At 39.4% G+C, this 576,716-nt stretch overlaps 3 protein-coding genes and 1 pseudogene across 5 annotated transcripts; 2 read left to right on the forward strand and 2 right to left on the reverse strand.

Annotated features, from left to right (window-relative positions):
• The first annotated feature begins 1,508 nt into the window (after positions 1-1,508).
• On the forward strand, positions 1,509-207,096 carry Crb1 (crumbs cell polarity complex component 1). Its single transcript, XM_057769142.1, has 12 exons — positions 1,509-1,524; positions 67,082-67,657; positions 75,806-76,001; positions 79,275-79,414; positions 85,704-85,886; positions 156,480-157,436; positions 161,745-162,292; positions 163,931-164,096; positions 167,135-168,041; positions 170,201-170,329; positions 173,600-173,726; positions 206,881-207,096. The coding sequence occupies exons 1-12, from the start codon at positions 1,509-1,511 to the stop codon at positions 207,094-207,096; spliced, it is 4,161 nt and encodes a 1,386-aa protein (XP_057625125.1).
• Positions 207,097-233,111: 26,015 nt separating this feature from the next.
• Dennd1b (DENN domain containing 1B) lies at positions 233,112-464,328 on the reverse strand. Of its 3 annotated transcripts, XM_057769834.1 has the most exons (22): positions 464,196-464,328; positions 462,113-462,177; positions 402,918-402,961; positions 385,900-385,949; positions 383,895-384,014; positions 369,978-370,047; positions 369,106-369,186; positions 362,011-362,064; positions 356,954-357,064; positions 342,873-342,973; positions 337,238-337,283; positions 331,855-331,956; positions 320,411-320,536; positions 304,890-304,991; positions 279,006-279,096; positions 274,087-274,127; positions 272,836-272,904; positions 267,759-267,815; positions 266,811-266,918; positions 242,637-242,716; positions 239,872-240,088; positions 233,112-239,133 (listed from the first exon to the last, which is right to left on the reverse strand). In XM_057769834.1, exons 1-22 carry the CDS (start codon positions 464,210-464,212, stop codon positions 238,600-238,602), a joined length of 2,286 nt encoding a protein of 761 aa, XP_057625817.1. In that variant the 5' UTR covers positions 464,213-464,328; the 3' UTR covers positions 233,112-238,599. The 3 variants fall into 3 exon arrangements, 2 of the variants coding, with proteins under 2 accessions (XP_057625817.1, XP_057625818.1); XM_057769835.1 differs by lacking the exon at positions 356,954-357,064; XR_009057142.1 differs by lacking the exons at positions 233,112-239,133; positions 239,872-240,088; positions 242,637-242,716 and adding an exon at positions 267,276-267,369 and having other exon boundaries at positions 266,829-266,918.
• Positions 335,030-335,148, reverse strand: LOC130875265 (5S ribosomal RNA; annotated as a pseudogene).
• Positions 464,329-571,601: 107,273 nt separating the features above from the next.
• On the forward strand, positions 571,602-576,125 carry C5H1orf53 (chromosome 5 C1orf53 homolog). Its single transcript, XM_057770594.1, has 3 exons — positions 571,602-571,857; positions 574,564-574,665; positions 575,996-576,125. Exons 1-3 carry the CDS (start codon positions 571,621-571,623, stop codon positions 576,065-576,067), a joined length of 411 nt encoding a protein of 136 aa, XP_057626577.1. The 5' UTR covers positions 571,602-571,620; the 3' UTR covers positions 576,068-576,125.
• Positions 576,126-576,716: the final 591 nt, after the last annotated feature.

Raw genomic sequence — 576,716 nt, forward strand, 5'->3', positions numbered from 1 at the left:
GAAAGTAGGCACTTTCAATTGTTGCTTAGTTGCCCAGTTTTGTGTGTGTGTGTGTGTGTGTGTTTTCTGCTTGGCCTAAACTGATTAAAAACTCCTGTAGTTATGACTTTAAAGAAGTCATCTTGTGGCAGATTATCATTAATCTTTAAATTTGTCTTTGATTTTGTCCCAGTAATGGAAAAATAGTATTTAAAAAATAACTTTATACATAGCAAAACAGTTTACACATTAAACAACAGTGCAATAGGATACTCCCATACAGGTTTAAACAAAAGGGAAAATGGAGGAAATTTCAGGTCACAAAACCCATTCTTAAAGAACAAAGAGCATCACTTTTCCTGTGTGGGTCATTATGACATGGGTATTCAAAGAATACTAATTTCAAAGTGAATTTTAATGTCTAATTTCAATTGCACTAACAGTCAATGGGATTAAAATAAAAACCCCCATTTCATAGTCACTGCCTCAAAGGCATAACACATGTTGGTTTCTTTTGAAATTCAAAGATGGTTCTTGCTACTTCAATACACACAATGCTGAATTCCAATGTCCACTACAAAATAGAATTAACAACACATAGACTATGATAGAGTTGAAACTGGAAGAAAGAGTTAGCTTTATATCCTATTTCATGGCTCATGTATCCTTAGGTCCTACACTCCATCTTTCTTCATCTGAACACCAGCGTTATTACGACAACCTGTCACAAAGAGTGAAAGACCAATTTCCCCATCTCAGTTGTGCATGACCACATAACCAAGTGGGCAATAAAATGTCTGCTGTAAGTGTTGTGTGTAGGTTCCAGGAAATATCCTTAAAAATAAGGTCTGTGCCCCTTCAGGGCTTGCTCCAAATTATCTTTTGTTCTTGTCCTCCACAAGTGTATGGAGAGCAGCTGGGGTTTAACCGCCGTTTGAGTGCTTGGCTCAGGAGGACAGAATGGCAAAGCAAGACAGGAAAAGCTTTCTGCCACCCTTAACCACTGATCTTAAAGAGTTTTCTTTCGCTGGGTTTTGTAGTTTGGGTTTATGATATATTGTTTATTGTTTTTGGCAGTTTGATCTGTTTTGGGGGTTGCTTTTTGTTTTTCTGTTATGTGCAGCTGTTTCTAATTCTATCAGCAGATCCTGCTAAGGTGAAACCTATAATCTCACTTTAACTTCAACAACATCCTCCCATAGCCTTTCTTCAACGGCTGATTCTGCTACAAGATCATCAAATATCTTTAGCTTTTAATGTTTTAAAAATAATAATATGCTTTCTCATTTTGCACAATAATTGTTTTAGAGGTTATTTGCATCTGTAGTTCAAAATCAATTTTAAAATTCTATAAGAAATGATAATCTATGGAGTATGATCTACTATCAATCAATTATTAAAATAATTTAATTCAGGCCAGATTATATTTCTCCTTTTGTAATCAGGCAATTACAATTTTTGATGAGTTTTCTTGCCCACCCTAAATCTGTATGTTGGGATTTTAGCTTCCATTGGGATAATATTGGGCGATGGGGTTTGTGGAAGGTAAGATAATTTTAGATAAAGTCGTGACTATAGAAACCCTATGATGAGATTAGTATTATTATAAAGCAAGGTGTGGTGATTTATGCTTAAAATTCAAGCACTTCAGAAACTGAGGCAGAGAGATTGCCATGAATTTCAGGCTAGACTGGGTTCTACAGTAAATTTCACTATAACCTGGGATACCCTACCTTAAGCCACCTACAAACACACAACAACAACAAAATCATCACCTAAGAGGCATATCCAGGAGCAGAGACCTCATCAAGAACCCCACTACTCTGGCAGCTTGCTCATGAACTTCCAGCCTCCAGACGTGTCTTAAACAAATGTGTGTTGTTTTAGCAATCAAGATTGATTGGGGTGGACACTGTGATGTTTTCTTCTTAAGATCAAATACATTATAATTTATTTTAGGAGATTAGCAGAGGACTATCTACTGTTGCCTGCTATGAGTAAATTTTTCCTTCCACTATAGACAATAAACACTATAAAAGATAACATCATCAAGAATTTGGAGCTGATTCCAATTCCAAGACAAGAGAAGGCCTGTTAGCTTCTTCATGAAAAATTTTAGAGCATTTTATCCATTTTCTCAAATACTAAATAATTACCTGAAATTTCTAGTTCATTATTTTTACATCATAGCACCCACTCTAACTAGTTTAATAGTTGTTTCAGCCTTTAACCTAACATGAGCAAGGATTTTGACACAAATATTCTTCTCTAATGTTTTAAAGAAAATCATAATTTTTAGTCTGTTTCAACTGACCAATTTCAGTATTTAATTTTTTAATGGCTTTCAAGAGATAAAAGATCCCTCAACCTTCATGCTCGTAGATAAGTAAGATTCAGGATTTTTCTGAAATACTATTTCTTATATTTAGCATCACACAAATATGATCTCTCCAACTTGTATGAGCTGATAACTACAAAATGAATATTAGGTACAACTGTGCTAAAAATATCCAAATGTTTCTCAGGTCTAGAGCAAATTCACTGAGTAGAATCAATACTCGTGCCCAGGGGACAGAATTGTAGTATATGAGAAATGGAAAATCTTGCCACAAAGCTTAAGAGTTGCATCAATCAACTGAAAGTCTGACAGTAGCTCACATCAAAGACAAGAAGAGTCCGTGACTCCCTTTTTCATTCCTCTCTCACTTCACCTCTTACTTCAGGCAGGCAGCCTACTTGTGATCTTGCCCCCAAGAGCAAGAGAAAAGAAAGCCCCTACTCAGCTCTTGTGCCCTCATCTCCCATCTTCATAGGCCCTCTTCAAAATGACCTGAAGCAGCAAAGAGAATCTTCAGATCCAGAAAGTTGAGAGAGCAAAGAAGCATTGAAAGCACTTAACTAGAAATGAAAAATGGAGGGGAAAAAAGTATGGGTGGAATAAAGGTATGGAAGATGAGTTATCCCCATTTAGTGTTCCTTTTATCAACAGCCTGACTCTCAGAATTAACGAATCCCATGTCACCTAAAATGCAGGACCTGAAAAAATTATAAAGACCCATGGGGAGCCTAGCTCCAACACAGCAGCATCTGACGCTGGATGACTTGAATAAGAAAAACAATTCTGGCTAAAAAATTATAAAAGCAAGCATGGGGAAGACAGTGGCCAGAGCATTTCATATAGAAGTAGAATATGATACACATAGCAGGAGGCTGAGCGAAAGATACCCAGCATGTCCTCAGGCATGACACTCTACAGAGTGTACATACACTAACAAAAATGCACCATGACAAATAAATGTATGAGACCCGAGGAATGCTTTATTCAGGGTGTGATGTTTCCTGAATGATAGCATAAAGGATAGTCTTAAAAACTAAAATTTATAGAACTTGTGGTATAACTCAGTGGCAGTTTGAATAAATATGTAAATACATTTTCAGTAAGTATTCTTGAGACTTTAAATCAGAGAAGACAACATTTACTTAATGCATGTTGAGCAGTACTACCTTATCTCCATCTTGGTTTTGGTACTTTTCGAGAATTTGCACTTAACATTTGGAAAGCACAGCTGTCATCTGTCTGCTGCCAGACTCCCCTTAGATGGTATTCTACTGGTCCTTTGCCAGGAGAGTAGGCATGGGACTAGATTCCAAGGAAGCTGGAATCAAAACAAGATGTATCACAAAATTGGACAGAGTACAATATTAAAGCATTCTGCCAGTATTTACAAGCCTAGAAAGGACTCTGGGAAGTAGTGAAAACCTGCTGGTAGATTGATGTTAGTGTCAAGAAGAAAGTACTGAGCCAGAGTGAGTGAGAAAGAATCAGCTTAATTAGTATCTAGATGAACGAAGTGACTAAAAGTCTAGGTAATTGTTGGGTACACCACAAGACAGGAGTGCCCGTGATGGGAAAAGAAAATTTGATATTTACACTTGAGATCATGTTACACAAAGACCTAAAATAATTAAAAAGAATCTTGTAGGTCAGAGATGATAATAGTAGGTACTTTTTGTGGCACAATGAACAATGGTCCCAAAGTTGACCTTGTCCTAGTCCCTAGAACCTTAAAATATTCAACCTTAGTGGCAAAATACCCTTTGGATTATCTGGGTTGGCCCAGTGGAATCACAATAGTCTTTAAAAGAGAGATTCAGGAGGATCAGAGTCAAAGAGAGCCTTGGCAATACTGGTGAAGGTTGGAATGATGAAACCCTGGGTCAAGGAAAGCAAGTTTCCTAGTGAGTGAAGTCCAGTATGCCTGCATGTTTACCCTGGAGAAAGAATATATTACAATCCACATTTTCATTTCGGTCTATCAAGACATTTTGGAGTGTAACTTCCAGGTGTATGTGAGAATAATCTTTTTGTTATAGGCCAGTGTTTACAAGAGTTTTAACAATAGCAACAAGAAGAGAACATACAAAAGGAACTGCTTGAACTAATGGACAAGGCACTAGGGATTGAACCTAGTGCCTGCCAGGCAAGTGCTCTGCCCACGATTTTATCTCCAACTTCTTCTTCTCTTTGTCCTCCTCCTCTTCCTCTGCCACTTTGCTTTTTAGTTTGAAGCAGGGTCTTTCTAAGTTGTCTAGTTTCTTTCTCATCCCCCTCAACTCCTCCTCCCTTCTCCTCTTCCTCTTTCTCCTTCTTCTTTTCGCTATTTAAGTCCTGCTAAACTGCTTGGTTTCTTTTGCCTCCCTCTTCCCCTCCCTGAACCACTTCTCCCTCTACCATTTTGTTATTTAATTTAAGGCATGGTTAGCTAGGCTAACCTTAAACTGACTCTCTAATCAAGGGATGCCTGAAACTTTCCATCCTCCTGCCCCAGCAGCTATATCACTGGAAAGTCCAAACCCACTGTCGATAACAAATCCTGAAAATAGCAACCCTGGAATAGAACTCTCTGTGCAGCTTTCAGGCAAATTCCACAGTAGAACATCTTTCTCTCTGCAGTTTGGACAGAGTCTTGACCCCCAGCCACTTCTTTTTATATTGTTGGTAGACGCTTCCAAGAATCTTCCAAACTTCTATGTTTCCTGGGTAAGTGACCTTTTGATTACTTTCTATTTACCACCAGAGGCTCCTGAGCCACCTCCTCCTTCCTGGGGTAAATAATTCAACTGGGAAGGTATATGGCAATTCAGCATTACACGAGTGGCCAGCAGAAAGGAGACAGAACAGAAATATATGAGAACACCTGTGAGAGCCAACATGCAGCCTGGAGACATCTGTGTCACTCATTGCATCAACTATGTGTATGTGTGTGTGTTTAAAGATATAGTCTCATATTTGTTTTTCTTTATTTTTCAAAATTATAAATTAATTACATACACACCTTCCTTCTTATTTCTTTCTTCAACTCTCATGTACCCCTCTTGCTTTCTCTCACAATAATAGCCTCTTTTTAAAACTGTTGCTAGGTGTATGTATACATTATATATGTATATGTAAAACTAAACACGTAAATTTATCCTGATCAGCCCATATAATATCACCCATAAGGATGTAGTCTTAGAGTTGATCATCTCTTATTAGATAATCCACTGGGGTGCTTTTCCCTGGGGAAGACAATTTTTCCTGCTCACAGCATTCCTTGGTTGCCAGTAGTTCTTTGATACAGTCCTCGTCAACAAATGGAGCCTAAGCTTCCTCCTAATACTAATGAAAATAATAGAAAGAAGACAATGATGTGCAATTTTAAAGATTCATTTATAAAAAGCCCTGTGGCTTTTTGTTCTTACTTGTATCACTTTCCCCAGGGACTACAGCTCCTTAACATGAGGATAGTCGGGAACACTGGACCAACCCATGTTATGATAGAGACACATAGAGGCCACCTTAGTAAACTTGCAAAGGACCCCTCAGGTTAAAGACTGAGACTCCTTCCCCTTATGGTTACCTCTTGAGGTAAACTGAACTATAAGCACCTATTTCTGTTTTGCTGACAATACAATGATGTAAAATAATGAATATTTGGTATTTCAAGCTGCTAAATGTGTTGTAAACTTTTTATACTACAAAGGATAAGTATTACGCAACTCAATGGCCACCTTGATGCGTTTACTGTTGAAGACAAACTTAACAGAGAAAGTGACTTGTCAAATTCTTGGTCCTTTCTTGTGATCAGCCAATTCGGTAGCAGTACAATGGTCACAAGCCTGAAGAAGACACGAGGGCAAAGGAGAGTTATTTACAGTTGCAGGAACATAAGTTCTTGTTTCCCAAGGCTACTGTTTTTTTGCTGATACAGGTGTTCAGCCTCACAAAAACAGGGAAGAAAGCTAAAACATTCTATGAGAAAGTCAGCAGTACCACTGGTGACTGATAACTGTGTTAAACACATTCTTCTGTGGTAAACAGAATTAGGCACCCACTTTAGGAATCTAGTGGTCTCCTATTTTATATGCCAAAGGAGGTGCTGATTTGACAGAGGGATAAAAATTCTGTTGACGTTTCAGCTGAGGAACCAGCTCAGAGATAATTGATATACACTCTTCCATGATGTAGTGCGTATTCTTTTTTTTTTTTTTACAGTAGCACTAAAAAAGTTCTTTAGTAATAAATCCAAGCAGAACATCAAGCAAGTCCTGTATGCAGGAGTAGTTGACCACAGTAGTATTGCCTTCCCTCTAGGCATTTGTTTAACACAACACCCGTGACAACTTTTCACATGTTTTGTGTATCATTTCTCCCAGTTCTTACATTTTCAACTTTCTAGAGGGTTCCTTGTCGGACCTTCCTCCTTTGGTCTCCACATCACTTAATTTTCTGTGTTTTTGTCTTCTTCATTTCTCATTTCCTTGTGTCTGTCATCTCTTCTGACATCTCCCTTTAACTGTCCTCTTCAAGTGTTTGCCTGTTGCATCCTATAGGGGCCTGGAGAATTGTTTACCTAGACGTCAATTTTAGTGCGACTTTATTTCTTTTTTTTTATTAATTAATTTATTTAATTATTAAAGATTTCTGCCTCTTCCCCGCCACCACCTCCCATTCCCTCCCCCTCCCCCAATCAAGTCTTCCTTCCTCCTCAGCCCAAAGAGCAAGCAGGTTTCTCTGCCCTGTGGGAGGTCCAAGGACCACCCACCTCCATCCAGGTCTATTAAGGTGAGCATCCAAACTACCTGGACTCCCACAAAGCCATTATGTGCAATAGGATCAAGAACCCATTGCCATTGTTCTTCAGTTCTCAGTAGTCCTCATTGTCCATTATGTTCAGCGAGACAAATAAACTGAAAGAAAAAAACCATATGATCATTTCATTAGATGCTGAAAAAGCATTCGACAAAATTCAACACTCCTTTATGATAAAGGTCTTGGAGAGATTAGGGATACAAGGGTCATACCTAAATATAATAAAAGCTATTTACAGCAAGCCGACAGCTAACATTAAATTAAATGGAGAAAAACTCAAAGCCATCCCACTAAAATCAGGAACACGACAAGGATGTCCACTCTCTCCATACCTCTTCAATATAGTGCTTGAAGTTCTAGCAATAGCAATAAGACAACATAAGGGGATCAAGGGGATCCATATTGGAAAGGAAGAAGTTAAGCTTTCATTATTTGCAGATGATATGATAGTATACATAAGCGACCCCAAAAACTCTACCAAAGAACTCCTACAGCTGATAAACACCTTTGGTAATGTGGCAGGATACAAAATCAACTCCAAAAAATCAGTTGCCTTCCTATACACTAAGGATAAGGAAGCAGAGAGGGAAATCAGAGAAGCATCACCTTTCACGATAGCCACAAATAGCATAAAATACCTTGGGGTAACTCTGACCAAGGAAGTGAAAGATCTATTTGGCAAGAACTTTAAGTCTTTGAAGAAAGAAATTGAAGAGGACACCAGAAAATGGAAGGACCTCCCTTGCTCTTGGATTGGGAGGATCAACATAGTAAAAATGGCAATTCTACCAAAAGCAATCTATAGATTCAACGCAATCCCCATCAAAATCCCATCAAAATTCTTCACAGATCTGGAGAAGACAATAATGAACTTTATATGGAAAAACAAAAAACCCAGGATAGCCAAAACAATCCTATACAATAAAGGATCGTCTGGAGGCATTACCATCCCTGACTTCAAACTCTATTACAGAGCTACAGTACTGAAAACGGCTTGGTACTGGCATAAAAACAGAGAAGTCGACCAATGGAATAGAATAGAAGACCCTGACTTTAGCCCACAAACCTATGAACACCTGATTTTCGATAAAGGAGCTAAAAGTATACAATGGAAAAAAGAGAGCATATTCAACAAATTGTGCTGGCAAAACTGGAAGTCAATCTGTAGAAGAATGAAAATAGATCCATATCTATCACCATGCACAAAACTCAAGTCCAAATGGATTAAAGACCTCAATATCAGTCCAAACACACTGAACCTGATAGAAGAGAAAGTGGGAAGTACTCTACAACACATGGGCACAGGAGAACACTTCCTACGTATAACCCCAGCAGCACAAACACTAAGGACATCATTGAATAAATGGGACCTCCTGAGACTGAGAAGCTTCTGTAAAGCAAAGGACACTGTCACTAAGACAGAAAGGCAACCCACTGACTGGGAGAAGATCTTCACCAACCCCGCAACTGACAAAGGTCTGATATCCAAAATATACAAAGAACTCAAGAAATTAGACCGTAAAAGGTTAATCAATCCAATTATAAAATGGGGCACTGAGCTGAACAGAGACTTTTCAACAGAAGAAGTTCAAATGGCCAAAAGACACTTAAGATCGTGCTCAACTTCCTTAGCAATCAGGGAAATGCAAATCAAGACAACATTAAGATACCATCTTACACCGGTCAGAATGGCCAAAATCAAAAACACCAATGATAGCCTCTGCTGGAGAGGTTGTGGAGAAAGGGGCACTCTCATCCATTGCTGGTGGGAATGCAAACTTGTGCAACCACTTTGGAAAGCAGTGTGGCGGTTTCTCAGGAAAGTCGGGTTCAACCTACCTCTCGACCCAGCAATACCACTATTGGGAATATACCCAAGAGATGCCCAAACATACAACAAAAGTATATGCTCAACTATGTTCATAGCAGCATTGTTTGTAATAGCCAGAACCTGGAAACAACCTAGATGTCCTTCAATGGAAGAATGGATGAAGAAAGTATGGAATATATACATATTAGAGTACTACTCAGCAGTAAAAAACAATGACTTCTTGAATTTTGCATACAAATGGACGGAAATTGAAAACACTATCCTGAGTGAGGTAAGCCAGACCCAAAAAGAGGAACATGGGATGTACTCACTCATATTTGGTTTCTAGCCATAAATAAAGGACATTGAGACTATAATTCGTGATTCTAGAGAAGCTAAATAAGAAGGTGAACCCAAAGAAAAACATATAAGCATCCCCCTGAATATTAAGCTTCATCAGGCGATGAAAGACGACAGAGACAGAGACCAACATTGGAGCACTGGACTGAAGTCTCACGATCCAAAGGAGGAGCAGAAGGAGAGTGAGCACGAGCAAGGAACTCAGGACTGCGAGGGGTGCACCCACACACTGAGGCAATGGGGATGTTCTATCGGGAACTCACCAAGGCCAGCTGGCCGGGGACTGAAAAAGCATGGGACAAAACCGGTCTCGCTGAACATAATGTAGTGCGTATTCTAAGTCAATAGTAATACATACTACTGTGTTCCTACTAGGAAAACATATGAGAAGCAATGGCTGGAAGGGGTGGCTTCACTACTAGTCTGTCGGGGGCCCCATGTGGAACTTCAGCTTTCTTTCCCTAAAATTCTGGCACAGAGAATTGTATTTTGAGGACCTTGTTTTAAAGAAGTAATGTTCCATTCAGGTCTTGGTAATTAAGCTCCAGCAACCACTTGAGCATCGAACTCTCTATTCTAAGTGACAAGCTAGAATGGAGAAAAGTCAACATCCCAAGTGGGTAATTAAACCTGGCTATCATGCAAAGGTAGGACAATAGTTGCTTGAAAAATGCCCATACACAGTGGCTTGCTCATGCAACTTTTGTAATCTTGGGGTTAATAGAGTCCATGTCTAACCTAATAGTTGATGACAGACACATGGTCCAGTTATCCATGTGGCTTGATGGATAGGCAGCCAGGTATTAGTCATATGAGCAAGACTGTGCTAGTTTAACAGTTAACAGGCAAACCACCTACTGAGTGCAGTAGAGGCTTGAGGCAGTCAACTAGGCTGGGGTGGTTTAGAATGCAGAATCTCCAATTAAATCATTGTTGTGAGGACTTCAGTTTCAGAGAGACTTGTGAAGAGGAGCGAATAAGAAGTAACTTGTAGGAGGAGGGCCTGCTTGCTTGTCTGTAGGAGGAGACGCTTGTTTGTCCTGGTTGCCTGGCTAGCTTAGCCCCAAAATAACCACAAAGACATTGTATTAATTAAATCACTGCTTGGCCCATTAGCTCTAACTTCTTATTGGTTAACTCTTACATCTTAATTTAACCCATTTCTATTAATCTGTATATCACCATGTGGCAGTGGCTTACCAGCAAAGATTCGGAATGTCAGCTCCATGGTGTCTCTCTGACTCTACTATCCTTTTCCTAGCATTCAGTTCTGTCTCCCCGCCTATCTAAGTTCTGCCCTATCAACAGGCCAAGGCAGTTTCGTTATTCATTAATGGTAATCTCATCACACAGAGGGGACTCCCATATCACCTCCTCTTTTCTGTTTAAATAAAAGGAAGGCTTTAACTTTAACATAGTAAGATTACATATAACAAAACAGGTATCAAGCAAGAATTACAGTCAAATCTTGCCAAGACAGGGTAAGACGGTTTTGAAAATTTTTCTGCCTCTGAAAATGGTCTGTCAGTTATTCTAAGCCTTAGCCAAAGTTGTTGGTTCGATGTTCCCAATGAGACTTTGGGTGACTGTCCAGGCAGTGAGATGTTCCTGTCATTTCTAGAGTTTTGGAAGTTGCTTACAATGTACTTCCTGTTTACTTAGGTAATATCATATCCTTCTGGAGTCTTTGATGGAGTTGAAGAATTTATAGTTATAGTATTCCTTAGTTATGGTAAAAGATAAAGTAGATATAAATATTGTAACTGCAATTCTTATTTGATACCTATTTTGTTATATGTAATTTTACTATGTTACAATTAAGCCTTCCTTTTTAAACTGAAAAGAGGAAATGGTGTAGGAGGTCCTTCTATCTATGTGTTGCTTTCATTGGTTAATAAAGGAGCTGCTTTGGACCTATAGCAGAGCTATAGGGGAACAGAGCTAGGCAGAAAAAACTAAGCAGAAAGCTGGGAAGATGAGGTGGAGTGAGAATCCTCCACCTGAGACAGACACTGGTTAGAAACTTTGCTGGCAAGCCACTGACACATGACGCTATAAAAATTAATAGAAATGGGTTCAATTAATATAAGAGTTAGCCAATAAGAAGCTAGAGCTAATGGATACAATTTATGTGTCGTTATTTTGGTTCTGGGCGACCTGGACAAACAAGTAGCTCCTTGTTACAGTAACAGGGTATGAAGTCTTTGAAACCAACATGCTATGACAATTTCTTCTCAAGTTAGTATAATCAAGAATTGTTTCAAGAAAGTGGAAATACATTAGCAATGAAAATGAATGTGATCCAAATGCAGTCCTCTGCCTCCCATCCTCTACCATGTCCTTAACTTCTCTGTTTGTCTTTCATTAGTGACTTCTAGATACTCTTTGTTTTTAATAAGTCATTCTAGATCTGTGGTTTTCAGCCTGTGGGTCACCACTCCTTTGGGTATCACGTGTCAAATATGTATATTACGATTCCTAACAATAGCAAAATTACAGTTACAAAGTAGCAACAGAATGATTTTATGGTTGGGGGTTACAACAACATGAGGTCGCAGTACTAATAAGGTTGAGAACTGTTGCTCGAGATGGTTCACTGTCTCTTTAAGCCCATGTTTATTGTGTAAATGTTTACTGTGTTACTTCTTTGAAACTGACTCACATTGTTTAATATGCTATCAACTATTTTAATATTTTAATCAACTATCACATGTGGGTCAAACACACCTTCTAAGTGCTAGGAATCTCACGACCACAAAAGAGAAGTTTGTTGTTGTTCTTTCAATAACATGGGCAAGTGCTAAGTGATGTCTTTCTGAGTACGAGAAAGTTGTTCAGGAAGAAATGAAAGGATGCCAAACCACACTCACACAGAGAGAGTCGCAGAGAAGAGGGGCTTTCTTCAATCCCTCTTTACGTCTCTTGCCTGAACCAGCTCATGTGCTGGCCATTTCCCAAGCATCTGCTTTTACACTGGGACACCCATTTGAGAAAACTGGCTTTTCCTGAAGAACTCTGATTATCACAAACTCAGCCTGCTGCATTTTTCCACCCACGCACAGCAGCCCCTTCAACCTGTCACCCCATCATCCTTTACTCCAGCACCCTTTCACCTCATCACCCCAGTGCCTGTGCTGGGCTTTCCTTCTTAGGTGCCTTTTTCCTCTTGTCTCCCAGGATAAAAATATGGAGAACGATCCAGAAAAAGAACAAAATAAGCTTATTTATGTTGTGTTTCACCAAAAATTAGTTGGATAAAAGAAACATTTTTTTTTAAAGAGTGAACATTCTTTATTAGTTAATAAAGAATAAAGCTAATAAATTCAGGGCTTCAGCTCAAATATTTTCATCATCAATTAAGAATGTCCCTGTCCCAGGACTGAGACCATGGCTAAATCTTGATCTCTTCATGTGCTTTGGGCTAGGCTTAGCATTCCCATTAAACAGTAGTAGCCTAATTCATGTCTTCTTTAGGTCCCTTTGGTTCTAGCTTTTACAAACTTAGAACTCTTAAATTATGTGTTCCTATGAATTACAGAACAAAAACTATTATGGGAAGAAATAAGGCTGTGCCCTGATAATCCTGCAAATGTGTGGTAACCTTAAGAAGTATTGCTGTGTTTGGTGTGTTACAGTATTTTATTTCCGTTATTGCCTTATTGTACTGACTAGAAAATTTCCTATGTTGAAAAAGGTGGTAGGTATTGTCTTAAACTACAATTCTCTTTATTAAATATATCAAATAGTAAACATTTTCTTTTTGTTTGTTTATCTTTGTGCTATTAAAGAAATACCTAATATACAGCACAAAATAAAGAATAAAAGGTCTCCTAGTTCTGGAGGCATGAACTTGAAGGGATGCATTTGGTGATGGTCTTTATGCTAACAAAAGCCAGAAGCAAAGTGAAGTATCACGTGACAAAAGAGGTGAATGCTTTAGTGTGTACTTGATGTAAATACACGATGCAGATCACAGCAAGGAATATTCTGATTACTTAGTATTTCTGTGTGAGTTTATGATTTCTGTCTGAAGGAAGGGACCACATGATCTATGTTATCGAATTTGTAGGCAGATCTGTTCACATCATCCTCTTTGTGATCCCTGGGGCCTCTAGTTACAATACTCCTCTCCTTTCTAGTATTCATGTTTGATGTATCTCTTTTTGTTTTGAGATCTTAGAAGAGGTTTAACAACTTATTGATTATTTCAAAAATTTAGATCTTGTCATTAAATTTCTCTCTTCTCAATTTCACTGATGTCTGTTTATTTTTTATATTTCTGTTTTTCTTATTATTGTTATGTTTAGATTGTTGCTGTGTGAACTCTTCCAAAGTAGATGTTTAGTGCTATTTATTTTACTCTTAACATTAATGTCAGCTCCAAGTTTTTATATGGAATATTTCACTTTTATCTTGCTCAATTCTCTATTTTTACTTTTATTTTTAAATGTTTTAAATTGAAATAGAATTATATCATTTGCCCCCTCCCTTTCATCCTCCAGCCCCTCCCAGTTGCCCTCTCAAACCCCTCTTATTACTGCCCACTGTCAAGTTGGTAGTTTCTTTTTCTTTGAATATTTTGTTACATACACATATATAGAACCTAACAAATCTGTTTTTGTTGTTTTTATGTATATAGTTTTGTTGTAGGAGTGGCGGGCCTGCGTTCTTGCTGCCCCAGCTCCCGGGTGCCTGGCTAGCTTATACCTCGAAATAATTACACAGAAACTGTATTCTTTCAAACACTGCTTGGCCCATTAGTTTCAGCCTCTTGCTGGCTAACTCTCACATCTTGCTTTAACCCATTTCTAATAATGTGTGTAGCACCACGAGGTGGCTTACCAGGGAGGATCTTAACCTGCGTCTGTGTTGGGTGGGAGAATCATGGCGACTGCCTGACTTGGCTTCTTTCTCCCAGCATTCTGTTCAGTCTACTCCGCCTACCTAATTTTCTGTCCTATTAAAGGGCCAAGGCAGTTTCTTTATTTAACCAATGAAATTAACACAAAACAGGAGACTCTTCCCCATCATAGTTTCATGACTGAATACTCTGCATTGGACATCCATAAAGGGGGCTCATGATTGAGAGAGGCTAATTCTTCTTCCCCCAGCAGTCAATAGTCATCTGCAGTTTTTCATTTAGGGGTGAAACTTGGCACCCTTTCACCTTAACATGCCCATTGATATTATTATTGGTCGAGGATTGTTTGAGCAGCCATTTCTAGTAGAGACTTTCACAACAGATTTCTACTCCCTCTTCTGAGATGTTTCCTAAGCCATGGATTCAGGAGCTGTGGTGTAGTTGGATTCAGTGGGGTTGGGGCTCCATGATCCAAGGATCTCTGCATTGTGTTCCGTCAAAGGTCTCTATATGCTGGAAAAAAAAAAAGGAGAGGCTTATTTGATAAAGGATGGTAGATACGTTTATATGTTGGTCTAAGGATAAGACTTAGAATGTAGTAAGGAATTATTTTGATCTAGAGAGTGGCAGTAGCAGACTCTTTTCTCACATTCAGACCACACTAGCTTCCAGGAACCTGGCTAGATCCCTATTGTCAGGCATGATCTCCTACCTGTTTAGTGAGCCCTAAGTCCAATTAAAGAGATGTTGGCTGCCAGTCACATGTGAGTGCCATTTTCTACACTTTTACACACATCTTGCTATGCGGGCAAATGCCGTGTTCATAGGTGTTGCAACTGGGAAGGGCAGTTAAATGCTTCCCTTCCTTGTCAGCTTGCTCAGTGTTCTCTGAGACATTTTGGTGGACAACTGAATTACTTGGAAGTATGTTTTACAGTGTCCAAATGTTTGGAGATATTCTTGTTGTCTCTTCATTACAACTTACAGTTTCATTTCCTTGTTGTCAGAGAACAAGCTATGAATGATTTTAACTCTTTAAATGTACTGAGCTTGTAAAATGGCCCAGGTTGTTGTCTTTCTTAGAATTTTAAGGGTTAAGAAGAATATGTATTCTGCTGCTTGGGATGGGATCTTTTTATAAATTTCTGTTAAAATAGATTGGTGTGTTGTGAGTTTCATTTATATTCTTTTTTTTACTCTTCTAATTTTGGTATCAAGTTTGATATGAGACACAGAAGTCAGTCACATACAGGCTTATCTGTTTATATTTTAAGTTTACCAACTTTGCTTGGAATATTTTGAAAATTTGGTATATAATTTCAAAATGCAATGTATTCTCACTGTTTAAATCTCTGCATTTGACAGATTTCTTTGCTGTAAAGTGTAACTAATATGAAAACAAGTGTCCATGGTTTCCTTTAGTTATTATCTGCCCAGCACATATCTTATGCACATTTACTCTTATTCTGCCGATCTTTAAAGTTCATGTGAATATATTACAGATACTATATAGTTAGGTCACATTTTAAAATTCACAGAGCTATATGTTTAAATTGCTATATTTTCTCCTTTACATGTATATAATTATTACTATATTGAAGTCTGTAATTAGCTTCTTGCTGTTTTGTTCCTGTTTCCCTCCATATTTTCTTTTTCTTGCCTTCTTTGGTTCACTGGACATTTATATAACTCTCCTTTGATGCATCCAAGATTGTTTTCAATGTATTTCTGTACTCTTTTTAAGGAATATATATATATATATGTATATATATATCTTTAGTAGTTGTTCATGATATTTATAGCATATTAGTACTGACATGATTAAAAGAAAGATGATGTGTAAATTCAGGTAGGTTCTATTCAGTTTTAGGCAAATCTTGATGGGTACTGATTTGGTTGAAATACTGGCATAGAAAGATGTTTCTTGAAGGCTGCCTTTGTTTCTGCTACTCAGTCAAACTTTTATAATTGCTAGATACTATATCTTAAAAATAAATCCTTTTCACATTTTAGCATCTTAACCTCCAATTAGTACCTTTTAATAGTTTTATAGTCGTCTCCACATTTTATCATGTATAGCCTCCTCAATGCCTTGCTATGTCTTAATGGATGATAGGTTCCTTTGTTAATGATGGATATGTAAAATGATAATGTATGTTGTAAGTTTTTTTATTCTAATCAACTATATAACTGGTCTGGTGCAATAGTAAATAAATCCTTGCATAATTAAATGTGTAATCTTTGTATTAAGCTAAACGCAACAGATTACATAACAAACTTTTAGTTAAGCATTGACTTCAAAGTTAGTGCTTCACCTCTGGTATACAATAGAGTAGTTTGAAGGTAGCTGGGAGGGACTGTAAGAAGAAAAAGGATTTGGGAAATGGTGTTAATTTTATTATAATTAAAAAAATTTTAAAAAATGTAAAGGACTAAAAACAAACTTTCTTACTATTACTTTTTTTCCAATTAAATTTTTCCAAACAAAATCTTCCATTAAAAAAACTACATGGTTTTTCTACTGGCAAAATGACTCTCTAAAACCCCAAATATTTCAAAACATACTTCTTAATTCTAACTGTTTTGCATAGCTGTAAACTTCTGTTTACAATTTGAAACTGTGCGACTGAGGTCACCAGAGTCTCAGTGTTGATTGGCTGTAATTAAGAGTCATAAACAGTAAGTCCTAAATGAATGCGAAAGACTTGATTCAAAGGAAAGGAAATATAAAAGATAGTGTGATTATTTCCAGCCTAACTAACCTTCAGGGGCATTTAACCATTAGTAGACTATTAGCAGTAAAGACAGATTTCGTGATTAGAAGGTTCATTAGTAAGAAGGTGCAGGATGCTAATCACAAGACTTTCATCTGCACTGACAAGATCCGACCTAGCTAGCATTCATCAGTGACAGTGGAATTGTTCCCTGGTGGTATCGACCACAGGCAAGGCAGGAAAAACATGTTCTTCATGGAGGAGTTCATCAAAATAAGCAGAGCTGTATCACACACCACTGCTTTCCAGAGCTCCCTGGAGAGTGACTGGGATCCTGTTGGAATCAGCTTGTTTGGACTGTAAAATATAAAATGCCCAGTGGGAGTTTGCATGTTAAAGAAACTTTAAGCTTTGGCACACCAGCACAACTACCACATGGAACTGCTCCTTAAAGGATATAATTGACTGAGAATAGATGCTTGGGCAATATGAGTCCAGACTCAGAGAATAAACTCTGATAATAGCCAAAAATTACAAATGCTATTCATGTTCATGATTTTTTATTTTAAATATTTTTGTATCAAAACCACATATTTTAAGTCTGGAAAAGCATTTTCATATTTCCATTATCAATGTGTGTTTAAAGGTGACATAGTTTTCAATAAAATATGTCCTCTTAATCAAAAAGTGTGTTGTGATGAATCATCTGGTCTCTAGAGTTAATGCTGTGGAGGACAAAATGACCACTCTCAGGCTTCCCATCTGCAAAAGGCATTGTTAATTTGTCATAAAATTTAAAGACTAAGTACAGTAACTAGAAATTATATGAAACAAGATATAACTGAATAAAGAAGCCACACTCTGGAGTCACACAAACTGAAGTAAAATGAATATTTGCAAATTATACTTGTTCTGTGTGTGCACACACATGTGTGTACACCCACCAGATGCTGCAGTCCACAAGTGGAGGCCAGAGGACAAGTTTTGGGAGTCTGTTCTCAAGTACTGGGGATCGAATTCAAGATGTTAGACATGTAAGAGCCTTTATCTACTGCACACACACACACACACACACACAAACGCGCGCGTGTACACATAAAGAGAAAGCGAGAGGGAGAGGGAGGGAAGGAGAGAGGGGCAGGAGAAAGAGCATTGATAAGTGTTAACCAAATGTCAAATCATGTGGTAAATTCTGAAAATTCAAGAAATTTCAAATGATAAGAAGGTCCATGGCATAAAGAGAAATGGGTGGAGTTGAGGCAGTTTGGGCCTTACAAACTGTATTCATTACTATGTTAGTTTCATTTTTAAGGTTTTTGGAATTTATGCTAGAATAGGTAGTGATTAACTGGTAATTGCCATTTAACACTTATCAATGTATGGGATTTCCAAAGGTAGATTCATTCTACTTTGGTTTAGGTCCTTACTTATTTTTATAATTTTTAGGTGTGTGTGAGTGTGTGTGTGTGTGTGTGTGTGTGTAGTAGGCATGCTAACAGGGGGTCAGAGGTATGGGATCCCTCAGGAGATAGACTTACAGGCAGTGGTGAGCCACCTGGCATTAGTACCGGACACTGAACTGAACCATCTCTCCATCCCCAGTTTAGGGCCTTATTTTTCATTAAAATGTCTTCCTACCCATCTTTCTATCTTGTCTGTTTGCTCTTTGCAACAGCTAGCTGAAATTATTTCTTTTCAAATTCTTATTATATCTTACACAAATGTAAAATGAATGCATAATAATCTCTTCTTTCATAACAGGAATGCTATGTCCATGCTATCCATGCAGTTTTCATGGTGCTTTTCTGGTTTGGATACTCTTTGTCTCCTCAAAGGTTCATCACTGGAGCCTTGGTTGCCTAGTGTGAGCATAGACAAACTGGGAGAACCTTTAAAGTTAGTATCTGGTGAGAAGCATGTGGGTGTGCTGGATAGCTTTATGTCAACTTGACACAAAGTAAAGTCATTGTAGAGAAGGAACCTCAATTAGGAAAATGCCTCTAAGCCGGGTGGTGGTGCATGCCTTTAATCCCAGTACTCCAGAAGCAGAGGCGCGTGGATCTCTGTGTGTTCAAGGTCAGCCTGGTCTATGGAGTTAGTTCCAGGACAGCCAGGTCAACACAGAGAAACCCCATCTTGAAAACAAACAAAAAAGGGGTTGGAGGCAGATTTTTAATTAGTGATTGATGGGGGAGGACTCAGTCCATTGTGGGTGGTTTCATCTTGGTCAGGTGGTCCTGGGTTCTATAAGAAAGTAGGCTGAAAAGCCATGGAGCAAGTCAGTAAGCATCACCCCTCCATGCCTTCTGCATCAGCTCCTGCATCTAGGTTCCTTCCCTGTCTCAGTTCCTGCCCTGACTTCCTTCAATGATGAACATCAATTTGGAAACATCAGCTAAATAAACCCTTCCCTCTTCAACTTGCTTTTTGGTCATAGTTTTCATCATATCAATAATAACCATAACTATTGGTTAGATGGTGGGCTATTGGGGCTACTTCCCTTGGAAATAAATGATGGACTCCTGAAGAAATGCTTCCTCAGAGTGATTTGTTATGAGTCCTTAGTAGGAGCTTGTTCGTTCCCAGCTGTGCAGACTCAAAATAACCACACAGAAACTTAAATCGCTGCTTGGACCATTAGCTGGAACTTCTTATTGGTTAACTCTTCCATCTTAGTTTCGCCCACTTCTATTATTTTATGTTTTACCACAATGCTCACGACCCACTGGTAACTGTCTCCAGTGGTGGTTCCATAGCTTCTCCTGACTCCACCTTCTCTCTCTCAGCAGTCAGTTTAGTGTCACACACACACACACACACACACAAACACACACAAAACCTCTCTTCTGCCCTGCGCAGGTCTAAGACAGTTTCTTTATTCACCAATGGTATTCGCAGCATACAGAGGGGAATTCCATATCAGAGTCCCACCCTTTATCCTACTCTAGCATCCTGTTTGGGCATGTGATCTTTTGTTCCCTCACATGCTTCTGCCATGATGCCATCATGGGAAACTGGATTGATTGTGCTGCCTATTTGGGGTTGTAGTTTCTATGAGCTAAATAAACCACCTTTTCTTACAAGGTTAGATGGATTTAAATATTTTATTATCCTGATGTGAAAAGAACTAACACAGGTGTGTGTGTGTGTGTGTGTGTGTGTGTGTGTGTGTGTTTGAATTCGTCCATCAGAACTAGCTGGTGTGATTTTACCACTGAAGATACTCTATCCTTTGGATACAGTACACGGAGAAATCAAGCTGGAACTGAACTGGAGGCTTTCTCTCTGGTGGATAGCATTCCTGGTGTCAGAAGGTGCTTAAGAGGTTGATTGAGAGAGGAATCACCAACAGTCTTCCCTGGCTGTTTACCCTAAGTGCTACAATATAGACCAGTTAGACAAGATGCGATTACTGCTACAGTAGTGGCAGGGATATTTTGGAGACAACCAACCACTTTCTGATGGTCTTAAGGCCCACTCCACAGGAGTGAACATGTTGCTCATCTTATGAGTCTTGTCAAAAGTTTATGACCGTGGAGCCACAGATATTAGGGGGAATCTGTTTCACTTGGCTTTTTCTCAGAGATTCTCTTTATTAAATTCTACTTTCATATCTTGAATTGTTCTCATTATTTCATTCTGCTGTTTGATTTTTCACAGTCTTCATTACTGCATTTACCAGTACCCTATTTGATTTCCTTAATTATGCTTATTATCAGTGCTTATAAAGTATTACTTTTCTTGGGGGACATTACTGTGATGGTAGGGAATTTTGGTAAAGATCTATTATCTTGGCTATTCATTCATGGTGTATTTTGTGATAGGCCATATGAATTTAAAGTTAGATTGTTGAGAGTCTTTCATGGTTTAGAAATCTTGTCTCTCGTTTGTTGAGTGGATGTTGGATCTCGATTTTCTGTTACCCTGATTTGTCAGGTGGTGACCAGCTGAATGGAGCTGAGAGTTCAGTCTTGAGGCCTGACAAGAGAATCTACTACTGATGCCTTGCTAAATAGGCATGTAGTCTAATTGCCTTATAAATAGTCATAGTTTTGTCCATAGCTACTGTTGATCTCACCTTGATCCAACAATTTCTTTCACAGTCAGTAATGTTTGAAACTAATTACTCAAAGGGCTGTGAGTATTGAGTGCCCACCCCTAAACAGGGTGTATCATAGCCCCTGCAGTGCCCATGAGACATCATGAAAGAACAAGGAGAAAAATAATAGGAACCAGAGGATGAGGCACAATGCAATAAACCTCTGTCTTTTGTATATTGCATGGCTGTCGCACTCATGAACAAGCAAATGTGATTACCTTCACAAAATCTGCAATAAAATAAAAATGTGAAATTAGAAAATGGCTCCTTGGAAAGAAGGGGTTCATCAGGGCTGGGAGGGGACAAGGTAGAGCAATAAGGGCCCAATATTATCACTATACATTGGATGAATGTATGAAATTGTCAAAATGAAAATAATTTTAAGATAGTATATAAGCAGCTGCTTAATGTTCTATTAAATAATTAAGGCATACATTTAGCTTGTACACTTCTGATAGCCATATTGCTTTCTAAACCTTTATAATTACAATGAAATCATCAGTAAAACAGAGCACAAATTTTTAAGATTAGGAAGAACGTTTTGTGAATAGTGCATATACAAGCTCTCAAACACATGCAAGTGGCCTGAATGAAGGATAGGAAATCAGTGACTACAGACTGGAGGTGTCTAAGCCACAGGTGTTCTGAACACTGCGAGATGATAATTACATAGTGTAAGTACAATGGAACTGAGGAAAGCAGTGTGCATCACAGTTAAAAGAAGAAGGTTCTTAGTGTGAATTTTATTTCTTGTTACCTGGAACTGTTTGTAGCTTTAGGGGGGGAAACAATGTGTTTTCTAGCTAGAATAAATGTAGGTAGAATTGTGGTATATATTTTCAGCTTAAGAGAGACAAAAGTTGCAGGAAAGAATATGTAAGAAACTAAGACCTGTGTTTTGGGAGATACACAAGTACCAACCATGCAGGTGAATATTATGATGGCTGCTAGCTGGAAAAATCCACAATGGAAAAATCTATCAATGATAGAAACAGCATATTTGGGAACCAATCAGAGGGAGCGGGCTGTGTGATCTTTGCTTTTCGTGTATGTGCTATTCTGGATCTTACGGCCGTAGGTACTTACAGTGCATTATAATTATTTTCTACGAGCTCCTTGTATTCCTGCCTCTCCAGAGAAACATATCCTTCCTTCTCCTCCTCCTCTTCCTTTCTCTCCCTTGCCTCTCCTTCCAGTCTCATGAGCCCAGGCTAGATTTAACCTCTCTCTGGAGCTGAGGACAGCCTTCAAACTCCTAGTTCTCTTACCTCCCTTCCTTAGGCGTAGGACTCTGTAATTCACTGAACTCAGGGCCTTATAGCAAGTACGCTATCAACTGAGCTACATCTCCATCCCTGTTGCTTCTTTTTCAATCAGGTAATACATATTAATGTCTGTATAATGTTTCTTTTTGTATTAAAGTCTGGAGAATTATGAAATATTTTATGCTACATCATTTACTAATTTTTTATTTAAGTAATTCAAGTAATTTATAATAACAATTCATCCTTGGCTAGGATCTGGGTAATGAAAGTCGTGTTTCTTTTTGCGTCACAGAGACAAGATTGGGTCTCCTGGTGCATACCAGAACCATTTGTACTCACTATGGAGCCCAGGCTAGAACACTGAGATTACAGGCTCGTATCAAACCCAGCTCAGGTGCTGGAAACTACTTTGCTTTCTTCAGTGCATTATACTTTCATGACTCAGGTCTTTTAAAACGAAGTACATAGTTTCTTTTTATTCCAAGATATTAGAAAAACTGCTTTTATAGGGCAGCCTCTTTACCAGTCTCATTTTCTCTTCTTTATTCATTTTAAAGATAGATGACTAGTGTTTTCTAAAGCCACTATGATTAGATTCTTTTATGACTTCATTATTTTTTCCTTATATTCTGTTGATATCGCTTATCAGCTGTCACATTGGGAGTTCTGTCAACATAAATTATATGAGTTGAGTGCCTTAGGCATATTAGAGCAACAGATATAAAAAAGCAAAATTAAAAAAAATTGCTAATTTCTATTTTGTTTGATAATATCATGTTGGACACTAACTTTCCTGTCTAATTTATCTTTATGGCCAGCCTCCAACACATGCAGCTCTGATGTCATTTTCTTTTAGAAGAGCCCACTCTATCAGGAAGAGGTCTCCTCTGGATGTTTCTGGGAGCAGAGCTCAAAGATAGCGTACTTGCATGTACAAATTCCAGTTCCCAGTACCAGCATAAAGGAAACCATGCTTATTTTCCTTGCCTTTTTTCCCTGTGCATTAGGGTACGTGTGTGTGTGTGTTATGACTTTCTTTCAATGGAGCCTCTCAATACACCTTGTTTGAATGCCACTGATCTGCATACTTGTTTTCAGATGAGTTGAGTCCTGTTTGTCTTCCATTTTTGCTCACTTCATAGTTCTTATCTTTATATTGAATCTTTAATTACTCCTCATTAAAATTACTATTTAATAATTTATTAAAAATCCAAACTTAAATTCAACTGACATTTTCCAGTATCATGAGATACTACCTATCCCCCGGAATACCGCTACTCCTGGAAAACTGAAAATACATGGTTTGTGGTAGATGCACATCACTTTCACACAACCATGAAGCTAGAAATCATAAACTGAACTGTAAGACTATCTTTAATAACAAATGTTTTCAATCATGTGTTAGATTAAGGAAGTCATGAATGCAGGATGTGTCTCAGGACTGTTGGGCATCAAAGCTTGAGCTTTGACTGTTATTCTACTTTTCTCTCTTCAGATGATGGCACTTCCTCTAAAATCAAAGTTGTAAGTTGATCCTTTAGAGCTTCCTTTCTTTAATCCTGTTTTTAAAGGAGTATATATCTATATCTAACATAAATTCCTTGATATTCGTTTCAAAGAACCCTGTTCCTTCCCAGCTTTGCAGCAAGATATATGCTTTTGAAGAAATTTTGCTGACTAGGGCTCACATTATTTTAGTTGATAGTTTAGTGTTACATGGAAGACCTGGAGATTCTCTTTACTGCTAGTTTATATTTAGGTGGTGCTGGCTCATAGCTGTAGAACATGCCTGATTATAATTCATATTAGATCTGTCTGTCCAGAGATCATATATATCCTAGATCAAGGATCAGCAAACATTTTCTGCAAAGTTCTGCATAATCAATGTCTTAGGCTTCATGGGTCACATAGACTGTGATTAAATACTCATTTCTGTCATTGTCATGAGAGTGCAGTTACAGAAAATATATGTGCAAATGAATATAACTTGCTTCAGTAATGCTTTTTTTGTGAACACAGAAATTTAAATGCCATGCAATATTGTTCTATTTTAAAATTTTAAGTATTTAAAAATATATAAAACTATAAAACATTCATAGATTTTTAATTTAATTTATAGAGTTGATCATCAGAAGGAGATAATAAGTAGTCTCTATACGCCAACTTACCCTAGATGCTTACAGTCTCTATTATTTTGGTAATCCCATTTCGTCTCTCATGCTATACCTGAAATTGATCAATTATGATAAATGATTATGTATTAATGTTTTCATACTTAAACACAAAATATGAAAATATGTGTATAAGTGGTATATGTGTGCATGTGTGATGGAAATTCACAATTGGCTCATGGCATTTAGAAGACTAAAAGTGTATAAACTGTATTCTTCAAGATGGAGGGTCAAGAAACATGATACAGTTAGGTCAATATCAAAGGCTTGAGAACCAGGAGCACCAAAGCTCAAGGGCATTAGAAGATGGTGGCACACAACTCAAACATACCCTTTCTTCACCATTGTGTGGGGGGAGGCAGTGAGAGTGGGTGGGTGTAGGTGTGTCTGCATTGTGCCTTTGTGTGTTTGGAAGGTTCTTAATGTATCCATTGAAAGTTATTCATAGTGGTAAACATCTCTTTTACTAGTTCTATTCACTCAAAGGTCAATGTCAACAAAAAAGCAACCTCACAGAAGCAAGATGAAATAACATGCTACCAGCAATCTGGATATCGCTTTGCCTAGTCAACTTGAAACATAGAATCAACCATTGCTGCCTCCTTATAGTGTTGTGCTGATTCCCCAAAGTTTTGACAGTCCTGTCAGAAAAACTACTTTACTATCCTATTCCAATATGCCTTCAATATTGCTTCTCAGTATCTTGTTAGTCAAGGCAATCCCAATTATCTGTTTATTCCACTAACATATTAATATATTTTACCCACTCTTAGGACTTGGATGCCTCTATAATGCTGCCTTTGGGATAGTTTTTGTTGCACTCATGAGTCTATCCTCCATGCACAATGAAATGGTTACATATCCTATCTTGTGTAGTAACCTTTACTAGTGAGTATCATGTTTTATCCAAAAGACACTGGTTTTCAGAAGGTCTTTCCACACTCAAGCTTTTATGTTCCTTCTGACTTCTCTTTTGTTATACTCTCTGAGAACTGGAAGGTGTGATATAGATGATGCAATCAGGATTGAGCATCCCACAATCATTTATTCTCTTCTTGTTATCCAGTTGTGATTCTGTGCACCAACTGTTTCCAAATTTGCATAGAGCTTCTCTAATGAACACTAAGTGTGTCATTAAAATATTGATGTTTTAAAGAGCAATAGCTGGCTGTGTTTATAATTTCTATTAAAATTTACAAATAAGCTCAGAGAGTTCATAAAAAGCATCGCAATCTGAGATTTTTAGGGTTTTTTTTTTTTTTTATATATAATAAGCACTTGGGTACAGAAACATTCTCAAAAATCCCACTGTCCTAAAGATGATAATGGAAAAGTTCTCTGGAAGTTATTGTTTTGATCTCTAAGGCTCTACTCTACTCTCTCCAGTCTTTCAACCCCTAAAACTTTTCTCCTCATCTACAGGAGGCTAGACACAATTTTATAGATATAATTCAAAGAAAGGAAGTCCCAATGTGTGTGTTGATAAAAAGTTTTCTAAAATCTGACCCATACACCTTGCTGTCACTCACCTGCAAAAGCAAGCCTGGCTTCTGGACAAACATCATCAATGTGAATTTTTCTGTGCTCTTTGTTCTCCATTGTCAAGAATGATGCTCACCCAAATTCCATGCAATCATTATAGAAAGATGTAAAATACCAAGGAATTTGAAGGCTTTAGCCCATGAAGGACTTTAGAAATTAAAATTGATGTCATGAATGACAACAACTCAGAATTGTTTACGTTCTGTCCTCAGCACTGTCACAATGATTTATGACAGTGCAATTTCTTTTTCTGGGTTGATTCTCCTACTTGACTCTCAGGTTCTATTGCTGTCCCTACTTCTTAGTGGTGATGATAATTGAGAGAGCAAACAAGCTTCAGCTGTTTTCATTTCTGAGTCAAGACGTAGGTTAATTAGAACCAGAGCTGCTAAGGAAACTCTACACCCCCACACGTGTGTACACCTCCACACACACTAACACACAAATAAAAAATATAAAGACATTTGAACGTGTATTTTAAAATAATTTCAGGAGGCAGTAATGAGATTTTAATAAAGTAAATCCACATATACCAATAAAGTAACCACATAATTATTTTTCTCATGTAACAATTTATAATATTTATATTTCTAGAAATGTTATCAAATTCTTCATAACTCACAAGCAGAAAATGTATATTTTGATATGTAATAATTTTGCAGTAGATTCTTTTTCATCTGAAAGGCTGTAACAGATGCTCAAGCCTATGATGGATTTGTAGTTTTTTTCTTGAGTTGTGTGGTGGACATTTATTCTAATTGCTGAATTCCACTCCTCTTTGATCTGACAGGAGTACGTTAAAACCTTTTAGGAATTATCAGTGTTTTCCTCTTAAAGCTTTATATTTCTGAGTTGTAGTTCAAGGAAGCACCTCCTTTTCCTAGGCTGGCCACTCTGACTCTCCTGGAACAAGACAGGAAAAATTACTGTAAATAACTTATTACATGGAGTGATCATGATGCAAGACTATGTAATTCTTAGTATTTGGGCCCTATGCCTCTATTGTTCTATCCTATTTAATCCTGTTCTGATTAATTCTTTCTGTTGTATATGGCCTTAAGTGTTCTGAGATGGAATCCTTTATTTTCTTAAAGCAACCCGTCACGTGTACTCTAAGAAGTCAGTTTTAAATGTGAATCTAGCCAAAGAAAAACACTTATCAAGAATTAACATGCTTCAGTCACTTATATGCACATTAGCAATGAGCATCGGTAATTATACGAAAGAGTCCATAGTTAAGTGCATCTTGATTACTGGAGCATAATGCTTACTTTGGAGAACCTAGAACTCATCTGCCTGTCAATCATCTGCATTATTCAGATGCTCAGCTGCAGTTACTAAGTTACAGGCTTAGTGTTACACATCTGCCTGCATTTTTACTGATGCAATATGAATTGGGGACTGGAATGCTGTCTTAGAGTAGTTCCTGCATCCTTACCTGTCATCCTTGTTCTTTCTGTACCTATGCCTTATATTTTGGTTGTTGTTGATATTGTCTATTTTTGTAGTTTTATACTAATTACAACATATCTCCCTTCCCTTTCCTTCCTCCAAACCTTCCCATGTAACCCTTACAACTATCATTCAAGCCCATGGCCTCTCTTTTTCATTAATTGTTATTGCATCACATATGCATTTGCTTATGCATATATATTCCTAAATGTAACCTGTTGAGTCCATATAATGTGTCTTGCAGGTGTGTTTTCAGGGTTAGCCATTTATCACTGAGCAACACAATTGGTGTGTTCTTCCTATCTCTCCTTCTAGATTTATTCAGTTGCCTGTAGTTCTCTATGTTGGGTCAAGTCTTCATTTGATTTTTGCTGTCTAGTTTGTTGTGTTCAGTTATGTCATCGTTTTTCAGCTAACATTTGGGTAGACATATTGTTGAGACTTTATGGTTATAGTTTCTCACATATAACATAATCTCACAGCCCGACTTCTGGCTCTCGTAAGCCTTCTGCCACATCTGCAATGTTGCCTGAGCCATAGGTGTGGGAGTGTTCTGTAGATGTTTCCACTGGAACTTTGCTCCATAATTCTGCATTTTGGTTGGTTGTGGTTTTTTTTATAGTGGTTTCCATCTATTGCAAATGGATGTTTCTTTGATGTGGGGTGAAGACTACACCCATCTATGTGTTTAAGGACAAATGTATATAGACTGTTGTAAGGACAAATGTGTGTATATATATGTATATATATATATATATATATATATATATATATATATAGTGCTGGTTTAGTGAATTAGTGGGGCTGTGGATTCTCCTCCAATAACCTTGATTTCACCAACACTGAACACAATACAAACCCTCTGGGACACAGTGAAATCATTTCTATAAGGAAATTTCGTTGCCAGGGTTTTCTGTCCTGCCCGGTTCCCGCAGTCATTAAGTTCCAAAGAAATCACACAGAGGTCTACATTAATCATAAACTGATTGGTCCATTAGCTCAGGCTTCTTATTAACTCATATAACTTACATTAGCCCATTATTCTTATCTGTGTTAGCCACATGGTTCAGCACCTTTATCAGTGGCGTAGTCACATCTTGCTTCTTCTGTGTCAGGACAGGACTGCAGAGGGAGCTTCCTTCTTCCCAGAATTCTCCTGTTCTCATTGACCCACCTCTACTTCCTGTCTGATTGTCCTGCCTATACTTCCTGCCTAGCTACTGGCCAATCAGCATTTATTTAAAACACAATTGACAGAATATAAACAATTGTCCTGCACCACTCTTAGCACCCACATTTAAAAAATATATCCAAAGTAGGATATTTTTTATGTATAAAATATAAACGATTTTATTAAGCAACTCAAAAAGTTGGAAAAACAATAACAAACCAATTTTAAACTCAGTTGATGGCAAGAAATAATAAAAATCAGAGCAGAAATCAACAAAGTAGAAACAAAGAAAACAATACCAAAAACCCCCTATAAATCCAAAAGCTGATTCTTTGAGCTGATAAAAAAAGCTGACAGACCTTTGGTCCAAATAACAAAAGGAAAGAAAGATAAAACCCAAATTAATGAAATAAAAAATGAACAGAAAAATATTACAACAGATGCCAAGAAATTCAGAATATTATAAAGGACTCTTTAAAGTCTTGAAGTTCATAAAGCTGGAAAATCTAAAAGAAAGTCTAAAATAAAACGTATGATTTCCTAGAGGCAGCCAAACCATCAAAACTAAACCAAAATGTCAGCTCCCTAAATAGACCAAAAACAAGTGAGGAAATTAAAAAAGTAACATAGTGATAAAAAGTCTTCCAGGAAAAAAAAAGTCCAGGTCCAGAACCAGAGAGATTCACAGCAGAATTCTACCAGACATTCAAAGATCTACAGTCAGTCCATTTTAAACTAAGATAGATAGATAGATAGATAGATAGATAGATAGATAGATAGATAGATAGAAGAAACAAATGAACAAAAGGAGCATCCCTAAACCCCTTCTGTGAAGCTGGTTTAACTCCAGTACCCAAACCAGAAAAAGGCACATGAGGGCACACCCTCCATGCAGACTCACAAAGGCTGGACTTCTTAAGAGTACCACAATGGAGGCTAGGTTTTAATTATGAACTTTGGGGGAAACATAACTATGCAGATCATGGTATACTCATATTTTGCCAATAATCTCCTGACTAACCACAAGTCTGATAAGTTATTACTCATTTGTTTAGTGGCCCAATTCTTTAATGTTTATGTTTAGACACAAGTACAATTCCTAGAAGTATTCTTTGTATAATGCACTTTTCCTGACTTTTTTATTTTTTAATACTTTTTTCTTTTGAAATTTACAAATTTCAATTTTTGTAATTATGATACAACTAGACACACATAAGAGGAATTTTCTGCTGCCATTACAGTCTTAGTTTCAAGCCACACATCATCCTTTTAGTGTACCATTGACCACTTCCATGGTGGGCTAGTGGTTAAGATTCTGTGCTTTTGAGTGTGTTGATTGGCTTCACATGTGACCAGTTCCTTAGATTCTAAGTCCTTGGAGTAGGACGATCATGATGGTCTGGCATACAGGTTTTCCAGAAGGTGATTCTTTTTTTTTTTTTTTTTTTTTTTATTCTTTTTTAATTAAAATTTCCACCTGCTCCCCGTTTCCCATTTCCCTCCCCTCCTCCCAAATATTGCCCCCTCCCCCCACTTCCCTCCCCCTATTCCCACTCCTCTTCTCCTCCCCCCACACCATTCCTCCTCCCTCTTGATACTGAAGAGCAGTCCAAATTCTCTGCCCTGCGGGAAGACGAAGGTCTTCTATCTACTTCCAGGAAGGTGAGCGTCTAAACAGGCTAAGCTCCCACAAAGCCGGTTCATGTATTAGGATCGAAACCTAGTGCCATTGTCCTTGGCTTCTCATCTGCCTTCATTGTCCGCCATGCTCAGAGAGTCCGGAATCAACCCATGCTTATTCAGTCCCAGACCAGCTGGCCTTGGTGGGCTCCCAATAAATCAGTTCCACTGTCACAGTGGGTGGGTGCATCCCTCGTGGTCCTGATTTTTTGCTCATGTTCTCCCTCCAGAAGGTGATTCTTAGGAGAGACATAGAAACATAGAATAATGACAGTTTCTAACCATCATCATCATCTTCATCGTCATCATCATCATCATCAATGTTCTAGATATTAGTAGGAAAATGGCTGTTAGGAAATCAGCAAATAATTCTGAGAATAGAGAATGTTTACTCTGCATCTTATTTCTCTGACTGTCAAAACACAAATAATTGAGCAAGAAATATGAAATACCTGTTCAGAGCCAGGCACAGTGGCACTTCCCTATAATTCACAGTACTCAAGATGGTGAGGCTGAGGATCGCAAGATCGAGTTCAGCCTGGACAGCACAAGCAAGATTCCCATCTCAAAACAACAACAAACAGCAAAATTGGTTGTGCAACTTGAAATCATTTTGAATTAAATTTTATAAATTAAATTATTTCTGGTCAGTAGTAGAATCTTAAAAAGTATTGACTGTCATGAATTCTGAAGAAATAAATTATTTTATTTTCATATATAATTTTTTTAGATGGAATCTTGCTAGGTTGCCCAATTTAGTCTTGAATTCATGCACTCAAGTGATCACCCCACCTCAGTCTCTGTACCATTTCAGACTATAGACACATGTCCCAACATGAAACTAAAATAAGTAATATTAAATAAGTAAATTCTACTTTATCAAATACAATGTCTTGAGAGAGGTCAGAGAATATCACTGCTAAAAAATATTAAGCTAGCTATAAGGATAGCATGGGCTCCTTAAAATAGATTCTGTATCATTAAACACCTAACTGAACAGTGAAGATTTACACAGAATCTGTCATAGGAATTTTATGCTGTATGGCTAGCTTTCCCCATATAAAACACACAGACATGTGCTAGCACAGATACCAATCACAGAATCAGGCATTCCATTTTTAACTGTAGGGTTTGTCATGCACCTATTAATTTTCATAAATTAATGATGACAAAGAAATAATTTAAGAAATCCAAGTGGTCTTAATTTCAAGAGCAGAGTGTAAATGTTTGTAATAGAAGAGCTACCAGAAAATCTATATAATTCTTCTCATTTTATGTGATAGCTTATTTTTTCTTACAACTTTTCTACCCTACCAACAAAAAACACTACTTAACTATCATTGTAGGATTTAGAAACTGAAAAAAAAAACTTTTTCGTAAATTGGAATTTTAAAAATGTTAATATACAGCATTATAGAGTATTTCTTTAAAAGTTGCCATATCAGAATAACCATGTGCCAATACCATCACAAGATATTAAATTCTCTATTAAGAGCAAGCAAAGACTGTATTCTAAAGTAGATCCTTTCCAGGAGGCATTATTAACAGCAGAAAACTGGTAGGAAATGCCCAAAGGGGAATGAATCCAGTCCAGGCTGGAAGAGTCTGCTCCAGGTTTGACTGACTACCCTGTCCTCCAGTGTCAGTGAGATGCTATGAAGCACAGGACTTTTTGAATCTAAGTCTGTGGAGGAGCTGTGGGGACAGTGGACCACGGATGGCATCCTAGGTCTCTGAGGCACCTGCTCCTCTTTGAACCAGACAAGAGTCAGGAACCAGACAGGGACAGCATCAGCAGCACGTCAGAGGCTGTTGTTGAAGTAAGACCATGAAGCTCAAGAAAACTGACTACCTTCTCATCTCCTACCTCAGTTCCTCGCTGCTCATCTGCATAAAGAGTAAGCCCTTCCCACTCACTCCTGCCAAGCTTCCTGGCTCCTTATATCGTTCGCATATAGTTACTAGAAAGTGGAAGTATGTGTTCTTATAAGTGTTAGTGAGCACACTAAGTCAGTGCTTTTCACCCAAGTTTTATGATTTACAGTAAGTAATAGTTGGATTCTCAAAATGTTTTATCTCTTGAGTGGTGAACACAAAACAGAATAAAAGGGCCATGCAGAAAGAATATTTTGTTGGATATGCACACTTATGAAATAGTTTTGGCACTTTATAGTTCATCTTTCTTAAAAAGATGTTATTAGTAAGTTATATTGTCTCAATCTCATATGCTATGCTTTTGTTGTCATACTTAAATAATACTGTATTGCTACAGTTACTCTTACAATCAGAGGGATAATCTCAATACTTCCCAAAGGAGAATGGTTAAAACTGTGCCTTTTCTCCAAATCACTAGAGAACTAGTCATATAGTTGTGTACTTCTGTTTATGAATGAAGATATCATTCTCACTAACTTCCCCAAATATTAACAAAATCAATGTATTTTCCCCCTGGGATAATCTTGTTAGTTGTGTGGCAGTATGGTGAGTCAGGGGAGAGTGGCCCTAGCTGTGTGTATATGAAGGACAGTAGCTATTAATACATTTAAAATGAAGACGGGGGAGTGTGCTCTTGTCAAAGGGGTCAGGCGATTTGCGTTTGTTGCATTTGAATATCAATACAGCAAAGCAGAGAGCAGCTGCCTTTGTGGGAGACCACTGTCGTTAAAGCAGTGATGTGTGATCTGGGTCACCTTCTGTGGCTGTGACAGTGCCATGAGTTCTTACTGGTATCGTTTACAGCTGAACAAACAGCAAAGATTAGATGAAGTCACAAGCAGGTACTCTCCCTGTGTAACTGATAACACATCCAGAAAACCTAGACCGAACTTCAAACAGATGAATAGTAACATGCCCGTTGCAAAACACAGAGAAAAGATTTCAGAGATGTATTTGTTAAAGAGGTGTAATTTAAAGAGTAATTCATCCCTTCCAAACTTCGAATGGGACCCAGGCAATGGCAAGTGAGTGAAGGGTGTTTTACCTCAATAGACACAAGTGGAAGGCGAGACACAGAAACGAGACATAAAATGAAAAACGATGCCATGTTAGGGAGCATTTCGTAGCAAAGGACTTTGCCATTTTGGTACAAGATTTATTAAATTTCCTGGAGTGTTGTTTAGGGCTCGAATATGTAACCTCTCATCTATGTATCTGTTTTAAAAAGAATCATAACCAGAAACATGCCCAGGAACATACACACTTTTCATTTCCCTTTCTTTATCAATAGGCTCTAAACAAATAATTTTAATTACTGAATCCATTCTCCTCCAAAATGTTTTCTTACTTTAAGAGGTAAATTTGAAGCCTATTTTATTCCATTTTGTCTGTTGTAAAGGCGTAATGATACTACTTTTATATTCAGAACATTCCATTTGCACTATTTAGGGGCAATGGAGTTTATATTAGTGGCCCAGGTTTGCTTGGATCTGAACCCACTGTGTAGCTCAGGCTAGCCTCCACCTTGTGACATTCTGTCTCAGCCTCCCAAGTGCTGAGATTACACAATGAACTGAATTTATCACTAATTCCTTTATTGTGATGCTAAAGATTAAATCTCAGCATTTTCTAAATGCTGAACACACGCTTTTCCGCTGAATTATTCCCTTGTCCCTCTCTAATTTTTAATTTCAAATGGTTTCATTAATTTCCAGGGTAGTCCTGAACTCACTTTGTTGTAAAGACCTTGAATTTTTGATCTTTTAGCTGAGGGTCTGTCTCTGGAGTCGGTATTCTCAATTGCCATGTACTGTTCCCATGCGGTTACAATGCACAAGGATAATAACACTCTGCTCAGAACATCATATATAGGAGAACCTAGTGATTAGTATATCATATTAGTTTTTATTCACACTTTGAAATTTATTCTCTTAAGTTTAAAGAGGAAGGCGCTATTACTGGCTCCAGATTATATACTTCTATAAAGTCATACCTCAAAATGCTCTTAGTGCCCTGTCTCTCTACGGCCTTGCAGTTAAGGATATACACCATGAAGGATACTGGAGCCTTCCACAGAGCACATTCTCTTCCTGTTCCTAGGTAGGTAGTCATTCCCCTTAGCTGGGCCTTCAGTGAATCTACTCTCTTGAATGTTTCTGTATCTGTCCCAGAATTTTGCAAAATGTATTCAGATGTATAGGATCAGGTATATTTTAATAATTCCAGTAGGGCCTTTTTATTTTTCTTATGACATATTAAGCGAGACTCTTATTGGTGTGAGACTCTCTTCTGGCCCATTATTTTACAGTTATCTTAAATAGTGGAAGCACATTCTAATGACTCTGTTTGGACTTTGATATTAGCTTGCTGTGTGAGGCTTCCAAGAATCTTCCGTATTAAAGCAACCGTCAGCTACATAGCAGTTTGTACCTCCTTTACATTAGTCTATTATAATGTTGAAGAAAATGGAATCTTTTCTATATAACTGTCAGGTATAGAATAATGTGAATTCTTTTAATTTATATTCAAAGCATGATCAGTGCACATAACATGAATGTCATTTGAAAAAACTATTATTAGAATTATGTGAATGGTACAAAAGAGTTTTAAGAAACATCCATCTTCTGGAAGCGAGTGATTATTAAATAACAGAATTTGAATAAAGTTCTCATAAAGAGAGATTCCTAAAGATAAATAGGATCTATGAAGACAGGATATATTCTGATTTATCCACCCTTAATGCTATTATTAAGGAATAATTGGATTTTCTCAAAAGATCAGAGAAGCTTGGTTTAATTCACCATGGAATAGCCACTTATTCTTTAAAATTCTCCATTTTCAGGAAGGTTTAGAACTTTGATATTGATTCTGCAAGCTAGATGCTCACTCAGCAGTGCGCTTTACAGTGCTCACCAGCAATGCAAGTGGGGAACGGGTTCTTTCCTTCTTCGTAGGAAGTAATTTCTTCCTCAGCTTCAAGTAAGTTTTACTTCATAGAATCTACCCATTGTTTCCCACATCACTGCAGAATTTGCTTTAATTTCTCTTGATTGTAAGCAAAGCATATTTTTTCAAGAATATCTTGCTATTTTCATCTTAGTGATTTTCAATGATTTACCACTTATGCTCTTATAGTATCAAAGCTTGATACTGTAGGTATCAAGTAGGCAAGGACAGCAAGGATGCTTTGTTTTCTTTTCACCTTTACTCTTGATTACTTAGGAAATCTCCAAGGAAGTCAGTTTTGTTTTTTCAATGAAGAGACTTCCCCTTTTATGTCATTGGTCCTTCACATTAGATTTAGCATCCCTGTCTACTTACATATCATTTTGAAATTTTGTTCTATGTTATGTATATTAAACTGCAAATACTTTTGTGTTGATGTATTTCTTTTTCCCATGAGGCTGTAGGATGACTGTAGGAATCATGAGTATTTTCTTCATGGTTATGGGAAATGGACTGCGGTAATTTGTCCCTAGTATCAAGATGGGTTAGTTGCTAGATAACAAAACTTCATCTACTCACTTCTTAGTTTACTGATTTACAGGTTGAATACTTATTGAGGCCCAAAATTTATACATCTAACTTTGTTCCGCATTTTGAAAGGTAATGAATGAAATACTCCCAATCTCTAAAGTTATCAGATTTAATTTTTTTATTAAGATAGACCAAAACGAACTAAATAAAGAAAATATATACTTAAGCAACACCAGGGGGGGAAGCAAAAATGAGATAGAGAACTATGGGGCTTATAATGAATAACATTTTTTCCTGATGAAAATAGCTAATACAAAGTTCCTGAGGCAGGGGCATGCCTATAGACTTTGAGAGATTGCTAGGTGCTCTGTAGAATTTGAGTAGACTGATGGAAAATAAGAGTAGGTACAAGTAATGTTACCAATAGTATCTTCAAGTTTTGTGATAAACCTACAAAGCAGCCATCATTAAGCCCACTAATAGAGTCAAAGCAAGGTAGATTAAAGGGCGCACTCAAAACAGCTGTCAGACGACACAAGGGAGGTTTGTCAGCCTTTGATCCGTCTGAATCTAAGCAACAAATCAGCTGGCCAAGCCCAAAAGATAATGGTCAGGACTTGTGCATGCTGATGCTGTTGTAGGAAATCAGCCAGGGGGAGAAAATTACAAACATTATATTTCCAGGATTTGGGAACATTTGTTTAAAGAAAGAAATAGTCCCAAATAATCAAGTATTTATTTCACTTTTCTGCTGTTCCGAGTTTAAAAATGCTCCCGGTTTTAACGGCTGCCTCACCCTTCTGAGTGAAATCTGCAAAGGCAGGAGGTGCTCGTGTGTAGCCTGCATTGACCTTGTTATCACGGTCTTTTTGGATCTTCACATTGTCACAGCAATTTCCAGACGAAAGACTCTTTTCTCTAAACTCAAAGCTCATTGAAACTTTTATGTAACCACGGTTAGGCAAGTTGGCGAGAGCAGGGTGCTAATGAGGCTGGGTTTACAGTTTAGTCTCGGTCCAGTTCGGGATGCTTTGCACAGAGGGCAGCTCCAGACAAGCCATCACGTCGTAACAAATTAAGCACTGCATCTTGCAGAAGCAGCTGTGGGATCGTAGCAGTAACTGTCTTCACGCAGATGACTTGGTCGTTTGACTTTACAAACGACTGTACTTTCAGCTATCTCCCTCTGAGGACACTTAGCTTTCGTTCTATGTTTTCTCCTAAAATAACCATAAATTAACTAAAGGATTAATCTATATAAACCAGTTGTTGCAGAAATGAAAACTATTTTCTGGCCTAGCTCTCTTTTGTCCACTCTGTTTTGTTCTTTGGCTTCCCTTCGCAGCTGCTCTTTGGAATGCTGCAAGCAGGGAGAGTTGGTGTTGTGCAACTTTTCCCACATTTGCTGCATGCAGTACCCTCACTTTTACAACTCCGTGGACTTCAGAAAAGACACAGAGCTAAGGCCACATGTACACCAACTGGTGTTTCCTTAGGCAAAAAAGTCCAAGAGGAGATAAACTCTTGTCCATACTGAGAGACTCCAAGCCTATACGGACCTATCTGCGGCCCTTTTGTTCTTCTATCCCTTAGGTTCAAATATGATAATCATTCATATTAATATAAGGCTCATGGGAATCTGTGACTTTTGCTTTGCGGCCTGTGACATATGAGTAAATTCTGTTATTCTTCTCTCTGTCAAAAATTATTCTGAGGCTGAGTGGTCTTAAATAATCTACCAGGATTATTTAAAGCTTGTGATGAAGCTTGTGATGAAGTTACTATTTAGATTTTGCAAAGAAAATAAAGTTTATTCTGTGAAGGCAACTAATATATATTTTTATATACAAAAACTTTAGGTATACATTTTAATATAATAATATATATTATATATACATACATGCACACTCACAGATACATAATTTTTTTACTCTCCTCATTTTATTTTCAAATACAGAATAGATAAAAAAGAGAATTCATCAAGGCTACTGTGCCTGACACAGGTCAACCAAGAAGATAGCTAGAAAATTATGCTTTAAGATTATGAGGGACTTCATCACCACTATATTTCATTTTAAAAGCTATTGTCAACATAGCTGCTTTCCATTGATCTGGCTTCTGTGCATACAAACAAGGCAGGTAGATGGCTTGGTTTTCAAGTTCCGTTGAAGGTTCAATCCCATGTATGCATAGGATGTTCTTAATAGCAGTACTTTTAGCCAACAAATATCTGATTTGGTTGATCTCATTCATGTTCCAAAGCAGATTATCAGCATTGTATTTGAAGTGAGTTTCACAAACACCTTTGAAGAATTGGCCATTTCTGCACAACCTAATGGTATATTTTTATAATATTTTTAACCAATTTTTATAATTGGCAAAGAGTCCCACCTACTCCAAACTCCTTTTATATAAGCAAAAATATAACAGGCTAGGGACAGATTTTGTGAACTTGCTCCTGCTGGATTTATTGCCCACTAAGTGAGTTATCTAATTGACACTGCACTTACATATTAAGAAAATTATGGAGGATACTGCGAAAAAAAAGTTTGCCTCTTTCTGACCAGAAGGTGCCTTCACTTCCAAGTCAGCACACGTTGCATTTTGGCTTCTGCTACTGCTACTTCTGCTATTGCACTGCTGCTCTTACTGTCCTCCCCTTCCTCCCCCTCTGTTGCCCAATGCCAGAAACTCCGGGCATTTTCTTCAGACGCCATCTTTGCATGTACCATTTGAAGAGCATCAATGCAGAAAGGAAGGTGATGCTTCATTAGTGTTTCCTGTTTCACTGTCAAGAGGAGAAGGAGCCCTCTCTTCCTCAGAGTCCCTTAGCTTTTTGTCCTCATCAGCAGGCAACTGGTCCGTGAGTTCTTCCATCCTGGTTTCTGTTTAATAAATATTTTCTTCTACCTTGATAACTGTTTCAACTCATTCCTTCTTTTTCCCATCTTAGTCCAATTTTCTGTGATTTAACTATATTTTCAATATCATCATCGCTTAATCCAGCAGACGATTGGAGTGCAATCAGATGATTATACCCTATGCATTATATTTGGCAGAATCATGTACAGTAACATTGGCACTAATGTCAAATGTAACTTCAGACTCCATGAGGGGCTGGAGAATACCCATCATACTGTTCAAAAAGTTGGCTGTTTCTTAGTATCTCTCTCTCTTATCTGGACACACGTTAATCTCTACCTGAGTCTGTGCGGTAGAAACTATAGAAAACACATAGCTCTTTTTGGTTGGAATAGTGTTGTTTCTATTAAAAAGTTTAGCAAAGACACTGTCCAGAGACTCAATACCCAGAGACAGGAGTGACAGCCAGGAGTACCATAGCTGTGACACCACTAGCCAGCTTGTCTCCTTGAATGATGGCTCCAATTATCCCAGTCTCTCCAGGATTGACAGCTTTACTTGGGGCTCAGCTGAAAAAAATCTTGCGAAGCCTGCTGAACCTTGAGCATCTGGTCCATGCCACCAAAAACGATCACTCTACTATGTCACTCTTGCTGACTCCTGGATCTTATATAGCTTCCTGGTATGGAACAATAGTCCTCTTGGTTATATATGTGGCAATGCCTTCAAACTGAGTTTGAGGCAGCTTTATATTCAGACTCTAGGGTCCAGAGCACCCATTGTACAGCATGACAGGTTGATGTCATTCTGCACCGATGAGAAGAGTTATTGCTTAGCTTTATCAGGAGCTTCCATCACTGTCTGAAATGGCAAGCTGTCTTTGCTCAAGTCAACATTTCTCTCTCTAGACTCATTTACAATGCACCATAACAAATCCAAGTCAAAGTCTTCATCTCCATAGCTGGTGTCTCTGTTGGCAGATCACCTCCAGCACTGCTCCCTGAAATTCCAGGGTAGAAACAGCAAAAGTTTTGCTAGTGAAATCATGCACAGCAACAGCTTTATCTGTAGAGTCACCTAGAACACATAGACACAAGACACAGAATAAAATATACTTATTTATCTTTGCATACTATGATCTTATTATAATTTAAATTTATTTTTTTAAATATATATTTTATGTGTACTAAATATCTTATAAATAGATGCTTATAAATCACATGGTTATGTGTATATAACTGTACATATAGATATTTTATATGCTTACTCATCTTACAGAGTTATTTTCCTCCATTTAAAATATAAAAACAGTATTTGTTAGTCCAGTGTCTCAAGGGTTTCCCATTTAGTCTTTTGTATATTGATTACACTAATTCACCACTAAACTTTTATCTTATTATAAACTTTCTTTTTATTTATTTTTTGTGTCTTTCACAACATGTATCTTGATCCCATTCTCCGCACCCCTTTGTATCCACCCTCTGTCCTTCAAACCTCCCACAAAGTAAAATAGAAGATATTTTAAGAGAAAAAGAAAAAGTAAGTAAGAAAGAAAAATATCTTCATGGAAACTGTAGTGTGATACAGTGAGTCACACAGTGTACCCTTTCATCCACATATCTTTGCTTGCAAGTGTTCATTGCGAAGAGGCATTGGTCTGGTTCAAGGCCTCTAGTTTCTGCTACATTATCAATACTGGGCCCTCAGTGGGCCTCCTCTTGGAGATGCTATTGTTGCCCTGTGTCAGAGATACTGCAGCTTTGGGTCTACATGACCTACCCCTTCGTATGCTCTAGCAGATCACAGATGGGGTGGATGGTGGGATGGGTGTAAGAAGAAATTTCTTTTTTTACCAACAACTCCCAAATAAACATGCTGAGATTTATATTAATTTTAAGGGCTTGGTCAATAGCTCAAGTTCATTACTAACTAGTTCTTACAGCTTAAATTAACCCATGATTAATCTATGTATGCCACATGGTTCGTGGCTTTCCCTGTCCTCCAGCATGTCTCTCTCCCTCTTGTCTCCTGGTAACTCCTCTGACTCTGCCCTTCTTCCTCCCAGCACTCTCAATTTGGCTGCCCTACTTCCTGCCTGACTACTGGCCAATCAGCAATTTATTTATTTATTTATTTGATTTTTCGAGACAGGGTTTCTCCGTAGCTTTTTGGTTCCTGTCCTGGAACTAGCTCTTGTAGACCAGGCTGGCAGAGATCCGCCTGCCTCTGCCTCCCAAGTGCTGGGATTAAAGGCGTGCGCCACCACCGCTCGGCTTTAGCAATTTATCTTTTATAATGAGAGCAACACATTTTCACAGTGCACAGGAGTATTCCAGAGCCGGTGGGCCAACCCATTACCCTGGTTCTGGGCTTAGGTAGTTGCAGAATTGGTGAGTCCACCAGCTCTCCTAGTCCTCACCACCAGGGTAAGCTTTCCTGCATTGCCCAAGCTAGTTTACCTCTTATAGCAATGAGCAAGAGCTTTCACATCCTCAGAGTTGGTTCTCCCACACCTACACCTTCAGGGCCACTTCTACTGTGTTGCCCGGCCCTTGGTATGGGGCAGCTCTCCAAAGTGCTGCAGCTGGTGAGGGTCCTGAACAGTTCTCCAGCTGTTATGATCTCAGGGCCCGCTCTCCTAACTGCTACAGATAGTAGGGTGGGGGATGGGAGTGGGCATTTTGTGAAACTTTTAAAGACATTTTATGTTGTGGTCATAGATGTTACCCAGCAAGTATTTTCAATATGCATTTGCCAATTGGCTCAGTTAGGTTTAATATTCCTTTCTGGTGTGGTTCTCTCTTTCCCTCTCCTCCTTCCTCTTCGTGTGTGTGTGTGTGTGTGTGTGTGTGTGTTAGGAAATGGTGCTGGAAGGAAGCTGCTTGTTCATTCCCAGCAGTCCAGACTATATTAATTGCAATACTGTTTGGCTAATGGCTTAGGCATATTCTAGCTAGTTCTTATATCTTAAATTAATCAATTTCTATTATTTTATATTTTACCAAGAGGCTCATGGTTTACTGGCAAGGTTCAGGCTCCTGTGGCTACATGGCTTCTTATTGACTCCGCCTACTCTCTCTCTACATCTCTGTTAGGATTTTTCTGCCTTGCCCTATTCTTCATTGGCATAGGCATAAAGTAGCTTCTTTATTAACCAATTTAATTAACAGTATACAAAGGGGCATCTCACATCAGAAGGACATCTCAATTTGTACAGACAGATAAATTGATGGATGCAAAATCCTGCTGTTTTTATTTCTTTGAAATCAGATGTGTTAACAGGCAGACATTTGCTCCATTCTACTTTTCATTCAGGAATCTCATTTTAAATCCCTCTAGCTCATCTTTATGTCATTATAAGGCAAACTTATAACATACAGATGATTGGCCCTCCTCCTCTCTGCCATAGGACAACACCTAGGATAATGCATAGGAACCTTATGTTCATTTTGGCCCCTTTTACCTCTGTGTTACTTGGTAATCTCCTTTTCTTCTCTTACACTTTTCAAAAATTTCATTTGTTTTATTCTACATTTGTGTTTGTTTTAAGAGGACTTTAATTATAAAAATAAACCTAATCACCAAGATAGAGGGTAACTGTGCATTTATTAAAATAAAAGTATCTTTATTGAAATGACACCCTATTTTAGGAAATTGTTCTCTTGTGTCTGGTTTCCTGGCAATAAATGTAAATGTTTTTTAAATTAAAACAGACCCTTATTCTTGTTTAAAACTAGTACCTTATAAATGAGAAATGAAACCTCAGTATACTTTAATCCTATGTTTTCACATAGTTTCCAGTTTTCTATTTCAAAGTATTATCTTCATGAGATCCCATTTAATCAACTATAAAAAGGAGTAATAATTACACAAGATAGAGTGCCCTTACACCTTCATACTAAACTCCAACTAGTAACACTTATAGTCATATAAAACTTCATTTCCTATCATTAATCATATAAATTTTCTTTAACAATTGATAGTGATAATGAATACATTGAAATTTATAAGGGAATGACATTTCTGCCTTTATCAATGTGAGGTAAGAAACATAAAATACTTTACAAATTCAATCTAGATTTCAATCGTTAAAGAATTTAAAACAAATATATTCTTAATTTCACAACATTATTTTGTTACCTATTTTAATTATTATGGTTATTGCAAAAATCTCCCATTTAAAGTTACTTTAAATTATATGACACAATTTTGTTCAATCAATTTTTATCTCAAATTACTCATCAAAACTTCATGGCATTGTTGGTCATTAATTATTAAATGTTTTTTCTGTGGAAAAATAGAATTACCTAGAGATTTTATTTCTATTTTGAGAGAACTGTGTATTTTGTTTTAATTCCTGGAGTCCTAAGCTAATATGAATGTGCAAAATACAGCACATCTCTGTAAAGTTCCATTAAATTTAGATTTCACTTATCTCCAATTGCATCACATATACACATCCATCTGTATATTTAGACATATATATTTCTATCCACACATATAAACTATTGCAATTTTCATTAAGCACTGCCTGTTTCTCTCTTGCCTTTATTCTGGGAGGTTTGTGTGTCGGTCACGTTTTTCTTTGAGTCTTCAGGATAGAGGTAATGCTTTCAGAAATTGTGAGACTGATATGCTTGAAAATTTCACAAAACCGCAAACATCATTCCACTTCCTGGCAGGCACTTGGTTACTTCTTTCAATGATTGATGGATACAGGCCAGTTGTCTTCCAGCTTATGTGATGGTAACATTGGATTGTGTCAGTGGACTGTCCAGTGTCTGAGTTATAGACAGCCACGCCCAAAGCTAGTACCCCACATCATCACCTAAAGGCAAGAGCAAAGATCAGAAGTAAAACAGGAACTGAGAGTGCTGTGGCATTCGGAAGGGTCAGTGAGATGGCTTGACAGGCAAAGACTTACCAGAAGGGATGCAAAACTGAGTTATATACCTAAGCCCCATGTGGTTGTTCTGGTCGTGCCTGTCCCATTAAATGAATAAAAATTAAAAAATTAAAGTCTATCCATCAGGCTGAAAAACTACCTAGGACAGAGGAGTGTTCTCTACAGATACAGAGGCAGCAATACATTTAAATTTTCAATAAATTAAATTAAATCCAAATTAAAATTAAATTAAATTAAAATCTGGATTTAAGTGTGGGGACAGACTCTCAAGGACTCCACAGATCCCTGTGATGTATGCCTCATCGTGATCACTTTACCGATTTATACTTCTCTAGAGTAGAATGCTTCAATTTTAGGCCTTTCTGTCTTCAGCACTGTGCATTTAATTGCTGCTATGTATTTGAGCAGCTTTACTTTAGCTACACCTTTTCCTTCCATCCACATGATTAACACTGATTTATTGAGATATTTGACAGTCAATAAAAGATAGTGAAATAGACTTTCATTGGATTTTCTTTTAAGTGTGGCATATGTTAAGGAACCAAGACAATTTCTGCTTGAGACCTGATGTACCTAGAATAAAACTAATTGTAATTTTCTCTACTTGAAGACAAATGTGAGTCATACCGTGATACCTGGAAAGAAGCTACTTGGGTCTCTCTCTATTTCCAGCTTCAAGAAAGAGGACATCCAAATTCTTTTTCTCTTCTGCCCAGTTAAGACATATCCATTCAATAACATTTAATATATTTTATGGGCAAAAAATTGTAAAAGTAAGAGAACCAAAGTTGAAAAAAATCTCAGCTCTAAAATTAGGTAAGCTAGGGCTGGATAATGGTGCAGCAAAACTTTAACCCCCAGCGTTTGAGAGACTGAAGCATGTGGGTCTCTGAGTTTGAGCCTAACTTGGTCTGCAGAAAGAATTCCACGACAGCCAGAGTAGCACAGAGAAGCCTTTCTCAAAACAAACAAACAGAATGCACAGCTGTAGTAACAAGACACAGTCATTCATCACAGGGAAGAGCAGGGCTTCAGAAGTAGGCTGCTGCAACCGAATACAAATCCTTCTACTTTCCAGATGTTTGAATATGAAAGATTTGCCTTTGCAAGCCTCTATTTCAGCAAAATGGGAATAATAGAGGCAGTTACATAACTACTTTAAAAATTGTAGTTCCTTTGCTAATTGTGTGTGCGTGTGTATGCAGATTCCTGCGTGGTGCATACACACACTGTGTGAGTGTAGAAGCCAGAGGGCAATGAGAAGGATTCAGTTCTCTGCTTCTATCATGTGGACCCTAGGGGCTGAACTCAGATCCTCAAGCTTGGTGGCAATTGGATTGTCTCACTGAGCCATCTTGCAGACCCAACCCACTACTGTGTTTATGAAACTTTGTTAAAATCATAATGATAAATTATTTAAGCAGTCTGTACACATTGCTATCATTCTAATTTGGTTTTTATAAATTATTAGAGATTTCTAATTGAATTTTGCATTATCCAGTTAAATAACTAAATATATATATATATATATATATATATTTTAGAAACAGTGTCTCACTAATTAGCCCAAACTGTTCTCAAACTCATTACATAACCCTGACTGATCCTAATCTCATTATTACCCTTTGTGGAAAAGAATATTTAAGTATTCCATAAAGTATTCTAAAGAGGTGTTGCTTTTGTTTATGCTGCATTTGTTTAACTATGTAAAGATGTGCATTGTTGTTTGACCTCGCCTGCTGAGGGTACCTGATTGGTCTAATATAAAGCTGAACATCCAATAGCTAGGCAGAGTAGTGATAGGCAGGACAGGAGGTAAAGAGAACCAGTGAACCAGCCGACCAGCCAGTCAGCCAGGGACTAGACAGACAGATACAGAGGAAGCAAGAAGGACAGTATGTATGTAGGTAAACAAGCTTTGGGAGCAGCACATAGATTAATAGAAATGGGTTCTATTTGTTAATTTAAGTTTTAAAGAGCTAGCTAGAAACAAGCCTAAGCTAAGGCTGAACATTCATAATTAATAATAAGTCTTCAAGTTATGACTTGGGGGCTGGCAGTCCAAGAAAGCCTGCTGCAATCCCCACTGGTTAGCCTTCTTAATGGTAGAAATAAAGGCATAAGCACCCATGCTTAGGCTTAATTATTTTTTCTTTATGTACTTGCCTTACAATAAGTTCTGAAATCCCCCGTACTTTCAAGTAACATGATAGAGTTAAAACAGTTAACTAATATTGAGACCCACTTGCATAAGAAGATTGTGTCTCTTCAGTTAACTGAGTCTTGCTCCTTAAGAGACCTGTTATCTTGGTTTTCCATCTCCTATGGGTGAAGTAGTTTCTATTAACTCAGTAGCTGCAGTACCTTAATTTTCTAAATCTAAACTAGAGCTACCCTGTGCCTGGGCCACAGGAGCTTGTGGCCAACTCTCCTCTGAAGACATTGGACATTTGAAACACATCCCCCATGATTTCCTTTTTTTTTTTTTTTTTTTTTACGTTTCCACCTTGTTAAATCTTGACATTCAACTGGACTCTTTCTCATTCAAGCAACTTTCTGCTTCTGGGAAAACATAAACTATGCTATCATACAGGTCTGAAAAGCCTTTGAGAGTTAAATCCTACGAGATTTTGGTGGTTAACCAAGTATGTTCAGTAAAGGAGAAGGAACTGTATATGGCTCTTAGAATGCTCATTCACCAGCAATCACCTGTCAGCATCTCTATGAACTCCATAGATAAAATATGGAAGAGAACAGGAAGAAGTCTTGGGTGGGGAGGGGAGGGACAAAAAATGATCAATGTATTCATAAGTTTGTAAGTCGGGTGGGATGGAGAAGTCAGAGCCATATGGTAGACTACACTAAAGAAAAGAGGTGTGTAGTAAGTTTAGGCTTGATCAGCATTAAAATGTCCAATATGGTATTGTTTATAAAAGAAAAAAACTTCAAAATGTTTCTGTTGAAATCTTTTATATAACATGATTTGAATACAACTGAGCTAATTTTATATACAACTACATGCATGACTTTAAAAAGTCTGGAGTGAAAAGGGCAACTAAATTAAAACAAACTATAATGTGCTATATTTTTGAATTTTTAAATTAAGTAAGAATTCATCAATGTAAAGTCCTTAAAGTGGCAAAAAATGTTGGAAATGAGGGCAGAGGTGGAGGAAAGAGGAGGCTGTGGAAAAGAGTCAGCAATGAAGCCTGAATTGTTTTCTGTTCAAGCTGATTGTAGAAGGAATCCAAAACCCAGGATACAGTCAGCTGGAGAAGTGTACTCATAACACAGGCCAGGATAAATATATATAAAACACATTTTCATGAAAAATATTCATGATATTAACTTGAGCAAAAGAGCTTCTTTAGGTCAAATTGAATTAAGTCTTGTAGTATTAGAAAATCATATCAAATTAAATCAGAACGGAACTCTTTAATAAAATTGAGATAAGAAAATATGTTTTGTTGTTGCTTTGTTTGTAATAAGGCTGGGTTATTTAGGCCAAGGCAATTTTAAACTCACAATCCTGTCTTTGTCTCCTGGTGCTGAGATTATAGGTGTGTGCCACTGTACCATGCCCAACATTTTACTAATTTAAAGTGCTTTCTCGGGGCATCACAAACATTTTCTAAATTTTCATCTTCAGTGGGGCCACACTAAGTTGACCATTTTGTTTGTCATTGACTTGGTTTCCAGGATCCTACTTTTCCATTGCTATCTGTTTGCCAAGATGAACTCCATATCCTAAAAAGGAAGGCAAGTTCCCCAATGAAAAGTCTGTTTTTGTGTTAATATTTACCTTGAAGTAAAGGGTTATGATTCTTACTAGTAGAGTGTTAAATGGAGGGGAGATAGAGATGAGGGAGGGAATTCAGGGAGAGACAGCTAGAATTTGAGGGGTGGTATGGAAACCTACTGCAATAGAAACCTCCTAAAGTGTATGAAGGTGACCCTGATGAAGTGCCATCATTTATTGACAGCTTTTGGTGTTTAACCTTTTGACTGACTTCATTCTTGGTATCACGCATTAAAAGTGGTAGGATGGGTGGGTAGGTATTTAGGACTTTGAGAAAAAAAGTAGTCTTATCCTAGGTAGGTTGGCAATAAAACAGAACTAAAAGTTAAATCTTTTAAATCACACCATGTTATAAAAATATTTTTGTATTTTTGAGAGCTTCATAAATTAACATTATTTGTGTCACTCCTATTCAATTCCTCTACCAATTCTGTCCTCCCTGCTTGCTAAATTCATGATCTCATCTATAATTATTATTGTTACAAGTGTACATGCACAACATACAAACACACATACACACACTTGCACACACACACATACAATCTACTAAAATTAATTTAGCATTGTTTGCATGTACAAGTGTCCAGATGGAGATGATTACAAAGGAACAGGATTGGTGAAGAAACACAACTGCAGAGAATAAGTGACTGTGGAGTGTCGAACACTAACTGATATATACCTGAAATGCAACCCCTACACTTAAAGTGCATAGAAAGTTATGGAATAGCTGGAATATTGAACAAAAGACTATAAGAACCAGAGGCTAGATGGTATCCCTTAGGACATGACAGGAAAATATACATATGAGCTCTCAATGCTAGACTTGCCTGAACAAAACCAGCACAGTGACACCATTTATTGACTTACCAACATACAGGGGCTATTCCATATGGTCTCTCCTAACATGTTGAAAAAGCAACAGGTGATCAATGGCTCTTTTTTTTTTAGAATAATTACAAATGAGATTTTTTATATTGATTTTTATTGAGCTCTATATTTTTCTCTGCTCCCCTCCTTTTCAACCCTCTCCCAAGGTCCCCATGCTCCCAAATTACTCAGGAGATCTTGTCTTTTTCTACTTCCCATGTAGATTAGATCTATATATGTCTCTCTTAGGGTCCTCATGGTTGTCTAGATTCTCTGGGATTGTTATTTGTGCACTGGTTTTCCTTGCTTTATGCTTAAAAACCACTTATTAGTGAGTACATGTGATAATTGTCTTTCTGCATCTGGGTTACCTCACTCAAAATGATGTTTTCTAGCTCCATCCATTTGCCTGCAAAATTCAAGATGTCATTTTTTCTGATGTGTAGTACTCTATTGTGTAAATGTACCAATTTTCCTTATCCATTCTTCTGTCGAGGGGCATTTAGGTTACTTCCAATGGCTCTTGAGAAAGGAAGAATCTGTTTCTTTGAAGCAAAGGCTCCCACATAGGTTGTCAAATTCCATGGGACCCCTTTGGCCAAGAACTCAATTAGATGCAACTTAGTCCCAGCACTGGAAGCTTTGTTTGGTAACTAGAGATGGCCAGTTGGGACTCCATGTCACCCATTACTTGGAGACTTCATTAGGATCACCTTCATACACTTTAGGAGGTTTCTACTGAAGTAGGTTTCCATACCACCCTCAAATTCTAGCTGTCTTTCCTTGAATTCCCTCCCTCAGGTCCATCTCCCCTCTGCCTCCCTTTCTGTTTGTGGAGACAATGTCTCTTGCTGGCCTGGAACTCACTAACTCATTAGTCAGATTGGCCAGCAAGTCCGTATGTCCTCCTGGCTTTTTTATGTGGCTTCTGGTAGCAGAACTTATGTTCTCCTGCATGAACAGCAAGCAGTTTACCATCTGAGTCATTTCTCCAGACCCTACATCTTTCACTTTTGATAATACCCAATAGTCTCTTCACGCCTTAAATTACAATCTGCTGCTTCATTAACAAACATTATTATATACTTGACACCTATACACTAAGTCCAACAAGGATAAATTTTGACTAATATATGCTGCATTAAAAATATTGTCTATGGAAAGAGACTCAAATTACTTAAGAAATTACTGTAAATTACAGGTTCTGTGTTCAGAACTATGTACAGAAAAGGCATTCATGGCATAAAGAACATTAGATCATAAAATGAAGTTAGATGTTGTATGATAGTTCAGGAAATAAGATTGGCAAATTATTACCATTGCTAGATGGAGGATGCCTAAGGAACAAAGCCCAAAGCATTATTCTGGCCTGTACAAATATGCATACATACACAAATAAAGAAAAACAACTCAAGTTTCAAGAGATGTATGTAATTATATGGTAAAAGAGGAAGTCTGGGAATTTTAAGAATAGATAATAATTTTCGGAGTTAGGGTAATAGCATGCATTGTATTTAAACTGAAAGAGAGAAAGCTGGAGACTGGGAGAACAACAGCTCTATTAGATATGTAATAGAATCCAGTACTCTTCAAGGGCTTCCTGTGTCCTTTAGCAGCCTTTCTCTAGCATTAACCATTGCCATGCCCGAAGGACTACTGCTGGATGTTTGCCATCACCCCCTTACTGTCTTTGAAAATCAGTGTTAATTGTATGGAAAAACACTATGCTCTTCTTAAAATTAAAATGTTCAAGTACAAGGCTAAAGAAAGTATTTAGCATATCAAAGTTTTGCTGTACAAACATGAAGATCTGAATTCAGATCCCAGCACCCAAGCATTAGAAAAGGAAAAGATAAAGGTAAGGCATGGCTTGCGTGTCTCTAACCCCAGCCCTGTGGCTCTGGAAAGGGGAGGACAGCTGGACCTTGCTCACCATTGGTTTAGCTTCAGGGTCCATTACAGACTCTGTCTCAAAGGGGTAAGGTGAATAGTGACAACAAGACACCTGACGCCTTCCTCTGACCTCTGGATACACAGTCACACAGTAGTAAGAACACACACACACACACTCATCACATGTACAAATGTTCAAGGATCTCTGATGCTCGTAAATATTCTTATTTGTAAATACTCTGTTAAAATTTCAATTTAAATATTTAGGTTTTTAACATGGAAAAGGCTACACAATGCAAGTGGTAAGTTTACTCATCTTAGAAAGTAATGCTTGCTATCTAGCTTTTTAAACTGAGCAGCAGTAAAATAAGAACTGATAGAGCTCTCAGTAGTTTAAGGCTCATTCCTGACACCTTTGAAACTTAATTACATAAAGCAAAGCCAACAGTGGCTAGAAGTGAACCATACAGTGTCCATTATGAACATTAGTAAAGTGTGCTAAGAATCGCCAGCTTCAGGAAATCAAAGTAAATGGTGCAGCAGAGAATAAAATTCAGCTGAATTCAAGATATAAACTTCAGCTGCTCAGCTAAAATATTTTCATTTTAGTTGTTTTGTCTTGACATACTCTCAGACATCAAAAGAAGATCCTTGCAGCATTATTTGCAGCAGTAAAGATGCAGAAACAAGCTAAGAGTTTATAGATGGGTAACGATGAATGGAGGAAAGAAACCCGGCAAACACACAGGGTAGGGTATTATCCGCTCATGAGAGAGGAAACCTTGGGAACAATGGCAAGGCATTATGCTATGCAGAATAAGTTCTTCAGAAAAATTAAAATAGTGTCTGATCTCACCTGCATGTGGAATCCGAAAAAGCTGAACCCCAAAGCAGATCTGTTAGTTAAAAGATTCACATATTTTAAGTGAGGTAACCCAGACCCAGAAAGACAATTATCACATGTACTCACTCATAAGTGGTTTTAAAACATAAAGCAAAGAAAACCAGCCCACAAACCACAATCCCAAAGAACCTAGACAACAATGAGGATCCTAAGAGAAACTTACATAGATCGAATCTACATGAGAAGTAGAAAGACAAGATCTCCTGAGTAAATTGGGAGCATGGGGATCTTGGGAGAGGATTAAAGGGGAGAAGAGAGACAGGGAGGGGATCATATGTAGAGCTGAATAAAAATCAATAAAAAAGAAACAACTGTTCAAAAAAAGATTCATCTTCTAAGTTAGATAAATAACTTTTGGGACCAAATGCATAGCACAGTAGCTTCAGTTGGTACAATTGGAATATTATTTGAAATTTTCTATAGAATAGAATGTAAATGTTCTTGCCACCTACCTACACACACATACACACACATGTACTCTCGTGTGCATGCACAGACATTAGTAACTAGATTATAATAATCATTTCGTGGTAAATTCATATATCAGAAATTATAGTATTCACCTTAGATACATATAATTTGCTTATTAATTATACCTAAATAAATCTGAAAAGAGCTACATGAATAGTTAAAATTATATGTTTTTGAATAAAATATGTGACTATTTTGAATAAACTTGGAAAAAGGCATTTTCTTAAGCAAGACAAAACACTCTGAATTCACAAGAGAAAACTGCTATCAAAATATTAGCTTGCAGGCTCTTTTCCCCGAAAGTGACCAAAAAACAACTCAAATTTCCTTTGGCAAAAAAGGTAGATGGTAGGTGGTAGGTGAAGGCAGAAATACATTGCTTGTTTAGTGCCAATGATTAATTCCCAAGGATCATCCATTGTATGGGAAATGTTTACTTTATAACATTTCAATAGAACAAATGCCATTTCCTATCAGTTGTCTAACTCTAATTTTATAAAAATCTAAGTTAAATTATATGCATAGAGTAATAAATTCTTTAAATATTACTTACTATTCACCAAGGAATGCAGTTCTTAGCCTAAAGCTACACCTCAGTGTCTGCAAGATCTAAGACATGCATCCTTCATGCTGGCACCAAGAACTTTTCAAACCATCTGTATGTGATTCTTTCCACCAATAATACTTGGAATTTAGCTCAAGATCACTTCTGCACAATGTCAGACCTTAAAAGTACTACATGCCTGTGAACATCAAAAGTTATAATGAAAAAATCCATCCATTCGTTCTTTTGGCTTTTGGTTTTAATATACAGACTCTATGCTGAGAATCAGGACCAAGAGATTCGTGAGGTGTGGTTGCTGTGTGTCAGTTAACAGGAGAGTGAACTACAGGCACCACAATGCCAGGCCAGGGGTCTGGAATTCCCTCCCAGTAACAGGCAGGTCCCTTGTGTTTTCCCGACTATCTGCTCTTTTTTAGTTCTGTGTCCCTTAAGCCTGTGCCAGCTCATTCTGTAGAGGACTTTGCTCTTTGTGATAGATAGCAAAGACAGGTCCTTGCTATTCCAAGCTCATGGTCTTTGATATTTTCTACTTTAAAGGTTCTGGGGTCATCCTTTTCTGTGGTAACTTTTATGTGGTTCTTTGCTGACTAGTGTTTCTATGGTTGTTTTTAGGGTGAGAAAACATCATTTATTTAAAAAAGATTATAAAACAATGACTCTACTAAGTGATTTGGGGGAAAGTCATAACATGATTGCAATGTCCTGTAGTCTTTTCCTCTCAGCTTAATGTTGTTTTTATCAAAATCCTACAAATTAAATAACTTAGTCCAACATGGTGAGAGGGAACTCTCATGAATGAACTAGCCTAGAAACTCGGGGAAGCGCTTTTCACAATCTCACTGACTCTGTCCTTATACCAATCCCTAGAAAACTGTGCTTATTTCCAATCTCCATATTTACTCAGTAAAGTTTGGACACAAAACCAGGACTTCCTGACATAAAAATGTGTTAATGACTGCTGAGAGCAGAAGAAACTCTCTTCCCCAGGAATGAGCACCATGGCTGGTTATCCAATGCCAAATGATCAGTCCTAAAAGCAGACACATATGAGCAATGCTAAATGGACTCAGCAGTTCATTTATATATCATGGACTCATATACATATAAGGGGTGCCTGTGATCCAGGGTCACGGCTAGTATGGTCATGTAAGTTGGTTGAAGCTATCACAGAAAAACATATCACCCAGGTGATGTAATCAAAACGGACAAAAATGTTTTGTGCACACACAAAATTGTGTGCAACACTTGCTCGAATTTATAGTTGATTATTTGATCATAGTAGCTACTTTGAAATAATCCCAGAGTTGATTGCAAATACATGTTAACACAGTTCAACAAAAGTCAGTTTTAGAGAATTTCCTTACAGTGATGCAAAATAAGCAGATAGGTATCAAAATGTTCTGAGATGTACAAAACCCACCACACATGTGAAGATGAGTATCAGAAGCAATGTTTGATTTATTCTCTCATGTAAGTCCTACATATAAAATGCATATGTGAATACAAATATCCAGACAAAGGCAGCAGCCAAATTTTTAGATTTTCATAAAGAATGGAGTTAATAAAAATGCTATTCAAATGCAGTGAGTCAAGTTGCTCAGTTTACTCCAAGTACCTTTCTCTTATTTCAGAAATTCCAGATACATTTTTATTCAGATTCGAGTAATCTAGGTTATTTCCCCTTAAATAAAATACTTAGTAAATGAGAACAGTTATATCTTTCTGTAGATATTCTATAATGATTTTCTTGTAGGTAAGCTGAGACTAAAAGGTAGCATTTAATCTTTATTCAGGGATCAATTATTTGAATATTAGCCTTTGGTTTGCAACAGTGCTTTCCATCCAATGTACCAGGACTGCAGGTTTTAATTTACACCGCAACAATGTCTTTGACCTTTACTGAGCTTATGTCTTACACTGTTATCATTGCATTATCTTCTCCTCAAATTGATTTTAAACATTTTAAAAGTCAGTCAGAATTGTGCATATGTCTACAAATAAAAGATTTGCTGCTTAGTAACATATAAGGTGATCCATATAAAGAGATGAAGTCCAAGGCAGAGAAAGATGCGGGGTAGGGATAGAGATTATATGATAGATAGATAGATAGATAGATAGATAGATAGATAGATAGATAGATAGATAGATAGATAGATAGATAGATGGATAGACAGATAGATAGGTGAGTGGATAGATGATAGATAGATAGACAGATAAGTAGATAGATAGATGTATAGATGATAGAAAAGATGGACATGTTTTCTTTAATCTGCATAAATCATTTTTATACAAGACTGCCAAAATTCAGCAGTTTATTACTGTTTCAAACCTTACACTTTTTGAGAAAGAGATGAATTAATTCAATGTTGTTTGTCAGAAATTGACTTTCAATATGATACCATATTAGATTAATATTTTATTATGAATTGTTATGAGAGATAATCTTATGCATTTAACTTGACAAATTGAATACATAAGAAGAGACTATAAGGCATATTATTGGGAAATTTTCTATAATTTTGAATGATGGTTTTAAAAAAAGGATATTTTACATTCAATTTTTAAAATACTCTAAACTCAAATAAATGAAGTTACTGGGTGAACAATTTAAAAGTTCATTTCAAGAAACACAGCTTTTCTCTGAACAGTACAGAGTAACTACACTGTTCTAGTGATGGCTTAGAGTGAGCCTTTTCTCTCAATTTCCATCCTCATTAAATTTACCCTTTTTTTTCTGTTCCCAGCAATATGTAGAAACAAAACCATCTTGGAGAGGGGATGATGGCAAATGGATGAAAGACTAGCTTCTTGTCAGTTAGTGGTTACTATAGCAATAATCATGATGGGGGATTTCCAGCTGCAAGTGGTTTCTATAACAACGTGATAGGGTGCTTTTGAAAAGGACCAGAGGCAAATGGATTCTTCGTGAGTCTTTTAACCCTTTTATGCCAAGAATTAGTATCCTCATGGAAGACCTGGCTTATTTGATAAGACATAAAACTATCCCTTTAATTTTTGAGGATTAAACAATCAACGGTTTTATACAATCCTGGCTTGAGCTGATGAGATTTTAGGCTCCTTCACTTCTGGATACCAATAGCACCCATACAAAAGAAATCGAAATAAAACATAGACACTATGTTTAAACTGTACAAAATATTTGTGACAGATACAAATTTTCACTGGATTTTAATTAATTTATTTATAATTTATATGAGTGTTGCACACAGTTGGAGAAGTCAGTCTTCTTCCACGTGAGGGTCCTCAACATTGGACTAAAGGTCAGGCTTGGATACAAACACCTTTACACACTGAGCCATTTTGCCAGCACAAAAAAGATATATATTTTATAGTATTCACTAAACATGTGGGAAACTTCAAATAGCCTTCGTAAAACAAGATTTTAATCTTCACATAGATTGTCCAAAGGTTGTGGGTGTTGTGAAATAATACACACTAACACGGTGGCCGTACCATGATGCTCTGCCGTATGTGGAGATACTTCGGCTATGCAGCTTAACTTCTCATTTCTTGTCACACCGTTCAGCATGCTCTAAATCATGGATGGTCCCTATTTGACTTACAAGTCAGTAAAGTGTTGTGAAAGGGAATTTAGTACCTTCGTTGAACTCACTGAATTTTATTATGAAAAAATAAGACAGAACAAAACAAAGGCACCCACCCATCTCATTTAGAAGCACTGTTTAAGAGATTCTAAGTGCAAGATGAAAGGATAGACAATAGACACGGGATACAGGAGTGGTTGGTAGTGGACTGGATACAATTGAGAGATATAATGATGTAAGCTTTAAAGGTAATCCTATCTGTTAAAAGAATGGCTTGCTTCTTTCAGTGCAGTGAGTCAGCTAGTACTGGAGGTATTCATGGGGATGGCTAATATACAGGCTTCATTTAAAATACTATAACGTTAAGTACTATTATTAGACAAAACTTCGATTAGAATATTCAATTTACAAGATACAGAATTCTTGAATTATTTGCTTGTCTTCACCTTTCTTTTCCCACTAGCTTGCAAAACATTATAAGCACAAAGGCACATCATGGCTGTGGTTAAGATCAGGTACTTCTGGGGCGTGACTCCTTATGCACTGTTTTTCAACAGAGCCATTCCATGCCTTCATGCTTTTCTCTTTAGTTAGGCTGCCAATTCCATATATGAGATGCTCTCTTCCAGCTCCCAGAAGGATGTCAACAGCCCTGCATCTCCCTGGGAGCTCCCAAGCATCAGTATTGCCTTTTCCCTTGAGTTTCATGCTAAGCAATGCAGTCTCAGAATTCATTACATACGCGTTTGCCTTTCCCTTCTGGGGAGAGTTTGCCAAATGGGTCCTTGTGAGATCAAGACCTGCTTTGCATGCATGCTGTGTGGTTGTGCAGATGAGCTGAGGCATATTTGTGAGCACCAGGGCCCTGCTCAGACAGCATGTGCCAGAACTCGCCAGGCAGAGAGCCACTCAAACTCCTCCAAATCATATCCAAACCAGAGGCACGGTGGCATCGCAGCTACTGTGCTCAGTGCCATGGAGCTTTTAGCTGAACAAAGAAAGTGAAATCTATTCAGAGTAGCTCCCAAGTTAGCTGGTAGCCGCAGTAACCTGGGTTTCCCCCAGATTCCATCCACAACTTAGAGAGACCTGGCAGAAGCAAACTAGTCTCCCTCTGTTCAAGTGTAGTGAGCCATAGAGTGAGCAAAACCAATTTCCCCGGGGAGACCAATTAACCAGAAAAACAACAATCAGCATGTATTCTCCGAACTATTCAGGACTCATAGGAGTATTCAGAGTGTATAATCAAGGACCAGAGAGAAAGCGCACTTTTCAAAGCACTTTTGGCCCAAACAGTGAGCTTGAGGACTGGAGTTCAGATTCCCAGAACCCACATAGAAATCTGGAGGTCCATTTCCCTCCGTCAGTACATATGCACATGTATGCGTACACTCTTACACATAGATGCTCGCAGAATTGTGAACATGAATGCATGCACTCATGTACTACACCCCTACACACACACGGAAGAATAAAATAAGGAGTGCAGTCATAACTGAATACATGGATCATATATACACAGAACCTAGTTCTTGAACTTAAAAAGTTAATTTTTTAACAGCCATGAAATGAAGGACCACTAAGGAAATACAAGATGACTGTTATGTGCCTTAGCAACTAAAGTCTTATGGCTGCTCAGGTTGGAGATTCACAAGACTGCAGTGACCTGGGAGATGTGATGCCTTGCATGCCATGCCCAAAGCTTCTGAGGATGGCCACTATTTGAAGATACCTTACAAATGACTCTCATGGAGCATAAAAGTTTCTGTTATTTTTTGTACCTTTTGGAAGTCACTTGCTTGAGCTTCCTGCTTACTCAGGTAATGTTATTTTCCTTCTCAAGTCTTTGATGGGGATAAAGACTAGACAGTCATGATGACTTTCCTCTCATAACTTAGCTAAGACATTTTAGGTACAAGACTTTGACTCGTCAGGATAGGACAGCTATTGGATTAATCTCTGTTAGTTGCCTATTCACCTATAGCCTGGGCATTCAGTATGTGTTTCATAATAATGGCTGTAGTTAGTACCTTTTCTTTCTACTGGAAGACACTAGATATTTGTCCTTATTGTATATAGTTTTGTACTAGATTTAAAAATCTTTTGTTTAGACAAAAAGGGAGAAGTGCTGTGGGAATTCATTCAGCTAATAACTTTTAGTGGTACCGGACTTAGGGGTATGGTCTTCTGTCTGGTTGTGATTGCATTTAAGACAGAAGGAAGGGTTCTCTCTCACTCTCTCTTGGGTGGTGGTGGGAGATCTGATCACAGCTCCCATGGCCCACAGAGCAGAGTACCCCAGTGGCTTGCTACCTTGTTGTTTATGGGTGTTCTCCAATAAATATTTATTACCCCCCTTTATTTCAGGCTTTCGTGGTTTTACTTACCCACAGTTACACCGAGATGCCTTATTTGTAGTTACAACAATAATAAAATAACACATTTTAAATTAGAGAAATTTATATCATGCACAGTCACCACTCCCGCATGATTCTTCTAGGGTTTGGTGGCTTCTACAAACACATGAGAACATCAAGAGCCACACTCTCTGGGTTATCAGCCCCTGGTCACATGTGGCTTTGAAAACACGTCAGAGTGTAAAGTATGTATCAGATTTCAAAGAGAATACAAATGGCAGCATTTTATCTCAGTCATTTTTATAGTGATTATATACGGAAATGATTATATTTTGGTATACTTGATTAAACTAAATAAGTTAAAATTAATTTTCTCAATTTGTATCTTTATATTTACTATTTATTTATTTGTATGCACACACACACACACACACACACACACATGTGCCATGGCTTTTGGGTTTGGGGACTTGGTTCTCTCATTCCACTATGCAAGCCCCAGAGACTGAACTCAGGTACAGTAGTGCCTTCATCCGCTGAGCCCTTCCCACGATCCTGTGTTTTTTTTGGTTTTTTTTTTTTTTTTTTTTTTTTTTTTTTTTTTTTTTTTTTTTTTTTTTTTGTGTGGAGTTCTCAGAACACTCACGGCATGTGGCCCCCATTCACCTGCTGAGAGGCTGAGCTGGTACAAATACATGTTATTTCTATTTCCATGTAGTCCTGGGCCAACAGCAGCAGCTGGGAGCTTCCTAGGAAAGCAAATGTCAGGCTTCAACCCACACATGCCGAAGCTACGGCTTAACAACATTTGCTGAGCTTCGAATGATCACTGATGCTCGGGAAGAACAGGTTGAAGTAACCTTTTCAGTGCTTCTCCTCGTGCTTCTTTCTTCTTTATTAGATTTCTTTATTTTTAGATAAATGTCTTGCCGTCCCTTAGCATTCTGTTCTGTTACATATTCGATGTACAAAACCAGTGAAGTTACTTGACATTCCAGAAAATTCCACACTTATCAGATGAATATAACTATTCTTCATCCCATAATATTTTCATAAAAATTAAATGAAATTGTAGGGAGATATATTAATCCCCAGGAAGCAAAACTTTAGAGACATTTTATGTCAATAATAACATTAATGTTTTTTATTATTTTGACTGTATTTTTCAGGATTTTTGTGCATGGACACAGTGTGTTTTGATCAAGTACACCTTTGTTTCCTCCCTCTAATTCGTGTCCTCACTACCACTTTTCTCGCTTGTGGTCTCTCCTTTTTTAAAAAGCCTACTCTGTTCACTTAGTGCTGTCTTATATGCATGGGTACAGAACCATCTACTGGAGCACAGGTAGCCTTTCTGAGGGCATACGCCTGAATAAAATTACCATCCCTTCTCCAAAGCCATCTATTACCTATAGCTTTGCAGTTAGGGGTGAGACTTCAGGACTCCACGCTTGATCGTGTGCTGGTTTTACTTACACATATAGAGCTGTTGTGAGTTCACATGGGCACTGGCCCTGTTATGCCCAACAAACATAGATGTTGTAGATGTCCACTGCTTCTGGCCCTTAAGTCTTTCACTCCCCATATAAACACGATCCCTGAGACGTGTGTGTGTGTGTGTGTGTGTGTGTGTGTATGTGTGTGTTGGGGGTATGATACAGATACCTGATTTATATAGAGAAGATCACAGTGTCTTATTCTTTGCACAACAACCAATTGTCAGTGTTAATCTACATCCTCTACAAGAAAAGCTTTTCTGACGAAAGTTGAGAGATGCGTTAGTCTATTATAAAGATAATAGCTTGGGGCCTGTTTAATACTGTTTAACAGAATAATAGTATTAGACTTTTCTCTGAGGTCTATGGCACATGAGTTACAAACTTTTGGCCCAGTTAGAGCACTAGTCATGAATTCTATATCGTGAGTGGCTTTAATACAATGAAAAACACCTACCTTCCTTCCTTCCTTCCTTCCTTCCTTCCTTCCTTCCTTCCTTCCTTCCTTCCTTTCTCCCTCCCTCCCTCCCTCCCTCCCTCCCTCCCTCCCTCCCTCCCTCCCTCCCTTCCTTCCTTTTTTTGTCACTATTGCAGCAGTGGGCATATCTTGTCATGTCAATCATTAGTGTAGCTCACAGTGTTCACAGAGGAATGAACACTCCCCAACCCTGTAGTGTAAGTATAATCCTCTGGCATTATAAATGCCACCTGGTAGAGATGAAACTTTGAGTTAATGCCAGTTTGTTCTCTCCATGTTCCATGTCTTAAATATGTGCTGTCTTCAGCAATAGGGTCAAGTCTGGGAGGGTAAGCAAGAGGAACACAATAGCTTGTAGTGTTGGCAGTCTATGGGTTCCCACTGACAGGAACTTAAAGAGAGGTAACCTATTTCAGGCACTGAGTTTTTATTTGATAGCTTAAGGTGTCTAGGAAAGGCATTGCCCCCACTACAGAATGTCTTTGTTAACATTTCATATATATGTTTCAGATGATTGTCTATACTATTTTAGTGTTTAGAAGGAATTCTTAGACTTTGAAAGGCTGATTTCAATGTATTGTATCAATTATGTCTAGTGTTTTCGTTGGCCTTAATTATATACAGTAAATTTACTTAGCACATGGATAAGACTATAACAGTAAAATAAAAACTGTTCATCTCTTTTTAGAGCCAAGGCAGTGTCTCTAAGCTTTTCTGATTATTGCTTTGCAATGGAAGACAATTTGTAGCTGTGTTTACAGATCACTTCTTAAAACATGGTGTTATATACTGCAGAAAGTTTGTTCTTTTTTATTAAGGATATTTTTAGTTATACAGAGAGAATCCCCACTTTGGTCTACTAGAAGTAATGGCTATAATGAAGTGCAAGTCTATTCTATGAAGTATAATTCTATCATTATTAAAGTATAAACTGGTTATAATAATATCAGAGCCTGGGACTGATTGATTATAGATGGCAAAGAAATATGAAGCAACCCTATTCAAATGTTCATTGACTAACATTTACTAAAAAGTGATCTTCACAATGTGCATTACTTCGTCATTTCCTGAGGTTGACAGAAGAAGAAAGCACCTCCTATACAGTGTGCATGATTGTAGCCCAAGGCAGAAGCCATGTGATGTATCGCCCAAACCATAATGACCAAGACCCAATCCAACCGTATTCTTAGGTGTGCAGGCTATAGAGTGTCGAGCTTAGATGCTTTTATTACACAGGGAAGCTTGGATGGGAAGGGACTAATTCCATTAGCAATCAGAAAATACATGCAAAAACATATAGCAAAATGCTTATTTTCTTCAAGATATTCAAAATGCAGCCACAGGAAAGTTTCTCAAAAAGCCATGAACCCTTTAAGGAAGTAATGTTAGACTACAGACTTTGAGGTACAAGTGGCATCAGTGAACTGTGGCTGCAGTCTCCTCAGCTGGAGCAAGGAAGCTGCACATGAGGGTTTGTCTGAGAGGTAACTGTAAGCATGAAGGAGGGGTTGGCCTCTCCCTACACAGAGTATGCCATTTGGTTTCCAGAGGATATTGATGGCAATAAACCTGTATGCCTTAGATCTCTAAAAACACAAAATGTTCTTTTTGATATCATAAAGTCACATTTCCTGAATTGATTCACTGGAGAGTGATTTTATCAAGCACCAACTCTGTAAACTGACCATCCCTAGTTAACTGAGGGCTGCTACGGCGTTTGGACTTGGGACCATCCATAGAAAGCAAATGGGATTGATTGAAAACTTCTGAATTCTTGACTTTTTTCAAGGAACTTTATGTATATCATTAATTCTGTGCCTGGTGATGAAAGCAGCAAAACTACCAATAACTGGCATTGCTCATTTGTGCCAAGCACCGGTAAGTGTTTGATAATTAACCATTGCAGTGATTCCATGCAATAGTACCATTTTTATGACAATGAGACCTAAGGCACAACTGTATCTACATGACAGAACCCACAGAGATTGGTAAGTCGCTGAGCCAAAATGTATAGCTAGGATCCGAAACCTGTGTGCTCACCTGCTGTACACATGACTGTGAGTTATCCCTATTAAAAGGACACTGAGGCACTGTGATAATTGTTCTCCTAGAGTCACAGAGGCAGAAGTTAGTTGAACCAAAATTTAAATCTAACTAGCGAGCCATGTATCTGTACTCTTCCCATGGCATTATATTGGCCTCGATTTGGTATCTGAGACCACATGCTCAGAAATGACTGCATATATGACACTGGTTGCCTAGCTTTCAGGATGCAGCAGAAATGCCAGGGGAAGGGATTGTCTGGAAAGAATCCATCTCCATCTCAGTTTAACCGTTCCTTGTGGATTCTGTCATACCGTGGATTAAAGCAAGTGCTCTAACTGATGACTCGTTCTGCTTGATTTTACCAAAGGAGGTCAAAGTAAGAATTTCCTAGCAAGCCATACATGAGAATTCAGCTGATTTTGCTCCCTCATTCATTATTCAACAGTCGTCTGCTCGCCACCTACCATGTGCAAGTCATTTAGACTATGTCCTGAATAAAGATACACTTCCACCCCTACCCAGCCCAGACTTAGGATAGAATTTCATTTTCTGCAGAAAGTCAGGCTAAGGAGAATTCAGCAAGTACCCTCATTTTCATAAGTTAAAATTCTTAGACCTGTTGATTCTGACTCGACTCTGCCAACTCACTTCTCTCTCCCAGTTCATTTAAACAGCATCTCATCAGTAAATGTTTAATCTTCTCTCTACAATCATCAGAAAGCATTCATTACAGCCTGGTCATGGTTTCAAAATTACTCCACGCCAAACCTAGCACATCCTTTAGAAATGGGTTCTCTAAGTCCTTGGCCATGTCCCATTAGTCTGAGAAAAACAAAAATAAATAAAGAAATCCAGGAAAATTCTTGCCTCTGAGCAATGTGAACCCAAATAAGTGTGCATATTACTTACTGCCGGGAAAGGAGTGGGTAGTGCTTAGCTTGGCTAAATATGGGCACATAAAAATTGCTATTTTTGACCCAGATATGATAGGTACATAACAATTCCACCCATTCCCCCAACCATCTTTCTGATGACAGACCACGAATTTGATGCTTAAGCTCAGTATCAATAAGAATGAATGACAGACATGATTAGAGTCCTAAATCCTGAGAAAAGACTGAGAAAGTGATAACAACAGAATATTTCTGTGAACATGTTTTTAAATGACTATTAATCATTACTTCTTTACAAATGGGTAATGTGTGGTGCTTGTAGTTGGTGTTCACATACACATGCATGCTTTTTATAAAGACTCATTAAAGACGCATGGCTTGCATAATTCATACTCAGGAAATAACTGTAGAGCATGTTTTTAGAATAAATGGATGCTGAGCATAACACAACACAACTTGTTCTCGGTATAGTTAGTTATATCATTATCACAACCTCATATTTAGCATTTATCTAGTGCTCAGTATGGTTGCCATGGATTAAAGTCTAATTATTTAATCTCCATAAAGTTCCCTGAGACACATTGCTGTGCTCTGGTTTCACAGACAAGAAGACAGAGGCTGCACAGGCAGACACAGGCCCAGGGCTGTCCCTCTGCTTCTCTTTCTCTTTATTGGTTAAGAGAAAAGTTAACAAAAAGGAGATAGTAAAAAGTAAGCTGATAATTTTTTAGATAATTGAATATTCAAAAAATCATTCAGTTATCTGCTTCTTTGGTAAGCAGAGGAAAACTAGAACGGACTAAAGAGTAAATGCGTCAAAAGCAACCTCTGAAAAAAATTAAACTGCTCCCCTGGAAAGAGTCATTCCTGTTTCACCAGGTGAATAAATATGGTCCGCATCACAATTAACTAAATTGCCAGCATGCCCGTTTTTCATCTAAATTTAATTACAGGATAAACATACTGACACATACATGCAAAGAAATATGAGTCTTTAGCATCTTTAAAACTGGTAAAATTAATTCCCATTTTTCAACAAACAGAGTCATTTCATTTTAAGATGGAAATGGAAACTGCAAAAATTGTTACTTATAAAAATTATGGGAAATGCTTTTCTTTTCTTTTTTCCTTCTGCTACTGTTTTCAGCCTTTCCGGCTCCTTACAGGTGTCTCCAGGGAGGAGGGGGAAGCCTTGTTGCATTCGCAGCAAGGGCCCCTTCGGTGCTTCAGTTGGACCAGGTTTCCTGCTGATATATTCATTGGGATCACTCAGGATGCCCTCCTTGAAGGAATTCTGCAGCTCTGAGAGGGACAAGGAAGGAAGGAAAGTTTTAAAGCTCTCCAACGAAGAATTTCTTAAGAGCGCCAGTAGATGGCGAACTTTACTGCGAGGAGCACGTGCTGTAGCCTGCGGATTATTCTGAACGTTAACCACCCAGTGAAATTTCCTACTCAGGAAGCTAATATAAAAGCCAAACTCTTTACGCCCATTTCCTGGGAACTAAATCCCAATGATCAATTTAAATCTTATTAATGAGTCTGTTTCTAAAGCATAGTAATTATTGAAATGATTTTTATTTTCACTGAGAGAATGTAGTGGGCCAGGCATATAAGAACACGTGTGAGTTTTTTACTTCAAGTATCGTGGAAAAGTTGGAGTGACCATGATCCTTAGGTCATGGACACCCATCCTAGGTTTTTGCCTTCACTCTGTTTCCTTAGCTACTTATTTAATTATTTACTTGATTTGTTCATCTCAATAAAGCATTAGGTTAGCCAGACAGGGTGACACATTTTGGAAGCAAAAACAGAAAGAGTTCAAGTCTGAGCCTTGCCATGTCAAATCAAATGGAGTGAACTGAAGTTGTTTTATTAATTTGAAAAATAGAATTTTCTTTCTGACAGATAATTGTTCTCATTAGTTAGTGCATATATGCTGACTGCTTATATAGGAAAACCAGTTAGCATCTAGGGGCACATCACAAACCTACACAGTAGACAGTGTCAGTGGTACCTTTCACAAGGAGAGGAAAGGGTGAGGCTCGGAGCATGTCGCAAGTGTGCACAGAAACAGAACAGTGGGGGACAGGGTGTGATCTATAGTTAGATCCACCTGGTCTGCTTTGCAAGCATTTTATCGAATTTCTTTCGGTGAGCCTTTCAGAATCTCCAGGGCTATGAGGAAGCACATATCTACTTCTTGTGCCTGAGGTACACACTCCAGGACAAATTCCTTGAACCATGCCGAAAATTTTCTTCTTGCCTTTATTTATATTTCCTGAATGTTTCTTTCATCTTTAGATACATAAAGTACCAGTATTCTAGGTGGGCATGGTTGCACACACCTTTAAGAAGAAGGCGGATCTCTGTGAGGCCAGTATGGTCTACAAAATGAGTTCCTGAAAGGCCAGGACTATGTAGATATAGAGACCCTGTCTCAGAGCAAAGCAAAGCAAAGCAATACAAAACAAAATAAAAATTTTGGCATCCTACTGTGGCAAAGATGACTTAATTCTTCGACAGGACACACACACACACACACACACACACACACCACTAAACTCTGTTGCTCCCAATATCCATCAGAGCTTTTTGTTATTTTATAGCAGAGTGTTATTCTCATAAGTTGTAATTTTCTTTTCTCTTCAGTCTTTTTTTACTTACCGACCTTCAATGATTTAATTTCCTTTCTTTTCCAGCTTTTAGCATTTCCCCTCAAATAAATAGCGATGAAAGTTGTTTTGCGTTTTAGGCTTGGTCTGTTTATTTGCTGTTGCCTCATACACAGAACGCTGCATTTTTCTTTTCTGACACATCCCTCATGAGGCTCCACTTTCTGGTCTGCTTAATGTTGATACTGATGGCATGTCTGGGGTGCTGGGATTTCTTTTTTTAGTAAAATTTGCTTGTTTCTGTCTTGTTAGATCTCTGACAGAATTTCTAGAATGAATGTCTTCTTTCTTGGTTTCCCTGTCATTTTCATTCATGTTCCCCCAGAATCTTCCTAAAATTTCAAAAGAGTACATTTTGAATCTGTGAGTACTTGAATGCTTTCCTCTCATCAAACTAAATTACGAGTATACTTGGGCATAGAACTCTGATTTACAAATGACTTCCTCTTGTGTGTGTATGTGTGTGTGTGCATGTGTGCACACACATGCACCAGCGTGAGTGCCTCACTACATACCTCAGGCTGGTATCAAACGGAGACCTGCTTCTGTTTACCAAGTACTAGGGTTATAGGCATCATCACACATGGCCTTCTCAGGAGTTCTAACATGTTCTATATCCTCCAGCATGCAATGCTTCAGATGATAAACTAGAAGTGTATCCAATCAATTTAGAGAGAGTCGCAAAATTATTGCTTTTCTTTGGGCTATTACTTCAGCTCTATTTTCAAAAATGGATTCTTAGAACAGAGAAGCTTTCGTGAAAATGAAGTTTGTACCCTTGGCTTCAATATATTTGCAGTGGGACATTATCTCTTTTGGTCTGTGAAATGTATGTAGCTATTTTGTGTTGCTGTGTGATGGAAAAATGCTATGTGTGAAGTCCTGGAATGTTTAACGCAGTGTATCGTATTAGATAACCAGGATTTTTATTATTTTTTATTTTTATATGTTTTGTTTTTTAGAGGATAAAATAGTGATGCTGATTAAACAGCTAGTGATAAACCAAGAAACAGAATTTCTTTTAAGTATGTGTTTCTGTTAAGCAACTGATTCGCAGATGATTTTGTAAGTGATCTAATATTTCCTAAGTCTTCCATAAGAGAAGGCAGGCATCAGAATTCCGAATAGCTGAAGGGATAAGCAGTGTTTGGTTCTCATTATTCAAATGCACTTAGACCTGAGGAAAGGAAGATGCAGAAGAAATGTGGTGAAGGTGTTTTTCTTCCTGTTCACGTGTGTATGTGTGCATGCATGCATGCATATGCATGTGTGTGTTTGCATTGTGTACTTATGCATGTGCATGTGCACAAGTGTGAATGTGGGCACAAACATGTAGGTCAAAGACAACCTCAGATGTTTCTCCTTAGGTGTCATCTACCACTTTTGGAATTGTAAGTGTCTGCTATCAACCTTGATTTTTAAAAATGGAATCTGGGGATTGAACTTGGGTCTTCATGTTTGCAAGCCAAGTACTTTACTGACTGAGGCATCTCCCTAGCCCCGTCTTAGTTTCTTATTACGAATTATAGAAAACTTCTGGATCAATGAAGAATTAAAACTCAACATTAGAACATATCCCGTGATGTGTTTTGATAATGAATATGTTTGAAAGGGTGCCATTTGTAAATTTAATCTTGATATTTTATATTTCCTTTTAGATTCATCTTGCAATAAAAACAATACCAAGTGCCTCTCGAATTCTTGCCCAAACAATTCTACGTGCAAGGGTTTTCCACAAGACAATTGTTGCTCAGACACAGACAACAATTTGGACAAAGGCTGTGAAGATGTGAAGGACCCTTGTTTCTCCAGTCCCTGCCAAGGAAATGCCACCTGTGTGAGTACTACAGCAGAAAGGAGCTTTCTGTGTCAGTGTCCTCCTGGGTACAGCGGGCTGACCTGTGACCCTGCCACCGATTCCTGTGGGGGAAACTCCTGCCAACATGGAGGCACTTGCCGTAAAGACCCCGAGAACCCTGTCTGTATCTGCCCTGCTGGATATGCTGGAAAGTTCTGTGAGACAGACCACAATGAGTGTGCTTCTAGCCCTTGCCACAATGGGGCTGTGTGCCAGGATGGGATCAATGGCTACTCCTGCTTCTGTGTGCCTGGATACCAAGGCAGGCATTGTGACTTGGAAGTAGATGAATGTGTTTCTGACCCCTGCATGAATGAGGCTGTGTGTCTCAATGAGATAGGGAGATACACTTGTGTCTGCCCTCAAGCGTATTCTGGTAAGTGCAATTACATCAGTACCCTGAATATGTGGCTGGTTTACTTTTCCTTTTATATTCAATAATATGTATGTCTAATCACTTATGAAAATGGTCAAATTCTAGAAGGTACTAATAACTAGATAGAAAGCTTACTAAATCCTGAAAACCTAGTGAATTTGCTGAGTTTGTGAGCATGTATTAATTTTTCAGTAGAAGCTCTACACAGCCGCAAGCTTAGATTCAGTTTTCACAAATGTTAAGTAGTATTCTTTTGTGTATAGATGCCATTTTTAAATAAAACCTCACTATCAATTGATGAATTCTTAGGTTGATATCATATCTTGGCTATTGTAAATAGTGTGTCAGTGAAGGAGAGAAGACAATACATATTTATATATTACATATTATACATATTTTAAGCTATATATTCAGTAGTGGGGTAACTTGATCACATGGTAAACTAATTTTCAGGGTTTTTTTGAGAATCATCTATACTGTTTTTTTTGTGTGTGTGTGTGTCTGTGTCTGTGTGTGTCTGTATGTGTCTGTGTGTGTCTGTGTGTGTCTGTGTGTGTGTCTGTATCTGTGTCTATGACTCTGTCTGTGTGTAGTTGTGCACACATGAGTGCAGATGCCCACGGAGACCAGAAGAGTGTCAATGCCCCAGGAGCTGCAGTTACAGGCAGTTGTGAACTACCCAATGTGGATGCTGGGACCAAAGTTAGAGGAAGGATTGAAAGTTCAAGGTCATCATCAGCTGCATTGTGAGTTTGAGTCCAGCCTGGGATATGAGACCCCATCTCAAAGTGGGGAAAAAGCCATTTAGTGTTTGATAGTTATAGATAGAAATTTTCAGTCTTAACCTAGAACAAAAAAAATTAGCTATATAGTATGAGAAAGAAGAAATTCCACCTTCTACTGATAAAATACATAGAATCCACCACATGGATTTCATGTGGTTTTTATGGATCCCCAAATATTTTCCATGGATTATTTTTTGAGCTTTAAAAAATCTTTCTTAGCTAGTAGGCTATCTAGAAACTCTATAGACTTTGGAACACAGTTTTCTGCATCTTAGTACATCTTAGGAACTTAAACATTTTGGAACTGGGGGGAGGGGCAGATATCTGGTGATTAAGAACAAGAGCACACACTGGTCTTGAGGGGACCAGAATTTGGTCCCAGCATCCACACTGGGTAGTTCACAACTGCCTGTAACTGCAGCTCCTGGGGCACTGACACCCTCTTCTATACTGTTTTCTAAAATTCATAATATACCAATAAAATAGAGGTCCCTTTTTTAAAAGCTTTTCCAGCATTTACTTTTACGCATTATTTTGAACACTGCCAATATCACAGTTGTGAGATAATGTCACACTTTTCATGTATCTCTCAGTCACTTGTCTTCTGCTTCTGCCGTATTTTGGATAAAACTAGAAGACATTATGTTAAGTGAAGTCATGCAGGCACGAAGGGCCAGATCCAGGCACGAAGGGCAGTCCTATGTGGACTCTGAAACAACCGACAGAATAGGGTATTGAATGGTGGCTGCCATCGGCTGGAGCAGGGACAAGGAAAGGAGATGTTGGTAAATGAGTACAAGGTGACAGCTGGGGAGTAAGTGTTAGGGTTCTATTCCTTGAGGACCATACTTGGTTATACTGTATATTTCAAACAACCATAAGAAGAATTCTGAGTATTCTCATCACAGAACGAAAAACAGTAAACGCTTGTACTGATTAGCTTGATTCGGTCAATCCACAGCACATACACACATTTCAACATTATGTCCATAAAAATCTACAATTATTTCAATTGATAATAAGTTAAAACTTTAAAACAACAAGAATGACAAGTACCTTTGGTTCATTCCATGGACTTCATGGAGTCACTTTCAGAATCAGATAGTTCTGGTTTTCTATCCCTTCTATTTCTTCAGTCCTGTCTTAGCTCTACCCTCTATGGCCCAAAGCCCAATACTTCATGCAGCCTATTAGGAAAGCAGGGTACAAATCGGTAGGTTCTGGTGCTTAAGTGTGCTCTAGCAGATAAATGGCAGCAAGCCAGTTCTTACTTCATCGCTTAGAAGACAATAATAGTACATCACATCAGTTGCTTACAAAGTTTCAAGGATGGTGAATAAACCATCCTTTGACTGTATCCTTGGAGCTGAGTAAACTTAGCCAACTATGAGGAGTCCTGATCCTTACAACCTTATATGTATTTCATATAAATTTATTTTGTGATTACATTTTAAATGTGGCTCATAAAAATCTGAGTTATAAAAATCTGCCTGGTTGCTTAGAAAACAAGAGAAAAATAAAGCATTATTGGAATGATACCATTTTATCAGTGAACTTGTTACATTTCTGTTTATCAGGCAAAGAACATTGGTTGTTTTGAGCCCAGAACAGACATCATGCAACAAACAGTATTGTAGAGAGAGGTGTATTGTCTGTAAAATTTCAAAATTTTCCATATTTGAATGTACTCTTGACATTCTTTATGTCTAAATTTAGGCTATATAAAAGATTTTAATTAATGTTCAGCCCTAAACATAACATTTATCCCATCCCTTCTAATGTTCAGGGAACATTTAGAAAAGGGGTCAGAGAGCGAGTAATTGCTGGAAGACAAGGAGAAGGGCTGCAAAATGCCATTTTCTGGATAAGACATAGCCATGAGAATTGCAGACTCACGGCAGTTGGGGTAACCTGTGCTAGGTCAGCATCCAGACAAGGACTCTGGTGGCCTTATGCCTCACTGCTTCTCACTGCTGAACTATTAGCTCCCAACAGAGTCAGGAAGAGCATGAGCCATTGTTTTCATTTGTGTACCCACAAGTAACCCCACCAGGTTCTAATGAATAGGTCACCTGTCGAAGTAGAGTAGCCATGTTCTGGTAGCCTACCTTGGCTCTCATCCCTGAATACCAATTATCCAGAAATGTGGAACAGAAATGTCCAGATCTTATCTTCAGAGGGTCAAATTTAATTGATAATATCTAAGAATGGGAGTCAGAAATTAAGTTCATGTGAACTTAACATAGAGACTTTGATTGTTGGTTTACCTCATAGCTGTGTGGCAGTTCTGGACCAATTACCAGAAATCCCAGAGAAGACGGGTAGAATCAAGAGAAAGCCAAAGTTGATGAGGGAGAAAGGAGAGCATGAACACTCGACATGGATGCTCTTGCGTTCCCTGACTCTACCTAGATCTTCTAATGAATCTTGGACACTGTTACAGTGACCCAGCTGCTGTGTGCCCTATCTGAGTTTAGAGTGAGCATAAAGAACCAGTTTACAGAGTGGAAAAAAAAACACTGTGTGCTTGTGAGCCACAAAGCAAGAAAAGGAAGTAAATTTTAAAAGACAGAGAGGTAGGACGGGGGAAAGAGCCACAGCATGTGGAGAGGGTTCACACTGCATGAATCCTCTGTGCACTCCATTGCACTTCATGAGTTGTGGTTCATTGGCTGCGAAAATGAGCTGAGCCAGAGCCAAACTGAAGCCTTAGGTGAGAGTCTGTTTGCATAAGCATCAGCTACAGCTGAAGCTCAAGTAAGTACTTAAAGATTTCTTCAGCGAAAAGGACTTTGACCTGGAGCATTTGTCTAATTTTAGTTTAAGTTTATGCAACAAATCTTTATGTAACTGAAGTCCTCCTTATATTGATGAAATTAATATTTTACCTTTTCCATTAAGATGCTTGCAGTATTAGAAAACTGAGTTGTAGTAGGGCAGGGAAAAGCCAATTGGATAATAAAACAATTGGATAATAAAAATCAAGTAAAAGCATGTATTGAAATTCTCAGTGAAAGAAACCTCTAGGAAAATATTCTATTCCTTCATTATAAAATAAATATTTAGAGGGCTATGGAGATGGCTCAGTTGGTAAAGTGCCTGCCAGAGCAAGCATGAAAACCTGAGTTTGGATTCAGAGCACCCAGGTAAAAATCTGTGCAATTCATAGTTTTTGTCTGTAATCCCAACCTCCCTAGAGCTCCTTGGCTAGCCAAGTCAGCCAATTGGTGAGTTTTAGATTCAATGAGAGACCCTGTCTCAAAAAAAATGTGGAAAGGCATCCAGGAAGATACTCTGGGTTGACTTCTGGTTCCTATAAACCTATATATGTGTACATACATAATACATACAAAAAACACAAAAATGAGTTATGAAATGATGGCTGAATGAATAAATTAAAAATAGATCTTTAGTATATAAATTATTTTAAAATAAGATTAACATAATTTTAAGTTTTACATTAAAGGTACACATTAAATTTACTTTTAAGCATAACGAATATTTTTATTTTGTAAATATAAATATTTATATTTATTTTTATTTCATAAATGAAAATGTTGTATTTTAAGAATGAAATTTAGTTCATACTTTAAAAAGTGTAAAATTTTAGCATCTTACCTAGACGAGTTATTGTGATGATAAAGGAAAAGGCAGCCTTGATTGTGACCAGGAAGAGGGCTCACTTACCATTTTTCAAAGAAAGAATATTTTCACACTATTTTTACCTAGGGCAATGTTGATGCCTCTAATAAAAACATGTGCTGAAATTTCCAGTGATACTTTCAACATAATGAACATATAATGTGTACCAACATCTCTCAAACGTTAGCATGCATCCATCTTGCCTGAAGAATTTGCTGTGGAAATACAGTATTGGATCCCACAGATCTGAGATGAGGCTCAAGTCCCCATGTGATGCTAACGTTGCTGGTACTGTGTCATTGTGACAGGATCTGGGCTCACCTAGGAGACAAAGAACTTCCAGGCGCATTTGTCATGGATTGTTTTGATAAAGATTATCTTCTGACCATGCTTGTGAGGGAATATATTGATCAAGGAAATTGAGGTGGAAAGATTTATGATAAAGTGGGTGACACCATTTTGTGGGTTTGGGTCCTGGACGACAACAACAACAACAACAAAAAGCTAGCTGAACTCAATATGTTCAATATTTTACCTCTCTTTGCTTCCTGACCGAATATATAATGTGTCTAGTCACCTCAAGCTTCTGCGCCATGGCGGACTGCCCTTGAACCGGAAGCCACATAGCCCTTCCCTCTTTAAGTTTCTTTGGTCATGGTAATTTGTCATAGAAACAAGAAAAGAAGCTAAGACGACCACACAGAAGCAAGTGATTGCTCCCAGGACATCCACGCCGCTGTTCTAACAGTGGGTATGTCTTAACTGGCCACTCATTATTGTAGCTTGCAGAGAGAGATCTTAACTGGATATAAGTGTGGCTGATGTTAATCACTATGAAAGCTGTACATTAGAAATGAAGCTCTCATGTCATTTATAACTCGATTTCCTCATTTTCTGACTTGGGTATTTGGTGTCCTCAGCAATAAGGTCTTACCATCATTACTAATTATGAGTTTTCTGACCTTCGTGGATACTCCACATGAAACATGTTAATCTGAGTATCCAAAAGTAATCTCAATAAACGAAAGGAAACATTCAGCCTGTGTTGCTCTGGGTCTCAGCTAGCTCCGAATGATTGTTTCTAGTTCTTTCCATTTACCTGGGAATTTCATGATGCTGTTTTTCTTAAGGGCTGGATGATACCCCATTATGGAAATGTGCTGCATTTTTATTATCCATTCATCAGTTGGTGGGAGTCTAAGCTGTTCTCATTTCCTGACTATCATGAGCATAACAGCAATAAGCATGGATGAGATGATATTTCTCTACTAGGATTTGGAGTTCGTTGAGTACATGCCCAATAGTGCTGTAGCTGTATCATAAAGTAGACCTATGTCTATCTTTTTGGAGAATCCACATAACTCCTCCCCAAGGAGGCTGAGTGATTTTGCACATCTGCCATCAGTGAATAAGCTCCCTTTTTTCTCATACTCATTTGCAATCATTTTTTAAATCAGCCATTCTGACTGTGTTTAGGTAAAATCTCAAGGAAGTTTTAATTTGAATTTTCCTGATAGCACAAGACTTTAAATATTTTAGATTTTTTCTTAGTCATTTTATTTCATCTTTTGAGAACTCTCTGATGCTCACTTTCACTCTCTTGTTCGACATATTAGCTGAAATCTTACCTAGGACAATAAGACAAGTGGAGGAACTGAAGGAGCTATAACTAAGAAAGGAAGAAGTCCAAGTACGCTTTATTGGCATTCTGGATAAAATTTTGTTGTTGCATGCATGCATGAGGGTGGACCAGAGTGTTTACAGCAGCAACAGAACTGAGATCTACCTACACTCTGTGCATAGACACTCATGTCGTAGACAAGCCTTAATAACTGTATAGTGGATTTACATAAGGAGCCCATAACTAGGAAACATAATTCTTATTGTGAAGAAGCATAGAATGCATTGGGATCACATATATTGCATGAAATCTGAAATTTAGCATAATTAACCTGGAGCACAGTGATTTTCAAAGCATGGGCTCTGTAGATAATGGGCAAGGTGTTGAGGGTGGTTTGTCATGGCCATCCTTCATGTGTCACGTGCTCTCTGCCTGCTGCAGTGAGTGATGTGGTCAGCCTGTTGTGTGAGACCTGCTCCACACTGATAGCATATGATGTGTGTTATCTAGTAGCACAGAAATGTTAACACGGATCTCCAATTGTCAAAAGGTGCACAATAAGGGACAAATATCTCCAAATGTGTATCATAGGTTTAGGACAGTCCTTGAGAACACATGATTTGTTTTGTTTTGTTTTTTTTTTTTTTATTCTTTTTTACTTAAAATTTCCAACTGCTCCCCGTCACATGATTTGTTTTAAATGTTTGTCAAAGCCATAAATTGACTTCCCTGCTCCTATGGGACAATACATCTTGTTTTACTGAAGCACCTAAAAATTCTGCCCTGGTTCACCAGCTCATTGTTCAGGGGGAAAGAAACAGATTACCATACAGTTGCAACAAATATTCATTGAAAATTAGTTGATCATATCCTTTGTTCAAAAATATATACCAAATACCACAGAAAATAAGAGACTCTGACACTGAAGAAGTCACCATTCTGTAGGCAGAGGAGTAAGAAATATAATAAATACATTGATATTATAGGGCATTTTGGGTGGATGGTGAGGTAGCACCAGAGGAGCAGTTAAGTGTAATTTCCAGATTCTTGCTCCACTCAACCCAACTCTTGGGAAGTAGAGGGTAATGAATGAGGCATTCTAGTAAGGTCACATCCATGTGGGGACAGATCAGTTCATTGCAAGCACACACAGCAGGGAGTATACCTTCCATCTGTTAGAAGCTGCAATTGACTTTTAAAGAAAACTTCACTTTTCTGAAGATGTTAGGAAAAGCTATTAAAAAACCTTCTGAAAATATTGGCATAATGATATTTGTATTCTTTAGGGATTGCATATTAAGTGGGGAGGAGGTAGGATGGTTAGGGACACCAGATAATGAATTCTGAGGGTCACACAGGGAATAATAAATGAGGGTGGGCCTAATGCTATGGGACAGTTTTCCATTTTTACTGATAGAATGCTTTTATTCTCAACAAAATAAAAGTTAAAAAAAAAACAACACAAAACATTATTGGAACATTTCACTAAATTTTAGAACAAGAAAAGAGAACAAAATCAAGCCGGGCACTACCTTGGAGCCACTGTGGCGTCTCTTGATGTTTTACTGCATGATTTGTTATCCTGGATTAGAGGCACAGTCGTACAGAATGGGTAAGCACAGACAGTTCGTTTCTGTGCTGTTAAAGTTTCTATACAAATGATCCAGAACACACAATCAGTGACTGCCTGTGCTCAGACACCAACCCAGCCTGGCTGAGCTTTTACCCACTCTTCTGTATGCGGCCGAACCAAACCAAGTGTTTCAAAATAATGAAAGAAAATAAAACCAACAGTGCATTTTAGTATTCCAACAAAAGTGCAGTTAACAATAATTCTGCTCTAAAAATACCTTATTTGTTTCCACAGACAAAAACGCCACAAGCTGTTGCAGGCAGCAGTTCTCCCAAGCGACAGCTGCTCTGCTCTCTGCAACTTCCCACAAGCACACAGAGTTAAGCGCAATTAGAGTAGAGGAGGAAAATTATTTTGGGTAACATAGCATTTGACAAGTGCTTTAGTAAATAAAGTATTGCCAAGCAGCTAAAATATTTTCACTTTGCTAAAACTTTTCTGGCTTCGTGCGCTGGCTTTTCTCAAAGGTGTGAACTGTGAGATGGAAATTGATGAGTGTGGATCCCAGCCCTGTCTGCATGGTGCCACGTGTCAGGATGCTCTCGGGGCTTACTTCTGTCACTGTGCACCTGGATTCCTCGGAGACCACTGTGAGTTCAACTTTGATGAATGTGCCAGTCAGCCGTGTCTCCATGGAGGTCTATGCGTGGATGGAGGAAACGGGTAAGTGTTCTATGGACTTCCAGAGACCAAGCACTATTCTACAAATGTCGCAAATTTCAAGTTCTCACAGCCTGCGTTTGTTGCAAGTTATACCAAGTAATGAAAAGTTGCAGCATTCTGATTTACTAAATATATGCATATATACATATATTTAATAAATATATACACTATATATAGTAAATATATGTATGTATGTATTTAGTGGACATCTGCACTGAGTGAAGGTTTTCCAAGACATTCTTGTAATGGTTGAGAACTACATACATCATAGAAAAGTACCAACACCTAAACTCCATGTAATAAACCTGTTACAGATAAGGAAAATGCAAAAGCAAGGCTATCAACTGTTAAAATTGTGAACATAAGGTTTATATTTTATGAAAACAAGCAAATAAATCAAATGGAAAAATAAATCCTTCCAAATTTGTCTGTAAAGGCTGCTCCAAGAGCACCGATATTAAATTGGTCTATCTCGGCTTTCCAGGTGTTTGGGGAATTGAGTGAATTTATAGAGAAAGTGTAATTATCAAAAAGTATAACTCAATTCTCCTCCAAATATGAGTCTCTCATTGGAATTTGTGGAAAGGGCAACACTACATTATATCTTTGTGTGATTGAATATAATTAATTTGTATAGTGATAGCTGAGTTCACATCAAATACTATAGCCCTATAAAGAAATTCTCATACTTGCTGAAGCCATGAATACAGACTTGTTAAGTGCAGAACAGTGTTTGATAGCATTGGACTAGGAATTCCCTCATTTGATAGCAGTCCTGTGGGAATGATGGTGAGCATTACTGTTCCCAGATTGTAATATATGCCATTCCTTAATTTTAATAAGGAATCTGGAGTAAAGAGATGTTAGACGCTCCCATGAGTTCATATCATTAATTTCTTGTAAAAGTAGAAATAAAATCATTTTCCTCCTATTAATAAATCAGACATGGGGCTGAGGATTTAGTTCAGTGGTAGAGTACTTGCCTAGTGTGTGCAAGGCCATGGGTTCAATTCCCGAGAGCACACAAATAAAGAAAGTCATAACTTACTTCAAATCTAATTTCAAAATGACTAGAACTCAAAATGAATGTAATGAAAGGCATGTGTGCTTCAAATATGTCCATAAATTAGTTAATAAGATAATAAGATTTTTGAATAGAGCAGAGAGTGTGAAAAGATTCTTTTTAAAAAATATGAAGCACAATTTAAATCATATTCTATGTCTTGATTTCACTTTTCCTTGCAAACAATCAATGAATCTATGAAGGGAGTCTATACTCCTGGCGCAGCTAACCGGACACCACAGAGACAGGAATGTTAGAATGACTGAAACTTCCAAGGCAATGAAAGCTCTCTGCCAGGCATACTGTTCTCTCTAAAAAGCATCAACTCAGAAAACACAGGGGTTTGGGTTCTGATGGGAAGGCTGACAGGCTGGAAACCTTCATCCTTTATTCTCTACTTTTATTTTATTTTATTTTATCTTATTTTTTGAGACAGGGTTTCTCTATAGCTTTGAAGCCTGTCCTGGAACTCACTCTGTAGACCATGCTTACCTCCAACTCACAGAGACCCACCCGTCTCTACCTCCAAAGTGCTGGGATTAAAGGTGTGCGCCACCACCACCTGGCTTATTGGTGGCATGATTAATTTCTTTGTTTTACTGTTATGTCTCCTAGTATCTAATTTTTGTGAGGATCAACCAATGTGGTTTGAGTTTATTTTTACACAATAAAATTAATATCTTTCTTATAACTCACAAGGGAAAATTGATTCTTACATACCAAAGGAGCTTTCAAATGCAATCTCCATTTATAGAAACTTGGATGTGTTCCTTTAATATAGGACATGTGCCTCTAATGTCTCACATAGAGTAGATTACTACTTTTTAACATCTTATTAATCATTAGCCTTCAAGTGGCATTTTTCTTTTAAGTATTTATTTGCTTTTTAATTGTGTGTATGTATATGTGTGTTGGTGAAATGTGAACGTAAGTGCAGGTGTTTAAGGAGGTCAGAGGTATCAGATTCCCTGAAGCTGGAGTTACAGGTGGTTGTGAGCGCCTCATGTGGGTACTGAGAATCGAACTTAGTTCCTTTGGAAGAGCAATGCATGCTCTTAACAACTGAGCCAACTCTCCAGTCCATTATTAATATTATTAGCAGTAGTAGTAATAGTAGTAGTAGTGTGCGTGTGCACAGCGCGTGTGTTTGTGTGTGTTTGTGTGTGTGTGTGTGTGTGTGTGTGTGTGAGGATAGGTGCCTGGGTCACAGGACACATGTGGAGATTCTGGAATGACAGCTCCATGAAGTTCATTCCCTCGTTCCTCATTATGGAGGTTTGGGAATTGAATTCAGACCCCCAGGCTTACACAGCTAGGACCTTCATGTGCTGGTCCATCTTCCTGGCCTTATTTTTTAAATATTTTTAATCAAACAAAATCATGAACAGATTTTTCCCAACTATCTGAGACATAAAAACTATGTCCCTTGCAAGCTGCCATTTCTAGAGCCTTAAGTAGCCCAGTATCTATGCGTGGAGATAAACAAACACAGCCATAGGGAATGATTTACAAGTGTTCTATGATTAAAGCATCCCTTCTTTTTCACCTAAGTATGCAGATCCATTTTTAATTTTCATAACGCTAAATCCTTGAGTAGACATCACCTATTAAGAACCTACTATGTATAAAAATTCAACAACTCACGCCATCAAACTGAATTTTGAGATAGTTTTAGTCCCTAATAATTGGAAATAGAAAAACTAAAATATTCATGTAATTAAAAAGCAAAATACACCATAATCACAATATACTTATGAGCAGTTATATTAAGAAAAAAGTTTAGTTTTTATAATAGATCTTATTTGGTGCAAATCATTGCCTACTAACTTAAAAATGCTAATAATTATATTTACTATACCATTTAATAGTAACCTAGTACCCTGATATACTAGACATGATGCTTCTATTCTTTTATATATATTTAATTATCACTATGATCTGATGACCTAAGTCTTCAGTTTATGTATGGTGAAATTGGCTTCCAAATAGTGGTGCATGAAGTTTTACTGTCATTTTTAAATTGATAATGACAAAGCGTTGTTATAGAAACACACAACCATTCAGGTCTTCAGAGATAACTTCATTGTACTTTTGAGGTAAGTATGAAGCTATGCCGTTGGGGTCAGGTTAATGAACAAATAGAGACAGAATAAAGAGGGTTTATTTCAAGATGACCAAGAGTTGACATGATATTTTTGTTTACTATCTAGCTATCACTGCGACTGCACTGGTAGTGGATTCACGGGGATGCATTGTGAGACCTTGATGCCTCTTTGTTGGTCAAAGCCTTGCCATAATAATGCTACCTGTGAAGACACTGTTAACAGCTATGTTTGTCACTGCTGGCCTGGTAAGTGACAATTACTTTATCTCTTTTTTTTTCTTTTTACTCAGACTAGAAACACATTGTTTATAGAAATTAAACTAAAAAGTTTTTCCACCAAAGGCTTTAAGACAACACTTTATTCAACTTTACTTATTATATTGAATTCTTCATTGCCTACACAGTATTGATGCTATTCTCTAAACTGTGTAAGACAAGGGACCACAGCACCAGTGACTAGAACCCTTTAGGTTCAGAACACAGCAATGGAAGGTTGAATTTCACATAGCTTTGGTGAAGAAACATTCACTAGGATGGTTTCTTTTTATCTACCTATTCCAGACACCAGAAATAAAAAAAAAAAAATACTCCAATGTGTTAACTTTCTAAGGCTTTATCTTGTCTCTTGGACAATTCATGCAGTTAGTTAATCTCATAATTCATGTAGTTAGTCAATCTCTCATAATATGGGAGCAAAGGGGGCATATTTAATTCTAATAGATATACAGTATACAAAAAGACAAGCTTTGGTAAATTAAGATACTATAATGAGCTTATATTAAAGTGAATATTACCATTTAGAAAATATGTCTGCATATGTATCATAAATGGACTCACTGACAAGAAGACTTCGGATAAATATCTTAGCCACTCTTCAGGTGGATTTTCACTTATAAAAGAAAGGTGTTAATAATGATATTCACCTCCTTGAGTTGTTTTAGAAAACAACTCCAGTGATAAATAGAAAGATCTTAGCTCAGCTTAAAACATAAAAAACTCAATAAACACTAACTAGTTGGCAAAAATAAGAGATTGATCATTCCATGTCCTGACTAGCACCAAGCAATACAACTTACTTTAGGAAGGAAGTGAGGGAGGGAAGGAACAAAGGAGCAGAAAGAAACAAGTCAAGTGCTAGGAGCACACAGAAAGGGACCTGTCCTGCTGTGGATTTTCGGGTGATTGTTCAAGACCATTTGACTATGTTGAGTGGTACCAGTGAGGATGGAATGGGAAGAATGACAACAGATCTCAGAGATACTTGTCTGCCTTACAAATTATGAGTCAGGGAAGTTACATACTGTGGTGGTTGGAAAGAAAATGACCCCCAAAGGGAATGACACTATTAGGAGGTGTGGCCTTATTGGAGTAGGAGGGATCTTGTTGGAGGAACTTGGTCAGTGTGGAGACAGGCTTTAAGTTCTTATGCATGTTCAAGCTATTTGCAGTGAAACAGACCATTTCCTGTTGCTTGCAAGATGTTGGACTCTCACCTTCTTCTCTAGTACCATGTCTGCCTACATGTTGCCATGTTCCACTATGATGATAATGGACTGAACGTCTGAACTCTAAGTGAGCCACCCCAATTAAATGTCTCCCTTTCTAAGAGTCGCCTTGTGCATGGTGTGTCTTCACAGCAATAGGAAATCTAACTAAGTGACATAACCCAACCTATTCATTTACAAAGAGGTCTCTCACAGCTTAATGGAAGCGGATTGAGTGAAATAAAACTGAAGATGTAAGGGATTTTGAAACAGAACTGAGTCACTTGCCAGAACTAAGATAGCAGTTGTAGGATGTGGAAGAGAGGATGGGTCATTGTTATGGTTTGAAAGGAAAAGGTCCCCCACAGGACAAACTCAGGAGGACATTTCAGAAGTGGAGCCCAGCTGGTAGAAGTGGGGCACAAGAAGTAGTTCTTCAAAGGTCATTCCTAATCTTTAGCCTTTACCACCACATGTTCTTATAACCCCTGACTGAGACACTTGCCCCAGGCCTTCCCCTACTGTGATGGGTTGGAAGCGTCCCCCCCATTCATCCAAAAGAACTCCTTTGTCTGTTATGTTGTTCCTGCAAGTATTTTCATCACATCTATGAAGAAGTCACTAACACGGTGGCCAGGAGGGTCAGGTGGGAGGTAAATGACATGGGAAGCTTCAGCATGTTAAGAATCTGAGTTTCCATTTGAGGCCACAGTGTATATGGTGGGTCACCCTAGATATAAAAGTAAGAATGTCTTTATACCCTATGCTTACTGTTGTATAGAATGAGATTCAATACTAGAAGTTACTTTATAAGTTAGAAAGGACTGTAAAAGTTGTGCTTAAAAAAAAAAAACACATTGGTAAGCATCATGGCTACATTTGTCTTTAGTGCTTATTTCAAAAGTAAATAATTTGCAGAAGTATCCATCAACTTAAATGTTTATCATAGAAGTTTTCCTGAAACTCAGATGTTATCGAATATGTGGAAAAAACAAAACAAAAAATAAAAATCACAATCCCAGAGGATCTGATTTGGTATCATGTTGTTTCTTTGTACAGAGATTTATAGGGAAACTTGTTAAAAATATTGACCGTGGTCTTGTCTGAAGGAATCTATTTATATCTGGTTAAAGAGAACAGCAACTAAAATCCCCCCAGAGTCTTGGCAGTGTGGATAGGACTGGCAAACACATAAATCAGTATCCCCACCCCCGCCACCCTCCCAATTGAATGAGATAATGCATGAGCCGGAAAAGCAGGGAAGGATTTATTATAGTTCTAAATCTCTTCCTAACTTGGCTGATGTGTGAGCCTTGAGTCTTAGAACACAAAGAATATTACAAAGAGCCATGCTCTTTTTTTTTTCCAGAAAGTCCTGATGCATAGCAACCTATTGTGAGAACTACTGTTTAGTAACATTTAAAAAGCATGTAAGCATGAAGCAGAAATATTTCAAAAGTGGGCATTCTGGATGAAGAGCTTCCGAGGGCTTGTTAAGGTGCTCTCCGTTAGAATTGTGAGGTCTCTATTTGACATGTTTCTTACTTCCTTTATCCAATGCTCAAGTTTCTTCTTCAGATTGTTGAGAAGGGTCCCAAGGGTTACATGAAATAAATATATTAGACTGTGGTGCAAGAGGATTTATATTGTGGCTATTATTTGAAATAAGATCCACTCAGGTTTTTATTAGAGCTACAAAATGAGCAATAATATTGCATTCTCATTACTGGCTCATCAATAGTTAATTCTCTAGTTTTGCACTGAGCCGGTTATAATTTAAGTTGTTGTCATTTTAACCATTAATTAGTACTATTTATTCTCACTCAGTCATTGATTGAAGGTCAACTATTTCTGTATTGCTGGGTAGTGGAGTGTTGAATAAAATACACACAGTCCTGTTTATGTGGAGCCGACAATCTGTTGAGGCAGTCAACTATACATGCAAGTAAACACAACGTTAAATGTTGTCAAAAGAGCAATGGAAGAAAAAGACTGAGGAACATGACAGGAAACCAAGGCATCTTATTGTGTGGTGATCTGAACAAGAGAGAAAAGTATTGAGAGGTAAAGTCTGAAAACAGAGGAAGAGTTGACCAAGTAAAGGCATGGGAGAGAATTTCCCAGAAGTGGGGGGGGGGCATTGTTAAGGCTGTGGGGTGGAAAGCATCCTCGGGGAAGAAGTGACAGAGCTGGATGAGGAGGGGTGCTGGGATGAAAAGAGGCCATATACTGAGGGAGCAGTTACATTGTGTTAAGGTTGAATTTTATCCTGTGTGAAAACAAGAAGCCATTGTTATTAAAATGAAAGAACGAGATGGTTTGATTTTCAAATTGTGTGATTTAGGATAAAGATAAGGTTCTCAGTGAACTTAAGGTGACATTACAGATGTCACTTGTCTTGTGAATTGGAAAAACTCCACACATGTCTTACCAGCCTACAAAGTAGCTGGTGCTATTTCTGTAGCCACCAACATCATGTCCAGGTTCCACTAAATTTACATTTGGGGATTAGCACTGCACACATTACAAGCAAATAAGAAAATCCTCCTGAGGCATAACACAGGAAAAAGATTCAAAACATTTTGAGTACCAAATACACCCAACTAGGTGGTTACTAGAAAAAATGGAACTACAGCAACATATTTGGGAAAACTTACATTTGGCGATGGAAAATGCCTATTAGGCATTCAGATCCACTTGCTGGTGATATGTCAATTGTGCAGATACTCTTGCGGCATCTGTCAATTTTGGGTACAATGATAAAAGAGAATATAATGGACGAGTTCCGTTTTCAGGTCTCAACTCAGGACTTTACCCAGACACACAGAACTGCATTGTAAAGTGTGTTAAAACCTGTAAATGAATGCTTATACTGGGGCACAGCTATATTTGGGGACACCTGATGGTATCTAGACATTATGAGTTAGATATGTCTTAGGAACTTAGAGTAAACAGTGAGTAAACAAAGTAAGCCATGAAAGGCTACATGTGATATGATTCTCTCATGTTAAAGCTCTAACCACACACAATAAAGCTATATTTTTATAGGTCCACATGTGTGTAAAGACAGAGAATCAAATTGCATAGGGAAGTTTTTTTTTTGTTTGACATTTTACTTGCTTATTAAGTGGTAAGCCACATATTTTTAAATCCTTGTCCAGAATGAAATGACCAACCTGAATCCAGGAAGGTATACTTCTGTGTGCTGAGTGATAACTCTGACCTTTCTCTGACCTTTAAGAGGTACCTTAGGTTTTCTATCACTGTGATGAAACACCATGATGAAAATAATTCGGGGAGGAAGGGATTATTTGGTTTATACTTCCATGTCTAGTTCATCGCTGAAGGAAGTCAGAGCAGGAACTCTAGCAGTGCAGGAGCCTGAACGCAGAACCTTATATAGAGGCTGAGATGGATGCGCTTACTGGCTTGCTCTCTGCTCTGATGACTTTAGTTTGTGGCAAGTTGGCATAAAACTCAGCAGAAACTGACCCCTTGTCAACTTGACACAGAAGCACATCACTATTTCACCCCAACCCTTCCTTTCTTGTTCATCCCCAAGATCACACTTTAATATAAAAACAATATAAAACATTTTATAAACTTAAAAAGTTCCACAGTCTTACAAATTCAAATACTTTAAATTTTCCTTCTCTTTCAATATGTCCAAAATTTCTTTTAAAAAAAATCAAAGTCACAGTCAGGTGGTAGTGGCACACACCTTTAATTACAGTACTTGAGAGACAGAAGCAGGTGGATCTTTGTGAGTTCAAGGACAGCCTGGTCTACAAGAGGTAGTTCCAGGACAGGCTTCAAAGCTACAGAGAAACCCTGTCTCAAAAAAAAAAAAAATTACGCATGTCAAAGCAAAACAAAACTCCATCAGAGTAAATCTACTCAATGTCCAGTATCTGGGATGCACTCATGAACTTCTGGACTCCTTCAAAGGGCTTGGGTCACTTCTCTTGCTCTGCTTGCTGCAAAACACACACCATCTCCTAGGCTCTGGCTCGCTTCACTGCATACCTGCTGCTATCCTCCGTTGTCATGCCATGGTACTGACATCTCCAAAATGCTGGCATCTGCTGCAATTATGCTACTCTCCCAACAGCCTCTCCTGGGCTTTCTTCGAGTTCTCCAGCCATGCCACACAGTGCCAGGCCTCAGCTGCTCTCTATGACCCTTCATGACATCAAAACCAGTACCACCTGGGTGACTCTTAAACTACCAAGTTCGGCTGCAGGCATATAGTATATAATCTTAGTCACCTCTGGAGCACAGCTTGAGTGTGTTGTCTCTAAGAAAACACTTCCCAGAGGATGTCACTTCCATGATGCTGGTCTCTTGTTAGTCACCACTAATGTCTCAGTTCCAGCTGTCCAGCATTGGTTGTCCCAGAAAAGCAAAGATTTGACTTCAGTTGTTCTGGTATCTTCTTAACCTTCAGCCTTCGGTTAACCAGAACCACAGAATCTTAACTCAAAATGGCAAGCAGTCATTAAGAGACTTGCAAACTTCCCTCTGAAACTTCACAAGACAGGCTCTATGGTCTCCATTTCGCTCAATACACTATAATATTCCAAGCTCACACCAAGCTTTGAATACTAACCAACACAGAGTTTCAAAGTCCTTCCGTAATCCTCCCCAAAACAATGGAGTCAGGTCTGTCACAGAGATATGCTGGTACCCGTTTATTCTGGTTCATTTTTAAAAGAACTATTTGCTAAATTGGTATAAACGGTTTTCCATGCGGTGTTCAGATTAAATCATAGTTATCTTGAAATTCCCTTTTATTTCAAGCCTTACTAATGAAACCTTTCTAAAAATACTGAACAAAAGCATACATCTTCTAAAATTTATTATGTATCTCTTATCCAATGCTACTAGGATCTATTTCCGTGTAGCATCCTCTTATCGGCTTTCCCCGCTAGCTTTTTGAGGGTGGGCATCTTGCTAATTGGCACCAGCACAGTGGTCAGCCTCCTCTCAGACAAGTGCCTGGCATTTCCCAAGCTTTGGCTCAGCAGTTTCTCTGAACTTTCATCCTGCAGGCTACACAGGTGCCCTGTGTGAGACGGACATAAATGAATGCAGCAGCAACCCCTGCCAATTCAGGGGTGAGTGTGCCGAACTGTCCTCAGAGGCTCTGTATGGACACATTGCTGGCCTGCCTTCCTCCTTCAGCTACCTTGGAGCCTCAGGCTATGTTTGTATCTGTCAGCCTGGATTCACAGGTGAGGCAAATGAAATGGGTAATGACTACTGGGTTTAATGACAGCGGTGGATGTAACTAAACAACTGATGAGAAGACTTGGGCTGTCCCCATCATGGTCTTGACCTCTTTGCTCATATTCTCACTCCTCCCACTCTTCAGCTGGACTTTGGGAGCTCAGCCCAGTGCTCCACTGCGGGTCTCTACCCCTGTCTCCATCAGTTGCTGGATGAAGGTTCTATAGTGACATTTAAGATAGTCATCAATCTGACTACAGGGCAAGGCAAGTTCGGGCACCCTCTTCACTACTGTTTAGAGTCTTAGTTGGGGACATCCTTGTGGATTTCTGAGAACTTCTCTAATGCCAGGTTGTAGTAGGAGGCTGCTTGTTTGTAGTAGGAGGCTGTTTGTTCATTCTAGGCTGCCCAAGCCATGAAATAATCACTCAGAAACTATATTATTTAAATCACTGCTAGGCCAATCACTTAAGCACATTGCTAGCTAGCTCTTATACCTTTGGTTAACCCATTTCTATTATATTTTACCATGAGGCTAGTGGTTTACCGGCAAGGTTACAGCTAGCAGCTCACATCTTTCCCCTCTGGCAGCTCTGTGGCATCTTTTTGACTCTGCCTACTCTCTCTCTCTCTCTCTCTCTCTCTCTCTCTCTCTCTCTCTCTCTCCCTCTCTCTCTCTCTCTCTCTATCTATCTATCTACCTCTCTCTCTATATATATATATATATAGATAGATAGATAGATAGATAGATAGATAGGTATAGATAGATAGATAGATATAGATAGATAGAGATAGAGAGATAGAGAGATAGATATTCCAGCCTGGCTATATTCTGTTAAGCCATTAGCTGAAAGCAGCTTCTTTATTCATTAACCAGTAAAAGCAACACATATATAGAAGAACTTCCCACACCACCAGGTTTTTTGCTAGCCCCATAATGGCTCCCTCAATCAAAATATCTTTCTCTGCTTTCCATCTCTATCCTTGCCCCATCTCAATTATCCCAATACCTGAACTAATGGGAATTCACCAAGTCCAGCTTGACAGGGAAGGAAGCAGCATAGAACCAAGCCATAACCTCTGAATATGGGTGACAGTTGTATGGCTGGGGAAGACTACAGGGCCACTGATAGTGGCACCAGAATTTGTCTCTGTTGCTTGTACTGGCTTTTTGGAACCCATTCTCTTTGGATGGATACCTTGCTCTGCTTGTATATAGTGGGGAGAGCCTTGATCCTTCTTTGGAGCAATGTGCCTTACCCTCTCTGGGGAGTGTATGGGGGTGGGGTGGGGGAAGGTGGAGGAAATGGGAGGAGAAAGAAGTGGGAATTGGGATTGGTATATTATTTTTTAAAAATAAGATAATAATATGAAAAAGAAGGAGAAGGAGAAGAGAAGGAGAAGAAGAAGAAGAAGAAGAAGAAGAAGAAGAAGAAGAAGAAGAAGAAGAAGAAGAAGAAGAAGAAGAAGAAGAAGAAGAAGAAGAAGAAGAAGAAGAAGAAGACAACGACCTGGGCTGTATAAACTCTGGTGCCACAGCACAAAGGGTCCACCTTTGTGGGCATGAAATATATCTTGGATCACGTGTAACTCCTTAACTCATAGGGGTAATGTAAAGAAAGGCGATGGAAATGAATAAAATGGGAACCATTTTCCTGAGAATTGCTGTCCATCTCAAATTCTTCACTTCAGAGTGACTGAATTTGAGAATGTTTTTATGGTTTATTCATATTTTCTAGCAAAGTTATTCTTAAGTATACGTGCATGAAGAACAATTATCTAGTTTCAAGCAATCTTGCTTGATTGTTCTGCAGCTAAAGTCAGTTCCTCCATCAAGCTTCAGTGACAGCTCTTGCCCTGGAATCACTTCTTTAAACCCCAAGGGTCCTGCGTGTCTATTTTTCACTGAAAGAGACATCTGTATCTACTGTGTATTCAGGAACTTTCAGAACTTTTGAAACATAATAAGTAGTGATTCACTCACAACTGCTGCATATTAAAGAGAAAGATAATCACAATCTAGACGTCTGTCCATCTTTTCCCCCCATAGATTAAATAGGTGCTTCAGGAAATACTTTAGCTGCTGTTGAAGATGTCTGGGAAAAGCTAATTTCTTGCTGATTTCTTTCTTTGTCTTTAGTTTTAGTCTTGCTTTATTTTTCCTTTTTCTTTAGTTTTCAGAAGTTAATTTATTATGTACTTTTATGCTTTTCCTACCTTTGATATACTCAGTATGCCAAAAAACTTTTTGTTGCTCTGACAACAAGCTGTAATTAGTTCATACTATTAAAAATTATTTTGGTTTATGGATTCAGTCTATGATGACTTAATGTCACCATCTTTGGTACTATAATGGGGGAAGACATGGTAGGCACTGTGTGGCAGAAGAGACTGCCTCACTTTATGGTAGCAAAAAATTAAAAGGAAGGAAAGAACAGAAAGTTAAATCCTAGTGTGCAGTTCAAGGCAGTGTCCCTAAGGACCAAACTTGGCCTCACTATGCTCCGCCCTCTAAGATTTCCCTCACATCCCAGTGGGCCAATAGGCCATTGAACAGTGATTATTCTTTTTAACATGCAGGTCTTTTGGGAAGTGGATGTTCATCCAAGCTATAGCACTCACATTTTCAAATCTTTGAATTTTGTTTTGTTTTTTTTTTTTGCCAGCTTTTGTGAAATTTTTAGCCAGTTTTTCATTGAATTGTCTACCAATTTCACATTCTTTTTTTACTCCTAGAACAATAATTTTATATTTTATATCTTTATTAACAAATTTTATATCTTTCATTGTTTTTATGAAGTTTCTAAATTCCCTCCCTGCCTCTACTGTTTTCACTCTATTGTTCATACTGGGCAAATTCTGTTGTTTTTGTAAAACAACAAAGTAATTCCCCTCTCACCTCCTTTTTATTAATCTATCCATCCAAAGAATTCTTTCTTCCATTATCTTTTGTGACTATTCAATTCCAATTATGAGTGGTGTGTTTCTAATAGTCAGTTATGTTCTTGTTTATCTCATACTGTGGAACTCCAAATGATCCCTGCTGGTGATCCTTGAGTGGCTTGTCATTGTTTCTTTATTGATAATTGGTGGGGTTAGAAAACGTGTGTGTGTGTGTGTGTGTGTGTGTGTGTGTACAAACACATACCATAAAATAGCAGGTTTCTATACGGCTTTCTCAAAGGTCTTTAGTGTTAGTTATCTCTGTCCTAATCAAATGCTGTGATGAGCATTCCCATGACACAATCATGTGGAACACATCTCTTGAGGAGGCTCACGGTTACTAAGGCAGCAAAAAAAAAAAAAAAAAAAATACCCATCTGCTAATAAAATTTCCCTACCCTGCCAGAAACATTCTGTATCCAGGAGCCCATGGAAAGGAAATTTGCCATAACACTGGCCTGGCATGTGATGGTCCCTGAATTGTTAGAAGGTGTTTCTTCATTGGTAGAACTGGAATTAAAGATCCTAGGGGAGAAAGGGACTTCTGTGGCTAGGCAAGTGTTGTGATAGGTTTCTCCTTACCCCTGGAAGACAGAGATCATGTAACTGTGCCATAGTTCCTTTTGCTGAGGTCTTCCAGGTCTGATAGCAGTAAGGGCATTTCACGGGTTGTTGAAGTAGAAAAAAAAAGACACAATCAGACAAGCAGTAGAGAAAATATATTTGTGTTCATGAGGCCAGACAGAATCTAATGGGAATTATAAGAGGCCAAATAGCTCATTACATTAGTATTTTATGTCAGAGCACTGTGCTGTGTATGAAAAATGGAAGAGGTTCTGTTGATTCGTGTCCGGTCCTTGAACTATCCTCTCCAACGTGAATTTGAAACTCATGACTTATATGTTAAGCGTTAGTGGTTCGTTTTGGTTCCTCAAAATATAGTTACATGAATAGCTTTAACAATTCCCAAACCATCTCATAATGAAATCCCAATTTCAACTGTAACTCTGTCTCACCAACTCCAATTAGCATGTATTCCAATGAACAAGAACAGCATCGGTGTCTCTGGAAATCTACATTGTCGCTTCTGAGGCTGCTCCACCCGTCTGCTCTCTGCACAGAAAGAACTGAAGCAGGCAGCAGGGGATCCTGAACATCCTGGCTTCAAAAACAATACGCAGGGTTCTTTACAAAACACCCGATGAGAGCCACCTGGCAGCGTGACTGCACACCAATCACTGGCTCGCGGGTTCAACTGCTTTAAGCACTCTGTTGCTAAAAATGTATTCTATTTCATTAAAAATTGAAGGCTGTGCCCATGTAAAAATCAATTTGTGTTCCTTTACCTAAGTCCAATTAAAACAGTCTTATAGGAACAAGCACCATCAAGAGCTTCACATAGCCACGAAGCAATAGGTTATGACATAGTCAATATCTCCTGATGAAGTCAAATTTCCAATAGAATTTGCTCATCTTCTGATGATATCTTACGCTCATTGTTCTCAGAAATACTTTTTTTTTCTTAAAACTTGAACTTGGGAATATAGATTCTAAGCGACTGGAGTAGATTTATTTATTTATTTGTATATTTATTTGAGTTAGGGACTCACTATGCAGCCCTGGCTGGACTAAAATCCACTATACAACTTTATAGAGCAGGTAGGTCTTAATCTCACAGAGATCTGCTTCCTGCTGCTTCCCAGTTGCTGGGATTAAATTGTGAGCCACCACAACCGGTTCTACTGAACAAATATGTTATACACATATAAAAAAACCTAACTCAAAATTTCAAACCTTGCAGGCAAAAGTATAATCAAATCATAAAAGAGGATCTAAAAATTATTTTTTCTAGTTTCAACTCTCACAGTTTTTCTTTCTTTTCTTTAACTTTATTTAGTGTGTGTGTGTGTGCATGTGTGTGTAGGATAGCGAATAAACATGTAAGGGTTAGTAAAAGCATACAACTCTAAGCAATGCTCCGTGGCTTCAGCATGGACTTTCTAACTGTACAGAAGGTCACTGCGATGGATAAAGTTTGGAGCTGGGCAAGTGAATAGCTGCCTTGATCTAGCTGTGTTATTCTTGAGTTCACTACAATCAAGTGACTTTATTTAATTAGAGAATTCGAGAACAAACTTTGTTTCACTACCCTTATTTACTTAATAGTTTCACTAGCTCTACCTACTTCATTTGTTTTGTCCTGTATCATGAAAGTGAACTTTATAAGCAAAATTTCTGACAATATGTACTTTATATTTGTTCTTGTAAAACTTTTTTATCTTCCTATGTTTTGTACCAACTCTTTGTACACAGATTAATTGTGAAAAGTATATACATTGAATGATTACTGTCACCTATAAAAATCTGAAAGCAAGGGGAGAGAGAAATTCAGTGGGCATAATTTAGAAAACTAAATACGTGGAGGGAGTAGATCTGTTGGTGGGACCAGATGACAGAATCTATAAACACGTTGTTGAACACCTTAGCCAACTTAATCAGGTGAGAATTCTAATGTCGACTTGAAACCAGTCCAGATAGGGGAAAGCTTGCAAGTAAATAATCATCAGGCAGATGTCAACTCTGAGTTCCATGTGTTGACCAACAAATCTGAGAAAATAATTATTCTTCTAAAACAAAAGAACACAACCATGGCAGAGCCTTCTGCAGGAAGTTGTAACGGAAGTCTCAGCCATCCACATCATGATGCCACAGGCACTGCCTTCAAGGCTGAAAACCTGAACTGTGAACACTTCCTACAGTGGTTTGGTTGGGGTTGCCCACACTTTAAAGAGCGTGAAGGAAGGTGGTATTTTCGAACTACAACCAGGTGCTTCTTAGCATGAAAAACTGAAGAAACTTTTCGAACACCAGTCCGAGGATGCTGGGAGTCCTGCAAGCCCTCATTAACTAGGCTTGTTGCTCAGGACCTAGCTTGACATTTCTTAAAGCTGTCTTTAAGCATGTTAGTTATTTATAGAAACAGGCCTAGTGGCTACTGCTTGGCTTCACCTTCAGTTCTAAATAACTATTCTGTAGCAGCTGTTTGCTAACAGAATATTTTTTCTAACATTTAGCACAAGGTACATCCTAGAAGCACCTGCTTTATATTGCATCCTCTCCATACTGCAATAAATGTAGTCATTAGGTCTCAGTTCAAGGATAATTTCACAAAACCTTGGAGTGGCCGATTCACTTACTGAGCTATTGGATATCTCTTACCTAAAGCGTGTTTTGGTAAACCTCACGCTAGTCAGCTTTAGTAGAAATACTGCTACGGTTACTGCTGGTGCAATTAAAGAAAAAAAAAGTGGGGGGTGAAGAAAAAGAAAGGAAAAGGAAGGGAGGAAGAGGGAGGGGGAGGGAAAGAGGAAGGACGGGAAATAGGAAAGGAGGAAAGGAGGGAGGGAGAAAGAACAAAAGGGAGGGAGGAAGGCAAAGAAATACTGAAAATAATCAACTTGTAATAGAAAAGGTTTATTTCAGCTTCCAATTTGAGAGGTTTCAGTTCATGATTGATTGGCTTCATTGTGCTGGTCGTTGGTCAAGCAGCATACCATAGCTGCAGCATTCCTCAAAACTACTCTCCTCAGGATCAGGACATGAACAGAAGCAAAAGAGAAAGACATATGTCCAACCTGTAAGAATTTCTTTTTGTCTGCAGCCAGCTCACATAGATTTGCCTCGCTAATGTCTTAACCGAGCAGGACAATTGTGGTTAATCTTATTCTTGCAACTTCTCTATACCTATAAGCAATTTGAGTGTGACTGGAGAAAAATTCACAGGGTGTCCGCTGTGATACTTGTATCACTCTAAATGTATGACCCCCCCCCCAAACACCAAGGGACTTTTGTTACCAGAGCACGGACTTTGTAGAGTTCTGCTTTTAAAGATGTCACTTAGAAGCCTTCAAGTTTCTGACATCTCTTCCCTCTTTGTTACTCTAAACAGATTATTTTTTCTTTTCTATTTTCTTTGTTTTTCTTTTTTTTTTCTCAAGGGAGGTGGAGTTCAAGACAGAGTTTCTCTGTGCAGCTCTCGAACTCACAGAGATCCACCCGCCTCTGCCTCCTGAGTGCTGGGATTAAAGGCACACGCCACCACATGTAAACCATAGCCCAGATTGATTATTGTTTCTAATCTTAGAGAAGAAAACCAATCACTTTTGTTTCCCTCCAACAAATGCATCAGTCACTTCTTTTATTCTCTTTACACGCCCAAAAGTCATCCTGTCACTGCTCTGTGAATGCTGGCAAAGACTTAGATCAGAAAAACCAGGCTTAGCCTGGAACATGAGTGCTGCATTAGCTACTCTCTCCTTGTGTGGCAACTAACTGATCCAATCAACTACGGGGAAGACAGCCTTATTTCAGTTCACACTTCATGGATATAGACCATCACGTCAGAGCAAGCATGGTGATCGTGCCTCTCTTGTGGCACCTGGAGCAGCCAGCGTGGCTTGTTGCATACCCAGACTAGGCAGCATCGAGCACTTCCCTGGGAATGAGTTCAGGAGATAAAATCCTCAGGGCCTATGCATCAGGAAGCCACTGCTCCAAGTTAGATTCCACCTCCTGAAGCCTCCCAAAATAGCACCACCAACTGGGGAGACTTCCGGTTCAAATCTGTGAGTCTGGGAGACATTTCATAGTCAATCTATAACATGTACCACATTTGTGACAATTACTCCCGTACTCAATTTCCACAGAACTGACACTATACGTGCTTGGTAAATTTGGGTCAAAACCCAGGAAAACTGAACTGAAGAGTTTGGTTTCAGCTAGGCAACCTCCTTCTTGACCCACAGAGAGACACAAATCACCCCTCAAATTGACTTGACAACCCCAACAAAACCAATCTCAACAAACTGCCTAGCTAAACAGTAGCCAAAAATTGCGTTTTGGATTTCCCAGCAAGACTTACAGAGTCGTACAAAGCCTGTAATAAAGATTGCCTCTTCTAGCAGTGCATCCTTTGATCCCCACATCCTATGACAATAACATTCCTTGTAATACCCTCCTTAATCTGACTGGCAAAAAGCTATTCAAATAGACTAATGCCATTATTTAAATAAGTATATTATCAGATAACTATAAGCAACACAATTAGGTTAACTTGTAGGGTTGATTTCAACTCTTTTCCACAGGACCCTGAACTCAAAAAATTAAAATCACCCCAAACACAATAGTTGGTCTTATTTCAGATAACCAGAATGTAGTCCAAAGCCACTGGAGCCAAAGAATAAGGACGGTATCTGTAATCTCAGAGGCAATACTATATGAGTGAAAGACCTCCGGAGCAGGGAGACTCTCATTCAAGTCTCGGGATAACACAACCCCCCAGGAACTCACGAGAGACCATCCTTGCTGCACTCACAGGAGCTTTCTTAACAGGACAGGAACCAGTGCACTGGGGCCAAAACTCATTTCCCACGCAGGGGTAGAGTTCGACCCCAAGTAGCTGGGAGAAGGGGTATTTAAAGGAAGAAACCACAACCCAGTAATCCAAAGGGAGGCATTGGAAAATTCCAAAAATATTCCAAAAATACCAGTGATCATGGAAAATTCCGAAAATACCAGTGATAATCACAAGGGGGGGGGCTAACTCCCTGTTTCTCAAGAATATTCTCAAGATTATAATCTAACTTTATCTTCAGTTAGTTTCTGAAACAGAGTCACTGAACTGGCTAACTTAGATTTTTGGCTCTTTTTTTTGCCAGATTTTTGGCTCTATTTTTCTTGCTAGAGGGTCTGGATTTATCGAGGTCTTTCATGAGCAATCCTAACTAATAGATTTTCTGTAGCCCAGTAATGGTTTCTCTGTCGACACAGTAAGACAGATCAAGCCAAAAGTAAAAGAATAGGTTTATTTGAGCAAAGCAACTCCCAGGTGAGTTCTTCGGCCCAAAGATTGAAGCTGGAGAAGTCACATGCCCAAACTAAAGCAAGGAGGTTATATAGCCTACAGGCAAGGGGTGATAATGTGTCTACTACAAGACGGGTTTGTACCCAAATATAGTCAAAAGCTGAGTACTTTAAGCAGGGACTTGGACTGCTGGCACCTTCAGGGCAAGAGCTGCCAGAGCTGCCAAAAAAGTGGAACTGAGCTTTATGGCGCCTTTGTTGGAGATTCTCTGAGAGGGCGGGGTTTGGAGAAAGAGGGAGGGAGGAAGGGAGGGAGGGAGGAAGGGTGGGAGGGAAGAAAGGAGGGAGGGAGGGGAGGAGGGACAGAGAGAGAGAGAGAGAGAGAGAGAGAGAGAGAGAGAGAGAGAGAGAGAGAGAGAGATGGAGCTTCTCAGACCTTGCAAGAGTGAGTTGGAGCTTCCAACTGAACACTATCCTGCAAAGTAGAGCTGCTCTGCAGAGGGTACAAAGCCCTCCTGCTCACAGATAGCAATAGGGAAACCAGAAATGTTGATTAAACACACGGGCTTTTGTCTTCCATGGAAAGGGTTTATTTTAAAAAAACCTGGCAATCTTTGCTATCTGTTTGGCCAGGCTTCACCTAAATCACCCAGACTGTTATGTTTATCTCAGACTCCTGAGTATTGATTCTCAGACACTAGAACCCATTCTTATGAAAAAGGTCTTGTGTACTTTGCAAAAGAGTTTACTATTTATGCTTATCCAAGACCCACCCTCCCTAGACCTTTATTCCTGAACATATTGTCTCTCAGTCAGATCAAACAGAATCTTTTTCTTTTGTCTTGTTTTGTTGTTTTTGTTTTGCTTTGTTTTATTTTCATTTTTTAAGACAAGGTTTATCTGTATAGTCCCAGCTGTCTTGGAATTTCCTTTTAAACCAAGCTGGCTTTGAACTCACAGAGGTCCTCCTGCCTCTGCCTCCCAAGTGCTGGGATTATAGACGCGTGCTACCACTGCCTGGCCAATAGAATCTATTCTTATGGAAAAGGTTACAGGTACTTTTCAAAAGGACATGTACTTGCAAAGGAGTCTCAAAGTAGTTATGCCTTAAGCTTTGCTGTGGTAACTGTCATGGAGAAACCTTTTTCCAAGGTTATACTGTGTTTAAATATGTCAGGAAATAACTACTCAGGTCAGACTCTAGAAGTTTGACCCAATATTGGCTAAGTATTGGTGAGCTGGATTTCATTCTTGCCTCTCCTGTAGATTGCTACCCTGCCAGTCACGGTGTTTGCAAGGATACCCCTAACTCAAAGAAGAACTGCTCCCCCAACACACACACACACACACATACAGGACAAAGGGGAACACTTTACTCCAGGTTAGAATTTGCTGGGCTTGGTATTTCCTGTATTGGTTTGGTTAGTTTGATGCATTGAATAGGTGCAAGGCCACCTTTCATATGTGCACCCAAAGCTGCTCAGGCACCAGGAGATGCGGATTCATTATGTTATTAAGACCAACATGAGCTTTCAGGGATCTGTTTGCACATACACACAGTCGACAGGAAGGCAGATTCGGGACCAAATGTAGATGGAGTTTGGAAGCATATCTTAGGATCAGCCAGTTTTTAAAAAGCTGTTCTACTCATTTAGTACATGGAGGCACAGAAGTCCATGGCAGTAATGGTGAATTTAAGTTGACAGCTTCAGCTGCTGCTACATTTACCTAGACGGTGCCATTGTTTAGCCAGTATACAGTGCTGAACCTGAACAACAAGTGAATCTAACAGTCCTTTCTAAAATTTCTGGGTTCTAAAGTGGTTTATCCTCTATTGCTGGGACAGCTGTTTTCCTTCCAACGCTATCAACTCAGTGTGTTCTAGTTTCTTTAATTTTGTCTTTTTGCCAGTCATTTTCTCTGTACTAGGTCTTTCAGCCAGAAAAGACAAATGTCAGTGAGAAAGCGTTTGCAGGGCCTGGGGTATATAGTCTATTGTAGATCACTTGGCTACCATATGTGAGGCATTGCAAAAGCTAAAACATGCCACAAAGATAAAGCAGAGATGCATTTTATTTTTCACTTTAGTAAGTTGGGTCACATGGTAAAAGTATATCTGAAAATGTTCTTTCTTTTTTATTAACTTTCTTTTTATTTATCCTTTGTGTCTTTCACATCATGTCTCTATATCATGTCTCCTGATCTTACCCATCTCCCTCCTCCACACAAAATGAAACAAAATAAAATTTAAGAGTAGAAAGGGAAAATCTTGTCATGGAAGCGTCAGTGTGATATGATACAGTAAGGCATGCTGTAAACCCCTTTATCCATAGATTTTTACATGCAGGCACTTATTCCAAAGAATCATTGGTCTCGTTGGAGGCTCCTGGTCTCTGCTACAGCATGAAGGCTGTGCCCTCCCTGGGACTCTTTCTGGACATCCTGTTGCTGCCCCGTGGTAGAGATCTTACAGCCCTGGATCCACAGGACTGACCCCCTCCCCTCTACCCCCATGCTTCAGTGGATCACACATGGGATGGATATTGGAGTGGGCCAACCAGAACATCTGGTTCTGAGCCTGGGTAGCTGTGGGGTTGTTCAGTCCACAAGCTCTCCCGTGTCTTTGCCCCTAGGGTTAGTGCTTCAGCATTGCCCTGACTAGCTAACCGCTTGCAACAACGAGCAAGGAGCAGGAGTATTTCTTTCAGACCTACACCTTCAGGGCCAGTTCTACTATGTCACCCAGGCAAGGTATAGAGGCCACTCTCCTGAGTGCTGTCGAGGGCCAGGGACAGCTCTCCTGCTCTTATGACCTCAAGGCCAGCTCTTCCACCTGCCTCAGCTGTTGATAGGGGTCATAGGGGTGGGCAACTCACCTCTGCCCATGCCACAAAGTGACAGATGAGAAATGGGGACAGCTCACCCATGCTCACAGAGATGGCGCTGGCTCACCCACACCTCTGCTAACAGGGTTGGCTCTATTGTGTTGTCCAGATGAGGTGCAGGGCCTGTTCTCCCAAGTGTTGCAGCTGATGGTGGTGGGGGTTTTCTTTATTTTTGTGATGCAGAATCATGCAGACTCATCAGTAACTTCCAGGTAGCTAAGTCAGTTGAGTTTTTTTTTTTTTTTTTTCTTAATCTCTACACACTGTGGGATTTCTGGATCAAATTGCTGTCATCTTATCCTTTAGGGAGAAAAAAATTCCTTCAGGCCTATGACTGGTCAAAACAAAATACTATATGTACAAAATAAATGTGCATAATCCCTTGCCCTTCTCATCTTGGTCATTTATTGGTTTTTGGAGGTGGAAAATAGGAGGTAAATCACTCCTGGCAATGGCCACATTGAATGTGATCTCTCAACAGTTTGGGTCTATCTAAAATTCTATAATGAATACAATCACTTCATTATCAGCACCATCTGTGGCACTCTGAATGCTTCCTAATTCAACCAGTGCAGATATATTGTCTGTTGGGTCTGTTGGATGAAGCCCCAGGGATTGTTGCCTTATTCTACCATCATGCCCCTCCTATGGAGAGCAGAGTGAACAAAACTGATAAGCCTGGAATCTCACCCTCTGCCCATCAGTTTCATTCAGATTGAGAAGTCGTGCAATGGGAGTCCCTTGCTTCCTTCACTGTCACACATCTTCAGGAAAGGGGACATAGCTTAAATTAAGAGTCCAGAGAGTCTTATTTTGTCTATAAATCCATCCTACAAGTTGTCTTTGTTTGCTTGTTTGTTTAAAAAAGCCATGTCTCCATAAGCATGTCATCTTGTTGCTAAAACTTTTGGTCTGAGATTGACTTTTATCTCATTTATAAGCAAATCAGTTAACCTATTGCTCTTTCTGGATGTTTGGTCAGAGACAAAGGACACTATTAGTTTAGTATTGCTGAGAGCATGAGCATCACATCTGAGGGGTTTCTTATTGTGTGCAGAGGTACAGGCAGGAGACTATGAATTCAAGGTCATCCTTGGTTACATGGTGAGTCTGAGGCTATTCTGAACTATAGGAGACCTTGACTAAAGGGGGAGAGGCATATAACCCCTAATACTTTGTGCACACCTTAATAAATGTTCCCATACTCATGATCACATGGACAACACTAATTGGACTCTAAGTTATTAATATCATTAGCAATAAATTAGGAAGCTGGAAGGGAGATGGAGTAGGTAGTAGGTGGATCTGGAAAAAGGTAGTTGTGTGTGGATATGATCAACACAAGTTATAAATGCAGGACATTTTCAAAGAATACACTTAAACTACTGAATGGAAGCTTCAAGTAAGCCTCAGGACTCTTGAAGGCAATAGTAACCAAGCTTGTAATGTTAGGAAAGTTTTTGCCCTTAGCAGTTAAAACTTTACTATGTCTTAGGAAGAATCCTTCCTCCTTGTAGGCCATATAATTAGTTGGAACTCAGAATTCTTGCTCCAATTATAGTCTATGCTAATTTTGATAAATTAAATTCTCTATTCCAGTTGACACATCACAATTTGAAAAATGTGTTCTCTTTATATCTGATTGATCCTCGATTTTCAGAAGTGTGTAACACCTTAAGTTTCCCAGGTTTCTTTCTTCCAATCAAGAACTTAAAGATTTACAAAGAGAAAACTCAAATATAATATAAATGCTTCTATTTTTGTGGAAAAGTCTTAGGTTAAAATGAAATTTCTAAAATCCCAATTGGACCATTTTTTATGATTTTATGATTGTTATTTTAATGGATTATTTTACAGGTGCTGAAGTTATTCCTGGGAATGTGATTCATATCATTTATATAACTTTGTAGCCTATCTCTAAGTTTACTGCTACCTTCTGGCAGAAACTTTGAGCCAAGTGTATATTTCTAGTTCATAGCTGTGACAAAAGTCATTTTACCTGCTCACTGTGTTAGTAGATCTCTCCTTGTCGAATTAACTTCTCAAGGCAAAGTCACATAATTCTGATGACCATTATGAAGTTACTTGTTTGATTTTCTCCACCTTGACTTTCTTGTTTAATCTATCATGTATGAGCAAGGGGATGGAGAGACAAATGGAATTGGTTTGTGTAGGCAGATGCTTTCTGAGCACATGTGAAACTTCCAATATTTTCCAAGCATCACACAGGGAATCAAATCCTACCCAGTTTGGGAAGATATTTCATATTTTGAAACAAACGTAAATTTCTGCTCTCCACAAAGAAGTTTTATCTCAGTTAAATTCACAATTTAGGTCATATATGTTTACTATTGAATTTTCAGATAGTATTGTTGACATATTATAAACTAAACTAGTTACTATGCCTTTGTTTTTCTTTCTTTTCAACTTGAAATTTCTTTCTTCCTTTTTTTATTTTCATTTTTCAAGACAGGGTTTCTCTGTGTAACAGCCCTGGCTGTCCTGGAGATCCACCTGCCTCTGCCTCCTAAGTGCTGGGATTAAATGGATGCATCACCATGCCTGGCAAACTTTTGTTTTATTACTCTCTCATATATTACATCCCAATTGTAGTTTTCTCTCCCTCCTCTCCTCCCAGGCCCTCTTCTTTACCTTTTTCCTCCCTCAGATCCCTGCCTCCTCCCAGGGATATCAGCTAATCATGGCCTTTCAAGTTGCAATAAGACTAGGCACATACCCTCAAATTAAAGTTAGACAAGGCAACCCAGTAGGAATAAAAAGGCCTGAATGGCAGGCAAAAGAGTCAGAAACAACCCCTACTTCCATTATAAACCAAGGAACCAAGATATACAACTGTAAAATATATGCAGAGTCCTAGGTCAGACCCTTGCAGGCTCCCTGATTATTGGTTCAGTCTCTGTGAGCCCCTATGAGCCCTGGTTAGTTGAGTCTGTAGGTTTTCTTGTGTGTCCTTGATCCCTCTGACTCCTACATTCCTTCTTCCCCCTCTTTCAAAGGATTTTCTGAGCTCTGCCTAATGTTTGACTGTGGGTCTTTGGTCTCTGCATCTGCTCTCCTCAGTTGCTGGATGAACCCTCTTTGATGACAATTACCCTAGGCTCTGATCTATGAATATAACAGAGTATTGTTATGAATCATTTCATTGATGTTTTTAATTTTAATTAATTAATTTATTTGACAATAGATGGAAAAAGCAAGATATTTCATGACAAAGACAAGTTTATACAATATCTACCCTTAAATTCAGCCCTACAGAAGGTATGAGAAGGAAAACTCCATCCCAAGGAGGCTAACTGTCCCCATGAAAACACAGGAAATAATCACATATCAGTAAAACCAAAACAAAGGAAGCACACACACATGTTATGCCTAGATCCACGAGGTCCTCCAAGAACCAAGAAGGAGACTGTGTCCTATATGTAAAAGCAAAGAACCTTCATTCTACACAAGTTCGTAAACTTGGACTCTGTGTGTTCAACGTATTGAAGTGATTGGAGAGCCCCAAGCTCAGTTAGAGTTGGGTTTTTATAGTAATAAAGGTGGGACTGGGGCATTTCTAAGATTCAGGAATCCTGATTGGCTGACATTTGTCTAGGGTTGTCCTGGTGAATGTGTGCTGGCAGGTGATCCTGTCTACAATGGTTGAAAGGTTAGCAATCTCCTTTGGATGTTCTGTTCCTGGGTGGTGCCTGCGTAATCTCAGTTTGTGGTCCTTCCTGCAACCAGGTATTGCCACAGGGTAAACTACTAAGACTCAGGCCTCTATTAAGCTTATTATGGTGATATGCAAGATACAGAACCTTCATCTAGCGATGGATGGAGATAGAGACAGAGACCCACACTGGAGCACCGGACTGAGCTCCCAAGGTCCTAATGAGGAGCAGAAGGAGGGAGAACATGTACAACGAAGTCAGGACCACGAGCGGTGCACCCACCCACTGAGACAGTCAGACCGATCTATTGGGAGCTCACCAAGGCCAGCTGAACTGGGACTGAAAAAGCACGGGATAAAACCGGACTCTCTGAACATGGCGGACAATGAGAGCTGACAAGAGGCCAAGGACAATGGCACGGGGTGTTGATCCTACTTCAGGTTCTGGCTTTGTGGGAGCCTAGACAGTTTGGGTGTTCACCTTCCTAGATCTGGATGGAGGGGGGAGGACCTTGGACTTTCAACAGGGCAGGGAACCCTGACTGCTCCTGGGACTGGAGAGGGAGGAGAAGAGGAGTGGGGGGAGGGGGAGAGGGGCGGGAGGAGGGGGAGGGAAATGGGAGTCGGGGAGGAGGCAGAAAAATTTTTTTTTTCAATAAAAAAAAAAGCTTATTATGGTTGGGTCCTACAAAATACACACACACACACACACACACTACACCACCAACAAAATAACAGGAATTAATAATCTTTGGCCTTTAATATCTCTCAATATCAATGGAATCATTTCCTCAATAAAAAGACACAGGCTAACAGAATGGATACAAAAACAGGATTGATCCTTCTGCTGCATATAAGAAACACACATCAACATCAAAGACAGACAATCACTCAGAACAAAGGGTTGGAAAAGATATTCCAAACAAATGGACCCAAGAAACAAGTGGTTGTGGCTATTCTAACATCTAACAAAACAGACTTTCAATGAAAATTAATCAAAAGAGCAACTTTTTAAAATTAATCATACTCATCAAAGGAAAAATCCATCAAGATCATGTCTCAATTCTGAAGATCTATGTCCCAAACACAGAGGTACCCTTGTTTGTAAAAGAAACACTACTAAGGCTTAAATTACACATTGAACCCCATACATTAATAGCAGCAGACTTCAATTCCCCACTCTCAACAATGGACAGTGTTAAGTATTTTTCCCTTAAACGACCAACCTCTCTGCTGATGCAACAATTACAATCAGACCAAATAGCCTTGTTTAATGGCTGCCAGCACTCCTGGGTGTCCTGGGGAAAACATAGAGAGGAAAAAGAAGAGTACATGTGTTCATTCTATAGGGGGCAGTTTAAATAGCCTGTAAGAGTGGTCTTGACACTCCTTGGGAAGGGGTCACCATTTGGAAGGCTTTCTTAACGTTCCCTGGGGAGGAGTTACCATTTGGAGGACTTTCTCGGAGGTGGAGTTTGGACTGAGGCAACTCCCAGGGGAGGGAGCTTTGATATGGAACTTTCCACCCAACATTCCAAAAATGGATGCCGGGGGCTGGGGTGAAGCCCCCTAACTAAACAATCCAGACTATCTATATAAAGGGGTGCCAGGGAGCTGAGGTGATGCTTTTAATGGAACACTTTTCACTTTCTTTGAATAAAGGGGCACCAGCTCAAGTCTGGCTACTTCCTGTGGGCATGGGGTGACATGGGAGAGGGGAGAGCTGGGAGTTTGTGCACTCACATTCAGCCTCAGCAAGAGGTGTGCCTGGAGAGGCATCTGGTTTGCTGCCATCCTAGAGACATTAGGCATCTGTTCCTTGAGGGAGATGAGAAAAAAATTATTGTTATTATTGGCCCTATGAATGGGGCTAGCCATGTGAATGGTCTTGGCAGGAAGAGACAATCAATCTCTGGGGTAGCATCCAGGAAGATGAAGAGGTTGGAGGCAGCTTTTTGCTGTGTGGGTGGCTTTGTCACACCCAAAGGCAAGCCTTGAGGCAGATAGGATGCTGCAGGAGCTGGCATGTCACTGTGTTTGAAGTTCTCTTGTTAAATGCCATACTCTCAGATCTGTCAAGGCACTTGAGAATTGGGTACCATTACCTGTTAGTTATATTTAAACTAGACATATAAGTTAATTTAGACATGTACTTTACCCAACTAGTTACAGCTTACCAATGCTAGTAAATGTAAGAAGATTAAAAGGAATATTTTAATATGTCAAAGAAGATTAGCACACATGGGCATTCCTACCCAAGATGGCAGTGAGGTCAAAATGGAGGCTACCCACGTGTTTGTATTTTTTCAGAGCTGTTGTAATCTGGAGTTATAAGTTTTATAGATCTTAAAACATGTACACAAACACACAGAGAAATAAAACAAGCATACTGTGGAAACACATCCACATACTCAGACATAAAGCAAGCATACTGTGGAAACAATCACACACTCACACAGACATAAGCATGCTGTGGCCACATTATTTTAACAGACAGACAAAACGTTTTTTAGGAACCTGTGTCAGCTGATAACTTAAAAAGCCTGGTGTAGGCAAATGGCAGAAGCCCAGGAAGCACATAGGTGGCCCATTAAGGACTGGATTAGCAGACACTGCAAGAGGGAACAAAAACAAAGGACAGACACCTGTAGAGTCCTAGCATGAAAGGATGGGGAAGATGGATCCAGTGTAGAGAACAAACGGATAAAGGAACAGCTAGAGAAGCAGGAAGGGGAGCAGGGAATGGGCTTTTGGAGCCTTGTTTGTTTTTATGTTAGGTGCTAGCCTCAAGGATTTTTGTAAAAGGCTGTCCAAGGGCGTTTGAAGATCAGGCTTTGAGTCGCAAAAGCCTATTGTTTACACATGTATGCCAAATCTTGGGACTCAAGATTTGCACAATTTTACAAATTTACGCAATGCGTCCACCGTGACAAGACTCTTGAATCAAAAACGGGGTCGTGAGAAATGAGTGAGCAGACGTCTCTATCCACTCAATCCCACCTCGGCGAGAAGTGTCTCGCTCCTTGTGTAGGGTGCCTGGCACGGACAGTGTCTACAAAAGGACCCTAGAGGCATGTACTCAAAAAGGGGAACTCACCAAGATGAAGCTGAACTTAGCCTGGCGGAAAGCACAAGCAAGAAGAGCGGTTTCCAACACATAGCAGTGGGAAAAACAGCCCCTCACCCCATGGGACCTCCAAATGTTAAGTATTTTTCCTGGCCAACAAACTTCTCCACCAACGCAAATAATCCCAATCAGACCAAATCAGACCGAATTAAAAGATACCCAGATTTAATGGCTGTCCCAAAGAAAGTCTGCAATGATTGGTTAAAAGCATCACCTCAGCTCCCTGGCACCCCTTTATACAAAGAGTCTGGATTGTTTAGTTAGGGAGCTTCACCCCAGCCCCCTGGCATCCATTTTTGGAATGTTGGGTGGAAAGTTCCATTTCAAGGCTCCCTCCCCTGGGAGTTGTCTCAGTCCAAACTCCACCTCCAAGAAAGTCCTCCAAATGGTGACCCCTCCCCAGGGAGGGTCGAGACCACTCCCACAGGTTATTTAAACTGTCCCCACTCCCCCCCATACCTTATCCCCCCCTCCCCCCGAGAATGGACACGTGATCTTTCCTTTCCGTTCTCCGTGTTTTCCAAGGTCCACCTGGGAATGCTGGCAGCCATTAAACCTGGGTATCTTTTAATCTGGTCTGATTTGGTCTGATTGGAATTATTTGCATAGGCAGAGAGGTTTGTTGGCCAGGAAAAATAGTTAACAGACAGGTCATCCAGATAAAAAGTAAACAGAGAAATAATAAAACTAACAAATGTTATGAATCAAATGGACCTAACAGATAATTTCAGAACATTTCACCAAAGCGCAAAAGAATATACCTTCTTCTCAGCACCTCACAGAATTTTCTCTGAAACTAACCACATAATTGCTTACAAAGCAAGTCTCATTAGATAAATGAAAATTGAAATAACCCACTGTATTCTATCAGATCGCCATGGGTTAAAGCTGGATATCAACAACAGGAACAATAGAAAGCCTATAAACTTCTGGAAACTGAACAACTCTCTACTAAATGACTCCTGTAACAAAGCAGAAATAGAGAAATTGAAGACTTCCTAGAATTCAATGAAAATAAATGCACAACATCCCTAAATTTGTGGGACACTACGAAGGTGGTACTAAGAAGAACGTTCATAGCACTAAGAGCCTTCACGAAGAATTTGAAGAAATTTCATACTAGTTGCTTAAGAGCACACCTGAAACTTCTAGAACAAAGGAAGAAACCAGACCCAAGAGGAGTCAGTGGCAGGAAATAATCAAACTCTGGGCTGAAATCAATAAAGTAGAAACATAGAAAAAAATACAAAGAATCACTAAAACAAAGGGTTGGTTCTTTGAGAAAATCAACAAGATAGACAAACTCTTATCTGTACCTTTTCTCACCTGGTCGGACTGAAAATAGTTTCAAGGTCATCTATTATTCAGAAAGACATAGAATAACAAAATAATTAAACACATAAACTTTAATGCAAGCTGATTTTAATGGAGAGGTGTGAATAGGTATGACTGGAATGGTGCCTTCTAGAACGGAGAGTGTGCTTCAATAGCAGTTCAGTCATAAGATAGTGCCCCAAGTATTTGTGGGGTTTTCAAATCAGCCAGTGATGTTTGCCTGATATCCTTTTGCTCAAGGCAAGCCAGGGCACTAAGGAAAGATCTCACAGTTGACAATTAAGGAGTCAAACTGACTTGTTCCCCAATATCTCAGCCTACAGGAAAAATACGTGTTAAAAGTAATGTTTACAATAAAAACAATATTATTAATTAATTAATCAGCAGTGGTTTAACAGTTTTCTGATAATGTCAAATTCCTGCCACAGTGACACAGGGACTTCAATCTGCTTCACATGTTGCTAGAGACTTGGTCCCTAGCAGAGACTGGAGTGATAGAAACCCTAAGGGCACAGGGCAGATACTAGGATATCTTCCAGTCATTTGGAAGGGTACACTGGACACTTCATACCCCTTCTTCTTCCTGACCATAAAGGAAATGGTGTGTGACCCAGTCATGATGTGTCATCGCCGGACCAGGACAGTGGGCCAGACAATCATGGGCTCGAGCATCGGGACAGACAGGGAACAACTCTCCTCTTTGTAAGTTGGCTATGTAAGGTTTTTGTTACAGTGAGCAGAAAGCTGACTTACCCAGGATCCTGGTGGTAGCACCAAGGCAACTATATTCATACCCAGTGGAATTCTATCCTCCATTAGCCAGTGGAAATGAGACTTATGCCGGGAAGTGATTTCTAAGCTCCCAGAGTAAAGCCATTCAGATAGTGCTAGATCAGGCTGTCTGTTTCTGCTTGTTCTTATGTTATTTTTATAAAGTATAGAATGAAGAGTTAGAATAAGTGCTACAAGATGGAAATGTAAATCTAAGCCTGTTCCTCACTCTTAGTGAAAGGTGGCAATTTGTGAAGTCTTTTGTGTCTTCCCTCTTTGTGAAACATACTGTTTTAACAAAGATGTGCCCTGGTGATGATGAGAACACAATCTACAACTATGAATGCCAGGTTCAGCCGCAGAATTATTATTTCATTTGCACATACTTTTTCATGGGAAAGTTCCCTTTATTTTTTTTTCCATATACAACAATCTCATTTTGTGATTTAGTTGTCTTAATTATGCCAATGATTTAATAACTAGAAAAAGAAGCAACTAAACTGGCCCAATTTTCTTCTTAACAGCTCAGTTTGACGGGGCCTAGGGTGATTAAATTGGGGGCAACATCGACTTTGAGTCACCTATGAAACAAATATTCTGGAATACCATCAAAAGATTTTGAAGAGAATTGTTTTCTGAACACTGGGGTGGGAGTTTGAACAGTGGCCAGGACCTTCCATTTATCTATTTCTGTGAGTGAGTTTTAACACCATTGACCTGGCCAAACTCCAATCCCATTCATTAAATCTTGCCTGTCTCAATCATCCTTGAGACTTTAATAAGGCCCTACATTTCTTATCCTAACCTACTTTCATACCATCGCTTGGAGCAGCCATCCAGCTGTGGTCATCCACTTAAGCACCGGATTTATCTAGCAGCTAAGGGCATCCCCCTGTTCTCATTCTCCCACAGAAACAAGAAGAAGCTCAGTGATTTGTTCCAGTAATAAAGATTTAAATGTCTTAGATATACAGGTAAGAAAATCTAAATACTACAATCAATTTCGCAAGCATTTCTCATAGCACATTCGTTAGGGAAAATTGAAGAAGTACACGTTGAGCCTTAACTTCAACCACAGTTAAATTCCCAAAGTAAAATGTTACAAGAAATTAAAACCGGGAAGCATTCCACCAAGATGCTCTCTCCTGATCCTCTGAAGCCTTTCTGCTTTTGAATTCTCACTGTTGGCTCTTGCATGCTTTGATGTCTGAGCGCATCACCATACCAAGCTACACAAAGCAGCCCAGCAGGGCTGATGAGGGCCCCTGAACCAGCACAAGTGTGTGTCTAGCACTTCCATTCTCTCCTCCTGAACTCTCCTTGTTGGTGAGAATTCTTTAACACACAAAAGCTGTTCCTAAAAGCAGTGGGAAAGAGGAGCGATTCCTCAGCTCCTCCCTGTGTGGTGAAGACTGCTTCTTTCCCTGACCTCAATAATTCCATGGAACATACTCCATTTTACGGTTTCTGCTGGTCGTAACTGATAACTAGATTCATTTACTATGTCAGACAGGAAACACAAAGATGCTTCCCTGAAAGATATCTTGCCATCATAGAATATTCACCTCAGTACCTTTTCTGAGATCTACCTTCACACTCCAGTAAGAACAAAAATGCCTAAAGAAATCGATAGCACTGATATTTTTAGCATCACTTAGATCCTGAAGAATCATTAGTTAATATCAGCTTTGTGAACGTTCACGTAAGGTATCCCTGCCTCTCTGACAGACTTGGCTAATTTCTAATAGCTCGGTGCCTCTGTCTGGTGTATTCTCAGCTTCTGTCTTTTAAGATGGTAACTTGTCCTGGCAGTTACGACTGTATACTGGAGAAGCGAGAGCAGTTTCTTGTGATTTAACAAAGAAATGAGAGGAGACTCAACTATGACTACATGTACCTCAGTCCCTGACTCTGTCTTCCCCGACACTGCTTGTGCTGCCTTTTATAAGTCTTTTCGGTCATAATAAACACACTGATATAAACATCAAGAACAGTATTCTGCTCTTAGCTACATGGTATTGCTTTAGTTCCCCCAATGGCAGCTTAGAAAAGTCTCAGCACCATGGGAAATGCAGGCTGAATTTCATCTGTACACAACTGAAAATGTTTCCTTCATGAGATTTCCTTCATACTCTTGTCCTTTGTAGTAAATTCTGTCACTGCAATGTACTATTTCTTTTGGTCAAACCAAGAACCTACAGAAAATGAATAAAGATGTAAGAGGATGTAGATACACTTTGATTTTTCAGGTGACAGCATAATTCATTGCAATGGTAATAAGGAATATTTGTTTTTAAACATAGAAACTGTCCACAGCCACTTAGACAACTTTAGAAATTTACACCCTAATAGACAAAGTCCACACATACCAACCAGAGAGATAATTGAACTCCTTAAAAATGTTCTCTTTAATGTGAAGAGGCCAAATAATTTATGGGCTTTGGGGAGGACTCCGTGGCAGATGTGTTTGATGCTTCCCAACTGGTCTTCCCTCCTCCGGCCGTAAGAGGTTTGCTTTAATGTCTAATTTGTAGTATGCCTAGTTCTGGGCATACTAAGGCAAAGCAAATGGATATAGATGTAAGCTATGGGTGGCTGCCAACAGTAAATGAGTCAATATATCCAAACACCTAGAGCAGCACCTGGTGTAGACAAAGTGCACTGTAATCACCGGGATTATGGATGCCCTTTGAGGGAAAGTACGAGGGGTTCACGACTGTGCTTTCAATACCTTTTAACAACCTGGAACAGGCTTGGTAAGCAATACAATTTGGGATACATAAATGAAGGATTAATGGATGGATGATTTTAGTAGAAAAAAAACCAATGCATTCAACAATACTTATTCATTTAATTTGCTGATTTGTTTAGTTTATGTTCTTAATGGAATAAGAAGTTAAATGTTAGGAGAGATACTACAAACCTACAAAGATTACTCAAAAATGGCAAGACCGTCTCAGAGAAACATCTTTAGGTAGACTGTCGTTAATACTAAAGGATCATGTTTATCAATTATTTCCAGCAGAAATTCTAAAATGGAGAATAGTTGAAACTAAAATTGTCATTGGCAAAAATGAAAAACGTTCATCCATTAAACTGTGTAGTAACCAAAACGTCTGGACATGAACTCAGCGAATAGCATGGGAAGAAGAGTTTGTATTGGTCACTGTTCATGGCCTAGAGATGATTTACAGACAATGATTACTGCCCTTGGGAACGTACATTCCTTGGAGGAAAACAAGAAGTATGTTCACAAGGACGTTAATCAGAGTACAGCTCTTCAAGCTGTTTGAGTCACTCAGTATGCAGACCTACTCCAGTGACCCTAAAGAGAAACTAGAATTTCCCTAGCAGAACAAACTCGGTAGCTGTCCTTAAATCTGGGAAGACTAAGATGTTAGACATCTAGTTTTGATATCTAAATGGAGAGGTTGTTTCAAATTTCAATGAGTCCAAAGTTAGTGAATTTGTCTTTCGTCAATGCCTTTGGTGGCAATAATAGCTATAGGCTTTCCATATGAAGCAATGCTAGGTCTTGCTGTCCTAGGAGACAGGTAATCTAGATATATACTAACAAGTGTTTTCACAGTTTTCCAAGCTTCTTCTCATTTTGATATTCACCAAAAAGCATCAGAAAAGAAGCACCCCAAACTAGCACCCTCTCCATTGCCTGCTTCTAGAAAATGCCTTTCCAGGACTTGGTCCTGAAGGATTATTAAAAGCTATGGACACTACATACATTCATACATAATACATATATCTCCAAATATACATAAAATATATACTTAATGTAGTTAGTATATATATTTCTATTTTTTCAATAGAATTTTTTACTTAACATGCTCTATTAAATTGCCAAAAAAATCCCTGTTATGCAAATATTCCTTTTACAAATTCTAGAGTTCAAAGTTGGCAAAAATTACCTTTGTGCACTTCTCGCTGCTGAGAAACACGGCCTGAGCAAGCACTGTTTTTCATTCTACTCTGTAATGTTTGTTGGTTTCCTGAGCTTTGTTATTTTGTAAAATGTACTCTTTCTTTATGACTTCATGCTAACAAGTTGTCCTGTGTTTTTTCAATTTTTCTTACTACTCATATTAAGGCTGTGTCTTTTCATATAAGGCTCCAAAAGTCCTTTATACAAATAGAAAGTGAGTATACCAGATAAGGAGATCAATAATCATGAGCAATGGCTATTGGGCTTTTAAACCAATGAAAGTCACAACGGTCTCAAGTCAGCTCGATGAAGAAGTCACAAATAAGGTCTACGGGCCAGATTCATCTGTTTAGTTGACCCAATAATTTTTAAAAATCAATACTCATGTTTAGAATTTGTAATATTTCAAATGCACATGTAGCCTCCTGACTCTATAGTAAATGATGATAATAGCTTACAGTAATGAAGTTCTCTGACAGACTTTCATGTAATACGTAGTCTTCTATAAAGCATATGAAGTATCCTAATTCTCCCCACTTGAGCTTCTCAAGTGAGGAAACTAAAGCTTAGAGAGAAGCAACAGTCGGATTTCTAGAATCAGACAACTGGCTGGTGGCAAAGTTGATGCGGAACTTGGTCTTCCAGGTTCCAAGAACTCTCTTCTAGGCGGTCACATTGTCTGAAAAGCTCATCTGAAGGCTTAGAGTCTCATTCCTGGCATCGATGGGTGTGCACTCCCCTGGCTGTTGGTGTGACTTGAAACTCCTGAGCTAGCTACCTGCTGTAGACATTTCAGTTCATGACTCCTGCCCTAAATCTGAGGTTAGAACACCCTGTCTTGAGATAGGAACTGCGTACTAAATATCTCTTCCACATTCCATAGGTTTCATCTTTACTTGAAGTTAATTAACTCTACGAGTCCCATAAGCCTAGATAGTATCTTATGAAGTCCTCAGTGCTGACAGCAAAATGAACAAGCAAGAACTGATAGCTACAAGCCGCTGGACAACTCCTAACAGCAGGTCTATATATATCATTCCCAATGCATTTCACGCTTGACCGTTTGCATTTCTGGCTAATCACTCACAAGAACACCTTCAAACACTTGTATTAGTCCTCGGCCATTGGTGTCCCACCTATTCTCCGGAAGTTCTCTTTGCTCTGTGGTAAGGAGTCACTGATAGAAATAAGTAAACGAGTCTTCTTCATTAGAAGGAGGAGAGACTTTTAATAAAATAAACCTTATTCTGCACCTCAGAGGATACGCAGGCTTTGAGGGATTTTCTTTTTTTTTTTTTTTTTATTCTTTTTTAATTAAAATTTCCAACTGCTCCCCGTTTCCCATTTCCCTCCCCTCCTCCCACACATTGCCCCCTTCCCCCACTCCCCTCCCCCATCCCCATTCCTCTTCTCCTCCCCCCAGTCCATTCCCCCTCCCTCTCGATACTGAAGAGCAGTCCAAATTCCCTGCCCTACAGGAAGACCAAGGTCCTCCCACTTCCATCCAGGCCCAGGAAGGTGAGCATCAAAACAGGCTAAGCTCCCACAAAGCCAGTTCATGTATTAGGATCAAAACCTAGTGCCATTGTCCTTGGCTTCTCATCAGCCTTCATTGTCCGCCATGTTCAGAGAGTCCAGTTTCAACCCATGCTTATTCAGTCCCAGTCCAGCTGGCCTTGAAGAGCTCCCAATAGATCAGTTCCACTGTCACAGTGGGTGGGTGCACGCCTCGTGGTCCTGATTTCCTTGCTCATGTTCTCCCTCCTTTTGCTCCTCATTTGGACCTTAAGAGCTCAGACCGTTGCTCCAATTTGGGTCTCTGTCTCTCTCTCGATCTATCGCCAGTTGAAAGTTCCTGTGCCATTCTCCTTGGCCTCTCGTCAGCTCTCTTTGTCCGCCACATTCCGAGAGTCCGGTTTTATCCCATGTTTTTTTTCAGTAGCAGTCCAGCTGACCTTGGTGAGCTCCCAATAGATCGGCCCCACTGTCTCAGTGGTTGGGTGCACCCCTCATGGTCCTGACTTCCTTGTTCATGTTCTCTCTCCTTCTGCTCCTCATTATAACCTTGGGAGCTCAGTCCGGTGCTCCAGTGTGGGTCTCTGGCTCTATCTCCATCCATCGCTAGATGAAGGTTCTATGGCGATATGCAAGATATTCATCAGTATGATTATAGGATAGGTTCATTTCAGGTTCCCTATCCTCAGGTGCCCCAATGAACTAACTGGGGACATTGCCCTGGGCATCTGGTAGCCATTCCAAGTTCAAGTCTCTTGCCACCCCTTAGGTGGCTCCCTTACCTAAGGTATGAGTTTCCCTGCTCCCCTATCCAACCTTCCTTTATCCCCAATAACCCCAAATCCCCCAGTTCCCCTCATCCTCTCCTTCACACTTTTCTCTCCCCATCACCCCTCATCCCCATCCCACCCCACCCCCAAGATTCCAATTTTTTGCCCATCAGTCATGTCTATTTCCCATAGCTGGGAGGATATCTATATGTTTTTCCTTGGGTTTACCCTCTTGTTTAGCTTCTTTAGGATCACAAATTATAGACTCAGTGGCCCCTATCCATGGCTAGAAACCAATTATGAGTGAGTACATCCCATGTTCTTCTTTTTGGGTCTGGGTTACCTCACTCAGGATCGTATTTTCTATTTCCATCCATTTGCATGCAAAATTCGAGAAGTCATTGTTTTTTACCGCAGAGTAGTACTCTAATGTGTATATATTCCACACTTTCTTCATCCATTCTTCCATTGAAGGGCATCAAGGTTGCTTCCAGGTTCTGGCTATTACAAACAATGCTGCTATGAACATAGTTGGACAAATGCTCTTGTCATATGATAGGGCATCTCTTGGGTATATTCCCAAGAGTGGTATTGCTGGGTCCAGGGGTAGGTTGATCCCAATTTTTCTGAGAAACCGCCACACTGATTTCCAAAGTGGTTGCACAAGTTTGTAGTCCCACCAGCAATGGATGAGGGTACTCCTTTCTCCACAACCTCTCCAGCAAAGGCTATCCTTGGTGTTTTTGATTTTAGCCATTCTGACAGGTGTAAGATGATATCTCAAAGTTGTTTTGATTTGCATTTCTCTGATCACTAAGGAGGTTGAGCATGACCTTAAGTATCTTTTGGCCATTTTAACTTCTTCTGTTGAGAATTCTCTGTTCAGTTCAGTGCCCCATTTTTTAATTGGGTTAATTATCCTTTTAAAGTCTAGTTTCTTGAGTTCTTTATATATTTTGGAGATCAGACCTTTGTCTGTTGCGGGGTTGGTGAAGATCTTCTCCCAGTCAGTAGGCTGCCTTTTTGTCTTAATGACAGTGTCCTTTGCTTTACAGAAGCTTCTCAGTTTCAGGAGGTCCCATTTATTCAATGTTGCCCTTAATGTCTGTGCTGCTGGGGTTATACATAGGAAGCGATCTCCAGTGCCCATATGTTGTAGGGTATTTCCCATTTTCTCTTCTATCAGGTTCAGTGTGTTCAGATTGATATTGAGGTCTTTGATCCATTTGGACTTGAGTTTTGTGCATGGTGATAGATATGGGTCTATTTTCATTCTTCTACAGGTTGACATCCAATTGTGCCAGCACCATTTGTTGAAGATGCTTTCTTTCTTCCATTGTATACTTTTAGCTCCTTTATCAAAAATCAGTTGTTCATAGGTTTGTGGGTTAAAATCCGGGTCTTCTATACGATTCCATTGGTCGACTTCTCTGTTTTTATGCCAGTACCACGCTGTTTTCATTACTGTAGCTCTGTAATAGAGTTTGAAGTCAGGGATGGTAATGCCTCCAGAAGTTCCTTTATTGTATAAGATTGTTTTGGCTATCCTGGGTTTTTTGTTTCTCCATATAAAGTTGATTATTGTCCTTTCAAGATCTGTGAAGAATTTTGATGGGATTTTAATGGGGATTGCATTGAATCTATAAATTGCCCTTGGTAGAATTGCCATTTTTACTATGTTGATTCTCCCAATCCAAGAGCAAGGGAGATCCTTCCATTTTCTGGTATCCTCTTCAATTTCTTTCTTCAATGCCTTAAAGTTTTTGTCAAATAGATCTTTCACTTCCTTGGTTAGAGTTACCCCAAGATATTTTATGCTGTTTGTGGCTATCGTGAAAGGTGATGATTCTCTTATTTCTCTCTCTGCTTCCAGATCCTTTGTGTATAAGAGGGCGACTGATTTTTTGGAGTTGATCTTGTATCCTGCCACATTACTAAAGGCGTTTATCAGCTGTAGGAGTTCTTTGGAGGAGTTTTTGGGGTCGCTCATGTACACTATCATATCATCTGCAAATAATGCAAGTTTAATTTCTTCCTTTCCAATTTGAATCCCCTTTATCCCCTTATGTTGTCTTATTGTTATTGCTAAAACTTCGAGAACTATATTGAAGAGGTATGGAGAGAGTGGACAGCCTTGGCGTGTTCCTGATTTTAGTGGAATGGCTTTAAGTTTCTCTCCATTTAATTTGATATTAGCTGTCGGCTTGCTGTATATAGCTTTAATTATATTTAGGTATGACCCTTGTATCCCTAATCTCTCCAAGACTTTTATCATAAAGGGATGTTGAATTTTGTCAAATGCTTTTTCAGCATCTAATGAAACGATCATATGGTTTTTTTCTTTCAGTTTATTTATATGATGGATTACATTGATAGATTTGCGTATGTTAAACCAGCCCTGCATCTCTGGTATGAAGCCTACTTGATCATAATGGATAATTTTTCTAATGTGTTCTTGGATTCGGTTTGCCAGAATTTTGTTGAGGATTTTTGCGTCGATGTTCATGAGTGAGATTGGCCTGTAATTCTCTTTCTTGGTTGGGTCTTTGTGTGGTTTTGGTATCAGAGTTACTGTAGCTTCATAAAAGGAATTTGGCAATGACTCTTCTGCTTCTATATTGTGAAATACATTAAGGAGAATAGGTATTAGGTCTTCTTGGAAGTTCTGGTAGAATTCCGCATTGAAACCATCTGGTCCTGGACTTTTTTTGGAAGGGAGGTTTTTGATAACAGCTTCTAATTCTTCACGACTAACAGGTCTATTTAGGTTGTTCACCTGGTCCTGGTTTAACTTTGGTAAATGGTATTTATCTAAAAAAGCGTCCATTTCTTTTACATTTTCCAGTTTTGTGGCATACAGGCTTTTGTAGTAAGATCTAATGATTCTCTGAATTTCCTCTGTGTCTGTGGTTATGTCTCCCTTTTCATTTCTGATCTTATTAATTTGCAAATTCTCTCTCTGCCGTTTGATTAGTTTGGATAGGGGTTTATCAATCTTGTTGATTTTCTCCAGAAACCAGCTTTTTGATTCATTGATTCTTTCAATTGTTTTCTGTGTTTCTATTTTGTTGATTTCAGCCCTCAGTTTGATTATTTCCAGTCTTCTACCCCTTCTAGGTGAGTCTGCTTCTTTTTTTTCTAGAGCTTTCAGGTGGGCTGTTAAGTCTCCAATGTGTGCTTTCTCTGTTTTCTTTAAGTGGGCAGTTAGTGCTATGAACTTTCCTCTCAGAACTGCTTTCATAGTGTCCCATAGGTTTGAGTATGTTGTTTCTTTATTTTCATTGTCTTCAAGGAAGAGTTTAATTTCTTTCTTTATTTCTTCCTTAATCCAGGTATGGTTCAGTAGTTGACTATTCAGTTTCCATGAGTTTGTAGGCTTTCTGGGGGTAGCATTGTTGCTGAATTCTAGCTTTAATCCATGGTGATCTGATAAGATACAGGTGGTTATTAATATTTTTTTGTAACTGTGGATGTTTGCTTTGTTACCGAGTATGTGGTCAATTTTTGAGAAGGTTCCATGAGCTGCAGAGAAGAAGGTATATTCTTTCCTATTTGGGTGGAATATTCTATAGATGTCTGTTAAGTCCATTTGATTCATTACCTCCATTAATTCTCTTATTTCTCTGTTAGGTTTCTGTCTGATTGACCTGTCCATTGGTGAGAGAGGAGTATTAAAGTCTCCTACTATTAATGTGTGCGGTTTGATGGCTGCCTTGAGTTTTAACAATGTTTCTTTTACGTACGTGGGTGCTTTTATATTAGGGGCATAGATATTCAGGATTGAGACTTCATCCTGATGAATTGTTCCTGTTATGAGTAGAAAATGTCCCTCTCCATCTCTCCTGATTGATTTAAGTTTGAAGTCAACTTTGTTAGAAATTAGTATGGCCACCCCTGCTTGTTTCTTAGGTCCATTTACTTGAAAAGCCTTATCCCAACCCTTTACTCTGAGTAAGTGCCTGTCTTTGTGGTTGAGGTGTGTTTCTTGTAAACAGCAGAATGTTGGATCCTGTTTTCGTATCCAATCTCTTAGTCTGTGCCTTTTTATAGGAGAGTTGAGTCCATTGACATTAAGTGATATTAATGACCAGTGGTTGTTAACTCCGGTCATTTTTTAAGTTGTAAATTTTGTGTGTTCCCCTTCTTTGTGTTGCGCTGGTGAAGGGTCTCTAGTTGTCTAAGATATTGTGGTCATTGTTGGACTCCTTGGTTAGTGATTTTCCTTCTATTACTTTCTGTAAGGCTGGATTTGTGGCTACGTATTGTTTAAATTTGTTTTTATCCTGGAAAATTTTGTTTTCTCCATTTATAGTGAACGAAAGCTTGGCTGGGTATAGTAGTCTGGGCTTGCATCCATGGTCTCTTAGTTTCTGCAGTACATCTATCCAGGACCTTCTGGCTTTCATGGTTTCCATAGAGAAGTCAGGTGTAAGTCTGATAGGTTTACCTTTATAAGTAACTTGGCCTTTTTCCTTTGCTGCTCTTAGTATTCTTTCTTTATTCTGTATGCTTTGTGTTTTGATTATTATATGGCGAGAGGATGTTTTTTTTTGATCCAGCCTATTCGGTGTTCTGTATGCTTCTTGAACCTTCATAGGTATATCTTTCTTTAGGTTGGGAAAGTTTTCTTCTATAATTTTATTAAATATATTTTCTGGACCGTTGAGCTGCGCTTCTTCTCCTTCTTCTATTCCTATTATTCTTAGGTTTGGTCTTTTTATTGTGTCCCATATTTCCTGAATGTTTTGTGATGAGAATTTGTTGGCCTTGCTGTTTTCTTTGATCAGCGTGTTTATTTTCTCTATGGTATCTTCAGAATCTGAGATTCTTTCTTCTATCTCTTGTATTCTGTTGGTTATGCTTGCTTCTGTAGTCTCTATTCGTTTACCTAGATTTTCCCTGTCCAGCTGGCCTTCTGTTTGTGTTTTCTTCTTTGCCTCCATTTCAGTTTTTAAGTCTTGAACTGTTTCCATTATCTGTTTGATTGTTTTTCCTTGGTTTCCTAGGGTATCATTCACTGATTTACTCAATTCTTCAAACTTTCTGTTATACTTCTCATCCATTTCTATAAGGGCATTTTTTACATGTTGTTTAAGGGTGTCAATCACTTTCATAAAGTCAATTTTATCTACTTCTTCATGATTAAGGTGTTCATGTCCACCTGTTGGGAGGTCGCTGGGTTCTGGTGGTTTCATATAGTTTTTCAGATTGTTAGGTGAATTCTTGCATTGGCGCCTGCCCATCTCTTTCTCCGAATGCTCCCCTCTGGATGTTCTTTTACCGGATCAGGTCTCCTTGCCTACTGATGTACCTTCCCAGTGATGGCTCTCTGCAGTGCTAGCTCTCCTGTTGTTCTAGTGATGTCTCTCCTTGCTTGTTGCAGACAGGCCAGTGAAACAAAGGAAGTCTCGCCTGCCTACTTGCCTTGAGGATTTGCCCCCAGCGCCAGACAGACTGAGCTGGATGGTGTTATGTGCCCAAAGAGGAAAGGGGGCAGAAGGAAGAAGGGTTCTGGATGCAAGCTGGGTGGGACAAGAAGAGAGAGGCAGTATGGGGGGTATAGAGCCCCTGCAGGGAGCCCAGGGAGTATAGGGAGGGGGATGAGGAACTTCAGAGTTCCCTTTCCAGGGCTGCTGCCGCTGCCGCTGGTCACAAACTCACCGCACTGCTGTCTCTCCTGGTGCCGAGATCAGATCTCCATGCAGGTTGGGTAGTTCGTAAACAAAGCGCCTACCTTGGTTGGTGCAGGCGGGCCAGTGAGACAAAGGAGGTCTCGCCTGCCTACTTGCCCTGAGGATTTGCCCCCAGCGCCAGACAGACTGAGCTGGATGGTGTTATGTGCCCAAAGAGGAAAGGGGACAGAAGGAAGAAGGGTTCTGGATGCAAGCTGGGTGGGACAAGAAGAGAGAGGCAGTATGGGGGGGTAGAGCCCCTGCAGGGAGCCCGGGGAGTATAGGGAGGGGGATGAGGAACTTCAGAGTTCCCTGTCCAGGGCTGCTTCCGCCTCCGCTGGTCACAAACTCACCGCACTGGTGTCTCTCCTGGTGCCGAGATCAGATCTCCGTGCAGGTTGGGTAGTTTGTAAACAAAGCGCCTACCTTGGTTGGTGCAGGCGGGCCAGTGAGACAAAGGAGGTCTCGCCTGCCTGCTTGCCCTGAGGATTTGCCCCCAGCGCCAGACAGACTGAGCTGGATGGTGTTATGTGCCCGAAGAGGAAAGGGGACAGAAGGAAGAAGGGTTCTGGATGCAAGCTGGGTGGGACAAGAAGAGCTTTGAGGGATTTTCTGAGGAGTTTCCTTAGAGGAGAAGCTGTGATCTCATCAACTAGTTGGCCCAGCTCATTAATTCGGGTAACTCACTTCTCAAAAGGAAATTCTCTCGAATGCCTCTGTGGCAACCCTTCCTTTGCTCTCCCCCAAATCACATCTTCAGACCCCCGAGGCAGGCCTGGCACTTCTAAGTAGGTGAATTAGTTTTACAAGTGTGTGCTGCCATTTGATTAATTCATGTTATTGTTTCTCAAATTGCAATTTTGTTAAAAGCTGAATATTTTTCCTGAAATAGTGTTTAAGATACAGATAGGCAGATGGACAGACAGACATGCACTCACTGGAACTTCCTTCTCCTACTCTCTTAGATATTCTCTCAGGAAGTATATTGATGACTTAAGTGTTTCACTGTGGGGCAGGAAGGAAGTTTTCACATTCTCTTCTCCCAGGGTTGTTCTCCACCACTGAAAATCAGAGAGCAAGTTCTCTAAGTTATTAGAAATAAGAATATACAAGAACATGCATGTTATATATATGCCATTACTGGCATTTGTATAGTTTAGGGAGGCTTTCATTTTCCAGGACTGCCATCAACAATAGGAATTAAATACTGAAGGCGGCATGGACTGCTTCACGTTTGTGGAGCCCCTTGACCACCACCTCCCATGTACAATAGTTACTTCAAGTACTAAAAAAAAATTTCCTGTTAAGTAGCCCAAAGAAGAGATCAAAGATTTTAAGAAAGGTGTTATTAGAATCACTAATGTTTGGGAAACTAAAAGCTTCAGGAATTGAAATTGTAATTAAATTGGGTTTAATAATCTTGAAATTTTTTTAAGGAAACTATGTCCCAGCAACCTTTGTATGGGCATAGATTCTCACATTATCATTTTTGTGCTATTTTATCTCCAAGTCAAGGAATGTTTTCAGAGCACAGACTAAGATGTCAAATTCTGGTTTTAAATATCAAGCTAGCAACTCCACCATACCACACCGTGTAATCGAAAACAAGTAATTTCACTGCCTTGTGCTAACAATATTTTTAGTAACAAAGGGTCAAATGCTTTGACACCTGCTAAACTCCTAGACCCCTTCAGGAATGTAGTAGGGGCTTAGTAAATGTTTGTTATTGTGACTCAATGGATTTGTTCTCCTCTTCTGCTCTTCAAGGTGTATAAACCACTTTTACCTTATCTATGAGGCTTAGTTACCAAGTTTGTATCAGTTACTTCTATGTTGCTATGACTACCACATATGACAGAGACAACTTAAGCAAATAAAGATTTATTTGGGCTCACAGTTTCTTCATGTTTCAGTATGCTAGTGGGGAAAGATGTGAGAAAATGGGCCTGTCTGTGGTGAGGGTAGGCCACATAATGGCGGTTTATCCACATGGCTATGGAACGGGAAGGGGAGTGCTGCAGACACTAAGGGTGACAGGAACCTTCACAGGCCCACTCCTCACTGTAAACGCTGAAATGACAATGCCCTGATGTAGTGTTAATTTTACTTATCAGTTGTCATCCCCCTGGATCCTTGGCAGCAGAGTCACCAAGAACACCAAGTCTATGTTCTTGTTCCCAACATGATAGTTAAAGGACCAGGTATAAGAAATGCTAACAAATTACAATCATGGTCTTAATTTTTTGGATATTAACTTCATAGCTCTGTAGCTTTTTAGCTTCTCTTTATTAGTCTCCTCTTCCTATATTTTAATATCTTTTTTTCTGCATTTAACAGAAAGATCTAGCGCAATGCAGCTCTTGACATTTCTATGCATTGCTCCTGGAGTTCCATTTGATTTTGGCATCTTATACTGTAAAAATAGCTTTCCCTAAGACATGCTATGAGTGATTTAGTAATGTTTCCAATAACCTTCAGCTAAGGAAAATTAGCAATTGTTTTGTTTCTGTTAATTCCATTCATTTATTTTACAGGACTTAAAATTATCTAAAATGTATTTCCATCAACTTGAAAGTTCTATTATTTAAATTTTTATTATAAAAAGAATGCAAACTCCTTGAGCAAATCTTAGAAGACATCTTAAGAATATGATATAAAAGACCTTGCCAATGAGGTTATAGTAATGTGACCACTCATTCATTGTAGGCTTGTATATTTTAGAGCAAAAATAAAACCTTTGAAAATTGTGTAAATACTTTCTCAAGAAACTATTTCCCCAGACAGGAGTTAGAGAGAAGAAATAATTGCATCGCAGACAACACAAAGCAGTAGACGCCAATTGCAATTAGGACAAGAAAATTCACCTGGCGAATAGACACAGAATTCCTTTTATGGCATATGAGGAACATCCGGTCTTTTTCTATGGCAGTATTCCTCAATCAGCTAACATTCCAAAATTCCCGTAAGAGCATGCTGCGGTGCAAAAAAATGTGTGTTTGTTGTAGTGTCTTCAGGAAAGAAGCCTTATAAAATCCCTTGCCTTGTCGGCCGGTCCACCTGCTCTAAGGACTATTGATCCCATGGGCTGACTTCAACCCACCCTGAGTGCGGGACGAAGGGTCTAGAGCCAGACTGAGCCTCATAAATTTCTATGGCTTCATATCATCCCTTCAGAGAAGCTTTTAATGTTATCATTTTGAAGAGTCTTAAAAAAACCTCAAACCAAGTTTCTGCTATGAAGTTGTCACCGTAATGGAGGATGATTACATCAGAAGAAGCTCAAATGGGAAAAAAAAAAAATGACTGTAGTTGCCTTGCAGTATCCTGTTAAAAGGCGAAGAGAGAACCACACATAACTCCACAGACTGGTGGGCACCTTTGCCTCTGGCAGCTGCATCCGGAAAGTTTCTAATAAATCCCACTCCTGGGTTTTGCACATCTAACGTGACCAACTTTTTCTTGGAGTTGAACTTCACCAGTTTTCAGAAGTGTGTTGCACTAATTGAAAGACTTTCTGAGAGCTGTTGGTGAATCAGACTGCAGTAGAAAAAAAAAACCAGGAAATCAGAAAAATGTCATGAAGGAAGCAGTAGCCCTTTGTATAACCGTTCTGGGTTGGCAATTCAGGTATGAATATACAATGCTGTTATCGCAGGAAGGAGTCCAGGTCTCTGTCTGAGAGGCATGGGTTTTAGTCGGCCGAAGTTGTGTGTTTTGTTTTGGATTTTCTACATATGTGTTTATTTTGTAGGTCGTTTGTTTCCTTATTTGTTTAGCTGTTTTTGATTTAGACAATATCATGATATGTAGCCCAGGCTTACAAAAAACTCATCATATAGGTTAGACAAGTCTTAAACATACAATGTCTTTGCCCTGCAGGTGTGGGAATGACAGACATAAATCACATTTGCTGGAATGTATTTAAAGAGCAAAGAAACAGAATACAGTGCCTGATAGTGTCAGAACACCAAATAAAAGACTCTTATCACATGTGATTGGAGGTGCCCACATGCTGCTGCTGCTGCTGCTGCTAGCTCCTGGTGTCCTTTCTCTACTGTCCCTCTATACCCGAGGGGCTAATTTTTCTACATAGTGACAAAGCCAATACCCCAAACTGTATGTACACAGTCATCTCTCACTATCTCCAGACCATTGGTTCTAGTATATTTGCAGGTACTCAAATCCTGACACAGTACTTACATACATCCTACATAAATCATCTGTAAAATTAAACAGTTTCTAGGTCACCTTATAATAACAATCACAGTGTGACTGTTACATAAATAGTTGCTATGCTATATTGTAAGGAAGTAATACAAAAGACATCTGTACTTATTAAAGTCAGACCTCTCAGAGTATTATTGATCTGAAGTTGTTGAATCAGGAGTGTGGAAATCACAGATATTAAGGACCAAATGTGTGTGTGTGTGCGCGCGCATGTGTATTTGCATGCACATGCTATATGACACTGAGATGTATATCTAACACTTATAAACAACCCACACATACTTACATCCATACAACATATGGACATAAACACATCTCTAATTTCCTACTCTCAAGTGAGAAAACTCCCTCCAAATATCATTGTGTAGCCGAGCCTTTTCTAGGTAAGAAAGTTAACATGATTGCAATCATAGGCAGTTGGGATAGCCTGGTACCGGGTAGCAACTGATTCTTTGACAGTAACTCTGTATCTCAGTAAATTTCCTGTAATACTCGGCTTGCTAAAGAAATGGGGTATTCAGAAAATAACAGAATTATTTACTTAAGCATGACAAAAAAAAAAAAACGTATTATCACTGAGAACTGGGTAGGTTAGAAATGTACATTGTATTCTTGGAAAAGTTCAAATGGAAACAAGTATATTTTCTGCTGTATTTGGAGTTATGGTTCGGTGTACTCAGCTAAAACAATGATTTCTCTCATTACTGAAACTGAAAGTTCATTTCCCAAACTCCGACATCAATGTTGTTTGCCAAGAAAGGACCACAGGCACTGTAAGAGGAAAGAGGAATGAAATGGAGCATTGTTTGATGAACCTGTTAATTTCCTAAAACATGAAACTACACTAAATGAACTCATATAATCACAGAGAGCTGGTAATGAAATATAACTCAAGTACTCCATGACTCAATGAGACATAGACAACTAGATGGAAAATGCGGACATCTTCAGTGGACCACAGAAGCTGTCCTTGAAAAGAAATTGAATTCTCTTGGAAATAAAAAGACGAAATTAGGGATTTTATATTTTATTCTCTGAAGCTGTCTCAACAGCAGCCTCTTAGGGAATTGGGTGACAAATGCAGACTGCTTTTAGCCTTAGCCCCTGATGGAAGAACAGACAGTGAATGGCAGCTATTGTTTCTCATACACCACATGTAGACTCAAAGCAGCTCGCAGGTCACCAAACTGTGTGTCTCTTCTATAATATTCCCTGAGTTCTCCGAATATATCAAGAAAAAAAGTATTCCATGAACTTAAAAGTATGGGCAGATAAGAAAAATGGATTGGAAATTACAGTTCAAAAAAATAAAAAGAGGAGAGGGGTAGGATCTACCTTCATTCTTTGTTCTTCCTTTTAGAAGTAGTCACAAAAACTAATATTTATATAAATATATACTTGAGAAAGATGTCTCCTTCAAGCCAGTTCTGCTGTCTCTGAGGTAATGGCTTCAGGATTCCAGTCTGAACTGCATGCTCTCATGGACCACACACACACACACATACATACATACACACACACACACACACACACAGAGAGAGAGAGAGAGAGAGAGAGAGAGAGAGAGAGAGAGAGCGATCGTGGGTGAGCAGCAGCAGCAGCAGCAGCAGCGGTGGAACCTAGCAAGAGCATCGCAAGAGGATTGTGCCTGTTGTTTCTGAGCTGGTGTTTGCAGTTGCACTGCTAAGCTGTTTGTAATTTTTCGTTGCAGTTTCGGGTGAATGTGCAGCTCCCCTCAGCCTCACTAATTACTTGGAAAGTGGTTCATTTTTTTCCCCCAAAACAAACTCTTATTTAAAGTCTGAACCCACTGTGGAAAAGCACTTTGATTTTACAAGGAAAGATCTAAGGTTGAAAGAATATGAACTATGAAAATGCTTACAACAGCAACCACAGTTGAAATTTTCTTTGGGCTGCCAACCAGTTCCCAAATAAAGACATGGAGACTTAATAATTATGAATGTTCAGTCTTAGCTTAGGTTTGTCCCACTAGCTCTTTTAAATTAATTTAACCCGTTTCTACTCATTTATGTTTTGCCACGGGGCTTTTCACCTTTCTTTCATTCTGTATGTCCTACTTTCCTGCTTCCTCCACATCTGGTTGGCTGGCCCTGACATCTCCCTGGTGTGTCTTTCTTTCTTCTTCTTTTCTTTCTTCCCTGAAACCTAAAATCCTACTACTACTTTTTCTCCCTGCCCCAGAAGTCCTCCCTGTACCTCCTCCCTCGCCTTTGACCATTTAGCTTTTTATTAGATGAAATCAGGTGACTTAGGCAAGTTAAGAAAAACAACACGTCGTTACATAAACAAATGCAGTACATCGTTACACAGTCAAGCAAATACTCGGCAACAGTAACAAATTAAGCATATCTTTGCATAGTTAAGCAAATATTCTGCACCACCACCACAACAAAAACTGGACAGATAGCTCAAATGAAAACACAGGTCACATTTCATACAGTGTAGGGTTTTCTGTTTGTTTGTTTTTTTTTTAATTAAAAATTTCTGCCTCCTGCCTGCCTCCCTTTTCCCTCCCCCCACACCCCATCCCCCCATTCCCTTCCCCCTCCCTCTCCAGTCTGAAGAGCAGTCAGGGTTCCCTGCCCTAAGGGAAGTCCAAGGTCCTCCATCCCCCCCCCCCACTCCATCCAGGTCTAGGAAGGTGAGCATCCAAACAGGCTAAGCTCCCACAAAGCCAGTTCATGCAGTAGGATCAAAACCCAGTGCCATTGTCCTTGGCTTCTCAGCAGCCCTCATTGTCCACCATGTTCAGAGAGTCTTCAGTTACAATATACTATTATTACATCATAGTCAATCATAAATTCTTTTTCTGTAAGTAAGAATAAAAATGTTATAAACACTGTGTGTTTCTCTGTTTTTCCATTCAGTTTCCCAACAACTTACCTCTATAAAGTGCACCTCAGTAAGTCTCTAAAAACAACAAACATAAGCATATCAGGTTACTCCCATTAATTATTTTTTAATAATAATCTCAATGCCAACTTCTAAACCCCACTGCACTAAGTTTTACTTAGATAGCCTCTCCAAAAACTTCCACAAGATTTATGGTGGTTTGATTCATATAGATCTATAATAATTACATCTATATTGACTAATAAGTTACAAAGTTATAATCTTCTATTAATTTATATAAGTATAGGGTAAACCAGTTTATTTCATCAGAAAATTCTTATGACTTTGATATTTTAAAAGTAGTTTTCTTTTCATTTCTATTTGTGGATCTGAGTGAGTGTGTGCCACACGCATATGGCTGTCCATGCTGGCTACTTAAACTGCAGCTAGAGGCCGTTGTGAGTCAGCTGATGTGAGGGCTGTGGACTGAACTCTGAACCTCTAGAAGAGCAGCGAGCAACTCTTAACTGCTGCTCCAACCTCAACTCCCACCCCAACATTAATGACTCATTTGGTTTTTGCCCTTTCCTTCCAAGAAATATTTTCTATTCAGTTTTATTACAGCCATTTTAACACAGGGACACTATTTCCGATACGCTCCAAGAGTAGCTTTCGATCTCTATTTCTCCCGAATGGAGATAATATTCTCATGCAGCAGGAGTCTAAGCCATTCAGAGAAATCCCATTTGACACCAGAGAGGCAAATGTAATTGCCTGAGAGGAGACTGATTACCTCCAAGTCATACTTCCGTGTTGCCTGCCTGGGTTGCTTCCCAAGGTTTCTAGAGAAATAAACAACACTTACTAGGTCATCAAGGAACCCTGCTGCCCCACTTAGTTATCTGTCAGCCTTAGGACAGCATTGCTAATACCAGTCTAATGAAGAGAAAGAAAATTGTCTCCCAGAGTAACCTGGCATTACAGTTTCCAAGTGAAGCTGGAATTGAAACACAACGGTTAATGGGCATCTCCAGAACACGTGTAGCAGAAAAGAATATTTGAAAAGAAATTCTGTCCTTTTGTTGAAAATTACCTGATAATGTTATATAATCCAACATTTTTCAAAGCAATGGGTGAATGAAATAACTCCCACAGGAAATTCTGCAGAGTTGAAAGCAATGCGCACCAAATCTGAAACTCTCTGAGGTAAAGAAAGAAACAAATTCACAGACACATTTTCTCACTTTGCCTGCATGCTTTTAGTGGGCTGCCTAGATGACCACGTGGTACACTCTGAAGAAGTAGGGAAAAATTGTTTAGAGTTACCTGGAAACAAAAGTTATAAGCAGGAAAATGAAGAAATACTGTATAAAAAGTTCAAAAGAGATTTTATATCACGTCTGTTATATATTGACAATTATGAATAGGGTACAATGTGATCGTCAGCCTGTGCAAATAGTATATAATGATCAATTCAAGGGAAGTAGTGTTGAAACTTCTTAAATACATCATTTGTGCTGGGACACTTTGCACTTCTTTTTCTTATGAGAAGGGTGGGGAGAGGTTAAAGACAGAGTTTCTCTGCAGCTTTGGAGCCTGTTCTGGAAACTAACTCTTGTAGCCCAGGCTAGCCTCGAACTCACAGTGATCCGCCAGCTTCTGCCTCCCGAGTTCTGGTATTAAAGGTGTGCACCACCACTGCCTGACTTCTTTGCACTGACACAACACCAATGTTATGTATAAAATACACGATAAATCGACCCCCTATCCATGCTTAATTGCCAAGGAACCCAGGATTCCTTAGTGCTCTAAGTCTCTTTTCTTTGGCCCTTTTCTCTTAAGGCATCAATCCATTGGGTTCTACACACATTCATACACTGACATACACACATACAGGCACACACGCAGAGAGAGAGACAGAGAGGAGGGAGAGAGAGAGCTGGTATGAACTGTATATTGTGAATAATACCAAATCATTGCCTTGGGTAAAATGGGACATTGTTGCTCCATTGTAAAGGAATCTTGTGTGTCTGATTCCTCCAGGTGGCATGTGGGAACTAATTGAGGAGAAGAAATAGCTTGAGTGCTTCTTGATTTCCCATTGTGTTTGTAGGCTGAGGTGACAGAATTAAGTTTTGAAGTATAGTCAAGAAGCCGCAGAGAACTAGTAAAAGAGAATAAATCAAGAAAGATTAACAAATCAGGTAAAAGTTGAGGGTTCAGATATCATTTAAGAGGAGTACTTATGAGCAAGTTGGACACTCAGAATGGTAGTCTAAGAAGTTAGATACAGATAGGTGGGTTGAATGAGTGAATGATCCTGGACCAGTATTTTGTCAGGAACAGTTATCTTCCCAACTTCCTTAGCTTGTAATACCCCAGAGCACTTTCCTAGAGTAGCCTTCCTGATGTCCGTTCCCTTAGATTTCATTAGAGGGCTGTGTATATCTTAATATCTAAATGTGCCTATGTATTTCAGGAGAGAAGTTAAGAACATATTCAGATTATAGAACTTGTAGGACCTAGGGCCAACCAAGTTTCAAGATAACTTTGTGTTTCCTAGACTGATTTATTGTTACTAAGAGCCCTTAATATTTAGTATACATACTAAGGAACTTGATCAGAGAGTATTGAAAGATCATCATCATCTTTACACTTGGAAAGTTTGAGTAAATGATTAATAAAGAAACAATCACCTTTGTGTTAATCACTTAAACAAAAATTTACTATACAATTATACTTGGTTACTTAATAAAGAATGTATAAATAAGATTGAGGCTTATTTTCCTTCTTATAAATGCTATACTTTTCAGAAAGATGAGGCTTAGGTATAAGAAATGATCATCACAAGTGAAGGCAATATGTGACATACTTTGCTCTACCGTGTCAAAGTCCTTCTGAAAGTGAGACCACAGAAGACAAGGCAGACAGATCTGAGGTCGAACTGAGATGGATTCATTGGAGACTTAATGACTGAAGTGTTTCCATGAGGCAGCAATACTAAGTGCAGTAAGTCACAGAGAGTGCTAAGGCAGTTTGAGCAAGAATGATCCTCTAGGTCTATCGTTTGAATGCTTGGTCCCAAGTGTGTAGAACTGTTTGGGAAGGATTAGAAGGTATGGCCTTGTTGGAGAAGGTATGTCACTAGTGTTGGACTTTGAGGTGTCAAAAGATTACCAGCGTTTTCTCTCTGTCTACTTGGTTGTAGATGATGTCCTCTCAGCCATTCCCTTGCTTCCCTTCATGAGCTTTAGCCCTCTGAAACTGTAAGACAAATTAAATGCTTTCTTTTAGAAGTTATCTTGGTTGTGGTGTTTTACCACAGCAATAGAAAAGTAACTATGACAAGTATATCAATTGATTAAGTCAAAAAATTACTTCTTGGGGGTGTAAGTGTAAAAATTACTTCAGTGGGCAGGAGTGCTTTCTCTGCAGTGTGAGGATCTGAGTTAAATTTCCATAATCTGTGTAAAATGTTGGACATGGCTGCTCAGGTCTGTAATCCCAGAATTGGGGAATAGAGATAGGCAAACCCCAAGAGCTCACTGGTAAGCTATGCATAATTTTTATGCCTGATAGAAAGTTAAGAAACAGTCTAGATAACAGGCATGGGTAGGATTTGGCTGCCATGGGAAGAAGGACCTCTGTGCTAGGAAGGATCTCTATGCTAGGAAAACCCTAAGATGCTAAGTGAGCACAGAAAGCCTCCTCTTAGGAGTGAGAGGGTATCAAGGATAATTGCTGGCCTAGAAAGAAACAGTCTATCCTCAAGGTAGAGAGACCAACACAGAGATGAATTCCAAGATGTTGGATCTGTTAAGTAGCACCATTATAATAACAATTATCAATGTTAGAAGATGCAATGGTTTTATTTTGTTAGGCCACATGCGTATGTAAGCTAATACTTTTATTTTAGATTTTTCAATTTAGTGAAATAGAAACTTTGGAAGTGTATCATTATGATTTTCTTAATCCTATTGGTATCTGTTATACTATCACCCTTTTTTGTCTATATTTTCATTAATTTGGTGTTAGTCTACCTCTCTTTTAGTTAGTTTGGCTATCAATCTCATTTATCTTTTAAAAAATCAACTCAGTTCATTAATTCTTTCCATAATTTCTTCTCCTTTTTCATTAATTTCTGTCCCAATCTTATTTTTTTTTTTCTGTTTGCTACTATGAGTTTTGGTTTGCTCTTGTTTTTTTTTGCAGTGCCTTAAAGTGCATCATTAACTTACTTATTTGAGTTCTCTCTGATTGTGTGTGTGTGTGTTTGTATGTATTTGTGTAGGCAATATAAATGTTTCTCTAAGGACTGTCTCAATTGTATACTGTAGGTTTTATTGTCTTGTGTTTTAATTTTCTTTCAGTTCTAGAAATTTTTACTTTTTCCTCTTGATTTTTTTCACTGATTCATCCCTCGTTTAACTCTGTAGTTTAATTTCTGTGAGTTTGTGTGCTTTCCACAATTTTCCCTGTTGGGATTTAGCTTCACTCACAGTCAGAAAGAGCAGGACATCATTTCAATATTTATATATTTGCTGAAATTTGTTTTGTGTCCCAATAAGAGGTCTATTTTGGAAAATTTTCCATAGAGTATGGTAAAAAGTCATGTATATTTTTAGTGTTTGGATGGACTGTTTCATAGATGTCTGTTAGAGTCATTTGATTTATGCTGTCACTTGTCTTCAGTGTTTATCAGTTTAGGCTTTGTCCAAGTGGCCTGTCTGTGTTGGGGCTTACCTACAGCTTTGTATGCCCCAGTGTTTATTTTGTGAAGCTGTTCTCCTTGCAATGAGGCCCAGGAGTGAAGGGGTCTGATGAAAAAGTCAGGCTGAGCTCTTTGTTTTTGTCTCTTCCTGGGTGTGTCTGCTGATGCTGCCACCTTGATCAGCACCAGACTCCAGCTTCTACAGTCTTCCAGTGTGGACTCAGCATCAATCACGGTCCAGGAAGCACGACACTTCCAGTGCTAGCCTGGGACTACTGAGGCATCTGGCCCCCAGAGCTGAGCAGCTGTCAAGTTCCCAGCCTCTAACGTGTACAGACTGCATTTCTTAGAGTGCCTAACTCTACCTTAGGAGTCAATTTAACAAACACCCCATTTTATATTGTATTGGTCGTGGTTTTCTAGGGAATAGGCCTAATGCAATGAGACACTACTACACGATAATAAATGTATTACCAATCTTTATACCAATGGTCAGTTGTGGTCAGTTATAGGATGATTGACAGCATGCAGGGCTGCTGATGTTGAGGATGTTGAGCAACAGTCTTCTTTGCTGGTAGCGATATGAACCAGAAAACTGTGTCACAGATTTTTAAAAACCAAAGTTACATGTTAAACCCAGAAGTCTATTCTTACTTCCTAGATATTTACTCAAAATAATAATAAAAATAATAATAAACTGTGTACCTCAAACCTGTAGCCACATTGTTATCACTATTTTACTCAAAGTTTAGAACTCTGGTAGCACTTTTCTTCAGGAGGTAACTGAGTCAGCAAATCAGCTCACATTCTTACACAGTGCTGTCAACGGTGTGACATCTGAGCTAGTGACATGTGTGATGATAATGATAATGATAATTTTTGATGTTCTGGGAAGAGTAAAGCAGGGAATATTTGCTGGAACCTGAAATTAGAGTCATACCTTTATGACCAAGGGAATGAGAACATCTAAGGGACCGGAAGAAGAAATTTTACAAATCTTAACTGTGGTGGTAATAGTGTTACAGTGTCTACTTGTTTACGCTGACCAAAAATTAATTGTATGTGCATTATATGTCAGCAATCTTGACTTTGGAGAGTGTAATCTGGGCCTATGCTGTCTCGACAATGTTCATCCTCATTTCAGGATTCTCCTTGACCTCATCCCAGTTCAGTTTCTATCTCCATTCCTTTAAAAACCATTTCCCCCCAAGATCAGAGGAGACATCCTGATTGCAAAATTCTTTTCAGTTCTTAAGTTTGAGTTCTGACAACATTTGTCCCCATTGATAGGACCCTCTTTTTAATACTCTTTTCTTGTCTTCCACAATGCTAGTCTCTTGCTTCTGAGGTTGCAGAGGCTCCAGGACCCCTTGAATGTTGACATTTTTAGAAGTCCATTTTTAGTTCAATTTTTGCATCTACTGTTCATCTATGAGTCATTTTCTTTATAATTGTTTTTAATGTAAAGTTGAACATTTTATTTTTTAATTTATTCTTGTATCCAGACATGGTTTCCCTATGTAAACCAAGCTGACCTGCAATATTCAATTCCCCTGCATCAGCCTGCCAGTTGCTGAGTTGCAGATGTGTGCCGCGATAGCCAGCCAAAGCCAAACAATTTAAACAGGATATTGCATTTGAAGATGTTTACTTAGCATCAGTTAAAGATTTAGAAAAGGAAAACTGAAGGAAGGGTTTGGAGATTATATGGAGAAGAAATTACCAGATCTAAACTAAATCCCAGTGGTGTTGGGAAGAGCTTTGAAGAAGAGACATAAGCAGGGAGCCAGAACAAGGGAAGAAGAATTCCTGAATGAATGATAAATAACAATAAAGTCAGTCAAGAACTCAGCGCTGTGAAATATTAGTGTAAGATGAGTTACTTTTGCTTATGCTGTGGAACATTTGTTTGATGATGCAAAGATGTGTTGCATTCTTTTCTGTTGCATTTGTTTAACTCTGTGAAGCTGTGTTACTTTGCTGCCTAAAACACCTGATTGATCTAATAAAGAGTGGAACGGTCAATGGCTAGGCAAGAGAGAGGTTAGGTGGGGCTGGCAGGCAGAAAGAGTAAGTAGGAGGAGAAATCTGGGAAGAGAATATCAAGGAGCAAAAAAAGGAAAACAGGAGGACTCCAGGGGCCAGCCACCCCACTACAAGGCAAGCCACAGAGTAAGAAGGAAAGACAGGCATAAAGAAAGATAAAAGCCCAGAGGCAAACGATTCTGGGATAATTGAAGTCAAGAAAAGCTGACTAGAAACAAACCAAGCTAAGGCTGGGCATTTATGAAAAAAAAAATGAGATTCCGTGTATTTGGGTGCTAGGTGGCAGGCCTTCAAACAGCAGGAGAATTTTTTTTAAAAAGCAACTAAAGTCAGCATGAAAGGAGGGACATATTTTTAGAATAAGGTGAGAATTTCAGAATGCAAAAGAACCCAACTTGATAAACTTACCTTGAAAATGGACAATTCTTTACCCCAAGGAAGGAATGGAGGTATTTTATACATGTTTCTATTTATAAGATGTATCAAAAGAACAAACATTCATGGACAGTAAAAAGATAACAGTGTGCTAAGAACTGGGGTTAGGAGCTGGTAATGGTGTGTGTGTGTGTGTGTGTGTGTGTTTGATAAGTATCTATAACTATCATTAGTGCATCCGTTACTATTTTTGTGATAAAATGCCACAACCAAGACAACCTATAAAGAGTTTATTTGGGCTTATGGTTCTAGAGGGATATGAGTCCATCACTATCACAGTAGGGGAATGACAGTGAGTAGCAAGCAGCAGAGAGTCCCATCTTCAAATTGCAAGCAGAAACCAAAGACAACAAACTAGAAGCAGCATGAGTCTCTAGGCTCTTACAGTCGAACCCCAGTAACACACTTCTTCCAACAAAGCCACACATCCCTAACACTACCCCAAATAGTACCACCCACTGGGAACCAAGTGCTCAAATGCCTGATCATATGAAGGCCATTTCTCACTCAAACAACTACAAAGTCTCAGGATTTCTCATGTCTCAGTGTACTTCAGAATGACATTTTCTCCTTGTCACCCTCATACGAAGGACTCACTTGTCCTGTCCTGATGGGAAATCCTCCTGGATTTCCCCAGTTCATCTTCAGCCCCTCCCCTAAGGCTCCTGGATGGATGCATACCCTATGGCTCGTTCACCGCACTCCAGGGGACGGACCACTTCACATCCCCTTTGTTTCTTTCCTCTTTGTAGCCCTAGTGCTTGTTCAGTGTTTGGCTCCTGGTAAATGTTTAAACAAGAGAAAGATTTGCAGAGATAGTAAGAATGCAGTTTTGGAAAACAAACATCTGAGTTTAAATTCTGACCTTCTACCTACTAGTCTGTATTTTTTGATTCAATTATTAATGTTTCTAATGACGTGGAGGTTACAAAGCCGTTGTCCTTATACCTACTACTATATGTGGGTTGCTTCATAACAGTGTCTTCCAGACTCTTCAGCTTAAAATAGCAGATAACTGGTGTCTCTCCCACAGTTTTGTGAGACTTGGCTTACCTGTGTCCTCCACCTCAGAGTTGACTTACTGAGATAAAGGAGCTGGCCATGGCTGTAGGCTCCTCTGAAGACGTCACCAGCACATTCCACTTCAAAGCCCCGTGGTGGGGCTACAGGCAGATTTGAATTCCTTAAGAACAGCTGGACTGAGGGCTTCATTTCCTCCAGTAGGGAATGTTTTCTACGAGAAGCAATGCCAAAACCAAGCCACCAGGGTGTCTGCTAAAACGATGGAAGTCATGGTCTGTGTGGCACAAACCCAAGGGTCATATCTGTTTGCCTTTGTCATACCCTACTGATTAGAAGCATGTTGTCAGATTCTAGTGTGAATATCAGGAAATGAGGAACATTGGCAGATGATTAAAATTTCCCCATTGTGAATAGGAAGTAAATAAGGCGAGGTTTTGTAAAACTCCTGTTACATAATGAGTATTCAAACAGTTATTGCCAACCCAGCAGACTAACAGGGATGAAAGTTATGCAGTTAACCAGGTTTACCACTAGATGGTGGTAGATCCTTCAGAGCCTTCTCTTAGTAAATTAGCGTCAGAGAATTTAAGCATTTTTGACCCTAGCAGAACCAGAAGCAAAAGAGCATGTTCGTAATGATGAAATAAACAAAGATGCATAGCACTGAAGCACCTAAATGAAACACTTTTGAAATTCCAATGTTTTTAAGGTGTAGTCTGCCTTTTTACTCCAAGATAAAGAGTAAACTAGGAAAACAATAAAACTACGCTCACTTTGATATACGAAATTTCTCAGCAGCCAGCATTGATTTGTTTTTTATGCAAGAAAATAAGAAGCTTTATATTTGCATTTTACATATATTATATAATTTTGTTTGTTTGTTTTCAGTTTTCTTTGGGGGTGGAGGGAGGACACGGTTTCTCTTTGTAACAGCCCTGGCTCTCCTGGAACTCACTTTGAAGACCAGATTGGCCTGGAACTCATAGATCTGCCTGTCTCTGCTTCCCAAGTTCTGGGATTGAAGGCTCGACCCACCATCACCCAGCTATCTATTGTACTTTTGTAAAACTCTCTGTTGAACATTGAGAGACTTCAGAAAGCATCAAGACAAGTAATACTTTTAGGAGTCCCTAGAATTACAATGTGTCCTTCTGCCTTTTCCTGCCCCTTGCCTCTAGACTCTCTCTGAGTCTCCTTCCCCACTTTCCAACAACACATGGGCATACTGAAACTGAAATTCTGTTGTTCATAGGCTTGACCTCCTGCTTTTATAACATAGCATTCTATGACTGTTTATGCATTCCATACAATGATTTATAAAGTATAATTTTGGCAAACTTTGTAGATCTGAGGTTAAAATTTCTAGTTTTTTTTTTTTTTTTTTTTTTTTTTTTTTTTTTTTTTTTTTTTTTTTTGGTTTTTTCGAGACAGAGTTTCTCTGTGGCTTTGGAGCCTGTCCTGGAACTAGCTCTGCAGACCAGGCTGGTCTCGAACTCACAGAGATCCGCCTGCCTCTGCCTCCCGAGTGCTGGGATTAAAGGCGTGCGCCACCATCGCCCGGCAAAATTTCTAGTTTTTATGGCAGGGAAAAATTTAAAACTTGGAGTACCTTGAAGCCTCATGACTAATGAGAAGAAAGTAGAATGACTCTACAGAAAACCAAGGGAGAATTCTGCCAGCTAGCAAATATCTGAATTTGACCTTGTACCCCATTTTCTTTATCCATTCTTCAGTTGAGGGGCATCTAGGTTGTTTCCAGGTTCTGACTATTATGAATAATGCTGCTATGAATACTGTTGAGCAAGTGTCCTTGTGGTATGATTGAGCATCCTTTGGGTTTATGCCCAATAATGATATTTGCTGGATACTGAGGTAGGTTGTTACCCAATTTTCTGAGAAACCCCCATACTGATTTTCAGAATGGCCGTACAAGATTACTCTCTCACCAGCAATGGAGGAGTGTTCCCCTGACCCCACATCCTCTCCATCACAAGCGTCCTCAAAAATTTAGATCTTAGCTATAATGGCAAGTATAAGATGGTATCTCAGAGTCGTTTTGATTTGCATTACCCTGATGATTAAGAATGTTGAACAATTTCTTAAATGTCTTTCAGCCATTTGAGTTTCTTCTGTTGAGAATTCTCTGTTTAGCTCACCACCAAATTTTCTAATTGGATTATTTGATATGTTTTGTCCAGTTTCTTGAGTTGTTTATATATTTTGAAGACCAACCCTCTGTCAGATTTGAGTTGGTGAAGATCTTTTCCCATTTTGTAGGCTGTCATTTTGTCTTGTTTACCATGTCCTTTGTCTAACAAAGCTTCGCAGTTTCAGGAGGTCCCATTTATTAGTTGTGGTTCGCAGCGTCTGTGGTACTGGAGTTATATTTAGGAAGTGGTCTCCTGTGCTACTTCTCACCTTTTCTTCTATTGGATTCCATGAAACTGGCTTTATATTGAAGCCCTTGATCCACTTGGACTTGAGTTTTGTGCAAAGTAAAAGATACAGATCTGTTTGCAATCTTCTACATGTTCACATCCAGTTATGACAGCTTCAATTGTTAAAGATGTTTTCCTTTTGTCAAAAATCAGGTCTTCAGCCCGGTGGTGGTGGTGCACGCCTTTAATCCCAGCACTCGGGAGGCAGAGGCAGGCGGATCTTTGTGAGTTCGAGGCCAGCCTGGTTTACAAGAGCTAGTTCCGGGACAGGCACCAAAGCTACAGAGAAACCCTGCCTCGAAAAACCAAAAATAAGAAATAAAAAATAAAATCAGGTCTTCATATGTACATGGATTAATGTCAGGGTCTTCAATTCGATTCCATTGACTCACCTGTCTCTTTACGTCAATACCAAGTCGTTAACTATAGCTCTATAGCAAAGGTTTAAGTCAGGAATGGTGATGCCTCTAGAAGTTCCTTTATTGTACAGGAATACTTTAGCCATTCTGAGTTTTATTTTTCCACGTGAAGGTGAGTAATGTTCTTTCAAGGTCTGTAAAGAATTGTGTTGGGATTTTGATGGGGATTGCAGTGAATCTGTAGATTGCTTTTAGTAAAATTGGCATTTTTGTTATGTTGATTCTACCTATCCAAAAGCATGGTGGATCTTTCCATTTTCTGATGTCTTCTTCAATTTCTTTCTTTAAAGACTTAAAGTTCTTGTCTTGCAAGTCTTTCACTAATTTTATTAGTATTACCGTAAGATATCTTATTTTGTGGCTATTATAAAGGGTGATGTTTCTCTGGTTTCTTTCTCAACCCATTTATCATTTGTGTATATGAGGGCTACTGATTTTTTTTTTTGAGTTAACCTTATATCCTGCCATATTATTGAAGGTGTTTATCAGTTGTAGAAGTTTCCAGGTAGAATTTTTTTGGGTCAGTTTTTATACTATCATATCATCTGCAAAAAGTGATAGTTTGACTTCTTCCTTTCCGATTTGTACCCCCTTGATCTCCTTTTGTTGTCTTATTGCTCTAGTTAAAACTTCGAGTCAATATTAAATAGGTATGGAGATAGTGGACAGTCTTGTCTTGTTCCTGATTTTAGTGGAATAGCTTTGAGTTTCTCTCCATTTAATTTGATGTTGGTTGTTGAAATGCTGAAAGTAGCTTTTATTATGTTTAGATATGTTTCTTGTATCCCTGATCTCTCCAAGACCATTATCATGAGGGGGTGTTGGATTTTGTCAAAGGCTTTTACAGCATCTAATGAGATGATCATGTATTTTTTTTCTTTCAGTTTGTTTATATGGAGGATTATGTTGACAGATTTCTGTATGTAGACCCAATCCTGCATCTCTGTGATGAAGCCTACTTGGTCATGGTGGATGGTTTTTTTAAATGTATTCTTGAATTCAGTTTGCCAGTATTTTGTTCAGTATTTTTACATGAATGTTCATGAGGGAAACTTATAGTTCCCATCTTTGTGTGGTTTGGGTATCAGGGTAACTATAGCTTCATAAAAGGAGTTTGGCAATGTTCCTTCTGTTTCTATTGTGTGGAATTCTTTGAGGAATATTGGTATTGGCTCTTCTTTGAAGATCTGGTAGAATTCTGCACTGAAATCATCTGGTCCTGGGCTTTTTTGGATGGGAGATTTTTGATGGCTCTTTCTATTTCCTTAGGAGTTATAGATCTATTTAAATTGTTTATCTGGTCTTGGTTTAATTTTGGTATGTGGTACCTATCCAGAAAATTGTCTATTTCTTTTAAATTTTCTAATTTTATAGAAAACAGGTTTTTGAAGTATGACCCGATGATTCTCTGGATTTTCTTAATGTGTGTTGTTATATCCCTCTTTTCATTTCTAATTTTGTTAATTTGGATATTCTCTCTCCGCCTTTTGGTTAGTTTAGATAAGGGTTTGTCTATCTTGTTAATTTTCCCAAATAACCACCTCTTTGTTTCATTGATTTTTTTTGTATTATTCTCTTTGTTTCTATTTTATTGATTTCAGTCCTCAGTTTTATTATTTACTGGAGTCTGCTCCCCCTGGGTGAGTCAGTTTCTTTTTGTTCTAGAGCTTTCAGGAGTTCTGTTAATTTGACTGGATGAAATTTCTCCAATTTCTTTATGAAGGCATTTAATGCTATGAACTTTCCCCTTAGTACTTCTTTTATGGTGTCCCATAAGTTTGGGTATGTTGTACATTTATTTTCATTGAATTCAAGAAAGTCTCTAATTTCCTTTTTTATTTCTTCCTTGATCCAGAGGTGATTCAGTTGGGCAATATTCAGTTTTCACAAGTCTGTAGGCTTTCTGGAACTAGTGTTGTTATTGGATTCTAACTTTAAGCCATGGTGATCCGATAAGATACAGGGGGTTATTCCCATTTTTTTTTTTTTGTATCTGTTGAGGTTTGCTTTGTTACCGAGTATATGGTCAATTTTAGAGAAGGTTCCATGAGGTACTGAGAAGAAGGTATAATCTTTTGTGTCTGAGTGGAATGTTCTAGAGATGTCTGTTAAGTCCATTTGAGTCCTGACATCTGTTAGTTACGTTATTTGTCTGTTAAGTTTCTGCCTGACAAACCTGTCCAGTAGTGAGGTGTTGAAGTCTCCTACTATTAGTATATAGGGTTTGATGTGTGATTTAAGTTTTAGCATTGTTTCTTTTAGAAATGTGGATGCTCTTATATTTGGCGCATAGATATTCAGAACTGAGCCTTTATCTTGATGGATTTTTTCTGCTACAAATATGAAATGACCTTCTTTATCTCTTTTGATTACCTTTAGTTTGAAGTCTATTTTGTTAGATATTAGGGTGGCTACACCAGCTTGTTTCTTAGGTCCATTTACTTGAAAAATCCTTTCCCAGCTCTTTACTCTGAGATTTATTTCTTTCTAAGTCTAAAATTTTGATGTTCATCAATACCGGGAAAATCTCAACCATTTTATCTTTCAAAATCTCCTTCAGGATACATCCTTATTTTCTTTATTGGATGTTCTTGTAGCTGGTTAGATAATAATGTTCTTTGCACCTTGATCTCCCATGACTCAGAGCTGCTTTTTCCTCCCTGTCTCTGCATGCTACATCTGGAGGGCAGTCCAGGTACCCCTATGCAGTAACTCTGTTATCTGTGTCCAGACCATTATATACCTCACAGTTGCCTCTTACACCAGTATTTATCTGTTTCTAGAAGATCCTGCCCTTTCAACTTTTAAAATGACCTTTTCTACTTTAAGATACATTTATATTTTTAGATTTCTTAACTAAATAATCCATTGTCATTGTACATTTTTACATCTCTTGTTTGGGATTCATAATCACAATTTTGCTTCCTTATTTGTTCACTCGTTTTTACTGTGATCTCCTTTTCCTTAGAATTTCTTTCCTTTTTTTAGACTTATTTACTGCCTGGGCTGAAAGTATTTTTCCCAGAGTTTTGTGTTTCTTTGGTGGGTACCTTAGATCCATTCCCAGTTTTTAAATGTGGTTTGTGTTTATGTTTCACAACAGTGTGAATTCAGGATCCACACAAAAAAAGCAGATTAGTAATTGGGAATTCTCAGGAAAATTTACATTTCAGTTGACCAAAGGCAAGATTAACCTATCACTGTATACTTGTCTCTTCTGCTAAATTCAAAAGATGTGCTTCCTCTCTGCCTCAAACTGGATGTCCTATATCAACAAGGATTGTATTCATTTTCTTCCTAGCAAGAGTCCATTCAATTGTCAGAAATCACATGATTTTATCTTGAAGATTTTGTCAACATAAAAGTTTCCTTCTTCTTGTTTCATATTTTTTATGGTCTACTTTGCCTAAGATGATTATTTTCTATCCTACAGGTTTTTTTTTTTTTTTTTTTTTTTTTTTTTTTTTTTTTTTTTGCCAAACATACGGTCACATCCTTGTATTTTTTTAACCCTCTGCTTTGAAATGTATTTTAAACCCCTGCCCACTGCTGGTGAGTTTAACTGATGGAGGAAGGTCATTGGCTAATAAAGAAACTGCCTTGGCCCATTTGATAGGCCATCCCTTAGGTGGGTGGAGTAAACAGAATAGAATGCTGGGAGGAAGAGGAAGTGAGCTTAGATACAGGGCAGCTCCTCTGAGAGACAGCTGCCATGCTCTCCTCTCCAGAGCAGATGCGATGAAACTCCGACCCAGGATGGACGTAGGCTAGAATCTTCCCAGTAAGCGCACCTTGGGGTGCTACACATATGAACAGAAATGGGTCAAGCAGTGTTTAAAAGAATACAGTTTGTGTGTCGTTATTTTGGGGCATAAGCTAGCCATGCGACCGGGAGCTGGGGCGGCATGAACACAGCCAGCAGCTCCCTACTACATTTAACCTTGCTTATTTATTTTCATTCTCTGCCTTGTTGGATTTTATTGCTTGCTGTATATTTTTTATTTTTATCAGCTTGTAGATATTTAGCTCTACCGATAATAGTTCATGTTTTAGTCCCATTAACTAATTTGTACATTTAAGTTTTTAAATGTTTTGACTTTCATTTCTTTCATTAGCAAAATGAAAACAAAATCACATTGTTTGTGGTTTTCAGTCTGAGAGATGGAAGCCTCAGCGTGTTTTTCCAAGTTCCCAGCTTTTTGGGGACCACATGGTCTCTGTTATCAGAATCATCACTTGGAGACTGATTGATGCTTCAAAACTCTTGTTTCTTATATTTTTTATAGAGTCACTGTCATAGTTATATGCTTTATTCTATTTTGTGGATGATTTAAACAAAAATCCACATTGCACTGATCATAATGTTTATGCCTAGTTATTTCATAATCTATGTACCAATATTTGATGACATGATGTCTTATATTCTAAACTAATATTCTGCCATTGATATCTTAGTTGTGATATGTTTTTTATATTAACTTGTCTAATATAAGTATTTTAGACTTAGAATATTATTTTTTAGATACTAAGCTATGATTTTGCATTATTACTTATTAAATGTCTAGATGAGTATCATCATTCTTTGATGAAACATGGACACCCATATTCATGTAGGAGCTTAGGGTTAATTCAGAAAAAACAATTCTGTTATCTTTTGCCATTATTATATTCAATCCTTCTCATTTCTCTCAGAAACATTTCCAATTTTAAGGTCCAATTTCTGTACTCTAAACTTTCTGTTCTCTAGATTAAACTTTGAAACAATTTTCAATCTTGTTTTCAAACTCAGATATAATTCTGAAATGTAGCCAGGAAAAGAACATTGAGTACACTATAGCATTTAGCTTGTGGAGTCTCCTCAACTAAGCACATGGTATACCCAGATCCCAGGTGGTAGCTTTCATAGTTGCATAAAGCTTGCATCTCCAGCATAGATTTGTGTGGCCTCTCTGCAGAGCTCGCCTGGGTGGACTCTCGTCCAGCATCTCTTCTCCCACCATCTTTAATCTCAGCCTGTTATCTTTTATCCCATCATTTCCCCCATCTTTTCACATTACTTTCCCAGAGACCAAATTTTCATGCATTCTAAAATTTTCTGCGTGTTCCTTTGCAAATTTAATTTTAGCTTTTTTTTCCATTTAGCTTTTTGGAGTTTTATTTCCTCTATTTTATGGTGTACTAGGGATGGGCAGTGGAGACATGTTTTTCTACCAGAAACACTCCAACTATGCAAGTTCACACAGACCCACATATTTATTTCTCCAACCACCATGGACCTTCTCTTTCTATCTTGTAACAAACAAAGCCAAACAGATAAAAATGGTTTCTTTGGTATGTCCTTCCTTCTAGAAGCCAGGAAGTTGACTCTCCCCACCATCCCAAGGAATAGCCCTTTTTTCTTCTCTGTCACTGATTCATTACGTTTTCTGATAGCCTTTAGAAAGTTCTTTGCTCCTAAGAAAAGGCTATTGGAGGTGTCAGTGAAGAAACAAGTGGTAGAGACTGTCTCTTTCAGCCATTCCATGGCTGTAAAAACAAGTTGAGTGATGCTGAAAGTCTGGTTAGTGTAGTAGAGAGTGATGGATAGCTATGGCCATATTCCTGACGTTGAATTCAAGGTCAGACAACGCTAGAGATATCCTTCCTTAGACTTGTTCCTTATAAGAGCCAATAAATGCTGTTATTATATAACCAGATTACATTTCACTTTTTTATTGGTTGATCTCAGGTCATCCTAAAAATTGGATATGGACCTGGTGAGGTTCTCCCTAGTCATTGCCAGGCGAATAAGGGATCCCACATCACAAGCTAAGTAATGGTCAAACCCCACATGGCTCTCTGAAGGGGGAAGGGAGTTCCTCATAGGTTTCTGGTAGCTGGAGAACATCTGTCTGAATGATGCTGGTCTGAAGTGGGAGCTCACATCTTTCACAGCTACTTCAAGCCAGTGCCACACTAACAAATCCCAACTCCAGCTGGTTCAAGCCAGTGCCACACTAACAAATCCCAACTCCAGCTACTTCAATCCAGTCCTACACTAACAAATTCCAGCTCTAGCTAGTATTTTTTTCCTTTGTCTGGTATCTTCTTTAGCACTGCCTTACACTTCATAGAATACTGTGTCTTTTCTCCTGTTATTCCCACAGTTGCGGTTTCTAAGGGCATATAGGAAGATGGAAGAGGAAAGGATGAGTTTCTGTATGTTTAATTCAGTGCCTTCAGTCAATTATACAATAAAAGGCTACATTTAATATCATTGGCAAAATTTTGTCAGTTGTAATTTTTTTGTGTCTTCAAATATGTTTTAAAGAATGTAGACAGAGGCTAATGAATAGACAATAAAAGCCAGTTATTGCTGTTCACATTTTTCATCCTTTCTTCCTATTAACAATATACAGATGTAATCCCAGCACTAGGGAGGCAGAGGCAGGCGGATCTCTGTGAGTTCGAGGCCAGCCTAGTCTACAAGAGCTAGTTCCAGGACAGGCTTGGGCTCCAAGCTATAGAGAAAACCTGTCTTGAAAAAATGTATGTGTATGTGTGTTTCTAAGACAACTACAAGTATTAATAAATGGTTTGGGGACATTACCACATCTGGCTCTGCCATTTTCTGATTTGCTTTTGGAAGGTGTGTGTGTGTGTGTGTGTGTGTGTATGTGTGTGTGTTGTAGGTGTCTGTGTGTATAGTATGTATGTGTTGATGAGGATGTGGAGGATCTGGGAAGCAGAAGTTGACACTGGATGTGTTCTTCCATCAGTCTTATTCACCTTCTTCTTTTTTGAGGCAGAGTCTCTCACTGAGCCTGAATTTGTTGATTAACCTAGCATCACTGTGATGACCTCCAGGTATCTGCCTGCCTCTACTCTTCCAGCTCTGGGGTTGTAGACACAAGCCTGGTACCCAGCTTTTACATGATATCTAAACTCAGGTCTTCAAGCTTGTACAGCAGTCATCTTACAGATGAGCCATCCGACTCCCATAGAAAGTTTTATAAACCTTATCAGATTCAGTTTATTCGTGTTACCATCTACCTCACCTTAAAGATTATAAGAAACAAATAATGTAATATTGTGTACAAGATCTACTTAATAACTGAAGATATCACAAATGTGTTCATATATTTTGCATATTTTGGTAATATTAAGAATATTCATATATCCATGTTCATATATTCTGTATATTTCAATGGGATAGAAGTTAGAATTCCTGAGAGACATGTTTCTAACAAATGAACATTGCAAGTGGTTTTTGCAGTGAGTGCATTCTAGGGGAATTTTAAACTTTTTAAACAATAGTCAAAGTTGCAAAACATTAAGAGAAATACATTACTTTGTAGAACTTCATATTTTCCGAAAACATCTGCAAATTACCATATCCAGGGGTCACAGTACCACAGATAGATAGAGCCAAAGTATTCACTCTCATTTTGACACTGACAAAAATAAAATTAATGAGAACTAAAGGCTCTGGAAGGACCACATATTTTATTGGAGCCATTGCTGGAATATTTCAGCTTAGAAACCCTTCTTTCACTTCTATTACTGAATATGCTTGCAAATTAATATATAGAAAATTGTAAGTAACAAGTCAGTCTACTTGTCAATATAATAAAGATAAAATTATAATGAAGATAAAATGTGTAGGAAAGTCCTTGTTGTATTTTAATAGGTTCTGCTTAGTTTATGAAGGACATTCTCTTACTAAGTTCATGGGCAATGCAGGATCGATGATAAGCTGGAGGGTTGGGCTAGTCAGGAATTTTAAATACATAGCTTAGTGAAACAATTTCAGATTTTTATCAAGAAACCTGTATCTACTGGTTTGTTTGTTTTTTAAATATCTCTGCCACAGTTAGGGACAGTTTAAATGCCAGCCCAGAGTCTGTTTTCCTGAACCAGTACACTTAAATACAACGATAAAATTTGTGTCTCTCCTGACAATTTTTTCTCCAATTGCAGCTTCTTTGGTAACTTCTGAGTTGTGTATATCTTTGAAAACATATCCACTAAAATTCTAAAGCACATCCCTCTGAAGAATCACTCAGAAGCACTTGTGAGCATGCACTGGTTTAGATCACTGGCTGCTCCTCCAGAGACCTCGAGTTTGATGCTCAGCACCCACATGCTGGTGCATCTGTAGCTTTAGTCTCTCGTCAGGAATTAGGCACACACATGGTGCACATACTTTATGGTCAAAACAATTGCAGACACAAAATCATAAAATAAATAAACCTATTTTTAAAATAAAATATCTGGGTTCAATTCATATTTACAAGTATAGATTTCTAGGAAAGTGTCCTGAGAATCTGTAGTCTTAAATATAATACACATCAAACAATTCTTATTTTAAAAATATAAAGACTCACTAATATAAACATCTCCTCAAATAAGACAGTATCACAAAATGACACTTGAATCTTCAGGTGATTTATAATCCTGTAATGTCCCTTTATGGTTACAGTAGCCATCTATGGTTCCCACATTTATAAACCTTACATTGGAAAATGACTAACAATTTCTTCTTGTGTATTCATATCCTTAAAAGTAGTGGATACGTTTTATTTTAATTTTGAAAATTAATGACATTACTATGAGAATTCTATCAAAATTATAAAGATTATATGGTATTCTTGTATATTATATACCATGATATGCATACCATATAGAGTAATACTATATAGAAGAAATTTAAGACAGATTTATTCATTCTTATAAGATTTATAGATAACATTTGGTATTTTGTTTGTTTGTTTGGCTAGTTGGGTTTTTTTTTTTTTAGGAGGAAAACTCATATAGCCAACTATAAAGAGCAATAAGATATAGTCTGTGCTGGGCTTATAGCTTTTCCTGTTCTGTAACAAAGGCAGACATTCCTGTAAGGATAAACATGAGGTGAGCCAAGCCTTGAAAGGAATATGGGATTTTTGAGTAGTTTGAGACACAGAAAATTTTGAATATGTTTTAATTTTTGTTCTGCTAAAAAATGTATATAGGCCACCCACATAGTAGACAGCAGAAAGTAAAGCTGAGATATCAATAAGAGCCAGACTGTAGAAGGCCGTGAGCATCCAGACTGTAGAAGGCCATGAGCATCCAGGAGATCCTACCAGGCCAGTAATTCACTTGGCCTTTGACATGATTTTCCTAGCTTTGCAGAACAAAACCATGAATATATTTTTGAGAAATGACAAAGAGCACTACTGAAGAGTGTAAGGGCAGTTCCTACTCTGGCCGAGAGGAAGCGAACAGTACTAGAAACTGCAGTACATACAACCCAACACAAAGCATGTTTTTGTAATCCATCAGAACTTGTGTGTTTAATCATCCTCTTGACAAGGAGGTGGATAAAGGCCTAAGCAATGGCAGAGCTATCCATGATGATTTACTGATCAAAGCCCATTAGGACAGCTCTGGTTGAACTGGGTTGAGTTTCTCGGAAATTACCTTTCAAAGTAACATCAACAGGACTGAGCAGGGGCCACGCTGAACTTTCTACATGTTAGTTCATAAAGTAACTAAAATCCCTTACCTGTTATCCACTGATTGGCACAATAACTTTTGAGGGATAAAATCAAGAGCAATGTAGAAGTAAAACTCAAAGCTTTCTGCTCTTTTACCTTCCATCTGAAGATAGCAGATTTTCACACAATGGACTGAATAAAATCCCTGGGTTCAGTATATTTTATCTGGGCATCAATAGCGTCAATATAGTTCTGAACAAATATCTGTACCAGAGAATGTATTTGTGTGTATCATACCTTCAAATAGTGTGGCAATAAAGGCAAGTATATAAAAGGACACAAATGCTTCCTGGCTCTGTCTGTACACAAAATGGAATCTGACACAGAATAAATCACCAATAATAGCGCCACATTCCTCTGGAATCGCTACAGTTTTAGTGGCCCACAGAAAAGAACCTTTGACATAACTTTTTTTTTAGTGTTTTACTTTAACCATCTCATATTAAAATATTTATATATAAATATATATATATATTTTACTTTGCATTTCTGGCTTAAAATGTAGCTGTTTGTGTGTGTTCTTGATGACTAATACTACTGTTTAGTCCTGTGCTATTCAGATAATGGTTTGAACTTTTTATTACTTTATTTTTTCACTTATAAATAATTTATTACTTCACTCCTTTCTTTGTCTCTTTTTTCTTTCTTTCTTTGTGAGTGTGTGTAAGGGGGGTTGTTATTGCAGGCACACCAGTGTTGGGGAATGGGTATTGAGGCCATATAAAAACTTTTGGGAGTCAGTTTTCTCCATCTTTCTCCATCTGCTGCCAGACCCAAGGATTGAACTCAGGTAATCAGGCTAGGTCAGCACACACTTTTACCCACTGTGCCATCTTGTCATCCTTTGGCCCTAATTCCAATATCCCTAACCTGTTGTGGATGCTGAGGACTAATCCCTGGGCCTCTGCAAGAATGGCTAGTGCTATTAACAACTGACTCATCTCTCCAGCCTCTAAATGTCTATAATTTTTAAAATATCGTTTATGCCAGAACATCATTTTATTCTCCAGAAGACGTTTCACAATAGAGAACAAAAGACTCAGACAAGGAGCGAGGCAGACTGTGAAACCAATTGGATCTGGCTTGGTGCTAGCTACAGGGAGTTGATGGTTTCTATATTTCCTTCAGCATTTACAGCAAGAAGCATACATTAACGCTATCTATGACCCACGATCCAGAACCACAGTTCTCGGGCAGTTCCTTTCCTTAAAGCTTATAGCAGCCTGTTATATAAATCATAGCTTGTCTCTTCTCACACACTTCAAAAACTATAGCAAAATAATCGTGCTTTAGGATCTTAATATATCCAGCACATTTCCACCTATGTATTAATCTTCATACAGAAATTACGACAGAATGCAAGGACTGGAAGAATGAACAGAGGTCACGGAACTCCATTTCTTGCCCTCCCTTATGACTCTACTGTATTACATCCATACTGAACGGCTCTCCTTTCTGATTCTGCACAATTTTGCCAGGAAACCTGCTGTCTCTCTAGACACCTGACAATGCTCGGTTTCCTTCAACTCCTAGAAGATTACACCTAGTAACATAAATATAGCATCCCATGGCATCTTTCCATTGGTGCCATGTTCTTATGTGGAACCAAATAAACCATCAAAGTTCATCAGGTGGACATTAAGCAGCAAAATGAAGATGCTCTGATTTGTTCTGGTATTAGCTTCTTTCAGGTTAACCATCCCCATTTTTGCAAATATTCTTCTAACTATGTGCTTTTAAGCACATTTACTATTCAAATATCTTTCCTAATGGATTATGTGTCTTTAGACACATTGGATTCAAAATTGGGTCTAGAGTTAGAGAGAAACTGACATTTCCCTTCCTTTGTCCCAGACACTGCCCATTTCTTGAAAATCTTCACATAAAACACTCAGGACTCTGATCAAGAGATAAAAAAATATTTTATTTCCTAACAGATTCAGACAGAAACTGCTCATAAAATAATGTCCCAGAAGGAAGACTAGCAAAGAATTAAGCTGTGTGCATAAGTAATTGCATATGAAATGCATATATAGTCACATTATTTCAAAGCCACTGTGAGAGCTGCATGACACGCTGAAAATACCACCACCGTCAGGATATTCGGATACCTTTTATGAGTCTGAATTTTCTCTGTGTGTGTGCAGGCACCTGTTTCCTAGCTCAATAATAAATGCACAAAATCTCTATTTGCAAGAAAAACAGGTAACTGTTCCCTGCGGCTTGTGGAAAACTTCTGTAATTAGCTGCTAGAATGGGCATGCTTTGTCTGCCTTGTATCCATCCCAGACTATCCCATAGCCTTCTTCTATTCTCTTCCAACTGTCTTGTGCCCATTCATTGGCCTCTCCATATGTGCACTACACAGAGTAATTAGCATAGGTTCATATGAAGAATTAAGGTTTGACCTGTCTTAGTTACTTCTTCCACTACTGTGAGAAAATTCCCTGGCGAGAGCAGTTTAATCGGTAGAGGGTTAGTTTTGCTGCCAGCCTGAGGAAGAGCCCTTATAGTGGGGGCATCAAGGCAGCAGGCACTTGAGGCAATGGTCTCATTGAATGCACAATCAGGAAACAGCGTGAATGCTTGTGCTGAGGTCACTTTCTCCTTTTCACACAGTCCAAGAACCTAACCCGGTGAACAGTGCCACCCTAGTGGGCACATCTTCCAATCTCTGTTAACCCAATCCTAATAATCCCCACAGGCATGCCCAGAGGTCCTTTTCCAGGCGATTCTGGATTTCATCAAGTTGACAACTGAGATTAACCACTACAGCATGATGGGTATTCTGTGTCACACTTCTCATTTTCTGTCTTTATCCCTTTGCCAATATTTGGTTTATCTCTGTGCGTGGTCTCAAGTATACATAGGGTACTTATTTGGGTGTGTGCATGCATGTGTGTACATGCGTGTGTGTGTGTGTGTCCAGGAAAAATCCGTTTTTTCTTTTATAAATCTCTGTCCTTTGTCTTTGTCAGATTTTTTGGTTTGGGGGGGGGGTGTCTTAGGAATGCTGTTTGACTTTTGATTGTTTTTAGTGCTACAACAAAAAGCCTGAGAATGAGTAGTAAATGAAGAGGTTATCTCTTTCACTTCCGGAGGCTTGGAAGTCAAGACCACAACGCTAGCACATTCTGGGGCTTGCTTATTGCATCGTAACATGGTGAGGTCATCTTATAATGACACAGAACAAGCGTGATAGCTTAGGTTTCTCCCTCTTAGGAAAGTCATCATGAATAGCCTAGCCCCAGACCTCTTCTAATGCTGATTACTTCCCAAGATCCCACTTTGAATACCATTAACATGTGCCTGAAGATTAAATTTCACCCTGTGATATTTTAGGAGATACAGTCAAATGATAAACGAGCCCTATCAGAGTTGGATCTTTTGTTTGTTTGTTTTCGTTTTATAAAAATTTGATAACCAGTAAGAATGTATTTGTTTTGTGCTGTTAAACTTATTTAAGAGTATGTTATTCAGAATTGGGTGGGGTAATTCAGTCAATAACATACCAACTGCAGGTGGACGAGAACCTGAGTTTGGGTTTCCAGCACCCAACCTACCACTGGGCACAGCTGTGCATCTGAAACCCAAGTACCAGGGCGTAGTAAGCAAGCAGATCCCCAGAGATCTCTGGCCGGTCAGTCTACCCGGTCAGTTAAATGCAGCTTCAGTGATAAACTGTCTCAAAATACGATAAAAAGTTGTACAAGAAGACATTGAACATTACCCTCTGGCCTCCACATGTACACACATGTGCAAACACAAGCATAGCCACACAACCACACATGCATCCACAAAATTGTTTTTAAATCCCATAATTGATGCCTGTTAAGTTGTTACCCAAACATAAGGCAGAGTGGTTTGAGTCACAGAGAAAGCACTCCAACCTTTCTCCTGTACCACAAATGTGGCTGAGCAAGTAACCCACGAAGCCTGATTGTGGGCATTTCACTCACCAACACCTCTGCATCACGCCAGACAGACAAGTTAATTTACAGAGAAGAGTTGTAAGAATGGATTTTAAAAATGTAAAGATTCACTAGTGTGGTGTTTTTGGCATCACTTCTTCCAATCTTATTGCTTGCTTACCTAGCCTCAGTTACATGGGTGATCTTAAACCCATTCAGTAAATCCCACTGCCTCAGGATATCATTGCAACCTTTGCTTTGCCAGCACAGTCTATAAGAAGAATCCATCAGTCTTTATGTCTATACTAGAGAAATTCAAAAAAAAAAAAAGAAAAGAAACCTAAGAACCAGTGACTCTAGTATTTGTCAGTATCACATACATTTAAATGATCCTGTCTCATTAGGTTAGATGACCTTGGATCTGTGAGGAAAGCTGTTGTTCACTCACAGTGATAACTCAAGTCTGAGAACACCACACAAATACAGTCATCTGTAGCATCCACAGACCATTGCTTCTACACCCAGTGATGATCCCCAATCCACAGATGCTCTGGTCATTTATTTGAATTAGTGTGGTGCTTGCATAACTGCCAGCAGCCAGATGTTCTGCATGCTTTAAACCACCTGTAGATTATTGGTAATATCTAATACTATGTAAATGCTGGGTAGATGGGTGCTGCATAGTATCCCTTCATCAACAACAATACAAGTCTACAGATATTCAGAACAGATCTCATATGTGGTGAAGTTGGGAGAATTCCCTGGGGTGGCACTCAGATGTGGAGGGCAAGCTGCTCCCGTTAGTCTCAGGGAAAGCCTCCACTGCTTCTTTTCATCTTTCTCTCCTTTTCATTCTCTACTGGAGTCAACAGATTGGGAGTCGCCACAAATTTCTTAATCATCCTCTGTTGTCTTGAGGGGACTGGTTTTGTTTCAGTGGTAAGGACTGAACCAAACCCCAAAACAACAGGTGTAACAGAAGCTGATAACAGGAGGATCCCTAAGTTGGGAGCCAACCAGGGCTACATAACAAGGCCCCAGTCTCGCAAAGAAACAAAACGAACAAAAGATGAACACAGCACTGGGAAGAAAGATAAAGTCAGGTAACGATTTTGCATAATCAGAATTTCTCTGCATCATAGTGTGTATGGAGCTCACCCATTTTCCAGAATAATGTTGCTTAATGTGGAGAACATATAACATTGACTAAAGAGACATACAGGAGGGAGGCACTGTGCATCTTGCAAGGATCAGATCTAAAAATACAACAGTGCTGCCTTGGTAAGTGGCACAACAGAGTCTTATGTTAAGCCCCACTGATCCACTCAAGGGGAGCGAGTCAAAGCTAAACCCTCACCTTCTCCTCCAGAAGCACAAGCCCACACTTTTGGAAAGACTTAAAGACCTCAGAAACAGTAGACTTGGGTTGGCTAGCTGTTTCCACTTTTACAGAAAAATGTTTGGAGACAGGACACGATATTTTCACATTTTCGTGGTGATGCTTATAGGTAACTTGCTTTCTTCTTTTTATTTAGATAAGATACTTGGTGTGGTTGCTATAGTTTTTAAGGCATTTATTTAACCAGTAATATTTAGTGCTATAACAGATACTATTGCTATATAAAAAGTAGAACTTTGAGCAAGGGAAAGTGGATCTATTCATACCTCAACCCTTTGATTTTTTTCATTTAATTACTTCTTGAATTTAAATACTAAGTAATTAAAATAGATTAAAATGCAATTATTTTTCTACCATGTATTTCATCAGCAACATGACTTGCAGTGCAAATTATGGCAAAAGTCACTTTATAGATAAATATAAACAGGGTTTCATAATGTAGCTCACACTGTCCTTAAGGTCAGGATCCTCCTAACTCAGCTTTCCAAGGGCTTGGGTTACAGGTATGTGCCACCATGTCTGACTCCCTTTCTATTCACAAATGTTATGTATTCTGTTAATGTTTGCAATATAGCAGGTGGTGGGGATTTTTCTATAATGATTATTTTTAAATGAGGCATAATATGCTACATTAGAATTTTATACAAAATAAATAGCAAGATTTTAATTAACTGAATTGATTTAAAACTAAACTTTAAGCAACTGCACTATTCATCAACACTTTTCTATGAGCAACCAAGTAATTACTAAAACACCCCAATGGAAAGACTCCCAGGTGAACTCCCAGGAATATCACCCAATCCTTTTATTTTGATAGACAGCAGACCTTATCCTTTGCCCAGTCAGTGAGTTAACCAGCGAAGGAATTTTCTATTTCATTTTCTTTAATTTTTGTTATCTTTTATTTTACTTTTACTGTATGAAATGGTTTGCCTTGCATGTATGCCTGTTCACCACATGTGTACCTGGTCCCTGTGAAAGTCAGAAGAAGGCATTAGATTCCCTGAGACAGCAGTAGGTAGCTATGAGCCACCTCAGCAAGAGCAGCCAGTGCTCTGAACCACTGAGCCATCTCTCAAGTCCAGAGAAAGAATTTTCAATGTGTTTTTCCCCACTTTTAGTTGACCAACCCCATCAAATAATCTGACCTTATTTGGTGTGATGTTTGTAGAACTGATCTTAAACAGACGGGAGCACGCGTCCCTGCAACCATTCTCTTTTTACTTCATTCTGAGTATCTTTGAGACTTTTAATGTCAAGACAGGCTTTCTCTTCCTTTCTTTTTAAACAATAGCAAAATCTAATTTTTTATATATATAGGGGATATATTTTGGCAAGTTATTGGTATTTTGTGAAAGATCCTATCTATGTATTCTAAGTGTAATGAGGACTACAGTAACATTTATAAAGAAAGCACTGTCATTGGTATGAATATCCCAAACAGACACAAACGAAGGTGTCTCAAATTTCAGGGAAATAAGCATCCTATTTCGGGCCTAGATGGTCTTGCTTGTGGAGTTTTAACGACTCCTGGCGCGTCTTCCTGTCTCTAGTTTCTTTCTCTTCCCTCATCCCTGTGGGACTGACCTTTGGAAGGGACCACATTGGTCTTCTAGCCCACATTTACCCAACTGCTTCCCACTGCCAAAAGTAAATAAGTAAATAAATAAAACAATAAAAGCCTTGTGAGCTCCAGCTCTGTGATCTGACTGCGCTGGCCTAAGTGTTTGGACGTGATCTTCCTCCATGAACCTTCCATGGCAGCGGGTTTGCCAAACACAATTGCCACTTAGGAATGTCTTCACATTTTCCATCCAGGGTATTTTGTTTCTTTGATAACTTGTGCACACAATAATTTTTCTTTGGTCACTCTGATTTATATTTGAAGTGTGGATTCCACCTTAGTTCCCTAAAACTTTCTAGGCCATCCTGAAGTGAGGCTGCTGTCGCTTTTGCCTGTGCAATTTCCTGGGATCTCCCCAGGGCTGCCACACTGGTGTGCAATTGCTCACACTGCCGGTTTGTTTCCACATATTTGTTTTGCCTTCATTAAGCTCAAGAAGACCTCGTTGTCATTTCATGCTATCTACATGACTTCATGCATGGTCTACATGACATTACCATTTCTTTATTTATTTGTTCACTATCTGTGATTTAAAGCCCTCGCTAGAGCTTTTCTAAACATGGTCTGGTGGTGTCTGAGTTGCTCTTTACAGATTATCTGAAGCCATTGGAAGGCTGCTGTGTGCAATGTGTTTTCATAAATGCCATATCCTTATATGGTAATGACAGCAAAGCATGGCCTTCGGCTTCCATATCTGTCCACTTCCTGCAATATTCTGTCAGAGTAATACACAGAACAGCACTTTGTAAATTTTAAAGAGTTGAAAATTGAATGTTTCATTAATTGTTAAGATGTTTTATGGTAGGTGCTAAACTAAATTCTAGGAGAAATTAAAATGCAGACGATTGTAATAATCAGCTTCAGGTTTTTCAGAGTCTAGATGAATTTCTAGGCTAGATAAAGGTTCTTGGGAGCTAATCTGAAGTTGTGTATCCATAAAGAAATTTCTTGTTTGTGTCTATTGTCTGTCTAGGATCTTTTTGTGTAGCTGAGACTGTCCTGGCTCTCACTGTGTAACCCAAGCTTGCCTCAACCTCCTAAACGCTAAGATTAGGAATATGTCCTACCAAGCCTGACAGAAATTTCTCTTGGTGGGGCTGGAGAGATGGCTCAGAGGTTAAGAGCACTGGCTGCTCTTCCAGAGGTCCTGAGTTCAATTCCCAGCGACCACATGGTGACTCACAACCATCTGTGCTGAGATCTGGCGCCCTCCTCTGGTGCGCGGGCATACATCGAGGCAGAATGTTGTATACATAATAAATAAATCTTTTAAAAAAAAAGAAATTTCTCTTGGTGAAATACTTGCTGGTTTCTTTCTCAAATGTGTTGAAATCAAATTTGTGGAAAATTTCTTCTAATACAAAAATTCAGACACCTGATGGAGTTAAAATTTCTTTAAAATACTCGTTTATAGTTCATCTTTGCTTTTAATGTTCCATTCATTCTCTAAACCCATAAAACAGATCAGTCCCATCCAGCTCCACTCTTTCTATCCATGGAGCGTTTGTAAGATGTGCCCTCAACACTGTGCCGGCATGGTGGGAGATTTTAATTAAAATTATAGTACCTCACCATTCTCACAGAACTTAAAATATTTTTTAATTAACAGAGCCTCTGTGAAAGCTGTCTGAGTAAGATAAAATATAAGTATAATGGAAACCTTCCAGTTAAGTACCTAAATGTCTGGTGCGTAAGTGCTGGTGGGTTGTGAAGAACTGTCATTTCCTAAATTAGTAAGCATACATAAAAAGTATACTTTAGGATTTGGGCAAGATTTAATCATTTATAAAATATTTGTTACTTTAGGAAAATCATTAATTAATTCATTTAAAAGATTTATTGTCAAATGAATCTTTAGTTTTAGGGATTTTTGGGAATTTCAGATATGAGCCAAGTATTAAATTGAGGCTTAGACTCTGATTAATGAATAAAACACACTTTCTTTCCCTAGTGGAATTTAGAGTCTAATGAGATTCTACACTAATACCCGGTAATTCTCATATTTACTTTATATTATTTCAAGACCTGTCCATTTGAAGGACAGAACAAATAAAATATTAGTATCCAGAATGTCTAGAAACATACAATTAGCAGTTAAGACAGTTTCAGACTGAATTTAAAAGCATGATTTGGTGTCAGGCTGTAGAAATATTTTAGAACATAGATGTTGGACTTGCTAAATGTCAATTTCTTCTGAAAAAGGAGCTAAGAACATGTGCCTAGCAAACTGCAGATGATTGTGAACAGAAACCCAGTGTGGGTGAAGGTACTGGGGAGAATTATACAGTCTTCTACATGCGTCGTTTTGGTTTTGCTCATTTGTATTTACAGCCATTCCTAAAAACAGTCTGTCCTAGCTTGATGTCTGCAACAGAGATAAAATACTCACCAAAAGCAAAGTTGAGGAGGAAAGTGTTTATTTTGACTTATAGATGATTGTCCCTCATTGAGGGAAGTCAGGGCAGGAGCTCAAATCAGGAACATGGAGGCAGGAACCCAAGCAGACGCGGGAGGAGGCGGGGGCTGCTTGCTGACTTGCTCTTCATGGCTTGCTCAGCCTGCTTCCTTATAGCACCCAAGAGCACCTGCCAAAGAATGGTACAACTACATTGTACTGGGCCCTCCTGCTTGAACTGTTAACCAAGAAAACGCCTTGCCCACAGACTTGCCTACAGGTCATCCTGATGGAGGCAATTCCTCAAATGCAATTCCTTCTTTCCATGTGACCCTAGCTTGTGCCACATTGACAAAAACTGATAAACATGATGTCCTATTCTTGCTAGCTTGATTAAAATAGATCTAGTAGTTCTTTTATGGATAGTGTTCTATTTTTCTTGAAGTCAAGAACAAGATTTTATGAAAGTGAAATAAAAATTATCAGCGGGAACTTGTTGTAGAATAGATGTCTTGTTTCATATAAGAATGCAGGAAGAAGAATGGGCCCTTTCATCTGACTGAGGAACTTCATTATCAAAGATGTCCAGCAAACTTTGGTCCTCGGGGTTATAGGAAGGTACAACAAGAGAAACAGCAATCATTCTCTCCTCATCAAGGAGAGGAAACTAATAGGATGAACAGGAACTGAAAAAACCATCCAGGAATTAACCATTTTTAACTCTAGGATCATTGCCAAGGCCGGAGCTTCCCTCTCTTTGTTTTGCTTTCCTGCTAGTACCATATGTATGTTGACAATGGTAACGTGACTGCCGAAACTGACAAATGTTCTATTTCTAGAAGAACTCTAGTCTGTCGTGACTGCTCTTTTCACAGCATGGGTAGAATCATAGAACAGATTTCTAGTTTTCCTCAAGAATTACATTTTACTCCGTCACAGTTATAACCCTGAACTTGATCTGAACTTCTTAATTATAAGCTTCCATTGATGATTAGATTATATGTGTCTATGTGAGTGTGAATACCTCTGACCTATTTATTAATGATTTGGTTGCATGTGTCTATGTGAGTGTGTAGACATTTAACCTATTGTTTATTATTGAACAGGAATCCACTGTGAAGAAGACGTGGATGAATGTCTGCCAAACCCTTGCCAAAATGGTGGTATTTGTGAGAATCTGCCTGGGAATTACACCTGCCATTGCCCCTTTGATGACCTTTCTAGGACATTTTATGGAGGAGAAAACTGTTCTGAAGCTCTCCTAGGCTGCCATCATCACCAGTGTCTCAACAACGGAAAATGCATCCCTCACTTTGAAAATGACCAGCATGGATTCACCTGCCAGTGTGCTCCTGGCTATGCAGGGTCACTGTGTGAAGCTGACACCACGCTTTCTTTTGAGAGCAACAGTTTCCTGTGGCTCACAAGTGGCTCACACGCAACCATCCAGCCGGAATGTAACATATCCTTGCAGTTTCGGACTGTTCAGCCAAACACACTTCTTCTTTTCCGAGGCAACACGGATATGTCTATGAAACTGGAGTTGCTAAATGGCTGTGTTCACTTATCAATCCAAGTCCAGAACCAGACAACGGTGATTCTATATATTTCCCACAACACAAGTGATGGAGAATGGCATTTGGTAGAAGTAACATTTGCAGAAACTGTAACCCTAGCCTTGATTGGCAGCTCCTGCAAGGGGCAATGCACCACTAAGACTTCTTCCCCAGTAGAGAATCATCAATTGCTATGCGCTTTTCAGAACGCTTTTTTGGGAGGCTTACCAGTGGGAGCGACCAGCAACAGTGTGTCTGTGCTTAACATCTATAATGCGCCATCCACCCCTTCCTTTGTAGGCTGTCTCCAAGATATTCAATTTGATTTGAATCACGTTACTCTGGAGAACATTTCGTCTAGCTTGTCACTAAACGTCAAAGCAGGCTGCATGAGGAAGGACTGGTGTGAAAGTCAACCTTGTCAAAACAGAGGACGCTGCATCAACTTGTGGCAGGGTTATCAGTGTGAATGTGACAGGCCCTATGCAGGCTCCAACTGCCTGAGAGGTGAGAGGGTTGGGGTGCCCTGGAGCACTGTGCCTCAGAGCAGAGCCAGCTCAGAAACGCCCAGGCAGTGACATCTTGTTACAAAACAGAAGGAGCCCTCAGGACCTATGCCGATGCTTGCTCACTAAGAGACAAAAGGAGACAGCAGTGACATGTAATAATTGGGAGGTTTCAGGGGACAGCTAAGCTTTACTTGGGCTGAAAAGTAAAATAGTAACAATAGTAATAATAATTTACAATAAGCTAATAGCTCATATTGAAATGGCATTTCTTCTGGTTGGTAAAATGCCCTTAGAGCTTTGCCATTTGTTGTATATCACAAATGTATGGGAAATCTTATTTGAATAAGATGTGATCTTTCTGGAGAAATGGGAGCTTGAGACACAAAATATTAGAGCCACATAGTAGTACTGTATCCTGTGCTTGGCAGAGTCTCGGTGAACAACCATTTCCTTGCTTTCTCTCTGTGCAATTTGCATTCTTTAAAAATCGTTCTTATGATTGACAAACCTTCAGTTCTATTCAACAGTACCTCTTCCAAGGTCTTACTGTACAGAGCAGATAGACGTCTTCAGGAGAGACGGAAAGAAGGCATGACATGTATTATCAGTAAAATCCAGGAGTTAGTATATACAAATCGACCCTATTCCTCTAGCATATCAGTTGGAAGTATATTTCAAATCCTTTACTTCCAGCACCACTCCAAAGAGTGCCATGGATAGCAGTCAATACATATCTGCTCGCTTTTATTATTATTATTATTATCATCATCATCATCATCATGTATTGAGAGGTCTGAGGGGGAGCCCAACAGACTGCTTTGAAGTTCGGCTGCAATTTACTCTAACATTTCAGAATAAGTCCAAGTAGGACAGCATCTGGTAAATGGTCTTCTCTGTCTTATATGAAGTCAAATGAAAACCAGCCGTAGCCTATCCCCTACACCATGTTCAATGGCTAAGAGTTATTAGAAACCCTTCGCGGGTTTGCCCCTCACCACAATATTCATTACAATCACGGAGCTGTTGGGCAATGAGGCATGGCATGTGATGCTCTACGTAATATTTTAAACGGCGTGGCAAGTTGTTTTGTGATTCTTTTTCAAGGAGAAAAGGTGAAATTATGCCGAGGAAATGGTCCACTTTTTGAAGAAAAATCTAATTGACCCAAGGCAATATTTTTACTACATATACAAAATAACAAACAGATGCGGGCTCATTTTGACTGGCTTCCAGATGCGGTGACCCGTGAGGTTAACGCTGACCGTGGGCATGCTGACTGTCCTAGGAAACAGACTCGAGAGATGCCAATCCAGTGGGCTCTGGTTTTCTTTATCTTTTTATTCTAACTTGGAAAATAATGAACTTTTAAAACCAGATTCCTGATTTGGCTACACTCTCCATGTTTCCCATAGTCTGATTATACCCCTCTACTCACACTGAATGTGATTATATCCTCTATTCGCATACTATAAGAAACTGTTTAACCCTATGTTTGGCATCAAAAGATTATAGCACAAGAATTACATAAAACCAATTCTTTCTGGAAGTTTTTGAGAAAAGTTTAAAGGGAAGTATATTTTTCATATCATCTCTGAACCATGAAGTTAAAGTATTTTTTTATTTGCTAGGATCTATGAGAGAATGTTTTCTGTATTTTATTTCTTTCACACAGACACACAAAAATGCTTAAGAGCACAAATGAGAACTTAGAGTCTATCTGCTATATGAGACACACTAAAAATCTGGAGAGCGAGCCACCCAAATAATGAATTTTAAAGATTTATTTTACTGTTTTATTTTCTGTGTATTGTGTGGGTCTGGGTGTGTACTTATAGGTACCACATTAGTGCAGGTGCCTGTTGAGGTCTGAAGATTCCCTGCAACAGGAGTTAAAGACGGTTTTGAACTGCCTGATGTGGGTACTGGGGACCAAACGTGGGTCCTCTACAAGGGCAGCAAGTGTTCTTAACCATATGAGCCACCTCTCCACTCTCCAAATAATGATTTTGGGACAATGTTTACCACTGGCAAATACAATGAAAGAAGAAGACAGGCTGGGTAGAGGGTTTGCTTCTTTGGGTAACACACAAGGTGGAAAGGTTGACAATATCTTGAAGCTGATCTCAAAAATCATGTATGCCCCACTAGGGAATTTTGAGAAGGTTTGCATGGGGCCCTGACCTGCCGGAAGTGTTAACATCATATGTATTGTGTTATGTGTCAGAACAGGGATTCTGGGATGTTGTTCCGTAGGAGTGTATCACACACCTCTTGCTTTATTTGGAAAGTATCTATTTTTAAAAAGCAATATGTGGCTATTTAACCTTCCTCTTTTAGGTTTGACAGGGCTTCATTCAGTAGCTGAATTTCTTATGCAAACCTCTGCTTTGAATCTACTTTAGGAACACAGAATTCATCATTCCATCTCACCCCAAATTTCCAAACAGGTATTTCTTTCCATTTATCTGGGCTGTGATTTACCCAAAGCTTTTATTTTCTCACACAATTTTCACTGGGGGTGTTCTCACTTAAGGATTACCATCTTTTTTGGAGATTCCTAAATATCTGAAGAAAACTATTTCATACCCAGCAACCACTCCCATCATCCAACACATAGTACTTTCCTCTAGTGCCTCTATGTGACATGGCGTTGAGACTTCATCAGCTGCTTTCTCTTTTTGCTATTCCTTTGCTTCTTTCTAAATGTGCTTGGTGACACAGAGTCATGGGTTCATAACTTTCATCTTTCTATATAATATGCCATCATTGGCCATATTAGCATCGTATTAACTGTGTGGCACATTGTTTACACATTGTCTTTTGTCAGTCATTGTCATTTGTGAGGCTGTGGCGTCCTCTTTTTTCCACCCTAAACTGATGAGTCATGTTTAAATACAAATGCCTCCTCTTTACTCATTAAATTTCATCCTATACTCGTCAATCATTAAAATTTGTCGAATCATTTTTTCATCCATACATCTTTAGAACATGTCAGCAAGATGTATTAGAATCACATCTTCCATGCCCATAGTCAAGTCCTTCCTCTGTGGCTTATGGTATTTCTAAAATCCTGTAGCACATCACACACTCTGACTACCTGCGTGTGATTTCTGAAAAATAGGATTACTGGAGAGTCAAGTTTCTAAGGAAAAAAAGAAACCCATTTCTGCATCCGGTCTTTTATTCTGACCCACAAAGTGATGCTGCAGGCATCCTAGGATGGCCAGCAGGGGCCCGGCCCCCTGAGTTTGAGGGATTTTTGTGCCTATCCTCAAAACTCCAGGGCTTCAAGAGCCCAATTTTCTTATTAAGCATTTTATCCTATACAAAAGTGCCACAATGTGTTCAGTGATGTTAACCTCTTCAAAGAGGTTATTTTATCTGACAGTACCTTTGAAAGCTACCTGTAGTTGCCTGAAGCAGGTGGTGTCCAAATGCAGATTCACAATGCAGCGTTCCTACAGGAATCAAGTCAGAGTTCTGAAAATGTAGCCTTTTATGCAGAAGGTCTTCAAACACAGATGGTTGTCTAAGCAAGATTCACTGTGGTTGAGCTAAAGGAAAATATGTCTTACTTTCGCACAAACCTCAATTTGTGATGATATCTAACCATGATAGGATAGGATCTTTTTTTTTTCCTGGTTACAACTGAGATGTGAAAACCCAAAGCAGCAATATCTTTATGACAGTACTGTCGTCAAGCTCAGCAATAATTTCTGCATTGCAAATTCAATAGTCACTCTCAGCCCTTCTCATACTTGACCTCAGATAGTTACGTCCTTCTAAGATCTCTTTCCCCAACCACCTTGTCTCTTATTACTTGGGGTGCCCTCCCCAAACTGAGCTTGCTAATCTTATTGCTGATCTTCGTCATTATACAGAGCAGTTCAGCTTCATGACACGTCTGCTTCAGCAGCAATCACCTGGCAGTGTAGCGCGGAGGTGCATGACGTACTCATACCCACATCTTTCTCTTACCCAGATGAAGCAGCAGTGTCTAATGTTTCATTGATTGGATTTTAGAGAGGTGATGGGAACCCTTTTTAGTTGATCATTGCAGAAACTTTACTTTTTTTCCTTTGTAACTGATGGACCTCTATGATAACCCAAAATGTAGTGATTTTTTAGTACAAACTTAGAAGCTCACAAAATGAGGCAACCTTGCCATCCTACTGTATCATAGCCTGTCCGGAACTTGAGAAAGGGTCTGGTTGTGTATGCCTGTGACAGTTTCGTCTCCTATCCCATTTTACATTTAAATGTAAAGATTTTTCTTTCTTTCTCTTTGTCTGTTTTTACATCGAAGAGTATGTAGCAGGCAGATTTGGCCAGGATGACTCCCCTGGATATGCCATCTTCAATCTTGATGATAATTATGGACAGAACTTCAGTCTCTCCATGTTTGCGAGAACACGTCAACCATCTGGCTTCCTTCTAGCTTTGGGGAACAGTTCTTACCAGTATGTGAGTGTCTGGCTACAACATGGCAGCCTAGTACTGCAGACTCCAGGCCTCCCCAAGTTAGTACTGACATTTTTTCTTAGTGATGGAAATGCCCACTTAATAACCTTGAAAATCAAACCAAATGAAATTGAACTGTATCAGTCTTCACAAAACCTAGGATTCATTTCTGTTCCTGCATGGACAATTCAAAAAGGAGATGTCATCTTCATTGGTGGCCTACCTGACAGACAAAAGACTGAACTATATGGTGGCTTCTTCAAAGGCTGCATTCAAGATATAAGATTAAACAATCAAAACCTGGAATTCTTCCCCAATTCAACAAACAACGGATACCATGATCCAGTTCTTGTCAATGTGACTCAAGGCTGTCCTGGAGACAATATATGTAAGGTAGGGTCATTCATATTGGCTATACACATAGTGCATACTAAAATTATATTTATTAAATAATTTATTGTAACAATTCTGCTTTTGTTCTTGGTTTTTGAGACAGAGAACTCACTATGTACTTCAGGGAGGACTTGAGGTCACAGCTTTCCTTCTTCAAATTCCCAAATGTAGGTGGGGATTACAGGGCACCACACCCCATGGCACCATTTTATATGTGAACAAAATGCTGATCACCCAACAGTCATGGAATATATTTCATTTACATATCTCCAGGATGATTGGTAGAATTACAACAAACCATTAAATTGTGAATTGATCTTTATTGACATCATGAATGTGTTATAGTCAACACAACTCCAGCCACATGCTTCTCCCTCTCCCCAAATGATCAACTTCTCTGAGAATCATATATTTTAAGCTACAAATTCTTAATGGTATTCTATAGGCTTAGCTAAACCAGTTCTTTTTAGAAGGCCCCACTAAATTTAATGACACTGCCCAGCTTATTCCATTAATTAATAACAAAGTCTCAATTTCCCCTTGGCAGCTGGTTTTAAAATCCTTTGATATACAATTTCTCAGAGCCAGTGCTTTCCTTCAAACATTCTTCATATCTTCTAAACAGTTTTACATATGTGAGATGTTTAGCTCTTCATGACCTTTTGGAAGAAAAGAAGGAACCACACCAACATAACTCGAGCGTCCATGAACCCCCAAAATTACAGTATACAAGATTCAATTTTAAATATACATGAATGAACCACCGTAATGCTCTTATAGTAATACTTTTCTCATAATTGAAATGATTTCATATGAATTAATCTGCTTGGGTATATTGAAAGACGTCTATATGAAAGAAACATTGTTATCTCATTTATATTTACAGATAAAGAAATTAAGGCTTATAAAATTATGTAATATTCTGGGGGATAGCTCAGTGGTAGAACATTTGCTTAGCAAGATTAAGGACTGTGTTCTATCTTTAGAAGTATAAAGAAAGACAGGAGGGTAAGCAATTAAGCAAAGCCATTAAATGAAAGATCTTGGGTAAATACAGAGCAGGAGGTAAACAATTACTTTAAACATGTTTGTGTTTTGACTCCTTTCTGAGTAGCTTTGGGAAGTGAGATAAGACTGTTGCGGATGCAGAGGCAAGGCTAATGGGGAGGGAAGTGTTAAAGGAGACATACAGGATTGAGGACCAGTTCTCACTCCTTCACCTGGTTATAGGATCTTGGGCAACTGGAGGCATCCAGGTATAATAATCTTCATAATCAGTGATAATAAATGTGTGCAAAGGGCCTAGTAACTCACAAATTATGAAGAACATCATTATATTTTAATAATCCTCCTTGTGCCACAGATCAGTTTATTATCTCTTCTCCTCTGTCATTCTGTTGTTTCTTTCCCTTTTATCTCTCCCCCACCTCTGTCTACTGCTTTTTCCTCTGCTCTTTTAGTAAGCAAATGGAAATGGTAGTTGTCGGCTTTATTCAACGTTATTAACAATGTGCAAAACGTCTAAAATGCAAAGATGTAGGGGCATTGGCATTTTAAAGTAACCGATGATCTCACCTTTAACATTTCCATATTTCATTGCCATTGCTTTTTATCCCTTTGATTTTCTTTTTTTCTCAGTCCAACCCCTGTCATAATGGAGGTGTCTGCTATTCCCTGTGGGATGACTTCTCCTGTTCCTGCCCTACACACACGGCGGGGAAAGCCTGCGAGGAAGTTCAGTGGTGTCAACTCAGCCCATGTCCCCCCGGTGCACAGTGCCAGCTGGTTCCTCAAGGGTTTGAATGTAGGTAGCATTCACAGCTGTCGTCCATCCAATTTACTTGGTACATTTCAATTGTCCAAGCCAGAGACAGTGAAAAAAGAATTCAGGTTTAGACAACTTAGAGAAACGTGTGTGAGAAGTTTACAAAGCCAGGAGTGACCAATATCATGACCAGGATGATCTCTGCGATTCATGCTGGCCTGAGTTTCTGAGCGGAAAAAAATGGGCCATTGCAGCAACAAACCCAGCTCTTTGATTTATTTCAATCTAATTTGTGAAGAACTAAGCAAACAATACTTGCCTTTGCTTTCTCGATACCGGGAATACGCAGCAAATGGGTGCAGCTGCCACACTGTGGTTCCTTGATTATGCACATGGCCATCAAAACCTAAAGCTTCCTCACATCTAAACAGGGAGAACAAGGCCTACCCTGCGTGTTTCTTGGTGTATGCCTTATGTGCATGGTGTATGCATTAGGTACAGGCTCACTGCTTATAGTAACTGGTCCCCCCCCCACCTTCTGACTGGTTTTCCAATCTAAAGATCACAGTCATGACTCTGAACTAAGAACTATGGTTTATGCATCGCCTTCTCCCTTAGGTCAAATAATTCACAGTCCAGATATAGACAATGCTCTGTGTTCAAATTAAATTTAAATCCCTTCTTGTTATTCAAAAATTGTGCTTTTAAAGGTATGCTCTAAAATCTTATGGTCTCCCACAGCAACAGAAAAGTGCATTGGGAAAATGGAACCTAGTAAGGCAGTCTGAATAAGGATCATAGTTTTCCCTGAGTTTGCTTGATCTCCTGGTCATACGCAATAAGTGTTCAAGTAAGATTTGAAATTTTAAAACTCTCTCTAGTTAGAAGCATTATTTATTGAAGCAAAACCCCCCAAAGAAAAGGCGAGATCTAAAAGTGTACCGAGCATTTTCCCCAGATCACAAGAGGCAGTTTCACCTTCTCCAGCAGACTTGCTAAATTTGTAGATTTACAAAATGTGACAGACAGCAAAGAGATAATGAGATTGGTTGTTTAAACATTGGTTTAAAAACACATGATGTTTGTTTATGTTCCTTCCCTCCCAAATTCCTTCCCCAAATCTAGTAAGGAAAATAATAAAATAAATTAACAGGGAAATTAAATGAGATATCTTTTAAATCTAGCCAAACCCTATATTCAAATTACAATACTTGAATTATTTCCTTTTTTCTCCTGATGTGATTTTTTTGATCACTGTCGCACTTTCCAAAGTAAAAGGTGATGCTCAGTGGACAGTTACTGAAGGCCAGGCACCAGTCTCAGGGAGTGCCTGAGTAAACACTTCTAGAGCAAGGATACCTGGTCCCATACAGCTCATAGAGCAGAGTTATGAAACAAATAAAACCCAGTTTCAAACGGCAACAGGAGTTATGGAGTAAATCAGGAATAGACTAGAAGGATGAGACAAGGAAGACCTATTTTAACTTGGGTAGCCAGGGAAGGTGACATTCCAGCAGACCGCTACACTGAGGAGGTACTGAGCATGGGGCAGTCTGGAGAAAGAAAACTCCAGGTTTAAGTTACAGAGAGTGTAGAAGGCCTGGGTTGGAACAAGCTCCTTCATTTTGTGACCGTGTCACATAAACGAGGAAGGGAATGTTATGAACTAGAAGTAGATAAACAGGGGTCAGAGCCCACAGGCATGGAGGGTGGAGTTTAGAACTTCCGTCATGAACTAATAAGCGATTTAGAGTCCTCTGCAGCAACCACCGACGTAGGGAAACTGAGAAGCCATCTTTCATAGGACCAATGATGGTGGCTGGTCTAGAGCATGGCAAGGAAGATCCCAACCAAGTTTTGAGGTCACTGCTACTGAAAAGGGAGAAGAGAAAATTGATCCCTGGACTGAAACGGTAGAATTCATTGGGACCTTGCCAGGAGCAATTTCAGTGAAGGGACAGGGACAACAGTCGAGAAAACGGGAGATGAGAAAGTTGGAAGGCATATACAAAGTACTAAGTTTGTATGGTGACAGGAACGAAGAAATAAGAGGGCGGTCAGTGTAGCGGCGCTATGGGTCCTGTGGGTCCCTGTTTTAAATTTTCAGCAATCATAGCAGATTTTACTTTCATGGGAGAAAATGGCAAAAACGGAAGGGAAATGTTAGTACAGAGTTAAAATTTTGGGTGCACACAGAAAAATGACTAAAAGTAGCAAAAATGAACGGTACCCTACATGGGACTTGAAAGCCTGACCTCTGAAAGGAATATGGACAAGGTGTCCGTCGTAATGCTGAAAAGAGGGCTGGCCCGGACACGATTAATTAGGCTGACAGGATTGGTAGAAAGCTGAAGCACTTCTGTGTCTTCTTTTGCCTCAAGGGTGTGTATAGGAGACTATAAACAGACATAGGGCTAGATATTTTAAGAGCTAGAACAAACTGTGAATTAATCATGCTGTAGCAATTCTAATAGAGAAATGCAGTAAGATTTTCAGAAGTGCTGTCTTCAGTGTAATACATGGATACAAAGTGCTATTGTTTTCTACTTTCTTCCCCAACCACATGCAGTTACTTGGCTATAGGTAGCAAGTTGATATCTGGCCATGTAATTGGAGGGTTTTTTGTTTGGTTTTGCTTTGTTTTGCAGCATAACTCAATCCATCATTGTGACTGTTTCTGCTAACTGCATGTGGGTGAACTTAATCAGAAGTCAGGGTTTATTGTTAACTAACTAGTGTGTCACCAAAACTAAATTTGTGATGTCTGTGTGTTTAAACGAAAATGAAACAATAATTGACATTCCAGAAGATTTTAAATGAAAAAAGAATGGCACGAGTTGAGTTTTCGTATTCTCATTGGCGGGTTTGACACCCTAGCTTTATACTTTAATGACCAAACTACTCACCTTCAGTGAATCTGCAGTTCTTCTCTTGTAAAGCAATGACAGACAACATCTATAATGGGCACAATTAGATAGCAACGAGCACAACACCTAATGTGTCAGTCATACAGACATCCGCGATGTGAGGAGAAATACAAAGAATGAAGGTAACAGTTTCTCCTCTTCCCACTCTAGGTATTGCAAATGCTCTTTTCAGTGGCTTGGGACGAGAAATACTGTTCCAAAGCAACGGGAACATTTCCAGAGAACTCACCAACATCACATTTGGCTTCAGAACACGTGATACAAATGCAATGATATTGCATGCGGAAAAAGAGCCTGAGTTTCTTAACATTAGCATTCGAGACTCCAGATTATTATTTCAATTGCAGAGTGGCAACAGTTTTCACCTGCTACGTCTGAGGAGTGTGCAGGTGGTGAATGATGGCACATGGCACCAAGTGAAATTTTCCATGATCGACCCCCTGGCCCAGACCTCCCGATGGCAAATGGAGGTGGACAACCAAACACCTCATGTGACCAGTGCAATTGCTACCGGAAGCCTGAACTTTCTGAAGGACAGTACAGACATCTATGTGGGTGACCAAGCTATTAACAACACGGAAGGCCTGCAGGGCTGTCTGAGCACAATAGACATTGGAGGCATATATCTCTCTTACTTTGAAAATCTTCACGGTTTCATTAAAAAGCCTCAGGAAGAGCAGTTTCTCAAAGTCTCTACAAATGTGGTCCTTACCGGCTGCTTGCCATTAAATGCCTGCCACTCCAGCCCCTGTTTGCATGGAGGAAATTGCGAAGACAGCCACAGCTCCTATCAGTGCTCCTGTCTCTTGGGATGGTCAGGGACACACTGTGAAATCAGTGTAGATGAATGCTTTTCTAATCCCTGTATCCATGGCAACTGCTCTGATGGAGTTGCAGCCTACCACTGCAGGTGTGAGCCTGGCTACACTGGTGTGAACTGTGACGTGGACATGGACAATTGCGAGAGTCATCAGTGTGCAAACGGGGCCACGTGTGTCAGCGGAACTCATGGCTATTCTTGTCTCTGTCTTGGAAATTTTACAGGCAGATTTTGCAGGTGAGCACAAAGTCTATGCGGAGCTCAGTGTTTTGGGAGCTGTGCTCTGAATTTTCCTTGTCAGGCCAGAAATATCTCCCCTTTAAATGTCCACATGTGTTAAACAAGGCTGGCTTTGAGCACCTCTGTCACAATTTGATCATGTAAAAATGTGATTGTATTGTGAAATATTCTACAACTATGAATAGCAGATTTTTAACCAGATAGTAAACACAATGTTTATATTGTATAACTTAAGATTTATAATATAACTTAGTAAAGGAAATTTAGGGCTTACCACTAACACATAATCAGATGTTCTGTGGCCTTTACATAATGCTCAGTATGCCGCTGATAGCATATTCATTCAAATATTTAAATATTTGACCCATTTAAAAAGTCCCCCCTTTTTTCTCAAATTGCAATAGTAGTTGATTGCTCTCATGATCACTTCAATTTTATACTATGCAGAAATTAAAAAAATAAGTTTTTCCTTCTAAGTCACATTGCTTTGGTGTTATTGTTATTATACAACTTACACTGCCTTTCATTTATTAAATAATTGAGTCGTTGTCGGGAAGTGAGAGGGTTGTCATTAACCAATAATATATTCCAGGAGTTGGGTAAGAATAGCTGGAGTGCAGCAGCCTGTAGACATCACTTGAATTCAGAGGCATCACAGGCAGCCATGCCTATAAAAAGTTGTGTTATCTTCACGACACCTATTATTGTTCAGAGCTCTTGATGGCAAGGAACAGTGGGAAGCACTAAGTGCTTGGGTTATTCAATGGGTGCTGTTTTCTGTGAGTCAACAGATTCATTTGCCAATAAATAGCACACCTGGTTAAAAGCAAGAGAAATTTGAGATCAAAATTAGGACTCTTACACAGTGACCATGGATAAGAAAACAGGTATGCCCTCCTAACAAGTTCTCTGAATTTTTTTTCCTGTCTGATTCATCAAAGCCAAGTGTAAAGAATAAAGTTCTCAAGAGTCCCTTCTGATGAACTCTTCAGAAGCTGTTTATTAAGCTAAGGTGTGTATAAAACTGGAGGTTTGCATTGCTAATGACCTCTTTTTGAGCTATTGACATCCTTGACACTTTTGAAACGTCCTTATGATATTTTCTTTTTGAAGTAGAATTAATTAGCTCTTTTGAAAAGACACGCCCTCATGTCATCTTGCAGCTGGTTTCTCTGTGTTAGCTGCAGTACATGGCAGAACAAAAGTGAAGTTTCTTTCCATTTATTTCCCAGATAATTATTCTCTATCTGATTACACACACACACACACACGCACGCACGCACACATATGCATGCATGCACAGACACACATGCGCACACACAAACACATATGCACACACACATGCATATACACACACATCCACACACGCATGCACACATACGCACTCATGCATACACACACAAAACACACACACACACACACAAGACCAAAGGACCTGAGCAACACTCCTAAAATCTGTTTAAAAATCAGGTCTTTCAAGCCTAAGTAAGGATTTTTTGCTAGCAGTGTTTTCTTAGCTTTTAACAAGCTGTTCTTCCTTTTATGCGGATTCTTCAGCCCATTCAGCCTTGCTGCCGTACAAGGACTCACATGCTGAACTCACACGCAGTTACACTGAATACTATACACAAACCTCCTGGACAGCACTTGGCTTGCACTATGCAAAGCTATGAATTATGAGGGCGGGAGCAGGCAAGTCTTGGCAGGGCAACTGTAGTTCAGCTCTGAAAGCCAATGGAGACATCGCATGAGTGCTTGAGCACCGGCGTGTTCTCCTTGCTTCCCTGGCCTTTGTAGAGATGCAATTTTCCTGTGGCCTCCATTGATTTATTAGAAAAGCAGCTGCAGATCTAGCTATGTGAGCTGGCCCTAAATTTACTGCCACTCCAGGCCATAGATTTTATCTCCTGCAGGAACAGCGGTGGAGAACAGAAGATGGATGGCCATGTTGGTTGCAAAAGCCTCCAGCAGGGGCTTTTTGCTGGAGAACCTGGTGTTTGTACAATGCAGCAGCACGAGTGAGCATTTATTGTTCCTCCATTCTCGGGACTTAATTAGCCTAACACTGACTACATATATGAACTTTTCAAAAAAATTTTTTTCTTGAATGAAATGAATGAGATAAACAGCTGTAGCCATTCCTTTTATCTCTCTAGACAGAGCCGATTACCCTCAGCAGTCTGTGGGAACAAGGAGACAAATCTCACTTGCTACAACGGAGGCAACTGCACTCAGGTCCAGGAGGACTGGAAATGTGTGTGCCGGCCAGGTTTCACTGGAGAGGGGTGAGTCACACTAGAACTTCATGGGCAGGAGTTCTGGGCTAAAGAACAGTGGGATTGCCCAGAGTTCATTGGCTCCTCCAATTTTTCATTTCGGTTCCCACAGGAAAATCTATGTTGAAATATAGGTCCAGACAGAATTTAAGCAACAGAAAAGAAGAAAAATGACAGTATAGGTCAAAGTATAGAATATTTTACCAGCAGAGACTTCAAATAGGAAAATATGATTTTTAAATATATATAATGTTTTATTATTCTTTCCTATAAGTACTTTCTGGATTCCTAGAGTCCTCTCCTCCCCTGACTAACTCTAACATAAGATTTCAAAATATGGTTACTTTTAAGGTAAAATAAAACACACCTAAAAGATGCCTCGTATGATAAACTACACTCTAAAGTGTATGTGCCCCTTCCAGGGAACCATTCCTTCCACAGAGAATCCTTCAACTCTTCACTTAGGGTCCGCCATTGGAATCGGACTGTGACCAGCTTGGATGCAAGCCAAGTTGTGTATGCATTTGACTGGTTGGAGTGTGGGCAAGCACACACCTTTAATCCCAGCACTCAGGAGGCAGAGGCAGGTGGATCTCTGTGAGTTCAAGGCCACCCTGGTCTACAAGAGCTAGTTCCAGCTAGGGCTGTTACACCGAGAAAACCGGTCCCAAAAGACAAACAACAACAACACCAAAACAAAAACCAAAAATCAAACAACAACAAAAGATCTTCAAAAAGATATCCATCCCTCAGATTACAAACCAGGAGTCTATGGGCACAGGTATTATGTATGCAGGTAAAACATAGCCCCTAGTTTTTAAGACTAATCCATTTACCTTACAATATTATCCCCACTTCTTTGAGCTCTGTAAACAAGGTTTTATTGTTTTCATTGTGTGTGTGTCTGTGTGTGAGTGAAGGTGAGTGACAGATTGATTGATGCTGAAATAAATGTACGCAATGATGAAGTTGAGCTGCCATCCAAGCGTGGACTTCTCTTGGGAACGCTACCATGATTTCACGAGTAAGTGTTTGCTCAGCATAATTTAAACAAAATATAAAATGTGCTCCTCCATCTTCTGTAGACTAGAATAAGATACAACCAAGATCCATATATGTGTGAAAGGAAGTAGAGAAGTCACGTCCACTTTCCAGTCTGTCACGCTACGACCTCAGCTATTAAGTCAGCATTCGGTTGACCTCTGCTTCCACATCTTCAGCATATTATAAATAGATCTTTGTCCCAAATGCAGACAAGTCTTTCCTATACTTAAATGCTGGTTGCTTCCTGGCTTAATATTAGCCCCACTAGCAGCACCGTGAGTAGGGTTCATCCAATACCTTGAATTTCTTGCTGTTAATATTTCTATTTCCTCTGATACCTATCAATTTTCAAATTCATACTTGCCATTTAAATGATTAAGATGGGGAAAGGGTTGCTAATTTTCATTTCTTTCCTGGGAGGACTTTCATCCAACTAAACCTTACTGATGAAAAATGGTTTCAAACAGTGAATGTGTGTTTAATATATTCTGATTCCCCCAACAAATTGAGCACCATTAGTTAATTCAGGAGCACGTAACAACTTTTCTTTGACTTTCCATATATTAGTTATCATCTTCTTTGTTTGTTTTGCTTTTTTTTTCCTTTGGGGACGGGGTCTCATTTTAGCTCTGGTTTGTCTAGAACTTGCTACATAGAGCAGGCTCCTCTTAAACTTGCTATCATTCTTCTGCCTGTCTTCCCCCATTGTTGGGGTGAGGCGCTACATTCAGTATATTATTTTCTAATAATAGCTTCACTGGTGTTTGTCATGCATATGAAAGCATCAACTCTTTTGCTCAAAACAAAAATTAGTAAGGAAGCCGGGCGGTGGTGGCGCACGCCTTTAATCCCAGCACTTGCGAGGCAGAGGCAGGCGGATCTCTGTGAGTTCGAGGCCAGCCTGGTCTACAGAGCTAGTTCCAGGACAGGCTCCAAAACCACAGAGAAACCCTGTCTCGAAAAACCAAAAAAAAAAAAAAAAAAAAAGAAATTAGTAAGGAAATGAAAGGGTGGAAGAAAGAACTGGGAACATTCACATGGGTCCCCCAGGGCCTAGGGCAGCAAGACTTCCACACAGTCGTGGACACGAAGAAGCTATCCACCTGCTTAAGCCTCCAGCTTCAGTGTCATTTCATCGGGTCCAGATGATGGATGGTGTGAGCGCTGGCCACCCAGGACACAGAGTGCTTGGCAAGCTCCTGAGAGTTGTCAAGTCTGGCTGGGATCTAATCAGAGAAGCCTCTTCCAGCCCAGAAGCCAGGACCATAAAAGGCAAATAGGGTCTCAGCTATGCTCGGTATCCTGCTGGAGTAAGGAGCTGTTTTCCTTGGAATGAATTGCCGTTTCAGTCACACCAGGGATCTCACAGCTTCTCCACCTCCGCCCTTGCATTCGGGCCGGGTGAGGAGTCTCGGGCACACATGGAAGTTCTACTTTGGGGGAAGTGGAGATTACAAACAGTTTACAACATAAGCTGTTCCGCAGAGATTCTGGAGCTACGATTTCACTCGTTTCCTAAAGTAATACAAATGCCGTCACCACTGATCTACCCCCAGGCCGTAGCAGAGTGTTTGGCACAGGATAGGCAGAACTACCGAATCAGTTCATGGATATCCAAAGAAAGGACTTGTTTACTATATATAATAATATTCCAAAAACCCACAAGAACTGATTTGAAAATGTCAGTAGAAGGATGTGTTGTTTGATTTATTCAACCTGATTTGAACATTACAATATTACAATAATGAATACCAAGTATCAGCATATCACTCACACACACACACACACACACACACACACATTTACCCCACAAGTGTGTGTCGTTTTTGTGTCCGTGTGTCAGTTTAGAAAAAAATCAAAAGAGAACAATGTTCTTAGCAAAGGAGTCGGGCAGTGTCCCAGTACTCACGTACTTTAGCATGGACGCTAAAGCTGACAATTATAAGGTGGCAAACTCAGTAGCGCCCTTAAGGGGCAAACAGGGCTTCTAAATATTTGCAGGGATTTTTATTTGAATTAATTCAATGTGTGCACACATGTCTGTCCATCTTTGTCCACAAAATTCATAATATATTAATGGGTTCTTAAGGAATCTTTGAAAGTATCCGGTGTGTTTAATTGGGTAGATTTGGTGACCACTCCGTCATGCTAGGAAGAGAGACAAACCATTTGCTCCACCTTACAGCTCACTTATTCACCCAGCCCTGAGCTTCTGCTTCTCCATTCATTTTCAAGGTGTGAAGAGGACATCAATGAGTGTGCTTCTGCTCCCTGCCTCCACGGAGGCCTGTGCAGGGACTTGCTCAACAGATTCCAGTGCGTCTGTGACGTGGCCTTCGCGGGCGAGCGCTGCGAGCTGGACGTAAGCGGCCTTTCCTTTTATGTGTCCCTCTTACTGTGGCAAAACCTCTTTCAGCTTCTGTCCTACCTCATTCTGCGCATGAACGATGAGCCAGTCGTAGAGTGGGGTGCTCAGGAAAATTATTAGCGTGTACGCAAGCACCCCCGGGGGTTAAAACACTGACTCACAAGAAATGCCGTCTCAGTGTAGGTCTCCCAGAAATGAGGGACTAGAACCCATCTTGAGGATGAAACTACATTTAAGCCTTTTTTAAAGCACACCGCAGGCATTCTAGGTCTTTATAAAATATTTTCCTATTCTACTTTTGAAAATGAAAAGTGTGTTCTTAATATAGCCAGACATAATACCTCATTATCCAGTGTACTGAGTCCTAAAGCCCTGTATTCCTAAACACGTCCCTGTTGAATGGTTTTTATTGCAATTAGAAAACCTTCTCTCTACACTCCACTTTTGCGTGTCTCTATTTTCCTGGCTACAGTTTACCTCGTTCTAATTTGGTGTGTGCTCTTCCCTCTCATCGGTTATATGTAACATGAAAATTTGAAAATATCCATGGACATTTTTATAGTCATGTGGGTCTTTCTACAAAGCTATTCTAATGAACTGTGGACAGTTCTTTTCTACATGAAGAAGAGGGGAGGTTTTCTTCCCCAATAATGTAGGGGAAATGGTCACACTGTTCTTCATTAACATCTGGTCAGATAGACTTTTCTCTATTTCCTTCTCTTGAAATTCCCCCTTTCCGTTACAATTGAAAACTTTCTGTTAGCCGCTGATACATTTGTGGGGGTTTTGACTTTTCCATCATGTTTTCCCTGGTCAATTATTTATGCTAAGCATCTTTGGAGGAGCATCATTCCAAAGGAGATGTTATTAGTGCTTGTTGGGGGGGAACTACTGTGACCCAGTGAAGAAACTGATGACACCACTCAAATAGCAGTGGCCACAGGATGCCCTCCTGCCAATGTGCCTCGGTTTGAAAGCATTCGGGGGACTTTTCCTCTTGATACTATCAGTGTTCACTGAGTTGTGGATGATTGCTTTAAGGAAGTCCTTTGGCTGTGGAAATACCAAGGTGAATCTTAATGCACCGGAAAATAACAAGATAATGTCCTCTGAAAGTAAAGAAACTACGTTCTGGTTCCATTGCTCACTAGCTGTAAGGGAGCGGCCCTCACCCTGTGGCAATCATCTCAAACTAGGAGAAATGTTGAGGTCTTTCATCCATTCTCATCATTTTCCTCATGGCGAAGTCTCTGTGTCCGTAACTCTGCTTCAGACAGGTCCCTGCAAAGTGAGATTTTGTGACCAGGAAGTTAGGCAAACTTTTCCAAAAAGCATTTGCATTCCTAAGTATCCGCAATAAGTATTCAGTAGATTATAATCAGAGACCTTATGTAGAGTTCATGTTCACTCCCCTACACATATCTTCAACTGTGTGCTTACAGACTGTTTGGAATGTGATCTCTTCCTTAGAGAATATAGGTAAGGAGTATTTATCCACAATGTCTTTCTCTGTACAGTTCCAATGCTTCTGTTGTCATTGTGATTGTCAATTGTTCTATTTTCTAACTGTCTTATCATTTGATAGCTTTTTACTAAATTATCGCTATTATCCTTATTTCTCTGTAGCTCACTATGTTTGTGTGACTCATGATTTTCACACATTTTCACAGAAAAATAAAGTCATTTCTTCTGCATGTTCTATTTGTGATTTCTGGTGGCACATGTCTTTGTTGGCTTGGACTGTGGGTTACACAGTTAGAGATCCACAAGCAGACACACTCACACAGGCACACAGACACTCAAACAGAGACACGCACAGACATATGCACAAACACAGACACACAGAGACGCGTACACAGAGACACACCAGGAACACATACCAATACTCATCTCTTTACTACTCTTCCCACATACATTGTCATTGCAAGGAAACACCATGATACCAAGGGCCAGGTTCCATGGACTCTCCCTATCAGCAAGGGATTCTAGAACACAGTACAACCTCACCGGTTCTTACAGTTGACTCACATTGTTTTGTTTTTAATTTTTATTCTTTTTTAATTAAAATTTCCACCTGCTCCCCGTTTCCCATTTCCCTCCCCTCCTCCCAAATATTGCCCCCTCCCCCCACTCCCCTCCCCCTATCCCCACTCCTCTTCTCCTCCCCCCACACCATTCCCCCTCCCTCTTGATACTGAAGAGCAGTTCAAATTCCCTGCCCTGCGGGAAGACGAAGGTCTTCTATCTACATCCAGGAAGGTGAGCGTCTAAACAGGCTAAGCTCCCACAAAGCCAGTTCATGTATTAGGATCAAAACCTAGTGTCATTGTCCTTGGCTTCTCATCAGCCTTCCTTGTCCGCCATGCTCAGAGAGTCCAGTTTCAACCCATGCTTATTCAGTCCCAGACCAGCTGGCCTTGGTGGGCTCCCAATAAATCAGTTCCACTGTCCCAGTGGGTGGGTGCACCCCTCGTGGTCCTGATTTCCTTGCTCATGTTCTCCCTCCTTCTGCTCCTCATTTGAACCTTAAGAGCTCAGACTGTTGCTCCAAATTGAGTCTCTGTCTCTACCTCGATCCATGTCTCTACCTTGATCCATCGCCAGATGAAGGTTCTAAGGTGATATGTAAGACATTCATCAGTATAGGATAGGGTCATTTCAGGTTCCCTCTCCTCAGTTGCCCAAGGTACCAGCTGGGGACATCTCCCTGGACACCTGCGAACCCCTCTAGAGTCAAGTCTCTTGCCAACCCTAAGATGGCTCCCTTAGTTAGGATATATACTTCGCTGCTCCGGTATCCACCCTTCCTATATCCCAACCAGCCCAATCCCCCAAGCTCCTCCCATCCTCCCCTTCTCACGTTTCTCATCCCATTTCCCCTTTGCCCCACTCACATTGTTTCTGACTACAACCTCACTGGTTCTTACAGTTGACTTACATAAGCTGGTCTTAGTTTTACCTGGTCATAAGGAAGGATCATCTCACCTAAGGAACAAAAATTCAGACATTTGGTTATTCACATATTCACACATGTTCTTGTGGATCATATTTCCATGACAGATTGCATTTGCTTGAATAGAAACTCATTTCATTTTTCTGATGTTTCATCTTTAACATGTACCCCCACTGGACTGTGATGGGTTTTGACCGTCTTCCTCCTTTGTGAATGTACAAATGGGTAGTGGACTTAACTACCTCTGTCCAATGAAGAAAAGAGAAGTAGAAAAACAGGAATTTAGAGAAATGTCATGTTTTGATTGTAAAGAGAAAAATAAATTCAAGTAGTTTTGGTTCAGAAATCTGGGTCAGGACTGTGAAAAGCCATTTTTAACTACGTCATTTTTTCTCAACTACACTTTTTCAATACTGCATCAATAAAAGTCTTTTCCATTCCAAATTGTTCACTAAATTTTGTTGGAAAATCACTGACATAGAAGTCATTTTATTTTTTTTATTAATTTCTTTATTTATTAAAGATTTCTGTCTCTTCCCCACCACCGCCTCCCATATCCCTCCCCATCCCCCAATCAACTCCCCCTCTCTCATCAGCCCTAAAAGCAGTCAGGGTTCCCTGCCCTGTGGGGAGTCCAAGGACCTCCCACCTCCTTCCAGGTCTATTAAGGTGAACATCCAAACAGCCTAGGCTCCCACAAAGCCAGTATGTGCAGAAGGATCAAAATCCAGTGCCATTGTTCTTGACTTCTCAGCAGACCTCAATGTCCGCTATGTTCAGTGAGTCCGGTATTATCCCATACTTTTTCAGACCCAGTCCAGCTGGCCTTGGTGAGTTCCCGAAAGAACATCCCCATTGTCTCAGTATGTGGGTGCACCCCTCATGGCCCTGAGTTCCTTGCTCGTGCTCTCTCTCCTTCTGCTCCTGGTTTGGACCTTGGGGTTGTAGTCTGGTGTTCTAATGTGGGACTCTGTCTCTGTCTCCTTTCATCGCCTGATGAAGATTAATATCCAGGAGGATGTCTATATGTTTTTCTTTGGGTTCACCTTCTTATTTAGAGAAGTCATTTTAATACTTCAAAATTAAAGCTCTTCTGGAAGTAGTACTACATACAATTTGAATTTAATAATTTACAGAGGAATTCTGTTTCAACTGATAATGTCAATTCTAATACATATTGTTTTATTGCACTTTATAACCTTTTTACCCACTCAATAAATGATTTTGAATATTTATGATATGGTAATCCTTGGCAAATCTGGGTAAACAACCATGAATTAGACATGATGTTTGCCCGAATATAGCCAAAAGGAACAGAAAGTAGGGAAGGTGGATAAATCAAGAAGGGCAATTCTTCAGCCAGTGTAGCAGTGGAAGTGGGTGTCTATGTGAGGCCTGTGCAGTAAGGGATTGTGTTCAAAATTAAAGCTGGTTGTAGAAGATCAACAAGGCAAGCTTGACAAAGATTATAGTGATATTTGAAGTAGGAACCTGGTAGGAAAGGAAAGATGGGGCAGACAACAATATGCCAGGTAGGCAGGGCTGGGAAGGTTGGACAGCATGGCTGGAAAACAGAGGAAAAACATAGGAAGACTAAGCTGTGGAAGGAAGTGGGAGTGTGCTTAGAAGTCATGGAAAAACAATGGCTTTTCATCCTAAGGTTTTTGTGGAGTCTTTGAAATGCTTCAATCAGAAAAGCGACAATTATGTTTACATTCTCAACTGTCCCTTGAGCTTCTAAATAGAAATGGATCAAAGGACAGACAAGAGTTCACTAATAAATACACAATGAAGAGGCTACCATAGTAACATGGACACAGGAAGGAGATTTTTGAATTAGCAAGTGTGGTACCAAATGCAGAGAAGAGTCTCCAAAAACAAAGTCTGAAGCCATCTGACCTAATGATTGCTGGTGACAAAGTGAAGTTCTGCAGGGGTGGTTAGTTCAGTATGGTGAAAGCCATTTTGAAGATTAATGCACTGAATAAATAAATGGCTTTAAAGTTTTGGCAGACAACTACAATATAATTAATTGTATGTATCACCATTTCAGGCTTGATTGAATCTGAGCTTAATATCTACACTTGAGATTAATACTGTAGGTATATTGAATTTTGTGGTTCCCTGGACACCTGTGCACAAGCCATGTGTGGTATTTGTTGTTCCGCAGTGGTACTACCTTAAACTAAAAGCAGCTCAACCTCGTCACCTGGATCCAATGCTTAGGGTCTCATCATCTGAGTGAACTTTATCATATTCCATGGGTTAGAAGTCTGGCAGCTCTCATCTACACACAGAGGGAATGGACTGGAGAAGCTATACAAGGAGGTGGAGCACTGGGTCCACCTCAAGAGTTTATCTGCCACGCCCTCACTCATCACTGGTCTCTTCACTAAAACATTTTTCTGTGCACATTGATAACCCATTTGTAAAGAAATCATTGGGAAAAAAATTAAAAAAAAAAAAAAGAAATCATTGGTGGTTTCCTATAGTCCATTACCATTGTAGTTTGTAAACATTTTGGTTTCTTAAAAACCAATCTTTTCTTTTGTAAAGGTTGTAATTACTATTTTTTATTTTATCTTCATTATGAACCTGTGTATTAGTCCCTCTACAGGCTCTTCTAACATGACAAGCATGTGTGGTGCTCATCCTCTCATTTCTGTTGCTGCTGAACATTCCCCACATCAGATCTTTTCTTCCTGTGATTTATAATCATTGTTGGTGGACACAGCTTATGAGGGTTCCTTTCACCCCTGTGCTGGAGTAAACCTTTGTACAGCAAGTACACAAATGTCTTGGTTTGGACCTTTGGCCAAGGAGCTTGCGTTTCATCACTCTCATCTGGCCTACGTTTATATTTTCAGAGTGGATAATCTCACAGCACAGGGGCCATGAACTTGGTCTCCATAACTGAGTTTGGTGGGGACTCTTCATGGATTATTCTCCAGCTACCTCTCTACCCTCAGTTCTTCAGCTTCCTGGCATTTGAATGGCTCTCTCACTTTAGACTCCTAGTTCCTTCTCTTTCTTTCTCTGGAAAATTCCTACCTTCTCTGAAATCCAGGGTCTAAGAGAACTCCTCTAGGCCTCTGCCTCAGCAGGTTACTGTATTCTCTCTTCTTTTTACTTCTTTTTATTGACTATGATTGGATCATCTAAGCATATACCCCCCCCCCAAGCAACATTCAACACTAAATTTCTCTAGGTCAAAAACCACCTAACACATCTGACATGATGATAAGAGAATTATCACTTTACAATAATACAAGGATCTTGAGAAGTAATATCATTTTATTTTCTCGATAGTTGGGTGTTTAATGTAGATAAGTGCCTTTTCTTGGATAAAGCTTGCCGTGATATTGTAGCAAGTGAAAACATGTGAAATCTTTGAGAATGTAAGTGAGGAGCTATTTTCAGAGGCTTAACAATGTCACCAGGGTGATAACTTTGTCAGCTTGTGCTTGTTTATTCTTTAGTTGTACATTATAATAGCTGCCTCAAATCTTAGCTGTTTCCTGCACCTCGGCTGTTCCTCCAGTAAGCACAGGATGAAGGGAAGCACAAACACCTGTTGCAGAATATTAATTTACACTGTGAAAGTGTGTCTTTGCCAAGGTGCCTTCTGATTGGTTTAATAAAGAACTGAATGGCCAATAGTGAGGCAGGAAGTGATTAGGCAGGACTTCCAGGAACAGAGAGGACTCTGGGAAGCAGAAAGGCAGAAACACTAACAAGATACAGAGGAAGTGAGACATACAGAATGAAAGGTTAAAAGCCACATTTAAAAATCTACATTATTAGAATCAGGTTAATTTAAGTTTTAAGAGCTAGTGGGACAAGCCTAAAGCTGAGCTTTCATAATTAATAATCAGTCTCTGTGTTGGTATTTGGAGATTGGTAATCTACAGATAGTCTTACAAGAAAGCTTGTTACAAACACCACTTCACAGCTCCCAGCGGTTACCATTGAAGTGTGAATAGTAAGTTTGTTGTACATCAAAACAGGGAAAAGAAATAATACATAGGGGCATCATTTATAGGAAGATTTCAAATCAGTGTAAGCAAAAATGAGCCAACATTAGAACTCTTCAGCAATGTTCCAAATTGAATTGCACCAAAGTGAACACCCACTCTAGAAACTTCCAAATAGAATGTGAGTAACAGTGCCAGGGGTCTTGCTGAGAAAACTGTGCCCTGACTGGGAGGAGCTGCATAGACGTGGCAGGTTTATGAGCGCTGACCATTAACCAATTCAACATCATTAATGTGGCTACACCTCAAAAATCTGTTAAGGTTGTGTTGTGTGTTACTTACAATAGCAGAATCATGGGGTTGAATGAAAACAGAAATTTTTGCTCAACTAAAACTTGAGGGAATGTATGGATTGCCAGGCCAAATAGCTGACCTAAATCACCTGGCACTTAAGAAAAAAGGTAGGATTGGGAAAGATACATTTGTGATCATTAACACACTGGATCATGCAATAGTGAGGAAATGTTTGACAATGCAGAATCTTCTTAAGAATGTATTTTTAGGTGCACTGATTTATTGTGTTGCTTTCTTTGAAATCAAAACCCTTCAGCTCTGTGCCATTTAGACCTCCAAAAAACCTTTATTCAGAGAAAAACCAGCTAAGCTTCATACGCACACAGGAGGTCTGCATTGCCCCACAATCGATAATTTTCACGTGGGAATGGTAGAGCAGAGCATGGGGCCAGGAGAGTTTGTTTGGATGTTCTTTCTCTTTTTCTTTCTTAAGTCATTTGGTAAAATAATGCTGGTAGAAAGATAATTCATTGTAAATTGCAGGAGAGTTCCTGTTGGAAGATTAAGTTAATGCTCATTCAACCTTTATTGAAATACATATCATTTTATAAATATATTACAGGATCATTTTATAAGGCTCAGTCCACTATATAATATGCGTCTGATATCTGCCAAGATGCTGCTTCTCCTAGGTTTTGAGTTATTATTGTAAAACAATGTATTAAAGAATTTAAAGGGATTTTAGAAACCATAAAATCTAATTCTTTTTTATGTAAAAGAGCAAAAATCTAATTATGAAGAGGGAGTGCCTGAATTAAGTTATAAAATATTAAATTTCAGGGCTCAGAGATAGCACAGTAGTAAAAAAAAAAAACTTGTTCCACTTTCAGAAGGCAGTTCAGCCCTGTCACCTATCCATGGTGGCTCACAGCTGTAACTATAGCTCCAAGGAAGCTGATGCTTCTTTGTGGCTTCTACCAGCATCCCCACACGTGAGCATATACGTGTGAGTACACACACACACACACACACACACAAACACACAAAATCTTTAAAATAACAGGTCTCCCAACCCGCCATTCAGTACTCTTTCCTTCCATACACTGACATAGTAAATCATTCCTCCACCTTTCAGGCAGGTTGCAAATGAGGTTCTCCCAGTAGCCTAGAACACTGCATCACCTCTAGAGATGAAACTAATTTTAAAGAATAAAAATAAAGTCCAGTCAACACTGGACTGAAAACATAGTCATTCTAAGGATGTTAAAACATCTTGAAGGCAGATACCATGAAAATATCAGTCATCATTATTTAATGTTTTTGGATGTCAATTTTAAATTATATTTATGTACAGAAACATTTTTTTTTAACATTTAACCCACTTTTGTAGCAAGTTCTTTGACCTTTGCCTTTTCCAACTTGGCAATGCAAGCCACAGATTTAGGATCCAGAATTCTGCCTTCCCAGTGGGGGTGGATCTCATCGTATCTGTGTTATTGGTCCTGATAGTTCCCACCAGCTTGTCTTCTGAGTAAACCTGTGGGAAGGCAACCATGGTGCACGTCTTACTGCAGACCAGTCCCTCCAATCTGGTCTTTCCCCTGATGATACAGTAGGGCACCCCTCCTTGTGACACAGGGCAGGCAGGACACGGCAGCTCAGTGGGGTCTGCATTGTGGATGACCACCACCATCTGAGCCTTCTGGTTTCCCACCAAAAACGGTGACTGTATTGACCTCTGCCCAGAGGACAGGTGGTCTCTTGGTGGGGACAACCCCTTTGCCATCAGTTTTTTTTTTTTTTTTTTCTCAGCTTGGACCAGCAGCTTCTCCTTTTTCTTCTGTTTTGTCACTGGAGTATAATTGTGAATGAGATTAAGCACTGGATAGCTGTTCTGGTCCAGGGTCTGGGTTAACTGATTAACGGCAGGAGGTACTTTGAACAGCTTCTGGAGGATGGCCCTTTGCCAATTGTTGGCTGGTGTAACGGTCATCTGATGAAGTGAGTGGAGTCTCTTTAGGGCTGGATGTCCTGTCCAATACTGAAGTTGTTAGACCTTTTCTCAAACAGAGGAGTCACCAACATTTTGGCCTCTGGATTCTTCATGACAGCAGGCCTTGAGCCACCTTCTTACCCTGGCCCTTATTTCCTCTGGTCATCTTGTTTGGCTGTAGGAGAAAGCTCATTTTTTTTTTTAATTTTAAGATCCTAGAAAGAAAAAAATAAATAAATAAAGCTAAATCCAGCTTGATGTTATAAGAGAAAGGTTAAGAGACACGAGAGATACAGGAAACCTGCATCTCATTCCTTTAATAACCGTTATGAGATGCATGTTATAATATCCATCCGCGAGGACAATGAGATTTAGAAGGGTGAAGATTCTGGTTTGAGGTCACACAGCAAGCAGATATCAGAGCAAGGTTTAGCATCTGGGAATGATTGGAAGTAGGCACACAGGGCCCTAGTATGCACCATTACCTGCAGTATGGGGTATTGAACCTAAGGCCCCCACACCTGTGAAGCAAGTACTCACACACTAGGATATATCCTATAGTCTCTTTTCAGTTTTGATTGGTTTTGAAAGAGGGTCTCACTAAAGTTCCCAGATGAGCCTTGAATTCATTCTGTAGCTCAGACAAACCTTGAACGTACAAGCCTCCTGCCATTCAGGTTGCAATCCTCCTGACCCTTAAGCATCTGGGATCGTAGACCTAAACTACCAGCCTGGCTTTGCTACCCAGCCCCATAGACTGATTTCTAGGTAAGTTACTCCTCTATCCTTCTTTATTTGCCATTTATTTGTATGAAATAAATGAAGCATAAAATAGGAAAGCATCCTTAGCTGACAACTTTCACATTTGGAATTTAGCAAGGCGTAAACAGGGTTTGGAGAGAGCCGTTTCTGAAAGCGTCCCTCTTTCCTTTACTAAAACATGCTGTGAAAATGTGGAAATGGGAGAGATTTACTGCAATTGGGAATAATCCATATATTCAACTCCCATAAACTGTTTTAACCTAAGAAAGATTGAATTGATAGCCCAGAAAATTTCCTCATACTGTAATTTTGAGGGTGATTTTCATCCTTATTTTAAATGAACAAATGGAAATACAAAGGGGTTGCATTTATTACTCAAGTTTGTGTAGTTGGGGAGCATTGTTCCTGGAGTTGAATCAAGCTTTTCATGCTCCAGAAAGAGGTGTGATCTCTGAAGTAAGACTCAGGAAGGGACCATAGTGTGGTGAGCATGGGTTTCCTTGATATTGTCAACCAGACTGGGTGGCAATGCTCACTCCTTTTCAGTTCAGCCCAAAAACTTTGTTCCTGTAGTATTAGTTGCCTAATTTCCAAAACATACAAGGAAAAACTATATAGAAGAGAGGGTCAAGAGAAACAAAATAGAAGCAGCTAGAGGAATGAACAGACACATAATGAGAGAGCCCACCTTTATCCTGCCTGTGTAAACAGCAGAGCATACTTAGAAGCTAATTGATGGGTCAATCAAAGGAAACTTTTGAAGGCCCAGGATCTGAGGAGGTGGGCATTCATTGATACCCAGTAAGTATAGCAAGAGGTGGGAAAATCTCCTTCACACAGTAAAAAAATAAGCTTACAGAAGATATTAATTCAAGAGAATGAAGCAGAAAATAAAAATAAATACAACAAGGACTTGGGATAATTTATGAATGACAGAATCATAAATCGTTTTTGAGAGGATAGGCTTGCGCTTAATTGCAAAGGCTGATGTCAAGGACAATGCCAACTGGCCCACATCCTCAGGCTCTTCCTGCAAACAGAGCCCTGGCTAGTGGCACAGCAGTCTCAGGCTGTTTGGCAAAGTCTTGTGATCTGAATTTGACCTGCAGAAAGAAACACACAGAATGACATTCTCTTCAAATTATAATTTAAAAAAGCACTGTCGCTTATCAAAGAGTTTTCACTAATTAGTATTCAGGAACAAGTAAATATAGCACTATATATTTGTCCAGAGAAGATAAATGGCCAGCAGGTATATGACAAGATGCTTAGCATCAGTAATCATAAGAGGAGTGTAAATCAATACCACAGTGAGAGATCACCTCAGACATGTTAAGATGACTTTTACTAACCAAATAAAAGATGATGATAACTAGTTGGGGTGGAGAGAAACTGGAGCCGTTGTTCAGTGCTATGAAGGTAAAACAGTCCAACAATCACAAAACATTAAGAGCATAATTATCATTATTTATAAATTAAATTATTAAAGGAATGCTTCCCTACAATTTATCCTTTATCCCACCAACATTTTCCTTCATAATTTCATGCAATTTTCAGCGAGCATACTGCGTATAAACAGTCTGCTCCCAGGTGAAAGACATTCTGCCAGAGCATGGGTAGTCAGTCTTGCGGGGCCTGCATCTTTTAAGAAAACCCACTCTTCTTTCCTCAAAGAGCCATCACTTGCCAGAAGCTCCTCAGCTAGGGATGGGACTTGATAAGCCCCTCCTCAATTGAAGCTGGCACTCGGGTTGGCTTGATCTTGTGCAGATCTTGTGCTCAGAGTCTCAGTCCCTATGAATTCATTCATACAACAGCCCTGTCATGTCTGACCAATACTATTCTGCTGACCAATACTATTCTGCTGCCGATGTCCACTGCCTCTGGCTCTTACAGTCTTTCTGCCCCCTCTTCCTCAGTCATTCCTGTGCCTTAGAGAGATGGTATGATAGAAATGTCCCATTTAGAGCTGAACATTCCCATCCTTTATTCCCTACGTGTGGGCTGATGTGGGTCTCTATATAATTAACATCAAAACTGCAAAAGTAAGCTTTGATAAACATTGAAGGATACACTAATACATGGATATATGTGTAATAACTTGTAGGACAGTTCATTGCTGTGCCCATTTAGCGGAATAAAAGTACTATGTTCTCCCCCAGTGCCTATGACCTAGACAGGTACAAGTTTGGCACCCAGTTAACAGTACCTGACATGAGTTCGCATGTGAAGGTCAAAAGGCAACTTGCAGGAAACTGTTCTGTCCTTTTATCATGAGGGTCACCCGAGACTGAACTAGGGTTGGCAGAATTGGTATCAAGGGCTTTTACCTGCCGACCATATCGACAACCCTACTTCCCTTATTTACTGCTTTATGAGAACTTCTGGCATTGGAGCCGTCAGTCAAAAATGGAATTGTGCTTAATCATGCTGGAAACTGCTAGTATGTGACTCTTTAATGCCGTGGTGTTCTACAGCATAGCACAAAATGGCCTTTGCTTATCTTAATTTTCAGTTTCAAAAAGGGAACATGTCAGGTTTTCTTATTATATTCTTTGACAGTTTTATACATGTATCTAGTGAATTTCAGTCATTTTCACATCCCTTCCCCTCACTGACTCTGCTTTTCTCTCTCTCACTAATATCCTTCCACTTCCTAGCAAGTCACCTCCTACTCCCATGTATATTCTTGGTGTGGTAACCTACTGGGTGTATTAGAGTTGGTTGCATGACCAGGGATGGGAGGTTACTTACTGAAGTATGAATAACTTATCGGTTGGCTCTACCACAAAGAAAATTATACACCGCCCCCAGCAAAAATTAACTTCCAGTAGATCCTGAGGAGTACTGGGGCCTCATAATCTCCTCTTCAATCCATGTTGAAGGGCCCAGTCTGTGCAAGTCTTATAGCGGGTAACTACAGTCATACAGAGCTCATGAGTACAATGACTTTGCCATATCAACCAGATGTCTATATGCTCCCATCTCCTTCTTCTCTGATTTGTGCATTTGTTCCACCCTTTCTTTGGTGATATCTCCTGTGCCTTAAACAGGGAGACTTCAGTGTCTCCTTGGGCCTCAACATTCCTCCATCACTTCCACCTTTGCACCTTGACAAGCGATGACCTCTGCACTAACCCCCAGTTGCTAAGAGAAAGAGGAGCTTCACTAATGAAGGCTGAGTGCAGCCCTGATCTATGGTCACAAATATGAATATTCATAAGGCAGCTTAATATCAGCATTTAGAAAAACAACGAAAATAGATTCCCCCTAGGACCTATGGTCCCACCAGTCACAGACTCTAGATCAGATTTACAGAACCAATCATGAGTTCCCTCCTTTGGAGCAGGTCTTAAATCCAATCAGAAAGAAGTTGGCTATCTCCATATTAGTCATGGTGCTATTATACCTGAGGGCACATATTGACCAGAGTTTGGTCTTAGCCAATTTAGCTCCTAAGGTTTAGAGATGACTATGTCCATTGATAGCTTTTCCCCCAGCAACCTTCATGGCACCATGAGCACTAACCCACAGTGAAGAAACTCCCATCATAGTTCCAGCTGAATTATCTATGTCATGTGACTGAAGTGTGTAGATTCTCCCATCTTAGGGCCTTATAATCAAGTTCTGGAGGATAACCAAGAGCAATGGTCATAGCTTCTTAAATGTTGTTGGGTTGAGCCCCTAAGGTGTCCCTGAACAAGAACACATATGTAATGTGAAATTTAAAAGATTAATTTTACTGGTTTTTGGAAACAAAATTATAGTTATTAAATCCTGTTCTAATCATTTTAGTAAGTACAAATTAGGTTGAAAACTAGTTAAAAGGTAGGAATTTAGCATTCCAACAATTTTAAATACCAAAAACTGATTTGTGGGGCTGCAGAGAAGGCTTAGCAGTTATGAGCCTTGCTCCTTCAGAGATCAGAACTCACGTAACCCCAACTCCAAGAGAGCTCTTGCCTCTGCTCTTGCCTTTCCTTGGCATGTATTCACATGTGCACACACACCCACACACAATCAAAAGTAAAATAAAATCATTTTTTTAAAAAATAACTGATTTAAAATTGGCAACTTTTTATTATTGTCACTTAAAACTTTCATGTTCATAATAACTATTTAAAGAAGAGATGTTTTTATATATGGTCTTCTTAACACCATAAACTTTGAAAGAAGTCTTCATTTAGAAGGTTAATCACTCTCTGACTATCATTTTTCTCACAATTGTTAAATAGTTAAGCACAGATTAGTTTCATATGAATGCTTCTAATCTATTTAAAACTAATCACAAGTGTTGATTATGAGAGCACAGCCTTATAATCTAGCAGCAGAGACATAAACAGGAGGACTACAAGCTTGAGACCATATTGAACTCCGGCATTTCTGGGTCAGTCCAGGCTTCAGAGCAAGAATATATAAAAAGTAAGAAACCCCGAATGAATATTCCAAGAGAAAAAAATAACAAAGAAAATATCCACTAAAAGACCAACTGTATTTAGAGAAGAAGCTATGGATAGACATATTACATCTAAAAACACAGAATAGATTTTTGTACTCAGTTCTATTTTTTATCATTTTTGTAAGAACAAATTGTGTTATTCTTACAGAACTTGCATTCAACACGTTTATTTGGGAAGTTTATTCATGACCATCCCACTGTCTAGTTTCCAAGTCATTAATATACACTACTTATATGCACGTTTAACATTCCTTTTACCATTCTATGTTCTATTTGCTAGCAAGACTAAACTACAAAGGAAAATTGAAGTGTTTCTATGTCTTTTTGGCAAAGCTTATATTTGTGTCTGATAAAAGAATAAGATCAATTCTAGTTGAGAATTAAAACTTATGGAAAATGTGTTTTGAAACCAGGGCTGATGATTAAAGTCCTTGGTATGCAAGCAAGAGGTCAGGGGTTTTGATCCCCAGGACCCTCATAAATGCCTGATTGACTTGGCCTCCTGCTGGTAACTCTGGCCTCAGAAAGACAGGGGCTCCATAGAACAAACTAGCAAGATTAGCCATATACATCGACAAGCTCCAGGTTTGCCTGAGAGACTTTGCCTCAAAGAATAAGGTGGAAAGCAATGAAGGAAGATTGCAGCATCAACTTTTGGCTTTACACACCCATGCAAACACATGTGTCCACACACTTGAACAAGCATACACACATTCGAGTTCACATCACACACATACACACATAGAAACCCAAAAGAACAAGCAAACAAACAAAAACAATATGATCCTCTGAATTTTCAACACTCAATTTCAGGTAGGGTATTTAGTAAATACACACAAATATCAGCTAATTGACCAAATGAATGTTTTGTAATTCAAACATCAGTTTCTAGCCTTAGCATCTCTATCTTTGTGTGCAGGTGCCTTGCTGTTATTAAATTAAGGTGAAAATGATAACACATAGTAAGTACAGAAGGGTGATCCACCTTCCTTTCCAGAAAAAGGCAATGTTTGATCAAAAATAACCACTGACCCCTGACAGTGCCTTAGGAATAAATGAAGCAACACTGCTCATCAAAGCAGCATTGCCATCCAAGAGTCAAGTTCACAGAAATAATAATTCTGCTCATGCAGAATTGAAATTTCTTATAGACGAGGTCTTTGGAGAATCAACCCCAGAGGAGGCTAAGAGCCAATGCTTATGATGTGAGAAGGTTTAGAGCTGTAAAGACGTAGCTTGTGAGGCAATTACATGGACACCCAGGTCCTGTCAGAGCTGGCCTCCAGGGCTATATCAGATTCGGTCTCCTCCACATGTAGAAAAGCATTTCCTTATATCAATGGATGCGGTCCCTTAAAATTGTGAGCACTTAAAAAGAAAGATACTTTCTCTTCAGAGAAAGATAGAGGTGCTTTGACCACTAAAAAGGTGTAGCCCTTCAGTCTACCTGCTCTAAACCAGTAAGAGCCAAGTAGTATGGCACTTTGAACATGGTGCCCATTACTGTTTATAAAATCCTCGTTTCAGTCTTCTCTGCTTAGTGGAAGAATTTTGTCTTCAAGACCTTCCAATAAAGGATTCTTCGCTCAGTTCCTGCCATCCCCATTTGTGGTGCCTGTTTCCGGATTAGCTTCAACACAGCTCTGTTGTGCATTTTACAATACCAGTGATACCTCAGGTCGGAATGCTGTCTCCTCAGAGCCATTAAGAACATTTATCTTATTATCTACAATTCCATTAGAAATTAGCTACCCTTTTTTTCCTGATGGGAAGCCAAAGACAGGGCAACATGGCTTCCTTATCCTTACAAATGCAGGCAAATCAATCCATCGTGTCTGCAAAATGGCATGTCAGTGTTGGAGGATTGGACGGATGGATGATGGGAATGTGGTAGCAGGGACTAAGAAAGTGGAGCTTTGCTGGGGTGGGAGGGCAGAACAACCTCACCAAGAGGATATTGAGCCCAGGACTTAAATAATGGAGAGGTGTTTCCTTCACAAAATAAAAGCACATTTTTCCTGTGATAAATATTTTTATGTTGTATGACTCTGTTTTCAAAGTGTGAATTTAAATTGTTCTTCACTGGAGAAATAATTTGCAAATAAAATCCCGTGTCTATTATTAGAGAGAACTCAAGTGCATGCAGTGCCGGAGACTCGTTAGGTTGATAATGGCCTCTATTGATGATTTAGTTCTCTCTATAACTGTTATTTCTGAGCACAGAGAAGGGAGAACCTGGGAGGCCACCATTAAAGCCATGGGCATCCTTAGGGATCATGAAGCAGGCTTTATAGGAGGAGCAAGGAACCTGATTTTACAGTATAAGGCTGGAGCCCCTCAGCAACGGGAGAGAGCAGCATGCCAAGGAAAAGCAAGCGGCTATGGGACAAAAAGGAGAATCCAGAAAAGGTTGCTTGTGTTCGTGTGTGGAAAGAGCCCCAGAATCTCAAGATCTGGGGGCTGTGGATGGGGATTTCTGCTTTTGCACCGAATGTATTGTCAGTAAGCCCAAGCTGACCGCGTTTCACAAATCTCACGGTCGGAAAAGACCCATACAACCCTTTCCAAGTGCTCTCTCTCCCTTCCAAATTCAGCGCATCTTCAGAAGATCATGCTGTCCACTCTCACCTCCTCATAGCTAGCTCTAGGCCATCTTTGTCAACATCCACCGCTCCCTGTGGGACTTGCTGCCTCCTGGGCTGCAAGGCAGGAAGTCCAATGCCCTGTCCTTTCATATCGCCGGTAACAGTGCTGGGAGTGGTTGAAGTCTGTGCCTTCTGTTTCCCCCTGCAAGGCAGCCAACGAAGCTTCTTCCCAAAGTAACCATTTCACAACCTTGTTTCTTCAATCTCTGCGGTAATGGGAATGGCGCTGGGAGACAGGAAGAGAAGCAGTGAAATAAAATGCGTAACCCTTACCATAGCAGTTTCAAGGAAACTATAATCTCATTGTAGAGAAAAAAGTAACTAAGTAACTATATAATATTCCCCCAAACTATCAATCCCTAATTTGTGTTTTTGAGTCAAACAAAGCACAATATAAATTCACAAAAGCCCAACCAATAACAGCGATATTATCAGACATTTTTATGGAGCATATGGGAATTAAATTAGAGCATGAAATATGAGAAAGGTTTTTGTTGTTGTTTGTTCTTTGTTGTTTTTTTTTTGTTTTTTGTTTTTTGTTTTTTTTTGTTTTTTTTTTTTTTTTCAGAACAGAAAGTAGGATCACTTTCAGGAGAGGAAAAAAATGCCCTAAGTGAAGAGGTAGCGGGAACACTGTTTCTGCGGAATGAAGAGCATGGGGTAGACAGGCGTGAGTGGAACAGCGCAGCTGGGAAACAGGAGGATGTAAATTCAAATAAGCGAAGGGCGGGGCTAGATCATGACTGTAACCACTTAACCTTCTGTGACCATCAGGTCAGAAAAGGAAGATCTCATACTCCTGTAATCTAAGCTGGTGCTGTGTCTTCCTGTAAATATCCCTTTAGCTTGTGATTTGTGCTGGCTACCAATCACTTTCTAGTTAGAAGGGATCCCTCTGGGCTGGAAAGGTGATGGCTCATTCATTAAGAGCACACTGAACGTTCTTCCTATAGAACCTGGGTTTGAGTCCCAGCACCCACAGTGGTGGCTCCTACCCATCTGTGACTGTAGTTCCAAGGGATCTGGGCTTTTTTTCTAGCTTTCACTGACAAAACAACACAGATAATTCCAGGAAACACCCATAGGCATTAAATAAATAAGTAAATGTTTTAGAAAGGGTCCTTCTTGGTCTGTGCCATCTACTGGATTAGCACGAGACATTACCTTGAGTTCTGGAAGATAGACAGTCCAAGATGAATGCTTCAGAAGCTTGGGCATCTGGAGAAGTCGTGCTTCTGTGTCACCAGACATTGTCTGTCCCTGTGGTGTCACATCAAGAAAGGGGGTCTTCATGCAGGCTGCACCCAGAAGCTGAACTGTCTTGAAGAGCCCCACCTAATATCATAACCCTAGGCTTTATGTAGGCTTCAGCCATACTCTTTAAAGGGAAGTGAGCACACATCACAACAGGATGTTTCTAGCCCAGATTTTAATTGTGCTAAAAAATTTTCTCTTGGCATATTTTTCTTACTAAGTCTTGCTTTAAATCTTTAAAAAAAAAATAGTTCCACTTGAATACTTTGTGAAGTTATTATTCATGACGGTTCCTATTTTTCTCAAAGGACCAAAACCAGTTTTGGCCTGGGAAGGTTTAGATATAATCAGATTAAGCCTCCCTTCAGGAAAAGAACGAGCACATTTCCTGGATCAAACCAGCAAACAGAGTCTCAGGAGTAATAAACGAATGCAGTTCTCACCCATCATCCTAAAGAAGACAACAGTGAGAAACTATGTCTACTCTCTTGAGAAAATGGCCCCGCTGGGTACCAAGTGAAGGGTGGTTTGAACACATCTATTTTCAGAGCTAAGGGAGCCACAGATTAAGAAGCAGAAGCCTTAGCTGCCTTAGGAGAGTTAGCCCAGGCACAGGGTTCTGGTCCAGAATGAGAGGATTGGGGTTCTTCAGGGTTTTTTTCCTACAGAGAGATGTGCATGATGCCAGGAAGCATCCACTACCCAGTCCTTCCTTTAATACCAACCATGAGTGGCTCTTTCCTTTTAGTTTTGCAACAACCAAGGATCAAAAAACTTCAACAATATTCTCAAACTCATATAGTACATCTAACCCTAAATTCGCTTATATTTTCTCCACTATGTAACTCTGGACTTCTAAGTTATACAATGAAACATCCAGAGGTTGTTCCAAGTAAAAGTACCCTAGAACATTCTAGAAGAGTTGGCATTTCTTAAGTGCAAAATGAGTTTTTAACTAGATACCCATACATATACAAAACCATGTGTACGTCATGAGGCCAACAATGCGCAGGGAACTCTGCGAGAATTTCTGAAAAACAGTTGCCAAGGCAAATAAGCAACACCAATGGGAAAGAGACTGCAAAATTTGCTCTGTGCCCTACTGGGATCTGGTAGCTCTGTTCTACCATCAATTCCTGTGTGTACAAAAGCTAATCACCATTGGAAGTATGCAAATTATTCTAATTTGCTGTTTCTTAAGGTTTGAAGGTTGTATTTGTTTGGCTGTTTAACTGCTTTGCCACTTAATTAAAAGTATAAATACTGTCGAATTATAGAAACTAATACAGGCCCCTTAATTTAAAATTTTACTTTCAGAATCCCAAGTAATGGCCCTGTATATCACACTCACCTTGGGAAGTGAGCTAAAGAAATGTGTGCAATTGTTTAATTAATGCCCAACACTGAAGCAGAAGTAAAGTGTCCTCTCCTGGCCGGGGAGGACAATCAGCCTTCTGATGGAAAAACGGCTTGCGACGAAGTGGCATTCTGAGAGAGGTGGAAAGAGGGTCACGCACATAGATGCTGCTTACATGTATGAGTTTGTGAGTAACTGGCCCAAGTCTGAGGATCAGTACACACAGTACCATCGGTGATCCCAGAGGACAGCAAAGACACCATCATCTATCCCGCTCCATTGCCGCGTTTGTCCACCTCAGGAGTTCAGATTTTAGTCATAATCAGTCTTGGTTCAGAGGTAGCACTGGATCCAGTCTTGTAAAAGATCTGACAAGCCCTCTCCTCCGCCTGGCAAGCACAGAGAGCTTCTCCCAGGGTATCAGGCTCAGCTTTTGTGTATGCTGGGAAGCGCCACTTGGGTTTGCAAAGCCACCTCATTTGTCAGTTCAGTTCAGAGCAATCTGAAAGACTGTAAAGCAGCATGAGGAGCACGGCCGCAATGTGACATGACCAGAAAGAGTTAGAAAATAGGCTAGTCAAGCATGGGGCATATCTACAACCTCAGTATTTAAGAGGCTGAATGTGGAGGGCCAAGAATTCAAGGCCAGCCTGAGTGTCGAAGAAATTATTTCCTTCAAGACTGCGTTGTTTGCTATAGCTTTCCAAATATAGCTGCATATGGATCTTGAAAATATCAAGAGTGTTCTGTGGCACAAATTTAGAGACCCAGGAGAGAGGAGAATTCAGACTTTTCCTAAAGAAATTTAAGTGTTTTCTTATGAATAAAACAGTTAGACCCTTAACATATTTTATGCATCTGATGCTGTCTTCCTTGAGTCAATACAGGATAACTTTTTTAAAAGTCTTTCTATGGCAACAACTTGGTATCACAATAGGCTGTTTAAGTGTGCTGTAAAAAGCACTGTGCTCACTTCCTTATTCAATCAATTCACATTTTACATACTTTATACACTTGATGAATAATACTACTTCTAGACCTTACATGCTCAATAACACTTGTATACTTTACATATTTTATAAATAAGACTTATCTACTTTCCATACAATGAAATGTATGTGTGTTTCCCCATAAATAATATTCCAGTCTCCCTTTTAACATTCCGGTTATAATAAAATGGGAGCTACTATATTATGGTTTTGAAACTCAGTAGTGCCTCAAAGAGAATATAACAGCATTGCCCTTCTCCCATGATCTTGGAAACCTTAAATCTTTTCCACAATAGGTCAAGTGTCAAAGGCACATTTAGTTTTCCCTAAAAATGTACCTCTTTGTCCTAAAACCGTAGTAAAGCACTGTAGGCAATGAGAGGCAAAGGAACCATGTGTTTTTCAGAACCAGATATGAATGCTATGACATCCAAGAGGATTAATTACCTTTCTTGGGAAATTAGGAAAGAGATGTATAATTTTTAATTATGCATACATTTCAAACTTTCCATCAAAGTCAAATTATGCTGATGGTAGTCAAACCTACCATCGGCATGGATTCAGGAACCTGCTGATGGAATGAAAACACACAGTAACTTGTGAACAAGACGTACAATTATCTGCAGCTCAGCAAATAGTGCCAGGGTGGCATGTAATATGCTGAGCTCAGGCAGCCATGGCGGGTGATCTCTTTCTATGCTTCCCAGTTAGTATTTACAGTTGGAAGCAATATATGGCTGCAATCTGAGTGCTGCACCTAAAAAGGAAGCTGATGGCTTGCTACTTTGTTTCCTGACACTGTGAAACACTGAAACAGCTACCTTCCTAATCACCGCCTGCTGTACCGTGTTAAGACTGGAGAGCAGCACATGGCTGCTGTCTAATAGCTGCAACCCTAGGAGGTTTCTCTGCATTGTTGAGCTGTTTTGTTTCTTGATAGACGTGCTGGGTGTTAAAAGCATAGCACTGAAAGTTGTGAATGACGGGTCCCTTTCTTTATTCCGCTGCTAATATTTCAGCTTTTGCGAACACACACACACACACACACACACTGTGAACACCTTACTTCTCAGCCATCAACCGTGCACTAGGCACCTTCCTAGAACTCAGCAACAAAACCCTCCCACCCACCAGCCTGTTCTACTCAAGCTTGTTCTCCCATGTAAATCCCTAAAAGAATTAAGTAAAAACTGACAAGCCAGGAAGCATGACCAACTAAAAAAGTACTCAACAGAAGAGAAACTTGAAATATAAAGCAACCCTGCCACCGGGTAGCCATGCCAAGCACTGCTAACAACTGAAATTACAGGGTAGCTTTAGGTTGCATTCACTTTCCTACAGAGGATGCAGCTGCGTGTGATTGAACGCACTCTGTGATTTGAATAAGAAAATTTTCAGATTGCCAGCTGTGTAACTCTGGATAGACTGTTTAAATCACCTTTTAAACAGTCTCTATATTACTAAATTGTGAAAATTCAAATGAGATGGAATATATTAAAAAATGCCGGAATATATTAAATGCTTAGTGTGTAATTAATGCCCCCCCATTCACCACCTTCTGAAGTACTTCACAGGTAATTCTGCAGTCAAAAATGAGCTGTATGTTGGAGAGACGAATCATCTGGCCCAAATGCACTGGTAACCAAAGATGTAGCTGTGATTTTTATAGTAAAGATGACATGCATAGCCTAGGCTCCTGAAACTAAGAAAATAACCTTTAAAGTAGTAGCAGGTATCAGTAAAAGTGGACGATGAAACTGAGCGAGAGGAGCAGCTACTAAAATCACTGAAGAGCAAACACTTCCTTTTCATCTTGATGGTGTCTGCTCAGGTCCACCGCGCGAAGATCAGGGACTTGAGCTGAGCCATTCTGTGGCTCACTTTCTGCGGTGGAAGCTGCAGCCACGCCCGTTGCAAAAGCACAGCAGATGGTTTCCTTTTACACCCAGCGCTGTCAGTGGAATGTCAATGTGCCTCCTCCCCGCACTGACAACACCGAGGCTGTGTGTTTAATCTGTGCTGTGCAGGCAGAATGACCCTGAGAAGAACACGAGCTCCCAGCACGTTCGGAGAATTGGCGTGTGTCCTGGTAAACAGGACTGGGAAGGATTTTTCAAACCTGGTGACTAATCACAGATTTCTTCCCGGGGTTCCTAGCTCAGCCACATCCCCTAGATGCACAGTCTAAACGGTAACCGAATAGAAAAGTTACTGGCCCAAGGGAAACACTTTCTAAAGGGGTAAAGAGGTGTGATCTAAGCTATGGGAATTTCTCAGAGCATGAATTGATTCTAAGTCCCTTTGGGGGAGTTAGAATACAAAAAAAAAAATCTCCCCCCAGATTTCATATTATTTAACAACAGAAATATCCTTTTTTTTAACAATTATTTTAAGATTCTGGGGGGAGGGGGACACAATGTTGGCATGCCACAAATGGGAGAAAATGCTTTTAACAATAAACTTATCCCAAAAGAAAATCCTATGTTTTGAGATTATTTCTAGCAAACTGTATCAGCAACATATGATGAAAGGCTTAGACGCTATTTAATCCCCTTAAATAGATCTCAGCTGAGTAGGAGACAGGGCCTGTGATCTTCATTTTATTCAAGCAGCCCTTGAAAATTAACCAGGGGTAAAGAGGCGTTTCCTTGGGTTTGTCCTGGACACGCTGTCACAGAGGAACGGGGTCTTCTGTGTCCTGTCCCTTATCGACCAAGTCTCAGAGATAGCATCTCAAAAGTGATGGAGACATTTTGAATATTCTATCTGCTGTACATATCTTGTAGTCTTGAAGACCCAGAAATGTCAAATAATAATTTAAGCTACATTATCAAATCTAATTTCATAATAGGCTATTATATTCTGTTTTAAATTTACAGACAAAGAAAGACCAGCTATGATTTGGTAATATTTTTAAGCCCATAGGAAATACTGTTAGATTTTGCCTTTGGTCCTCTCCAAGAAGAAATGCTTTTGATTCCTCGGTGCCAATGTAAACAGTTTATGTTCTCCACTGTGCAGACATCAAGGCAAACTGTTAGTAAGACAAACATAACCTTTTTTTAAATTATGCTAATTTTAGACTTTACCACCTTGATATCCCAAACTTGGGAAATTACTCTTTAGTTCCAGAACTAAATACAATTTTTCTTAAAATTAAAACCCTCATAATGTGAAGATTTCTATCCTTGCTGACTGGGAATGCAGGCCTACCCCCACCTCTCTGCCCAACAGTGTCCTCCATGTAGATGCAAGTCTCGAACTTGGAAAAACAATATCTGTGCTGTGAAAAGCTTCCCATCCCAGCATTGTGCACACCCTTCATCTTCCACAAGGCAGAGCTTAAAACTGGAAGTCTTATAATTTGATGGAAGCCGACAGTGACAATGGAAATCGACACTCCCAAGGTTATTTAAGGGAAGGCACGATGTATAGACATCCATCAATGAAACACGAGCAGCATGGATTTTAGTTCTGTCTGCTCTTTAAAATAAGAATAGACTAAATGGCACAATAGATTATATAAACAAGGACTTCAATGACAGGCTGCCAAAGCTAAAGTTATACATTTTACATGGGTGACTTGACGCCATACTTTATCACCTACACCAGGGGAAGCCAATATGATTCTGGTCAATAAAATCCAACCTGTAGAGCTGAGCCTGGGGCAAAGCTGACACGGTGTGGCAGATTCTGACTATTTGACATCCACTTATTCTAGGAGGGGACACACAGGAATTGACACTTGCTACCATCTGGGGTGTGTCCCGTATTTAGGCTCGATTTGATTAACAAACACTTAGAAAGATATGTCAAGGGGACAGTGCAGCTGGCTGTCCTCCAAGGCTGTCATGCTCTGGTAATTTACTGCAGGTCTGAGCGTAAGTGGGACTCGTGCTTCAAGAACCGGATTTACTGCAGTCTCACAACTGTTGAAAATTAAACGGCATGTGCTGCAAGTTAGGGCTTACTGGGCTATCTCATTAGAGGAGGCTTTTTTCCTAAGGCTTGGAATCTTTGCTGAATTACTGAGAGACTTATTTGAATGTAGACGTGGACCAAATAATTTTCTGATAAGCTGGCCATAAATCCTCAGTAAAATAAGCTTGGTGTTCTCAGCATATCTATTGGCTTTTTTGATCATTTTTATGGCTCTCCCTTTACTGGTCAAATTATCCTTATAGGCCCCTACAGCTCCTCTGACATGGATTAAGTCAACACAAACCAATAGACCTTCATTACTTTGGCAACTGGTTTTGATTTGGGGGCAATAAATACAATGACACAGACTAGACTACCTTTGTGGAAGGGATATGTGATAAGCCACGAGGCTGATGGAGATTTGGGCTCTTTGTTGTTCTGCACAATGTAAAACGAATGAATTAACAGCAGCTTCCAGCCCGCTGAGGAGAGTTGAAAGAAAGAAAGAAAGAAAGAAAGAAAGAAAGAAAGAAAGAAAGAAAGGAAGGAAGGAAGGAAGGAAGGAAGGAAGGAAGGAAGGAAGGAAGGAAGGGAAGGTATGAGAAAAAGAACAAGGCCTAGGTTTTAGACTAAGACAGCAACTAATGTGGGATGTGATCCACACCTGACCGCCCAGAAGAGGATTGGCCATCTGTGGGAGTGAGATTCTTTGTGTAATGAAAGCACAGAGGGGCAAGCAAGATCTAGAACAGCCAATGATGGGGCAATGCAAGCAGTTAGAACTGATGTTGGAGGAACGATCTCCATTTTAAAATTAATTTTTAAAGTATCACATTTCCAATTTTGGGGTCTGTGCAGAAATGAAGCCTAAAGAAAATCAGAAGGGAATGGGGTGGCAGGGACAGATTAGCTTTCACAAAGATTAACCAAGCTTTTGAGAGTTTGCTGCCTTTGTTTAGCTTTCTCTGCATGCATGGATTTTTCCAATCAGTGTTTCAGGCTTCACGTTTTTTCACCTGGAATTTCAACAAACATCTTTTATTAAAAACCAATTCCTTCTTCAACTACACTGCTATCACACCTAGGAAATTTAAGTTTTCATAGAGTCTTCCTATTTTGGATTCCACAGTCGTCCTAATAACAGCCTTAATTAGTCTCCCCTCGCCATAATCCAGGCTACAACTGAGCTGTCTGCTGTCGCACTCTGCAGACAGGGGCTCTGCCTTTCAAATTCACTTGCCACTGAATATGTCCTTGCTCTTGAGCTTATATAGGAAACAAATCATCCCAATTATTGATCACTTTTTAAAATTTACATACTACGGCAGAGGTAATCTATGAAGAAAATCTATTTTTAGGGAAGATTTCCTGGAACACACACACAAACCCAACAGGTATAATGAACCTGGTGTTTCATATAACTGGTACAGATCATTTATACGAGGAAAGAGCCAGCAGAGAATGTGCATGAAGCTACCTCCCACCTCAGGAGGATGAGGAAATAGAGCTGCCTGTGATGTTTGTGAGAAGTTCCACGCCTCGGGTGGCTAAACACCTTTATAGTCAATAGGGTGCGGCTCCACCACACTTCCGCATTTGTGGCGTGCAGAGGGACTTGTCTAACCTCAGCCCGTTTCACAGACAAGGACGAAACACCCCAGTACCATAGCCATGCTTTTTGTTCTTTTTAAAAAGAACAGGGTCATGATGCTTCTTTCTGCTTCAAGTGCTTTACCTCATTCTCCACCTTCTTCCCCAGTTCCCTTCATACCTACCTCCAGCCTAGCATTCGCCACGCAGACTGCTTGTGGACTCACCCCCATGCACGCACATCCACTGCTGCTGCACAGTGAGGATGCTTTCCAGACAATGGTCACAACTTACTTCTGTATCGCCAGTGTCTTCTACGATCTCTGCAACTTACGAGAGAGTCAGTAAAAACGTGAAAGAGTGAACGGATGCATGGCTAGATGGGGACCCCACCATTAAATATCCTGAATTCTGGAGAACTCTTCTTGTGCATGAAAGTTATGTAGGAATGTGTTAAACAGAGCGTGGAGCATTGCAAATGTGTGAGTCAACAGTGACTGATCAACTGCTTTGTGCAAAGGGCTGCGTTTTGCATTATTGGAAAGTTTCAGAGTAAATAGACCCTCTTTCCTTACGGTTCTCGCGGGAAGGGGAGTTTTGTCTAACTCCACAAAGAGCAGTAGAACAAATGAGTGGTGTTCTAAAAGGAGAGGGCTGATGGACGTCATGTCCTGCCCTCTGATAAAGCGGTAATGGCAGGAGCGGAGGACTGCTGGTGCTGAGGTGTCAGGTGAAGAGAGTTGCTCTGCTGTGAAGGCGGGTGCAAGCTAGGCTGTAGCCATGCACAGTGACCTCCCACAATACTAACAGGGACTCATGAATGGAGAAATTAGGCTTTAGGTGTGATGTGGGTTAACTCCCACAGGCGTCTGGGTCTGAAAAAGTCTGGTTTTGTCTTTCGTTTGCTTGTTTGGTTTTGTTTGGTTTTCTTTCTTTCTTTCTTTAGAGCTATATGGATATCAATTTGAGTGGAAGAGAAGGCAACTGGGGGATAAATTACTCAGCCAGGTTAAAGAGAGCATTGACTAAGTCAGCTTTAGGGCTACGGGAATGAGGAAGAGCGCCAAGGTGGCAGAGGACTTGGTTGTGGGCGGGTCTGACCACAGAGTACCAGGGAGACTGAGTCAGGATGGAGAGCTCTCAGTGTCGCAGCTCATAACATGTCAAGCACACACTCCAGAGCGTGAGTCAGCAGAAGCGTTTTCTAACAGGGAGCATCGAGACGAGCAAAAGAGAGAGGAAGCTTTTCTGAGCCCTATACCGACCAAGGTTAGAGAGCTCGCCTAATGGAGATGAAAAGAAAAATGCACATCTCGGAAATCGTTGCTTCTTTATTTTTTAATCTTCAATAGCAGTTCCTGGTAGTGTCAGCTGGGATGTGAGGGGCAGGAACAATAAAGCTAAATGGAGAGCCTGTGTCTGCTCTCACAAAGACAACTCTCTTCATGTCCTCTTGGCAGCTTAGTCATCTCTGTCATCTCCTTCCTTTTCTGCCACTCCACTGCCACCAGCACCCCAGGGATTAATCACTGCTCTTCTTCGTTGGGAGCCGCAAAGCAAACTCTCCTCTGTCGAGCACATGCCGAGGTTTTGGTTAGATTTAAATCTCCAGAGGAGAAAGTTGGATGTTTGCTCATGATGCGCTGCTGGACAAGCACTTTATTCCTTACTGTCACACAGCTATCATCAGACCGTGTCTGCGGGATAGACACGGTTCCAGGTACTGAGGAGCAGAAGGAAACAAGGAAGAGAAGGAGACCACAGTAAGGCGAGCATCTCTATCTCCTCGGCAGAGTTCCATGGCAACAGGAAAAACAGAGGGTGGACAGATGCCACAGCACTGTGCACTCAGAGAGTTAAAGCCAAATGCAGGTAAAAAGGGGAGGGAAGGACTCACTGAGAGGGTAACAAAATAGCCACACCTCCTTCATTAGCTCATTGGGAGATTTAAAGCTGTTTCTGTGTGAGAAACATCAGGCCAGCCCCCAACCAAGGTCAGAAGAAATGGTGACCTATTATCTTCAGCCAATAAATTTGTAAAGCATACTGTGAACTGAGTTTGCAGGGTTGGGACTAGGTTTGTGGAGAAAAGAGATAATGAATGTTTATTCACGAGGTCTTGTGTTCCAAGGCAAAAAAGGATATTGTTCACACCACGAGTTTCCAGAGAGCAAAATAGGAAAGCCATGTTCTTCAGACTTGTAGTTGCTTTAAGATTTTGCTTAACATCTGATTTTTGAAGGAGAAAAGAGGCAGGAAGCAGCACAAGAGCTTCAGTCATAGTGCTCAGCCCTGCAGCTCCAGACAGTCCTGAGCTCACAGCGAGCCCATACACAACCTTGCTTCGCTGAGTTCAGGAAGAATTGTGCCCCTTTCTACAAGCAGCTTTCAAACCAGCAAGCATGAGCTCCTTTCCTAAAAGTGCACAAGACAAAACAAGTCATGGTCGGGCTAATGGATGTGTAAGGCTACTGTAATTTTATGCTAGATCAGCTCTCTTTTTTGCATTTAATTTCAGTGTTCCCATACAGCCTCCATTACAGACCCATCTGCAGAGCCTGGCCTGAACATGCATGGGAAGGCTTCTACCTTGCAGCTTGTGTCTCTCTACACTGTCCCATCTCAACCTTGTGTTTTTTTTTTCTCCTGGATAATCCTGATTTCAAACAGGAACTGGGAAGAATTGTGATGCAGTGGAAGTTAATGAGAAAGACTTGAAATTTCCATGAGGACTTTGAAGACTGCCAATTCCATTCTCACACAGTGCTGTGGGGGTGGAGGGGGACCCTCACTGCTTAGATGTTTTCAACAATCCCAGGGCGAGCTCTGAGTTTTAGAGACCCACCTAATGAGGGTGTGGGCGCAGTTTAAGTCTCAGCCCCCTTCTGCTGCCTGCTGTCCACCATGGACTGCTCCCGGGGAGAGGGGCGCAGGGTCCCTGAGGCCACTGTTGATTCTCTCTTGAGTCTTCCATTTTGTAAAAGGGAAATCAGGCTGAATCCCCTCCACGCTGTTCAAGGACAGTTCCCAAGTCTCCTCCTTTAAACTTCAAGCACATTCTCCCCATTCCGTTCCCCCCACCACCCTGCCAAACTGTAAAGTGAACAGTATAATTATGGTTAAAAATTGGCAGCTGTCATAATAATAATTTTAAAAACAAAGTTCTGGCCCACAGTCAGCATTACTATGGAAACGCCTGTCTCTAGCAACTCGTGGAGAAGATACAGTTCAAGGACTCGGGTCTGCGTGGGAGTGTTTTATCATCCATAGAGTGAGGATCTAATTGTTGCAAGAGAAATTCCCAAGAACTGCTCTCTCCCAAGTCTTAAAGCTGGATTCTCATCTCTTTATTTTAATTTGGCAAGAGAGTTGAAGCGATGCCTTCGTATTGCCTTTGATAAGAAGATACAGATAAATATTCTGACTGGTGTTTGGAAACACATGTTGAAAGTGATTTTTATATTAATCACCAATTCTCATAACATTTTCTGGTTATTCATGTAACAGTTAAATACACACATCACACACACCAAAACTCCGTGACGTCATCTTCGATCAAGTGATGTTTTAACTTCCCCTCTTCACCTGTCTCTGTGTGCTCCTACCTAGCTGACATGTAACTGAATTTCAAGAAGAATTTGAAGGAATTTGGAGCATTCCGTATCATTTTCTAGAAGCCAAATAATGCTACCCTTTTTAACCATAGCACCTATTTCAAAAAGAAATCCTCACTCTTCACTGGCAGTACAAGGCGATAGGGGCAAACCCATAAGCTATCACTTGGCAAATGTCAGGTGAGAGGTGAGGGTAAAGTCAGGCCAAGGAAGAAGGGAGGACTCCTGGCATCATTTTCATACGATCCAGTTTGAAAGAATGACCTTTGTGGTGGCAGCATCCATTTATGAATCTCCTCACTTGAAATCAAGGCTTTCAAGTTTTTCCCTCCAGAGCCTTAAAAGTGTGAGATTAAGTTTTCACACAAATTCTTTATGGCTCCATATGTTTTCAAGGCTCCTTCAAACGTATGTATTGTTTCATGTTCTCCCAGGTGCTTTGGTCACAACTAAACCAAAAAATTCAGAATGCAATGAAACATCTATTTATTTTGTTCTGAAGGTAGAGAGTTCAATATAATCAGAGTTTAGTTATATATAATATGTACACTTTAAAGATATTAACTTGAGAATTGAGTATGGATTGGTGAAAATCTTTTAAAAAAGTAATCTTATATAGTTTTCTTCTCTTAACTTGGACATACCATTTCTAGGAAATGCTGACAAGCACGTTGTTAGAAGATGCCCTGTCCCTGCGATTCTGGTCCAGTCCTTCGACCTGAGTTCACGTGCTATTGCAATTTGAGTTATCAGAAGATCCACTTGGGATCTATATTTGTAAAGAATGGTTGAAGAATAACAGAGCAAAGAGTAGCCTTTCAATCATGGAAACTTAAAAGTAAAAAGCCTTCGAGGCAACTTAAAAATGCCATTCACTTCAGCCCCATGCTAAATGTTGCTATTTGACAGAGTCAGGGGGATTCTTTCATCAGAAAATTTACAGGAGGCCTAGAATGGCAACTCAGCTTTCTAGATGGTCTTCTTGGTCAAGGGGTAAGGTGCTCACGTTTAATTTTTACAAATCAGTAGAAGTGGAGATCATGGTCAGTAGTTTATTAACGCCTCCTAACGAGATTATGTGTTAAGAACACGTACCCATGCTTTGTATAGTTTAGAGTCTTTGTATTGCATTTAATCCCATCATTTTAATTAGACAGCAATGTCCAACTTTAGTGGTGAATAAGTAATTCTTCAACTGTGAGATTAATGACTGATATTCACACAAATAAGAGGCTGAGCCAGGAATCAAACTCTGACTTCTTTCTCCAAACTCTTAACCATATCAGTGTTCGGCCAAGAGTGACAGAGGGGAAGCCAGGGTTGAGCTCTTGACACCATCACCTCATTTCTTAGGCTGCTGAGAGAACTACAGACAAGGTTCTGATTCCTCACAGACCCCAAGGTAAGGGAAGCAGAACTGCAGGCACTAAGAGGTCTCAGTATTGTTTCCTGATGCCTCTCCCTATAATGTGTTAGGGTCTAGGAGGGCCTCTTCCAGTGTAATCAGTCTCCGTCGTGACACAAAAGGATCTAGAGACATTCAGAAAACTGAAGAAACCCAAGCCAACTGATTTGCCTGCGACCTGAGTGGGGTGCACACTCCCGTGGCATTCATCCAGAACAGCCATTTACTCCCCTAAAAGACACAACTGGATGGAGACCCTAACATCAACAACTTAGAACAAGAGTGCTTTGCCTAACAGCCGCAGGGAATACTGCCAAGGCTTGCACGCTGGGGAGTGCTTCCGATTTTACCCCTCCGGCCCCTCCCCTCATCCTTTTACCTCACCTCTCCTGCTTTCACTAAGCTTACCTCAGGGTGAGGTGCTGCCATTACTAATGGAATCTTTCCTTCCCTGTTGTGTCTTCCCTTTTTAACTTTCTCTCCAATGTCCCCTCCTTCATTATGGGAGTCAAGCTAATACAACACAGCCTGACCCAGAAAAGCCAAGCTCTTATCGGAAGGTCACTCGCTGGTGCTTCTGCTGTGACCCCAGGACAAACACTGAATTTGGGGTGACATTTAGATTGCTTGAGAGGATTTATCTTTGTAGTTTCATCTTTCACCAATTCTGACATACCTTTATGTACAACTTCTGCTCTCACTGGAGGCTCTTCAATTCTAAAGCGTTTTTAAGTTCCCCTTTTAAAAAATTAATTCAAATGGTTTCATTTGAGTGAATTTCTTGCTTAGATAGCTGAATACTCCCTCATCCTTCAGAGGACAATCGTATGCTTCACTTCCCATTTACTCCACATAGGCTATACTCAATATTCATGACACTTGTAATACACATTTGTAAAATTTTGTAATTATATGTATATATGTGTGAATGTGGTTTTTTTCTCCGGTCCACAGAAACTGAGATCTAGATTCAGCTTTGATATCTTTGTATTTTTTTATATTCTAGCTCCACAGAAGCTCACATAATTGATATATGTTGATGAGTGAGTAAAAAACTATTAAGAAAAACAACTCCCTCCTTCTTTTGCGCTATCAGAAATATTGCTCTGAGAACATCATTTAAACAACCTACATAGTACTGCCGCTCTCCTTGGTGTTTCTATGCAGCCCAATTGCAGATTCCTGTTACCTAGTGCTAAATCAATAGGTTGCAGCTTTGTCGACGAGACAAACACTGCAATGGACATTATACCAACTTCTGTGTGTTAATAAAGCTGTGTGGGAGGACCCGGGGCTTCACTGCTTCCCGAGATGGCTCTTCCTGTGGAGGACCTGGGGCTCCACAGCTTCCGGAGAGGGCTCGACCGGATGCTTTCTGTTGCTTAGTGTCTGGGTTCAGCATGGACCACAGTTGATTTTACAAACATCACTTGTTACATCACATCAGAATCGAAATGACTGTGGAAGCTGCCTTTGGAAGTAGCTCACCAGTCTTCCTTCTCTAGGGATCTGTTCCATGAGGCCCAGATAATTTAATCTTATTTCTTTTCCCCACCCCGGAGGCTTTAAAGCAATTATATAAGTTTGGACAAAGAAAGGAGTAAATCCTGAATGATGGCGTCCCATAAATTTAGGATGATTTTGCATGTGTATGGTTTCATCTTTTTCACTTTAAATGCAAGAGTTTAGTCACAGAGACGACAAGGCTGAGTAAATACAGATATTTCACACACATTTTCTCGGAGCAGACCTTAGAGCCTAGGTAGGTCACCATTTGCGCATGATTTAGGAATAAGAAAAGTCTGGAACGCCTTGGTCTTGTTACACTAGTGAGAGGTACCAGCTCCATCTCCTTGGTCTTCGTCCCAGGGTGCTTCCAGTATCCTTATGTGTATCTTTGCTCTGGAACTCATACCATCATTCCTTTGATCCTTGCAGCTGGCTGACGACTGGCCCGTGGGCATTTTCACTGCCGTCGGCTCAGGGACCTTGGCCCTGTTCTTCATCCTCTTTCTCGCAGTTGTTGCTTCTCTGATGGCCTCCAACAAAAGGGCAACTCAAGGAACCTACAGCCCCAGCCGTCATGAGAAGGCTGGCCCTCGAGTAGAAATGCGGAGCCGGATGCCGCCCCCAGCCCTGGAAAGACTCCTCTAAGGGCCTTGCCGCTCCTCTGAGAAAGGAGAAGAACAAGATGAGCGAGCACCTGGCCCTGTGTGGGTGACAGTTTTACATTGCTAGAGTTACTAACCTACAGCTCGGATCCCACTGGGACCCGGGAAAGGATTTCCCTCATCGCCTTATAGACCTTCACAGGGTCACTGTTTGCTTGAAATGTGTCTCTGTGTCACGGATGAGAGCCTCCGAATTAGCAAAACATCCTCCAGACAGAGAACGCTGTGTTGTAGAAAAACTCCTGAAGCTACCTTTGTCTTAAACTCTTTCCTGGGCAATGCAGAGAAAATACTTAGTAGCCAATACAATTTTCGCTTTCTTCTTTTTATTTCATAGAAAAGGTGGTTTTTGTTTTTGTTTTTGTTTTGTTTTGTTTTAGACAGTGTCTCAGGAGACCAAGCTGGCCTCAAAATCACATGGACTTCCTCCCTCAGCCTCCTGAACTCTGGGATTCATGTGTCTGATCATGTTCAGCTCAGTTTTGAATCTTTTATCATATGGTAAAAAGATTCTAATGGGGCCTTGAGAGACAGACAGCTCCTTGGATAAACACTTGTTGAATGAGTGTGAGAAATGGAGTTTGGGCACCCATTACCCACATAAGTGCCAGGGAAGTGCGGTCCTTGCCTGCAATCCTAGGCCTCAGAAGGTAGACATATAATTGGTCACGGAGCCAGCTGACTAAACTCCTAGGGTCAGTGAGTTCTGGCGTCAGGTGAAAGACCTTGACTCTTTATAAAAAGTAAATAGTGAAGAAGACACTGTGTGTGAATCTCTTGCTTATACATGTATGTGCACACATTTATACGTATACCCAAACATGGGAACATGCATACATACACACCATACACTGAAGCACCCCATGCACATGCAACACACACATATACACCCAACCCCCACACCCCACACACACCCCCACACCCCATGCACTCCCTGGCACCCCCTCACACACACATGCACCCCGTTCACACACACACACAGATCTAATTGTGTGTAATTATGAGAAGTAAACTTTGATCTTTCAGTTATGGATTTAGAGGAAGTCACGTGGTGAAGGCTTATTTAAAACATGTCCCAACCATAACAAAAAAAAAAAATGAAATATGCCTGTTCTCCTGTCTGAGATTGACTTTGTTGTTGTTCGGTTGCTTGGTGGTTTTTTGTTTGTTTTGTTTGCCTATGATATTACAGGTAACTAAAGTAACTTGTAAGGACAGTTGGAGAACTTTGTGATGCCTGAATCATTTAGCATCATTACTTTTTATGACGATATGCTTCAAGTCAAGACATTTCCTAAACAGAAACTAAGATAGTAAGAAAGTTGTTCTTCGAGCCTGAAAGAAGCAGCCCTCTCCTTCCAGGACTTGTAACATCCAATAGTGATGATTCCTAAATGTAAGGACCCCACAGTGAGATTGGGCTTGTGTGCAAAAGCATCTATGACGTGAAAATATTGCATCTTCAATTTGTACAGTGCCTATGCTGTGGTGGCTGTATCTTATGTATGTTTTAAAATATGCGTCATACTATTAGAGTTTAATATAAATAAAATATATGTATTTCCAACATAAGCTAAAAATGTGGAGATAAACTTTAAATCTAGAAGAAATCTGTCCTTCTCAAGTACTATTATTGCAGAAAATCCCCTTTCTCTTCATGTTAGCAGTTTTTCCACAGTATTATGCTGTCATATGACCAATCACTGGATTCTCTCCCATGAGCCATTGCTTCCTCTAGTCCCTCCAGTTCCCCAGTCTCGGGTGTCAGCCACATATCTACAGAAGGGTTTGCTGGTTCCTGGCTCCTCTCCCTTCCCTGCTCCTTCCTGAGCTCAATCTCTTGCTTCTCTTTCCCCACCACTCAGACACATCCACATCGCCAGCACCGCAACGGGCTGACCTCAGCTTCCCTGAGTTTTCAGATTAGAGTTTGAGCCAGCCAGCTTATTTTTACTATTCTATCCTGGCCCTCGTCCCACCGCATTCTCAGCCCCGCAGTCCCTTCCCTGCTCTGTCCCCGTCGGTCTCAGCTCTGCGGTTCGTCCCACACATGGTTTCTTTGCTCTGTTTCCTCTCTTTGGAACGTAATCCATTGGTGAGATACCTTTTTCTTTTCTTAGGAACTTTGCTTTCACAACAACATGCACCACCTTGAATAGACTCACTCGGTGAAGGGGTGAGCAGTGTTTCCTGGATAAGGGAATGAGGGATGTGTCTCTGCTGTTCAGCTGGTACTTGTCACGAGCAGAGTCCCATTTTGCTCAAGATGCATACCTTCCAGCTCTCCAGCTGACCTAGTGTCTTAATCTCTGAATTCCTCTCAATATTCACGGTTGTGTTAAGCAAAAATTCCAGAAGATAGATTTCTGTATGTGGAGCACGCCAACAGACACCTTTATTTTTGCATCTCAATGAGATGACAACGTCTTAAAAGAGGGTTTTGTATAAAGGACAAAAGGAACTCTTAGAGAAAAAAATTAAGGTCCTCAGTTTCGAAAACTACAGAATATAAGCCGGTCTGGGGAGGTAACCCCAAAGGTACTAATGTATATTTAGGGAAGATATTTAAACAACCCAGCTATTAACCTTCCTATAGACTAGCTTAATGTTCTGCAGTGAAACATGTACATAGATGCATACACACGAATCCATGCACAAGCAAAACAGTCAAAATACTGAATGCTGGAAGATCTAAAGATTTAGCCTTATAAATTGCTCCAAATGGTTTCTGGAAGGCAACTCTCACCTTAAATGGAAAGTCTAACATCGTCATCACAAGTAGTGCGCCTTTCCGTTTAGATTGCCTGTTTTGCAGTTCACGTTAGGATGAAGGGTTTCGTGCATTGACTCACCTGCTGCTCAACTGCAGCCCCTCCCCCACCCTGATGGGTGGAGTTTGTCTTCCTCTTGAATTTGCTCTGGGTTTGTGACTGCCCTACCCAACAGAATACTGTGAACTCGATGTTGTACCACCTTCAGGTTAGACACCAGAGCCTTGCAGCTCTGAGAAGGCAGTTCAAAGACTGCCATAAAGCAAATAAGTCTGTAGTAAAACTACGGGGGGGGGGGAGGGGAGAGAGAGAGAGAGAGAGAGAGAGAGAGAGAGAGAGAGAGAGAGAGAGAGAGAGAGAGAGATGCATAACTATGCTGACTGAGCCTGGCCTCCAGTCGCCTTGCCTGCTGGGTTCAGTCAGCTAATGGCCCAGGTGAAACCAGGAAAAAAGCCGCCAGTCATTACAGACTCCTAAAGCAACAACGGAAAGGTTCCCAGGGGTTAACTGAGACACAGCCACTCACATCACGGAAGGATGGAAGACAAATGGGAACACTTCTGGGATTTGTTCCGAGCAGTTCATATGTATTTGCATAGGAACAACAATTAATAAATTATTAAAGTACCACACATTTAAGTTCAGTTTCACTCAGAGTGGTGAGTTTCCATTAAATCTAGTCTCAGGGCCACGTGGCACTAAGGATCGAAGTGGCTCCAGTACAGCTGTGTACAGACATTGGGCTCTGGTATAAAGTGAACACAGCCGGCCCACTTCCTGTGCAGAGGAACTGTGGCCCTGGGACAGTGCATGTGAAAGACACATCTGGTCTGTGCTTACAAGGAGCGACAGGAAAGCTCCTGCGAGCGGCCTCTCGTGTGGCTCCTGTGGTCACCACGAGGACAAAGGGCATCCGTAAATGACAAGTGACTGTCACTTAAATCAGCTGTCAAACTTGCCCCTTCTTAACTCCTTATGAGACTACCGTTCAGTGGGTCCTCTTTCCTCCTGAACAGAGAAGGAAATAGTCCCAGAAGCCAGCTCCGTGCAGCCATGTTGTCATTATTAGAATTAGTATCAGCTGCAGTGATTGAAGAGCTCCAGTCATGGTGCACAGAGGCAGAACTAGAGGGCATCGAAGTCATTATGATTCTGAGGACAGGGAGAGATCCCGGCTGAGGTCTCGCTGTGGTGCCAGAGCGGTTCTACGAATAAATGAAATGCATTATGTCTGTCTAAGCAGGAACCTGAACTTCGAAAGAAGACTTTGACCTTTATTTTGGACAATTTAGGGCTTCGTCTGACAATTGGTCCTATCGAGGTGGCTTGAACTAATCTGTAAAATGAGAGCCAGTCTCCCTCCTCCAGGCTCATGGTGAAGATTATAGCTAAACTGTGCCTAGCGCCAGGTAAGTACCTGCTGTCGTTAGTTAACGGGCCACGTGACAAGATGAAATAAAGTCTGACTCCCACACTCCCATCTCTGTTTGCCAAGCAAGCGTGCAGCTCCTTCTTGCCATCTCCCAAACCACCATAGGAAGATGAGCCTGTAAATTGGGCAGGTTTCAAGCTGTGCCTAAACCTTCTATTGTTCCCTGGTAGCAGCCATCCCATTGGCTAAAGAAACCACTTTTGTAAGACTGAAATCACCTGTAAGTACCACATGCATGGGCTCCATAAAAACGGCCAAAAATAAATCAAAGCCACACACATAACTGTTGACAGCAAAATTAAAAAAAATGTAATCAAAACTTTATTATAAAGAACTTACAAACAGAAATTACACAACAAAATCAACCAGACCCAAAGTCTGCATACCTCAATGACCTTCCAGATGGTTAGACTAGCCATTCTGAAGCTGCGGAACTTCACATTGGATTTTATATTTTTATTATCAAATACATTTTCATGCACATATTCACTACTAAAGAAATAAAGCTGGAAAAATTATGACAGGAAACTAAAAAGAAACAATTAGTTTTATGTCCCCTTTTGTTATCTGGGTGCTCATTACTTGCATCCAATCCTTCCTCATCACCCAGTACTCACTTTTCATTGTTCTCCTTTCTCCGTGCTATATTACATCCACATGCATATTGGTTATGTACATGTATGTGTATAAAATACATGTAGTCACATGCAGATGTGGAGATACATACATATGTTAGGATCCCCATGTGAGTAAGAACTTAACAGGCTTCACGCCCCACATGACACTCGTACACACAGTAGCCGCCTTTCCTTTTCATGGCATGCTACATGTGTTTTGTCACCCTCCCACCCCTGCTCTCAAATCTTTGTAATCCTTTCCTGGTCCCTTTCTAGTTTCCTGACCTCTATCCCCACTTATGACCCATCAGTACACATGCATAACAATTAAAAGCTAGGATCCACACAAGAGAGAGAGCATGCAGTGTTTCTCTTTCTGGGCCTGAGTTACTTTGCTTCAGCTCCATCCATTTTCCTGTGAATGGCATGACTTCAGTTTTCTTTGTTGTTGGATAAAATTGTATTACTTCTATGTACACCTTTCCATCTTTTTTTTCTACAGTAGTAAACATCAATGAATTATAAAAATAAGCGCTTTTAGGAAAAATTGAGCCTGGGTTCACATGGAGATGTCGATATCTATTTTCCTGACCTAAAAATCCTTCATTAAGGGTTTTATTCCTTAATAAATTTAAATTAGGATTAATTGAAGATTTATTTTTTAAAAAAAATCAAATTTAACATGGTAGTTATAAATGTGCCCTCATCATTTGAATGTAGAGATCTTTTAAAGAACTGGGGGAAAAGTACTATACAGTTCCATAAAATGACCTTACATAACTAGTATAATTAAAATAATAATGACAACAGAAATAAATACATTCACGGGGTTTTATACTCTGTAGGTGAATGGTTCAAACATTTTTTTTTTCTTGTTCCTGGAGTTAAAATTACCTGTGGCTTCTTTTTGAAGAAAGACTAAGCATCCCTCAATAATTCAAATACAGGGATTTTTATCTATTAGCTCTGTTGTAGTAAAGCTAACCTAGATGTTCTCCTAAGCGTTTACTCTAATAACAAAAGGCCTTGGCAGCTGTCTGAGAGTCACCAGTGAGCAGAGTCATGGAGCCGTGGTGTATGCAAATGTGTGACTCTGATGGAAATGGAGTTCTGGAAAATGTATTTCAGAGACACTTAAAGCCACAGGAATGTTTCTATTTAAGGTCTGCCTTATTTCAGTCATTCTGAGTGAGGAGGCTCACTCTGCAAACCATGAACAGCTCCAAGTCCTGCTCATTCAGAGCTGGAATGTGTAGGCTGAGAGGCAGTGTTTGAAGAGAGACTATTGCCTAACATAGGGGATGTCCCTGTGGCTGGGCCCTCAAGCAGCTGTCCTCAGGCGAGCCCTCCCAAGGATATTCGACGGGTGCTGTTCCCAGACTTCTGGAACTGCGTAAAGCAAATCCTGGGTATCAGATCACAGAAGAATGGGCGACAATGAGAAACACGCGTTTTTGTCATCACTCACTACTCAATGCAGTTCAAAGCAGTGAGAGTTTCACTTTTATTGGAAGTAGGTTGACATTAGAAAAGTCATATTCACTTTAGAATCAAAATTTTCATGGCGTGAATCAAGCACTACAGAGCATAAATCCATCGGGAAATTGACTAATCACTCACTGGGAGGATCAAGAAAGAAGGACAGGTGAATTGATACTTTCCATTGATGTTGCTTAGAAACCCAAGAAGTCCCGACAGTCACTGTCATCAGCTGCAGCGTCACCACCATCAGCTCTACAAAACAACAGAAACTAGTGTTCACAGGAAAACAGCTCAAAACAAAAGAATAGACAAGACTGTTTTTCTGGAAAAGACTCCAAGGACTAGAGAAATAACCACAACAATGGTAACTGAGATGACACAGATTAAAAAGCTCATTACAGCACGAGAAGCATGAATGAAGAACCCCCAGAATGGGAGAAATCTAGCAGCTACATAAGACATGTATCCAGAACATATAAATAGCCTCAAAGCCCAAAAGACCCCATAGCCAACAAATACATGAATGAACTTACCTGAAAGTTCCCCAAAGAATAATCACAAATGGTAAATGAACATGGTTAAAAGTGTTTTTCCTAAAAGTACTTATTTTTATAATTCATTGATGTTTACTACTGTAGAAAAAAAGATGGAAAGCTATCTTGGTTAGTGATTGGAATAATATGTGAGTTTCAATTCATTGCCTTTCACTGCTAGATACTAATTGAATTTAACTGAGTCTGAAGTAACAGGATTTAAGTGTCTCAAAGAGAACAGAGGAAATGATAAATGCTTTACAGATATTTTACCTCAGGGACCCAGTGACCAGACTCACTCATAGAAATTACAATTATGGTGTCTTAATAACATATTATATGTTTAGAATGAGAGGGCAGAAAACCAACTTAAATTAATGGTATATGAAAAAGCCATAAGAAAATCTGATGCTTCATAAACTAAAACTTAAAAACTAAAATAAAAACCTAATCCTACAACTCTGTTTTTAAAAGGAGTTTGAATGGAGTTATACTGTATGGATGGATAAAGATGGTTCTAGAAACCATAGATAATTAAACAAAAATCCCAGTGCCAGGAGTGGGATACCTCCCTGTTTGTTGGCTAAAGAAACCTTTTAGATTCTATAAAATAATACAGACAGTTGCATAGAGAAGTCAAGCTAAAGCTGAAATGAGAGCTTCCAACCTGCTGGCTGGACCTCATCAGTGACAGAAGGCATTATGCCACCTGCTGCAGGAGAACTGTTATCTCACTGGTCTATCTGTGGACACGACAATACTGACTGGTCAGGTAAAAGGAGCCCAGTAACTAGTTATTAAAAACAAACAAACAAACAAACAAAAAAATCTGGATTTGATGCCTACTCAATACGAAGAGAATTCTCATCTGGTAGTGTAAACTGGTTGAAAGTCCATGCCTTGGGAGGTCACAGACTGCAGTGGGGGAAGCTGCTATTTTGATAAGCAAACATGATGTGATAGTCAAATTCTAAATAATGATAGTGCTGTTATAAACTTAGGTAAGAGAATCTTCTTCTTGCAGTGGTCACTGGTGACAGCTGAGACTCATAACTGGTCAAAGGACAGACAGCAAATGACTGTTGAAGGGCCAGACATAAATAGGATGTTCATAACATTCCAAGGCTCTGGAAATATCAAAGACATATCAGGAAGCACATAAGAACTAGAGTAGTGATTTTCAACATCTAGGCCATGACCCCCACAGGTGTCTGATATCAAAAACCCTACAGGTCAGATATTTACACTGTGATTCACAACAATACCAAATTACAGTTATGAAGTAGCAATGAATAATGTTATGCTTGAGGGTCACAGCATTAGGAAGGTTGGGAAGCACTGAACTAGAGGAATGGGGATGGGGATCGATGTGGAAAGGTGACACCCAGGAAAAACATGGTTGTAGAACTCTTGACCTCATAGCAGCTGATTATCTGCATAAGGTCACGACCAACGTGAACTCGCGACACCCTGTCATGAAAGAAGAGGCTTGTCGGGTCCTACTCCTTTCTATGAGTTGGGAAGCAGCTAATGGTAGGTGGAGAGGAAGAGTCATTTTCTCTAGTGGTGTAGCTACTGTAAGGTCACATGGTCCTGTAAACAAACCCCCACCTATGTTCCTGTAAAAAGCCCTGATGAAAATTATTGGGTCACTAAAAAGAGATAGAAGTAGAATGGGGCTTGTTGAGAAGAAGAGGATGAAGGAGAGCATCCACCAAAAGCAGGGGACAAGAAAGCAGCAAGGGGGATGTGAATGAAATATGTACATGCATGAGAGTCACAATGAAACCAGTTATTATGCATAGAAGCTGGTTTAAATCACTTGACAGGAGATATAAATAATTCTACCATCTCTCCTTCGAAGAAACAAGAGAAACACACACATATAATAAAAATCACATTTATTTATTTTTACTGGGATTCTAGTGGCTTGTGGGAAGGTCATTTGCTCTTCTTAACATTCATATATTTAATACCTACCTCAAGAGGTATCAGACCTGACCACTAAAACAGAATCAGAGCCATCATAAAAATGTATTGCCCAATAAATAATTTCAACTAATTTAAAAAAGGATGATTCGGTCTCTTTACATACGGATATTTGTTTTTCCTGGTTTTTGATCAAGAAATGAAAACCAACAACAATAAAACCAAGAGAAAATTTCCGAGACGGCAGATTGATAAAGAGCTCAAAATTCAAAACGGCTCCCATCATGTTTAGAAACAAATTTGGTCAAAATTAGTCCTCTTCCACAAAAGCGCTTGCTAAGAAGAGGCTATATGAAAGAGTTCGCACGGTTATGTCAACTGTTTCCATGAAGTACAAACTGGGTGTGAGGGATGCTGATGTAGTTTTCATCACCAGTACAAGTGATATAAAATTCCAGTTCTTTCTAGGGTTTAGTGTGATCTGAGTGCTCACCAATGGCCCATTGTGATTTAAGATCTGCGGGGAGGGGGGGCACTTTGGAAAGGTAGCAGATATACGTGAGATAGTGCCTAGTGGGAGATACCTAGCTCACCAAGGACATTCGCCGGGAGGGTTATGGAAGCCCTGTCTGACTTCTTGTTTGTGGTGGAAGCTCTTCCTCTGAACAGTATAAGGTGCTGCTCTCCACAACTCTTGACACACGGCTAAACTAGGCCTTCCCAGTAATATTTTGAAGCTACAAAAGTGTGTGCTGGTCGAACCAAAATTTCACTTCTTATATTAAGTTAGCTGCCACATTATAGTAGTGCAAAAAGTTAACTAATATAGTTCTTAAAGATAGCTTCTTTACACCCAAATTCAAGTATTGGTGATAATTAACTATTTAAAGCAATAACTGAGGAAATAGGGTAGGCATAAATGTGAACTTTTTGAACAACTATATTTAGTTATTGTGAAATTTAATACAACTGGGTGTTATAATTTATGCGATAGGGTTCTACATAGCTTATTTCCAAAGGTCAATGTTACTGGCAGCAAGGCCCCCACGTGGCAGTGTTGAGGCTTTAGAAACATAACAAGTTAGCAGGTGAGGTTAATGTACTTACTGCAGAGTTGAGTTGGTCCTTTTTGCCTTATTCTAAATAGGGTCTCACTCTGTAAACCTGGTTGGGCTGGAATTCTGGATTCATATTCATAGAGATCCATCTGCCTCTGCCTGTCAAGTTCTGGGATTAAAGGGGTGTACTACTATGCCCAGCAAAGGCAAGCGAGATCTTATAAAAGACTTGTTTGAGTCTTGGATTCCTCAAAACTTCGTGTCTCTCCACATACCACCTTCTGCTTGCATTCTTACCATTTTAATGCCATCTATCATGAGTCTTCACCAAAACCAAGATACTTGTGCCATAGTTTTCAGCTCATCGAGCACTGATGGCATAACTAAGCTTCTCCTTTGTTCCTTCACCAGGAGAAAGAGATTTCCGTGTCACAGAGCTGTCCCTTTCGTCACACTTACTCTCCTCAGACCCTCTTTGGTTCTAAGCCCTTCCCATTGACAGTCAAAGATATGAAGATTCCAGAAAAGTTCTCTACCTGTTCTTACACACTGAGCTTGTTGCCCCAGGAGTCCGTGGGGTGGCTAAGCACTCATCACTCTAACTGGTGGCTTACGTGGGATGTGGATGCTGAAAGCTTAGCAAGAAGCTGTTTTTTGTGAGACCATCTATAGGCCCTTCCAGCCAGTGTCTGCGATGGGGTCAAGTGTCTCTGTTAATTATCCCTTATTTTAACATAGTCACCACTTGACATGTATAAAGAAGATGTGTCTTAAAATTATCTTGCTAATTACTTACTCTTAGATTCTTTTTGAAGTTTTATTTTGCTCTATATACTTATTAAAATATTTTTTCACATAATATATTTTGATTGTGGTTTTCCCTTCCCTAACTCTTCCCACCTCCGGACCCATCCAACTCTATAACCTTTCTTTCTTTGTTTAGAAAACAAACACAAACAAACAAAAAGATAAACCACAGTGAAAACAAAGAAAGAAAAAGCTCAAAATACACACACACAGACACACACACACACACATGTAAACCCCATAAAAAACACAAAATAAGAAACGACAAAAGCTGCCCAAACAAATCAATATTAGACAAAGCCTACAAAAATATCATTAAATTTGTTTTGTGTTGTTCATCTCCAGCTGGGCATGGGGCCCTGGGCCTTCCCTTAAGGGTAATTTGTATACATAGGGAAACTCCACTGGAGAAAATCAAATTTTTGCTTTGCAAACAGTTGTCAATTGGAGATAGCTTCTTGGTGAAGGATGGGAGCCAGTGTCAATTTTCCCCACTCAGCGCTAGGTCCCCGTTCCAGCTTGAACCTGTGCAGGTCCTGAGCATGCTGCTAGTCTCTGTGAGTGCATGTGTGTGCCCGTTCTGCAGTGTCTAGAAAACAGTGTCGTTGGTGTCATTCTAGCACTTACAATCTTTCTGCATCCTCTTCTACATAGTTTCCGGGTCCTGAGGACAGAGGATTGATGAAGACATTCCATTTAGGACTGAGTGCTCTGAAGCCTCTCACTCTCTGCACACAGTCCACTTGTCGGTCTCTGTGTTAATGCTCATCTGTTGTAAGATGAAGCTTCTCTGATGGTGGCTGAACAAGTGAGGCACTAATTTACAGGCAAAGCAGGTGGTCACGAGGAGTTATTTTATTGCTATGTTCTTTTAGGAGAACAGTAAATTTGGCTTTCCCCTGGGTCCAGGGTTTCTCTAGTCTCAGGTTCTTGGCCACATTCATAGTATCAGGTAAATTTACTGCTTTGCCATCTTTCTACATCTTCAACCTAAAACAAGAAAGCAAACCAAACTAGCTGGAAAACCTTGGACACCTTCCCTAACTTCTTAACTCTCACTTTCCATGAATCAGACTGCTGAAGGGAAATCAACTGTGGGGATTTGATCATCTAGGAGAAAGTTTCCAAGTCACTCCTTGAACAACACATAACTCCTCAGATGTTAGACCTTGGAGACTTAAAAGGTATGCTTGTCCTAAAATGGTACTCAAGATGTACATTTTTAGCAAGTCATATTTGGAATATAAAATGGCAAATATAATATTACCCCAGTTCATTCGGAGCAGCAAAACTGTTTGTTTCACCCATTTATGTGTATTTGCCAATCTCAATGACATCAGAATAAAAAACAATCACAAAATGTCTTGCATTTTATCCCAAGCATAATACAGTTGATTGATATCAAGTTTACCAAAATCTTGCCTTAGAGGAAAGGATTGCACAAGCCATAGAGATAGGTGTTTCTGAATGAAGTTGAATGGTTAATTGTCTTGAAAGGTTTTTGTTTTGTTTCTTACTGTCCAGAGAAAAAGAAATGCTCTCATGTTAAGGGAGGGTATAATAAATTGAAAAGAAAGAGAAGGGAGAAGCCAATTATATAAATACTAGCCTGTTGACATTTAGAATGTGACAAGCGGAGAAAAGTTCAATCTGCAACACAGGGCAGAGAAGACAAACAAGAAAATAAGATGCAAGTAATGAGGTTGAAATTTCACCATTGCTGACGACACCACTCAGAACACATCGCCTTCCTGAGACAATATCAGAACCTGATTTACAATGTGCTTAGGGTCAAATCTGTAGAGAATTCTATCCAATAACTTAAATATAAATAAGTTTTAAATGATCTCAAAATTCTTTCCTGTCGTTAACATTTTCAAAATCATTAAATAAATGTGTGAACAATCACTAGAACAAACCAAATGCCAGTTGCTTTCTCCTTATTCCACTTAAAAATCACAATACATAATGATGTTTAGTGTTAGCAGAGAGTTTCCTTAGTGGACCTTGCATAAAAAAAGAGAGACTTGTGCTGGGTGATGGTGGTGCATGCCTTAAATCCCAACATTCGGAAGGCATTAGCAGGCGGATCTCTGTGAATTTGAGACCAGCCTGGTTTATAGAGCAACTTCCAGGACATCCAGGTACATACAATGAAATTCTGTCTCATTAATCCAAACAAACAAATAAAAGAAAGAGTGAGGCTTTGCTTGGATACAATGGTCCACATTTAGAAGACTTAGACCAGGGAAAAGGCCGGACCAGATGGTGGTTTGATTCACAGTTTCTAGATCTTCTAAAACTACATGTCATAGAACCTTCCCGTGTTTTGAGAATCTTGCTCAAAGTTAAGTGTCAAAAAGAGTACAGGATTTGCTTCTTCTAGGGTTTGTTTAGAAATCAATTCTTGGCTTCTTGCTTGAGCTTTTCTCTTACATTTCCCCTGTAACTTCAGAGCAGAGGTTTACTGAATATTAGGATAGCAACCACTCTCCTTTCATTTTCGTTCTGCATCTCTAAGGTAATGTGATCAATACAATGTGATGTAGGGCTTTGCCAAAAGAAGAGGCAGTTCATTGATTGTACCTATGGGTTGTTAACCTAGAGGTATAAGAGCCTTCAGAAGATGCACCATCTGGAACTAAAGATGATCTATTTAATTCCACTTAAGACCAGGCTATTACATGAGCCTGATCCATTAAAAGCAAGAGATTCCAAGATGAATAAAACAAGATTTGGGTTCCCAAGGGAATAGGGTGCTGAGAATCAACATGAAAATCAATTTCATGTCTGTGAAAATTCGTCATGAACTCCATTTCCCCTCTGGTTTTTAACTCAGCAACTAGAAACACTAATACGGTATTTGCACACTAGTCTAGGGAAGGAGCAAATAGAGCAATCCCAAGCAATGACGTAATTAAGGTCATTTTTGGGGCTTCCTCAAAAATACATGAGTTAAAGTGAAGTTACAGTTGCCTGGACCTTAACCAGAAAGTGTTTGTCAATGTTGTCGTGATGAATCCTCTCTTGTCTGAACAATATATTATTCTTTCAATCTTTAAATATGTTTAATATTTTAATCAAAACCTTAAATTGCTTAGCTTTCTTCCCAGTTCTTAAAAGAGTAAAATTTCTGCAAATGTTTTATTTCTTCTAAATTATCTCCTCTTGGATATTTTCTGTAACAGTCACATGTCCTTGAAAATCAAGTACAAAATGACTTTACTCCTGAGGGGTCCTAGAATCTCCACTTGGGAACTGTCTTTTCTAATATTTGTAAGTCTGGAGGTTTGTACTGTGTCCAGAACAGCCCTATTCACAGGAAGTGAAAAGTAAAATTTTTCTAGAGCCCTCAATTCTTTTGAGGGTCTTGATCCAGGGTATAGAGTTGTCACACAGAACTGTCATTTATCAGGGCTGTATCTACAAAGCTCAGGAATATCCTTAGTAAGGTTCAACTCATATGAAGTCTGCCAATATGTTTCACCTGCGCCCTGCTAGTACCATCTCACTGAACTGTCTTAAGTCTATTTGTCTGCTTGTCTCGAGCCTCGCTTACTTATTTTGGAAGCATTAAGGAAATACTTGGTTTTTCTTGTTGTTTGTTTGCTTGTTTTTAAGACAGGTCTCACAATGTAGCCAAACTTGCTCTGGAGACTAGGATGGCCTTGATCTTACAAATATCTCTCTGCCTCCATCTTCCAAATGTTCAGATTAAAGATATGCCTGCATCTTGATTATGGTTTATTTAATATTATTATTTATGCTGATGAAAATAATTAATGCCTACTATACTTTTATTGAAAGTAAATAGACTTACCTAGAGATAAGTAACTAAATGAGAAGATAATAAAATAAAATTAAATCAAAATAATGATATATTGGTACCTTTAGGACTGTAACTTATCAAGAGTTTGAATAGACTGAAAGAAAAGATGGCTCACAAGCAGAAACATTAATATTAGTACGAGCCTTCTGAGAAAAATGCCCACCAACAAAATGCTAAGTACTAGACTACAAATAAATAGATATAAAGGGTACCCCCTTCTGAAAAAATCTAATATAATTATCTTGTAAAATGTGGACAAAAGTTATCTTAGAAAAGGCTTGCTCTAGCATGTTCACTGCCCTGCCATTATAACCAAGACATTTGAACACAAACCATAAAATATCAGGATCAATCGTGAGATAGATGACACATGAAAGAAGAGAACTGCAACAAGCTGGGTCAGTGCCTGGAGCATACTGCAGCCAGGACATAGTCTCAGCAACAAGTGGCATCTTCACTGAGTCGATGAATGAAACTACAATTTGTAGAGAAGAGATATGGAGAGGAGAGACTTATGGAATTATTCAGAGAGGACCTATTAAATCTTTGCTGCAGAACTTAATGTGTGTGTGCTCCAAGTATATGCTCCAAGCTAAAGAACTACAAGAGAAGTGTAAACAGAACAATTAACAGGTCTCATAAAAGGACATTAGCCTAGAAATGTCTCCACACAGAGACCTGGGGAGAAATTGTCCTATAGGCATAAGAAGGCCTACTCAAAAGAAGGCCTATACTGGATCTACAATTGAGAATCAACTGAACCCATAATCACACAGATGAACTGCAAATTTTATGAGCTAAGATGTTTTGTAAAGACCTTAGCTATGTCCCAAAATAAAATTCAAAACTACTTAACAGAATATAATTAAATCCATGATTGAAGACTATTGACATCTAACCACACATTGCCAGTTAAAAGGAAATTTACTGTATCATCTAACAATATAATCAGTAGAAAAAGTCCCTGAAATGACAGAGCTGATACAGTTTGCAGACAAAAACCAAAAAAGACTCAGCTACTGTAAATATTAAAAAAAAAAAATGTAATGTAAAAATATAAAATATGCAGATATGTTATAGAATATTTAACTATGTAAAGATGTGTTACATTTGTTTATGCTGCATTTGTTTAATTATGTAAAGATGTGTTGCTGTTTCACCTTGCCTGCCTAAGGTACCTGATTGGTCAAATAAAAGGCTGAACAGTTACTAGGCAGGAGAGAGATAAGTGGCAATCGTGGACAGAGAGATGAAGTAGGAGGAGAAATCTGGCTCAAGAGTAGGAGAGGGAGAGATCAAGGGAGAAAGAGAGGATTGTAGTAAGGAGGTCATTTGTTTGTTCCCAGCCGTTTAGCCCTGAAATAATCACACAGAAACTATATTATTTAAATCACTGCTTGGCCCATTAGCTCTAGCTTCTTACTGGCTAACTCTTACATATTAATTTAACCCATATCCATTAATCTGTGCATCACCATGAGGTCATGGCCTACCACCAAAGTTTCAGCACGTCTGTTTCCTACAGTGGCTCCATGGCTTCTCTCTGACTCTATCTTATGTCCTAAGTATGAGGCATTTCAGCAATAGGGGCCAAACCTCAACCTCTAAGAGGCAACCAAACACTCCATAGATAGTCCCTAGTATTTTCTTATTACATTATAAACCTTACCCTGTGTCTGCCAACAAGTGCAGCTACAACCTGTCATCAATGAGACCTCTTTTTACAGCAAGAGGAGACCATCACAGAAAAAGACAACTGGACAAAATGTAGAAATCAAAAGATCATGGGGAGCCTAGCCCCCACAGATATATCTACAGTTTCTGCATCTATGGTTCAGGGAACATTTTGGAAGAGGAGAGAGGACTGTAAGGCTTCCTAGAATGCCAGTAAGTCTTCTGTAGCGTACCACACCCGTCTGTGCTCTATGCGCTACCATACAGTTCGTGAACCAGGCAAGAGGCTGGAGATTGAAACACAGAAAGACACACAGAGACACAGGTCATCCTTGAAACAAGAATGCCCCCTTTTATGATGTGTCCAGGGGCTGGTTATATAGGGATAGCCATGCCACAGCCAAACCCACCAGAAATCACTCCCCTGCCATCAGGAATTCCTGAGGGTCTCGTGCTCAGAACAGCTACAAGCTGTCTCAGAACAGAGAAAACAGGTTGTTTACAAGAAATTCAGGATCTGGGGATTCACAGCTCTAAACAGTCTTCTGTGAAACAATGTCTCCTAGAAATGTCCACATAAACCAGAACAGAACAGTGGCAATATCAATGGTCATGCTAAAGTGGAAGGGGAAAATTTTCACAGGGTCCTACTCCTAGACAAAGAAGTCTAACAGGCACCTAACAACTGCTGGGAAAAGGAACAGTAGTCGTTTCTAGGGATGAGTCCTTCACTGGATGTCTAATGAAAAGTTGTAATCCCTGAAACAATACACACACACACAAAAAATTGGGGCTCAGCAGGTTATATTTTTATATTTGTGCACATGCATACATATACGTATATGTTACATACATATGTATGTAACAATGATCAAAGAAAAAGGGGCTATCAACTTGAGAGTGAGGGGGATATGGGAAGGTGGAGGAAGAGTATCTGAAGGAGACTGGAAGGAAGAAAGGGGCAGAAATAATGTCATTATATTTCAATTAAAACTATTTTAAAAGAAGAATATGGATAAACCATAAGTTATAATAATTGAAATTATAAAACAATCCAAATTTAGGCAAAAATAAGAAAATTAAATAATGGAGCCAAAAGAAAAACCAAATATGCCACTCTTACACTCATTCCCATCAGTAATTAAATCATGTAAAATATCTGACCACTAAATGGAAAGGCAAAGACCACTGAATTGAATATGAATAGAAAGCTCAGTGAAACTCATTATTAATAGGAGACAGAAAAATGGGGTCTGTCTTGGTCAGCAATCTATTGCTGTGAAGAGATACCATGACCATAGTAACTTCTATAAGAGAAAGTGTTTAGTTGGGGCTTGCTCAGAGTTTCAGAAGTTTAAGTCCACTGTCATCATGGCAGGGATCATTGGCAACATTGAGGTGGACATTTTGCTGGAGAAGTAGCTGAGAGTTTTACATCTGAATCTGTAGGGAGCAGGAAGAGAGAGAACCACTGGTCCTGGCTTAGGTTTCTGAATTCCTCCAAGCCTAACCCAGGTGGTAGCTTCCTCCAACAAGGTCATACCTCCTAATCTTTTCAAAGAGTGCCACTCCCTGGTAACTAAGCATTCAAACACCTGAGCCTATGGGGGCCATTCTTATTCAAAGTACAAGGTCAGAGAGACTTGGCTAGGGAGAGAGAGGAAAGGCAACAGATAAAGTGAAAGGGAGGAGGAATAAGCAACACTACAATTGTTTTTAAAAGGGAATTATTTTATTCTTACTTTAAATTACACACACACACACACATTTACATGAAGTTGCACCACTTGAGGTGACAATGCTCCTGCCCAAAGCCACAGACTATCTCACAAAAACCCTAGTACAAGGCATGGGAAACCTCCCTTCAAGTTGTTGGTCAGGGAAGTTACACACACACACACACACACACACACACCACAATACAGGTTATTGTCACTGTCCTTGGTTGCCTGCCAAAAATTAAGGGTAAAACTGTACCACAGAAGACACTGCACACTGGAACACAGGAACTGGAGCAACTGAGCTGGAACTGATGCAGAAGCCGCTTTAGATTTCACAATGCCAGAAGGAGCTATGCAAACTGACAGGGAAGGAAGCAATCAGTAGTCCTACCCTGCCGGAAAGCCTACAAATCACATCAAAGATCAGAACAACACACTATCACAGAAAGATGCAACAGTGGCATTTATATTCCTGGGGTAATCAACAGGCATTTAATTTAAAAATCATTCTAAGAGGACAACTGACTATGGGATACCTAGCCCCAACTGATTCTTCTATAACATAACCTCTACCCCTAAGACTAAGAGAACATTGTGGAAGATGTGGCAAAGGACTAGGATTTCTGCTGTGAGACAGTGCCTTCCTACTCATGACAGGGAAGTTGTACCCATGAAATCTCAGCAACAGGACTGCCCAGACAGGGTCTGAGAAAATGACATGGCAACATGGATGAGGGGAATCCCACAAGGCTCCACCCTCCAATGAAGAGCTACAGGCCATTAATGGCTGCTGAGAGAGCAAGATTCAATCTTCTCCAGGGACAACAGGGACAGCACCCTGGAAGGCCATCTAGTTCCATCTGGATAGATCAGTTCAGCCCAAAATAATATACACATGAGTAAAACTAAACAGATTCAGCAGGTTGTATTTATTAATTTGTGTGTGTATGTGTGTGTGTGCGTGCATGCACACACAGCAACAATAATTAGAGAGCAAGAGGCTATGAATTTGAAAAGGAATGGATGAGGAGCACAGAAGTAGTTGGAGATGGGGAAATGATATAAACACAGTGCCTGTACATGAAACTCTCAATAAACGAATAAAATAATACATTTATAAGAATTTGAAGTCTTTAAATAGAAAGACTAAATAACTTGAACATAAAAGGTCAGAATGTTATACATTGTTCTGACAAGAAGCAAACTAACAGCAAGTGTTAGCTGTGATTATTACATATAAAATAACTTTTCAGAAGAAAGAATTTTAACCTACATATTCAGAGGAATTTTTTTGGTGATATCAAACAGGGCAATTTGTCAAGATGACATAAAATCCCAGGTATAAGGGATTTACTAACAGCTTGGTGATTCACAAAGCAAAAACTGACAGAACTCAGAGGAGATATTAAACAGTCTATAAGTTTCACCTGGATATTTCAACATTTCTTTCAATAACAAATAGACCAAATAAGACACACACACAGACACCACAGACTATAAGATATTTGAAGCTGGATGTAGTGTTGTGTGTCAGTATCCCCAGCTGTTCACAAGGATGAGGCTGGAGAGAAGATTGCTTAAGCCAAGGAGTTCAAGAACAGCCTGGGCAACACAGCAAGACCAATTAATAAAGAAACAAAATTAAACATCACTGTTCGCAAGACTTATAGACCACAGAAGAATACATGTTTTCTGCCTACAAAGCATCCACTATGAGACAGCCACTATACATAAAAGTGCTTAGATGAGGTATGCTACTTTATCTTATATAATGAGATTCATTAAAAATTCAGTAACAAAGATATTTGGAATAATCTTCAAATAATAAGAAGCTTACACATTTGTGAACCAGATGTAAGTTTTTTTTGTGTGTGTGTTTTTTTTTTTTTTTTTTGGTTTTTCGAGACAGGGTTTCTCTGTGGCTTTGGAGCCTGTCCTGGAACTAGCTCTGTAGACCAGGCTGGTCTCGAACTCACAGAGATCCGCCTGCCTCTGCCTCCCGAGTGCTGGGATTAAAGGCGTGCGCCACCATCGCCCGGCTTCAGATGTAAGCTAAAAACTAGTACATTATCAGTTAATAAAAGAAGCAGCGCCAAATGTCAATGTGCCAAGCTCTAGTTTAAGAGAAAAAAATCCACTATTAAACCTAAAATAAGCAAAGGGAAAGCTATCAAAGATACATTGATAAACCTCTGGAAAAGGAGCAAGTAGCAATCTCTTGAGCTCCGAGACTTTCTATAAGGTAAGAGGGATACTTCGAAAATACAAGTACAGACTTATACACAGCCAAGCACACAGAAGGCACACAGTTTTTATCCGCAAGCTGTCATCTGACCCGTACTCACTGGTACACCCATGCACACATATAAACAATAAATAAATGTACAAAAGAGATTGAAAAATAGAAGAAAGACTATCACAGTTTCTATAGGCACTAAAAGAATACTGAGTGTATATTTTTAGTAGTCTGATGCAAATCATTTTAAAAGTAGACACATTTCTTGAGAGGTACAGGTAACCAAAGTTCACTGAAAATCAGATGATCTAACGAGCTGAATGTCTACTAAGGAAACTAAATTAATAGTTTTTAATCATTTTTCTCACAACTTGTTTTATAGTTTTATTGCTTGTGAAGAGACACCATGACCACAGCAACTCTTTTTTTTTTTTTTTTAAGATATTTACTTAGTGGTTATGGAAGGGAGTCACAGTCATTCTGACATAAATATGCTACTGTTTATACAATGTATATGTCTAAAACTTCTGTTTCACAAACCCACAGCAACTCTTATTAAGGAAACATTTCATTGGGGCTGGCTTACAGTTCAGAGGTTCAGTTCATTATCTTCATGGTGGGAAGCATAGTGGCATGCAGGCAGATACAGTGCAGGAGAGGAAGCTGAGAGTTCTACAGCAGGAGCAGCAGGCAGAGACTGCCACACAGAGTGTGGCTTGAGCATCTGAGACCTCAAAGCCTGTTCCCAGTGACACACTTTCTCCAACAAAGGCACACCTCCTAATAATGCCACTCCTATGGGACCATTTTCTTTCAAATCACACAACTCTTCCCTTAGATGGTTTTGCTGCTACGACTGCTGAGCCAAACCAAACATTCACTGATGAAACACAAATAATTCCACTCAACATGTTTCAGAAACTAGGGAGGAAAAATAAAACCCCAACACATTCTACGGTTCCTATGCTAATACTGATATTGAAACTGCGCATGCACTGATAAAAGTGGCAGAGACATCTCTCGTGGATGTCAGCACCAAAGTCTTAGACAGATAATTAATATTAACGAATTAAAATAGAGGAAATCGGCTGGGCGGTGGTGGCGCATGCCTTTAATCCCAGCACCCGGGAGGCAGAGGCAGGCGGATCTCTGTGAGTTCGAGACCAGCCTGGTCTACAGAGCTAGTTCCAGGACAGGCTCCAAAACCACAGAGAAACCCTGTCTTGAAAAACCAAAAATAAATAAATAAATAAATAAAATAAAATAGAGGAAATCTTCTCAACCAATATGGTAAAAACAGTGGACAATATTCAAATATTCACCATGTGTTGTTGCAAAGACTTCTCAACAGATGAAGACTATAAAGAATGTCTACAAACTAGGTCTAACAGCATTCTTAAAATAAAAGGATGCATATCCACAAATAAGAAAAAAACATGCTAACTTTTACGCTTTTGATTTTGGACTTCAACTAGAATAACTACAAAGGTTAGGGACCTAGTAAGAAACCAGGCACAAAGAGGGGGATCTTCCAAAGAAGGGAAAGGAAGAGCATAGAGTTATAGAGATAAAAGGGAAACCAGAACAGGATTAAATGGAGAGCTGGTGGGTGTGAAACTGGAGAGAATATGGAGAGGGAGGGCTAACACTGTAGCTCTTTTGAATAGTCACTTGAAAGCTCACTACCATAGCTTTCTAGAATATACATACACAAGGAAATTAAATGGAGTCACCATATAATGGAAGAGACAATGCCCAAACTAAACATCTAATAACTCCAAGTAAAACCTCCAGTGCCAAAAATGGGTTACATCATGTTGAGTCATTGGACAAGGGGGTCCTCTAGATCCTTTCAGAAATTACAGGTTATTTCTAAGGCTATTGGCTACTCTCCATAACCTGATGGTAAGGCCCTTAAGTCAGGAACATACAGAAATAACACTGGTGTCCAACTAGATGATTCAAAAATTAAAAGCATTGAGAAACCCTAGCCACATGGATTGACCAAGAAACCAGAAAAAAAGAATTCAAATCATCATTATCAAGAATAAGAGAAGACCATTAGGCCTTCAAGGCAAACCAAGACATTTTCTGCCAAGCCCGAAGAACGGAGGTTCTCAACCTAGATAGGGAGATTCTTTTGAGGGTGAATGATCTTTTCACAAGGGCTGCATATCAGATAACATGCATAACAGATATTTACACTACAATATGTAGCAAAATACAATTATGAAATAGCAACAAAACTAATGTTATGGTTGGGGGGTCACCACAATGTGATGAACTGAATTAAAGGGTTGCAGCATTAGGAAGGATGAGAACCAGTGCTGTAGAGAGGACTCTGCATGCTACTGGAGAAGCAAAGTAGTCCTCCTTACCTGGGTACAAAGCCTGCTTCCTAAGCCAGTGATCTGCCCGCAAGATATCCTGGGGCAGCAGCAGCACAAATTCAAAATGAGAAACTACTGCACACCTAGTAGCGTTACTAAAAGTCGAGTGAGCCTGGGGTGGCGATGCATACCTGTAAGCCCAGCATTCAGGAGGCTGAGGCAGGAGGATCAGAAGTTTGAGAACCTGTCTCAATAAAGCCCAAAAGAAAAAAATTATGTGACATTCTTAAAAAGCTAAAGGAGAGTGAGAACAAATCAGTAGTCCCGGGCAAACTTAAACCCTTCCAGAATATTCTGACCAAAGCATCCAGAGTCCTGGCTCATTTCATATGCCAAAAAATTCACGATGGACAACTACAAACAATCCCCATGCACCCATGCCCAGCGTCCAGCTTTCGTGAATGAGTCTTTGCAGTATGTATAAGGTCATCAATCTTAATAGAGTTTTTTGTTGTTGTTTCTTAAACAATAGCTTCTGAATATTTTTTAGTAAGGATTTTAAAAACACAACAATTTCAAGTTTCAGTTGTCATTGGCTTGGAATTTGAAACGCTTTTCTGACGGTCTGTTAACAAGCACAGAGCTTCTCAGGGAAGCTTGCAGAGAAAGGACAGCTATAACATCTGTTTCCAATGCTGGGAATTGCTTAATGGTTGCATACAATTTGGATATTTACCAAGTCTCAGGAAGCTTAACTTGTCTTTTATTTAAATATATTTCAAGTATTGTGTTTGGGGGGAAGGGCTGCAATATAAAGTGAATACTATTACTGTATTTAAATATTTCAAAGTTAACATTTCAAATATTTCAAAAGCCCTAAAACTAAAAACTAGTTATTAAACATAATTGAAAATCACAATGTTTAAATGGTGATACTTCACACTACCATAGATAAGAAACACTCTCCATAGTTAAAGGAAATATGACTATAAAATAACAAATCAGAAGAGTAGAGGCTTGTGAGAGCTGTTGCCTGAACACACACACACACACACAAAAATCACGTGATAGATAACATCTGTGGGTATTCTGAAAGGAATGCTCAAATGTTCTTGACAGCTGTACACGGCAATAACCAGCTCCGTATTATGCAACTTACAAATCAGACTTTTGCTCTTCTTCAAAATGATGTCCGTAAACTTGCTCCAGCAGGTATCCCACATATTCTAGGAAGGGCTCCCTCTTCCATTCTTCAACACATGCAAGTAAAACCAAGCTTTTGGGGAAAGGGTAAAAGCGCTCTCTCTCTCTCCTCTCTCTCTCTCTCTCTCTCTCTCTCTCTCTCTCTCTCTCTCTCTCGCACGCACGCACGCACGCACGCACACACACACACACACACCAGATTAAGGTAGAATTAGTCACTGGGCCGGGGAGTTGAGAAAAGGAAAAGCACCAGGAAGCCACACAATACTGTTTTCAAATAGATATGTGGAAATTCATTATTTAAAATGTGCATAGTTTCTGTCATGAAAGGGTTGTCCAACACTGAAGAGGGAGTGTTGAGACAGGAAGGAAGCTGTGCAGGAAGGTCCCAGAAACAGGATCCTGTCTTCTATCTAACACTGCAATGAGATTTTGTTTCCTGTGGCTTGTTTCAGCTCACAGCACTGTCACAGCAGGGAACTCTTGGCAGCAGGAACATAAGTGATCTGGTCACATAATGTCCAGAGTGAGAAGAAAAACAGCAATGAATGCATGCAGATTAATGCTCATTTGGCTTTCTTGACTTGCATGCAGCCCAAGACCTTCTAAGGAATGGTGCTCCACCCCTTAGCACACGTGGGGGGGGGGTCTTCCCATCTGTAATCATGATATACCCAAAGAACCCTCTCCCAAGAGAATCTATATTTTGCAAATTGACAGCGCTGACCATCACAGGGCTGAAACCACACAGTGGGGTTCACACCCCAGCTTGGTTACTTAGTGCTATAGCACTTCAAGGATGTTGTTGATGCATTTGTGCCTTAATCACGACATCACTATAGGACACCACCTATAGCCTCTACTTCAGAAATTGCAGAGTCATATGTACGTTGTTTTATTTTAATGTCTCCTAATAATACTGTTGGGAAAGGTTTGGGAGTTACTGAGTTCTTAAAATCTATGATTTTACAGTTGTATTTTATACTTGGATATTCCAAATGACCAGGAATTTGAACTTAAATGGATACTCAGGAATATTTTTAATGCCCCAAATCACATATCAATAGCCAAACACATATGGTTCTAGTAAATATTAAATAATTATAAGAACAGGCACTCCTGTACTAAGTAGAGAAATAAAGCTTCAGGATGAATAAGCCCAAATCAATGGTAAAACTGAGAAGTTCTAATTTTGCCTTGCATGATATACTATAGTGTTTTTATGTTACCAATGCCTTATGCTTCATGCACACACATTTAGTAGCCTGTAATTCATGTTATCACTTGGCTTTGACCTTCTCAAGCCCATTATAAAATATTTCTAGAGGACTTCCATTTTTATACAATGACAGCGAAGACCTATATAGACTGCATGGCCATCTTCCATGTGAAGACACAATTAAGTACTGAGACTCATCTTGTCAAAGTAGCCAGGGTTAGCATCAAAGTCTCTAACAGCTGGAAGAGCTCCAGGCTTGCAAGTTATGTCCCTTTCCTCCCAGAACTTTGCTTTTCTTGTTGAAACAAGAGAAGTTCTGCATATTGTTCCTAGAAATTCTGAGCCTAAAGGGATATATGCTTATATTCCCACAAATTCCACCTCTGCTCTGTCGGCAGACACATCACAGCTCTCGGATGAGAAGTTCATCTTCTGGTTCCCGGAGCTCTGCACTTGTGTGTTTCTATCTCATCTCTGTCCTTGGATCTTGAACTTGTGCCAGTCAACAAAACTCAGGCCTCCCTGCCCTGAGGACATGGTGGCCCGAGGGCCTTTAAAGCCTGCAAAGATCCTCCTGATTGCTAACCTGGTGAGAAAGGCCCAGGTTTGCAAGGCATATAAAGTGTGCCTGTGAGAGCATTTCCACCAATCATCTGTCTTAACCACTCTTATATAATCCTCTCCATTCAAAGTTTGAATAAATTATTGGGAAACAGAGAAACTATGCAAAGTGGAGGTGCATCCTTTGGGGTTACATCCTGCACTGGTCCCTTCCTACTACTACTACTATGCTGTGCTCTTTGCCCCGGGGTGACCAGCCCCCACCATTCTTCTCCCACCATCACGACCTTCTGCCTTATCACAGATCAAGATCCCACAAAGCTGGGGACTACATACTGAGATTCCTGAACCCATGAGCTAAAGTAACCATTCATCTCATCCATCCAAGTTATTACATCAGTCATCCTGCTGCAACAAGAACTAACAAATGGTTCAGTCAGAACAGGTACCACTCGCACAGGACAATCACAAGGATTTACATTGCAGCACTTAAAGATTGGAGATGGAGATGGCTGGGTCCGCAAAGCCACTCTCCTGTAACAGTATGGAGAACGCCTAGCAAGTAGAAGAGTTATCAGCACCACACAATGTTTGATTGTGACCAATTTTATTTTCAGCTACATTGTTGGGTACTTTATGGCAATGCAGAGTTCATTCGACATTTAATTTTGCATATTTAAAAAAATTCCCAAAGCAATACTTTTATACAGAACATCTTCCCAATAATAGTCAAGTTTAGAGATGATCTCCTGTAGCCTCAAGGACAAAAGAGCAATGAAGTATACCTCAATGCTCAGTGTTTTGTTTTTCCATATTGGTTACATGTTGAGCCAACAACTCTTCAGCTAAAGCATTAAACACAAACTTTGGAAACACTCAATTCGGAATCCTCCATGTGTGCGGCCTTCACGTCCAAAGGTTTCATGTATTTGTTGTTTTAGGCACAGTTAAGTTATAACTGATTTTAAGCTTTTAATTTTTGGTATATGATTATTAAAGAGTTCTCAAAATTATCTATGGAAGCTACTCTCTCTAAAACATAGTGATTTACCACAGGCAATGCATCCAATACGCACAATGTAGTTGATTTGTTCTGTCTTAAACATCATGTACTCAGAGGTGGGATCATGGATGATCCTCATCTAAGGACTGAAAGAGAAGTTATAAAGGACTTAACAGCTTTGACACATCAGAGAGGTAATCATCTGTGACTATACCGTGTGGATAGAAGAGTGCACATCTTCAATTACTTCATTAAATACAATGCATCTCGAGAATCACTGACTCCGGGATTCTAAAGCATTCCGTCAGTGTTGCTGTTCGGTACCTTGCTTTATTTTTGGTATATCTGCATATTGCATCCAGAGTTACAAATTTCCCACAGTGCTTTCTGCCTCATTCAAGTATAATAAAAGTAGAAATCTATAGAAGCTCTCAGGCTAAACAAACTGTACATCATACAAAAAAATTAATTTACAGTCAAAAAGTATTGGCAATGCCCTTTATAAGCCTCAACAAAGACTCATCACGAAGGATATCAGAATCTACATACGTGGTTATCACATAAATATACCGTTTAGATTCATGAGGTGCAAAGCGGAGTTAAATGTGTACCCAGAGAATCAGCACTTTGTACCACAACAGTTCTGTTAAATTAACATTACTGTCAATACTAATCAAAGGTACATGATTTCCTTATTGCATGTTTATTGTGGCTGAGGAAGTTAGTTATGACACAACAATACAATCCCCACAATTATTTCAAATAAACAAAAACACTTCAGCTAACAATAGAAAAAGTAATTTTTTTCTGAAATCACACGGAACATTGCTACATACAGTTTTAGGCAAATACTGAAAGATTTGACCTTAAGGCACCTGCCAGGAAAGCAGGTGTGCATATTTATATGAACTAAATTATGCAAGAAAAATATTGCACAAAATCCTATATTTCAAAATAAAATGTTTCTGCCTCACTATACACAATTCCCTATTTCTTAATTAAATCATAACACCAACTGGCTGCAGAAAAGCCTTTCTAGTCCTTGAAGCTTTAAGAAACAGACAGTGACGGGACTCTGGGCTGGACCTGGGAAAGATGCTCACGGGGAACTGGGTTTCTAAAAACGACTACCTACATGCTTGGGGAGTGGCTACATTTAGGGGTTCATTTTACATGCCTGATTTTCAAATATTGTCTCAGATTCAAGAATTGCTGACACCAAAGAGTGGAGTTCTCATGAGAAAATTTACTCACGAAAGCAATGAACCTGTCCTGGAACTCTGAGGGGGGTTGAATGGCTGTTGATTCCAAGCAAGCTCACAGCCATCTGCGGCTGACCGGGTCTTCCCTTTGCTTACCAACCACTTGGTGGGTATTCCTGGGTCACACCATTAGACAGCAGCATAGGATCCCAACCACACTGTCACTTATGGCTTCACTAAAATGAACAGGGCTGTTTCTAGAAAATGCTGTTACCAAGGTTTCTCTTTTTAATGTAAAAACTGGACTCCCATCAACATGACTGGGTCCCAGTCTATACATATCCTAAGTTATTGCTGAACTGGGGCAGTGACCACCCACCCTGCAAAGGGACACCATGTCATGTGGATGGCCTTGCAGTGTCTCCAAATCTGTCCTTTAAAAGTGGGATCTTAGCAGCGTTCCAGTAACTCATGCAGCTACCAGAAAAGTTATTGACTCTGTACTTAGAGCACACTTTAAATAGAGCAGCTGTTCCTGAAGGCGTCCTGGGCGTCAGCCCTTGAGCTAGGACCATCTAAGGAAGTACACCTCACTCTAGTCTATTATTATTATTATTAAAGTCACTATTATTATTATTTTAACATCTGCAGTTCCTTTCCCTTTTCATTGATTGCCCAGGGTAATTGTTTCTTCCCATACCCTGATATCCTTAGACAGTATACCTTCCTCCTGACTGGCACAAAAAGTCAGTAAATATTTTCTCAATGAAGGAGCTATTAATTTTGAATCTGAAAAATAATCATGCCACAATCTGTGTAAGATAAGCTAAATTAGGTAATCACCAATGTATGCCATTCAGAGCATCTGCACTTTAACCAGCTGCAGCTCCTAAGTTTCTCCTTCTACCTTTAGCCCCCTGAACTACTGTGGGCACAAAGCCTAAGTAACACTAAGGACAACTTGTGGCTTGGTTTAGAGGCACATAAAACACAAGACGCTGAAGCCGGTGCAGTGAGTTATCCAAGTCTCTTGGAAACGAAAAGCAGCCTTGAAAAGTCTATTGGGGAGCTCCAGTTGGTTGGTGCTCAGCATTTAAAATGAGAGCGCAGGCAGAAAGGTTGACTTTGAATAGCAGGGAACTTAAAATACTTGGTTTGCTTTGGGTAAAGCAAAATATACTGCTTTTTTTTTTCTTTTTTTTGGGGGGGGTAGTTTTTTGAGACAGAGTTTCTCTGTGTAGATTTGGAGCCTGTTCTGGAACTCACTCTGTAGACAAGGCTGGCCCCAAACTCAGAGATTCACCTGCCTCGGCCTCCCAAGTGACAGGATTAAAGGCGTGCGCCAACATTGCCCAGCAGAAAACACTACTTTTGCTTTTCTCAGAACTCAGTCTATTGCCCCTTACTTGTTAATGCGCCCACCATGAAGAACACTGGGGAGCTGTGGTTAAAAGCTGACATCAAACCCTTGAGGTTCTAATGGTGTGAAGCACCAACATGTGGACTTTTAAAGAACAATGTGTACGATTTTGTTTCTTCTTTTTGACATGAGTCACTGCTTTGATTGCTACAGTAAGGCACAGATCGCTTTAAAGGGTCTTAAGTCGCTATTTGCGAGTGTCTAAATGTTTTCAAATAGCCTAGTGTTATAGCGGACCATCTCACGGGCTGACTCAAAGCAGAGAATCGGGAATCTGTGGCCATGGGTTTATCAAGGACATGGACCGGAAGCCAGTGTTCTCTGTCATCCTTTAGACAACGCATTCTGAAGCAGAAAAAGAGACCTCATTCACAATTCATGTTAAAGGCTGTGCATTCTGTTCAGGGATTATGTAGGAATGCTTGCCCAGGAGTAAAATCACCGCTCTAACTCCTCCTCTTCTTACTAAAAACAGCCCTTGTGACAATGTGGGTGCCTCTCTTGTTTATTTCCGTAAACCGGGATTAATGAAGGACATACACAGCCAAAATCTGACAACCTTGAGCCGCATGACCGTGTAAACTGAGGAGTACACACACTCTCTATGCAGAGCCTATCTCATAAGGACAAGCTCATCTCGCCACAGATGAGTGAACAATTACCACAAGGAAAACTATCCACATATATTTTGGAATACAGTTCCTTTTTTTTTAGATGACCTGTATAAATATGCACAATGTTAAACAAATCTCCTAAAATTTTAGTTGAAATTATATTCTTTAAGTAAATACTTTAGAGTATGGCCTTGTTGAGGTTAAGTGGTTTTGCAACGGTTTTTTTTTTTTTTTTTAAATCTAAAAACAGACAAATTTTGAAAAGCAACCATCGTGTTTGGGGATGTACAGAACACAGGCAGGGAGGGTACAAACAAGCTACCCCACATCATCAGTCTGGTGTGAGAGATCTGTGTATGTTTTCAGATGTGCTCCAAAGGTAAGCAGTAACCGTGAGGAAGGCAACTCTTCTGCCCTAAATAATTCCTTTGTGCCCGCCCTCCCTCCCCTCCTGCCTGCCTACAACAGAGCAGAAGGTGTGCGGGGGGTGTTACAGTGCAGAAACCCAGCAGGTGTTCAAAGTCAGCACTGCATGGAACAGGCTTGCAGCACACACTCTGTAAGACACTATGGAAATGGCACTTTACTTCTCTGAGCCTCTCCTTCCAACTACAATCCTAGTGTAATAATGAGAAAAATAGCAGACGCATTCTAGGAGCTGGCCACTGGGCAATACATCTGACCAATATTTCTCACATTTTCAAGGTCATCAAAACCAAAAAAAAGTGAAGCGTCAGCAAGAAGAGGAGCCCCAGCAGACACGATAATGTAATCTCGAACTCTGAGGGGGTATGGGACAGAAAGGGGGCGTCAGGGAACAGCCAGAGCTCTACCATGTAGAACACCAACACTGCGGCAATGTGGCACACTAACCTAAGATGCTAACAACAGCAGAGCCCGGGTCCAGGGTAGATGGGAACTTAGTACCACCTCTGCAGTTTTCTATAAATCTACAACATTTTAAATATAAAGTTAATCATTTAAAAAAGCCAACACAGATAAGGCTATGGGCATCTTCATGGGGAAGCAGATGTGAGAACCGGGACAACGGCTTATCTGGACTCTGCAGTGCACCTGGCTTTCTTGAGGCGGACCACAGTCAACACGGCACACAGAGACTGGGCACTGTCTGAGGGGCTTCTCTGTAAACAGAGACTTCAACTTCACATTGTAACTTAGCACTTCATGGGTTTCACTGAGTGGAAGGTAAAATACACATTTACATTGTTCGGAAAACATGGCTGCAGTGTCTTTATAAAAGCAAGTTAGTTCCACTGGAGAGCATTTAAACTTGAAAAAAATGGTGAGCTTAATTCTATGATAGAAAAAGGCATTATTGCTCTGAAAGACAAGATAACTGCTCTTTCAAGATCTGCACACGTGATCTGTATGTTTAACATAACTGGAAGATTAAGGCAATTAGTGGGTTAAAAGTTTTAACAGTTTCAGGCTATATCCTTTTTATCGGTTTTGACATCTTGATCAGTTCATGCTCAACCAAATTAGTACAGTAACTACTGGTTCTATGTATGGATTACATATGCACACTTAGTTTAAATAAAATGAATGGCATTAAGCACCAAATACTGGGAAAGCTTATGTCCAAAACACACTTTCAGGCTATATACAAATTAGTACCTGATTTAACAGCACAGTAGAACTCATTTGACGCTCCATGAGATGAACAGATGGGGAAACATTCCAAAGGAAAACAATTAAACAGTAGTAAGAGTTTTCATTCCTATGAGTGATTCTGTTTACTGTACGCATCACAGGGAACTAATTCCACATGTCTCCGGAGAAGCCAAGAGGCAAGCGGCAAATGACTGACCCTTTACTGGTACCTTAAGTTTGGTCTTCACTTCTATTTCCTTCTGAAATGTTTAAACCTTGTTGGAAGTCACATGACATGTGGCACAATGACACTACTTCTTGGAGCAGTCCACCGCCTTCTGAAGGCTCCTCAGGCTCTTTTCCCGCTTTCTCCCAGGGAACGAAAGTGGACTGGCGGGTCCCGACGCTGGGCAGCAGCAGACTCTCTGAGGCCTGACTTAGTGTTTCCTTCACCTCTGCTTCTCCTTCACCCATTTGAGACGCCTCGGGGGAAGCTAGCTGGAAACCCAAGCCTGGAGTAGAAGCTGGCCTTTCCACCACAGCGGGGTCACACAGACTGTCCGCACAGCAGGGTTTCTCACTGTTCTCCTCTTTCAGGATAAACAGAGACTCTGTGAACCCACTGGAGGAAACTCTCTTCCTGGGGGAGGGAGGGAGGTGCTTGCCATGGAGGGCGCTGTCGTCCTGCCCGAGGTTCCACTCTCCTTGATCACCAGAAGCACACAGTAGGGCCAGGTCATTCTCACTGGGAGCATTGGACTTGTTCTGAAAAGGAAAATAACAACTTCAGAACACTTTTAATAAATTACAGCGATTCTTCAGTAACATGATTTCTGCTTTGAAAGTAAGGCTCCTAGGATTCAGTCAGGAGTGTGAGCACGGCCCAGAGGGGAGCATTGACCGCCTTCTGATCTGGATTCAGAGAATCTTTCCAGCTCCATGAACAAGCATACAGGGGAGTGGGTGGGCCATGAAACACTGGTTTCTACGTGTTTAAGCTGCCACCTGTCACATTCAGACTGCACAGAATGCACACTCAAGGCTCTCTGCAGTCAGAATGGGGTCCTGCTCATGCACTTCTACCTCATGGTTTTTAAAAGCACTAAATTCAGTACTTTTGTTCTGTTCACTCTTAAAGCAAGAAAAAGGGGGGGGAGGGGATCTTAACAGTCATATCCTTTACAGGTTTTCTTTAAATCTCCAGAAAGTTTTTAAAGTAAAAATATTTCACATGAAGTCTTCACACGGATAACTAGAGTTAGGTGAGAATCTGGCTGGAAAAGAGCATCGGCTAGTAGCCCCACAGAACAGTGGGCGAACACAGGGCAGCGAATACTGTGGCAATATTAGCAGCTGAAATAATTCATAAGGATGGAATTTTCACCATAGTTTGAAGTTGGTGTACCTTCCTACCAGGTTCAATGCTTCCATAAACTAAGGTCTTGCGACCACAGCACAGGCAAGAGTGTTTTCATTTAACGCTGTAAGTTAAACTCAACTAACCGTAGGTTTGCAATCGATGTCATCCATGGATCTGAAGAAGTCCAGGCTCTTTGCAGCTGCCAGCTTGCCTTGATCGGAGCTGTGCGTGCTCAGCGTGTCCAAGATCTCTCCTAGCAAGTCCATCTCACCTGAATAAGGTGCCTTCACTTGAGCTCCAATGGAGTCGTCGCTCTCATAGAAATAAGCAGATGTTTCCTCGCCGTCCTCAGAAGACACCCTGGAAGGAGACACAGGGGCGGCGGTCAGCCTTTACCTACAACCCACACCAGGCTGAGTCCTAACAGCTCGCCCTCCATGCAGTATTTCAGCAGAACAACAACAAAGTCAGAACTGAAGGGGAGGGAGAGGTCCAAGTTTTTAATCCCAGCAATCTAGAGGCTGAGGCAGGAGGATTGCAAGAGTGAGTGAGGCTAGTGTGGATTACAGAGGGAAAATAGGAAAGAAAGGAGAGAAGGGAGAAGTAGTAGAAAGGGGAAAAACTCTAATGTATATATTCCACACTGTCTCCATCCATTCCTCCATTGAAGGGCATCTAGGTTGTTTCCAGGTTCTGGCTATTACAAATAATGCTGCTATGAACAGAGTTGAACAAATGCTTTCGTAATATGATAGGGCATCTCTTGGGTATATTCCCAAGAGTGGTATTGCTGGGTCCTAGGGTAGGTTGATCTCGAATTTCCTGAGAAACCGCCACACTGCTTTCCAAAGTGGTTGCACAAGTTTGCATTCCCACCAGCAATGGATGAGGGTACCCCTTCCTCCACAACCTCTCCAGCAAAGGCTATCATTGGTGTTTTTGATTTTAGAGTACTACTCAGCGACAAAAAACAATGACATCTTGAATTTTGCATGCAAATGGATGGAAATAGAAAACACTATCCTGAGTGAGGTAACCCAGACCCAAAAAGATGAACATGGGATGTACTCACTCATAATTGGTTTCTAGCCATAAATAAAGGACATTGAGTCTATAATTTGTGATCCTAAAGAAGCTAAATAAGAAGGTGAACCCAAAGAAAAACATATAGTTATCCTCCTGGATATGGGAAGTAGACAAGATTGCTGGGCAAAAAATTGGGATCTGAGGGGTGGGGTGAGATGGGGGTAAGGGGAGATGGGGAGAGAAAAGTGAGAAGGGGAGGATGGGGAGAACTTGGATAAAAGGGATGGTTGGGATAAAGGAAGGGTGGATATGGGAGCAGGGAAGTATATATCTTAATTAAGGGAGCCATTTTAGGGTTGGCAAGAGACTTGAACCTAGAGGGGCTCCCAGGTGCCCAGGGCGATGTCCCCAGTTAGTTCCTTGGGCAATTGAGGATAGGGAACCTGAAATGGCCCTATCCTATAGCCATACTGATGAATATTTTGCATATCACCATAGAACCTTCATCTGGTGAAGGATGGAGATAGAGACAGAGACCCACATTGGAGCACTGGAATGAGCTCCCAAGGTCCAAATGAGGAGCAGGAGGAGGGAGAACATGAGCAAGGAAGTCAGGACCGCGAGGGGTGCAGCCAGCCACTGAGACAGTGGGGCTGATCTATTGGGAGCTCACCAAGGCCAGCTGAACTGGGACTGAAAAAGCATGAGATAAAACCAGAATCTCAACACGGTGGACAATGAGGGCTGATGAGAAGCCAAGGACAATGGCACTGGGTTTTGATCCTACTTCATGTTCTGGCTTTGTGGGAGCCTAGCCAGTTTGGATGCTCACCTTCCTAGACCTGGATGGAGGGGGGAGGACCTTGGACTTTCCACAGGGCAGGGAACCCTGACTGCTCTTTGGACTGGAGAGAGAGGGGGAGAGGAGTGGGGGGAGGGGGAGAGGAGTGGGGGGAGGGGAAGAGAAATGGGAGGCTGGGAGGAGGCGGAAATTTTTTTTTCAATAATTAAAAGAAAAGGGGAAAGAAGAGGAAATAAAAATGGAAATGAAAAGGAAAGAGGTGAGGAGAGGTTTGAGGACAGGGAAGGACAAAGAACAGAAATAAAAATTATAATTAGTCCATGGCCAATCTGTCCACAGTTATGCATGTATCTGTTTCAAATACTGAAAAAACTTGGGTATATGCATTAAGAAGAAGTAAATACAAAGCCATGGCTCATTAACCCGAAGCCAGACTATTCATTGGTCTCCCCTATGGAATTTGAGAATTGACTAGAAGCATTAGATTGAACACTTGGAAAGTTTGCAACACTCCAAGTTAACTTTTCATATTTTCTATGGTTTTCCTTTTCTTATTTGTCTTAGACAAGGATAAATACTCTTATAAAAGCACATTTATTTCATGTGGAGAATGCCCAATTTATTACTAAGATTGCTAAAAACTGAAGTTTATCTAATTTCCCTATTTCGTATTACATAACACAGTTCCACTTTTCTCTCCTGTGATGTCACCTTCACCTTAGGCCCTCCCTTAGCCCGGTTTGTTTCAAAATGACTGTTATCACTGTCCCTTTCAGTGTGGGGTGAGAACTTCTGCTCCTGTGTCATCCTTTTCACTCTTTGGACAGCTCCGTAAAAAAACTCTGCTTCCCAAGGATAAGACCTTTCATGTCTGTCTTGCCTGCCCCTCTCCCAAGCCCCGCCCTTCACAGTGCTGCAAGGAGCACCATTTCGGTTTGCTGATGATCACTGTGAGGGAGCAAACCCGAAGTTTAGTAGTACCTAACCTCCTGCCAGTGAGCCATGCAATTAGATAGGACATCCCAGAGCCACCTGCCAGTGATCTGCACCGCCAGACAGGACAACCCAGAGCTGACTCACTTGCTTGCTCGTTCAATGTCATCATCATCATCATCAAACAGGGTACCATCGAAGCTCTTATGAGGCCTTCTCAAGTGTGCCTGGAGAGAAAAAATGACAACAAATTCAGTTAGTGATTTAAAATAGGTCTCCCTAATAATTTAAAAGGACAGTGTGATTTTATAAGAAATACTTACAAAAGAAATATACTTTCAAAGCTCTTGATTGTCATTCGCTAACATGACAAATTAGAAAAAGGAGAAATGGAGGCACAGTCGTATTTAAAAAAACCTCAATACTTATCAAGTAATAACTAGAAATAGATACACACGGACAGTCGCAGTTTCTGATGCCAGCACGTCTGATTTAGTATCAGTCATAAATCCACATGGTAACTATCACATAATTTTAAGAACTACCAAGATTTGCCAATTTTATTACCCTACCACATCCCCCACAAGTCCTAAGTGTTTTAGAGAGTGCTTTCAATTCTTTTCCTTTTTTTTTTTTAAAGCTTAAAGAGTTTATTTGAACAAAGACCAATTCAGTGGCTGCTTGCTTTCAGATTGGTGGCACTTGGGCTCCCTTTTGCTTTCTTTCTTTCTCTTTCTTTTCTTTTCTTTTCTTTTCTTTTCTTTTCTTTTCTTTCTTTCTTTCTTTCTTTCTTTCTTTCTTTCTTTCTTTCTTTCTTTCTTAAGATTTCTGCCTCCTCCCCGCCACCGCCTCCCATTTCCCTCCCCCTCCCCCAATCAAGTCCCCCTCCCTCATCAGCCCAAAGAGCAGTCAGGGTTCCCTGCCCTGTGGGAAGTCCAAGGACCTCCCACCTCGTTCCAGGTCTAGTAAGGTAAGCATCCAAACTGCCTAGGCTCCCACAAAGCCAGTACGTGCAGTAGGATCAAAACCCAGTGCCACTGTTTTTGACTTCTCAGCAGTCCTCATTGTCTGATATGTTCAGCGAGTCCGGTTTTATCCCATGCTTTTTCAGACTCCGGCCAGCTGGCCTTGGTGAGTTCCCGATAGAACATCCCCATTGTCTCAGTGTGTGGATGCACCCCTCGCGGTCCTGAGTTCCTTGCTCGTGTTCTCTCTCCTTCTGCTCCTGATTTGGACCTTGGGATTTCAACTCTAAATATGTATATGTTTAAAACTCCAGGTGGTTTATAATGTCACAAAAATGTAGGCTCTGGTTCTTCGGTGGTTCTGGAGTGTTGGGGCCCGAACTCCTGCACCTGTGACAAGTGCTTAGGTGACAGCAGTGCGGGGTCTAAGGAGTCCACTCTGAGGAACAACGTCTTCAGAGCAGCACTGTGCTAGGCATTTATTAGATGCTCTAAAATTTAAGATGTTTCTGCTGATTGGCTGACTTGTTTGTATGCACGTGCATGCCATAGTAAGTGTGTGGGAATCGAAAGCCATCTGTGGGAGCTGGTTCTGTCCTTCTACCATATAGGTCTTGGAACAGAACTCAGATCCTCAGACTTGGCAGCAAGCGCCTTTCCCTGCTGAGCTGTCTTGTCAGTCCTAGCTATGTGTTTTTAACAAATATTTGTTTTTACAGATTTAGTTTATCTTATGTGCATGAGTGTTTCTCTGTGTGCATAGGCACCAGTGCATGCCTGGTGCCTGTAGAAGTCACAAGAAGGTGTCAGATCCCTGGGAACTGGAGTTACAAACTGTTGGAAGCCACCATGATGTTGTGGGGATCCGAACCAGAACCCTCCATAAAAGCATGAAGTGCTTTTACCTGCTGAACCACCTTTCTAGATCAAAGATTTCTTTTTAACACAACTAAAAATTGTGGCATCTACATATTTACAATTATTCTTCAATCTTTTACATCATACAGACCATATCCGTATTTTATTTCATGGGTCAGAATCACAAAAGACAGTGTTGGTTGTGGTTGTCATGTCTCTAGCCTCCTGGAGGGCTATTTCCCCTACTTTCCTTTGCGTCAGCTATGTCTTAGAACATGCTATTTCAGCTCATTTCCTGGAATCTGGCATTTCATGTGGCGTCTTAGATTCCGTTTCTGGCTAACTGGTTTTTTTCTCTGGCAAGCATAAGCCCTGGTGGTGAGGTGCATTTTTATAGTGCACATTGGTAGACATGTGATGTCTAATTACGATAACGCTAAGACACGCCTTTTGTGTGGCTGGCCTGTCCACTCATTTCAGCTCCCTCCCCAAGTGTCCAGCTGATGTTCCATCACCTATCAGAACCACTGGCAGGGCCACTTCTCAACAGGGGTTGTATGATTACTATTTTATGGAATATTCCTGTTTTATTTGTTATGTATGAAGAGCTTTACTATTTAGCACTATACCAACATGCAACTTAGACACACACACACACACACACACACTCACACAGCAGAAAAAGTTCCAAATCTGCTCTTTTATTTGCAGAGTAGTGAGCCACTGCCCCAGAGGTCTCTAAAGGGATGACAACATGAGGTTATTTTTAATATTGTCACGGCTTGTAAATATTTGGTACATTTCAACCCACCATAGTTATTACTGGTGTTCAAAATAGCCCATCTTTGAATTTTGACTTAAAAAGTCCTTGCCTTCAAGATACACATCTTAAGATAGTCACAGGTTAAAAGACACACTGTTGAGGTTTTCCTTGAGAATAATCTGGTACAGGGTGACTGGCCTTGAGCTCATTACTTTAAAGCTATAAGAAGGATATCTGAGGATTCCTAAAATGTTCTCCTTATTATTGCACTGTAGTGGAAGCCCAGTCCAATGGGGGGCGTGTTCGCCTCGGGCTAATGTTTATGTATAAATCTGGCGGGCTAATGTTTACGTATAAATCTGGATCCCTGGTGTTGTAAGCTACTCCATCATTAAAATTTGCTGTTTCATATTAAGCTAGCCTGATTATTACACCGAATACACTTGGCGCACCAACATCGGGCTTTTTTGCCCCCGCCCCTGCCCGGGGGCGCAAGCTCGATCTTTCCCAGCCTTTGCTACTGGAGCTCAGGAAGCCCGACTGGGCTCAAGCAAGCTTAGCCCGCTAGCTTTCACAGCGTGCTCTCAGCTCGCTTTTCCTTCCCCCACTCCCGTCCAGCTGCATGTTCATGGGTGACTCGGCCCGGGCCAGTTGCAGCTCAGAAGATTGGCGACCCTGCTCGGCCCCCATATGCCATATCCTGCGGGCCCCGCCCTGCCCGCCAGACTTACTGGGCTGGAGCACATTAACCCGTCCCTGCCTCTCTGCCGACTACAGCGGCAGAAGTAGCTGAGCTTCTAAGTCACTGAACATCTGTAGCGACTCGATTTTTCCTGGTGCTTGCTAGACAGTGGTGCAAGCGCCTCTGTATTCACCCCCCCCCCCCAGCACCTAGCAGTAAACAGCGTGATCAGTACACAACGCCACTCCGCGCACGTGACTGCTCTGTGACCCCTCCCCGCAGGTGGCTATGTCCGGCCTTGGCTCTGCCCCAATTTCCTGGACAGGCTCTGACTTCTTGGCCACATGGACTCACTTCGCCACCATTGGTAGGAAACGGTCATTACAGGTAAAAATTTTCCTTTATAAATAAAAATACAGATTTGATTGAAAATGTCTGAAAACGTTACCATTCAAGACTTTAACAGCCTTTTTGATTGTACCATGTGGGAGATTTTACAAGAGGTATCTGTCACCCCACATCTATGGATCTTTCTGGGATTCCTGGATCTTTCTGGGATTCCTAGTTTTCCTTGGTACTATATGGTTTGATAATAGAAATATGATAAAGTCTTTATGAGACGAATCTAGGATTCTTAAGGCAGAGGTTGAACGCTTAAAAACAATTGAGAAAGACAACAATCTTCTCAAGAATCAGTTTGAAGTCCTCCAGGAAGAGATTAGATCTTTGTTTAACATGACTCGATAAACTGAGCAGAATTTAGAAAAGGTACAGGCTGATATCAAGGAGAAATTCATTATTATGGAAGAGGGAACAGCTGATTTGGATCATAAGCTTCAGTCCCTTTCTGTAGGAACTGAAACATTAACTGAGAGAATCAAAACTGCTGAATGTGACAATCGGATTTTGTCTAAAGCTTATGACAGATTGGTGGAAAGACTGTCAATACAAGAAGGCACGGTTTATACCATAAAAATTATGTCCAAAGATGAGATGTTATCTCTAATGGAAAAACTTCATACTTTAGAATCCTCAATGAAGGCTTTGGAACATAATTCTGGATAGGAGATTCAGACATTGCAGAAGGCAATGGTGAATAGTATTGAAATAATTGAGGAATTTCTAAATTCTGATGAAGAGGAGCAAAGGATAGAAAGGCAAATTTTAACTCCATCTGTGGGTAAATCGCTCTGAGATAATTCCCACAAAGCTCTACCTACAGCTCTACCTGCCTTTCCAGTAATAACAACAGAAAAAGTGATTGGTTCCAGAAACCCTAGGGTCATCAATGAAGATATATGGGAGCCTGTCCGTATGAATGATCTCAAAGAAATTAAACAGGCTGTTATGACTTTTGGGATGCATGCATCCTTTGTTAGAGAGATGCTAAAATCATGGGCCGGAACAAACAGGATTACGCCCTTTGATTGACTCCAACTGAGTTCTTGCAGTCCTTGAGAGTGGACCATAATTGAACTGGAAATGCTTATTCAGGCAAGAGGCTAGACTTTTAGAACAGCAGGAAAGAGCGAAGGGAATTGAGATTTCCCTAGATTAAATTCTAGGTGAAGGGCTTTTTTCTGACCCTCAGGAACAAGCTAATTTTGACGAAAACACACTCTCCATATGTACTACAGCAGCCTTAAGGGCTTGGGACAGGGTGCAAGACCCAGGACAGAGAATGGAATCATTTGTCAGAGTTAAACAGGGTCAGAGAGAACCCTTTAGTGACTTTTTACAAAGACTAATTAAAGCTGTACAAATAGGAATATCTGACCCAGAAGCAAGACGTATAATGATTGAGTCTTTGGCTTATGAAAATGCAAATGTGGAATGCAAAAGGATCTTGGGGCCTTTAAAGCTCAGATCAGTGCCCTTGGAAGAATGGGTCTTGCATACACTGAATGTTGATACATTTGATTATGGCGCTGAAGCATGGGTAGAAGAAGCAATTTCCAATGGCAAAAGAAGACACCAGAATACCAAATGTTTTAACTGTGGCAAAATGGGTCATATGAAAAGGAATTGTAGACAACGGATTTTCAGAAATAATAATAATGCATCTTCTAGAAATAACAGGAATAGGAGGACTCAGCCTTCAGGTTTATGTAGAAGATGTGTAAAAGGCAGACACTGAACGAATGAATGCAGGACTACAAGAGATAGACAAGGCAACCTGATACAGACGGGAAACGCGAGGGGGGGGGGCTCACAAGCCCCCATGGCAAACATGGTTCAGTCATTTCCAGTTACTGCAGAGAACGTGCCTCGTCAGGACAATTAGGAAGCCCCATGCCTACTGTTACAAGAAATAATGATCAGAAGGATGAGTTCCGTGTGTTTTGGCAAACTTCTATAAGTGATCAAAGACCAAAGCTAAGAGTGTGTGTAAATGGCATTTTTATTACTGGCCTGCTGGACACAGGTGCTGATGTAAGTATCATTACCCCAGAATCTTGGCATCTGTATTGGCCTCTTCAGGATGTAAATGTTCAGTTCCTGGGAATTGGAACCCTATCTCGAGTAAGGCAGAGCACGAGATGGGTTGAATGCATAGGGCCAGAGGGACAAATAGGAAAATTAAGGCCATATGTAGCCAATATTGCAGTGAATTTATGGGGTCGTGACCTACTACAACAACCCAAATTAACCCAAATTAACATTCCTGCTATTTCTAGAGCCTATATTTCTGAGAATAATATTAAAAGATATTACAAATGGAGAAAACCGGCCATTCGGGCTGTACAAGAACACAAAGCAATTGATGTCCCTTCAGAGATACCAACAGCCTTGCCTCTAAAATGGTTGACTGAGAAACCAATATGGACAAAGCAATGGCCTTTAGCTGAGGAAAAGTTACAGGTGTTAGAACAGCTGGTACAAGAGCAATTAGATGCTGGACATATAGAAGAATCTACCAGCCCTTGGAATTCTCCTGTATTTGTGGTTAAGAAAAAATCAGGTAAATGGAGAATGGTGGCAGATCTCAGGGCTATCAACAAGGTTATGCAACCTATGGGCCCTCTGCATTTTGGAATTCCTTTGCCTTCTTTATTACCAAAAGGATGGCCTCTCATAGCTATTGATTTAAAGGATTGTTTTTCACTATACCTCTACAAGAACAAGATAGAGAAAAGTTTGCCTTCACAGTGCCTACTTATAATAATTCCCAACCTTCGAAGAGATACCAGTGGGCCGTCCTCCCCCAGGGCATGTTAAAAATAGCCCCTCCCTGTGCCAATATTTTGTGAATCAACCATTGCAAATAATACACAAGAAATATCCCAAATCTATAGTATATCATTACATGGACGACATTTTGTTATCCGATTCAAACATGGATACCTTGGAAAGACTGTTGGAAGAAATAAAGATAGTTTTACCTAAATGGGGATTGCAGATTGCTCCTGAAAAGATTCAGAGGGGAGATTCTGTTAATTATTTAGGTTATACAATAGGTTTGCAAAAAATTAAGACACAAAAGGCACAAATTAGGAGAGATCGCCTACGGACTCTTAATGACTTTCAAAGACTGTTAGGAGACATTTCCAGTCTACGACCAGCTATTGGGATAACACCTGATCTAATAATTCATTTGAACAAAACCTTGGATGGTGATAAAGATTTGAACAGTCCCAGAGAATTAACAGCTGAAGCAGAAAAGGAACTGACAATTATTGAGGAAAAATTACAACAGGCAAATGTGGACAGGGTGAATCCAGAGCTCGATTGTATTCTCGTCATACTACCATCAAAAATTTCTCCTACAGGAATTTTAATGCAGAGAGATGGTATTATCTTAGAATGAATATTTTTGCCACATAAACCAAGTAAGAAACTGAAAACTTATGTGGAAAAAGTCTCTGAGTTAATTATAAAAGGCAAGCTGAGACTCTGTCAACTAGCAGGCATAGACCCAGCAGAAATTATAGTGCCTTTCACTGCTGATGAACTAAAGAAATTATGGGAAGATAATGAACCATGGCAAAGAGCTTGTGCTAATTTTTTGGGAAATATTAATAACAACTATCCAAAAAGCAAGAGGCTTAACTTCATAAAGAGAACTTCTTGGATCCTTCCTCAAATCGTCCATGATGCTCCAATAACCGGAGCCCGTACATTTTATACTGATGCCAATAAATCAGGAAAGGCAGGTTACAAATCAGAAGACTTGGGTAAGGTGGAACAAAGTCCTTATGATTCTGTCCAGAAGGCAGAATTATATGCCATTCTTATGGTGCTAAGGGATTTTAAAGAACCTATTAATATAGTTACTGATTCACAATACGCAGAGTTATTTTACATATTGAAACTGCTGAATTTATACCTGATGATACAGAAGTAACCTCATTGTTTATCCAGGTACAAGATATGATCAGGAACAGGCTTTGACCTATGTATATAACACACATCCGATCCCATACGGGTCTGCCAGGTCCTCTAGCACAAGGGAATGCAGAAATTGATCAACATTGATTGGTAGTGTGCTACAAGCCTCTGAATTTCATAAAAAACATCATGTTAATAGCAAAGGCGTGAAGAAAAAGTTTTCTATTACATGGCAACAAGCTAAGGAGATTGTAAAGAAATGCCCTACTTGCTCTTTCTAAAACCAAACACTACTGCCTGCAGGGGCTAATCCAAAGGGCACTCAAAGGAATGAAATTTGGCAGATGGATTGTTCCACTTTGCAGAATTTGGCAAATTAAAATATGTTCATCACACCATTGACACTTATTCAGGCTTTCAATGGGCAAGTGCTTTAAGTTCAGAAAAAGATGATTCAGTAATCACTCATTTATTAGAAGTCATGGCTATCATGGGTATATCTACACAAATAAAGACAGATAATGGTCCTGCTTATGTCTCTAGGAAAATGAAACGGTTTTTTGATTATTACAATATCAAGCATGTTACAGGTATACCATACAATCCTACAGGTCAAGCAGTCATAGAAAGATCAAATTGAACTATAAAGCATATGCTGAACAAACAGAAAGGGGTGGGAAATACCCCCAGAAATAGGTTACATAATGCTTTGTTAACCTTGAATTTTCTCAATGCTAATGAGAAGGGAACAATAGCAGCAGAAAGACATTGGATAATGGAAAAGTCTACTGAACTAAATCAACCAGTTTATTTCAAGGATGTGCTGACCTCACAATGGAAGCCAGGAGATGTGCTGCGTTGGGGAAGGGGTTTTGCTCTTGTCTCCACAGGTGAGGAAAAATTGTGGATACCATCAAAATTAATAAAGGTTCAGTTTGAAGAAGAGAAGCCTCTTGGAAAAGATAAATAACAATTCATTCACAAGGATGGCGATCACACTGATGGTAAGAAATACAGATAGGTTGGGGGCAGGGTTCTTTTCTTATCTCCACAGAAAAATACTCATCTTCAAAGAATTTAAGGGACCCTGAATATTTAATTACTGATGGATGGAAACTAGTTACGACCCACTAAGGATCGACAATAAAACTATATATGTTCCATAAGTATTTTTTATATGTCTTATTAAACATTTCTTTATAAATATGTAGAGCTGGTTTTGGAGTTGGACTATGGCTCAGTCCCTCTTCAATTCCAAGCCTGTTGATAAGAGATATCTCAGAGTTTCTGTCTCAGGTCAGGAGCCATGAAATGGGACAGAATAAGATTATATACTTGATATACTTTCTTTGCCTTTCCTCATATCTGTGTCTTTCTTTATATGTCAGTATATGTCCTTGTTGTTAATGTTTAAATTTCCCATAACAAGCAATAAATTTTCCTACATTAATCTTTGAAGTTTCCAGGATGAAGATGGGGCCCCACGACATCAACTCAATCTGGTTATTATGACGTCATAATTTTTTTTTAAAAAAACGCTAAATTAGACCTGTTTTTTGGTACCAACTGCACGAGACAATTTCGAATGGTGCACATTTTTGACAACACTCTGGCCAGACCTCAAAACGCTCAGAGGCTAGTTACAATTTTTTTAGGTCAAAGGTTAATTTGGGAATTTTATCATCATTTGCTTCCACAGGATCCCCTTAGAAGAACGTTGCCCCCATGTCAGCTAGAAGCAATCTTAGAGGACAACGTTCCCTCTCCCAACAGAGTTTGCCCTCAGGGTTAGGGACATCATTTAGTGGTTGGTTTAGGGTTGAGGGGATGGGGAAGATATTTTATGGAATTAGGGGTATTTTTAAAAAAGGGGGGGTGATTAACTGGTTTGATGGGATGATTGGTATTTGTGAATTACTGTTTTTAGAAAATTGTACTGGTACTGTTTCTTGTATATTGATATATTGAATATTGAATGTGAGTGTTCCTATCTTTATTTTTGTATAAGAGTATGCTTATAACTTTGTCTATATTGTATTGATACATTTACCATATTACAATGTAAATTTCTACCTCTGATATTATTTACATAATAACATTGTTTACATTTGATATGTAATGACATTGTTTACAGTTGTAGATCATTGTCTTCATATATTGCACAGTTGTTTATTCTCTTAGTCTTCAAGTTAGATAGGTATGGAGGATTATATGTTTGTCATATTTATTTTTAGGTTAATCAGGTCTTTTAGATACATAGAGATTATATTTAGTATAGATAGTATAATCTTCAGCCTCTTCGAAGAGCCGTAGAAAATGGCCTTTAATCTAACCTAGAATTCTGTGTCAACGAGACACAATCACTCCTGGCAACACCGCTCTACTCCTGAGAGAACGTTGAGCACCAAAGACACTCCACTGGGAGCTTGTCTTCTTGGCAAAACTGGCCTTTGGGTTAAGAAAAACCCATACCTCAACTACTGACAAAGATACAGAATATTCATAAGTGGATGAAACAGGATTGTCTTATCTTGCCAAGACAGGGTAGGATAATTCTAAAAGTTCCTTGCCTTTAATAATGGTTTGTCAGTTATGTTAGGCCTTAGCCAAAGTTGGTAGACTCAACATTGCAAACGAGACTTTGGGTGATTGCCCAGGTAGTCAGTTGTCTCTGTCATTTGTTGCACATTTTGGGTATCTCTCGTTTGTTAAGTAATATTAATTCCCTTCTCAGATCTTTGACGGAGTTGAAGATTAGATAATTGTAGTTACTCTCTACATTATTTAAACTCCTTGAGATAGAATGTTTAGCAAAACTTTTGTTATATGTTTCTTGCTCAATATTGTTTGTTATATTTATTATTTGTTACTGTTGTATATAGTTGTATTTGGTTTAGTTCTGTCTTATTTAGACAAAAGGAAGAGATGTAGTGGAAGCCCAGTCCAATGGGGGGGCGTGTTCGCCTCGGGCTAATGTTTATGTATAAATCTTGCGGGCATGAGCCCCACCAGCCTTTTATTTGTATTTCCTGCCCATCGCTGGATCCCTGGTGTTGTAAGCTATCCCATCATTAAAATTTGCTGTTTCATATTAAGCTAGCCTGGTTATTACGCCGAATACATTACACGTCTGAAATGTTTCAAATATAAACTTCAGGATTTTTTTTTAACTATTTGCCCTTTGACTCTTTGAAGCTGGCCTATGTCTTTTCTGACATGATCTCAGAAAAGAACTTTGGATTCTCCAAGAGGACCATGGCATCTGAACACTGGAATTCTCCAAGAGGACCATGGCATCCTAACGCCAGAAACTGGTGCCAAGGTGCTCAAAATCATTCAGCATCCTCTGCGTGGTGAACGGTAACTGGGAATTTGGAGGCCTCAGTCACCTGTTTAGAGAAGGAACTTCCTGTTTTCCTGTTTAATCTCCTCTAGAACTGAGCCCACCTGCTCGTAAAAGGTGGCACCAATGAAACACCCACAGAATAAGCACTTGTGACCTGTGATGTGGAAATACGTAACAATAAACCTGAAGGTATGCCCAGAGATGTTTGATAATTTGTCCAAGTCACATACATCATCCCAAACAGGACCAGCAACAACATAGGAAGTGTCGTCGCCTGCTGCCCTGCAGAGTCTGTTACACCAAGATGCTCTCTCTAACCCTGGAGCTGCCTGCCTGGATCACTGTTCTCAAGTGTTGCACTCCAATCATTCCTTGAGTGCCAGGACACGAACTTCAAACACAAATCTGAGTCTATTTCGTATTTCCTATCTAGATGCTTTCTACAGAGATGTTACTAACCAGTGTACTTTACAAAAATTACTCATAAAGAGTTTTAAAAACACATGGGAAACCAATTAACAACAATGTTCCTTTTTGTGACTGTAACCCTCCATCCACTGAAGACACTGCGCTACTGCGGGCGCCTGTGCTGTCAGTGCCTGTGCTTCTGGTGGTCTATGTGCTGTTCTCTGGATGGTTTGTGTCTCATCTAATTGGTGCCTTCATGAATGACCTTGGCTGTCAACATGAGACAGGTGAGAAGAGGGAACAGAAGAATTCCCTACATCAGATTGGCCTGTGTGCGCTTTGGGAGAGGGATCTTAATTGCTTACAGATGCAGAAGGGTTCTGCCCACTGTGGGCAATGCTAGCCCTGGGAAAGTGGACTTGGACTGTTTAGGAAAGGTAACTGAATGCTGTGAAATATTACTTTAACTAGGCAAAGATATGTTAGTTTGTTTATGGTGTGGAATATCGCTTTAACTATGTAAAGGTGTGTTACATTTGTTTATGCTGCCTTTGTTTCACCTTGCCTGCCTAAGGCACCAGATTGGTCTAATAAAAAGTGGAACAGCCAATAACTAGGCAGAAGAGGGATAGGTGGGGCTGGTGGGCAGAGGATAAACAGGGGTAGGAATCTAGGCTCAGCAGAAGAGAATGAGAGAGAAAAAGAGGGAGACACCCAGAGTCAGGCAACCGCTGGACAGACAGACATAGAGTAGGACATACAGAATGAAAGAAAGGTAAAAAGCCCCAAGGCAAATATAGATGAAGAGAAACAGGTTAAGTTATAAGAGCTGGTGGGACAAGTATAAGATAAAGCTAAGCATTCAGAACTAATAAGATGTCTCTGTGTCATGATTTGGGAGTTGGTTGATGGCCCAAAAGAAAGTCTGTTACAACTGAATGTCTGTCTGGGAACAGCCAGGAGGCAGCATTCCTTTGGAATTATGCTCCGAGCTCCTGCCTTGGCTTCCCCCATTACATGTTACCTGTAAGTGGAAATAAACCCTCGGCTTCGCAACTTGCTTTTGGTTTATCATAGCAACTGCAATCAAACTAGAACACTTAATTAGCTCAATAAAATATGCCACGATTTTGCCTTTTAATATTGGCCTATCCTTTGGAGCACGCCGTTGCTATTCCCTGAACAAATGAGCATCTGTGTACATACAGCAGGTAGGGTCTTGTCTTAGTTAGGGTTACTATTGCTGTAATCAAACACCATGACCAAAGCAACTTGGGAGGAAAGGATTATTTGGCTTACACTTCCATATTTCTGTTCATTACTGAAGGAAGTCAGGAAGGAATTCAAGCAGGGCTGGAACCTGGAAGCAGGTGGTGATACAGAGGCCATGAAGGAGTGCAGCTAACTGGCTTGTTCCTCATGGCTTTCTCAGCTGCTGTCTGAGAGCAACCAGGACCACCAGCCCAGGAATGGCACTACTCACAATGAGCTGGCCTCCCATCAACCACTACTTAACAAGTGCTTTGCAGGCTCGCCTGCAGCCTGGTCACGGAGGCATCCGCTTAGTGGAAGTTCCCTCCTGTCCAATGGGTTTAGTGTGTATCAAACTGACAAAAGCCATCTGTGCAGTTCTGTTGAGTATTTACCTGGCCGACTCAATCTCTTCAGTGCACACAGTGCCCATTCACTCCCTCGATGGAGATTAAAGAATCTTTCTGTGCCAGCTATTAGGTTACATGCTGGGTCATAACAATGAGCAAGAACAGGGCTTGGGTCCTTGTGGATGTTAGTCTAGTAAATACAAACTAAACCAACTCTAAAACTCACACCGATAAGCATAACAGGTATGACTCCAGTAGCTTCTGCTAAGTTATCTATGCCATGGAAGAACTTAACAAGAACTGACCTAATCTGAGAACAAAAGAACCCTTTCCCCTGGGCTCCGAAAGGTCACAGGTGTTAAGCAGATGATGGGAAGAGACAAACACACACACCAAGTCCCTCCGTTGGGACAATAAGGGGAACCGTGAGAAAGTGCGCCATAACTTCTTCAGAACTTGCTTTGATGCTCATGCTGCTTCCTGGGGCCATTAAAGCTTGCAGTTACGCTTTTGCTCACTAGGTGGCACACACACACTAAAAGACCACAGGATATATGGACCTCAAAGGGTTACACAGAGGCCCAATACCTTTAGCAGGGAATGTGGGAGATGAGAACACAGGCAAGGGAGGCAGGAAAGAAGCAATGCCAGATCACAGTCCTAGTAATGTGGAGCAACAGAAAGCCATTGTCTCAAATATCTTCTGAGTATGTATTAAAAGTTGGTACTGTACACTGGCTCTTCGAGTTCATGCAGTAGATATATGTTTTCTTTCCATTCTTAGCATTTCTTCATCTCACAGACATGCAGTAGGCACCAACTATATGCATTTTACTGCTTCCACAGCACATATACAATCAATGAAAAAAATATTTTCTCTACATGAGGAACAGAGCAGCTGCACACAGCGCTCACTAGTCATTTCAGAGCCACACACAAATGGGCAACAGCGTCTCTCCTAGGGTCCAAGTGTCCCACAGGACAGGTGTAGAGCAGGGGATGGGTGGCTCAGGGGTTCAGAGCAGCACTGTTCCCACAGAGGATCAGCGGACAGCTCCCAGGACCCACGTTGGGTGGCACAAAACTGCCAGTCATTCTAGAGGAACACCAATGCTCTGGCCTCCTTTACATGCATGTGCGTGCGCGCACACACACACGCAATTAAAAACAGGAAATAAATATTTTCAAACGAATATAAAGCAGGCAAAAGCTTCTATTGCTTAAAAGCAAATTAAAAATGAGACTCAGAACTGAACATCACAAATCTTAAACTTCTGGATTCTGAACACATGAAACTGTAAAATACAATTTTGCTTCCACGAAACTGTAAAGTACACATTTAGTGCATGGGAAAGTTCACAGATTCAGAACTCATGAGGAGGGTTATTTGGTGCGACTGGGGAAATGTAATACTGGAAAAGTAAGTCTGCCAGTATGGAATGGAAACCTCCTGGAGCTGAGCCTACAGGTAGACTGGACAAAATGCAGAAGACCGATGGAGACAGGAAATGCTTTCATGGAAAAAGCACAATCTCAGAGAAAAGGCTTAAGTCATGACACCACAGAACTGAATGTCTGAAGAGAATGTCAAGTTGTACTAGCACCTTCGGGAAAGCTTCCCAGACTGTAAACCGGCCCCAACCAAGGAGCCTGGTAAGCTTGCAGTTACCCTTGTGACCACTAGATGGCAAGCAATGCTAAAGAGGCTAAATGCAGCTTGATCTTACAGTCTTAGGTGAGTGGGGGCGGGAGAATTTGGAGTGATAGGATGGATATAAGCAGATGAAACAGAAAACAACTTGTCTGGCCTTCACAGAATTGTGATTCTGATAACACATGAAACACTTCTGAGACAGACACATTATGAAGCTCAGACTGGCCTTGGCTTCACAGTCCTGTCTCTGCCCCCACAAGGCTAAGGTTACAGGTGTGTGCCGACTTGCCTGGCTTACTACATACAATTTTTTTCCTTTCTTTTTGACACGGCCTACTCTTTTTTAAAGACTTATGAGTGTTTCTCCTGCATGTATGCACATCCTGCTGCCTGGCGCCTAAGGAGGTCAGAAGAAGACTTCTGATGCCCTACAAATAGATAGAGGTCAGTGTTGTTAACTGCTGGGGAGGGGCTGGGAACAGAACCCAGGTCCTCTGCAAGAGCAGCAAGTGCTCTAAACCACTGAGCATCTCTCCAGCTCCTAAAAGCAAGTATAATATTTGGTACTACCCCATTTTTGAATTGAGGCAACCAAAATCCAGAAATACTGTTTTGCTGACCCAAAGTCTATACAAACACCTTATCCTACGCACAACCCACTAGTGGGATAAAAATGTCACAGCACAGAATTAAAATGGCAGCGCCCTGAACATGCGCAGCAGTTTGATTATTCGCAAAGAGCTTTAGCACACATTTTAAAAACCGTTTTCGGACAGTAACTGAAGTGCAGTTAAAGACTTACTGAGGGTTCGCTTCAGTGGTAGTCATTTCACATTTGCTCGCTCCTTGACAAGCTTACTTTACCGCACGATGTGCTGAAGGCTTTCCCAGTTAGCGTACGAGAAGGCAAACGCTAGCAAGCAGAGACTTAGGGAGTTGTGGAATCAGAAAGGTGCACGGCTCAGACTCTATTCCAAGCACATAGACTCCACAAAACTTTCTATTATATCTGTGCTGGGTGAGAGTATTCTGAGGTGCCCAGCGAGAGAAAGACCTGCTACAAATGGCAGATCTCAACCTCATTTCAAAGTAGGAATTGTGCCAGCAAGATGGAGATACTAGTGCTCCAAGAAGGGAGGACATAGTCAGGCAGGAGACCACACTGAGGCCTGAGGACCAAGAGCCTCCTGTTGGTGCACTTGGGGACTGGAAGAACTCACAAGAGAGCGAATGGATTGAGCTGGAAATTCCTGTTGTTACCAGGTAAGAAGCCAAGGCCTGAGACGGAGAGTCTTACACTTGAATTCTTCCTCCATCAGGATGCAGAGAACTTCAGGAGAATGCTGCCCCATCCCAACAAGGACAAAGACTAGATAACCTATAAAGTAAATCCTAACTCCTTTGGAATCCATGAAAGAGACCAGATCCACAGTAGCCAAGTAAACTTAGCTTCATCTATCAGAGCTGCCATGGAAGGGGGTTATAGGTGCTGAAAACTGAGTAAGTCATTAAATAAAGGACAAGTATGAGCTAACGTGTCAACTTCGAGTAACTAGGAATCTCCAAGACAGGGAAGAATGGTGTGTTTGCAGTCCCTGGCTTCCCACCCCCCAATCCTGTAAGGGAAAGACAGGCCCTCTGTGGTCATCCAGCACAGCAGAGAGCCTGCTGCACCATGTTCTTTTCTGTATCTTTATATAAAGCTATTGTCTTCCCAATACTGATAGGGGAAGCGGGGAAGTAAACTCTCTACCGGTGGGAAGGAGCCCACACTGATACCAAGCCTGCTGCACTGGGGAGAGACGGGAAACTCCCTCCAGCCAGGAAAGTGATGATACAAAGAAGCTTGTGCCCCACAAGGAAGGGGCGTGGCTCCAGTCTGAACAGGAATGTCCTCTACAGGCCCCTGTGTTCTAGACGTGGCCAGGTGGTAGGTGCTTTGTTGGGAGGTGCTGGAATCTCAGGTGGTGAGGGCCTGTGGGAAAAAGCAGGGATGTGCACCCTGGGAAAAGAGGGTTTATCTTTCGCCCCTTCTTTACTCTAAAGTTCTGGGGCTACCATGAGGTGAGCAACCTCTGCCAGACCAACTGTACCTCAGCTGAGGATGTATGACAGGCTCTACAAATTACCTTCTAAGGACTCTTGCACACAACTTCCACTAGAGGGCAGACTTGTAATCCAGAACCCACTGGATTCTTTTTGAAACAATTTTAATTATAACCAAATAGGAAAAGTTTGTAAGTAATACTGTTCCAACAGAAAAAAAAAGTAACATTTTTTCCTAATTAAGAATATGGTACCTGGATATTTCACATAAAATCAACTACAGAATAAACAAGGTTAAATCCAATGTCAAGAAAGCCCGGAACACACACTGCTATCACGTGCTTTTATTTAGGCAATACTTCTTTGGTCACGTTCACTTAACTTATTGCAAAAAAGTTTTATCATTTGAAGTTTCTGAAAAGATTTTCCTATTATTTCAATCTAACAAGTTAGTTTAACAGTGTCTTCAACACTGAGCCAAATTAAACATAAAATTAGAAACGTTGCTTATCGTGGTTTGCTATTTGTTGCCTTAAGAGCTGCTGGGCAAGAGGGAAACCGCAGTTGGCACTGGAAAGCTAGTGGCCCACCTAGGGCTAATGAACTCAGGGATCTTGGAGGAGAGCCTACAACTGGCACTTTGCTAAAGCAGTGTAAACTCTAACTACATTCTAAATGTTTGTCCTTATACCACAGACATGGATAGGCCTCAGCCCCCATCAACCAATCAAACTGTAGATTGTAGAGTCCAGTTCCAATGGACACATCTACAAAAGAACTCCAGCACCCAAGGCTCAGGGAACACTGTGGAAGTGGGGCAGTCCGAGGTTCAGGGAGTTGGCTGTGGGGCTGTGTCTCCCACCAACGTCAGAAGCTACACCAGAAAGACTCACCAACCTATCTGCCTAATATGAGACCAGACATGACAAAGAGGTCAGGAAAACCATGAAGTCTCAACCCCACACCAAGAACTACGGGCAACTAAAGAATGCTGAGTGGGGGAAGAGTCTTCTCCAGGGAAAAGCATACTGATTGGTTAACAATACCAAGTGGTCAGCGCTGAAATCCTGAGTACATCATACAGACTGAGCAGGTGGTACGTAGGAGAACACACACACACACACACACACACACACACACACAACACACACGGAATGATGAATGAAGAAGGAGACAACAACTCTGAAGGAAGGTGGAAAGGGGTGTGTGGGAAGGGAGGAAAGAAAAGGAAGAGGGAAATAATATACTTACAGTCTCAAACTATAAAAGAAATACATAGTTATTTGTCTTATGTGAAACTTAATTTACAAAACTAAGTATTCTGAATACTTATTGGCAAATCCCTCCCCAACCCACACCATCACAATTGACTTACTTGCCTTGCTGTTTACTTGGGAAGAAGCAAGTGGCTACTTCCATCTGTCTAACTTTCTCCCTTTTTTAGAAAGAAAAATCTTGCTGTGTAATTTGGGCTGGCTTTGAACTTGTGATTTTTCTGGTGTGTGTCACTACAAGTGGCAGCTCTACCACTTCTTGACACTTCTTGTGTCAGCTGAATAGGAAGTGCTACCATTTATTAAAGAGTCCACTGAATTCTTATAAAGGAAACTTTGTCATTAATACGTTAACATATATTACACACAACTTCATATGTGTATCTGTTTTCTTCTGGTTTTCTCATTAGCTACATAATTTAAGAGCATCTAGTTTTTGTATTTTAGGCTATACTTAAATTATATCTGTAGTATGTTAAATATACATTTTACTATCTGCAAATATAAACTATCTGATTATCATATTTGGTAAAAAGGCTAACAATGGCGGGATTTCTTTTACATTCCCATACACACAACTGTGACTATGGAATGTTTGGCTTACAGTCTCTGTGAGCCAAAAATCTGGATGTATATGTACAGGTGTACATCTTAGGGCACGTTTTTTAAAACAAAAAGCGTACTGCTTATCAATTATAAACTTGTCATAGATATTCAGATATGATAGAAATGGTTTGTAGAGCTGGGTGATGGTGGCACACACCTTTGATCCCAGCACTTGGGAGGCAGAGGCAGGCAAATCTCTGTGAGTTCAAGGTCAACCTGGTCTACAAGAGCTAGTTCCAGGACAGGCTCCAAAGCTACAGAGAAACCCTGTCTCGAAAAACCAAAAAAGGAAAGAAAGAAATCATTTGTAAAACGTAAAAATTTAACATATAATGAAACACAGAAACACCAAAATTTCATTTTAAGTGAGCCTAATAGTAGAGAAAACATCTTATCAATCCCATTTTATAATGAAAACATCCTTTATTATTTAAGGAAGAACTATAAGTGTGCGCACCAATTCCACAGCACGTGGCAGTAACAGGACAGCAGACCTTGTTCCGGTTGTAAGCAGTGCACTTGGGTGGAAGTCCTGACTCTATTCTTATCGTCAAGCACACTGTGTGACACTACACTCTGTGACATCACACCGCAGAGGAAATGCTGGCCTTTCTTGGAAAGATTTATACAAACCACCTAGATGGGAGAAAGGGAGAAACTCAAGTGGATTGGCATTTGTCCCAGGCATGAAACAGTTAAAAGTGATATATGTGCCAAGGTTTTAATCAGGCTTTGCAACGAAAAGCTTCTTCAGTCCTCCACTTCCACAAGATTTTGTCACAGTGAAATGCCTTGCTTAGGGCCATCCATCTGTTAAGAGTGACTCGTGGTGTGGCTAAGCTCTTACGCTTGTGCACTAGTACAGTTGTTAGCTGAGTGCGTGTGTGTTTGTGTGTGTGTATGTGTTTGCGCGCGCCTGCGTCTGTTTAATTGTTAAACTAAGCAAAGAAAGGTTAATGCTTAAAGTGGAGCCTTGCTCAGGTTTATAGACTAGACAGCATTATTGAGAGGGATTTCTCTATTCTTCTTAAAGATTTCTACTGCATTTTAGACAATTTCATATGACAGACTAAGAATTAATGGTCTGATATTGTTCCCCATCTCTTCAGGATTCCATTTATATAAAATTGACAAAAGAAGGGAAGTACCTGGGATTAAAACTGCTCTGCACCATGACCGATAGCAGTATTCTCACTGGACCAAACTGCCCCGATTTTCAATAAAATCAGAGAAGGCTCCTTTCCCTGGAGTCCTGTTAGGCTAGGGCGGCTGTTAGAACTGTCATCTCCGCACAAAAGGGAAAGGCCTGGGCTTTACAAATGTGAAGCCTAATTGGGAGATCTTCATGGCTGTACCCTTGACATTTATTTAAGCCTCATCAACAAAACAGAAAATAGCCATACTAATTAGCAGACCAGCACACAAACTACTATTTGTTGGAGGTGGATTATAGATTCACTGTCTATTACAAAGACAAGCAAAGTAATGGGACAGAAATATCTAAACTCCTCTCCATGGCATCCAGATTATAAACTTTGCTTATGTTAAATAAGGATACATTCTTAGAATTCAAATGATCACAATTCACGTCATATTCTGAAAAAGAAATGAAAACAAAGTCTTTCATTGGCGAGCCCTGGTGGAAACTGGAAAAGCTGCATTCTTTCCACACCTGGGTCCATGTCTGATAATTAAATGGATTCAGACTGGAATGAGACAAGTCTATCCAGAGTCATTTCTTAATGTAGCTGACAATAAAACAAACATCTTACAAAGTTATAGATAAGAGACTTATTCATAAAACAAGATTATATTGCTTCTCAAACCGTATGCTAAAGTCAGCAGTCAGCACCCCACTTAGAATGAAGATGAATACCTGCTACTTTGGAAACCACAGTATTGTTAAGTGCTAAAGACAGGAATTTCACAAGAGAAGAAAGCCAAATAGGGCCATTGTTACAAAGGACCTGGCCCTCAGAACACATGTGTACATATGAACAGCTGCCAATTACAGAGTACAGATTATACTTTATTACATTGTATTCCGTTATCTGCAACTTCTACAGCATCCTAGGAAAATGATGTGTAATATTATTAATTAAAAATGCAGAAAGCAAGAAAGAGGGATATGTTATTTTACTAAATGTCAAAGCAAGTTCCTTTTTCAAATCACATTCAGGCTAGCTCTGCACTGGGGAAAGATCACTGGGTTACTGGCAATGTACTGTATTTTGGGAAATTGCTAAGTGTGGGTCTAATCTACTCTTATGCACCACACCAAGTTACCTGTGAAAGCAGTATATATGGGAGCTTGTTTAAATGTAATAATATTGCCAAGTATATAAAAACATGTTATATATCTTAAGTACATACAATTTAAAAATCTATTTCTAGAAATTAACGTGAACCATGCAAAAGAGAAATTAGTAAATTATAATACAAATGTTATATTCTGCTATAAAAGGAAATTTTAATATTAATCTATGAGGAGTTCTCATATTGGAAAAATTTCCTGGGATGAAAATGTTTCTATCTTAAGACATCCTTTGAAAACAAAGATATCATTCATTTTTCCCATCAAAACAAAATCTGTTTTCTAGGGTAAATATCATTTAAGTACTCTTATTATGGAGCCAGTAAAAACTTTTTATGAAAGTGATTTTAAAATGCTAAAGCTTGAGAGCAGTCAATATCCAGTCAATAATCCAGCTTATTAGTGACGTCAGAAAGCGAGTAGGGAAGCTCTGGCTTGTTTACACGTCAGCTAGTGGGCGACTGAGTGGCAGCAGGAGCAGTTCTCCACACATGCAATAGCTTCATTCAGAGATATGCTTTGATCACAATCATAATTTGGTAATTAACTCAGAAATTAATAATAGCTTATGAAAAATCAGCTTAATAAAAGGAAAAATTACTCAGTTTGCTACAAAAATAGTACCATGAGTTCATAATATCTTCATGTTTTCCTTCTGTTTACAGCTGGTAGCTAGGAAAGGTCCTGGACACAGTGGGCAGAGAGTTGTCAGGTGAGCAGGTCTTCTTCAGGAAGGCCTGCAACTTTAGTCTGCCCTACCAGCCTCATGGCCAAAGACTACCAAACTCACGTTAAAGCCACAGTTCCCATGCCCAGGTCTTGCTCTAGCTTGTCCTTCTGCCATATGATGAAAAGTAGCAAGAAGGATGTTATGAAACGTGAGTGCCTTTACCTCGGGTCTCCAGCCTTCAGACATTTAAATGCCTTTCTGTTCTTTCCATATTATTCCAGCTCAAGTATTCTGTTACAGTATACACTGGCTAAACCACAGATACACAAAACCACTTTATCACCATGGTACGAAGGGAAGGGGCTACTCAAATCTTTACTCAGATGATTCTTTCATGAGCCCCAGATGCAGAACTTGAAGCTGCAGCATTTAGTGTCTGCATCAGCCAGGTCATTACTATCCCACCAGACTTCCTTTATGGAATGAGTTGGATATTCTTTACCATTGTATATTGGAAGTACATTAGTTAAGAGATTGCCTGGATTGTCAGATGAGAGTTGGACTTCGGGGTTTTAAATAGCATGGGGCTGCTAAGTTTTTATGGATTTTTGAAGCTGTACTGAATGTACTTTGGATTATGGGACAGCCATGGGCCTATGGAGTCAAAAGGTGGAAGGTTATGTTTTTAAAATGACATGTTTGGGTGTCAAGATGACAAAATCTGGAGATGAAATGGTTCACATCGATTTCTCATTGATGGTACCTAGAATCCCATGAAAATAACTTCTGAACATGTCTGTGAGGATTCTCTATACTGGGTAGCTTTTCTAGAATGGAACCATGCAATGGGCTGTGATCCCAGAGTGAACTATTAAAAACAAACAAAAAAACAAAACAACAACAAAAACAAGTAACAGGATTCTGTTGACAAATATTTGTACACTGTGTGAAGGTGTGTTGCTGTGAGTGGTGTAGAATAGCCAATAGGCAGGAGGGATACGTGGGACTTCCTACAGAGTGAGGAAGGAGGAAGAAGAGGAATCTAGAGGTGTGAGGAGAAGAAACAAGAGATGCAAGATGAAAGAAAGGTAAAAAGCCACATGGTAAAACACAGATTAATAAAGGCAGGCTGATTACATTATGAGAGCTAGTGGGACAAGCCTAAGCTAAAGACAAGCTTTCATAATTCATAAGGCGTCTCCGTGTCATTATTTGTGAGCCGGCGCCCAAAGAAAAATCCAACTCCAGCATTCCTTTCATTCTGTTTTCTTGCAATGCATGGAATGTGATCAGCCTCAAACACCCGCCATCCAGAATTTCCTGTACCCTCAAGCTGTAAGCCAAATAAACCGCTCCTTTCTTAAGGCGCAGGTCCTTTTCTGCCACTAATCTCTCATGAGCCACAGATAAATGCTATGACCGTCCTGGCTGTGAACCTTGGCAGCTGTCATAAAGAAACTTTGTAGGAACTTTGGATTTGACTCTAAAGCTGATTTCTAAAGGTGCCAAATAGACTTAAATTTGATATACAAGGTTCAATTGGTTAAAACCTTCAGATGCACAGGGCGGTAGTGGTGCACACATTTAATTCCGGCACTCGGGAGGCAGAGGCAGATGGATCTCTGTGAGTTCGATGCCAGCCTGGTCTACAAAGCTAGTGCCAGGACAGGTTCCAAAGCTACACAGAAAAACCCTGTCTCAAAATAAAAATAAAAATAAAATAAAAAACTATTCTAAATACAAAATAAGAGATAAATACAGTAGCCTATTCTAAATACAAAATTAGAGATTACATAGCTATTTTTCTAGACACTTTGCCACTTTGGACAATATTTTTAGTAATATCAGCATTTGAAAAGAAGCTTTACATAACAACAGCAAATAAAATATCCAAGTCTAGAGAAAACAGACATACAGTCCCAAGTTTGGCTTCATGACCTTTTAAGTTTACTATGGAGAAAAGCAGGGTACTTTAAGTAAAAGTGATCTTTCAATGTGTGAGTTGTTCCTAGCTGGTGATAAATGATGCAGTACTCTTCCTCAGTCCTGGACAGAGCAGGGACTCAGAGCTTCTTGCCACACATGCTAACAGGACGGTTCACTGCAGCGTGTTTTCAGACACAGTTCTGACAGCTCCTGATGATCCCATTGAGGATCATCTGTAGAGTAATTCACCCTTGGGTTTCCACACATTGTTTTAATGACTGGACGTCGGGGTTTCATTTTATGTTTGGAGTAAACAGAATCTATTAATGTTCCTTGTCACATTTATACTCCACATAATCACACACTTAACTGTCTCTCAGACTCACCGGACTATGAACTCTTTGAAGACATGATAAAAAAAAAAAAAAAAAAAAAAAAAGCAAATTAAGTATTCTTTATGTAAAAGGCTTGGGATCGGCAGTGCTTTATATTTTGGACCTATTGGGGGCTACAATATCTGTACATACTACTGAGATACCTTACAGACATGAACTATCCTAACACCATATTCTTTGGAGAGCTTCACACAAAGTCCAATGGCAAATTTAGCTAACATTTTAAGAATATTATGAAAAGCTTATGCTTTGAATGTGACCTGGTACATGAGATTATTTGTAGGGCACTTCAGGTCTGTATCAAGATGGAATTTTCATACTAGGGATATCTAGTTCTCCATTGACAGCCATTTAGTGTACATTGCTCTCCCTTGATCAACAATGCTAATTTTCTTATAAGAGAAATACTAATGGTTCAAGTTACTCCTAAAGAATTTGTTCAAATGATGTGACCTGAGACTGGGGGCACAAAGGGCATCCTTACCTGGGAAAGCTTATGTTTCTCTCTGTCTCCTCCCTTTTCACTGTGTAATGTGTAAACTGGTGTATACTGTACCAAACCAGAACAGGTCCCATAATCTTCCTCATTGTCCTACACATGAAGAAAAGCAAAATTATTTTGCAATAATCCACTCGTAACTAAGGTTATTTGATTAATAAAGTATCTGTTAAACATGCAAAGAAAAAAAATAAAACTTTAGTTATAATTTTAAAGAATCTTCTAAAGAAGAAATAATGATTTTCTATAGTATGACTTAATAACTTAAAAAATAATCCATACTTTGACTTGAAATGAAATTTATAAAGATAAATGTTTACCATTACTACAATGGAAGATTTTAAGTAGTTTGTTCTCAACTCAAAACACAGTTGTTAATAAAACTGCAAGCATGTAATGTGTAACCAAAGCAAACACACAAATATGGAAATAGAAACATTTGCATGATACCTTCAATACTCATGGGTTCAAAATCCAATTATTGTATGTGACCTTTTATAAATTAGGAACATTCTTCAATGTAGTAACTACCATTGGAATGAACCTATAAAACCAAAGGGTGGCATTTCTTGATTAATTCCAACCCAAAGATACTTTCTTTAAAATAGCTTGAAGAAAGATTTTCAGTACTACTTTAAAGGCAATCACTTTTATGATACCTGTTAAAAGTATCTTTGAAGATCTCCACATTCTGTGATAAAATACGCAAACAATAAAGGGGTTATTCAGTGGATTTATATAGAATATCAGAGAGTTAGTTGCCAGAGGGCTTGTTATAAAAATACATTCTTGAACAAAGAGAAAAGCATATTTCTAAATATGTTTTTAAAACATAAATAAGCCACTAAAACATAAATCTCACACGGTTTGCAGAGTAGGGACTGCAAAGTCATAAAATCAGGGGGAAGTAAATAGCCCGAGAAGATGACACACCTTGTGTTTCAGCTTACTCTTCACCTCTCGTAGTCCCAGTCTGGCGTGACTCTTTGCCTAGAAGATGAGAGTAAGTGCATTTAGATTCATGTGCTTCTATTACTGTTCACTAAATAAATATAAATATATTTACTAGTATATCTCAAATATATCTAGTTTTTATTTTTTTACTTATTTGCTATCTCAAATAAGCATTGCTAACTATCCATATTTGTTAGAAAAGAAGCAAATTATACCCCAACATTATTTCCAAGGATGCCATCTAGTTAGTATTTTATTAAGCCTAAATTGTTGATAAAAACAGGCCAATATGTATTGTGTCGCATACAAACACACAAAGGTTAACATTCAGCCTAGAATCAATTGAGTAGCTAATGTCCCTTATTAATTTAAAATTATCACCAATGAGAAAGAGAGACAAAGGAAATCACAGCATCAAACTATTTGGGCAAATATTTACATATCAAGAAATTCAAGCAATTTTAGAGAGGATTACTAAAGTGCTGTGTCACACAGAGATTTACTAGCACAGGTATCATAATGGTGTGGACTTGTGGCTAGTTCACACTGATATCTGCCAAAGTCATTGAAAATTTTCACACTATCTTCACGTATCTCTGGGATTTGGCCTTACAAGATTGAAGGTCTCCAATCTGGCTGCAAATTAGGGGGTGCAACTTAAAATAACTGGGACTTTGTTGGCGGAGACTTTGTTGTACCAGAGATTTCTACTCACAGTGTTGGTTGTAAACAGAGGGAGGGAGGCCTCATTTGTTTTGTGTTTCCTGACTGTGCTGGCTGCTCAGATACAGGGCACTGTTTATTGTCACAACCTCAAGACTACGCTGCTATCAAGATACGTTATAAAGAAGGACAGTGACCGAGGAAGACTAAGTCTATATAGCCTAAGATTCAAATCTGGGCTATATTTAGTTATGAACTCTAACTTCTCCCCTTTTCAAAGATGAAGGAGCAAATAATGTTTTTAAAATACACAAGTATTTTAAGCATCACCAAAAAGAGGGCAGCATAAGTCTTATCTACAGACACACAGTCTGGATGTCAGCTCCAAAGCCTTTGCCCCCACTAACCTGTGTAGCTTGCTAAGCTGTTTTTAAGGGAAGTTAAAACATGACTCAAGTTTCCCATTAACAAGTGTGAAGCCCAGAAGACCAATGACATACAGATAAACACTCAAGCAAAGTTCTGAAATGAACGCAACAATTATTTTTGTATTATTTAAAACAAACTGAAATACATTACAGTAGAAGATAATTTCAAAAGCCATTTAACACTGGAATATATTCTCCGGGTTTTTATAATTTTTTAGAGTCAATAAAGACATTTGAGCCGGGCGGTGGTGGCTCACCCTTTAATCCCAGCACTCGGGAGGCAGAGGCAGGCGGATCTCTGTGAGTTCGAGACCAGCCTGGTCTACAAGAGCTAGTTCCAGGACAGGCTCCAAAACCACAGAGAAACCCTGTCTTGAAAAACCAAAAAAAAAAAAAAAAAAAGTAAATAAATAAATAAAAATAAGACATTTGATTCTTTATTTTATTTGTAAAGCAATTAAACCAAAGGCTCCTATTTTCATCCCTATGCTGTGATTGGTTAAAGTATGTAATTATTAAGGAAAAATGCTTTTCTTCTCTCTTAGAATCTGAGGCCAGAGTTGCTTTACTCATACTATTCTCTAGTTGACACGAGTATTTCCTAACCTATCTGTCACACTGTTTTCAGATTGTCCCTCGTATATAAAATTGAACCTATTGTTGGTCTCTTACACAGTTTCCAAATTTGTCCACCAGTTAATTCTAAAGTCAGCCTGTAAGATGGAACAATGTTTGCATCTCCCTTGCAGCTTACACAAAGTTGTGTGTTTAACTAATAAAATGATCTAACAAAAAAGATACTAAGATAATTTAGCCAGATCAAGCATTTCATCTGGGGGCTTCTTTTGTTTATGACTGTGTGTCTGTTGCCTCTTAGTTTTGTTTATGGTTCCTATTTGCATGGAAAAGAACAAATTTGGTGAGCTTAGAAAATTTCTCAGCCAGATATAATATAGAAAACCTTATAACTGCAAGACAAAAATCATATCCACTTTAATGAAATCACAGACAGTAACAGTTGGGCTGTGATGTAACACCATTCTGAGTGTCTCTCTCCCAGTACCTTTCATGTTCTCTAACTCAAGGTGAGCATAAGTCCAAACTCAAAATGGTTGCCTTGGGGTCTTTATGACTGTGGTAAAACACCATGACCAAAAGCAACTTAGAGAGGAAAGGGTTTATTTCAGCTGAAGTTTAGCAACCAGGGATGTTAGGGCAGGACCTCAGGCAAAGCAGGATGCTGAGGACAGGAACTGATACAGAGGCCATGAAGGAATGCTGCTAGCTGGCTTGTTCCTCATGGCTTGTTCAGTCTATCTTACATCATCCATAAACTACCTTCCCGGGTACACTGCCCACAATGGCCTGGGCCCTACTATCAATCATCAATCAAGAAAATGTGTTCCAGGCTTGCTCACAGGCCAATCTGGTGAACATACTTTCTCAACTGAGGTTCCTCTTCCCAAATGACTAGTTAGTGGGCAATCAAAGTGCTTTTTAAATAAATAACTGAAGTAAAAACATGTCTCATAGTTTTGAAAAAATAGCCATTTAGACAGAAGCTAGGTAAACAAATGCTCTAGTAGCCATATAACAGAAATGAGGACTGATGTTTCTTGCAATTTATGGTCAAACAAGAAATTTCAACATATAAATTTCAAAATATGGACATACCAGAAGGATCAGCTTGGGGTAAGAAATATGACAAAAATGATTTATTCATGTTCTTCAAACCTCTTAATTTATGAGATGTGATGACAAGATCAGTGTGGTTTATTCTAAAGACTCTGTAGATTAGCCTCCCTGCTATAAAATGTATTTTTTAAAAAAAGATTTATTTACCACACAAAGGGTGATTACATTTATAACACAATTTTAAGTCAAGATTACTAGTACTAAACATTTATTAAAGTTTATTATAATGTGAGCCATACAAATATTTACTCAGAAGGTAATTAAAGATGAATTCTTATAAAACAACACTGCCCTGTAAGCTTCAGAAACAAGGAATATACATAACCATTAACTTTGAAAAGTCATTATTTTGAAGTTCATCGTCTTGAGATCAGTATGAAGCAAATACTACAGTTCTTACAGGAGCAAAGGAAGGACTTTACCTTTTGGGGGATTGAAAGAAAAGTAGGTAAAGAATGGATCTGAACTAAGTTGATGTGGGAAGTCCTTCTGTATATGTGCTTTTATTGGTTACTGAATAAAGAAACTGCTTTGAGCCTATAGCAAGGCAGAACAGAGCTAGGCGGGGAAGAAGGCAGAGTCAGGGAGAAGCCATGAAGCCCCAACCAGAGACAGATGCCAGACAGAACCTTGCCGGTAAGCCACAGCCACGTGGTAATATACAGATTAAAAGAAATGGGTTAATTTAAGATGTAAGAAATAGTCAATAAGAAGCTAGAGCTAATAGGCCAAGCAGTGATTTAATTAATACAGTTTCTGTGTGGTTATTTTGGGGCTGAGCAGCCAGGAACAAACAATTACCCTCCTACTACACCACGTCCCAGAGGTGAAGTGGTGTCACTAACATAGTAGTCAGACAGCATGAGCAAGGCCAGAAAGTCAGAGCATACCAGTGTGAACTCAAGCTATACAGAACAGCTAGCCTGTAGGGGATGGGAGAAAATGCAACAGGACACAGGCGAGGTTGTTCTTCCTGTGTCTTAGTTGTTGCACTGAAGAGCATATTTCATTACTGGGTTATTGCTGCTATTGTCACTGTTATCCTCTAAGCCAAGAGGAGTCTCTGAAGAAATATGGAGATGTAAAGTATCTTTTAGGAAACAGATGTTACCACACACTGTTCTGTTTATTTTCTCCTCAAACAAATAAGGAACATTTAAAATATATTGTAGGAATTAATGCAGTTTTCAAGCTAGTATCTCGTTGTGGACTGATTCAAAATTTGCTAAACAATTTTGGTGATAACTTTTAAATAAAACGAGGAAATATTTTTAGATTGTATAAAGGAAATATTTTTCAGTACAATATTATTTTAATAACAAACTTTATTTTGCTCAATATGCACTCTAAATAGTTTGTTAAGCATATTCTAAAAATAGAAACCACAGCTGTAGCAATAGCCCAGAAGCTACAGTGCTTGCCACACTGCCAGGAAGACCAGCATTCAATCACTAGACCCAAGTAAAAGACATGAGGCTGCAGACTTGTGAAGCCAGAGACAGGCAAGTTCATAAGGCTCCCTGGACAGACACCTGACCTAGCCCATTGGTGAGCTCCAGGCTCCAGTAGGAGGCCTGTTTTAAATTATAGAGCTACAACTGATCAAAACGCGCAGACTGTGCTCAGTCCCACCAATAAATCTACAACACACCCCCTATGGCCAAGGTCATGGAACATCCTGGAAATATTGTTAAGGGTCAGAGGACCAAGACAGGATGTCTGCTATATGACAATTTCTTCTATACATGATAGGGAAGATGCACCCAGGAAATTTCAACAGTTGCTAAACAAGATCTAAATAATGACTACACAAGCTGATATGCCATGTGGATGGGGGAATAAACTCCACCGGTTGTATTGATAATATATATATAAAATTTAAAATCAGGACGACATCAATTTGAGAGTGGGAGTGACACCAGAGGAACTAGATGGAGGAAGTGATGTGAATACCGCAGTCACATATGAAATTCTCTAAAAAAGAGCATAGAAAATAATTATAGACTAACCTTAAGAAAATTCCATTAAGGAAGAAAACAGAAACATGCACAAGCACACACACACACACGGCTCCTGATGATGAAGAATTGAGGCTGACACTTGTCTATGGACATGTATCCACACAAGCTGGGGAACCTTGGTCACTGGCACTCATGGGGACATCCTCCCACACATGGATAAATAGAAAACACTTTGAATTTACATGTCTACCTTCTAGACATACGAGAAATTTTACCAGCAGAAGTTTGAAATTCAGAGAGGAAACTTACGAATTTGTAGGCAGTCCGTACAGCAGGGGTGGCTTTGGTCACTGCTGTATTGAACAGTGCACCTCCTTTCTGAAAGAAGAGAAATGTTTTTAAAGACTTGTGTGAAAAGCATTGCCAGGAGTAAAGAAAAATACTTGTAAGTTGAAGACCTGTACAATTATTTCCAGTCCTTTTAAGAGTTTGTATTTTATACTAATTTAAAACAGGGTCGCCGGGCGGTGGTGGCGCACGCCTTTAATCCCAGCACTCAGGAGGCAGAGGCAGGCGGATCTCTGGGAGTTCGAGGCCAGCCTGGTCTACAAGAGCTAGTTCCGGGACAGGCTCCAAAGCTACAGAGAAACCCTGTCTCGAAAAACCAAAAAAAACAAAACAAAACAAAAAACACAAAAAACAAAAAAAAAAAAAAACCAGGGTCTAAATATTCTACTGTGTTCTTTTAGTTGGTGTAAAGCATCAGTTAAGGGTCAGGTCATTTTATCTCTGAAGTATGGCTAGAAGAGTAATGTGGACAATACTGAATATAGATTTAAAGTTTCCCAGTAAAAAGAATATCATGTTTATCAGCTGGTTTGATGTTGGGCAAGAAAGAGTTTTCCTGTTTAAAAAAACATAAAACTATGTTATCCAATAAACCTCATCCAATCCTGCCACTGCACCTTAGTCCTCTGTCTAGTTTCTGTTGCTGTGACACGGACAAATACAGACTTCTAGAGGACAGGATTTATTACGTCATACAGGCTGGAGTCCATCATCAAAGGAAGCCAGGATAGGAGCTCAAGCAGGAACCTGAGGGGAGGAAGCTGCTCGCTGGCTCCCTCCCAAGCTCATATTCAGCTGCCTTCTTAAACCTCCCAAGATCACAGTGCCCAGGTGATCACTCCCTAATCAAGAAAATGTCAGACAAACGTGGTCAACATAAAAGTGGCCCTTGTTCCATTGAGGTTCCCTCCTCCCAGGTATGTCACGCTGTTAGAAACTAGCCAGCACACTGGTTTTGGAAGGATAATACAAAAAGAAAGGCAGATGTTGGCTTGAAATAAACTATCATTTTATTTATCTGAACTAAATGTTTTCATTTTAAAATTTCCTTTATAATTATCAACAAACTACAAACAAAAAATATGCTCAAAGTATGATAAAATACACACATTTCAAATTGAATGGTGTTAAGTGTAGCCAGAGTACTTTCTCTGAACTTTTCTCTACACTTTGTAGAGGAAAAAAATGATATAACCAAAGGCTGATGCTTACCTTGACTGTATGCACCCACTGTTGATACGACCTCGGGCTCCCTAGAACATATAAAGTTAGATGCCAGGAATCATTGCTAAAATGTGAACCTAGAAAGCAGAGCTGGCACAGCTGGCCCTGCTGCGAAGGCAGCACGGGGTTCTAGGACTGAGTGGGCAGTCACAGAGCAGTCAGGACTCACACTACACAAGCACTGTTCCTAATTCACACTTGAAGCTAAGGCTTTGCTATGTTCTCTCGTTTTTATATTTGCTTTTCGACGGAAAATAGAACCTTAAAATTCAGCATGTCTATACTTTTAAAAATAATTTTTTAATGTTTTATGTCCATTGTTTTAAAATATATTTTATACAGTTAGGTACACTTAAAACATTTCAAATGTAAAGAAGAGTGAAGAAAAAACTGTGAAATGTAGAAAATTAGGACAAAAATTGTTTTGTATTTTTTAAATAGTAATGTACACTAAAGGCACTTGTATTTCAACATAACTAAATAGCACTTTTACTTTCAAAAATATTCTCTAACTTTATAAAGGAAAAAAATTACTAGAAGAAAATATGAAGAGAGCAAACATCATAATTACGAAAAACTTGACCTGACAGAATTACTTCCGACAAAATTTGATAATTCAGGCTGGGAGATACTCAGTGGGCAAAATACCTGCTGTGCAAACACAAGGACCCGAGTTTGATCCAAATACAAAAAGCCAGGTGTAGTGTCACACACATAACCCTAGTGCTGGGGTGGTAGACACAGGTACATGCCTCTGCAAGACCCAGGCCACTTAACCACAGTACATGGTGAGTGACAGGTAACGCACAAGAATGTTCTTCGGCTTCCTCATCCACGTGTGTGGGACCCACCCAGGCCGCAGAGATACACAAACATCCACCCAAACTCTGTCAATAATCATATTTGCTTGCGTATAACATTAATCATTTGGTCAATGAGATGAAATTATTAGTCACAAGAGAAACACATATCTGGCGCAGGAGAGATGGCTGAGCAGTTAATAATGCATGATTCTTGCAGAGGACCCAGGTCAATTCCCAGTACCCACATGGACTCACAACCGTCTATACTCTAGATCCAGGGATCTGGCACCCTCCTCTGTCCTCTATAAACATCAAGCACAAATGTGATGCACAGAAACACATGCAGTCAAAACACTCATACAAATAAATAAATACAAATAAATTAATTACCCCCCAAAAAACTTAGAAACACACATCTGAAAGTCTTTCAAACCAACTGACTACAGTTAGATTTTTAACTACCTTCTTAATTTTTACAAATTTTTATAACTCTTAAATTTTACAATCTCAAAAATTATAAGGGTAAAAGTCATTATTAAAAATAAAGTGGCTACTCAATCGCTCTTGCACAAAGGACCCTCAAGATACAATGTGTTCTTTTTATATGGTTGTATCTCTGCTTTAAAAAGAAAATACACCAAGGGCTAGCGAGATATTAGAGGCACCCATATGGTTATAACTAAGACTGAAGAGCCAAGTTTGATCCCCAGAACCCACACAGTAGTTGGTGAGAACTGAATCCTGCAAGTTGTCCTCTGACCTACACATATTCATGCACACACATGCACAACTGATAAATAAATGTAAAAATTGCCCTCATCTTACTGCTATGTTCAGCAGTGCTAGAACAGCTGCTACCTGCCTGCTGTAGTGGGCATCAGCTCAAAGTTGGGTAGTGTGATCTCAGCCTGGAGGTTTCTTGCTATTTTTGAAGCATTAACAAAAAATGAACACTGAAAAGTGCCTGGTTCTGGATTAATTTTATTCTTCAAATCTCTCCCTAACTTAAAAGGGAAATCAAAAATGAACTTTTAATTTGTTTTTTATAACAAATTGTTAGAAAGAACTCTTGCTGCATTTGTTGCTTGCTATTGAGAAGACAATCCAGGTCACACAGCAGCATGGCTTGACCCCACAGATTCAGATATATAGTTCCCTTGTAAAATGGTGAAAAACTTTCAAGTTATCCTGACTATCTATTTTTCAAATAAATTTTAATTTGTTAGCAATAAAAGCATATCTTTCATCCAGATTATCTTTACTTTTTTTTTTTTTTTTAACTTTTGCGACAGGGCCTCATTTACCCCAAACTGATCTCAAATTCTTTATAAACTGAGAAGGGCCTTTGGCTCCCAATCCTCCTGCGTCCATCTTCCAAGTGTGGAATCACAGGTGTGTACCATAGTCTCATTAGTTCATATATCCTCACAAATGACTGCATGGATATTCATTTAGGACTTGTACATTATTTACAATTGTAAATTATGGTGTTTATTTTCCCAAAATGAATTTTAAAAAGTAGAAGAAAAACAGAATAATATGATGACAATTTAAGATTCAAGAGTAATTGCCAACCAAGAAAAAAAAATACTGATGTATCAGCTACAAAAAAAAAAAAAAAAAAAAGAAAGAAAAGAAAAAACAGCTGTGGTAAAACCTCATAGCAGTTATAGGAGGAAATTAAATGTCTTCCTTAAAATTCTAAGGTTACGTTCACATTCAGCTCTTTATAGGTTGTGAGATGTTTTCATCTACTGTACATTGTCTGAGCTGCATTACTCTACCGTAAAGCATGCAAAGCAGACAGTCCCATGAGAACGATGGTGTCTCTAGTTGTGGCCTGGACCTCTAGATGCAGCGCTACCCCACGGAAGACACCACTGGGACTAGTTCTATCAGCAACCAACGGAATTAAGAATCAGGAATTTTAAAACCTGGTTCGTTGTTTCTTCAACTTTGAAACCACTGCATCAAGGATTGCTTAATAACAAACAGAACAGACCACTTAAACAGCGGCTCCCTCTGTCTGTCTGGTTTCAAGTGATGACTACCTTCTAAAGGAAAGGGGGCACTGAAAGCCGGGACGGTGTAAAGAACACAAGTCAGGAAAGTAGTAAGGGCTGGATTGGTGGACGTCGCGGGAGCCGGTTAGACCTCAGGCAGCAGAGGGAAAGGGAATGAAGGAGCTAGAAAGGGTAAGGGGGAGGAGGTGAACCGGAGAGCAGGACAGGAGGAGCATGTGGAGGGGCAACTAACAAGACTTCTGGCTGGGAATGCCACAGTGAAACCTTCTACCATAAATGATTCCTAAAGTATACTTAAACAGAAAAGTTTAAATAGAGTTGTTTTATAAAGGGGCACAACATCTTTACTAAATAACACCAAATAAAAAGAAAAAAAAATGAGTAAGTCCTATTGTTTATCTTTGCTATTTGAAATCTCAATGAATCAAGCATTTTTCCTAAGAACAATATCCAGGTATTTCTAAGGCAATTTAAAATACAAACAAAAATAACACTTGGCTGATATTTTTCTTTTTAAAAATACTTTCACATTCAATCAAATTAATAACTATAGAAATGGATTTTCCTTTTGATAAGCATTGCTCCCTCAGATAGAAAGCAGGAGCTGGAAATCATTTTAATCATAATAAAAACCAATAAACAACCTGAATTAAGTAGATCACTAAGTCAGATACTGACCAAGATCATATATTCCTGTCCATATTTAAGCACTATGGATTTTAGTTAAAATAATATTAACAATAAAATGAATTAATTATTCTTTTATCTCTTCTTTATTTCTACAGGTTCTGGACTAGCAGATATGACTACAGAAGTTAAGTGTACAAAGGGATCACAGCTCTACCCCATTACTGTCACAAGATGTCATCTTCAATTCTACAAAAGCTGCCAGCCTCACGGGTCATAAAGATAATGAGGCAGCAGCTATGTAAATACTGAGTGGATGCCTCAAGCAATTTGTCCATAAGCTGACAATATTTTGCTTGTCTGTGTTGAATAGTGAAAAAGCGTCATTTTAACACAAAAGTTCCATTGAAGCTAAATTTCTGCCCATGAGCTGAGAAGTGGGAGCTGAATGAATCCACAGTCAGCTCTCGCTGAGTCAGTGGATCCCGCGAGGGGCTGTACTTCTGCCAGGTGAAATTCTACGGCCACCGAGCTCATTTGCTCTCTTCTAAATGAACAAATTCTCTTCAACCATCTATTTCTATGTTTTATAGCTGACAATAAGTATCATATAAGCATAAAGTTAAGGTGTAAAACTTGAAGCTATGTAGATATTATTTTTATCTTTTCAAATTTAGTAACTATTTATTCAAACATAGACTAAAAACCTGGCTATCAAAGCAAACCAACAAAGAGGTCAAAACAAACACCAAGCCAGAGAGAGAAGATGTGGTATTCAAGTGGGTCTCACAAATAATAAAGAGCAGTGTACTCAGCAATCCTGCTTGGAAGAATCACTGAGACACTGGAGGACTCCAGGAAAGTCCTCTGATGCCAGGACTACACAGTACATCTGCCGACAACATGTCAACACATAAATCATTCCTTGCCTAGATTACGGCAACACTGGATTTACCCTGGGAGGCCATGCTATGTTTGGAATGGTAAACGTAGAATGTTGCAGACTAGAATTGACAGTGATTCCCACACAGCACTTGCTGAAACAGGAAGTAAGCACGAGGCAGTCCAGTGCTTTCCCTCCACCACACTACAGAGCTCTACCCTACCAGTCTCAGGTCCAAACCCAGATTCAGCCACAGCCACCCCCACCACTACTAGAGAACCTACTATTAGTGGGAAAGGGAAAAGGATGGAAATTAATTGGAATTCTGTTGTTTATTCTTAATAATACTAAGAGATTATTAGAGCCAATAACTACCAAGTTATGAGGTAACCTTCCTGCCTTGATCATGAAAATAAGCCCATAGCACAGCTCATATAAGACAAAAATCATGCATAAAACATTGTGTGTTTAGGAGAAAATGATTGTTTATAAAAATACATATATCAGAGATAGACACAAAGATCAGATGTTGTCTAGAAAATGGATAATCATACTCGAAATTGTCGTTACCTCCAGAGAAGCCACCCGAAGTGATCTCTTCTTCGAATATATCAGAGAAACCCCTTCCTGCATTAAGTTTTGCCAGTCGACCATCAATAAACTGAAATTTAAAAGTTTCAATTATTATTCAATTAATTTTTTCATTATAACATTAAAAATTACTTATAAATACAGAAAAGTGAGGGATATGGATATGATAAAAATAAGGATGTAAATAACAATCAAAGGAATCATAATATTAACAATTTACATAAAAGAAAACCATATAATAATGTAATTCTGTGTATAGATACACATATACAATTTTAATGAACTTTTCTTATTTGGGCTGACAATGTTCCCTCCAAGAACCAAAGACCACATAACAAAAAACTACAATACTAGTCATGAGAAGCCATCTTTTGAGTTGTTGACCAGGGCTGTGCAAGAGACTCTCAGAACATACAGCCTAGTAAAATTGCCTTCCATTGCCTCCAAAGGTGGAAGGTAAGTCCTTATTGCTGAAGACACCATGCACTTCAGACACAGGGCAAAGGGATCCCTGAGGTGGAACCGACCTGAATTCCTCTTCCCTTTCATAGTATCAGAGGGTACCATATAAACTTCCAGAGGAGAGAGATAACCAACATTCTGCCCAGCTACGATGCATATAAACCACATTAACAACCAGCAAGGCAAAAGGGTGCACTAATGGCACACATACTATGTAAATAACAGCTCTCTAACTGTTAAGATCCACTCAATACAAGGGAAACCTTGCCTAGTACTGGAAACCTAGCCAACTACCAGGGCTAGTAAAGTCATGGATATTGGAGGAGACTCTACAACCACTAATTTACTAAACCAACATGATTCCAACAATAGTCTATAAACATTTGTCTTTATGTCCACAAATAAGCATACTTCTCCTCACTAAGGAAACTTCTCTTTGCAACACATGGAGACCACTAAAAAAAAAAAAAAAAACTACAACCAAATAAAATGAAGAGTTCTAGAGAACAGTTCCAACAGATACATCTTACAAAACAAGTCCCACACCTAAGGCTCATATAATATTACAGAAGATGGGGATGGAAAGGTTTACAAGCCAGAGGATTAGTAAATTTGCTATGAGACTGTGCCTCTTAGTAATATTAAAAGCTACACCCATAAACTCTCACAAACATGACTGCCCAAACATGAGCTGAACGAAAACAGTAAGAATGGACATGCCATAGCACATTGGAAAAAAACCCAAGAAGCCCCAACTCTACACAAAGAACTACAGGCAATGAAGTAAAGCTGGAAGTAGGGAAGGTGGTCTTCTCAAGGGATGAGTACACCAATTCTTTGTTCAGTGCCAAAAGATCAACCCTGAAATCATTCTGTGATGGTCTGAATAGGTCACTACCTATACTCACCCCATAGACTCCTCCTACGTTTGAATGCTTGGCCTATAGAGAGTAGTAGCACTATTAGGAGGTGTAGCCTTGTTGGAAGAGGTGTGTCACTATGGGGGTGGGCCTTGAGGTCTCATATGCTCAAGCTACACCCAGTATGGGACACAGTGTATTTCCTATTACCTGTGAATTAAGATGTAAAACTCTCAGTTACTTCTTCAGCACATGTCTGCCTACATGTCACCATGAAGATAATGGACTAAATTTCTGAAACTGTAAGTCAGTCCTAATTAAATGTTTTCCTTTATGAAAGTTGCTGTGGTCACGGTGTCCCTTCACAGCAACAGAAATCCTAACTAAGACACATTCATATAAGTAACATTATCAATACTTATATTTAGGTTTATGTATATATGTATAGGCCATGAATTTGAAGTAAAGTGGGTAAGGGTGTATGGGGGGGTTGGAAGGAGAAAAGGAAAAGGAGAAATAGAATTATAATACAATTTCAAAATAAAAAAAATTTTAAGTGTTACTCATGAAAATGCTAACAGCATATTTTAACACAGAAATATGCATATACAAGTCATGCACATACACACAGAGACATTCAGATACACACACACAAGAACATTCTCAAGCAATACAAAGAGTAGGTACTTGGTGAAGAGCCATTTATTAGTTCAGTCACACGTGCTTAACTCAGGCTCTCACTGTCCTAAAGCCAAGTGCAGCAGTGGACACATGCTTGGTACACTCAGTATCCCCTAATATTACCCTGATAATTTCAGTATTCACCAAAAAACATTCCTTGTCTAAACTATGGGGCCCTTAACTATAACCAAGTACCAAGAAATTCTAACCATTCAATAATAAAACAAATACAGTTTTGGTGACACACAGTATAATTGTGGTTGAAGGATCAGATTTAGAATTATTAGTCTAAATATCAAGGAAAGCACAAATTGCTATGATTTGTTTAAGGTCCCTTTAAATAATGTTTTCAGTGTTCTTAAAGAAGAGACTTGAGTGAGAAGTGTAACTTCCATAGGCCCTGCACAACCTTTTCAAGATGCAACTGCCCTAGATAGTGCACATCTGTTCAAGTGAGGGCAATAAATATATGAAGGTCTAAAAGTATTGATAGTATTGAAAACACTACAGATATTGATAGATGACCAAAGTAGGGGAATATCAATAACATATATTAAATACACACACACAGACACACACACACACACACACACACACATAGTTGTCCCTTGTTTCATTCTGCTTGTTTATTTATAGTTTGTCGTGCTAATAATGACAGTGAAGGGTCTCTAAGGCTGTCCTGTATCTTTCATGCAAGGACATATCATGAAATATTTTAGATGCCTTTTTGAAGATGTAAATGGTAATAGTGAGCTTTAATATTTATTCCAAAGTTAACTCTCATTGCAATTTTAATCACAGAAATTAAAATTTGTTTGTTTTGCTTTTTCAAGACAGGGTTTCTCTGTGTAGCCCTGACTGTCCTGAAACTCAATTTGTAGACCAGGCTGACCTCAAACTAACAGAGATCTACCTGCCTCTGCCTCTGCCTCTGCCTCTGCCTCTGCCTCCTGAGTGCTGGGGCTTAAAGGCATACACCACCACCTCCTATAGAAATTTAAATTAACTGAATTAAAATTCGTAACCTGACTTTAAAAAATAATCTCACATGGTGCACAATTATTCTATTTGTAGAGATAAAACAGGAACTCCATTGAGAGGAGCTGCACAGAGCAATGCAGTATTCTCCAGGCAATAGTTCACAATAATACTTCAGGTTTCCCAGCTATAATATACAACTTTCAAGAAAAACTTTATTTATAGAGAAATTAAGCAACAATGGCAAATAAGTTAATGCATGACGTTAAAAATCAAGTGTAGCCATTTTTATCATACAATTGTTTTTATCACAAGTGTGAGGTGATATGTCCAAACAGACACAGCCTAGAATGGTAGTTTTGGCTTATTATTATTATTATTATTATTATTATTATTATTATTATTATTTTATTTTCAAGACAGGGTTTCTCCGTAGCTTTTGGTTCCTGTCCTGGAACTAGCTCTTGTAAACCAGGCTGGCCTCGAACTCACAGAGATCTGCCTGCCTCTGCCTCCCGAGTGCTGGGATTAAAGGCATGCACCACCACCGCCCGGCCTTAGTTTTGGCTTTTTTATATCTTGAGTTATTCTTAAAATCTTCTAATACTTTGAAACAGAGACCAAAGATTGGCCATTTTATGCCCTCATAAGCAGAGCATGCAGAAGGTTTCCTGTGTTGTAGATGCACAGAGTGGGCATGTGAAAGCCAGCATCAGAACTCTGCTGCAAAAGCAGCTTTATAATCCTTGGCTACCTTTTACCACTAAGATTCTCCTTTTCCAACAATTAAACGTCACTAAGTTTTGTAAGGGTTAACTAACAGTACTCAGGAAAAATACTAAGTAATAAAGTTTTTTCTCCCTATTACCAGTATGTTTGCAAAGTTAATCAACTGTGGGCTTCCTGAGAAACAGGCTATTGTGTTGCCCATGGATGCATCTTCAATATCAGAGTATTGCAAAACCGCCTGGCATACAGTTATAATTATGCTTTAGTTTGCTGATAGTTGGAAAAACATAGTGTCTTGCTCTGCTACTGAGCTATGGAAATAGATCCAGACACATAGTTTAAATGGAATAAAGCTGAAGGGATAAAGAATATTCAAAAATGTTAAAGGTCATATATTTTTACTTGGCTTTAAAGGTTCATAATTACATCTATGTGGAGAATCAAAATTTTATCTTTGTATCAAAGTCAGTAATATAATGTCGATGTCTTTACTGTATACAAAAGTGATTAATTTGAAAATAAGACAGTTAAAGAAACATTTAAATTTTCACTTGTATGTGTTTTAACACAGAAGTATAAATCAAATTAAAGTGATATAAATCCAGAGACTAAGAATCATCTTTTAAAGTATAGGGTGAAAGGAAAGCGATAAATTTAAAGTAATATATTACTGGCAAGGAGAATCCACTAAGGCATCCTTTTAAAGGACTTAATTTGTTCTAAAAGATTAAAAGTATAAGACTTTTAAAAAGGCTTTTCCTCTTTGTTTATGGGACAGAATCCATTTATTTTATTAAATGAGTGGAATAGTTTGAGTCAGAGAGAGAGAGGAGAGAGAGAGAGAGAGAGAGAGAGAGAGAGAGAATCCCAAAAGTATCGAGGGATTGTGAACTTCTGGGCATGAGTACTTAGTTTATGTAAGTAAACTGGTGAGTTAAGCCAGCAGAAATGAATGACTTGATACAATGTCATGTGCTATCACTGGCTGTGCAAACATCCTGCCATCAACAATCCAGCACTTCTCTAAGTACAGAGTAGGTGTTTCACACACATACACACATTATAAATGCAGATACACAGATGCTGGCAGCAGGCGCGGGTGAGCGTGGCACTAAGGGAGAGGAGCGCTCAATGCGGCAGTTGCCCAGACTCCTTTATTAATGTGTATTTCAATAGCAGCTCTTCCTTCTTCCTGACTTGATGTGGCTTATGGTCACCCCACTGGGCTCACATTCACAAGGCAAGAGAAGGAACAGTTTTAGGTATTGCTGCATACAATTATGAACTTAAAGAAAAGAAAATGAACTGATTTCTTTTGAAAAGATGAGTGCATAATCCATTGTTTGAGTTACCCTGATAGTTCATTTAGCAAACATGTATTTTCAGATCATTGGAAGACAGTTTTGAGAGAATTGTCTTTGGTTTTGTTTTCCTGTAACACTGTCCACAGTAGTAACAGACAGAGCATGCAATAAGGAATGAGTAGATCTGTACAACAATTTGAAAGCCTTTTATAACATGGCACTATGAACTGTATTTTTTTAAAAAGTAAATTGTAAAGTGCTAAACTGACATGGGGCTAAGGAGACAGCTTGGCAAGAAAAGAGTTTTCTAAACTTCACACACCTGTACTTAAGAGGCAGGCGGATCTCTGAGAGTTTGAGAGTGGCCTGAGCTACAAAGTGAGTTCCAGGATAGCCAGGGCTACACAGAGAAACCCTGTCTCACAAAATAAAGAGAAAAAAACACTACACATGCAAGAACACACAGGACCACCACCACTAAACAATAACATCAAAGGAAGCTGGTTTCTGAGAAGCAATGTCTTCAGCTGACATCTGGCCTGCATACACACCCACCCCTGCATAAGAACTCATAGATGCCCAGTTCTCAAGACAAGTGAGACTATGCATAAGATAAAGAACAGTTTCTATCTAAGCCACAACAATGGCAAGAACTGGATTTTGTTAACCTTGCTGGCATGGCATGAAATAGTGAGGCAGGTTCAAAAAGAAACAAACATTCTTCAGCAGCAAACGAGCTTCTTGCCCTCCTTTTGAAGCTGATGTCACTAAAACCGTCTAAACTTTTATAATCTTCAGACACTTGTTTTATAGGAAACTGGTTCGAAGAAATCACTGCTTAAAAGTTACTTCAGCAAGTCATACTACTCATGAAAACCCAGCATGGAAAAAAGAGGTCATAAATTTGAAAAAGAACAAGTTGGGTATTTGGGAAGGTTTGGGCAGAGGGAAAGAAAGAGAAAGCAACTATATTATAATCTAAAAAAATAAAATAATCGAGAACTAGAACTTCAAAATACAATTAAATGTCAAATGAATTGAAAATGTAATACACTTTAGAAATTAGATATCATGGCAAACTTTTTCTGCAAAACTGTTTTGAAAATATTGTTCTGGTCACATTCCAGATTACACCTGAAACAAAGGATGAGCTGCTGAGCTGAGCAGCTCTCAGAGGTGTACACATGCTCTCTGTTACCAAATTCTCATGTGGGGAATTTCCAGAACAAATCTAAAAATCCAAAAGCAAGTCATTACTAACATTCCTTTGCATTTACTGTCTACACAGTAGAAATATTTAATTGCAATGTTGCAAACCATCTATAAAAAGTATAAGGTACTCAATAATTAGACTTTATGATTTTGATATTTAAAATATAGCATTTGATTTGTGTGGAGGATCATAAAAAATCTTTGTGCTAGGGATAGCATTTACCGGTGCAGTTATTTAGAAAGTGTGTTGGTTTGAGTAAGAATGGCCCCAAAAGGCTCATATAGTTGAATGCTCAGTCACCAGGGTATGGAACTCTTTGATAGGATTAGAAAGCTTTCTAGTGACCTAGCTGGAGAAAGTGTGTCACTTAGGGTGGGCTCTGAGGTTTTAAAAGCCTATGCCAGGCTCACTCTCTCTCTGCCTACAGATCAGTTACTGCTCCAATGCCTGCTGTATTTTGCCATGTTCCCTGCCAAAACAATATGGACTAAACATCTGAAATTTTATAATTAAATACAAACCTCTATGTGTTTATTTGGGATTAAATGGCTGTGAGAACACGAGGGACAGAAACTTCCATGTACAGTACACCAAGAAAACAAGGCCCTCTACGTGAACATGATCAAAGTTCACATGAACACACAGAGACTAAGGCAGCAGCACAGGATCTGCATGAGTCTGCCCAGTGTTTTTACTGGGATTCCTGAGCATGCAAATGAGTGGGTCTCTGGTTCTTTTGCCTTCTCTTGGACTCTTTTCCTTTTACTGGCTTTGTTGTCCAACTCTGGTATGAGAGCTTTTATTTTATCTCATTATATTTGTATAAACTGAGGATATAACCACACCAAGGTATAGTTAACAGGAAGGCTTTTACTGCAGATATAAGGGAGAGTACAACCAGAAGCATCTGAAAGAGTTCAGAGCAGATAGAAAGTAGTAAACTGAACATGGGCCCCAGACTGGACTGCGCCATGGGAGAAAAGGAAGAGTGTGGGGTGGAGGGCACTTGGGCAAGAGAGGTAGACAAAGAGAGTGATGACAAATTAGAGAAAAGGGCAAGAGAGGAGAGGGGACCAAAAGAGGAAGACAAGAAAGGAAGTGACATAGCCAAAATACCAGGGTTATAAGGGAACTGGGGGAAGGGAAGGCCGAACTGGAGAAGTTTAGGGTATGGAGTAAGGCAGAAAAGCTGAGAGCCACAGGTACTTGTGATATGGAGAAAACCTGGAGGCTAGCAGGTGCTTTGGTATGCTAACAGGCACCACAGACAGCCTTCCGACAGTGATAAGGAAATGGCTCCTTTGATAGAAGGAAATGGAGCCAGAATTTGGAGAAGTAGAAATTCCTTTGGACCCAACAATATTTTACCTTTTTTGTATATTATTATTATCTCTTAGAAGCTTGATATTTTCTAATGGGAGACAGAAAGGGAATAATAAGTGGAGGGAAGAGGATCTCTGGGGAGAAACTATAATCAGGATACACTGTATGTGAAAAAAAAACTATTTTCAATAAAAAAGGAAAAATAAATATATACTAAAATCTTGGGGTTGAAGAGATGGCTCATTGGTTAAGTTCACTTGCTGCACTTGCAGAAGACCTGGGGTCCCAACACCCACATGGTGACTCACAGACATAAGCAATTCCAGTTCCAGGGGATCTTATGACCTTTTTTGAACTCAATGGGCACCACAGTCACACATGGTGTGTGTGTATATATATATATACAGGCAAAAATTCACACACATAAAATGAATTTTTTAAAAATTTAAGAATATTAATTATTTAATTAATCTGTAATAGTTATCTTTCCATATAAAGCTTTGGGCTAAAATGTTAATGAGTAGTACAATTTAAATATTTCTTCCTACAAATGCTTAGTAAACCTTGAGGGGTTACTGACAATGACACATGCTACAATAAGTTAAATTAGCAGATATTTAAAGATAACCACTAAACAGAAAGTGGTAACTTAGTGTTTACATATATATATAAGCTGTACTTACATAGGGGATAAGGCAGACCAGTTTAGAGCCCAAAGCAAGAAAAGAAAAAGTGGGGAGAAAAGGGAAAAACTCTTAAGTTTATGATATAGTAAACTAACATATATATATATATATATATATATATATATATATATATATAGTTGGCTAATGACATCACTTGCACTGTTCCATAATTCTAACTTTGCTACCACGGCATGAGTGGACAACACTTGAAGAGAATAAAGAATGTGGACGAATAGCTAACAGGACTAATAACTGAAAAGAAGTTACAGAACAACCAAACTACCCCCACAGTACACGCACCAGTTGACAGGCAATTCAATGGTCTCTAGAAGTTAGTTTGTCAAGTTTTGTGCTAATTAAAGCACTAACAATCAGTTTATCCACTCATTTAAGAACTATGAGTGTTTACTCCAGCCCTCGCACTTTGCCAAATGTCTGCTCTACTTTAATCAGCGAATTAGGAAAAACAGAACCATTGTGATGTTTCAGGATCTCAAGGCTGTAGGCGACAACAGGGTATAAGACACAGTGAGTTGCCTACAGTGTTACAGGTGGTGGGTACCGAAAGAAACAGCCTGGAGGAGGCTGGAGAGGAGCAGGATGTGAATGTTAGATGCAGGCCGGTCAGGGTAGGCTATGTGAGCCAAGACTGGACAGTGAGTGAGTCTGATGGGGAGGTGGACTTCAGGCAGGTGGAGAGGTAAACCAGTATGAGGAACAAGCATGATGCAGTAGGGCAGGGATGTACAAGGGCCAGTCTGAGGCTCCCCCATCTGAAGTACAAATAACCTCATGGCTACCCAGGCAACACTCAGAATCTCCAAATCAAACAGGGTCTCAATATTGCCAAATCATCTTATTTTTCCCTGATAATTTTTTTCACCATCTGTTTTTTTAAGTTCTGTATCTTCTTTCTACTTCAATGTCCAGACATTTTCCCATTCCCTCTAGGCTGATGATTTTAGTTGCTATTTCACCAAAAGGAAAAAAAGAGATCTAGTAGAGAAAGAAAGCGAGTCCAGGAGACAGGAGCAGTTGCTATGAATCTCCTGATCTTACCCACATCCCCATGTCCATTTGGGTTGCTCCTTACAGAAAAATGCAGAGCTGGCATGCTTGCCTCCATGTCCTCTCCTTTCAGGCCTCTAACCACCATTTCTACCTCCATAGCAGCAAAACCTCTGTGGTTCCAACCCTAGTCTTCAGCTCTATTTGATTAACACTATGAACACTGACAGTTCAGCTCCCATTGGAATTCGTTACCTGCCTATGAAATCAACTTCTCTCCTGATTTCTGCCCTACCTCACTGCTTGCCTGCTCCACTGTAGCCTCCTTTGATACTTTTCTTGGACTTTTGCTCATCTCTCAATCTGATGGCTATAAAAACAATGCTATCTGTTGATTAATCCCAATTCTTTATCTCCAGTCCAATTTTCTTATGTGCTATGTTTATCTGTTTGCCTACTCAATACCTTACTTGCATATCTAATCACACTGAACTTAGCATTTCTGAAACATAATTTTTATTAAAAATTTTTTAGCCACTATCTCCCACAGCTCAGTTAACAGAGCTATCCTGTCCAGTTTCTCAATACAGAAAGAATACGATGAGCTTTCTCTAATATTTAATACTATGTCTTCTGGGATCTCTGCTGGTCTCCTCATCAAAACAGATGTAGCATCTGGCCAGGTCTCATTATAAATTCTACTGTCTGTTCCCCACTGCTGTCAGGTCTCAGATGGATTATACAAACACCCGGAACCTTTTGTGCTTCTGCCTTTGGTTACCCCACAGAGAGGGCGCTGCTCAGATACCACATTCTCAGGCAGGCATGCTCAGATGACACCATTTTCACCATGATGCAGACATGGATGTGTATGTAAACATTTGTGTACATACCCACCACCCTCACTTCTGCCAGTCCTATTTGCCCTGTCTTGTAATGAGCTGTTTATTTTCCACAGTACTTACAACTTTTAAAGTTCCAAACATTTAGTAATTTTGCTGCCTCTCTCCTCTCCTTAGGAGTGGAAGAGGTTCATCCCTAATTTGCTTTCTGAGAAGTCCCACCCAGAACACTACCTAACATACAGGGGGCATTCAAATTATACAGTGGAATGGGGGAATGAAGAGATTTAGAAAAAAAAAAAAAGAGTACAAGTCTCACTTGTTAATGACACTTCATTAGAAATGGGCTTTAAAAGAGGAAGGCATTCAAATTAGTAATTAGGTTCAATAACTTGCCTATTTCACAGACTCTCTATGGCTTTGATGGAGGAAGACTGGGTACATTTTGAGGAATACATTTTGAGTGCTACTTGAAATCAGCCAGAAAAAGATGCTAAAATTGTACCCTTTTTCCTGATATGGTGCTTGACCCTGCAAATTCTTCTGCGTCCAAGTCAGTATCTCCCTTTGCCTCATTTGCTGTTTTATTCTTTTAAAGACTGTTGAATACATGTTTGGTGTAGCTACTGTCTCTCATGCTTCACACGTCCAGTGTCACCTGGCGCTGCAAGAGCACAGAGTCATCAGTACGAGTAATGTGTGTGCTGCTCCCAGCTGCAAATCACATACCAAGAATAGCTAGCATGGAGAGTTATGACAATTTACTGTGTAGGTTAAAAGCTTTATAATCTCCCCAAATCTCTAGCTAACATAAAAGGAAACTATTTGGCTTCTGATCCATCCCTTTTATCAGACAGCTTACCAAGTCAGGAGAAGAGATCATGTCACAATAAACAGAAAGCTAAGATTCTCACAGACTTTCCATTTCAACACACTACAGAAGAGACTTCAAGCTTGGAACTGCAGACAACTCTCAGTATAGCAGTACAAGTTTTGAAGAGTTCTACCATATTCAACTTCACAGTTTCTTTCTTATATACTAAAATGCCACAATATTTTCAGGCCTATTCCATATAGTAGGCAGTTTTAGTTTCATTATTACTAAATACATATTCTAATACTAGATAGTAGGATACAGAAGTACTTAACATAAACTATACATAATCCATATCATTAAAGAGTCTATAACTCAAAAAAGTCAAACAAAAGAATAAATGTGATATGGCACAAATCCAAAACTGCTAAGAAGAGAGGGATTTGAAAGAAGGGAGGCCCAGTCAGAAAGGGGCACTAAGTCTTAAAGAGTGATCTGGGTAGTATCGACTAGACAGTGTATTTGGAGCAGAAGAGACAATAACACACATTCATCAGTGGTTTGTTCCTCGAGTGAGAATAAGCATCGATGGTTTCTTAGACCCATGGCATGTAATTCACAGTCACAACCACTGACAAGTTATTTAGCTGCTAGATTTTGCTTTAACCTCAGAAGTGTAGCCAGATTACACATGGTTATCTTGAATATTAAAGAAGATTAAAAGAAGCACTCGAACCCCATGGTGGTGGTGGCACATGCCTTTAACCCCAGCACTTGGGAGGCAGAGGCAATCAGATCTCTGTGAAGTTGAGGCCAGCCTTGTCTATAAAGCGAGTTCAAGACAGCCAAGACTGTTGCACAGAAAAACTAAAATCCTCTTCTGAAACCTCTTGACCAAGCCCCCCTCCAGTTCGAATCACCCTAGGCACCAAGGTCTTCCATGATTGAACTAGTATGGCCCATTAAGCGGTGCTTAATGCATTCCACTGCTTTCCTAACCCAAAGTACCAAAGTCCAAATTTCTTCAAACAAAAACATGGTCAGGCCTATCACAGCAATACCCTAGTCCCTGGTACCAATTTGTCTTAGTTGGGGTTTTTATTGCTTTGAAGAGAGACCATGACCAGTGAAAGTCTTATAAGGATTGAGGTGGTGGCTTACAGTTTCAGAAAGTTAGTCTATTATCATCATGGTAGGACATGGTATTGTGCAAGCAAACAAGGTACTGGAGCTGAGAGCCCCACATATTGATTAGCAGGTAACAGGAAGTGAACTGTCTCAATGAGAGAGGTTTGAGCATATACGAGACCTCAAAGTCTGCCTCCACAGGGTCACAGTACCTCCAACAAGACCGTACTTACTCCAACAAAGCCACATCTCCTAATAGTGCCACCCCCTTTGAGGGCCATTTTCCTTTAAGACACCTTAGGGGGAGACTTCAACAGACAAGTCATCCCCCCCAAAAAAAGGAACCAAAAGACTAAACTGGGAAATACTGGAACTAACAGGCTATAAACCAAATGAGCCTAAAAGATGCCTACAGAATATTTCACCCAAACACAAAACAATATACTTTCTTCTTAGAACCTCATAGAACTTTCTCCAAAAAAATGACCAGATATTTGGTCACAAAGTAAGGCTCAACAGATACAAGAAAACTGAAATAAGTCCCTGCATCCTATCTGACCAACACTGACTAAGCTGGATTTCAACAGTAACAGAAACAATAGCAAACATACAAATTCATGGAAACTGAACAGCTCTCTACTGAATGAAAAAGGAGTCAAAACAGTAATAAATAAATTAGACTTTCTAGACTGTAACGAAAATAAATACATACTATACCCAAACTTACAGGACGCCGTGAAAGTGGCACTGAGAGGAAAGTTCATAACACTAAGCGCCTATTAAACAGACTGGAGAAGTCTCATGCTAGGAACTTAATAGCTCACATGAAAGTTCTAGAACAAAATGAAGTAAGCACACCCAAGAGGCGTAGACAGCAAAAATAATCAAACTGAGGGTTGAGACGAATAAAATACAAAGAGAATAATAAAAAGATCAATGAGCTGGGCGTTGGTGGCACATTCCTTTAACCCCAGAACTTGGGAGGCAGAAACAGTTGGATCTCTGTGAGTTCGGGGTTAGTTTGGTCTACAAAGTGAGTTCCAGGGCAGGCTCCAAAACTACAGAGAAACTCTGTCTTGAAAAACCAAAAAGGAAAAAAAAAAAAAAAAAAAAAAGAATCAATGAGACAAAGAGTTGATTCTTTAAGAAAATCAACGTAATAGACAAAATGGTATCTAAATTAACTGAAAGACAGAGAAAGAATATCGAAATTAACAAAATCAGAAACTAAAAGGGGGACATAACAACAGACACTGAGGAAATTCAAAGAATCATTATAACATACTTCAAAAACTTATACTTTACAAATTTGGAAAAACTAAAAGAAATGGACAATTTTCTTGATAGAGATTACTTACTAAAGTTATATCAAGATCAGATAAATAATTTAAATAGAACTATGACCCATAAGGAAATAGAAGCAGTAATTAAAAGTGTCCCAACAACAACAAAAAAGTCCATGACCAGACAGTTTTAGTACAAAATTCTACCAGACTTTCAAAGAAAAGCTAACACCAATACTCAAATTATTCAACAAAATAGAAACCAAAAGAACACTGCCCAATTATTTGATGATACCAAAGTCATGCTGATACCTAAACCATACAAAGACTCAGCAAAGAAAAATAATTATAGTTCAGATTCTGTTATGAACATAGATGAGAAAATACTCAATAAAATACTTGCAAACTAAATCAAAGAACACATCCACCATAATCCACCATAATCAAGGAGGCTTCATTCCAGAGATGCAGGAATGGTTCAATATAATTTACCAAATAATCTGTCAATGTAATCAACCACAAAAGCCTGAACAGAAAAAAAAAAACAAAACCCACATGTTCATCAAATTAGATGAAGAAAAAGCCTTTGCAAAATCCAATACCTCTAAAAGACCTGACAATATCAGGGATACAAGGGACATACATAAACATCATAAAGGCAAGACACAGGAAGCTGATAGCCACAGAGTCAATACAATCAGCATCAAAATTCTAGCACAATTCTTTAGACTTTAAAAGAACAATTCTCAAATTCATAGGGAAATCAAAAAAAACTCAGGCTAGGTTATGCTGTTCTATACAATGAAAGCAGAGTTGAAGTGATCAGCTCTGATTTCAAGCTGTACTCCAGAGCTGTAGTAATAAAATCCACATGACAATGGTGTAAAACCAGACATGTTGATCAATGGAATTGAATTGTAGACCCAGACATAAATTCACACACCTATGGACACCTGATTTTTGGTAAAGAAGCCAGAAATACACACTAGATAAAACAAAAAAAATAAACAAAAAAGGACAGCATCTTCAACAAATGGTGCTGATCAAACTCGATATCTGCATGTAGAAGAATGCAAATAGATCGTTCCTATCACCCTGCACAAAACTCAAGTTCAAGTGGATCAAAAACCTCAACAACAATAAGAAAAACCAGACATACTGAATCTAGTAGAAAAGAAAGTGAAAAATATCCTTGAAAGCCACCAATAACAGGCACTGAGATACAATTAATAAATGGGACTTCATGAAACTAAAAAAGTTCTGTAAGACAAAGGACAACATCAATGGGAGAAAGTGGCAGCCAATAGAAGGGGAAAAGATTTTTATCAACTCCAAATCTGATAGAGTACTAATATTCAAAATATACAAAGAATTCAAGAAACTGGATATCAAAAAGCAATAATCTGCCAGCATTGGTAGCACACACCTTTAATCCTAGCATTTGGGAGGCAGAGGTGGGCAGATCTCTGTGAATTCAGGGACAGAGAGAGTGCCAGGACAAGCTCCAAAGCTACATAGATAAATCCTGTCTTGAAAAACAAACAAACAAATAATAATCCAGTTAAAATTTTGGGTACAGGTCTAAACAGGGGATTTTCAATAAAGCAATCTCAAAGGGCTAAGAAACACTTAAATGTTCAACATCCTTAGCCATCAGGGAAATGAAAAAAGCTATTTTGAGATTCTATCTTATACCTGTGAGAATGCCCAAGATCGGCAATACAAGTAACAGCTCATGCTGGTGAGGATGTCATCCTTTAAAAACCTTGTACTCCACAAAATGAACAATTTTCTTGAAAGATACCACCTACCTAACGAAGTTAAATCGAGATCAGATAAACAATAAATAGCCCTACAACCCCTAAGGGAATATAAGCAGTCATTAAAAGTGTCACAAACAAAAAAGCCCAAGGCCAAACAGTTTTTTTATTAAAAATTTCTCCCTCCTCCCTGCCTCCCTTTTCCCTCCCCCTCCCCCTACTCCCCACTCCCCTCTCCCTCCCTCTCCATCCAGTCCTAAGAACAGTCAGGGTTCCCTGCCCTGTGGGAAGTCCAAGGTGCCCCCCCCTCCATCCAGGTCTAGTGGAAGCTCACCAAGGCCAAACAGTTTTATCAGAGAATTCTACCAGACTGTCAAAGAAAAGTTAACATCAATACTCCTCAAATTATTCCACAAAAAATAAACAGAAGGAACATTTTCCAATTCATTGTATGAGTCCACAGTCACCATGATACTTAAATCAAACAAAACCTCAATAAAGAGAAGCACAGACCAATTTCTTTTATGAACATTGATACAAAAATACTCAAATACCTGCAAACCAAATCTAAGAACACATCAAAAAGATCATCCACCATAATCATTCCTAGAGATGAAGGGATGGTTCAACACATGAAAATCTGTCAATATAATCACAACATATACAAACTGAAAGGAAAAAAAACCCATATAATCATTTCATCAGATAATGAAAAGCCTTCAACAAAATCCAACACCACTTCATGATAAAAGCCCTGGAGAGATCAGGAATACAAGGGGCATGCCTAAACAATAAAGGTAATATACACCAAGCCGACAGCCAACACCAAATTAAATGGAGAGAAACTCAAAGCATTCCCTTTAAATCATAAACAAGACAAGGCTGTTCACTCTCCCTATATCTATTTAATATGGTACTTAAAATTCTAGCTGGAGCAATAAGACAACTAAAGGAGATCCAAGGGATACAAAATAGAAAGGAAGATGTCAAACTTTCACTAGTTGTAGATGATATGATAGTATATACAAGTGATGCCAAAAATTTTACCAGGAAACACCTACAGGTAATAAGCACCCTCAGTGAACTGGTTGGATACAATATTAATTTTTAAAAAATCAGCAGCCTTCTTATAATCAAATGATAAAGAGGCTAAGAAAGAAATCAGGGAAAAAACACCCTTCACAATAGCCACAAATAATAAAAAAAATCTTGGTGTAACTGTACTCAAGTAAATGAAAAACCTGTATGACAAGAACTTCCAGTCTTTTAAGAAATAAACTGGAGAAGATAACAGAAGATAGAAAGATCTCCCATCCTGGAGTGGGGAGGACCTTGGACTTCCCACAAGGCAGGGCACCTTGACTGCTCTTAGGAATGGAGAGGGAGGGGGAGAGGGGAGTGAGAGGGAAATGGGAGCAGGTGGAAATTTTAATAAATAAATAAATGAATGAATAAATAAATAGATCTCCCATCCTCATGGATCTGTGGTATTAACATAGTAAAATGGCCATCTTACCAATATCAATTTATTGATTCAATATAATCTCCATCAAAATCCCAACACAAATCTTTACAGACCTCAAAAGAAAAATAACTTCACAAGAAAATATAAAAAAAAACTCAGACTAGCTAAAGAAATCCTGTACAATAAAAGAACTTCTGGAGGTATCACCATCCTTTATTTCAAGCTCTATAAAGAGCTATAGTAATAAAAACCACAAGATATTGGCATAAAAACAGACATGTGAACCAATGAAATCGAATCAAAGACCCAGTTATAAATTCACACCCCTATGGGCATCCAATTTTAGATAAAGAAGCTAAAATTATACAATGGAAAAAAGAAAGCATCTTCAGCAAACAGTGCTGGTACAAGTGGATGTCTAGATGCAGAAGAATGCAAAGAGGTCCGTTATCTATCACTCTATACAAAACTCAAGCCCAAGTGAATCAAAGACTTCAACATAAATCCAGATACACTGGACTTGACAGAAAAGAAAGCGGGAAATAGCCTTGAAAAATTTGGCACAGGAGACAACTTCCTGAATAGAACACCAATAGCACAGGCACCACAGTTGGAATTTAATAAGTGTGTCCTCATGAAACTGAAAAGTTTCTGTGAGGCAAAGGATACCATCAATAAGACAAGACTATAATCTACAGAATGGGAAAATATCTTCATCAACCCTACATCTGACAAAAGGCTAATTTCCAAAATATAAAAGGAACTCAAGAAACTAGACATCCCCACACAAAATAATGCAATTGAAAACAGGGTACAGATCTAAACAGAGAATTCTCAACAAAGGACTCTCAAATGACCAGGAAGCATTCAACATAGTTAGTTATCAGGAAAATGAAAATCAAAATGACTCTAAGATTCCATCTTACACCTATCAGAACGTCTAAGATCAAAAACACGAGTGACAGCTAATGCTGGCGGGGATGTGGAGCAAATAGAATATTCCTCCATTGCTGATGGGCGTACAAATTTGTACAGTCACTTTGGAAATCAATAAGGATGCTTCTCAGAAAATTGGGACTTGATCTACCTCACAAGCCAGCTATGGCACTCTTGGACATGTACCCAAGGCTACTAAAGCACAGGACACTTACTCAACTATGGTCACAGTAGCTTTGTTTCTAACTGTCAGACCATGGAAACAATCTAGATGTCCCTCAACCAAAGAATGGATAAAGAAAATGTGTATCTATACAATGTAGTTTTACTCCATTAAAAGAAAGTGAAAGTATGAAATTTGCAGGCAGATGGATGGAACTAGAAAAAAAATCATCTGGAGTGAGGTAACCCAGATCCAGAAAGACAAATAAGGTATATACTCACTTGTAAGTGGAGATTAGCCACAAAGTAAAGGCTAACCACGCTACAATCCACAGACACAGAGAAGCTAAGTAACAATGAGGGCTCGGGTGGGAAGGGGTGCATGAATCTCCCTGAGAAGGAGAAATAGAATATACACTGCAGGTGGAACGGACAGGTGGGGGAACAGGAACAGGAAGGATCAGGTGGGAGAAGGATGGAAGGAGAGAATATTTGGAGAGACAACTGGAATTGGGCTGTACCTTGGGGACAAGCTAGAAACTTAGTGCAATGGAAATTCCCAGGAATCTATGAGAGTGACCCTAGCTAAGACTTCTAGCAATGTGTATACAGAGCCTGAATTGATCATCACTGTAACCAGGCAAGACTTTCAGGGGATGGTCTGTGTCCTAGTTAGGGTTGTCTATTGCTGTGAAGAGATAGCATGACCATGGCGACTCTAATAAAGAAAAACATTTAATTGCATGGCTTACAGTCTAGAGGGTCAGTTCATTATCATCATGTTGGGACATGGTGGCATGCAGACAGACATGGTGTTGGAGAGGTAGCTGTGAGTTCTATATCTTGCACAAGCAACAGGAAGTGATCTCTCTCATTGCATGTGGCCTGAAGGATATATGAGATTTTGCCTCCATGGTTAAACACTTCCTCCATCAAGGCCACACCTACTCCTCCTAATTGCGCCACTCACTTTGGGGGCCATTTTCTTTCAAACCACCACAAACTAGAACACACCAACCCAGCCATAAATCCTTTGCCCTACAATTTGTCCTACCTGCAAGATGTGTTGGGGTTAAGGTGGCTCAGAAATTGTGGGAGTTTACAATGACCTGTCCAGACTGAGACCCATGCCATGAGAGGGAGCCCCCTCTGACACTGCCTAGAAGGCCAGGACCCAGAGGCTGGATAGCTTAGAGATTTAGGATAGAACCCAATACGACTGGCAAAAACAAAGGAAAAAAGTCAATGATGATTCCTAATAATATTCTCCTATTCTCAAAGATTTGGTGCCTAGTCCAGCTGTCATCAGAAAGGCTTTTTCAACCAACTGATGGAAACAGATGCAGACCCACAGTCAAACATTAGGTGGAGCTCGGGGCGTCCTGCACAAAAGGGGGAAGAAGGATTATAGGAGCCAGAGCCACAAGAAAACTTAGAATCAGCTAACCTGCAGCACAGGAGCACACAGAGATTGAGCTAACAACCAGAGAGCTTGCCTAGGTCTGACCTAGGCCCTCTACATGTACATCACAGATGTGTAGCATGGCCTTCTTGTGGAACTCCTAATGGTGGGAGCAGGGACTGTCTCTGACTGTTTTGCTTGCTTTGGGGATCCTTTTTCTCATACTGAGTTGCTTCATTCAGCAACTTAATACAAAGGAAAATACCTAGAATTACTGTAACTAGATATGACATATTTGGTTGATATATAATATTAATAGTAGGCCTGCCCTTTTCTGAACAGAGACAGAGAAGAAATAGATGGGAGTGGGAGGGGGGAAGGTTAGCAGGAGACGGGGGAGGAACTGAGGTCAAGATGTAGTATATGAGAGAATAAAAAAAATACACAATGTTGTATTTTATAGGTGTTTTAGAAAAAAATACAGTAGATATTAGATAGTGACCTCCACACTCTTTTAAAAAGTACATGGTTTCTTGCACTGGCTCCACACAATACTGGCCCTGTAAACAATCCTGGAAAAGGAAGGGACTCTTGTGGCCCCACCTTCTACACACTGTTGATGGTTTTGGGAGAGCTATCTACATGTGGCTAAGCCCACTGTGCTCCAACAGATAGCTCGAAACGCATCATCATACAAATTATCCTAGTTAAGCTCGGTGAGACACAAACGGACAGATGTGAACACAGGAAAGGTTTGTGGACAGAAGGGGTGGGCCAAGGTGACAGACAGATGAAAGAGGGCTGTTGTGGCAGTGGACAGTGTGTGTGTGTGTGTGTGTGTGTACTTGTCTAAGAACAAATTGAACTAATAAAAAATGGACTCTATTCGGCAATAGGCAGGTACTTGTTATATAAAAAAGTTGAGTAAAATACATGTTTATATTAGTTTATGAAAGATGATGATTTCGGATGAGTGATAAAGGACAAGTTCTCAAGTGAAGCCTTCCCTGCTGTCTTCTTGCTTGGGTGAATTAGCAATTGGATTAGCCTACTGGGGGGTGGGAGGGGGTGTCTATATAAATTAGAGATCCTTTTCTAGTAGTCAGATTTTTTTTAACAAAAATGTACACTGCCAGTCAAGAGGGTCTATAAGCATGGAGAGGCCTTAAAGTTAAAGAATAAACTTGAATTTTAAGATTTAATATGCTAAGAGCAGCCATGATTCTAACCTTGTAAAGCACATAAACAAAAGAACTTTTTTACCACTAAATTTAGTAGTAAATAATACACAAAGAAAAATTTCCTTATTAGTACAGTATTAAATAAGGACAAGAGACTTAAGATAAGGCTTACTCCTCATAAATCTGTAACATACAAAAAAGGTGGTTATGTTAAAACTGTAGATTTGTAAGAATTATTTCTGGGATTCCGTCCAAATCTATTATCTAAACAGGAATTAATCCAAATGGAGCCCACCATCATCTATCTAAGCTATGTGTTTATTCCATAGTATCATGAAATATAAGACACAAAAGACATCTGAGGCTTAGAATTCAAGTTTAATTTGCCTCACAGATGTGGAACCAGACGCCCAGAGGGATTTACAAGTCATATGTCAGTGAAAACACAACCCATTAGAACCTAGGTTGGAGACATGACAAAAAAATGCCTCCATAAGATCCTTAGCAAAATTAAAATTGAATTTAAATAGTCAATAGTCAATGCTAATGATAAAGTAAAGCAGGTAGCAATTGATGCTTTGTTTTAGAAACTGCTTAGCTGCAAGCTAGGAGTGCAAGTGTGCAGATGCACACAGAGTGTTTCTGAGAGCTACTTTACAACATGGTTACCACAGTTAATGACAATTTACTATTTATTTCCAACTTGATGAGTAAATTTTATGTGTGCTCACTACCAAAAACTATGTTGGATTATAGTTAGCTACAGAATGTGGTCACCCCCCACTCTGTGTGTGGTTACCATTATGTGTCTAAGTGAATATGTGTCAAACTATCATAGGAATCCCTTCAACATTTAGTCACTGTAACTGTAGTTCCAAATCAAATATAAAATACTATGAAGTTGATGAAAAGGTTATCTGTGCCTCTGTTTCAGCTAGGGATTCTTTTGCTGTGATAAAATGCAATGGCCAAGAGCAACTTGAGGAAAGGCTTTATTTCATCTTACTGGGAAGTACTATAGGAGTCTTTTCTAGATAACACCGAGGACCATCAAGCCTAGAGGTGGCTATATTCACAATGTGATGAACCCTCCCACAACAACCACTAATTGAGAAAATACCCTATAGACCTGAATACAGCCCAATCTCATGGAGGCATTTTCCCAAGTGAGGCTCTCTCCTCTAACATGTTTGTAATTGACGAAAAAAATTGAGCAGAACAGCCTCTCTTTAAAGAAAGGACAACAATCTCTTCAGCTTCTCTTAGCATTCTTTATGGTCTTTGTCATATTTTTATCATATATCATAAATGTTTTGCTCATCTGGACATTATATAGCAGAACTCAGCAGACACACATGAAGCTTTCATGGTATTGCATTCCTGTCATGCATTTTCACTTATTCCTCTCCTTATTCCTCACGACAGTTCATTTACTCCTCTGCTGCAGTGTTCTATTACATTACAAATTATTCGTTTAAAAATTTCCCCAGGCTGGACAGATGGCGCCACAGTTAAATGCACTGCTGCTCTTTCAGAAGAGCCGGGTTCGGTTCCCAACATCCACTCTAGGGAAGCTCGCAATCTCCTAGCACTGCAGCTCTAGGGGATCGGACATCCTCTTCTAACACCTGTGGGCACTGCATGCATGGGCACGTAAAGTAAATCCCTTTCTCTTTCTCTATGGTTTTATAGTTGAAATATATTATGTGTGGATATAAATCTCTTCTTCTCTATTCAATTTGGATACACTTAACTACATAGATCAATAAAATGGAGTATTTCATTGGTTGAGGTATGATTCTTGCACCTACTGTCTAAGCTCTGTTTTCTTTCCTACCTATTGTAATTGCATGGGTGTGGACACTTTAATAATATACTCTACCGACCTTACCTATGGTTTGTCTCTGTGCACTGTATTTCTATTTCATATACTTCTTCAGTTCAAAAAGTCTCACTACACTTAGATCTAACCGACACATAAATCTGTTTCCTTTAAGTTCAATGATTATAGTCTTCTTTTGTTTTTGTTTTGGGCTTTTGTTACACCACCGTAATAGACTTTGAATTCTTAAAGCTGCTATTCATAAATATTTAAAGTTCATTTTTTCTTATTCTAATATGATCTCAGCGATAAATCTGTTTTCTTTAAGTTTAATGACTATATTCTTCTTTAATGGAATTTTGTTATACCGCTGTAATAGAATTTGCATTCTTTAAGGATGCTATTCCTTAATATTTTCAAAGCTCATTTTTCCTTATTCTAATACATAAATGTGGATATATTTTATTCTACTTCTGATGCTAACAACACTAAGACCCTCTGAGTCAGTGTCTACTTGTGAACCTGCTCACTGTCATTCATGCCTTATTTTCTTGTCTGTTCAATGATGTTAGGACTGAGCTTACCTTAAAACTTTATGAAACAGACAAGGGCAGCCCTGTCTTTTATTTTAGGTCAAATTTTTATCTAGTACCCCCACCAAGATTTCCAGGGAAATGAATGCTGGTCTTTATGTTTTAGCTGCTGCTTTTTAGATTCCTTCAGTAAATCAGTTTTCTGGCTCTATCCTGCCATATTGCCAGAAATAAGTTCACATTAATTATTTCATTAAAATTATTAAAAAAAAAACCCTACATGTTACTGCTGTCGATACAAGTAGTGCTAATTTGGAAACATAATTATTGCCAAGAAAGGCCCTGAATATTTTTAGATACCTAACAGATACAAATTCCTTATGATGGCAGCTATCCCCTGTACCAAGGACATACTGTTCTGTTCTCTCCACCCTGACATTAATTTTTTTCAGGGCCATCTTCAAGTATTGCCTCCCTCCCTCCCTCCTTCCCTCCCTCCCTCCCTCCCTCCCTCCCTCCCTCCCTCCCTCCCTCCCTCCCGCTCTCGCTCTCGCTCTCTCTCTGTTTTTCTTTTTCAAGACTGAGCTTCTCTGTGAAACAGTCCTGGCTGTCCTGGAACTCGGTCCATAGTTCAGGCTGGCCTCAAACTCAAAGATCCACCTGCCTCTGCCTAGCAAGTGATGGGACTAAAGGCATGTGCCACCAAAGCCCAGCCAAGTATTGCATTCTCGAGACAAAACATGATACAATTTCTAAATAACATATTTGTCAATGTTACTTTTTAAGACATAAAATGGTATGAATTCTAGATCATGGTTCATTTATCTGTATAAAATTAGTCAAGTTGTCTTTATGATGGTTCTACTGCCAATGACCATTTTCATTTCCATGTTAAGCATTTTTAAAGATCTTACTGCCTTCAGTTTATGATTGTGAGTCAGTGTGAGGTATGCCACATGTGTGGGCTGTCTGAGGAGTTCAGAGGGGCTTCAGATTCCCAGGAGCTGAAGTTACAGCAGTTAGGAGAGCTGACTAGCATGATGCTGTATGAACAACAGCAACCATTTTAACAGTGAGCCTGCTTTTCAGCCCCACACATACAGAATTTCTGACCAAATATATTTTCATGACAATAATGCATATGTTTATATTTTGTAAATGTAAGTTCTTTAAGAATGAGGCAGGTTAAAATTTGCTGAGCAGTTAGCAAGTTGTTCTCATAAACTTCTTCACAATTCTGTGAAATTCATGGTAATATTTCTATTTTCTAGAAAAGAAAATATGTACTTATGACAAGATTAAGATTAAACCAACTATACATGACTGTTAAAACAATGCTTTTAAAATAAACAGAATGCTTTAAAACAAAATTTATTATGCTATCTTAACTTCAATGAATCTACAGACCCTCATAGTCAAAAGGAAGCACCAGTGAGAGACCCTCAGGGAGGGAACTCCCACTGAATCCCAAGCCCAATAAAATCTGACCCTCACAACGCATTTGAATTATATTCTATTGTGTGTATCACACACACACAGTGAATATGTAAAAGTCAAAAAAAAAATTTGTAGGCATTGGTTCTCTCCTTCTATCCTGTGTGTCCTAGAGATAGAACTCGGGCTGTAAGGTATGAGGGCAAGAATATTTACCCCGAGTCATTTCAATAGTCCACAACTCATTCTAAAGAATGGAATGTGGTATAGATTCTTTGTAGATTAAAATACACACACACACACACAAAAGGCAGTCACAACTTACATATACATTATATGATTTGGGGACTCAGGGTTATGGTCTAGCATTTAATTTAGTATCAGCTTGGAAACAACAAGCAACAGAGAGCTTAAAGGCACAAGCTCATCTCAGGAAATTCACACAACACTGTCATATACACCACTCCTTAAGGTAAAACCTCACTATTTAGAAGACAGGTCTATTACCACAGAGCATACTCTGTATTCACAGATTATTTTTTAAGTTGTCAAACTATAAATAGTAATAATTCATCATTAAACTGCTTTCTTAATTTGAATGTCATTTTAAATTCTATGCCATTTCACAGTTTTTTTAGTCTTCTATCTCCTCAAAGGCACTGCACACTTGAATCCTAGCCGTGAACTGTTTACAACATGGTGTGGGTGAGAGTAAATGCTATACTCACAGAGCTAGCATCATTCTTAAAATTGTGTGTGGAATAAGAAAATCAATGAGTAATAATTAAATTTATATCATGTAACCAGAAATGAAGACAACATAATGTAAGAGACTTGTGACCACACAGTATAAACATAAACCACTGCCCAAGGCTGTAGAGATAGTTCAGCATTTAGAAGCACTTTCTGCTCTTGCAGGGGGTGAGGGTTCAGTACCTTGGATCCATAGGGGATCTGACCTCCCCTGGGTTTCTAAGGGCTCCTTTAATACATAAACTCATATAATCATACACATATAAACACTGAGAGAGGGAGGGAGGGTGGTGGGTAGAGGGAGAGAGAGAAGGGAGGCATGTGCCTGTAATCCCAGCACTTGAGAGACTTGGGCGAGCAGATCTGTTTGAGTTCAAGGACAACCAGGTTTGCTTATCATGTTCCAGGTCAGCAAAGGCTACACCGTGAGACCCTATCACAAAAAACAAAAGACCCAGTGTCCCTGAACTAAAATATCTGAATTCTGATGTCAATCTTTACTATTCTGAAATAGCAATTAGATCCCCTAAACAAAACACAAGACATACACTATAATTATAAACTGAATTACACTGTGATGATCTCGGTCTATTCAGCATGCTGGTCCACTTTTGCGAAGTATAGCCTTCCTTAATGCATACCTGAGCTTATCAGCTTTTCCTGAGACATTTGAAACATTTTCCTTTCATTTTTGAGATCATAATATACTTACATCATTTCTCCTTCCCTTTCATTCTTCCAAACCCTCCCATAGGCCCCTCCTTGCCCTCTTTCAAATTCACAGCCTCTTTTTTCATTAACTGTTGCTGCATATATATGTGTGTATGAATATACACATATCCTGTTCAGTCTGTCCAGTGTTACTCATCTATGACTTCAGGGATGACCTTTGGTACTGGATACAATTGTGCTCCCCTCTCAGCAGTCCTCAGCATTTCAACAGTACTTACAAAACAAAGAGAACTTCCTGATTCAGAAAAGGCTTCTCTCAGGACACAGATTTTTTTATTTGGATGCAGACTCAGGGTGGCAGAAGTATGTTGAATGGCAGTGTTGTCTGTACAGACCACTGCGTTGTGCTGTGCTATACGGGCCCACTCTCACCTGTTTAAACAGCTGAAGGTTAGCTGCAGTCTCCAGGAACTGTCTCATCACACTGGAGCGGTGCCTCACAAAGCTCTCCTCACAGAAGGTGATGGGCTCACCCTAGACAGAGACAAAGATTGTTGGGACATCAATAAAAGGTCACAGAGCACTAGTCTTTTAGCAGACACATTGAGGGTCACTGGGGGACATGAGATACAAAATCAATAAACCAACCCTACCAGTGGCCCAGGTTACTAGGAATAGCCCTGTACTGGAAATCCTGTGCAACAGGTCCCTGAAACTCTTAAAACTGCTTAAATTCACCACCTCAGAAAAGGGTAAATTCCCTAAATGCAAAGACCTGACACTGTTAGATTGAATTTTAAATTCAAAAATATCATGAAACTTGTATAAGTCTACAATCCCTTTTCCTGATGATTAGACAATATGGGTGTTTGGTTACATATGTGTATGCTTGACGCGTTTGGAAGTCAGAGAAGGCCATCAGCTACCCTGGATCCAGAGTAACAGATGGTGTGAGCCATCATGTGCATGCTGGGAACTGAAAATGGGCCCTCTGCAAGAGAAGTCAGTGCTCTTACCCACTGAGCCATTTCTCCAGCCCCAACAACGTGCTTGCTGTAAAGTCTGTTGCCTGAGTTTGCCACCTATATTATTCTTGATCATTGGCTGGTTTTCAAATAATGGAAGTTTTTTTTTTTTAATTGCCTTCTCTTAATGATTGCAAATGCAATTTGACTCAATATTCTGTGGTCAGTTGCACTTGGTAATGGTCTTTATATTAAGCAAACACATCTGGGAAGTGTCTGATGGGTACTCTACAGAGGCCTCCTTCTCTTCGTCAACCAGGACTTCACTTTACAGCCTAAGACTGAACTAGCTCCAGCTACTCCATACGGCTACAGTCATCACTTGTTGGTTGATTTCTCCCAGTGCTGATCCCCCAACACTTTAGCAGTCCACTGGTCTACCTGAGATATATACAGATAAGTGGTGATATCTCATGATCAAAATAAAAGTGGAGACTAATGACAATTCATTCACTAGAATAAGATTTGTACAATCCTTATGTTGTAGTACAGAATTAAAAAGCATACTGGAATACTGAAAAACTATCAACTATAATTCAATTGTTAAAGAGACTCGGAGCTCTTATTATAGGATTCTATAAGGAAAATGCTCGAAATTGGCCCTGGCATAGATAAAAGTATGAATTCTTTTACATCGAGATTGAATTGAACTGCATGAAAAAAGGAACTTTGGTTGGGATCTTTATGTAAAATTTTACTTGTGTGTTCTATGTGTGCACCTGTGAGGTAAGAAAGAGATGCTGGGCTATCAGGCGTCTTCATCTATTGCTTTTCACCTTATTTTTGAGACAAACTCTCTCAGTGAACCTGGAGATCACTGATCTCCATGCGTCCCAAGTCTTCTACCCCAGGCTAGCATGATAGGTACAGCACACCCAAATTTTGACTGAATGCTGAGGATCTGAACTCAGGTCCTTCTGCTTGTACAGAAAACTCTTTACCCTCAAGGAGTCATCAACCATAATGTGCTTGCCTTGTCACAGATCATAATAGGAATAATCATGATAGCCTGGAACTTTCAAAATGATTATCCAAAATAGAAACATTTTGATTTTGACAATATTTTACATGTATAGATGTAGGCCTGCATGTATGTATGGCTACTATTGTGAATATTGCCTGCTGAGAGCAACAGAATGCATTCAAGGCCCATGAATTGGAGGTGCAGGTGGCTGTAAGCCACCATGTGAGTATCTGGAACCAAACCCTGGTCCTCTGCAAGACAACAAGTGCGCTTAGTTGTTGAGCCATCTCAACAGCCCCTAAGATGCTTTCCTTTAGAGGCTGTCATCTGTCTGCACATCACCACTGTGAGGAAGTCATCACCGAAGGTACTGGCTGCACTCCTGTCACTTTTCTGGGCATAGTACATGGGTGGACACAGTGTACTATGTGCTAAGGGCTACACCTGAAATGGCATCATGATACTCAGGGGTTGGAATACTTCATCCTCAAATGGTAATACTGTTTTGGGAGGAGTTAGAACCAGTGGGGTCCATAGCCTAGCTGCAGAGGGAACTGTAGGCAGGGTCCCAAAATGGAATTTTCCTTTAATTCTTGTCAAGCTCAGTGTTTGCTTCTCTGCTTCCAGTACACATCGCTACAGCCATGACTCACTTTGTCTTTCCAGCCATACTGGTTTGAAAGTAGGAGCCAAAAATCTTTGCTTTCTCAAGTTCTTCTCTCAGATTGTTTCACAACAGTGTTTAATGTAATAAACACAAAAAAAATCAGAAGTGAGAAGTTGAGTCTTTGATGTGATAACCATGACTATATGGCTCTTAGGCCTTCAGAGCTCATTTGTAGGAGGAATGTTGAAGAGTTGGTGCTATGGGTTACAGAAGCCCTAGAACGCTATAAGCAGACTTTAATGGGTGATTCTGGTGGGAGTTTGGGAAAACCAGAATGTGAAAAAAAGACAGAGAATAATGATTATATTCAAGAAATTCCAAAGATGAATAATGACTCTATCAGGGATTGTGCCAGAGCCCAATGATGCCATTTCTGGCAAATCCTCTAAAGACTGCATGCATATGTCCTAAGAACTTGGACTGACTTGCAGGGCAGAAGAAATTTTAAAACAGTACAGAATACAGGATGTAGCATGGTTATTATTCAGTGTTTTGGGCTAAGTTTATACTGAAAATTCTGAGCAAAACACAGAGCACAAAATGTAAACAACATATAAGCTGACAAGGATTTAGATCAGGAGGTAGGTACTTGCCTAGCATATACTGAAAGCCTCGGTTCAGTCTCCCCAGCACTACATAAACTGGGTGTGGTGGTATATCCCTACAATCTCAGCACTTGGGAGGAAGATGCTGGAGGATCAGAGTTCAGAGTGGTAGAAGGCATGAAGGTTCTTTTGCTGACAGGTAAGGAGTAGGAGAACGAGGAATGTTAAACACACAGGGATGCTGTGGTGGTTTGAATAGGTATGGCTCACACAGACTCATGTGTTTACAAAGGAAGTAGTACTACTAGGAGATATGTCCTTGTTGAAACGGATGTGGCCTTGTTGGAGTTATGGGTGGCTTTGGAGGAAGTGTGTCACTGTGGAGTCAGGCTTTGAGGTCTCATATATGTTCAAGCCACGCATAAAGAGATAGTTTTTCCTTCTGATGCCTGCAGATCAAGATATACAAGTCTTAGCTCTTTTCCAGCACCATGTCTGTCTGCATGCCACCATGTCCCACCATGATGATAATGGACTGAACCTCAGAAACTGTAAGCCAGCCCCAATTAATTGTTTTCCATTCTAAGAGATGTGGGGGTCATAGTGTCTCTTCATAGCGATAGAAACCCTAACTAAGACAGATGTTTCTTCAAAGAGAGAAGCATACAACCTGTTTTCTACCAGAAGGCTGGGACCAAAAGTGGGCAATAGCCTGGAGACATTTGCACTATATAGCCAAGCCCAGATTCTCTCCCAGATGCTTATAATGAGCTTGCTTTCCTCAGACAAGCTATAAAACCTATCTTGATAGACGACGATGTCACATGTAGTAAACAAAGAGTTTCACTGTGGTCATGTCTTCAGCTTTGGTGTGTACATAGAATTGAGTTGATTATCATCAGGAAACTTTTCACCAAACTGTGTTTTGATTAAATACGCCTAATTTAAATTACTCAGGGTCAAATTCCCAAAGTCCAAACCAGTACTAGCTGTTGGGTCAAGATGAGCCAAGCTGCCTTCTTGCGTCCTGCAGATCATTACTGTGATTGCTATGGAGGTTACACAGACACACACACTATTCTTCCCCCTCAGCCCCTACCCCCACCGCATGGTATCATCTTTGGCTATATATTGATTTTTGAGGCCAGGCTGTGCTGAGGAGCCTTTCTTGAGAAGGGGAGAGATGAAAGGAGGAGAGGGGAGGATAGGAGAGGAGAGGGCAGGTCAGGGCAAGGGAGGTGAGGCAAAAGATCAAGAGCAAGTGCATGCTGCGCATAGGGACACTGAAAATAAGACTTCACCTATCAAAGGATACAAACTCATTTGAAAAACTTTCATTTAGGAAGAGAGTGTCTGAAAATCGAATGCCCAAACACAGAATGCTCCTATAGGGCATCTTGCCCAACGTCATCTAGGAAATTGTTTGCCAGGTTCAGTCAGATGGGCACTCAGTGATCACTGTAGCAATGGCTCATAGGACCCCAGACATCTCTTATGCTGGCAGGAGAACTGGTGTCAGTCACAAGGTGCTGAGTATAAAGACAGGAGAAATGTAAAAATTACGGGTATGGAGGCTTAAACCACTCACTGCAAGAAAACAATCAGTAAAGACAGACAATTTGCAGCAGAGTTGGATTCACTGTAGCCTAGGATGCAATGGAGTCTAGGGTGTAGATGTCAAGAATATAGGGTTTTTTTTTTCTAGGAAGAGATACAGGTACTGACAGGAAATGATACTAGAGAAGCTGAGTGTGTTGAAAGCAATAGATACACAGAGATGGGACTACCCTGCACTGGAGACCAGGTAATGTCAATACTAGCCCACACATGTCAGACCTGGAGCTTCAGGTTAGTGGTCACCCTGCTGGATTCTGTCTTTCTTTGGTTCAGAATTTCCCTACAGTCATTCTTCCACTTTGGAATGGGAACATTTTTTTTTTTTTTTCTGTTTAGTACAATGGGTCATGCCTAACAGTTTAGAGACTTTGAAATTTTGACTTTTGGATAATCTTCAGACTGGTAAGACCATAAGAACTCAGAAGCTATATTAAGTGTTTGGTACGTCATCAAGCAGCTGAAAACTCTGGGGGCAATCAGCAACATGATCTAATCTAATCAAATCAAATCGAATTGAATCTAATCTAATCTGTTTGAGTACTTGATCCTCAGCTGGGAAAGGATTACATAAAGTTATGGACTCTTTGGGATCTGAGACCCAGCTAGCAGGAATGGTCCAGAGTAGACTATGTGGGTTTTCTTTGTTTGATTCAGGTTCAGCTCTTTACTTATTTACAAACTGTCAGGAGTCTTTGCTACATGCATCCTTTTCATGAATTCTACCACTTACTTCCCGCCAGGCCTGTCTGTGCTAAAATAAATTTTTCTTTGATAAGTTGCTTCTGTGTTTTATTTTGTCATAGGACAAACAGTAAGTAATACCCTGTGCAAACAGCACACAAAGTAGAACTATTTTTTTTCTCAAAAAATAAAAAAAAAAACCTAAAAGCACTAATACTTCAACCTGCATGAAAGTATAAAGTACCTTGGTCAGGATTCAAACCCAGATCATATGATTCCCAGGCATTGTGAATTTAACAATTTTCTTTATATCATACAGTGTAGAAGTTCTAGATCATATATTTGCATTCTTAAAAAATAGCTAACTTGTGGCTGACTAAAATAAAAGAAAAAACTAAATATCTGTTACTATGTGTAAATCTCTTTACTATAACTATGTTTAGTTCTATGTTTTCCTCTATAAGGAAGAGCAAGAACAATTAATGTTTCAATTATACATGCATGCTATTTACAAGACACACGGTAGAGACCATAAGGTAATTAGAATTGCTTCTCAGACATCTTCCGTGCTTATTATCCAAAACAGGTTACATTTTAGAAAAGCTTACATATAAATTTAGTGTTTTTGTAGGAATACCTAAGTTATCCTGCTGGAAATTCCTTCAGAATCCACCTCTAAGTAAGGATCAAAATACTATCTCTACCTCCTTGACATTTGTCAGATTTTGGCATCTGGTCAACCTTGATGCTATTCAACTGGAGTAATTTCTTCTTTCTTCAATAAGGATATGAGAGTCATACGTATCTCTCATATCATTCAATTCTGATCTAACATGACATTAACAGCTGTGGTGGTTTGAAATAAAATTGACTCCAAAGGAAGGATGACCTTGTTGGAGGAAGTATATTACTGTTAGGGTGGGTTTGAGGTCTCCTTTGCTCAAGCTTCCCTCAGTGTGACCATCAGTCAACTTCCTGCAAGATATAGGACTCTCTGCTATTAGCACCACATCTGCCTGTCCTGATAATAATGGACTAAACCTCTGAAATTTTACAAGCAAGCCACCCCAATTAAATATTTTCTTTATGACAGTTGCTGTAGTCATGTGTCTCTTTACAGCAATAAAAACCCTAACCAAGACACCATCAAATATGAACTTCCTCATGGAAAAGTCTGCTGGATACTATGGACCTGTAGATTGAAGATAGGTACCCCAATGATACAGAAGAACTCTGGATGACTGTCCAAGCAGTGAGCTGTCTCTGTCAATTCTAGGTTTTAGAAGTTGCTTACAATGTACTTCCTATTTACTTGGGTAATATTATATCCTTCTGGAGTTTTTGATGGAGTTGAAGAATACATAGTTATAGTTTTCCTTAGTTAGGATGAAAGATAAAGTAGATACAAATATTATAACTGTAATTCTTGCTTGATACCTGTTTTGTTGTATGTAATTTTATTAAAGTTAAAACCTTCCTTTTTATTTAAACAGAAAAAGGGAAATGATGTAGGAAGTCCTTCTGTATATGTGTTGCTTTTATTGGTTAATGAATAAAGAAAGTGTCTTGGACCTGCACAGAGCAGAATAGAGATAGGTGGTAAAACTAAACTGAATGCAGGGGAAAGAAGGCTGAGTAAGGAGAAGCCATGTAACCCCACAGGAGACAGACATCGGAATTTTACTCCTTAAGTCACAGCTTCTTGGTGATCCACAGATTAATGGAGATGGGTTAATTTAAGATATGAGTTAGCCAGAAATACGCTTAAGTTATTGGCCAAAGAGTATTGCAAATAATATGGTTTCTGTGTGATTATTTTGGGGCTGAGCTGCCAGGAACAAACAAGCAGCCTCCTACAACAAAAGCTACTTGCAATTAATACATATTTGCAAAAGAAAAGTTAGTTTTCATCCCTGGGTATATTAACCACACCTTAGAATAGGTTCTATGCCCAGCAGTAGATGGCCAAAATGAAACAAACTCAATGGCTGCAGACTCATTTGTTTCACAGTACAGTGCTATGTTTGGAGCTTGCTTTTGGTTTTTGGGTGTTTTTGTATTCCTGTTGCTTAAAGACAAAGAAAGGGCATAGAGTTGTGTATGTGTTGGGGGAGATCTGAGAGGATCTGGGGGAGCAGAATGTGTAATCAGAATACAATATATAATTTTTTCATTAACATAGATAGATATAGAAGGGGTGGGAGTGGAGGCAGAGAAAGCCAGGCCTACAGCTCACAATGCCTATCCAAAGGATTTACTTCCTTTAGCTTGGTGCCCCTTTCCTAACATTCCCATTGTCTTATAATTGACTTCATAATACTACACCATAAGCTAGAGAGCAGGTAGTCGAATAGCTGATGGGTGATATTTAAGGTTCAAACTGTAATCGTCTAGTCTACCCCTCATAGGTTCACAGCATCTCATAATAAAAGGTGTAGTCAGTCAGTCCAACTTCAAAGTTCTCCTTCTTGTTAGTTTCAAATTTGTTCAAAAGACCAATGTTGTTTTCTATGTCTACAGGCAATCTAACTGTGAGTCCATATAGTATGTGAAATGTACAACTTCACCGCAAATATTTGTATTCCAAACGTGAGAGAGTGCACAATTTCAAACAGAGTCACATTCAAAATCTCAGGACACGAGCAAAATAGAGGCAGATTTTTGTCAGAATGAAACATGAATGGTCTATAGTGCAATTCTCAGTAAAAATCCTTTTGTTTTTGAAATATCAAAAGGCTGGCCTTCAGTATACGCATTTCTGTTAGCATTCTGGTCTTTTGCACTCCCACAAGAATGAGCCATTAATCTTCTATATTAGCAGAGGAGATTTCTCTACCTCACATATTCAAATCTGTACTCATTCTGACAAAAAAACAAACAAACAAACAAAAAAAAAAACCACTGCCAGAATGGGCACAGTCGGGTACATCCCAGCAAAGACCCCACTTCACAGTCCTAGTTATCTGTGCAAGTTAGACACACAGGAACAAAAGCCTTCTCTTATAAAAGATTGTCCATAAAAATAGAAAAGACAGTTGAATTAGATATGCAAATACCCAAGTGGGAATAAAAGAAACATGAATTTTTTTTTTTTAAAAAAAAGCACTTCTAAAGACAAAGAAATTTAAAGAAAAATGAAAAAACAAGGAAATATGACACCTCCAATAGAACATAATAATTCTCTGGAAATAGGTGAAAAATGTGCAATAAATAAAAAAAAATGCCTGAAAAGCAATTCAAAAAAAGTACCTCAAAGAGAAGACACACAAATATGGAAAAAGATAGAGTGAAGTAACAGAATGAGTGATGTAACAGAGAAAGTTAAAAAGATTAAAAATTACAAGAAGTCACAGAAATCTTAGAGCTAAAAGTATCACTTAAAGTTTTATAAAACAGTGCAAGCAGAAGAAAAGGATTATAAATTTGAGAATAGGTACTTTGAAATAAGTCAGATAAAAAGACAAGGGAATTAATTATAAGAAAGAAAGCCTGGAAGAAACATGGAAAACTATTATCCAAGCAAATATCTCACAAGAGCTCTAATTGGAAGTAAATACATAAAAATCCTAAAAAACTATTTAATGAAATAATAGACTTGAAAACTACAAGGTCTAAAATATGCAAGTGCATCCTAATACAGGACACCACATGACCAGGACCACAGGGATACTAGGACAAGAACTCAAAGGTACATTAGTTTCAACATCAAAATCAATAATAAAAGAAGAATTATAAAATTAAGAGAAAGGTAATGACATATGTAGATTTATTAGACTAACATCAGATTTATTACATACTAGCTGCAGGAGAACTGTATGGCCATAGCATTGCTAAACAACAACAACAACAACAACAACACACACACACCACTACCAATCACGAACACTGTAGCACTTTCCTTATATATAAAGGAAAACAAAATCCTCTCCTATTTGTCCAAGTGATTACTCTTTTTTTTTTTATTTTATTTTTTTTTTTATTCTTTTTTAATTAAAATTTCCACCTGCTCCCCGTTTCCCATTTCCCTCCCCTCCTCCCAAATATTGCCCCCTCCCCCCACTTCCCTCCCCCTATTCCCACTCCTCTTCTCCTCCCCCTACACCATTCCCCCTCCCTCTTGATACTGAAGAGCAGTCCAAATTCTCTGCCCTGCGGGAAGACGAAGGTCTTCTGTCTACTTCCAGGAAGGTGAGCATCTAAACAGGCTAAGCTCCCACAAAGCCAGTTCATGTATTAGGATCGAAACCTAGTGCCATTGTCCTTGGCTTCTCATCTGCCTTCATTGTCCGCCATGCTCAGAGAGTCCGGAATCAACCCATGCTTATTCAGTCCCAGACCAGCTAGCCTTGGTGGGCTCCCAATAAATCAGATACTCTTTTATTGAAAAGTCCATCCATGCATTATAACATACTTTGATCAAATCTGCCCCTACTTCCTCTCCTCAAATTCTCCCCATTCTATCCCTGTGACTTTTTCCACCCCAAAATTCATATGCCCTGGCTTGCGTGTTCTCTCTTTCTCCCTCTCTCACTGCCTCCTTCCCTCCCTACCATCCTCCCACACCCTCTTTCTGTCTCATGCACTGAGTCTACTTAGTGTTGCCAGTATCTCTGTGGATGCAGGTTCATCTATTACAGCCCGAGTAGTACCTGCCCTGGCCCCCACCTCTGAATCCACTTAGTTCTGCTAGTGTGAACACTGGATTCTCAGTTCCAGATGGGATTTCATGAGACTTTCACCATTCGTGCTGCTCTGTTGGCTGGATTAATCATGTGCAGGTATTATAAATACAGTCCTAACGACTGTGACTCCATGTGTGCACGGGTGTTAGACTGCATGCTCACACCACAGCAATAAGCAAGCAGAGAAACAAGCAGCAATGCTAGTGCTCAGCTGGCTTCCTCCTTTTTCCTTAGGACAGGACCCCAGTGACCAGAGGGTGGTAAACACTTTCAGGATGGGTCTTCCCCTTTGTTTAGTCCATTCAAGAAAAGCTTCCACAAACACACCAAAAAGTATGCCTTGCTAGCTCTTTCTTAATCTGATCAAGTTGACAAAATCAACTATCCTACAAATAAACATTCCTAAACCATTGGAGACAGTGTCTTGTTTATGTAATCCTGGCTACTGGCCTAGAACATTGTATAGACCAAGTTAGTCTCAAACTAGAGGTGATCCTCTGCCTCTTCAGGGCTGGGATTACAGGAATGTACCACTGCCCCCAGGCTTCGATCATAAAAATTTTAAAAAGTAATGTCTAATCAAAAAATCATAATTATTCAAACTTGTCGGAGTGTTCGTCCTTTCCAACTGTGCTCTATTAGACACACCAAATATATTTATGAAAAGAGATAAGATCGTGAAGTAATTACAACTTCTATATTTGGTCTTTCTTTATTTTATATCTAACAAAATTTTTCAAAGAGAACGGTCAAATATATAAATGACCAAATAAGGCCTAACATAAAAATAAGCAAGTGAACACTTTTAATAAATTATGTACTGGGTAATATATAAAGATAATATCTACAGTGGTTTGAATGTGAATGGTCCCAAAGGCTCATATGTGAATACTTGTTCCCCAGTTGGTAGAACTGTTTGGGAAGGATTGGAATGTACGGTCTTGTTAGGGAAGGTGTGTCACATGAGGAGGGTTGAGAGGTTTCAAAAGAATCGTATAATTCCCTGTATGTGCGCTCTCTCTCTCTCTCTCTCTCTCTCTCTCTCTCTCTCTCCCTCCCTCCCTCCCACCTCTCTCTCTATGCCTTGTGGTTGTGGGTCAAGATGGAGCTCTCAACTTTTCTTTTGCTCCACCATCATGAACTCCAACCCGATGAAACTATAAACAAAATTAAATGATTTCTTTTATAAGTTCCCTTGTCATAATGTTTTTGTCACATCAATAGAGAAGTAACCAAGACAGAAGTTGGTACCAGGGAGTGCGCTATTGTTATTAATGGACCAGATAATGCTGGTTTTGGAGTAATATAGAAGGCTATGGGACTTGCATAGGAAAGTAGTTGAATACTACAAGAATGGCTCAACAGATCATCCTAGTAGGAGCTGGGAAGACAGAAATACTGATGTGAACTACGGAGGCTCAGCTCAAGAGGTTTTGGAGAGGAACAATATCAGCAATTGGCTAGAGACTATTCTTCTGATATTTTGGCAAAGAAGGTGGTTGCTTTCTGCCCTTGTCCTAAGAATTTACCCATAACTAAATTAAAAAATAATGAACTAATTTCATTGGTAGAGATGATTTCAAGACAACCTAAAATTAACTCATCTTGATCCATAACATAAGGCAGGGAGAGGAAGAGGAGAGAAAGGAAGACAGAGACAGAGAGAATGAACACACATGGGAAATTGCATGAGTCTTAATCTCAAAGCCTTCCTTAGTGACTGACAGTTATTACTAATCACACTTATGCAGGTCTACAAAAAGAAATAGAAAATATACAGCTTAAAAGGCAAAAGAAAACTAAAAATATTAATTTTTTTTTTTTTTTTTTTTTTTTTTTTGGTTTTTTGAGACAGGGTTTCTCTGTGGTTTTGGAACCTGTCCTGGAACTAGCTCTTGTAGACCAGGCTGGTCTCGAACTCACAGAGATCCGCCTGCCTCTGCCTCCCAAGTGCTGGGATGAAAGGAGTGCGCCACCACCACCCGGCAAAAAAAAAATTAATGTTGAAGCCAAAGTTTGTGCTGAAAAGATTGAAAGGCTAAAGAGAGACCTAATCTGAAATGGAATAAAGGGAGTGTAAACTCAGGGCAAGACCACACCCACCCAGCTAAGTTTCCAACTTGTGAAAAGGCCAAAGGAATTTTCTGCTCTGAAAAAGAAAAACAGAAATAAAAAAATCAAAGCTGCTAGGGATGTGGCTCAAGGATGGCAGGGTTCACCCAAAGTTAGTAGCCATACTTGGAGTGTCCACCACATGGATCTGCCTACAGAACCATGAAAGATACTAAGTAAAGGGTTTACGGAATGTTCCTCCACAATTAGAAGAGCCACTGACCCTAGTCATGTGGCAGAGGTCTCTCTGAACGGAAACCCTGAGGGGTCACTGCATGAAGCTATGAGATTTCTGGTTTGCATTGAAGACCCCACGATATTACAGGTGCCAGCCCCATGGGGTATCTGTCAAGGAGAGCTGCATCATGAAGTGGAACCAGTGGAAGAGATAGAAGTATGTTGCTGGTAAATAGCAAAGCTGGAAGACTGGAGCCACCTGAGTCCTTTGACATCAGGCATGGAGCTACAGGATTTGGAATTTGTATTGCTGGGCTTCAGTCTTATGATGGTCTAGTATTTCCTCACTGTGTCCAAATTCCTATATTCTGTGCCACTGTATGTTGGAAGTATGTAACATAGCTTTTTGTTTTATGGTGGGTTAAAGTTAAGAGACTGTCTTGAGTTTCAGAAGAGGCACTGAACTTTTAAACTGTGTTGAATTTGTGAAAAACTATGGGTGCTTTTAAAGTTGGACAAAATGCATTTTGTATTATGATATGGTCACAAATTTATAAGGGCCAGGGAGAAGAATGTGATGGTTTGAATTAGAATGGCCCCAAAGGCTCACATATTTGAATATCTGATCCCAAGTTGATGGAGCTGTTTGGGAAGGATTAGAAGCTATGGCCTTGTTGGAGGAGGTATGTCACTAGAGTAGGGCTTTGAGACTTCAAAAGACTCATCTGATCTCCACTGATTGCTCTCAGGATCAGAGCTGTGGATCACTATGTGAATGTTCAGTTGTTCCTTTGTTCTTCCATCATGGGTTCTAAACTTCTGAAACCATAAGCCAAATTAAATAAATTCCTCTCTAGCCTCTGTCTCAGTGTTTTGCTACAGCAATAGAAAGTAACAAAGACAATATCTAATAATGTATTTCATTTATAAGAAAATGAAATTGTTTTCCTTAACAAATATGATTCTTTAAAATAGTAAAAGTTATTCCTCATGAAGAGAAAACAAAGGAAATTTATCTAAATGTGAAGATCTTTAAAAATTAAGTTTTAACCAATGACTGTCAGAGAAACATAAAGGCACGCAAAATAAAAATACTGTTTCCCAGGTCCCAGAATATATTATAGTAAAACCAAAGAAAGAAGTAAACATCAAGGGAAAATTTATAAAACAAACAAACAAACAAAAACAATTCACAAGATGTGACTGATGAACAGGAAAGATACTATATGATAAAGTAATATATTTCAAGAGGCACTGGGAAATACGGCTTTGAGATCATTGAATTCTGAGCCACAGAAACCTTTTTCTCCTATGTGCCCAAAGAAACTCTAATGGGTAAATATTAAGCTCTACAATCAGAGGCAATTCTTGCTAGTGTTAGGGCACATTATCTTATCCAGCATCCAGCATGTTGAGAACCTGAATCATTTTATTTTAACTTATTCATTTCTTCACACTTGAAGTCTTCTACAAATTTAAAAAGTGAAAATTTAGTTTAGAAAAGTGTGTGCTTAAATGTAGCAAAAAAATAGAAAAACAAGCAAAGTGGTATGCTCAAGTTCCATTTATTTCCTTATTGTTTTAAAATATTGATTTCAATAAATTAAATATCTAAAAATGATTATCTCTCAGGCTCACCTTCTTTAGTTGAGTTATGTAATTTGAATGATAAGGCATTTAACTGTATTTGGGTGATCATCTCCATTCTTTCAAAGAATATTTGAAATTCTATAATACCTTCAAATGTGTAACACATATTTCAGAAAGACTAGCATGTGCCATAGTTGGAAGAATTGTCTCCCTAAGGTCTATTTGTGCTAAGTATGGACTTCATTCCATGAAGAAAATGGAAGATTCTAAAATGACATGGAAGCCTAGTAGGAGGTGTTCTGGTCATCTGGACATAGAGATCCATCCCTTTCATCCTCTTCTCGTCATCATGTCCTGTCAATACGTGTGTAGCTTTACTCCTCACCTGGGTCCCTGTCATCTGGCACTGCCATACCAGGTTCCCAAAAGCAATAGGACCACCCTCCACCTTCCCATAACCTTTTCTTTTTGGGGGGGTGGGAGTGGGGGATGGGAGTGGGTTTCACAACAAGGTTTCTCTGTAGCTTTGCAGCCTGTCCTGGCACTCACTCTGTAGACAAGACAGGCCTCGAACTCACACAGATCTGCCTGCCTCTGCCCTCTGTGTGCTGGGATTAAAGACATGCACTGCTACCACCACCTGGCTTTTTTATTTTATTTTATTTTCATAATTGATTTTGCTCAGGTATTTTGTTTAGGTGAAACAAAGCAGGTGGATGAAGTACAAATACTAGATATATGTATTCATCTAGAAATAGGAGGTAAATTATCCATTTAAAACTTCTCTTGTAGCTCAAAAACCCTTGAAATGCATGAGAGCTACATGGTGGGAACCACTAAGACTGGTTAGAAAGAATATTGCATAGCTGTATTTGTTATTTCTCGTAACGTTCAAGAGGTCAACAAATCAATTTTGGAAGACAGGCCAGGATGGCATAAAAATTCTCACTTTCCAAATATTCTACAGAGTAAGGGTTAAAGGTAGCCTAGCAATGGATTTCTATCAATGGCAGGCCTCTGTGTAACTTCTTATTAACCCAATGTGTTTAGCCCTTAAAATGTATATATCTGGGCCAGAGATAGGAGCTTGCCACCAAACCCAAGAACCTGAAGCCAACTCTTCAGGACTCACACAGTGGAAGGAAAGAGGTGAGACCCTGAAGGTCCCTCTGACTCCTACATGCATACTGTGGCACATACATGCCTACACACACACAAAACACAAACGTAAAAATACATAATAAGCTTAGTCATTTGGTCATGGAATGGTCTCACAAAAATTGTTTGTAAAACCTGCCTAAACAGCTTTTAATGACTATTGTAGAGAGAAACAAATGCACTTGACTCAGCTAAATTCTTAAACATAATTCAATAATCTTTTTAGGGAATTAGAATAAATGGCAAGATGGACTAAGACATGCTAAATAGGCAAGCACATTTCAGAAACTGTTATAAACCAGGAAGAAAAAAAATATTCAAATATGGCCACGTTTTAAAGTGCTCACTTTCTTACCTTCCACTTTACACCTGCCATAACTAAGCTATTAATTAAGTTCTCCTACCCCATGAGTTTCTTGGTATAAGATCAGTTAAATGATTGTTAGTGCTTGAATATAATTTATCAATTCACTCAAAAATAAATAATCCACTTCTAGAACTTTCAATAGGTGACAGGCTAAAGATCCTGGGGAATATCAGCTAAGAGTAATGAAAAGGCTGAAACAGCAGCTGACGGACTAGAGCAGAACACGCACTGAAGCACATTTCTGCTGAGTTTTAAACAGCAGCCACGATACTTCCTTCACTTGTTAATATGAAGATGCTTCCTTTTCCTTGCTTCATTCAAAGGGGCCATGGAAAATCAGTTACAACAGAGATGAAACGAATGCTTACGGGCTTGTATCTCAGAGCATCCCTATAGGATCCGAACAAAGCCGCCTGTGCCCTCAGAAAGGCCCGAGCCACTCCATCTCCTGTAGCCGTGGACTGCTTCTTCAGCTTATTTTTCAAGGCCGAGACCTGCATGGCAGAGAGGAACAGTTAAATTAACACCTCAGAAATTGGTACAGCAAGGTACGAACCCAATCAGCAGGCAAAGCGCAATGTCTGCAGGTCAGCCAAAATTCATCCTCCTCCCTGAGAGCTTATCTTTTTAGCTGCACCAAGCACCTGCTGCTCTGCTAATTGAAACGAGAGCTGGAGAGGATAGTAATGTGCTAATGCAAATTGGTTTATGCTCTCTTTTTTCCCAAGGCCTCTTGACATAAATAAGCTTTAATTATTTACAGTAAACTGCTTGTGCGGCACTTTCCTGCAGATTTTTAGCAATTATAACGTGTGTCTACTTGTTTAGAGATAAAGCTGGTTCAGTTGCCTTCGTTTCTGTTGGGTATTGTTATTTGTTAGAAGTCCTTCAAGATCATTTACAATTTTATTTTCTGTTTGGAAGCATCATTTGCATAAGTAATTTTCTCTTTTTATCATTATCAGAAAGAAAGAGAGAAGAGATAAAGTCACACCGGCCACAAATGGGAACTTATGTAAAGTAAATGTTACTTATTGTCTCAGTTCAATTTCACCACATTTTAAGAAAAACATTCATTTCATCGCTTATAAATGAAGAAACTTGGGACAAAAGATAGGAACCAGTTTGCTTTCATTGTGTGGCTACTCAGAGGCAAAGCTGTGATACAAATGCAGTGTCCAGGGTGTGCCACTGCCATGTCCTAGACTGGAGCTCCGGATCACTGCCACACCAACCAGCAAGCAGAACAAAATACTCACATTCTGCAAACACAGAATTTTTATACGATAACATGAAAAATTTGAAAAGCTGTTCAATTGCTACAATATTTCACGCCTAGTCCAATTTCGGGTGCTATGCATTTTAGAAATGGAGTGTAAGAGGCCAGTGGACTCACAGATGTAAGTGAGCTCATACTCAGGATGCTATCTTTTTATTTATTTCACTAACTACTTCCAATCAAAATAGAAAAACCATAGTCTGTACACTTAAAAACAAATTTCATATACATTCCTTATCGATACATTTTAAATAGAAAAATGTGAGGTTGCATTCTATTTTCTTAAGGAAATAAAAACTAATTTAGAGACAAGTTTTAACTAGATTGCTCCCTGAACACAATATTATCTGTATAAACTACCAGATAATAAAATAATACCAATTATCCTTTAAATATGTGCAAAGGGGAATATTTTTATTTCTTTGTTCAAGCAGTCCTGACTACTCTTGTAGATGATGATTGTAATTGAAGTGTGAACCTAATTAACAACTAAACTTTGAATAATGCTAATGAGAAATGAACACAGCATCAGAGGAAAGACCAGCTCTACAGGTGATAAACCTTCACAGTAGTGACATTTTCCAGTGTAAAGTCACAGTTACTGTGATCTCATCAAAGAAACAGACCCCCATTGGGTCCAATTATAACTATAGTTTTGAAAAATTATTGAGTTATGGTATTCATAATCTATGCAGAAAGGCCTTTGTGGTATAGGTCTTCTCCCCATAGCTGTGATCTTTTCCATTTATATCCAAGCTCTACAGATTCAGATAAAAGTTTAGAGCCTAATTCATTTGACCAAAAAGTGCTAAACCAGATTCATTTCAGAGAAATCTTTTATTATTAAAATCTAAACTCAGTTTGGGTAATCCAAATATCCAAACAATAATGCAGTTCAAACACACTTCAGATTTAATGTCCTTTATTCTGATTTGAAACGGTACTTTTCTAGATTAAAAAAATAGAAACAAATAACAAAATACATATTCTCTTACTGTCCTTCCAAATAAAGATTATAAGATATATACATCCAATGGTTAAGAACATTAAAAGAACTAAAAGAATGAGGTTTTCCCAACTTTTCTACAGAAAAATGAAACAAAAACTTCACTTATTTACAAAAGCTATGCCTTGTATCTTTGCAAAATAAAGTTCTTCAAGTTGTACTTTTCAGAAACAACAAATGGAACTGTTTGGGCAGTAGGCACATGTTCACAGAATGGGGAGCATCACACACTCCCCAGCCTTCCCTTCACCATGCCCTGAACAGAACAGCCTTATCTGAGCTACTCCAGAGAATTAGTCCCAGCATTGAGCCCTTCCCAACCAAAGGAAGACAGCACGTTCACTTCTAAAGACAGTCACATGGTGATCGTGTAGGAGCTCTTTTAGTATCCAGAGTACAAGAAAGAAAAAAGAAAGCTCCTGTTCTATAACTATGCTTTCCAAAACGGCAGCCATTAGGGACATGAGCAAAAGAATGTCCCCATCCAAGTTCACACCTGCTCCAAGTATAAAGCAAGCCTCACATCTACAAGAGTCTGTACACAAAGAAACTCACAACAAATTTTATGTTGACTAGATTTTAAAGCACTGTTCTGAGCAGAGGAAGATAAAACACATCATTATACCAATTTTGTCTATTCTTTGAATTTATGTAGTTTCCAGAAAACTTGTGATGACCTATATGGATCTCATTGTGTTTCTCTTGATTAGTGCTATGGTAAGTCCTATCTAACCTTATATAAATGTATTAGATGCAAAACTTCCTAGTAAGAAATATGCTTTTTCTTTGCTTGTTTCTATATTATTTCATGTACTTTCTTGGCTTGCTCTAGATCAACATAACTGTCACTAGATCTGATTTCCAGGAGCCAGAAGAGCAACTGAATTCAAGACTTCTAAGTGTGAATACAAGTGCTCAATAATAGTCTATCAAAATAAAATTGCTTTTAAAAATCCATTTTAGGAATAAGTGTATTAATCTAATATAAACTGACTGTATCAAACCTTGCCGTTTTCACTGACCTTTAAATCACTGCTGTAAATCAACAATGGTTACCACTGCCTTTGGTGCTAATTAGCTTTTAGCAGTTTTTAATCTATAATCTGATCGTGTCTCTTCTGCACCCTTTTCAGCACCTGCTCTTTGAAATAATATTTTCTACTTCTGTTCCAAGCTTCTATCTTTAGGTATGAAATAAATGTACATCCTGCTCTGGGCCTGCAAATTTCTATTAGCGTGCAACTCTGAGTTCACAAGAAATATTTAGGACTTTGGTCATGGGTTGTTATCACAAATCCTGTTACACTGAAAAAACACGAATCACTTTTTTCCTTAAGAAAGTGAGCTATACTGACCCTTCACTTGCTAAAGATTATGTCACAGCTTTTATTAAACTTTATTTTTAGACCATTTCCTGCCTCTAAATATATTTTCCACCTATTTATATATACATAGGTCAAAAAAAATCATTAATGGAAAAAACCTTTAGAAATAGACACTTTCTCTCCTTGTACAAGGAGAATTGGGCATTCACACAGTCATTCACAGTATTAGAAGCAGGAATTTTTTAAATTTTATTTATTTGTTTGTTTGTTTTTCGAGACAGGGTTTTGATGTAACTTTGGAGCCTGTCCTGGAACTAGCTCTTGTATTCAAGGCTGGCCTAAAACTCACTTAGATCCACCTGTTTCTGCCTCCCGAGTGCTGGGATTAAAGGAATGCGCTATCACCGCCCTGCCTCAGTGACTGGTTCTTATAGCAAGAACTTGCAAAGAACAGAAGACCTGGTCTTATCAACTAGTGCACAAAATAGTGTGTGAATCCCTGGCCAAGGAGCCATGGTCAGGCTGTTCACATTCTCCATCTTAGCAATGAAGTGCAAGAGTGTGTGTGCATGATAATGATGCAAAGAAGTCAGTAGTCTGTACGGACGGGCACATCTGCAGGGTGTTTGGTAGAGGTCTGTGCGGACGGGCACATCTGCAGGGTGTTTGGTAGAGGTCTGTGCGGACGGACACATCTGCAGGGTGTTTGGCAGAGAAACAGTGGGTGTTTCTCTTCATTTCTACAGTTGATAGGTGAATCCATGGCCACAGTATCATTGTTATGAAGAAAAATAACAACCCTTACCTAGATATTCTATTTTATTTTCTGAATCATGGTAAACAGCAAGAATAAAAGTGTTCTTCTACAACAGTGATCAGCATGGCATGGAGGCCCTAAGAAAGCAACAGTGAGCAGCTCAACATGTTGACCCCGAGGGAGCAACGGTGATCAGCATGGCATGGCTATTCTCCTAAGGGAGCATAAATGGCATGCATTTCATGGCTAACTACCAGGGATAATTAAGTTACGGGTAGTGTAACCCACATCTCACTAAAACAGCAGAATACCTAACTACATTCTAAGTACTAATTATAAGTGTTATTCTCACCTATCAACAAGGAAACCATTACAGAAAACCACAACTCATCAATATACAGAATTGTGGAGCCCATTCCCAACTGATACATCTACTAGACAATTCTTGAACCTAAGGACAGAGAGATTGTAAGAGCCAAAGGAACAGGGAGTTTCCTGTAAGATTCTGACTCCTACAAATGTTAGAAGCTACAGTCATAAAGTCTCGCCAACATGAATGCCTAAACAGAAGTCGAGTAAGAATAATACCAATAGGCATGCTAACGTGGACAGAGGAAATCCCAAGCCCTCGACCCTAGACGAAGAACTCCAGGTGATTAAGAAATGCTAAGTGGGAAGAACATAATTAATTATCCAATAGCAAGTAGTCACCTAGGAAATACACAAGTAACACTATATAGACTGAGCAGGTTATATTTATATAGAGAGAACTCATACACACACATATATAAATGGAACCATAATTTTAAAAAGAGGCATACTTAGACACACTAAGTAGGCCACCACTATAGAAGGACATGATGAACTCAGCTGTGTTATGAAAGCCTTATCTAAGTTTTTGTGCTGATAAAAATAGTATGCAAGCTTGATCAAAGTCATGTCCACTTCAGCTGTGTCAGTCCACATGTATCAGTCCTCAATATCTTGTAAATGTTAGTCCCAAATTTTGAATAATACATGGATAACCTAGTTATTTCCCTTGTGACCTGGTGTAGAACCAAGCAAATGGAATATGAACTAGGTTGTGTGTACCTTACCTGGATTTCTCCTTTCTTAGGAAGTAGAGAACAAATAATGAACAGGTACCTTATCCGTGGAATTGATTCCATACCTTGAAGATGGAAGGTGCCTACAGTTCTCGACAGCTTTCCTTTGAATTATTATACAATAAATAATTATATATCATTAATAGTTTCATTAATAGTTGTTATATGCATATATATGTGTGTGTATATGTATGTAAGAATATATGGAATGTATATACACATTCCTATAACTAACCTGCTCAGTCTGTACAATGTTTCTTATATCTGTACTTTCAGATCTGGCCATTTGGTAATGAATAAAACAATAAAAAGTATGGATCAAAACTTCTGAATTTTTTGTTATGGTATTTTAAATTGTGCCCTAATTGACTTATCACTTAAAGTAGAAACAAAAAGTGTCATACAAAAGCATGTGTAAGTCATATGAAGAAAACAAAGACTAAACTCTGGCTTCTGCAGCTGCTCATGCTGGTGAACCTAAAGCTCAGCACTCCATTGGCTGACATCTTATAAGGTTCTAGTCAGGCCAAAAGGGAACAGCCATATTAATCCAGGGAACACTGAGCTCTTAAAACTCTGTGCATTACTATAAAAAGGCAATTTCTGGGGAACTACAAAGGTCAACACTTTACTTTCCCTGCATCTATGCCTAGAACAGGCCTATCTCCCCAATTCAATGAACTAGGGCTGTCATGTCAATCTCTTCAAGTGCAACTGTTCCTTTTCTTTATAACATCTGTCAACATCTATAATAATACCAGACCAGAAGAGCCTGTCAAAGTAATGTGTGTCTTTAAACTGAAATATGTGTTTTCTAATTTGTCATTATATTATCAGCTCTCGGCATGATATGGGTACATAGTACGTGCTTGATAAATACACGCTGAGCCAATGAATGCCTCAAAGAGTACATAAAGTGAGCAAAACAACCCGTTCCAGACATGATTTACCTTAACTCTAGGCTACTCAAGCACAGCATCTGCAACGGGCGTCAGGATCATAATTCACTTCAAAGTTCACCGAGTCCTTATGATACAAGCAAAGTTTAGAACAGCTCCGAGGACAACACACTCAGTATTGCATATCACAACACTGTCTCGAGTATGGGAGAGGCAAGGCTTTTCAGGAGTAGGATAAACGGTAGACAACGTCAAAGGATGAAAAGGAAAGTGCGCCATTTCTTGCCACTCCTCATTAGCAATAAAGAAACAGAAAAGAATGCTGCTAATACAGCACATGGGGAGAGTGACAGAGAGAGAGGCGGCATCTCTGAAAAATGAAAGGCTAGAGGAAGCCCATGGAACTCATGAACTCTTACAGCCAGTAAAACAGGCAGCAATAAATTAACTTTATTAAAGACAAAATAGATATAAAGAGGAGAGTCCCCAAAGTTGGGCTAGCTCTTACTCAAGTGAGAGAAAAGTAGAGTTTTGAGATATTCTCAAGCACATCTAAAGTTGGGGTGTATCTTCTTTTCCCTTTCTTCATATCTAAGCCTTGTATACTGAAAAAATACCATGAGAGAAAGTAGGGAAATAGTAAAATCTGTAATAGCCAACAAAAAATTTACTTTAGAAATGATCACCTCTATGAAAATAATCATTTAAAAAGACAATGAGTTTTCATAGACAATTAGAATTCCATCACAGCAAGGGCTTTTCCAGTCAGGCGGGAAATGAAATGTTATATTGTAAAAAAAAAGTACAGAATGTTCTGGGTTTCTTTTGTTTTTCTATTATGAGAATCAAATAAAAGCATCCTTGTATAATATACTGGATGATAACTACACAGAGATTTGTAAAAGCAAACTTCTGTGTCAAGATATTTAAACAGCATAACTCTTTCTCATCTGCAGTCCCTCATCCAGTGCTTACTACTCCCAAAGCACAACATAGAGCCTGACAAGGCAGAGGTTTGGAGAACGGATGCTGGATGAGGATGGGCATGCACAGACGTCTTCAAGAACAAACTGAAACCAGATTCGGTTCCTCAAGTCTGTTCTAAACATTAAATGTTCTTCATGCTATGCCGTAATTTGAAGAATTACAGCACGGACCATCACAGGCATTTGCTGGAGGCTTCCCTGACCATTCACACCATCAGGATCACAGCAGAGCTGGGACACACCTGGAACAGAAATCATAGTCTCCAGGCCTTATCTTCCTATAACTTTGACATTTAACTCGCTAAAGCCTTCTCGTTAAATTAGAGGATCGAGTCAGTCAATTAAACATTTATTGATAAAATCCGTGGCCATAAGAGATTAGTTTATATACTTTATAATTTTAAATTAATTTTAAAATCCTCTAAAATAGTCAATTCTTTTCTAAACTGATTTCCAAATAAATAAACTCTCTTAAATGTAGCTATTTAAATTTTTACTTTCAAGTTTGTGTTTTGGAAGTTTTCTCTAGTTCTTTCGATTCCTCGTGTGTTTGGTGATTTTCCCCTTTATATCACAATTAAATCATTAGCATATTCCTTCAAAGGATATTTTAAAATGTCAGTGTAACAAGTGTAAGAGTTTACAAAAGAGCATTTATAAAAAATGTTTCCTAATACTTTAGAATTTACAAGATTTTATACCCAAACCTAGATATTCTATCACAGTGCGCCCCTACACAATCATGTAAAGGAGCACAGTAGATGACTGACAACTATATTCAACTATACTGGTCGTTACACAGAATAACATGGAAAGGTGGTAGACACTTTCACTAACTTTCATCATACAAAACAACTATTTTCCAACAAGAGTATTTGTTAGACAAAAATATCTTTAAAAACTGAAAAATTTTAAATCAAATATAACATGTTGCTATTCCTCTAATAAGACAAGCTGCTTGAGAAAGAAACTGAAGCTATGTCTACCCATTACTCATGAATGTGTATCGCACTTCCTGTGAGGCAGAAAAACAAAGACCAGCCCCATCCACTACAGCTCTAGCTATCGACAGTATACTTCCTGTGCCTCCGTCTGTCTACCAAAATAAGAACATGTTCTTTAATAAATAAGAATCATCAAAAGATGGTTATGCAAAGACCACTTGCCTGTTGTAATGAATATTCTAATACAAGTAGCTTTGTCAGATGTCAGTCAACTCTCAGCAGCTCTCATCTGTAAAACTTGGTTTAGAATTGCTGGTCTTAACATTCTTATGAGAACATACTTCCTAAATCATACTATAATTCTGATTATTAGCCTAATTTTCCTGATTATTAGCCTAATTTTCCAGCAAGTAAATAGGTTGCCTTCTTACTTTATGAATAGTAACATTTTCCAAATTATTATAAAATATTAATAATGACAAAAATCAAAATGAGTGGTAAAAGTAGGAAATACAAAGTTTTAAGTTGCTACATAATTAAACTAAGTCTGTCTATAAATATATGGAATGAGGGATTTCAATAGTTCATTTTCTGAAATTAAATGAACTCATCTGAAATTTACCCAGTTATATATAATTGAACTTGCCTTCCCGTTCTCATAAACACACCACCAGAACACTAACTTTGATTGATGGTTATTTGGCCCTAAAGTTTACTCTTTTATTTCAAAATATTCCAACTACATATGTTTGAAAATGTCTACATGACATATTAATAAAACAAAATCACAATACTTCCCTATACAAGCTGTAAAAGTGTCTCATTGTGTCACTGTCTTCAAAAGTTTTTTTTTATGAAATAATACCCTTAAAATAATTCCCAATAAAACATCTAGACTTTGTTTTGTTTTGATGATCCAAATCTACAGTGAAATGATGAAATCAAAAGCCAAGTGTTCCTGTCAGAAAACAGGAAGAAAGGTGGTTTTTTTTTCCCTCCCAAAAGGAAAACAAAGGATTCCTGAAGCATGCCCTGATTTATTTTTCCAATTTTAAATACCTTAAGAGCAGCGGAAGTGCTACCGGCGTGGTAGTATTTCTAACAGTCAATAAATCTAAAATATTATGTGTGAATATTGGAATGAAGCCATTAAGAAGATTACAGCATGCAACGCACCAGAGGGTCCAAAGGAAAAAAGAGCTAGTAATTCAGGACAACTGTGACCACTGACCTCTGAGCAGCCGCGGCCACTGGTCAATGTGACGCACTAATAGAGTGCACATGCACACACAGTCACCCAGCCTGTGAGCATAATTTAAATGCTTGGGGGATGCTTTCAAAAGGGCCTCCTCTTAAATCTCAGTTAACTTACTAAGTAATCAAACAATGCCAATAGTGATACCTTTCAAGCTTTAAAAATATGTATTAATGTAAATCACACACAAAAATTCAGTTATCATTCAGGATTTTATCAGATCTTATTTAAAACATTTGCCATTTTAAACTGTGTAGCGCTCTAAAGGGCAGCCTTGAAAAACTGATGATAATGAGAACTTTATTAAAGATGAGATAAACAATTGTCTAAAATATTTTAGAAAATCACCACGACTTGAAAAGACCTCTTATTTTCAACACACAGAGCTTTTACTCGCCGAGTCTTCAGCTGTCGGCAAGTCTGTGGCCTTCAAATGGCAGCACCTTTGCAATCTGCCTGCACTCGCTGCCAATGCTCCTTTTCCAACATTCGCACAATGGCGGTTAGCTGAATGTAGTGCTAAATCAGAGCACACCGCTTCTTTTGTAACCTCTATGTGTATCCGTCGCTTAGCGTTCCTATACATTTAAATCAATATCTTAATTACGAAAAAAATCTACAAGCAAAGTACTTCTCAGTTAAAAGTGATTCCCACTATGCTGAGACTTCAAAGGCTCAATCCAGGAGCTCGGTGCAACTATACAGATTTTAATATAATGTAGAGAAAGGCAGAGAGTTCCTCTCACTCTTCTTTTTAGTAAACATAACAGTAGGAAATGTGTATGCCACAATTAAAATGTTTTGAAAAGCTGGAATTCTGTTTTCGTAAGGATTTCTCCACCCATTGAAAACTACTTGGATGGATTTCTAGATACATAGTATATCCTTAAAAGCAGTCCAGTCTCTGCAGAATTCATGACGAAGCCCCCAGCTGCATTAAGCTGAGAGAAAAACAGTGTCGGCAGGTCTGAGTCTGGATGGTTCACACACAGTTTTACTGCAGAGAATACACAGCTCAGTCTAATGAGCTTAAAGGTCAGGGACTGGTCTGGTTATTGATAAGCGTAGCATTCTGGCTTTGATATTAAATTCCCATTTTCCTATCATAATCCATAGGAACAATCTAGGCTAGTACTAATGTATTATTTAAACTTGAGAGTTTTAAATTCACCTTCTAAAACTCCTTAATAATGAAGAAAATAGAGAAAAATTTATTGCCAAGTTTACTTTCAATTCTCAAATTTTAATAATGTTGAGAAGAATGAACACTTTGAGGGCTTCTTTTAAAGAAGGGAGCTATTTTAAACTTTTAACTATGTTATAAAGACATATAAATAGTCATCAAATATGTACAGAAATAGCACAAGTTTGTAATTTTGCCCTTTATTAAAAAACACAGAAGCCAACAACGGCAATTTTACATAGATTATTTAATAAGAAATACAGAATATATCCCATTAAAACACACACACACATACACCGTCCACAAGATCAAAGACTCGAAGAGAACCGGCACTTAATTTATCAGCTTTACAGACAAAAGACAGTTTTCATCATTTCAAAAGGATCAGATGTCTTTTATGACAAACTGGGTTTGCAGTTTAATTTACAAATAGAATTTGAAGTAAGTATTCTTTGCTCTGCCAAAGGAGATGACAAACTGTAGGTTTTCATTCTTGTGGCCCTCAGCAGGACAGGAAAGATTAAAATAAAACTGAAATAATTTAGAGAAAACAAATAAATGTTTCAGAAAGTTGAGAGAGATCAAAGCCAGAATTTTCTGACCCCAACTGTACAAGCATTTCTTATTATATTGACCAGTGCCATCAGATCATTAATTAAAAGGAAAAGCACTGGCAGGTGGCAGGGAAGCAAAAGCCGATAATTGGCCCCTTCTTCTTCTTGCCTTCAAAAACTCTCTCGTTCTTTTGCAAGACATGCCACCAGGCAGACAGAATGCCTACTTTGTAATACAATGATTAAGACGAGATGAAGGGACTCAATGTTAAAGAAACTCTGTGTAATGAATGCATCTAGCTTTTTAATTATGATCCCGTTTTTACAATAAGGAATACGGCATATTATTTAAAATCTCAACTGCCAAAAGGTAAAATATTAAAAATAGAATCTTCATAGATTCTTCTTAAAACCCTTGTATAAACCGACTTTAAAGGCTCAGATACAAAGTGGAAAACAGTAACTCGAGGGTCCACCAACAAACATTCTTGCTCACCACAGACATCCCTTGGACTTACCACATCACTGGGTAGGTTGCTCAAGTCATTAAATGGTGATTCTAAAGTGTTTGTGTCAACATTTAACACAACAACATCTTCCAATGATTTATTTTTCACTTTCTGTTTAAAAAACACAATTATGAAAAGATCTCATTATATTTTTTGTACAAATTTATGATGCGTTTGGAAACAAAAAATTATCTTAGTGCAGCTTGGAAAAATTAAAGAGGGAAATTCAATATTATAAAATAATATAAACAACTTTGCTTTCTGAGAAAGGAAATTTAACTATAATTCATCCAAAATTATTTGATTAGAATGCTTAACGTAGAAAATTTCCTCATATAATATCAATTAAAATGGCTGCCAAACATTTAGCACAACACTTATAAAATAAGCAGAGGTGCATAAAAATATAAAAGCTGTAGCTTTTATCATTTCAATGTCAAACTTATAATATGGAAAATTGTTTCCAGGATCAAACCGATTTTAGCATAAATACATTGGAGAGAGAAATAAACTAATAACGATGACTATAGTACTGAACTACATTTTATGTACATAAATGTTCCTATATGGTCGTACCAATGTGCATCCATGAGCAGCACTGGAAGTGAAATGAGAAGATGATGCAGAGACTACTAATATGTAATTTGCCAATTATGTCCTCATGTGAATTCGTATGTAAAGAGCAACATTTATAATGCCAGCAATGGGAGGCAGAGGCCATCCCGGTCTAGAGAGTGAGTTCTCAGACAGGCAGTGCTACACAAAGAAACCCTGGCTCCAAAAATGACAGAATTTAACAATGCATCAGATTGATTTATCTTTCCATGTTGTTGGAGATTTAGTAAAATGGTATCTCAATAGGTTTACAAATAGGTAAGTTATAAAAATCGTATCAAAATTGTCATAGCTGAGAGAATATAGTTTATTTTCTGTTTCACATACCTACTTAAAACACCGAACTCTACTGTGGCAACATTCTTCAGGGTAATGATGTACCCAAGCAATGAAATCCAGCCACGAAATCCAGAATTCCCCTCATACAGGCCAACTGGCAGAACCGGAAGGTGGTAATTTTGGTGCAGCATTTTAGTTAAGTGCATCAGTATAGTTCTGAAAAGGGGGAGGTCTCTCTAAGTATCTTTGGCTGTCTTGGAATATTATGTAGGCCAGGCCAATCTTGAACTCACAGAGATCCTCCTGTCTCTGCCTCCCAAATGTTGTGATTAAAGGCAAGCTCCACTGGCTAAATGTTTCAATTTTAAACTAGTTGAACCAATTATTTTCTTACAAGTTGATTCGATTAATGTGCCCCTGATCCATTTTTGATTTCAAATCTTTTGAGTATTCAGATAAATGTTAAATTTCTTACAGAAATGGTGATTGGGGATGAAGAATTTCTATGGATTTAAAAATCCAAAACATAGACTGTATATTCTCAAGGGATACTGGATCTAAAATCTGTCTTGTAAAAAAGATTCCAATGAATAAAAAAATCAGAATTAAAAGATGCTACCTCTAAGTTATTATCAAGAAATCATTCTGGTGATATAAATGACATTCTAAAGAGACATCTAAAATTAAGGTCATTTCCTTTCCTTTTCATGCAGATGTTTAAAAGGTCTAAATGCATAACTCGGTCATCATGCATATTATCTATAATTTTAATAACAATTTATAAGCAAAACATATGTGCCATTTGCTTAGAAAAAGTATGTCATAATATGATGAGCATTTAACTTTCTGTGATGTGCTCATGCTGGAAAAATTGATATAATTCAGAAGACTAAACCTCGCTTTTTCCAATGGGAAACGATTTGTTCAAATACTTTCAAATAAGGACTATTTGCCACCAAGATGTTTTTGATGACATTAGAACAAAAGACTGAATAGTATTAAAACAATATGTAGACCTTTTGAATTGCTTTTCATTTAAGGCAGATATTGACTGAATATTAAATTTTGTTCAAGGGACCACTCAATAAAAGTTAAAAAATTCTGTTCATTATTAATAAGTAAACTGAAAGTGAAATAGAATAAATCTATATAAGCAAAAGGGGGAAGTAGGTTACAACTTAACTATATGAAAATGCTGATATTAGCACTCTATTTCTTCTGTCCAAATCAAGTGTTAGCTGTGACTTCCTGACTGAGGCATGCAAGTCAGAAATAGAACTTTTCCTCAATCTTATATTTTTAGATCTCATATGTTTATGGGGTGAAATTTAAAAGAAAACATGAAAACTAAGAATGTAATGCTGGACACACTGTGCTGAGTGTGTGTCTCTCACCCTTGTACACAATGTGGCTATGTACACTAATGCACTGGAATGGCTCAGGGCAGCGAGCACAGAACTATACTATGTACAGTATGCTCACTAATGCACTGGAATGGCTCAGGGCAGCAAGCACAAAACCTTAGGAAAGGGGAACAACATTGCAATTCAGAGTTTGGTACAGATGAAACCAAACAAGTCCACCCTTGTGTCTGCAGCTTCCAAGTTCAGTTACAGATTAGCCAGCACTAATTTCACCCTGAAGGCTGGGAAAATAAAACTGGTTTTCCTTATTTCAGAAATAAATCTCTTCTTTGAAAAGACATGTTTTCATCATTCTTTACTCACAATTATATAAAAACAAGTGAAAGAAAGTTTCAAAGAACATTAATCTCATGCTTTAGAACTTGAAGAATTTTATATAATTAGTAATATTAGCTGAGACTGTAATGACCAAAAGGACAATAGGTCTTCTTTATTTTTTTCCAAAAATAGATGCAATTGCTAGACAAAGGCAAAAAGTTACTCAGCGCTGTCTCTTATATTAACTATAGAAAGGTCTAAATTCCCTCTGAAACATATATTATAAATAAAATGAAAAAATAAAATATTAATTTAAAACTGTTTGATAGTGACATAATGAAGAACGAATTATCATCTTACTATAGTTTACGTGATATGCACCTGGTTAAAAAGCAGCGCAAACGCACCTTCTCCTCCCTGGCTACAAACTGAGTGCAGGCTAACAAACAAGCACATCACTGAAGGCGTGGACACTTCCCACACTCTAATCCAAGTGGCCACTGAAAGCTAGAATGGCCGTTATCTTAAAAAAGTAAAAAATATGCTTCCAGAAAAGGTAGAGGGAGAAAATCATTTAGTTATATTTTTTTTTTTTTTTTTTTTTTTTTTGCCTACAGCACCCAGTATTCCCAGGCAGTCTTCCATACAAGTACTAACCAGGCCCGACCCTGCTTAGCTTCTGAGATCAGACGAGATCAGGCGCCTTCAGGGTGGTATGGCCATTGACCATTTAATTATAGATTTTCAAAGAATTATTTAAAATTTAAAATTTCTTTGTAAATCATTAATAAGTATGTGATAAATTAAATGATATAGCTAATGTACTTCCTCAATCATCATAATTTGAAAAAGCCTAATTTATTCATTTTAGAGATTGTAGAAACATTCTACACACCCAAAATTAATGTAAAACTACTAGGTACTCTCTTCAACTTTAAATTATTTTCATCTCTATAAGTAAATACATTATAAAATTCTGTGTGATACTAATACATTTAGTTACAGAAGTCATGAAAATCAAACTGTCACTTTTAAGAAAAAATACAAACAAATAATTTCATGAAAGTCAATCTATGAAATTCAGGTTATCTACTTCCTGATCTAATCACAGAGTAAATATCTATATGCTCATGCCTCATTTCATACACTGTATCCTTGGCTTATAATCGTTTCTTAAAATTCATAAAATAGCAGGAGTCACAAATTCATCCCACTGAGACTTCAATATTAAAAACGTGCCAAGGCAGGGAACCCTGACTGTTCTTCGGGCTGCTGAGGGAGGGGGAGTTGATGGAGGGAGGGAAATGGGAGGCGGTGGTGGGGAGGAGGCAGAAATCTTTAATAAATAAATAAATAAATTTTAAAAAACGTGTTAAACCTACTAAAATGCATTAAAATCTATACTTCAGTAATAATGGAACAAAAGAATTATTGCTATTGTCCTAGCATTTTGCAAAAAAAGAGGGGAGCCCCAAACTTGAGAACACGTACAATTAAAGCTCTCTCGGGGATAGGACTCTCTCTTAGTAAGAATCTTCTCTAATCATAGGAAAGACTAGTGTTGGAAATAGCAGGAAGATCACACCCAGCTCATCAGTGTGTTTATCAGCAACAGTGCTGCATTGTTTACGTTACTCTGTACAATCAGCAAAAGACAAATGTGTTTGCTTGAAACGGACACCAGCAAGCACACCACCACTCAGTTGGCTCAAATCTTGTGTTTTAGCCTTTCAGTAACTTTTGGTAATTTATATGTTGTTTTTTTTTTTCCCTTTTCCTCTTTCTTCCTTCCTTCCTTCCTTCCTTCCTTCCTTCCTTCCTTCCTTCCTTCCTTCCTTCCTTCCTTCCTTCCTTCCTTTCTTTCTTTTTGGTTTTTGTTTGTTTTGGTTTTGAATTTAGTTTTTCGAGACAGGGTTTCTCTTTATAGCACTAGCTTTCCTGAAACTTGTTTTGTAGACCTGGCTGGCCTCCAACTCACTGAGATAGCCTACCTCTGCCTCCTGAGTGCTGAGATTAAAGGTATACACCAATGCACACACATGCCAATCACACATGACATGCTTTCTGGGAATCTCATTGACTGCAACCCAAGTGTTTAAAGTTTAAGAAGTTTCAGTTTAGGGACAAAGGAAGCAACAAAAATCATTTTGAAATGAGATAACAGTATAAAAAGAAAAATAACTACTAAATTCATCTCTGAGAGCAGGACAGAAACTTTGAGCTCAGCAAAGTCTACACCTGATCTTCTCTTTAGCTCTACTTGGCAAGGAGTCCTGGCTGCCTAGCACCGTGGGACTCCTCTCTTAGTCTCTTAAGGACTAGCCCCACACTCTTAGTCTCTTAAGGAATGACCTACCACACTCTATTTAATAAGTTTATCACTAAAATGTTAAACTCACATTTTGAAAAATCAACTGACAAACTAGAAATAATGAAGCAGTGTAAAAGAAAACTGACTTGGTGACTCATTAGCACATAAAGCTTAATTACAAAATATCGTACTAAAAGTGAAATACAAAAAAATCTCAAGATGCAAAAACTCAGTGGTTCATCAGGGAACGATTTTGGTATTGAAAACTGACCACATGACTTGAAATAAAACTATTTCCACAGGTTTCATGCCACCACAGGGCAAACAAGTAGACTGCACAAAGTGAAGGGATTTCATTGGCACCTTCTGAAAATGACCCCCTACATACATCCATTATGTCAATCTAGTACATCTTAGCATTAGTCAAGTAAGCTTTAAATAAAACTTTTATCCATTATTTCTAAAAAATCAGTTTCATAACTATCTTACTGAGAAAGATACTCACCTCTATGAGACTGGAGTGTATTCCAATCAGGTATGGCATTGGGGCACTAAATTAAAAATATATATGTATGTATATATTCATATTGTTCATTAAACTGAAACAACACAAAAGCAATTCAAATGCTTAAAAACTAACTTCAAGTGCTCAGTTTCACCATTAGATGTTACAGATACTCAAAAACAGTCAATATATAAAAGTTGTATTTAATCTTATAGGCCATTATTATTTAATGTTTGTTTATATAAAAAACTGGAAATCATTATTAAATCAAAAGTTCTATGCCTAAATAAGATGTTTTATTTAAGAAGATTATCAAGGTGTAGGTCACACTGAATCATTTCCATGTAATTGATAGCAAAAATATTCTAAATAATCATCAAACATATCTACATTTCTTTTATACAAACTCCTGTTCAATTTGATTATCTGTTACTTTAATGAATCGTCATGGTTTCGTACCTAACGAGTCACTCACTATTTACTGTGTCGGTCTATCCTGGAGTCACTATTCTAGAACCAGTGACGTAGGCATAACAAGTCCCCTCTGTGCTCCTGTCCTCGTGCTCCTGCGGGTTCATTTCACTTTCCTTCTTACTAGTATAATATTTTTTTTTCCAAGGCAGGGTTTTTCTGAGTGTCCTGGCTGTTCTAGAACTCACTTTGTAGACCACGCTGGCCTCAAACTCACAGAGATCTGTCTGCCTCTGCCTCTGCCTACTAAGTACTAGTATTAAAGATGTGCACCATCTTTGACACTAATATAAGAATTTTAATAAAAAATTTTCAAGTCTAAGAATAGGTTTGAATTAAGTATTTAAGGCCACAAGTTTTGGAGCATATCAGATCCAAGCCCTTGGACACAAACTTAAATATGGTAATAAACAATGTAGTTGGGATATATTTCCTCCTGGACCTTATGCTCCAGCAGAAAATAAAGATACTAAATCATTTTAGTATATAACATATGAATTAGGAAAGTGTTAAAAATAGTTGTTAGTAAATACAGGAAGAAAAGTATTCATCTTGAAATCTGAAACAAAATAATCAACAGAAAAGTATGAGGACAGACAGACACCTATGAAAATAATAAACAATATGAGAACACATAACTACTTTTTAGAAACACATTTTCGGGGATCCTTCCATAGCTACCTCTTACGTTTAACACCAACCTTTTCTGCTAAGTCAAATCCTGTTTCTCAAAGGTTTATATAATGCTCTGAACAGTACTGTCACTAAACAGAACTGCTCAGGCTCCCGGATATGAACTTTACTGCAGAGAAGCAGTGATAGATAATGTTAACAGATACCCTGACTGGTCCCAAAGCATCTCAGAAAGTTCCAAGTACAGTCAGTTAAAGATGACTTAAAATAGTCTATATATCCAGAATCCCAGAAACCATGAGTCATGTCATTTCTCATTACTATGTACATGCCTAATTTCATTACTGTGTTAATTCTTGCTTCTAGTTGTCTTTGCTTATTGTAGCCTTGTTCTTTTACATTCTTTTAAAATGTCTATACAACTGACTATCTGGATGGCATTGGTGTGATATTCTGTAAGTTTCACTTGACTACTTACATGCCTTGATTTCCTTAGGAACTAATCGATTTTCTGCCTTAAGAAGGAAATAGAAACAAATGTGGACTGCTGCACTCTTGCTGGCAGAGGGAAAGCTGGTTATCGCTTGAGTCTAAGTTCTGGTCCCTAGGTTCCTTCTACAATTCCACAGAAGACATAAAATGCAGACCACTTCCCAGGGCTCCAAGCACAACTTTGGGCAATTGTCACAAAACAGCCAGCCAACTCTCAGTATCTTAAATATAGCACGTCCATCAAACATCAAAGATAGTATATTAAAAACACTGTCCGAACTTCCAGATCCTCTGAGGTTTACAATATTTTTACCAATGAGGTTTATAATACCAAAAAGTTCATAGTATCTTAAATTCTAAAGAATATTTTAGTAAGCGTATTAACCAAAATATTTGAGCCTTATAAACTAAGAAGTATATCCATCTTACAAATGTTGGACAAACACTGAGGAAACCAGCATTTCATAAAGCAAAAGTCTAAACTAACAAATAATCCAGAAAAAAATCCTTTGAAATATTTCTGAAAGCTACTTGCAATCTGAGATACAAACAATATGCTCATATAAATTAAGCTAGAACTAAAATTATATAGTAGCAGGCTTCTATGACAAATTTAACAATGTATCAACTCAAAAGTCTTTCATGGGATCATTGAGCATGGCTGTATAGTCTATTTTTTTATAGCTAATTTGTAGCAAATTCCTAAACTTACAGATGTTTGAACTGAAAATACTAGAAAATGATTTTCTAAAATCATTATGATATCTGACAGAACACAGTGTTTATAGATTCAAATGGATACGTGGTCTTTCGCACAGTACTGTATGTGTGCTATTGTGACATAAGCCAATCCCATGGGAAGTCACTCTGCAATCCCAGCTGGACTATCTATTCTACTTTGATGAGGGTGTTGGTACATCAGTAAGTGTTTAATGGTGATAAAGATGCTCTATTATACATGTGTAAGGCTGTCTTCAAGCCCTACCGTCTGTGATATTATTTAGAAAACACAGTGCAGACGGCTCTAAACTATTTCTTCTTTGTGGTAGAATCTTTAAGCAAAATCATCTTTTTTTTCCTTCTTAAGCTACTTGCAAAGAAGCTTACCTAACATATACCATATTACATCAATCACAGTAGTCTGAAAGAATATAATTTTTTATTTTTTTCTTGGAATCTAATGTTATAGTTTCAAAGACATAATCTAGACTAAATGACTTACTTAAGCACTGCTTGAGCAGATAATAATCTATGATGACCTTGGTGGCTTTATAGCCACACAAACTCCTACATGCTTATGGGTTCAGACAGTTTTGAAGTGTCTGACAGCAGATGGACCATACTCGAGTACTGTTGCTTTGCTTGAGTAAGAGGAAAACACGGATGCTATCACTTCTACCTAACAGCTTTCCTGAACTGAGCAAGAGCGCTGTCCACCCAGATCTCTCTGAGTGATTCTGCTACAGCAATTATAATTAGTATAATTATAATTATACTATACTCGGATGTGTGCATGAAGGTGTGCAGAGGTGTGTGTGTGTGTATTTCAGGAAATAAATAAATAAAGCTTATTCATTGAATTACATAGTATAGCGTTCCAAAAAGTGGTCACTAAATAATGGAAGGGTGGGTGGTAGGTGTATGGATGGATGAACGGATGGACCAACCAACAATGTAATAAGAATGTCAAAGGACCAAGATGTGCTATTCATCTACGGTCACAAGAGGGCATTATGGTTCGCCAAGTCTATGGCACATCACTAACAGGAGGTGCAAACACAGAAATGTTTTCTTGATCCACGAATGGTTCAGGATTTGCAACATACCAATCACTCTGAAAAGTTAACCAAGATAGATGCAACCCCCCCCCAAAAATGTGGCCCCATTTGGAACTAAAGTAAGTTTTTTGTTGTTGGAATAACTTACATTTTTCTTCCTTCAGCATGTATCAGTAAGAACCTAATATCAAGGAGTAAATGGAAAAGAATCGTTTTCCCTAGGATACTGCTTAATCTATCATATTTTCTGACAATAGGATGAAGTCACATAGATGGATAGAGATCCTTTAACAAAAACTGAGCCAATCATATGACTTTAAGGCTCAGAAAGTTTTCACACAATTCCTTGTTTAGACACCACTGCTCTACTCTGAACCAGAGAATACTGGCAGGGAGGTCATTGGAACTTGTCCTAAACACTATTTCTAGCATTAGAATCAAGCAAGCAATAAGAAAGAAAGGAGGGGAGGGAGAAGTTTCCTTACTTATAGTGGATAACACTTTCCTTACTTAAATTTGATAACAGGGTCAAAAAAATATTTCTGGAAATAATAATACTACATGGAATTGAACTTAAAGGTATATTATTATAAGAGGTCAGAACATTTTAACAGAAAAATTATGATGCAAGTAATATTGCAAAATGTGATTCTAATCATATAATTAGTTCTCAAAATACTTTAATTGTATAATGCTTTTAGAAAAGAGAACTTTAAAATAAATGTCTAGTTACAGAATGCTGTATACAGAAATCTATGCCTACGTCAACATAAACAAACTGCATTCTCTGCCTTGAAGTAGGAAAAATATTTTAAATATGCTGGTCAAAAGGAAAACTCTAAAACGATAACAGAAAAACTTACTTACTGATCTGGCATTATACTTATATTTGTGCACATTACACTTCATAATATAATTAAAGTACATCCTGCAGGCTACAAAACTATTTTTCCTTTCAAGTTCTCCTAGGCAAGAACAGCAGTGGCGAGTCACTGTCTACCTACTTCACAGCATGAGTAATACTGTTACTACATATGGAAACACACAGTATAGCAGTGTAATCAATCTGGACAAGTACAAGCATTGTTCTGAAGAAAGATAGTCCCAGAAACTTAACAAAACACCTACTACCCCTTTGCAGAAACATTGCATATTTAAATAATCAACAATCCTTAAGGAAATAATGAAAATTTTAAATAAATATATTAATTCAAAAGGACTTTGATTTTTTACTAATACTAGCTTTGATATAAGAAAATCATTGATGCAAAATGATTTCTGTGTCTGTGTGTTTGCATCTGTGTGTGTGTGTTTGTATCTGTTTATGTGTATACCTGTGTGTGTCTGTATCTGTGTGTGTATCTTTTTGTGTGTGTGTGTGTAAAACATGAATTTATACAAAGGCATGATTCACATAAAGAAATTTCAACAAATTTCTTGAAAATTAACTATGCCTGCAGGTTATTACATGGTGAAAACAATTCTTTACCCTCGAATACCAAAACTACAGCATTGGGGATCTAGTTCTTGAGTGGCTTCTCAATACACAATCAAAGCTTCTGCTTTGGAGTCTCCTCGTCTAGCCTTACTATAGAGAAGCCTTGCTAAATTCCAGTCAGAGAGAACAAGGAGGCCATTGGCCATTGTTCTAGTTTCTAGTGGCCTGATTGAACTCAGATTACTGAGCTCACTGGGAGCTGTTTCTAAAGCCAGCCAGTTCTCACAATTGCTCTTACACTTTCCACGCTGGTTTTCTTGGTTGCTTTAGGCACACTTTGCTTAAGACCAGACTCTCAAAATTTCTTGTACTAGAAGCAATCACTTTCACAATACTGTTTTCAGGGTGCTACTGAGAGGAGAGGAGGTGAAGGAAAAGGGTGTCTATCACAGGCAAGGTATGAAAGCTTGTCCTCAAAGAGCCAGTAGGATTATGGGTAGATTTGACAGATAAACTCTGATACCTGGGATATTGTTCTCTGACACTAGAGCCATTGTATAATCTTTGAGCCACAAAATAAAATTGTATTTCATACTTAAATATCACTTTCCTAAATGACCACAAAAGAAATTTGCAAAATTTAAAGAAACACATCTGCCAAATCTAAATTTTTATTATCTTTAAAATGAACTATTTTAATGCATATAAAAATGTTCTTTTACACTTAAAACTTATCTGAGAGTCAAGTTTCTGTGGTTTCTTTAATCTATACAAGACTCTAATGGTAAAACCCAGGTTGAGGGGTCTGGCGAGGCCGGCTTACCAGCAGTAGTCCAGCAGGTGTGGAGGAAGCACGGGGATGTAGATGTGCTGCCAGTACATCGGGTAGAGCAGAGCAGCCGAGCCGTGGAGACAGGCGGTTAACTAAAATTCACAGAGAGGGAACAATAATGAGAGGCTGCTGACCCTCTAAAGAAAAAGGCATGTTCAAGGTATCAGAGATGAGTGATCATCATAGAACAATTGACGCAGTGACATAGCATACACTGTTTTTACCAACTCCACATGTAAAAGTCTGTGTCTCTACGGTCTTTTGGAAAAAACACACACAGCAAAAGAAGTTTCTTGGGAATCATATGCAGATTTTATATTCAAATTGAAAATATAGTTAAGGTAAAATTTTGTACCATAAATAAAAGTTGAAGTGAAAAAATTAGTGGGTCTCTTAGAAAATCTTGTAGGAAATGACAATTTGTGCAGCACAGTTTGCACATCACTCAGATTAATACAACACGATTAAATATGGAAAGAAGGAGGCTGAAAGCTCCTGAGGGATATCATTAGGGCAAATTGCCAAAGAATGAAACATGAGCCAGTCAGGAGAGTCTGGAAGCTGCAATAATACCAGGGGACTTGAATGTTCGACAGTTGGAGCTTCAGTAATGTGTGAACTGTGGGTTATGGTATCAGGAGACTCTGTTCACTGACACATAGAATGTCACTATTGACCAGCGAGCTGCCCAAGCTTGACAGCTGTACTACAGGAAGCCAAGTATATCATAATTTCATATTTAAACTGCTCATTCCAGATTAACATTTTGTTTCCTAGCTTTAGATCACAGCGGCTGCAATTACACTGTTGCTACTTTAGAGGTAATTGCCATTTTAATTGTTGTGTTTGGGCAAGCAGTTAATTAAAATTTTCTAATGCCTAACAAAGGGATACCACTTTTTTCTCCCTCCTAACTAATCCACATTCATATTTCTTTCTGTGTGGCTTCTTTCTTAAAAATTACTACAGTTATAAAGTATATTTTTACTGATTGAAGTAGTAATTAAATCAGTGTTCTTTTTCATTATTTTAAAGTTTCACTATCATCTCTATTTTAAGGTTCTCAATTAAGCCATTTTATTCAACTTCAAAGTAAGAATTTTTTTAAAAAGTGTACGAAAACACATTACAGACTTTCCATAAAGAAATGGCTCCATCTTTTTTTTATTTTTATTCTTTTTTAATTAAAATTTCCACCTGTCCCCGTTTCCCATTTCCCTCCCCCTCCTCCCACATATTGCCCCCTCCCCCCACTCCTCCCCATTCCCACTCCTCTTCTCCTCCCCCCACTCCATTCACCCTCCCTCTCTATACTGAAGAGCAGTCCAAATTCCCTGCCCTGGGGGAAGACCAAGATCCTCCCACTTCTATCTAGGTCCAGGAAGGTGATCCTCCAAACAGGCTAAGCTCCCACAAAGCCAGTTCATGTATTAGGATCTAAACCTAGTGCCATTGTCCTTGGCTTCTCATCAGCCTTCATTGTCCGCCATGTTCAGAGAGTCCAGTTTCAACCCATGCTTATTCAGTCCCAGTCCAGCTGGCCTTGGTGGGCTCCCAATAGATCAGTTCCACTGTCACAGTGGGTGGGTGCACCCCTCGTGGTCCTGACTTCCTTGCCCATGTTCTCCCTCATTCTTTTATTTTTTAAATGCCAACATGATACTAAGTGGAAAACTCCACAGCTGATCTCACATAGCAGGTTCCAGTCAAAATGCATGTGCACAAAAAATATTGTTAAATAACCTTCAGGTTACATGTCCAAGGAACATATGAAACTTGAATGAATTCTGTTTTGATTCTGATCCCATACTCAATATATTTCATAACGTATCTACAAATATTTTAAAATCAAAATAATCCAAGACACTTCTGGTTCCAAGAATTCCAGACAAAGGATCATCAACCTGTCAGTAAGAATGCTATAAAGAAACCTACAGCAGAGTAAGGGCAGAAAAACAAAAGCTTTTCTAGACAGAGGACTGTAGAATAACTCTGATGGGACTGAACTGAACTCAAATGAAGTAAGAGAACAGACTATTGTGGAACTGGGGAGAACATCCTCGGCAAATGAGACACAGTCATCAAAAACCTTGCCACGGAAGGGCACAGAGTCTCTCCACAGAGCAATGGGGGGCTGTTCAGAGCAAGTGAAGGTGGCAATAAACGACATCAGGCAGAAAGTGCAGTCTGTTGGAGGGTACAGCAAAGATTCTACATTTCAGTCTATATCAGGTCTTTCCACAACTTTAAAAAGAGTGGGAATCATATAAATACAGCACTAAAAATGTTAAAAATAAGAAAAGAGCATTGTTACATGTTTTCTACCAGGAACCATTATGTGAATTAAGAAAATGAAGAAGAAAATATATATATACATACTAATAATATATGTGTGAGTCCCCAATGACTCATGTCCTCCATTATACTACCATAAAACATTTATCAAATACTTAGTCATAAACTTACAAAGTATGCCGAAGAACTATAGAAGGAAAACACTTTAAATCAATTATGAAAGAAAGACAATAACTAAATAAATTGGAGTTTAGCCCATGCTTATGAATAGAAGGCAGTATTTTCAAGATATGAACTCTTACAAAATTGATCTATAGAGTCAATGCAACCAAAATCCCAGAACATTGTTTCCTGTATTTCAATAAGCTGACTAATGCCTACATGAAAAAGAAAAATCCAGAATAGTAAGCATATTCTTGAAAGAGAAAGGCAAAGGTGGAGGATGAATACTTGTAGTCAGAAGCCACTTGTTCGTTCCTGGTCACTCATACCCGAAATAATCACATAGAAACTGTATTAATTAAAACACTGCTTGGCCTATTAGCTTAAGCATATTTCTAGCCAGCTCTTACACCTGGAATTAACTCATTTCTATTATTTTATATTTTACCATGAGGCTCATGGCTTGCCGGTACTGGTGCATGGGCATCTTTTCCTCCAGCGGCTACCTGTTGTCTCCCTGACTGCCTACTGTCTTCTCTATTCGCTTGGAATTCCCTCCTTGACCTATTCTGGGCTGCAATAGGTCCAAAGCAGCTTTTTTACTAACCAGTGGTAATAAAATGTATTATTCATAGCATGCAGAGGGGAATTCCAGATCAGATACTATTTGGTTTCATAATGTGGGTATAAAGCTGCAGTCATGAAGACAGGCTAACATTAGTGAAAGCATGGACACAGCTACAGAACAGATGTTCCAGACACAGACCCACAAGATAACATCAACTGATCTTTAACAGAGAACCAAACATTCAAATTAAGTAAGGGAGGTATTTTCAACACTTATTATTAGAACAATTAGACAATGGAACACATTAAAAATGTAAATTGAGGTAAGTCTTAACATCCTTTACAAAATGTAACTCAAACAGATCACAGACCCAAATATAAAATGCCAAGTTATAAATATCAGAAAGATAATAGGAGAAAAATCTATATGCCCTGGGGCTTGACTTTTAGACATGACACCAAAGACATGATACATTTCAGAGACTTGAGAAGGTAGAATTAAAAATAAATGTATGTTCTAGGAGTTAAGGGTACAGCCTGACGGCAGAATACTTTACCCATATGTGCAAGGTCCTTGGTTCAATCCTTAGCACCATAAGAAACAAACATACAAACAAAAAGATAGAAACTTATTCTGTAAAATATTAATGGAGTGGAAGGAAGGGAGAAAGAAAGTGAGGACTAGGGCACTGACTAGTAAACAGCAGTGAAAGACACATCCGAGAAAGGGCTGCTGTCACACTTACGCAGAGTTCTAGACCTCAGCAATAAGAAAACCTAGTTAAACATAGGCTTAAGACCTCAACACACTTCACCAATAATATACGCAGATGACAAATGAGCATGCAGTCACACATCACCAGGAAATACAGACTCAAACAATGCATCACCATCTCTACTGATGGCCAAAGACGCCAGCACTGACAATGCTGGAAACAGGTGCCGCCACAGCAGCTTCTGGACATTTCTAGTGTGGATGCAAATGAAATGGCCACTCCGAAGGACAGTTTGGTGGCTTTGTTTCCTTCTCTGAAATCCTTGTTAAATTAAAATAACTATTTTACATTTCATTCTCTTCTCTATTGTTCTAGGATGGCATGACAGTTTATTAGAACTACAATAAGAAAATATTTTAAAATAGACAATTTAGAGGCATTCATTATCAGAAGTCTGGAGGCTGAAAAACCAAGCCCCAGAGCTTGAAGGTTCACTGTCTGGTGCTAAGTGGGTCTCTGCTCCACAGGTGGCACCTCTGTTGCTACTATACACAAAGGCAGTGGACAGACAGTACCCCTGCACCTCTTAAAGGGTACTAATCCCATTCATGAAGGTTCTCGTCTCATACTTCAGTTTCTAACAAAAGTACTGTTTCACTGACAAGGTCTATGTATGAAAGCAGGGGATCCCATTCAGATACATAGGACAAACTCTGATAGCTCATTCCTGAAAATCCATTCTCCCCTCTTTCCATCACAACTAAGTTCGTGGAAAGCTCTAACCATGTCAAGAAGCCGAAGCAAGCCTTTTCATCCACATGCTTTACTGGAACCGGAGCTACAGTAATGAATCAAACATAAATCTCTACCTTCAAGATGCTAATGTTTTCATTTTCTTATACAATCCATACTTACTGTAACATTCATCTCTGCCCAACTCTTGGATTTATCTAACTGAGAAAAGTCAGATCAGGAACTAAGATAGAGACCACAGAGAAACATCATTTTACTGGCTTGCTTGACCAGCTTTCTTACACAGTCCAGGTTCCCCAACTTAGGGACGGATGGTACTGACCTCAGCAGAGTGAGCACTCCTACATCAATTAACAATACGCCAACAAGCCAATCTGATGGGGGCAATCCCTAATTGAGACTCCATCAGAAAATTGGCAGCTGAAACTAACTAGGAGAATAAGGGGTTGTTTCTGCATTGGCAGATGAAATGGCTCCAGACCTTTAAAAGACCCAAATGCCACTAAATCTAAATGCTAAGAAGGGTTGATCTCTGGGTGCAATGACTAGACTCAGCAGACAAAAAGAAGAGGAGGCACAAAGGACTAGAAGGGGAGCCAGCAGCTCTCTGTATCTCCTGATACTTGTCTCATAAGGAAACTGAATGAAAACATTCAGGAACAAAATAACAAAACTCCACATCACAAACTTGGAGATCCTTAACGAATGAGAGTTTGTATCATTCTACCAACAAAAAACTTGACCATCTGAGGTTCTAGATGAGTATGAAAATAGAGATGGGGTGGACAACAAAAATCCAAATGTATCAATTATAGGATCAGTTATAGGAATAAGCATGGCAATTTCATTGATGGAACAGATGGAAATGGATAGTGAATAGAGAACAGTTTTTATTGAGGGAGAGTCCTACACTTTCTACTTAATACTATATGAAAGCCAAAAGAATCCCAAACCAAACCAGCTCATATACTGAATGAAAAACAATATTTCAATATAAGTTAATGGAACTCAAAGGGTTCAAAATTTACTGATACTTTTTCCTCGAGTCATTAACACTGAGATCAACTTCCTTAAAAATTAAAATCCTGTAGCAGGAAACAGATACACAAAATTCATTTATTTAAAAAGACAATCTACATAGAACTCAGTCCCTCACTCATAAAACACAATTTTTAAGTTAAAAATTATAGCTTAATTTTAAAAAACTCAAGCATTTTATTGATGATCTCAACATCAGACTGTGGTCAGGGTCACAGGTGTTTGGGAATAAGAAGTGATGGAAGTAATTGAAAAAGCAAAACAGATTTCTTTTTAAAGTATTTAGAGTCTCACAGATGGAAACACTGAAAACACACTTGGGGAAGAAATGAAAGGTACCATTTTATGTATTCACTCAAATTTCCTTTTGTTAAAAGCCTGCTGTGTATTATCACCGCCAAAGAGCCAGTCTCATGAGAGTTATCACACCTAACAAGAAGTCAGCCTCACAGTTGCTCAGGAAGGTTGGACTAGATCTGCGGCAAGATCCAGCTAAAAACTCTTGGGAATACACCCAAGACACTTCATCCTACTACAGAGACAACAGTTCAACCATGCTCACTGCTGCTCTGTTCAAAGTAGCCAGAAGTTGAAAACAGCATAGATGTTCATCAACAGATGAGTGGATTAAAAAATGTGTACATTTACACAATGAAATATTGTTCAGCTGCTAAAAAGTAAAATCTCAGGTAAATGAATAAAGCTAGAAAGAAAATCATTCTGAACGAGGTAGCCCAGACCCAAAAAGACAAATATGATACTTACATGCTTATATGTTGATGTTAGATGTTATGTCTTTGATAAGCAAGCTACAATCCATAGAACCACAAAGATTAGGTATAAAGGAAGGAACGAAAAAGGGAAACAGATAGTTATAGATGGATGGAGGGACTGAGTGAGAGGATAAAGTGGGGAGGAGGAAAATAGGAGGAGGAAGAAGGAAGACAGGGAGAGATGGCTAAAATTAAGGACCATTTGAGGGGTAGTGTGAAATTCTAATATAGAAGAAGCTTTGTAAAGTATATAAATATATGAAGGCTATCTAAACGAAATTGCCAAATAATTGGGAAGATGGAGCCCCAAGTGGATATCTCTTGTCAACAAATGAAACTTCCAGTACCAGAATTGGGTTACATGCAATTGAACTCTTGGCCAAAGGGATCCTTTTGGAACCCCCAAATAACCAACGCTGTTGCTAAAGTTATGGGTTATTCTGTACTAATTGATGGCAAGGCCCCATTGCTGAAGACAACACTTACACAACTCACTGTACATGGAGAATTGAAGCTGGTGCCTACATAGAGCCTTCACCCCTATGGACCAGTGTTTATGGCACTGGGAAGTACTCTACACAATACCAAAGGAAAAAGGTAGGTACCAACCTAGCTACAAATGCTCTGATCTACAAGAGTGACCTGACTCTAAGACACTGGCGCAATGGTGGCATAAAACCTGTGGGAGTAACCAACCAATATGTAATTTAACATAAGGCCCACTCCATGAGATGAACCCATTCAGACACTGCTCAAGTGGCTAAGAACCTGAGACCAGATAGGCCAGGGACCTAGGGGAAAAGGAACTACTACTGTTTGCTAAAGAAATGTAGCAATAAAATGATTCCTAATGACATTCTTCTATAATCAGCAATCACCAAAGAAGCTTCCTCTTGCAGTATGTGAGAAGAAATACAGAGACACAACCAGATAATGTTCAGAGTGAAAGACTTTGAAACACTCTATCCTAATTGGGATTTCTCAAAACCCTCACATGAGGGCTCAGGGAACCCTGCAGAAGAAGGGACAGAAGAATGAAAAAGCCAGAGGGATGGAAGATACCAGGGAAACAAAACCTTATAAATACAGCAGGATTGACATGCATGAACTCACAGACTGTGGCAGCATGCAAAGGGCCTGCACAGGTCTGTACCAGATGGGGTCCCTGTGATGCGAAGAGAAGTGGATACATGTCCCAAACCTAATCCAGAAGCTATCTCCAACAGATAACCACTTGTAAACGAAAAATTAGTTCTATCCAATAGACTCACGCTGGAATACATACTACTCTTTTTTTTTTTTTAATCTATGTATGGGTAATTTTTTTTAATTCTTTTTTTTTTAAGATTATATTTATTTATTAAGTATACAGTGTTCTGCCAGAAGAGGGCACCAGATCCCATTATAGATGGTTGTGAACCACCATGTGGTTGCTGGGGATTGAACTCAGAACCTCTAGAAGAACAGCCAGTGCTCTTAACCTCTGAGCCATCTCTCCAGCCCTACATACTACTCTCAAGGGCAATACCAATGCCTAGCAGTAGACATCCAACATAAAAACTCAATGGCATCTTTGGGGATTCTTTGTTTCATAATGTTCTGTCAGGGCTTTGTGTGTGTGTGTGTATGTGTGTGTGTCTGTCTGTCTGTCTGTCTTACAGTTTCCCTGAGTATTTACTATGGCTTCCTCTGTTGTTTTGTTTTTTATGGGATTCCTATGTGGACAAAATTGTGTTTCTTTGGCTCTTTTTCTTCTGTTTGTTTTGTCCTATTCTGGTTTGGTTTTTTTTTTTGTTTTGTTTTGTTTTATATTATTTATTATTCTTTAGATATTTGTTTTCTAAGGCGAGAAAGAGAATGTGTAGATACTGATGGGGTAGGATTTGGAACAAGGAAAACCATAATTATAATACATTGCATGATAAAGTCTATTTTCAGTAAAATAAAAGTAGAGGAAAAAATAGAGTCCGCCTTAAGGATTTTGCTGTCAAGAGACTGGGTAGGAGAGGGTGAGTAGCATTTAATGCCAATTATGGGCATGGGAAATAGGCAATGAATGTTATTTTTTAATCTAAAATATTAAGTAGCTATCTATATACAGGCTTAGCCTCAAGATTAATGACATTAGTAGTCTAAGCAGAAGATAAATGTGATCACTCAAGCGAGGATGAAAACGAGGAGAGGAAAGAAACTGAAACATTGAAGGAAGTCAGACTGAGCTCGAGAAGAGAAATGCAGTTCAGTACTAGGGATGATGCTATACTAGAAAAAAAAGATTTATTCGGTTTTATAAGACAGTCATAGGAGAATGGCAAAAGTGCATGAAGATTGAAAAATACATACAGAGTCAGAAAGATTGATTTAACTATACACTAGTTTCATGAGGTTGGAAAGTCTGCCCTATGTTTCAAAGATCCCTTTTTATCTGTCCACTTAGATACCAACAGCACTTACCACATAATAATTAAATCATTTTAATTTGTTCGTAAAACAGACTAAAAATATGCACTGTTACAGAGATGATACTGATAACATTATATGCAGATTGAGAGAATGTCATCGTTCACTACATACTGTTAAAGGGAATGTTCGTGGGTAGTGACAGTTTCCTTAGCTAACACGATATGCAGCTAGAATGGAGAGCAGAGGAGAAAAAGAATTACAGAAGCAGAATCTATAGGTCTGTGCAGGGGAAGATGCATGAGTGGGTGAGGCCATTTGCCAAATCAGTCCTAAATAGTGTAAGTGATTGAGGAAAAATCTGAGTTCTCTTTGAAAATGTGAGTGCAATATCTACAGTCAGTTGCATGGAAGTTTATAACCTAAGGGCACACATCAAAAGAGAAATGCTGCCAAACCTCAAAATGAGAGTGTGTGTGTGTGTGTGTGTGTGTGTGTGTGATCAATAGCACAAAATTAAACCATTGTTCTATATAGAAAATAATCCAGTTAAGAGAAATAATCGAAGATCAATTTTGTGGTGACCAGCACTGTAGGACCAAAGCTGAGAGAGCCTGCATGGCAACTAAACACATTTCTAACACAGTTCCACGGCTGTCACACTAACCTTCTGCTGGGGAAGACACTTTCAAAAGACAAATGGGCTAAACTCTCAGGCAGAAAAACTTGCATACTTCCCTGGGAAATGGGTAACTCAGAGAGGGAAAATAGAAGTACTGGTATTTAAAGGCCTCAACCTCCTCCAACCTGCACATACGCCTTCCTGCAAAGTATTTCACATCCTCCTAAAAGAGTTTCTGTGCCTTAAGTTTCAGTGAAATAAGGATACACATGGCCCCACTAAGAGACAAAAATGAATATACACAATGCAGATAAGGGTGTTAAAATGCTTTGGACTCCCTTTAGTCAGAGCCTAGAAAACCACTGTTTAATAGCTGGTTTTCTGGGGATCACAAGATGTGTTTCTGCATATGCCCTTGATGGAATTAATGAGAAGGTGAAAGAAAAGCATATGCTTAAACGCCTGGAGGCAGCTATCACAAAGAAGAGCATACAGTTTATTAACACAATTCCAGCACTTGCAGCACACCGCTTGCTCTAAATAGTCCAGAAATAATATGCATATATAATCAATTCTCTGTAAATGATGTGCATACATCATTAAGAGGATGATACTTTCCAACTGTATGTTGGTCAAAATATTGCTAACATTTAGACATCTGCTTTAAAAAGATACACCCCCTTTTACCTGCTTCTACAAACCATAAATGTACACCCTAGTTAACATATTACTGACAGGATGATGAGAATGCTCCTGTCAGATACTGGCCAGCTGGGTGTTTGAGACAAAATGCATAGCCCCAGCTGACTAGTTAGAGGAACTCTGGCGAGGTACAATTACAGAGGCATATGACAAGGCTTCACGCCTGGCTGATTTGAGAACCCATGACATGGCTTTAAACAGCGGTCCTCTGGATCTACGGTCACAAAACAGCAATAAGTCAACTAATACAACTGTGTGGCATCATGATGTATTCCTCTGCTTTGAATATATGAGACCGTGCTATGATGTGGTGCCACTCGACTAGGACCCACTCGGGCTTAAAACATGAGGCCTGCCTGCAGCATGCATAAAATCAACCAGCTTGTTGGTTTAGCACTGGCAGAAGTCATCCTGCATACTTGGCAATGTACGCATCAAAGAATCCAAGCAAAACAGATGATGTCTTAACTCATTTAAGTTAAAAATGTAAAAATATAAGAATACTAAGCCGGGCGGTGGTGGCGCACGCCTTTAATCCCAGCACTCGGGAGGCAGAGGCAGGCGGATCTCTGTGAGTTCGAGACCAGCCTGGTCTACAAGAGCTAGTTCCAGGACAGGCTCCAAAACCACAGAGAAACCCTGTCTCGAAAAACCAAAAAAAAAAAAAAAAAAAAGAATACTAACACTATACCATGCTTCCACAAATGGGAAAGGGCTCATTAAAAGTACTTAAACATAAAAAAATGATAATTTGTTTACATAACTTAAAACTAATTATAAAGTTTATACCTTTATGAAAAGTATAAATTATTTTTTTTCTTTTTTTTTTTTATTGAAAAAAAATTTTCCGCCTCCTCCCCGCCTCCCATTTCCCTCCCACTCCTACCGCCCCCTCCCCCTCACCCCACTCCTCTTCTCCTCCCTCTCCAGTCCAAAGAGCAATCAGGGTTCCCCCAGGACCACGAGGGGTGCACCCACCCACTGAGTATAAATTATTTTAACTGCAAACAGCATGTGAAGGAAGTCATCCTCAAGCTGGCTAATCAGCTACCACAGGACAGCATGAAAAACACCAGCAACGTCCAAGGTTGACATTCATTGTAATCATGGAAAATTATGATTGACAAAGATAACCAAAGCAAACAAATTTCACAAAGCAACAATAAAATTATGAGTGTTAAGTTGCTTAATAATAATTCAAATGTTGACCACAGATATAAAATCTAATCAGGAGTTATGAAACATAGATTCATTCATTAATGTCAAGTACAACAAGTATCTATGGCATATGAAAATTCAAAAATGTAAAATGAACCAAGGCAATTATTATTCTTCCTTTGTATGTTTTAGTGATTTCATTAAACTCTTTTTAAAAATAGTTTTCTTCTAATTTATGTTATGATATAAGACCTTGACCTCAAATGTTACTATGCACGTAATTTATTGCTGTAATATTTATTCAGATTGCATATATAAGAAAACTGTTTAAGATATCAAAGCCATTTCCCCATTTAAGGAGATTGTGAAAGCAAATTTGAAATATGTTTATTTTATCAGCCCCACTGCCCCCAAAGTAAGCCAAACAACAGCTGTAACTTAGAGATGGTACCTCTAGTTTTCATGAGTTGCCATAAACAATTCAGGAAAGCATTCTGTTTAACAACAAACTTGATTATAATCCATTCCTTTTTGTTTGTTTGTTTGTCTTGTTTTTTCATTTCTCGGTAGCTTTGGAGCCCATCCTGGAACTAGCTCTGTAGACCAGGTTGGCCTTGAACTCAGAGATGCCTCTGTCTCCCAAGTGCTAGGATTAAAGGCATTTGTCACCATTGCCCAGTTACAAATCACTTCTTACAATCACAAATCTTGACTGCCAATAAAGCTGTATGAATAATCACTGAAAATGTATCCAGTGCAAATGTCAATCATTTCCTACATGTGTGTCTCCTTAATCTCAACAGCAAACATAGCATATCAAGCTAGCTTTTCTCTCATTTTACATGTGAAGAAGAAGCTAAGTTAAAGAAAGGTTACTGCATCATTAAGAGAGGGCAAAAAATTAAAACCAAGAAAGATACTAGTATTTTCATAAACCTATATTGGGATTTGTTTTGTTTCCCTAAACAGAAGTTTCTCTTCCCTCACACACTCACTACCAGCTTGACTCCAGTCTGTTTGACTTCCTCCTCCTTAGAGAGGCATTCATTCGATCTACACACACTTTACACAAAACACAAACCAGCCATTCACCTCCCCGACTGTACACATGCATTTTATCTTTTACACAGCACTACACATTCCATGTCATAATAGATGCTTATTTGTCCAACTGTTTATATATTTCATACCAGTTAAATGTAAGCACACACACTGGTCTTGGCTGTCTTACTGATGAGTTTATAGTGCCTAGGAAAGGGCCACACACAAATATTCTACACATGAATTACTTCCTAATCTTTGTCATGACAATAACTCCCATTGGAAACGCTGTAAAATCTTGAAAATTTCTAGGAGGATGAAATGACAGACTCTGAGTGGAAGAGTAGAACATTAAAACCCCACCCAAATCATCCAGGTGGATCTTCAACGGCTCTTTAAAACCGTGAGATAGAATAATTACTGGAGCCAGTCATTAGTACTGATGTTGTGGTGTATCTCCTCATATCCATCTTTAAATATCTTTAAGATCTAATTATTCTCAAGATAAACATTTTCAATTTGGAAAATAATGAACATAACAATCTTATATACTTGATATCTAGGGTGACAGGTGTGGCCCCATACAAGGAGTCACCATACAAGGGGTCAGGACCTGTTTTGTCTCACACTGTGGCTCTCCAACAGCTTTTTTGTCTTGAGTTGGTGATTTCACTTCTCTGGAAACTCATGTTTTTTGGGTTATTTTTTTGCTTTTTTTTATATTTTATATTTATGAATTTTTCATGCACGTCTGTGTGTGTACTACATGTGTGCTTTGTGCCCATAGAGATCAAAAGAGGGCATCAGAGACCCTAAATATGATGTTACATACCACTGTAAGCCACCATACAGATGCTAAGACCAAACCCCAACCGTCTGTATGTATAGGAAGTGCTCTAAACCACTGAGACATCTCTCCAGACCAACAAAATACCTTCCTTATGACTAAACATTTAAGTTGAAAACCTGAAGGAATCTTAGAACTCTACCTAGTCTAAAATGCTACAATATTTTAAAAGAATTTTATTCCTATTATAAGAGAATAAAATGTTAAAAGTAGATTTTTATTTTATATGAAGTAAATTTATGAAGAATCAATTTATTATGGTTTTAATATATCACAGATTACTCAAATCACCTAATTTGTTTTACACATTTTGAATCTGAAAATACTTAAATTTTACATTTAATAAAGAAAAACAGGAACTCTCACAAAATACTTCTGAATATTCTTCTATGACCTAAGAACAGTCCTTTCTATTCCTGCCTTTCCCACAGTGATGAAGAGCTTCCAGAAGAACACTGAAGTGACTGCCATAAAACCTGTGATTTATAAAAATGCTACTTTGACTTTTAAGTTATTAGCAGCCTGAAGAGCTCCTCCAAACCAGAATTATTATAGAATCTACTCCTAAGCCCCATAAGGCAACAAAGATGAATCTGCTATTACCAGGTTAAGAGAGCAGCTATTATCACGGGCCCGCAGTTTCCTTCAAGTAGCTCCAATGGAAAAAGCCACAAGTGAATAATAAAGACCTCATAATAGCTCTCAAGAGTTCTCTGTGTGATGAAGGCACTAAAATGAACTCCAGAGACTTTAAAAAGGGGAGTAGAACACCTCATCTCCTGATAAGGGAAAATAATTAACCTGACTTAATGCATCTGCAAAGGCTTCTATAAATCAGACTTTTATACTTCAAGAGCCAGATTAAAACCATATATTAAAAATATGTAGATATTGTCTTTTAAGTACATGCAGTACAGCTCTAAATCTGCAGACGTTTTCAGGTCTTTTTGTGAAGCACTCAATATGTGTTACTCACAAGAGGAAGTGTGAAGACTTACAGTGCTTAATTTGCTCGAGGTAATAATGATGCGCCTCTCGTGCAACATGCTGGCGTACAACCGCAGCATGTTGTTCACGTCCACGGCAACAAAGTACTCTGTCAGGTTTCTCTGCACAAGAGAAAAGAACTGTTTGAGCTACAGTTCACAGGAATATGAGGGAAAATGTTTTATAGATTTACCAGTTGTAAAGTTCAAAAGAAGATATTATTAGAAGTGGCATTCGTTAATTAATAATAATTAAAAGTGATACTCATCGGCTGCCACATAACATGCCACATTCTACCATTATCTAAAACATTGCCTGTTCAATACAAGTATTTCTCAAACATGAGCACAGGATGGATCCCACACTGCAGTCTCCCTCAGCACACCACCATTTTCCCAGCTCCAGCCGAAGACTACTTAACTATTATCTTTAGAGCATGTATCCAGGGACCCCAGTTTTAGCCAAATAATACTGGTGATTCACATATATACTGATGTTTGTAAAACTGCTACTCTGGAAAAATATATTTCAATTACTTCAAGTTTATCATTGCCTCTCCAGTGCCTAGGCACCCAATGGAGGAGAGGGATTTATAAACCATCCTTTGTTTCCTTATTAAAGAAAATCTCTAGGTTTTATCCCCCTTCGGGCTTCCTTTTTGTTACTATAATCAAACATAACCGTGATGCTTTAAATCGATTTCTCAATTTAATACTTGTTAGACTTCCACTATAAAACAAAGCAGGGTCAGTGCTACTTAGGACCCGTCCTCAGGAATTACTTTCAACTTACTGTTTAAAAAAATAAAAACCTCAAGCATTTTAGAAAGCAAATATTCTAATGCACAGAAAGTATAGAGTATGGTGGGCAAACATCTAAAAGGCTGAGTTGGAGTGTGGGGGCAAGAACGTAAGAAATTTTCCTGTTTCTTCAACTTGTAAAAGGCAGGGATCTTACAAGACAAACTGTCAATCACAGCATCTCAAATGAGTAAAATATGAAGTTTCAGTGAGTGGTATTCAGCCTGGTGGGGAGAGGCTCACATCCCACTGTCTCTGAAGCTCCCTTTACCTCCCAACTCCACTCCACTACAACATTACCTTTAGAACATGAAACAGAGCTACTTTCGTCATCACAAAAACATCCCGAAGTGGAGAACTGCTCCCCAGCACCCAGCACTGCCAGATGCTTCTATTCTGTTTCTCTCAGCAGGACAATGGGAAGTATGTCAGTGATAACATAAAACTTTATTCTTCTATGTTCTCAGTAGTCGGTGTTTAATGGAATGTTTGCTTCTTTAAATAGTGGAAAATGATAGTCTCTAAAGATGAAATTCAAGCTCTCAAGATAGCTTAGCAGGTAACAGCACTTGCCTTGAAGCCTGACGACCTATTTCAATCACTGGGACCCAGATAGTGGAAGGAGAGGATTAAACCTCAGAAGCCGACATCTAACCTACACAGATTCCTTCGCTCAAACTCTCTATCTCCCCTCTTCCTGTCAGTCTTCTTCCCCAACACCCCTGCCTCCCTCTCCCCACTTCTCAATGTGTTAAAAATTAAAAAATAAAATAGAAACTAGTAGTGGTTTGCTAGTGAATGTAACTAGAAAGAAAAAAGAGAGTAACTCTGTATGAGACTTCCGAGTGACAAGGTCATGGACATCTGAGTCATGATCCCATGTCCATCAGGTACAAAGGTCAGGGATTCATCATGAGACCTGAGAGCTTGGGTGGTCTATCCTGAGCCATAGTGTACAATCAAGTATGCAAAGTCTTTTAATAGAACTTATCTGAAAAACCCTTTCAGTGGAATTCATGGCATTGGATGTGTACAGAGTTTTAATCTGATAGTCTTGATTTGATCAGAAATATACCCAAGAGATGCCACATCAAATGACAAAAGTATCTGTTCAACTATGTTCATAGCAGCATTGTTTGTAATAGCCAAAACCTGGAAACAACCTAGATGCCCTTCAATAGAGGAATGGATGAAGAAAGTGTGGAATATATACATATTAGAGTACTACTCAGCAGTAAAAAACAATGACTTCTCGAATTTTGCGTGCAAATGGATGGAAATAGAAAACACTATCCTGAGTGAGGTATCCCAGACTCAAAAAGAGGAACATGGGATGTACTCACTCATAATCGGTTTCTAGCCATAAAATAAAAGACATTAAGCATATAATGTGTGATCCTATAGAAGCTAAATAAGAAAGTGAACCCAAAGAAAATCATATAGTCATCCGCATGGAGAGGGGGAAGTAGACAAGATTCCAGGGCAAAAACTGGGAACTTGCGGGTGAGGTGGCATTGGGCAAAGGGGAAATGGGATGAGAAATATGAGAAGGGGAGGATGGGAGGAGCTCGGAGGATTGGGATGGTTGGGATATAGGAAGGTTGGATACGGGAGCAGCGAAGTATATATCCTATCTAAGGGAGCCATCTTAGGGTTGGCAAGAGACTTGACTCTTGAGGGGTTCGCAGGTGTCCAGGAATATGTCCCCAGCTGGTACCTTGGGCAACTAAGGAGAGGGAACCTGAAATGACCCTATCCTATACTGATGAATATCTTGCATATCACCTTAGAACCTTCATCTGGCGATGGATCGAGGTAGAGACAGAGTCTCAATTTGGAGCAACGGTCTGAGCTCTTAAGGTCCAAATGAGGAGCAGAAGGAGGGAGAACATGAGCAAAAAATCAGGACCACGAGGGATGCACCCACCCACTGTGACAGTGGAACTGATTTATTGGGAGCCCACCAAGGCCAGCTGGTCTGGGACTGAATAAGCATGGGTTGATTCCGGACTCTCTGAGCATGGCGGTCAATGAAGACTGATGAGAAGCCAAGGACAATGGCACTAGGTTTCGATCCTAATACATGAACTGGCTTTGTGGGAGCTTAGCCTGTTTGGACGCTCACCTTTCTGGACGTAGATAGAAGGACCTTGGTCTTCCCGCAGGGCAGGGAATTTGGACTGCTCTTCAGTATCGAGAGGGAGGGGGAATGGAGTGGGGGGAGGAGAAGAGGAGTGGGGATAGGGGGAGGGAAGTGGGGGGAGGGCAATATTTGGGAGGAGGGGAGGGAAATGGGATATGGGGAGCAGGTGGAAATTTTAATTAAAAAAGAATAAAAATAAATAAATAAGAAAAAAAAAAAAAGTTTACAACTGGGGGCTTGGGAGATGGCTGGACTTGTAAACACTTGCCACACGAGCATGAAGACCTGATTGAGATCACCAGTTCCTGTAATCCTAGCGCTTGAGAGGTAAGCCAGGTAAGACTTCAGGAAAGACCAGTAAGCTCCAGTGCCAGCCTTTCTCACAAAACAAGGTGGAAAATGACAGGACACCACTGCTGACCTCCAGTCTCCTCATGTACTCATGTGTGTGCATACACATGTATACAATCACATGGCTATCCATACATATGAAAACACAAAGAAAATTCACATTTGTTTTGAGCTATACTATCAGGAGCCATTTCCTCCCCCCCAAAAAATTATTATAGAGATCATCGCCCTGAGGAGGTTGCAGAGGGCTCCACTTCCCAATTGTATTAAGAATTGTTTTATTGACAAAGCCTATCCTACACCCAAATTAACTGTTAATAGAGAGTTATCTGTTAGCGGAACCCGCCTCACACTCTAACTATCTAGAGAACTAGGTGTGCCAATTTGTGAACTCCTGGCAGAGGAATCGTCAACTGACCGACCGTAACCTCTTGGCCTATGTGCCCCAGCGTCCCAAGCTCCTCATCCAGGAGCTATATAAGCTGCAACCATGACTCTAAGAAACGGAGGCTTTGACAAGAACTCTGCTTGGCCTCCTTCCTGTCTCCCGCCCATGTCTTTCAGGTAGTGCCCCTCCGTGACCCTGGAATTACTGGAACTGCCAGGTGGGTTACACCTCTAGACTAAGTAACACGCCAAGGCGGTCGACACTATACATTTTTCTCTGTTCCTTTCCCTTCCTCTCCCCTCCCCTTCAACTCTCTCCCATGGTCCCCATACTCATAATTTACTTAGGAGATCTTATCTTTTTCTACTTCCCATGTAGATTAGATACATGTATGTCTCTCTTAGGGTCCTCATTGTTGTCTAGGTTCTCTGGGGTTGTGATTTGTAGGCTGGTTTTCTTTGGTTTATGTTTAAAAACTACTTATGAGTGAGTACATGTGATAATTGTCTTTCTGGGTCAGGATTATCTCACTCAATATGATGTTTTCTAGATCCACCCATTTGCCCGCAAATTTCACGATGTCATTATGGGAAATTTACATACTTATAATTGTCAATCACTCACTATTTACGTTTGAGAAAGTAAATGTTATAATGATTTGAAAACTATATGGAAAAATAGTGCACATCTGAAATATATACAAGAATATCTGAAGGAAATCTTCTAGTAATTTTCCATTGATTTGATGGTTTATAACTGATTTATTTTAATGTTCTAAGAGAAACCGAAGTGGGTATCTTCCTGTTCCTACAGTTATCAAATGGCATGGCAGTACATCCAACATTTCCACTTATCCATGAAAGCTTAGACAGAAAGTACTAACTTGGATAACTCTCAAGAAAAACAAAGTATTTCCGGTATAGCATTATTACTTTTTACAATATCTTCAATTCTAATAAAATGCCTACTGCATTAAATTAAAACCAGGAAATTAACAACTGAGACACTAAGATTTAAACAAAGCTACAGAGAAGACGTCTAAAACTTAATGATCCATTTACTAAAATAACTATAAAGTGGCACATTTTCCTGCAATCTTTGTTCCCCACTAAGAGAAGCCACACCTCTACACCCCCTCACATTCAGACAGCCAAGCTCCAGAGCTACCTAGGTGTGGAGGCCCTATCCAACTATCCCAGTGGCACACATTCTTTTCTCCTCATCAGCACGGGCATTACAGAAGGAATAGTAGGGTAGACACATGGGAAGAAAAGAAGAAGTCACCCTGGTCCCTTACTCTTTCCTAATTTCTCTACAGAGAAACAGTGGGAACAAAGTTAACATTTGTAAGATGAAGACATTTTAGAAGAATTCACAGACACTTACACTCTCCGGGATCGTCGGGAGTCCAGTTATGTCAGGGGCAATGAAACAGGAGTGCTAGGAAGCAATAATAAAGCACAAAAGGACAGAAAATTAAAATTTCATATTCCATATAATTTGCAATAAGGATCAAAAAGAACACTGACAGATGAATGTCACAGATGAACAACTGAACTTGAACGTGAAAGAATCTTACAGGAAATGGCAAATGCAAACAATTGTACTGTACCATACCAAAAGCAATGATCAATTCAGAGACTCTGAAATTGGACAGAAGCAGAATAATCTGTGTAAGTACTAAGACCAAAAAAAAAAAAAAAAAAAAGAATATATTTCCAAACGATTACACATATAGAAATATACCTATGAACATATATTTCAAAACATATTTAGGAGGCCGGGCGGTGGTGGCGCACGCCTTTAATCCCAGCACTCGGGAGGCAGAGGCAGGCAGATCTCTGTGAGTTCGAGGCCAGCCTGGTCTACAAGAGCTAGTTCCAAAACAGGACCCAAAAGAGCTACGGAGAAACCCTGTCTCGAAAAATCAAAAAAAAACCAAAAAACCAAAAAAACAAAACAAAACAAAAAAAACCCAAAACATATTTAGGTAGAATAAAAAAAAAAATAAAAGCATGCTAATTAAGAGTTCGTAAAATCTACTGACTCCTGGGTTTCTGTAATAAATGATAAGAAAACTTTTGTAGCAAGTGCATTATTTAAAAAAACAACAATAAAAGTAATTTTTATAAGACTAAAACTTGAAAAATATATTTGCTGTCAGGCAATGGTGGCACATGCCTTTAATCCAGGCATCTGAAGGCAGAGGCAGGTGGATCTCTATGAGTTCAAGACCAGCCTGGTCTACAAAGCAAGTTCCAGAACAGCCAGGGCTACACAGAGAAACCCTGTCTCAGGGGGAAGAAAAAGTATTTGCTATCCAAAACTATGAACTTTTTCATATACCAATAGATAAATATTAACTTCCAGAATAAATAAAGCAATATTATGAGATATCTACATGAAAAGGATGAGTCTCTAACCCCCAGTGTCCCCAAAAATGGTCCCCCATTTTATTCACCCAAATCAAAGTGCAATCATCAAACTGCTTTATTTTTATTAATACTTTTATTTTCTATTTATTTTCTGTTGATATTATGGTCCAAAATCATTTTAATATCGTTATTACATAGGAATATATTTAATTTTGTCTTATATCTAAAGATTAGAACAGAAACTTTCAGCATTTCAGTATTTAAACAGAGCTGAACAAGCACGATGCTGATTGACACAGCCACAGTTTTCCAGGGTGAAGAACAGTAAGTCCCAAGATGACCTGGTGACAAAGGAGACAGGTGACAGAGCCTCGAGCACGGCATGCACTTCAGCAAACTGCTGAGAGGGGACATGCAAGCTTGTGTCTATTAAACCCTTTATTTGGATGTGCTTCACATTATCCCGTTTCATAAAATTAAAAAGAAAGAAAGTACAAACAGAAAACATTCTCAATGATTATTTTTAAATAGTCCATTTTCCAAAGAACCAGAGTGAATAAATCAGAAAAAAATCAAATAGTGATTTGAGAGGCAGGGTCCTGGTCACTCACCAGCATCAGTGAGGGTTGATCTTTCAGAACTTGCTCACTGGCAATAAATAGCTCTTGGTTCTTATGAGAGAAAAATGAGCATTTTACTTTCAAAGGGAAGCTTACCTGTATGCTGAGACAAACCCATGTTGCTACATTACACAATGAAAGCACTAGAGTGACATTCATTCTGCAGGACACTCTACATTCTGACCTGCTAATCTAGTCTGGAAATGTTCTGTACAAAGTTTTGCACTGTGAGTACAAAGGCAGTGGATATTTAATGTTTTTTTAAGTACAGTTTAAAAAACAAAAATATATACATATTAACTTTTTATAAAATCTGCAATATTCCAGTTATCAATAATCACTTCTAAGACTTCCAATAAAGATTTCCAAGATTATCAATTTTAATCTGTGAGATAAAATTATCTCCAAGTCTAGTTCAATACAACTGCTCTAGTTTTCAAACTGCTAATCAGTAATGGACAGGACTAGGTGCATAGTAATCTGTTGTTGACTACAAAATAAATTATTATTGAACTTCATACAAAAGCAATAAATGGATTTTACTATTATATCAGATAACTATACCTTGAAAGCAGCTCCATAAGATCTGGAAGCTATTATAGACTATCAATTCAAAACTAGCCAACAGGTATATAGAAAGGTTTTTCACATCACCAAGCACTAGAGAAATGCAAATAAAAGCTCCAATATGCGACTTCACTCCTGCTGTAGAATAACCCCTCTGTATGCTGTGAATATGTTTTATTACCATTGGTTAAAAAAGAAGCTGAATTGGCCATTAGCCGGGCAGAACAGAACCAAGCAGGAAATCCAAGCAAAGATAAGGGAGAAGAAAGGTGGAGTCGGAGAGAAGCCAGCAGCAGCTGGAGAAGCAAGATGTGAGGTAGCAAGCCATGAGCAGCATGGTAAAATATAAACTAATGGAAAGGGGTTAATTTAGTTGTAACAGCTAGTTAAAAATAAGCCTGAACTAATAGGCCAAACCGTTTGTAATTAATATTAAGCCTCTGAGTGATAATTTTAAAAGGGTCTCAAGATCAGGCAGTACAGAAGAAGCCTCTGTTTACACACTCCAGTTCTACAAATATGATCAAGTAGATGAATAGTAGGAAGCACCAAGGCAGCTGTAAAGAGAATACCAATACATCGCTGGTGGAAATGGAAATATGCAAAACAAAATGGAAGCGTCTCCAAAAGGTAAAAATAAAATTATTCTACTGATGCAGCAACCCCACTCGAGTGTGCACTCAAAAAGAAGGACACGAGTGAATCTGCATAACATGTTCACTGCAGAGGCACTGCCCCCTTGTTTATGGAAACACTGCTCACAATAGCCAGGAAATGCAATCGACCTTGCATTTCACCAATACACATACATTCTAAAGGTAATTTTATTTATACCCATGCACAAACATGGCAACTACTATCTAGCTATTAATGTGAAATTTTGTCATTTGTGATAATATGGTTAAATTGGAGAATGTTACACTAAATAAAGCAATAAAAATAGACACATGATTCCACTCATATATGCCATAAAAAACTTGAGCTCATAGAATCAGAGAGATATCATAGCATACTCCATCAACAAATACAGTTATTCTATTAAAAATAAAATAAAAGCTTGGAGCACAGCTCAGTGGTAGATGGCAGGGCCATGGGTACCATATCAAAACAAAAAAAGACTAAATAAATAAGACCTGAATGCAGTACATTTTGTGAAGATTTATTTAAATTCATATGATGATGTGTGTTTGTGTATATATACACATGTGTGAGGGTACCTGTGGAGCTCAAAGAAGGGCATCAAATGCCCTGGTACCAGAGTTGCAGGCGGCTGTGGGGCACTGACTTGGATGCTGGGTACAAAACTAATCCTCTACAAAAGGGCCTCTGCCTGCTGAGCCATCTCTCCCACTCCAGAGTACATTCTTACTGCTTAGTAATACCTTACAACACCTGCTTCCATTATTTATTAAGTATGTATATTTTAATTGAGCACATAAATCTTGAACTAAGTATTTGTATTGCTTTATAAATATAATAGTTTTTTTTTAAAAAAAAAATATGTCCTCTTTTCATAAAATCTAGGCCTCTTTGATGTCTTCCACTTCTCCTACCTCTCTACTACATTCCGACTAACCACGACAGTCTCTGCATTATTTGGAATTCAATGACCTGTGAGTCTTGAGTTCCTCCTTACCTGAACTTTTCTCTAGTTCAGGTTTCCTGATTTCCTTTCTTTTTCATAATAGTCTGTCTGGGGGAGCAGATCAGACCTTTTCCTTTATGCTCCCAATAAACTATTAGATAGCAACAGCTACGCCTGCTGAAGACTTCTCAATTTGAGTTCAAAATTCCATGTTCTCCTGGGCTTTTCATTCTGTAGTTTCCAGTGAAAATTTGATTCTATGAACTGTGGAGTTTGCAGCAAAGATTTGAGGAAAAACAAACATGGTCAACTATGTGGTGAGAACTTCATAAACAGAAACAGGGCAGCTTCTAAAGTAAGCCAAACTCCAAACAGGCTTTGGAGTAAAAAGAAAGGATGTGTTCACTTAAGATTCTAACCAAAACAGTAAGAACAGAGTGTGCTGGAGAATATTATTTTCAGGTGTGTGACTTTTGTGTATGCTACATTTGTTTAACTCTGTGAAGCTGTGATTCTTTGCCTGTCTAAAACACCTGATGTGCTACTAAAGAGATGAACTGCCAATAGTGAGGCGGGAGCAAGGATAGGTAAGGCTGGCAGGCAGAGTGTAAACAGAAGGAAACCGATGACCAAGAGAACAAGGAGAGGAGGACATCAGGGGTCATCTACCCAGCCAGTCACAAAGAAAGAAAGAAAAGAAAGGAAAGGAAAGGAAAGGGAAGGAAGGAAGGAAGGAAGGAAGGAAGGAAGGAAGGAAGGAAGGAAGGAAAGAAAGAAAGAAAGAAAGAAAGAAAGAAAGAAAGAAAGAAAGAAAGAAAGAAAGAAAGAAAGAGGGAAAGATGGGCGGTGGTGGCGCACACCTTTAATCCCAGCACTTGGAAGGCAGAAGCAGGTGACTCTCTGTGAGTTCGAGGTCAGCCTGGTCTACCTGTGTCAAAAAAACAAACAAAAAACCGAGAGGCAAAAGGTAGTCAGAAAAGCTAGCAAGACACAAGCCAAGCTAAGGCTGGGCATTCATTACTAAGAATAAGCTTCTGTGTGTGTGATTTATTTGGGAGCTGGGTGGCAGGCTTTCCCAAAAAAACAAAAGAATAAAATGTCACACAACAAGAGTGGAATAAAATAGTGAGACAGGAAAGAAAAACTTGGAGTAAAGCTAAGAGGATGACCCTGAAAGTCTAAGCCAAAAATTTGGAAACTGTCTGTATAAAATGGGGAGTTACAGGCAGATATGGTAGCTACTTGGGAGGCTGAGACAGAAGGATTGCAAATTGGATGCCAGCCAAAGCAACACAGTAAGGCTCACAGCCAGAAGGCACTACTCTGTCTCAAAAAAATTTTTAAAGGTTCTTGGCTACTTTAGCAGTGTGAGGAAAGAATCCATCTCATGGCATGGTTTTCCTTAGGAAAAACCTAAAACTATTATTCTGCAAAAAGATCTTAGCAATAAAATAATTCCTAATGACATATTGATATAACCATAGATCAGAACCTCGCTCGACCCTCACCAGGGAAGATTCTTCTTGCAATAAGTGGGAAAGTGACACAGAGACCTACAACTGGACAATGTGCATAAAACGAGAGACTTTGGAACACTCAGTCCTAGACGGAATGCAGTTATCAAAGCCCTCCATGCAATGCTCACGGGTCTATGAGGCAGAGGAAGCAGAAAGACTGTACAGTACGACATGGTGGATGGATGACTCCGAGGAAACACTGTCTTCCATACCCAGCATGACTCATGCACATATGAACTCAAAGACTGTGTCAGCATGCACAAGACCTGCACAGGTTCAAGCCAGATAAGACCCAGCACTGAGAGAGGGAAATGGACTCAAAGTCCCACCTCTAACCAAGAAGCTATTTGCAACTGATATCTACAAGAAAAAAGAAAATTAGTTTTCTCCAATGGAGTGACACTGGGTATACCAAGCACCCTTTAGGGGAGTCCTCGTGCCGAGCTGTAGTTGGCCAACATAAATGAACTCCATGGATTTCTTTTGGGTGTGTTTTGTTTTGTTTGGGGTTCGTTGTGGCTGTTATACTTGTGCTGTTTGTCTGTTGCTTAGTTGGTTCAGGTTTGTTGTTGTTATTGTTTCTGACAGAGAAAGAAGATAAAATTGGAAATGTAGGAAGGTGGGAGAGGATCTGGGAGGAGTTGGGAGAAGGAAAATTTTGATCAAATACAGTGTATGAAAAATGTAAATGAAAACAAAATTCTAAGGGCAGGGGTCTCCATGATGGAGTGGGGACCTAGAATACCTAATGCCTAGGGGACCACTAAATTTTTTTAAGTTACAAAGTGAAGAGTTACAAATTTTTAAACAGAGAATTAATAAAAGTTTAAGGAAGTTTTTACTCTGATGACTTTAGAAGACAGAACTAGAAGGAATCTTTTCAGTAGAACTGCCAAGAAACTGAATGGGAGTGCATACACTGGGACTTCAGAAATGGAATAAGAGAGCACAGCTATCCGTGCAGTGCAGGGCACAACAGGCATGAAGACAGTTATTTCCAAAGAAAGAATATGAGAATAACAATTTCATTATCACTCAAAACTTCAAAAAGCCTCACATGAACAAAGATTAAAGCTGAATTTCCTCCAAGGTTTTCTTCCCCTATTAATTTTTTCTTCTCTTTTGAAAAAGAAAAAAAAACATATTTGCAAGAAAAAGTGAAAGTATCACTAAATAAATCTATTTAATTTAAAAAATTAACAAAAGGTATGAATGAAACCTCCATCGTTATCTACAACTTTGGATATTTACAAGTCCCCACAATACAAATCCTGGCATATCAACCTAAATATATAAAAGGGGCAAAGGTCGCTGAAAGTCTCGGCAGAAAACTGGCACCATAAGCTTGTTGCTCACACGAATGCTGCTCACATTCCAGGGTTTCATAACTAACCTGGAAGGTATGTTCCATGTAAGGAAAGACAGGACATTTTAGCTAGAATCTTCATTTTTCATGTTACTATGCAACTTTCTCTTCTGAAGCATGCCTCATTTCAGGAGAGGTTTTGAGTATGTGTGCATGTATATGTGTGTACACGTGGGTACATGATTTTATTATGTATGGATTTCATTTTGAAATCCAGTGTTCCTTACAACCAAAATATTCCCACAGATTTGCCTATTGTCAGCACATACTAGCTTTTCTTCAATTTAACAGCTATAATAATATGCAATACAAGTTATATGAATCACACCATGTCACAAGTCGACATTAGCACTAAGCAAGGCTAACACAAACATTGAAATTTTCCTGGAAACAGGATGACTTGGCAAATGCATCCTGGATTGCCACCCAAAAAAAGGTATAAAGTACATACCACACTCAAGTTGACAGGCGTGTTTGCCTTCGGTACTGGGTGGTTATAGAGTGATTTGAGAGTTTCATTCAAATCATCTTCCTGAAACAAAAAAAGGATCATTTAATAATTAAAATACATAGGAAGCAAATAATTAAAAACATCCTTGTGCATTAGTAATAGGAATGTAAAATGGTAAAAAAAAATAGCAGAAAATAGCATGTACAATCTTTCCTTAACTAATGAAATACAGAATCACCCCAACGTTCAGTGTTCACACCTCCAGACGCATCTTAAAACAGAATCACCCCAACGTTCAGTGTTTGCACTTCCAGACGCATCTTAAAAACAGCCGAATGCAACTACCAAAACAGGCTGTTTTGTTTGAACTTGGAGCTTTATATGTGCCTGGTAAAGCTCTCTACCACTAACTACGAATGGGTCTAATGAAAGAGGAAGCTGAACAACCATCTTTGTTCAGATGTCTTGCTCACAATACATACAAGGTAGATGCAGCTTAAATGTCTACTAAAAGATGAATGAATAAATAACTTGTAGTATAACTCATGCAATCAACGATCCACCAGCTTTTAAATGGTAGAGGATTCTAGGAGGCAGCACAGCAGTGGAACCTTGAACATATTACATTAAAAGAAATAAGCAAGGACAAACATCGATGGGTCCACCTGTGTGGGGCCAAGGAAGAGAAGAAAAGTAAATGGCAAACTATGGTTTAATGAGTGAAGTACTTGGGTTTGTTCAGGTATGTTGTATTGGTGATTAAAAACAATGTGTGTGATAAAAAATTATAATCTTTGAAATGACAACACTGCTCCTTCTATGTTATGTATATTTAAACACAAGAAAGCAACAGAAAAAAGAAGTCAGCTTACCAGTTCCTTCGCCAAGTAATCTGCCAGAGTGTTGAGAAGCTTATAGTATACTTCAAACCACGGCAAATAACTGGAAGGAGAATTTACGGGTATGTAAAACACCTGGAGTTTATGACTAATAAATAAACAGGAAAATGAAAACTGAATTGATAGTCTTTAAAACACATTGATCCTGGAGAAAAGAACTAAGCCCATGTTTTCTTTACTAATTCCAGAAAATGTATGACTGTTATTATAGTAATATTAGTTATATATGCTTCCACCTTAAGTCAGTAGCATCTGCAAAAGGACTTAATCCTATGTCAAAGCAAGCACTGCAAAAGGGTATCCACAAGCTAACTATAAATCTATGCCCAACTGCAGCCACATGTCACTTTATTCGAGAGAAGTGAGACCTTAAGAAATGTGTCCTTCATGTGAGTGTCCCAAAGTGCATTTATATAAATTAAGATGTTGGCAATGTCACAAGGCCACTAATGTACAGTGGTCTATCATTGACTTATACAGTATACAGCAACATTTGAATCTCTTTATAAATACTTCCCAGTTGATACATAATGCAACAGAACCATTTATACAATTAATTCTTCAGAAACTATGTAACCATCATTGAAAATAAGGCCTACTCTAAAAATACGCATACAAAACATCTTCAATGACAATACCAATTATGATTTGAAATTTATTTTGTTATGTAAAACTATTCTTTACTTATGTATTTGCTTGTTATTTGCTTTTATTATTTATTTATTTACTTACTTATTTTCAAGCAGAGTCTTACTTTTTAACTACACTTATTTTCTAATTCAGTTTATTACTTTCTCTTTCAATACAAATGAACAGCATAGGGTCAATGAGATAGCTCAGTGCCCAGATAAAGCACTTTCCATACAAGCATGATAGTATGAACTCAACTCCCGGAACCCACATAAGAAGGAACAGAAGTGACTCCCCAGAAAGCTGCCCTCTGATGACAGGCAAATGCCCACACTTCTGCACTGTACTTATACACAGTAATGGTGGTTTTTAAATAGCTGAAGCATGAGACACATGAAAACAAATGTATGTTTATAATGAACAAATGGAAAAAACAGACTATGCCACAGAAGAGAATTTTAAAGAGCCTTTGTCCCCTCAGGCAATGAATAAAAGAGTGTGCTAACAAGCTAAACTTTAAAACGTAACTATTAGAAAACAAGAAAGAGGGAAGGAGATAGCGTGTGGGAACCTTAGTTCAGTTCCTGGAATCACACACTGTTGGCTAGAGAACTAAATCCACAAAGCTACCCTACGACCTCCACACATACTCCACAGTTCGAGAGCCACCACCACAATAAAAACATTTTGGGGTGGGGCAGAAGAGTTTTCAGAAATTCTAAAAGATGAGGGGGGAAAAATCTCAAAACATGATAAGACAGAGAACAGTGTAAGAAAATTTCCTGGAAACTAGAATAAAAAGACAAATGGAGAGCTAAAAAGAGGAAAAAATACCACAGCACCAGCCTGAATCAGGCAGCTCCCAAAACAAAGAAAAGGGAGCATTTCTTACAATATTAGCAAAATAGCTCCCCTTCTGCAGACCTGAGTCTTCTGACTGAAGGTGGGATGATGCGGGAGATGAGGAAGCCACACTTCAGTTTCCCGTGAAACTCAAGGATAGGAATAGAATAAAAAGAAAAAGATGTCTCCAAGAAGACAAAGAGATAAGACACAAGAGGACCAGCTACAAGTGTCACCAAACTCCTCAATACAGGACCACCCCCCCACCCCCCATCCCCCACCCCAGCAAGTGAGATGGTGAAGGCTTTCCAAGCAGAAGGAAGGAGGTCAAGTGTAAGGGCAGAGTCACAGCATGCTCAGAAATTCCAGGATTCACGAATCCTCCTCCTGGCTTCAGGGAGATAAGGGAAACCATGAAAGAATGCAGGGGCATGGGATACACAATAGAGACCACAAAGAACAGAGAAGTCCTGGGCCTAAGGTGTCCAAAGGTTTAGGACCCAGTTTGACAAGGAATAAGCCTGCAAGCAAACATTGGACAGGCTCACAGTAGACATGTTGATGCTTTGTGTGGGAACTTAGAAAACTCTGCACATATTTGTGATACCTCTGAAATCATTTATGGATGTGAAAATCAAGCCCTAGTTTTTAGATAGCAATTCAACTATGCCTTATTAAAAAAAATACAATAATAATCCTTCATATTACAGCTTTTAAACAATTCAGTGTAACATGTATTTCCTGCCATGGTTTTTCTACTCAGTATTCATCTGAAGTCATTTGTTCCTCAGGTCACACCTGACAGAGAAGCAAGTGTGCCAACTACAAATCTCCTCTACTCCCTGCCCCCTCCTCCAAATCCAGTCACAAAACACCCAAGAATCCTGGGACACAATGAAAAGATGAAATCTACAAATAATAGGAAGAGAGGAAGGGGAAGAAATCCAGGTCAAAGACACACACACACACAAACCTTTTTTAAATAAAATCATAGAAGAAAATTTCCTAACAACAAGAAGGACAAGCATATCAAGGTACAAGAAGCATACAGAACACCAAATAGACTGGACCAGAAAAAAATTTCCCATCAGCATTTACTTGAAACACAAAACATACAAACCAAACAAAAACACCTGGGGGGAAAGGGCTATTAAAAGTTGCAAGGGGTGGCCTCTTTTTCTTCTGGTCCCAGGAGTCACGGTTACCCTGCAGACATGGCCAAGACTAAGAACCATACCACATACAACCAGTCCCAAAACGGCATCAAGAAACCCTGCCACAAAGATAGGATTCTCTTAAGGTGCATGCTGACTGGGGCTTATTTACATGTTTGTCTGATCATGTCTTTCTGAACTCAAGCAACCTTCCTTCGGCTGTCATTCTCTGTTTCATTCACGGACATAAAGCGCACTGACGCAGAAGAAAGGCTGTCCACACCATTGGACGGGAGGCCGCCCCATTCTTTCAGCTCCTCAGATCCCAGGTCCAGCAGGCGAGATCTGCTGAGGTCAACTGAAAACTCGAAAGGGTTTTGATCCCAAGTTCCCAAGGAACATGTGCTTTGCCATGAAGCACAACAGGAAAGGTCTGAAGAAGTAGGCAAACAATACAAAGGCACTGAGTGCACATGCAGAGACCATTAAGACCCTTGTGAAGCCCAAGGTGGTTAAGTGCAACCACAAACCTAGCCTTCTTGCTTTCATTGCTCACCCCAAGTTTGGGAAGCAGATTCTAAACTACATGGCCAAGGGTCATAGACTATGTCAAACAAAGTCCAAGGCTCAAACCAAGGCAATGGCCTCAGCTCCAGCTCAGGCTCACAAAGGTGTCTGAGTGTTGAAGGAGCTGCGGGGCTGCTTCCCGCCACCCGGCTAGCTTTACCCAAAATAATTACACACAAACTGTATTCTTTTAAACACTGCTTGGCTCATTAGCTCTATCACTTACTCGCTAATTCTCATATCCCGATCAACCCATCTCTAATAATCTGTGTAGCACCAGTCTTACCGAGAAAGATTCAGCATGTCTGACCTGGCGGCTGGCTGCATCACGTCTGACTCTGAGAGGAGCTGCCCTGCATCTGAGCTCACTTCCCCTTCCTCCCAGCATTCTGTTCTGTTTACTCCACCCACCTATGTTCTAACCTATGAGGGCCAAGCAGTTTCTTTATTATTTAACCAATGACCTTCCTCCATCATCTGAGTTCTTTGTGAAGGCCCCATAGAAAGGTTTCCATCTGCCAATGTGAAGACAGACAGACTGATGTGACACACCTACACACAATATCAATACACACAATAGAAATATTAGGAGGCCAGTGCCCTATGCTGTTTTTGCAAATAAACTTGAGGCAAGATCTGTATAATAATTTTAAAAGGGTGCAAGGGAAAAGGACCAAGCCAAATATAAAGACCTATTAGGATAACACCCAACTTCTCAGGTGAGACTCCAAAAGTCAGAAGGGTCTGTGTAAACGGAGACTGCTCCCTCATTTCCTGGCCACCCAGTCCCAAATAATCACACAGAAACTATATTAATAACAACACTGTTTGGCCAATAGCTTAAGTGTATCCCTAGCTAGCTACTATATCTTAAATTAACCCATTTCTATTAATTGTGTATCACCACGAAGCTGTGGCCTACCAGTAAGTTTCTTGCATCTATTTCCTTTGGCAGCTACATGGTGTCTCCTTGACTCTGCCTACTCTCTCTATATATTTCTGTTCAGCTATCCCACCTGGCTTTACTCTGCTATGTCATGGGCAAAAACAGCTATATTCATCAACTAATAAAAGCAGCATATATACAGAAGGGCATCCCACATCATTTCCCCTTTTCTTTTTAAATAAAAAGGAAGGATTTAACTTTAACATAGTAAAATTACATATAACAGAATAGATACCAAGCAAGAATTACAGTTACAATATTTTTTGTGAGTCTAACATTTTATATATAATTTATCTTTTATCCTAACTGAGGAAAACTGCAGAGGCAGGAGGATCTCTGTAAGTTCAAGGCCAGCCTGGTCTACAAGAGCTAGTTCTAGGAGAGGCTCCAAAACTACAGAGAAAAAAAAACAAAAAAAAAAAGGAAAATTGTAACTATAACTATTTGTATTCAAAGACCCCAGAAAGATATAATATTACCTAAATTAACAGGACATGCATAGTAAGCAACTTCCAAAGTTCTCAAACTGACAGAGACATCTCACTACCTTCTGGACAGATGTTCTACACTCTAAGAGACTACAGAGACCAGATCAGACCATTATAGTCAGCAAAATGTTCAATCACAATAGATAGAGAAAGAAAGGCATTCCAAGATAAAACCAAATTTAAGCAGTATCTATCTATAAATCCAGCCCTACAGAAGGAGCTAGAAGTAAAACTTCAGCCTAAAGAAGGTAACCAAGCCCAAGAAAACATGGGATGAAATAATTTCAGAATAGCAAATCAAAAGGTGGGGGAGACACATCACAACAAATAATGGGAATCAATGTACGCTGCTCTTTAAAAACTCTCTGTATCAAAGGTTTCAAACCATCCCTACCCCACCCTCTGCCAAAAGACACAGACTAATGGAACAGACAGAAAAACGGGACCCATTCTCCTGTTACATCCAACAAACACACCTTAACACTAAGGGTAGACGTCACCTCAGGGTAAAAAGATGGGAAAAGATATTTCAAGCAAATGAACCTACAAAGTAAGCAGGTGTAGACATTTTAGTATCAAAAAAAAAAAAAAAAAAAAAAAAAAAAAACAGACTTCAAACCATAACTAACCAGAAAAGATAGGGAAGGACATTACTACTAATCAAGGGGAAAATCCACCAATTTGAGATATCAATTCTTAACATCTATGCCCTAAAGATCAGGACACCCAAGTTTGTAAAAGAAATACTATTACATCTTAAATCACATACTTATCAACACACTGAGAGTTGATACCACATTCTCGCCAACTGACAGGACATATGGACATAAACTAAGCTGAGAAATATGGAGCTACGTTATGTGAATAAAACAAGTGGGCCCAATAAGTATTTATGGAACATTTCACCCAAACACAAAAGAATATCCCTTCTGAAAAATGGGGGAAAGGTACACCTCAATTAAAAACAATAAAGTATAAAATAAAAAAAAAAAGAATATCCCTCCTCAGCACCTCATGGAACTCTATCCAAAATACACAAACTCAGACAAATTCAACAGATACATAAAAATCGAATAATATCCTGTGTCCTATCTGATCACTACAGATTAAAACTGAATAAAACAGAAATCTTAAAAATTTATAAAAAAAAAATCAACAACTCCAGCCTGGTCTAGAAGAGCTAGTTCCAGGACAGGAACCAAAAAGCTACGGAGAAACCCTGTCTCAAAAAAAAAAAAATCAGCAACTCACTACTGAATGAAAAATGGGTAAATGGGTAAAGAAACAATAAGAACATCCTAGAATTGAGTGAAAATGAAGACATTAAAAAACCCAAACATTTGGGACATGATGAAGGAAGTTCTAAGAGGCAAGTTCATAGCACTAAGTGCCTACATAAAAAATTTGGAGTGATCTCATAGCAAAAAAAGAACTCACAACCAGAAGAAGTAGACAGCAAAAAATAATTGAACTCTGGGCTGAAATTAATAAAACAGAAACAAACAAAATAACAACAACAAAAGTACAAAGAATCAATGAAACAGAGGTGGCTCTTTAAGAAAAATCAAATAGATTGACAAACTTAGTCAAATTAAATAGAAGGCAGAAAAAGAATATTCAATCTAACAGTTATAGATGAAAAGGGGACATAATACCAGACTACCAAGGAAATTCAGGGAATAATAAGAACATACCTTAAAAACCTGTACTGCACCAAATAGGAAAATCTAAAAGAAATAGATAAGTTTCTTGATAACACCTAAAAATGTTAAATCAAGAACAGATAAACAATTTAAAATGACCTACAACCCCTATTAAAATCGAAGCAGTATTAAAAGTCTCCCAATCAAAAAGAGCCCAGGGCCAGTAGTGCAGAATTATACCAGGGTTTCAAAGAAAAGTTAATGTTAATAATCCTTAATTTATTGCACAAAAGATAAACAGAGGAACATGACCCAAATTTCCTTCAAGACCACAGTTACCATGATACCTAAAACACATAAAGGCCCCACAAATTTCACTTACGAACATAAATGCAAAAATACTCAATAAAATACTTGCAAGCCAAATCCAAGAACACACCAAGAAGATCATCTATGATCAAGTGATCACATCCCAGAAATTCAGGGATGGTTCAACATACATAAATTAATAAATGTAATCCATCATATAAACAAACCAAAAGAAAAAAACCACACGATCATTTCATTAGATGCAGAAAAGGTCTTTGACAAAATCCAGAACCCTTTCAATTCAATCCCTATCACAATTCCAACACAAGTCTTCACTATTTTTAGAGGACAATTTTCTGCTTTATATGAAGAAGAAGAAAACATGGGATAGTTAAAATAACCCTGAATAAAAAAAAGAACTGCAGATGGCATCACCATCCCCTACTTCAAGTTCTACAGAGTTATAGTAATAAAAGCAACATGGTACTGGCACAGAAACAGACTGGTTGATCAAAGGAGTCGAACTGCAGAATTGAAGACCCAGGTATGAATCCACACACCTATGCACACCTGATTTTTTTTAAAATAAAGAAGCCAGAAATATACACTGAACAAAAGATAGCATCATCACAAATGGTGCTAGTCAAAGTAGATGGCTGCAAATAGATCCATACTTATCACCCTGCACATAACTCCAAAGGGGTTCTCTGTGTTCACATTATATTTCTGAAATAAAAGGACACTCAGACTTCCGCAAGATCATTCCCTGACACACGAGCAAGTACTATAACAACAACGAACAAAGTGAGGACATGTGTGGGTTCTCAGTGATGAACTGCTCATTACAATAAATCATACTTTTTAAGAGAACGGCACTCCTATCTAAGTGGAACTGGTCTGTAAAGATCCAGACATGCTCCTAAGAACAAGAGAAAGCAAAGGCATTTCTGCTGCAAACCCACAGCAAGGCAGAGCAGAGACTGCAGACTGGCTATCTGCAGCTGCAGCCAACCAACCCAGGGCTCTGTTTTCTACACCAGCAGTTTTGTGGTTGTGCTTAATCTAATACACTGCCAGTGTCTAAGTCTCAGATAATATATTTGAAAAATCTTGTTCCTCTAGAAATGTTAAGGACTGGACTCTAGCCACACAACATTCCTCTAACAGAGCCTAGGGCCAAGAGGCGTTCCTCTGGGTCCTGTGGTGTTCAGCACACTGCACTTTCCTCAATTTCCTATAATGAGGCGCCTCACCTATTTCTTCTTCGGGTCTCCTGGCTGATGATCCCTGAAGCAAACTAAATTCACAACCCACAATAGGAAGCAAGTGCTCAGCAGAAGTACTACCTCTGACTTCCTACCTGATGGCCCACGACGGGAGAAAAGAACTCCAGGGGTTGAATAAGATTCTATTTCACTCTTGTGGCAAAATTTGTGGCAAGATAAATGACAACCCTTTTTTTAACAACATTTTGTCTAAAACTTTTTACTTGACTGTAACGCATACAATAAATATTGTAAATCATCTGTGCTTTCAAAGGTAAGAAATACTCTCGTGGGTTTTAATTTGTGGGTTGTTGGGTTTTTTGTATTTTCTTGGCTAATTTTTAAGCAATATTTATTCAAAGCAATCTTCACAAACATATAAAATCTAAATAATTACCAGTAACTTAAATTTTCCCCTATCTTTTTGTACTTCCAAACATACTTAAAATACATTTTTTTGCGTTTTTTAATTAACCAACCACAAGAATGCCAGGAAGTTAAAAGTGCCAACCAAAAGTGGAAAACGAATCTGCTTTCTCATTTGAATGTTTTAAAAGTAAAAATGCAGCCTGATCAACAAACTGTGTGACTGTTATAAATTTGTAAATATATAAACATAAAACAAATTACTCCTCAAAAAGCCAGGAGTCTAAATTCCAACGAAGACAAGAGGCAAAAGACCGATGCATACACCAAATTAGAAGCTCATCTGGTGGCGTCAGAAGACTCCGCCACACTTGGACTTCCACTATAGTGCTAATAAAATTTTTACATTCAAAAGTCAAAGGTTAAATAAAGGAAAGGAAATGCTTTTTGTCAAACAGTCAAACAACCACTACCAGCCTGAGTGATCAACAGGAACCTAACACATAGTAATCAAATAAAAGGAAGGAGCCCGCCTTTCCTTAGGAAAACCTCTCATGACTAGAGGCTGCTTGTCCGCTAGAAAATTGACACAAAATGTGCAAAATTGAAACATTCTGCTTCTAAGGGATTTGTCTAAAGGAAGAGTGTGAAGCCTTCAAGTTTGGCATGAGTTACAGGTAGCAAAGAGAGCTACAAAAGTCTTAACCATAAATCTGCCTTCCTCATTAGAGTATTTCATTTTGAACCCTTGGCGACATTTTTATAGTTGTAAAATTACGGTAATGAAATTAGAGAGGAAGAGTATGTCTTGAATCTTTGCTAGCATATGAAAGCAATTTTAAACATAAGCAATAAGACAAGTTAGTGATCTAAAAACAGCTTTGAAATCTTGCTAAATCAGGACAGACACTTCAGAGAAAGAACTCTAACAACACAAGCCTCAAATTAAATGTCATTTTAATATTACACTGGACTAAATTTTAACTGTTCTTAAATAAGATAAATGGCAGTAAAAAAAAACATATTAACTGCCAAGTAATAAGATAATTCTAGGAGAAAAGCAACACGTGGTTTTAGTAGCATGTGTGCAAAACCAACTTATCAGGAGAGTAAAAATAAAATTGATCATTGTCTGATTAATCATGTATGGTATTTCTGCATAGGAGAATATTACAGTCATCAGAGCTCTTATGAACTACTTTAAAAATATCCAAGTATTTTTCAAATTATAAATACTGATAATAGTCATTCCTTAATTTGATAAACTGTACAGCAATATGTAAATATACCTTTGGTCATGAGGAAGTAAGACTGAAACTTAAATGTCACAGTGCAAATATTCTAGGTCACAAATATAAATGATTTGTATTTTCTTCTTTAGATCTCTCTGGATGCTCTGTGACTTGCTGTTGAAAAGATTTTGTCAAGTTCCTCGATAAGTCTTAGCTGTAGTAAGAACAAGAATTCCAATCAAAGGCTTTGCTAGTCTGACTGCAAACACTCCTGAAGGCTTCTTCAGTCTCTAGTCACAGCCAAAAGAACAGCTCCTCTCTCACCAAACTGGAAGCCTGGTCACAAACAGAAAAGTCTGGGAAATTGAGTATCTCTGTAGACACTCTCACGTTCAATCCCCAGATATTTTCCACAAAAATAACTATTTAAATCTAAGTTTTAAATATGTATAGAATGTATATTATATGTTTGTATAATGTTTATATTATCTCAAACTTTTTTCTAGTACATTCTATGTGTATGGTGGGCAGTGGTGGTGCACTCTTTTAATTCCAGCACTTGGGAGGCAGAGGCAGGTGGATCTTGGTGAGTTTGAGGCAGCCTCAAGTTCCAAACAGTCAGAGCTACACAGAGAAACCCTGTCTCGAAAAACAAAAAGCAAAAGCAAAATAAACAAAACAAAAAGGATAAAATCTAGCAAATATTGCTTCAAGGTAATAAGTTTTAGAAATATGTAACACATTTTTCAACTAATAAACACTTCCATATTGACCCTTTTACATGGAAATCAGAGAATATTTGGATTCCTAACTGTCACAGTCACCCCATCAACACGTTATTTTTCTTTCAGAGATCACCATTTCACATCCTGATCTTAAATTAAATTTCAGTGGTGTAGAAAAAAGACACCCACTTTTTGTTCTTAGTTCTATGGCACTGCCATGCTCAGGGGACCGCTTGCTGTGCCCACTCCAACACCTAGTAAGATAACTTCCCTTCTCGCAAACACACCACATATATTTACCTGAAGAAAGATGATCTGGATACCGTCCTACTAGTTTCTAACATAATTCCTACAGTTTTCACTTGGAGTTGATCATCTACATAATGATGGCATCTTAGAATGTTAGAGCAATATAGTGCTGTGGTAAACAATTTTTACAATATTACAGTATTTCTTTTATCTTTTGAGATAACAATATAATTACATCATTTTCCCTTCCCTTTTCTCCTTCCAAACTCTTTCATATACACTTCAATCTTTGTAAAATTAATTTATGGCCTCTTTTTTCATTAATTGTTGTTGCATACATATATTTATATTCCTAAACATGCAAGTACAACCTGACCATTCTGTATAATGCTAAATGTATATATGTGTTTCCATTGCTGAACATGGTATTGAATAAACAATGTAGCCACTTTCCATGAAACTATTTTTAATAATAGTTTAATGATCCTTTCAGAATGTAATATAACATATTTTGATCATATTAACCCCAACTCTTCCCAGATCCACTCTCACACCATACCTACCCAACGTTGTGTTCATTTTTTTTACTTTTTAAAAACCATTCAGTTCAGTATGTGTAACCTAAATATTTCTGAGGGCGGGGTCTGCCTTGGAGAGAGTGGTCCACCTATCAAGAGTCATACCCTTTAAGGAAATTGAATTTCCTTCCGTAGGAGGCTATAATTTACCAATAGCTCCCTAGCCAAGAGTGGGCACTTCTTGCCCACCTCACCATGGTGTGTGATGTCATCCACAGGCTAGTGGTCCAGGATTCTAGAAGAAAGCAGGCTAAACAAGTCATAGGAAACAAGGTAGTAAGCAGCCCCCTCCATGACCTCCTGCCTCCAGGATCCTGCCTGGTTTGGGTTCCTGCCCTGACTTCCTTCAGGAATGGACTATGGATATGGAAGTATAAGCCAAATAAACCCTTTCTTCCCCAACTTGCTTTTTGGTCAGGACAATAAACATCTCGTGTTTTTTCTCATACGTGGATAGTAGATTGAAAACTTTAGATATGTATATTCCATTTGGACTAGCCATAGAAAATAGAAAAACAGTGGCAGAAAGAGATCAGGAATACAGTGATAAAGAGGGAAAGAGAATAATGGGACAGAACTAACAAAACAGGGTGAGAAATAAAAGGGCAGGGCAGATGAGGAAATACGGGGAGGGATAACTAATACGAAAGTGCCTTAACTTTGAAGGACAAAGATGGAGACACCTCAGCAAGCCTGCAACACTTTTCTAATCCCAGAGGAAAGCAAGACTATTTTAATTAAAAAAAATCCAATAACCAATGATGCTCACTACGAAAGGCTATCTTATTAACATGTTTTTTTATTTCTAATTTATTATATTCACAGGTAAAAGTACTTCTAACTCAGGAGGTCAAAAAACATTCATCTGTTCTCACAAATGCACAAGTTTGAGTCAACATTATAACTACTACAAATTAATGACAAGTGGCTTACAGACACACATATATATATATATACATACATATATACATAATTTAACAAGAAGCAAATTTCAGGTTTTACATTAATGTTTTCAAATAAGGATAGCTTTCCCAAATTTAAAAACCATAAGAAACTAATATCAACTATGGTAAGCATATAGTAATTATTTTGGCTTACTAACAGGTTCAATATATTCAAACTATTTTGAGATTAAAAACAAGGTACATTTCAAACTCTTTAATTATAAATAGTATCATGAAATTAATTTGAAGGATACAGATTCAAATCTAAACAATGATGTCTATAACTTATTCTCTAATGGGTCATTAAAAATAATAGGGAAGACAAAAAGAGAAGGCATGAGAAGAGAGAGGATGTAACTGATGACTCTGGGGATGCACACACAGCAGCTCACTGTACTATGGAACTCTCTGTAAATTTTGATTTTTAATGAAAATTTTCAAAAATTCATAGAAAACAATTAGAAAATACATATTGTCTTAGTTTTTCATAGTGAAAAATCTAACCTTGTTAGAGTACAAAAAAAATATGCGCCCCTTTAAACTTTAGCTTTGAAACTAGGATAAAAGAGACTCTATTAAAACTCTAAACCTCCAAATCCATTCCACTATCTAAACAATCTTCTTCGGCTAAAACTTTCAACATATGGACAAGTTGTGGCATTGCATGTCTTCAATTCCAACACTCAGAAGGCAGAAGTAGGCTCATTGTGAGTTTGAAGCCAGCCTATTCTACATAAGGAGTTCCATGTCATACATGGCTTGGGAGGAGGGGGGGGAAATCAACCTATACTTTGAAACATAAGGTTCTTTTGGGGAAAAAGTTTTAAGTAATATTATTACCAAGAATAAAAAAGGACATATTTTTAAAAATAGTTATCCATTTTGATTTGAATAAAGAAAAAGTTATTCAGCTCCAACATTTGTTTTATTAAACAACAGAACTCACTATATAGCAGAGACTAACCTCAAATTTGCAACCATCCTGCTCCTGCTTCGAGTACTGCTAATACAGACATGTACTACATGTCTCTCAGTGACCGACAAATACAGCTCAGTAGAAGAAGTCACACGCTTTATACCAAGGTGCTCTGGTTTGAATGACATGTTCCCCATGGTTCAGGTGTTTGAACACTTCATCTCCAGTTGGTGCCTGTCTTAGCAGTTTTAGAAGAGATGGCCTTGCTGGAGAAAGTATTTCACTAACCCACCAGCTTTCATAGTTAAAACTGCTGACACCATTCTGAGTTTGGCTCTCTTATTTCCTGGTTATGGTTTGAAATGTGAACTTTCAGCTGTTTCTGCCATCATTCCTGCTGCCTGCGGCCATGTTCCCTGCCATGAGGATGATGAGCTCTTATCACTCCAAAACCATAAGCACAAGATAAACCACAGCAAAAGAAAAGTAATAATATGTAAGGCTTCTTTTATATGTTCATCTGAAAATGGAATACTATTTTTCAATAATCATTTCTATTGAGTCTAGAATTGACAATTTCTATAATATATATGTACATATGTACGTATGTATACATGAGTAAAGAATTCTACTTTTTTTATAGGCTATATCCAGATTCTTTGTTCACCATGACATCTTATAGGAACTCTGAGTTTAAACACTTCTTTTTCAACTACCAACAAATCAGTCCTTTGCAGGACGGGACTATGAAATCTAGCAAGATCATCACATAACTAAAGCCCTATTTATTTCCAGTTTACTGTTTCCACTGGGACAGGTAGGAGCTGCAATTAGCAGATATCTCCATTTCTCAAAAAAATAGGAATATAAATTTTATAAAAAATATCCCTAAAGCACATAAGGTTAACAACATCTTTTAAACTTTTTAAAATTATAAAAAGTTACTTTGTTTTGATTTTTTGAAATCCCAAGCATGATAACACAAAAAAGCAAGATACTTTATTTTATAGTCAAGTTTTGATTATAATTACTCACCTAAGAATACATAAACAAATTCTGCCTCCTGATGTGAGTCTGCAGAACCCAAATCTCTGCTTACTTTCAATGTCTGTCAGTACGAAGGTAAAGTGCTGTCCAACTTGATTCTGCGATGCCCTAAGATAAAACAACATCATAGCATTGACTCCGTGCTGATTTCCTGAAGACAGAAAAGCTTGACTAGTATTTACACTGGCTTCGCCCTCCCAGTACTGGGTTCTGGAATCTGGCATGATGATAACTAAAGGTGTATGAATCTAGACTCAACTCAATCAACTCATGAGTCATGAGTCCAGCATCACAGTAAGTTCTAATGGTTCATGGTTGGAGCAGATCAACAAATCAAATGCCTTACTTGGAAGTCAAGGCTCATCTTACATTTTCAGAAGAATAAGTTATTCATAAAATACATCATGAAGTTGGAGCCATGGTTACTCGCTCTGCAGAAAAATCAATAAATTTAGTCTCTACACTCATCTCTAGCATCTCTCTCATCTAAGGTATTCTTTTCCCAAATTGTAAATGCTTGGAAAGCAAATTATGTTGCTTCATCATCTGATGGTGACCACCATCATGTTGAATTGTTTCTTCTGTTGACATTCTTACCCAATGTAGTACCATCTCAACAAGCACGACTGGTATTTTTCTTAGTATTATCTTTTAGAACTATCAATACGCTACAGAATCAAACACCAACTCAAAAGAATACAGTTCCTACTAAAGAAGCCTATCTGAGTTTTACCTGATTTTGAAATAAATAGGTTAGAACTCAATAGCATGTACCACTTCTGCATAAGAGATGATATAAGTCACTAGACAAAATGTTTATCTCTGCTTAAAATGCATCAACACACTTCCAGATACTGGCTCATAAAACCAGAATAGAACTCAAAGTTCTTTGTCCCAAAATAAAATACTGACGACATATAAATTTGGCTTTAAAATAGACATATGGGTTTTTTAAAGCTGAAAAGGTACGCTAATATTCTAAAACTGCAAATTATTTGTCACAAAATGCCAGCTACTAAGCAGTACACATCTAAATGACCAGGGCATGTACAAATCTAGATGGACAGGGAATTTCATAAACTTCAAATAAATCCTCTAGTGATTAACGTATGTTCTAGTGTTCAAGATACCCTCTTGTAGTTTTTCTTCCTTTGTTTTGTTCTTACTATTGATTTGATACTATAATTTTGACGTAAGACAGAAGAACTAATACTCCAGAAAAAAGGTAAGAAAATATTTTTTCATTAGCAATATTTATTAGTGGTAACTAGCATATACTATTAGACCACTTTAAAATCTATACACTAAAATTTTAATCTCAGTCCCACTAATCCTTGGCAAAATGTCTCCCTAAAATAAATTTTCTTTTAAAAATTTTGTATATTACACTCAAATAAAACTAATAATAGTGATAAATCACATGAAATACAATAAATGTCACTATGTCCAGAGATACCTATTATACTAAATTCCAACTACATACAAAAAGTTCACTTAGTATTTGCAGTGAAATAGAAACACAATGAAATTGTCAAAGCTACTGGGGAAGTTTCCCACAGCTGCCGCTGTAACACCCTGTTGTATGTTGCTGTTTTGGGGAGACAACTGAATTCACATCACACAGAAGCTTTTCCAATTAGGGTGAACTGGCAATGAAAGCAGGGTACAGACATCTAGTTTTAAAAGACTATCTGAAGGCCCTGATCAATGACATTTTTTTCTGCTAGTTCTTATAATCTATACCTGAAGAACAAAAAAAAAAAAAAAGAAAGAAAGAAAAGAAATATAATCTGTGGTCAACACTGCTTTAAGACCTCCTCACTGGCCACGGCAGAGGAAGGAAAAGACTAATCTGAAAGACAATATCTAACTATCTAATTCTGAACCTCTCCTCTTCAGTGTGTGAACAGAAACCAATGAAGGTATTTGTCATTTTCTTACCATGTGTGAAATAAAAGCAAAAAGTCATCTTAATTATGAACTTATACTGTACCTTTCCACGTCAAAGGGAAAACAAAACTTGGGCACGCTCTGCAGTACTTCCTACAAATGCAAATTCAAAAAGAGGATGCTTTAGAATGTTTTTTAAATGCAGTTAAAACTTTTTTGAGACATTTTCAAGGAGTGGATGAAGTATTTTTAAGACAAAGGCACAGGTTCTCAGACTGCAATAATTGATTATTAAAAAGGAATTAAGTGTGTGCTTTGGCAGATTGCACTGACAATGCCCGGAAGCCCCAGGAGGGGAAGGCCTGGCCTGAAGGGTATTAACACCCTTGGCATCCCTGCTGGGATCCCCTTCAACAAGGCCATATGGATCTCACAAGAAGCACTGCACCATATGGGCAAGCTGTGTCTGCTGCTACTTGTACCACAGGCTAGCCACAGGGACTTTTCACAGATTCTGGCTCAAAAATATAAACGTTGTTTCAATTAAAATGCAGGCAGAGAAAAGGGAATGGAGTTGGCAGCGGAATGAATTACTGAGAAGTATAACAACTCTGCATGTCCCAAACTCAAATGTTTTTCTTAATTAAAAACTTTGTATAGATTCTAAAATATACATTTGCATGTTTAAACATTTTCTACTATATTTATCCCAAATAGTCCTCTTAAATGTGTATCTTAAAATAAGTATCTATTATAATATTGTTAAATAGTAAAATATTAAATATTAAAAATGGATGTTTTATGAAAATAGACACAATCTCATTAAAAATCTAGAGATAATATTTATTAAATTACAACAAAATGCAAACAATTATTAGATAGTAGGAAAAATAAGAAAAAAATTTCTTCGATGTATCTGAACAGCACATTAAAATTTAATTTTGAATCTAAAATTTCATCTATAATTACAGACATCATAAAAATTAAAGTTAAGTGATCTCATAAAGGAGCAGAAACTAAAAACAATGCTTGTTAAGAAACAAAGGAGAAAGTATCTTAACAAAGCAGTCACTTCCACAATTACATTTTACCAGTAAAATCAGACAGATCCAACAACATAAAACTTCTATAGAAATACACTAAGTATTTTTAGTGAATTTCTTATTTTAAATATATATATATAGAAATTGTCAGTTTAAAATAAAATACTGTAGAAATCCAATAGCAATACCTAAGAAAGCTTCAAGAGAACTAACCCACAGAAGCATAAAGAAAAGCTCTATATTAAAAGGAAAAAAGCATCCTAGCCTTAGGGCAAGTATGCAAGCTTGTTATCAATGTACCATTAAAAAAGTTTTAGCACAGGCCCATGTGTAGAGAAAGTTATCTTACTCTTTATAATATTTTGCTAAATGAAATTAGTCATTAGATATGAAATAAATGACTGAAAACAGCTTACTACAAATAAGGACAGTTGTTTTCATTTGATTATTGCTTAATTGTTATCTTGTGTCATATAACAGGAAGTCATTTACCGTATGTACTACACCTATAAAGAGTTGTATGATAAACTCTTGCAAAATTACCCACATAAACCATAAACAATAAAAAACATTCAAAGTCATTGTCTACCTCTGAGTATATGTAAATTAGCTGTATATTTCACATAAATTTTAATGCTCAAATTAAGGAGGAAGCCTCTCACTTCGTTGCTTAATCTTTCACAAACACCCCCTCTTTTCCATAAGCAACATGCATGCAACACACTTCTGCAAAACAGCCTCAGCTCGCTTCCCAACTGGCAGCAGCATCCCTCAGGGGACAAGTCTTTAAACCTCTTCACTCTTTAATATTCAACCAGCCAGCAGGTCTATAGATGAGTGTATAAACAGTATAGGGGAAAAGCTCCTCTCAGCTTATGTCAGTGACAGAGTGGCTATGCTGCCTGGCAGTGAAAGCAGGGGGCACAAAGACCAATAGCTGAAGTCCTCCGAGCTCCTAGGACTTAGTGTCTTCCTTAATTGTAGGTGCAGTATAAACTAAAGTGACTTTAAACAGAGGAGGGTGAAGAGAGGGAAAAGCATTCAGACAGCTCTTGCTCTCTGAGTCACTTTATAATAGTGATAAATGAAAATATGTCTACGTATATTAGAACTAAGTGTGAGGTTGTATATTCTCATTCTCTCTCACACACAGCTCCTTCTAGACATGTATTCACAGGTTAGATTTGCCATTCTGCTGACCACAAACAAATTGGCTATTTCTTTTTTTTTTATTTTTTTATTTTTTTTTTGGTTTTTCGAGACAGGGTTTCTCTGTAGCTTTGGTGCCCGTCCCGGAACTAGCTCTTGTAGACCAGGCTGGTCTCGAACTCGCAGAGATCCGCCTGCCTCTGCCTCCCGAGTGCTGGGATTAAAGGCGTGCGCCACCACCGCCCGGCCAAATTGGCTATTTCTACAGAAACTTTCTTAACCAAGAAAATTTTGAGTTTCAGAATATTTCTAATTAAAATAGGTTATTCTCACACAAAAGCATCATAATTGCTAACATATGTCAAAGATAAAATCAAAATAACAAACAGAATGAACTAGAATATAAAATTTTCCAGAACAAAGTACCAATGGGCAATAACAGACATTTTATACATGTTCCAAAATAAGACATCTAATTATCATATTAATGACTGGAAATAACTCATGGACACTTCTTTCTTGGGTGTTTGTCCCACAGAATGTAGCTCACCTATAGCAGTGGTTCTCAACCATTTCTAATGATACGACCCTTTAATATAGCTCCTCATGTTGTGGTGATTACAAATCACAAAATTATTTTTGTTGCTACTTCATAACTAATTTTGCTGCTGTTATGAATTGTAATGTAAATGTCTGATATGCACAATATCTAATATGCAACCCCTGTGAAAGAGTCATTTGACCCAAAGGGGTCGTGACTCATGAGTTAAGAACTGACCTACAGGCTTGCAAAGAAGCCATCTTTGTGAGAGAGAAGAGTAAATGCTAGTATCGGATGGACAGTCTGCTCAGCCCAAGAAGCTGCCATGCAGCATCTAAGATGAAACAGGCCCTTAAGAAACAATCTACTTATTGTCGTTGTTGTTTTGTTTTGTTATGTTTTTTTGAGACAGGGTTTTTCTCTGCAGCTTTGAAGTCTGTCCTGGAACTAGCTCTTGTAAACCAGTCTAGCCTCCAACTCACAGAGATCTGCCTGCCTCTGCCTCCTGACTGCTGGGATTAAAGGTGTGCACCACCACTGCCCGGCAAGAAACAATCTACTTTTAAGAAATCTAAAATCCACAATGACAATGGTCTTAGAACTGTTTTAGAAAGACTGTAAGATGAAACACATCACTTCTGCAACCCATTTCCCCTCCACTTTCCCCAGCACTTCCTCCTGAGCAAACGCAAGAGCTTACTGAAGCTCCACACTTCCCTCTTTCCTGTTCTGCACAGAAAATCCAATATATACACCACGACTTCAACTTTACGTATTCTAACTTCTTACAGCTTAGGCAGTTTTATGAAGTCCACAGTTCGTTCTCTCTCTCTCTCTCTCTCTCTCTCTCTCTCTCTCTCTCTCTCTCTCTCTCTCTCTCTCCCTCTCTCTCTGTCTCTCTCTCTCCCTCCCTCCCTCCTTCCCTCCCTCCCTCTCTCCCTCTCTCTCTCCCTCCCTCCCTCCCTCCCCCCTCCCTCCCTACTCTCCCCTCCCCCCTCCCCTCTCTCTATATATACACACACACATATATTATATAAATATATAAAATGCACTTTCCCACATCACTTTCGGAACAGACCAACACCTCACATTTAAGATGTTTACAACTGAAGTTACAGTGACACCATCCTCTCCAAAGACACAAAACCCAAAAATATAGCAATCATTTATACCCTTCCCCTGAGACTCTCATATATAATCAATCATTCACCAAGATCTTTAATTAAATTTCATAATTATCTTGCTTTCCATAGCTGCATTTGACAAAGTGCCTCTTTCACTAAACCTCCAAGCCTCCACTCCTGAGACTTTAGACTTTATCCAGCAGGAACAGAAATACCCTCAACTGGAAGAGATGCAGGATGGAATGGTTGGGTCTCCTCGAACAGTCAGCACACCCAATCTTGAAGCTTTCCTGTGGATAATCACTGCTCCTCCAATAAACAATGTAATAAGTGAGCCTAGAGCAGAGTTCAACAACAGGTTGCAAGATAATAAAGAACAGCTGAACTCTCAAAACCAGAGATGACGTAGATTTAGTGAGGGACTATTAACTCAGCATCTCCCTCCAAGAATCAGGATGGTCTTTCCTGGTCTACGCTAAGCATGCTGACTTTTGTCCTTTCCATGCAGTCGTGGAAGGAGCCATGAGCATTCAGCACATTACACAAGGACACAGCAGCAGTAGCCAGTACCCAGTGAAGAAAGCATCTCAACTTTCACTTTTCCATAAGCCCACCACGTGGTATCGAGTTAGGCCCAGAGCCACAGCCCCCTTCCGAATTAATCATGCAAGGTAGACAGTTATCTATGAGGCTCACCATAGACAAGCTAAGAACAACCAGAATCGAGACTCATTTGCTTTTTTTTTTTATTTTTAATTAATTAATTTATTTATTAAAGATTTCTCCCTCATCAGCCCTAAGAGCAATCAGGGTTCCCTGCCCTGTGGGAAGTCCAAGGACCACCCACCTCCATCCCGGTCTAGTAAAGTGAGCATCCAAACTGCCTAGGCTCCCACAAAGCCAGTACGTGCAGTAGGATCAAAAGCCCAATGCCATTGTTCTTGAGTTCTCAGTAGTCCTCATTGTCCGCTATGTTCAGCGAGTCCAGTTTTATCCCATGCTTTTTCAGACCCAGGCCAGCTGGCCTTGGTGAGTTCCCGATAGAACATCCCCATTGTCTCAGTGTGTGGGTGCACCCCTCGCGGTCCTGAGTTTCTTGCTCGTGCTCTCTCTCCTTCTACTCCTGATTTGGACCTTGAGATTTCAGTCTGGTGCTCCAATGTGGGTCTCTGTCTCTGTCTCCTTTCATCGCCTGATGAAGTTTAATATTCAGGAGGATGCCTATATGTTTTTCTTTGGGTTCACCTTCTTATTTAGCTTCTCTAGGATCACTTGCTTTCAAATAAAATCTTAACACAAGTAATTATAAAGATTTTAGTGAACTAAATGTTCATAAGGCTCTCCACAATAATAGTATACAAATAACAAATTCACACTAAAGTTTTAATGTACATGTAAACACAGTATTAAATGAGAACAGTTCTCAAATATCCATAATTGTATTTTATTAAAAAAAAATAACTTCCAGAATCATTTTTACAACAAAGTTCTAACTAGCAATTTTAATTCAAACTTTTCAAAAATGGCAGTCTTCTAAAGATAATATTTGAATATAATCTAGGGCAAATGAGAAATAATAACATGTAGGCATTCGATCTATCTGTGCTTTATAAAAGGGAGCAATAAATTCTACCAAAATTTTAAAAAAATCAAGCACTACTCAGTTGCAACAGTTTGGGTAACAGAACTGAGCTCAAGCCCCACAATGTACACTGAGATGTGGCAGGGCATCTCCAAGACGGCGAGAGGAACTGTGGGACACACTCCATCCTCCATCTTCCAAGGCCAGACAGGCACACACTACCTCGGAACTCAATCAGGGATATACCTTATTACCAAAGAGGCTATAGGAAATTACAGAAAGCCTCAGAGTCTTTTTAAGAAGTGTTTTCAACATACAGATTCTATTTAAAACTTGAGAAAAATATAATAAGCAGGATAACTGAGCCTTGTATGATATTTTTCCTCTTGGTTTTCAGTTTTTTTCTGTTTGGCTATTTTAATTAGAAATTAAACTCATATTTACCCCTCCTCAAATCAGAGAAGACACACTAAATCTGTTTTCATATTAATATTGTTTAGATAGTTAATTCAAATTAACTTCACTATCAAAACTTCAAAATAAATTTTTATCATTAGAAGACTTGAGAAGGTCCATGAAGCAGATGCAGTCAGTGAGGAGAGAGCTATGTGGAATGTATTTAGAGAGACTGCTGGTAAGAGTCTGTCAACTTGACACAAGCTAGGGCCATCTAGAGAAAGGAACTGAGAAAATGCTTGTGTAAGCCTGGCCTGTAGGCAAGCCTGTAGGAGTGGTTTTCTCCCTTAGTGACTGATATGGGAAAAACCAGTCCACTGTTAGCAGTGCCATGCCTGGGCAGGTAGGTGGACCTGGGCTATATATTTAAGAGCTGTGCTGGGTCTGTTATGTGAGTTGGTTTTACTTGAAGCTATCAATATACTTTCCTTGTTCTATGCATTTAGTATTTTAACTACAATACAATATGGGAGTTTGTTTACCCAGTCTCCTCTATTTATTGATTTTAAATGCCTCTCATACCTAATTTGGGAAACATTCTGCTATTATTTTACTCAAAATATTTTCTATTTAGCATTAAAACTTTTTTATAAGCTCACAACTTTTAGATTTGTTATTTCCATAAGTGACAACATGTCAAATGTGATCAGTTCATACTTTATTATGTTTTCTTGTTATCTGAATGCTGTAATCCCTGTACTTGGTCTTCAAGTTTTAATATTCTGGGCTCACCTTGATCTATTCTACTGTTGAAGTTTTCCACTGACTTACTGAATTTTTCATTTCCAGTTTTTCAGTTTGGTTTTTCTTCCATATTTCTATTCATTTACTGAATTCTAATTTTCATATCCTGTAGTGACTTCCGTTGTTGTTTTCTTTGTTGTCACACAGAAATCATTTTTAGTGTCTTCTCTGATTCTTTGAGGTGTGTGTGTGTGTGTGTGTGTGTGTGTGTGTGTGTGTGTTGGCCCATGCTTTATGCACTCTTTGATTTCTTCTGAATGATTTGCCTGAGATTTCATCTGACCTTCTCATTGGAGGCCATTACTGTGCGATTAGTAAGCTTTGGAGGAGCTGGACTGCCTGGAGTTTTCACACTTCCTGTGTTATTCTCACTGAGATGTGCTCCTGTGGGATTATGACACAGGAAAAATTGGTTTTAATCACTTTTATTTAACAGAGATGTTCACAATGTTAAAGAGAATCAAGGTTGTAGTAGGGCTGAGGTATTATTCTGTTCTGCTACACTATGGTAGAACGTCAGCATTATCATGAGAGAATATTGTCTTCAAAAATAGCCACTATCAATGGGTAGATCATTAAGAAAACATAGTCATAACCAAAAAATAAGCATACTTAAGAGCTCGTCATTTATGAAATAAAGGAACACTGATCATAATGCAGCATACAATAATATTAGGTACTATGAATGAGTGGGAAGCAAAAAAGAAAAAAATCAGAGTAAGACTGGTAATTAGTATTGTGTTGTTGACAAAAAAGGTACAGAGGTCTAGGGCTATAGTACCCTGATCTCTTTCATCTGATCTCAGAAACTACCTATGGCCAAGTCTCAGCAATATTTGGAGGAGAGAAAATGCAGGAGGAAAATGAAGGAGAGAGGTACTGGCAAGCGATGCCGGACACGCAGCAGTTTTACCTAAAGGTAGAGTGAAAGGACTAGTTGGAAAAGAAATCCAATCTAAAAATAATTGGAGAGACGGTACAGTGCACGTGAAATAAAAGAGGGGAGTTTCAGCATTAATTAGGAACGAACAAGATGAAAAGACAGTAAGTGTGTCAACCAAAACTAAAGATGTATAACAAAAGCCTTTGAAAATAAGTTAGTTGCAAAATATAACTTTAGACAAAGGGGGTTCAAAGGGAATGATCTTGCATGGGTGAACAATGGTGCTCCAAGAGACACAGGTTACTAGATAAAAATCACAGGACCAGGCATAGGAGACTTCCCTAGCAGTTCTTTTTCTTTTTTTTTTTTTATGGATTTTTATTCAGCAATACACCTTTCTCTGCTTCCCTCCCTGCCTCTCTCCTCCCCTTCAACCTTCTCCCATGGTCCCCATGCTCCCAATTTATTCAGGAGATCTTAATTTTTTTCTACTTCCCACATAGATTAGATCTATTTATGTCCTCTTAGGGTCCTCATTGTTGTCTAAATTCTCTAGGCTTGTGATTTGTAGGCTGGTTTTCTTTGTTTTTTGTTTAAAAACAACTTATGAATAAGTATATATGATATTTGACTTTCTGGGTCTGGGTTACCTCACTCAATGTGATGTTTTCTAGATCCATCCATTTGCCCGCAAATTTCAAGATTATTTTTTTCTGCTGTGTAGGACTCCATTGTGAAAATATACCACATTTTTTTTTTAATCTACTCTTTGGTCGAGGAGCTTTTAGGTTGTTTCCAGGTTCTGGCTATGACAAACAATGCTGCTATGAACATAGTTTAGCACATGTCCTTGTGGCACAATTGAGCATCCTTTGGATATATACCCAAAAGTGATATTGCTGGGTCTTGAGGAAGGTTGTTTCCTAATTTTTTGAGAAATCGCCATAATGATATTCAAAGGGGCTGTACCAGCTTGAACTCCCACCAGCAATGGAGGAGTGTTCCCTTTACCCCACATCCTCTCCAGCATAAGTTGTCATCACTGTTTTTAATCTTGGCCATGCTTCCAGGTGTAAGATGGAATCGCAGAGTTATTTTGATTTGTATTTCTCTTATGACTAAGGATGTTGAACATTTCTTTAAATGTCTTTCAGCCATTTTAGATTCCTCTGTTGAGAGTTCTCTGTTTAGGTCTGTGCTCCATTTTTTTATTGGATTATGTTTTCTTTTGATGATCAATTTCTTGAGTTCTTTGTATATTTTGGAGATCAGACCTCTGTCTGACATGGGGTTGGTGAAGATCTTTTCCCATTCTGTAGGCTGTTGTTTTGTCTTGTTGACTGTGTCCTTTGCTTTACAGAAGCTTCTCAGTTTCAGGTGATCCCATTTACTAATCGTTTCTCTAAGTGTCTCTGCTACTGTGGTTACATTTAGGAAGTGGTCTCCTGTGCCAATGCGTTTAAATGTACTTCCCACTTTCTCTTTTATGAGGTTCAGTTTGGCTGGCTTTATGTTGAGGTCTTTGATCCATTTGGACTTGAGTTTTGTGCACAGTGATAGATATGGATCTATTTTCACACTTATGCATGTTAACATCCAGTTAGTCCTAGTAGTTTTTAACCAGGGAGTCCCCAGAAACCTCCAGAACAACACCGTTTATGGCCAATGCCTTTGGTTACCCACCATAACTGCATGGAAAGGCCCTGCAGTTGTAGACACCACACGCTTTGGCTGTAGGACATAGAGAAAACAAGCTCCAGCACACCAGGAGACTTCTGTTTCCTGCTTTCATAGTGCAGGAAAGAGCTATGGACCATGCTGGAGGAGTGAAAACACCACAGGTCTTAGCAAGTACTGGACTCTCATGGTGCAATACTGACCTGCCAAATACCACACGCTCGCTGATACAATACTGTACTACTGTTATAGGGTAACTAAATGTTTTCTGATTGGAAATGAGGCTTGCTCCACAGAAGGGAATTTCATGGTTGGTACTATAATATAAATAAGTATTTATATTCACAGTCTAGGGCTGTTCTCAACCTTTTCTAAAGAGCTTCTTTTTGAAGTGGGCAGAAGTTAATGATCAAAGTTCTGAGCTTAAGAACTGAGCATGAGTACTCAGTGTGAAATGGAACAGTGAGCTGTACACACACACACACACACACACACACACCAAAGTTCAGAAAACATTGTGGGAAAGGAGGCAGAAAGAACATGAGAGCCAGAGAAAAAAATGCTATGAAGTGCTGTCTTCTGGACATGACACAACTGTCACTCTCATGAATTCACAGCAGCTGTGGTCATCCCAGGCCCCACCTTTTACTGAGAAGCTATTGGCAATGGACAGCTTGGGGGAAAAGAAAATCACTTTTTTTCCCCTGAGGATGTGACCACTGACCAGTAGGTTTTCCACACTCTGGTGGATGGCCTCATGCATTCGCATATGGGCAGCTCATCTCCACTTAGTGAGCTAGCCAAAAAACAAACAAACAAACAAACAAACAAAAAAATGAGGTTAGAGGTTTGGGCATGCTACGGGCTACAGGAGATATGAGGGAAGCTGGAGGGAGGATACATACAGTATCTCATTGTCATCGTACACATACATGAGACTCTGTTTAACTGGGTATTAAATAAAAGATAAAAGTGAAGAGAGGGCTGGATAAGGGCATAAAGTACTAATACAGCCCAGTTTGCATGCCAATTCCTGTCTCTCGTCTTCAGGAATTCCTTTCTGAGGTTTACAGGTGACTGTCACACACCTGGGCATTCCTTTGTGAGGTTGTGTCACAGATGCTAGTAATCCTTCAGTGTTCTTTGGTGATCCTTCAGAAATAAGTTAGTGAATGCTGGCTGGCCCTGACCTCAGAAAAGTCTCCTGGGAGTTGTCATACATAGGCTGGTTCCATCTTCATGGGTCAGATGATGAATGTTGGCACTACCCCAGTGTGGTTCTTCCGAGTGTCCATCTATACTCTTCTTAGTCTCCAGTACTGACTGGGTCTTTACCTGACTGAATATTATGTTTCTTACTCTAAGATCGTGCTGTCTGAGGACAATCATGCTAAGTGAAATAAAATCTTGCAGAAAAATAAATGAAGTATCTGAAACAGCAATATTCACCAAAGCAGAAAGTGGAATGGTGCTCCCCAGATTCGGGATAATGTCCACCTGCGTGAGCTGACTAAGTTCCAGAGACCTCCTGCATGGCACACAACAGGTGTAAAGTACTTCTTCCTACACAACAGAGACACTAGAGAAGATTGTATATACACCCTTCACCTTATCTATCTGACTTTCCCTCAGTGCAGTTTGAACAAATACAAGAAAGCCACCATGTCTCAAGCAAGTTCCTAGCCTTCAGTTACCATCCTAGTGTGCAGATGAGCAAGTGGAAACACCTGATTAAATGCCCTTTCTCATTATTTACTTCTTATATACCAAGAGCAGGAAGCATAGGCACGAAGTTCTACATCGTCTGGCTCAATCATCTGTCCTCAACACCACGTTTACACACTTCACACCAACTTTCCACAGTTCTTCAGAGCAAGGCTTGTGCTTTACATTCGTGTTACTTCTCCATGCCCTAAATCTCAAAACGTGAGGCTTATTCCCTAGCTGAATAATAATCTAGTCAAAAGTGTTTTGCTACTGAATTAACTCCAAAGAAGCTTTCTAAATTTTTGCAATTTAAAAGGCAAACCATTAAATGGTCCTAGATAGCCAGCAAGAGTCTCTAAAATATAAAAGAGGAAGAAAGTTAGATATATATTACCCATCTACTACAGAACAAAAACAGTTAGAAAAAGCCATAGCACATAAGGTTATCAAACGAACTTTCTCATTATGGAATCACAGAAATAGTAGAGGTCTGTAGAAGCAGATATCCTTGTCGTTAAACCTCACATCCCAGACTCTCTTGCACTAGTGAATTCTGAGTCACCACCTTGCCTGAAGCACAGTTCGATCCTCCTAGTACATGAAGGGTACATATACTAGAAAACCTAGCACAGTCAAACTGGAAACATACAGCCTTGAAGCTGTGGTCTTCTTCCCAGAGTCTCCTTTATACACCTGAATGCTAACTCTTCACTAATATTGAGTTTCAAACTGCACACATTTGATTTTCTTTGTACAGAAGTATATCAAAAACTAACTAAAGCTGCATGAATCCCTGTGTCTATGTTTTGTGAAAATGACTGCTACACTCCATTGTTCTCTTATTCTAGGCAAACAGGTTTAAGATAAAAGTATATATTATCAATCAGTACAAATCAAAATAAGTTATAATCACTATGGAAAAAACACAATGGAACAAACATAAAATTGTATAATATTTGGATAACTGTTTAAAGAAAACTGAATAATTTATATTTTAAATAAAATATTCAGTAGTAAAATTTGTTAAAGAAAATATGTAAGAACCAGAAAGCTGATTTTTGCAAATAGGTCTATATAAAAAGGGCCAGAATTAGTGTTCTCCTTAAAGTATTTATACTGAACATCCGACATTATACTTCTCAAGATTTAAAGTGTCTAGCATATGTAAAGTCTATTAAAATGCACATAACTTATCGGAATCAACATGAAAATATACCTAATAAATATTGCTATTCATCTGGCTCTTTTAGTTCTCTCTTAATATACAAATGCATTTCTTTTCTCCAAAATACAGCAGCTGGGAATGAAAGAAAGATTTCAAGTGATCATGTTTACATCATATTCCATCATCTTTTCATTGGTGTCTCTGAGCTTTCCTTTGAGGGAGCCCCTTTCTTTAAGAAGAGGTTTCTTTTTAGATCAATCCATATTTCCATAATCCACACTGCAGTTTCCTCCTCTTCTCCCCAGGGTGGACTAACCCCCACATCCCCAACTATGGCTTACAACTGTCATTAAGCCCTACAACAATAACAAGACAACAAAAGAGCGGGTGGGTTTGAGGCTAGCTAGTACCATATGCTGACCAAGCTCAGCATTTTTAGCTCCTATATATAGAGTAGTTTGAAACTTAAATTTTTTAGTCTTCACACCACTTGTTTGCAGAACTATTTCAGGCAAGAACTTTAAATACTGAGAAGCAACCAACAATACTTCTTTTTAAAAGCCTGTCTGCTAAGGATATGTTGAGAAAGGAGCGAGCAGTCCCTAAATACAGAAGGTACAATCAGTGAGTACTCATTCTGCTCATCCCAGGCCCCATTCTGCTTAAATCTAAAGAACTGTTTAAGATTCATTTTTAAAGCAGCATGCAGATATGAGCAAGGCTGATTTATCATAGCCTTGTCCATGTGAACCCAAGGCGTATAGCAATTTTAACAGGCATTATTTCCATAAAGTAACATCTAGATATCTTACTGTATCCATCTTTTGTTTCATACTCAACTAACTTCAACTTTTTTTTTTTTTTTTTTTTTTTTTACGTAAAAACGAACTTACATGTAGAGTTCTGACCTGCCAGAGCAACAAACTCTTTACCTAAGACTCCACACTGTTCAGTCTGTTTGGGAGAACCTATATGATGTCACTATGGAAATGTCATTTGTCCATTCTGCTTCCCTCAAACATGCTGTAGAACTTACTTTTGCCAATAAAAAAGCTTCTGTAAAAAACTTGTATTTATTTTGACTGCATCAAATATGACTTTACTTCTACAGGCTGCCAGAGGAGAGTTGTGTCTGCCTATCTGGACTAAATCATTTGTAGAGTTAGAGCAATTTCATTAATATAAAAATAAATATAACTACCCTACCTCTAGAAGCTCACTAAAGTAAAAATTTTCATCCTTCAGCAGAACACTTATGTCATTTTTAATAGGGTTTCAAATACAAAGTTAATGTTAAATATATTGTAATATTCAAATACAATGCCAAATGTTTCTTAAATACTTTTTCACTACAAACTTGTGAGAGCATGTTAGTTCCACTGCCAGCAAAGACCTATTCAATAAAACAAAATTTAGAAAATATCACTGTTTTTCCAAATTAGCTCCCTACTGTTGGCAATGAAAAATTTAAGTTCAACAATTCCAAAATATAAAATACATTTACAGTAACTTAAGAGTGTAGTCATGTTTTACATTAAATTTTCCCAACACTGTACCTGCAAAGGAACTAAATCACATCTTCATAATAATAGTTGACAATCTGATTCTCTTCTCAATCCATATGAAGAACATAGTCCTGTATATTCCTACCAACCAAAAGCACACTGACAAGACAGAACTGGCATTCTAACATTACTAAGATAGTTATAAAATGTTTGAAATATGAAACAAAGTAAGCACCCAAATATAATTATAATTTTTATATTAACCTATTTTCTTTAAAAACTCTGATATTCTTAAAAATTAATCATGTTGTCATAGGAATGGGCTTGTACAAACACATGCATGCACACACATCCTCACAAGAGCAGTGAAATAAAATTGACTTTCACATCAAAACTCAGCTTGTGACTGTACCAAGCACAAAAAAATTTTAAAATTAATTTCTGAATAGTCCATAACTGCTCATAATTATTTTGTTATACTAAAATCAATAAGTTATTGCCAAATAACTTAGATCTTCGTAAGTGACATACTAAATAAAATTACAAAATACCCATATATCAATACTGCTCAGTGTTAAATCATGAAAATCTTTGCATTATCCAAATTTCTTCTTAAGTCAGTCAGGGAGAGAAAAATGAATGAACATATAAAACTCTAAGTGGTCACATGTTCAAGAGGCATTCCTTCTAAACCGCACAGTGAGACAGTGTGAAATGCCGAGTCTGACTGCCAGGCAGCTAGCTGGCAGCCCCTACAAAGGAAAGCCTCAAAAGGACACAGCTGAAATGCACACGTGAAAATGTCTTTCCGATGACACACTTAAGATTATAATTTAAACTTTCCAGATACTTCCTACACCATTTGCTACTGAACGGCACGTTGCTAACGCGGCTGAAGTAACTGAGGCATCTGGCCTTTTCCAACAGCCTTCTCAGTACTTTTATCTATGGAAACGAAAGGGAGGAGGAGGAACCGTGGTCAGGAACTCATCAGGAGTCAGTGGCGAGCGCTCTAAATTTCAAGCTGCAAACTCCTCATCAAAGCCACATTTTTCATTTATACTTTAATGAAACCCCATTATATTTGGCATAGCCCTTGAGCTCTTTCTAAACCGAGCTTTACACGGAGCTCTCGGACTAGACTTCCTAGAACATTAATTGCCTGTTTTTCCCACTGTGGTCAAGATAACTTATCATGAGTTTACTCAACTTTATTTAATATGTCACTCACTCAACTAAATAAACATCTATCCACATTTTATTATGTGACAGCCACAGTGGTATGTGGAAGCTAAGCGGGGGAAAAAAGTGAGAGGGAGGGAGGTGGCAAAGAGGAAGGAGGATGGCTCTTGAGATACAAAAAATAAGCTATGAAATTACACAGGTTGCTGTAGAAGCTCAAGAAAGCCTCATAAGAATTCATTTTCACGTTGGGGTTTAAGATTAAGGTGAAATCTCAGCAATGTAGTAGCCTAAATAAAACCTGGTCCATAACAATAAAGTCAACATGCCAATGAGGAAGAGGGAAGTCTTATAAAGCCCCACTACTAGATTAAGAGCTATAGGCAATGAATGACTGCTAAGAGAGAGAATCCGTCTTCCCCAGGGATGAGCCCCTGATATGTTATCCAATCCCAAGTGGTCAGCACTAAGAACATACATATAAGCAATACTAAACTGATTTGGTAAGTTGATACTGTCATATTTATATGTGTATATATTAACAATAGAAATTAAAGAAAACAGAAATAATATATAAAAGCAGAAGGAGGATTTGTAGATACACTTAGGGAAAGTGGGAGAGGGGAGCAGGGTGAAGCAGGGAACTGAAGATGATCAAAGTGTACTATACATATTATGAAATGTCATAATGAAACCTATCATTTTGTACAATTACTAAATGTTAATAAAAATCTTAAAAGACTGTGAGGATGCTCTGTTGGTGACGCAAGCCTTTAGTCCCAGCACTCTGGAGGCAGAGGAGAGGCAATCTGTTCCAGGCCAGTCAGGGCCACACAGGGAGACTGTACTCACAAAGACAAAACCAAAGACTGTGAGGACTAAAGTACACTGGATCCCTGAGGTTTATGGGCATCACCGCCACATACACAGTGAACTGCTCCTGCTTTAGACCAAATGCAGGAACACTGACAGATGCATTATATCAAAATGCACAAACAGTATTTTATTAACCAGGAGGACCAGCAACAGATGATCACACTAAAGTCTGCTCAGGTGGACAGGCAAGTATGTATCTTCATATGTGATCCCACAGTTAGGCCTCCCTAGGGTCCCAAGGATTCTAAGGAAAGTTTTAAAGGGAGAAATAAAAATAATGTAATAACACTTGAAAGGGGACATGAGGATGCTTGTAGGGCAGTGGACAAAAGACAACTGAGGAGATAAAGAAACAAGCATTTCAGACCAGTAGAAAGAGTCCAGAATCACTGGAGAATAGAAACACACTTAGCTGCTTATGTCAAAGTCACCCCTTCACTGGAAGGACTTACTTAAGAATATTTACGATATTTATAAATCCATCATTCACTAAAGGCTAAAAGCAACTTAAGAATAAATACCCTTTTTCTTTGAAGTCATGGTCAAGGGCAACAGACATGATCAGTACCTAAAATGCCCATTTAATTGGTTCGTTCAAGTTGACTCCCAATTTCCCATCTTTCAGGTTGACATTCCAATCTCGAAAATTATCCTTTCACAATATTCAAAATCATGTATACTATTTCTGAATGAATACTTGTAATGATACACTTTTGTGAGATTGACTTTCTGCAAATTATGGGAATCATACCTGAGAACTAAAAGTATGAGCTGTTATTATCTCACTTCTTTTTAGGCAAAAGAATGGAACTTATTTATTAGGTATCTGGGGAATTTCACCAAAACAAATTAGTGCAAACTATAATTCAATCTCAAAATGATATTCCCATAATATAAATTTTAAAATATTTTTCTATGCACTCACATCAAAGTAATTGGGTTTTGGTCATAGTAAGTATTAAAGAACTACAGAAGACTAAAAAATGCCAACCAAGAAATTCATCCTGTAGTTTCCTTCTGACATTTTAGCTTTCTAAGAAAATAAAGTGATAAAAATTATTCAGAAATAAGGAAATATTCCTAATTCAATTTCTAAATGTAAGTGATTCCAAAATCATTGTGACAAAAACTGATTTATATCATTTCACATCTTTCTAAGTGTACAGAAATAATGAGTATATCCAACCAAGAATTAATAGTGTTAAGTTTTTATGACTGGGAGCTTTTATTGTACCCAAATGTATACCCCTAGATGAAAATGTAGAACTATGTTGAGACCATAGACACCCAGCTACCATGATTCTCACTGTGAGTACTTCTTAACTCACCTGCAAGGTCACTAACAACTCCTCTGTATATTCTCCACACTTTGTCTTTCTCAAATTTTATCAAGAAAAAATAATTACAGCTATTCATATACAGTATCAGCAGTTCATAGTAACAATAGAGTATTTCAATTTAAAAAGTTTTTAAATTATGTTCCCAACCTGGTCTCCAAAGTCCTCTGGGAATTTCCACAGTATCGCAGGACCTGCAAACAATCGACACACGTCAGTAAAGGAAACTCAGGAAGATGCCAACATCCTTAAATGATCAATTTTAATATTTTAACACAATTTTAAGGTTAATTTCTCTATATTTTATAAGATTAAATATTTTGACATTTAGGTTTAAATAATCTTAGCAACAGAGTGAAATAAAATTCATAACTTAAATTCAAGCTACTAAAAATAATTTCTTTTAGCAATCTATTTGCATGCCTTGGGGTCTAATATAATATAATACATTTTCAATTTAAATACTTTATAAAAACACAAGTTATGGCTTGAAAATAAAATATAAAAGTAGTAAGTAGTAATAATAATCAAACACAGTCTCAGAGACTAGACCAAAACATTCCATTCTAAGTTCCCATGAAGAATATACGATGTCAATAATTAGTTTTGCTTTATTCAGTTTTAAATGCTCATATTTAAACTCTAATTCTGAGTAGTAGGTAAGCTACTAGGTAGATTTAAGACAGACTTTTAAAAATAAATTTGATTTTGCAATTTATTTCAGGAAATAAATGTGATTTCTATGTGTGTGGATTTCTAGATACAGTATCAACAGCTTTAGAAACATTCATACACCTTGTTCACTTTCACATTTCTCAAACTCCTTTTTTAAATGTGGTAAAGGATGGTGTTGTTGTCTTTGATTAGTACTAGTAAGTATTTAGGTCATGTACGTAATTCTGCCTAAAACAAAGTTGAATATTTCAAATGAGTTTTTAAAGGGTAGTTAAGAATGGATTAATAGCATCTCTGGAAAAGGGCCGCTGAGACCCATGATAGAGCTCACACACCAATGCTGTCAGTCTCAACTCTACCCGAGTAAAGGGCCTCAGGGGCCAGAGACTTGCTTCCGTGTATCCAGTGGGCAACTACGGCTCAACTGCACAACTGCCACCATCTTATGGTGCATTTTTAAAACTAAAAATCAGGGTGCAAAGTTTCCTAAACATTAATTCCAAATTCCAAAAGACGTCTAGCAGCACTTTAAACATGAGCTGACTACTCTAGTACTTCACACGTAGTTCAAATAAGATTGTTTTTCACTTGAAAACAAAGCATGCTTTCCACACAAAAAAAATTTTAATTAACTAATAATTAAGAAATTAAAGCTTTCCACATAAATCAACACAAATAAGCAATGCAGAGCATCTTACATAAAATGAATCATTAGAAATTTATGAAGAGCAACATCAGATGCTTTGTCTTCATTCATATAAAACAAATGTTTACATTCTGGAAATTAATGTGAAAAACATCAAAGATCAAGTGAAAATCCTCAGAAAGAATTATCTTACAGATCCTATCGATAATTACATCCCAAATTGTTTAGGTTTGTGTGGCACTTTTACCAAAACTGAGAGATCATAAGACAAAAGTACACAGAAAAATCTTCAGGAAGAAAGTATGACAGTAAATTAGTGGTAATAAAAACAAATCATCACACAGAGGCAGGTTAGTCACATAGCACGGGATGTGCTTTGAGGCAGATATTTATCTATCCCTTTCCATCAACTGCAACTTTAGAGTCGGTTGCTATTTCAGAATATGAGCAGTTTCTTAGGCCTACGTCTGACTTCAGGATAGTTACCAGTTGCACAGCCCCACAGTCTGGTTTTACTGCTGGCTGCAGTTAGCTAAATACACTTTGGCTGCCTCACTTTTCACGCAACCCTTGCTCATTCATTCATTTTTTTCTATACACTACATTTTCACAGAAGAAAAACAAATGACTATATGAAAGGTTTATTGGATTAAACATCTAGTGGAAAATATCCTATTTATTTTCATTAAATAAACCTCATCCTTCAGCAGCATGCAAAACTGCATTAGACTCATGTGCACCCACATTCTGAAATGGATTAACTTAGTTACTGTTTATGTGGTTATATTTCAAATACATGTTTGTAGCAACCTTTCAGAGTGCCTCAAAGGAACAAAAGACCTGAGAAAAATAATCCGATTTTGTCACTTCAAACAAAGCCTGAATTTCTCTTCCCTGAGGATTACCCCAGATCCTCATCTGATCTGTCAGGGCCGATTTTATGCTGCTCTTAAGGGAGAAGGGAGAGGAGCTGCTGGTGGGGCTGCGAAGCTGTGACAGGGACCCTGTGCTCGTCCCACCAGTCAGAGTCTGGGGAGACTCCACACCCTACCTACCCAGAAGCACCTCTGCTGACGGGAAAATGTGTCACTTCATCCTCACATAGTTACAGCGTAAGTACACAAATTCTTGTTAAATCAGTAATCCTGCAGATAGTCAAAATTACTGTTTGCACATGAGCACAAATGCTTTTAAATTATGATTTTTAAAAATAAAGAAAAATCCTTTAATTTGATATTTCATACTTTCTAGCCCTTAATAAAAAGCAAAAAAATAAAATAAAAATACTAGTGTGGATTATACTAAACAAAAAAAATCACAGGATAAAAACAATACTTCCTAATTCCCATCAATTAATAAAATCTCTTTGATTCTGGGGAATTCAAAGATGAGTTAAATATACAGTTTCTTTACTATTATGCATCTAGAAAACCAGAGTTCAGATACTATTTACTCCAGAAAAAATACAATGTACAATCTTTGTATTTCTCTTGAGTACAGATTTGTTTTTTTAATATATATCTATTTTTATTTTATGTGTATAAGTGTTTTGCCTGGAGTGTGGATGTGTACATCAAATGTGCCTGATGCCTAAGGAGGTCAGAAGAGAGCAATGACTTCCCTGAAACTGGAATTACAGACAGTTGTGAGCTACCAGGTGAAGAGCAGCCAGTGCTCTTAACTGCTGAGCCATCTCTGCAGCTCTCTGATGATAGTTTTCTCCAAGCTTGATTCACTCACATTACAGAATGATGTTTATGTGCAAGGAAACTGTGGCCAAAGCATGAGGCGTCCTCAGCCTCCTCAAACAGCCGGCTAAGGAAGACTGCAGCTTTCTTGGCTCCAGAGAACTTAACTTGGAATATTTCCCAATAATAAATACTTCTGTGGACCATCTAACTAAGTTCCACCTATTTCATTCAGAACTAAACCCATTGCCTCCTGACTCTTCATATCACTCATGGGCAGAATGTCAAAAACTGTCTAGAGTTTGACAATTCAATTGAACTTGAAGAATCCGTCACTTGGTAAATTCAAGAAATGCTGCTAATGAAGGAATGTCTTTTGAAAATAAATTAATAGAAATTATTAAATAAAAATTAGTAGCCTTTTTGAAAATGTGTGATTTTTTTTAACTTTTTCACCTATGGAGATACCATAGCAAAGTTAAACAGGACCCCTAAATTTACAGAAGAGAGAGGCACTAAACAAAAAGCATATATAGACAGGGTATGGTAGTATACACTTTTTAATCCCAGCACTTAAGAAGCAAAGGCAGGTGGAGATCTATGAGTATGAGTTCAAGGCCAGCCTGGTCTACATAGTGAGTTCCAGGACAGAGAGACCCTGTCTCAAAAAAAGAAAAATAAAAGAAAGTGAGTGTTTGTGTGTGCGTGCGCGTGTATGCATGCGTTGTGTTATGACTCTGAATTAAGAAAATGCATTCGAAAAGTCAGGGTGCAAGCAAGTCTGTAAGAATTTTCATAATTAGTGATTGATGTGGGAGGGTCCAGCCCATTGTGGATGGTGGCGAGGGGTGGTCCTAGGTTTATGAAAGTAGGCTGGCTGAGGAGTTCCATCTGGACAGAACCTTCATCTGGCGATGGGTCGAGATAGAGACAGAGACCCAATTTGGAGCAACGGACTGAGCTCTTAAGGTCCAAATGAGGAGCAGAAGGAGGGAGAACATGAGCAAGGAAATCAGGACCACGAGGGGTGCACCCACCCACTGTGACAGTGGAATTGATCTATTGGGAGCTCACCAAGGCCGGCTGGACTGGGACTGAATAAGCATGGGATGAAACCGGACTCTCTGAACATGGCGGACAATGAAGGCTGATGAGAAGCCAAGGACAATGGCACTAGGTTTCGATCCTAATACATGAACTGGCTTTGTGGGAGCTTAGCCTGTTTGGATGCTCACCTTCCTGGACCTAGATAGAAGTGGGAGGACCTTGGACTTCCCGGAGGGCAGGGAATTTGGACTGCTCTTCAGTATAGAGAGGAAGGGAGAATGGAGTGGGGGGAGGGGGAAAGGAGTGGGGAGAGGGAGAGGGGACTGGAGGGAGGGAGCAATGCATGGGAGGAGGGAGGGAAATGGGAAACGGGGAGGAGGCAGAAATTTTAATTAAAAAAAAGAATAAAATAAATAAATAAAAAAAAGAAAGTAGGCTAAGCAAACCAAGGGAAATAAATCAGTAAACAGCATCCCGCCATGGCCTCTGCATCAGCTCCTGCCTCCAGGTCCCTCCCTGACTTCTTTCAGTGATGGACTATGATGTGGAAGTATAGGCCAAATAAATCCTTTCCTCCCCAACTTGCTTTTGGTGATGGTGTTACATAGCAATAGTACCACTAACTAGGAAAGAGGTCCTCCATATAAACATTTATTAGATTAAAGGAATCTAATCATCACTAATGGATGATTTGGGCAACAGGAAACATCCTAGCCTGGAGAAACAAAATATATGATATCTTGAATAAAAGGAAAGAGGGTAGGTATCCTTTCTAAAAAGTAAGCAAAATTTAACATACCAAGAATATAATGTAGCAGGGAGACATCCTAAAGAGACGGGGCTGGGTTGGCAAGAGGAGAAGTGGCAGCAACCAAAGGAGAAAGAACAGCCAGGGAGAACAGCACAACTCCCATCTCGGGCATCACGGGAAGTGGTATTCCCTTGGAGATGAATAAAGAAAACAAAAACTCACAAGTGCTGAAAGTCATAGAGAAGTGATGGCTGCAGAACGACCACTTTTTAAAGGTGCACAGCCATAGTAAGAACAGCAGGGCAGAGAAAAGAGGCAGACAGAACCTGGGCTACGCACTGGGCAAGAGGTCTGTGTCCGAGAGAAGGAACGAAGCAAGGCTGTACGTGCTGAGAGCAGAGAAAGGAGATTCTGCTAGACGCCCTTTTCTTGAATAACAGTATGTATCTGTGTGTGCTTACAGGAACCAATGACCTAATGAAAATCCAGGAGAGAAGAGACCCAAGGTCACTAACAAGGCAGGAGGAGTGGGGTCCTGATCAAGACAATGGCCCGGAGCTTAAGCAGGAGCAGAAATGTCTTCCGTCCTCACAGAAAAAGGATGCGAGTAAGCATGGTTCTGAGAGAATCTGAGGAATTGGTGTGGAGGGTTGTATAAAACCTGCTGCTTCCTCCCCTCACTCTCGTGCTATAGGAAGCTCTCTGAAGTCAGATGAACAATGAAGCATGAATCCACTGTTCAGGTAATAAGTATTCAGTGTAGATAATGGTTTATTCTTGCATGAAACGCCAACAAAGTGGGATTTCCCATCATAATCCAACAGTCAATGTGAGAAGGGCATCTGATAGATTGAGTCAACACTAGGTTTCTGTCAGCCACAACTGATGAAAAGAGAACTTAAATGTATGAGTAATTATTAACTATAAATTAATCATCCCATACTAGCTTTTTTGCCGGGCGGTGGTGGCGCACGCCTTTAATCCCAGCACTCGGGAGGCAGAGGCAGGTGGATCTCTGTGAGTTCGAGACCAGCCTGGTCTACAAGAGCTAGTTCCAGGACAGGCTCCAAAACCACAGAGAAACCCTGTCTCGAAAAACAAAAAAAAAAAAAAAAGTGAACTTTTCAGTAAAATTCATCCATATTGTATATTATTACCAAAACATACATTTGAAAAGGTATCTTTTCAGACCAATGACTATTTAAAAATTGCAAAACAGAGAAGATAAGTAATGGAAGTATATGTGAAATAACAAGATGGGGTACAGGTAACATGAACCCTTCCGTCACCCTCAGAGAGGGGACTGAAATCCACCAGCTCAGTCCATATTCCCCCACTCTGAGTTAAAATAAAGAGCAGCCTCATCTGCCTACCTACGTGTATCACATAAATATCCTTCATGTGCAAGTAAGACATATTTAAAAGCATATAATTAGATAACCAAAGTTAAAATTATAAATTCAGTCATATCTGCGAAATGTTTCAAGTTCATAATCATTGCAATTTTATATCCAACCTGATGACAAAGGATTTAAAAACACTTCCTACACAGTCATTTAGGTCCTTGTTGAAGCCAGAGCCCAGAACAATCACTATCTTACATTTTCCCAGCATGCACCACAGCAAAGCAGAACTTACAGCACTGATGAGGAGCTAGCACTCATTCTGATAGTTTAGTAATGAAACTTGGTGATTCACACACCACACACACACTCAAAAAAAGTATTATGAACTTTATAATATCACATATTTTAAGAACATAACCAATATTGGAAAAAAGAAATTGATTTCTAAAAATTCAAATTAGAGAATATTCAATCTTAATAAAACACATAGTCAGATGTTTGTACAAGTTATTTAACACATGAGAGGTGACAGACAAGCCACTTACCAATGTGTTGTGTCTGAGCATAACACATTGAATATATCCATTCAGATTCACAGGTGCCCAGTATACAGGCAAAAATACTATGACAATTAAAATTCATATTTCAAAATATATCATTAATATAAACTTTTATTAACTTCTTAAAGATCTAGTGAGCAGTTCTCTCAACATCAGTGTGCAACAGAAGTGTCATGAAAGCTCTTCTTACAAGCCAGATTGCTGGATCTCACACACACAGAACCTCTAATCCAGCATACGTGGGTCTAACAAGCCCCATATGCTGCTGTCCCTGCTCATCCTGTAAGGATCACGCCTAAAGAACTAACAACAGACCACATCCATCTCACAAAGACTAGCATTAAGGAATTTAATATTTGTTAGCTATAGATACTCTAGGCTGTATCAGTACTTTGGAATCCCCTTTCTTTTTAAAGAATGACTTATGTGTGTCTATGATGTGTATATGTGAGTGTATACAAGCACATGCACACAAAGGCCAGAAGATGGCATCAGATCCTGCAAAGCTAGAGTTACTGATGTTTGCAGAATTCCCAGCCTGTTATTTGTTACGAAGGTGCTGAAGTTCAAACTCCAACACTCCTGATTGGGCAGCAGGCACTTAGTCCCAGAGCTGCCTGTCTAGCCCCTACAGACCCTTTAGTATGTGCAGATATACCATACACATGTGTCTTCACAGAGCTAGGAAAATCACCATCAATCACAAGTAGATCAGGAGATGATTTAGTAAGAAAAATACTACCAAATGTTTGGAAAAGCCTATCATCATAATAAATACTAACATCATAATTCTATTTCCAGGCCCCAGTGAAAAGAATCCCATCAAAATTGTTGAATTGTTTAATGGTATTTGGGGTTATAACGTTTCAGCAGCAACCATGGAGGACTACAATCTTAAGCTATACATCTACACGCATATGCTAACAATCCCTCTATCCCTAATGTATATGTACATGTACAGGTATTCCACTAGAGCAGTGGTTCTCAACCTAATACAGTTCCTCATGTTGTAGTGACCCCCAACCATGAAATTATTTTTATTTCTACTTCACAACTGTAATTTTGCTACTCTTATGTATTGTAATGTAAATCTCTGTGTTTCCTGGTGGTCTTAGATGACCCTGTGAAAGGGCTGTTCAACAGTTGCCCCCAAAGGGGTCATGACCCACAGGTTGAGAACTGCTGATCTAGATACTCAAGAAGGATCTTTTTGTACCTCACACTCTCAGTTATGTGAGGAAATACTTTTTGCTGTGTTTTCTTATGATGATTTATTTCATGCAATTTAAATGAATAGCTCTATTTCAATAACCTATAGGATAAATGAACAGAGAAGGTAACTGTAGACATGAAAAACTGTTTGCACCGTTTATTCATATTTTCAAGAAAAGTTCATGCTCTATAGACAGAGTTTGTGAAGGAAAGAGTCTTTTTCCTCGCATAGACTTAGAGTTGTATGTCCTTTGTCTCTGCAGTCAGACACTATTGCAGGGAGGACTAGAGTACAGGTGTCTCTGCTTCCACTGCTGCCCTGCTGCACTCTACGAAACACAGCTCTTTGCTCACTCATGGGTTGTGGCTTAAAATACACTCACAAGGTGGGATTACTTTATTTTTGCCTATGAGAAGATATTTTGAACAAACCAATTCTTAAATTATTAATGCAATGAAAAAGTCTAAACTCTACAGTTTCCTATAGAGTACCTGAATATAAAGAAACCTAGAATAGGACATTAATTACTAACAGTACTCAAACACTATTTCACTATCATTAATATAATTCATCGCTTAATAATATATGTTTAAATCATGTATATATGATTTGAAGAGAAATGAAAGCCTTGTTTTAGTATGTTTCATACAGCCACTTGTAAAAACAGGCACACTTGTATTTATCACTTTACATACCTAATATAAATATTTTAGAGCAATTTTAAAACTTGTTCAATTTTTCACCTTCTTAAAAATGTACATGAGCAATTGTCACAAGAAGTCTAGTTCAATGCCCCTTGCTGATGACCTATTCTAAACAATCACATTGATAACCAATCTACTTCTGTAAAATAGTTTGGGTGGTTTTGAAACTCCAACCATACAAACCAAAGTTTAATTTTTTCTAAATGTTTCTTCTAGAATGATCTAAAATTAGTATCACAGTTCGAAATGGGGATGCTCTTTTTGCTAATATATTAGCAAATTCCAACCAGTCAAAGGAAAGAGGACTTCAAAGAACCTTAAGAAAATATAATCCACCATATAACATATTAGCTACATCATTTTGCTTCCTCCATTCTTTTTAAACAAGCCCTATTATGATAAAATGAGACCCCTCATCAATCACCTGATAGAGTAATTCCAAACTTAACCAAACAGGGCTAATGGGTGAGAATTGAATTGAAAACACCTTGACAAAGAAAGCAATTTCTTTTCTTCGCACTCCTCTGAAGCTGTGGGTGATCACGGTAATCGAACCATCAACAGTGAGGGGCCATCTGTCCCAAGGGCCCTTCAGGAGAAGGTTTTTTTTTTAAACCAACAAACAAAAAGGAAAAGAAATGCTGTACCACAGATGTTCAGTCTTGATTAATCTATGACAAGGAGCTTACAACCGAGAATCAATGTTTTGACGTTTTTCAGATACCAATCATTAAAAGCCAACACAAAAGTTTTTATAAGAACACAGAAGAAAAGGTGAAAGATGCTTTGCGTTATGACCCGGACAGTCGCAGCTAACAGTACAGCAAGGCCTTATCACCTACCCTCCTGACTTCCTCAAAGGTGAGAAGCAACACTTTAAGTTAGAGCGTTAGTTCTTTGTGATTCTTTGTACACAATATGACATTAAAGGATACATTTTATTAACAATATTGAGTATACTTAATTCTCTGAACTAGTGAGAAGAAATAACTTGATCATTCAGAAATACAAACTTAACCTATCATAAGGCACTTTCATTTTATTCATAATTATTTTAAATGTTAACATTACACCAAAATATTATGGGTTGAAGCCACAACCTTGGTCAAAGGCTTTCATATTTAACACAAAGGTTACAAAGTATAACACACTCTCACACTATTAGACATAACAGAGTTTTAGTCATTATAAAATAAGCAAAAGTTCGTGATTAGAATAATTAATTATAAAAATGAATTCAAAAGCTGTCGATCTGAAAATATGTTTCATATGCAGAGAATAATTAGGGTAGAAACTGCACCCATAATAAAATATTACCAGATTAAACACACTGTACATTTTTGTCTAGAATATTTTCAAGTCAGAATCACACTAAATGGAGAATCAATTTAACAGTGAGATTCAATAACAAAGTTACTCTAAATGAATTAATTTTTCATGTCCTTTATCTTTGTATTTGTCAAGCCTGGGCCTATGCTCTGTGACCTCAGGCACATGGCAGATTCAAGAACAAATGCCTCTGGAAAGAGTCAATTTAGATCTTGCCAAATGCCACACCTCATCAAAGGCTTAAGATACTAAAATAATTGAAACATCATGTATAATAAACACAGGATCAATTTCTATACAATAAGAATGATTCAAAACAAAATATATGCAAACAGTAAGTTTTTTTTGAAAGGGGAGCTTTAAAAATCAGAACTTTAAGAAATATGACCTCAATGTCTAGACAGCAAACTGGGTTGGCACAATGACTCTGGGGAAAAGAGACAGCCACCAAGACTAACAACCTGCATTTAAACACCCACATTGTGGAAAGAGAAAACTATCTCACACAAGCTGTCCTCTGACCTCTGCACATGTGATGGATACACACACACGCACACACAAGGCAGGCAGGGGGACTAAACAGATCATATACATACATGGTATGCAGAGGAGAGATACAGTGAACTGAGACAGACATCAATGAGAGCAAAGTTAAACAAGTACAGGGAGGTGAAGGCAGAGACAGAAGGAGAGAGAGAGAGAGAGAGAGAGAGAGAGAGAGAGAGAGAGAGAGAGAGAGAGAGAGAGAGAGAGAGAAAGGGATGAGAAGGAGGGGAAGAGGGAAAGGGAGAAGGGAAGAAAGAAAGGCAGGGATAAGAGTATGGAGGGGAAGGAAGAGAAAGACTGAGAGGAAGGAGGACAGGAGGAAGTGGTTATGTTAACTGTCCTAGTCAGCACTGTCGCCGTGATAAAACACTGACCAGAAGCAACTTGGAGAGGAAAAGGTTTATTAAGTCTTCCAGGTTATTGTCCATCATTATGAAAATCCAGGGCAGAGCAAGAGAAAGGAACCTGGAGACAGGAACAAAAGCAAAGATGCTGGAGGAACAAACAATGAGGACTAGTTTGTGTGTTCTGGCTTGCTCAGTTACTTTCTTATACATCACATACCCAAATGGCCAGGAGTAGCTCTGTTCAAAATGGGCTGGGCCCCAGCCCTCCCACATCAATCAGTAATCGGGGAAAATACCTCCTCCGCACACACACAAGAGTTAGATGGAGGTGATCTCTCACAAGGTGGCTCTAGTTTGTGTAAAGATGACAAAAGGGAGCCAGCACAGTGACAAATCCACTTCAAATTCTAAAGGACTAGACCAAAAGAGAGGGATGTGTACAATGGAAAGGAAGAAAATAATATGAGAAGGATTAAAGACTACCAAAACTAATGAGAGACACAATATTCAGAGTGAGGAACCACAAAAGTCAGGTAGGATTTCCAGAAACAGCAGAGACATCACAATGAAATTAAAACATAAAAAGCTAGTTACAAAATCTTCCTAGAAAAGAAAAAAAAAGATTTTATTTATAGGTCTCACAGCATACTTCTTAACAGTAGCAATGAAGGACAAAAAAAAATGGAATAAAATGCTCAAAAGCTCTAAGAAAGCATGTTAGTTGTACAAAAATTATATGAACAGAAATATAGCCAAAATATACTTTCAGAACAACTGAAAGGAATAAGCCTTGCTAAAAGATATAAGCAAAGGCCAACAATATGGCAGGACACAGAAGCAATTTGCACAAATGAAGAGTTTTCTATGTACCAACAACACACAGAGTAAGAGACTGTGGAAACACTACCATTCACAATAGCCTCAAAGAATCTCTAGGAATAAACCTAGCCAAGAATGTGAAATACCTCTGCAATGAAAATGTCAAACTTCTCAAGAAAGAAACCAGATCATGGAAAGGCATCCCATGCTCACAGGTTGAGAGAAGTAATATTATGAAAATGACTTTTTACCAAAAGCCTTTTACAGATTCAACGCAATCTCTATCAAAATACAAATGCACATCTCATTCATCACAGAAATAGAAAAACTGATCCTAAAATGTATATGCAACCACAAAAGACCCCAGAGAGTCAAACAATTCTGAGCAAAACGAACGATGCTGGAAGTATTACCATCCATATCTTAAGATATATTACAGAGCCATAATAAAAAAAAATATGGTTACTGGCACAAATGGAAATGCAGACCAATGAACAAAATCAAAGACCCAAACTGAGTACACACAACTTTAGCCATTAAGTATGGACAAAAAATGAAAAAGTATTTACAACAAATGGTCCTGAGAAAACTGGATATCCACATGCAGAAAAAATGAAATTAGACCCTTATCTATCACCATGCACAAAACCTAACTCCAGCTGGGCGGTGGTGGCGCACGCCTTTAATCCCAGCACTCGGGAGGCAGAGGCAGGCGGATCTCTGTGTGTTCGAGACCAGCCTGGTCTACAGAGCTAGTTCCAGGACAGGCTCCAAAGCCACAGAGAAACCCTGTCTCGAAAAACCAAAAAAAAAAAAAAAAAAAAACCTAACTCCAATTTCCATATGTTGAAAAGAGAAGTTTCCTTAAAGAAGAAAGTTTGTAAGAGCCAGAGATAGTGCATGGCTCCAAGGAAACAGTGTCTTCCAGGCACAATAGAACCGCTGCACATAAGAAACCAGAGACTGTGACATCACGCAAAATACCTGCACAACTTCAAGCCAGACAAACAGTTTACTGTGGAGAAGGGAAAGCAGGCACAAGCCCCACCCCAAAAAGATATTTATAATCAATACCTGCTAGGATTGGGAAAACCAGTTTTCCCCACTGAAGTGACAGTGAATAATACACATCAACCACACTCCAGGAGCAGCTGGCCAACACAAAAGGGACTCCGTGTTTTTGTGTGTGCTATTGTTTTTGTTATAGTTTACTGTATTGTGTTTGTTTGTTTTCTTGTGTTTTAATTATTGTTTATTTTAGAAAGAAACAAGACTTTGAGTGGGTAAGGAGGTAGGGAAGATCTGGGTGAAGTTGAGGGAGGGGAAGGAAAATGGTCAAAATATGTTGCATAAAATTTTTTTAAAAATTAATAAGGAGTGTCATCTCTCAATCCTCATCATAGATGCTTCTTTTTACAGTATGTGGCAATTAACACAGAAAACCACAACTGGCCAAGCTGCAGAGAACAAGAGTCTGTGGAGTGCTCAGCCCTAAATGTAACATTCATATCACGGCCCCTCCTCCCAAGGCTCAGGGATAATGGCAAAAGAGAAAACTGAAAGACTTTAAGAGCAGAGGCCTTAGATGTCTACAAGGAAACAGTGTTCTCCAGACACAACAGAGCACATATGAACTCCTGGCAACTGTGACAGCACGCACAAGACCTGGGAAGGCTCAAGCAAGTCAAATCCAACAGAAGACCACACATCCAAAAGTGCATGGGCAGCAGGAACTGTGCTTGATGGTTTAAAAATCTAAAAGAAGTCCCAAAGGTGGGTAGGTAGGGAAGAGGGTGTGGATCTGAGAAGAGTCGGGATGATAATAAGAAAAATGCATTGTATGAAATTTTCAAAGAACTAATTTCTAAAATGAGGAAAAGATAACTTTGGGGAAAACACCTTCCTAGAGGGTATTCAGAATTGTCTTGAACTGAAAGTGGGTATATATCTTTAACCTTTGAGGTGAGCATTATGACTATTAAGCATAATGCTAATACTTACAACAGGATAATTTCCTAGAAGTGGGAAAAAAAAACCTAATAGTCTGAATATGCTTACTAATAATTAAGTCCTAGGACAATTTTTACCCATTTCCTTAAAACATAATTATTAGTTATTGGGGTTATAATTTAGGAGTCAATTGTGCACTCAAATAGACAACAGCCACTGGCTTGGAGACAACTGGACTGGCTCTACCAATTCCAGGAGGACATCATGTTTAGAAGGTCAACTGACCGTGTAGGATGAACAGATAATCAGACATCACTGGAGACAGGAGACCCTTCCCATGTGTGTCAGGCTCCATTCCACTGAAGCAGACATGTCTGCATAGCTTTCCCACATACAGAGGGACTGCTCCAGGTCTGCCAGCCACCTTCCTAATGGTCCACTCAACATGACAATACAGCTAAATCTCTCTTGTAAGAATGTAGTCCTTTGTTTCTCTGCCTAAAACGGTAAAATGAAGAATGAGTTACTTCCCATGGATAATTAAAACAAACATAGCATTCTACAGCTATTCCCTCACCAATCATTTCCTATATGCAATGCAGTGTTCTCAGCTCTTGTCCGAAGAACTACCTAAAAGACATCACTTTTAAAATTGGCTCCAGTTCATACATTAGTAGGCACCAGGTTTTTAGTTTTTCTAAAACTTTCTTCTCCAAGTAAGTTTCAGTTGTTTTATGTTTTTGTTTTGTTGTTGTTGCTGTTGTTTTAATTTCCAAAATGATCCCTTGACTCCCGTGCATACATTGGTAGGCAAACTGTAATTTTTTTTAATTTCCCCAAAATGAGAGTTTGCACTTCACCACCGCCCTAATCTTTCTGTAAAGAAAATTTCTCAAGGCTGGAGAGATAGTTCCCTTTAGAGCAATTGTTGCCCTTGAGAGACTCCAGGTTCCGTTCCCAGAACCCACATACCATCTGTAACTCCAGTTCCAGGGGATACAACACCTGTCCTCCGTGGACATCAGGCACATACATGTTGCAATTACAAGCACACAATCAAACACTCATTGACATAAAATGAATCTAAAAATAATGTTTTAAAGAAAGGAAAATATGTTCTCAAACCTTTTGAGAACCACATCCTCTTCATATTTCAAGTACTTACTGACACTGATACTCAAAATTGAAGTGATACAGATACCACTGGTGCCACACTCCACGAGTTTCAGAATGGACAGACAGCATTTGGGCTTTCAACTGTTCTGGTTAGCAATGCTAAATTGTCTAGTCTATGCAGATATGCAAAACTGTGAAAATCTCCCAAATCAGAAACACTTCTAGCCCTACAGAAAGCAGAGTGCTTCCACAGACGCTCTGTGCACAAGCAAGCATCTTCATCCCGAGGCGGCGTTTGCCCCACTTTAGGACTCAGGGGCCTCTTAGTATCTGAAACTGTATCATGATCGCCTCACTTGAGGAATGGAAGCAGGCACCAAAACCTGTAAGCCCAGAATCAGCTTTGCTATGCCTTCCCGCCTTCTTTATCCTCTGTATCTAATCAGCTCCTAATCACATTAGTCCTCTTTGGAAACACAGCTCCCATCCATGCCTCCTCTTCTGTCTCACCCCACTCTAAAGCCATATTAGCTGACTAGTCTTCCGGACACTTGGCTCCTCTCACCCAGCTGCAATGAAGTCAATCTTAAGAGTATAATATGCTCTCCACAGAAAAAATATTTAGAGGTTCCCTACTGCTGACCTGAACAAAAGATCCTTAAGGACCGAGTCATTGATGACTCAATAAGATATTCGATTTTTAACAATAAATAGATCCATATAATAAGACCAATTAATTGGGGCAAGACTCTACACTTCCTGACTCTATCCTTCCTATCTAAGTTATTTTCAGCACACTCCAATAAAATGTCTTATCTTTCATACATTATTCCCAATTCTGAGGATTTATTTATACTCCTACAGACAGTGAAACCCTTTCTGGAAATGCTATGTTCCTTTTTGCACATTTCCCTGAGTTCTATCATTACTCTGGACTTAGGCCATGAGGCCTTCCCAAGCCCTAAACGGCAGCCTGTTTCATTTGCAGGCATGGCCATGGCCTGAGCCAGCCAATTTAAAATACTATACTGCTTTATACAGCTAAAATATTTCACCTCATAACTAAACGTCCTGAAGACAAAAATCATGTTTTATATTCCAAATGTTTTCGGTTCCTTAATTGAAGGTTTTCTTTCTCATTCTTTTTTCAATGGATTTATATAATTCCTCCATAAATATCTATTTATTTAAGAAAAATTTCATCATTTTATTTTGATAATACTCAGACTGATCTAACATAAAATCTGATTATGATTTAAATGGAATCAAGAATAGTGGTATGCTGAATGGTTTCTGTCATCTCGACACCAATTTAGACATCTCTAGGAAGACAAGCCTCAGCTGAGAAAATATCACGATCAGAATGACTGTAGACAAGTCTGGAGGGCATTTTCTTGATTAATGATTGATGTGGGATGGTGCCTCCTCTGAGCAAGTGGTACTGAGGCATACAAGAAAGCAAACTGATCAGGCCATCAGGAGAAAGACAGTCAACAGTGCTCCCCCAAGACTTCAGCTTCAGTTCCGGCCTCGAGGTACTGCCCTGCTTTCTTTAAATGATGAACTGGAATGTGGAAAAGCAAGTCAAATAAACGTATATTGTCTTTGGCTGTGGATACTTATAGCAGTGATAAACAGGTGAGTAGCAGAGAGAATGTTTCGCATATCTTCAGAACATCATCTAAAGGTAACAAGCACATCAGCAAGGGAAAGCCATGTTACCAATTGAGAAGGCACCACACTTCATGAAAGAAATGGGAAATAAATAGTACCTAGAAAGAAAATGTCCCTTGAACTTGTCCCAAAGTGTTTTAGTTAGCCTTGCAACATATATCATAGTAGGATCAGAATCAACTGTAAGATCTTGAATATTACTGAGGTAACCAAAGAGCTTTACTCAGTGTAAAATAGAACAAATGTGTATCATGCTAAAATTTAAAAGTTATACATTAGAAAAATAGAAAGAAAGAAAGAAAGAAAGAAAGAAAGAGAAAGAAAGAAAAGAGAAAACCCAAACATACATTTTATTGCACCAGTTCCCGTGCTGTAATGTTTAACGCTCTGGACTCTGAATCCAGCAATCCGAGTTCATATCTCGGTGGAACTGGTCCTGGAGGAAGAAACCTGGCCAGTCATCCTCATCAACTCCGACCATGAAACCCAATATAAACGGGCTGCCCATGCCTGCTTCAGCATTGCCAGGGCATGTCTCTTCATGTTTCAAACATTTTACTAATCATCAAAGTCATAACGTTATGTGAAAGAGTCTCTAAAAGAATGGAAGTACAAAACAATAATGTTTCAGCATCATTATAAAAATAGTTTTGACCTCAAGAACTGAAGAACTGTACCTCACAGCACCTATACGATGCACTTTGAGAAGTCCAGAGGATGTAAGATCCCCTGAAACTCAAGTTGTAGGTAGTTGGGAGTCACTTGATGGAGATGCTGATAACTGAACCTGTGTCCTCTGCAAAACCAGTGAGTGGTTCTTAATCACTTAGCCACCTCTCCAACCCTAATAATTTACTACAAAAATATATTCTTTCACCAGGTAGTGGTAGCACAAGCCTTAAACCCCAGCACTCAGGAGGCAGAGAAACACAGAGCTCTGTGAGTTCAAGATCAGCCTGGTCTACAAAGTGAGTTGCAGGACAGCCTGCACTACACAGAGAAACCCTGTCTTGAAAAAACATAGAGATTGATAGATCGATAGATGGATAGATGATAGAGATGAGATATATAGATGCATATATTTTATAGGTAGAAAAGGTAAATAGTAACCTATTTCAAGGTTAAATATATTTAGATTATTTTGTAAATGTTCCAACATGTTTGGATAATGTGAACGAATGGAGTAAATCTACAGAAAATGTGGCAGAAGACAGCCCATGCAATTTCTCAAAGCAACAGGTATTATATATTCTACTCAAATGAATTGTGGGTTCATTCTTGAAAAAAATAAATAGAAGGAAGACATTTTTATTTGAATATTTTTATTATATTTCAGTTGTGTGTGTGTGTGTGTGTACGCGTGTGATGGCATACGCACAAGGACAGCGCCTTCAAAGTTCAAAAGAGAGTGTCAGCTCCTGGCACTGGAGTTACAGTCTACCCTGAGCCACCCACCACGGTTGCTGCAAATCAGTCTGGTCCTCTGCAAGAGCTTGAGGGACTCCACAGTTGAGTCACCTTTCTAACCATGAAAACATTCTTTAAGATTAGCCAAAAAGGAAGTAGAAAGACTGCAGCCGTTACAAGCTTTGGCTATTTGCAGAAGACCTAAGTTCAGTTCCTTACACCAACGTGGCTACGTGCAACCATCTGTGATTTCATTCCCAGGGAATCTGACACCTATTTTCATTCTTTCAGCCTCAAGTACCAGTCATGCACCGAGTACACATGCACACATGCACACAAAATACTCACATAAAATAAAAATAAATATTGTTAAAACTTAATCAAAAAAGAACCAACCACATATTTGAATTTTTTGTAATCTGTTCTAATGGCTTTTAGAATCAAAATAAGGAGAATGCCTACAATTCTTGCTGATTCTAAAGTTATACTTTAAAATTAAATTAACAGGTGTGATGCGCATGCTTATAACCCTAGCACTTGTGAGACTGATACAGGAGGATTGCTGCAAGTCCATGTCTACCCAGACTACATAAAGTATTCCATCCAGGTCAGCATGAAATACACAATTAAATTCTCTCTCAAAACCTCAGAAAAAAATATATAACAGATAATAACAAACCATTTTCTTTCAACTTAATATTCTTAAAGTTAGAAACAAGTTCTTTAATTATAGTTGCTATATATGTATTTTAGTTACTTGACAATTTGAGAAGTCTTAATTTAATAGACTTTTATATTTATGAAAATAAAATATCTCCAAAAAGATTAGAATTGACTACCCTTAAAGGAGCATACTGCTCTCACAAATGGTAGTGATCTTATACGGTAACACTGTGTGGTGGCTGGAATAAGAATGGTCACCACAGGCTCATATATTTGACTGTTTTGTCATTAGAAAATCGTACTACTTGTCGGGGATTATGAGGTGTGGCTTTGTTGGAGGAAGTGAGTCACAAGGAGTGAGCTTTGGGTTTCAAATGCTCAAGCTAGGCTCACTGTCTCTCACTTCCTGCTGCCTGCAGATCCAGATAGAGAACTCTCAGCATCATCTCCAGCATCACGTCTGCCTGTGTGCCACCGTGATGACAATGGACTAGTTAAGCAAACCCCACTTAAATGTTTTCCTTTATAAAAGCTTCCATGGTCATAGTGTCTCTTCACAACAACAGACCACTATGACACCTAACGATTCAATGGAATGGGCAATTAATATCTCACAGAACACTGGCCACTGGGGAGTCTGAGAAATAGCAAATTCTGCTTTATTCAATGGACTTCCTCAGGGTGGTCACAGCCAAAGGATAAAATGATTAATAAAAGAATCAGAATGAGGAGAATCTGTCACATAATACAAAGAAAATTCATTGAGATGGAATTTTAAAAATCCTTCAACTCAGTTGTTTGCTGATTTTTCTCCACAAAAGTGAGCAATAAGCTGCTATTTGAGCAAGATGTTCTAAAGAAGTTAAATTATGAAGGAGAAAACATTTAAAGTTTAACATTTTAGGTCATGTTTAATTATACCCTCAAAAAATTCCTTAAGAATTCACAGAACGATAGGCAGAAGGCTGAGATCCAAAGTCTGACTCTATCTGCACACATCACACTCTACTTCAGCAGCAGCGTGGGATTGTTCTCACGTGACTTCATCACTTGGCCTTGATTTCCATCTTATAAAGTACTTGCAATAATAGCACCCTCCTTGGAGGATGTAGGAGTAGGGAGGACAAGTATGAGTACATGCAGTGCTCAGAACAGTCCCCAACACCAAAGATGTCTGGTAAACATGTTCACCATCATTAGCAGGTGTAGAGACAGCTTGTTGGTTCCCAGCTGCTCAGGCCCGAAATAACCACACAGAAACTATATTAATTAAATCACTGCTTGGCCCATTAGCTCTAGCTTCTTAATGGCTAACTCTTGAATCTTAATTTAACCCATTTCTAGTAATCTGTGTATTGCCATGTGGCTGTGGCTTACAGAGTAAAGTTCCATCTGGTTTCATAGGGGCTACATGGCTTCTCTCTAAACTCCACCTTCCTTCTCCCAGCATTCAGTTTAGTTTTCCCTGCCTACCTCTATTCTTTTGCCCTATCACAGGCCAAGACAATTTCTTTATTAACCAATGGTATTCACGCATCAAGCAGGCACTATTACAAGCCAAGAAGAATTACGATAAGATCTAAGTACACTAACCTGACCATGGTGAGTGGAAAACAATGCACTGACCAAAATGATATGGCCTGCCATTTCCAGCTCTGCACACATACACTCTTCCCCTCACCAAGGACCTGACAAAGTCCAACCATTTGTTTTATACAGCACCATACTTTCATATTTGTTTTACATAATAATCCCCTAACAAACTTGGGGTGGGGTTGCGCAGAGAACAACAGATTATAGCCCAGGCTAGCCTTGAATTTGTATCTTCCTGCCTCAGTCTAAGTGCTAGGATTACAGGTATGTGCCACCAGACCCAGCACCCCTAATGAATCTTTGTATTTACAGCTTTGGGCTCTAATTCAAACTGAGAGCATTACACTGTGGCTTTACTAGTTGTTCCCTAACTTGCCCACCTTAATATCACTCCTTTCCTTTCTCCTGTATTCACCCGTGTCATTATTAATAGCCAGCACCATCTCTCTCCTCCTCCCCTCACCTACAGCCTTTATCTCCTTTGATCGTGCACTGTTAGAATATAATCAAAACTGCTTAACCTGTAATCTACACCCAGCTATTCTCAGGAGTAACTTACACACTTTGGTGTTGCCAGGCACGAAGCCCAACTGTATGAAGCCTTAATTATTGGCAATACTCCTATCTACGAAGGACCTATATTGTCAGGATAAGAGAAAACAATTAGTTCATATTGGTCTAGTCATATAAACAGGGATTAACATTTAATTTCTAGCAAATACAACTTACATATAACTACCAATATGCAGAATATTAATATAAGTTCAAAAATAAGTCTCCAGATCCTTCCATGGTAAAGTTACAATTAGTTTCTCCTTTGAACTGTACAATAATGGTGACCTCTAGGAGACTTTTGTATTAACAGAGTAAATGCCAAAGGGATACAGACCAATTCGGGGGCCTAGTAATATGACCAGATGTATTTCTGTGAACATACACCATCACATTAAGCAAAGCAAGGTACACAATGAAGAAAATGAGTAACAGGGCTTTTCTCCACCACAGCAAGCAGTAAATAAACACAACCTAACAAAGGTCAGCAATGGGCCTTCTCGGAAAAGAGCCAGAGAATGATTACACTTCCAGTTCTGTGAATCATGCTGCACTCTGCTGCCCAGTCCTCCAGGTAAGAAGGTAAATGACCGCTTTAAAATACTGAGTCAAAAGTCACACTTGGCGATCTGCATTTCTTACTAGGATTCAAGTGCCCCATCTCTGACAGTCACCCACTTGATGTGCTTTTAGGAGCTCAACACACAGACCTGCATAAATGTCTCTCCTTCTCTGCCCTACTAACACATTCCTGCTTTCTGCAAGATTTGATGGTCAGGGTTAAACTGCTAAGCCTTCACCTTCCAAGAGACACTTTTCCCTTCCCATAATGGATTTTCACAGTGCACTGTGGTCACATTAGCTCCTCTCCCAAGAACAAAAGCTATGCCTTTGTCCCTGTTGTTTGGGCATGGAGTCCCTACATCAGAGGAGGCTGCTCTTACTCAACATTCAAGATAATGAAATTGAGAAGCCCTGCAAGTGCCAAGCCTCTCCTTGTCTAGACTCTCATCCAAACAGCTAGCCAAAGAGAAAATCCTGTCAAGCACTCATCGGAAAATTAACTAAGGTACCCTGTTGAGAACCTGATGGAGATGTTATCTGACCACAGGGTAAAACTTTCCATTGTTTAACACAGAGATAAGAGAAAAATTTGAGTTCAGGACTTGAGCAGTCTCAGTTGCCAATTCCCACATTGGCAACACATTTTCTAACACAGAGAGCCCTAAAACACAGGCTTATCTAGGTCATTCCCATGCATTTAAAATTCTGTTAACGAAAGGCACATTCAAGAATTACAGTACATTATCTTTTACTTGCAGTTTTTACAATAGATATTTCTCAACCAATTTTTTTATTACAATATTTATCACTGAAGGGATTATGGTCAAAATGCAGGTCGAAAAAATTGTGTTCACCTTTAGATAAATATTAATTAATAAAAGCTGAACAATGGTAAAATAATTAAATAAACAGGAATTTAATTAAAACTTAGAATTTGAAATGAAATACTGGGCAATCCATAATTACAAAAACGATTTATAGATTATTTTTTAACTAAGATAAGAACACATTAAACAAATCAGGTCATAGGAGGTAGTAAAAGAAGAATTCATGCAAGTATGTCTAATCATAAACGAATTCAGGAATATCTACTATACAGTGAGAAGGACTGCACTTCTTCAACTATGATCATACAAATTACATCCACAGCAATAAACAGTGTTTAAAATTATGTCATGACTGCATCCATAAAAGATACTATTTGAAAGTAGATGTTCTTAATGTGGTTAAATAATCTTTTACCTCATTTCAAAACTGTCGAACACAGTATGTTAATTTAAAAACTAAACTTTATGAAATAATAAGGGCAGCTTAAAAGAATGCACATGAATAGTAATTTGTGGATGATATGAATGCAATTAATTATGAATTAAGAATCAAACCATGGCATATACAGTTATATAAACTGATTCCCCAAGTCTTAGGAAAAGAGAAACTTTTACTGTAATTATTTAAGGAGGTAATAAATATCGTAATTAACACAAGAAACAAATGTATTCTTAGGAAATCATCAATGCTTATACACAGTGTATGTCTGGCTTAGAGAAGCAAGTCTTCATTTTGGGGTCATATGCAAATCTAAACCTAGAAAAGAAAAGCATTCAAGTTGAAGAGTACAACCAAGCGTGCACACAATGGTGAGCAAGAAATATTAAATATTTCACTTCTGCTGCAGGAAAAGAAATCTATAAAAACTGAATATAATGCATAAAAAATATTTAACAAAACAAAATTAAATTTGGCTAAGACTATGATCATGAATAATATAAAAGCTAACAAAATCACTGGCTGGAGAGATGACTCAGCAGTTAAGAGCACTGGCTGCTCTTGCAGAAGACCAGGGTTTGATTCCCAGCACCCACTGAGTGGCTCACAACAATCTGTAACTCTAACCCCAGGAACTCTGACAATCTCTTCTAGACTTTTGCAATCACAGTATACCTATGGTACACAAACATACACACAGGCAATCACCCATTCACATTAAACATAATTTTTTTAAGTTACCAGAATGATACAACTCTTACAACTATAAAATTGAATGAGTCTATACATACATACATATGTATAGCATTAAATATCTTTTCTTTCCATGAATTATCTCACCGACAGAAGATGAAGAAAGATAACCAACTGACCTGACATCTCCATCGACACCACTCTAGACACACTGCTGCATTCCTATCATCTCAGCTACTCAAGACACTGAAGTAGGATCATCACTTGAGTCTAGCAATTTGGAAAACAACACAGCCAAGACAGCCAAGATTCCATGTCTTAAAAAAAAAATCTACATATTCATTAAAAGCGCAATGTTGTTAAGGACATCGAGTAAAAAGAATTTTTAAACACTGCCAGTAGGAGTGTAAGTTAGTATAGTCAATGTGAAGAACAGTGTGGAAATTTCTCAAAAAAAAAAAAAAATTAGCCTGAGAATGTATCTCAATTTAACATGCACAACACCCCTGAAGTCAATCCCTTGTAGCCCTCCTACCACATCGATAATGTCTAATAGTCTACTATATGATCCAAAGGAAATAATATCAACATAGTAATAATATCAATATAGAAGAGGTACCATGTCTATTGCTGCACCATTCATGGTAGCTAAGATATATTATCAACTTAAATGTCTGTCAGCAGATGAATAGATAAATAAAATGGAAAAAATAACAAAATATGATTCATTCAGAAGAGAATGATAGCTTTTCATCTGTGTAATAACAGATGGAACTAGAGGATACTTTATTAAATGAACTAAGGCAGACAGAAACAAAAATATAGTATGCTATCTCTCATAGATGGAAGCTGCAAAATCCAAGTGTAGGTTATTGCTTACTAGGGCTCAGAGGGGAAGGGTTCAGGTTACACGGATGGAGGGTGGATAAGATGTACAAAATACTGTTAGAATGATGCCTTCTGGTTGTCTGCAGCATAGTAAGGGAACGGTTCTTCACAGTAATCTATCACATATTTTATGAATAATTAGAAGAAGCTCCAAACAAAATAATCATAAAGAGACAAACATGTTTATGGCCTTGATTTGATTAATGCATATTATATACATGAATTAATGTTCCAGGTTTTAAAATTTATGTTTGCTGTTAGACATAAGTCATTCTGAGAATAAACAAAGAATTAATGTAGAAAGTAGACTAGTGAGAGGAGAAATGAAAGATGAAGGAGGTCTACTAGAGAAACTGCAATAGCTTGATGGTGGCAAGCAGTGCACATCCCAGTGGACATACAAGAATGCAATAGCAAGATGGTGGCCAGCACTGCACATCACAGTGGACAGAATGCAATAGCATGATAGTGGCCAGCACTGCACATCACAGTGGACATTAGAGAAAGCAACACCATGGCAATGGCCAATAGTGCACATGGCCATGGACATCTGGCATTTTTTAAAGCTTCATCATAGTTTTATAGTTTATCTACTATAAGTGTAACTGGACATTTTTAATGAGCTGAACTAGAATCTGAAGAGCTAGCCCCACCACTCTTTCCTTGGTAATTTTTTTTATTAATTATTTAGAGTGTGTGTGTGTGTGTGTGAGAGAGAGAGAGAGAGTGTGTTCCTGCAGGTATGTCTGTCACCACTTTCAACAATGCCTGTGAAGGCCGGAAGAAGGTGTTGGGTCCCTTGGACTGGAGTTACAGATAGTTTGAGGAATGTGTGTGAAAGCATTCAAACCCAGGTCCTCTACAAGAGCAGTCAATCCTCTTAGCGATTAAGCCATCTCTCCACCCCACTCCTTGGTAATGTTTTTAAACTACTGAAACATGCAGCAACTAACATTTTGAAATTAGATGTAAAGTTTGCAGGGGAAGGGAAGGATGACAAATGAAAGTAAGGGCTAGTGAGACAGATGGCTCAGCACACAAAAGTAAGACTGATAATCCCCAGGACCCACATGGTAGAAGGAGAGAATGCACTACTGAGTTGTCCTTTAACCTCTACATGTATTCCATGGGACATATGAACACACACACGATTAGACAGACAAACAGATAAAAATTTTTAAGCAAAAAAAAAAAAAAAAAAAAGACAACATAGGACTACTTAAAGCCAAGAATGAGTTACAGATGAGTGCTCAGATACCTAGACCTAGAGTGAGCTACTAAAGGCATGTGACGCCCCAGTTCAACACTACAGGCATAAGTGGCCAACCAAACGTATGTTGACCTTCCTAAGGTCCTTTCCCTTCTTCCTCAGCACTTGATCAATGAGTAAAAGCTGAAGTTTCCAAACTCTTCTAAATTATGGTAAAACTGTCATGGACCAAGTCCTTAACAAAGGAAGTAATGTATCAAAGCTGCCCCTGTGTAGCCTTAGAAGAAATTTCTTGTCCGAAGTACTCCTCTTGCCTGTCATGTGACTTCAACTTAGACAGAGTTAGTGCCTTGGTTTTGACTCTGCAGACAAGAATAAAAGCCTAGATAATAACAGAAAGGAAAGAAACATGGAGCCTTGGACAAGTTCAGAGAACAGCACCCTTCAGCCAGACCATCTGCTTTCCAATCTCCACATTCTCTCAGGCTTCTATTTGGAGGATTTCCATTCCCAGCAGATTGGCCATTATTCTTTAGAACACAGATTAAAAATGAATGGAAAATTTTGAAAGCTGATTTAGAAAAACAGCTTTAGGGATTATCCTCGAACACACAGGAGGGGAAAAAAGACTAGAAAAAAAAATCAAGCTTCAAAGCTTACTCTGGAAACTAGCATAACTTGGATTCTAAAGTTACGGTGTGCCCCTGGTACTTTTAGAACAAATACTTCAAGTTCATACAGATGAAGGGATGGATGGGTGGGTGGGTGGGTGGGTGGATGGATGGGTGGGTGGATGGGTGCATCGACAGACTTTCCTCTCTGATGAAGTGACATGGAGTAGAAAATACACAAGATACAGATAAAGCTCTCCTTAAAAGCATAACCTTGATAGTATGTCAAATGGAAATATCACTTCTTCATGTCAAAACTGAAAGATAAACTTCAGCTTCTTTGTATGTATTCATGCATATGTGTTCACATGTACGTAGAAGGTACAAGTTGATGTAAAGTGTCTTACATGATCACTCTCCACTATAGATAGAGAGAGAGAGAGAGAGAGAGAGAGAGAGATGATGGATGGATGGATGGATGGATGGATGGATGGATGGATGGATGGATGGATATAGATATATCTTGACAGGGTCTCTCCGTGAAGCTCTCTGATTCACACATACGGGCTATCCAGCAAGCCCTCAGCATTCTCCTGTCTCCACTTCCCCAGCACTATGGTATCAGGCACACACCACCACACTGGGTTTAGCTTTGTTGTTTTTACATAGGTTCTAGAAATGGAACTGATGTCCTCAGGCTTGTGACACAAACACATTAAAAACTGCCATCTCCCTAGCCCAAACCCAGTTTCATATCCCTATTTACACAAGATTCAAACTTTAAACTATCATACCTTATCCAGGTAGGGTGGCACACAGGAGGCAGAGACAGGCAGTTCTGTCTCTGTGAGTTCTAGGCAAAGCTGGCCTATGCAGCGAGTTCTAGCCAGCCAAGGCTAAATACTAGACCAAGTCTCAAACAAAGTTTAGGGGCAGATTTGACTCTTATTTGTTAGTCACTCTATCTCTCCAAGTGCAAGGAGGCAGAGTGGCCCCACCCCATTATGTGTTCTGCAAAAAGACCGCTTTACTGTTTCTCTTTTAAAAGATAACCTGGCTTTCAAGGTAGGAAAGTAAAAACATAAAGTTTAGAGTCCAAGCTCAGTTTTTTTCTCAGTCTTTACTATCAACCCTACTTTAAAAAAAAAAAAAGAAAGAAAAAAGAAAAAAAAAAAAGAAAAACCCATTAGTGTAAGTTACTTTTCATAGAGTAGGCACACTTCTGGTTAGAAGCAGTGATCAGAAGCACTGCCCAGCAGCTTATATTCGCTTTAGCATGAACTATGTCACGTTCACTTAACAATGGATATTTGACTTCTACTAATAGAAATGTACATCAGAAGCTGAAAGGTAGGTGAGCTATCAAACCCTCTCTCTAGAATTCATAAACATTTTTGAAATAGCTTAAAGAGTCAAATTTTGCATCAAAGAGAAACTAAAATATCTAATCCAATCTATTCATTTTGAGACTCAAAGTCATGAAACTTTTTTATATTACTATATTTTATCATGAAATGGTAAATTCTACACGTCATAGAAATGATCCTTAAGTCCTGAGAAGTTTCTGACTGTGACCTTTCTCTGCAGATGTGCTGACTGAATCCCGCCCACGGCTCTACTGCTCTTGTGTACTTCCTTGTGTCACTGCCACATCTATGCTCTGTTCATCATCCTGAAAACAGTTCCTCGTTTAATGGTGCCAAGCACACATCCAGCCCTCCATTCTTTGTGCCCTTGCAACTACTGCACAAATGAAATGTCTTAATATAGTAATTCCTCATTATTTGTGGTATTATTTCCAGAATACCCCACAGATAGCCATTGATGCTCAAGTCGCTCTTATTAAATGACATAGATTATCATTCTGCCATTCACCTACCTTGGAGACATGGTATACTATTAGACTGAATTTTATGTCGTCACACTAATTACTAGATCCCTGAATTTGTACCTGGGTCTTGACCTAACCAAGTCTGAAGACTTATACTGTAAAGCACTTCTGGAAAATAGGTGATAATCATCCGCACTTCCTATATGATCTCCAAAAACTGTTCCCTGCAGTTCTGGAAAAAAGGAAAGCTCATGTCTAGGTTAATGCATAAACCCAGTGGCTGGAAAGATGAAGAGCTTCTGTGTTCTGAAAACAAAAGAAGCCAAAGCTTTACACATAAAGACAGTTTTCTCTTTAACAAAAAGTCTCTGTTTTCTGAAATTTCTCAAAGCTACAAAGGAAAAAGGATAAGGGAAGTCAATCATTATCCTATGTTTGGATAGAGCTAGCTTCTTTCAATCAAGACCAAACATCACTGGCTGATACTAAATAACATCTGTCAAGTCCTCTTGCTGAAGCACTAGCACTTCTTGCAAATGCTGAGCTAGACCAGCCAACATGATTCAGGTGTATACTCCTTATGACTCAATGAGTATATAAAGTGATTATAATACCGCCTTCTATAGGATACCTATAGCTATTGCTAAACCTACCAAAAAGATAAATAATCATTAAAGCAGACTCAAGGAATATAATTTCTTTTTTTTCGATACTTATTTATTATGTATACAGTGTTCTGTCTGCATGTATGCCTGCAGGCCAGAAGAGGGTGTCAGATCTCATTACAGGTGGTGGTGAACCACCATGTGGATGCTGGGAATTGAACTCAGAACCTCTGGAAGAGCAGTCAGTGCTCTTAACTGCTGAGCCATCTCTCCAGCACAAGGAATCTAATTTCAAGTAGATGCTAATGTTAAAGCATTAAAGTCAGTATGAAAATAAACTCCATATAACAATGTGTTAATGAATAATCTTCAACAATAATTTTATTGTTTATGTAGTTCTTTTCCCCATATGTAACATATGTAAACCACAAGCATACCGCAGTAGAGGTGAGGAGAAAATATTAAAGCTGGAGTGTTATTACTGGACATAGTGAGCCACAGTGGGATGCTGGAAACCACACTCATGTTCTCTGGAAGAACAGTAAGTAGCCTTATTCCCCAAGCCATCTCTCCAACCCTTTAATAAGTTGGAGGAATTGTTTTTGTTTATTTGCTTATTTTCTTATTTTTGGATTTTTAAAACAAGGTTTCTCAATGCAGCCCTGGCTATCCTTGATCTCACTACACAAACTAGCCAGCCTCTAAAACACAGGGATTTACCTTCTTCTGCTGGAATAAAGGGCATGCACCACCAGGTTGCTGTGGGACAATGGTTTTACCCTGTAAACATTTCTTTCTTGTACTTGTTCAATAAAATGCTGATTGTCCGGTAGCCAGACAGGAAGTGTAGATGGGGCAACCATGCAGAAAGTTGAGGTGGGGCAATGAGAACAGCAGAATTCTGGGAAGTGAATTCTGCAGTTGGCAGTTGCAGCTGCAGAGGAAGCAAGATGTGACTGCCTCACCAAAAAAGGTACCCAGCCACATGGCTAAATCAGACAAGAATTATGGGCTAATGTAAGTTATAAAATTTAGTAAATAAAAAGCCTGAGATAATGGGACAATCAGTTTATAATGAATGTAGACCTCTGTGTGGTTTTCTTTGGGACTTAATGGCTGCAGGACAGGGCAGGACAGAAAACTTCAGTCAACACCAGGTCTAGCTTTTAATAAGTTTTTATATAGTAGTTTAAACCTAATTATCCAACTGAAAGTTAAAAATACAAATCATAGACCAGAAATTTTTCTAAAAGTACCTTAACTAAAACAAATTAGGCAATCTGTAGAGATAACATGGAGATAGCACACTGTCTTAGTCCTGGCTCTTCTATTCCATAATCCTGAGACCTTGGCATCAAAGAACTTTAAGGAGCTTTACTTTCTCAACAGTAAAAGTTATAGCTGCAGAAACTGACAAAGAGTTGTTGAAAAGTCCAAAATTAACTTAAGATTTTATATGTAAAATCCCATTTTGCTCTGCAAAAATTACAAAAATAAATAAGATACAATGCAATACAGTGGCACTATTTCAAGTAGGCAAAGACCATGAAACACGGCTGTCTTCTACTTTTAAGGTAAGTTTTACTCTTTCAAAACACAATTCATATAAAGTTATAGTACCCACAGCAGAGGGTATGCTTGGCAGCAGTCGAGCATTTGCTTAGCATGTGCAAGGCCTTGCACTCCACCCCACAAACAAAAACATGGCTCAGTGTCCATCAGGCTGCACAGCAGTAACTGTAGCCAGTGTTTCCTACAGCCGCCTTAGTCTACATCACCTTGACAGTTACATGAGTCTTTAGACTCTGGTTTATCACTTATGCTTCATCCTCAGATCTCATTTTCTGGAATACTACTAATTTCCAAAGTATCTATTGTATACTATTCTGAAGAACTTAAAAGGGGATCTCTAATTTTAGGACACACAATAGTGTGTATTCACTTTTGGTATAAACTAGCCAACCCACTCACTATAAGCAATATAAAGAAAAACTAAACAAACTATTATAATATATGATTCAAAACATTTCTCTTTTTTTGGACATTTTTACTCATAACAGGAACAATTCATCAGGATGAAGTCTCAATCCTGAATATCTATGCCCCTAATATAAAAGCACCCACTTATGTAAAAGAAACATTACTAAAACTCAAGGCAGTCATCAAACCACACACACTAATAGTAGGAGATTTCAACACTCCTCTCTCACCAATGGACAGGTCAATCAGACAGAAACCTAACAGAGAAATAAGAGGATTAAGGGAGGTAATGAATCAAATGGACTTAACAGACATCTATAGAACATTCCACTCAAATAGGAAAGAATATACCTTCTTCTCTGCAGCTCATGGAACCTTCTCGAAAACTGACCACATACTCAGTAACAAAGCAAACTTACACAGTTACAAAAAAGTATTAGTAACCACCTGTGTCTTATCAGATCACCATGGATTAAAGTTAGAATTCAACAACAATGCTACCCCCAGAAAGCCTACGAACTCATGGAAACTGGACAGTCAACTACTGAACCACACCTGGATCAAGGAAGAAATAAAGAAAGAAATTAAAGTCTTTCTTGAATTCAATGAAAACGAAGACTCAACATATTCAAACCTATGGGACACTATGAAAGCAGTGCTAAGAGGAAAGTTCATAGCACTAAGTGCCCACTTAAAGAAAACAGAGAAAGCACACATTGGAGACTTAACAGCCCACCTGAAAGCTCTAGAAAAAAGAAGCAGACTCACCTAGGAGGAGTAGAAAATTGGAAATAATCAAACTGAGGGCTGAAATCAACAAAATAGAAACACAGAAAACAATCCAAAGAATCAATGAAACAAAAAGCTGGTTCTTGGAGAAAATCAACAAGATTGATAAACCCCTATCCAAACTAATCAAACGGCGGAGAGAGAATACGCAAATTAACAAGATCAGAAACGAAAAGGGAGACATAACCACAGACACAGAGGAAATTCAGAGAATCATTAGATCTTACTACAAAAGCCTGTATGCCACAAAATTGGAAAATGTAAGAGAAATGGACACTTTTTTAGATAAGTACCATATACCAAAGTTAAACCAGGACCAGGTGAACAATCTAAATAGACCTGTTAGTCGCAAAGAATTATAAGTTGTTATAAAAAAAACCTCCCTACCAAAAAAAGCACAGGTCCAGACGGCTTCAATGCAGAATTCTACCAGAACTTCCAAGAAGACCTAATACCTATACTCCTTAATGTATTTCACAATATAGAAACAGAGAAGTCATTGCCAAATTCCTTTTATGAAGCTGAAGTTACTCTGATACCAAAACCACACAAAGACACAACCAAGAAAGAGAACTACAGGCCAATCTCACTCATGAACATCGATGCGAAAATCCTCAATAAAATACTGGCAAACCGAATCCAAGAACACATTAGAAAAATTATCCATTATGATCAAGTAGGCTTCATCCCAGAGATGCAGGGCTGGTTCAACATACGAAAATCTATCAATGTAATCCATCATATAAATAAACTGAAAGATAAAAACCATATGATCATTTCATTAGATGCTGAAAAAGCATTTGACAAAATTCAACATCCCTTTATGATAAAGGTCTTAGAGAGATTAGGGATACAAGGGTCGTACCTAACTATAATAAAAGCTATTTATAGCAAGCCGACAGCTAACATCAAATTAAATGGAGAGAAACTCAAAGCTATTCCACTAAAATCAGGAACACGACAAGGCTGTCCACTCTCTCCATACCTCTTCAATATAGTGCTTGAAATTCTAGCGATAGCAATAAGACAACATAAGGGGATTCAAAACATTTCTAATGAATCAAAGGAAAAGTTCAGAAGAATGAATGAACAGATTAAGATTCAGTAAAAAAAATACAAACTAATCAAAAGAACCAAAAAGAATATCTAGATCTTAAAACACATACATACATACACACACACACACACACACACACACTATTTGAACAAACAAGTCATTCTATATTTTTAACAGCAGATTGGCAGCTACAGAGTAGATCAGAGAAGCTGAATATTGACTGCCAGAAGTTACACAAACTAAAGAACAGAGCAAAGGGACACTGAATAAACAAAGAATCTTTGGGACTTGTGAGATTACACCAAATAATCTGATGCACAAAAGCTGTATATGGTCCTAAGGACAAAAAAGAGAGGATGAACAGAAAAATGGTTGGAAAACAAATTTATATTTACAGATCCAAGAGCCCCATCCAGAGGAGAAAAAAGAAACTTAAACAAGCACACAACAATATCTTTACTGAAAAATTCCAGCAAAGGCAAAAACATTGAAGGCAGCAGGGGGTACACATTATCACACAAGGCCATACTGACTAACATTTCTTCCAAGGTACCAGCTAAAATTATGGCGGACACAGTGGCACACACTGTAAACCCAGCTCTTAGGAGGCAGAGGTATGAGGACCATGAATTTCTAAGAAATGCAAGATGGGCTCCCAGTGAGGCCTTGCCCCTATCCCGACCAAAAATCAACTGGTACATTCTTTTAAACTTGTAACAAATGACAAAATGGCAAATTTCACCCTAACCATATCAATAATGGCATCAAATGTAAATGTACTAAATACTAATTATAAGTCACTAGCTGTCAGGCTAGGTAGAAAACCAAGGCAAATATATGTTAACTCATAGATGAAAATAGTTCAGATAATTTTATAACAGAAATAGAAAAAGAATTTCATGTAAACACTAATCACAAGAAAGCAATTCTATTCATATAAACTAAACAAAGACAAAATGTATTACTAAAGACAAACAATGGCATATATTAAGAGCCAGTTCATAAAGAAAATACAACAGGTGCTAGGGCAAACCTCAGCTACCTGCTACTGGGGAGGCAGAGACAAAAGGATCAAATTTTGCATGCGCCTTGGCTACAAAACAAGTTCAAGGCCAGCCTGAAATGAAAAGGTGGCAAGGCAGCTAGGAATGTAGCTGAGTGGCAGATCACATGACCAGCACCCACAAGAAGAAGGGATATCATAAATGTGTATCTCACGAAACAGCTTCAAAGTATGTGGAACAAAAACTAAGACATCTAAAAGATGGCAATCAAAGTCACAATCACATATGAAATTCTAACATTCTTCTCTGGGTTATTGAAAGATACTAAAATATCAGAAAAGATATAAAAGATCTGAATACTACCAATCAACTTTACCTAACTAACATTTATACACTAGTGCATCTCTACAACTGCGAGATATAAATCCGACTTATAACTAGTGAGTCTTCACCAAGAAGAGCCACATTATAAAGCCATAAAATGAAACAAACATTTCTAAGCACTAATGACAGAGTATATGCTCTGACTTAAATTAAAAGAAAATTTACAATCAATAATAACAATATACCTGAAAAAAATAAAGTTAAATGCTACATTTCTAAATAATGCATATATTAAAAGTAAGTCACAGTAGAAATTAGATAATACTTGTAAGCATATAATTATAAAAGCAAAAATCCAAAATACTGATCACAGTTGAAGCACTGATTATATGACTGTAACTAGATTACTGGTTCTCAACCAATGGGTTGTAACCCTTGGGTCGAATGACTGTTTCATGGGGTTTGCCTAAGACCATCATAAAACTCAGATACTTACATTACAGTTCATAACAGTAGCAAAATTACTGTCATGAAGTAATGATGAAATAATTTTTTGACTAGGAGTCACCACAACAGGAGGAGCTATATGAAAGGGTCACCATATTAGGAAGATTGGGGACCACTGTATTAGACAAAAGAAGACTTATAGGTAGTGTGGGAGGTCCTTCTGTCTATGTGTTGCTTTGATTGGTTAATGAATAAAGGAACTGCTTTGGGCCTATAGCAGAGCCATAGGGGAACAGAGCTGGGTGGGGAAAACTAAACTAAACGCTGGAAGGAAGAAGGTGGAGTCAGGTGTTGGTGGAGCGGCGGGGCTGCGTTCTGCCACCCGGCTAGCTTTACCCGAAATAATTACACGGAAACTGTATTCTTTTAAACACTGCCTGGCCCATTAGTTCCAGCCTCTTATTGGCTAGCTCTTACATTCTGATCTAACCCATTTCTAATATTCTGTGTAGTACCACGAGCTGGCTTACCAGGAAAGATCTTAACCTGCATCTGTCTGGAGTGAGAGAATCATGGCGACTAACTGACTAGGCTTCTTTCTCCCAGCCTTCTGTTCTGTTTACTCCACCCACCTAAGGGTTGGCCTATCAAATGGGCCTAGGCAGTTTCTTTATTAATTAACCAATGAAAGCAACAGATTAGAAAGAAATCACTCCCACATCAGTCAGGGGATGCCATGGATTCACCTCTGGAGATAGACGTGCTGGAACTTTGCTGGTAGGCCACGACCTCGTGGTGATATACAGATTAATAAAAATGGGTTAAATTAAGATAGAAGAGTTAGCCAATAATAAGCTAGAGCTAATGGGCCAAGCAGTGATTTAATTAGTACAGTTTCTGTATGATTATTTCAGGGCTAAGCTAGCCAGGCAGCCAGGAACAAACAAGCGGGCCCTCCTCCTACATAAAGGTCAGTGCACTCAGTTTCTAAAGCAAAAAGCCTAAATAAACTAAGCTAAATATAAGTAAATATGAGAAAAAAATGATCAGAAGTCAATTAAGCAAATAAAACAATTAAATATAACTAAACCAAATCTTTAATTGGTTACCTAAAAATATTGATAAAGCTGGTTAGCACCTAGGCCATACTATTTCTTTTAAAGAAAGAGATAATATACAAATTATCAATCTTAGAAGAAAACTGGAGCTTTCCAGTGTCTACAAAAATTAAAAATAGGAAATAATACTAACAGCTTTGTCCCTCCTAATTTTAGAATTAAGTGAAGAAGAAACTCCTTTAATGAATGTAAATGATCCAAAATGACACAGGAAAATTACCAAAAAAACCTGAATTTTCTATTTCTCTGTTTAAGAAATAGAATTCATAATTAAGATTATTCAGGAGAATTGTGTTTTAGTCTTAAATGTTATATCAATTTAAATCAATTAATTTGAATTTCTCTACATACTTAAGGTGTAATTGTAATGAGACAATTTTATCAGAAACACGCAAAACATCTTCTGATTTCTTCCTTGTGTTCAATAGATCTTTGGTAAAATGCAAGAAAAATCTGAGTCTAAAAGATTAACTTAGGGCTAGGGAAATGTCTCAATTGGTGAAGCGCACGTTATGCATTTTGGCTGTGGGGTGCATACTCACAACACTGTAGACCCAGTGCTGGAGAGGAGGGACAAGAGGGTCCCTGAGCTTGCTTCCAGAGGCCTAGCCTACAGTGGGTTCCAGGTCAGGAAGAACTGTAGTCTCACAAAACCAAAAGGCAATGCTGAAGAAATGACACTGGTGGTAGTCATCTTGCCTTCACACACACCCACACACAGGTACACTAATACATATGAACACACACATATCAATACACACACAAAGATCAACTTGGCTGAAAAAATTAAACTAAAAAACAACACAAAATCAAAAAATTTTAAGTTGAGAAATCACTGGTTGATAGATACACAAGGCTGTAATGTATCAAATGTACAGAGGACAAAAATACAAATCTATCAAAAAATACCGAGAAAATGGTCAACTTTTATAATTAGCCTAATAAGCAAAAAGGCATAAAATTTTCAACAGGACAATATCTTTGAAAAAGGCCAAATTGTACAAACTATAAAAATATTCCAAGTTGAGAGAGAAAGCTAAACAGAAGAAGCCCATACAATTGCTAAGCCCATGTCTTTAATCCCAGTACTAGGGAGGCAGAAGCAAGTGGATCTCTGAGTTTGAGGCCAGCCTGGTCTACAGAGTTAGTTCTAAGAAAAAAAAAAAAAAAAAACACAATTGTTAGGCCATGATATGATATTCTTTTTTTTTTTTTTTTTTTTTTTTTGGTTTTTCGAGACAGGGTTTCTCTGTGATTTTGGAACCTGTCCTGGAACTAGCTCTTGTAGACCAGGCTGGTCTCGAACTCACAGAGATCCGCCTGTCTCTGCCTCCCGAGTGCTGGGATTAAAGGTGTGCGCCACCACCGCCCGGCTGATATGATATTCTTATGTGTGATACTATAACAGTTCAGTTCATTGTAAATTTGTCAAAACACAAAGAACAATAAACAACATCGAGATTGAATCTTCAAGCACCTAGGGACTCCAGGTGACAGTGATGTCAATAGGAATGTGATGCTACATTCTTGGACAGACAGCATTTTAAGTCTGTTAAAGCCACGGAGCACACCAGGAAGAGTCTGTGTGGACACTGGGTGACAATGCTTCTCCTCATGCCACTCGGGGACAGGACACTGAGTGAGTAGACCCATGTGTCTGGGGAAGGCAGGCATGGAAACTGACTTTCCATAAGTTTCAAACTCAGCCTATGAGACATTTAGTCATCGTTTCCTGAAGAATTTTAAACTTCTCTAGAAAGGAATGATGAAATGGTTTGGCAGGTGCAGGTGCTTGCTATCACAGCCTGATAACCTGAGAGTTCGCTCCCCAGGACCTATATGACATAAAGAGAAAACCAACTCCCACTGGTTGTCTTTTGAACTCCATGCATTCTATGGCACACATCAATGCATGTAACCATACACATACGTGTAATTTGTTTTTAAAGTAATATTTTTCATTAAAATTTTTATGGTTTATGATAATTATCTGACTAGACTTTAATTAATAAAAGTATATTTAAAAATAATGTAAACATACTCCAGTTCTTCAAACGAATTCATGTCCTTTCATTATTCATAAATATAACCTGTTCAGTCCATATAATTAAAAGTACTATCTTTTTCTTTTTCTTTTATTTTGTTACTTTTTTATTATGTATATACACACCAGAAGAGGGCACCAGATCTCATTACAGGTGGTTGAGAGCCACCATGTGGTTGCTGGGAATTGAACTCAGGACCTCTGGAAGAGCAGCCAGTGCTCTTAACCTCTGAGCCATCTCTCCAGCCCAAAGGTACTATTTTTTAAAATAATTCAAAAACTGTCACTATCAAATAGTCTAAGTTGCTTGAGTATTGCTTTAATACTGATTGACTACTGGAGCATTTTTACATACTGAATTTAACTATTTCGCTAATAATATCTTAAAACCAGTGGATGAAATTTCATGCTGTTGAGAGCACTAATTCACTGGGCTCTAATGAACTGCTGAAAAGAACCCATGCCTTGTTAATGTATGAAATAGTAAAGCCACTTCTAGTAACTTCTTGTCACAGCTAATCTCAATGCATCACTCAACCCTCATTGAAGAAGCATCCTTTGCAGCGAACCACACTGGCCACGGCGCAGCAAGTCAAAGAATGTAGAGTGCTAGATCAGAAAGAAACGTCTATAACTTACCTGCCCCTCCCAAGGGCTCACTGAGTATAAGAGCCTTAGGCAGTGGCTGACCCGTGTACAAAACCTGTGCAAGCCCAAGCCAGACCAAATCCCAGCATGGAAGGGAGAGGAGAGCTGGCATACAATCCTACCATGGAGCTAATGGCAACTGTTAGCTGCCATGGAGAGGAGAGACCGTTTTCTCTAAGTGTAGTCCTTGGTAAATTAACCACTCTCCAGTGGAAGACCACACATCCATAATGAGCAACACAGACTGGTCTTGAAAGGGTTAAAAAAAACAGGCAAAGTTGGTAAATGAGAGGGCTTGGATCTGGGGAAAGTTGGGGGAGGGGTTGAGTATGATCAAAACACATTATAAGAAACTCTCAAAGAACACATAAAATAAGTAAAGGGGCATACCTTTATGGAAGATAAGCAGACATTCAATGACATTCCTAAGAATTTATTTAAATAACAATACATATGCAGTGAGATGTGTGAATGCTCAAACAAGAGGGTTCAAAGAGCAATTCAATCTCAAATGCATCCTTTTTTTCCATAGCCAGATAGGGCCTGGCACAGTGCTGCAGGCTCTTAATCCCAGTTCACAGGAAACCAGGAAACAGAGATAGGCAGATCTCTCTGGCTGAAAACAGCCTGATTGACATAGAGTTCCAAGCCAGCCAGGGCCATATAGTGAGACACTGAGTCAAAACATACAAACCAGAACTGAAAAGATGTCTCCACAAATCTGTCAATGAAGATGAAGCCAATTTATGGAGAGACAAGTCAATCTATAACAATATGCACCCTGAAGCACATTTATTCATACAGAGATTTTTATACAGAGGTTTAACAAGATATTAGCCACGACAGTCTCAGTGTGAGGGAATTTAAAGTGATTTCTAGTCTCTTATTATTATCCTCCTCTTTTGTTTGAATTGTATATATATGATGGACCTAGATAATTTTCCTTATATTGGAAGCATTTACACTCACAGATCAACATAGACACATACCAGCACCAAAAGGTCTCTGACCAACCTTAGTAAGAACAAGTTCATTCTACTTAAACTCATTCAAATGACTCATTTGAGCTACTCATTATTTAACTCCATTTTTTTGATATAAAAATCTATATGTGTTAAAGTTAGAGGATCTTAGAATTTAAGCTTCCCAGTTATTTGTGTGAGTCTGGTTACTTCATGTTTATATACTTCAGTTTCCTTGAGAGATTAATATCTACCACAGAGTTGACATGAAAATCAAATGAATTATTACTATGAACAATATTTATAAATTTTAGCAGTAATAAGTAGTATACACTTATGAGCAGCATACTGCAAAATAGGGGGATATGGAATTAGACAGGATGTCAAAACAATGAAAAAAGAAAATATTTGACTTTTGAAATTGGAGCAGGGGTATTAGTAAGAGATAAGCAGTACCATGCATTAGCACACACCCATTCCTTATGCCTTCAAAGAACAGAGCAGCAAACCAGGCAAAGAAAATTCAGACGCACAGGCACTATTTACTGCAGTTGAAAATCGAACTTAAAGAATTAGAACTTGAACACCAACACAAATACAACTACAATACAGAACTGGAGCTTCCAGGGAGCAGCATGGCCAAGCACTACTATATCCCAGGAACAAGAGAAAGCCCGACCCTACTGCTGCCACAAGTCATCTGCACTACTCAAACACCCTAGGGCTTGGCCACTCATCTGTATGTATGGAGTTCACTAACACTGGCTGCTAGAAGAAACATGCCTGAATGGGGAAGCTCCTGACTACCACCAGACTCAGTCACTGGGCAGGAAATTCCAGCTCGATCAAGATTTTCCAAATGAGGAGCAGAAGGAGGGAGAACATGACCAAGGAAATCAGGACCACGAGGCGTGCACCCACCCACTGTGACAGTGGAACTGATCTATTGGGAGCTCTTCAAGGCCAGCTGGACTGGGACTGAATAAGCATGGGTTGAAACTGGACTCTCTGAACATGGCGGACAATGAAGGCTGATGAGAAGCCAAGGACAATGGCACTAGGTTTCGATCCTAATACATGAACTGGCTTTGTGGGAGCTTAGCCTGTTTTGTTGCTCACCTTCCTGGGCCTGGATGGAAGTGGGAGGACCTTGGTCTTCCTGTAGGGCAGGGAATTTGGACTGCTCTTCAGTATCGAGAGGGAGGGGGAATGGACTGGGGGGAGGAGAAGAGGAGTGGGGATGGGGGAGGGGAGTGGGGGGAGGGGGCAATGTGTGGGAGGAGGGGAGGGAAATGGGAAACGGGGAGCAGTTGGAAATTTTAATTAAAAAAGAATAAAAAAAATGAGGAAAAAAAAAAGAATGGTGTAGAAGGAATTAGAAACAGTTCTTGTTAGAATCCAAATATTTCAGGTCCCATTTTAGAAGAGAAAATTGTATAATTATTTGGGGAGTTTTAAAAGAAAGATCCTGAATAATTACATTTTTCTGTAAATCAAAATAGTATTTATAATAGTTTTAAAGCAACTAATGAACTTAATTTACTTGGCTTAGTAAACTATGTTTTACGCACACACACACACACCCACCACAAAGGATTTAACACTGAGATTTCGGACCGTACTGTGTTGTTGCTGTGTGACTTCATGATGAACACCTTCCGTATACTCTTGGATAGTACTTTCATCAAGATTATGTGTTTGCTGTGAACAGATCCAGATGTATTACAGAAGAGATGGAGGCTGGGAATTGTTAAGAAAAAATTATAACAGCCAAGTGTTTAATGGCAATTATAGTATTGTAGTGACATTGACTGCTTACTCTAAAATTGGTAATGTTAAAATTTCCTACTTGTCTGGACACAGGATTTGAATCTGTAAGTCTGATTTTAGTCTAATAGTTGGGGAGCATAATTGAATCCATGATATTCTACATAAAGTGCATCATTTGCTGAGTAGGTCCGCAGTGCAGGTGTGGCTCCCCAGAATCCACTGCAGCACCATGCCTTTGATTCTGACTGCTCTACTGGCGAGGTGCATGACATTGGCCAAGTCCTTTAACTTGTTTTACTTTCATTTTTTTATATGTGTGTGTGTTTCTAAGACCTTTCATGGCAGTTCTTCAGTTTTTATGAAACTCAAGTACATAGTGGTGGAGAAGAGTCTTGTAAATTGTACCATTAAACATTACAGTAAGAGAAATTATATTTTGTTTTTAAGCTCTATGGTGGTTATCTGTGTGACAGAGTGTAGTCACTTGAGTGGAAACTGACAGCTGGGAAGAAGGGACGGTTTAATGGAAGTCTAACTGGCTTCTTCCTTGTCCTCCGTTTAGTGTTGGGGAGCGTCAGGAAAAGACTGGTGAAGACCCTAATCTGTTCTGGGCTAAGAAGTTAATTATTTCTTGCTGCGAGAGGAATTTGCCAGAGGCAAGAAGTTGGCATCATCATATTTGATAGTGCCACTTAAACTGTGTTCAGATGGAACAAATGTAACTGGGAAGTTACGATGTGGCTTTCCCCTGCCCTGCCCTTCCTTGCCCTTCTGTGCTTCCTCTTCTTTCCTCCCCCTTCCCTTCTTTTGCTAGCACTGGTGGATGCAGTAGGCCTTGTGCATACAGCATGCCAGGTATGTGTTTTGCCAATGCTATGCCTCCATCAGGACATACCTTTTCTTTATTTCCCCTTCCCCTGACCTCCCCCCCGCAAAAAAAAATTCACAGGTATCAATCCTAGCAGCAAAATGGGAGTTCCATATACACATAAGCTTTCAGGCTTTCAAGAGTTTACCTTGAGAAGCTAGGAAGTTGTTATGAATGACGATAAATTGAGATTCAAGACATAATACAAGTATAGGGTTCTCAGAGGGTTTCATTGAGAGGTATGATGTAATTGTCTGAGTTCTATGAAAATAAATACTAATGAGGTTGTTATTCCTTATCTGAAATACTTGGGAAGGACTGTTTTGTGTTTTGGAGTTTTTCAAATTTTGGAGTATTTTCATGTGTATGTGTGTAAACTTGAACTATGTATAAAGCAACTAAGCCTCATTTTAGATTTTAGATATACAATATTTACCCACGTGCAATATCTTGTGTGTCTCTATATTCATACATACTTATGCAATATCTGGGAATGTGGCCAAGATCTAAAATGGGATTTAATTTATTTATAACTGAAGTTAATTTATGATAAATTATATATGATATATACATATATGTGATAGAAGGTATACATATATGTGTGTGTATACACACACGTAAAGCTTGTTGTTTATACCTTTTGTTTGTTTGTTTTTTGAGACAATGACTCACACTGTATTGGTATGGAACTCAAATTTATGGCAATCCTGTTTTAGTCCTGAAGTGCTGTGATTAGAGGAATGAGGAGGTCAGATGTGGAATTTTCCATTTGTAATGTCATGTTGATGCTCATGATGTCAAAGCTGTGAGGATTTCTGGTGTCAGGAGTTCGGACGGGGAATGCTCAGTCTGCACTGTGGTTTGTAACGAGGAAGGCAGTAAATTCAAGCCTGTCCCTCATGGCACCAACCTCTACTTATCTGGATTTGTTTACAACTTTCTTGATTGAATAGGAAATTTAATTGGGGTCTAGAAATTATCTTTGCAGTAAGATTCTGTTAAATCATTGACATACATCTCTTCTATGGGTAATTTAGTAAAAGTTCATGGAGCTTATATTTGCCAAACAAATTTAATTTACTTGAGACTGTACATTCCTTATGTCTCAATTTTAGTGTTTCTTAATTTTCTTTATCTGTGCCATAGAAAAGAGCAGTACTTTTGTCACATCTGGGAAAAGAGACCTCCAATGGCAAGAGGTCCCTGGCCTGGGGCCAGGGCTGTCGGCTCCTTATGTTCGCAGTCTTCCTCCCCTGAGTGAAACACACTGGACTGTTTCCTTCACGGTCATTTTGGCGAGAACCTAGTTTTTCTTACACTGCCATTTTGTTCTAATTTAAGATGGCAGAACTCCACAATGAGAATGGAGTTGGAAGAATTTGGGCTAGAATTCTGGCTTAATAAGCTTTTTGAGCCTTAGTTTTTAAAATGAGAGCAGTTAAAGCCCTTTCTCTTTTTTATCAGAAAGCCGTGAAGAATGATAGGAGTAGCAACACACACACACACACACGTTTCAAGCATGGATTTTCATTATAATTTAAACATATACATTCTTTTATAACTTCCTTTCTGTATTATATGTATAGATACATATTTAATATATAATGATCTAATATCACAGTATAGAGTGAGACTGGTTGTTCATTTCCCGACCACCCAGACCCAAATAATCACACAAAAACTTTATTAATTACAACACTGCTTGGTCTTTTAGCTCAGGTTTCTTATTAATTAACTCTTACATCTTAAAATAACCCATCTCTATTAATCTATGTATTTCCACGAGGCTGTGGATTACCAGTAAGGTTCCGGTGTCTGTCTCCTTCGGCAGCTACGTGGTGCCTCTCTGACTCTGCTTATTCACTCTCTCTATCTCTTCCCACCTGCTATATTCTGCCATGCTTCTTTATTAACCAATGGTAATAAAACATACTCACAGCATACAGAGGGGAATCCCACGTCATCACAGTATATCTGTGAAGGCTTTTGATTCCAAGGGTTGTACAGAGGAGAATTTAGCAATGACAACAAAATTTAGGAATTATAATGGTACATTACATTTATTTAATTATGTCTTATTATGTTAAGCTAAGGCCTAGAATATTTTTTTCATAATAGTTACCTCTAACTACAGAGTCAGTGAAATACGTAAGAATTTTATAATCATTTGTTTTTAGTGATTTTTAAAAATATAAGATAATTAATAAAATTCAGTAATAATTACTCATGTAAATCTCGCCACTAGTACCATATTTTTTCATTAATAAAGCTGTCAGTGTAAAGGAAGCATATTCTAATAGTTGAAAACAAATCTAGCAATAAGTAAGCCCTGGCCTTGACATTAAAATCTACAAAATAGTAGGTGATTATATTTAATTTGTTAATCATGATTGACAGAAGATTCTGTTTCTCAGTCATGTAGCTGCTTAGTTCAGATAATCCTTTATTCTTTAGTAAGAGAACTAGTCTGATGCCATTGGTGAAGAGGCGTTTTCTGGTTTCCCTAGACATCTGTGTTGCTGTTTTGGAACCTAACAGCTTGTTGTGGATGGAGCAGGCTATTATAAATATGCAGTCCAAGTATGTGGCAGTCTTGTCTAACTGAGGGCCTTCCAGTGTCTACTATTAGCCACAGTTTTATTCTAAGCAGAATCTGGAAGATTTTGTGGTTAAGAGACGTTGATCCAGAATAAAATCCAAATTTAATCCAATATTTTAGAGACTCCATGATTGGAACCAGATAACTATTTTAGACATCATTACATTGCCCCACATTTCTTTCCACTCAAATAATTGGTCTACTCTATGTGTGTGTGTGTGTGTGTGTGTGTTTATGTGTGTGAGTGCATGTAAGGGCCTGAGGTTCAAATTGGGTGTGTGGGGCCCAGGGCTCACATATTAGGCTAAACTGGCTGACATTGGAGTCTAAGGGAGCTGCATCTCCACATCTATTGAACTGGAATTTCAAGCACACATGCGCACTACAAGCTGCACTTTCATCCTAACTGCATTCTGAACGTTTTATGGTCGGGACCTTGCCCTTTTCCTATGTTAATAGACAGCGTAGTGCAGTGCTTCTTGTGTGTTGAGGTCCTTTGGTAGGGTGACTGGTACTGTATCCTCTGTTTATCCTTTTGGCAACACCACTTCTCATTCACATGTGCTTACACAGTAACGATGTGACTTTACCAAAGACACCTCTGATTGGTTTAATACAGAGCCGAATGGCCAAGAGCTAGGCAGGAGAGGATAGGCGAGATTTCTGGGGGGCGGGGGGAAGAGGAAGAAGAAGGTAGGTATGTGAATTTCACCAGCAGACTCAGTGCAAATCTGATGTGCCATACTAAAAAGAGGTAACTGAGCCACATGGAAGACCATAGATTGAAAATATGTATTAATCAAGTTATAAGAGTTAGTTGGAAACAAGCTTGAGCCAAAGGCCCAACTTTCATAATTAATAATTAGTCTCAGTGTCATTATTTGGGGGCTGGTGATTCAAAGATAATTTGACAAGAAATTATGTGAGCAGAGCATTTTTTTTTCTTGGAAGAACTATTATTATTTCTTCAAGTATAATTCAACAAAGCATATCTGCCCTGCAGAGGCTCTGGGCTGCTGATGGTGTGTGGGCTTCTCAATACTGCTCAGTTTGCTTTCGCTTTCTCCTTCTTGTCCACTTTCCTCTTTTGACTCCATCTGCTCCTCTGCCTTCTGGTTGGACTGTGTGCCATCTCTCAGGACTGGTTTTCTTCTGTCAGTTTGGTGGGAGGACATATTGTAATGATCACCCGTTCCCTGTCATTTCTCCCATTATTGGTGTGTGTCTTGTCTTCAATGACCAATTCCATTGGATTCAGTGGCATGTTTATTTCATTGATTGTTCATCCACCTGAACATAAAAATACCTCTATTTTTGATAACTCATTTTAATTACACAAATATATTGGTTTTACTGTGTTGGTTCTGCAATGCATATAATCATGTTTTGATCCTGTCCGTACCACCTTTTACTGTTTTCCCACCACACCTCCACCTCCCCAGAGTCCCCTCCCTTCTCCTTATATTTCCTCTCATTTTCAGGTCATCTTTTAAAATGTTACTTGATGCTAAAGGGAATTTGTAGATAATCGTATGCCTAGCTACCAAAGAAAGTGTGTACTTTATGAGATAGAAATAAATTTAGTGCTTACTAAATTAGTTAGATTTTTTTTATTGTTGTTTTGTTTTGTTTGCCAGACAGGGTTTCACTGTGTATCCCTTGTTGTCCTGGAATCCACTCTGTAGACCAGGCTGACCTCAGACTCCATCTGCCTCTGGAGTGCCGGCATTAAAGGTGTGTGCCACCACTGCCAGCCAGTTAGATTTCTTTAATGCACTATATGGAACTTCTTCTCTCATTAAAGACAGAGTACCTGAGAAACAAGTGTTTACAACTATATGGTACTTTTTTTTAATTGATTGAAGCATCGCTACTATTAATAGGCTTGCTGAACATGACCGCTTCTTATTTGAATACTTATTACCAAGGAAGTAATGTAGAAGAGCTGTTTTCAAACAGTGAAAATGTGGGATAAGAACTAGCCTTTTGCCTTTGGTTTTACTACATATGTTTTTTGGGGTTTTCAGATTAAAAAAAAATGTCTTCAGCTTTATTTTTTTAATTAATGCTAGATAAGGGAGATGATGGAAGATTTATTTCCTGTCACTTCTTTTCCTCTCACTCTCTCACTTTTGGCACAATTTCAGTAAACACTCAACATTGAGAAAGTGGCACCCCGATTGACTATTTTATGCTTAATATGTTTGTGCTAGCATCATTGTGTCTAGTAGCTACAAAGGACGAGTTCTCCCATCCGGTTGTGACTGTCAGCAGGAGGCACGCAGCCAGCTCCATTCCCACGGTCAATCTGTGCTGGAGCTTCACTTTGCTTTTTTTGTAGACACAACTCTGATACAGTTGTGGTGACTCACATCCCCCTCCCCCACAATGCAAGTGTTGTTTATTAAGAGGAGCAGAAAAGACAGAGTGTAGGTCCCAGGGACCGGATGGAGCAAAACAAACAGTGCAAGCATCTCCTGTGTGGCAAATCACTTGAGGACCCACTTGGCTGGCTTGTTTGTTATTGATGGGCATCTTGAAGAAGTGGTCAGACAGCAGGCACATGGTTGTCTTCTCTAAAAAAGTGAAAAGTAGCACCTGAAAGCTTTCAGATTTGGGAACTCTTCCAGGCACTTGGACTCAAACATAGGGTTCTAGTGTAAGATGTCATAGGTGAGAAAGAGCACAGAGGTGTGTTTTCCTCCTGTAAATGGTGAGAATTCCCCCAGGAGTGATGTGGTATTTTTACATTGTGCAGGTAGCTGCTTCAAGCACTGAGGTGTCAGGCTCTCACGGTTCCAGCTGTAGTAGAGCCATTCAAGTTGTAAATGGAAGTCCACGGTTTGGTTTTCCATGATGTTTATCTTTAGTATCAGTCTGTGTGTTGTGCTGACCAATGGTATAGCTGAAGATTGCATTACTCTGGGTGAGCTTCTCGGCCAGAAAGTAGGATGGTTAGGAAAATCTTTTTTTTTTTTTATTCTTTTTTAATTAAAATTTCCAACTGCTCCCCGTTTCCCATTTCCCTCCCCTCCTCCCACACATTGCCCCCTCCCCCCACTCCCCTCCCTCATCCCCACTCCTCTTCTCCTCCCCCCAGTCCATTCCCCCTCCCTCTCGATACTGAAGAGCAGTCCAAATTCCCTGCCCTACAGGAAGACCAAGGTCCTCCCACTTCCATCCAGGTCCAGGAAGGTGAGCATCCAAACAGGCTAAGCTCCCACAAAGCCAGTTCATGTATTAGGATCGAAACCTAGTGCCATTGTCCTTGGCTTCTCATCAGCCTTCATTGTCCGCCATGTTCAGAGAGTCCAGTTTCAACCCATGCTTATTCAGTCCCAGTCCAGCTGGCCTTGGTGGGCTCCCAATAGATCAGTTCCACTGTCACAGTGGGTGGGTGCACGCCTCGTGGTCCTGATTTCCTTGCTCATATTCTCCCTCCTTCTGCTCCTCATTTGGACCTTAAGAGCTCAGACCGTTGCTCCAAATTGGGTCTCTGTCTCTCTCTCGATCCATCGCCAGATGAAGGTTCCCGTGCCATTCTCCTTGCTGTGAACACCTTCAGAAAATTACTTCACTCAACTGCTGACTGAGATGACCCTGACACACAGGTTACACCATGAAAGATCTGAATACAGCGCCCCCATTCAACAGGAAGCAGTTTGGAGAGAAAAAACTGCGCCCATGTTCCCAAATATTGTTTATAAATGTTCTTTTACATTTAAAGGGGGAAATGATATAGATATGAATAATTTGCATTGGTATGGATTTTAAGGTTAATTTTGTTATATGTATATGTATTTCTGCTCTTAAGGTATTGTGATTATGTAGTTCATTTAAAAATGTAATGTAAATATAGGTTGTTAATGGATAATCATCGATAATAGTAAAGCTTATAGTCATGTTAGTTAGATTTTCTAGATATGCATAGATATATTTCAGATAGGCATTCTTCATATCTTTCAAAGGCTACAGAATATGGCATTTAAGTGTTTTAATAATTTAGGGCTTTTTATGAAAATGAGACACATCTGCTCCTGGCAGCACCAATCTACTTCAAGAGGAAGATGGGCATCGAAGAGGCTCCTTATGGAGTTTGATAGACATTTGGGCAAGAAACTGCTCTTGCCTGGACTGATGCATAAACGACACAAAGAACCCGCAGAAAGAGGACTGCTGAACTTGCCTAAAGGTGAGATGGTCTTTCGGGGTTCCTGACTCATAAAAGAGTCTGCAAGACATTCTGCAGGACACAGCAAAAAGTGACTGAACTGTCTTTGGAATTTCCTGCTTGATGAAAATGTCTGCTGGATACTATGGGCCTGAAGGCTGAAGATGGATGCCCCAACAGTACAAAAGAACTTTGGGTGACTGTCCAGGCAGCGAGATGTCTCTGTCATTTCTAGAGTTTTCTTATTTCTTGTTTACTTAGGTAATATTATATCCTTCTGGAGTCTTTGATGGAGTTGAAGAATGGTTAGTTATAGTTATAATTTTCATTAGTTATGATAAAAGATAAAATAGATATAAATATTATAACTGTAATTCTTGCTTGATAACCATTTTGTTATATGTAATTTTACTATGTTAAAGTTAAAGCCTTTCTTTTTTGTTTAAACAAAAAAAGGGGAAATGATGGAGGAGTTACTTTCATTTAATAAAGAAACTGCCTTGGCCCATTTATAGGCCAGCTCTTAGGTGGGTGGAGTAAACAGAACAGAATGCTGGGAGAAAGAAGCCGAGTCAGTGAGTCGCCATGATTCTCCCACTCCAGACTGACGCAGGTTAAGATCTCTCCTGGTAAGCCAGCTTGTGGTGCTACACAGAATATTAGAAATGGGTTAGATCAATATGTAAGAGCTAGCCAATAAGAGGCTGGAACTAATGGGCCAGGCAGTGATTAAAAGAATACAGTTTCCGTGTAATTATTTTGGGTAAAGCCATGCGGGCGGCCGGGTGCCGGGACGCAGCCCCGCCGCTCATATTACAACAGAGTGGTGCCCTATAATCATACTGATGAATATCTTGCATATCGCCATAGAACCTTCATCTAGCGATGGATGGAGATAGAGACAGAGACCCACACTGGAGCACCGGACTGAGCTCCCAAGGTTATAATGAGGAGCAGAAGGAGAGAGAACATGAACAAGGAAGTCAGGACCATGAGGGGTGCACCCAACCACTGAGACAGTGGGGCCGATCTATTGGGAGCTCACCAAGGCCAGCTGGACTGCTACTGAAAAAACATGGGATAAAACCGGACTCTCTGAATGTGGCGGACAATGAGAGCTGACGAGAGGCCAAGGAGAATGGCACGGGAACCTTCTACACCATTCTTATGCATATTCTCTCAGGAGCAACCACACAGACCCTGAAAACACCTGGTGTTCCTGAGCACTCACACAGCATGGGGCTGGGCAGATGGCTCAGCCCAAGGAGAGGAGCTCAGGTCCTAGCATCCACAAGTGCCACCTCGAGCACCTGCATTCCCGTGTGCATGCCCACACACATGCACATAGTTAAAAATAATAAATCTTTACAAGCACACATACACCTTTACTGATGAAGCCTAAATTCAACTAATGTTAGGGGCACAGGTTAGTTTTAAACACCCATAAAATAACAGTCAACTATGTTTTACAGCTGCTCAGGTAAGAGTCTTAAGCCCGCCCAATTGTAATTACTTGTAAATTTGAAGACCAAACACACCCTTATATTAATGCATTTCTTCTACAAACCCCAGAGCTATCTACTTCTGAGATGACTAATTTCTGGAAGCTTCCACATCTAACAGAACACCACTGGATGTACTGCACTGATAGCTGCGTGCTCTTTTACAGGTTCAAGTGATAACTAAGAAGGAACTGAAAGAGGAAGGGCCCCGTCTGATCTTTATCATCTCTGCCTACCAAGTCAGCCTGCGGTTTATCAACAGTTCGACTCTAAAACATCTTACACGGAGCACCCATTTGATGTGATGATAAAAATCCACAACCTTTCTGTCCTTTACATTGACATTTTCTAAAAGATTTAAAAAATCTCCACCAGGCTTGAGTAGTATAGGACAATCTTCTCCTAATTTCACTTTAATAAGAGGAGACAATTTAGCAAGTACTGATGGACACCACTCATGGCATTGTCCCAGAGTCTCAAGAGAAGTGGGCCCTAGACCTCAAAAGCTGAAAAGCCAGTGGACAAGACTCAGGACATCAGTGACCTAGTGTAAAACAGACACCAGAAGATTATTCAAGTACCTGTTTGCATTGCTTTTTACTTCTGTAGCTTCATTTTTCAAAACCATGTTTTTAAAGAAGTTTAATGATGAAACACTATTAAATTCTCAATACCAGCTGAGGACTTCCATTCCTTTCCCAGCCCAGTGAGGCTGCGGAAGTGGCTCAGTGTAGCTCAGCGCAGCTACAAAAATACACTAAAATAATAATAATAATTTTAAGAGACAGTAGGCCAGGTGCTTTCCTCAGTGCTATTGCACACAGAATCAGTATGTAAGCACCGGGCATCCAGACCAAGGCAGGTTACACTGCTTTAGCTGGGACCATTCCTTAATCTTCCCTTTAGATGCAAGGGCTGATACCAAATGCAATCTGTCTCCTCAGCAGCATTCACAGAAGTTTAAATATGAAGAAAAGCTCAAAATAATTTGAGGAAAAGATAATCACCTGACATGCAACTGATGGCTGAGAAATGTCTAATGGCCACACCCTCCCTCACCTGGCAGCTCCACTGTCCAATCTCTCTCTCTCTCTCTCTCTCTCTCTCTCTCTCTCTCTCTCTCTCTCTCTCACACACACACACACACACACACACACACACACATATGCAGGGCCTTTTCCCGCGGGAGAGCTGCATATCACAGCCTTGACTGCACCACTACAATCTGGAAGTGACGCACCCCATTCAACAATGCCATCTGCTTTTCATCTGGGCCTGACTCACATCTGGGGCCTGGCAAACTCACTGAAATGAATGAGAAGACTAAACGTGTGTGGTGCTTAGGCACATCTTCCTATGACCTTGCTAATATCACAACACCACTCCAAGACAGTGAGATGGCTCAACAAGCAAAGATGTCTGCAGGTTGTGCTCTGACCTCCACTTGTGTGCCACAGGACATGCATTCATGCGTGCGCACACTCCAAATGATAAATAGGGGTAATTTTAAAATTCAATAATAATAATTTGAGCCACACCTAGAATTTATTAGGGATTTTCCAAAACACGTGGCTTTCTAAATATCACTGCAAAATATCTCACTAGTGTTAAAGAACTACTTTACGAGAAGCCTAATGATGAAGAGCTTAGGCTCCATGTCACAGAAACAAGTCCAAATCCCCGTTCTACCTCTGGACACTGTGCATCTTGGGGAAATGATTTAGCCTTGCTGGGCCTCAATTTCTTTATCTTTCTAAAAGAAAACAGTCTCTACCTTCTATAATTATAGTAAAGACAATACAGATACACAGACACTTGTTATATTTCCTAACATAATATGAATGACAAGTATGGTTTTTATCACTATTTCTATAAAACATCTACTTTGAAGTCTAATAAGGTAAATGAAAATATAATTAAGGATCTTTATAATGATACAGCTTTGTTTTATTAACTGGGAATGTTATATATATATGTGTGTGTGTGTATATATATATATATCAAAATGTAATTAATTTACTGCACAAATATTCTTAATATACTTACATACTTAATAAAGCCATTAATTGAAAATTAATAAAGACAGCAAAACCAAACTAGAATGCTCCCTTATGGCAAACCACATCTATTTTCATTATATTCGATTTCATTGTTTGGCTGTGCTGAGATCAATCCAGGGCATCACACATCCTAGTAAAGTACTTACCACTGAGTTACATCTGCAGCTCCAAACTGCATCTTTTTAATTAATCTGAGTTTACAAGGCTTTCTTTAGAATGAAAATGGTCCCTTGAGAGCTATCTATCAATTGTTCACACCTCACTGTGAATTTAATCATATAAGACCTTTAAACAACATGTGCCCACTTGGTGTGTTATTTGAAGAGTGTAAAGAAGAAAGGTAATTTTATAACAAAGTGCTTGGAACTGACTCAATCCTGGGCAGCAGGTAACCACCCCAGAGCCCCGGGAAGAGAGTGGCCGACTCAGTCCTGGACAGCAGGTAACCACCCCACAGCCCCACGGGAAGAGAGTGGCTCGGAACTGTTCAGACAGCAAAGCCACGGCCTCTCTGGGAAGCTTCAAGTTCTCTTATTCATTCACCTGTCCTGAGCATTAATATCACCCAAAGCCTCACACATGCTAGGAGAACACTTACACTGAGTAACTACCTCTCAGAGCTCAACTCAGGGCCACCGTGGACAAGTTTCTCCACCAGGTCAATGACTGGCACATCACACAAGGAAGAACTAATACACATTCTTCTATAGATAAAATCAAATTGATACCTAAAATAAATCAACTTATCATGAATCTATATACAATTAAGACTCTAACTTTGCCTGAAACATCATCCAACCTTTCAACACAGAAACACCCCGTATCTTAAGAACTTCTCAAAACTATCTTGAATCATTTCTAAACTGTAAACAACAGCCAACAAACAAGAAGGTCTGAGCATTCATAACATTCCTTTAGCATAAAGCCGAGACCTAAAGTTGTAAAAAGCTTTGGAATATTCAGCACTTATTGCAGTGGGGGAGTCTATTAGAACTGACGATCTCATTGTTACCTAAAACAACTAGGCCACTTGCTTAAGCCCCCAAATATACTGCCAATAATATCCACAAACATAGTTAAAATGTATACCACAGTAGGTAGAGTATTGCCTCTGACTCACAAATCAAACACACACATTTGCAGGGAAGACAGGAAACAGCATGGAAACATAAGAAAAGTCCCCCAATTATAGACTATTGTCACAGGTATTAAAAGGACACATTACCTTGAAAATCTAGGGGAAAACATTCCATAGAAAAGCCTGAATAAACTTGCTGTGCTGTGCCAGCTCAACAATGGTCACGGCAGCCCCAGAGCACAGCACTGTATGTACAAGAGCACTAGGGGCCCTGGCCCCCCCATCACAGTAGGACCCATAAAAGTTCGAAGACAAGGAGCCACCTCAGACTGCAATAGCCACAAAAGACATATATATAACTAATGCAGGTAGTAAGACCAGGCCATCGAGTATAAAATGCAACTGAACCCTGCCCAAGTAACAAGGAACACATGCACAACACTGCTGTTTACATGGGCAGCCACTCTGGGAAGAAACCACAAAGACCCACACAAATATAAAAGAACTCCCTTAACTATTTGCTACTGGGGAAAAAATGGCATATTCCAAGAATATGATTCTAAAGAATCTCAGTAAATTTTGTTCCTAGTTAGTATATATGGGAAAAAGAAGTGGTCTCATTTTCTGGAGCGATGTAGTATATAAATATTTCCAGTAGAGGTGGCCCTCTTTAGCCTAGATCATCTGGTGGAAAGGGCCTTGGACAGCAAATGCTAACAAACATAAGCCAAGTATGCAAGACGAGTGTGCCGAGTACATTTTGCTACAGACTTTCCGCTACTGGGCGACAATGTGGAACCTCCTACAGCACCCTAGTGTGTCTGTTACTCACCAGCATCCTACTTCCTGCTGAGCAGACTCTGGGATGTGAGAAGAGGAAGGGAAACATGAGTACTTAATATGAGAAACCTAAGCCCAGGGTATACCAGAGCAGCTCAGTCCAGTGTGTGTGTGTGTGTGTGTGTGTGTGCACTTAAATTTTTTTGAGACATAGTCTCACTCTACGGTAGAATGCCAGGATGCAGGATATAGCACTATGCCCACTATGTACATACATTTCAAATGTCCCGGCTTCTGTCACATCAGTTTGTGTTTGAAATCACTTCCACAAGAAGTCCTCTGAATGAACTGTATTGGCATCTGCTTGCCCACTGCCACCACAGGTTCAATTTCTATACCTTTTCATTCTGTATTTATCAAGGATGTCAGACTCTCGTGAGCTCTCTCCTAAGGAAAAGAGCTAATGTGGTTCATGAAGTTATAACTAAATATGACAATATTAAGCTCTTTACAAACACTCTAAGTGACAAAATGCTGTTCTTAGCAAACTACATCATCACATTATAAAGAAAAAAATAAACGTAGGTTAATAAATATCTCCTTATACAGGGCATGGGGAAGACTAAATTATTTGATTTAAGATTCTGATTTAAGAAAATTCACGCTTTCTACTGTTAACATGAGTTGGAGATTTAAGACATAGATGATTAAAAGAATAGTAATTCTGTAGCAACTTGGATGATCTCATCAAAGAAAAAAACTATAACAAAGGGACTTGATCCTAAGAAAAATAATCAGATAATGATATGGGAATAGGGCAAACAAGGTTTGCTAAAGATAAGCATAAACTGTAATAACTAGAAGTGTAGATCCAAGAGTCCTTTAATATGGAAACATAAGCCTCATAAGTGAAGAGAGGGCTCCAGTCTAGTCGGTCTATAAAAGGAATTATACAAGGAAAAGCTTAGTATCATTTAAGAGAAATTATAATGGTTTTTTAATTTCAGAAAACACAGTGTAATTTTGTTTAAAATGACCTGCTGCACATATCATTAATATTCTATACCCTCCTGTTATAAAACAGGCCACAATGAGTTTACAAGTGACATTATGCAATGGGAGGCAAGACAAAAGTGATTAACCTCAGAACATAGGGATACCACTGTAGACAAACTTGCTAATTTCTCTGTGCTTTTGCTTTCTTCATGAGAGTAGCACTTCCTATCCCATAAGATTTTTGTGAGGCTTAAGGACCTCGTACATTTGTTAAAACCCCAGGCTTGTGCCTGCCTCCAGGTAAACACTACACAAATAGCTGCTGCTGCCGTCACTTCTTACCACCAGTTAGCAACAGGGAAAAAGAAAGAGAGAGGACAGAGGCCCAAAGCCACCGCCCAAAACAGAAGCCTGTAGTGAGGCATCTTTTACTAAGGAACAGTTAGTTCTCATTTCCTTGAAGTGTCCAGTCTCGTTGGAGAAAGTGGTGCAAGCAGAGTAATGTAAGTTTTGTTATTAGAACTGAGGCTAGGCCAGCTCTGCCGTCTGTACTTTCCGGCCTCTGTGGAGTGTGGGCGAGCAGGAGGGTGGCAAAGGCAATGAGTCTGGCGATCCACCAAGAACAACATTAAGTTCTAAACTGTGGCACTGTGCTCTGGAAAGCTGGTCTACAAGCTACTGGAAGACTGTCTTGCCAGGAAAATCTCCTTTAAAAAAGAGGCCACAGTCAACATGAAGACATGGCCAGAAACAATTCTATTAACAAACAGGGGACAGACTAGAGAAACATCACCAGTCCCTCTCACAGCACACTTCAAATCTGTAGGGGACTCCAAACGAAACTTATTTTTCAGTATTCTAAATGTGATATGGGGGACTGGAGAGACAGTTCAGCAGTTAAAAGCACTGGCTGCTCTTCCAGAGGACCCAAGTTCAATTTTCAGCATCCACATGGCAGCTCACAATTATCTAGAACTCCAGTTCCAGGGGATCTGGCACCGTCACACCAATGCACACAAAATAAATAAATTAGATACATTTTAAAAATGGTGTTATGTTCAGAAACAGTAATGAAACGCCTCGAAACAAGTCCAGACAGCGAACGACTAGATGAATATCTGCCATGTCAAGTTCTAGTTCCCCAGTTAATTCATTTCCAAATGAACTAAAATAGTCAATAACTTATTTCTGGGGACTGGGGAGATGGTTCAGTAACTAAAGGATCTTACTGCTCTTTCAGAGGACTCAAGCTCAGTTCGTAGCTCCCAGGTTAAGTGGCTCACAGTTACCTGGAATTCCAGCTCCAGGGAGACATCACCCTCTTCTAGCCTCTACTGGCACCAAATATACACACATACACTGACACGAAGAAAAATAAAATTTTATTTCTGATTATACATATGATACTTATGAAAGATTTAAGTTCTCCATAAAAAATGAGTGAAAATCATGTTAAATATTTTAACATGAAAATTAAAGGCATATTTTCTGTATGAAAAAATAAGCAATCAAAAAAAAAATGACACTCTGAACAACCCTTTACAAAGAATACTTCAACTAATCTCCTAATATCTATTCCTTTACAATTAATTATTAGGCCAATCACAATACCCACTCTATAGCCTTCCATCTCTACAGGGTCAACAATGTCCTTCCAAGCAATGGTCATAGCCACGACAACTCTGGCCACTGAGGTTCAAGAAGACATTTTTTGAGAAAAGTTCTGCCTCTAAAGAAAGAGACATGAAAAGCCAAAGTTTTCTCCTCTTCCACCTGCATTCATATTTAAGAAAGCAAGCTTCTGAGGTCTAGGGATAGATATCTTGAAACCACAAGATATCTAGGCCTTTGAATGACAAGATCTGTAATTTCATAATTAAGAGTTGATGACTCACCCCATAGATTTTCTATTACACAGACTTAAGAAATGTCCTTTTAGTCTTAGGGCCAGTTTTACACTTGTAAAAGCATCCTAATTTATAAGGTTCGCTCTCTTATAAGGATACTCCAGGACAAGCCAAAATCCAGCCCAGAGTCTATCACAGTGGTAGAACATGCCCCATAGACAAGCTGAAATCCAGCCCAGAGTCTATCACAGTGGTAGAACATGCCCCATAGACAAGCTGAAATCCAGCCCAGAGTCTATCACAGTGGTAGAACATGCCCCATAGACAAGCTGAAATCCAGCCCAGAGTCTATCACAGTGGTAGAACATGCCCCATAGACAAGCTGATATCCAGCCCAGAGTCTATCACAGTGGTAGAATATGCCCCATAGACAAGCCGAAATCCAGCCCAGTCTTCTTAAAACAAACCAGCTATTGACAATTACAAGGAAATGCTACAATACTTTTCAAAGAACTTCCACATATTTTCTTTTACTATTTAGCAATAAAAGAGGTAATTAATAAGATAGAAACACCAAGCAACTTGGCATAAAATTTTACTTTTAGATCCCACTTAATTATTTGCGCCATAACTTCTTAGGGCACAAAAGGTTATAACTTCATGGAACCTAAAATATTCATCATGTTTAAATGATGCAAAGCATCACTGAAGCAAGAAACGGCAATGTTTGGATGTGGTTGACTTTAGCTTTAAAAAGCCTTCAAGCCAGGTGTATTGGCACACCCCAGTCACAGTGCTAAAAGGCTAAGTGCAAAGACCACAAGCCTGAGGCTGGCCTGAGTTGCAGTAGTGAGAAACAGTCTCAGAAAAATAAGGACGGGGGGACAATTTTAAATCTTTAGAATTTGCTGTTAGGTGGTAAGCTAGGGTGGACACGCTAAAACTGAGGCTCCAGCTCAGCAGTTCAGACTTTTGTAAATTAACACGTGGTACTAATTCAATCCCCAACATTGTCCAAACTGGGGATAAGGGGCGGGGCACAAAAAGGAACCTTGATCTGAGGTACTCTCGACAATTCTCTGAGACAGGCAGATGGTTCAGTGGGTAAGGTGCTTGCCTCACAAATGTTAAGACCTAAGTTCAGAACCCAAGTTCAGTGAGGTGGTACACGTATGTAATCCCAGAGCCAAGGGGAGATAGGAGGTAGAGACGGGCAAGTCCCCCAGAACGCAAGTGCCAGCTAGCCTGGTAAACAGAGTACCTGTGAACAGCAAAGAAACCCCATCTAAAACAAAGTAAACAGTAAAGGCCAGCACTTGAAATCCTCATCTGACTTCTACATATACACCAGGTCAAGTGTGTGCTGGCACTCACACACTAATGCACACACATCACATATACAAAGAATGGACTGACCGGCTTGAAGAGAAGCCAAAATTGCTTGTCTTGTCCACTTATGATATTCCTAATTTTGCCAGACTGTATAAACTGTAAAATACAAATGAAGATGTCTCTGGAAAGCAGTGATTTCACAGCAGTAGCAAGGTGAGATGGCAAGAAAAGAAGTCAGTAACTCAGAACAACCAGTCAGAAAACGCAGACGGCAGACGGAGGAAGCAAGGATGACACCACCAAGGCCTTACGTGAACCACAGATTAACACATGCGCAGACCAGTTGTTACATGAAGCACTTTTATACTTTTATAGGACTGCTTTGTGACCTGAAGAACACACATTTAAAATGAAAAAGCTCACGTGTTTCCCAGAAAAATTTATCCTGCTGCATAACACATCAGATGAGTACTGCTTAAGGTTAACTCATACTAAAAATGAGCTACCAATTTAAGCGAAGTATGGAAAATTAATATACGCATGTGTGTGTCTGCACAAGAGATACAAGCCCAAGCTGCACAGCGGATATGGCTGTGACTGGGGGTACCCAAATGAGCAAGCTCTACCACGTGGAGGACAATCACGGACGACGACTTCTCTAGCTGGAAGACGTTACTTGGAACCTTGGGATTTCTTCTTGCTAACTGGCAAACTTGAACAGAGCTGTCGTTCCAGGAGACCAGAAACAAAGCTCACACAAGTTCTGAAGCCAAGAATGTGTGTGATTTCCTACCTAAAATTAGCCATGCCCATTTCACCACAGCTGGGATGGGCTCCTCTATTTTAAGGTGTGCAGCGCCAAATTACTTAAGAGTATGTAATTGCTGGCTAATCTTAGGACTAAGAGTGTCAGAGACGTCCCACCCAGGCTTCAGGATGGCTAACTGGTCTCCACAAAGCCCCACACTTAATGGCCTTGCCATCTAGGGCCTAACTATACCACTAATGAGCCATGTACTAAAAACGTATAGCATATACAAAATAAGCAAAAAGAGAGCTCCTTTGCCTTTGACTGACTCTGCTTCCAAAGACACACACACACTATAGGAAAGAAGATTTTTTAAAAATGAACAAAAGTCACAATACTTTAAAAAGTAAATATTTGTTTTCAGGAAAATTGTATAGAACCCACAACAAAAACCTTCCAAGTTATGTTACGCATGTTTACCTTCCCAAGTTCTGTGCAAGTGGAATAAATCCAACAGAAGGAGATATTCTGCGTACATAGTACATTCCAGGAACATCACAAGGAACTGGTGAAGGTACCGTTAGTACTTGCAGGAAAATTTACAGTATTTTTTTTTAATAGAGCTGACTTTCATACACAGATGAAAGTGAATGAAAAGGCATGCCTTCTTACCATGAACAAGGGCAGTTTTGTCAACAGGGAGCAAAGCTGAGCTGTAAGTTGAAACCCAAGCTGCCCAGATAACAACCCTGATTTCTACAAGCCCAAAGCAAAGACCTCGCATCCATTTTATTACCAGCAATTTGAGATCCTGGAACAGACATCTGGCACTCTCAAGTTCCCGATACAATCATGCAGAGCAAGAACACAGCATTAACACTTGTTTTTGACATACTCGATTACAGGAGGAAGTAACAGAACGCATACCTTCATTTTCAGAGGCATGACACTTCACTTTCAACACCAAGTCAAAAGTTCTTTCTGGATTTTCCCTAAAAGAGAAAGAATCTTGTTATATTTTATTTGCTTTACACAGCATATAAGCATTAACTACATATACATAGCTTCTGTACAAGCATGCCTCTGTACCTGTGGGCTTGTGTAGTACTAAGAATTGAACCCAGAGTCTGTTCATGCTAAGGAAGATTGCCATCCCTATATTTACTGAGTTCTAAATCGAGCCCTGTGCCTGCTGCAGTGGCTTCTATGAGGCTCCCTGACTGTGTAACATAAATATAAATGAAAATGTTTTATCAGTTTATTAAGAGTTAAAGTTCAGACTTTGGAGCTCTGGAGCTGGGAGCAAAGTATTTCATTGACCTCTGAGATTGCTTCCTCTCCTATAATGTACCCTGACTGTGTCACAGAGTAACTGACGATGAGACATCAATTAATATGTGAATGTTCGTTAGAGAGTAGTAGATTTCATCTTACTGACTCAAAACTGGAAAGCCAGCGCACTCCTACTAAGCATCTTCTCATACTGCCATAATTCTAACGCCAGCTCTCGGCTTTCCTCCAAAGAACCTGCCGTAGTGAGAAAGATGAGATCCTAATTCCACCTGCATGTTCTAAAGACGATCACGGAAGAGTGCCCCATAGACGGGCACCTGCTTTTCCTGGGCATGTCTAAAGTAAGAAGCTGTTCACACACTCCAAGGTAACCAAACCTAACAAATTATTTTCCTTATATCAATTATCTTGAAGGAATTTGGACATTTGCCTCCTCATTAAATTCCCCCACCTTTAGAAGTTACTAGTTCAGTTTCTTTTCCCCCCTAATTTCTTATGCGTTTAACCTATTTATTAAATTTCAAAAAGTGGACTGAAATCTACTGAGATTACAGCAAACAAAAATGTGCTGCTGTAACATCTCTTTCCTTGAGAAGGTGTAAGATCAAGTCTGGGAACATGGCTCAACAGTACATGCCCTAGAGTGCCTGAAGCCTTGGGTTTGACCATGATGGGAGGGGGAGTGAAGGAGGAGATGTTAAAGTAAAAGACGTCACAATGCAAAAAAGTGATGGCATATATTTCAATTACTCCTGCTACGACTGGTGTCTTTCTTAATATCTACCTTCTTCAAAATGTTATTAATGTAACAATAATTATTAATTACTTCTCACGTCTAAATAAACATTGATTTTAAATATCAACCAGAGAAAAAGACAAGCCATACAGATTCATTTACAAATATACACTTCCTTATCATCCCCACTATCAACTTGTTTCATGGGCATAAAAATGGGCTCCGGTGAACTTTTTAAAAATCCCTTCATAATACAATTAATTCTCCAAAAAGTATGCTTTACAAAAAAAAAAAAAAAAACTCACCCTGCACTTCATGGTGTCAAACGCCAAAGGAAATATTCTAAAATGCATAAGGCTTCTACTTCCATTAGACGTTTAAAATTGGTCTTAGATAGAAAAATTAAATAACGACTCTGTTATACTTCTCTGCGACCTAAGGGGCCTTTCACGGTGGCACAACAAATACACAGAGTGAGGTAGAACGGAATGGGAGGGGGCGGTAAAAGATGAGATTTCTTCCCAAAGTAAAGTTTCAGAAGGCGGTCAGCAATCACCCGTCTCCCAGACACCTCAAAGCAGAGCCACCACCGTTATTCAAATTGCTTTTCACCTACTCCCCAGAAGTAAAATGGCCAATGATAAAGAGCCACCTTGGTGCATCTACCACTCCACAAGCAGCGCACACGGAGCGGCTGTATAAACAAACGCCGCTTTCATTTTATGTGACGGGAAAGCATCAGAAAGCATCCCAGGCCACCCTGGAAAATCACCCTGAAGGGAGCAACGGCGATCTGGGTCGCCGGGCGAGCGGTTTCTTAACAACCGCTCGCAGAGCCGCCCGCCCGCCCGCCGTCCGGGCCCGGGGAAGCAGGGTCGCGGACCCGGCAGGCTTTGCGGCCTAGCGCCGACAGCCGCGCAGCCAGCCGTACCGGACAGGCCGCACCCGGGGCGGCGGACGCCAGGCCCCGCCGCCGCTCACCTGGTCCTGCGGTCCATGGTCACATGTCGCTGCGGGGCCGCCGTCGCCCCGCGCCCGCACGCCCGCACGCCGCCTGGGACGCGCTGCTCAGAGCGGCGGCCGGCCCACGGCGCCCTCCGCGGCCTCGCGGGGACAGCACCGCGGCGACGCCGCCCCCGCCCCCGCCCCCGCCTCCCGGTTCCCGCGACCCGGCCGGCGGCCGCGGCTCGGCCACCTTCCGCGAACCAGGAAGTCGTCGGGAGGGGGAAGGGGCGCACGGGGACGCGCCCTGCGGCTGCACCTGGCCGCGCGGCCCGCGGGCGGGACCTGCCCTCCTGCTGTCCTGGGCACCGGTTCCCGCAGCCGCCGTCCTGGAAAAACACTTCTGTCTCCGGGTTCCAACATCACGACTTCCATTCATTCCAAGTTCAGAGCTCAAGTGGGTGCTACCGCTCCTGCCTCACTCCAGCTGTGGCCCGGCTAGTGCTCTCTGAAAGCCAGAGCCGCCCCCTCCTGATTCAGGAATGTTCAGACTTTAGGCACCTGCTAAACAGCTCTGCCAAACAGCTCAAGGATAGGTTCCAGTTGCCTGCCTGCACAGATGGGAAACACATTCCGGCCGCAGTCACTGACGCACAGCCAGAGACTTAACTTTTGAACACACAGTGGCAGCCCCCCATCGAGTGTCGTTCTACTGAGTTGAGAAGGCACAACGAAGGAAGGAGGAGGTGAATGAACCCCAGAACTCCAAAGCATGCATTCTGTAAGCAGTGATGTTAAACATTGGCTCGGCAAGCCCCACCTAAATCACCACATCACAGAGCAAGAGACTGGGTCTAAGATAAGCAGTGGGCAGTGGCAAAGCTGGAATCAAATCAAGCCCGTCTCTTGCTGAGTTTTTACTATAGCTTCTTATTGCTTCTTCTGCGGTCTCAAATTTGGGATCTGCTAAGAAGACATTTAGAAAGATGTACGGTGGACATTCAAAACGTTATCCACAGCTAGAGTCTCTCTAGGGTCTGGGAAAGGCTTTCTCCCAGCTAGCATTCCCCCTTGACAAGGCTGGAGTGACTGTCATCCAATGGGGGTTGCTTCGGACTGGGTCCACATAGAAGGTACAAGAATGAGGAAATCAAATGTGGTATGAGTCATGAGATATAAAAGTCAGACAAGGAGCCTTGGAAAATTAATAGGTTTGATCTTAAACTTTCCTGTCAAAAGTGATGTTGCCATCAGCAGAGCAAGACACATTCCACAGCCACAAACTTAAAAATAAGATTGAGATCCCAATGTTTCTGAAACACACACAAAAAAAAAAAGGCACTGTATTTGTGCAGAGGGTGCTGTCATAACTTGACTTGGTGTGGGATGTTTGACTTCAGTTTCTCGCTTCCTACATTTGTAAAATGGGGATTGTTCCTTGCATAGCGCGAGTCTTGTGTTGTTCAAGTTTAAAAGTGCTGTGCCATTTGTGGGACATTTAGGAGCAGTCACTCCGTGAGTTTCAGTTTCACAATTAGGCCAACTACACCATGTTATTTTGATTTTCCCATATAAAGTTCTTTCCTGCCTAACAAGTTAGCATACTCCAAAGACTTGAAATAAATCCTATAAACTAAAACCCACTTCTGCCCCAAGTGTTACTGAATTGCGTGTCTCTCCTTTTGTTACAATTAATTCTTCTCCAAAGGAAAAAAAACCCTGCCTAGGGGACCTGTCTCGTGAGTTTTTAGTCTGCGGTGAGAAAACAGTAGCAAGGATTTTCAGCATCCACTGATGGGATTGTGTAAAGTGACAGTCATGCCACCTTATAACATAAGAGTGTTGCTTATGCAAACAACACAAAGTGTAGGAAAACAAAATGCCACACATATATAACCCATGCCAATCAGTTTTCAATCACATTTGAGGTCAACGACAACAAAGAGTTTGATATTATTGGATTTAGCAAATAAACACAGGTGGATACGATTGATGTGCATAGTTTGTCAAAAATTACTGGAGCAAGAAGTTAGGATAAGCCTATCGTGGTATGTTGATTAAAACCAGTGATATAATTTTGGTAATGCTTGCTTCATATAACACAGTGTTATTGATAGAGAAGCATAGAGAAGACAAACTTTCAAATTGGCTGCTACATTTTCCCATGATCATATTTAAGCAATACTATTTCCTACTTGCCAATAATATTTTTTAGATTATAACAATCCAAGAACAAAGTATATAATAGTATTGTCAAGGAGCACATACCAGGACCGGGCTGTAGATCAGTGGTAGAGCACGGCCTTGCCACCTACAAGGTCCTGGTTTGATCCCCAGCACAGGAAGGGGAGAAAAAAGAGAAATATGTTCTTCAGCTCATGGATGTGATCTTGATGATGAGTGTGTTGATGTCTACTGAGCTTGTTTCTGCATCACGCAATTCAATAATGGAAAAATGAATTACCTATTAATTAGATGCCCTAATATGTTGATAGGACTGTCTACTTCAACTTACAGTTCTGTCGTGCTTGCTTTCTATACCTTGTGACCATGTTATAATAGATATTCCAGTTGATAAGTACTGAGTCTATCTAAAGAGTGAACCAGTTCTCGTATTTTTGTGTCTCTTTTGCCCTCAATGTTTGTTTGTTTGTCCTAAATAGTGGCTTCCTGGCATTTTCATTCTTTTAAAACACAGCAGCTTTCTAAACCATTATGTTTGAACAACTTTTCTTCAATAACTCTTTGGGTCCACTTTCCCCAGGCTACACCCAAATGCTCTCTGCTTGGTAGTTACTACCTACTCCTGACATGAAAGAACCCAAGTCTGGTGTAGGAGGGTCATCTGTCTATGTGTTACTCATTGGTTAATAAAGAAACTGCCTTGGCTTTTGATAGGACAGCAGCTTAGATAGGTGGAACAGGATGCTGGGAGAAAGAGAGCGACTGGCGGGCAGTTGCTGCTTTTTTTTAAAGAGAAAGAGACCACGCCCCAATGGGCTGGTATCTCAGTGGCTATTGGCTGAAGGAGGGGAAGGAGCTCCTACAACACAAGTCTGGGTCACCTAGTGAGCCAGTGCTCTGATTCCCAAAGTACCATAACCACAGAGGTAAGCACTTATGTTTTCTCCAGTAGAAGTAAGCCTTAGAAGAAAAACTTATTAGCATGCTGGAGTACTCCCTGCCAGTCCCTTCCCTCTGGAAAGAAGAGAGAGGGACACTGTTATGGACTCTCAAAGGTCTTCGAGAATAATTCCATTCCGAAATCTTCAGGTATAAAGTAGTCCAATCATCATGGCTCTTAGGATAAGTATCTATTACATCTGCTGATAAACTCTGTTTGTCTCTGCCATTTAATGTGCTTTCCGCTCATACCTCCTTTTCTATGCCCCGTCTCCTTCAGCTTCTTTAGAAGCAATGACGTTCTTTCTGTTTTCCTTTCTGGCCTCCCACTGTAACTTACAGTCAGGAATTAATGGACTCTATTCATTAACTAGACACGTACTGGCTGTGGGCCTCCTCTGTGTATATCAGAGTTTAAGGTTTCAAAGAACTAACTTAGAATCCAGTTTTTAGAGGTGTCCTGCTCATCAACTGTGTTTGGCACATTTCCATTCATTCCCTAGAATCTAACTCTCCATGGCTTCCTATTATTATTCTTAGGTTAAATTTAATTAATAGCATTCAGATATTTATGGTGAAGAAAACTTCTCTCAATAAAATACTCAACATGTCAAATTTCTTTTTGAAATTTCCTTAAAAATATTATTTTTTTTTTTGTCTGGACATGAAGTCCTAGCCCTTTAATTTTAAAACTAGAGAGGAAAATACAGGTGGATCTCTATGAGTTTGAGGCCAGACAGACTACATAGTGAGATCCTGTTTCATTTTTTTTTAATTTCCTGACTTGAGTTTTACTGTTAAAACTGAGACAATGTTGACAAGGAAAAAATTCTCCTAGTGTTTCATTCATACTCTACAGTAGTGTCATACATTTAAATCTAAAGGTAAAGTCTCCTTTAATAGTACATGTGTACTATTAAAATAGAAGCCAGAGGGGAGAATGAAGAAGCAGTATCTTTGCCAAAACCATTCTTTTCTGCATTGATTCAAAAGTCAAGTTCAAAAGTACCTTCCAATTTGTAGACAAAAACACCACAGACAAATTTTAATGTCTTTATTATCAAACCTGAACATAAGCAAATATATATATAATTCAAATGATAAATTACATTTAGCTGTTAAACATTTAATAAAAAATTCTTGCTGGGCAGTAGTAGTGAATACCTTTAATCCCAGCACCTGAGAACCAGAGGCAGTGGATCTCTGTGAGTTCGAAGCCAGCCTGGTCTACAAAGTGAGTTCCAGGACAGCCAGGACTATTACATAGAGAACCCTATCTTGAAAAACAAAAACAAAACAAAACAAAATCTCAAAAACCATTTAACCAAACATCTTCTTTCCCTTTCTCCAAGCAATTTTTCCTCCCCAGTTGTAAAATAAATGATCTTACCTCTGACCAGCTTCTGCTAGTTCGCATTTATATCCATTCCTCAGCCTGCCAGACATTGGGAAACTTGCTCTGAGCCGAAGGAAAGAGAGTAGGACCAGTAGACAGTAATCAGAGGACTTGATTTCCCCTGGGACTCTGCGAAGTCTTGCTTGACTTCAAGAAGCCGTACAATGTTTAGGTAACCCTGTGCACTGCATGGGCAGCAAGCTCCTGACCCCACCCACGAGATACTCCACATAAATAAAACAGCATCCTTGTGTGACAGCCTTGCTCACACCCATTGAATGTTTCAATGGAATGAGTAATCACATCCAAAGAGCAATGTCATTAGAATTTACTGGAAGGATTCAGAAGAGGCTATCTAATATGATACTGGTGATCCAGCAAAATCAGCGACCTCTATAAACAATCATAATCTGAATGTAAAAGAAAAGTTCCTGCTGGCCAAGTTCTACTTTTCTAAAATTTAATCACTAGACAAACATGACATGCATATCACCACACAGGAGGCTCAGGGCGTGGGGAGCTGCAGCGTGTCAGCCAACAGACCTCAGTCAAATAAACAGCAGGCCAAAAATGCCATTCTACAGCACAAGGCCCCTTGATGACTAAAGAGATTCACAATCCCATCATATTTGATAGGTACCTCCTTCACTCCTTCTACTACAAATTAGACATGATAAAAAGCACATAAAGTCAGGGGTGCTCTTGTGTGTCAAAAGTATGGGCATCACCTTCTCTCCCTACTGTTGTCTGGAATCACAGACCCATGACTTAGACAATATCTGGTAAGGTAGGAAAACTGCTTGTAACCTTCTGTGGGAAGGCAGGAAGGCAGAAAGGCAGGTACAAGATTTTAATTCCACGTGGAGGCATTTCTTTTCTGTGTGAAAAGGAACCGTCTCGCACACTTTCCTTCATTCTCTGTTCAGATGGAGTAGTTTCTTGCCATCTTCTTGGGATGGCCAACAGGGACAGCTAGCTTGCCTAGAATGGGAAGGAGGCTTTAGGATCCATGATTCAGTCTGACCATCCTTGGTGGCAATAGTGTTCTTGCATCAGTGAGGACAAACAGCACTTTCTGCCTGCTACATGGATGCTTCCCGGGGGCCTTTACTTCCCTCTTGGGTAGGGTTATGTATCAGGAACAGTCAACACACCATGTGCTGGGCACAGTAATTACACTGTGTCCTCAATTCTGTGGTGACTATAAAGCCATCGATTGCTACATGATCCTTTCATTATCGGTGATTTCTAATACAAATATGTTGTACTTCTTCTTTGAATACGCAGGTACGTATTAATTCTTAAGTAATGTACACATGGACGTCAGCGGCGAACCTTAACATTAGGATAGGAAGGAAAGCTTTAAATCTAGTGGTCTTCCGTGGAGTTACTCACTCGAGCAAGCCAACTGGTAAAACCACTTCCAATCTGTGGAAACAAAAAGGCAGACGTTTTGTCATAATAGTTGAGTCACCAGGCCATTTCATGAACAAAGACTTCATGCACACACCAGAAGGACAAGCTTTACCACGTTTGCCTTTAGGCTTGCCAAGTGCTTGGTGATCATTTTATTAGCCGAGTCCTGTGAGGTGAGGCAGGTTGTGGGTAGAGCAGGTAGCATCAAGATGAAGCAGGGAGCTCACTCTCCAGCGACCTTTTTATTTCTAAGAACACCTGCATGGAGGAGTGTACTCTCCCATCTACCAGAGGCACCCAGAAGAAGAAGTTGGTTCACATTATACCACAGAACCATTTTTAAAGAGCCGTTTCCTTCATAAAGACACTCACTGCTTATGCAGTCAAACCTTTTGTTTCTGTTTTGCAGTTCTCCGTCCAAATTGCAGGATTTAAAAGGCATTTATAGATATATTATCTATATATAATAATAAACTAAAAGATATGTTAACCTGCTGTTGTTACTACTCCATCCTCACGTTATAGAAATGGATGCTTAATTCCGAAGAAACTTTCTTTATTAATCCATAGAAAAACTGATTGTTAGGGGAAAACTTTACTTAGAAACTTGAAGATTTCCTGGTTCTTAAGGATGAAAAGGAAAAAATAAAGAAGACTCATGAACACTCTTAAAAATTGAAGATAAACTTTATGATTATCTTTTTAATATTCATGGTGATATATATTCTTGATCTGAAACTATTGAACATATAAATTTTAACAATTAGGCTACAAATCACATATTGGGGGAATTATGTTAATGGATGTTTTTGCTTGTTTGTGGAGAGCAGAGCCTACACAGAAGGAACAGCTGCCTGCATAATCAGGTGTGCATTATGGGTATCAGGGTAATGATCTGAGCTGACGGATGGGCACAGTCACTAGCCCCTAAGCCAAACCTTAGCTTTTACTCTTCGTATATTTTGCTTTTTACTTTTGTTCCGTATTTCCTTGTCTGGCTTGGGCTATGCTATGTAGTTGTCTTTTCCCTCCCACAAGTGAGCAAAGACTCCAAATATATTTCTCCTTTTGTTGTAAGCTACCTTCTGGTTTTCCTGAATTCTGTCACCTCTCCCAGGTGACTTCCTGAGTCCTGGCTCCCATCCCTTTCTTTTGCCTTGACTGAATACCACACACTGGGTAATTTATAATAGAGGTTGGCTTTGAGGATGGTTCTAGAAGCTGGGAAGTCCAAGAGACTGATGCTGATATTATGGAACTTGTCAATCACCTCTCCTCTATAAATTAAAGGAGCCAAATTAGTAGTGGAAACCGGGGGGGGGGGGGGTGGGAGGGGGGGATTTATTCAAGGTCGAATTGAAAAAGGAGACTAAGAGATCAGCAATCCACACACACAAGTTTGTGGCAGGAGGGTGGTGTTCACATAGAAAGCAAGAGCTATGCATAACTAATGTGGCCAAGGTGTGGTCCTCAATCCGCCCTTGTCTCACCTCCCAGTCTCTCTTTTCGGGTCAGTCTCTGCTGCAACGTAATCTGACAACTGTAAATCTTTTTCCTGGAGACAAGAGCCTTTTCTTGGGGACAAATTCCTCCTCTGAAGGCGTCCAGGGCTTTGGACCCTTCTTCTTCCAGCAGGAGGTTCTTAGGAAAATCCTGCTTTCTTGAGCACTTCCCATAGTCTGTTTGCCAAAGAGTGGTTCACAAGTGTCTCCTTAGGATGTGTCCATATCCGCCAGACCGGCTGGTACAGTGGCGTCTGGTGACAGCTGTCTTGATGCTTCATAACATGGTGGTAGCCACCACCTAGTGAGAAAGAGCAAATTGTGTCCTCTAAAGACCTACTTTATAAGGGTTTACAATCTATAAGCAGAGACCAACAGTAACCATGTAAATGTATATATAATAAAATGTCTTACAGTAACAAGTACTTACTACTGAAGAGACCAATGAATCAGCAGGATGGGCAGCAGGTTCCTTTGCCTATAATACAGGAGGCAACATCTCTAAGGTGTGGACCTTTGAACTGCCACTTGAAAGATAAAACAACTGGCAGCTATGTGAAGTGATACAGAATGAAGCTTCCTGGCAAAGAGAACAGATACGCATGTTCTAGAGGCTCAAGCTAGGCTGATACATTTAGAAGTGCCCAAGTGTCTAGTAACTGTTGTATGGTACAGTGTAGGAGGTGAGAAGGCTCCAGATGGCACACGGGTTTTATATGCTGTGATAAAAGCTGCTTTTTACTCGATTCTCTGGAAGAAGCTGCTAAGCATGGAGCAAAGTGTGGAATTCAGAAAGATATTTAGGAAACTATTATGGAAGAAGAATAATTAGTCCGCCTTGTCAGTCAGTTGCAGTGAAGATAAGTAGTCTAATACTAACCAGAAGAGGCATCAGCCAGATGAATTACCTAAGAAATAGATGTCCATAGGTGTAGACAAAAGAGAGCCATGGCTAGCTTTGTGGCTGTTTACTAAGGGGCAGGGGTGAGGGTATATGATGGTTCGGTGACGAATGAACCAGCCCAAAGTCTACTTTAAACACTAGAAGACCGATATGCCTTAGACACCCCAGTAGCTTTGGCAACTTGTCAAGGAAACCCGCCTGCATTGCTCCCAACCTGTGAACCCTGGCTATTTCCATCATAATAACCACCTACATTGCAGGTAAATAACGGAAATATTTTTGACTGGCATGCTTTGAGCTCAAGGACATACTGGGAACATTGACTGGAAATTCTCAAGCTTGGGTGATTACAAATTTCACCATACTCCTTGAGTTTGTAATTCATTGCCTCCCCCACCACCAAAAAAAAAAACATGGAAGAATGAAAAATAAAGCAACATGTACCCTAAATCCTAAATCACAAAGCAAGAATACATACAGAAATTCAGAAGTGAAGAGTGAGTTACTTGCATGGACCATAAAGGTACTGAGAGGCTGTCTGATGCCTGGTCAGCATGTGGGAGGCTGAGGCAGGAAGACTCCAAGTTTGAGACCAGCTTAGGTTGCAAAGCAAAGCTATCTGGAACAGGAAAACTGGCTCTGCTTGTCTTGCTCTCAGGAACACTAATTTATAGACTCTGTAGAAGGAAGCATGGCTTGAGGGACAGGAAGATATCTATAGGATTACTAAAATGATTTAACAGAAAGCCCCCAGGTTATGCTCAAGTTGGACATGCTATCTTGTGAGCAAGAGAATAGAAGGCCCACAGCACGTATGCCGACTGCTGCAGTCAGTAAGGAGTAAAATGCATAGGCAGTTACAGCACAGTCTTGGCTGACACACTTTGAGCTTGGCTGGCCAGTAAGACGCTGGCAGGTGCTAATTAATTAAGAAGACAGAAGCTCCTTGGATTGAGGGCCTCCATTAGTTCGTTTGGCAATCATAGAATCAAGTTCAAGAGTAAGTACACAAAACACAATATTAATGCCACCAAGTACTAAGGTAAAAGTAGATGACAAGTCACCCTGAAAAAAGGAAGTGGGAGTTTCTATTCCTTCCCCTTTTTGATGTTCTGCAGGCTTTGGGAGTCAGGTAGTTGTTACTGTTGTGCAGACAGGACTTCACTCTGTATCCTAGGCTGACCTAGAACTCATTATATATCTGAAGCTGGCCTCAGGCTTGCTGCAGACATTCCAACCAACTCATAAGTCAAAAAAAAAAAAAAAAAAAAAAAAAAAAAAAAAAAAAAAGAAAGAAAGAAAGAAAGAAAGAAAAGAAAAAGAAAAAAGAAAAATACTTTCAATGTTAAAGGTACTTAGTTCACTGGATCTGTGACATTCCAGCTTAGCAAGGTAGGTCACGGAACTGGCTGGTTTTACGCATGCGACTGTGTGGCTGACTGAAGCTCTGTGTAGGAAGAGAATATTGTACCATGCACAGTTAGGCAGGAAGCTGTCGATATTCAAATGTTGACACGTGGTTTCTACTGAAAGCGTTTTTATTTCATACCACAGTAAAATCAAAAGTCACACATCAAACCATCTTAAGTCAAGGGATTGTCTCTATGCCACATCATGAACCTTTGAAGCCCCGCTTATTCATCTCCCTCACCTCCCAGAGTGGTCAGAATGCAGCCACCAGAGAGCTGAGGAAAGGAGAGACTAGGTAGTAGAGTCAGCAGGGTGGCCGAATGAGGGTTTCCAGGACTTCCCTCCCCAAAGAAGGGTCAGTCTAAACTGACTCCTGCACATACATGACCTCACAGCCGCTACAGTAAGAGACTATAGGTGGGGCACGGATGGAAGAAAACGACCGTCACAGTTCCTGTGCCTCCCCACCCCCAGCCCACAGAGGACAGTGTAGCCACAAACGCCTTCTCTGTGGAGAAAGACCAAGTAAGCAGCCACTCTGCTGCTCTCTCCTGCACCTGGACTGTCCCTGTGAACTTGACGCCATCCAGGATGGAGGAGTTGGGCGCCAGGCTCCTTGTTGATCCAAGTCCCATGCTCACCCCAACACCAAACAGGTTCCTGTTGCTCTGAGTTAAAGAAAAGCCACAGGTATAAGCCTGCCACCACATCCCCAAACAACTTCACACACTGAAGCTCCACGCCCACCCCAGGGTTTGGCCAACTCTCACAGCACTGGGCTTTGCCACTTATACAGATGCAGGCCCACCCCTAGTCTCCAGGCCCTCCCAGAGCCAAGTCAGCCCAACAACAGGTGCCACCTCTCCTCTACTGCCAGGTTGGCACACCTGGTGTCAAACAACACACCAACACCCAAGAACAAGCGGACCTCAGGACTGCCAGCTGACAGTTCCGTTCCTAAAGCCCTAATCCAGGCCAATAACTGAATCCATGATCCCAAGCTCTAGAAAAGCCCTCAGAGACCCAGGATGAATGCCTGTTCTTACACCACACCGACCCCCACCCCAGCTCTAATGGACATAGGGTCCACTAAGGGAATCCTAGGCTCCCTCCCTGCTGGTCTCCATGGTGATAGACTCCAGGCTAGTTCCCACGACTTTGGCAGACCCAGAGTCAAAGCCGGCTCCACTAGACCTACAATCCAGTTCCAATCTTTTGAAACTTGGCAAGCACTGGGCCTAAAGTTCCAGGAAGAAACCTGCAGACCTTGCTCCCAGGCTAGCTGCCTTGGTCCACAGTGCCACAGCTTACCCTGTGAACTCACCATAGCAACAGATCAGCCCTCAGACATCCAGGTACCCAGATTGGCCCAGTAAACCCAGATTTCTGGCTTTCTGGCCAATGCTAGTGTCTGCCTGTCCCCTGTGGACTGAGTTGTGTAGTCCCTCCGACTGACCAAGGTTTCTGACTGACTCTAGTGAATTCAGTTACCAGGCCTACCTACCTGGTGACCTTGGTGCCATAGCAGCTTGCTTGGGGAATCTTCCAGGAGGTCTACCCATCAACTATACCAGATAGGTTTGGATGGACCAGAGGGTGAGCCTCCACTTCTTTCTTCAAATAGGCTTACAGTATATCACAGACTGCTTACGAGAAGAAAAAGGTGATAGGTTTTCTTTTCTAAGGCTAAATGAGTGATCAAATTACTAATTACTGTCTCTAAAAACTAGAAATTTGTGTGTCAGACATTGTGGGAGGAGCTTGTATTCCCAATTACTCTGAGGTTGAAATAAAATCTTGAATTCAAAACTAGACTAGTCTACACAGTAATTCTTTTCAAAAATAAGAGGAAAGAAAGAAAATATTTATAAATTCCCTATACCATGCTGATGGAGGAGGGTCATCTGTCTATGTGTTACTCTCATTGGTCAATAAAGAAACTGCCTTGGCTTTTTGATAGGGCAGGATTTAGATAGGTGGAGTAGACAGAACAGAATGCTGGGAGAAAGAAAGCATAGTTGGTCAGACGCCATGGAGCCAGCTGCCAGGTCAGACATGCTGACTCTTTCCCGTAAGCCACCACCTCATGGTGCTACACACATTAATAGAAATGGGTTAATCGAGATGTGAGAATTAGCCAATAAGAGGCTGAAATTAATGGGCCAGGCAGTGTTTAAATGAATACAGTTTGTGTGTTATTATTTCGGGTGTAAAGCTAGCCGTGTGGGAGCTGGGCGGGCAAAAGCAGACCTGCTCGCCTCTACTCACTACACTGTGCTGTATATTAAGTTGCCAGAAATTATTCATTTTATAATTGAAATTTTAAACTCTTCAACCAATAGTTCTTATTGCAAGTGTCAGCTTTTACTTCATTTAAAGGTTAAATAACATCCCGTTGTTTAATACACCAGAGTTTCTTTTCTCCATGGTTGCTGATGTGGGATTAGACCAGCTCCTTATCATGGTGCAGATGTCTCTTTGATAAACTTGTTTCATTTCCTTCGGATATATCATGTGATTAGATTGTTGGATTATATAGTAGTTCTAGCTTGATAATTTTTTAAAGCTCCAAACTACTTTCCAAAATGTGTATATTAATATATGTCCCCAGAGGGTACTCAGGGGCTCCCTTTTCTCTGCCTCTCCATCAACAGTTGCTACCTTTGGGGGTTTCTTTAACAGTCTATCTGATAGGTGTCTTCCTGTTCAAAAGTGTTAATATCTATAAATTTTACAAAATAATAAACTTCATCATGATACTGCCATACATGCATAATTTCATTTTAATATGTTCATCCCTCCCTATTACCCTGACTTTCCATTCTTCTTGCCTCTCACCAACCCTCTTCCCCTTCCCAAACAGTCTCTGCTTTACTTGGATGCTTTGCTTTTTCCAATTTCATTATGAAAGAAAGCTGTGCATTAGTTACTTTTCTGAGTCTGTCTTATTTCAGTTAATATGATCTCCATTTCTATATGTCTTCCAGCAAGATACATGATTTTATTCCTCTTTGTGGCCGAACAATATTCTATTGCCTATATTGCGCTTATCCTTTCATCTACTGATGGGTTGTGGGATTGATCTGACCATTCAGCTATTGTGAATGTCTCAATAAAGAAGAGGATGCAGGTTTCTCTGCTGTTTGCTACCTTTGATTGATTCATTGTGGTTTTGGCTTGTATTTCCATGACGGTTAGTGGTGTTGAGCAATAGTTATTGTTGGCTATGAAAGTATGGTTTTTGTGTGTAGGTTGTCTTATCAGCTTAAAGAAGACATTCATAACCATATGATGCTTTATATAAGCCTCATGATAACCACAAAGGAAAATCCTGCCGTAAGGCACTATGCAAGTTTCCAAATGAGGGAAGCAACCAATATCTCTACCCAACTATGATGCCTATCAACCATAACCATGACCAGCACGGCACCATAACCCTAAGAATGCAGTAGTGGCATGAAAACCTTGGCACTCACTGATAGCTTTCTAATTGAACTTACTATCCAATCAAAAGAAAAAAATTATGTTTAATACTAGTAACCTAGCTAACCACCCAGCACTAAAGAAGTAATGGATCTCAGAATTAAGCCTACAATCCCACTTTACTAAAACAACATAATCCCTAACTACATCCTAAACTTTTGTCCTTCTACCTACAGTATAGTTCTCACCTCCTGTCAAGGAGATGTCTTATCAACAGACAGAGACCATTACAAAAAACCACAACCAATCAAAATGTCGAGTTTCGGAGCCCAGCCACAGTGGCTGGATCTACAACACAATTCCAGCACCTAAGACTCAGGGAATATAGTGGAAGACAGGACAGAAAGATTTTTAAGAGTCAGAGGAACAGAGAGTTTTCTGTGAGATTGTCTCTCTTAGAAGTGTCAGAAGCTACAACTATAATGCCCTCTCAACTTGACTGACTGCCAGCCTAAATATGACCTAAACAAGATGACGCTAACGCCTGTGCTGATATGGATGGGGAAAAGCTCACAAGCATTCAGCCCCACACAGAGATCTAAGCAACTAAAGACTGCTGCAAACAGGTGGGTTGTCTTCCCCTAAGAAGAACACATCAAGTGGCTGTCCAATACTAAAGGTCAGCCTTGAAAACATATACATACAAGTAGCATTACACAGATGGAGCAGGTAGTATTTATGTTTTTAGGAATGTGTTTATGTATGTAGTAGCAATTAATAAAAAGGTGGTGATGAATTTGAAACAGAAGAATTGGTATATGGTAGGTTTAAACCGGGAAAGAGAAGGGAGAAATTAACGAACTATAATTTCAAAATAATAAAAAATACACTACAGAAGATATATAAGTGATGAAGAAAAAGGAATGAAGCTTTTTACATAGAAATCATCATTCATGAGCCAGTCAGCAGGCAAGTTTCCTGCAGGTAGGTTGCTCCAGTGCCCCCATCCCATCTATCAGACCCTGTAAGCTACAAGTCCCACTCTGTCCCTAAGCGCCTCTGTAGCACACAACGCAGAGGAACTCTGAAATACATGCTGCAAATTCACGAAGAGGACCAAGAGAAGAGTGACTACCCACCCAGACGGACACCCCACTCTCTAGACCCTCCACTTTGGACAAAACCCCAGGCCCCTCCCCCACCTGCCTCAGCTTCTCTAGCCAGCCAGCAAACAAGCTTCCTGCAGGCTGCAAAAACATAGAGAGAACCAAGAGAGAGGACCAAGAGAAGAACCCTGAAGCACAGGCTGTGACTACACAGAGTAGACCAAGAGAGCAGGCCGAGAGACCTCAGTGGCTCCCTGAGACACAGACAGTAGCAGTACAGAACAGATCAAGAACAGTTCCCAAAGACACAGACAGCTACTGGAAGGATTGGACAAAGAGCTAAAGACACTGCTGGCACCAATTGGAGAAATAGATGGGTAGGCTCCAATGCAAGAATTCTTCCAACAACCTAAAAAGCAACATGGTAGCACCAGAACCCAGTGGTCATACAACAGGAAGGCTTGATCTTCCTAACCCAGAAGAAGTAGAAGAAAACAATTTTAAACACAACTTTTTGAGGATGATAGACACTTTTAAAGAGGAAATGAAAAATTTCCTAAAAGAAATGGAGGAAAAAAAAACAAACAAAAATGAGAAGGAATCAATAAATCTCTCAAAGAAACCCGAGAAAACCAAGAAAAAAAAAAACAATCAAACAGGTGAAGCAAACAGTTCAAGACTGAAATAGAGGCAATAAAGAAAACACAAACCAAGGAAATGATGGAAATGGAAAATCTGGGTAAAAGCAGGAACTACAGAGGCAAGCATATCCAACAGAATACAAGAGATGGAAAAGAGAATCTCAAGTGTTGAAGATACTATAGAGGAAATAGATTCATCGGTCAAAGAAAACATTAAATCCAACAAATTCTTAACACAAAATATCCAGGAAATCTGGGATACCATAAAAAGACCAACCCTAAAAATAATAGGGGTAGAAGAAGAAGAACTTCAGCTCAAAGGCACAGAAAATATATTCAACAAAATCACAGAAGAAAATTTTCTCAACCTAAAGAAGGATATCTCTGTGAAGGTACAAGAAACTTACTGAACACCAAAGAGACTGGACCAAAAACAGTCAGTCCTCTCACCATATAGTAATCAAAACGCAAAACATACAGAATAAAGAAAGAATATTAAGAGCTGCAAAGAAAAAAGGTCAAGTAACAAATAAAGGCAGACCTATTAAAATTACACCCGACTTCTCAGTGGAAACCATGAAAGCCAGGAGGTCCTGGACATATGTGCTACAGACACTAAGAGACCAAAGATGCAAGCCCAGACTACTATATCCAGCAAAGTTTTCAATCACCAGCGATGTAGAAATCAAAATATTCCATGACAAAACCAGTTTTAAACAATACCTACCAAAAATCCAGCACTACAGAAAGTACTAGAAGGAAAACCCCAACCCAAGGAAGCTAACTGCACCCACAAAAACACAGGCAACAGATAACCTCACACCAGCAAACCCCCTAAAAAGGAAACACACAAACACTACCACCAAAAAGTAATAGGAATTAACAATCACTGGTCATTAATATATCTCAATATCAATGGACTCAATTCACCTATAGAAAAACACAGGCCTTAGAGAATGGATACAAAAACAGGATCCAGCCTTCTGGTATATACAAAAAAAAAAAAAAACACTCCTCAACCTCAAAGCCAGACATTACCTCAGAGTAAAGGATTGGGAAAAGATTTTCCAATCAAATGGACTAAGAAATAAGTGGGTGTAGTTATCCTAATATCTAACAAAATAGATTTCAAACTAAAATCAATCAGAAGAGATGGAGAAAGACACCTTATGCTTATAACAAGAACAGTCCATCAAGATGAAGTCTCAATCCTGAACATCTATGCTCCAAATATAAGAGCACCAACTATGTAAAAGAAACATTACTAAAACTTAAATCGCCCACAAACCCCACAGATTAGTAATAGGAGTCCTCAACACCCCACTCTCCACAATGGACAGGTCAACCAGACAAAAACTTAACAGAGAACGAAGAGAAGTAGTAAATGTCATGACTCAAATAGACTTAACAGACATCTGTAGAATATTCCACCCAAACAGAAAAGAATATACCTTCTTCTCACCACCTCATGGAACCTTCTCTAAAATTGACCACATACTTGGTAACAAAGCAAACCTCAACAGATACCAAAAAAATTGGAATAACCCCCTGTATCTTATCATGGTTTAAAGTTAGAATTTAACAACAACATTAATTGCAGAAATCCCACAACCTCATGAAAATTAAACAGTGCTCAATTGAACCACCCCTGGGTCAAAAAAATTAAAGACTTCCTAGAATTCAATGAAAATGAAGGCACAACATATCCAAACCTATGGGATACTATGAAAGCAGTTCATAGCACTAAGTGCCTACATAAAGTGGAGAAATCTCACACTAGTGACTTAACAGCACACCTGAAAGCTCTAGAACAAAAAGAAGCAGTCTAACCCAGGAGGAGTAGAGGACAGGAAATAATTAAATTGAGGGCTGAAATCAATTGAACAAAGAAAACAATTCAAAGAATCAGTGAAACAAAGAGCTGGTTCTTTGAGAAAATCAACAAGCTAGAAAAAACCCTTAGCCAAACTAATCAAAAGGCAAAGAGAAAACATCCAAATTAACAAAATCAAAAATGATAATGGGGACATAACAACAGACACTGAGGAAATCTGGAGAATCATTAGGACATACTACAAAAACCTATGCTCCACAAAATTGGAAAATGTAAAAGAAATGGACAAGTTTCTGGATACGTAGCACATACCAAAACTAAATCAAGATCAGACCAGATGAACAATTTAAGTAAACCTGCAAAGGAATAGAAGCTCATCAAAAGCTTCCCAACCAAAAAAAACAAAAAAACAAAAAAAAACAAAAAAAAACCAAAAACAAACAAACAAACAAAAAACACCCCAGGGAAGGATGATTTCAGTGCAGAATTCTACAAGAACTTCAAAGAAGAGCTAATACCTATACTCCTCAAAGTGTTCCACATAATAGAAACCTGGATGCCTCTCAACCGAAGAAAGGATGAAGAAAATGTGGTACATTTACACAATGGAGTACTACTCAGAGGTAAATGCCTGTAAGGTATTTCTTAATTAGTGATTGATGGGGGGAAGGCCCAACCATTTTTGGTGGTGCCATCTCAGTGCTGGTGGTCTTAGGCTCTATAAAAAGGGAGATTGAGCAAGTCCTGAAGAACAAAACAGTAAGCAGCACCCCTCCATGATCTCGCCATCAGCTCCTGCATTTAAGGTTCCTGCCCTGCTTGAGTTCCTGTCCTGACTTCCTTCAGTGATGGACAATGATGTGGAAGTGAAGAGCCCTTTCCTCCCCAGCTTGCTTTTGGTTATGGTGTTTTATCATAGCAATAGTAACCCTTCTAAGACAGCCCCTCAAATACTCCTTATTAAACAGACTTATAATTTAACTTACAAAAGAAAATTCTACTGAAGAAAAATAAGTAAACTAAATGAAAAATTTTACATATTAAGTTCTATTTATTTTTTTAAGTGCTGCTTAACCTTTGTGTAAGCTATTCCCTATCTCTACTTAAACTTGCTAATTACCCCTACCTTCCAACATGCTCTCAAATTCCTTTCTGAGGCATTATAAGGATCTGGCTTTACCTGTGTGGAGGACCCTAAAGGGGAAATTCTCAAGCTACTGGTGGGAGTGTTGGGCCACACCTCCCTGACACCACTGACCAAACCACCAAATTTCAAGAACAGATGTATCTTCAGGATGGAAAACCAGCAGACTACAACACCATCACAAAATAAAACCCAAAAGATAAACAGAGACCCTTCTGCCAAGAGCAAAGTACACACCGTCCTCCAGCATCCATGGTCATTCTCCAGGGAAGCTCCGGGAGTATCACAATTCATGTGTGAATAATTCAAGAAGATTGAGGTCATGTAAACTATCTTTCCCACATGGGAAAGTCTGGAGGGAGGAAAGAGAAAAGGGAAATGATGTAATTGTAATTCTCAAAAAAAAAATAATTAATAAGTTAAACATCTCTGCATATTTCAAGCATATTATACCTACTGAACTGTCCATACAAACTCCTACATAACCAGCTTTTGCAATAGAATCTCTCTGAGTTTAAACAATTTTTGAGGTTTGAGAAAACAGATGTTTTTCCAGTTTTGCTAGTCTGACCTGATACACTCCAAATCCGGCAACGTGATTTTTACAGATATGTCTTTTCAAACTGGTCTTTGAAAGCCTGCACAAATTTTCTATAGGTCAATAAAAGCACTATACCTCGTGACTTGACAAGAGTGTAGTGTCTATCTACATGTTGAACAGTCTTCCTTCTTTGTAACTTTTCTTTTGGAGAAGTTTTGTTTTCTTTTGAGACATTATAAGAATTGATAAAGGGGTTAAAAAACAAAACAACAAAATGAAAAAACAGTGATGGAAGGCGATGGGGAGACAGCTCAGTCTTAATCAGTTGAGTGATGTCATTGCAAGCAAGATGACCTGAATTCAATCCCAGAGTCCATAAGAAAATCCCAGATGTGGCATTTGTAATCATAGGTTATTTTGGACCACATGTGTGTGGCTGCTGGACCTTAGATTGGTTCTTTTATCGCAGCATTTGTAACTGGTTTTAGTATCAATATAAAAGCTAGCATTGTAAAATGATTCTGAAAATACTCCACCCACACTTTTTGATTTTGTTGAAAGAGTGTTAGAAAAAAATGTTAACTCTTAAATGTTTTGTAGAGTTCTCAGGTGATGCTATCAGATATCTGGCTTTTCATTAATGGTAGAAATTCAGTTATTGATCCCATCTCTTGCTCTGGCCTATTTAGATGTTATTTCCTGACTCTGTCTTCAGAGATGCAATCTTTACAACTCTGTGATCTCAGTTGTAATATTTCCTCTTTTATATTATTTATTTGACTGTTCTTTAGTTAGTCTAGATAAAGACTATTTATTTTGTTTTATCTTTCAGAAAACTATTAGTTTCACCCATCTTTTCGGTTGTGTTTATACTCTTTATTTCATTCATTTATATTTTAGTCTTTATTATTTACTTGTTTCTGCTAATTTTTGGATATAGTTTGCTATTCTGTTTTTTGCCCCTTGAAGTATGAAGTTAGGTTGTTTATTTGACATTCCTTTTTTCTCTAAGGTAGGCATTTATGGGCATCAACATCCCTCAAAACTGCTTTCATTACATTCCATAAATTTTCATGTTTCTATTTTTATTTGTTGCAAGATTTTTAAATTCTTTTTTAAAAAATTTCTTCTCTGATGCAGTGATTTTTGGGGATGGTATTAAATTTTTATACATTTGTAAAATTTCCAATTTTCTTGTTTTTTTTTTTTTTTAGTTTTATATCACTGCAGTTGGAAAAGATAGTTTACATGACCTCAATCTTCTTGAATTATTCACACGTGCTTTGTGATGTGCCCTGAGCTTCCCTGGAGAATGACCAGTGGATGCTGGAGGTTGGTATGTGTTTTGCTCTTGACGGAAGGCTCTCTGTTTATCTCTTGGGTCCATTAATTTTGTGTGTGTTAAAACAACATTCTTTGTTGTCAATATATATAATGTAATTGCTGATGGTGTCCTATCCATAGCAGGGAAAATAGACTTATAAAATTAATAGATAATGGAAGGGTCACCCAAACCTCTCAAGGAAGGAGGCAGCACTATACAGTGTATTAAGGAAGTTTGGGGGCAAAAGCATTTAAAAGGGATAATGGCATCAAATAGTTAAGATCTTGAAGTTTGGGTCTGTGAGATGGCTCAGCAGATAGAGGGACCTGCCACCGAACCCGATGACCTGAATTCAATCCTTAGAACTGACTCCCAAACAAATTGGTCTATGATCGCCACACATGGACAGTGGTACACCCACTCCCTCCCATATACACACAATAAATAAATAAATATAAAGTCCTTTAAATATATTTTTAAAGACTATGAAGGTCATGAAGACCAAGGGACTGCCTCATCACTATTTCCAGAAACTCTGAAAAGTGTTTATGCAGATGATGGTGAAATCCTTTACATTTTGAAAGAAAGTCAAGGCCAAGTGTGGAAAAGATTTTATGATTCATGGCATGTTATCATGACGCTTATGCTTTCAAAACAATTTGTGCCAGAACTTGACTATGAGTTAGGGCAAAATTTTTAATACATTTCAACAGGTTGGCTATACCTAGTTCTGTGAACAGCAAAATCTATGTAGCCTTGATTTTCAAATTGATATAAGAAACTGAAGACAGAATGTTTTAATTTCTGGGGAAATGATAGCTTGACATGTTAGTAACTCTACTTTCGGTCCATGTAAATATTTTACTCTCAGTTTTCAAATGGACACATAGTCCTGCAACGTGACATTGACTTACAGGAAATTTTCTTATGTCTCTTTATTAGATTTTCCCTGTGTTTGTATAAATATCTCTCAGTTCACTACCATAACCTGTGAGCATCATTATTGCATATAGTTATTGTACTTATTGTATATAGTTTTTCTTATATTAGGTATAGCCCTCTTTTTATTTTATACAAAAAGGGAAAGTGTAGTAGCATTTCATTTGTATTTTAATAAATAAAGCTTGCCTGAAAATCAGAGAATAAAACAGCCCCATTGGTCAGCCTTGCAGACAAGGCAGTGGTAACACACACCTTTAATCCCAGAAGTCACACTAGTTGCCTTTAATCTCAGTGGTGCACACCTTTAATCCCAGTTCCAAAGAAGATCATAAAATGGGAGGAGACAGCTCTCAGACACAGTTTTATTCTGAGATTCCTAGAGGCAGGAGTATCATTTTTGGACTAAGGTTGAGGTAAGAGCCAGTAGCTGACTGCTTTGCTTTTCAGATCTTCAGGTTGAACCCCAGTTTCTCTCTCTGAGTTTTTACTAATCATGCATCACATCATAGCTTCCTTGTTGCCCCTACTTCATGAGTGAATAAAATGAAACACACACAGAGTAATTAGAACCAAAATATCTGAGGAGCACCTTGAATGCTCTCTGAGAACTGCAGCTATGTCCGTGGAGCCAGACACTAGTACACGAGTTTCCCAAATACAATGTCAAACACCTCGGTAAGTTTCTGATGTCTTCTTTTCTTTATAATAAAAATATCAAAAATAAAGTTTTCCACTGAAAATATGCATGTTCTTTATTAGCGATCTCAATTTGGGACCTGCTCTCACACTTTAACAGTCTCCTTAAATGGGATGCGGGATAATCAGGACTAATTTATGAGCATAGTTTTTTTTTCCTTACCTGTAGAGACAGATCATGAAAATTATATACAAGCTTTTTTTTTCACAACTCTCATTAGTGATGACGTATTTAGTGTATGTACTGTGTGACAAGACTATTCCTGGGGAAACACAACACACACATCTACACAGGCCAGAAAGGGAGCCCACAATCAACCAAAGTGCAGGTACCACAAAGTCCAACTTGGTGACCCAATGAGTTTTACTGGCGTTACTTACAGGAGTATGGGTGAAGGATTACTTAGAGGAGCAGAAATGACTCGAAGGTATCTACATCACCAAAACCGTCCCCAGCTTGGGTAACAGTTCACAAAAACTGGGTATGGGAGCACACTGCACAGCCTGCAGACCGCTCAACAGGTTGGAGAGGGTGTCTTTTCCAACTCGGTTCATCAAAACCTCTTCCAAGCAGTTCTGCTGGATTCTGCTTCTTCCGGGCAGGTAGTCTGATCTTCGAGTCTTCTTTTCGTCTTATCTTCTCTGAGTGTGATTCTCAGCTGTCTTTATTGCTTACTCTTGGGAGGGAGGAACCTAGTAAATCTAGTCGGTTCAGCAACTTCTGAAGCTTTGAATTGTTTAACTTCTGACTTAAGGAATGTAACTTGAAGATAGAATGTTTCAACTTTAAATGTTTCAATCAGGGAGGAAAGTGCTACACAAGAGTACGGCCTGAAATAATTGGTCTTCCTCCAGTGAGGCCCAAAGAAACTGAAAGTTTAGACTCTTTGTAATAGATCAGTACCCTTGATGAACTTTAATACAAAATTCCCCAACAAGCCTGGCAGTAGTGGTACATGCCTTTAATCCCAGCACTTGGGAGGCAGAGGCAGGCGGATCTTTATGAATTTGAGGCCAGCCTGGTCTTCAGAGCTAGTTCCAGGACAGGCACCAAAGCGACAGAGAAAAAACAAAAAACACACAAAAATAAAAAACAACAACAAATAATTCCCCAGCAAAAATAATGTAAACCAAATTTAAAAGGCTATTAAAATCCTATATGCCACAATCAAAAGAGTTTTCTCCCTGGGATTCCAGAGTAACTGACCTGCTATTCAACAAATGTTATATACCACAGTACACAATCCTATATATCATATTACAATTCATAAGACCATATCAGTAGATGAAAAATTGTCTTTGATAAAATTCATCACTCTTTCATGGTTAAAAATTCTTAATGAGCTGGGCAGTGATGGTGCATGCCTTTAATCCCAGAACTGGGGAAGTAGAGGCAAGCGGATCTCTGAGAGTTCGAGGCCAGCCTGGTCTACAGTGCAAGTTCTAGGACAGCCAGTGCTACACAGAGAAGCCCTGTCTCAAAAAAAAAAGAAAAAGAAAAAGAAAACAAAAACAAACAAAAAAACAAAGAAAAATCCTTAGTGAATTAAGAATAGAAAGAAAGTACCCCAACATAATAAAAGTGTAGCTGACAAGCCCATCATTAACACTATACCAAACAAAAGGGTTGAGGAATTTTTTCTCTAAGGTCACAAACAAAGCAAGGGTGCCTATATTTTCCTCCTCTATTCAAGGTATTGATAGAAGTCCTAGTTAGAGCAAATTTGGGAAAGTAAATAATCACATAAATAAAAAAACACAAAAATAAAAAAAAAAACTGACTATTGACAGACTCTTATGGAAAACTTTAGAGATTCTGCTGTGTCTGTCCATTTTGGCTGCTATAACCCAGTATCTTGTCCTGGGTAGTTTCTTAGTGATGGGCATGTGTTTCTCTCAGCTCTGGAAACTAGAGAGTTGATTAACAAATGTAGTGTATTGGACAGTTTGCTTTCTGTAACCAACACAGAATCTCGTTGTTATGGATTCATCGGGTAGAAAGCAGGAAGGGGAATGTACCAGGGCAGTTCCTTTTGTCTCTTCCATTCATGTATGTGTAGCCTTTGCTTGTTAAAATGGTTTGTCTTCATATATATTCCCATGTGTATGGTTCAATATGATAATTTTATACATCTGAAATAAACAGCAAGGTAATTAACACTTCCTTCTTTTCCCTTGCGTTTTTATGTATTGAAAAACCTTTGAGTTCTTTGGTTTACTGCCAACTGTGGAATAAACTGTTACAGACTATAAACTATTGTCAGCTACACTTGCTGTGAACTGCAGTTACCCTCTTGTTTTAGAACATGTGCTCATGTATCTGCTTGAACTCTATAACTCTCTCAGTCTTGCTTTTCCCTATTCTCCCCAGGCTCTGGTCAACACTGTTTGTCTGTTCACTTCTATGACATCAATTTCTTTTTCCTTCACAAATGAGTGAGGATACATAGTATTTCTCATCTGTGTGTGGAGCGTTTTACAAAACACAATGGTCTCCAATTCCACACGTCACCACAAACACAAAAAACACTTCAAAGAATGCTAAGCCATTACATGAAGAACTGTATCTTTGTAAGTTAATCAGATCAGCAAGTGCCACCTCTTGCTACTTACTATCCCATTGATGGTTAATTTTCAACACGTGAATTAAGGAACTACATTATGACTGTTCTATACCGGTAGCTCTCAGCCTGTGGGTTACAGTCCCTTTGGGGCAAATGACACTTTAACAGGAGTTGCCTAAGACTATCCTGCATATCAAATTTTACATTATGACTCATGAAAGTAGCAAATTTACACTTATGAAGTAATAATGGAAATAAGTTTATGGGTGGGGGTCACCACAACATGAGAAATTGTATTAAAGGGTCGCAGCATTAGGAAGATTGAGAACCACTGTTCAATACCCAAAACTCAAAACTAGTGAACAAATTCAGCTATAAAATCATCATATAAAGTCACTATCATTTCTATGTTGTAATAATGAAATACTCAAAAAATGATAAAAAAAATCCTACGAAGAATAGAATTAAGAATAATCTGTAAATAAATTTGGCCAATGGGATGGAACAATCTATATATCGAATATTGTAAAACACTGATAAAAATGGAAGCAAGCACAAGCAGAGGCTCCTTTTAGAAACAGATAGAGGCCATTACAGAGATCTGCAACTGTTCAAAAGGCAGAGACTAAGTGACCTGTGGGACAACTAGCCCTAACTAGTACAGCCACAATGGGGTCCCTAGACCTAAGGCTTCAGAGAAATTATGGAAGATATGGTAGGAAGATGGTAAGAGTCAGAGGACCAAATGCTTGTGGCTAGGTAGTGTCTTCTAGACATGACAGGGAAGCTGCACCCATGAAGTCTCAAAAATATGATTGCCTAAATAAGACTTGCATAATGACATTATCAGTTGATATGTGTCTTAGCGTTTCTACTGCTGTGAAGAGACACCATGACCACGGCAACTCTTATAAAGGAAAACATTTAATTGTGGCAGCTCTCTTATACTTCAGAGGCTTATCCATTATTGTCATGGTGGGAAGCAAGGCAGCACACAGACAGATATGGTGCCAGAGAAGGAGCTGCGAGTTCTTACATCTTGGCTCACAAGCAACAGGAAGTAGTCTGTCTTGCTGAGAGCAGCTTGAGCATATGAGACCTCAAGGCCCACCCCCACAGTGACACACTTCCTCCATCCTACTCTAACAAGGCCACACCTCCCAATAGTGTTACTCTATGTGGGAGCCATTTTCTTTTAAACCACCACATTCCACTCCCTGGCCCGCAAAGACTTATAGCCATTATCATAATACAGAAATGCATTTAGTCCATCTTCAAAAATCCCATGGTCTATAACAGTCTCAAACATAATTAAAAGTCTAAAGTTCAAAGTCTCTTCTGAGATTCATTCAATCTCTTCACTGTAATCTTCTTGAAAATCAAAATCTAAAAACATATCACATGCTTCCAACATATAATGGCATAGGATATATATTACCATTCTAAAACATAGGAAAGGGGACCTAGTGAGGAAATACTGGATCAAAGCAAGATCAAAAACCAGCTGGGCAAACTCCAAATTCTGCATCTCCATGTCTGATGTCCAAATATTCTTTAGATCTCCAATTCCTTTTAGTTTTGTTGACTGCAGTACACTTCTTTCTCTTGGGTTGATTCTACTCCCTGTTAGCAGCTCTCCTCAGCAGGTATCACACAGCTCTGGCATCTCCAATGTCTTGGGGTCTCCAAGGCAATCCAGGCTTCTCCTTCACAGCTAAGAAAATGGCCTCTCTAGGCCTCCATTTAGGGACACCCCTGACACATGTCTGGCCTCAGGGGTTTTTCTTAGTCATGGAGAAAGATTCCATAATGTCATTTTTTCTATCCTTGACGCCAAAACTGTGTGACCGAGGCTGCCAAGTTATGTTGCTTACTGGGGCTAGAACATGACCCCCTGGTTCAGTTTCATCTTTACCGTCTTTCTGTTTTCAATAGTTTCCTTCACTGCCTAAGCTTGGCTGTCTGAAACTCACTCTATTGACCAGGTTGGCCTTGAACTCAGAGATCTTTCAATTACACCTTCACCAGCTTTTTGTTTCTGATGATTTACTTCACTGGCTAAGCTTTGTTGCTCTGGAACTTACTCTGTAGACCTGGCTGACCTCAAACTCAGAGATCTGCCAACCCCTGCCCTCTCCCTGCGGGGATTAAAGGCCTATATCACCACACCTGACTTTAAACTTTTCCTTACTTCCTTTTCAAGTTGGAAATTTAGCTAGGTAGGATCTTGGCCTAAAGTCATCACTCCCTTTATTTTATTTCTTAATCTGTTTGTGTCCTTGAACACAGGACTTAGCTCTGGTCCACTTCATTCCTGGTACAGCTTTTCTCCTCAAATTGTTCTATATTTTGTATTTTTTTTTCTTGCTCAATTTGCTCCTTTTTATTATAAATCTTATTAGAGTTACATGACAGGTTCTCTACTAAACTATTTTTGACATTTCCTTGGCAACAGGATTAATCCAAAACTGTTCACTTCCGTCTCAGGCAGACTCTTTGGAAAAGGGCAAAATCACATTTGTCACCAAAATATCACAAGAATAATCTCTAGGCAATTCTCTGAAATCTCTTGAGCCAGTCCACCACAATTCAAATCATTCGTAGCACCACTGTCTTTTATGTTTCTACTGGTATAACCTATCAAACTATGACTAAAGAATTCTACTGCTTTCTAAACCAAAGTACCAAAGTACAAATTCTTCCAAACAAAAATATTACCCAGCCTATCAGAGCAATACCCCAGTTCCTGGTAACAACTTCTGTCTTAGGGTTTCTATTACTGTGAAGAGACACCATGACCACAGTAACTCTTACAAAGGAAAATATTTAATTGTGGTGGCTCTCTTAAATTCAGAGGTTTAGTCCATTATCATCATAATAGGAAGCGAGGCAGTATTCAGGCACACATGGTGCAAGAGAAGGAGGTGAGGGATTTTACACCTTGACTCACAGGCAACAGGAAATGATCTGTTTCACCGAGTGGGTCTGAGCGCATGTGAGACCTCAAAGTCCACCTTTACAGTGACAAACTTCCTCCAACAAGACAAAACCTAGTCCAACAAAGCAGTACTTCCTAACAGTGCCACTCCCTTTGAGGGCCATATTCTTTCAAACCACCAGAATATGGCAACAAGGATGAGGGGATTTTATCAAGCCAACCCTAGGTAAGGAGCTATAGGCAATCAACAGCTGCTGAGAAATGGAGAATCAGTTCTCTTGAAGGCGACTTATGGGATAGGTTATTCCATAGGTTCTCAACCTTCCTAATACTGCAATTCTTTAATATAGTTCCTCATACTGTGGTGACCTGTGGCCATAAAATTATTATCATTCCAATTCCATAACTATTCTTTTTCTTGCTACTTTTATGAGTGTAATGTAATCTTGCATATCTAATATGAGGATAGTCTTTAGTGACCCCATGAAAAGGTCATTCAATCTCATGACCTGCATTTTCAACTATTCTATTCAATCCCAAATTGTTAGCCCTAGACATATGCACATTTTACCAACACTTAAAAAACTCAGTAGGAGTAAGATGGTATCTTAAAGTTGTCTTGATTTGCATTTCTCTGATCGCTAGGGAAGTCGAGCATGACCTTAAATGTCTTTTGGCCATTCGAACTTCTTCTGTTGAGAATTCTCTGTTCAGCTCAGTGCCCCATTTTTTAATTGGGTTGATTAGCCCTTTACGGTCTACTTTCTTGAGTTCTCTATATATTTTGGAGATCAGACCTTTGTCTGTTGCGGGGTTGAAGATCTTCTCCCAGTCAGTGGGTTGCCTTTTTGTCTTAGTGACAGTGTCCTTTGCTTTACAGAAGCTTCTCAGTCTCAGGAGGTCCCATTTATTCAATGATGCCCTTAATGTCTGTGCTGCTGGGGTTGTACTTAGGAAGTGTTCTCCTGTGCCCATGTGTTGTAGAGTACTAAAATAAAAAACACCAATGATAGCCTTTGCTGGAGAGGTTGTGGAGAAAGGGGTACACTCATCCATTGCTGGTGGGAATGCAAACTTGTGCAACCACTTTGGAAAACAGTGTGGCGGTTTCTCAGGAATTTCGGGATCCACCTACCCCTGGACCCAGCAATACCACTCTTGGGAATATACCCAAGAGATGCCCTATCATACAACAAAAGTATATGCTCAACTATGTTCATAGCAGCATTGTTTGTAATAGCCAGAACCTGGAAACAACCTAGATGCCCTTCAATGGAAGAATGGATGAAGAAAGTATGGAATATATACATATTAGAGTACTACTCAGCAGTAAAAAACAATGACTTCCTGAATTTTGCAGGCAAATGAACAGAAATAGAAAACATTATCCTGAGTGAGGTGAGCCAGACCCAAAAAGAGGAACATGGGATGTACTCACTCATATTTGGTTTCTAGCCATGAATAGGGGACGTTGAGCCTATTATGCGTGGTCCTAGAGAAGCTAATTAAGAAGGTGAACCCAAAGAAAAACATTTAGGCGATGAAAGGAGACAGAGACAAAGACCCACATTGGATCACCGGACTGAAATCTCAAGGTCCAAATCAAGAGCAGGAGACAGAGCATGAGCAAGGAAATCAGGACCGCGAGGGGTGCACCCACACACTGAGACAATGGGGATGTTCTATCAGGAATTCACCAAGGCCAGCTGGCCTGGGTCTGAAAAAGCATGGGATAAAACCGGACTTGCTGAGCATAATGGGCAATGAGGACTACTGAGAACTCAAGAACAATGGCAATGGGTTTTTGATCCTACTGCACGTACTGGCTTTGTGGGAGCCTAGGCAGTTTAGATGCTCACCTTACTAGACCTGGATGGAGGTGGGTGGTCCTTGGACTTCCCACAGGGCAGGGAACCCGGATTACTCTTGGGGATTATGAGGGAGGGGGACTTGATTGGGGGAGGGAAATGGGAGGTGGTGATGGGGAAGAGGCAGAATTCTTTAATAAATAAATTAATTAATTAAAAAAAATAAAGTAGGAAGACTCATCTAATCCCAGATCATTCGAGGGAAGACCCACCCTAAATCCAGGCAGCCTAGATAAAGGACAAGGAAGAAAAAAGTATTTGTTCTTTGCTTGCCTGTCCTCACTCTGACTTTACTGGAACTAGAGCCTACTTCTTTGGGTTTCTGACAGATACTGAAGACCAGCTGAGCCATCCAGCCTTGTTGACTTTCTATTGGGAGAAACTCTCACCTCATGCCCCTGGCGACTACAGATGGAGCTGAAGACCAGCTGAGCCATCCAGCCTTGTTGACTTTCTATTGGGAGAAACTCTCACCTCATGCCCCTGGCGACTACAGATGGAGCTGCCTTCTCTGCCATGGTGGACTGTGAACCAAAACAAACCTCTTCACTCTTAGGTTGCATCAGGTGGGGTTGCTCACAGAGTGAGAAAATTAACACATGCTTATCAACTGTTGAGGAGAGTATGAAGAATGTGAATTGATACAAAGAATATACAAAATAATCTGGAGATTTCTCAAAAAAACATAGATCTACTTACAGTTGTGGGTATAGCTCAGTGGTAAAATTAATGACTAGCATGTATATCACCTATATTCCTCACTAACACATCGACCATGACAACAGAAAAATCCACCATTTAACTCAGCAGTATTACTTCAAGGTGTACTTCCAAAGAAAATAACATTAATATGTCATAGAGATATTTTCATTCCTACGTTCACTACAGCATTATTAAGACTAGCTAAGGTAGAGAATCAATCTGTGTCCATTCGAAAATGAATAAAAATAAAGAAAATATTATATACACACTGGGATGCTTTTCAGCCTTAAACGTGCCATCTCGCAAGTTAGGATAAAATGGCAGAACCTAAGGTACAATATGAAATACAATAAGGAAATAGAGCGTGAGTCCACCAGGTTTGGATAGTGGAGGCAACTGGTTCATGTTGGTCAGTTGCATAGAATAGGTGATTTCTGCAGGTCAATTGGACAGCATGGTGGCCACAGTTCATACTGCTATATATTTGACAGGGGCTAGTAGAGCAGACCTCACATTTTCTTGTCACACATGATATTTTGGCTTCATTGTGGCAGTCACTTCCAAAATGAGTAGGTTTACCAACACATCACATTGGACCCTTCAAATAAATTCCGTGGCTGTATGCCAGTTCCAGGTCAGAAAAGCCAGAGGGGCAGAGGGTATAAGAGAGAAAACTGTGTTACGAGAGGACAGGACTAAGAGTCTGCAGTTATCAGCATATTCATTGCCACTTTTAATATAGCTGCCAGTCATGATCCAGTGAGACTTTGACTTCAAAACATAAGAATATATGTCACCTCTTATGACAGGAAGCTTTTAGTCAATGGCTTATATTTTTGTTCATTTTTTTCTTTCTCTTTCAGTAAACATAGTAAGATTCTTCTGTTTCCCAGTATAGTTTGTAGTAATATTCCCTTTTAGCATTTCAGGGTTGGATGTAACAAGTGAGTATCACTGCCTGTTATATGAGAAAGAGAAGGAGAAAGGAAAGTGTCCCAAGAGCCAATTACATGTCAAGTGACTTACTAGATATTCATATTTCATCTTCCCATTCATTAGATGAGTTCACGTTTTACTTCGTTACAGGTAAGTTTCAGAAAAGTAGCTTTCATGAAGTCACATATGGACTGCAAACCTAAGTTTTCTGAATCCTAAACCATCAGAGCACAACATTTTTCTATGTTGTCTTGGTTAGGGTTTCTAGTGTTATGAAGAGACACCATGACACAGCAACTCTTATTAAGGAAAACATTTAATTGGGGATGGCATACAAGTTCAAGGATTGAGTCCATTTTTGTCATGGCAGGAAGCAAGGGAGCATACAGGCAGACATGCTGGAGAAGGAGCTGAGAGTTATTACATCTTGACGCACAGGCAACAGGAAGTGGTGTGTCTCACTGGGCATGATTTGAGAATATATGAGACCTCAAAGTCCTCCTCCACAGTGACACACTTCCTCCAACAAGGCCACATTTATTTTCAACAAGGCCACACCTCCTAACAGTGCCACTCCCTGTGAGCCTATGGGAGCCATTTTCTTTCAAACCACCAAGTATGTTCAGCACAGACTGACTACGTGAATCAAAGTGAAGCAAAAGTAAAGAAAAAAATTTTAACAACTCTGAAATGCTAACCAGAACTGTTAATTTATTCACATTTTCTAAGCCACAAATCTATAAATTGTTCAGTTAAAGCATTTTCAGCACAAAACAATGAGATTCAAAATCAGTTTTCAAACAATAATGCCACTGTAGATTCTCACTGCAGTGTTCCCAAATCCCCAGAGCGCCGTCTGCATAGTCTCTTGGTGCTGTGAAATTTGTCCCTCACTTTGGTTTCTAATACAGGATTTGAAAGCATCAGCTTCATTTTCTCAGTTTCCATGTCTGTGTCCTAGCAGACAACCTCATCTCCACCCCATTAAAAACCTTTTCCTCTCCTCCTCCCCATCCTGCAAGTTCCGTCCCAGCCTCTTTGGCCTCATATTGGTGTGCAGTAACTCTCTGTTTCCTGTTTTGTTTTGTTTTAAAAACTCAGTTTCCAATTGCTTACTGCTTAGCTAGTCTTTGCTTTATTTTAAACATATAACAATTTCAACAATCCCATCTATAAGCACATTAAATATAAGAACTATGATTTCTGTTTTTTTAGATATGTCCCCCTGTGTAATATCCAAGGAAATTTTGGAACCATTTAATATTCACTATTTACTCACACAATGGTGTATGACCACTAGACAAAAATAAGATAAAAGGATAGATTGTCTATTGTTGTTACTCTGTATTTTGTTTTGTTTTGAGACAGGGTTTACTTTGTGAAATAGTCCTGGTGGTCCTTGGGAACTCACTCTGTAGACCAGGCTGGCCTCGAACTCACAGAGCTCCACATGCCTCTGCCTCCAAGTGCTGGGATTAAAGGCATGTACTACCATTGCCTGGCTCATTTTGGAATTCTCAAGACCAGATTTTAGTGGTAGAGATGTGGTTCAGTGGCAGAGTTTGCCTAGCGCATTCAAGACCCAAGATTAAGTTACTGCCACACCCTGTGTTGTAGAATATTAGTTGAAGATGTCTTACATTTATTTATGCTGAGGAACATTTGTTTAATAATGCAAAGACGTGTTGCATTCTTTTATGTTACATTTGTTTAACTCTATGAAGCTGTGTTACTTTGCCTGTCTAAAACACCTGATGTGCCTAACAAAGAGCTAAACGGCCAATTGCAGGGCAGGAGAAAGGATAGGTGGGGCTGGCAGGCAGAGAGAATAAATAGAAGGAGAAAACGAGAAAAAGAAAGAGAGATCAAGGAGAGAGAAAATAAAGGAGGCCAGACACCCAGCCACAAAGCCAGCCATGGAGTTAGAGTAAAAGCAAAATATACAGAATTAAGAAAAGGAAAAAGACCAGAGGCAACAGGTAGATGGGATAATTTAAGAAAAGCAGGATAATTTAAGTTAAGAAAGAAGCAAAGCTAAAGCCGGGCATTTATAAGAAAGAATAAGACTCCGTGTGTGATTTATTTGGGAACTGAGTGGTGCACCCCCCAAAAAGCCAAAAGAGTAAAAAGAGTAAAACAACCAACACCCTGTCCCAAGAAACAAAAAAATATACTTACTTTAATAATTTGAAAATTATATAAAAATATTCATATCTGTAAGCAAGAGGTATATATTATCAGTCAACTAGTTTAGATATTTACCACTGAAATGTCAGATTACCTAAGTATATCCCCAGAACAAGGTTCTCTACCTTTACCTTCCAGGCACTTCCCCAAGACTAATTAGCATGTCATTTGTTCATCTATTCAACAATATTTCTGAGTACTTATTTTCCTAGATTTTTTGAATTTTTTTTTTTTTTTTTTTTTTTTTTTTTTTTTTTTTTTTTTTTTTTTTGAGACAGAGTTTCTCTATGTAGCCCTGGGTGTCTTGGAAATCACTCTGTAGACCAGATTGGCCTTAAATTCCTGTAGACCCCTCTGCCTCTGTCTGTAGTGCCTTCACTAAATGAGTGTGCCACCACACCCGTGTGTCTCTGTATTAAGGGCTGTGCTGACTGAACCACGTGACTTGGTGGTGTATGTGTGTTTGGTTTAGTAAACATGCGGTTGCGTAGTGCTGTGGGTTGTACCCCTTCCACAACTGCAGATCACCCTGCCCTCGCTCACACCTACAGCCTTCTGGCTGACGCATTCTCTCGCAGCAGCTGTGGCAAGTGTAGAGGAAGAGATGTCAGGAACGCTTTCTGTGCTAAGTGGTGGGGATTCCCCCCACTGTTCGCTCTGAGCTCCTCCCAGGGTGTTGTTAATGAAATTTAGTCTCTTGTCACATGGTCTTCTGAACTGTGTAGCAGCTACTGCCTCGTGGTTTTCATGGGTGGTCATGAGTTCACGTACACAGTAGCTAAACTGTGATGTTGAAGACTTAGCTGGCATTCCTCAACAGTGCTTTGACTAATGCAACCAACAGGAATCAGATTTGCCTTGACCTGGTGCTTATAGGAAGCCAGTCTTTCTCTTACCAACTAACGTATCAAACAGCTACTTTCCCTCAGATTTTCACTATGCTGGACTTTTCCCTCCACTTGTACTTGCACGCAAGCCTAAATTCCCCATGCAACAGCACACGAGGAGTCCAGCAATCAAGATTTCTCAGCATGCGTTTACACGGGCAGGCCTATCAATTATCACATACCCGGCACAGCAATTACCTACAGAGATTCAGACCCACATTTAGAATCTTCCTGAATGCATTTTTTTTTCCCACTGAACAGGCTCCTTGTACCTAGCCAGTGAGATTTCTATTCTATCAGCTGGAAAAGTAACTATGAAAGAGTAAATATATAAGGATATGACAGTCACGGTATTTCCTAAACACAAAAATAGTTCTGTTGGTACTGACACTCACCATTTCTGGACTGAAAATCAGAATTCCAATGCTAATTTTTACTCCAAAATGATTTTTTGTTGTTAGGGTTTAAAATACTTTTGTAGAAGATATTATTCATTTACTACTTTTAAAAATAACTCTGATAGTAAAGAGCTAAGATAGAAAATATCAAATCATGTTAAGGACCAGGATAACTTTGGAAATGGATTTAAATATTTTGTGCAAACATAAAAATTTTACTATACTCGGGCTATCTTGAGCCTATTTGCTCCATGGATCCTTTATAGTCTCGCATTGCTATCAAGCCTTTGTCTAAGCCCCAGGTAGCTGCTGTATCCCACATCATCACATCAGAATCCTGAGCTATACAATGTAATTTATGTAACCAGTACAGATGCAGCTCCCTCTGAGCCCCTAGAATGGCACAGTCTAAGGAAACAGCTGGAAGAACGTTGTCCCTGTAATCCTATCCCCTCACAAAGAAAGGTTTCTCCTCCTTCGAGTCCAGTCACATCAATCCATACCAATCAATGTAATTAGTACTTGGCCAGTACCAACTAATCAGAAGAGGTTCTTAGTTGACTTGCTCGGCACGAAAATGTGAAAGAAGAGTTACTAAAATCCATTCATTAAATGTCAGTACTAGGAACTTGGAGGGATTCCTTCCTTAGTCATATACCCAAAGGCAACTAGAGGATAACCAAACAGAGCTCGTCAGTCCGTACTCCCTTGTGGTTTATAATTCCAAAGCAAGCAGTTCACACCCTTTACAATGGTCCAGGGTCTCCATATTATGTGTCCGGTTTCAAAGTTTAAGGGTCATCACGGTTAGCGTGGAGCAAGAGGGGATCCTAGCTATGTGTAAGGGTGGGAAGAGGAGAGTTGACCTTGATTCACCTTGAGAAGAGCAGCCGGCCTTGGTGAAGGAGGGAAGGTGAAAAATGAAAGGAGATAGTGAAGGAAAGAAATGCTCTAAGTCCCTTTTCTTTCCTTCTTCTTCTTCTTCTTCTTCTTCTTCTTCTTCTTCTTCTTCTTCTTCTTCTTCTTCTTCTTCTTTTTTTTTTTGCAGTTAGAATAAATACAAAATCAAAAACAGATGACACAAGAGCCTGTCCAATACTGGTTCTGGCCTGGAAGCTTCTTTTCTGACTAGATTTCCTCGTGCTGAAAGTGCTTTGCATACTACCAGGGGAAAAGGGTAGTTATCAGTCTTATCCAGCTGTAAACCCTGAGAGCTGAAGTAAGAACTGGCCTGACAAAGTGTGTCCACAAGTGTAATAGTGGCACAAAATGTTACAGGCATAACCAACCACTGTCTGATTGGATTTAAAGCCCTCTCCACTCGATGTGATTTATGTCTGGTATCATTCACTGGGCCCAAAACCCATGTCTACGTAGGCCATGGGCCCTAAGGGAGAATTTGCTGTTGTTCTGATAAATGGATCTAATATTAAACTGCCTCCAACTTCTTATCTTTATACCCTTTATGTGAGTGTATTTTTCAACCCTCATAAGAGAAACTTCTTTTTGTGGTAGATGGTGATTAATACAGAGCAACGTAAAGGGTCAACATTCAGAGAATAAAATCTCTGGAGCGTTCAGACCTAAATGATACATCTATATCATACTTTCCCCTCTTCCCAAGGCTTGGGAATGGTCATAGAAAGAAGAAACAGAGAGGTTGTGTGAAGAGGAGGTAGTGGATAACTATAAAGAAACAAAAGTTTCCGTACATGGCAAGGTCATGTCACTCACAATGGCTGCGACTGCATAACAAACCCCACACAAGATGAAGGCAGGCAGAAGTCCCAGTATGGAAGAAAGAGGGACTCCTGAAATCTCACTTATAGATGAGGAAGTATTGACAACTGCTGGCTGCTGGCAGAGGTAAAGTCTATTTGCTTCAGGAATGTAGGCCCTAACAGGCTACCCATGCTCCACAGAGAGCCCTGCAAGCATGCTGGCAGTACTAAGTGGAGTCAGTGGGTTTTTGTTGTTGTTTTTTAAACAGAGCACATGAAGTTGGGAGGGGAAAGTGGTAGAGGGGATAGGAAAGAAATTGGAGGGGAGTGAATTTGGGATGAGTTTGATCAAAATACATCATGTATAGGTGTATAATTCTCAACCAATTGAATAAAAAAAAAAAGCAGTTCAAGTCAGAAGTTCAGAGCAAAGAGCAGACTGGGGCAGGACAGAGAAATGATAGAAAAGGGTAAAGGAGATAATTCTATGGGATAATGTTTTTGTACACTGTAAAGATTTGTCACTTATATTGGTTCTATACAATGTTCATTGGCCAGTAGCCAGGCAGGAAATAGGTGGGGTGACTAGACTAGGGGAACTCTGGGAAAAGGAAAGGCAGAGACGCAGTCACAAGCCAGATACAAAGGAAGCAAGATGAGAATGGTACCAAGCCATGTGACTAAACATAGATAAGAATTATGGGTTAATTTAAGTTGTAAGAGCTAGTTAATAATAAGCCTGAGCTAATAGGCCAAACAGTTTATAATTAATATAACCCTCCATGTGTTTTTTTTTTTTTTGTGTGTGTGTGTGTGTGTGTGTGTGTGTGTGTGTGTGTGTGTGACTGAAAGCTGCGGAACCAGGTGGGACAGAAACTTCTGTCTAGAGTTTTGTCTGTTAAACTTGTTGAACTTTAAAATTTTACCTCATATCCTTTGGAAGAAAATAAGTCAAAAAAATAATTGAAACCTCAAGCATATTAAAGCAAAAACAGGTGATATTTGCTTATTTCTTTCATTCTCTCTTAGAAAGACCAGTAGCCCAGTATTTGAAAGGAAAGGGGAATGGTCTGCTGGCTGCTTACCCATTGTTCTTCAGATTTCCAGAACAGTTAAGTCCAAGGCCCATCCTTCCGACGTCTGTATCTTTATCTCCACTACACTCACTTGAGTTATGCACATGCACAAAATCAAGTGTCCCACCCTCTTCCATTTGTCCTCTGCTCACTGGGACTTACTGAGTATCAAACAGCTAACCCCGAATCACACTGCCGGCTGCTACCATTCAGGGTTGAAGCAGTTGGAGGAATTGATCTCTCTGAAAAGTCCTTGTGAGAGCGGCAGATGAAATCAGTTTCTCACTCACATGGCCCCTTCGGTCGACATTTGAAATGGAAGAAAATAGAGAATTAAAGAATACTGTCACTTAAACATAGAATAGACAGTAAAAACATATCCTCCTTTCATCCCCAAATTCTGCCACAGTGATTGCTCAGGAAAGGAGAAAAATGTGTGCCATCCTTCAAAAGAATAGTTGCTAGAAAGAGAAAGGGCCACTGACGAAGCCCGCTGGAGAAAGCTGTTGTTCTCCACCACGCCTCCTGTCAGGACACTGCACGTCAGTCTCTTAATGAGTATTTGCTTCACTTTGCCGTGCTAAATAAAATCCAACTAAACTGTGTCTCTTTGCTGAATTCTTTTATTCAAGATGACAAGAATCAAGGTGAAACATTTACCTCGTAACACACACAACAAGACAAACAGGAATTCCTACCTGAAAAATGCATTGGCTCCCTGGAGCAGTCAGCCCTAAGGACTGAAGTACACCCATCCTGGATGATCATACAGCTCAGTGGTTCTCAGCCTTCTTAATGCTCTGACTCATTAATTGAGTTCCTCGTGTTGTAATGACCCCTGCCCATAAAATTATTTTTGTTACTACTTCATAACTGTAATCTTGCTACTGTTATGAATCATAATTTAAATATCTGATGTGCAGGATATCTGATATGTGACTCCCCAAGGGAGTCATGACCCACAGGATAAGAGAGATGCTGTCTAGGGGGAGAAAACTTGCAGAATGTGGGAGACATTCCAAACTTAACAAGTAAATCACTAAAAGTCATCATGGTGAATGCTGCAACCTCTAACTCCGTTTCCCTACAGCACCAGCTACCGGAAAAACTACCCTCTAGGCAGAAAAGGAAAGATTGTTCTCTAGGAAAAATGATTAGCTCAAAGCAAAAAACTACAGTCAGATATGGTCTATTTGGACACCCAGAGAATGACATCATGGTAAAATCCGAATGTGGATGACCCACATCTGAGTATGTAGAGCTTCTAATTGGCTTCGTAGTGTCTAATTCATCATCATCCCCATTATCAGATTGCTAAGGATCATCCAATTAAAAAAAAACTCTCTAGCATAAAACACGAAATGAGGGGACCAATTTTGATAAGGACAGGGGCTAGATGATGCACAAGACAGAAACCCTGATCCACGGAAGCAGGTATTCCAGGGGGACATGCCCCAGATACTGACTCTTGATGGCGGTCAGCATTCTGGAAGCTTATTAGTGAATGTTATTTTGGAAGGAAAAATGAGCTGTAATGGGGTCTCAGTAAAGGTGTCAGGACTTACACAAGGCTCATGGGCTGGAAGCTTAGGCTGTGAATAGTGAAAACAAGAAATGGTGGATTCTGTAGAAGGTGAAACCTCCTGGGATATAATTAGATCAAAGGGTTTTACCCTCAGAAAGGATTAAAGACCATGCTGTAAGAGTGAGTTGGTTTTCAGGGACTCGATTAAGTACAATGAGAGTAGTTTGTTATAAAGAGAGACTACCTTATGTTTTGTCTCCTCTGCGCATGCCTCTTGCCTCTGGATGTTGGTCCTCCTATGTGATGTCATTCACTATGTTATGATACATACAGCATGAAAGTTGTGACAGATGGGCTACCTGAACTTGAATTTCTTCAGCTTCTATAAGGAAAAAAAACCTTCCTTACCTAGTCTCAAGTATTTGTTCTAACAACACAGATCTCTTAGTCAATCCTATGAGGAGCTCTGATTGTGACTACAGCTCCCACTGTGGTAAAACTTGGTGGTGCTGGTGGTGACATCTGGTTTTTTAAGCATGAAAGATGCAAGAATGAGGTCTCCATGAAGAGCACTTGAGGCCAGGCACTGTATAGCAAGGTTGGAGTCAGTGAAGAGAAGTTCTGGAAGACCATCACAAGAATTGGTAAATGGGAAGTGTAAGCTAGAGTGTAGACCTTTGCGTTGACAGAGGTTTCTGTCACACCTGGTCTCGCAGCCATTCAGACCCAACAAAACACATAGAGGTGTACATTAATCATAGACTGGTTGGCCTAGTAGCTCAGGCTTATTATTAACTAATTCTTACATCTAACAGTAACCCATTATTTTTGTCTGTGTTAGCCATGTGACTTGGTACCTTCATGAGTGAGGCGTTCTCATCTTGTGTCCTCTACATCTGGTTGATGACCACAGACTGCATCTTTCCTCTTTCCAAGAATTCTCCCGTTCTCGTTCTCTATTTCTTGCCTGGCTGCTCCACCTCTACTTCCTTCCTGGCTATTGGCCCATCAGCGTTTTATTAAAATACAAATGACAGGGTACAGACTATTGTCCCACAGCACCCTTGAGTATTGATGAAGATGCCAGGACCAGGAGACATGGTAGAGATCCTCAGACGTGGAGTGGAGCCAGTCCATGCAAGAGATAGAAGCTATGTGTATTGTAGATTGTAGGGCTAGAGAAGACACCTGGGCCTTGGAGCCCATGATTACATTAGAGGGCCCAGAAGAGATGCCAGACATGGAGTGACAGAAAAAACATGGATGTTTTTCTCTGCTAGATCTTGTGAGTTTGTTTTCTGTTACAGTTTTTCCCCTTAGGAGTGAGACTCTTTATTCTGCACTGTTGTTGAATCCTTTTTCTTTGCTATCATCTGTTGGAAGTATGCAACTTGTTTTTGATTTTGTAGAAGTTCGCAGTTAGAGTCTTGGGTCTTTTAAAGCCTTGGAGCTGTCGATGACTGGAAACTTTTAAGGTTGGTCCATAACAGTGGTTCTTAACTCGTGGGTTGCGACCCACTTGGGGGTGTCAAATGACCCTTTCACAGGGGCTGCCCAAGACCATCATCAGAAAACACAAATATTTAGATTATGATTCATAATAGTAGCAAAATTACAGTTCCGATTTTATGGTTGGAAATATGAGGAACTATATATATTAAAGGGCTGCAGGATTAGGAAGGTTGAGAACCACTTGTCTATAAGAACTTGAAAACTTGAACTGATTTTATTTTTTTTAATAAGGTTGCTATGAGTTTATGGGACAGGGTTTAGGACTTAAAGTTATATTTTTGGGTGGTGGGTTGGTAAGAAGTGGAGTTGTGACTTAGTTCTAATTGTTAACCTGACACAATGCAGTCAATCACTTGGGAGAAGGGCTTCAAAGGACATCTGTGAATGACTATCTTACTTATGTTCATTGATATGAGAGGACCCTCACATTGTGAACCTCCTCATCCCCTGGGCTTGGCATCCTGAACATTATAAGACTAGAAAACATAGGCTAAAACCTAAGAAAACACAATTCATTGCTCTCAGCTCTGAATGTGACTAGCTATTTTGTGTTCTTGCTTGCTTAACTTTCCTGCCATGAGTCCTGAAACCTGAAATTGTGAGCCAGATGAACCCTTTCTCTCTTAAGCTATTTCCATCAGAGTAATTTTATCACAGAAGGAAAAGAAGCTGAGACAGCATTGAAAGCAGGCTTCATTGGACTGGGCTTTGTAGGTTCTGAAGAGACCTGTAATTGCAGACTGACTCTCTGACAACGTGTGTCATTGCTAGGAGGCACGACCACTTCCATATGAAATGTCCCCCCACTTGTCACTGCTAGGAGATGCAAGGGTTTCCATATAAAATGTCCCCCCACTTGTCATTGCTAGGAGGCACAACCATTCCCATATAAAATGTCCCCCCACTTGTCATTGCTAGGAGGCGCAATGGTCTCCATATGAAATGCCACATGGGCTCCTGAGTTTCACTCTTGAAATCCACCTCCTGGTGTTACTTTAGGAGGTGATGGAAATTTCAGGAGGTGGTCCTTGCTTCAGGAAGCGCTTCACTGGGAGGGTTCCTGGCCCATTCCTGGCTCTCTACTTCCTGTCTGCCGTGACATAGAGCAGCAGCCTCCTGTCTCCTCCACACACTCCTCTTTGTCATGACAGCTAGCTTGCCTCAGGCGCCATATAATGGAGCCAGCTGATTTCAGACTCAACCCGGATGAAACTGTCAAGCAAAATAACCCGCTGCTTCCTCTTCCTTCTTGAAGTTGTTTGAGTCAAGTAGTCTATCAACAAGAAAAGAGACCGATTTGTTCCTGAAGGCACAGTTCACCCCAGTGTCCACCATGGAAATGTCAAAGCATTAAAATTAAGACATTTCAGACTAAACCTTAGAATCTGGGAAATACATGAGATGCAAGAGGTGAAAGGAGATAATTAGCAGGGTGGGAAAGGAGTCCGAGGGAATGGGGCAGATTCTGCTGTTATCGCTAAAGGCTTGAAGTTCTACAGCACATTGAAACTTAGCGCTTTAAAGCAAAGTTTGCCCCCGCCCCGACTTTTTCTCTTAAATTTTGTTTTGTTTTGTTCGGGGGGGATGGGTGAGATGGGTGGGATCAGGAGGCGTGGTGTGAAAGACACAAAGGATAAATGTAAAGAGAGAAAAATAAAATAATCATCAGGAGGCCGCTCTGTAACTGTTTGATGAAATAGTATTTTCTGAAAAATAACAAAACCACGTGATTCTTACAAAAAATAAAAAAAGAGGCCACTGAAGACAATTTCATCCTCAGAGGGGAAAAAGAGTTAAAGCTTGGTCACTTTTGAATTTTAGATACACCTAAGGAAGTGGCCCTAAGATGTGTATCACTATAAGAGCTATGATCCTGAATCCTATTAAGACCAGAGGTCACAAAGTAGAAAGGGACAGAGATAAAGTTTCCTGAAAGGAACAAAATGAATTCTTACAAACATGAGGCACAGGAATGTGGGGAAGGAGCTCCACCGCAGGCCAGGATGATAGATTCACAGACAGAAGCAGGAGGTGACTCCATAGGCTGGGGATGTGACCCAAGGTCCAGCCTAAAAATCCCAGAACCCTAGGTTGATCCCCAGCTCTCAGCAGAGGGGTCCCTGCCTTTTTCTTCAGGATAAGGGGCTAAAACAGTGGATCCTATTTCTTCTCCAATCTGACTTTGTGATGAAAGCCAGGGAAACAAAGCCTGCCCTGAAAGTTATCCTAAAATTGGGACTGGAGAAGGCTCAGCTGTTAAGAGTCAAAGTAAAAGAACTGGGATTCGGTTCCCAGCACCCACACAGTAGCTTACAACCTTCTGTAACTCCAGTTCCAGAGGATTCAGTGCCCTCTTTTGACCTCTTCCAGCAGCATGCATGCATGTGGTACCCATACATCCATATAACAGCAAGTACTTTTCCCCACTGAGCTATCTCCACAGCCCCTAATGCCGCTGTTATTCCTTTTCATTTCTCTAAGCTATCAAAACTTTGCACACTTAATCCTAGGGAAACCTGTGATCTCTATCATCATTACATCATGGACCATGAGCCTCCGGGATCTCTGCAGCTTTCCTATGGAATGAGGCATCCGAAGTAATCAGGAGCCACCACTAAGGTTAAGCTGTTGTGCTGGTTTATTGTGGCGTGGTTGAGTACAGCAGGGTTGGAAGGCAACATGCTGAACTATCAGAATCTCAGCTGACTGCCCCACCCATATGTTGTAGAAGCTCCACCTCCCTTCCAGAAGATCCTAGGAACTATTCTCCTGAGAGGATTCAGCAGATCAGTCTCCAAAATGAGTGTCAGTGTTTCAAACAGGAAGCAGCATTCACAAACTGGGATAAAATCCAAGGAGGGCTTATTTATAAAGTGACTCACTGTAGCAGTTCGGCAGTGTTGTGCAGCCACAGAGAACAGCACAGTACCCAGTTGTAGAAGACAGCTCCAACCTCTAGGGCAAAGGGGATGAAAGAAGAGATTATCAAAGCACAGGGGAGAAAATTATTTTGAATACAGCAGTGACTTTCAGAAGAGGGTACACACAGGGAAGGATGAAGGTTATCAATAGTGAAGCCCTTATTTTCCTGTGAAGACTTAACCACTGATTAGCCCTGCTGGCACTCAGAGGGCAAAGGTGCCTGTGATTTGATGCTTTAAAGTTCAGCCTCCCAGGGTAAGAAGCAGGGTGAAAGGTGACAAGTGGTACGATAGGCAGATGGGCAGTACCCCACACACCGCACAACATCCAGAATTCGGACAACTGGCCCCTGTAATGAAGTAGCTACTCTGGTGGTTCCTATCTCATTAAGGCTTCTCAAACTGAAGTGTTTGGATGCTTTCCAAGGGTAGTTGAAGTGATTTAACAGCTCTTTTGTTTACTTCTGTTCTGTACTTATATCTACAAAGTCCAGTTTGATGATGAACCTCCCACTTAGCAGAGATAAGCACATCTTGCCAACACCCAATTTTTTGTTTGTTTGTTTTTGTTTTTTGAGACAGGGTTTCTCTGTGTATCCCTGGCTGTCCTGGAATTCGCTTTGTGGACCAGGCTAAACTCAAACACAAAGATTTGCCTGCTTCTGCCTCCTAACAGCTGGGGCTAAAGGGGTGTGCCACTACCACCTTGCTCCCAAATCTTAATGATAAAGCTCAATAAATTTCGTTCTTCTCTGTCTTTTCTTGCATGTATTTCTGTTAAGATGAAGCCCGTTAGAAACAAGATATTGTGCACAGTGTTGTGATGTTACTATTAGTTCAAAAAAAAATGGTTGGTAGAAGGGTGGCAGGTTTTGTCTTTTGATCCTGTATTATTCTCCTACTCAAAATCAATATCTATGCTTTACTTTCTTCTTCTTCTTTTTCTTTGTGTGTGTGTGTGTGTAAGAGAGAGAGAGAGAGAGAGAGAGAGAGAGAGAGAGAGAGAGAGAGAGAGAGAGAAAGAGAGAGAGAGAGACTGGAAACCAAACTTTAAGCCTCATACATGCTAGTGAAGTGTTATACCATTGAGTTGTATCCCCATCCTTAGAAAACACTTTTAAGAAAAGATATATTTCTTACTTTTGTGTGCATGTGACAGGTCTTTTGTGAGTATGTGTGCACCATACACTGGAAGAAGGCATCATCTCCCTGGAGCTGGAGTTACAGATGGTTGTACACTCTCAGGCAGAGGTTTTGGGAACTGAGCTAGGGTCCTCTGCAAAACAAGTGCCTCTTTTTAACTGCAGAGATGTGTCTCCAGCCTAAGTATACTTTAGATGACAGTCATATACTGGGTAGTGACTGTATTCTGAGAAATGTGTCCTTGGGGATCTTATTCATCCTGTGAACACCACAGATCCCACTTGCATAAACCAAGAGGCTATGACATCACCAGGTGGTTTGTTCTTCAGAGTTTACCGTAGCAGAGGCTGCCATCGGCTAAAAATACTATGAGATGCATTACTTCCTATTGGTGTGTATTAAATAATGAAGAAGCACATTTTCAATCACTTTAGCTCCTGACAAAAGCAACAAGTTGCAGGAAGTCTACATTCCCATTTAATCCTGACTTTACACACACAATTGCCTCTTCATAAAAATGTGTGTTTTTATAAAGTGGATGGAAATGCATATTAGGTTGGGATTTTATTTCTGACATATTTTATGCTCTTGCTGTAATATCTTGGTTTACCAACTCTACATGAAAAAAGATTTTTTATAAACTTAATGAGTCAAATATGTAACTATAATTTTCTGATGAAAATATAAATGAAAAATAGAAGTACAAAGAAATTGAATGTATTTCTATTTACCCAAACTTTTCTTATAAAACAAACAGGTTGCATCAGTGAAGCAGTGAGACTAGAATGAAAGGAAGTTCACATCTTTCTAAGACTTTCTTGGTATCACCCACAAAATAGAGAAGGGTCTTTAATAATTGTACCAAGGCTCCTGGAACATTGGGATGTTTTTCAGTACTTTGCATCTAACATAGGGGAAAGAGTCAATACAACTATTGGCTAATATCTTAGACATACTTATTTTTCAAGTTACAAAAGTAATCTAAATTTATAGTATATAACATGACCATGGTCTAAATACATTCATCATATTGTGGAATGGCTAAAACAAGCTAACGGAAGCACGCATTACATCAAGTACTCATTTATTTGTTAGCACACTTAAAATCCATTCTTTTTGCAATGTTTGATTATGCAATTGTGAAAGTAGTTTTAAATAATAAATCACTTTTTACTTTGCCATGCTGTTTACAAGATGTGAATGGGTTAATAGATATTGTTGATAACGAAATTTCATTTTTCACTTACTTGATCACGTAAACAATGTCTCAGCACGTCCATCTACAAAACAGGTTAGATTGAAACTGACGTTCAAGTTAAACTTTGTTTCATTCCAGGGAAATATCATATTTACACAAAGACACATATAAGGTTAAAGTATCTATTTCTCATTAAGAACACTATTTCTATATTGGCACCTGATGGCAAAGGCCTGTAATCCCAGATCTTCAGGGGTTTAGACAAGAGAATCCAGAGTTGAGGTCTAACCCCAGCTATAATATAGCCATCACTAGAGTGAGTTTGAGGCTAGCCTTGACTACATGAGATTGTGTAAAGCAAAACAAAACAAATATTTATTTTTGTTTAAAAATCCACTCCTTATCTTTAATAACATAATTACAAAATCCGAAAAAGTAAAATAAAGCCACATTCCCACTTAAAATATCACCAGTCATAGTATGTATTTAAAATATTTTTATAATTTGAATCTGAAAAATTCTAGGTGCAGAATCTAGATGGAATCTCGATACCAAATAAATACTTGCTACTTAAATGCCAGATTATACAAATCTTGCCACATAGCAGCACAGTATGTCCAGCAAACTTGCTCTGAAGCATAAGATACATTACACTGTGAGAAAATTGTAAATTTGAATTTAAGGAGAGAAAGGCAAAGAAGTTAATTCTAAATGCAGAAGAAAGCATTTTTTGTATTTATTTAAATTCCAGTGTGTTCATCTTCGAACACCTGATCTTTGATAAAGAAGCAAAAAATATCAAATGGAAAAAAGAAAGCATATTTAGCAAGTGGTGCTGGCATAACTGGATATCAACATGTAGAAAAATGAAAATAGACCCATATCTATCACCATGCACAAAACTCACATCCAAATGGATCAAAGACCTCAACATAAAGCCAGCCATGCTGAACCTTATAGAAGAGAAAGTGGGAAATACACTTGAACGCATTGGCACAGGAGACCACTTCCTAACTATAACCCCAGCAGCACAGACACCGAGAGAAACAATTAATAAATGGAACCTCCTGAAACTGAAAAGCTTCTGTAAAGCAAGGGACACAGTCAACAAGACAAAACAACAGCCTACAGAATGGGAAAGATCTTCACCAACCCCACATCAGACAGAGGTCTGATCTCCAAAATATACAAAGAACTCAAGAAATTGGACACCAAAAGATCATATAGTCCAATAAAAAAAATGGAGTACAGACCTAAACAGAGAACTCTCAACAGAGGAATCTAAAATGCCTGAAAGACACTTAAGGAAATGCTCAACATCCTTAGTCATCAGAGAAATGCAAATCAAAAGAACTCTGAGATTTCATCTTACACTTGAAAGAATGGCCAAGATCAACATCACTGATGACAACTTATGCTGGAGAGGTTGTGGGGAAAAGGGAACACTTCTACATTGCTGGTGGGAATGCAAGCTGGTACAACCCCTTTGAATGTCAGTGTGGTGATTTCTCAAAAAATTAGGAAACAACCTTCCTCAAGACCCAGTAATACCACTTTTGGGTATATATCCAAAGGATGCTCAATCGTACCACAAGGACATGTGCTCAACTATGTTCATAGCAGCTTTGTTTGTCATAGCCAGAACCTAGAAACAATCTAAAACCCCTCGATCGAAGAAAGGATAAGAAAAATGTGGTACATTGACACAATGGAATACTACACTGCAGAAAAAAATAACAACAGCTTGAATTTTGTAAAAAAATGGATGAAGCTAGAAAACATTATTTTGAGTGAGGTAACCCAGACACAGAAAGACAATTATCACATGTACTCACTCATAGGTGGTTTTAAACATAAGGCAAAGAAAGTCAGCCTACAAACCACAATCCCAGAGTACTTAGACAACAATGCGGACACTAAGAAAGACTTACATAGATATAATCTACATGGGAAGTAGAAAGTAGAAAAAGACAAGCCCTCCTAAGTAAGTTGGGAGCATGGGGACCTTGTGGGGGAGGATTGAAAGGGGGAGGGGAAGAGGCAGGAAGGGGAGCAGAGAAAAATGTAGAGCTCAATAAATATCAATAAAAAAGAAAAAAATTCCAGTGTGCTGTTTTTATGAGGATGAGTTAAACACTTTTAAAGGGTCCTTAATTTCAGTATGCCAGCTGGCATCTGCTGCTATCTTTTAATTATGTTGAAAAGTTTAGTTACCAACATAGGAATGATACAAAGATGTCGGTGTTTTGGAAACTCTCTCTGAGTAGAAAACAAAGGCAAGTGAAGTATTTTGCCTCACAGCAGGGATTCTCGGCCTCCCTCATGCGGCGACCCTTTAATACAGGCCCTCGTGTTGTGGTGGCACCCCCCTCCAACTATAGCATTATTTTCCTTGCAACTTCATAACTGTAACTCAGCTACTGTTATGAATCGTAATGTAAGTATCTGTGTTTTCCGACGGTCTTAGGCGACCCCCGTGAAAGGGTCCTTTGAGACCCGGCCGAGAACCACTGTCTTTCCGTGGTGGTCTGAGTGAGTTCGGCGGCAAGGATACAGGAGATGTTGCCCACTCTCTCATGCCTTGCAGCCCCATGCAGCAGGACTCACCGGGTAATAGCAATTCTCCAGGGGAGAGGGTGTAATCCCCGGGCTCCAAGCCATAGAAATCTAAGCAGAGCGAAGGAAGTCAGGGGTAAGGCCTGAAGAAGGCTTCCCAGAGCAGCGGTGAGCCTGACTTGTTCACCCCTAATACTGAGAAATACATGAAGAACAGAAAAAAAAAATGCCAAGTCTTGGATTACATATTAAAAATAAGAAAAAGTTTTGAAGTTAATTATGATGACAATGCTTTCTCTTCAACATTCTTTCTGGCTCCTACCCAATGTGATGAGAGGGAAGGGGAACAAAAGGAAGTGAAATTTTAAAAATTAGAAACTGGAAAGAAAAAGTTAATCTGTCATTATTCACAAATGGTGATTACGGACTTTAAAAATCCCAAAGAATCTTCAAGGCAATTATGAGAACGAACAAGTAGCTTGCTGGACACAGATTACTATACAAATGTGTTTGAGGATATACATCAACGATTGGGTGAGATTTTTTATTAGGCTTCTTTACAGAGGTTAGGGGAAGAGATCCTTCTAGGAATGTGGGCACTCCTCCTCCAATCTGCCACACCTGCAAGCCTTACTCAGCACTGAAGATGACTTCCCCATTACCACGTAGATGGAGCACCAGCTCAGTGTTCCCTGGTCTCTATTCTCTAACCTCTCCCTCCCTCCGGCAGGGAGCAGCTGGGTATCCACCTGTCTATGCAGGGCTGTAAACCATGGCCCAGCCGAGCTGGGATGATCCTAAGCCAGACTCTGCAAGATGGCCGAGGCTTGACTCAGAGGCCAGTCGCTTACGATAAGTAGCAACAAAGATATACATCTAAAAACAGACATTAAAGGATATGATACTGAACACTACAAAAATATGATGGGAAGAAAAATTTGGTACCCAAACCATGAAAAAATGTATTTTTATTGAGAGATATACTATTATTAAAATGTCAAATAGTCAATATAAAAATAGTGAGATGTCTGAAAAAGTTCTAGTTTATGGTATTTGGCAAGTTGAGTCTTTAGCAAAGACTCAACAGAGTAATTGAGAAATTTTGTAAACAGGTGCAGATCGGGCTGGGGAAATGGCTCAGAGGGTAAAGCGGTTACTGGACAAGCATGAGAGGCTGAGTCTAGATGTCCACAGATATACTCTGCACAATGGTTCGGTTCTGCAACCCAGTGCTCAGTGGTGAGAGACAGGTGGATCATGGAAGACAGGGCTTTCTAGCCGGTTAGTCTTGCTAAGATAGTGAGCACCAGGCTCAACAAAAGACACTGCCAATAAATAAATAAATAAATAAATAAATAGACTTGGGAGGCAGAGGCAGGTAGGTAAATGCAAACCCAGGGCTAGCCTTGTCTACACAGCAAGTTCTAGGCCTGTCTCAGGAAAGGACTTATAGTCCTATGTCTCAATGTTTACCGTAAAGTTACAGTTCTTAAAATATTGTGGTATTGATTCAAAACAAAACAACCAAAATAGAGAAGCCCAAAACTGACACATTTGTATGGTCATTTAACTTCAAGCAAGTTCCAGCAATTCAGTTAGAAAATTTAGAAGTCTCTTTTTAATGATGATGCTTTAAAAGATGGAAAGAAATGAACTTTGCCCTACTTCATTACTATGGATAAAAATAAACTGATTCTTATAGCGTTAAATCTACACAGCGGAACAATGATGATTCTAGTAGAAGACATCAGTGAATGTCTGATTTATTTGATATTGATGACTTCTGAAGAAAAAAGATACTAGGTAAAAAAGAGAAAGGTAAAAATTAAAATTGAGAGTTCTGAGTCAGGTTATTAATCCCAGCACCAGAAAACAGAGGCAGGAGGATCTCCTTGAGTTCAAGATCAACGAAGTCTACAGAGTGAGTTCCAGGACAGCCAGGGCTATCAGAGAAGCTCAGTTTCAAAAAAACCCAAAAACAAAACAAAAAAATTTTGAAAAACCCAAAAAACAACAAAAAAAGTCAGTAGTTCTCCTTTATTAGAAGGCTTAAAAAATAGATCTAAGTACAGACTGAGGAAGATATACACATGTACATATTCACTGGATATGTAACATAGCTAGATTTGATATAAATAGGTATTTATGGCTAGCATACATTTGATATACATACATATTTATGGCTAGCATACATATGCATATCTATATACATCTGTATGAGGCATGGATGTCTATATCTAACAAATGACTCAATAATCAAAACACTTAAAACTTTAGACTCATTAATTAGTAAAATAAACACAAAAGGTTTAAAAAAAATGGCATTTAGCCAGATGGTAGTGGCACATTCCTTTAATTCCAGCACTTGAGAGGCAGATGCAGGAGGATATCTGTGAGTTTGAGACCAGCATTGTCTACAGAGCAAGGTCCAGAATAGCCAAGGCTACACAGAGGAACAGTGTTTTGAAAAACCAAAAGAAAAGAGAGAGAGAGCTTTAAATGGTCCTTCTCAGAAGAATATGTCAAAACAGATAATTAGCACATGAAAAAAATGCAAATAAAAAACAAAAAGTTACCATATACATATTATAAACCTAAAATTATAAAAATACTAATCTTACCGAGGGTGTTAGTGAGCTTGATGTTACTGTGGCAAAATGCCTACAAAATCTTAAAAGGATGTCAGATTTCCTTTGACTGACAGTTGCAGAGGTTTGGGTGATCAGTTTCACCCATGTCTAGGGGCCTCTGCTGAGGCCAAATCATGACAAGGAGCATGTGGTGAAGTAAAGCTCTCCACCTTGCAGAGGCCTAGGAACAAAATTACTAAAAGGAAGCGGTTGAGGTCCAGTGTTCTGATCCCACTTCCTCCTCCAAGCCCTCCCCTTTTAAAGACTCCACCACTTCCCCGTCAACTTGTGACTGGTGGCCCAGCCTGTTAACACAAGGCCTTTTGGGGACATTTCAGATCTAAACTGTAGCATTATGAGTTGGTAAAGGTTTGTAGCTGGGATTTCCACACATTTTGTGTGAGACTAACTTTAAATGAGTACTAAGGAAAACATCTCTGGCATCATTGATGGAAGCAAAACCTGCCCAGCCTCCTCCAACTTAAAAAGTCTACGACTAGCATGCTGTACTCTCAGGACACCAAATGTGCACGGAATTCACACCCATTCATCAGAGCCAAAATCCGGAAACATTCCAAAATCCATCAGTAGGAATCTGTGTAAATAAACTTCCATGTCCTATAGGAGAATATTCCTCATCAGTACAAAGAATAAGCATTCTATATGCAATATAGTATAAACAATGGTTGAGCAAAAGAAGACAGGCACAAAAAGCACATTCTGGATAATTCCCTGTGGAGGGAATAATAACTGGGAGAAAAATACAGAAGACCCTGGATAACTGAGAATGGTCCACCCTAGAGCTAAGTGGAAGTAACTTGGTTGTGTGCCAGGGTGAACATTCATGAAGCTTTTCTGTTAATATCTATGCTCTTCATGGTATTAATACCTGAGCTGAAAGATTTAAAAGTATCAGTGCTTGTTTCTGATTTCTGCAATTTATTTTTTTATTTTGTATATGTATATCTGTTTTTGTCTGTGTAAACGCTGGTCATGTGTGTGTAGGTGTTCATTGTGGACTGCCCAGCCTGTGTGTTGGGACTGAATTCAAGTCCCCTGGAAGAACAGCAGGCATTCTTAACCCCTGAGACATCTCTCTAGTCCTCTTTCCGTTTTCTAACTGCCGTAAAGTCATCGTACACCGGGCCACTGCTTGAGATGACAGAGGGATCAATTTGCAATGACAGGTGTGCTTCAAAAAAGCATAGCCTTTTAAATATGCAAGAGTGCTGAGTTACTTATGGACGACAATATGCAAGTCAGCGTGGAACAAACTTCCATTCACAACACACACGGTATGTTTGACATTTTCAGGCCTAGTCTTAACTCATTGAAAAGGAAATTCTACATATGGGATAGGGAGTAACTTGCTTTAGAATTTCTCTTGACTGTGCATGGCTCAGAGAACATCACTGAAGAGGAAGTAGAATATAAGAGCAAGAGAATAGGGAAGAACACAGCAGCAACAAAGCCTACCGGGCATGACTCAGCATTGTCCTTAAGGACTCACTGCACATCCTTGTAGGAGTCTGGACCAGTCAGAATTTCCCCATGGAGACCTCATCCCTCTCTGACGGAATATTGACAGCTAATAGTTGCTAGAGGCAAGGGTGTTTTCTTCGCTGGTGAAGCACTGCTCAGTTGTCCACACTCCAGGGAATTCCCTCCCACCCAAGCTCGTGCACATAGCTTTTATAAGTTCAGAGGCCCCCAAAACAAACGGAAGACATGGGAACAGTAAAGAGGCTTGCTAGGAAGGGTGTCATCAGGACAGGCGGTGGTTATGAGAAAGGGAAGTGGGGTATAAACTGAAATCGTGTACATACACATATAAAATTGTCCACGGAAAGCAAGGCTAAGAGAAGTGCTTACTTCAAAGAGTGGGCTCACACGACCAAACTGTGTGAAGACCAGTGAACAGTAGAGAGGACCGACACCTTTCCATCCTTCCAGGATGGTGAAATACACAACGTGACCACATGGACTTCAGGATAGATTTTTGTACGACCACTCCAAGATATTTCACAGCTTCCAAATACTGAGTTTCTACAACTTTCCAGGCCAATCTACTTTCAAGCCACCATGAAGACCCTGCATCAGACAAGACACATTCGACCATTAGGGTTACTTCAGATGCACACATTTCCCCAACATCTCATGTACACCTGAGCATCCAGACATCATTTTACCTGTTCATCTACAACTTGAATTCTGTCTTTCATGAGACAATCATCTGTCTTTGGTGTCAACCTCTCCCAGATGTTATAAGTACCTATAACAGCTTTCTCCCAGCAGGATCCTGAGTAGACCCTGGGTCATCGTGCTGATGACCATGACTGACTTCATGTGCACACAGCTTTCTTTCATTTGAATGAGTTTGACGTGGGGAGGTAGTTTTAGAAAACAATGTGGGATTTTAAAACTCAAGCCCTTACTGAAATGTTAGTTTCCTTGGGGACTTGGCTCACCTCATCTATCTGTTCAAAGCAAGTACATACTCTATAGTTTCTGTTCCTGGCTTTCCCTCTCTTGCTAACCTATTTATATTCCCTTGAATTCACACATTTTCCTTCTAGCAATTAACCCTGATACGCTGTCCTCTCCTGTTACTTCTGATCAAGACAAGCAAGTCAACAAAGGGCACCTGCGACAGCCTGTCTAGCATCTCAGAGCTCTGAGCTAGAAACAGCAGTACCTGGCAGAGTTCACCTCTGGCCATCCTGTAAGGAGGCAGTCCTGGGGGGGGAGTGTCAAAGGGGCTGTTAAAATATTATCCACCAGTGTGGATATGTAAGAATCATATACTGAATGAATCAGCTACTTTCCGCAGCTCTTGTGTAAAACTGTGCATTTATGCACACACATCCTACTTTTGTCTTTTACAAAGCTCGCACTATTGTTACGCACATGTGCAACAGATAGATGTTATCTAGAATCAATGATTCTGTCGTGGCCCAGGGTTAGCACACCTCCCACTTCAAGACGAAGTTTAAACATTTCTGTTTACTGTGTCCAGAGAAGAAGACAGTGTTTACCCTCCTGGAAAGTCTTCTTAGATCTGACTCTTTACCAACTTATTCATTTTGCTTCAGAGGCCCCGAAGAGGCCCTTACATCATGGAGATTGATTTCAACACAAAACCCTAGAATCAGATAATCCTCGGTCAGATGGCACCAGGCTGCGACACCGGGGTAGGATTTAGCCTGGAAGGCTGTGACTATCTTCCAATTTTAGTAGATGAAATCTCGCAATCAAATATGTCCTGGTCTTTCAGTTGATTCCTGTGCTTTCTTATAGTTCTAACTCACCTGCTGCAGGTCTCTTTGATGGGTTAGGGTGGAGGGCGCTGTGTTCTGTTGAACAGGAAGGATGACAGATAACAGGACATAAATGAAAATGTTTAAGAAACAGGAAAACATTTATAGCTTCTGTACTTATTTATTCTCATACCTTTTCTCTACATAAGTAATGAAATTTAGTGTTTCCAATATGGATAATGATATTAGAAATATACTATCAGGGAGTGATCTGTGTGTGCCTATTTATATGTATAGGCATACACAGCCATTCCCTGATTTTATATATGCATGTGTGTATACATATATATTATATAATGTGTATGTATATGTATGTACACTTATATATACACATGTATATGAACGAGGATTTTTTTAACAGAAAAAAGTGTATTGGATTCTTTTTTCATTTTATTTTTGAGATTATAATTTTTAAGTAAAATAAAAGCAAAGTCTTAATGAAATGGTGGTTTTAATAATATAAATACTTTCTATGGGTTGTCGCTACTGATTCACTTATTAGACTACATTTTAGAAATCAAAGAAGGGCCCAAGAATTACTAGATGCCTAGCTTTCAACACAGAAAGCTCCTCTTATATTGGATATTGCTGCTCTCAAAAAGAGCAAGCATGACTGCAGAATACCAATGGATCTCTGCATTGTATTCTGTTATGAAATAAAGGTATTGTTCTGGTTAGTTCTCTGTCAAACTGGCAGAAGCTGGGACCATCTGGGAAGAGAGACCCTCAATTGAGAAAATGCCTCCATCAGATTGTCCTATGGGCAAGTCTTCAGGGGTATTTTCTTGATTAATGATTGATGTGGAAGAATATAGTCCACTGTGGGTGGTAACACCCGTGGGCAGGTTGTCCTGGGTTATTTAAGAAAACAGACTGAACAAAGCCTTGAGAAGCGAGCCAGTAAGTGGTTTGCCTCCATGGCATCTGCCTCAGCTCCTGCCTCTAGGTTCCTGATCTGAGGTCCTGCCTTGACTTCCCTTCTTGATGAACTGTATGTAAGCTATGAGATGAAATAAATCTTTTCTCCCTAAGTTGTTTTTGGTCAGTGTTTTATCACAGCAAAAAGAAACCTGACTAGAACATGTATCAAAACAAAATAAAAATAACAAATGGGAACATGTATTTATTAGAAAGAAAAAAAGCTTTAAAAAAGAAATACATGCTATCGCTAAAATAAATGTCTTTATAAAATATCTTACAGAAGTACTTGGTTGAAATTAAATTATGATCATTAATAATATCGTACAAGAAAATGTAACATGGAACAGCTTAGCCATCTTTGATGTAGAAGTAAAATTGTACTAGAAAAAGGTTGAGATTTTATGACGAAATAAACACGTATATACAAGTTTTGCTGTTGTTGTTGTTGTTTTGTTTTTATTTTTTGAGACAGGGTTTCTCTGTAGCTTTGGGGCCTGTCCTGTAACTAGCTCTTGTAAAGCAGCTGGCTCTGATCCACCTGCCTCTGCCTCCCGAGTGCTGGGATTAAAGATGTGAGCCACCACCACCTGGCTCATGTATACAGTTTTGAAGAACTGATTTTTCAAAATCACATAACATTGTATTAGTTTCTTGTGGTCATTTTAACATGTTATCACATACTCCATGGCTTACTGACTATCTTAGAGTTCAAGGCTAGAAGTTTAAGAAATATCTTAGGGTCCAAAATTATGGGTGATGAGGCTATACTCCCTCTGGATGCTTTTAGGGAAGTGGCTTTCAACCCGTGGGTCATAACCCTTTGAGAGTTGAACAACCGTTTCACAGGGGTCATGAAAGACCATCAGAAAACACAGGTATTTACATTTCTATTAATAACAGTAGCAAGATTACAGTTCTGCAGTAGCAGAGGAATACTTTCATGCTTGGGGGTCTCCAGAAAATGAGGAACCGTCCTAAAGGGTTTCAGCATTACTAAGGTTGAGAACCACTGCTCTAGGAGAAATAACATCTTTCCTTGCTGATTCCCCTTTTTGTGGTTATTTGTGGTGTTGGTAATCAACACTACCCAAGGGCTCCACCTCTGAGCTTCATTCTCAGCTCTTTCTAAATGTGTAGGTTCTCAACCTCTCTAATGCTGCGACCCTTTAATACAGTTCCTCATGCTGTGGCAACCCCCAGCCATAAAATTATTTTCATCGCTACTTCATAATTGCAATCTTGTGACTGTTATAATTGTAACGCAAAATCTGATATGCATGATATCTGATATGCGACCCCCGTGAAAGGGCCGTTTGAACCCCAAAGGGGTTGCGACTCACAGATTGAGAAAGACTGGTGTAGCGGACCAAGCACTTGAGAAGCAAACACTCTACCGTGGAGCTATACACTCAGTCCTGGAGCTACGGGCTTCTCTGGGTGCTCGGGGTGCTGGTAGAAAAACGGTTGCATTCTGTTATCCAAGTCTTTCTCTTCAACTGGACTCAATAGACCAGTCCGCCTTCCAGCGGGTTAGGTATTTCTCTTGGTGGTGGTTTCATTTTCCTTTTTGTCAACTTGAAACAAGCGAGAGACATCTGAGCGAGGGAGGGACCCTCACTTGAGAAAATGTCCTCATCAGATTGGCCTGTGGGCAAACTCGCGGGGCGTTTTCCTGATTGATGATTGGTGCAGAAGGGTCCAGCCAACCATGGTGAAGCTGAAGTGCGTCAGAAAGTAAACTGAGCAAGCCAGGGGGAGCAAGCCAATAAGCCTCACCCCTCCATGGTCTCTGCATCAGCTTCTGCATTGGCTTCCCTCGGTGAACTATGACCCAGAATATAAAAAGCTATTTGTCTTTCATAGTCTTTATCACAGCAATAGAAACCCTAACTAAGAGACGCTTCAATCTCTCCAATAGCAGCAGTTACCATTTCCCCTTCTTTTGCCTTCTAGGGGCCCTCTGCATTCCTTAGTTCACTTCAATTCTTCTCCTCCTCTTCCTCTCTTTCAGTCACTCTTTTGTATTTGTTTCCTTGTCATTCTGTCAATGGCAAGGCTCTAATGTCCCTCCCTCCCTTTCTTATAAAAACCTGTGTGACTTTATATAGCCCCATCTGAATGATTTATAATAATTTCTCCTTGGAATGATGTCACTTCTTCATACCTGCATAATCTCTTTGGACTTTAAGGATAACATCTCCACCTGTTCCAGGGATTAAGATAAGGGTAAGTTATGGAAAAAGAGACACTACATCAGCCCACTACAGGTAAAATTGTATTTTTGGGGGGGGGGGGTTCAAGACAGGGTTTCTCTGTGGTTTTGGAGCCTGTCCTGGAACTAGCTCTTGTAGACCAGGCTGGTTTGAAATCCGCCTGCCTCTGCCTCCCGAGTGTTGGGATTAAAGGCGTGCGCCACCACCGCCCGGCTGTAAAATTGTATTTTAAGTTTAAATGTGATACAATATTTTTTTTTTCATCAAGCATTCTCAATTTCTACAAGATTCTATTTTAGATTTGTAGGGAAATCATACAGTTTATGACAAATATCATGACACTATCCACATGTACCATGATCACTCTAGTCTAAGGCATGCATCCAACATTATACATGTTGATATTATTGCAGCATAGCCATATACTCAAATATTCACAGAAGTGATATTCAAACGAGCACCAAGCTAGAAACTATTTATATGCCATCAACGATTGAATTGATAAATTGTGGTGTAGATATGCTAGGAAATGATGTATAGCAATGAAAATACCTAAATCTAAGCAACATGGGTGAATCTCCAAAACATTTTGGGGACCACCATGATTCAACTCCACACAGAGACACGTACTATGTACATGCTGTTCTATGTAAGTTCAAAGATCAGCTACTTAGTTAAAAAGATGCTGACATGTAGAGGAGGTAGGAACTGAAATGGGATGGATGAGAGGCTTCTGAGATTCTGGTAACGTCCCATCTCTTGACCTGGACAAATCTTGCTTGAACATATTGTCTAAAGTTCACAGGGCTGTGCATTGATGATTGATACATATTCCCTTATCCCTTTCCATTTTAGGAAAGAGGCTATGGGAGCTGTATCACAGGTAAAGTGCTTACCATCCAATCATGTGGGCAGATTTTGCATCTCCAGAAATAACATAAAGCCAAATATGTGTGGTCTGCCTGTCATTTCAGTAGAGGCTGAGGCATGAAATTTTTCAAGTAAGCTGGCCATCAAGACTAGCCGAATTCAGCAGAGGTTGTAAGTCACTAGGTCAGATGGAGAGCCAGTCATGTACACACACACACACACGTGTGCATGCACACGCACATACACATACATGCCCCTAAAAAGAATGTTTCATATCAAAAGCAATGCTCTAATTTTTCTTAAAATATAAACGAGTACAAATAGAAACTTCTCTCGGGTTGTCAAAATGCCAAAAGTTATTGTTAAGGCTTTTAACATTATTTTTCTATGTTCAAATTATATGCATTGTATCAAGAGAAATAAGCAAATTAGCTTTTGCAATTTCACACTTGTCACAAATTGAGCTATAATTAAAAATGTATTTTAAATGTGGCATTATGGAGATTCTAAGGACTTTAAGGTATTAGCAAATAAAATTAGAAAGCAAGTTTTCCCATTTGAATCTGAATATTAACAACTGTGATATTAATATTTTTACAGTAAGCAGGTTTTTTTTTAACCAAGCAGTAGTTACCTTTGCTGAGTTTAACCTTCTTTTAATCACTTTTGCTTTTTATTATTTCACTTTGTTCTTCAAGTGTTTCATACACGCATACAGGTCTTGCTCCTTGTTCATCCCTCTCCTGAACTGTATACTTGGTTCTAATTTCTTGGTTTGTTTGTTTTGTGGTTCACTTGTTTAACAGAGCCACCTGTGTAACCATAGGTGTGAACCATCCATCGGAGTCTGGTTCGCTCGCTGATGAGTACACCTCTGAAGGCAGTGATCCCCCCATAGCGTCCCTCAGAGGCCAGTACTTCACCAAGGAGGAATACGCCCCTTGAGCCCTCCTGCTTCCTTGACTGACTACTACTGGTCCCAGCAGTGTGCAGGCCCAGTGCAGACAACCACAGCTGTTGTGATCCCATACCTGTAATGGCCATGCTCGTGTATTTAACATCTGTGGCCTATCAAATAGACACTACATATCATGAGACATACAAAAATAAACGACTTGCCTAAAATCAAATAAACAATTCACACAAGTATGATAAAAAATGAAGTCGATGGGGCTCTAGGATGAGCTTCAAATGCACAGTGTGTGTCCCCTCACTCAGTCTTCGGGCTCACGGACTTTCAGCACTCACCCCTTCTCAATGGGAGGAATGAAGTTTAAAGGTTCAAACAGTAATATATATGACCTTGGGCACATCGAAGCCTCTCCTAGGTAGGGGGTAGCACACACGACACTGATTTCAGGTGCTTAGTGAACTGGGCATTAGAACTGTACAAAGTGCAGTTTTCATGAGCCCTGGCCCATGGAGCACAGAGCCGAGTCTCTTATGCCACTGCCAAGAGCTCTGAGCAAGGCAAGAGCAGGCAACAGCAAATCTACCACTAGATTAACGGGGGAAACCTGGAAACTTAAGCTAGTGATTCTACATTTTGTATTCTTTGTTTTGACCCAGTCTCCCCATCTGTAAACTTTCCTTTGAATATTGATTCAAGTTCTGATCCCTGTCAGGTTTTGATCTTCTGGACTTTTGATTTACCAGTGTTTGGGGATTTTTACTCAAATGCAGTCAAACAATCAAAGAGGAACTTGCCCAGAGAGAGTGTTTTCACTGAAACCGCTGTAAGTGTTCTCAACTGCTCTAAGTCAGTATGGAGAAAAGTTTCTTTAGACCTCGCTTCTTCTCCCCTTTCCCACTCTCATTCTGGACGGCTTCCTCCCACTCATCTCCCAGTCTTTTCACAGCCATCCTCCACCCTGGTAACCTCCCCCTCAAAAGAGAATAAAACATTAAAAATTAAGATAAAAATAACAAAATAGGAAGCACATCTTGGTCAAGCCTTCTGGGCAGCACCCGCTCCTCCATCAATCGCAGCCTTCTCTCAGTCAGTCACAGCTTCCACGGTATTTGTACCACTCTGCTCCTCCAACCCGCCTCTCCATCAACATATTCGTTTACTGTAGTGGCATCACGTGCTGCCGTGTGTCATTCAGTAAACACATATGCCCAAACAACTTTCATTACAATGCATCATTGATCTGGTTCAGGGCCTCTGGCTTCTGCTACACCATTGATACTGGACCATCACCGTGACTCCTCTGGGATATCCTGCCATTGCCCAGAGTCGTAGAGATCCCTCGGCTATGGTTCTGCAGAAACGGCCCCTTCACAAGCTACAACAGCTCCTAAGCAGGGTGGTGGCTGAGTTGGTGGCCAGGATCTTTACCAGGCCTTCCCATCTCCAGCAAGGGGTGGGATGGGTGGGGCCAGCTCTCCTGGGCCCACGCCACAAGGGTCGGTTGCCTCATTTTCTAAGCCTCTTTCTAATCAGAAAACTACCTGTCAAAAGAATTACCTTTTGAGTAAGCCACCAAAGCAGTGTAGAGGATAAAAAACAACAAACAAAAATCTCCCAGTTCCTTCCATGAACCCTTTATGGTATGCACATCAAAGAGACATATTAATTGAGTTCTTGAAATATTTTTTTTCTCTCCTCAAGATAAAACAAGTTCTTCCCTTTTCTGTCAGCCTACCAGCAAAAAGATTGCTCTCCATTTACTGATAAGTAAGAACTGTAAAACACAGCCCAGGAAACTCTGGCACCGCATCCTTGACAGCACCCATCTAATGACATGATTTCCAATTCAGGTGGTTTATTAGGTCTGCTATGTACCAGGCACACTCTGGAATTTAGAATTCATACAAGCCACATTAGAGTCTGCTTTTAGGTAGCCACCTATACATTGCTATTCCTCTTTGCCATTCTGCAAAAACATCATCATCTAATTATCACTATAACAATTTGTTTTGTGTCTATTTCCTCGTAGAGATTTTAAGCTTCCCAAGGCCTGGGTTTCTATGTAAAATGTTGGGTTTTCTACCACCAATGTCTAGCTCGAGTCCAGGCACAAGAGCAGACACCTGGGAAATACATTTGAATACATGAGTTGAGAAAAGTAAAATGCATAACAAATCCTAAATTTTAGGGGTCAACAATGTCCAGCAGCATATTGGTTCAGAGCTGTGGCTGGAATTCCAACATCAAGAGGGAGGGAGTGAAAAAGCAATACCTTGCTTATGGCTCCTCCTGAATTGGCAAAGACTGAGAGTTTGAGAAAGAACACGGAGATGGAAGCCAAAGTTCTCGGGTATAAGCCAGGTGAGGTGTGTTGTTTCATAGTCTGTCTGATTGCCCAAACTCTAACCAAGCATCGATGATATTATAAAGATGAACTCTTTCTCTTCAGAGAAAGACCCTGGTTGTACATGGTATGTTTGCTATGAATAAGGTCGAACTTATTAACCAGGCTCCCTACTGCATATGACCCAAAAAGAATAATCCGCCACTTGCAGTAAGCATTCCTGTCATTTGCTTCGGTCCCACCAAGGGGGCCTGACCACGGGTTCTCGCTCATTAGGCTAACTTGCTGTGGCTAACTGTGCTGGTTTTACGCTGAAATATGCAGATGTTTAAGGCGCATACATAGTAGACTCTTAATGTATTATATTTTTCATTTTGGAATTATTTTACAAAATAACATTTATAACATTTTTTAAATAATAGAGATGAATGTGAGTATATGACCCAAAACTATGTAGTAAGATTCCCCATATTTGGAGAAATCTTGAGGTCAGCATATGCACAGTGCAAGGGTTCAGTCCCATTCTGAGAAAACCTTATCTCTGTGACCACGGTAACTCCCCTGCCAGGTAAGTACAACACAAAAGAAAAATCATCATAGTTTTTTTTTTTTTAAGGAACAAAGAAAGGAAGGAAGAAATAAAATTCCAATAGATAATCAAAAATATCTGATATTGTCTTATAGTATGTGGCCTTAAGTCGATCAGCTATGACTGTCATTGAAGTCATGCAACTGTGAGCTAGGAATAAATACAGGAGTAAGACACCACAGAAAAGTGGGGGGAAGACATGCCACACTCAAGAGTTCGAGCTATTCTCATTCACAGTAATAATTGCCAAAAGGCAGGGTCATTTTCCAAGAAATTTATGTTGTTTGGACTTTCTACTCCAGCTGGCGTATTGATTTCATAGCACATGGTTCCAAATCTCGGTTCCAACTCATTGCTGTTTCTGTTCCACCCTGAACACATAGGAGGGTATCGCAGAGTCCTGAGGGGACAGAGGGAGAAGGAGGGAGGAGGAATTCATCTTGACCCTGAAAAGCCCAGTGTTGACTCGCATTTTTTAGGGTGATATAGCCATTTAGACATGCTGGCTACAGATACTCCCGGCTTCTGTTTTTTTTTTTTTTTTTTTTTTTTTCTACACAAGGGAAGACAGGCTGTTTTTGCAATAACCTTTCTCACTTCTGCCCACGCTGGTGGCTCCATTCCATGCTTTAAATCATTGTCTTCATGAGGTTTAAGTAAACGCTCTTCCAAAGCACTTCAAATTCAGTGGCATATTGTAAATCACATGCTGGCTTTTTCAATTGCCTGGACACTAATTTTGAAGATCTTTGGCTATTTTTTTTAAGTGCAGCAGATTTGTGGCCAAAAAAAAAGTTGGCCAAATTTTCTACATTTTTTGCCAAATTCTGAACTTTAACTGTAGAGTTCCTATTAATCTCAGCTTTAGCTTAATAGATGTGCTCTCTACTGAACTGAAAACCAGGGAGTCTGTGTAGGTCTGACTAGGTCCTCTTATATGTATCAAGTTTGTATACCTTGTTGTTCTTGTGGGACCCCTAACAATGGGAGTGGGGGCTATCTCTAATTCTTTTGCCTGCTTTTCCTACTATTGGGTTGCATCGTCTAGCCTTGATACGAGGGTTTGTCCTTAGTGTTACTGTGACTTGCTATACCATGTTTGGTTGAGATCCTTGGGAGGCCTGCTCTTTTCTGAAGGGAAAGGGAGCAGCAGTGATTCTGGGGGAGAAAAAGCAGGGTGGTGGGGAGGGGCTGGGAGAGAGGAGGGAAACCACAGTTGGGATGTAATATATGAGAGAAGAATAAAGAAAAAAGAAAAAATAGACGTGCCCTTGGATGCCCAGCAAACAGCCATTTCCTTTTGTTGATGAAGATGTTATGTTTCAGACTCTTCTCGGGTCTTACAATGTCCCACAGTGACTACAAACTCAAACTATCCCTGTGGTCCTCTAGCAGCCAGAATTATAAAGTGGGATGGTAGGCGAGCCCACTTCTTGGTCCTGTGAAATGTCTTCATTGCTTAGGGTCAGTGTCTTCAACATGGCAATGCTGTCAGGCTTTGTCTCGCATACCTTTGGCAGTGTCCATCCTCGTCAATCGCAACAATGGTTTCTCTTTCTTCCTATACTGAGTATTCATTTTGAACATTTTTTGGTGTGTCCCCTTAGGTAATCACACAGCCCCTGGCAAGGCTCTCCTGTCATCGATGTCACCTGGTTTGTGTTACATTGAAGTCTCTTACCTACACTCACCATCCTGTCTACAGCAAACTGTAGATGACAAGGAAGATATGCATCATAGAAGCAAACTGCCAGGGTCCTATTAGGTGCTAAACACGTTAGTATTCTTCATTTGTTGTCCTGGTCTAATTTGTTTTACATGGCTGATTGCTGACATTCTGATAAAATGCCCCAAAAGAAACACTATTATGTAATTTACTTTGCAGTTTACAAAAAGTACATTCTGAGAATTGGGGAACTTGGGGGAAGTCATAGGGAGACAATAAACTGAGAGATTAACTCATCTATTTCCTGAAACTAGGTGAATGACTGTGGACACTGGGTTAGGTCCTCATGTTGGGAAGAGAGGGTCCTAGTGCTTCTTATTGATACTCTGTGGACAAATCAAAACCGGAGCCCTACAGGCCGCCTGGCTCAAGGTTGCTCTGTCACTTGAGGAATGCTTCTGTGTCTCAGCTTCCTCTTCTATGAAACAGCGGGAATGAGGATCCTAACTTACTAATAGGCTGTATTAACTGAGTTTACACAGGTATGCATGCATACACACACATACATAGTGTCAGTCACACGAATGGCACATAAATGCTTGCTGCTGTAACGCTTACACCATTGTTGCTGTTGGAACTGGGGAGAAGAAGCAGCAAGACGCAGAATAACCTAGAGAAAGAGTATAGTCGGTATTCAGATAACTAAGTTCTGCAAGGCTTTGTTTTTTATAAATTAACTCTCTTGATGCCAGTTCTCTATCCAGTACATACAACAAGGCTAATTCTTGTATATTAATACTTTTTTATTTCTTTAAATGAGATAATAATCACAGAGGTAGGGATGGTGGCACATGACTGTAATCCCGGCACTTGAGAGGTGTGGCTCTCAAAAGGATCATGAGTTCAGGGCTAGCCTATGCTATATAAGGAAACCCTGCCTCTCCACCCTCTCCAAAGATACTAATTATAAAAAAAAAAGAAAGTCTTGAAAGTTAAGTTGATACAAGTATCATTTATCATTCTGCTCTATTATTTCTTTGATTATAAAATGGGCAATTATTTTATTTCTCAATGAAGAAAGAAATACTCCTAATTGATGATGGGCTATGAAGATAAAATGTGTTCTGTTTTTCATATGCATAAAAATGAACTAAAAATATCTTAAAGTAGATTAAATGTACTAGTTTTGCTACATAAAGGGTCACAAGACAAGCACGTCCAGGGTCTTAGAAGTGAAGACGAGAATAGAAGTGTTAAAGCACCATCAGCCCTTTGGCTGGTCAGGAGTTTCAAGGCCTTTCTAAATTTCAGGCCCGAGGGCATGAGAGCATTATGTTTGCTGCCACAGCACTGCAGCAGGCTACTGAGAACTAGTCTTTGTGTAGATTCTTCATCTTTTCCGATATCTTTTTTTTTTTTTTTTTGGTTTTTCGAGACAGGGTTTCTCTGTGGTTTTGGAGCCTGTCCTGGAACTAGCTCTTGTAGACCAGGCTGGTCTTGAACTCACAGAGATTCACCTGCCTCTGCCTCCCAAGTGCTGGGATTAAAGGCGTGCGCCACCACCGCCCGGCTTTTTCCAATATCTTGACAGGAGCATCTCAGCTAAGCTAAGTTGTTGGTGGAAGGTTGCTGTGACATATTGTTATGATGTCCTGTTCTCAGGCATCTCTGCTTTAAACTCTACACTAGCTGGAACATAAATAACATTCCATATTTCTTTCGTTTGGTGGAGTATTCTTTTTTTTTTTTTAAACTACAGGTATGTAAAAGTTCCTTCATTTCCTCTGAGTAACCATGAGAAAAGTTTCTCTTTTGTCTGTCTGGTCCTCAGACCCTATAGAATAAATTAAAATTTGGGGAGACACTGCCAGATGTGCAATATGTACAAGGAACACAAAAGAAATCTTTGTTTGGGGGGGAGACTGAATTCAGAGGCTGTGGCCCTGACCTGGGAGACCTGGAGCGCTGCTTGCTCCTCTCCTCCAGCATGTGTTCTGATTAGCTCCTCTTTGAAGGCTGGCTGAGATGGCTACAGTATCTTTCCTCATTCATGTATAGGGGATTTGGGGGTGTTAAAAATTTACACACGGAACTAGGACCTTTGCAATACTAGATTCTAAATCATCGCTGTCACAGAGCCTGGCCTAGGACCACACCTCATCAGACACACATTTCTCTGTGTCATAAGGGATTCGGGAACCAGCTAATTTTAAAGTCTTACAATGTAACGATTTCCTTTTTATTCCTACATTCTTCACTCAGTATCAATCTAAATGGCTTCCAAAACAAACCAAAAAAAACAAAAAAACTGTGCCTTCTTTTATTTTCAAGAAATGCTGGAGCATGCATGCCTAGTCCAATTTGTGAGCATATGGCTCTCCTCTTCTTGCCACTATAGGGTGGAAAGGGCCGGTTATCAGAGATCAAGGAAAGATCACAGAAGAGGGACGTGTGTGGAAGAAGGAGAAGAGCAGGCATGTGTGCTTGCACAGTCTTTCTATTTATAGCCACAACATGTACACGTCTCGTCCAGCCAGCAGGGACATAGTTGGTGTCCAATGAAGAGTACTAGCTACTAGCCAAGGGTGGAAGAAGGTCTCCCGCCCACACACCAGGCACCTCTTTGTGCTATTTTGAAGTAATGAGAGCAAGACCCTTCATTACCAAAATAAATGAATGAGTAAATAAATAAACAGAATAAAATCTCTCTGTAAGTAGATCCAGACAGCAATTATTTGGATATCATGGTACTACTGAATAAAGCAGAAGATATGCATCCATTTGGCCACACCAAGTTAAAGTAGAATACAGTCAGTTGGCCACAACTCTCCTGCTAAGTGTCTCCAACCTTGATTATCATTTGCAAAATGGAGAACAGGGACCATCCAACTTTGTTATTAATTGCCTGCTGTTTGAAAGCAATACTGGCCAACTGTAATCAGGCGAAGGTTTGCTTGCCAGAGTTGATCTAGTGCTCAAGCTTCCTCCATGACTGAAATAGCATCAGAGGGAAATACACTCGTAGATAGGCTTGGTGGCACATGCCCAGAGTCAGAAATCTGTCTTCAGAATTTCAAACTCAGTAGAATTCTCTGCAAGCTTTACTGTGATAAAATCAGTAATTCCCACACAAACCCAATGGAGTGTCAGAATAAAACTTTAAACTGATGCAGGATAAACCCTTCTCTAACTCGCTGGGTGGTGGTAGCACATGCCTTTAATACCAGCACTTGGGAGGCAGAGGCAGGAAGATCTCTGTGAGTTCAAGGTCAGCCGGGTCTACAAAGTTAATTCCAGGACAGCCAGGCTGTTACGTAAAGAAATTCTGTCTTGTAAAAACCAACCCCCACAAAAGAAAACAAAAACAAAACCTTCCCTGACTCATAGTCATGAAGATTGTGGCAAATGGGGTTTCCAGGGAACAGACTATGAGGTGGAGTTAGATTTCTTATGGGTACAATATGTAAGAAGTGGAGAAGAATGACTGGGGGTGTCCATTAGATCAGAATGCAGAACCGATAAGGTTTTTGCCTCTTGAGAGGGATTCCAGAACCAAGAGGATCCAAGGAATCTTATGTTGGGTAGAAATGGCTTGCACATTAATGACCTCGTTGCTCGGTCATTGCCTAAGAACCCCTCCCCATGAACAGCGTGAAGATAATCTAAAAGCAGAGATGGGTCAGGCTAAGGGAACAGCTGAACGTAGCTAGCCACCCCGACACTTGCGTCTGACAAATGAGAGCATTTATGAAAATGTCTCGGAGTGGTACTTCCTTATTGACTACAAAGATATTCTCTTATGTTTTCTCTCAAAACAAAATGCTTCTCGTTCACGATAAGTATATTCTTGGTGTGGAATTGTTGAATTAGCCCTCTAGATGCTTCTGTCACTGAAATCATCCATCACTTTTGAAGAATTTTAATGTAGCCTCATAACAGGACATTGGATATTTTACGGAATAATAGACATTGAGCCCTGGTTAAAGGACCCTTCCTTTTAAGGTTACACATAATGCTATGTATGAATTATGAGCTGGATCTTACTTTTGTAAGTCTAGATGATCAGCGAAGTGATAAACTCAGCCCTGATTTGTGACGGTTTCTAACTCCTACTGTGTAAATCGTTCCGTCACAGCTGATCTCTAGTAGACAACGTGAAGTCACCTGAGGAAGAGGAGGGACGAGAAACACAGTCACACACACAGCGGCATGGAGTATTTCCTTAACTGTTACCATAACAGCAAATACCCTCAAGCATAGACAATTTTAGTGTATTCAGTGAAATAACGAGTAAGAGGTTAGTTTTAAGTATTACCTTTGTTTCAATATAATTCACTTAACTTTAAGTCTTTATTACTTAATATTAATAGCTCCTGTGTTTGAAAGCCAGCTCGCTAACTTTTCAGAAATTTAGAAATAAAGGGAGCTCCGGAGGCAGTTCAGTGGCCGAAGTGACTCCCGTGGAGGACCTGTTCATTGGCCAGCACCTACCTGGCGGCTCACACGTCTCATTTAACTCCAGCTCCAGGAGATCTGATATCCTCTTCTGGCCTTTGTGGGTGCCTGCACACACATGCAACACCCCCACAGATACACAGCGACACATAAAATTTGTTTACGGGCCAATAGAGCTGGCATGAGCAAACTCTATTCCAACACTGCCACTGGAAACATTGCCTGTTGGGAGTACCTTCAGGACATATGTAAAGACTTGGGTACAAGAATCTGCCTGCAGTGAGTGCTATCCATAGGTGAAGAAACTCAAGTTGAACAAACTGTAAGTACAGGCTTCATAAAGTAATCTTCAAATAGGACAATGTCAATCAGGTCCTCATGTAGTAACACAGATCAATCTCAAATGAAAGCTGCAAATAAGTGTAGCCAGTGTGACAACCAATATGTAAACACGTTAATAAACACACACACAATTTGGATCTACTCTATAAAAGTATGCACACGAAGTTAAAGTATAAGAACATGAAGCACACAAGCTCAGAATCATCGTTAGCTCTAGGGAGGGAAAGACAGTGGGGTAGGACTTTAGCTGTAACTGTAACTTTTGACTTATTTAAAAAGATGGGAAAGATCACATGATAACGTGATCTGAGAAACAGGAAAGAAAGACAAGAGAACAAACACGATGCGCCCCTCAGAGAGGCGCATATGATGTCTATAAAATATTCCGACTGAGAAAAAAGAATGCATAACCTTGCCAGTGTCTAAATCCAGATCTTTCTGTTAGTGGATACAGAGAACTAAGGAAAATGTTAAATGGAGCAGCTCTGAAGCAATGGGCAAAACCTAGAGTGAGTTTCTTCATCGAATACATTGCAAGGAAGATAAGCCGTGACGTAAACAAGGACTCCTCAGACTGAAAGGGGAGAGGTAAGAGGGCTATCAAACATTTTCATTCTGGTAAAAGCAAACTTACAAATCACAGAAAAGGGAAAGTAGGAAAAATTAAACATCAATGGATGTGCCAGCACATTTAAGGAACTGCCATTAAATGGTTTAGGTGACATGATATTGTGACTATATTTTCTAAATAATCCTTACCTCTTAAAATTCAATGCACAAGAACACATAAAGATGGACAAGATTTTCTTATAAATAGTCTAAGGATGTCAAAAAAAGTGGGTAGGGTGTGAATGGGTTAAGATTGTTGCTTTTCCTGTTATAGATTTAGTTTTCTGTAAAGTTTTCCTTTTTTTAAGAAGAGAAGGAAGAGAGAAAAGGAAAATAAACAACAAAGCAAATGCTAATTAAATCTAAGATGGTTAGCATTTGTTTTATCTAATGGTGTCATTTTGTTTTCTACATACATCTGTTTCAACAATTGTATGGTTTAAATTTTAAGAAATGTAATTTGCTATAAATATCTCTGCAGTGCCCCACATGTAAGCTATACCCTGGCTATATTTCAGCTACACATTCAAGTCTCACTGCAGGAGACAGATAAGTTATCAGCCTTGAGCCTGGGGCTTCCCACAGCCTGCTCCTCAAACGTGCCAGACGCTTTTGATTTACCCTCCTACCAGATTCCCTCAGCCTCTCCTCCTAGAGCGAACAACTATTATCTGGTGCCGTGAGTCAGACATTAACCTCACATGCCTACTTGAACAAAAATCCCTTGGTCCTCCCAGCAGCCTGAGTGGTATGAGGACCACTTCCCCTGCCAGTGATTTACTGGTTGCCCTTGGGGAAAGTCAAAGTTACAAGATTCATCCGTCAGTGATATCATCCCCCAAACGTAGCGTGCCTCGCTCTTGTGAATGCGAAAAGGGTAGAGCCACATTCTGTTGTGCTTGGGTGTTGGTATGCGGGTCGCTCATAGTGAAACTCTTTCAGAGGCTTTCTGTAAGCAGGTGACCTGTTTCTAAGTTCAGGCAGCCATTAAGCAACCAGAACGGAACATTGATGCCTGTGTGTGTCACTCTGATATGTTCTCTGGCCACTGAAATATGGCTGAGCCCTTCCAAATACTTTGGCATAACTGGATGTTCTCCACTGGACCCACAAGCTCATATTCACTGGTACATATTAAAGACCATAAGTCAGTCTCTTTGATGGCCATTCACAAAGGAGAAGTTAAACATCTTCAAAAGCAAGTTAGCTAAAAATCAAACAATGCTAGTCAGAGGCTGAGAATGGTTTCTAGGACCTTCTGAAGACCTTGTGTTTAACTTCTTAAAAATGGGAAATAGTGTTCCCCTTAACTTAAAAACTTCTGTGCCGCCGGGCGATGGTGGCGCACGCCTTTAATCCCAGCACTTGGGAGGCAGAGGCAGGCGGATCTCTGTGAGTTCCAGGACAGGCTCTAAAGCCACAGAGAAACCCTGTCTCGAAAAACCAAAAAAAAAAAACCAAAAAAAAAAAAAAACAAAACTTCTGTGCCAAATTCCATGTATTTTGACCAATAGCAGCATTAAAGAGAATCTCTCTTTAATGTACAGACACGGGGGGGGGGGCAGAATGATCTCCACACAAATAACAACAAAAGCAGTACGAAGATGTCTGGGTTGGGCTCTGATAAATGATTTACTGCCGGGGCAATATGTGGTTATTAAGGGCATGGACTTTGAAACCAGAATGCTACATTCAGATTTCAGCTGCGTCATTACTAGCAATGGACCTTGGGGAGACTACTGAATCGTCTTGTGATAGAGTCTTTGCTGCCTTAACATGGAACTAATAGTACTTATCCCGTATGTATGCTGCATGAAAATTACACAGCTGTAAAGCATCTAGAACTCGCGATGAATAAGGAAACCCAAAACCTTCAGATATTATTGTTCAGTTTATATATTGAGAGGAGGCTGACAACAAGATGGCTCAGCAGTTAAGAGCAATGGCTGTTCTTCCAGAGAAGCTGACTTCAGTTTCCACCACACACAGCAGACAGCTCACAACCCCCGTAACTCCAGTTCTAGGAGATCTGATGCCTTCTTCTGGATTCTTTGGGTACCCCACACCCATACACACAGACAGACAGGCGGATAGGTATACAATCAAACAAACATACAAATAAATAGAAATTTTAAGGTATCTACGTTAAGAGATACTGTGAAAGAGTTTGGATAAAAGTGAGATTTAGCACCAGGTGACTGACACACTCATGCACACATTCAGAATATTTGAACTTTGTCGTGCTGGGCTGGCTTGCATTCATAAGTGTGTCTCACACCCTGAGAACGAGTGTTAATTGTTCTAGGATTAACCTTGAAAACATCCTGAGTCACAGCGAGTCCTTTCAGCACAAGCAGAGAAGATGAACTGGAAGTGCTCCATGCCCTCACAGGACGCTGATGTCCAGACACTCTTCCCTTAGCTAGCACAGTACACTTAGCTATTCTCATCTGCAGTGTGTTTTTAATAAGTGCCCATATTCACACAAATTCTATGTGAAGACAAAAGAAATGATGCAAGTTACGACTTGACATTAAACACTAATTAAAATATAAACATATAAACACAGTAAATATGTACCCCTCACCAAACAAGCAAAATATTATCCTGATGAGAACGCAATCACAGGTTTGACAGTTTAAAAAGGGGAAACTGTGAAATGGAAAGAAAGCCCTGGCGACACAAATACGCAATTATTTGAATATGCTTTAGTTTTTAAAAAAGTACTAAATAAAACCACAAATAGATAAGCAATAGTAGGATAACTTGGAAGATAATTATGAAACAGACTTCCACAAACTATTGTCTTTTGTTAATCAATTGTTTCATGTTTTCTTTGCTGCCTTGAGGGAAAATGAGGGAGATAAAAGTTACCATGTCTCTTTAAGGGTCGTCGCTCAGATTCTATCTACTCTTCCCTGTCCACGCAACACCTAAGCTAAACACAGGGGCTTCCTTAAATATAAGCAGACAAAATACATAAATAATTCCTTTGTTTCCAAACATAGCTTTCTGCAGTGAATATAAATACCGAGCGCATGAATGCGGTTCACACAAAGCTGAGGGTCCTGAGGCCCTTCTAAGTGTGCTCTTATATTTGCATGGTTTAACATCAATTATTTTCTTATCAGGGAGCCATTGGTGGAATTATCTCAGATTTTCAACGAAGAAATATAAAATTCATAATTACAAAGAGGTGAATTTTTTTCAAGCATACTTTAAGGTTTCAAACTTAATTATAATTATGGCACGATATAAATTCATAAATTTTAAAGGATAGAATTTAAGTCTAAATCGTCCCCATTCCCCCTTTCAGTAAATGCTGAAGTTGCAGGCGAAGCCAGATGCAAGCAAACCCTCAGGAGAATTCGAACACCAGGCCTTTCAACATATCAAACATATTCTCCTCAGAGAAATGCCATGAGGAACTTTAAATAGGCCTCAGAAATGATGACTGAAAATATGGGAAATGTGTAAGCTTAATTTCTTTCTTCCGCTAGAGGAATTAAGGCAACGTGAAGCAGAATTAGAGGCATGTAACTGATTGTGGAGAAGTGTTTTCCTGTTCTTCGTGTACAGCTAATTTAAGCTCTCACGCATCAGCATTTGTATTAGATTTACTCGGTGACTGTATATGTTTATAGGATCCTTCTTAGGAGCACTGGTTTCACAAAGACCCCTTGGGTCCTTCAGGAAGCAGACGCTGATGCCGCGTTTGAAGAGCCAACAGTTTATTGGGTAACAAGACCCATGAAAGATCAAAAGATGAGGTTGCAGAATTGGGCAGGGAAAGCCTTCCAAGCATCGTGCTGATCCGACACTCGTGAAAAGAAACGGGGAAAGGAAACAGGGTTTGGCAGGGAGCTCTCATGCCAGAAGGCAGATCTGGCAAATCTTCAGCCACTGCAATACCGAGCTTAGAAAAATATTGTGTTAGAAGCACCAATGTTGGGCAGGAGTGACAAGGCCTTAATCTCCCTTAGTGCTCAATTACTGGCTGGACACTGACCAAGAAGATCAGACGAGGTCCCAAACCTAAACGACAGCCTAAAGGTGGGGCAACTGAGGTAGACCTCTATCTGCATTCCTTTCGGCAGATTTTTTCTTTTTTCTAGAGGCTAGATCAGAGAAGCCCCTGGTTTTTGTGTACAAAAAAAACTTGCAGCTCTGCAGCACACTACTCCCTGCCCCCGCCCAATTATCTCACTCTCCCTGCCTTCTGCAGGCATGGTCATCAGCCCTGCCTACCTGAGTGCCATCAGACATTCAGCTCCTCCCCCTTCCAGCTTTCTCTCCCGCTATCTCAGGCTACCACCAATCAGAAGAAGCAAGGCAGGCATCTGCTTTGTAGGTTGAGAAGACCCTTTTGCAGGAGGATCTACACCATCCCTCTGAAGTAACAATGTAGTCAGAGCCTCTAACTCGTAACACGTCATTTTATATCCAGCGCAACGGTGGATAGGAAGAAACACTTCCTATATTATCACGTTTCTCTGCTTTGATGGCCATGTGCGGTCACTCAAAATTCTTACTGACACATTAGAGTTTCTGACACTATGCTGGTAAGGGCAGCGGCTTACTTCTTCGAATGTAAGAGAGGTGGTCCCTTTTATCATTTCTGGTTATTCCTAGAGTGGCTTCTTATTTGGAACTCAGTGTTTTCCAGGCTGTGTATTCAGAGAGGCTTGCGGACTCAAGAGGGTTAGGAAATCAAACTAGGTACCTCATAATAAAGAGGCAGGCAGTAGCAACATGAGGACAATGATGAACTGGGTATCACAGTGCCTAGACTAAAGCCTGGAGCTCATTGCTACCTGGCAGGGTGGCCAAACTTTCACACTGCAACAGAAAATGGCAACACATATGTCAGTGGCAAACGTTTTTGCAAGGTCATCTGCTAAATTATGGAATATAAAATGTGCATATTCTTATTGTATCCTTTAGAAACTATACAGAAGTATGTATAGAATAGCAGCTGGATATTATAGTTCAAGCAGTGGAAAAGCAAAGGGTTATCATAATGAATTGAATATTATTAATAAAAGCTTTATACAAAATGGAAAAAGTATACATAACCATGTCTGTCAAAGCATTTTTCTTTTTATCTTTCTTTTCTTTTTTATAATTTTTTTTTCATTTTTTTTTTCTCTTCCTATTCTTCCTCCTTGAGACAGGATCTTACTCTGTGGTTCATGCTAGCCTGGAAATGGCTATGTAGACCGGGTTGGCTTCAGACCCATGACAGTATGTCTACATCAGCCTCCGGAGAGTTGGCTTACAAGTGTTAGCCACTTTACTAGGTATAGCTAAGCATTTTTACCTTTCTTCTTTCCAGTCTTTTAAAAGTCTCTCTCTTTTCTTGAGTGAAGCAGCTGAGTTTTTCCCTTTAAATCATCTACATCATAAACCAGCACAGGAGCTTGCCTTGGAGCTCCACCTCCTTCCTGCTTCCCTTGAGTAGTGCCATTTAGTTATACAAATGCAAGAAGACTCCTGGATGGAGAAAAAGATGGCAGAGCCATTTATTTGATTTGATGAACTGCCCCTTCCCTTGATGTATACATAACTTACTTATATCAGACCCTCTAACAAGGAATACCGTATCCCCAAACTCATCGGCTCTCAAATTCAAAGCCCACAATGCCTGTGGGATAAAACAGATGGAGTTTAAGATAAAATGGAGTAATGGTCTTAAAACAGAGACGAGCCTGCTCCGGTGTTGGAACTTGAAGGGAAACCATGATTCTTTCCACGTCACAGCAGTCAATTGCTGCCCTGAGGACAGTTAAGTTGTTTGGAGTCTCAGATCAAATCACTAAGAGCCCCAGGCAAGTTTCAATATATATACACATTTACTGTAGTATATGAGTATGTATTGTGTGTTCCTGAGTGTACATCTTTATATAATATGCATGTGAGAGTCCATACAGACCAGAAGAGATGTCCTCCGAAATTGGAGTTAGCTGTGAGCTTCCGTGTAGGAGCTGGGAACTGAATGTGGGTCCTTTGCAAATGCAGTAAGTGCTCTTACCTGCTGAACCATCTTTCCAGGCCCCAGGTAAACTTCTCTTTGCCCAAAGGAAACACATTTCCTTCCCTTGGTGCTTTGGAGGGACAAGTTCTTACCCTAGCATCTAACATGTAGATCATTCTTGAGTCTATAAATCAAACCCTCAAAGGCGGTACACTCTAGAACATTTGGAGACATTTTTAAGAAGCCCCTGGCCATATATGTGGGGGCCCACAGGTGTGGACCTGTTTCACCTTGACTAAAGATCAAAGAGTTTGAGCTTATCTTTGCTCTTTCAAAGTTGTTGACAACAGGTGTGGCTACAAACAAGAGACCCTGACCTAAGGTGTGGTTAGTGAGCATTTTGAGTATGAAGGTGGGGCCTCTCCACCTTGCTATTCCTGTTCCTTAAAGGAGATTGAGAGGAGGTTCCGGGGTGTGACTGCCTGCAGGATACTTAGTCTACTCCTTATGTCATGCTAATGACGTCTGTTGCCTCCCTCCCTGCTTCTGCAGTGAAGTATATAAGCATGTGGAAAATAAATGTGGGTCATTCAGTATTCACTGAATTTCCCTACTGGTGCTTTTCTGTCTGTCTGTCTTTGAATTCTCTCATATCTCTGTTCCTTTGGCTTAATAATTCTAATCCTTGCACTCCTACTCTGGAATGTGCAAATTTTGCCAAGGCTGGACCCTGACAGATGTGGCCCCCAACATGTGGCTTACAACACATGTGAACTGGACACCATTACTAGTCATTCTAAGAAAATGTTTTAACTTTAAGTCATTCACAAGGCTTAATTATAATAAGGGGAAAAACGAGAACTTTAGTTCAGTAAATGCTCGCTGAGACTCGGATGCCACTGTGTATAAGGCAATGCTGTGCATGATGGAATATAATTAGATAAAAATCATAAGCGAAGATTGGATGCTGAACTCAGGGAACTTACTCTCCAGAACTTAATTTTATTTTTACTTAATTAATATGTTGTTTAATATGTGGTCATTAGCAGCAAGTATCTATTTAGAATTAAATGTACTAAAGTTATGCAGGAATTAAAATAATCTTTCCCATCAGAGCAGCCATGTTTTGAACGGTATCTAGTCACACTGACATCATCCTAGAAACTCCACCCACTGGCAACACTGAGCTAGAATACAATGGAGGTGGTGCTTTTCACTCTTTCAAGCCATAAAGCATCAGCCATAAACACTCAGCTCTACTGTTTCAGCCCAGACAAGAAGCAACTAAATGAACATGAAGATTCTCATAAACCTAATTATAGCTACGGACATCAAACCAGGTTGTTCTGGGGACTATAGTTTGCTGACCACCATCTAGAGAAAGAGACAAACACAGTGTAAGACTGTAACATGGGAGCAGAGAATAGAGCAACTCCCTTTCGGGGTGACTTTGCTATGTAGTCACTTACTTTTAAGGTAGGAATTGAATCCAGGACCTTGCACACTTTGGGCAAGTTATGAGCAGTTATGCTACATTAATCTTTTTTAAAGATATAGTTCTGGGGAACTGGTCCCACAAGTGGTAGTGGCTGGTGACCTGAGGCCTTGGTGGGTCCCCCAGGCCTTGGCTAGTCCCCTGAGGCCTTGGGGGCGTCACCCACCGTGACAGATGGGAAACCTCAGTGGGTGAAAGATACATCATGCAGAGAGAGTTTAGGTATAGAGTTTATCTAGTGGGTTATGCCGGGAAAAGAAAAGGGTGAAGGTGAGGAGAAAGAAAAGAGAGGCAGAGAGAGAGAGAGAGAAAGAAAAGGAGAGTTAGAGAGAGGGGGGAGAGATGGGGAAGAGAGAACAGAAGTTACTTCTACAGGAGAAAGAATGGAGAGAGAGAGAGGCCAGCAGGCTGGAGTAGGTGAAAGATCCCCTTGACTCAGCAGAAGGGGAAGGTTGGGAGTGGGTGGGGCTTGTCTCTTAAAGAGCTGGGTACACAGGTGACAGACCAGCCAGCAGATCATAACACTCCCAGCTCCCTAACTACTTTCAGATGGTTTGTTGTATAGAAATAGATAACGGAAACAATAAAGAATTTTCTTCATTCTTTTTTAGGTTTTGTTTTTGTTTTTCGAGATAGGGTTTCTTGGTGTAGCCCTAGCAGTCCTGGAACTCACTCTGGGGACCAGACTGGCCTCGGAAGTTCCAGTAACATCTTCAGTGAGTTACATAAGCAACTTTCTCAACCCCAAAGGACAGACTATTTAATGTCCAGTGTTCAAATGTGATATCCTTTAGAGCGCCTCTTTGAATTTCTCCATGCAAACCTGTCAGCCCCACCCCTTTAATGGTTGTAAACATTTTAAAGTCTCTGTGACTGCACATTGGGTTCTAAGTATTTTCACCAGGTCTTTTTCTATGGAGGCATGCAAGCTGGTTAACAGCAAAGTTTGTGAATCCCGAATCCCCAACATCTCAGACAAGTTTGGCATCTAGTGGGCATGTAATAGAAATTAAATCGGGGGGGGGGGGGAATTAAATTGGTATATCCATACCTTGATAGTAACATCAGTGCCTTTACATTCTCCATGTTTAGCATTTTCTAGTCATTGTTGGATTCGGGTTTGTGGGGTTCCTTAGCCCTTCTTTGTCTATGTCCTTCCAACAGCTCATAGTACAAACAGCTCGCTGGGAAGGACAGCAGGACGCTTATGTTATCTTGTTTCAGAATAGTGAAATTCACTAGTTCTATGCTACAATGGGGCCCACAAAGGTATCTCCTAATCCCACAAAAGCCCATGTTCATTATATGCATTGGCATCTCTATGTGGCAGATACGCAGGATGTCCCAGAAGTAGGAAGCTAAACACACTGACATGCAGGGATCTACCACCTTACTAGGGATCCGGTGAAACAGAATATTTCTGTATATTCTCTCAGTGCCCACAATAAAGAAAATAGCAATGCTTAAGAAACAGCATTTGATTGGGCTCAACAGATACCATATATAAACATACTGTTCCCAACCATTTGGCAGAGTCACCAAAAGGCCAAGAGCTTTGCATAAGTCCCAAAGGAAGTGAAACCTTAGCAAAAGTCTACTGCAGTGGCAATGAGGCTTCAATTATATTCAAATGTCTATGGCCAACTGTGATGTTTCTACCAATTTAGTCAGCAAAATCCTAACACAAAGTCATCTTTTAGCAGAATTCGATCCTCATTTGAGAAACCGCTTTTGATTTGGTCTGCTCTTGGCAGAAAATGAAAGTCTGACTTTGGTGGCAACAGGACACCATTGTCATCACATACTCGGATCACCTGACTTCTGTCACAAGAGCGGGTATTCCCAGTGCATTGCCACACTGATGTGAAAATATGTGAGTCAAAGCAAAGGAAGCACTGGAAAACACAGGAAAATTTGCACTCGCAATTGATTTTCCCGTCCTACAGGTTCACTACCTGTCTTTTGCTCTGGCAGCTCCTTTTCAATTTCTACTCATGTCTCCTGGGAAGTTTCTTATTTTGAACTGATCAGACAGGGACAGTCACCGTTGGCATTTTGTTCATCTGGTTTTGAGGCAGGGCCTCACTGTGTAGCTCTGGCAGCCCCGAAACTCCCTTTGTAGACCAAGCAGCCATAGGCTCACAGAGACCCACCCACTTGGTAGGCTCCATCAGAAGCTGAGGTTTTTGCATGCCCTTTAAAAACTGGCGAGGAAGAAGAGATGCCAAGCCCTTTTGATAGTTTATTTTATGGTCCACTCTGCCTTGATGAACAGCTAGCATGGCAAGAAATCTATGATTGTCTTCCTTCTAGCTATTACCTTCCTTTCCAGGGGTTTTCAGGGCCTTGTTCCTCCTGAGGTAGTGGTCAAGCCTGGAATTTCGGTTAGGATTTTCCAGACAATGGGCTAGATATTTGTACACAACATTTTTCCTGTTATTGACAATCCAGATCCTGATATTTTAGAAGCATCAGTAATTAAGAAAGGAAGGCTTCTTTGAGGTACACAAAAATGATACAACCACCCAGGTAGTCAGATTCTATTTGCCATGAATCCAACAGATGAAATTTATTTATTCTTGGTTTAGATGATTATTTGTGAAACGAAGCAGAGAAAACAGTGAGGGTGTGACCCTGTGACAAAGGGTCTGTGGGGTACATGGGAGGCCTTGGGTGCAGAGTCTAGGCAAACAAAATAAGATGGGCTATGAAGCTACACAGGTAGAAGGACCCAGAGGAAAATCTGGCAGATGGTCCATTTTTAAGCTAAAAACAAATGTAAGTTAGCTAGGCACAATGACAAACACCTATAGTCCTGACTATGTTTGGGAGGCTGAGGCAAGGGAACTCAAGACCAACCTGGTTACACAGTAGATACAGTCCAAATAATACCAACAAAGAAAATCAGTGATTTGAATTCAAACTATAAACCGAGTGTTGGGGCTACATTAACTCATCAGCGTTAGACAACTAGAAAACTAGGTGCTATTACAGGAATTATTAATTTTCAGACATTAAATAAAGGAAAATAAAAGAGGCCAAAGAGACTAGAAGAAAGTGTGTGTTTGTATGTGTGTGCATATGTGTTTGTATGTTTTGTGCATGCATATTTGTATATGTGTATGCATATGTGTGTGTTGTGTGTATATGTGTACGTGTGTGTGAATGTGTGTACATGTGTGTTTGTATGTTTGTGTGCATGCATTAGTATTTGTATATGTGTATGCATATGTGTGTGTTGTGTGTGTGTATTAGATGATGCTATAAATATCTTGCAGGAACTTTCTCTCACAGTTACCAACATATCCTAAGCCTCTCAACTATAAAATCCGAAATCTAAATCATTACTTGAAAGTCACTTACCATTCCATAGTAAGAGGACGTCACATTAAACTATCGCTAGACAGACTGCAGTTGTTTTTTACTGCCAAAATCAATGCTATATACAATAAAGACTTTTAAATGGAACCTTCAATATTGTTGTTGATATTTCTACAGAAGAAAATTTGAAGTGGAGTTGGTAATTCAAAGAGAATTTACATTTTAAATTATTGTAGGCACTAGTATAATTGTGATTTTTATTCCCATTAACAATGTATCACAATGACCACTTTCTATGTGTTTGGGCCTCTGGCACCATAACTGGTTTGCTCAATGAGGACAGCACATGGTTGGACTTAAGTGTGGTTTTCTTTGTTTTATGCTGAGGTTCCCAGATTACCTATAGGAGATTGTATAGCCAGAATGGTACCACCCAGAAAAAAAGCAGGGAATACGGGCGACTACTGCTATGGCCACATTTAAAAGATACCTTGATATGTGAAATAAAATGATAGAAGCACAAATCTCTGGGGCTATAGGAGATTTTCCTGATAAATTTCCTACCTGCTTTTTCTCCTGCTGCTGCTTAAACTTGGTAATGATGTGGGCCACACAAAAGTAGACATTCTACTGGATAATGATAAAGCAAGCCTATATCAAACGTTTACTATGTGCCGGAGGCAATTGTGTTTGCATGGCGGGAAGTATCTCATTTAATCTTATCAAAAACCACGTAGGGGAGGATTTGCAAGGATGTCTGTCTCACTGAATAAACCTAGGCACAGATCACACAGCTGGGGAGTGGCTGGGTGGATAAGAAGGCCTAAGGAAACCATAAGCACCCTCTGCACTCTACTGCCCCCCAGAGGCGGGTTTATAAAGCTGTGGTGTGCACTCACAAGGCTGAACTTCCCTTCCTGGGGATTTGCTTCATTGCCCTTGCTTCTCCTACTCCTATTTTCATGATGTATCTTAAAGTCTTGAATGTAAGATAACACTAAAAATATTTTAAAGAGCTATGAGGTGCCCCATAAACTTTAGTTCTAGAAGCCAGAGGTGTTTAGTGGAAACCTCACCAATGACCCCACCCGATGGCAAAAATGGGGAAAAAAGGGGGGGGGATTATTTCTCCTGCTAATTACAGACTCTAAGACAAGCAGAGTATGAGTCTTTATAGAAGGTAGCATTAGGTTTTGAAGGAGGAGAGACCGAGTCCCTGACATGAAAACATAGCCAGAGGAAAGATGAACATAACACTATTATATTACCCAAGTTTCAGTCAAACCCATCAACAGAAAGTTCACTTCTAAGAGACTCCCAGAGATCAGCTCAAATACCTAGGGATTAACTCCTTTAGGGGCAGAATGGCAAGCGAGAGAAGGGGTAGCTCCTAGAGATAATCTTACTAATGTATAAGTTACAGGAATTCAGAGACAGCAGAGAACATGGTTGCGAAATCCACCCCTTGTTTGCACTTCTCGCAAGGACGGCGTTAGTAAAATGTCAAATGAAAGTGGACAAAACCTACTGGAACAATGAAAATAAAATATAAAAACATGAGCATGACCACAATGCATATCTGCATATGGAGGTTTCAGCCTCATACAGACGGCGTATGCAGAGAGCATACATGGCTGTGAACCATGTACTTTTATGTCTAAAATAAAAATGATTTCATTTCCATTTGTTGAACTTTCACTTTTACAATTACGTTTTCTTTGTCCCTTGCAGTTTCTGCTGGACTAGATTAACTTCAGTAACCACACTAAATGCTTCTATTTGACACTAAAACCCCCATACAGAAGAAGTGAGAGTCGTGGTCACGGTGCTGTGTGTGCTTGCTTCTCAGGGGCTGAGCCCTCCCTTTGACCTCTGGTTTAGTGAGAAAAGCAGGAGCTTTGTTCAGCTGTTGTGGGGTGTTCTGCTTGTTCTCCACCTTAGTTGCCAATCGTGAGCAGGTTTGCGGCATTTCTAGATGATTCAGTTCTGTGTTTTCAGAGCAATGAACTTCTAAGAACATTGTTAAATCCACCTATATAATTTTATAACTGATTTTCTTTGAACTTGATTATTTATTGAATAAATTTATGGCAGTTAATTGGATACTCTCCCTTTCAAGTTTTCAAATTTTAAGAGACGTTCAGGAACTCTTAAAATACAGAGTTTGCCCATGCACAATGGGGCAGAGATTTCCTGCTCTACCAGAGACCTCGCTGGCCGACAGGAGTCCACCTAGGCCCTCGGACCTTCTCCATTCCCCCAGTGTCCCTCCCACTATGTCCCCAATCCTTACCCCTTTTGTATCACCATGTCCCAGTCCTCAGCTTCGGTGGAGACCCCCTACTTGACAAGGGGCCACACCAGTCACCAGAATTCCAGCTATGGCATAAAATCCCTACTCTACCACAGTCCACACATTATTTGCGATAATTAAATAAACTTAACCATGGGTCAGGAGGCTGAGTTAGCAGCTATTGACAGAAAGTAATCATAGAGCATCAGAGGGCATCTGGAAGAGACAAGGAGGCACCAGAAAGAGTAGGGAGGATTTGAAATGGTGTGACTTTCTTTTGTTGGGAGATGCCAGCAAGGAGAGAAAGTTGTTACTCAATCTCTCTGAACCAACAGGTTTTCACCCCAGTCTTTATAAATAGAATGATAGAGACAATTCCTACCAGGCTGTGGCCTGAGCTGCTGGGCTGCTACCAGAGAAGCAGGCCAGTGGCTGTGGGAGTCACAGTTGTTGACTGAAATAGCAGTAGATTAAGAAACAGCCACTGTGCTGAAGTCGAAAACAAGACCATCCAATAGAGACAAACTCAGAAATCAACACTTGGACCTATAATCACCCCAAACCCAGATGCCCAAAAGCCAGTGTAAGAACACTGATTGCAACAGCAGCCAGAACAGTATGTCACCAGAGCCCAGCAGTCCTACGACATCAAGCCCTGAATACTCTAACACAGCTGTAGCCCAGGGAAACGACCTTAAAATCTAACCTCATGAAGATGATGGAGGTGCTTAAAGAGAAAATGAATAAAACCCTTAAAGAAAGCCAAGAAAAAGCAAACAGTTGAAGGGAATGAATAAAACTGCTCAAGACCCGAAAATGGAAACAGAAACAATAAAGAAAATACAACTGAAGCGATTGTGGAAATGTAAAAATCCAGGTAAGCAAACAGAAACTACAGATGCAAGCATCACCAACAGAATGCAATAGACAGATGAAAGAGTCTCAGGTGTTGGAGATACAATAAAAGAAATAGATTGGTCAACAAAAATGTTAAGTCTAAAAAAATTCCTGGCACAAAAAAAAAAATCCAGGAAACCTGGGACACTATAAAAAGACCAAATGCCAGTGAACAAACAATATGACTAGAAGAAGGAGAAGAATCCCAGCTCAAAGGCCCAGAAAATATTTTCAACAAAATCATAGATTTTGCCTATAAAGTTACAAGCAGCTTACAGAACACCAAATAGATTGGACCATGAAAGAAAGTCTCCTTGTCATGTATTAATCAAAACACTAAGCATAAAGAAAAAGAAAGAATATTAAAAGCTGCAAGGGAAAAATAGCAAGCAACATATAAATATAAACATGCACATACATATACATATACATATAAATACAAAGGCAGACCTATTAGAATTGCACTTGATTTCTCAAGGGTGACTCTAAAAGCCAGATGGGCCTGGACAGATGTGCTTCAGACTCTAAGAGACCACAAATGCCAGCATAAACTACGATATCCAGAAAACCTTCTAATTACCAAAGAGGAACCAGATATTCTATGATAAAGTCAAATTTAAATATTATCCATCCAGAAATTCAGCACTACAGAAGGTACTGGAAGGAAAACTCCAACCCAAGGACATTAACTAAACCCATGAAAACCCAGAAAATAATCTCACATCAACTAAACCAAATTGGTTATTGATATATTTGAATATCAACAGACTCGATTCTCCAATAAAAAGACTCAGACAAGCAGAGCTTCAACCTCTTATAGTTCTGGTAGGTGCCAATATGATGTGCAACTATATGGTGAAGAGATAGGGGAGTAAGAGAAGGGGGTTCATGTACCGTGGAGGGAAGAGATGTGACCTTGATGAGGAACAGGCAGATGCAAGTGGCCTGCACTGCCACCTGAGGCCACGTGATGTCTGGACCCACGCTGCTGCTGAGGGCCATTTCTGGGTCTGTGTTGATTGATGTCTGTGGCCTGTTTTACCACCAAGGACCATGGTGATTTCTGTGGTCTGGGCCGCCACCAGAGGCCATGTCTGAGGGCCACACTGCCACTGGGGCCATACTGATCTGAGTGGCCTTGAAAACACTGACAAGGGAGATGACTTTCTGAAGAGAACACTGGTTAGCACAGGTACTAAGATCAACAATTAAAAAATGGAACCTTGTGAAACTAAAAAGCTTCTATAAGGCAAAGGACACTGTCAATGGAACAAAGTGGCGGACTACAGAATAAGGAAAGATTTTATCAACTCCTTATCTGATAGAAGACTAATATCCAAACTATATAAAAAGCTAAAGGAATCATATATCAGAAAAACCAAATAATCCAATTAAAAAATGGTGTATTCAAATGTCCAATGAACACTGAAAGAAATGTTCAACATTCTTACCATCAAGAGAAATGGAAATCAAACTACTTTGATAGTCCATCTTACACTTATCCTAATGACTAAGATTAATAACAAAGTGAGAACGTATACTGTCAAGGATGTGGAAAAGGGGAACACTCCTCCATTTCTGGTGGGAGTAGAAACTTGTATAACAACTATAGAAATCATTATGGTACTTCTTCAGAAAACTGGGAATCAATCTACCTCAAGCTACAGCTATACAGCTGTATCTTCAAAGGATACACAAAGACTCTTGCTCATCTATGTTCAGAGCAGCTTTGTTCACAATAGCCAGAAACTGGGAACAACCTAGATGTCTCTTAACTAAAGAATGGGTAAAAAAGATGTTTTACATTTACACAATGGAGTATCACTCGGCTGTTAAAAAAAAAAAAGGATATCATGAAATTTGCAGGTAAATGGACAGAACTAGAAAAAATCATCCTAAGTGAGGTAATTCATATCCAGAAAGACAAACATGGATGTATGCACTTATAAGTGGATACTGGCTGTTAAGTAATGAGAATCATGCTACAATCCACTGATCCAGAAAGGCTAAATAATGAGGGCTCCAAGAGAACACATGGGTCTTCTTGGGAAGGGGAAATAGAAAAGATTTCGCAAGTGCACTGGGGGCAGTTGTGAATGGAAAAAAAAAGGGATCGGGTGGCAGGGGACTGGAGGGAGAAAGTATTGGGAGAGACGACTGGAATTGAAAGACATTTGCAGGGATGATGTGGAAACCTAGTGTAGCAGAAAGGCCCAGGATTCTATGGGGTGACCCTGGTGAGGACTCCGAGTAATAAAAGACTCAGAGCCTGAATCAGCATCCTCTGTAACCTGGAAAGGTTATATATGTAAACTAAATCTTCTACATGTTTTCTGGGTGTGATCTTAGGAGTTACAGGCCGAATTACCAAGCTGCTGACAGATATATTAAATGCATCATGGAATGCCTTTTCCTCCTCTCTGTTGAAGAAATTTCAAGTTAAAATCATTTCATTTCTGAAAAGTTATGCTGTGTGTATAGATAGATAATTGGAGATCCTTGATGGGAATGGCTGTTCAAATCCTTTTGCCTATTTTCTTTTGTTGTCTCTTACGGTTATGCCAACGCTCTGTGGGGAAGTTGTTTCTTTGTCTGTTGACAGTTTCATGTGTGTGCATAATGAGGCGGAGGACCATGCTAATGTCTGTGGTCCAAGTTAACACCAGAGTCCATGGAAACGTCAGTGGTCTGAACTGCCACCGAAAATCAGGTTGATGTCTATGACCCATGTTATGTCCAAAGTCCATGGCATGCCCACGGTCTGTGCTGCCACCTGAAGCCATGTTGATGACCGTGACCTGTGCTGTAGCCAGATACCATGTAGAAGTATATCGTCCATGCTGCTGTTGACTGTAAAGGGGAAGGAAGCTTCTTTTGCAATGGTATCAGTAACTACAGACTCACAGTGAGAATGAGAGACATAGAAACAGTCTAGACAGGAAACCATTGAAGAAAACTCTTAAAAACTGTGATAGGGATGCTGAAGCTCTTCACAGTTGATGGTTTCTGGTGGGAGTAAGAGTGGGCTACACAAATTGGACTTCTTTCCTCTTTTCTTCTTTTGCTTTGGTAGAAATTACAATGGTGGTGGATAGACCTAGGAAGACTAGGAAGTGAATGTGCTTGGGATGTATTATGTGAAATTTCCAAATATTCAATAAAAATATTACATTAAAAAAGAAAAGAAAATAGATTCTTCTCTGATACAATACATCCTGACCACAGTTTCTCCTCCCTCCACTCTTCCTAGATCCCCCACCTCCGGCCTTCCCCAGATCCACTCCCCATCAGTTTTCTCTTTAGAAAAGAGCAGGTCTCCAAAAGATGACAGCTAAACAGGACAAAACAAGATACAATAAGACAAGGTAAAAGCCCTCGTATCGAAGTTGGACAAAGCAAACCAGCAGGAGGAAAAGAGTCTCAAGAGTAGGCAAAAGTGTGAGAAATACACCCGCTCCGACTGTCAGGACTCTCACAAAATACCAAGCTAATAGCTATAACAAATACACAGAGGACCTGGCACACATCCAGGCAGACCCTGTGTTTGCTGCTTCAGTCTCTGTGTGAAGATTTGAGCCCTGCTTAGTTGATCTGTGGTCTGTGTTCTCCTGATGTCCTCCATCCCCTCCGAGTCCTGCGATCTTTTCTCCCCTCTTTCATGAGGTTCCTCGAGGGGAGGGACCCAGTGGAGACCTCTAATTTAGACTCTCTCTCTGCATAATGTCTGGCTGTGGTTCTCTGCACCCATTCCTTTCTGCTGCCAGAGAAAGTCTCTCTGATGATAATTGGACAAGACACCGATCTATGAGTATAGCAGAATATCATTAGGAATCATATCATTGGGGTTTTGATTTTGTTTTTTCTTTGCCAGTCATGTTTGGTACTACCCTAAGTCTTTGACCTACACACTCTCTGGTCCTCCAGACAGTGTAGGGCATGGGGTCCCTCTCATGATGTGAGCTTCAAGTTAAACAAAACATTGGTTGGCCACTCACATAAGTTCTGAGCATCCATTGCTCTAGCACATCTTTCTGGCAGGACAGATTGTAGGTAGAGGGCTTTCTGGCTGGATTGGTGGCCTGCAGAGGACTTCCTCACACCAGAGACTAAAATGTAGGAATGAAGGCTCCAGGTGCACACCAGCTCAACCTCTCTATGTTTAATGAGCTATGTGGAAGTCGTCCTCAGCAATGAAGCCCTGATGTCAGTTTTCAGAGAGTGACCTTATGTCCTATCATCAGCCCTCTTGGTTTAGGGATCTCCACAGGACCTCCTCAGCAAACACTTGACCAAATATAACAGAGTCCCACCACTGGAAGCCATACCTGGCTACAAAAGATGACTAGTTCAGACTCCATATCTTCTATTACTAGGAGTCCTTGCTAGGGTCACCCTCATAGATTCCAGGAAGTTTCACTTCACTAAGTTTCCACATAACCCTCCAAATGTCCCCCAATTCCAGTTTTCTCTCCCTGCTCTCTCTCCCTCCAGCCAGCCCTCCCTATCTGGTCTCTACCACACCTCCTGTCCTGATGAAGGTGGATCTTGTATTTATCTGTTGCTTTCATTGGTTAATTAATAAAGAAAACAGCTTGCCCCGATAGGACAGAAAATTAGGTAGGTGGAGTAGACTGAACAGAATGCTGGGAGAAAGAAGCCTAGTCAGTGAGTCGCCATGATTCTCCCACTCCAGACAGACTCAGGTTAAGATCTTCCTGGTAAGCCAGCTCGTGGTGCTACACAGAATATTAGAAATGGGTTAGATCAATATGTAAGAGCTAGCCAATAAGAGGCTGGAACTAATGGGCCAAACAGTGTTTAAAAGAATACAGTTTCCGTGTAATTATTTCGGGGCATAAGCTAGCCACAGAAAATACTCCATTGTGTACTACAGAATGTAACCACTCCCTTTTGCACCACAAGAATATACCACAGAAAATGTACCACATTTTCCCTATCCATTCTTCACTGAGGGACAGGTAGATTGTTTCCATTTTCTGGCTATTATAAACAAAGCCACAATGAAAATAGCTTCGCAAGTGTCCTTGTCGTAGGATGGAGCTTTCTTTGGGTATATTCTGGGTCCTGAGGTAGATCGATTCCCAATTTCCTAAGAAACCACCATATTGATTTCCAAGAACGAGGACTTGATTGTGGATTCTCAGCACTCACGTAAAAGCCAGACATGGTGGCATGAGCCTATCACCCAAAACTGAATTAGTGGGATTGTTTATTCCCTGTGAGTGAGCACATTTTTGTCCCTCGTTTGCAAAGTTTCCACAATAACTTACCATTGGTAGTAAATATTTCAGACTTTAAGGTCTCTGTTTCAAATGATGAACTTCACAGTGGCAGTATAAAAGCAGATACAAGAGAGAGTGATCAATTTGTTCTAGCCGCATTACATCTGGCACAGCAGCCCTGTGAGGCTTGTGGTGCCTACAGTAGTCTGTAGTCATTCTCTAGAATGGTAGAAGAAATGACCCCTGCTTCCCTTAAGTCTTTAATAATGGCATCAGTCAGCACCACCAACGCTGGGACGTATTAATATTCTGGCTAACACGTCTGGAGTAAGCACAGTAGTTGAAGGGCTTGCATTTGATTTTCACCATAGTAATTGCTCTTATGCCATAAGTAAGGGACCTGATGCCGGAGGTATTCTTGTCTCAGTACTGATAACATATGTGATCTGGAGAAATGATCACTGGGAAAGTCTTCAGACACACCATGCCTGAGGGCACCCAAGCAATGGATTTGACACACCCAATCATGTTTAGATTACTTTAGATTAGATTTAAACCATGAGCAGGTATTGCTGCTGGCTTCTACTGGCTCTTGACAGTAGTAGCACTTTCTTTACTTTTCCTTTTATTGTTTTTAAACAGGGTTTCTCTGTACAGACCAGGCTGGCCTGAACTCACAGAGATCCACCTGTCTCTACCTCCCGAGTGCTGGGATTAAATCCATGCACCACTGCCACACGGTTCACAGCAGAACTTTCTGTATCTTTTTGTTGAGTAGTGTTTCCTATTTTATTAAGTTTCATTGAAATTTAACCATCTAGAAAAGGACCTATGTGTGGTTCCCAAGGCCTTGTGTGAAGAGCCTTCTAAAATATCCAACACAAAATCTGCTAGCTCATGCTAGGCAAACGTGGGCCACCTTTTTGCAAGCTTTGAAATTCTATGGTGATCTGTAGGGTTTGAAGGACTTGCCCATATTTCCAAAACCCATATTTTAGGGCTCCAGATTTTCTCACCTACACTGACTTAGGACCAGACCTTCCTGGACACACATTCTACTGGACCTGCAATCTCTTGCTCATCTGTGCAAGACAACTGTCTCTTTGCAAACCACTCTGAAACCCTTCTGGCTCTCACTTGCAGCCTTTAGTTAATTGCTCTTTGCTTCTTGTTTTCCTTCTGTAGTTCAGTGATAGCCAAAATTGCTGCCTGTGTAAGCCCTCTTCCATATTTCCAATACTGAGTCCCCACTCTAGAAAGACATTCTCTTACAGTGAGATGTCTTCCTAGGTTACTATGATGAAATCTTTATAAACTGGCTTTCTTATGTCTCACCAACCCATAACTAGAATGACATTCTCTTTATACATATAATACTGAATATCCCAATCAAAAATCTCTGTCTTAAGCAGAGTATGGTGGACATACATGTAATCCCAGCAATCAAGAGACAGAAGCGGCAGGATTGCATCAAAAATTCAAGACCAGCCTGTTCTACATAATGAGTTCCAGGCCAAACAGGGTTAGATAGTGAGAACCTGTCTCAAAACAAAACAAAATTACTTCCTGTTTCCTGAATACTATGTGTGTTAGGTTGGATCGGATTGGATATGCAAGATATTGGGGATGAGAATAGCCCCATGCTACAGCATTTTCTTAGCATATATGAAGCTCTGGGCTAAATCTGAATACACACACAGGTCCAACAAGTATAGGAAGATAGAAAATAGAAAGATTGATTGGGAACGAAGGGCAGCAGACTGCATTTAGTTTCCAGGAAAGGTTCAGTCATGTCCTTAAGAATTCCTCTTAACAAAGTGGGTTGTTTTCATCAGTCACCTGGGAGGGTCTTGTGCTCCACATGAACCAAGAAGACAAGAAGGTAAGTTGAACTTATCTATCCATTTTGATCCTTGTACAGAGATTTGATTAGCATGTTTTATGTAACCCACAGTAAATAATTACGGAGACTTCTTTTGTCAAATAGAGAGAGAGTAAATTGGAGCTATAAGAATTTTGCTCATTTAAGTTTTTGATAATTTGATTTTATTAAGTAGCAACTGGTAATAATTTAATCACTTCCAATATAGTTTATGAGAGCTTTTGGAGACTGAATTATAACACCAATTAAGAGAATACTTAAAATTTAAAAAAATAGAAAAAAATTGGTAAATGTCTATATATGACTAAGAAAAATAATTCATATTTTTCCCTTTTATCTTAGGGGAACAAGGCTGAGGTTAATGAAATAGTATGTATCTCATACAACTAAATCAGATTGAACATCTAGCTGTCAGTTTAAGTTAGAACGCAATTTAGTGACTAAAAGTACACTAAAGAAATTTCTTGCAGTTTTTTTCCTTGAAAGTTTAAAACTAAAACATAATTAAGATGAATAAAGTTACTTGTGATGGCTAAGCTTTCAGGGAAGCTGCTCTCCTCATGGTGGTAAGAAAATAGAATCTGCCTAGATCCCCACCAACCGATAAGTGAGGAATAATAAAAACGTCATGCATATATACAATGACATTTTTTTCAGCTATAAAGAAAAATGAAATTATTAACATTTCAAGGAAAATGAATGGAACTGAAAAAAATTATATTGAGTCCAATGAAAGGAAGGAGGACCACAAAATGCTGTCACTAGCATATCGGCATGCCACGGCCGTGGTAGTCATTAACTTACAATAGCTATGGTTGCCTGCCCTGCATAGGGCCTAAAAGACTGAGCTAATTTAGCCACAGATAGGGGACGGGCTTATAGGGCTCTTCCTGCCTCAGAGGAGCTAATGGCGGTCTTGTCTTCAGTGATGTAGGCATTGGTGAGTTACTCACAATGCAATGGGTAGTTTTGAGCCTGTGCCCATGCCGGTAGCCCTGGTTAATACCAGAGGGTAACAAAGCAAAAGCAAAAACGAAACAAGATGTGAAAGTGGAATGGGGATTTGGGGAAATGGGGAAACGGGAGGGAGGAGGATCAGAGATGGTGGAAGGATGTGTGTAGTCAGAATGTATTATATACATGTATGACATCATCAAAGAATCAAGCAATAAAATAACTAGTGACAAAAAAACCTAGTAAGATCATTTACATATGCAAACAGAGGTGAATTTAGCTAAAGTGAGAATGAGCAATGCAGGTAGTCCTTCATTTCCATGGCTTTCACAGACACAACCATCCTCTGATCCAAATATTTGTGTGGCTGGAATGATGGCTCAGTCAGGAGAGTCTCTGCAAAAGCAAGGGGGAAAAAACAGACATGGTGGCTTATGCTCCTAAGTATAACATGGGGGTGTAGAGACAGGAAGATCCATGGGACTCTCTGGCCAGTCAGCTTAGCCTATTCAGTGACTTCTATCTCAGTGAGAGACCCTGTCTCAAAAATTAAAGGTCACACGAGGAACATCTAAGGTTGACCTCTGGTCTTCACGCTCATGTACATGTACCCACACGTATGCACACAAAGATGCATTTATTATAAACATGCACAGAAATGGTTTCTTGTCTTCCCCCAAACAGCATAGTAAAAGAATGATTCACATGGTGTGTACACTATATTATTTAGAGATGACAAATATATAGAATAAGTGTGGGCAGACTCTGCACAACTCTATGTGAATGTGAAGAGCTTGAACATCGGTGGATGTTTCAAGAACAGCTCTCCATCGGATTGTGTATCCGGCATTTCCATTATTGGAGGTTTCCATTATTATCCCCTCTTGCTGTGTGTGGGTTTGTGTTGTTGTTTGTTTATGGCCCTCGAGTGCTATATTTGAGGAATGTGGATTTGTTTTCATAAAAACTGTTGTTACCTCAATTTTATGGGATTAAAAAGTGAAATATATAATTCTCTAAAATTAATTTATTTATTTTCAGTTCTCTAGGGCAACCTGAGGAGGGTCCCAACAGTCTATCACAAGATCTTGTTACTATCCTAACTTGGATGTTCATGAAAATATATGACCTTTAACCCAAAGCTCACTTGCAAGCACAGCCCCCTTTGTCCATGTTCAGGACAGCGCAAACACAGACAGGCAGGTTTCCGCCCTTCCTCTGGGCGAGGAGGAGTCTTACTTCACAATCCTCCCTCTTGCTAATGTTGGGCCATGACAAAGTTAAAGTTAGTGACCTAGCTCTAATTCAGGGTGGGGCTCACTGAGTGGCTCGACTTCACAAAGAATGTGGGTACAAACTATTCATCTGGCAAAGGCCATGTTCTATGTCCTGGCTCCATTCAGCCGCAAAACCCTAAATAATCACGGTCATCAAGATCATCAGGTTTCTCCAGCATAGCTGTAGTGTCAGAGACAAATACAGGCTTTTACATTTGGTTCAGTTTTTAGGTGTACGTGCCTAGATTTATCCGTTTGTTTTTGTAGTAAAACAAAAAAGTATGGTGTTGTTTAACGAACAGGATATTTCATAAGTGGGTGTTTTAAATGATATTTGAAGCACTATATTCAAAATAGAAATTCCTTATTATCCCATATAGGAAAAGAAATCATGTATTTCCCAATGGGCTCTAGATAGAAATACCTCTCATGGTCACTGGTCACATGTTTGTATAAATCTATCAACAGCCAGAAATGTGGAATTTCCAAAATTGACTTAAGACTTGGCAGTCTCTACCTCAGGGACACATGGAGGAGGGATGGACAGTGAAATACAATTGGGGAGCAGGGAGGGAATCACTCTTTGGGAGACAGGACTGCCTGTCTGTAGCATGGATAATTTAGAGGAGACTGAGGAGGCTAGTCTGATTAGAGCAGGGTTTGACCTGGAGAGCAACAGGACAAAAGCTCGGAAAGGTTTTGCAGGGGTCAAAGTGTGGGAGCCTGGCAAATGCCGAGCTAATGACTTCAAGTAGCAAGCAACACTGAGAGGATTTTTTAAACAGAAAATGATAATGAAAATGGTTTGTGGGTTAAGTCACAAATGGTACCTTTTACATATAATCTTGATACTTGGGAGACTGGAACAGACAGATTGGCATGAATTGCCAGGCCAGAATGGGCTACACTGTGACAACCTAGTTAAAAAGAAAATAAAAAAGTCCTCCCAAGAAAAAAAAAATATATAAAGTATGTTAGTACTGCCATGTAAATGTTACTCTTTTGACAACAGTGTTAAGTATGTGCCAGAGAGAAGAGAGTAGAAGCAGTAATCTTTATCTTGTAATACAGACATGAAAAGATAATAGATTGAATGATGTTAGGTAGCAACAAAAATTCAAGGAAAGGGGGCATGTTATAAAAAAAAGAAGTAAGTAGAATTTGATTAGTTAAATTGGTGGTGTGACAAATTATTTTTTAAAGCATAAAGCAGGAGGAGAGACTGTCATTTTTCTAAGTGATGTAGCCACTAATAAATTGCCCATGTATGAGAACACAATCTCCCACTCATGCTCATAAAGTAAACTTATTTAAACTTAGTGAGTCAGATTTCAAAAGACACCCACCAGACCAGCCAGGGAGACATAGTGAGGCCCTGTCTCCAAATTAATTAGTTAACTTAATTAAATTTTTAAAAGATATTGAAGTAGAAGGGAGATTATTGGGAAGAAAGAGAGTATCATTGGGAGAGACAGGTAAATGAGAGACAGTAATGGGGCACAAAAATGTCAAACTCAGTGTATACATGTAGGACATTATCAAAGCATTAAGCACATGCATGCACTCACATGCACACATGTGTGTGCACACACACAGAGCAGAAGACATTCAAAGATAAAAAGACCTACATACTCAAAATTTAGCAGAATTGAGACAGGTGTAGTGATGCATGGTTTTAATCCCAGAACTAGGGAGGCAGAGGCAGGCGAATCTCTTTGAGTTCAAGGCCAGCTGGATCTATGTAGTGAGTTCCAAGATAGTCAAGGTTATATTGGCAAAATTAACATTGTAATAATGGTTACATTATCAAAAGCAATCTAATATTTGGCATAGTCCTCATCAAAATTTCAATTGCATTCTTCACAGGACAGATAAAATGATCCTAAAATTCATATGAAAAAAAAAGCCCTAGATAGCTAAAGCAACCTAAGTAGCAATAGTAATATTGGAGGCATCACAATGATCTCAAACTACACCCTAGAGCCATAGCAACAAAATCAGCACTGTACTTGCACAAACATGGACCTATAGACCAATGAAACAGAATATAGGAAAAGCCCACATGTTGGAGTTTCTGTCCTGCCTGGTTCCCGTAACTGTTAAGTCTCAAAGAAATCAGACAGAGGTCTACATTAATCATAAACTGATTGGCCCATTAGCTCAGGTTTCTTATTAACTCTTATAACTTATATTAACACATTATTCTTATCTATGTTAGCCACATGGCTTGGTACCTTTTTTTGGCAGGGTAGGTCACTTCTTCCTTCTTCTGTGTCTGGGCAGGACTGGGGAGGAATGGACTTCCTCCTTCCCAGAATTCTCCTGTTCTCATTGACCTGCCTCTACTTCCTGTCTGGTTGTCCCACCTATACTTCCTGCCTGACTACTGGCCAATCAGCGTTTATTTAAAACATAATTGACAGAATATAGACAATTGTCCCACACCACCCACACAGTTGCCATAACAGATGTATCAAAAACATCTGTTGAAAACAGCCTCTTCAAGAAACGGTGATGGGGAAACTGGATACCTGCCTGTTTAAGAATAAAACTAGATCAGTATCTCTCACCTTGGGAAAAAATTCAAAATAGATCAAAGATCATAATGTAATGCCTGAACTTTGAAACTGTTAGAGAAGAACAGGGAAACACCCCAATATACAGGCATAAGCAAGAACTTTGATAAAAAGTCATGGGGTCACATGGCATGACAAGGTTTCCACACAACAAAGGAAGCAATCACCACTGTCAAGTGACAGCTACGGAGTGGAGAGAACAACTCTGCCAACTAGCAGACAAAGGAGTAATATATAATATATTAAAAATAGCAATAATTAAAAACAAAAAAGGAATCACTCAATCAATTAATAAGCTAATGAACTGAATAGACATTTCTCCAAAGAAGAGATGGAGATGGCTAACAAAGTTTGGGACTACTGCTCAACCTCGTAGCCATCAAGGAAATACAAATGGAAACAATTCTGAGATTCCCCCTCACCCCAGTAAAAAATGTTTTTCCTCAAGAAAACAAATGGTGGCAAATACTGGCAAAGATGTAAAGAGAATGGAATCCTTGCCCAGTGCCAGTGGGAACATAAACTGGTGCTGCCAGTGTGGAATGAGTGTGCAGGCTCCTCAAACACCAAAGCATCATAGTATATGACCCAGCTATGTCTCTCCTTTGTATACAGCCAGAGGATTCTAAGTCCCGTGACAAAGACACTTGTGCTTTCATGTTAATTGCTGTGCTAGTCAAATAGCTAAGAAATGGAACCACCTTAGATGTTCAATGGATGAATGAAGATAGAGGTTGTCAGATGTATAATTCAATGGAATTCCCTCATTCCACAAAGAAAAATGAAACAGGCACTTTCAGGAAAATGGGTACAATTGGAGTATTCTGTTAGGCAAAATAAGCCAGATTTAGAAAGACAAATATTACATGTTTTCTTTGATAAGTGAACTTTAGATTTAAATGTGTACACCTCCTTCTCTTCCCTTCTCCCGTAGTGTGTGTGTGTGTGTGTGTGTGTGTGGTGTGTGAGATAGAACCATGAAAGGGGAGAAAGGGACCTTAAGAGAGGGGTGAGAAAAGAAAAAAAGAGAATAATGAAATATACGCGACATGGATCCAAAAGAGAGGCACAATTTGAGGAGAGGCAAGAGACCCAGCAATAGGGGGGAGAGGGTAGAAGGCAGGAGTTGGAGAGAATAGTGGATAAGAACAAAATAAAAACAAATATGTTTATGAAAACAACATAACAAAACCTATTACTTTGTATACTAACTTAAAAATTAAATAACCACAGTGATTTGGTACATTTTAAAATATTTGATAGTATGATAAAAGGCATGGAATTTGGAGTTATTGGCTTCCATTTCTAACCCCACCCTTTACTGTGTATCAACCATGGGCAAACCATGAATACCTTCTATCCTCTTTCCCTCACAGTGACGTGGAGTTTTGTGATTACTGCCTGTCTTAAAATGCTTTAAGAATTAAATGAAGTGAAGTTTCCTAATGCAATTAAAAAATGCTGCAAAACTGAGCACCTCTAGTCATGTAAAATAATCTAGCTTGGGTTTTACAATGGAAACCAGTAGATATGACTTCCTTCCTTCCTTCCTTCCTTCCTTCCTTCCTTCCTTCCTTCCTTCCTTCCTTCCTTCCTTTCCTTCTTTCTTTTTGAGACAAGTTTCTCTACATAGTGATAATGGCTCTGGAACTCCCTCTGTAGACCAGGATGATGGATATGTTCCTTAAAGATGTCCTGTGTCAGAGAAGATCATGGGTGAAGTGTCCCATCATTCTTCATATCATAAGAAAGGTATAAAGTGCCAGAAGGTGGTGGTGCATGCTTTTAATTCCAACACTCAAGAGACAGAGACAGGAGAATCTCAGAGTCTAAAGCCAGCCTGGTCTACAAAGCAAGTTTCAGGACAGCCAGGGCTACACAGAGAAACCCTGTCTTGAAACACCAAAAAGTGGGGGAAAAAATGAAAGAAAGAAAAAGAAAATAAGAAGGGTATGAAAATCAAACAGTGCCAGAGTACATTAGGAATGGGAGGTGCCAAGTGGGCACCTTTCCTAGCTCCCTTGTATACAGATGGTGGATATACCTTGCATGGTCACTCACAGGCTATAGAAGCTAACCATCTTTTGGTAAGCCTGAAGGGGGAATGAGAACAGTTGCACTAAAGAAAACAGAAAAAGTCCTGAGTTTCTGGATCACCTTAAAAGGAAAGTAACCTGAAGGTATGACCACTAAAATCAGAAATGGGTAGTACAGACATGACAGCTAATCCTTCCTCTTTCCCTCCAGATTTACATATGTGGAATTTGCCATTCACAATGTAATATCTTCATATAAATATACAACTAACAATTTTCTTGAGATTATTTTAATTATAAAGCCATAAGCAATATGCCCACCACCTCACATTTTCTGCATAGTGAAAGTATTTAATATCTACTCTAATGATTTTTAAATATGTGGAATTTTATTAACTATAGGTGTTCTTCTAGGACCGCCTCATTTTTCGTAGCTGAAATTCCGTGAAAGCTGACTAGTGCCTCCCATTTTTCAATCTCCTCAGCCCCTGGCAACCATTGCTACATTCTCTGCTTCTTCAGTTTGATTATCTGTCATTGTTCCTCTGCTTGATGTTTACATATGAGGTCTCGGTGTGCTGTGCAGGCTGTTCTCAGACTTCTAATCTCTGGTGATCTTCCTTCTTGAGTTTCCTAAGTAACTACGTGCAGACCTGACTTGCCCGTTTTAGATAACTCCTTTGAGAGGCATCATTGTTCTGGTCTGTTGGATTCTATGCTTATCATAATATTCTCCATATTAATTCATAGTATAGGATCTCTTTTTCTGAGTGAACAATATTTTTAGTCGTTTTCCCTCGCTGGGCATTGTCTTACCTAGATACGATCCTAAACTGGCAGCAACATACACTGGCATTCTGAGGTTGATAAGGGGTAATGTCCTTGGACACAGCAGAAAACCAGAGCTTAAGGATGAAACAACTTTGTTCCTGTTGCCATCACAAAGCTACTTCACCAACCCAAGATGCTATACCTATCTCCTGTTCTGTAAGACTCGATCAACATCTAAAGTCTGCTCCCCTCCCATTCCCTTCCTCTTTCTTCCCCTTTCCTCCCCCTCTCCCTCCTCCCATTCTCCCTCCCCTCCTTCCTTTTCTATGGTAGTGATTGAACCCAGGCTCTAAGTCATAGCAGGTAAGTATTCTTCTTAGCTGCATTTTCATCCATAATGTCCTTGGGTAAATACAGGTGATCTTTGTTATCATTTATAAGCAAAAGTTTCCAAATTATATCGTATTAAAGCTTTCTTTTACTGATCTCCCTTCTGCCTGCAAGTTGCCATTTACAATGCTATCAAAAGTATAGACCTTCTTTATATTCATTATTAATATTTGTAATTCCCTTGTTACCAATCATTTAAAATTTAACTTTTGTTATAGACTTTTCTGCACCAAGTGGTTTTGTAAAATGGTTTTATCACATGCCGAATACAGGTTTGTTAAATGATGATATAATTTAATTTCTTATAATTAAGTTAATCTGAAATCCTAAACTGTAATCTTTTATCACTGTACAAACACTTTTACTAATGGAAAAAAGTGTGTTTAAATAGTCACATATAGAAAACATCTATCATTTGCCAATAAAAACCGATAATCATCCAACCAAACTAAGCCTCACGGGTTTAATGGTTGGTGGTAAAGAAGGCAGCTAAACTATTAAGCATCAAAACACAAAAGTGGGTTTTCCAGTGCGGTAATAACAGCAACGCAGTGTGTGCCCAGCATACTCCTGGATGTTTACACGCTATCTCGTTTAATCTCACAATAGCTCAAAGTTGAGACATTTGTCACATTTCACAGAGGAGGGATCACACTCTTACAGTGTTGAAATAATCGTGTCCCAGCTGAGACGGTAGGTATAGGTTCAGAGCCTGCTGCAGGTGTTCAAGGCTTCAGCAATTACATTTTCCACCTGTCATACTATGAATTTATTTATTCATTGGCTATGACTTAGGCATTTTTTTATTTATTCTCTCTCTCTCTGTCTCTCTCTTTGCAGACTTGACTGGCTTGCAATTTGCTACGTAGATCAGCCTGGCCTCAAACTTAAAGATGTCTGCCTGCTACTGCCTCTGAGTGATGAAATTAAAGGTATGGGCCACCACACACAACTTAGTCACGGTTCTTAAATTCAGAGTAAAATTGTAGGCAGAATGAACATATTCTAATTATTAATCACAGACTTTGGATCTGGTGAATGGCATTACACAATTGCATTCAAATAGTTCTCCGTTTCAGAACTCACTGTGTAGATACAACACATATTCTATAGTGTTCAGTCAGTCATGATGCTCTGAATTACCTTTTATTATTGGCCCCATAAAGTAATGGAAACAATCTAATTCATAAGTATGCTGTCCAAAGTGTGTCATAATGACATATCATCAGATACGGGGATGATTCTCAGTTGCTACAGTACTTACTTAGAGTGCATGGGTCCCTGGGTTTGACCTCTAGTACTTCATTAAATCCAGCAAGGTGGAGCACACCTGTAACCCAGAGAAGACAAAGGTTCAAGGTCACATCCAACTACACTGAGAGTTCAAGGCCAGGCTGGGCTATAAAAGTGAGACCTTGTCTCGAAATAAATAAACAGGGAGAGAGGACGCAGTAGTTAAGGGCACTCACTGCTTTTGCAGAGGACCTGACTCAGTTCCTAGCACCCAGATGGCGGCTCACAACTGTTTGTAACTCCAGGTCCGGGGATCTGAGGCTCTCTTCAAGCGCACGCATGGTACACATACATAATATGCACATGAAAACGAAATAAACAAATCTTCACAAATAAATAAATGATGAGATACAATCAGGCAGGGCAGCTAAGGTGGGTGACGTCTTGAATGAATTATTCAAACATGACCATCCTGCAACTGAACTGCCGGAGGAGACGCACAGTCCACTGCTTTGGCAGGTGCAGCAGCTTTATACCTGTGCAAACCCGAGCGGGGCTACATGTGCTGGGCTGATCACTGAGGCATAGCATTCCCTCCCACACTGGGACGATATTAACATGTGTCATACTCAGTAGACTAGTCGTACATGTCAATGTCATGGGTATTTGACCTGAAACTCAGTGTGCCTTTCATTCCAGTCATGGAACAGTGGCCATGCTTTCCCCCTCAGGCAGCAGCAAGAATGCAAAGAACAGCTCTCTGATTTGTATGCTGCATTTGTGGACTTAGCCAAGACGCCTGTTACAAGCGTGCTGTTGTTTAAAGAAGCCCGGGAAACAGTGCCATCCAGACAATTTCAAAGCACACATCGAATCCATCTATTTTAACAATATATAAATTATTGCTTTTGTCTTAAACCTAGCAATGCTCTTTCGGGAGGTTCCGCAGTTCACGCTAAATGGACACAGTTGTAGGTTTCCTTTCTAACGCTTGCATAGCACAAGGGCTAGAAGTAATTAGTGTGGATATTCCATGTGACAGTGATTGTGTGCATACAGTTTATAATTGGAATGATTGTTCGGGGTTAACAAGGCTTCTCTTCGCTGTCAACATGTACTTACTTCGTCTGGAATGCGGCCCGTACACGGCACTCACCATTAAGTCAATGACCATTTCAGGGGAGCTTACTAAGGAGATTGCCAAAGAAAATCACAGTTACTTTATTATCTTTGCATAATATGTCTCGAAACAGTAGCCTAAGAAAAACTGATGCATTGGGAAAACCCAAAGGTAATTCTTAGCCATAATGTATAAGAAGGAAAGGCCCTTGCATTACTTCTTGAGGATGCGATTTGCAAGTGGGCTTCACTGCTATTTATTCATCCTCGCCAGGCCAGTTTTTCTTCTCTCTCTCTCTCTCTCTCTCTCTCTCTCTCGCTCTCGCTCTCGCTCTCGCTCTCGCTCTCTCGCTCTCTCGCTCTCTCGCTCTCGCTCTTTTTCAGAATTTCTTACATGTTTGTGCCACTATGCATAAAAAAGTAAGTAAGACTATATGTATCCCTGAAGGCCCAACGATAAAGGAGCAGGGAAAGAAAAGTCTCATGAACAAGATTATGTAAGAGGAGCATGCAAATGAAGTCGTGCTCTGGAGATTAGCGGAGTCATGAAGAAACGCGTGCACACCTTGCAGGAAAAACTGGGAAACACGAGCATAGCGAGCTGACAGAGAGGCTACCAGAGCAGGCACAGGCTGGGGCCTAAGGGAGGACAAAGTGCAATAATGTCACCCAAACAAACCTGACAGCCCCTGGTGATGAACCTGATGGAGGGCGAGTGTCTAAAGAGTTCAGTATCTCAGGCCAGTAGGTACCACAGGAGGGTACTGAACTGACCAGTCCAGTCATCTGAGAGACTTGAAGGATGCAATGGGGGTAGAAGCCAGGCTGCTTGCTCTTCATGACAACAGTCAAGAGGGAGGGAGGACAAGGAAATGAAACGGTTAGCATCCTTTATGTTACATGGCCGGTCTGCGCTTGTCCGGGATAACAGGAACCCCACAGAAGGATGAGTCACGTGAAGCAGTGCTTCAGGTGGGTGATGCTGATGGACCGGCAGCCTCTGCGAAGTCGGCAGAGCTCACGAACAGAAATGGCTAGAATTCCCTGAAGAATTTTCTGAGACCAGCTCTGTGAAACGTGTGCTATTCAGTCTCTGATTAAACGGGGGGAAGAAAGGAAAGAAAGTCCCATAGGCAACCTCAGGGGTGTGTAACGTTTGCTCTCAGTCATAGGGATTGATGGTGAAGATGCAACTGCATGTGGCATGGCATGTCATAACATACCATCCAGCTACGTGAAAAACACTAAGTTCATAACTCAGCATCCAAAATAACTGAATATAACAGGTGGTATGTGGACAAGAAGAGTGTTACTAGCCCTGTGTTCCAGCGCTAATTGTCCACTCACAGCTCAATAAATTCATAATTAAAAACATCACTTGAAGAGGCAACAATTTAGGGGCTCAGGTCAGATCTATGATAATGTATGCATGTGTAGTGTTACTGAAATAACCCAGTTACTTAGCAAGATTTCAGATTTAGTAAACCATTCGGCTTAAGTTTTTAAAAAGCATTTATTTACAGCAAGTAATATATATTTGTTTAAATGTGTAATATTATGTATAGATAATTTACAGTTCCAGATGGCATTTCTGACCAGTGTTTAGGAGGAAGACAATGACTTAATTATGCAGCCACAGGTCTTCTAGCCATTACTGTTTCATAGTATTACACGCAAAAGTGCATGGTGGGCTTTAGAGATGAGAAGACAAAAAAGGCATGCTTCCTATTGTTGGGAGTGTTTTGAGCACGCAATACCAAAACTAAAAGGGCATGTATAATAAATGAGGGGTCAAGGAAGGACAACCAGAGTAAGCCAGAGGAACAGTTAAAGATTTGCTTTTAATTTTTATTTATTTTTCTCTCATACAATACATCCCGATCACGGCTTCCCCTCCCTCCACTTCTCCCAGCCCCCCTCCTCCTCTCTCCCACATATCTACTCCTCTCCTTCTCCCATCAGAAAAGAGCAGGCCTCCCAGGTACATCAATCCAACATGAACAACAGGATAAAATAAGACCAGACACAAACCCTCACATCAAGCCTGGATGAGGCAACCCAGGAGGAGGAAAGGGGTCCGAAGACAAATTTCAAGATAAAAATTTAAATACTAAAATCACTGGGTAGGCTGGTGAATTTATCTTGTTTTTGGATGTCACACCATAGTAGATATTTGTTAATTATGGCCTCAACATTAATAAGGTCCACTTTTTAATTTCTTGTTGGTTTTTCAAAACATGGTTTCTCTGTACCGCCCTGGCTGTCCTAGAACTTGTTCTATAGAACAGGCCTTGAATTCACAGAAATCCACCTGCCTTTGCCTCCTGGGTGCTGGGATTAAAGGTCTGTATCAACTTAATAAAGTCTGCTTTCAGACAGCGATAGGAGTTATGCCCAGGTAACCTGTTCTCCTAAGACTGACTGAAACATGAACACGATGCTGATAGTATGAAATAAACCCTGATGATCATGTTCAGAGGTGCCTCCAGTCAAAAAATGCTAGACTCTTACTGAAGCCTGATAGTCTAGGTAAGCCCCACCCCCAAACTCTGCTAAACTTACCGCCCTCAAAAACTAAAAGCACTAAATACAAAAGTACTAACAGCTAAGCTTGCATACAATGTCACACACTTGATAAGTTTGAAATCAAAAGGCTGTAAAATGTAGAGATGAAGCCCATGCAGGGTGTTTTCTTGTGAAAAAGACAAAGGTTAAGAGAAAGAGGGGCGGGTAGGGCTTAGATGGTCTATAAGATTGTCCCCACTCCAATTGCCCAGCTAGAGAGGAGAGGAAGGGAGGGGTTTGCTTTCATTATGGTTTAAAACTCTCCTCTGCACACAGGCAGCACTCACGTCCATCTGAGCTGATGCCAGCTTTCACATAGTTATAAAATGAACTGCCTCACTTTCTCTCTGAGGCTCTGGTGCTCTATTTATGAAGCAAGGGTTTAAAATGTTTTCATACAGTGTATTTTGACTATGTTTCCATTCCCCCAGTTCCTCCCCACCTCCGTACACACCCAACTTCATGCCCCCCCAAAACAAAAACACGAGAAACAAGATACCCCATAAAAATGAAATTCAAAACAAACCGGCTAAAGACTAATGAGATTTTTAAAGAAATAGAGTCAAAACAAAAGAAAAAGTTCACAAAAATACTACTGAGTTCATTTTGTGCTGGCCAATGACTCCTGGACACGAGGTCTACCCCAGAGTGTGGCTGATTCACCAGGGACCCTCCAAAGGAAAGAGTCCGTTTTCCCTTTGTCATGGGTATCGGTTGTAGATAGTTGGGTTACGGGGTGTGACCCCATGTTCACTTCCCTGTCACAGAGCTGGAAACCCATCTGGCCTGAACCTGAATAGGCCTTGTGCATGCATGCTGACATGGTCTCTGTGAGTTCACATGTGAGTTCAGCCTGCTGTGTCTGGAAGACACTGTTTCCTTGAAGTAATCCATTAGCTCTGACTCTTAGAACCCTTCTGCCTCCTCTTCTGCATGGATTCCTAGCCTTGATGGGAGGGGTTTGATAAAGACATCCCATTTAGGGATGAGTGCTTTAAAGTCTCTCACACTCTTCATATTGTGTAGTTGTGGGTCTCTGATGTGGGCTGAGCAAAGCAATGATCTATGGGTTTAGCAGTATGCTATTAGAAGTCACTTTATTGTTATTTTCCTTCAGAAGAATAATAGTATTAGGTTTCTCCACACACGCCAGTCCCATGATATATCTACTCTCTCAGGTTCCTGGTCACTTTAGCAATATATGGGATAAGTTTAAATGCAATCAGAAAGTGGTTGGTCACTTCCATAACATTTGCGCCACTACTGCACTAGTGTATCTTGCAGGCAGACTGCTGCCGTAGGTCACAGGACCTCTCTCCTATGGTAGCATGCAGAGTGACTTCCAGTGCTATGAACACTAGTCAGTAGGGGTAAAGATTCTAGTTAAGCGCCAGACTAATCTCTGTGTTCAAAGATGTAAGCATTATCTCCAGCAACAGGGCCTTGCCATCAGGAGAGAAAACAACAGCCCTGTAAATAGCCTGTGATGTTCCATGGGACACCCTTTAACAATTATTCAACAAAATGTAACCTATTCCTAGCAGTGGAGGTTTTGCTTGGTAGCATAGGATGTCTGGTTGGGCCCTATTATTTGGTGGCTCTATTCAGATCCCTTTCACATTAAATAGGGACAGGAATGGGTAAAGGAGGGAATGGGGGAGGGATAACTAATATAAGGGTCATTTGAAAAACCATCTGGAAACCTGAAGCAAGGAGATTTATTTCTCACACTAATGATCGAAGCATTTATTTAATTATTCTTTATCAATAAAAGCTCGAGAGTCAGATGTTAGGGTAAGAACCTGAATAATCAGAGAAGCAGCAGAGGAACAACCAGTGACCTCCTCTCTCCTTCTTTGATCCAAAATGGCTGAGAATCTTTCTAAGCCCCTCCCTTCTGTTTCCTTTGTCTTCCTATATGTCCTCAGTCCTCTAAACTTTATGGCTAATTTTGATCAGCTAGTGGCTAGCTTTGCCCTCTGATCCAAAGTAAACTTCATTGGTAGTCCTGGGAGTGCTGTGAGACAATGGTCTGTACTCTGTCACTTATATTCTAATAAAACACTGATTGGCCAGTAGACAGGCAGGAAGTATAGGCAGGACAATGAGAACAGGAGCATTCTGGGAAAAATAAGATGCAGTCGGCAGTCATCATCCAGACACAGAGGAAGCAAGATGAGAATGCCTTGCTGATAAAGGTACCAAGCCACGTGGCTAACACGGGCAAGAATTATGGATTAAAATGTAGAAATTAGTTAATGAGAAGCCTGAACTAATAGGTCAGCCAGTTTATAATTAAAGTAGACCTCTGTGTATTTTGTTGGGACTGAAAGGCTGTGGGACTGACTGGGCAGTACAGAAATCTCTGTCAACATGGGAGTGTCTGAGTACGATCAAAATATACCACAACAGATGATGACTTCTAAAACTTCTAGGAGGCCAGGAGCTTCTCCTAACCTGGAGCTTCACTGCAAGGTCTGCTTTTCTTCATAAGACAAGAATGAGAATCTATGATATCCTAGATTGCAGCCACTTTCCATCAATGAGAAAAGACACTGTGTAGACAGCAAATCAGCATTGAAAGAGAAAATGGAAAGAGCCATGCTCTGGTCAATTCCTCAAGTGCTAACTTCAGTTATGCTCCATGATTATTAATATAAACAGTCCTTTATTCTAACCAGTCTCAGTTTGTATAATGTATATATGTTTGTATATATGTGTGCAGGTATATATGTGTGTATAACTTGCAACCCAAAATCTTAACACACCTATTTAAAAATTAATGTAGGCTGGGTGGTGGTGGTACACGCTTTTATTCCCAGCACTTGGGAGACAGAGGTAGGAGGTCAGCCTGGCCTACAGAATGAGTTCCAATACAGCATGGCTGTTACACAGAGAAACGTTATCTCAAAACAAACAAACAAACAAACAAACAAAAACAAAAAACCCAAAATTTAATATAAATGGATAATAGGGGAATAAATTTCCCTGAAACCTACCGTCAAACATGATAAACATGTTTTAATGCCAACATAAACACCACGAATTTGAGGGAGAGTTATAAAATCTAGCCAATATTATGCTACATGAAAATCCAGCTATAATAGCTTCATAATAACATGAGAACTTCACCTACTTTTCTACAATCATGACAAAACACCATGACCAAGGCAACTTATAAAAGAACGTGTTTAATTTGGTGCCTCACAGTTTTTGCGTTATAGACTATGATCATTACGGTGTGGAGCATGGCAACAAGAAGGCAGGCATGACTCCGGATTAATAACTGAGAACTGACATCTGATCCACAAGTATGAGGAACAGGGAGACAGCGAGAGAGCTAACTGAGAATGGTGTGGGCGCTTTAAACCCTGAAGCCCACCTTTAGTGTCAAACTTCCTCCAACATGGCCACACATCCTAATCTTTCCCAAAGAGTTCCACCAACTGGGCACCAAATATTCAAACATATGAGACTATGGAGACCATTCTCATTCAAAACCCACACCTACCTTCTGAGGTTGGACTTGATTATCTCATTGTCATATAGTGTTGGCTACTGTGAACAGAGAGAATCTGAAAAGAAATGAACACATGAGAATGAGCCAGGAGTTAAGCCCGCAGAGTCTTTTCATACAAGAGGTGTAAGGAAAGGTAACCTTGATATGGAGATCAAATGAAAATTGAAGACATATTTTCTCAATATCTAAAGGATGTCATAATTAAACTACCAGAATATTTGGGAATTATTAGTAGTGATATATTTTCTCATCTCTTTTAACTGTATTTTCAACTTTGATTATATTTTAAAGATGTATCTGTAAGAATGCAAACAGTGGTAACATGTGAGAACACAAAGTGCATCCTCAGTTTGCATGCTCGTAGGCATCAACTAACTGGGATGATTTTTTTTCTTAGACCAGATTTCGTTATGACTGGAACTCAGTATACAGCCCAGACTGGTCACAAAGCATAGTCCTCATGCGACCACCTCCTGAGCACTAGGATAACAGCTACACACCACCAGACCTACATCAAGGGCACGGTTAAAATTGGGAATAAAAGAGAGACTGAAGAAAGGTTCTCTGTATTCAGTGATCTGGAAACCATTATTTCTCTGATTTATTACTGTTCTAAATTTTAAATAATTTCAGATTCATGAGTTGGAAATATATTAGACAGGTTCTAATCCAGTTTAATCCAAAGCCTACATCCACATGCACTACAACATGAAAACCAGAAATGCAATACTGGAACACTGTGCTATCTTCCCACATGTAAATATATGTAAACTTCATGGTCAACTCGAAGAGCTACTATGTCACTACAAAGATCTCTCTTGCTCAGTCATTTTTTGGTCTCTTCTCTCTTCTTTATACCGAAGATCACTAACTAATTCAACACCCCTTCTCTTGAAATCCAGGATACGGGTCCAGGCTGGGCATGGTGTTAATTTAATTAACATATGAAATTATGTCCTGTGCTTGTGCTAATTCCTCCCAATTAACTTTGTAGGAGTAACTTTGTCTTTCAGACGGGCTTTTAGGTTTGATTTTGTGAAAACCTCGCTACGTGAACAGCACCTTTTCTTAGCGTGAGACTTTTCCTTGAGTTTCATTCTACAGTGAGTGAGTCAGCTAAGTCACCAAGTTTGTGCTTCCAGCTTTATTCCCTCCACACATGAGCAGCAAATGCGCAGCCTTTTCTATATGGGCTGAAGGTGCTTAGTAACACGGCTCACTTTCTATTTTTTTATTATTAATTACGATTATGCTATAACCTAGCCTGACGGGAAATGAAAATGCTCCCCCTTTATCTCAGAAGAAATACAGCAAGAGAATTTAAGAACAGAGAACGGGAGACGGCACCTTGTTCCAGTCTTCCGGGGCACGTTTTTTCTCTGCCAAGGGGCCGAGTGAAGGGAACCGAAGACTGAAGGACAGCCGTGCCTGCCCCGAACAGGCCCCGCCTCCCCTCTTCGCCCCGCCCACAGCCCCGCCTTCCGGCGTCGCTACGCCTCCCACCGTGGCGGCGCCATGGCGGCCTGTGGGTTCCCGGCGCTGGCCAGAGCGGCGCTAGGGAGGCCACCGCCTCGGGCTGAAGGCTTCCGACAGCAGCCGAGCTCAACCCTCAGCTCGGCTTCCGAAGGAGCCAGCGGCGGCTCCGCTCCAGGCTCGCGGGGGGCGCCCGAAGGAGAGCCGAGGCATCCGGCGAGCCAAGAGTTAACCGCGGCCGAGCGGCACATCGCCGGGCTGCACGAGGCCGCCTGCGCGGTGAGGCCCGCTCTAGCCCGCCCCGCGGCCTCTGCGCCTGCGCGTGCTCAGCCCCTAGACCCCGGAGGCCGCCCCGGGCGGAGGGACAGGAGTTGTCGGTCCTGGACCTCCGGCCTGGGGCGGATCGGCGTCGTGCGTCTGCTGGGAGGGTCCTGCGAGAAACCGGGCCGCACTCTTGCGTGAGAGTGGGACTCGGTTTCTGATCAGTGTCCCAGCTAAAGGCTTGTCTCGGGGTGTGTGTGCTCGCGCGCGCCCTCCAGTGTGTGAGTGTGTTGGGTGGGGAAAGGGGTGTGAAGGAACCAAAGATGGAAACATTGAGACGGAAACGTACAGATATGTTGCCTGAGCACGGTACCTTGAGCTACCTGCCTTGCAGTGACTTTCATAATGAAAACAAGACAGATGCCTTGCATTTTTGCCTTATGTCCTCTCACACTTTGTCCCCAAGTCCAAGTGAGCAGAGGAAATTACTGTCGGGCAAGTTTGCATTTTTCCCTATGCATTTTTGAATAACCTTTTCTTCTGGTTTGTGGATTTGACGATTGATTGTCACCACTAATATCCATCCTTATCTCCCTGCAGCTTCCCGACAACTCAGACTACAAGAATTTGAAGATAGCATTATTTATTATATTCTAAGTTCTATAAGATATAAAAGTGATTTGTCATAAACCTGTATAGTAAGCTCTTTGTTTGATAGTTCTTGATAAGATAACTGAGTGTTATTTTGGTTGGTTTGACCCACAGAGGTAGAGAGAAAAACCTTGACTGTTTCCCAAGGTTGACATCCCTCCCTCGACAATAGTAGGCCCTGGGAACCTGCTGACCCTTTCAGGGGTTGAAAGTAAATAAAGATTCATCAAGAGATTATTGGCAGTATTTGATTATTCTTGCTCATACTCTTATTTTAAATATGACACATGGTGTTTGTCCCCACTAGTCACCATGTAAGGTAAAACCCAGAAGTCTCATTGTTTGCAGTGCGTGTAAAGACTGGTTCAGTCAACATGGGGGAAGAAAGGAACTTGCTTTCCCTAGGGAATCCACGACCGTTTCATCCTTGTTTCACAGATTACATGACAGTCCAGGAGACCCTACATAAAACCCCAAACAAGCTTGATAGTTCTCTTTGCCACAAATCAGAGCTCCCAAACCACAGCTCTTCTCCATGCCTCAAGACAGCTAGCCCTCATAGCTCTTCCGCTGCTGATTGCATCCTCACCTGACGGCTTGCTCCCCAGTCAAACTTGCCTCATCTTTGTTGCCATCATTATCTGAGGCTCATTTAGTGAGGACCAATTGTGTATAGTCAGTCAGCAAACTCGGAGGCGCACCATATACACGCAGAGAGTGTAGCCAGATAATTGTCTTCAGGAAACACATGGAAGCTACAAAAAGTGAAGGCTGCTCAAGACTTTGCAATGTTTTATTTGTCTTCAAACATGAGCTTTGTGGGGATGAGAAGTTGAAAAGAAAAAGAAGTGAGGTCCCGGAAGTGGGCCATTCTACAGTAGTGTTGAGTGCACCTGGTGTCATATGACCCCAGGATTTGGAAAGCCCTTGAAAGCATCATTGAGACTTGCTGAATTCTTAGTACTGTGGTCTATCTGTGTGGGAATGCCTTAGAGCAAACCTAGACTTGGACCAACATTAGTTGGTCTAAATGTCAACCATAATGAGTGGTGTCATTAAATATGACACTGAACAGTTGAAGATGCTCATGACTAAAAAAAGTGTATGGCATAGTTGGTAATACTTTTCATCCAACATGTTGCTGTAAGCTTGAGGCGAGCCTGGACGACAGTGAGTTCCAGGCCAGGCAAAGCCATATGGTGAGACCCTGTCTCAAAAACAGAAAAGAAAAAGAAAAATGTATGTCTAAAGACCTGCTGCATATTTCTTGCACATTTTAATGAAAGTCTACATGCAAGAGTGATATGCTGAGCCACTGGAGATGAAGGTATTACATAAAAGTTTATAGGGAACTTTCCTCTAAAATCTGGAGGCTAAGAAGCATAATTAAAGTGATACTTGTGCATAGGTGGAAAATGCTTCCCTGGCACTTGAAGTTGTATACTGGAAGTTACTTTTACTCAAGCTTGTTAAACCAACAATACTTTGTTTCCTGTAAGACTAGAGCTAGCGTTAGTGGGAGCTGGGGAGGAGGGAAAAATAGTGTGGACTGTGTAGCGGAGCAACACATCATGAAGGTATGGAGAGTGTTCAATAATAGCAAAGGTAATGCTTTTCTGCAAGGGCTGTTTGGCTTTGATTAGCACCTTTTCTGCGGATTTAAATCATTATCCACATATTGTAAGTACTGAAATTGTAAGTGCAACTTCTGAGTGGAGTTCATTTTCAGCCTCTTAGGCTCTTAAAATCATCTAAATCACTTGTTATTGAGCTCGTTGCCTAGAAGCGGGATGAAAAGTATCAGAGAGGTGGCTACATAGTTATTGCATACAGAGGACTTCTTGTTTTTCCATCAGCTTCTCATTTTACTCAAGCTGTATGTTTTCCCTTTAATCACATACAGTTAGATTGTATATAACATTGAAATGCATTTGCTTCTTTATTGCAAATGCCACTAGATTACTGGGAAAGAAATTTGTATTACTCTTATTTTTACAGTAGTTTTGGACTAAAAATATTACTAGGGAGGTATGACGAGCATTAAGATTAATACATTGTTTTATTACTCTTCAGGCTGGCCAGCTAAGCTATGTGGACCCAGCTACGGGGTACGTGGTGTTCACAAGGCTGGCCCACTTGCAGAGAGGTGCCTGCTGCGGTTCTGCCTGCAGACACGTGAGTAACAGTTCTCGAATTACCCAAGCAGTTTGCTGAGCTTCTGTAACTTCATAAATACCTATTATTTGAACAACAAGTCATATAAAAAGGCTAAATAGACCTAGAGTGTGCTTTTCACTAGCTGTTTCAGCAAAGGACAACAAAGCTGTTAGTACCAACACAGGACCTTTAAAGTTAATGGAATTTTGTACCGTTTCATTGCAAGCATCAGCTCCTCCAAAGGCTAAGACTTGAAATTCAGAGTAACTCTTTATTGGGAGGAAAGCTTTCACAAAGTCTGAAAAAAGTTGTCTTCACTAGGCAAGCACAGAGAGCAGGAAGAAAATTCAAAGAGAGAGAGAGAGGGAGAGGGAGAGGGAGAGGGAGGGAGAGAGAGAGAGAGAGAGAGAGAGAGAGAGAGAGAGAGAGAGAGAGAGAGAGAGAGAGAGAGAGAGGAGAGAAACAAAGAAAAATGTTGGAGCTCAAGTCCTGGAAATCCGCTATCTTAAGAAACAGACATTTGCCCATCATTTGAGACATGGATCTCGCTGAAATGATAAGACTTCCTCCCCTTGCATTCCACTCCCTGCTTCACAGTCCTGCTTCCCTGGGAAGGTCTCCAGTACTGGTGCTCTACTTTCCTGTAGTTCCTATCCTCTCTCTCCCTCTCCTTCTCCCTCTTCCCCTCCTGTCCTTGTTCTTCCCTGTTTCCCTTTCTTCTAGTCAGTGTTTAAAGGAACTGTGAAGTTATGTTACTCCAAAGTTAGTGTTGCAGGTCTGAGTAGGCTTATTCGGAGACTCATACCTGTGTTTAATGGTCAAAGTGAATGACTATTCCTTCCTCTATTCTGAGCAAAGAAGAAATCAGAGAGTTTTTTTTTCTATTGTGAGGCATACCACTGAGACATATTGTTATTTGGTTAAGGTTGTAAGCAGATAACAACTGTTTACAGAACACTTTGAGTATTTTTCCTGCAAGAAGATATCATTTCCTTTCACTAGTCCACTTTCCCATCAAAGACCAGACACCAGTACACGTATGAACTGTAGACAGTTTTAAATGTCAGTCTTCACATTTACGGATACTCCTACCTATGCCACGAGATGTTCCTAATCAAATGCATGACAGCGTTGCATAAATGTAGGACCTATAGATTTCGTAAGATAATAAAATTCTTGAAGTTGGAAGGATATACTTAGGAAATGGTTCTTGAGCCCTAATTGGGGCTATTTACCCAAGGTCCCATTGTGTTGTTTAGTACCCAAGATATGTCCCACCATGAGACATGCACATTCCCACAATGACTGTTAAATAATTTGATCATAATTTGTTGTCCTTCTTTTTCAGTGTCCATATGGCCAAGTCAATGTGAAAGATCCATCTAAAAAGAAGCAATTCAACTCCTATTTTTATGTTTGACAACAACTTTATATCTGTTCTGTCTAGTTGAACTTATGTTTTTGAAAATAAAGTCTTAGCCTGGAATTCTTATTTGTTATAAATATCTGAACACCAATTTAGTATTAAGTACAAACATTCAAACAAACATCCATAAAATGGACATTATTTTCCTTGCTTTTTGCTGCATGATCACATGCACATGTTGAAGAAAAAAGTAACGACTGTCTTCTTACATGAAAGTGGCAGTTGGGCCCGTAAGAGTAGCTTTGGGTTTCCCTTGGCTTTGTCTGCTTCTCCCAATGCTTCTCATCAGTGCAAGGAAGGTTGCTGGCAACGAGCAAGTACATTCTTTATTTTATGTGTATCTTCAACTTCAGGATATAATACCATGTAGTGCAGGATATGAACACCCAAGAAATATCACCCTCCTGCAAAGATGCTCTCATTGTCCATCTGCACTTTCAGTGTGAATCTCAGACCATTTTGATATGGGGTCAGACCACCAAACATGCCTCCCCTAGCCCAGCCCTCATTCTCCCTTTACCCAGTCCTCTCCATTTTCTTCTCACATTTCTGAGGCAAGGCTACCTTTGAACATCTTTCTTGCTCTGCAGACCTTTTGTCCACTGTGGTGATTTCCCCTGTGAGAGTCCAGCCTCTAGGGAGG

Source organism: Chionomys nivalis, chromosome 5 (assembly GCF_950005125.1).
Source record: "Chionomys nivalis chromosome 5, mChiNiv1.1, whole genome shotgun sequence".
Lineage (NCBI taxonomy): Eukaryota > Metazoa > Chordata > Mammalia > Rodentia > Cricetidae > Chionomys > Chionomys nivalis.

What these genes read in the sequence shown, in the direction of transcription:
- Crb1 (XM_057769142.1), top strand. An exon ending in GGTTCCTCAAGGGTTTGAAT is followed by an intron (nt 164,097 to 167,134) that starts GTAGGTAGCATT and finishes TTCCCACTCTAG; the next exon opens with GTATTGCAAATGCTCTTTTC. An exon ending in TTTACAGGCAGATTTTGCAG is followed by an intron (nt 168,042 to 170,200) that starts GTGAGCACAAAG and finishes TTATCTCTCTAG; the next exon opens with ACAGAGCCGATTACCCTCAG.
- C5H1orf53 (XM_057770594.1), top strand. Translation starts at nt 571,621, where the DNA reads ATGGCGGCCTGTGGGTTCCCGGCGCTGGCCAGAGCGGCGCTAGGGAGG. An exon ending in TGCACGAGGCCGCCTGCGCG is followed by an intron (nt 571,858 to 574,563) that starts GTGAGGCCCGCT and finishes ATTACTCTTCAG; the next exon opens with GCTGGCCAGCTAAGCTATGT. An exon ending in GCGGTTCTGCCTGCAGACAC is followed by an intron (nt 574,666 to 575,995) that starts GTGAGTAACAGT and finishes CTTCTTTTTCAG; the next exon opens with TGTCCATATGGCCAAGTCAA.
- Dennd1b (XM_057769834.1), bottom strand. An exon ending in TCATGCCTCTGAAAATGAAG is followed by an intron (nt 402,962 to 462,112) that starts GTATGCGTTCTG and finishes GATTGTTTGCAG; the next exon opens with GTCCTGCGATACTGTGGAAA. An exon ending in AGAAACATAAGCTTTCCCAG is followed by an intron (nt 242,717 to 266,810) that starts GTAAGGATGCCC and finishes TTTTCTCTCCAG; the next exon opens with GCACACTTGAGAAGGCCTCA.